General features: G+C 41.2%; 3 protein-coding genes across 6 annotated transcripts; 2 read left to right on the forward strand and 1 right to left on the reverse strand.

Annotated features, from left to right (window-relative positions):
* Positions 1 to 42,828: 42,828 nt before the first annotated feature.
* On the forward strand, positions 42,829 to 63,520 carry CPO (carboxypeptidase O; the record flags this gene model as incomplete). Its single annotated transcript, XM_081241760.1, is given in 12 exon segments — positions 42,829 to 42,896; positions 46,588 to 46,597; positions 49,951 to 50,001; positions 50,005 to 50,052; positions 52,786 to 52,881; positions 53,930 to 54,040; positions 55,175 to 55,265; positions 56,477 to 56,679; positions 62,328 to 62,412; positions 63,256 to 63,275; positions 63,279 to 63,332; positions 63,335 to 63,520. Coding segments are annotated over 12 exon segments (1,023 nt in total).
* An 81,847-nt stretch (positions 63,521 to 145,367) lies between these two features.
* KLF7 (KLF transcription factor 7) lies at positions 145,368 to 483,635 on the reverse strand. Of its 4 annotated transcripts, none has more exons than XM_081242674.1 (5): positions 483,357 to 483,635; positions 363,591 to 363,704; positions 215,445 to 216,075; positions 165,313 to 165,436; positions 145,368 to 151,633 (listed from the first exon to the last, which is right to left on the reverse strand). In XM_081242674.1, the coding sequence occupies exons 1-5, from the start codon at positions 483,453 to 483,455 to the stop codon at positions 151,582 to 151,584; spliced, it is 1,020 nt and encodes a 339-aa protein (XP_081098800.1). In that variant the 5' UTR covers positions 483,456 to 483,635; the 3' UTR covers positions 145,368 to 151,581. The 4 variants fall into 4 exon arrangements, with proteins under 4 accessions (XP_081098800.1, XP_081098801.1, XP_081098803.1 ...); XM_081242675.1 differs by lacking the exons at positions 363,591 to 363,704; positions 483,357 to 483,635 and adding exons at positions 256,799 to 257,038; positions 257,246 to 257,358 and having other exon boundaries at positions 215,442 to 216,075; XM_081242677.1 differs by lacking the exons at positions 363,591 to 363,704; positions 483,357 to 483,635 and adding an exon at positions 256,799 to 257,358 and having other exon boundaries at positions 215,647 to 216,075.
* On the forward strand, positions 257,742 to 258,721 carry LOC308621870 (uncharacterized protein). Its single transcript, XM_081242685.1, has 2 exons — positions 257,742 to 257,846; positions 258,184 to 258,721. Exons 1-2 carry the CDS (start codon positions 257,767 to 257,769, stop codon positions 258,617 to 258,619), a joined length of 516 nt encoding a protein of 171 aa, XP_081098811.1. The 5' UTR covers positions 257,742 to 257,766; the 3' UTR covers positions 258,620 to 258,721.
* Positions 483,636 to 571,533: the final 87,898 nt, after the last annotated feature.

The raw sequence follows: 571,533 nt of genomic DNA on the forward strand, positions 1-571,533 counted from the left end.
CCTCCTGAGACTGCCATGCATTCAGTGTTGCCTACTGTGTTGCTGGTGCAAAGTGTAAGCCCCCTTTCTCTGACACAGAATATGACTCTTCAAAATAAAGTGAGACTTCATTTCAGCCCCATCTTCCCAGCTGTATGTGTGGGCAAATGCTGTTTCTGAAGGTAGCTGAGTTGGGCTGAAATTGTGTACCGAAGTTGCAGCTTTACCCCATAAGGGCGGCTTAGAGCAGCAGGACCCACTAGGAGGAGGATCTCTTTTCTCTGGGAATGAAGAATTTGAGTCGGTGCTTTATATCCTTTATTTCCTACCAAATAATTCTAAGGCCACTGAGCTTAGGTGGGTGTTTAAGGGTCCTGGCCCTGAAGTCAGAAAAACTAAAATTTGCATCTTCTCTCTGCTTCCTGTTACTATGGAGTTTGGGGGGAAATTACTTAACCTGGTCTCAGAAATCTCATCTGTAAAAGGTGGAAACTTGATGCCCACTTCTTTAAGGTTGTTGGGAAGACTAAACAAGAAAAATCTGTCAGGGGCCTGTTGGGTGCCTGACCAACAGTAGGTACTCAATAAATAGAGGCCATTAATATGCTATGAATAAAATAAGGTGTTTAATTCCTTTCAGGTGGCATTCCCATATGCAGCATCAGAGGATGTGAAGCAGGATAACAGAAGATGAGCTGAGGGAAAGAGATTAGAATACAAATTTGTTACAGTGAACATTGCGTACCTTGCCTGTAGTCTGTGATTGTGGAACACTGGGCAGAATAAACTGTGGTATCTACAGGATGCTTTTAGAAGACAACCTGAAAAGGGCAAAAGATAATATTATATTGCATGTTTTATGGATTCTTCTCTGTGATATTTCAACTTTTTTGGGTTTGTTTTAGCATTATTACTTTTTTCAGCAGCACACTCCTATTTGGAAACATCTTATCCGTTGAGCTGATCCTTAGTTTAATCTGCCCTGTTTCTTACTTAGTTGTTTATCTCTTTAGACTACTAGATTGGATTACTTAATTAACTTAAGTCATTAAGTTTGGCTCATTCTGGTTCAGGCTGAACCCTGACCATGCTCCAGACCCTGTACTAGACTCTCGGTACCGATGTGTTTCCTGTTCTGAAGAAGCTGGCACTCAAATATAGGGAGAAAATGTGTTAACTTCATTTGCAACTTTTTCCTTTCCTCCAGCCTAAGGAGGATCAACTGCTGAATTCTCCTTTGTTAAATAAGGCCAAAGTTTAATGAAACATTATAGGTGCTATGGGAGAAGATGTCCCTGGTACAGTGAGGACCTCAAGTGAGAGAAGTCAATTCTAGGAAGGGAGGGGCAGAGAAGACTTCAAAGGAAGAAAAATGGTGACAAAGGGCTAGAGCTATGTCATATTTGTATTTCTGTTCCTAATTCTCTGCTTCCTGCCCCCAGCACCTATTATAGTGTCTTAGACATGTTGCCCACTGGACTTAATTGAACTCTTTTTGGTTCACAGAGGTGCCTCTTCTTTCCTTTTTTAAAAATTTTTATTGGATTAGAGTTGGTTTACAATGTTGTGTTAGCTTCTGCTGCCCAGCAAAGTGAATCAGTTACACATATATATGTATCCACTCCATTCTAGATTTTTTTCCCATATAGGTCACTACAGAGTATTGAGTAGAGTTCCCTGTGCTAGTAGGTCCTTATTAGTTATCTATTTTGTATATAGTAGTGTGTATATGTCAATTCCGATCTCCCGATTTATCCCTCCCTACCCTTTTCCCCCTCGTAACCATAAGGCTGTTTTTTACATCTGTGAGAGGTGTCTCTTCTTTCAGTGGGTGGTGACTTCTTTCTGAGAGGTCCAATAAGATGAGACCAGGAGCTGTGGCTTAAAGAGGACAACTTTTAAGAACTAACTTCTGAAAAATGAAATGGAAGCGAATTTAGAGTTAAAAAGCTTGCTGTGTAAACTTAAATGAGTGACATAAACTCTTTGATTTTAAGTTTATGAATCTTTAAAGTAAAAGTAGTGACACCAATGCCACAATGAGATAAAGAGTACAAGATCAGTTGGCAAAGTGTATGGTATTTGGAAGACTCACATTAAATTGTAGTTTCTTTCCATTGCTTCCAGAAGACAGTCCAGAATATTTTGACCAGTCCGCCTCTCCATCCCTCCACCTGGCTGAGTAGCAGAGGACAATCTATTTCAGATGTTGTCATTTAGAAATTCAGATATTTAAGTCTTGATTAAATGATCCCTTAGTCATAGTTCAATGTTAATACCTTTTAATGACTGGTGCTTTTATCAGCTGGGATTTGATTTGGTTTTAATTTCAGGTCCCAGTGACAGTTTTAAGGGTTGCTTTCAGCAAAATATACCACTTGATTATCTAAGGATTGGCACAACTTTTATCCAAGTGTGATAAGTAGTCAGCTTAAGTCTAGAACAGAGAGTTATCTAAAGTCACAGAAGCTTTTAAATTTATATCAACAATTAATTCTCTGTAGCCATGTCAGATCTATTGGTGGATACGCCAGATACGGGAGAAGAACAGTGAAGTGGTGACACAGCATTCTCCAGCAATGAGCTATGAGATGAGGAAAAGCACACCCTGAAGTTGAGAAGGGTAAAGACAGAAAAGCGTGTGACAAAGTGGCTAATTCAGCCTTTCTCAGAACCATCGGAGAAAACTCTTGCGTGTCTAAACTCACTTGGCTTCTTGACAATGAGTCAGCTTAATAGGCTATATACACCTTGAAATTATTTGGTCTGTGTTTAAAGTGGGAAACTGAAGTTGGACAAAGTCATTTGGAGTAGCCCGGATCTCATGCAAAGCAATTCGTTCAGAGCTATTAGCACAGCAGATTTCTCCGTCCATTGAGAGTTTGATATAGTAGGGGAATCTCTTTGTGATTCTTTCCATTTCAAGCTCCAGATAAACTGCCCTTTCTGGGTCTTTTACTTGTTTCTCTGCTTACTTTTTAAGTGTCTCTCAGGAAATTTTTTCCTCATTTTGGTGCTCACTGTTCCAAGCCTTTTGCTTCTACCCGTCTCTCCTTGCTCCCTGTTTTTTTTTTTTTTTTTTAAATACACTGTGTTTGAGAAACCACATCATATGGAGATCTCCTAAATTTACTGTTCTCCACTCTTCACTCTTTCTTGGCTGTCTACTCAAATTTCTCCCTTATATTCTTGCAGTAATACTTCACATGTTCACTCTTTTCCTCTAGATGCTTGCCAAAACATGCAGCTGCTCCCTTCTGAATATCGTGAAGATCCACTCTCTTATCTATCAAAAAGGGGGAAAAAAGCCTTTATTTCCAAACCCCAAATTCCAGTTAACCATAGAGGAAATGACTAGAGTCCCTAGACATCTGCTATTTGGTCAGCTGGTTTTTTCCCTCTTGGTTTTACTGCCCTGGCTTCTCTTGGCTGGGTCAGCCTAGGCTCAGGCAGCCACTAGCATCATTTCCATTACCTCAGCTCCACTCTGCACTCGGGTGCCTTGTCGGAGCAGCTGTAGTGAGCACAACTAAAAGTAGCACACTCTACACCCACAGCCAGAGCCTCCTTGTTGCCGGGGTCCCTGGGAGGACTGTTTTGGAGGGGGGGACCTATAGAAGAAACCATCTCTCCCTCCCTCCTTATTCTCCCTGGCCAATAAAATAGACATTTCCAGCCTGTCTGAGGTAAGAGGAAGAAGAGTGTTTCGTGTGTATTTTTTCCCCCTCTTCTGGCCCCTTCCCACAAAAGGAGGGGTGGTATGTATCTGTGCAGTGTGGTGGTGAGGGTCGGCTGCTCCATGGTCTGCTGTTGGGTGGAGTTAATGTGTGAAGGGTTGAATGCACTGGTGGCCTCATTTGCTTTGTCTCTGTTAGTAGGACATCTGCATTCAAAGGGGGTGAGGCAGGCCAGGATCTTCTACACAGCTGGAGGTGGGGAGGTGAATGTCTGCTCTGTAGGCCTGAGGTCTTGGGTGTGTGAGTAGGGGAGGGAGGACTATTTGGAAGCCTACATTGGCCTCAAGTCCAAGCTCTATTCTTTAATACAGTTTTACTAATCAGATTTTTTTTTTTTTTTTTTTTTTTGCGGTACGCGGGCCCCTCACTGTTGTGGCCTCTCCCGTTGTGGAGCACAGGCTCCGGACGTGCAGGCTCAGCGGCCATGGCTCACGGGCCCAGCCGCTCCGCAGCATGTGGGATCTTCCCGGACCGGGGCATGAACCTGTGTCCCCTGCATCGGCAGGAGGACTCTCAACCACTGCACCACCAGAGAAGCCCCCTAATCAGATTTTTTTAACCTTTGTATCAACAGATCGGTTTTAGGCTCAGAGGAGAGAGGGGGGAATGCTTATCATCTCAAAGTGTTATAAGACCGGGTTGTCTATTTCTTGTTATCTTCTCTGTGCCTTAGGTGGCATCTCTGGCAGTTAGCCATGTATCTTCTCTGGCTCCAGTTAGCACCAGGAAGCCTGTCAAGGTTTCAGTTTCCGCTGAGTGATCCCCACCTCTCCCCTTTTCCCCTGCAGCCTAGGGGTAGAAGCAGTTTCTTATTGCTATCAATCTCTGGCTGGCTTGTCTCAATGTCCTCTAGTTGACCCCTTGGCCTTTTCTATCAACCGTATAACAATTCTCTTTATTAAATAATCAGAGTGTTTTCTGCTTCCTGATTAGATCTAGTGATACATCAGTGAAGCCTGGGAAATCTAAAGTTTTAGTCAGCTATTGCCACAACAATGCTGCATAACAAGCTCCAAAACTCAAGAGCTTAACATAACAGATTTTCTTCTGACATTGATGGATGTGCAGGTTGAATGTTACTTGGCTGGGTTAGCCTGAACTCCTGGCTTCTGGCTGAGTTCAGGTTTGTCCCATGTGTCTCTCCTCTTCCTAGGACCTGTGGCTACTCAGAGCATAGGATAAGAACCATGAATCTTATTCTGGGGTCAAAGTCGAAAGGGCAGCAGCTACACTGGAGGCATGTTACTCCCATGGTAGATCACCAAAGCACAGAAGCTCAACTATGCAAGTTCACTTCCAGCCTGGTCACATTCCCTAACATCTCACTGATTAAAGCAAGTCAAATGTCAGAGAACAAAATCAGGAGCTAGAAGAGTACATTCTGCCCACCATAAAACCAGGCAGGGATGTGGCTGTATGATTTTATTACACGGGAGGAAACACTAATTAAATAAATCTACCACGTTTGGCTTAAATATTCATCATCTCTAAGAAAATTGAGCTATATCATCATTTATTGGGCCTGTACCAGGGGTGGCTAACTCATAGAATCTATTGTACTTATAGTTGATGTTTCATTTTTTTCCGTGCTTTTGGACACTGATGTTGATTTGGAATTCAGAGTTACAGTCCATTTTTCGCTAAAGACTTCCTTTTTTTTTTTTTTTTTTTTTTTTTTTTTTAGAGGACTAGAGGAGTCATCTGTTCTCAACTTTAAACTCACTCTTCTACATGCTTCTTTCTCATGCTGAGATTCGGACTCTGCAGATCACATTTGTGCTTTGCCCGCTGAGTCCCTGCTTAGCTTTGCCAGTAGGGGGTGCTAGAGTGGACTTTAGGGCTAGAGCAGGAAGTATGGACTTTCTTTTTGCTGTTTGCTTCTTGTGGGTTTCCTTTCAGCTCCCCCTCCTGTGAGAGTTACCCAGCAAAGCTTTTTTACCTCAGCGCTAGCAGTTCATTCCAGTAGCTGCAGCTGAATCTAGTTTGTAGTGCTTCCAACACTCCCAGCACTAGCTGAGTAGCAAGCACCCCAACCGCAGAAGAGCCTCTGCTCCAAGCACCTATGCTTTAATAATTCCAACCTCTTTCAATTTTAAAATTAAAAAATGTATACTTATGTGTATGTATGTATTTATTTATTTTTTTTTGGCCGCACTGTGTGGCATGTGGGATCTCAGTTTCCCCACCAGGGATCAAACCTGTGCCCCCTGCCTTGGAAGTGGGGAATCTTAACCACTGGACCACTAGGGAAGCCCCTATTTATGTTTATTTTTAAACAAGAAGGAGTGATAGCTGCTTCCTGCAGTTGTTACTTTATCTCACCTTTCTGATCTTTCTTCCGGTTAACAATTCTTTATATCTAATGTACAATTGTTAATAGTAAACTCCTTCTTTTAAAATAACTGTTGAGATTTCTATCTTCTAACTGGAACCTACCGATAAGAGGAGATACTTTTTCTTAGACTTTACTTTTACCTGATATTATTCACCTTCATTTTTAGGGAAAACACACATTGCCAGAAAGAAGAAGAAACGTAGGAGGAAGAACAGTCCATGGTTGGGGCCAGGTTGGCAGAACTCAGCTGGGTTTTTATTGCAGTTTTCTAGAAATGCAGATTAGCTTCCATTAGAAATTCTAAAGACTTGTTAGATGGCTAAGGAGATGGGAAAGTCACGTGGGCCAGAGAGCAAAGAGGTAACAGCCTCCCCTCCAAAATAATCAGATAGCTTTTAATTTCTTCTCTGAGACCTCAAAATTATAAGGTAAGTAGATTTTTTACAAAGTGGGTTTATTATGATGATCCAGTTCTAAACATGTCTCTGTGCGTACAATAGGTATATTCTAGATGGGTTGGAACATGGCCCATCTTGTCCTTTAGGGATTCTTATGGAGGCTTCATCGTGTAGGTATGATCTATTATTAACTCAGTCTTTAGCCCTTTTTCCCTCCCCAGAGGTTGGAAGGTGGGGTTGAAAGTTCCAAGCTTCTAGTCATGATTGGTCTTTCTGGTGACGAGCTGCCATCCAGGAGCTTAGTAAGAATTGCTCTATTAGAACAAAAGGTGCTCCTAGCGGCTGGGAAATTTTTAGGGATTTAGGAGTCCTGTGTAAGATGCTCCTATCACCCCCAGTATTTGGGAAATTACTAAGACTTTAGGATCTCTGTGTTAGGAACCAGGGTCAAAGACCAAACATTAGCAAGAACCCGGGGCAGAGACAAATATGTTCTTATTATTTCACACCCATTCTCACTCTAGACCTTTATAGTGTTGTTCCCTCGGCCTCAATTGATATTTTTACTCCTGACCTTAAATTCCTGCCTCCAGGCTAATTCCTACTTGTCTTCCCTCACAGCCCTCCCTAGACTAGTTTAGGTGCCCCAATTATGTCCTATTATACAGGCATATTCTTATTTTTTAAAAACACTCATCACAAAATAGTGAAGTGACTACTTTTCACATCTACCTTCACCACTAAAATATAAACTCTGAGTGAGGGACATGTGTGTTTTACTCTACTGTGTGTCTAGTACCTGGCACTTAGCAGACGTAGTAGGCATTCTGCAAATGTTTAGTGGCAGAACTAACAAAGAGCTAGGTTTATGGAGGTTGTGATGGCAGTTAATCACACATAGATTTCCCACCTGTCTGTTATTCTTTGCATTCTGTGTATCTAAACCAGTGCTCCCAGGTGATTTTGACAGCATTTGCTAAAGGACCACACTTTGAGAAGAAAGGCTAGACATTTGAACAATGTACAAAAAATGGAGCACTGCAGCTAAAGCCCTGAGTAGGGTAGAAGTGAAATGAGGCTTACATGGCCCCATTCTTCCAGACCTGCCTGCTTTTCTTTCCACCCTTTAGATTCCGGGCTCTTCATCTTCCCCTAACCAAAATCTTTCTCAGAAAGCATTCACACTCCTGGGCTAAATGATAGAAATGTTTAAATGACCATGTTACTTGTTAAATATTGCTAGCATTTTTTTTTTAACAAGGAACATATCCTCTGTTTATTTTGAATCAGAAGAACAGAACTCTAATTGTGTGATGCCAGGTTTAAGAAACTAGTAGGGAAACAGGAGACCATAGTTGGAGGTGACCACAGACTTGACTCACTTAGGAAGTTCAGCATCAAGAATGGTGCCCAGCACAAGGTCAGTACACAGACGTGTTTGTTGAATGAATGAAGTCAGAACAGTATATCCTTCAGTGAAAAGAAAGAATATAAATTGCATGTGCACAGAAAATCTGTGCCATTGTGAACCTTCTGGAATTGTCTGGAAGACTCATTTGAGAAACTTTAAAAAAGCACATCCTACTGACAGAATGCTTGCTCACTCTCCGTGAAAAATCTGAAAATAAAATGTTGTTAAAATAGATGTCACTCTGGCTGAAAATGTTCACATTGGGGTGAGCCATCAACTATTATTGATCGAATGCTTAGAATTGAAAGTAGAGAGGATTATGAATTTCTGTGCCCAATTCCTTGCATTCTCCCACCATTATGAAAGATTCTGTCTTTTCAAAATGTAGAGATTTATAGTCTCTGATTTGGGGGAACATCTCTTGAATCTGTTGGTGCTTTCAAAAATGATTGGTCTGTAGCACTAGGTAGAGGAAACTTGTATTGTGGAATGTAAGAGCTGTCACAGGCTTTGTAGAGAATGGAGAGGACAACATGCCATGTTCTTGAGCATTCGTTACTTCAGTGAGGACACTGTTATTCCTATGGTTACCCTGATGAGCCAGCAAACAATGCTGATGACTTGAGAGGCCCATACCCTGACTCCAGCACTCCATCAAGGTTAGAGATGCTCTACTTTGCTGCCTTTTTGGTGGTTTCATGCTTATTCCACTCTTTTCCTGTCTTTTGTACATGCCTCTGTGTGACACTTACTGATATCGCTGTTGCTGAGTTTGGGCATGCTTCCAAAGAGGCTCGATTTTGCTCTTACTTTTCCATCCAATAAATTCATCTGTTAAGTATTGGGAGAGGAATTCTGGAAACTCCATCACTAGTTGGCAACTATCACATTTCTTAAGAAAAGAAAAATCTTCAGTCTAGTTGGAACCATATTTCTTGTGCTGGAAATGGATTTGAGACAAAAATATATTGCACATTTGGGCATGGACCTTGATTTTTCAAAATACATCTTTCATGTGGTAGGAACTGATGATGCACATTTTTCCCCCTTGGGATCTTCCTTTTCTTAAGGCACTAAATTGCCTGCTGAGATGTATAAAGTATCCACTGCCTGGAATGGATTTGCTAATTATCAAGGGCAACACTTATGTGCATACATTGCAAAGAAAGGGGAAATTAAAATTCCATTTTATTTAGGTATTTTATGTTTACAAAAAAGAAAAATAAATTATGGTAAAGTGACTTCCTTTGTCTAACTGACAATTTAGAAATGAAAGACATTCATATATCCTGTGGAAGGAGGAAAGTCAAAGCTATCATGTTTTTCTTTGTTTTTTTGGTTTGTTTGTTTTTTTGGCTGCATCAGGTCTTATTTGCCCCGCGGCATGTGGGATCTTACTTCCCTGACCAGGGATGGAACCCGTGTCCCCTGCATTGGAAGGTGGATTCTTTACCACTGGACCACCAGGGAAGTCCCAAAGCTATCTTTTTGATGTCTTTCTTGCAGATATTCCACACCAATAGTTCTTAAGCTCTGCCACCCATGAATCCCTGAGAAAGCTCCCACAGTTAGCCTTTGCACTGTCCGTGCTTCTATCCATTGCCTTGACATTCCTCTATCCAACCACAGCCCCGTTCATCTTGTAGGTTACCACCACCAAACAGTTCTTTCAACCTGGCTAACTCTAGTTACTGTTTACCCTTGGAACATTTCCATTCTCTAACTTGGTGGTTCTTAAAGTGTGGTCTCTGCCTCAGGAGCAGAAGCATCACCTGGGAACTTGTTAGGAATGCACATTGTTGGGTGCAAGTCCAAACTTAGTGAATAATAAATTCTGGGGTGGTGCCCAGCAATCTGTGTTTTAACAGGCACTCCAGGTGATCCTGGTGCATGCCCTAACTGGAAAAATCTTGCCTCTTAATTGGAAAATGAGGACTGAAAGACTGTTCTTTGGTCCTAGTCCAAAGTAATAAACAAGTAACCACAGAACAAGTATTAAACCCATACTAATCAATTAGTGATAGTCCCATGCTTTTGAAGTTCAGCCAGCCAGCCACAGCATCACTCCAGGAACTGCTTCTGAAAGTCAGCTAATCCCTAAACTCCACAGCTGAAAGTCAGCCAATCTCTAAGCACTGCTGCTTCAGAAAGTCTGCCAATCCTCGAACTCCGTGGTTCCTAAAACCCTTTATGATATCAAGTCTTGCTTTGTACAGAGAGATTGAGACATAAGAAGAGCTCTCTTTTGCTTAATAAGCAATAAATTTAGCTTCTTTGTTTCACATATATGTGATTGAGAATTTCATCCTTCAACAAAAGGATCACTGTAGATTTTGAGAATGTCAGAACTGGTATTCAGAGAGGATTTACTAACATTGTTTAAATTTTAGTGGTGAGTTTTGAGCAACACGACATAACTTGTCCAAGACAAGTAAAAAATTGCCCAGCTAGCTCAGTTGGTAGAGCAAAATTATCTATCTATCATGTATCTATCTACAAGAAAAGAAATAAGGAATGATATATACCAAGTCATTACTATATGTACATATATCACTATTATAGAGTAAACAATGAATATTCACTTTGTAAAAAGTTGCAACATAATAATATCAGGAGAATGGGGAGAGAAGAAATGAAGGCTTGAAGGGTAGTACTGGGGCTAAATCATAATTTTCTACAACAGGAAACCAAGAAAAAAAGAGGTACATGTCAGAGTTGGAAATAGATAAGAATAAATGATGTCACAATTGACATCAATTAAATTTTAATGTGATTCAAGAAATATTTGTTGAGCATATACCTTGTATTGTTAGATGCTGCAGCTATAAAGATCAAACTCTGTCAAAAGAGACAGGCTGTAAGTAATTTCAGTACAATCTAAAGAAGAAATTAATTAATTCTTATAGTGGTGATGGTGGTGAGAAAAAGTTGCAAAGAGGGGGTCATGTGGGTTAAGCCTTTTAAAGATGAGTAGGTACTTCCTAAGCAGACTAAAAAGAGAAAAGCATTCCAGGCTGAGAGAATAACATGGGCAAAAGCAGAGGTGTGGAAGTGAGAAAGGAATTTGGGAAATATTGAGAAATTTGGGGAAATGGCCAGAAAAGAGGCTGGAAAAAGAGTTTGGGGCCAGGATAGAAAGGGCCTTGACCACCAAGGTCAGGAGTTAAGATTTATCTTGAAAGTGTCAATTTAATTTCAACCTAAGGGAATAATGTTAGTTTTGATGTCTGTCCTCAATAGGGGTGTGCTATAGACTGAATTGTATTCCCCCCCAAATTATATGTTGAAGCCCTAACCACCAATGTGATTGTATTTGTAGTAAGGAAGTAATTAAAGTTAAATGAGGTCATAAGGGTGGGATCCCAATCTGAGAGCATTGGTGTTCTCATAAGAAGGGAACAGAGAGCTTCTTCCCTCTCTCTGTCTCTCTGTTTCTGTCTCTCTCTGCTTCTCTCTGCCTCTCTCTCGCTCCATCACGTTAAGGACACTGTGAGAAGGTAGCCATCTGCAAGCCAGGAAGAAGGCTGCCAGAGCCCAACCATGCTGGCACTCTGTTCTCAGACTTATAGATTCCAGAACTATGAGAAAATAAATTCCTGTTATTTAAACCATCCAGTTTATGGTATTTTGTTATGTCAGCCTGAATAGACTAAGACAGGGCACTACTGACATTGGTTGGAATAATCCTTCGCTACACAGGACTATTCTGTTCATTGCAGGATATTTAGTATCTCTGGTCCCCAACTATGATACTAGTAGATACTAGTAGTGCTACTCTGTCACTATGACAACCAAACAATGTGCCTACACATCTCTAAGTGCCCCGTAGTGGAGAACAGCACTGTTCCCTGTAGAAAACCACAAAAAGAAGCTATTAAGAAGACTACTATAATTAAAATAGGGTTCATCATATTTCTTGATCTCTTAGCAACTGTGGCAGAGGGCTTTTACTTATCAAGAGTAAGACAATGTGGTATAATAAAGAAAGAACAACCTTGATATTCTTCCCAGGAATCTACAGGTTCAGGAGGGGGTCTTCAGTTTTGAGAAAGCAAAGGTGATCCTTTGTCTACCAAATGACTAATGCATTATATACCACAGTGAAAAAACAAACAAAACAACAACAACAAGCACTTTGCCTCCTGAGATAAATCAAATCAAAACAAAACAGAACAAAATAAGCGAACACTGTTTAGCACTAGTCGTCAAAATAAATGAAGTCTCGAGTCCTTTCTATTAAGTTGCTCACTCTTTAGGAAAAAGTTATTCTTTTTTTTTTAACATCTTTATTGGAGTATAATTGTTTTACAATGGTGTGTTAGTTTCTGCTTTATAACAAAGTGAATCACTTATACATATACATATATCCCCATATCTCTTCCCTCTTGCATCTCCCTCCCTCCCACCCTCCCTATCCCACCCCTCTAGGTGGTCACAAAGCATGGAGCTGATCTCTCTGTACTATGCAGCTGCTTCCCACTAGCTATCTATTTTACGTTTGGTAGTGTATATATGTCCATGCCACTCTCTCACTTTGTCCCAGCTTACCCTTCCCCCTCCTCATATCCTCAAGTCCATTCTCTAGTAGGTCTGCGTCTTTATTCCCGTCTTGCCCCTAGGTTCTTTGTGACCATAAGGAAAAAGTTATTCTTGATTTTGGCAATACTGAACTTGTCAGATATGTGAAACCTTGAAGATACAATCATTGTGTAAGGAAATTGCTGTTTTTCTCACTCTGAAAAGACTAAAGGTAACCTTGGTAATATTCTTTTTCAGATTCTTTCCCATTACAGGTTATTAAAAGATAACAAATATAGTTCCCTGTGCTATAAGTTGGTCCTTGTTGTTTATTTTATGTATAGTAGTGTGTATATGTTAATCCCAAACTCCTAATTTATATCTCCCACCCATCCCCTTTGGTAGTCATAAGTTTGTTTTCTATGTCTGTGAGTCTATTTCTGTTTTGTAAATAAGTTCATATGTGTCACTTTTGTTTTAGATTCCACATATAAGTGACATCATATATTTGTCTTTGTCTGACTTACTTCACTTAATATGATAATCTCTAGGTCCATCCATGTTGCTGCAAATGGCATTATTTCATTCTTTTTTATGGCTGAGTGATAGTCCATTGGTGAGATTTGTTTGTTTGTTTGTTTTAATACCTGCTGTGTCTTTTATTTGGAGATCACAGGTTTTTTTTTTTTTTTGGAAATCTTTTTAAAACTCTGCAAGTAAATATACTTTAGAACATTTCAGCCACAACTGATATTCCATCATGCTTCTTTAGTTAATTAGAAGAGATTATTTTCTGTTTTTCATTACCATAGATTTTTCTCTTTGTAGACTTGATATAAATGAAATCAAACACCATGATTCTTTTGAGTCTGGCTTTTTCTCATTCAACATGCTTTTGAGACCCATCCATATCAGTGTGTGTATCAGTAGTTTCACTTCTTTTTATTGCTGAGTAGTATTCCAATGTGTAGATATAACCATTTGTTTTTCTGTTCTGTTGATGGATATGTGGTTGTTCCCAATTTTTAATGGAATTAGGCTACTAAGAACATTTTTGTTCATGTCTTTTTGTGAATATAAGCTTTATTCTTACCTAGAAGTGGAATTGTTGAGTCATAGAGTAGGTGTACATTTAAGTTTATAGACACTCAAAAACTTTTCAAAGTTTTTATAGAATTTTATAGTCCATCAATAATATAAGAGAGTTCCAGGTGCTTCACATTCTTGCCTTTTGTTGTCGGTCTTTTAAAATGTTAGCGATTCTAAGTGATTGTGAAACGGTATCTCTTTTTGACTTTAATTTGCATTTCCATGATGACCAATGTTGTTTAACACCTTTACTTGTGCCTTTCATACATCTCTTTTTGTCTACTCATTTTTATTGGGCTATTTGTCTTTATATCATTGATTTGTAAAGAGTTATTTATATTTCTGGATACAAGTTATTTTTTCAGATATTTTAAGTAATTTTTCCCCCAGATAGTGACTTGCCTTTCATTTTCTTGATGGTATCTTTTGATAAACAGGCATTTTTAACTTTGAGGGAATCCAATTTATCAATGTTTGCCTCTTATGTAAAATGCCTTTTGTGTCCTAAGAAATCTTTGACTAGCCCAAAATTATGAAGATATTCTCTCATGAGTTCTTCTAGAAGTTTCACAGTTTTTACTTTTACACTTAGATCTATAATCCATCTCAAATTATTTCTTTTGGTATGGAGTAAAGTAAGGGTTGAGTTTGCTGTAGATTGAGTTCTCCATGAAACATTTTCACATGCAGGAGGTTTATTAGTGCCTTATCCCAGGAAAAATACCTGTAAAAGGTGAAGGAAGCAGGATTGGGCAAAGGGAGAAATTGAACTGTGATGCAAAAGGGGCCTCAGCTAATCCTATGAGGAGTTTGGGATTTAGGATGGTTCTTTAGCACTGTCCCCGATGATGTAAGAGGGCTGGCCATAGTACCTCTACATTAACCAGTTATTGGATGCCAGCTCTCACAAGGAAGAAGCTGTAACATTGGTTAGCTACAATTCCTGAAGAACAAGAGACTCAGCTGTGAGCCATCAACAGCCAACACTCCAGTGACAGAGAAAATGTGTCTGAAGGAGGAATCTGCATGGTACACCATAGCAGCCATTACAAGGTTCTTTTTGTTTTATTTTCTATACAGATACTCAATTTTCCTCTCACTATTTGTTAAAAAGACTTCTCTTTCTCCCATTGAATTGACTCAGTGCCTTGGTCAAAAATTAATCATGTGGGTCAATGCCTCTACTCTTTATTGTTTCACTGATTTATTTGTCTATCTTTGTCATGATATTACACTGTCTTGGTAACTATAGTTTGACAATAATTTCTGACATTGGGTAGTGTAAGTCTTCCAAACTGTCAAATTTGTTCATTTTCAAAATTGTTTTGGCTCTTCTTGACCATTAGTGTTTTCAGAAAAACTAGGATCAGCTTGAATTTCTTCAAAAAATTTTGCTAAATTTGTTTGAGATTGTATTGAATCTGTAGATAAATTTGGGGAGAATGGATATCTTAACAATATTGAATCCTTCAATAATAAACACCATACATTTCTCCCTCTGTGTTTTCTTTAATTTTTCTCAGGAATCTTTTGTAATTTATAATATGTAGGTCTTACATATCTTTCATTGGTTTAATTTTCAGATATTCTATTTTTAGATGCTATTATAAATTGCACTTTAAAATTAATTTAATTTTCCAATTGTTTATTGCTAGTATATAGAAGTAAAATGGATTTGCAAATTGGTCATGTACTATAATACCTTAAGTTTAATTGCTAGTTCCAGCAGTTTTTCATAAATTTCAAAATGTTTTAAGTGCACAAATATGCCTATAATTATGTAATCTGTAAATAGTGACAGTTTTACTTTTTCCTTTCCAATCTTTATGCTTTTTATTTCTTTTTCTTTTCTTATTGCACTAGACTAGACTTCAGCACGATGTTTAATAGAAGTGGTAAGAGTATACACCCTTGCCTTGTTCTGGATCATAGAGAAAGCTTGTTTTTTATTTTATGGTATGTGATATTACCTATAGGTTTCCGTATATAACTTTTATCACATTGAAAAAGTTCCCTTCTATTCCTCTTTGGTTGAGAATTTCTATTATGAGTAGACAATGAACTTTATCAAATGCTTTTCTGCATTTTTTAAGATAATTATTTTTACCCTTTAGTCTATTAGTGTTGAGCATTGATGTTTCAAATAATAAACTAACTTTACATTTCTGGAATAAAACCCGTTTTGACATGCTTTTTATGCATTGCTGGATTGAATTTGCTAATTCTTTTAGTTTATTCTTATCTATGCTTTTGTGGGATATTGGTCTGTAATTTTTTTTTTTTTTTTTTTTTTTTTTTTTTTTGCTGTACGTGGGCCTCTCACTGCTGTGGCCTCTCCCGTTGCGGAGCACAGGCTCCGGACACACAGGCTCCACGGCCATGGCTCGCGGGCCCAGCCGCTGCGCGGCATGTGGGATCTTCCGGGATAGGGGCACGAACCCGTGTCCCCTGCATCGGCAGGCGGACTCTCAACCACTGCGCCACCAGGGAAGCCCTGGTCTGTAATTTTAAGAAATATTTTTGTCAAGTATTGTTGTTGGGGTTATGCTAGCACCATAAAAATGGTAAATGTCCACTCCTAGTTTCTGAGTTTCCTTCTTAAAATTTTTGATAGAATAAACTGATAGAACCTGGAATTTCTTTGTGGGAATATTTTGATTGCAAATTCAATTTATTTACCAGATAAAGAGTGATTTGATCTTCTGTGGTTTTTGTGATGGCTTTTAGATGTTGTATTTTTTAAGGAATTTGCCCAATTCATCTAATTTGTGTTGGAAGATAGTTATCCATGGATCTGTCAAATTTCTACATGTTTTGTGAGCAGAAGCATAGACAGCTTTTGTTCCAGACTATCTTTTCAAGATATTTGTATAGCAAATAGTCTTGAATGGTAAGGGGTTGTTTCTCTGGAATAGAGGGCAGGTTTGTTTGCCACCAAGTATAATAAAGATAATGTCTTCTTCTGGGCAAAAGTCAGGCAGGTTTGCTCCTTATCAATGATTGGTGTTTCCTAACCCTAGGATTCCTCCGTTGTGACACCAACCACGTGTGCAGCATCTATCCGAATTGTTCGTGTCACCCAGTGGAACTTGGGGATCAAGGGAGAACCTACTCAAACCTGAAGCTCACATGTCTTGCTGTGTTATGAGGAATAATGTCCTTTGTCTCTGATCTAAGAGTTTCATGTCTTCTGCCAGCTACATGAAACTGGCAGGCCAACTCATTAGCTTGAAAATATAGTAAAATCTTCACAGTTCTTGACAATTCAAGATATTGCACCTTTCATTCATGTTACCAATTTTCTCTCTCTCTCTCTCCTTTTGTGTGTTTGTGTGTGTATGTGTGTCTTTTGATCAAACTTGCTGGAGTTTATCAATTTTTAAAATTTTTTAAATGACAATTTTGACTTCATTGATTTTCTCTATTTCTTGGTCTTTTTTATTTAATTAATTTCTACTCATATATATCATGTCCTTTCTTGTACTTATTTTGACTTTAATGTTTTCTTTTTATTCTAGTTCCTTAAGAGGAAACTTAGATGATCAATTTCTTTACATCATTTTAATTTTCTAATAAAAGTTTTTAAAGTAATAAATTGCATTCTAGATTGATTTATGTAACTCACAAATTTTAATATGTGGTATTTTCATTACCATTCAGTTAAAAATATTTTCTAATTTCCTTTGTGATTTCTTCTTTGACCCATGAGTTATTTAGATGTGTATATCTAACTTTCCAAATATTTGAAAATTTCCTACATGTCTTATTATGATCAATTTCTAATTTAATATTATTATGGTCAGAGGACATACTCTGTACATTTAATTTGGTGAATGCTCATGTGCATTTGAAAAGAATGTATTTTGGGTGTATTACAGTTATTATGTATCTTGTTCTAAAATATCAATTAGTTATGGGACTGAGCAGTTTTCACATTTTCTATATTACCACAGATTTTTGTTTATCAGTTTTATCAGTTACTGAGATAAAGGTATTAAATTTTCCTATTTCCACCTTCCTTTTTAAATATAGGTAGATTTTTCTATTTTCCTCTTTGATTCTCTAGTTTTTGGTCCATGTATTTTGAAACTATTTTATTAGGTGCATGCACATTTAGAGGATTATTAAGTCTTCTTGATGACTTGACACTTTTATCATTAAGTAATGTCTCTCTTGAACTCTGGTATCATCCTTAATCTTGAAATCTATTTTGTCTGATATGATTATTAGCCACACAACCCTTCTTATGCTTAATGTTTGCATTTTTATCTGATAGCAGACTTTTACTTTTCACCTATCTTTGTCTTTATATTTAAAGTAGATTTCTTGCAAACAGCATAGAGTTGTATCTTGTACTTTTAATCCAGTCGACAATTGTGTCTTTTAATGGGATTGTTCAATTTAAAATTAATGTAATTATTGATATGCTTGGATCTGAATCTACCATATTGCTATTTGTTTCTGATTGTCCCATCTACTCTTTGTTTCTCTGTTCATTCTTTGATGACTCCCATTGGCTGAATTGAATATGATTTTTTTACTTAAATTTATCCCCTCTATTGACTTTTTAGCTGTGCCTTTTTGACTGTTTGCTCTAGATATTACAGTATGCATCTTTAACTTAACATAGGCTATCTTCAAACAATATTTAAATTATATCATACACAGGGTAAAGAACCCTACGATGGTATAAAGAAGCTTATCCCCCCACCAATCCTTTTTGTTCTTATGGCTATAAATTTTACTTTTACTAATGCTCTAAGTCCCAAAATACATTGTTATTATTTTTGCTTTAGACAGTCATTAGTAATGTATGGATATATGTGTGTGTGTGTGTGTGTGTGTGTGTGTGTGTATTAATTGATAGAACAATCTCAACATGTTTACCATTTCAGCTGCTCCTCATTCCTCCCTATGGTTCCTCAGAGGTGATTTCTTTCAATTCTCCTGTCCTATTCCCAGCCTTCTGAATATTAACCCCAGGAACTTAGTGAAGGACTGAGGGAAAGAGTTGCTAAATTAGTGCAGACTTGTTCTGTGGGACCCTTGGGTTTCAAATCCACTATGTCAGTCTACACATGGCCATTAAAAGCTTGTTTAGATTTTACCTAGTTTTTCCTTACCCCTGCCTATATCAGATTTTCCCTCTTTCACCACTCTGCCAGGGATAAACACGGGCATGGCTGTCTTTTCTCCTAGGGAGGGCTGTCACTTTCTGGAACTTAATTCATTTAGATTTCTGTGTGTCCTTAGCTCTGATAGATTAAGAAGAAAACACCCACAAATATGATTTAGTAACTTCTCTGGAGTGTTCTTGTTGCTAGGATGAAAGCAACAGTTCCTCCTGACTTCTTACAGACTTCTTATAAGAAATGGAAGTCATCCACTGTCTTTTAAAATTTATTTGTGGAACTGAGTCCCTCCATGAAAGTTAGTATGAGCCCTGTGACTTTTCTGATCACTTTTGGTTAATAAAAAGGTCTTATAGTGAGCAATTCAAATGTTCATTCCAGTATAATAAGAAATACTTAAAATTTCATTTAAGTTTCTCCCATTCCTCAGTCTGGATCACTGCAGGCTGGAGAGGTGGGTGATGGGGCGGAAGGGCATCCCTGGCATTCTCCGACCTTCCTCCTTTCTTACTAATCTGCTTTCAGACCCCTTCAAAGTGGGAAGAGTGCGGAGAGAGAAGAGCGAGGTAGCAGAAATGCCTCACTGGACCAATATCACTTCTGACTGTGGTAGACTTTTTAAACTCACTCTTCTCTGATATCTTTTGTGGATTCTTGGAGACCTGTGTCCATCTCTCTCATGACCAGGGAATCTCTCACCTGACCAACCCTTCCATGAAGGTAATCCATCTCTATTCCAACTGGTTTTTTATGCTCTCCTCAGCCCTTATGAACTTTGGCTTCAGTTCTGCTGGGATTTTTTCTTCCAGGCATTCCTCTTGAGCAAAACCTAAGACATTTCACATTGTCCTTGCTTGGGATCCTCATCCAGTCTGGAGGAACCACACATCCTTTTCCCAACTCAAGGAGTACAGGCTCCCCTGCAGCCATCTCTTTGTTTACCGTCTAAGCAGCTAGATGCACATTTCTTATTCTTTAGGTTTTCTAGGTGGACTACATGGCCACATATGAAACTCTCTGGACAATCATCTTGAAGTCTCTTCCTTTGACATGAAATGAAGAGTAAGGGTTCCCAGGAGACCCCCATAGGATTCATAACCCATGACTACAGTCTCCAAAATGATTCCTAATCTCAAAATCCCAAACCCTTTATAGCCTCTCTATTGGTGAGAAGCTTAAGGTCACAAAACTGGCTTTTCAACTGCTATAGAAATTATATGCTCTTTTATTATATGCTCAGTTATATGCACTTTAGAATGTAACATCTTGATGCCTCAGTGGAAACTTGCATTAAAGAAAATCTGGTTCCACTTACAATCATAAAAAATTGAAAGTTACCCCAAATCCAGCAATGTGGGATTATTTAAATAATTTGGGGTACAGTGATGCAATGGAATATTCTACAGCCCCCTCACAAAAAAAGAATGAGGATGCTCTTTATTTGTTGATTTGAAATGATCCCTAAAATACAGTATTAAGGGAAAAAAAGCGACAGTGTGTAGACACTGGATGCCATTACTATTTTTATTTATTTATTATCTTTTTATTTTTTGACACCTTTATTGGAGTATAATTGCTTACAATGGTGTGTTAATTTCTGCTTTATAACAAAGTGAATCAGCCATACATCAGGATACATATATCCCCATATCTCCTCCCTCTTGCGTCTCCCTCCCACCCTCCCTATCCCATCCCTCTAGGTAGTCACAAAGCACCGAGCTGATCTCCCTGTGCTATGTGGCTGCTTCCCACTAGCTATTGATTTTATATTTCGTAGTGTATATATGTCCATGCCACTCTCTCACTTCCTCCCAGTTTACCCTTCCCCCTCCTTGTGTCCTCAAGTCCATTCTCTACGTCTGTGTCTTTATTCCTCTCCTGCCCCTAGGTTCTTTAGAACTATTTTTGTTGTTGCTATTTCCATATATATGTGTTAGCATACAGTGTTTATTTTTCTCTTTCAGAATTACTTCACTCTGTATGACAGACACTAGGTCCATCCTCCTCACTACAAATAACTCAATTTAATTGCTTTTTATGGCTGAGTAATATTCCATTGTATATATGTGCCACATCTTCTTTATCCATTCATCTGTTGATGGACACTTAGGCTGCTTCCATGCCTGGCTATTGTAAATAGTGCTGCAATGAACATTGTGGTACATGACACTTTTTGAATTATGGTTTTAGCAGGGTATATGCCCAGTAGTGAGATTGCTGGGTCGTAGAGTAGTTCTATTTTTAGTTTTTTAAGGACCCTCCATACTGTTCTCCACAGTGGCTGTATCAATTTACATTCCCACAAACAGTGCAAGAGGGTTCACTTTTCACCACACCCTCTCAAGCATTTATTGTTTGTAGATTTTTTGATGATGACCATTCTGATGGGTGTGAGGTGATGCCTCATTGTAGTTTTGATTTGCATTTCTCTAAAGGTTAGTGATGTTGAGCATCCTTCCATATGTTTGTTGGTGATCTGTATATCTTCTTTGGAGAAATGTCTGTTTAGGTCTTCTGCCCATTCTTGGATTGGATTCTTTTTTTGTTGTTCATATTGAGCTGCTTGAGCTGCTTGTAAATTTTGGAGATTAATCCTTTGTCAGTTGCTAGGTTTGCAAATATTTTCTCCCATTCTGAGGGTTGTCTTTCATCTTGTTTAAGGTTTCCCTTGCTGTGCAAAAGTTTTTAAGTTTCATTAGGTCTCATTTGTTTATTTTTGTTTTTATTTCCATTTCTCTAGGAGGTGGGTCAAAAAGGATCTTGCTGTGATTTGTGTCATAGAGCATTCTGCCTATGTTTTCCTCTAAGAGTTTTATAGTGTCTGGCCTTACATTAAGGTCCTTAATCCATTTTGAGTTTATTTTTGTGTATGGTGTTAGGGAGTGTTCTAATTTCATTCTTTTACATGTAGCTGTCCAGTTTACCCAGCACCACTTATTGAAGAGGCTGTCTTTTCTCCATTGTATATTCTCACCTCCTTCATCAAAAATAAGGTGACCATATGTGTGTGGGTTTATCTCTGGGCTTTCTATCTTGTTGCATTGATCTATATTTCTGTTTATGTGCCAGTACCATACTGTCTTGATTACTGTAGCTTTGTAGTATAGTCTGAAGTCAGGGAGCCTGATTCCTCCAGCTCCATTTTTCTTTCTCAAGATTTATGTGGCTATTTGGGCTCTTTTGTGGTTCCCTACAAATAGTGAAATTTTTTGTTCTGGGTCTGTGAAAAATGCCAGTGGTAGTTTGATAGGGATTGCATTGAATCTGTAGATTGCTTTGGGTAGTAGAGTCATTTTCACAATGTTGATTCTTTCAATCCAAGAACATGGTATAGTTTTCTGCATACAGGTCTTTTGTCTCCTTAAGTAGGTTTATTCCTAGTTATTTTATTCTTTTTGTTGCAGTGGTAAATGGGAGTGTTTCCTTAATTTTTCTTTCAGATTTTTCATCATTAGTGTATGGGAATGCAAGAGATTTCTGTGAATTTACTTTGTATCCTGCTACCTTACCAAATTTATTGATTAGCTCTAGTAGTTTTCTGATAAGATCTTTAGGATTCTCTATGTATAGTATCATGTCATCTGCAAATAGTGACAGCTTTACTTCTTCTTTTCCGATTTGGATTCCTTTTATTTCTTTTTCTTCTTTGATGGCTGTGGCTAAAACTTCCAAATCTATGTTGAATAATAGTGGTGGGAGTGGACAACCTTGTCTTGTTTCTGATCTTAGTAGAAATGCTTTCAGTTTTTCACCATTGAGAATGATGTTGGCTCTGGGTTTGTCATATATGGCCTTTATTATGTTGAGGAAAGTTCCCTCTATGCCTACTTTCTCGAGAGTTTTTATAATAAATGGGTGTTGAATTTTGTCAAAAGTTTTTTCTGCATCTGTTGAGATGGTCATATGGTTTTTCTCCTTCAATTTGTTAATATGGTTTATCACATTGATTGATTTATGTATATTGAAGAATCCTTGCATTCCTGGGATAAAGCCCACTTGATCATGGTGTATGATCCTTTTAATGTGCTGTTGGATTCTGTTTGCTAGTATTTGATTGAGGATTTTTCATCTGTGTTCATCAGTCATATTGGCCTGTAGTTTTCTTTCTTTGTTACATCTTTGTCTGGTTTTGGTATCAGGGTGATGGTGTCTTCATAGAATGCGTTTGGGAGTGTTCCTCCTTCTGCTGTATTTTGGAAGAGTTTGACAAAGATAGGTGTTAACTCTTCTCTAAATGTTTGATAGAATTTGACTGTGAAGCCATCTGGTCCTGGGCTTTTGTTTGCTGGAAGATTTTTAATCAGAGTTTCAATTTCAGTGCTTCTAATTGGTCTGTTTATATTTTCTATTTCTTCCTGGTTCAGACTTGGAAATTTGTGTTTTTCTAAGAACTTGTCCATTTCTTTCAGCTTGTCTAGTTTACTGGCATATAGTTGCTTGTAGTAATCTCTCATGATCCTTTGTATTTCTGCACTGTCAGTTATTACTTCTCCTTTTTCATTTCTATTTCTATTGATATGAGTCTTCTCCCTTTTTTTCTTGATGAGTCTGGCTAATGGTTTATCAATTTTGTTTATCTTCTCAAAGAACCTGCTTTTTGTTTTATTGATCTTTGTTATCGTTTCCTTCATTTCTTTTTCATTTATTTCTGGTCTGATCTTTATGATTTCTTTCCTTCTGCTAACTTTGGGGTTTTTTTGTTCTTCTTTCTCTAATTGCTTTAGGTGTAAAGTTAGGTTGTTTATTTGAGATGTTTCTTGTTTCTTGAGGTAGGATTGTATTGCTATAAACTTCCCTCTTAGAACTGCTTTTGCTGCATCCCATACGTTTTGGGTCGTCGTGTTTTCATTGTCATTTGTTTCTAGGTATTTTTTGATTTCCCCTTTGATTTCTTCAGTGATCTCTTCATTATTTAGTAGTGTATGGTTTAGCCTCCATGTGTTTGTATTTTTTACAGATCTTTTTCCTGTAATTGATATCTTGTCTTAGAGCGTTGTAGTTGGAAAAAGATGCTTGATACGATTGCAATTTTCTTAAATTTGCCAATGCTTGATTTGTGACCCAAGATATGACCGATCCTGGAGAATGTTCCATGAGCACTTAAGAAGAAAGTGTATTCTGTTGTTTTTGGATAGAATGTCCTATAAATATCAATTAAGTCCATCTTGTTTAACGTATCATTTAAAGCTTGTTTTTCCTTATTTATTTTCATTTTGGATGATCTGTCCATTGGTGAAAGTGGGGTGTTAAAATCCCTACTCTGATTGTGTTACTGTCGATTTCCCCTTTTACGGCTGTTAGCGTTTGCCTTATATATTGTGCTCCTACATTGGGTGCATAAATATTTACAGTTGTTATATCTTCTTCTTGGATCTATCCCTTGATCATTATGTAGTGTCCTTCTTATTCTCTTGTAATAGTTTTAAAGAGTATTTTGTGTGATATGAAAATTGCTACTCCAGCTTTCTTTTGATTTCCATTTACATGGAATATCATTTTCCATCCCCTCACTTTCAGTCTGTATGTGTCCCTAGGTCTGAAGTGGGTCTCTTGTAGACAGCATATATATGGGTCTTGATTTGTATCTATTCAGCCAGTCTGCGTTTTTGGTTGGAGCATTTAACCCATTTACATTTAAGGTAGTTATTGAGACGTATGTTCCTATTACCATTCTCTTAATTGTTTTGGTTTTGTTATTGTAGGTCTTTTACTTCTCTTGTGTTTCCTGCCTAGAGAGGTTCCTTTAGCATTTGTTGTAAAGCTGGTTTGGTGGTGCTGAATTCTCTTAATATTTGCTTCTCTGTAAAGGTTTTAATTTCTCCGTTGAATCTGAATGAGATCTTTGCTGGGTAGAGTAATCTTGGTTGTAGGTGCTTCCCTTTCATCACTCTAAATATGTCCTGCCACTCCCTCTGGCTTGCAGAGTTTCTGCAGAAAGATCAGCTGTTAACCATATGGGGGTTCCCTTGTATGTTAATTGTTGCTTTTCCCTTGCTGCTTTTAATATTTTTTCTTTGTGTTTAATTTTTGATAGTTTGATTAATATGTGTCTTGGCATGTTTCTCCTTGGATTTATCCTGTATGGGACTCTCTGCACTTCCTGGACCTGACTTACTATTTCCTTTCCCATAGTAGGGAAGTTTTCAACTATAATCTCTTCAAATATTTTCTCAGTCCCTTTCTTTTTCTCTTCTTCTTCTGAGACCCCTATACTTCGAATGTTGGTGCATTGAATGTTGTCCCAGAGGTCTCTGAGACTGTCCTCAATTCTTTTCATTCTTTTTTCTTTATTCTTCTCTTTGGTAGTTATTTCCACTATTTTATCTTCCAGGTCACTTATCCGTTCTTCTGCCTCAGTTATTCTGCTACTGATTCCTTCTAGAGAAGTTTTAATTTCATTTATTATGTTGTTCATCATTGTTTGTTTGCTCTTTAGTTCTTCTAGGTCCTTCTTAAACGTTTCTTGTACTTTCTCCATTCTATTTCCAAGATTTTGGATCATGTTTACTATAATTACTCTGAATTCTTTTTCAAGTAGACTGCCTATTTCCTCTTCATTTGTTTGGTCTGGTGGGTTTTTGCCTTGCTTCTTCATCTGCTGTGTGTTTCTCTGTCTTCTTATTTTGCTTAACTTACTGTGTTAGGGGTCTCCTTTTCACAGGTTGCAGGTTCATAGTTCCCGTTGCTTCTGATGTCTGCCCCCAGTGGCTAAGATTGGTTCAGTGGTTGTGTAGGCTTCCTGGTGGAGGGGACTGGTGCCTGTGTTCTGGTGGATAAGGCTGGATCTTGTCTTTCTGGTGGGCAGGACCACATCCAGTGGTGTGTTTTGGGGTGTCTGTGACCTTATTATGATTTTAAGCAGCCTCTCTGCTGATGGGTGGGTCTGTGTTCCTGTCTTGCTAGTTGTTTGCCATAGGTGTGTAGCACTGTAGCTTGCTGTTCATTGAGTGGAGCTGGGTCTTAGCGTTGAGATGGACGTCTCTGGGAGAGCTTTCGCTGTTTGATATTATGTGGAGTTGGGAGGTCTCTAGTGAGCTAATGTCCTGAACTTGTCTCTCCCACCTCAGAGGCACAGGCCTGACACCTGGTCAGAGCACCAAGACCCTGTCAGGCACATGGCTCAGAAGGGAGAAAAAAGAAAGAAAGAAAAACGCAAATAAAACGGCATTAAAATAAAAAATAAAAAAATTATTAAAAATTAAAAAGTGGGCTTCCCTGGTGGCACAGTTGTTGAGAGTCCATCTGCTGGTGCTGGGGACATGGGTTCGTGCCCCGGTCCGGGAGATCCCACATGCCACAGAGTGGCTGGGCCTGTTAACCATGGCCGCTGAGCCTGCACGTCTGGAGCCTGTTTCCACACGGGAGAGGCCGCGACAGTGAGAGGCCTGCATACAGCAAAAAAAAAAAAAAAAAAAAAAAATTAAAAAGTAATTTTAAAAAAAGAAAGCAAAAAGAGGAGAACAACGAAACCAGAAAACAAATCCACCAATCATAACAAGCACTAAAAACCATACCCCCCCCCCCAAAAAAAAAAAGACAGACAGAACCCTAGGACAAAAGGTAAAAGCAAAACTATACATAGTCACACAAAGAAGCATACACATACACACTCACAAAAAGAAAAAGTATATATATATAAAAAAGGAAGAGAGCAACCAAATAAATAAACAAATCTACCAATGATAATAAACTCTAAATAGTAAACTAAGATAAACCTAAAAGCAGAAACAAATTATTTGCAGAAAGCAAACCCCACGTGTACAGTTGCTCCCAAAGTCCACCCCCTCAACTTGGGATGATTCGTCATCTATTCAGGTGTTCCACAGATGCAGGGTACATCAAGATGATTGTGGAGATTTAATTCACTGCTCCTGAGGCTGCTGGGAGAGATTTCCCTTTCTCTTCTTTGTTTGCACAGCTCCTGGGGTTCAGCTTTGGATTTGGCCCTGCCTCTACGTGTAGGTTGCCTGATGCCATCTGTTCTTCACTCAGCCAGGATGGGGTTAAAGGAGCAGCTGATTCGGGCTCTCTGGCTCACTCAGGCCAGGGGGAGGGAGGGGTACGGATGCAGGGCGAGCCTGCGGTTGCAGAGGCCGGCATGACATTGCACCAGCCTGAGGCATACAGTGCGTTCTCCCGGGGAAGTTGTCCCTGGATCACGGGACCCTGGCAGTGGAGGGTTGCACAGGCTCCCGGGAGGGGAGGTGTGGATAGTTACCTGTGCTTGCACACAGGATTCTTGGTTTCTGCAGCAGCAGGGTTAGTGTTTCACGCCCGTCTCTGAGGTCCACGCTGATAGCCGCGGCTCGCGCCCGTTTCTGGAGCTCGTTTAGGCAGCTCTCTGAATCCCCTCTCCTCGCGCACCCCGAAACGATTGTCTCTTGCCTCTTAGGCAGTTCCAGACTTTTTCCCAGACTCCCTCCCAGCTAGCTGTGGTGCACTAGCCCCCTTCAGGCTGTGTTCATGCCTCCAACCCCAGTCCTCTCCCTGGGGTCTGACCTCCGAAGCCTGAGCCTCAGCTCCCAGTCCCCGCCCGCCCCGGCGGGTGAGCAGACAAGCCTCTCGGGCAGGTGAGTGCCGGTCGGCACCAATCCTCTGTGTGGGAATCTCTCTGCTTTGCCCTCCGCACCCCTGTTGCTGCGCTCTCCTCTGCAGCTCCGAAAGCCTCCCCCCACCACCCCCTGCCGTCTCCGCCAGTGAAGGGCCTTCCTAGTGTGTGGAAACTTTCCCTCCTTCACAGCTTCCTCCCCGAAGTGCAGGTCCCATCACTATTCTTTTGTCTCTGTTTTTTCTTTTTTCTTTTGCCCTACCCAGGTACGTGGGGAGTTTCTTGCCTTTTGGGAAGTCTGTCTTCTGCCAGCATTCAGTAGGTGTTCATAGGAGTTGTTTCACATGTAGATGTATTTCTCATGTATTTGTTGGGAGGAAGATGATCTCCACGTCTTACTCCTCCACCATCTTGAAGGTCTCCCCCCACAATTACCATTTTTAAAAAGATGGAAATAGATATGTTTTTGTTTGTGTTTAATAAAGAATCTTTAATAGGGTACCTAGGAAACTGGTTGCTTCTAAGGAAAGATATTTGGGAGCCAGGGATAGATTTTCATACTTTTTGAATTTTAAACCAAGTGAATATATAACTGTATTTAAGAAGAAGACACTATTAAATTGAAAAACAAAATGCTTGTGCAACAAGGAAGTAAAAATTATAGCTGATTCTTTCAGAGAGCTTGGCTGTGAAGGGAAGAAGAGAAAAAGGCAGGAGCTAGAACTGGATGCAAGACTGAGGAGTGATGTTTTAGTTTTCTGTAGCAGAGTCATGACTAGTCCATGATTTGTCTAAGACTATGGTGGGGATCAGGACATGCTACTTCAAAATATGACACCTTGGCATATTCAATATTTTAAGCTAAAGGAGTTTGAGAAAATAGCAGAAGCTGTTTGACCTTCTCCCCTAAACAGGTCATAAAACCCTCATGCACCCCTAGAGAGGTACCCTCTCTAGACCAGAGGAAAGGAGCATCTTTATCTGTGAAGACAAATGGGTGCTGAGAAGAATCCTAACAAACAGGGTTTGCTACGTTTCCCCCAGTTTATTACCCACGTACCTATCATACTCTCTGACCTATCACCTTTCTACATGACTGTCTACACTTCATCAAACCTAGCATAAAAATACTCAGATCTAACTATTTCTTCAGGTCTTCATTTCTTTATGAAGGTTCAAGTGTCACCAAAAACTTACATTAAGTAAGTGTGTTTACTTTTCTCCTGTTAATCTGTCCTTGCTGGTATATTTTCAGACCCAGCCAAGGACCCTAAGAGGGTGGAGGGAAACTTTTCCTCCCCTACAGCTATCATATTGAGTTGTGACATTCTTCTCCCATCCAGGCATCTGTTGACATCCACTGACTTACAGGAGGCTGAGGATCCTCCTGGGAAACTGAGTTGTAACCACAATGGGGATTCAGACATATATAGACATACCTACCAGATGGGCTTTGATTGGAGGTGGGCAAGCAGAGCCTGGAGTATTAGACAGCACTGCCCTGAGGGAGAACTCTAAGGAGCTTTGCTCTGAGTATGTTCTTCACATAAGAAATAATGTGCATGGAGTCCCCTGGAGTTGTACAAGACATCAGGTGTGTTGAGGGCATGCTTGTTTTTGGGCTTCTTAACAGGAATTAGGGCAGAGGGGTGGGAGCCATTACCTTCCCCTCTGTACACTGCAGTTGTCCAGGCACCATGAAATGTGATGGGGCTAGCATCCATATTGAGAACCTTGGTGGGCAGAGCCCTCAGCAGGACCCAACACCCCAACAAGGAGCCCTAGCTCAGATGAGGGGAGGCCAGCATTTGGGCATACTGCAGATTCAGCAGGAATCTTCATAGGCTGCTGAGCTCAAGGCAGCCGTGCCCAGAGCTCTCCAGTGGTGGCTGATAGAACCTCAACATAGCGGCTGGGGGTGGTTTGAGAGAAGCAGGTCTCTAGCAAAGTGGCAGCAAGGAACAAACACAACTTTTTTCATGAACACGTGTAAGACCCTCTCCCTCCCCTTTGGGAATCTGATATACCTAGAGGCAGGGGTGGGTGGAGGCTGGGGTAGGATACTCGTTAAGGTGCAGGAAAACATTTGTAACTAGTGGGTTTTTTACCTGGTACAATTTAGATTTAATCTGGACTCTGATGAAGCCTAAGCGTATTTAGGTTGCTTTATTTTAAAGTGTATTTATAATTTGTGTGTGTGTGTGTGTAAGAGAGATGTATATGTTTATTATTGAGTAACTAAGAGGAAGAGCTTGAACATACGAAGATGTAAGTGGGGAGGAAATAAACCAGTTTGTTCAGGTTCTGGTCCCCAATAGACTGGAGGTTAATGGTGGAGAAATAGGATATGAGAAGGGCACTGTTTCTGCTTCTCCTGAGTCAGGAGGGGAGGCTTTGAGATGGAAATGGATTTGTCCGTGTGGACTGGACTTCTGTGCAGTCAGAGGCTGTCTCATCTGCTGAGAGATGAGAAGGGCAAGAGTGGACTGGGCTTCTTGAGGAGAGCCATGAAGGCTTCACCATTCATTTAGGGGAACAGTGCTTGACTAGACAACTATAAATTGTTGAGTGGTGCCGGAGGCCCCACCAGAGTTGAAGACCACGAATTTGAAGTGGCATAACTTTCCCTGACCCCCTCTGTCCCTGCGTTATGTACCCTCCTGTAGGCTCCATGGCACACTGTAATTCCATCCTGATAATGCTTATCACATGATGGTGTGATTGTTGAGCTTCCCCACCCCATCAGCCATTATGCTCTCAGAAGGAGTAGACCTGCCTTCATTTACTGTTGTATTCTTCTGAGTCTAGTATAGATTCTTCTACTGTTTTTAGTGTATAGTGGGTGCTCAATAAATACTGGCTGAATAGGCATCAGCAAGATGGCAGTTGTGAGATTTTTCCTATAGCTCTCAGAAACCAAGGTAGAGAAGCGAAGGAGGTAGATGAAATAAATGATCCAGAGTGATTAAGAGGTTTGCAGGGTGGGTGTAGCCTGGGGTAAAGATGTTAAGGGTGCTGACAAGAGCCTTGTTGACACAATACTCCATGAGGGCTGGGTTAGATAGGATTTGAGAAGTGGTACATGCCAAGACAGGAAAGGTCTAGGGTGAGGCCATGGGAGTGGAGGGTTTATGGGAAGCATTAGGGTTGAGGCAGGGCTGGGATGTGACCTTGGCTGGCCCCAAAGTGCTCCTGGCTTTTAAGTTCTACTTCTCAGAGCATTCCTCACAATCCAGTGGGGACCTCCCAGCACCAAGGATAAGGAGGGGAGAAAAGTTTAAATAACAAATAAATTCTACTTGGAAAATAGGTTTGTGAGTGGGAGAAGAGAACAGACATGAGAACTTGGTTTTTAAAGGACAATATTGACATTAAGTTCTTACAGGTACTTTTTTTCTTTAAAGCAGTTAAAATGAGATTTGCACAATCATGTGGTTGGAACTGTCACAGCTTTTGGTCTCTATTCTGGTTTCAAAAGCAGAGGCCATACCCAAGTCATCTTTGTAGACCCTGGGAGCCCTAAGGAAATACACCCCAGATGCGAGTACATTGATCAAAAATGATCAGTGACTAACATTAGACTGATAACATTTTAGAATGAATAAAGTTGACTAAATGGGTTTTAGATAGCTGAGTCAGTGTTAAAACCTATATATATTTTCTTTTAAAAAATTTTATTGAAGTGTAGTTGATTTACCATGTTGTATTTAATTTCTGCTGTACAGCAAAGTGACTCAGTTATACATATATATATTCTTTTCATATTCTTTTCCATTATGGTTTATCACAGTATATTGAATATAGTTCCCGTGCCCTGCAGTAGGACCTTGTTGTTTACCCATCCTGTATTTAATATTGATAATCTGCATCTGCGAATCCCAAACTCCCAGTCCTTCCCTCCGCCACCCTACTTCCCCCTTGGCAACCACAAGTCTGTTCTCTATGTCTGTCTGTAAGTCTGTTTTTGTTTTATAGATATGTTCACTTGTGTCATATTTTAGATTCTACATATAAGTGATATCACGTGGTATTTGTCTTTCTCTTTCTGACTGACAGTTTAGTATGGTAATCTCTAGGTCCAACCCACAAATACTCTATGTACCACAGCCAGGTTGCCGCTGACCTGATGTTACATTGTAGGGAGACTGACTTAAGTGGGCTGTGCCATTTCAACATGAAGAGACCCTGCACAGATACTAAGTACAGAAAGAAAGTGTGGGTGATGTGAAGATGTAAAGTATAAGACAACCTGAATCCAAATTATTGACAGCACACTTATTGCTACAGAAAACTCATGAACAAAGTTCAGAAGAGAAATTGAAATTGTTTTTCTGGCCTGGGTACTTGGCTTGAAAGATTTGAGAGTAACACCCGAGTTTAACAGTAATGTTGGGAATGGAGTCTACTTATTCATCAGGGAAGGGGTTCAATCACATATGCTCTCCAAAGTAGACTGAGAGACTATACTCCTGTACCATATCATTGTACTTGATCTGCTAGTCACAGATTCTCAGAAATAAGGCTATAATACATAAATCTTCAATCCAAATGCCCAACTTTAGCATCATCATGGTAATAACTGCATGTTCCAAGTTTTTGGTACTTGATAGTACCTTTTTCCTACAATTGCAAAATGCCCGTGGAAAGTGATTGTACTTCAAATATATCAGCTTAAAAAGAAATGGAAGAAGTCAGAGGTAGATCTGGGAAACATTCAGATACTTGGAAAGCAATTTGTAAAATATTAGTGAAATTTGGTGACCGAAAATGAAATTTCAAGTTGCTGCTGAATCTCCTAAAATAAATCTAGAACACACTAAGTAATAATCAGTTTTTCCCTTTCAGGGTAAAACTACAGCTTCAGAAGAAAGAAAGTTTTGGAGGTTCCTGGAAGTGACAATGAAAGAATTAAGCTAATCTGCAACCTTAAACTATGAGAAAGAGTGTGGATCTTGGCAAAGATGGGTTTGGTTCAAATCCCTGCCCTTAGGTGGGCAAATCCCATTGCTCTTCTGACCTTCAATTTCTTCATGGGAAAACAGGGATAAAAGTAATTACCTTTTAGGGTTGGTGGGAAATTGAAATGAGGTATTATATAAGCAAGTACATAAAGAACAGTCTATTAGGACATTACAGTTCCTTCCCTAATGATTCTTCTTCTCTTTCACAGACTTGAATGAGCTTCTTAGTGCCTATTCCTTCTTTCCCAGGATGGCCAGCTTGATGATAACTCCTTTCCAAGCAACATCGGAAGTTTCATCTCTTACCAGTAAAATCTGAACAGACATCGCAAAAGTCTGGGCTACTCCAGTTAAAGCTTGGATTTGGGCTTCACCTTGGACATGGTTACTTGAAGATACCATTAGCTAAATTAATCTCACTCAACTTCCTAACGAAGTGAGGCTTTTTTGTTGGTTTTCATCTAAGCCCTGTATCTGTCCCAACATTCAGCTGACCGTAAAAACACTGAGTGCTATCAGGAAAAATTGTGAAAAGCTATGAAATGAACCACAAAAGTTATGAGACATCTGCAGTGGAAAAATGAGACACTGTCTAGAGCACTGTTGTTGTTGTCTCTGGCTTTCACTGTCATTGTTCTGCTTTATAACTCTGTATGTTGTAGAAAATGAATAATAATCCAAATGATTCTTGTCCATCAAAAAGAAATGAACAGCATTTGGTGGAAAGCAAGTGACTAATTTTGCATCTATCTGTAACTTCATTTCAACATTCCTTATTGCCCACGTATCTGTGGTTCTTTAAATTCTTCTTTAGACTGGTTGTAACATCTTATTGGGTCCCTCATAAATAAAATAAATTTTATTAAGTAAAATCTTTGACCCATGTTCACTGTATATTTTTTTAAAGGAGATTTAATTTAATTTTTTTATTAACTTCATTGGTTTTTTTTTAAAGTTTTCTACATACAACAGCTTTCTTTTATTAATTAATTAATTTATTTTTGCTGTGCTGGGTCTTCGTTTCTGTGCGAGGGCCTTCTCTAGCTGTGGCAAGTGGGGGCCACTCTTCATCGCAGTGCGCAGGCCTCTCAGTGTCGCGGCCTCTTTTGTTGTGGAGCACAAGCTCCAGACGCACAGGCTCAGTAGTTGTGGCTCACGGGCCCAGTCGCTCCGCGGCATGTGGGATCCTCCCAGGCCAGGGCTCGAACCCGCGTCCCCTGCATTGGCAGGCAGACCCTCAACCACTGCACCACCAGGGAAGCCCATCACTGTATATTAAAGTCTTGATTTTTACATTTGAAAACAATTTTTTTCCTTTTTCAGTGTCTAGTTTAGGGTGTCCCCAGCACTGGGCTGGAGGCATGGGAGATATGCCAACTGGATATACATATGACAGTTGCAAACTACACATGAAAAATGGGGCAAGTAGGTAGATTTTATAATAGGGATTTCAGATTGCCATTGGGTTTGAGAGAAAAAAAGAGATCAGGGTTGGAGTAATCAAAAAAGTTTCAGATAAAAGGTATGATTTCTGAGCTAGGACCTCAGAAAGCCCAGAGGAGATGGAGATAGAACCGGCTTTGAGAGGGGAAGACGTGACTGAGATAATATATGGTAGAAATCAGCATGGCCTGTTCAGAGAGATTTGCTCTTTGACAAGGTCTGGATTGGAAAAATAATAACCAAAGATAAATTTTATTTGGCATTCACAACATTGAAGGTAATGGGTGCCAGAGGTTCTCAAACCTGACCACCCCTTAGAATCACCCGTGGACATGTAAAAATGCTGATACCTGGGTCCCATTATCAAAAATTCAAATATAATTAGTCTGGAGAGGGAGGTGCCAGGAAAAACTCCCCAGATGATTCTGAAATGTAACCAAGTTAGGGAAGTCCTGTGCTACTCAATTTACTTGTGCTCTCTGGTTTAATATAGCCCTCAGAGTGACCCCATAAGAGAGGTATTTTCATCCTTGTTTTAGAGATGAGGAAACAAAAGGCCCAGAGAGACTAAGTGATTTGCTTTGAGACTAGCTGCTAAGAGAATGAGGGAGAACTTGATTAGGGGTGGGTGGTGTGTGGATAACTTTTATTATTTTTTTAATAAATTTATTTATTTTATTTATTTATTTTTGGCTGCTTTGGGTCTTAGTTGCTGTGCGTGGGCTTTCTCTAGTTGCGGCGAGTGGGGGCTACTCTTCGCTGTGGTGCACAGGCTTCTCATTGCAGTGTCCTCTCTTGTTGCGGAGCACGGGCTCTAGGCGCATGGGCTCAGAAGTTGTGGCACACGGGCTTAGTTGCTCTGTGGCATGTGGGATCTTCCTGGACCAGGGCTCGAACCCGTGTTCCCTGCATTGGCAGGCAGATTCTTAACCACTGCACCACCAGGGAAGTCCCCAACTGTGTAACTATGAAAATAAAATTCACTCATTCACCATATATTTACCAAATACTTACTATGTGCCCAGCTCTGTTTTAGGGACTGGGAACTAATGCGATGGTCAAAGTCCCTGATGAAAGGAGAGAGAGCTGGCTATTTGGCTCTCTTAAAGAAGAGTGCTCCAGGCCGAGAACAGCAAGGGCAGGAGGCATATGGCATTCCTCTAGGGTATTAAGGAGATGCTCATAGATGCCAATAGGACCCACAGTAAACAAATACAGAGACAGCAAAATGTCACTCACCTGGGGGTCTTGTTAAAATGGAGAGTCTGGGGCAGGGGCCTGAGATTCTGCCTTTCTGATGGTGCCTGGGTCAAACAGTGCTGATGCTGTTGGTCCTCAGCCCACATTTAGATTTTTGATTTTAGGTTTCAGATAGCATGGTCAATGAAGACCTCTGGGACTCACTTTCCTTTTCTGTAATTGGGGTCAATAATTGATCCTACTACGTAAAGTTTGTGCATTAAAGCACAGTGTCTTAAGACTTAATAATTACTCTATAAACTTTCCTTGTAACTCTCTTAATTATAAAAAAATTTTTTAAAGGTTTCTCATCAGAGCAACATGGCATCTGTCTCAGGAGCTAAGGAAATGCTAATAGAAGAAAGCAGGACATAGGAAATTTATAATAAGGGACATCCACCCTCACTGATAATATTATCTCTATGTATGGAAATAACTAGTAGGAATCTTGTGGAATTCGGTAGTCTTAGTGTACAAGTGTGAAATTGAACTTTCTGAATGTATTTGAGTTTATTAAACCTCATCAGAATTTTACTAACAGCTCTTTTTCTGTGTATAAAGTTAACCACAATTTACAAAGTAAAGTATGTCTCATTTCTATCTTTTTATAGAAATTATTTTAGAGAAATAGAGAAATTCACAGGAATAGGAACATAGGAATGACATTATAGATATTTTTATATAAGAAGTTAATTATGCTGAAAATAGTTCTTATTTTATAAACAGAAAGCTAGGATTATTTCGATTATATAGAGTTGATTTTAGCAGCTAAGATATAGTTCATTTTCAGAAGACACTGCACTTCAGAAATCCATTTCAAAAATCTGTTCTTCTAATGTATATAAAGCTGAGAAGCCCCTCTATCCCCCATCCCATGAAAATCCTCTAGTGAACTTTACCTTTAGAAATTTCATGGTAAAGATAAAATAGTTCCACATTTTTCTTTTGGAGGAATTTGGTTTTTCTCTTCTATATAGTGCGGTTATCATATTGGAATAATCCTGTGTGTAGAACTATAATCTAGTTACAGATCCTTGTCATTAGCATCAGTAATAATTACACCATACATTTTTTATGGTTTTTACAATCTTCAGAAAGCTTTCACATACATTATTTCATTTAATATATTCCACAACTCTGAGTGAGAGGACAGATGGGTATAATTGTTTATGAAAGAAAACAGGTGAGGTTTGCCCCAAATCACACGGCTGATAAATACTGGAATCAAAATTAGAATCCAAGGCTTCTGATTTCTAACCCAGTGCTGTGCATTTGGCCCACTTAATATTGCACCGAGATTCTGACAATGAACATAATAATCTGTAATGGTCTTGCTAAATATAGTAATCAGAAACGAAAAGATGTAGGGCAATAACCCTGAGGCAAAATCCAGAGAAGCGGAGGAAGACTGTTCTAATTGGGCTGCTTCCCTTTATATATATATATATACACACACACAATTTTTTCCAGCTTTATTGAGATATAGTTGACATATAAGATTGTGTAAGTTTAAGGCAAACAACATTAGCTACCACTTCCATCCTGTCACGTATTTACCGTTTGTTTTGTGTGGTGAGAGCATTTAAGATCTACTAACTTAGCAACTTTCAAGTATATAACACAGTATTATTAGCTATAATCACCATGCTGCACATAGATCCCCGGAAATTATTCATCTTCTAACTGAAATTTTGTACCCTTGGACCAAAATCTCCCCATTTTCCCCAATCCCCATCCCCTGGTGACCACCATTCTACTCTCTGTTTCTATGAGTTTGGCTTTTTTAGATTCCACCTATAAATGAGATCATACATTATTTGTCATTCTCTCTCTGACTTATTTCCCTTAGTCTAGTGCCCTCAAGTTCTATCCATGTTGTAGTCAGTGGCAGGATTTCTTTCTTTTTCATGGCTGAATAATATTCCATTATATGTTTATATACATATACATTTGTTTATATATATATACAATCTTCTTTATCAATTCATCTGTTGACACTTAGGTTGTTTCCATATCTTTTTGCTTCTCTTTAAATACCTGAGAGATGGGTGGAAGCAAAGCCCCAATGGTGATAAATCAGAAGTGTTCTTTTTTCTTTTTAAGTCAATTTGGTTAAACTCAAAAAAAAAAAGGCAAAAACAGTTTTTGAAAACCATTTGGTGGCTGATGCAGAATGAGATATTATCGAACTGTGAAAGAGATGGAAAAGTATCCAGAGGGCTAATTCCTAAGCTAATTGCCCTTAGCACACCTTGGTTCTATGCCCATCCCACCCCCAGGCAGGTTGCTGGGGCTTCTGGGGGAAACCCCAGCTCCTCGCTGGTTCCTCTTCAGTATCCTTACCCTCCCAACTACACTCCTGGCCCTTGAGAGCATGTATTTCTTTCCTGTTCTTCTTTCTTCCCCCTATGATCTAAACAGGAGACACTTTAGCACAAAAAAGAAAGAAAGAGCAAAGTTTATCATCTCCACAAAAAGACTGAGGACCTACCATACAGTATTGTGAACATAGTAGACAGGGCAAGCAAGCAATGACATAGAAAACACTTTTTTTTTTAAAGCCAGCTAGTGTGGTGTGCTATTTAGCTAGTGTATGATTTTCTGTAGTTTACTGGCTGTGTTTTGGAAGCCTGATAAGACCTGGCCATGTAGGATTGCTCCTGTTCTTCCAAACCTCAGTTTTGTTTCTGCATCTAATTATTCACAAAGTCCAGAAAGATCCTAATGACTCAAGGCCAATTGTATTTACTTATTTTCATTTGTCCTGGAGTCCATTTTGTGTGTTGGCTGGATCATCTGAGAAGCAGATGCCAAGATCGAGTTGGAATTGGAAAAGATTTATAGGAAGTAGTCCTTGTGAAAGATAAAAGGCAGAGGAAGCAGGAGAAGGCAAGAAGAACCTTCAGACCTCAGTGCAGGTCAGACACCTGTTAAAGAGAAGGGGAAGAAAGGAGAATTGGATACAATGAGCTTCAGACTGTGGTGCAGCTCCAAGAAGAGTGCTCACAGAAGAATCCTGCGTAGGTACAAGGGGAAGCTCTTGTGCCACTCCTGTGTTCAGTCATTGGTTGGGGGATGTCCAGGTAGCACTTAGTTTTAGCTTGAATACTCAGTCTGATTCTGAAGGCACCCACAGTCACAGATTGGCAGCAGTTTATTTCTTGAAAGTAGATCTCAATGTGGGCACTCGCACAACTGCTATAGCTGGGCAAAGGGAAGCAGCTTATCACAGAAAGCTAAGTGCCTAGCAATAGACATGAGAGGGTAGATCTAGCCAATGGAGTTATGCCATCCGACAAGGATGTGGATACAGATTCATGCATCCATAGACCCACCCATCCATCCACCCATCCACCCATCCACCCACCTATTGCCTTAGATGGCAGCAGCAATCTCTGAAGCTTCTGTCCGAACAAGAACCTATACTTGGTGCTGCTTCAGAAACCAAATCTAGAGTTTGCCACTTCTGCTACCACAGCCATGACCTCTGAGTGACAACTAGCCTGTATCTCCACCCAGTCTGCTTCCATCCTGCTTTTCACCATAAGTTAACTTACCATACATCTGAGACCAAGTCCTTTACTAAACCCTAATTTCTGCCAGTCTGACACACCCCTTGCTTGAGTCCTAATGGTACTTTGCTCCACTGTATAGACTATAATTTAAGTTACAGCCCTTTGACTCAGTGTTCCAGGCATAAAAGGTACATGGCAAGTGATGAAGTTCACTGCCATGTCCTTGGGTTCAGGGTCAACGGGAATAACTAAGGAGCAGCAGAGGTGGTAAGATGGCTTGGCTGTATGCCTTCCAGTTCTCAAGTCCCTGAAGCTGTTTACCTTCAAAATGACTCTGGCCTTTGGTTATAATATTTCATAGCAGCCTCTCTCCGACTAATATGGCAACCAGCCATGAGAAATCATGGGCATCATTTTTTTTTTTTTTTTGGCGGTACGCGGGCCTTTCAGTGTTGTGGCCTCTCCCATTGCAGAGCACAGGCTCCGAACGCGTAGGCTCAGCAGCCATGGCTCACGGGCCCAGCCACTCCGCGGCATGTGGGATCTTCCCGGACCGGGGCACGAACCTGCATCCCCTGCATCGACAGGCGGACTCTCAACCACTGCGCCACCAGGGAAGCCCCATGGGCATCATTTTGAGAGCACATTATTTTGGAGGATAAAGATGGTGGGATTGTCTAGGGCTTGGCCAGTAATAAAAACAGGTTGATTTTTTAAACAAATGTTCCTGCCAGTTAGAATTTAATCTTCCTCTAAATCAACAGTCTCTAAGGTCCTTTCCATTTCTTTCACTCTATTACTTATTCTATCAAAGAACATGGATCTCACGATAATAGGAACCAATTCGCCCCTTTTTCTTCCTAGAACAATGTTTACATTTTGGCAGGCCTTCTCTCACGTGGTTTAAAGAACCACATGTGTTTGCAGGCTTTCTATCAAGTAGTTTAGAGAACATAAAACTTACAGTTTTATTTTTATTGTTATGGCTTTAAAACACAATCAAATAAAAACTAGAATTCCATTAGTAGTTGAATATTATATCAATAGAGTTGAGAATAAATTTTACTGCTATAAGAACTGTAAAACAGCAATAATAAAAACCACTATTATTGTGAATAAATTGTGTTGAGATGACTAGCTAGAAAGCTATAAAACACAACGATAAGAGATAATCTAATCACCAGAAAAGATGTGATAATAATTCACCCTTGTTAGTGAGGAGATCATGGCTCCTGTTCATTGGCCCTGAGTACTCTAGGTTACTGCCTGCATTCCATAAGGTTGCAGAAAGATAATCTTTGGCAGGAGACCACATATTACAGTGAAACTGGACGTGGGGAATTGAGGAAAATCCAATTATCAGTAACTGTTAGGAAAATCCTGTGTAGTACAGCCAAATGTCCTCACAACATATTCTTAAAAATTATTTGCAGGTTTCCGCTAACAATTTGCATGTATTGTTTGACTGTGCATTTCATGCACTTCTTATTTTTATTTATTTATTTTTTCTTCAGAATAACTGCATGGGATTACATATCTGTTGAGGAGAAAAGCCTATTTAATATTGCTATTTATTTAAACTACCCATGCATCCCTGAGTCCATCAGGGTCCCATTCTAATTAGCAGAAGCATGGAAAGAAAACACTCTTATCTACTATATTTCTCTCTCCCTCTGTGGAACTCACAGCTCCATGAAAACCCTTGCTTCAGAGTTAGGACTACCCAGGTGGCTGCCCTGTCCCTGCATTTGGGCGAGGGATAAAATATCATGGGTGTTGCATTTTACCCCTCATTCTCAACACCATCAAATGTATTCAAGATCTCCAAATTGATGATATCCCCAGGGGATGAAGGAAGATCATTAACAATGAAGTTTCCATTAGGCAATGGAGGCATGCTGTTGGAATTTTCTATACTCCCTACCTTCACTCTCTTCCCTTTCCTTCTTTAACCAACTCCAGTTGACTTTTGTCCCTATCACATGCCACGTGCTGACTGAAATTGCTCTTTTGAAGGTCTCCGTGAGCCTCTATCCTGCTGGATAAGATGGCTAGTTCTCGGTCCTCATCTGACTTGACCCCTTAGCAGCATTTGGCCCAGTGGGTAACTCTCATTTTCTTAATATGCTTTTCTCACTTGACTTCTGGGACACAACAGTCTCTCAGTTTTCTACCTACCTCACTGGCTGTTCTTTCTTAACTTCCGTTGCTGGATTCTTCTCTTCTACCAAGATCTCTAAATGTTAGACTGACTGATGCCTCAGTCTTTGTTCTTCTCTTCTCAGTCTATACTTGGACCATAGAAGGGCTCCTCCGTGTGGCTTCAAACACCACCTCTTACAACCCGAAGAGTCACAAATGTATGCACTTCGCTCCATCTTCCCTTTGAAGTCCAGCCTGCAGTAGCTGCTGCCTACTTATCAATCCCTTGGATGTCTAAGAAGCATCTCAAAAATATCAGCTCTGAATCGAAGTCTTGACTTTCCATCCCCTCCTCCTTCCACCACTCCTCCTTCAATTTCCCCCATCTCATAAAAAGTCATCACTACTCAGTCCATTTCTTGGCTCCCCAATCTAGGAGTTGTTCTTGAGTTCCCTAATTCCCTCACACTTCATATTCATTCCATAAGCATATTTGTCAGGTCTGCTTCTAAAATAAATTCCCAGTGTGACCATGGCTTTCCATGTAGCCCGTGACATCTAGCCCGAGGCCCCATCATCTCTCCCCTGGAATGCTGTGGTACCCTCCCTGTTGGTCTTTCTGTCTTCATTTTTGTCCCTCTCTTGCCTACACCCTAAGCAGCAGTCAGAGGAATCTTTTAAAATATCAAAACAAAACCTGTTTAATGATTTCTTAGAATAAAATGCAAAGGCCATATTCTGGCCCATGGTTTCTACAAGATCTGGCCCTTGCCTATCTCTCTGACCTCATCTTCCATCACTCTCCCTTGCTCCCACTTCACTTAAACACTGGGTTTCTTCCAGTTCCTCAGTCACACCAAGCTCATTTCTTCTCTACACACGTGGCCCTCTTTACCTAAAACACTTTTTCTACAGACCTTTGCATGAACCACATCATTTAGAACTTAACTCAAAAACTGTCTTATGTTGGGACTTCCCTGGTGGTGCAGTGGTTAAGAATCCGCCTGCCATCGCAGGGGACATGGGTTCAAGCCCTGGTCCGGGAAGATCCCACATGCCGTGGAGCAACTAAGCCCATGCACCACAACTACTGAGCCTGTGTTCTAGAGCCTGCGAGCCACAACTACTGAGCCCGTGCGCCACCACTACTGAAGCTGGCACGCCTAGAGCCCCCATGCTCCTCAACAAAGAGAAGCCACCGCAATGAGAAGCCTGCGCACCGCAACGAAGAGTAATCCCCACTCGCCACAACTAGAGAAAGCCCACGCCCAGCAATGAAAACCCAATGCAGCCAAAATAAATAAATTAATAAATTAATGAAAAAAAAATTTTCTTACATCAGTCAGGAATGGTCTCTCTATCTCAGTATATCTTGGCCCATATCTCTCCTTAATTTGATTCCCTTTACTTGAAATTGTATTATTTGTTTGTGAACTTGTTTATTCTTCTCTCAACTCTCCTGTGAATTCCATAAAGGAGCTCATTCCTCTTGTATTGATCTTTTGTCATAGTGCCTGCCTGGTATATAGTGAGTACTCATTACATTTCTGTAGAATGAATGAATAGAAGAAAGATCATACAGGGCAAAGGATTTAGATAGATCCCCAAATGCTACGAACTTTGTTTAAATCATTTACTTCTCTGCACTAAAGTTTGCCTTGCTCAATTAGACTTTTAACAGTGATCTTAACTTGAGCCTTTATTTTACTGGTCACTGTTTGAGATTCAAGGCATATCCTGGGTTTGTCTAAAAAACAGGGGGTTGTGGAGCAGTGTCTGACAGAGTCCTTTATGTGAGAAGAATGTGTGGGGAAATCCACTTGGGAAAGTATTTAAAATATTTTCACTGCTCAGATATGGAGAGACCTGGGTTTGTTTAAGAATCTGGTGATGTGGTCCATCAGAACAAGAGAAGACATTTGACCCTAAATAAAGCCTTAGATTGAAGAGGGGAGTAAAGATCCTGAGTAATAACCATGCCCACCATGACCAGAGCAGAAGACACACACCCCCTATTATACCCAGCAACCTGTGTGGAGGAAAGAGCAGGAGTGGTCTGCTCTTGAATATAGGTGATGGGAATTCCTAGAACTGAAGATTTTACACAGGGAAGAAACTTTTTTCTGGATTTGGGGGAGCCAAGAGCTTCAGTTAATTTGGTTTTAGAGGAGAAAAAAAATCAAATAGTTTTCCACTATTAAAAAAAATTGTTTGAAGACATCATGGAGTTAATGAAGCAACTGCTCACATATTATTTCTGCTGAGACATCCACTAACTGATTTATCTTATCTTGATTGTGGAAACCTATGCCCTTATGCATTCTCAGAGACACATGACCTGCAGGAGAAGCACAGGATTTTCTAGCTCTCTTTGCAGAAGAATGAAGCCTCTGCTTGGAAACTTGTACCTCCTGAGGTTTCTGGTTCCTGGGGAGCTGGGGTATGATAGGTGATTGTGAAGCTGGAGGAGGGGCTGACTGGTATGATTTAGATTGTCTAAGTGGAAAGCTTCTTTTCAAGATCAATGCAGCTCGATTCTCCCCTCTTCCTACCCATACACACCACCACGAGATAAGAATAATAATCACTGAAGTTTTAGCATTGAACATTACTCTAATAATCTTTAAATAAATGAGTAGATATCTAAAAAAGATTTCCTAGCACAGTGTATGATAAATACCAATAAATATGTCATGCTTTGTAATTGAAAAAAAGAAAATTATAATGAAAATTCTATATCCCTCATTTACATAGTTTCTTAATTGGTAAATCACATTATTCTAATTATTGAGAAAATGTTTAAAATGTTTAAAACTACCAAACAGTTTCACTAAGACATAATTGCTGTTAATGTTTTTGAGTAGATAGCTACTTAGCTAATTATGTATATAGTACTATTACAAGAATTTTTCAGTTAAGTTGTATTATAAAAATTTTCCTATGACATTCATAATTTATTGAAAACATAATGCAATCACTAATAATATTCCTTCATTGCTACCCTATAAAGCAGACTTGACTTCTACTGTCAGTTTTACACATGATACCATGATGAGGATCCAGCTACATGACAATGTTTTTTGTTGTTATTGAAAATCTTTGATTATTTCCCTAATATAAGCTATAAGAAGTGGAAGCACTGGGTTAGAAGCTTAGAAAAATTCAAGAATCTTGCTACACGTTGCCAAATTGTCCTCTAAAAAAGTTGCGTCAGTTTACACTTCCAACAATAGTGTATGAAAGCACTTTTTAAGCATTTGCCCATTTGACAGGTGAAAAATACCTACAGTTGACTTATTTTTCATTTTGTTGATTTCTTATAAGGTTAAGTGTTTTGTCTTATTTATTTGTCTTATTTATTACTCATTTACTGGTTTATAAGTTGCTCCTGTCATTTGCTCTTTTTTGTGTTCTTTCCCTATTCATAATAATAATAATAACTTCTTTGAATATATAATGTATATTAAACATTGTGTGTGTGTGTGTGGTTTCCATATAAAGTGTATTTTCCTTTATTCATGCATAGTTTATTATTCTGCACATTTGGTATATCTCATCAGGCATGTGTGTTTATAAACAGTATTTCCTCTTTTGTTTCATGGTTAAACGAATCTTGCAACAAGCTTGCTCTCACGGAACAGAGAAATCCACTCCAATTTTTGCCCCAGACTAACTGTACGACCTCAGCCTGTCCCTTAGCTTCACAGACAGTCTGATTTCAGATATATAAAGGGAGTCCAGGATCTATGTGATGCCTAAAGCTGTTTGGACATCACCATCTCGCATTTTCCATTAGTTTACTTGGTTTCTTATAGATACTGCATTTATTTTCTCTTCTGAGATTCTTCATAGATCAATGACAAAGACTTACATAGGTTACAGGGGTTTGATTGAAAACATAATTAACTTATTTAAAAATATCACAAGCCTTAAAATTTACACATGCTTTGGCCTAGCATCCCTGCTTCTGGAAATTTACACTGAGTAAGCAAACTATGGAAAGAATTGTATGCACTAGGATATAGCTTTATGTACAAGATAAACAAGATATTAAATATTATAATATTTGGAAACAACCTAAATGCCCCATATTAAGTTATGCAAATGTCAATGCGTGACATATGACAATGGGATATTATTTATCCATTAGAATAATTATGAAAATTTTAATAGCATGGGGAAAGACATGTTTTATGCTGAAAGAAAGATGCAGAACACAAAATGGATCAAAATACTTTAAAAAATAAAAGAAAAAATATGTACCAAAATGGACATTGTTCTCTTTGATTGATAATTTTTTTTCCTTTCCCTCAACTATTCTTCATTTTACAAATATTCTACAAAGAAGATGCATAAAACTTTTGTTTAAAAAAAATGACTGCCAAGCCCAGGTTACATTATGGAAGTGATTTGGTTCAGTGGGACTCAGACAAGATGGCTTCCAGTGGACAGCTGCTCATGACTGCACTTGAGGGAAACATTTCAAATCTGCTAATTCTGCTCCTTTTTGACTATTTTCATTTTCATTATTATTTACTGATATAAAATAATGTCCACTTTTATATGGCTCTTACCAACTCAAAACATAGATTAGCTGCAAGTCTTGATACTCTTTATTTACTATGTGTGATGTAATACTAGTCCAGAAAATCTAACAAGGATGGCAAGCTTTGTAATCTCTCCCTTGATCATTTAGGGAGGTTACATACATTTACATACTCCCAATAAAAGTGTAAATCTGTAGAATCATTTAGGATCTAGCACTATGAATCAAATGCCTTGAAATTGTTCATCCTCTCTGACCTACTAGTTCCATTCCTGGAATGTAACTCAAGGAAATAATCAGAAATGAGCAAAAAGTCATTAACTCCAGAATTATTTACTATAGGATAAAACCAAAAAGGGAAATGGCTTTAATATCCAGCATAGATGACAATATTTATGTGCATGATGCTATGAAATATATACTTACTGTCAAACATTATGCAGTTATTAAAAATAATGTTTATAAAGAGTTTTTATTGGTTTGAGAAAATGTCTCTGGTAGAATATATAATTAAAAAGCAGGGAATACAACATTATATATAGGTATAATCTGCACTGTGTTTATGAAAAAAATATGCACAGATAACAGACTGAAAGGAAATATGCCAAAATATCAACAGTGGTTAACTCAGGGAGGTGGGATTGTAGAGGATTATTCCTTCCTTCTCTTTTTTATTTTTCTCTTCTCCATACTTCCTAAAATTTCCACTTATAAGCATATGTTAATTTTGTAAGAAGGAAAAAAAAACTTTGAAAATACATTACTATCATGAAATATTCATGTAACTGTTTCCTAAGTATTTAAAATACAAAATTTTCCTCAATATTCATTATGTCTTTTTGCCTCTTTTTATATTCCAGTCAAAATTTCATCAGGCAATCTTTGATGTACAGTATTTATTAATAATGTACCACCAAAGCATCATTTTCTCTGTTAAACATTTTATGAATTCCTATTAAAAAAGAATACACAAAGTACAATAATCTTTTCATTTGGTCGGTGAGATGAGACTGGTGGTAATTTGGGGGATTAGCCAGATTTTTCCTTCCTTCTCTACATGTATTATGCATCATCCAAGTAATTGCCTAGAAACAGGGAACAGCCTTTTCTAGGTTTACAGTTTAAATGTTGTTTGAACTAAGTATTTGGGGTTTTGATGTTTAAGTATTGTGTTTAATTTCATGTTAAAATGATATTCACTCAAATCCCGTACGCTTCACTTTTTTTTGCATGTTATATGGACCCAGTCATTCAGTGCTGGACTTAGGAGGCATCATACTCACACATTTTGCAGACATTAGCTGGGGGAAAGCCAAATGTTGGTGCTTGATGGTGCCCAGTTACCTTTAATTTATTCCCTTCCATATTGTGAAATTGCCTGGGAATACCAGCCCAATTGAAAGAGGAATCCACCAGCTGCCAGGACTGCTTTTTAGTGTAGTCACTTTCCTACGGCACTGAGTAGATGGTGATAAAGAAAGACTTGAACATTTGCTAAACTATGTGAAGAAAGGAACCGCGTCGCTCTGAGCAGCTACCATCCCTGGTCCCAATGCCGCGTGAAAGCATCTCCAATGATCTCATTTCCTGGCAGGACAGCCAGTGTGAGGAATGAAAAAGAAGGAAGGGCTGAAAAGACTCTTCTCATTTGCTTCATTTCCTCTCCTCTCTCCATTCTGAAAAAGCACTGAAACTATTTCCCGATGAATTTATAATGCTGATACTTATTTTGCTTTCTATGCAGTCCAAATCAGAGATAGACAATTTATAAAAATAGGCTAATAAATATTTTATGCTTATTTTCTAGAGTATGGTAAAAGTAAAATTTAGCCTCTGTAACAAAATCTTCAGAAAAAAAAAAAACCCAACACCCTGGGATAATAGTTTTTACCTTAAGGATTGTTGTTAGAATTATATGTAGGAATATATATATATAATATATATATATATATATATATCATATGATATATATATATATATATATACATATATATTATATATATATACCTTAGAACAGTTCTGGCATGCATAATTTCTTATAAAATGTTGGTTGTTATTATTACTGGCTATACTTCAGTTTGGAATTCTCCCTCTCCTGTCCCCAGTATATTTAGTGCACTGTTTAATTGGTAATCAGGCTCTAGCTTATCATACCTCACGTTTTATTATTTGATGGTGAAGTTATTTTGCTTTTCATGTGTTTCATGTGTTTATGTCTCACTTCCTTAAGTGGATTTGAAGCTCTGTAAGAAAGAAATCTATGTTCTATTACTACTACTATTATCTATTATCACTTTTGCAAAGAGTACCAAGTGCCCATTGGGTTGTTGAATGAATTAAGATAACAAAGCAAAGATGCTTTGACTGGTGCTTAGAATATAGTGCCAAATAATGGTTAACTAGTGTTATTATAATAGGTATATGTTTGCTGATTATTTGATAAGCACACGAAATGTACTCCTGAAAATTTATGTGTAAATTGAATTTTTTTGAATTTTAAACACACCAAGGGATATATGTATTTTCCTTATAAAATGATATGTTTTGTAAATAATCAGCCTCAACATATTACACCTGTATATATTTTTATATTGAAATTTCTCATTCTGAAGCACTCTAGCTTACTTTAAAAAAATCAAATAAATGATAAACATTAGAAACGAATCCCTGAAAAACATGGAAAAGCGTATTGCTCCTCAACTATTACAATTTTAATGACATTTGTTTCTTGTAATCTCCTTCTAAAATTCATTTCATTGTTTTAACTATCTAGACAATCCTATATCATGAGCTTTTCTTGGACAAGCTAAACAAAGTAAAATTCATTTAACAATAAAACATTTAAGTTTTGAAGATAAACAGCTTCTGCTAAATTCGGATTATTATTATTAATATTAGTAACAATTAAAGTCATGGAATTTTGTAGCAAAATTGATTTCTATTAGAGTGGGTGATTATGGTCCATGGTGTTAATTGAACAGATTACAAAATTAAAATGTAGTCAATCCAGTTACTGGAGTTATGTAGATGTGAATGGAACTTAAGTTTTAATTAATTCTATCAAAATATTTTGTAGTTTGGTATTGTTTGAAGATAATACCAGTTAGATGGCTAAATTATTCTCCATGTAATTTTTATTTTCAATGTTATTGCAGCAAAATAAGGCTTTTACTTAGCTTTGTTTTGAACTACTACTGTGTTTTAACATTTATTAAGGGTTAACTAGGTTCCAGAAATTTGCTTATTTTTAAACGTAGATTAACTTATTTAATCTTCATAAGAATCCTTTGGTAAGATGTTATTATTCCCATTTTACAGATTAAAAAATGAAGGTTTAGGGAAAGAGTAAATATAATACCAGAATGTTCAGAGAGAAAAATGTGGGAAAGTAGATGAAAGTCATTGAAACATTAGCTAATTAGATCTCTAACATGTTTCCTTGTCACTATCCAAAAGAATTACTGAGTTAAATGATATGCACATTAAAATTTTTGACATAAATGCACAAGTTGCCCTCCAACCAGGCTTTACCATTTATTTCCTCAGTATTGAGGAAATATTAATATTTTCCAGAATTTTTTTCAAAAAGTAAAAGAAAGAATTTACATTTTCAGGACTTCCCTGGCGGTCTAGTGGTTAAGACTTCTCCTTCCAATGCAGGGTGTCTGGGTTTGATCCCTGGGCAGGGAGCTGAGATCCCACATGCCTCAGGGCCAAAAAATGAAAAAAACATAAAACAGAAACAATATTGTAACAAAGTTCAATACTTAAGAAAAAAAAGAATTTACATTTTCTTCTGTAACAATCACCCCAAAATACTGAAGTTTCATAGATTTTTTTTTTAAACAAGATCCAGTAAGACCCATGAGAAGTATATGTGCTGGTATCAGAGATGAGTCACACCTGGCTTGTCCACTTGCTCTGTGACCTTGACCAAGACAGTTAACCTCTTTGTTCCTCAGTTCCCTTATACATGAAAAAGGAATAGCAGTACCTATCCTGCAGCTTTGTTTGAGAGTAAATGAAATAAACTACATTCCTACTGATTAAGCAATAAATAAATGATAGCTGCTGCTGTGATACGCTGCTCTTTGTATGTCTCCCGAGACTCAAGTCACCTGCATCTGATCCAGTCCCATCACAGAAGAATACACAATACCCATGTGATGAGTTGTTAGTCTCTTCCCCCATTTAAGTATTATTACTGCTATAATAATGTATTTTATCTGTAGGTATTCCATGCTCAGATGAATGTCAATTGAGACACAGAAATTTTCAAATAGAATAGTTGTCATCCCAAATTAATTATTATTATTTACCATAACTCTTGTCCTTCAGGTATTTCCACTATACAGAAATTGAGTGTGGGAGGTATCATGTCACATACCAATGACGTCTTAATATGTCTTATGTTTGTGAGTTCCTTATTTCATTCTCCCTTAAAGAACCCCAAGTTATTAACTTGGTCTTGATTGAGAAATTTCACTGTCATGTTCTGTGAAGGGTATACACAGGCTCTTCTCTAATTTTGGATCCATGGACATTAGCAAAAGATATTTTAGGGATTCATAAAGACTAAAGAAGATCCCACAAAATAAGCTGGGCCTGAAATTTCTGGCATGATTGAGTGCCACTGCGAAGTCCGGAAGTCTGATGGCCATTTGAAGGCTGTGTGATTGTACCATGTTTCAGAAGTGTTATACTGGATTATTGAAATTGATAATTCTCAATCATTTATTTGTAAAGTTCAACAGGGTGTCCTAAGCTTGGGTGGCAGAGTAGACCTTTAAAGAATATGGGAGGAGGGGCGGTCATAATTCATTAGTTTAGTCTTCTAGTTTGTGTGCTAATAAAGAGCGAAGAGTTCAGAATCTTGATGAAAGAAGCAATTATCTTAATTTAGAGGCAAGCAAAGGATCTTCTTATTGATAACCTCAGTCCTCTCTGGCTGTTTCAGATCTATCAGTGGATGAGCGAGATAAGGGAGAAGTACACGGAAGTGGTGACATAGCACTTCCTAGGAATGACCTATGAGAGCTGGCCCGTGTATCATTTGAAGGTGAGTGAGAAGGCTGAGAATTAGAGTCTCATTCAAGGATATTTATTTACTATCCAGGGACTCTAGTCAGAAGTATAGACAAGGTTAAAAGACGCAAGACAGAGAGACTTGGTTTTTCCAAAGTCTTGATTTTAAAATTCAAAACTTGGTGGGGAGGGATAAATTGGAAGATTGAGATCGATACATACATACTACTATGTATAAAATTGATAACTAATAAGGACCTACTGTATAGCACAGGGAACTCTACTCAGTACTCTGTAACGACCTATATGGGAAAAGAATCTAAAAAAGAGTCCAAATACATATTTCCATATGTATTTATATAACAGATTCACTTTGCTGTGCACCTGAAACTAACACAACATTGTAAATCAATTATACTCCAATAAAATTTTTTTAAAAATTAAATACTTGTAAATGCTTACATCTTAATCATGGGGGTGGAATCATGTTCTGGAGTAAAGAGAATTTGGAATGGTTGGGTGAGACCACAGGGGTAGGACTTAAAAATAAAGTCCCAGAAGTAAGAACTTATCCTTTAGTTTTCTTCACGCTTGGCCTCCCTCGTCCCTGCTAAGACTGAGGAACTTAGAATCGTGGAGGGTGGCTGGAAAGGACCTTAGACGTTCTGGCTGAGAGGTTTCCAGCTTGTGCTCTCTGAAGGCGTGCCTCCAGTGCTCCCACAGTGGAAGGGGGACGGGGTGGGGGGCTGCATAAGGGAGAAATCCCCAGTTCACTTTTCATATGTATTTTGAGTTTTTACAAAATTTTCTTTTTTAACACATTTTTCTCCCATAAAAATGTTTGAACATCATGGACAACCTTTATTTTTGGTTCCTTCATTTTATAAGGAAACAAAGACCCAGAGAAGTGAAGTGACTTGTACAAGGTCACAGAGCCAGACCGTAGCATAGCCAGAGGGATAACCCAATCTCCAGGCTCTCTGCCCTTTTAACATGTGATACGATGAAAAGTGTTTGAGACTGAATAACCACTTTTCCACAGGGCCAGGCCTTCTTGGCTCTCAGTTTTAGACCAGTGGCTTTTCAATCCTGGCTGCTTAATACAGATGGCTGGGCCCCATCCACAGAGATTCTGAGCTAATTGCTCCAGGATGGGGCCCAGACACCTTTTGAAAGCTCCCTAGGTGATACTACTGTGTAGGCAGGGTTGACAACAACTGCACCTAACCAGTGGTTTTCAAAGGGTGGTCCCTCGACCAGCAGCATCAACATCTCCTGGGAACTTGTTAGAAATGCACATTCTTGAGGGTCTAACTACAGATCTACTGAATCAGCAACTCTGTGGGTGGGCCCAGCAATCTGTGTTTTAACAAGCCCTCCTCCAGGTCATTCTGATGCACACTCATGTTACAGAAAAACAGTGCATTTCTAACAAGTTCCCAGGTGGTGCTGATATCACTGGTCCAGGACTACTCTTCAAGAACCACTGCCAAAGTAGTTTGGCATTAAGAACTAGCATTATTTTGTTCTCTGTAGACATGTTAATTTACAAAGCACATCCCCAAATTCAAGAATTCCTTACACCTACAAAAAAATCTCTTGGCTCTGAAGTAGAATTTACCCAGAAGCCGAGTGAGTAATTGGTTGATATGTTAAGTGTGGGCCACCTACCAGCCTGATTTTTCCATAGGCCATCAAACTCTGAACTGAGTCAGCCAAAAAGACCTCTAAACATCCTTTGCCTAGGACGTATTTTAAAGAATAGAATTGGCACATAACAAGGAGGCAATAAACATATGGTCATATACATAGACTCATAAATAAAAGGGGTAATTACAAGAGAGAATTAAGGTAAAGGGTAGATTAGGAATTATGCCAGGAGCTTTGAAAATGGGTGAGGCTAAAAGGGAAAACTTCCTTGAATATGATGAATCCAGCCCATATTTATTTCAATTCGTAAGTTTCTCATAGATATAGAGGGAGAGCCTTCATCAGCCCAGCTCCCAAGAGCTTCCAATGAATAGCATGAGTCCAGGCCATTTACAAACCAAAACAAGATGTGACTGTTACGAACATGGGCATGTTCACAGCTTCTTCTCAACCAAAGAGAATCCATAATTACCAGGTTAATTCCTACCTATCCCACCTCTGAAAGAGGAGGGAATTTTTCTTTCTTGAGTGAGTACAAGAACAACAAATGGGGAGAGGAGAAAGAAGATTGGGTCAGCTGGGACTGCAGGAGTCTCTAAGGAAAGAGGAATGTAATGAGTGTAATAAGTACTGCAGGAGATTATGCATTTGGATCCTTTCACAGTTTCAGGAAGCTTCAATGTAGACTGGGGTTCATTTTTACTAACTTTGAGTCATGCACATTACCACTTGCACACTTTGCCGCTCTGAGTGAGCCCTATGTGATAAGGTTTTATAAGGTTTATGGAGACTTAGCCTCTCAGTTTGTGGTTTATGCGTTTATTTAAAGTTAGGGAATAATTTAGGATGTGGGGAAGACCAGGCTTTGCATGGGGTACACAGAGGCGTCAGCTTGTGGTCCTAAGAACAAAAGGCAAGGTAAGCACAGGAGGGCAAGCATGGCCAACAGAAGGGTCATATTGGTGGGTGTCTCTGCCAGCATCCTTGCCTCATCCTTGAAACCACAGAGTGGAAGGAGACAGGTACCTCTAGGACAATAAAACAACCTGATAACTTTGCACGGTGGCCTCAATCATAAGCCATTGTTTGATAATGAAACACGAAATGTCTCCTCCAGATCAGCCAACCATCCAGTAACCCCAAGAAGATTATCTGGATGGACTGTGGAATTCGTGCCAGGGAATGGATTGCCCCTGATTTTTGCCAGTGGTCTGTGAAAGAATAAGTGTCTTTAACTTTCTAATAATGGTTAACCACCCCACAAAATACCTGCCATGTCTCGGCTTTGGGGAGCAGGTTTCTTTCACATCTTGACAAGGCAGCTCTCCACTGAGCTGCTCCTTCACCCCAAGGGAAATGGAATTCATAAGTAGCTTCACTGAAAACTGAGTTAGTTGTTCTGTTCTCTTTCTAGTGTACCCAAAATTATCTTTATTGGAAAGTAAACAAATCTAAATGGAGAAGAAAATACATCTTGGAAGTCAGAGATGAGTTTGAATCCTGGAGCTCTTTCTAATAGTCTTGTGCAAAATTTCTATCACTAGGACCCCTCGTCTTTTACCTGCAAAAGGTGTATGAAATGATTACTTCAACGTAGTCATGAAGAGCACACTATTGTGTGGATTAAGAAATTAACACATGGAAACTACCTGGCACCGTGAATTCTTTCATATTACCTATATCCCTCCTTTGAGGGAATAAGAAAACTTTAAAATTAATATAAGATACTTTTTGTGTCAGTCTTTTCAGAAATCCAAACATAATTCAACCCACAAATTATAGTTCTCAAAGTGTGGTTCCTAGACCCATAGCATCAGCATAACTGGGAACTTGGAAGAAATGCAAATTCTGGGTTTCCACATCACCACCTCATACCTACTGAATTGGGGCTGGGGGTGGAGATGGAGGGTGGGCAGGCTGTAATTTAAAAAGTCCTCCAGCAAGAAAAACCACCGCAATGAGAAGCCCATGCACCACAAGGAAGAGTAGCCCCCGCTGGATGCAACTAGAGAAAACCCCAGTGCAGAAAGGAAGACCCAATGCAGCCAAAAATTAAAAAAAAAAAAGTCCTCCAGGTGATTCTGATGCATGGTGAAGTTTCAGAAAGACCACCAAAACGAACGGGACAATTGAGGCAGGATTGGATGGCAAAGGTTGGATGTTCAGTCACCACTTATGATTAAGTTGAAATTGTTAGAAAATTAAGAGAGAAAAGACCTCTCCCCAGGATCATTCCAAATGTTTCTCTATTAAATATCCAGCTTCTACAGAACTATAAAGACAACTCAAGGATAAGAAGTCTCCTTAAAAACCTGGACTTCTATGTGCTTCCGGTTCTTAACATAGATGGTTACATCTATACTTGGACAACTGTGAGTACATAGAGTTTGGTCCTGGGATGGGTTCATGAACTAGATCTTGTCTCGGGTTCATTTTTCTGACCTCAGTCACTGCAGCTATAAAAATGTTTTGTAGTCGTGTAAGGGAAGAAATCTCTTTGGGGATAAAAATCAACATTTTTAAGTCAACAACCTAAGTCAAGTTTAGGACTGAGGAGGCTGTTTGCAGTCCAGAGCATGTTGTTTGTTTGGTTGTTTTTGACATATTCCCAGTTTTTCAGCCAGACTCAATGTTTCTCCAATACTACCTCCTTAAAATTTGTGGATTGCCTGCCACATGATTAGGATTATGCTGGTATAAAATTCCTATACTACCCTGTATCCTTATATCAGTTCTAGAAGCATGCAGGGCACAAATGATCTATAAATACTAACCCAACCTTCATTTTTCATGGTGTTCATGCATACGGAGGGGTTGAGGAGGGGAAACATCTCATAAAGATTTTTATTTAGTGACAACTTCCTCTTTAAAAATGTTTCCAAATCGTACCACTCCATAATTAAGAGCCTCTGTTTCCAGAGACTATGAATTCCTCCTCCTCCCCCCTGGCTCCCCCAGCCCTTCGTGGGACCCCTTTCTCTGTAACAGCGTTTCTGGCCCGGTATGTGAATCAAGCCCTTCCCTCCCAGCTTGTCTGGCGAAACAGGTCTTTATCCCTATCTCTACTCTTCATTCTTCTGCTTCCAGAAATGTGCAGAGACCATCTCTGATGCACCTGGAACAGCCTTTTCCCATCTGCCAAGCTATTTCCCTTTCGTCCTTTATCTCTTGGACCTAAAATAATGACTCTCTGAAGCTTTTCCTGATTAAGCAGATCCTGTCCACCAGGCACTGTTAATCTGCTCGTTAAGGAAAGGCCAAACTACCCGTCCAATTTGATGGTTTACATGTATATACACTTTGGGTTGTACAGATGTTCCTGTTGTTGGGGGTTGCTAGCCCATCTGGAGAACTAAAAATTATACGCAGAAGCTTCATAATGTTGAGGCAATTTTTCCAGACAATCCTAAGGAACCATTTTTCATGTTTGAGAACCACCCATCATCATTAACACTGTGATTTATGAGACCTTAGAATGGCAACTTCCCTATGTTCGTCTGTTACAGGATTGGCTTTGGAGGAAATCCCGTTCATCCCATAATAATGGCATGTGTTTTGGGACAGATCTCAATAGAAATTTCGATGCATCCTGGTGTAGTTAAGTACATGCTTCGTAGATGAATTGATGAATAATGACACACACAAAAAAATGGAGCAGAGAAGCCAGAAGAGAGGTGAATTACTAGAATTACTACTATATATATATATATATATATATATATATATATATATATATATATATATATACCTTTTGAAATAAACCTAATTTTGTACAGCTTTCTAGACTTCCTGGTCAGTGTTACTCCCTCTAAAGAGGTGATATTATCTATACAGTAAGAACAGCAACACTGAAATGCAGGACTCTTTTCAAGTGAGACTGGCTAAACAAGGGCAAAGAAGACCTAGACCAGTGTGAATATTTTTGAAATCCATCACTTTGTTTTAAAATATACAAGTTGTTATAAAGAAAAATCAGAGAAGTATCCTTGCAAATTATTTTACAGCAGGAGAGCAGAAGTAAACAAGGCAAACATTTTCTTCTCCTTAAGGCAGTGTCATGTTTCTGAATCTCAACAAGTCCAAAGCATTGGAAGCAAATAGAGGTAGGGATGGTTAACAGCAGTCTGGTTAAAAACCAGATGGGAAAGGTTAACATTCAGACTTGGCGGCTCTGTGGTCTTGAAAAAATTGCTTCATCTCTAGGCTTTAGTTTCTCTTATTTTTAAAACGTGGCTCAGAGTAATAACATCTTATCAGTAGGTTGTTGTGGAGATTCAATGAGATGCCACACAGGAGGGGCTTAGCACAGTGCCCTGCATGTAAAAGGTGCTCTGTTGATGGTCCTTATTATTACTGGTGTGAAGGACAGACTACAAAATAGCTTTTTTTTTTTTTTTTTGTCCTGAAAAAATAGCTCTAATGACACTCAAGCCAGTAAGACAGAAAGAGATATACTTAGGGCAACAAGACTATAACAGAGTCTGACCCTGGAACCCAAGAACAGGTTCACAAGCATCTGTTTCAGGGACCACCAAAGGTTTAAATGAAAGATTACTGAAAATGCCACTCCATTTTGCGTCTTCCTTCCCGGGCCACATGAGCAGGGGTCTGTTTCTAAATCTGCACGTCAGTCCTCCTGCCTTTCTGAGTTCCTCCTTGAATGACTTATTTTAGCAGGACAAAATTAGACAAGCAAAGGCAAGCCTTAATTCCACCCACAGATGCCCTGAGCAAGGCTGACTCCTTGACCCTGGTCAGTGTTAAACGGAGATCGTGATGCCTTCCTTGGGGTTTCCTGTATATTTCAGGTATCGGTGCATCTCACAACTGCCAAGATTTAACATTCTGTGAGACAGGACCCATGTCTGAACCAGAGACTAAAGTTGTTTCCAGCTTTATCGAGAGCAAGAAGGAGAACATTGCCTGCTTCCTGACCATGCACTCTTATGGGCAGCTCATCCTCGTGCCTTATGGCTACACCAAAGATAAATCAAGTAACCATGAAAAACTCGTAAGACCATTGTGCCAGAGCCTTGAGAAGCCTCAGCACCACCCTGCCTTCCTTTCCTGATTTCCATTTCTAGGGTTTTGGCTCCAGCCCCGCTTTTGTTCCCTTTGCTTTTCCTTATTTCCTTTCTCCAGCTTTTCACACCTTGCCAGACGCCTGCTGGGAAGGCCTCAGGTTAAATGCTGCTTTACCTGCATTAATTAACTACCTATTTCAAAAAGTGTCAAGTTGGGAGACATCTTAGGTATTCGTGTGTAATATAAATGAGATGGTTATGTTAATAATCTGCAGGAATGCGCTTTCATTTCTGTAAATTCTCTTGAAGCTCTGTTCAGCAATTATAGCTTTTGAACCGTGCTTTAAAGAACTTCCCAGCTGTTAGTGGAATATGGCATATCTAAAATAACACGGCTAAATAATATCTGCTCTCTTCTCTGCTAAACACAATGCTTTATTTTCTTCTAAACTGTGCCTCTAGTATTTGCCTAGGAATATTTGTAAGGGGAAGTGCCAGTGAAATTCAAGCCGGGGTAGGGAAAGTCTGCTTTGTCTTATCCAAGGTCCTTCTCTGAAGCTGTGTTTACCCAAGTCCTGGTGGGCAGAATTGTTGAAAAGGACTGGGCTCTTTGCCTTTTTGTGAACCTGAGAACAATAGACCTAAGTTAAAGAAAGGGTCAATTTAGAATTGTTGTAGTTTTTTGTTATCTTTTCTTAAAAGTTATTTTTTCAGTTTTCAATTGTGATAAAATATACATAATATAAAATGTACTGTGTTAACCATTTTTAAGTGGACAGTACAGTAGTGTTAAGTATATTCACATTATTGTGCAAAAAATATCCAAAACTTTCATTTGCATCATTGAAATGTCTCTACCCATTAAACAAAAAATCCACATCCCCCTTGTCCCTGGCAACCATCATTCTACCTTCTGTCTCTATGAGTCTGACTATTCTAGTTACCTCATGTAAGTGGAATCATGCAGTATCTATCTTTTTGTGACAGGCTTATTTCACTTAGCATAAAGTCTTCAAGCTTCACACCTGTTGTACCATGTGTCAGAATTTCCTTTTTTTTATTAAGGCTGAATAATATTCCATTGTTATGTATATACCACATTTTCTTTATCCATTCATCCATCAATGGTCATTTGAATTGTTTCCACCTTTTGCCTATTGCAAATAATACAGCTATGAACATAGGTGTACAAATATCAGCTTGAGATCCCACTTTCAATTCTTTGGGGTATATACTCAGCAGTAGAATTGCTGAATCATATGGTAATTCTATTTTCAACTTTTTGAGGAACCATCGTACTATTTTCTATAGCAAGTACACCATTTTCTGTTCTTTCCAATAGTGAACAAGAGTTCCAGTTTCTCCACATTCTCACCAACACTTGTTACTTTCTGCACATCTTTAAAAAAATGTTTTTAAAACAAGCTCCTCATTATCAATAAATGCTGGGCAGGATAGGGGCTAATCTTGCTCTGTTCTTAAGACCACAGAAGGCTGGTGGCCCATTGGCTCTGTCATTCCTCTTGTCCCTCTCCCACTGGAACATCACCCATAAAACACAGGTCTGGGCACTAAAAGAAAAACCACTATAGATCTTTGCTGAAGGCAGCCCTCCCCACCAGCAGTCAAAAATATCTGTCAGTACCCCCAATATCTTTCCTGCAATTGTTTTCAGACATTTGTACTATGTGATCATTTTGCAAGAGGTGGAGATAACATTTACCTATAACTTTAAAAATTACAAAGAGATTTTATGGCCATTACTTCATCTGATCCTCATGACAGTATGATAAGCTCATTTTGGATATGTAGAAATTAAGACCTTGAGTTAATTATATTTCTAAAGTCCCCGTAGACAGTAAATGTTGGAGTCTGGGCTTGGAACTCGTGTCTTTGGACTCCAGAGGCCACATTCATCTGACCACAGAACACTGCCTCTCTCCACTCAGGAAGGGTTTGCAACTTCTGGAAGCTGTCATCGACTTAGATGCCCAGTCCACTGTGTCCTATATTCTCCTCATTTCTGTGCCCAGAAGTTCTATGTCTTCAGTAAATAAATGTACAGAAACAGAAATTTTAGTCAAGAAGCCCAGAAATCTCCTTACTTCCCAATTCCTGTGATATTTGCCATAAGTGTTTACTTTCTGCTTAAAGGATTCTGTGACAAATACAATGAGCCACCTAAGTCAGGCCATTATAGATATTTGATGGGACAGGCCTTCTACCAGCAGAAAAACGAGGCCCATATACTCCAGTATTTTTCTAGAGAATTTCATTTCCTTTTTAGGTTCAGGAAAACAGTTACTACATCTCCGTTTTTGCAAGGTTTGTATTCAAATGTCACAGGGTCTTGGGCTGCTGATTGGCTGTCTCATTAGAGCCCTCTGGCCACAGAGGGGGCACTGACATTGCTGCTACCAGAAGGTGGAATTTTAAGGTGGGAATTACTGGCCATCCTCAATACTCTATGTAGAGACTGGAAAATTGAATTGAGAAAGATTGCTTCAATTCTGTATCTCTTACAGCCTTAGGTGTTGAAGAGTTAGCATAACATTCATCACCAAGACTTTTCCATAAAAAGACTGAAAATGTTGCCACCATGTATCAAACTCATAAAAGCTAGCTAGCAGTGTTTTTAGGTTCTTAGTGATAAGCTTTGATAGAGTACACAAAGATAGAATCACACCAACTGTTCAAGGAGTTTTCCATTTCTGGTATATTTACAACCACCAGAGACTAGTAATTAATCTCTATGTATTTACAAAACCAAAAATTTGTAGAAATCTTCATAAATATTATACTGTATGATAGACAACTTGGCAATCACTAAGTAGGGGAAACAGAACTATATATACCCTCATTCTAAACTGCTCTGGAAATTAGAATAGCTATGAGAAATCTAATGTTTCAAATGCTGATATTCTTTCCTTTGGAACCCTTTCCATATCAACCCCTGTATCCCATTCCAAGTTCCATCCTCCCACACACATGCCAGGGCCTTAATCAATCTTTTTGAGTGCTTGCCTGTGAATATATGTCTTCAGGAAATTCTCTGGGCCCAGTGAAGAAGTTATTAAGCAGGCATGAGGTCTTTAGCAATGTAAATTATACACTACTAGCAAAGGGTTTTTATTATTTTGACTAGAAAGAACCTTTAGGATGAGAAGAAGGAGAGCAGAGCAATTGGCTCTCTATGACCTTGCAGTATAGTGTCAAAAGGAGAGGGAAGAAGAATCAGGAGCTTGACCCTTTGAGATTGAAGGCAGAGTCTAGGGGAATCCTCATTTCATGTTCTCAGAAAGGACCAAACCCAAAAGCTAAAGATCACAACTGTATGCTTATCATATATGTTATAATTCTTACTCCTATCTACTTGCCCATGGTAATTGCTGGTGGGATCATTAAAAAAAAAATCAAAAGTTCTTTTGTCAATAAAGAAGAGGAAACTGGGAGACTCTTTCCCTCCCCACAGCCAAGATTTGAGGAAAAGGAGCAATATAGGATAAAATAAGTGAAGGTTGGCAGTGGGAAGAAGAATCATGATCTGGGGTGAGCTGCAGGAAAGAAAAATGAATAGAAAATGTAGCCTGAAGCTGCTCCATGTAACCCAAATTACAGTTAAGACCAGTTAGCATGGAGTTTCATTCAAAGAAACACAGAAACACATGGAAATTAAAAATAATCAAAAGCAATTCATATCTCTACCAGAGACTCTCAAAGAACTTCAAAAACCATGTAGTTGCCGCTTCTTAGCAACTCTTTCTCTAGGCTTCATGCTGTTAATTTCACTCACACACAGCAGCTACCCTGAATCCTTTCTCTCCACTCTTCATTCTTATTTCCTTACTGGAATTTCTCTCTCTAGAAATCCCCTTTCTGACTCTCCTTTCCTTCTTATAATTTCCCCTTCTTTCTACAAACAGCTCTTGTATCTCTTCCCAGTGTAAATTATTAAAACCAGCTTTATTCCTTGTACTTCTTTAGCCCTTCCTGTCCATCATCTCAGTTCTGGACAACATAAGCCCAGCAACTAGGGAAGATACAGAATCTCTTTTCAGGAAGACAAGGAGAAGGTAAAACTCTTAGTATGAGTGGAGAGGAGGCAAAAAGCTTGCAAATATGTTTAATGTTGAATGTTAGCACACACACAAAAAGTGCAAAGTCCTACTGCTGCACAGGACCCCATAACCACTTATTACCTCTCCTAGTCTTCCTTTTGAATTTCCTATCCCCACTCTACCCAGACACCACCTTGTCACACCTTAGGATTCAGTCAGACAATACAGGACCAGGAAAAGAGAGACAGAATCTAAAACTAGACTTGTCACTGGTCAGGGGAAGAAGTCAAGGGAGCTGATGCACCTGTAAGTGTAGTCAGGCTGCCCTCAAGGGTAAAGCAATTGTGGATCCAGGCAGGGAGTGGCCAAGGGGATTTTGGTGGTGTTTGTATAGACCCAAGGGGGAAGTAATGGGATACACCACCGCGTGGGTAGAATATAGCATTAGGGAATCTAGGGTAGGGAATACTTAGACTATCAAAAGGGTATGCAAAGAGATTTATCAGACAGTCAATAAATATAGCCAATATACTTGGACCTCAGTTAGTGACTCTGATCTCAGGAAAGGGTCTGAAGAGAGCAAGGCTGAGACCTTAGAAATCATCTAGTTCTGAGGGATTTCCAATTCAGTAAGGTGACATGGGTGTAGATAGAGGAAAGTGTGTCATTTTCTGCTCTGAAAATCTATGAGCCTATGAGAGATAAGTGTCAAATACCTTTAAGGAAAAACAAGAGGGAAGTAATAAGAGAAGCATGAGCAAAGGGCTATGGGAGAAAAAAAGTGGGGAGAGAGAATCCACTTAGGGTGCTCAAGAAATGCCTATGGAGAACTCAGCGTTTGAGAAGGTTCTTTGAGGTTGCATAGAATTTCAACAGAGAAGAGGTAAGGCATCCCAAGTAGAGGAAATATCCTGAGAAAAGGCAGAGAGGCTGAGGAACATGGGGTATGCCTGAGCAACTGTGGGAGAACTTGAGTTTGACTGTAATCTAGGGTGGGATCTAGAGAATATGGTGTTGGAAATGTGGGTTAGATCCCTATTGTAGAGGATCTCAAATAGTAGACTGAGAAGTTTATACAAATGCAGTGCGTAACTGAGAGTTACTGAAGGTTTTCAGCAGGATCATTATCATTGTCCTGCTCTACAAAGGTTCGCCTGGAAGTCAGGGAGATCAATTGGGATTAAGGATTGGCAAGAGGAAGGAAAACTTAGTAGAAGATGACAGCAGTCCATTTCAGAGTTCATAAGACTGGAATAGGGTGATGGCATTAGAAATGCAACTTGGTAACTGTTTGAGAGAAGAGTCACAGATGACTGTAGGAATTTACATGTTGGGGGCACATGATAGGCCGGAACTATGAAAATCAAAACAGCCTTATTAGTGGGGGAGATGATAAAAATGGATATGAGTATGTTGAGTCTGAAGTATCAGAAGACTACCCAGGTATAGATGTTCAATGGGAAGTTAGAAAGACGGTCTGGAACTCTGAGGATGGATTTGGACAAAACAGCAAATGCTCTGAATTGTTGGATTTATTTTTAACACCAGATATCTGTCTCTGCATTTCCCACCTACAGATCCAAGTTGGACAGAAGGCAGCAAATGCATTGAAAGCAAAGCATGGAACCAATTATAGAGTTGGATCTAGTGCAGATATTTTATGTAAGTGTCTTTTTTTCACCTCTTCAATAGTATCTAAAGCACAAAAGAATTCAGTGGACTTTGGAGACTGGAGTGGACAGGATAGAAGAGTTCCTCGGATCAACAGGAAGTTGTACAAATCAAAATGACCAGGGATAAAAGGGAGTCTGTACAAATCCAGAATTGTGCTCTCTAGGGATAAGGTGTGAGCTAAAAGCAAAAATTAATACACTGGCTCAGACCAGTACTCCCTCTGGCTTCAGTTAAAAAGAACTGGCAGGGAGAAGGCACAGGAGTTAACAGGAAAGACATTTTCCAGTGACCCTTGGTCGGTTGATTCAGTTCCCAGAGGACCATCAGGCAAAACAGGTGGGGCCTGGAGTTTAAAAAAAAAAAAAGGATTTAGTTGAAAGGAGAGTGCATTGCTTTCCCCATCCCCAAGCACCCCCTCCTCCACCCACTGAAAGACAACTGAGATAATATTTTCCTAATATCATCATTTTAGCGATATTGGTCATTTTGTTTCTGTTCCTTTACATGTCAGTTGAATCTTATCTTCCAATATCAGATTGTCTTGTCTTTGATTCAGCTGAGAAACTTTAACCAAACCTCTGCTTTGTGCCAGACATGATGCCAGGCATTGTGGGGATAGATGTGCCAGGCATAATGCCAGGTATAGTGGGGATGGCGAGTGGAGACAGAAGCAGAAAATGTCAAGGAGAGAGAGAAGGCAGCTATTCATAGATCCTAATATGAAAGAGTTGATTTATTTTGCTGGGTTGAACTTTAGTCCCTTAAATGGCTGTAGAAATCTGTCGTTTCACAGAATAACTTCTAACTCTTCCTCCATGTTTTCATTTGTAGATGCCACTTCAGGGTCTTCATGAGACTGGGCTGGGGACATTGGGATCCCCTTCTCATATGCATTTGAGCTGAGGGACATATGGGTACATATGGGTTTGTCCTGCCGGAAACTCAGATTCAGGCCACCTGCAAGAAAACCATGGAGGCTGTGCTTTCAGTCCTGGATAATGTGTATGAGAAATACTGGTATTCAAACAGTGCTGGAAAGGTGACATCTACTGATGTGGTGCTGAGCTTGCTGATGTCCTTCATGTTTCTTCTGTAGGTGCATCCTACCTAGGCCTGCTCAGCCCCAGTGAAGTGATTATGGCTGCATGAAAGGTGTTTAAGGCTATGGAGGAACCAAATAATTTAACTAGAAATACTTTCTATTTCAAAAAAGATGAATCATCTTTGCATTTTAATGTTTTTTTCTGCTGGTAATTAATTGTTATTACTTTAGTAGACTTTAATATTAGTTAGTTATTGGTACAATAATGCCACAAACCAAACCACTCTACAATTCAGTGACTCTCAAATCTATAGGTCAGCAAGGAAGTTCTGCTGATCTTGGCTGTGCTCACTTACATATCTGTGATATCTGTGGTTTGTTTCAGGGCAGCTGCCCCAGGGTCTAGAAAGTTTTTTCCCATCTAAACTCTTTGAAAATTTTGCTCATGCCTGTGACCCAAGTTCACACTTAATTTTGTGTAATCGCGTTAGTAGCGGCATTCAGAAGATGAAGTTATATAATCTCTCTATATAGCTGTTGCTGGTTTTATTTATTTATTTAATGTTTTACTTATTTATTTAAAAAAATTTTTTTTGAGAATCTACAAGGTACATTTTGCTAGGCTCTGGGGTTACAATGGTGAATAAGGTAGACATGGTCCTTGTTCCCCTGGAATTTCTGTTCCAGTGAGTGAGATTGATTGGAATGGACACTGTTGCATACCAGACAAATCTCATCTCTGGGGAGCCATAATAATCAAGAACACAAATATATAAACTAAACCTTGCATCTTGTGACGGGGCTATGAGAGAAATAAAGAGTAAGTAGAGAGGTAAGTAAGGGCCAGATTGTATGTTTCTGGGTACACAGGTGTTTAATTGTGCCATATTGTCTATTACACTTTACATGCTCTTCAGGTAGCATCTATGACTGTCATTTCCTATGTATCTCTATGTGACACCTTGAAATGATGCTAAGCACTTGTCAGGCTTTGAATAAATGTTGTCACTGTGACCAGCTGACAGGGTATCCTTGGGTGTTCTGTCACCCGTTTCCGAATTTCCTTGTTGGTCACAGTCACAATACACTTCTTGGTTGTAACCCTTTTATTGCTTTTCTTTGTCCTCTTTATTTCTTCATGTTTTGCCAGTGTGTGTCTGATAAGGGTCAGAAAGGAAAATGTCAGGGGCAGTGGGGCTTAATAAATCAGAGAACAGCTATTTACATAAAAATGCCAGCTCCACAATTGTGGCATTGTTAGGAGAAAATGGTTGGGTTTCATCAATGGTCAGCCTGGGAGGGAAGAAAACTAGTATGGCCACCAATGTCACATTCAAGGAGAAAGCGGAGGAGCTGTGGCTTGAGACTCAGGTTATCAGCTTTCATCCAGCCTGTGTTTTAGTTTCTAAGGCTGTCTGTTAACAGTTTGGATGTCTGAGTACTATAGGAGCTCTGATCTACAAAGCTTAATTCATGTCGAAAGATTGAGTCCATGGCCAAAGAAAGCTGGAAGGGAATGGATGGAAACGCGAGCTATTAGCTTGCCTGAACCTCCCACAGGGATCCTTCCAAAAGTTAAAGACACAATTGTAGCCTTCTCAGGGTGGGGCTTCACATGGCTCTGAGGGTGTGGGAGACTGAGGGCCATGACATGTTTTTTACTTCTTCAGATAGTGTTTTACTCTTTGTGAAAGGATACTAAAAGCAAGGCTAGAATAGTGATGAATGACCACACTGATCTTTCTCAAGGATGTTTTCAACTTTCTGGTCTTAAATGGTAATAGTTTGGGAAAACTGCACAACTGATGCAACTAATGCAATCTTTAAAGTATCCTATACTGAGGATTTGTTGGGTCTGGGATTTGATTTTACCCTACTTTAAAGCTAGGAAGTTAGCTTGTTGCTGTTTCATGGGTGTTAGAAGACATGAAACCCCTGAGTCAGAGACAGGAAGTTATCACCCGCAGACAGGAAGCAGCATGAACATCAGCATATTTACATTGGCTCCCTTGCTCCCAAGTTAGAATATATTGCATTTTCGGTTACTATTTCTTTCTTTCCACCAAATTTGGTTGATGCTTTTTTCCCATAACTATTCCTACAAAGGATGGAGACCTCCTTGACCTATAGGTGAATTTAGAGTTTAAAATGAGGCAAAATGATGAATTCAGATGGTATCCAAGTTTCTAGCTCTAACCTTTTTCTACATCAGTGTCAAAATGAGTTATATTTTTGTTTCCATTATGTATGACCAAGTTCTGTTTCCCTTCCTTTTCTTATGCACTTTAGCAATCTCCAGATATGTTACTGAAAATATATTCTTCATATCACCTGGTATTATTCTTATCTTCTGCATAGAATTTGAATCTGGTATAAAGTTCTTATGGCACTAAGAGAGGGTCACTGCCCAAGAATATAAAATTACAATATTAAATACAAAGGGGTTTTAAAAAATTAAATTAATAATTATTAACTTGATACTATATGCAGTGATTAGAATCCTTTATGTGTATTACTTTATGTAATACTCATAAGAATCCTGAGTTAGGTACTTTTATTTATTTGATGAAGAAGCCGAGATGAAGGGAAGGTAAGAGCACATCTATGGTTACACTGTTCTTAATCATTATTGATTGATCAAATAATTTCTTGGGATAGGAATTTTCTGTTTCCAAGACATTGGAAGTATTATCTAGTGGCCACTGCTGGTGCTTCATCCAGACTCTTTCCGGCCCCTTCTCCTGCATCTCTTTCTGTCCTTAATGTGTTATTGGCTTCCAACAGCTCACACCAGTGTGACTCTTTTTCCGATGACTGCCCTTGGGCTATTGCACGTGATTTACCTGCAGCCACAGACACGTTTGGGTGTTCTACCCACCACCAGAAACTCCCAGCCCCTGCCTGGATGGAAACTGATGGATCCAAGAGCATGAAACCTAGTCCCTTGCAGCGGGTTGGGGAAAACTCCAAAGTGTCACTCATGTTCCAGAGATCATGTGGGATAAGGTTGATGTTACCCTGCAAAGAACTTTCTCTGAGGTTACAGCCATGCTTGGCTTCCGCCTTTCCTTGTCCTGTGTCACTTTCTCTTGGTAGCACCTCCTGAATAAGCCACTTGTGCATGAAATCCTCGTTTCTGGGTCTACCTCTAGGGAACCCAACATAAGACAACCCCCTTGGGGGTTATTACCAAAACATAATACATTCTTAATTTCCTAAAATGACATTTAATAAAAGTATATATATATAATATACATATATAATATATATGTATAACTGAATCACTGTGCTGTACATCTGAAACTAACATGATATTGTAAATCAACTATAATTTTAAAAATCATAGTTAAAAATTTTAAGTATTGCTATTAATATTCAGAAAATGCCTGGGGATTACAACATCATATGGACAGAAATATTTCTATTTTGAAGATGTTGCCATTATGGAACAGGAGGAATCTTGTTCTTGAAAAGACTTTCACTTCAGGAAAACATATGCATTTCCAGTCTGGTCTCTATTGAAGGCCCAGTAAAAAAAGATTAGCCTTTACGGACTTGTAAATTTTGAAGTATCTGGTATTATGATAAGACTTTATGAGAAAATAATAGCCACTTATAACAGTTTCCCACTCTGATGTAATCAAGACTGCACCATCTTTTCTTAGCTACCCTGAAAAAGGGATTTTATTTCTTTCTAAGGAGTCATTCATCTAAAATAATACTAATAAAAAATAAAGCTCTAAAAAGCTTAAATGGTGAGTGTATTAACTCCTTTCTTACCTCCATGTTCCTTTCCCCTGGAGCTCTTATTATGTTTTTTCTTCTAAAAAAATACATTTGTGCAAGTCAGCTCTAAAAATGGTGCAAATAGAAAAGTGAAAGTCTCTCTCTTTACATGAATGGTGCAAAAGCAACCACAGAAACATAGAGGAGGCAAAGAGGAATATGCATTCATGGGGTTGAATCCCCCCGGCTCCCCCCAAAAAATCCGGTTGACTAGGTGGAGGATCCTGAGAAGGTGAGGTGGAAAGTCAAGTTGGAATCAGTTGGCTGAAGATCCTGAGCACTGGACAAGAGTTTAGACATTATTCCTAATGACTGCAGGGAGTACCCATGTTTTTGCACAGGGAGGGTAAATAAACACCTGTTGTGTAAATATTAGTCTGGAATGATGGATTAGAATGGGACATTTAAAGGGGAGACTTCTGAGTCAAACAGTTCAGAAAATATTATATTGTGCATATATAATTGAATAAGACTTCAGTTGAGTTGGTGGCCATAAAAATGGAAACAAAGGGACAGACATCAGAGGTGTTGTTCAGAAAGATTCAGTGTAGGGTCTCTTTGATTATGGAGATGTGGAAAAAGGAGGGTGGGAATTATTGTGAGTGGCTGAACAGAAAAATTGTGGTATTAGGAGATCATGAGAATTTGTCTTAAGTCATCTTTATCTCATCCCTACCAAGAAAGGTATAATAGACCAATGCCGAATATGGACTTACAGATCAATGGAGCCCAAAGGGAAGCAGTATGGAAAAAGGACAAGCCATTTTATTTCAGACAAGAAGTAGGAAATGAAAATTTTTTGCACTGAAGTGTCAGTTGAAACTTAAGGTTTGTTCTCCAACTTCAAACCAGGTCTCCAAGAAAAAGCAACCATCATTTCAGTTTCATGTTTGAAAATTTAATTCGATATGGAAACTGGTAAAGCTTTAAAAAAGTTTAAAAACATAATATCCACCAGCTCCTTCCTGCACATACACTAATTTACCCTATGACATTTAATTTAGAATTAGGTTTGCAAGTATATCACTTTAAAGGTTGACTATTTTCTGTAATGCAGTTGCTTAGAAGATTTGTTTTGCAGCAGAATTCTTATTTCAAATAAAAAATTTCCTTAAAGCATGATATAAAAATCAGATAAAAACAGAATTGCTCTGCCTGATCTGGGGAGAAGGACGGGTAGTGAGTGGATCTGGAGGTGTTTCTCTGCCCTACCAGCCGCCAGTTTCCCTGCAGCCCTGAAGCACTTTCTGTTTTCTCTCTAGGCCCTTTCTACTCAAAGTGTGGTTCATGGATCAGTAGCAGCTTGGTAAAAATTCCAATTCTCAGGCATCAGAGCTTGCATTTAACAAGATCCCTAGGTAATCTGATGCTCTTGAAAATTTAGGAAGCACTGCTTTCAAGTATATAAATCGCCTGGGAAGCGGATTCAAACACAGATTCTCAGGCATAGCAACAGGTCTGTGGTGGAGCATGAAATTTTGCATGTTTAACAAGCTCCCAGGTGAGGCTGATACTATTGGTACTTGGACTATGACACATTGAGTAGCAAGAGGCTAAGGCAGCGGTTCTCCGATGTTGACGTGTGAGAATCATCTGGAGGTCTTGTTAAACAAGGCTTGCTGGGCTTCAGCTCAGTTTCTGATTCAGCAAGTGGGGCCTGAAAATTTGCATTTCTAACAAGTTCCCAGGTGATGTTGATGCTGCTGTTCCAGGAAACACACTTTGGGGACCCCTAAACTAGAGCACCTGTCTCATCACTGGGGTAAAGATGCCACTGGGTAATCATGGGGGTACCTTGACTTATTTTCTTAAGTAAAAAGCGGTAAAGGGTAAAAAGATGGAAGTCTCTTCCCTCAAGGATCTCAGAGTCTAGTCCCAAATACAGAAAAGTAAGCAAACACCTCGCATACGTCACGTTCACGTAGAAGAGCCATGACCTCAGGCTCCGCGTCGGTATCTGAGGGGACCTGGGAAGGTTTCATCTGCTTGTCTTAAAGCTGGAGCAGAACGTGAAAAGGGTCTGATTGCTTAAATTATCTGTGCTCTATGCAAGACACATTCTTTAATTTGAGATCTTGAGAATAGCCGTGAATTTCCCATTCAGTTATGCGTTTGTAATGAACAATACCCTCAGTCTTTTATAAGGCAGGGTGGGATGGGGTCAGGGAGTATGGTTAGGAGTCAGGGTTTTGGAGGAGGGCAGTGGGAGCAGGGACGAGCCTGCACAAACCCTCTCTGAGTCTGGGAGAAGAGTCAAGCAACACCTGGTTGTCTCTGGATCTTTGCCTCTTAAAATAAAAAGCCAAGCCTCTGATGTTGGCTGCTACCCCGGTCACAGGAGGGAATCCCCAGGGTCCTGCTCTTGAAGGAATGAAGTTCTTAAGCCCTAGGGCTGAGGGGTGTGCCTTCTTCCAAGGAACCACAGGTGTCTTAGGCAGATTTTTTTCGGATACAAGGGACTGGAACCCAAAACACTCTGGCTTTAAACCAAAAAAAAAAAAAAAAAAAAAGGAATTTATTGGTTTGCCTAATAGAAATGGATAGAGGGAGTTCAGGAAGAAAATGTTCTGGAAATTCCAAGATGTTACCAGAGTTAGTACTTTTCCATATTTTAATTTTGCATCAGCTTTTTATCTATTGCTTTGACTGAAGCAGGTTCTTTCCACATAGGGGCAAGTGACCCCAGCAGCTCCATGCCTACATCCTAGCCTCTCTGCAACCCTGAAGGAAAAGTGCTTCTCTTTTCCAATAGTTCCAATAAAATTCCCAAATAGGGACTGAATGGGCCTCCTTGAGTCAAGAAGTTGTAATACACTGAAAGCCTGGGGCACATGCCCTCTCATAGACCAGGTCCCCCAAACCACATAGATTGAGACGGGAAATAAAACCAGGCTGCTTGTACTGGAAGCAGAGTGAATGGACACTGGTCAGTCAAAAAGCAACAGCTATCACTAAACCAGGAAGAGAGCAGGGCCTCAGCCAAGTCTCAGAATGCATCCTAGCAGATTCAGAGTATCATAGTCTCAAGAAGCAAGTCAACAATTTATTTCTTGAACTGTGTGCTAGGCATTCATCCAAAATTAGGTTCAGGGTCTCCGAAAGCAAAGCCAAAGTCATTCTACTCCCAGTGTCTATTTCATGGTGGCAACAGTGTCTCTGGGCCCTTACACAAATTCTTCAGGTGACAATTTTCTGGAACCATTCCCAGGTTTCATGTATGAGACAGACACTATGGGATGGTGTTAATGCCCAAAATTCTGAAGCCTTGTTGTCCAGGTTCAAAGCTCAGCTCAATCACTTCATGGCTGTATATCTGGGGCAAGTTACTGAATGTGTTTCTGTTTCAACTGCCTTATTGATAAAATGGGAATAAGAGGGGGACCTACCCTGTACAGTTGTTAGGAACATTAAATAAATTAGCGACTGGTAAAGCACTTTGAACAATGTTGGTTTTCCAGGACAAAGTCATTTGCCCACCCTAGACAACTTCCTCCAGCCACGGAGTAAGTGCTCAGTGAATGTTAGGAGTTAAGACAATTATTCTTACTATCCCAGCCCCAGCTCTCCTGGGAAATTCCAAAACACAATAAAGGAGCTCTGGTTACCACATAGTAATGATAAAAGTTAAAGCGCTTGTGAGTATATTGAGCAGCTAACATATGCTTAGGGTATGTCGGATGTGATTGTCAATGACCTAACACTCCCAATACTCTCTCTTTTAGCTCTTGGTTTCTTAGCATCCTGCCATTCTGGGATCAGTAAGATGTCTCCCAGGGGCATTACTGAAGAGACGTTTGCCCCTTAAGAAAGACACTTGGGGGCTTCCCTGGTGGCTCAGTGGTTGGGAGTCCGCCTGCCGATGCAGGGGACACGGGTTCGTGCCCCGGTCCAGGAAGATCCCACATGCCACGGAGTGGCTGGGCCCGTGAGCCATGGCCGCTGAGGCTGCGTGTCTGGAGCCTGTGCTCCGCAACGGGAGAGGCCACAACAGTGAGAGGCCCGCGTGCCGCAAAAAAAAAAAAAAAAGAAAAGAAAAAAAAGAAAGACACTTGGCCTGGAAGGTTGAGGTGGAAAAGGGAGGGGGGCAGAGTACAGATGAGTGACTCTTTCTAAATGCACCCTAGGCTTTCCCCACTTCTTGGATGCCTGCTGGGCCTCTGCACTGACTCGGAAATCCAAGCTGCACTAATATCACCAGAAGAAAGAGTTGGTCTCTTTTCTCTTGTAAAAACCTTCTAGTGTACCTCTCCCTCCTATTGCCTTTTTCTTGGGCTGATCTGAGTCACTTCTGGTCCTCTGTGGGCCCTCTGGGTTCTCTTCCCCTTTCCCTCTATAAGATGGGTTTCTGTATCATGGAGATGAGGCACACATATGTCCAGTGAGGAGCAAAGAGCAGGTGTGTCAGTAGTTTGTTTGTTTGTTTGTTTGTTTGTTTTTTTGCGGTACGCGGGCCTCTCACTGTTGTGGCCTCTCCCGTTGCGGAGCACAGGCTCCGGACGCACAGGCCCAGTGGCCATGGCTCACGGGCCAGCCGCTCCGCGGCATGTGGGATCTTCCCAGACCGGGGTACGAACCGGTGTTCCCTGCATCAGCAGGTGGATTCTTAACCACTGCGCCACCAGGGAAGCCCTGTTTGTTTTTTTAACAGCTTTATTGGAGTACAATTGCTTTACAATGGTGTGTTACTTTCTGCTTTATAACAAAGTGAATCAGTTATACATATACGTATGTTCCCATATCTCTTCCCTCTTGCGTCTCCCTCCCTCCCACCCTCCCTATCCCACCCCTCTAGTTGGTCACAAAGCACCAAGATGATCTCCCTGTGCTATGCGGCTGCTTCCCACTAGCTATCTACCTTACGTTTGGTAGTGTATATATGTCCATGCCACTCTCTCACTTTGTCACAGCTTACCCTTCCCCCTCCCCATATCCTCAAGTCCATTCTCTAGTAGGTCTGTGTCTTTATTCCTGTCTTGCCTTTAGGTTCTTCATGACCATTTTTTTTTCTTAGATTCCATATATATGTGTTAGCATACGGTATTTGTTTTTCTCTTTCTGACTTACTTCACTCTGTATGACAGACTCTAGGTCCTTCCACCTCACTACAAATAACTCAATTTTGTTTCATTTTATGGCTGAGTAATATTCCATTGTATATATGTGCCACATCTTCTTTATCCATTCATCTGTTGATGGACACTTAGGCTGCTTCCATGTCCTGGCTATAGTAAATAGAGATGCAATGAACATTTTAGTACATGATTCTTTTTGAATTATGGCTTTCTCAGGGTATATGCCCAGTAATGGGATTGCTGGGTCATATGGTAGTTCTATTTTTAGTTTTTTAGGAACCTCCATACTGTTCTCCATGGTGGCTGTATCAATTTACATTCCCACCAACAGTGCAACAGGGTTCCCTTTTCTCCACACCCTCTCCAGCATTTATTGTTTCTAGATTTTTTGGTGATGGCCATTCTGACCGGTGTGAGATGATACCTCTTTGTAGTTTCGATTTGCATTTCTCTAATGATTAATGATTTTCAGCATTCTTTCATGTGTTTGTTGGTGATCTGTATATCTTCTTTGGAGAAATGTCTATTTAGGTCTTCTGCCCATTTTTGGATTGGGTTGTTTGTTTCTTTGATATTGAGCTGCATGAGCTGCTTGTAAATTTTGGAGATTAATCCTTTGTCAGTTGCTTAATTTGCAAATATTTTCTCCCATTCTGAGAGTTGTCTTTTTGTCTTGTTTATGGTTTTCTTTGCTGTGCAAAAGCTTTTAAGTTTCATTAGGTGCCATTTGTTTATTTTTGTTTTTATTTCCATTTCTCTAGGAGATAGGTCAAAAAGGATCTTGCAGTGATTTATGTCATAGTGTTCTGCCTATGTTTTCCTCTAAGAGTTTGATGGTGTCTGGCCTTACATTTAGGTATTCAATCAATTTTAAGTTTATTTTTGTGTATGGTGTTAGGGAGTGTTCTAATTTCATTCTTTTACATGTAGCTGTCCAGTTTTCCCAGCACCACTTATTGAAGAGGCTATCTTTTCTCCACTGTGTATTCTTGCCTCCTTCATCAAAGATAAGGTGACCATATGTGCGTGGGTTTATCTCTGGGTTTTCTATCCTGTTCCATTGATCTCTATTTCTGTTTCTGTGCCACTACCATACTGTCTTGATTACTATAGCTTTGTAGTATAGTCTGAAGTCAGGGAGCCTGATTCCTCCAGCTCCATTTTTCTTTCTCAAGATTGCTTTGCTATTCGGGGTCTTTTGTGTTTCCATACAAATTGTGAAACTTTTTGTTCTAGTTCTGTGAAAAATGCCAGTGGTAGTTTGATAGGGATTGCATTGAATCTGTAGATTGCTTTGGGTAGTAGAGTCATTTTCACAAAGTTGATTCTTCCAATCCAAGAGCATGGTATATCTCTCCATCTATTTGTATCATCTTTAATTTCTTTCATCAGTGTCTTATAATTTTCTGCATACAGGCCTTTTGCCTCCTTAGGTAGCTTTATTCCTAGATATTTTATTCTTTTTGTTGCAGTGGTAAATGGGAGTGTTTTCTTGATTTCACTTTCAGATTTTTCATCATTAGTGTATAGGAATGCCAGAGACTTCTGTGCATTAATTTTGTATACTGCTACCTAACCAAATTCATTGATTAGCTCTAGTAGTTTTCTGGTAGCATCTTTAGGATTCTCTATGTATAGTATCATGTCATCTGCAAACAGTGACAGCTTTACTTCTTCTTTTCCGATTTGGATTCCTTTTATTTCTTTCTCTTCTCTGATTGCTGTGGCTAAAACTTGCAAAATTATGTTGAATAATAGTGGTGAGAGTGGGCAAGCTTGTCTTGTTCCTGATCTTAGTGGAAATGCTTTCAGTTTTTCACCATTGAGGATGATATTGGCTGTGGGTTTGTCATATTTCACCTTTATTACGTTGAGGAAAGTTCCCTCTATGCCTACTTTCTGGAGAGTTTTTATAATAAATGGGTGTTGAATTTTGTCAAAAGCTTTTTCTGCATCTATTGAGATGATTGTATGGTCTTTCTCCTTCAATTTGTTAATATGGTGTATCACATTGACTCATTTGCCTATACTAAATAATCCTTGCATCCTGGGATAAACCCCACTTGATCATGGTGTATGATCCTTTTAATGTGCTGTTGGTTTCTGTTTCCTAGTATTTTATTGAGGATTTTTGCATCTCTATTCATCAGTGATATTGGCCTATAGTTTTCTTTCTTTGTGACATCTTTGTCTGGTTTTGGTATCAGAGTGATGGTGGCCTCATAGAATGAGTTTGGGAGTGTTCCTCCCTCTGCTATATTTTGGAAGAGTTTGAGAAGGATAGGTGTTAGCTCTTCTCTAAATGTTTGACAGAATTCACCTGTGAAGCCATCTGGTCCTGGGCTTTTGTTTGGTGGAAGACTTTCAATCAGAGTCTCAATTTCAGTGCTTGTGATTGGTCTGTTCATATTTTATCTTTCTTCCTGGTTCAGTCTCAGAAGGTTGTGCATTTCTAAGAATTTGTCCATTTCTTCCAGGTTGTCCATTTTATTGGCATAGAGTTGCTTGTAGTAATCTCTCATGATCCTTTGTATTTCTACAGTGTCACTTGTTACTTCTCCTTTTTCATTTCTAATTCTATTGGTTTGAGTCTTCTCCCTTTTTTTCTTGATCAGTCTGGCTAATGGTTTATCAATTTTGTTTATTTTCTCAAAGAACCTGCTTTTAGTTTTATTGATATTTGCTATCATTTCCTTCATTTCTTTTTCATTTATTTCTGATCTGATCTTTATGATTTCTTTCTTTCTGCTAACTTTGGGAGTTTTTTTGTTCTTCTTTCTCTAATTGCTTTAGATGTAAGGTTAGTTTGTTTATTTGAAATGTTTCTTGTTTCTTTAGGTAGGATTGTATTGCTATAAACTTCCCTCTTAGAACTGCTTTTGCTGCATCCCATAGGTTTTGGGTCATCGTGTTTTCATTGTCATTTGTTTCTAGGTATTTTTTGATTTCCTCTTTGATTTCTTCAGTGACCTCTTGGTTATTAATAGTGTAGTGTTTAGCCTCCATGTGTTTGTATTTTTCACAGGTTTTTTCCTTTAATTGTTATCTAGTCTCATAGCATTGTGGTCGGAAAAGATACTTGATATGATTTCAATTTTCTTAAATTTATCAAGGCTTGATTTGTGACCCAAGATATGATCTATCCTGGAGAATGTTTAATGAGCACTTGAGAAGAATGTATATTCTGTTGTTTATGGATGTAATGTCTTATAAATATCAATTAAGTCCATGTTGTTTAATGTATCATTTAAAGCTTGTGTTTCCTTATTTATTCTCATTTTGGATGATCTGTCCATTTGTGAAAGTGGGGTGTTAAAGTCCCCTACTCTGATTGTATTAGTGTCGATTTCCCCTTTTATGGCTGTTAGCATTTGCTTTATGTACTGAGGTGCTCCTATGTTGGGTGCATAAATATTTACAATTGTTATGTCTTCCTGGATCGATCCCTTGATCATTATGTAGTGTCCTTCTTTGTTTCTTGTAATAGTCTTTATTTTAAAGTCTATTTTGTCTGATAGAAGAATTGCTACTCCAGCTTTCTTTTGATTTCCATTTGCATGGAGTATCTTTTTCCATCCCCTCACTTTCACTCTGTATGTGTCCCTAGGTCTGAAGTGGGTCTCTTGTAGACTGCATATATATGGGTCTTGTTTTTGTATCCATTCTATGTCTTTTGGTTGGAGCATTTAAGCCATTTACATTTAAAATAATTATCGATATATATATTCCTATTACCATTTTGTTAATTGTTTTGGGTTCGTTATTGTAGGTCTTTTCCTTCTCCTGTGTTTCCTGCCTAGAGAAGTTCCTTTAGTATTTATTGTTAAGCTGGTTTGCTGGTGGTGAATTCTCTTAGCTTTTGCTTGTCTGTAAAGGTTTTAATTTCTCCATCAAATCTGAATGAGATCCTTGCTGGGTAGAGTAATCTTTGTTGTAGGTTTTTCTCCTTTATCACATTAAATATGTCCTGCCACTCCCTTCTGGCTTGCAGAGTTTCTGCTGAAAGATCAGCTGTTAACATTATAGGAATTCCCTTGTGTGTTATTTTTCCTGTGCTGCTTTTAATATTTTTTCTTTGTATTTAATTTTTGTTAGTTTGATTAACATGTGTCTTGGCATGTTTCTCCTTTGATTTATCCTGTACAAAACTCTCTGTGCTTCCTGGACTTGATTAACTATTTCCTTTCCCATATTAGGGAAGTTTTCAACTATAATCTCTTTAAATATTTTCTCAGTCCCTTTCTTTTTCTCTTCTTCTTCTGGGACCCCAAATGTTGATGCATTGAATGTTGCCCCAGAGGTCTCTGAGTCTGTGCTCAATTCTTTTCATTCTTTTTTCTTTATTCTGCTCTGCAGTAGTTATTTCCACTATTTTATCTTCCGGGTCACTTATCTGTTCTTCTGTCTCAGTTATTCTGTTATTGATCCCTTCTAGAGAATTTTTAATTTCATTTATTGTGTTGTTCATCACTGTTTGTTTGTTCTTTAGTTCTTCTAGGTCCTTCTTAAACGATTCTTGTATTTTCTCTATTCTATTTCCAAGATTTTGGATCATTTTTACAATCAGTATTCTAAATTCTTTTTTGGGTAGACTGCCTATTTCCTCTTCATTTGTTAGGTCTGATGGGTTTTTGCCTTTCTCCTCCATCTGCTGTGTGTTTTTCTGTCTTTTCATTTGCTTAACTTACTGTGTTAGGGGTCTCCTTTTCACAGGCTGCAGGTTCATAGCTCCCATTGTTTTTGGTGTCTGTCCCCAGTGGCTAAGGTTGTTTCAGTGGGCTGTGTAGGCTTCCTGGTGGAGGGGACTAGTGCCTGTGTTCTGGTGGATGAGGCTGGATCTTGTCTTTCTGGTGGGCAGGTCCATGTCTGGTGGTGTGTTTTGGAGTGTCTGTGGCCTTATTATGATTTTAGGAAGCCTCTCTGCTAATGGATGGGGTTGTGTTCCTGTCTTGCTAGTTGTTTGGCATGAGGCATCCTGCACTGTAGCTTGCTGGTCATTGAGTGGAGCTGGGTCTTGGCGTTGAGATGGAGATCTCTGGCAGATTTTCGCCATTTGATATTACGTGGAGCTGGGAGGTTTCTTGTGGACTAGTGTCCTGAACTTGGCTCTCCCACCTCAGAGGCACAGCCCTGATGCCTGGCTGGAGCACCAGGAGCCTTTCATCCACACAGCTCAGAATAAAAGGGAGAAAAAGAAGAAAGAAAGAAGATAAAATAAAATAAAGTTATTAAAATAAAAATAATTATTAAGAAAAAAAAAATTTTAAGTAATTTAAGAAAAAAGGACAGACAGAACCCTAGGACAAATGGTAAAAGCGAAGCTGTACAGACAAAATCCCACACAGAAGCATACACATACACACTCACAAAAAGAGAAAAAGGGAAATAAATATATATATATCGTTGCTCCCAAAGTCCACGTCCTCAATTTGGGATGATTCGTTGTCTATTCATGTGTTCCACAGATGCAGGGTACATCAAGTTGATTGTGGAGATTTAATCTGCTGCTCCTGAGGCTGCTGGGAGAGGTTTCCCTTTCTCTTCTTTGTTTGCACAGCTCCCGGGGTTCAGCTTTGGATTTGGTCCCGCTTCTGCTTGTAGGTTGCCTGAAGGCATCTGTTCTCCACTCAGACAGGACGGGGTTAAAGGAGCCGCTGATTCGGGGGCTCTGGCTCACTCAGGCCGGGGGAGGGAGGGGTACGGATGCAGGGCGAGCCTGCGGTGGCAGAGGCCGGCCTGACATTGCACCAGCCTGAGGCGTGCTGTGCGTTCTCCCGGGGAAGTTGTCTCTGGATCCCGGGACCCTGGCAGTAGCGGGCTGCACAGGCTCCCAGGAGGGCAGGTGTGGATAGTGACCTGTGCTTGCACACAGGCTTCTTGGTGCAGGCAGCAGCGGCCTTAGCGTCTCATGTCCGTCTCTGGTGTCCGCGCTGATAGCCGGGGCTCGCGCCCATCTCTGGAGCTCCTTTAAGTGGCGCTGTTAATCTCTTTCTTGCCTTTTGGGAGGTCTGAGGTCTTCTGCCAGAGTTCAGTAGGTGTTCTGGAGGAGCTGTTCCACGTGTAGATGTATTTCTGATGTATTTGTGAAGATGAAGGTGATCTCCACGTCTTACTATTCCCCCATCTTGAAGCTCTATATCAATTTTTTAAATATTATTTCAGGTTAGGAGAATAAGGAAATGGATAGTATAGGATCAGTGTCTGAGGTTATCCACATAGATTGCTTCCCACAAAGGGAGGAAGAGGAGAATGTCCTAAACACAGTGGGAAGGTGCTGGATGGCTGGGGAGTAGGTCACTTCTCTTCACAATGACCTCTTCTCCAGGCTTCACTGGCTTCACGCTAGAGGGTGGGATTTTGATGCCTGGTCTTGACAAGGTTGCTCTCCCTTGTCAGATTATTTGTAGTTGCCACCAGCAATCTAGCTCTGAGTTGAGGTTCAAATTTAGAGAAACAAGTTCATCTGCCCCTGGTAGGCAAAGATTTCTCATGTGTTCAGTTATCTACTCTTTATCCATTGCCTTTATTTTATTCCAATCCTGTTGGTTCTCAAAGGTCATTCTAAGGCATTGACCCTTCAATTTGTCTTCATCTTGTTCCCTGATGCTGGTGTTGCTCTCTTGCTGCTCCTTGTGAGTTTAGATCCTGATGTTTCTGGCCCTGGCACCCTTTCCAAAGAGCACAGTGTTCCCGACCTGTCCAAAGTGAGAGTTTACTACACTACAAAGGGATACATCTCCCAAATTACTACTGAAAAGTGGCTATGAATCTCAAAACATTTGACACATGCCAGTACGGACACTCAGGATACAAAATGGGACATTTTGTTTGTTTGTTCTGAAACGATGATGTAAAATATCTGCAAGTATTCAGTAAATAGTGAATATTGGTAATTTAACGTGATAGTTACAACCTCTCTCTCTGTCCCATTTCTTATCCTTCCATCATTTCTTATTAGCTTTCCTCTCCTATTCTCACTTGTTTGTCTACCTTAATCCCACCAGTCTATGGAGGAACAAGCTGAGTTTTTAAGAAAGCAATAGTGGCCTTTTGTTAAGTCCCCATGATGTAGCACACAGTAGTTAAGAAATTAGATTTTGGGTTTTTTCTCTTTTATTTATTTATTTATTTTTAACTTTTTATTTTATTTCGGAGTATAGTTGATTAACAATGCTGTGTTAGTTTCAGAACTTAGGTTTTAAAGCCAGGCTACCTTGGTTCAAATTCCAACCCTGCCCCTTAGCTAGTTTGGGTTCCAGTTCTTTACCTTCTTCTACATCTACTTTGCCATGGTTTCACCTTAGGCAGGGGGTAGTTCCCATTGCTAGACTTTAGACTCACCCACATGACTTGCTTTGGCTAATTTTTATGTAGGTAGAGGTGTCCCTGCGTTAGTTCTGAGCCTAAGACTTCAGTGGCCTCATATGTTTCCACTGCTGTTTTTATCTCTACCATCACTATGAGAAGAACATGCCCCAGCCAGCCCACTGGTCCAGAAAGGATGAAAAACACAAGAAACAGAACCACCCCAGCTGAATGCAGCTTAGTGCAGCTAACCTCCTGTAAACTCAGAGATGCATGGCCTAACCAGGTGCTTAACTGCTGTCTGACATGGAGAATTTGTAGTTGTTTGTTACACAGCATTATTGCAATAATAGCTAACTGAATCTTCTCTCATGGTCTGAGTTTTCTCTCAAATAATTTGAGAAGAAGGGATCATAATTGTACTTTTTATAGGGTTGCTGGGGAGAGTAAATGAGAGAATGCATATGAGGTGCTAAATAAACTGTCTGATACACAAGAACAAAGCAGTACTTATCTGTATTATCATTGCTATGTGCCAGGAGTTTATGTTCATTATCCTCATCTATGTGTGCTTCAGTTTTCCCATCTGCTAAGTAGAGAGAGATCAGGTTTAAATTGGTGAAATTCCAAAAAACTTGAAAGGGCTATGTAAGTATGAGACTCTGCCATTGCCATCAATTTCAGGGACAGAAACAACGGTGAGTTCCCAGTGACCTGCTGAAGTAGCCCAGGCCCAAGAGAAGCTGGAGGGTGAAACTTCTTTGGAAGCTCAATCCAGAAACTACCCATGTGACCACACAGCTTCTGCCAACAGATCAGAAAGAGAAGAGAAAAGGCTTCCTTCCAGAAACCGATGATTAAGATAAAAACAAGGAGTCAAGGACACAAGCCTTGGTTTAGAAGCCTGGATCCCTGGAATAAATCCTGTATGTCCATATTTTACTGCTATTTCAACAGAGTTCTTACAGTTCATTTCACCTTTGTGCTGTGAAATTTGCCCTTTGTTTCCTACACGACAGTCCCCTGGTAGGTCACAGGTCTACAGCCATGACTTTGTCAGAGGAGGTGGTGTTGTACCTTCTTGCCACGTGGAAGGCTGTGTTCCCAAATCACTTTCATTAGGGTTTCTCTCCAGGCATGGGGACCCAGGACATGTCTAAACAGGTGCCATGGCAGAACCCTTGATTCAGCTTTGTTTTCCTGGAGCCAGGCTGAAGCAAGTCATTTTCAGATGTGTGCCTCTGCAAGCCCAGGATTTTCAAAGGATGAACATTTAAAGCCATTTTCAATATGAGGCCAGAGAATGGAAGAGAAGGGATACCCCTTGCCATTCCTTGTAGGTGCCAACCCAGGGTCAGCTCATTTGCAAACATTCCTGTGGCCCCCATTTCTCCCCCAAATAATCAGGAAGCCCAAAACTTAAACCTGGGCTTGCAAAGAAGTCTGGCTACAAAGGGCAATTTTAAATTGAGTGCTGTTAAGATCACTCTGGCTTTGTCCAGGTGGTGATGATGTTTATTAAATCATATACAGCATGTGTATGCATTTTTCTGGGGTAAGGACACCAATATTTTCACATTTTTCAAAGGGTCTTCCAAAAGATAAGAACTACTGATTCCGAGGGACACTAGTTGAATTTAAAGAATTCTGTTAATTATCTGAAATCAATTAATTCAGTTAATGAGCATATTTTCATATTTGTCTTTATGCAGATAATCATTTCCTTGTTATTTCAAAGCAAAGCTGTTTGTGGAGAGATCTGTTACCCCATTCCTGTTCGTGATGATGAGGCTGATATCTTTCCAAATGTATTTTGATCTTCTAGCTCAAACCTGACGAGCCAGCTCTAATCAATAAAGCTGTGTTTTAGAAGATCCTGTAAGACACAGTCCTGTGTGCTGGCTTTCATATGCTGTGAGTTTAAGTGGAAACTCATAGCATCTTTTCTGTGTCCTCCGTGCTTTCTGAAAGTATCTCATTAGTTATCCCAACATGCCTGTAAGGTGGAACCTCAATAAGCAATTGCCACGGAACTTGGGGCTGTCTCCTCTCCGAAGCTCTGCCTGAGCAGGTAACTTCTGTCCCAAGTCCTCAGCGCCGTCCTTAACGGTGTAAATAAGGCTAGCGCTTCTTCTGAAGATCCCAAGGGCAGGATTGTACTGGTGCCAGGCACTCATTTACAGGAAGCAGCGTCTGTTACCAGCCTCAGGAGCAGAAGGTGGGAGTAATGATCACAGTCTCGGCACCAGTGGCCTCCCCAGCCTAGTTACTTGTTTTTAATTAAGATGACAATACAACACCTTTTCGTGTCCTTCAGGGAATTGGGGCGTTCCAGTTGGAAGGGGCAGGAGAGGATAGCTCTGTGCACCCAGATCTTGGGTTCTAAAGATAGAAGCCCACGACTAAGGCTTTGTTTTCCTACTGGTGGCATTGAAGGAGCCTTGAGAGCAGGCCCTGAGTGTAGAGGGTTTTCCAGGAGATGGCAGTGCTCTCTAAGGCTGGATCCTGGCTGTGCCTGTCTTCCGCATCAACCGAAGAATATTGTAATTGAGACATAACATGATAATTCATTCTGGACCACACAGCTGCTCGAGTGTCACCTCAAAATGCTTCTTACCAGCCTCAAAGTCACTGTAAACAGGGTAGAGAGATGGAAGGGAGATGGAGGGTGGGGAGAAATGGGAGGGGGCCCTTGGAGACTCCAGAGAGTGACACTTGGCATTGCTGTCAGTGGAGTTTCAATACCTCCAGGCCAGGAGCTACCCTGATACATATTTACAATTCTTCCTGGGTTCACCTCTGAGGACCAATAAAAGGAAACTGAAGGACATGTACTGTCTGCATTTTAATTTCCAGGTTTACAAGAAATGTTTCGTTATTCTAATTCTGGGGGGTGGAAATAAAACATCTTCCCTTTGGAAATGAAAGATCTCCTTGTTCAGGGTGAAAAGCATAGCAAATCAGTCTCTCCCGGAGAGGTAGGGCTGTTCCCGAGGCTGGCCCAGATTCCAGACAGTTAGGGGAATGGCAATGCGGGGGTGATGGCGGGCAGGGGAACGAATGGAGAATACTGGCCATTGACAGAATTGCCCCGCGTGACGCACACATAAGAAATGCACTCACACCCGACTGCATTACTGATAAGGCAGATCCTGTAACTCCCAGGACCTGGCAGTGACATCTCAGGACAGACCTAGGGACAGAGGAATGAGAGAGCAGGCAAAGAGCTTTCCTCTGCAAGAGGCTGTTGGCTGAGGTGCTGGTTTATGTAGGCACGTTTATAGGAATGAATGGGCCCGATAAGATCGGGGCCAGAAGGACCGCAGTGACTCTTCAGTAATGTCACATAATTTACTAGCTGTGTTCATAGCTTAAGGGGTGAATCTCTATTTCCAGGGCTCTTATTTGTATTTTTGTTTATCGCTCCTGGGACTTTGCCAGAGACCCACATGTGAAGGATAGAGCAGTGAAGTCAGTCAGGTGGACTGCTTGGGTAATCCGTGTGAAGGAAGTCGACACTTAAAGAAAAAGAGGCCAGTCTTTAAATGGCTTTGACCTCCAGAGTCTGTGTGTGGCTTCCTTTTAATTTTTGTACAAAACTAGTTGCTTTCTGTTTTCCTTAACCTTCTTCCACTGGAGCTCTGTTCTATATTTTCGGCAAATCCTCTGCTCCATGAAACTCCACCCTCTTACCTAATTCTAAGGGTCATCCTCACTTAGAGCCTGTAAAGAGTAGACAATAAATACACAGTAGTGCTTCTACTTTTTGCTGCTAGCGCTTGAAATGCGTCTGCCTTCGCCACAGCCAAGTGATACTTTAAAAGTTAGGGAACAAAACAAACAAACAAACAAAAATGCACAGATAAAATTTCGTTTTGAGTGCTGAGGCGATGTTCTTCCAAGAGGCCAGTCTTTCCTGGGGGAAATCAGGCTGGTTTCTGGGTAAGGAGGAAGAAGTGCTCATTTTGCAGAGAGTGAGAAAAAATTCAGAGTGCACAACCAGGCTGTTTAGCGTGGGTGGTGGCTGTTCAAGGAGCATTATCAGTAATCAAGTGAGGGAGGTAGGGAGAAGGAGGCTGGGAGGACTACAGAACAGGCCAACATGCAGGGTGGAGACGCAGCAGAGGGATGGAGTGAAGTGGAGACTCCCTGGCCAGCATGAGACAGAGTGCTCAGACTATGGCCAGAGAATTCTTTACGGGAGAAAGGCAGTGGAGGCCATGCAGGCAATGAAAATGATTGGGAAAACCCGTAAATGTTTATAGTGGGAGGCAGCAAAGTCCTATAAACAAAATCAGTGAACATTGAGCAGATCACAGAGGCAATGCATGTTAACTCCCTGCAATCTATGTAATAACAGGTGTCCTAGACAGAACACACAAATAGAGTCCTAAGACGTGGACCAGCCCTGATGAGACATCAATTACCAACCCTGGTGAAAAGAAATGCATGGTCCATGCTAAACTCGTTCTTGTTACATTTATCTGGGCTGGCTACTTCTGTCTAATTCTCATAATGATTATGAACTCTCAGACTTAAATGATTTTCCAAAAAAGACTTTGTGTTTGAGTCTCAATCAAAGGTATCAAACATTTGTCTGATGCTCAAATATCTGAATCCATGTAGTTCCTATTGACCATCTGGCAGGAATGTTCTATCATTAGCCATATTTAAACTCGTAAATATCAGCCAGGAAGACTGAGGAGATGGTGCCAGGATTATACAAATCATTCACCAAAAATGGTGTCTCTATTTCACAGAAATGGTGCAAACCTCATTCAAATTCAGCAAGTGCGTGAGACAATGTTCTTGGTCCTCCATCACATAGAGAAGTTTAGAGTGAGGTACACAATCAACCCTGAGATGACACAGTTCCAGACGTGCAAGTCTGCAGCTTTTGAATATTTAGATGTTAGAAAGGGTTAAATTTCAGAGGCCAGCACAGGAAGACTGATGGGAAAGCTATTGAGAAATGTTTTACACGAGCTATTACTGACCTAGGTTTCTTTGTGGTTCCTGTTGGTGGTAACATTTGCATAGAGTCAGCTGCCAGATCTGAAATAAGCATTTTCTTCTGTTGTTATTTTTTAAGCTTGAACACACAGGACTAGGAACAACATTGAAAATTATCTGGTCCAAACTCTAATATTTTAGCAGTGGAACTCTGTAAAAAAATAAACAAACTAAAACAAATCTCAGTGAAACTTTATCCACCTAGGGTTATTTTGTTGTAGGCAACAGAAGCTAATGAGCTAAATAAAGCATAAGGGAATGTACTGGAAATGTATTAGTGCTTTCATGTGATTGAAGGGAGGATGGAAGAATGAGGCTGAGAATATACAAAATAGCAGGAACAGAAGTGGTGCTGGATAGACTCTCACCATTACTTTTGCCTTTGTAGTTACTGGTCTAAGGGTCAAAATCCAGGAGAGAGTCTGATTAAGCTTGGCTAACATGCTTGGCTGTACCAAGTGGTGAGAGCTTCTGGTAGAAGGAGCCAGTAGCCTCTGTGGCTGATGGGCAGGACATTCTGAGGCTGCATACAGCATGGAGGAAGTAATTTTCCACATGGAAATTGGAGTGCTGAGGAGGAATGGATGCTAAGAAGCAAAATCCATCAAACACCCCCCTCACACACACACACACTCACGCACCAAATAAAACAGAGGAAACTAGTTAAAGAGAGAAAGGGAGGGGTACCCAAAACCCCATCCTTAACCTCTTATGGAGGCATCAGAGGCAGAGGCATTCCATCCATGGCACACGGTGAAAACAACCAACTTGTTTCATCTTCTGGCAATCTCAGATGATTAGACTTAATTTATTATCCCCCAAATTTGGGGGGAATAAATTCTACACTATCTTTTCACAGTTTCCTTGACGAATTCTTCATTATCATAGTTACTTCATGTCAACTTAATATCAACCGTTAATATTTACTTTTATCAAAATCCTGTTGTGGAACTCATTAGTGTAATCCCAAATCTGTATGGCTTTCCACCTCTGGTCTTGATATATGATTACATTTCATCACTTTCTTTGAAGTAGAGTATGACCATGTATTGGCCAAAGAAATGTGAGTGGAAGGAACCTGTGTCATTTCTAGGCAGAAGTTCCAAGAGCCAGTGCACAATTTGCCACGCTTTCTACCCACTGCCACTGTGATCACACCAGCACGGGACAGGTCAAGTCTCCACTGGCCCCAGTCCTTGATTGGTCCAGGGCTTACGTGATACAAGTGAGCCAATTAAAGTTCCTTCTCTTGAAGAAAAACATTGGGACAGTGGAGTCCTGTCCAAACTTAGGTGCAAAAGAGAACTATTCAGAGCTCTGGCATGACTGTGATATCCCCCCATGTGGCCTGGGGAGTAGAGAAGGAGACAATGAAGCAGATGAAGAGGTGAGAGAGAGGAGAAGAGAGGCAGCTGAGGCCGATAATGCAAACGGCCTCTACTGAGTCTGGCCTGCAGCCCTGAGCGCCTCTGTGCCACCTCCATTCTCTGTAAGGCATCCTCCCTTTTACATTTGACACACTTTGGGGTGGGGGCTGTTACTTGGAAACAGAGAAGTCCTAAATTATTCCAAGCACCTTCTAATTCTTGTAACCCATTAGCTCATCAAACTCACCTGGAACCACAGCCCCTGACTTCCATTTGTTTGTTCATCTGTGTTTTGTGTTTTTCCCCCTCTACACCAAGTGGCCTCTTTTAAGTCAGGTTCTCTAGAGCCAGAGCCTGAGACAGAGATCTGGGTGGTGTGATCTGAGGGACTGCTCTTTAGGAAGATGTCGTAAGGGGAGTGAGGGGATCAGAGGAAGGGAAAAGAGCTGAGGACAGAGGTGGTATCAGCTAACACCTAGCCTTGGCCAGAGGCCCAGGGGGTTCAGGAGATAAACTGCTCCATGGATTTGTCTCACCTTGCAGAAAGGGGGCAAGACTTTTTTTTTTTTTTTTTTTTGCGGTGCGCGGGCCTCTCACTGTTGCAACCTCTCCCGTTGCAGAGCACAGGCTCCGGACGCGCAGGCTCAGCGGCCATGGCTCACGGGCCCAGCCACTCCGCGGCATGTGGGATCTTCCCGGACCGGGGCACGAATCTGTGTCCCCTGCATCGGCACGCAGACTCTCAACCACTGCGCCACCAGGGAAGCCCGGGGGCAAGACTTTTGTATCCCATTAGTCACCGATTGGCTGGGGGTCAGGGAGGGAGCAGGGGTTAATTTCCTGAGCAAGGCAGCTCCCATCAGCCAACAGCAATTCCCTGACGAACAGGATGACTACTAGCTGTTAGCAGCCACTTCCCATAGCAGCTGGGGAAGGACCCGTGAGCCTGGTGACAAGTATATGGGTAGGGCACCGATTGTGCCTATGACAGCCTTCTAAATATTCTAATTATTAAACTCATCTTTCTTGTTCTCGCATGCGCTTTCAAGGATAGTTCCCATCAGACCTCACAGGACACAAAATACCCCACCTGATGAATACCAGATGTCCTTTTCTACCTTTTGTTGTTATATTCATTCTTTCGTTTTTCTGTGAAATATACTGAAATTGGCATCGAGTAGTAACAGGTGAAAGGGGACCATTTAGTGCAGGGGGTGGGCAGTGGTACTTGTCATGGCTCTGAATATTGTAGGAGGTACCTGGGATTTTGTTCCTGTATCCATTTCCTCCTCTGTCACGATGATAGCATCCCAGATTTTCATTGGGTAAAAGTCCCACTCCCAGTGGAAGTGACCCAAGGATGAGCTCTGATAAGCTTAAGCCAGTCTGCAAAACCCAACCACCATTCCTTCCCGGGCACAAGGATTACCTTAGAGATGAGCACATGACCCAGTTGGACCAATAAAATGCAAAGAGCCTTTACCTTGAGGTTTCCGAGGAAAATGCTTCCCTGCTCTTATTAAAGATTAGGAAAGATGCTTTCTCTTCTTCTGTCATGGGGAAAGGTAGTAATGTTCAAGCCGTGAAACCATTTCTGGTACCTGAGCCTGGGATCAGCCTGAAGAAAACATCTGACACTAAAGGTGAACAAAAGACTTTCAGATCAATGGAGTCCCTGAGTATATGGTGAATCTCTGTGTCAAACTACACTGGAAGCTATATGCCCCCAAATCGTCAGTCTGTGAACCAACAAATGCCTTCATTTACCCGAGCCAGTTTCAAATGAGTTTTTGTTTTCTGAAACATAAACTATCCTAAGTGGTAGACTCCAGGGAGTGGCTGCGGGAATGGATTCTCACCAGGGAATGTCTCCACTCACTGTTTTCTGGCAAACTTTCATGTGTAAACCCTCCCCTCAAGTCCCATCATTTTCAGATTTAAAAGCAGGAATAGATGACTCAGCATCCCTGAAAACCTCTCACCCAGCCTCCTAACCTGGAAGCCGAGTGCTTAGCCATCCACTGTAGGCATCCAATTTTAAGATTTGGTTTCTAGTATACTAAACCACTGACATAATATTAGCTTCATTTGGAAGACCTCCAATTGCTAGCAGAGTTTTGCAGAAACATCTTCTGAAATGAGAAGAAAATGACCTCCCCCTTGTGGGGTGGGGGTGGGGTCTCTTCTAAAGTTTATTAATAAAACATGTGATTGAAACTGTGCATTAATGTCCCACTGAAACTAGTTGGGAAATAGTAAAAGTGCTCAAGATAGCTTAGGGTTTGTATGTGTCCTTTCACACTGTGGTCCACAGTGTCCTGGAACTGGTTCCAAGTGTGGGCTCATTGTAACAGTCCACTCTGGGCCACTCAGGGGACACCAGGAGTCCTGATTTGGTCCATTTCTCTTCATCTCTCTTCCTCTCCAGAATCCTTCTAGAGCTCTCTAATAAGAGGGCTATTGTTTTTTGCCTCATTCCTGGAGGCTGTAGTACCCCTGGATAGTTTTTAAAAATAATAATTCCAGTTATTATCATGGTTAGATATCTCTTTGTTTCTTTTCTTCATCTATGGTGCCTAATGCTATCTTTGACCAGATGGAGAATGCAATTAAAATAAATATAATGTAATATAAAAATAAAACAGAACATATTGCTTTTGCAGGGCAATCTGGGACCAAGATTTTCTGCAGTGGAAATTACTGGCTAAATAAACCTATCTCCTCATTGACACAAAGCTGAGAAGAGAGATCGGTTATGACAAAAAAAATAAAAAATAAAAGAGAAAGAAATGTGATTATTTTCTAAATCGAGGTAACAGAAGCTTTGCCCAAATGGAAAATTATTGAAGTAGAAGGTTTATTTTTTCTTTTTCTTTTTACATGAACACCATAGCATCACAGTCCAGGTGCTATAGGGGATAAAAAGATGAATACGGACAGTCATATCCCTAAAGAAACTTGCAGTTTCGTTGGAGAGAATACACATACATGGAAGGGAAAATAGAACTACATGACAAGTGAACTTGAACAAAGAGATTGTTGTAGCTATATTCTGGCAGAGGCCCTGCTCTCTTGGAGGGAGCATGAGAAACTCATCCTTCCCAGATATCTTCGGTACAGTGTAGCTGGATAATAACATTGACCACTTAATCATCATACACATTACCTCAGTTAAGAGATTTTTAGTACAAGTAACAAACAGACTCAGGTGTGTGAAAGTTAGACTTTGTTGGAAAGATCCCTGTGTATGTCATAGAACTCAACCCTTAGGCTCCAGGAAAAAAGGAAATAGGGACTGGACAATCTATTAGAACCAAGAGGGCTATTGCCAACCTTTCTGTGATTGTGAGGTCATTTGCCTCTACTTTCCAAGTGCCTATTTTAATTTTTTCTCTCTTTACACCAGCCCATTTTGCAGGTGGTGGAACATCACATGCCCAGCCCTAGAACCACATCACCTCCCAGCATCAAGGCTTCCAACTAATTGATTACTACCCTAGATCTAAAATCCTACGGGAGAATCTCATTAGCTCAGATTGGGTCCACTGTCCCCCTCTGCACCAATCAGCTATGACCAGTGAAAGAAGTGTCAGTCAGTATACATACAGCTACAAAAGCCTATCCATTTGCGTGGGTGGATAATTCTTAGAAAAATGGTGAAATGGAAGCTAGGCAGACACACCAAAAGGTCTTCTACTACAAAATCTGGATAAAATGTTATATTAATTTTGTTAGTTTACTAAATACTTTTATTTAGGATCATTTCTGTGGTTACAAGCTCATAAAAGATAACCTTATCCTTAACTAGAGTTTATGATTTACCACTGACATGTAGAACTAACCTCGCGGAATTCTGTTTCCCATTTCCAAAATCTGAGAGCATGACTGACATAGTATGTGTCAAAGTCTATAGCCTCAGAAGAGGGCCTATATATATAGTCTTTATTCTTTTCAACTATTCTTTCTTTAAAACCCATACACACACTAAATCAGAATAACAAAGTTAGGAGAGGCAAAGTTTTATATGAAGGATTTAAATAGGGAGGTTTGGAAAAGATTAAAAAGCCGTATCCTGCCTTATTGCATGCCAATAAGAATATCTGAAAAGTCATCAAAAGAGGGGAACAAATCTGTGCTATGGAAAAGTCTGATCAGAGGCCATACTGCTGTCATGATTTGGTATTTCTGTTGATACCTTGATTATCCCTAACTAGTTATAGAACTTTTGTTCTGGTTACTTTTGAATATTTTGAGTGTTGACAGAGTATATTGGAGAGAACACGCTCTAACATTTCTTGAACATTTACTACATGACAACCACTTTATGTAATGTAAGGATAACCATGGGATTCTTACATTAGTCCCATAAGGCAGCTGTTATTGTTATTTTGCAGATGAGAAAATGAAAGCTTAGAGAAGCTGAGTGGCTGCTCATAGTCATGCAGCTAGTGAGTCGATATTTGTCCATGGGTAGAATATATCCCAGCTCTGTCCACTACTCAAAGTTTGCTTCCCCAGACTGATGTCTCCTTTAAGGTTCAATGTGTTTCATTTGATGGTGGCCCATCTAACAGAAGGAACGACTGGAAATGCAGAGGTTCTAGGTCCTGCCTTTGAACTTAGTAGATAAGCAAACTTCAGAAAATCTGTTGACTTCTGCCAGCCCATATTCTTCATTTATGACAACAGGACACTGCACTACACATAAAAGAGGTCAAGCAGCAAGTACCATGTCAAAGTACAAAACAATTGCGGTGTTCTATGTCAGTGTGTCCTCCTCAGGACCCTCACAATCGTAATTTCTCTGCTTCTTGGCACTAATCATCAGAAAAGGAACCAATAAAATAAAACAATATCCTCTGTTTCCTATTACTTCAAATCTCTTGGGAGAAAGCTTGGAAATGTATATGAAAGTTTGAGTAGTAGTAGAAGGGGAAGAGTTAGCTCTATTTTTAATAACTTGGTATTTTGGCTCTTGATTGAATCGTCATTTTTCTTCCACTGCCAGCTCCTTCTTCGTGGATGCATTGCTTTCCCTCTGCTCCTGCAGTCAGAAGGTGGACTAGAGTCACCTTCTGAGAAGACCCTTAAGTCCTGCCCAGCAGAGGCACTGTGTGTGCTAGGGAGCCATGAGGTCTGGGTACTGGGTTCTATTCTGCCATCACTGACTTAGTAGCTGGGGAATCAGACCCCATCTCTGGACTTCAGTTGCCCCATCTGTAAAATGAGAGGACTGGAGGAAAATATCTCCCTGGGCCCTTCTAGCTTTCATGTTTTATGACCCTGAGTAAGAAGAAAGACTACTCCTCAAGGTTTACCGGTCCCCTCAGCCAAGTCTTTGCAGGTTTTTTGGCTCTGAGACTAAAGGGGTTTTCTTTATGCCTCTGTCCTGCCTGCTTTCTGAGTCTAAGAGCTGTGAGGTCAATACACAAGGATGAGCTGCATAGTCAGTGTAGAGCACAGCAGGTGAAATTCACTTCCTGTGGGATTTGCACATTTCATTGTGACACTTTGTGGTTCATTCTGCAGGTTTTGCTGACTTCTATGCAAAAGAGGCATGCACTTGAAGGGGTTCCTCTTCATAGTGAATACTTGAATATAAAAGTATGAAAGGTATGAAAGACCCCTCTGGATTGTGCAAAAAAGGAGCTTGCTAGAGTGACGATGGGTGGGGAATCTGCACTGTAAAAGTGACTTCGACACACTTGCTGGTGACCGTCACACTCAGGAAGTCAAAAGACAAAACCTGGTTAGCACTTGGTTCACATATTTCATTTTCAATTCAGAGATTTCAAATTCCAATGTCACCACTTACTTGCCATTTGATCTCAGGCGAGGTATTTAACCTCTCTGTGCCTCACTTTCTCATCTGTAAAATGAAGAGAACATTCCTTCTTACCTCACCGGATTGTGGTTGAAGATAAAATTTCATCTTTCATAGGAAATGCTTAGCAGAGTTCCTAGTACATAGTAAGTAGCCAAAACATGTTGGTTAATATTATTATCCCTCAAAACACATATACACACGAACAATGAATTCAAGAAAAAACAATGTTTTAATTATGAAACACAAAGACAACTTCCCTATTGCATAAGGAAAACAATTATGGTTTTTCATTTCTTTGAGTTTCAAGCAAAACCATGGGTATAAAATTCAGAGCAGGGCCAAATTGAATTTCCAGGAAAGTAATATCTGAGAAGCTTTTAAGCAAGAGAGAGGTTTGCTGGCTGAAAGGCATAAACACATCTTAATCTTGGAATCAGAATGGAAGCAGACAGCATGGCTGGCCCCTGATCACTTATTGATGAACTTCTACCTGCATGAAGACCAAGGTACACTGGCCAAATTTAACTTCATTCCATATTTCTGCTCCCTGTCTCTTTATTTCTTTTCTCTATTGAGATATTTACATCCCCAGAAGGAGCTTGGGAAAACTGGGTATATTCATGGAGTAAAGCTATCATGGGGAATGTGGCAGTGATGGGGCGGATCACATTGGATATCACGGGCATGCTACTTATGTATAAGATTATCTGCCCACATGCCAGGATCATATATATAAATAACTACAGGGATCAGGCAGACAACATAACTGAGTAAAATGGACTAGCTTGAGACTGTGGCAGACCAGAAAACACATATCGTGTCTAAAGAAGGCAACCACTACTCTGTTCCAGGCTATTGTTACCATGCTCATTTAGTGCCACCAGATCTTTCCATCTTAAAACAGAAGTAGAAATTGTGGATTTTTATATCAGTCTTCTCAAGTTTTTAATTAATGGCAACTCATGAAAATATTTAAAACACCACTGGAGTACAGACCTTAGCCACACTGGAACACCCAGTGGTAATCAGAGCTCAGAATTTGCAGATGATTGGTGTACGTGTATGTGTCTAAGGGTATGAGGGGTCAGAGCAGTGAGAAAGACTTCAGTTTCTACAGCATTGTTTTCACCAAACACATTTGTGGTTAGTCATAAAATCTTTACTTAAGGATACAAACAGCTTTCAAACTTCTGCTCCCAACTATAAGGCAGTAACTGATACCAGATTTGCCCTGCCACCATAAACAAGTGTAAAGATGGTCAAAGTATATGAAGTATCTGCTTTTAAGCATTAACATGCAGTAACGGATTGTGATACCTGAGAGAAGGGAAATACATGAGGTGAACATTTATGGTTTTCCTCTGGGGGCATTTTCCTGCTACAAGGTAGGAAATTGGAGCCCAACTGGAGGGGCACTTTTGCTAGGTTGCAAAAGCAGAGATCAGAATTCTAGACTGTGGAAGTCCTTGGAAATTTTTATGATACTAGGAAGGAGGGAGCTCCAAAAGTGTGTGTTCCAAAAGTCTGTGTGGGATTCACCATATGTCCTTGGCTGAAGGCTGGGCTGGGACTTTGCAGGACAAGACTCAAGAAATTCTTGTAGAGACCAGCTGCTACAGGGCTGAGAGCTGACTGGAGAAACAGGAAGTTGTGTAGTGCTAAGAAACATTAAAGCTCTGGAGCATGCAGAGTGGGGAGACCTCAGCGAGTACCTTGGGCATTCAGTTGAGAACCCCAAAAGACCACATTTCTGGAGTAAGAATCATATCTAAGAGTAAGGCTATCCACAAGTTTAAGGTCAAAACCAAAAAAGACTTGTCCTTATAAAGGAATTAAACAAAGCCTAACAGAACCTAAAAGATCTTCTAGTTATTTAACAGCTTCACTAAACAAAACTCAACGTTCTTTAAAAGAAGATGACATAATTTAGGTCCCAAAAACAAATCATCCACAGGGTTCATCATACAGTACAAAATTAAGAAATATGGGAAGAGGCAGGAAAATGTGACCCATAATAAGGAGCAAAAGCAATAAAAAGAAACAAACCCCTAGATAGCCTAGACAAGACAAATGAGCTCATGAAAGCAGCTACTATAAATGTGTTCAGAGGCTTAATGGAAAATATGGGAAATCTCAACAGAGAAATGGAAACCATAAAAAGAATGAATAAAATTCTAGAACTGAAAAATACAAATCCTATAATGAAAAATTCACTGGATAGGCTAAACCATTGGAATATTGGAAACTACAGAGTGAGTGAATATGAAGATAGATGAAGAAAAATTATCCAATCTGAAAAACAGAGGGGAAAAATTAACAAAGATTTATTGATTTGTAGGACAATGTCACACAGGCTAATATATGTATAATTGGAGATACAAAGGGAAGGAGAGAGAATGGGGGAAAATATGAATAAATATATAAATAATTAATGCCAAAATATTCCTCAATTTGTGTAAAAATGTCAATTTATAAATCCAAGAATCTTGACAAACCCAAGAAAAATAATTTTTAAAATAGATCATATGGGCACATCATAGCAAACTACTGAAAACAAAGGTAAAGGGAAAATTTTTAAATCAGCCAACAAGGAGGTGTCTTACATTCATGAGAATAATGATGTGAAAATGTATGATTTCTCTCCAGAAACAACTGAGGTAAAAAGACAATGAAATGACATCGTTAATGTGGTGGAAACAGCAACAGCAACAATTTTCTACCAGAAGTCTATATGCAATAAAAATAACCTTTAAAAATGAGAGTGAAATATAGACACATTCAGATAAATGAAAGTTGAGAGAACTCCAGTGTGTGGGCACTACAAGATATACTAAAGGAAGTTTCTCAATCTGAATAAAAAAATACCAGTTAAAAATATGGATCTACAAGAAGGAATGAAGAGAATCTAAAATGGTAAGTAAGGGATAAATATAAAAGATATATTTTCCCTCTCTTAATTTTGCTGAAAAACAGTTTAGTCTTTACATAATAATAAAATCATATTTTCTTTTTATTACTGAGGTACATATAAAACACATTACAACAACAGCACAAAGGATAGTGACCAAATAGAACATTTTTTGAAACTTTCATACATAATATGTTAAGTGTTACAATATTAATTCTAAGTAAATTAAAGATGTATGTTTTAATCCCTAGAAAAGTAGTCTTCACAGTTTGGTTTGCAGACTAACCATATCAGCATCACTTAGGAATTTGCTAAAAATGCGAATTATTGGTCTCTACCCAGAATTACTGAATCAGAAACTCTGGGGTAAGAGGCCTATCAATTTTTGTTTTAACAAAATCTCTAGGTGGTTTGAGAATTACTGCCTTAGAGCAACAAAACGCAAACCAAAAATTATAAGGATGTGTTTCTAAGGCAACAGAGATCAATAGAAAAGAATATAGAAGTAAATATTCCTTAACTCATTTTATGATGCCACTCTATCCCTGATAATGAAAACCTGATGAAGACATTACAAATAAAGAAAATTACAGACCAATATCTCTCATGAGCATGGATGCAAAAAGTCCTTAATAAAATATTAGCAAATTGATTTCAGTGAAATATAAAAAGAGTGACACATCATGACCAAGTGAGGTTTATTTCAGGAACATGAGGCTGGTTTAAAATTAAAAAAATCATTCAATATAATTCACCATGTCAACAGGTAAAAAAAAAGAGTAATGACATGATCATCTTATTAGAGGCAGGAAAATATTTGACATAATTCAACACTCATTTATGGTAAAGAACTTCCAGTAAACTGAAAACAGGGAATTCTCTTAGCCTGATCTACATCTGCATCCACAAAAAGCCTAAAGCTAACACCATGTTCAATGGTGAATCACTGGATCTCTTCTCTCTAACACTGAGAGAATGCAAATTTCATCGCATCTATGAAAACTGTCTTAAAGAAAAAGAAAGAAAGAAAGAGCATAAAGATTGGGAAGAAAAATCAAAACTCAGTTTATTCATCTATTTACATTTATTATTTATGTAGAATATTCTAAAATATTTCTATATGCCAGTAACAAACAATTGGAAAATGAAATTTTAAAAACAATATTTTAAATAGCATAAAGAACACCAAATAGCTAGGAATAAATCTGATGAAAGATGTGCAAGACCTATACCTATGAGAAAATAAATAAAAGCTAAGGAAATAGAGAAATATACCATGCTCATGGACTGGAAAAATCACTACTGCTAAACATGTTAATTCTCCCTCAAACAGATCTAAAGTTTTCTACACACTCTCAGTCAAAATCTCAATTGATTTTTCTTTGTGAAAATTTACAGGATAATTACTTTAAATATATAGGAAAAGCCAAAGGACTTAGAATAGCCGAAACAATTTTGAGAAAGTTGGAGTACCTGCACTATCAGTTTTTGTTTTTTTTTTTAGTTTCTGCTTTATAACAAAGTGAATCAGTCATACATATACATCTGTTCCCCCATCCCTTCCCTCTTGCATCTCCCTCCCTCCCACCCTCCCTATCCCACCCCTCCAGGCAGTCACAAAGCACCGAGCTGATCTCCCTGTGCTCTGCGGCTGCTTCCCACTATCTATCTACCTTACGTTTGGTACTGTATATATGTCCATGCCTCTCTTTCGCTTTGTCACAACTTACCCTTCCCCCTCCCCATATCCTCAAGTCCATTCTCAAGTAGGTCTGTGTCTTTATTCCTGTTTTACCCCTAGGTTCTTCATGACATTTTTTTTTCTTAAATTCCATATATATGTCTTAGCATACGGTATTTGTCTTTCTCTTTCTGAGTTACTTCACTCTGTATGACAGACTCTAGGTCTATCCACCTCATTACAAATAGCTGTTTCGTTTCGTTTTGTGGCTGAGTAATATTCCATTGTATATATGTGCCACATCTTCTTTATCCATTCATCCGATGATGGACACTTAGGTTGTTTCCATCTCCAGGCTTTTGTGAATAGAGCTGCAATGAACATTTTGGTACATGTTTCTTTTTGAATTATGGTTTTCTCAGGGTATATGCCCAGTAGTGGGATTGCTGGGTCATATGGTAGTTCTATTTTTAGTTTTTTAAGGAACCTCCATACTGTTCTCCATAGTGGCTGTACCAACTCACATTCCCACCAGCAGTGCAAGAGTGTTCCCTTTTCTCCACACCCTCTCCAACATTTATTGTTTCTAGATTTCTTGATGATGGCCATTCTGACTGGTGTGAGATGATATCTCATTGTAGTTTTGATTTGCATTTCTCTAATGATTAATGATGTTGAGCATTCTTTCATGTGTTTGTTGGCAGTCTGTATATCTTCTTTGGAGAAATGCCTATTTAAGTCTTCTGCCCATTTTTGGATTGGGTTGTTTGTTTTTTTGCTATTGAGCTGCATGAGCTGCTTATAAATTTTGGAGATTAATCCTTTGTCAGTTGCTTCACTTGCAAATATTTTCTCCCATTCTGAGGGTTGTCTGTTGGTCTTCTTTATGGTTTCCTTTGCTGTGCAAAAGCTTTGAAGTTTCATTAGGTCTCATTTGTTTATTTTTGTTTTTATTTCCATTTCTCTAGGAGGTGGGTCAAAAAGGATCTTGCAGTGATTTATGTCATAGAGGGTTCTGCCTATGTTTTCCTCTAAGAGTTTGATAATTTCTGGCCTTACATTTCGGTCTTTAATCCATTTTGAGCTTATTTTTGTGTATGGTGTTAGGCAATGATCTAATCTCATACTTTTACATGTCCCTGTCCAATTTTCCCAGCACCACTTATTGAAGAGGCTGTCCTTTCTCCACTGTACATTCCTGCCTCCTTTATCAAAGATAAGGTGACCATATGTGCGTGGGTTTATCTCTGGGCTTTCTATCCTGTTCCATTGATCTATCTTTCTGTTTTTGTGCCAGTACCACACTGTCTTGATTACTGTAGCTTTGTAGTATAGTCTGAAGTCAGGGAGCCTGATTCCTCCAGCTCCGTTTTTCGTTCTCAAGATTGCTTTGGCTATTCGGGGTCTTTTGTTTTTCCAAACAAATTTTGAAATTTTTTTTTCTAGTTCTGTGAAAAATGCCAGTGGTAGCACTATCAGTTTTAAAACTTACTTTAAAGGTATATTAACGTACACTGTGAAAGTGGTATCAGGATAGTAGAACATAACAGAATCCAGAAATAGACACACAGAAAGTCAGCTGATTTTCAACAAAGGCACCAAGGCAATTCAATGGGGAAAGGAAATCTTTTCAACAAATGGGGCTGGATATCCATGTGTGAAAAAAAATAACCTCTCACCATACACAAAATCGATTTTAAATGGCTTCCAGACCTAAACATAACACTGAAAGTTTCAAATTGCTAGGGGAAAAAAAGAGTATCATTGAATCCTGGGGTTGGCAAAGATTTCTTAGACAAGACACAAAAAGCACTAACTATAAAAGAAAAGAATTGATCACGTAGACTTTATCAGATTTCAAATTTTTTCTCCTCAAAAACTGCAGTAAGTGAACAGGTAAGCCTGAGAAAAAATATTCACCTTTGTTTTATCTGACAAAGGTCTCATCCATATTTATGAAGAACTCCTACAAAGCTGTAATTATAAACAACTAAATTTAAACACAGGTGAAAAACACAAATAGATATTCCACAAAAGCAGGTATATGGATGGCCAATAAGCCTATGAGAAAATCCTCAGCCTCATTAATCATCAAAGAAAGCCATGAAGGAAATTTCTAGTATGATGGAAATGTTCTATATCTTGATTGAAGTGTTGTTTACATAGGTATATATTTTGACAAAACTGATTGAACTTTACACTTAAGATTTATATCTCACCGTGTATATCTTACTTCAATTTAAAGGAGTCTAAACAGCTTGTATTTTTTCTAGTTGATTTGTTGCTATTCTAGTATTTGTACATGAGAGTAGATCTCTTTTTGGTTTTTTATTTTATTCATTCATTCATTCAGCATTCTCTATGTACCAGACTTTGGGTTTTAAGGGAACCAATCTGTCATCAGTTTGAGTATAATCGAGGACTTACTGGAACGTAGAATGCAGTGTGGCCAATTCACTTAGGAGATTCTAGCTTTAAGACAGAGGAGAAAGACTGGGGCATGAACAAAGGTGTTGACACTGGAGATAAAGAAAAGGAAAAAGGAAACTGATTTGAGAGAAATTTGGGAAGTATACTCAATAAGACTGGTTAGATGTGGGGCGCAGAACTGGGAAGTACAGCAGAGGGAGAAATATGGATGTACTTTTAGATTCCTGTCTTAAGTGACTAAAGATGAATGATGATGTCCAGTAATCAAGAGAGGAACTATTGGGGGGCTTCCCTGGTGGCGCAGTGGTTGAGAGTCCGCCTGCCAATGCAGGGAACACGGGTTCGTGCCCCGGTCTGGGAAGATCCCACATGCCTCGGAGCGGCTGGGCCCGTGAGCCATGGCCGCCGAGCCTGCGTGTCCAGAGCCTGTGCTCCGCAGCAGGAGAGGCCACAACAGTGAGAGGCCCGCGTACCGCAAAAAAAAAAAAAAGAGTTAGGTTAGGGCAGGAAAGGGGTATGGATAATGGGCAGATACAAGACCTTGGGGTTAGTTTTGCACAGACTGAGTTGAGGTACCTAAGGAATTGAATTACCCAATGGGAGAGACCAAATAGGCAATTGGGTATAACATCAGAACACGGAATCCTAATTACTTCATTCTTTGCTGTAGAAACTTGGCTTGGTTCCTGCATATTCTTTTTCAGTCTCATCTGTAAAATGAACTTCATCCTTCCGATTTCTTTCACCAAAATATTCCAAAGTTAATGGCAAAAATTTGACTTGATGTATATTTTCAAAACAACAAAAAAAATCATCCCCAAATTTTAGATCAGGCTCTGAGTTACCATGGTGCGAGTGAAAAGCATATGTTTGGACTCAGGCTGACCTTGATGCTAATCCGTGTTCTGCTATTAAGAAGCCAGATGAGGACTTCCCTGGAGGTCCAGTGGATAAGACTCTGCTTCCAAGGCAGGGGGCCCGGGATCCAACCCTGGTCGGGGAACAAGGATCCCACATGCCATGCAGCCAAAAAAAGAAAAGAAGAAGAAGTTTATGTATACCAGCCTCAGTTTCTTATCCAGCAAAAGGGGGCTAGAAATCCTATTTTGCAGCTGTGTTGTGATAATTATGATACTGTGTGGGAAAATACCTCTCACAGAACCTGGCACCCAGTAAATTCTTAATCCAGATCCACATACCAGTAACGTTTCTTTCAGATGATGTTTCACCAACCAAACAGCCCTAGGTGAAAGTGTGAAGTATGACAAACCCCAGACCCTGTTTCCCTCCCCATCTCTCTCCAAGGCCCAGACCTTCTCTCCTCTTTTCATCATGGAAATCAGCTCTCAGGAGAGGATGTGACATCAGTCATTTGCCTCTCATTGTTAATGAGCTTACATCATCCCCTCCCTCACCAGGAAGACTTCGCATTCCAAGCCTTTTATGTAACAATAGGAAGAACTGGCTTTGTTTCTGGTTAAAGGCTCAGTGTTCTGGGAAGGAAGTAGGCTGTGCAAGCAGGGGCCCCTTGGTGAGACTCCTGAAATCTTACCCGTGAAAGTAAGTATTTCTCTCTTCCCTGCCTCCGAATTAGCAGCTTAAAGCAAAGGAGACCCCTATTTCACCATATCTAGTGTCCAGACGTCCCCACTCACCCTCTGCAGCTGGACTCTCCACCCGCCACATGGTCTGATCACCTCCCTGGCTGTGTAGTTTTATTTTGGATTTCAATTATTATATTATTAGCAGTTAATTCTCCATAAGAGGCAAATAGGGGAAACAGGAGTATTTGTCTATTATTTATTATTCTTTAAGCTAAATGTCTGCAGTTTAATTAAATTGAAAAGTATTCCCTCTGGGATGTACCAGGTCGCTGGTGGTCCAATAAAGTAATAAAATTACGGTGAAAGGGAAAGCATTATCGCGTGGTGCTTTATTCTCATCAGCAATGGCATCCAAATACAAATTTAGTCAATTATTGGGTGATTCAGAACAGGTTTTCTGGGAATTTAATTAGCAAAATGGTCTGTATGGACACTGTGGTCACTGTGGGGCAAATGAGCTGGAGTTGTCCAAGGGCCAGTGGTCTCACATCCTGACTAAACACATTTACCCAGAAAGTGACTACTGAACAAAGAATTCGGCTCTGGTTTTATCAAAAAAGTGTCCACCACAGCAGCAACCTCTGTTAAGGATGTGTGTCTGTATACATATTTAAATCACCTCATTTTCTTTGTTTCTCCAAACCCCCTCCATTAATTCATTAATTTGATTAAGACTTTGTAAGCATCTTCAATTCCTCCAAACAATAGGACAGATGTTATCAGATCTGAGCAACAATGAAATCAATAAAGACTTCGGAGGGGAGCAAGAAGAAAGGTAACAGGGTAATAGCAGTTCTTCACTGAAAGCTATCTAACCCATTTTTAATTTAATTTGGAGTGCCATTATTTCAGGATTCCAAACACTAAGGCCATTTTAATCATGCAGATCCCATGTCTTACTGAGCTGTGGCAGAGAATTACTCTTTTTTTGGTGACCCTGAGTTAGCAAGGATATGCTGGGCAAACAGCCAAGGTGCTATAAGCGCAATAATAATAATAATCTATATTTGAAGTTTGCATGTCTATTAGCCATTGGCTCTTCTGATAGGGGGAGAGTCACCGCTTCAGACCCTATCGCTGTTTGCCTTACCACTTTCTTTAGTGAATGAGAAATATCAAGTAAGCTTTCTTTCTTACACGGAGGGGAAGAGGCATAAAACACAGACTATAGAGAAGCGCTGTGAAATAAATAAACATCTAAAGGAGACGTGGGTATTGGGGTGGGGAGAAACTTGAGGAAAAAATGAAAAGAAACCGACCTTGCAAAGAGGGCAAAAACCTCCCTTTCCTGGAGAGTTGTCTTAGGGTGTGTGATGAACCAGTGATTTATTTTGACCCCATTCAATCTTCACCAAGAGAAAAATAACTTGGTGATCTACTTCCTGTAAAAGATAAAATAGATATTAAATCCCAAGTCACTTTAGCCTGCCTAGTAGGTTTGGAGTCTCTTTTCTGATAGGTATCATTTATTGAATTTATGTTGTATGCAGGGAGTTCACAAGTTCTTTGAATACACTAGCCTTATTTAATTTTCACTGCAAAACCTGCACTATTTTCTTCATTTTATAAATGAGGAAACTGAAGCTTTAAGAGGAAACAGAACATTTGCCCACAGCTAGCAAGAGGCAGAGCTGGAAGTTTTATCTGGAATTCCAAGCCTCCCATGTTTTATTCTGCATCACCAGTCTTTTTTCAACAACTTGTAAAGAGACATTATTATTGCTGTCTGTTTTAATAAAGAGTTCAAACATAGCATTCTAAAATATGGGGGGTTTTGTTGTTGTTGTTGTTAAATAGATATCTAGGCTCTCAGATAAGTACTGAGATGTCTGATCATTTATTCTCTCCTTTCCAGTATGCTCCAAATATTTAAGTTGGATTTTAAAGGCATGACTAGTCAAAACGGGTCTTAGAAAATCGGCATGTGATCAGTTTGGAAGATAGCCTCTCCCTTAAAGTCCTAGAAATTAGCTGCCAGGGTAATGTAAAACTTAATATGAATATAGAACTTAATATGAACTTAATATGTCCCATGCTGGACCAGTTTGTGCTAGAGGGTTCTATGAATATTTTGAAACCAATTTGTTTCTCAAAGTCCCAGTGTACCTTCTCTGTGCCTCCCTAGAAAGTGCGATTCGTGAGTTTAGTTACTATCTCATTTCGCAAAGCAGTCAAAGATGAATAAAATAATTCTAGCAAAATATTAATTATTAAAAAGATATAAACAATTAAAACATCAAAACTACTTCAAAAACTTATTCCCTTCAATTCACCTTCTAGGGAATGAAGACACAAGACAGTCAATAATTCAAATTCCCCAGTAAAATGGGAAAGTATTATTGACCCTGAAGAGCACAGAGGTTAATTTATTTGCAAAAATCACCTCCTGTCACATGTTCTGGGTGGAAAAGAAATTATGTGAAACCTCATGAGAAAATAATCACCTCCCTCCCTCCACACTCGTCCCCCCATTTCTGTTCTTTTTTGGGTGTGTGTTGGTAGGGGAGTTAGTTCCCAGGAAGTGACGCAGGGAAGATGTCTGAGTATGCTTGAGTGTACCAAAGCTTGTATGTTCTTAGTTGTCCATGAGAGAAGCCATAGAGATCAGAAGTATTGGCGATATGGATGATAGCCAAGCACATTTTGCAGGCCAGGCAGAATTTTTGCAGGCCTCTTTATTTATTTATGTTTTAATGATTTGCAAGCCTGGGTAAATTGAATTACTCACTGTTGATTATAAAGTGGGTTAGTAGGCAAGCCCAGAAGGTCAACGTGTTTACCACTACAACTACTATCCTTTCTCTCCACCCAAAATTATTCTTTGAGGAAATCATTCCCGTCTTTAATCCAATCTATAACGACTATGGCATATTCTCAAATCATTCCCAATAATTCAAATAAGGGAACACTAAATTTAAGGCATGACTTTGAATTTTAAATTCATTAATAGACTGAAGAAGCTTTCCGATTTAAAAGATTCTTCTTTTAAACTGCATTTTGGAATGATATACAGTGGACAATTTTTCTTTATTTGATTATTCAGAATCCATCCCCTTGTCTTTTGGTAAGAGAAACCCAATTCCTTTTAGGGAAAGTATATTTCCTCCAAAATGTATATCGTGGGTGGGACTGTAAATGAAGCCTCTCTGCCCTCCTCTAGAAGAGTGATAGAAAAAAAAAAAAAAAGCCGTATCGATCAGAGCCTCTCTTCTAAGTTTCTTGTGGGTGGCACTCACCCATCTTGGCTGCAGGGCCTGGGGAGATGGTCAAGTAAATCTTGAAGCAGAATTCTAAAGCAATTCGGTTCCTTTTTTTTTTACACTTAATCAGTCCAGTTCCTGAGTTTTGCCTTCCATTCTGTGAGCCTCCCTCAGTGGAACTCCCCTCTGCCCCCTTGTAAATTCCCATTTTGTGTAAGTTGGCCAGAATCCATTCCCTTTGTTGTAACCACATACTCTAATACAAGGTCTCAAGATGCTAAAATCAACTGGAAGTTATGATGTCAAGACCAAGGTCTAACTGGGCCAGGGATGTGGATGACTTGTTTTAAATAGTTATGGCTTTGATCTCATTTCTCCCTTATATTGTTTTAAAAACATTTAGGCGAGAAAAAAACATTACAATGGAAACTTTTCATTAGTTACCGAATCTCTTGAAGAAGGAGTCAAGGCAAACATTTTCTAGTATATGCCTTTTTGTATTCTGTAACTTGGATGGTATGCTCTGTATCCAAGCCAATTCTGTTATAAAAAGTAAACAAAATATATCACTTAACAAAAAAAGACTAGGTTAGATTTCCATCTGACATTTTTCATCAGTGTCCCTTCAAAAGGCAACATTGGGGATTTATGAATGAAATTAATTTTGAACTCTCTATCAAACCATGCCAATTCCTTAGCTTTGCAGATTCCAAAATCTGTTTCCAAACTAGGTATTTCATTAGCTTTAATGTATCTTCTAACCTGATTCAGACTTTAGGATGCATTTTGTCATTTGGGTTCATTCATAATTTACTCTTTAGGAAATTATTGTATGAATAACAGCTGGAGAAAATCATCCTCCCTGCTCTGTTCTAAGAATTGAGGTAATAACACAAGTTAGTGCAGGTTTCCCTGGGCACTGAGATAAGCTACTTGGGTAATGTAGTGGCTGAGACCACAAGGAGGGGATAGTAGGAAAGAAAACAAATATTTACTGAACACAGATTCTTTGCCAAATATTATGTTAGAAAGTTATTATCCCCATTTTTTAAGTGAAGAAAACTGAGGCTTAGAAATGCTAAATATTTTTGTTTAATATACATTTATTGAAGATTTACCATGTGCCAGGAGTTGTGCTGGGCCCTGGAGATAAAAAGATGACTAAAGATGTAGGAATAAACGGCAGGTACATGAATTAACCCAGGTGCATCTCTTCCTGAAGCCTACACCATAGCTAATATGCCTCCCATGGAACATTGCCTAGGTCAGGATCACTTTTCCTGACATGAAAATGAGACCAAGAACCAGAATAGAACCTGTTTTTTCAGTGTTTTAGCATCAGGACAATGTTCTTGGGAATTTTCATAATTAGAACCATTTCTCAGTGTAGTAAAGGAATTTTATAATTCTCAATTTTATGATTTTAATATTCTCAAGATTCCTATAAAATTGAAAACAGATATTCACTCTCAGTTAACAAATCGTACATCACTTTCATTTAAAACATAGAAAGAAAAAAACCCCAAAGATCAATAAGATTACTTAATGAAGATCCTAGAATGAAAAAAGAAGAAATGATCATCTGGGTTTAACGGTCCAGACAAGACAGTGAGTTAGCACAGATTATTGTCTTCTCCCAACCACGGCAATGCAACTCAACCTTGGAGATGCCACATGAGAGTTTAAGTAGCTAAAGGAGTACAAAGCCTTCATTATTTATCACTAACTGCAAGTAGCCCTTGGGAGGACAAAAGTGTTAAGAAGAACAGCCTTGGAAGTTAGGTCAGAGGCCAAAGAGAGCTTTCTCTCCTCCACATTGTCTTGTCAGATCCCTGCTCACACGCTGCTGCCTCAAGGCAGGCCAGTGTTAGTCCAAGGTGGTATAAACTCAGGGCAGTAATGCAGCCTAGTAAACTACTGGGGGTGTGGAGCCAAAAACAGTTAGAGTTCAAAATATCAAGAACTCAATGAGTAGCTTGAACAGCAGAGTGAATAAACATAGCTGAAGAAAGAACTAGTGAGCTAGAAAATTATATATAAAGACTATCCTAAAAGTCATTAGAAAGGGTTAAAAGTTGGAGAGAATGAAGTAGAAGTTAAGTAATATGGAAGATAGAACTAGAAGTAATAGGCTCCATCAATTATGAATTGCAGATGGAGATAAATCAGCTTCCATATGGAGAAAAGAAAATATTCGAAAAGTAATGGTGAAGAATTTCCTAAAATTAAAGGAAAAATATGTGCTTTGCACTATTTGTCCTGTACTACTGTAGTATGTGATCTACTAAAAAGAGTTGACCAAGAAAGAAAAAGACATGGGATCCAGGAAATAAGAGTTTCATATCAGGAGAGAAGCAAAAGAGATTCTTGAGTTAATGAGGAGAGGAGATTCCAGGATGACTGTCACGTGGCAGAGCTAGGGAGCAACCAGTTAATATTAGAGAAGGAGATCAGAGGAGGGCTCTGGGAGAAATGACTCCAAGAAAATGAAATTTTAGAATATCTGATATGTTTGAATGTATTGAGAAGAGACTTAATCATGGCAGAAATTTTAGGGGTGAATTGGTATTCGGTACCTACAAAACTAAGCAAGTAAAACGCAAATCAATTATTAATGCTAAGGAAAAGAAAAATTTGTACAAGAAAGAAAATATGAGAACAGATTACAATGCTTAGTTTTGAATAATCTCCATTTTACATAAATTGTGTCCAAAAATGGAAAAAGGGAAACCTGACGGTATTAGTTTGATGGTGCTGCCATAACAAAGTACCACAAACTGGGTGGCTTAAATGACAGAAACTTACTATCTCGCAGTTCTGGGGGCTGGGAGTCCAAAAGCAAGGTGCTGGCATGGTCGGTTCCTTCTGAAGGCTGTGAGGGAGGAATCTCTTCCAAGCATCTCTCCATGGCTTATAGATGGCTGTCTTCCTGGTCATGTGGCATTTTCCATGTATACAGTAGCCAAATCACCCCTTTTTAGAAGGACACCAGGCATATTGGATTAAGCCCACCCTACTGACCTTACTTTAACTTAATTACTTCTGTAAAGATCCTAACTCCAAATAAGTTCACATTCAGAGGTTCTGAGGGTTAGAACTTCAAAATGTGAATTTTGGTGAGACACAATTCAGCCCATAACACTGACCAACACATTTCATGAAATTAGTATATCCTTGATATCAAAAATGAATAAGAATTTAATTGAATAAACACTGATTTGTTACAGTACAATAAAGATATTTATAGGTCAACTTCATGTATTAACAGAGATGTTATAATCTTAAATAACTGAATCCAATAGCATACCAAAAATTTTATAATTAAGTCAGGTTTATCCTTGGAATAGAAGAATGAGTGATCAGACAGTCTATAAATACAGTTCACCACTTTAATGGAAAAAAAATAGAAAATCACCTGATCATTTCAGATACAAAACAATGTTTGATAAAGTTCAGTACTTACATTTATAATTTGAGAAAACTTTTAAAAAATAAGAAAAATAACTTAATGTGATAAATAAAACAATTAGGTTAAAAGAGCAAAATGTAATGTAACATCTTTGTGACTTAGGGCAGAGAATGACTTTTTTTAAATTGACCTATAGTTGATTTACAATATTGTGTTAATTGCTGCTGTACAGAAAAATAATTCAGTTATACATATATATATACATTTTTTAATATTCTTTTCCATTGTGGTTTATCATAGGATATTGAATATAGTTCTCTGTACTATGCAGTAGGACCTTGCTGTTTATCCATTCTATATATAAACACTTACATCTGCTAATCCCAAACTCTCACTCTATCCCTCCACCAACCCCCTCCCCCTTGGCAACCACCAATCTGTTCTCTATGTCCGTAATTCTGTTTCTGTTTCATAAATAGGTTCATTTGTATCATATTTTAGATTCTACATATAAGTGATATCATGTAGTATTTGCCTTTCTCTTTCTGACTTACTTCACTTAGTGTGATAATCTCTAGTTGCAACCATGTTGCTGCAAATAGCATTATTTCATTCTTATTTATGGCTGAGTAGTATTACATTGTATATATGTACCACATCTTCTTTATCTATTCATCTGTCAATGGACATTTAGGTTGCTTCCACGTCTTGACTATTGTGAATAGTGCTGCTATGAACATAGGGGTGTGTGTATCTTTTTGAATTATAGTTTTGTCCACTTATATGCCCAGGAGTGGATTGCTGGATGATATGGCAATTCTATTTTTAGTTTTCTGAGGAACTTCCATACTGTTTTCCACAGTGGCTGCACCAACTTAACATTCCCACAAACAGTGTAGGAGGGGAGAATGACTTCTTAAAAAAACTTCAAAAGCATAAATCACAAGTCAGAACAAAACATCTAAACTAAATTTTAACATCAAAATTAAGAATTTTAGTTCAATTGAGAGCACTACACACAAAGTTCCTACACCTACCAAAATGGGAAAAGATATTTGTGGCATCTAAACCAATTATGGATAAATTTGTGAACATACAAATAACTCCTAAAAATCAATAAGGTAATAACTCTTATAGATAAAACGGGCAAGGCAATTTATAGAAGAGCAAACCCAGGAAGTTAATAAGCATTCATCAAGGTGCTCAAAACCATTGGTAATCAGTGAAATGCAAATTAAAACAATTAGATTGGCAAAAAGAGAAAGTTGGATAATGCCAAGTATCAGTGAGGATATGGGGACAGAGGGACCTTCATACACTGCTAGAGCAATGGTAGGCTGGTGGCAATTTATCAGTACTTAGCCTTACTAAGTAGGCATTTGCCTTATGAGCCAGTAATTCCACTTGGGCATGTATCCCAAGGAAATGATTCTTTGGGTCTATAAGGGGACAGGAAAGGGATTTGGAGTGCCCTGGGTATTTATCACTGTGAATGAGAATAGGAAAAATGTGATTGGTACACATCATGAAGTATTATATAACTATTAGAATTAAAGGACTAGATGTTCACACACTCGGTGAAAAAAGTTGGAAACAGAAGATGTATAATACGGTATTATTTACAAAAATTTAAAAATTATATACACTCAAAAATACATAAAGATACACATAAAACACATTAATCTGGCTGGAGGGAAATGGTAGTGGTATGAGGATAAATTGGGATACATAAATAGAGGAAGGAAGGAAGGGAGGGAGGGAGGGAGGAGGGGAGAAAGGAAGGGAGAGAGGGAGGGAGGATGGAGGGAGGAAGGAAGACATATTAGTTAGCTATTAGTTAGCTATTTTTGCAATAATAATGCATAACAAATATTAGAATTCCAGTGGTTTACAACAAACATTTATTTCTCATGCGTGTGCAGGTCAGCTGGGGGTTGGCTGATCTAGACTGGGAACTTGGTTAAAAGCTACAGGTTGGGGCTTCCCTGGTGGCGCAGTGGTTGAGAGTCCGCCTGCCGATGCAGGGGACACGGGTTCGTGCCCCCGTCCGGTAAGATCCCACATGCCGCGGAGCAGCTGGGCCCGTGAGCCATGACCGCTGAGCTTGCATGTCCGGAGCCTGTGCTCCGCAACGGAAGAGGCCACAACAGTGAGAGGCCCACGTATCACAAAAAAAGAAGAAGAAGAAAAAAAAAAAAGCTATAGGTTTGAGTCCAGATCTGTTCCATATGTTTCTTCTCATCCTCCCTAGACTAGTGGCTATCCAAGTTATGTTCTTCTTGTGATGAAGAGCAGGAGCTCAAGTGTGTGAATTTAACCAGGTTAATGCAATGGGACCAATATCCTATTAGCTGAAGAAAGTCATATGGCCAAGCCCAAGTCAAGTATCAGGAAAAATGCCCCACCCACCAGGAGGCTATGGCAATGATGTAGACATATAATACCAGTGTAGGAAATTTTAATTTTTGGAATCAATAATTCCATTTACTGTGATAGGTAGATAGGTGTTATGTGTGTACGTATGTCTATACATAGATACATACGTACACATATTCTTAAAAAAACAAAGAAATGAAGAGGAGTTTTGCATGGACAAGTAATGATAATAATCCATAAACTGAGGATTATGGTTGATCAACAGTGTACACCTAAGTTCCAAAAAACCAAACCAAAGCAAAACCAAAACAAACAACGCAAAACGGAACAATAAGTGAGTAGAAAGTTCACACTGAACATCAACGGTGGCACTGCAAAATATTCTAATTAGTCATCTCCATATTCATTATAGAGAACAATAGTACAAAGAGAATGTATTATCATCCTTATTTGGAACATGTAAATGTGCTGTTTATTTACAAAAATAAGTGGACTCCACACTGCTAAATAAGCTATGATGTGGCTTTGTTCTAAGCAATGCAGCAACACGGGGGAGAGTGTCTAAAGCTTTGGACCCCCAATATAAAGTGAGATGAGACCTGTTCTGATACCACTCTATTCTGGGCTGCTTAAGGTACCAAAGCCAGCTCTTTGCTACTACATATACGTTTAGCATATCAGAATGAAAAGCAAACAAAGATTTTACACAGAGGCTGCTCATGAAAATCTGTTAATGGAAAAGAATTTGGTAGATATGACCACATCTAAATTAAAGACTTCCAGTACTGACAAATCAGCAAAATATTGTGAAAAAGATATTTACAAAAGAGACGTGGAATTGGTATCTAGAATATATAAGAAACTTCACAAACAAATAAGAAAAAGAGAGCAAATTGAAAAGAAAAAATTGGCAATGGACGTGTACAGGCAATTGACAGATGGGGAAATGGAAACAGCTACTACAGTATATGAAAGATATACATCCTCATTAGTAATGAGACATGCAAAATTTTAAAAATGAGATATTATTTTCTACCTACCAAATTGGCAAAAATTAGAAAGTGCTGGCAAGGATGTGGGGAAATTTCACCCTCACTGGTGGTGAAGTGATAAATTGGTGCAAACATTCTGTATAGCAATCTGAAAGTACTTAATGAAGTAAAGTATGTATATACCCTTACAACTCAGAAGCTCCACTCTTGGGAATAAACACTAGAGAATCTCTTGCTCAGAAATCTATAAGGAAACATGATGATAGAGTATTGTTGTAGCATTATTTGTAGTACCAAAAAGTTGAAAGCAATCAAGTACCCTCTAGAGAATCTAAGTACCTGTTAGATATCCACTAGGGAAATGAATAAGTAAAATGGGCTCTATGCAAGAGTCAGAAATGGTATATGCATTGGTATCGAAATAATCTGTAGGACTCAGAAGCAATGAACTGGAGTTATACAGAGAAAAATGTGTAGCTGTCAAAACACTCTGTCAGATGAAAAGTCAGAAGGAGAATGAGATGTATAGCACATTACCATTTATACAACTTTAAAATGCATACAAAAATGACACAATAAAATCTTTCAAATAAACACTAATAAATTAAATAAACACATGGAAGGTGAATTAGAAGAATCTATATAAAAACTCTTTTAAAAAGGTGTTGATGGGAGTGCTGGGGGTATTAGAGATGGAGACCAAGGCAAAAACAAAATAAGATGAAATAAAATAATAAAATAAAATGGGGGTCTTGCAAGAATGATAGTGTTTCATGAATTATCTCAATTCTGTCTACCTCAGATAACAAATAAACAGCCATTTGGGTCCCTCTAACAATTCTCTCTAATTCTTGGAAAAGTGCTATGATCAGAAAGTATATTTTCAAGTTCTTAAAGAAGTCCAGCAGCAGAAAGCAAACTAGAATGGTGGAAAATAATGCCATTTATAGATTCTCTTGGCTAATTATTCATTTATATGCAGCAGTGGAACCGTGCTCGTCTAGAGAGATATTCCATTCGTTTTGAAACAAGTTTACAGGAGATGAGTGATTAAACAACGGCATTTGTGTAAGTGAAATCATTTTCGCTTTGTTCCCACGCAGTGACCATCATATGAGGACTAAACACCCAATCAAATAACTCTACGTATCTGACCAAATAGCTGATTGCCAGGAAATGTGCAGGCTAAAAACGTTCCGACACAAGTTAGTCAGCTCCAAATCTTTCTCGGTCTTCTTTTAAACCAACAGAGACACCGAGAATGGCATGAACCCTAAGCAAGTAGAAAGTTCTGACAGAACATAAAGGTGGCATCTCAGATAAGTTTAATTAGACTCTTCCTACTCATCATAGGGAACAATTAGTGTAATGGGATTGCACTGCCCTCTTTATTTGGAACCTGTAACTGTGCTGTTTATTAATAAAGGTAAATGGGACCCATGCTGCAAAATAGTGCTATGGTGCGGATCTCTTCCAAGCAGATCTTCAACATGGGCAAGAAAGAGTCTCTCCAGCTCTGGATCTCTAATATAAAGTAAGATGAGACCCTTTTTCATCTGGCTGCAGTCTATTCTGGGCTGTTTAATGTACCAGTGCCAGCTCTTTGCTACTAGAAGTATCTTTAGCATATTGGAAGGAAAACCAAAGGCAAGGATTTTACATAGGAACTAATCAGATAATTACATGGGTATCCAAAGGCTAGACAGTAAGGGATAGTAAAAACAATATAATTAAATAACTTGACTGAGGGAGAGGAGTGTCTGCCTCAGAGCCTGGTTGCTGAATACATTTTATCAAAGAAAGAAATCGAAAGAAGACTTTGATGCAGAAACACATTCACTCTCAGAAGATGGATGGTAGTTAATAATCCCAAACCTCCACCTTGACCCAGTGTTTTGTTTTCGGCGAGAACTCAAATTGTGATTCTAACTGAAAACAGAATGGCAAGGAAGATGGGGGAGGAGTGAACATTTTCACCACATTCCAGGCCAATTCTTCCAATTCCCAAGGCTTGGGAATGACAGCCACAAGAAATTTAGGATCCTTAAGGATGGCATTCTATAAATACCGATTATTTTCAGTTAATGCTCTTGCTGCCAATATAGCATTTCCATTCGCCACAGTCTTCCAGGCCATTTCTGAAGCTGCCCCAAATGATGCCTCCAAAGAGCTGGCCATCATTACTTCCAGGTCGCAGATGGTGAGGCTGAGAGGTTAAGTGAGTCGCCTCAGGACACACACTTCATTGTGAGGCATCAGGGGCCAATGTGGGATTATCTCTGTGAGTTTCTGACTCTTTGTACCACAAATAAATCTTTCCATGGTAAAACACATCATATGGCATCTGCTGTTTTGTACAGTATGAGAAACTCACCTGAGCAGTGCAGACCTCTTGGGATGTCACATCTACCGGTAGGGGTACCCAGCAGGTGTTCATCTATGGCTCCCCTCGATAACACAGGTGTACATCATATTTATTCCGCGGCAAGAACAGGAGGCTCATTTGAAGAACAAGTGTTGAGTGGGCCCCAGACTTTCCGGGTCACTAACAAGACTGAGACACGTCATAAGCAAACACATTGGTTCTTAAAAGGTGTCACTTAAGGAGAGGAATAAACTGCTTGCTATCCTGAGAAGGCAGCATGATGTGGATAGGAAGAGTGCAACCTTGGAATTAGACTTGATTTGATTCTTGTTCTCTAACACTTACTAGCTGAGTGAACTTCAGCCTCACTTTCCTTGTCTGCAAAAGAGAGGGGGGGTACTAGTGGGGTTATTGTATGTGCCCCCCAAATTCCTAACCTCCAGAACTTCCAAATGTGACTTTCCTTGGAAATCGGGTCTTTGTAGATGAAGTCAAGCTAACATGAGATCATTAAGATGGTCTCTAATGCAACATGACTGATGTCCTTATAAAAAGAGGAAAGTTGGACACAGAGAGACATGTGCAGTGGGAAGACATGTGAAGGGACACAGAAGGAACACCATGTGAAGATGGGGGATTGGAGTAATGAATCTGCAAGCCAAGGAATGTCAAGGATTGCTGAGAACCACCAGAAGCTAGGAAGAGGCAAGGAAGGTTATTTCCCCTCCAGGTGTCTGAGGGAGCATGGCCCTCCCATAATCTTGATTTCAGACTTCCAGCCTCCAGAACTGTGAGACAATGAATTTCACTTGTTCTAAGTGACCCAGTTGGTGGTACAGCAGCCATGGGAAAATAATTCATTGTAAATATTAAAAGCAATTACTTATGTAAAGTACATAGTAGGACCTCAATAAATTCAAGTTCCCTTCTTCAAAGAAAAGGATTTATACATTGGAATGCAGACAAATACTGCTCCCTTTCTCTCTGGAATTCCACTATGGTCTAACCACATGCCAGATGGATATTTGAGTCTGCTGAGAGCTGCCTTAAATTCTATAGATCAGTGCCAGAAATTATCTGGTTTCCTGGGAGGATTTCTGAGTTAGAAAGGACTGAGAACAGCCAAAATTCCTAGGTCTGAACTGAAACAGGAAACTCCTGACTGGGACAGAAACTGCCATTTATTGGGAAGAGCTAGGAAGCTTTTCTCCAAGGGGCACTGGGACATAGTATCAAGCCAAGCCTAACTCCTGCACCCTGGGTTCCACCCACCCGATAGCTTAAGGCCTTCAATACTCACCTGCAGGGTGAGCCCTGGTCAAGCTTCTCAAACTCTATAACACTTAAAGGAGCATCTGCTTTGAGTGGGGTTGGATGCAGGGGTTGACTATGAACACTGGAGCCAGACTACCTGGGTTGATCCCAACTCTGCTACTTGCTGTGCATCCTTGGGCAAGTTACTCTCCAAGCCTCAGTTTCTTCCTCTGAAAAATGGGCATAATGATAATAGTACCCAACCCACAGGCTTATTGTGGGCATTAATTAACACAGCCAAAGCATTTGGATTGGTCCCCACCTGCTCTCCAATACTGGCAGCTGATTCCTAATTCAAGCCTGAAGCCCCTATCTTGCTAGCTTGCCTAGTATTTAGTTTCTTTAAAACCAAGACCCGTACCAGACTCTCTCTACAATCTCAAGCCATTGTCATGGAAGGGAAGCCAGTGTCTGTGGCCCTGCTATCTCCCCAAAGACATCCATGATGCTGCCCATCTGCCAGGTTGTGCAAATGCTTTGAACTCTCTACCGCTGGGCTCCACCTTCTCATGGTGTCACATGACGATCCTTTGTGTTAACACTTCCAGTGATGGCAAACGTCTGGGCTATCACCTGGCACCCGACAGCCAGAATGGACTTGCTCCATGTCTCAGTAGCTGGAGTGTCCTTCAAAAATCTGCCCAGACACCCACAGGCAGGCTGGGTGCCTCCTGTTTTCTCTCACTTCCTGCAGTAAATGGAGTCATGTCTAAATGAGAGACTAGATGTTTCCACACCCTGCCAAAATGGAATCTGCTCATTTTGACCACAGAGCTGCTAAACATTAAAAATATGTAGTGACTACACGGGCACTTGACAATGTCTATTTAATGATGACAAACCTATCACACGCAAGACATCACATTTGATTGAACCAAATCATGAGATTAAGCAGAATTGGAAAGTCAACATTTGTCAGGCTTTATAAAAGCTTCTCTCATTTTGCAACAGTTATTCGAACTCTTCAATAAGTGGTATTTAGAAAAAACATCAACAACAACAAAATACCAAAGTCAAAAGTTAAATCCTTTTCTATTCTTCATGTCCTCAGGATGACTCTACCTATAAGGTATTAGTTAAGTTCTACAAACTGAAGAGCTGAAAGGGTAACTGATATGAGGAACAGGTAGGGAGCTAGCGAGGCTTGTTTAACATTTGTCAAGTACTAATTATGTTTCAAACTCTGTGCTAATTGCTTCACACAAATAATATAATTGCATCCTCATAATACACTTGTAAATGGGGTACAAATGCTATGTTTGCTTTGTTTTTTAACAGATAAGTAAACTGAGGCACAAAAGATGTGAAATAACTTGAACAAGATTCAAAATCTACTTTAGCTGAAATCTGAACCTAGGTCCACGTTCAGACCCTGTACGATGAAGTTAAAGAAATTAAACTCTTCTATACTCTTCCTTTTCCACTTGGTTTTGGTTCCTACAGCATGGCAGTGTCCAACTAAGCATGCTCCTTCTAAATGTATTCAGTAGCATTTGCTTGAGAGAGTCCCAGCCACAAACACTACCCTCATTGTCCCAGCATAATGCAAAGTCACTGTGGCCCTGGGCAGCAGAGGCAGGGAGTTCCTTTTCAGCTTCATTCACGAACCCTGGGGGAGGCTGGGCTGGGGAAAACACTAGAACCCAGTTCTCCCAGCCAGCAGTCAGCCTGGCTGGTGGACAGAGGTGGAAAGTGATTGGGATCTGTCTCAGGTGATGGTTCACCTCTGGATGAGGGAGTCCCTGTAAGCTGATCTTTGGAGATTTCAAGTCCGTTGATGAAAATGGGAATGGAGGAGGGACCTTGGTAAAAATGTTTAGGAATGTAGGCAGGAAATTGGTGGCAAAACTCTCCCCACCCCAATCAAAGGAAATGGCTTTAGGAAGTTGAGTCTCTACCCCTGTTCCTGTTTCCCCTTCATAAATCTACCCCTAAATAATCTTCAGGGAATTGGAGCGGTTGCTTTCTCCCTGGCAATGATGGGAATTCCAACTATAGGCCAATTAGAATACACCCAGAGCTGCCAGTAAAATGTTTCACTGACTTCACTTTATTGGTTTCATAAAACAAGTGAAAGAAATCGGAGAGAGTCCAGAGCCTCACCAAGATGCAAGTCTCTTTATGAAGCAGCTTGAAGCCTGCCCCCGTGGGCCCCCCATCTCGCGTCCCTTCCTCCACCGTGCTGCTTTTAGCCGCTGCCACCTGCGCAGGATCCTGTGGTGTCAGGATACCCGCTCACACACACGAGCTGTAGTCCTTACTTCCTTGAATATTTGATCTGCGTCCTTGAAGGATTTACTTCCTTCCTCTGAGCCTCAGTTTCCTCCTTTGTCAGTTTCAGGTGATACTCCTTTTATAAGTATCTCAGGCATGGGTGTAGTTTTAGATCTTGGAGAGTGGTCCCTAAGAAATGCAAAGGATTGTCTTCATCCTCTCTCCCCTCCCCACATTACACTTCTGTGTTGGTTTTCTCTCAGTGTTTCCAGTCTCAGCATAAATTATCCTTGCTCCTATTGACTCCTTACTGCCAGTGCTGGCTGTGTGTGTGTGTGTTTGTGAATGCACGTGCCCAGCATGTCTGTATCCTTGTCATTCTTTCTTTGTTCTTTCCTGAGGCTTCAGTGAGAGTAGAGAATGGAATGGAATGTCCTTGACCAGCTCCCTCCCCCTCAGCGGGAGGAGCAGGGCCACCTACTACCTCCCCTCTCCAGCCACCCCCATCCTCACGAGGGCAGCCGATGAAATGAAAGCCGAGGAAGAGTGATTCGATTATTTGCCTGACATTTGCCAGGGCCAGAACGTATGGAGGTCCACAGGCTTTCCTCCAATGCCCCTTTGGGGCCTTTCTGAACTTGTCCCCAAAGAAGCGCTCCTGTTCAAATCAGCCTCCGAGGGCTGGGTGTTGTTCAAAGCCGAGCGGACCCGCCTTCCAGCACTCCTCCCCACCATCCCCCTTTAAGCCGCATCGTGTTCACTACAGACAACAATTACTGACAGTAATTAGCCGCCCAGAACAACAAGGACGTTATCTTTGCCCAGCTTTACTCCAAAGGCACATGAGCAAGCCTGACTGGGCTCAAGCACAACTGAGGTACATTTGAAAATTCCCTTTTAGAATCCTGGAAAATATGACCCTTGCCACTTCCTTATAACCTGTAGAGCCAATTTTCCTCTTTATTAGGTTGGATTTTCAGGGTAGAGTACAAAGGGGTGGAGAGAAAACTTGTGTTTAAGAAAGCTGTCACTTTGTCCATAATTTTTGACAAGTCTATCGCTTGACTAGAATTATTTTACCATACACCCTCTCTTTTATGCATTTCTTGGGTTATAATGCTTCAGGTGGCCTTGAAGTTGTCCATATCGAGGCAAAAGCAACAATCAAGTGTGCAGCTAGAGAGGGGAAAGGGTGAGAAGTTAAGACTATTTAAACTGCTGGAGAGGTTGGGAAACCAACTTACCAAAATAGCAGTATCAAAAAAAAATCTGAAAAACAAATTCACCACCAAACAGTTTCTACTGCTCCATTTATTTCAACTAGTGTGGTATTAATAGAACACCTAACAGCAGGGAGTTGGAAAATAAATGTATTCTCACTCACAAGGGAATGACTAAATGACTCACAAATGCAAAAATAAATAAACGGCTCCCTATGAAAATCTGAAACTATATTACCCTGACTGAAACAACTAAGCATTTTAACTGTAACCTCACATGGTAAATTCAATCAGTTTTATTTGAGGCCATAGATAGATCAAGCGATCAATCTCCATTATCCTGGACTTTTTTTTTTTTTTTTCATCTTCACTCTGCTATTTTTCTTTCTGTAAGACATTTCAGTTCATCTCCTTGAGCCTTCTTCTTCAGTTTAATGGCTGATTCTCAGACCAAAATAAAAAAATAAATAATTCCCCCTTACACTAGAGGGAACAGGAACAATAGTACAATTAAAAAATTTTTTTTTGAGAAGGGCAAGTCTTAATTCTATGTACTAAAGGGCAGAAGGGAGGATGCAGTGTGAGAAAAAGGTAACAGGTAGATAAATAGTGCGCGTTATACCTTGTTTCAAATGTTATTTTAAATGTTAACAGGTGCTTCCTCCAGACACTATAAAAAGATCAACTTTCTGTCTCCTTTGTAAGTTGTGAACAGGTAGGCCCTGAGGACTTGAATGAGGTCATGCCAATTAACTCACCAATCAGAGTGATAATGACATCCTTAGCAACCATCCCATCACTATGGTACCAGCCTGCTGCTCCAAAAGCCCTTTTCATTGGTGCTAGTTTGAGGTTAGGTAGCGGAAGCTGTGACCCTGAAGGCCACAGACTGAGAATTTACATTAATGCGTCCCTCCATCTCACCCAGGGTCACGTCTCTCCTCTTTCAAAAGAGGAGAAGTGAGAAGAAAACCTGTTCTCTGGTTCTAAAAGTTAAGAATTAGGGCTTTTCCCAGACACATTATAAATCACTGGTTGGCTCTTTGGAATCATCTCTTACTAAGAGAAGCTAATGAACTTTAGCTTTCAACCTTAGGCCAGCCCGATTACACTGAACATACGTATTCCTTGCATAAAAACTACTTGTTACTGGACTGCTTTTATCAATAAAGACTTTATCAGTTCCTTCACAGGATAAGAATTGATACCCCAAATAAAATCCATTAGCAATATCTAAGCATTTCTTCCCCACAGTGCTTTAAAATTTTTTAGTTCTCTGGAGATAAACTGAATACAAATAAATAAGAGAAGGAGAGAGATCAAGAATGTATAGTTAAAAAATGTCTTGGGTGGGCAAATGTATCTCAACAACCTTCCCAGCCAGAAATATTGTAGTTTGAGCCAACATTCATTATTCTGAACCTCTCCTATATGCCCCTTGTTATATTAGGCATTTGGGGAAATCTAAAAAGATCTAAGACACTTTAGTGTGTCCTTATTTCAAAGGACTTAAAAATCTATGTGGGAAGAGAGAGAGGCATCTGAACCATGACAACAAAATTCTGTTTGAGAAAAGAAGGCTTTAAGATGTAAGATTTTCATGGCCATAAGCCTTCTTAAAAGACCTCTGACAGTATAAATAATAAAATAAAAGAAAGGAAGGAAGGAAGAAGGTGGGGACAAAGGAAAGAAAGAAGGAAGGATTGAAAAGCCTGAGAAGCAACCAGAGACTAGAGAACAACTAAACACACCAGGAGGGTAAAGAGAAGGCTGTTGTATATACCCCAGGGCCTTTGCATTCATTGGTCGTCTAGTGGAATGCTCCTTACTCAGGTCTCCACGTGACTCATTCATTTTCATTTTCCTATGAAAATAGCTAACTTTGTGCTTTTTCATTGTTTCTATTCCCCTACTGGAACCAGAGATCCTGTCCATCCTAAAATAATGCTACCACAAGGTAGGTTCTCAACAAACTGAATGAATGAATGAATGAATAGAAAGAGTTAGTTTCAGGGTATGGAAACTGCACATTGGGGGAGACAGTGTCTGGTAAGAGCAACGGACAGCAAAACTGAAGTAAGGGCTGTGTTCTCAGACAGATTCTCCAAACATCGATGGCAGTGTTGGGTAGGCCTATGACTGCAGAGATGATTTGCAGAGCTGACGTTCCCTGTAATGTCAGCAGTTACCATATATTTCTCATTGGAGGATATCAATTCTCCATTTTCCTAATTGATTCCAGTAACATAGATACCCTGAGTGCTGTATACAGCTCACTGATTTCTGGGCAAACATTATTGAAGTGTCAATACTGGCTCTTCTTCCTAGAGCATCATTTTCCAAAAGACTGAAATTCGTCTGGGGACACTTCTCTTATATTTAATGCATGGGGAGTGCCAATACAAACTAACTCTTCATTTTATTATTCTTTACTCTTGCTTTGGTCACAGGGATGGCTTGACTTACCAGCCACCATGACTGTCCTTAGGCGGCTCCAGAACGGCTCCACTGATACTGCTACCACCGTTGATGCTATTGCCACCTCTTCTGATGATCCCTGCAGTTCAGAAAGAGAGAAAGTAGAGTGGCTTGGGCCACAGATGGTCAACGTTCTTGATCCTACTCTCTGGACTACATTAGATATAACAGCTGACTTTCCTGTCTGACCTCTTGGTCCTCAGTCTTCTGAGTTAACCTGAACTAACCTTTGGCTCAAACTTCGGACTTAAAACACAACAAGGGGGCTTCCCTGGTGGCGCAGTGGTTAAGAATCCACCTGCCAATGCAGGGCACACGGGTTTGAGCCCTGGTCCGGGAAGATCCCACATGCCGCAGAGCAACTAAGCCTGTGTGCCACAAGTACTGAGCCTGCACTCTAGAGCCCGCGAGCCACAACTACTGAGCCCACGTGCTGCAACTACTGAAGCCCGTGTGCCTAGAGCCCGTGCTCTGCAACAAGAGAAGCCACCGCAATGAGAAGCCCGCGCACCGCAACGAAGAGTAGCCCCCGCTCGCCACAACCAGAGAAAGCTCACGTGCAGCAACAAAGACCCAATGCAGCCAAAATAAATAAATAAATAAATTTATTAAAAAAAAGAACACAACAAGGAATCATTCTGCTGTCATGTTGGTAAGGCATTATTGTAAGGCTAAACACATACAATCTACTTTGAAATATTCTCTTCCATCGTGGCAAACACGTGAGCGGTTGCTTTTTTGGTTAGTTTGTTTTGGCTTAGAAAGGAAAGACCTGGCCTTGGCAGAATCAGTGACCTTGAGGCTCGGTCCCCATAAGTCCTATGGAGATGATTTTATAACTATATTTATTTCCAGATGCAAATAAAGCCATATTCCAGTGCTTTCTGTCTTCTGGGAAATCCCTGTAGCGTGCATCTCCTGAAGTGTGTGCCCTGCTACCTTATTAAATTAGTGGGTGCTGCTCTAGCCCTGAGCAGTCCCATTTTTCAGGGTTACTTTCTTCCCACTCCCACTGGGTGAGAATCCCAGAGTTGGAATCACACCAGATCAAATTATTATCATGTTCATGTAGTTAAGAACATGTTTTGACCAGGGCTTTTTTTTTTTTTTTCTGTTGTGGCCTCTCCCGTTGCGGAGCACAGGCTCTGGACACGCAGGCTCAGTGGCCATGGCTCACGGGCCCAGCCGCTCCGCAGCATGTGGGATCTTCCCGGACCGGGGCACAAACCCGTGTCCCCTGCATCGGCAGGCGGACTCTCAACCACTGAGCCACCAGGGAAGCCCTGACCAGGGCTTTTGATCCTAATGTCCCTGGACCTTTGTGTGCTTTAATTCCTAGACACCAAAGTTGAACATATTAGTAACTGCTTCATTCCTTCCAGCCATGTTCATGGTAATTGAGGTGCTTCTGAAAATGATGAGTATCTGTGATGATCCTGAGTTATGATCTGGTATGAGGTGCCGGGCAGTAATATTTCTGATTAGTCATCACCAGGCCACCTAGACTTTCCGTGAGTTTACTTATAATTGTGTTTTGAATAATGCTATTCCCAGTTAGGCAGATGATCATTGTAAGTTCTGGTAATGAAATGGCTAGGGAGGCCATTCTGTGCTGGGAAGACAGCCAGAGCCCAGCACTTTATAAGAAACAAGTGTTATGGTCTAGGACAGAGAGATGAAGCCAAAGCACTCAGTGAACATTTCCAGCATGTGTCAGATTGAGTCTTTTTTTGTTTGTTTGTTTGTTTGTTTTTTGCTGTACACGGGCCTCTCACCACTGTGGCCTCCCCCGCTGCGGAGCACAGGCTCCGGACGTGCAGACTCAGCGGCCACGGCCCACGGGCCCAGCCACTCCGCGGCACGTGGGATCTTCCCGGACCGGGGCACGAACCCGCGCCCCCTGCATCGGCAGGCGGACTCCCAACCACTGCGCCACCAGGGAAGCCCCAGATTGAGTCTTTATCTAGTGCCCTCTCTCATACTTTAAGACTGATACATTTTCAAAGGGACATCCCTCAGCTTGAAAGCAACTCTGCAGAAAGCAAAGATACTGACAATTTTTCTTTCCCCTTTGCACTCTTTAATGAGCCAAAGAATCACTGTTGGCCTCTACGATGGCAAAGTCATTTTCTCGCCGTGGTCAATAGTGGTTTGATCAATAACTTACACAACCAGCCTCAATAAATAATAATGGAGCTTTTCTGGCGAAAGTTATTGAAATCATTGTGGATAAGGGCTCTCTAGATAAGAAAAAAAAAAGAAAGAAAGAAAGAAAGAAAAGGAATAAAAGGAGCTTCCCCAAAGGTGTGGGATTGTCAGCTTTCCTCCTTTTCTGTGTTCCTAATATCTTACATCTCAGGTAACGTTCATCACAAAATCATCACCTGACTTTAAACTTTTGGATCTTTAGGGATTCCAGCTAAAAGCTAAAACCCAGAATCCAGATGGTTTCTCCTCAGTATATCAAGCAGTTTTTCCTTCAACCTCATAGGTATGAAGAGTTTTCTCCTCCATGCTTGGAATATATCTCTGTTGAATCTATAGCTGTTGATGTGTCTGCAAACTACATTTCCCAGCCTGCCTCATCAATAGGCTTCTGTCCAGGTTCAGTCAATGCACAGGAGGACAGAAGGAAAGGAGGACCTGTGTGGGTCTGTCTCTCTGCTTCAGATGACAGTTTACAGTAGTGGTTGAACTCCTTTGTGGTTTAAGCTGCTGTCCCGACCACCCCTCACTTTGAGGTCCCAGCTCCCACCAGGTAGCCCCTGGCTTCTGGCCTTTGTCACATCACCTTTTTCCTGTGTTTCTTCCATCCTAAGGGTGGCATCAGCTTCCTGCTGTTGTTCATCTCTGGGTTGCTTCCCGATCTTCTGTTTTGTCTTCTCCTCTCTTCCACCACCTGCATAATCAGTTCTTGTCTTAAATTCCCTTCATTTAAAATAGTTAGAATGGTTACCGTTTTCTTGAGTGGACCCTGAAATCACAGTCCAGTCTGTTCTTTTCTGAGACTCTTCACTGGATACAGATACAGATTACACCTTAATCATATTTCAGGTCACCTCGCCAATAATTAAAATTAATAACACATTCACAACAGTAATAATAGCATTTCTCGCCACTCAGCCCTAGTTTGTGGTGTCCTTACATGCAGCCAGTACTATGCTAAGCACGTCACTCACGTTAACTCATCTTATTCTCTCAAAACCTTCTGAGCTAAGTGTTATTATTATTATCCTCCCCATTTTCTAGATGTAGAGGCTGAGGCTGAGAGAGTTTAAGTAACTAGATCAAGGTCATGCAGATAACAAGTATCAAAACAGTGATCTGAAAGTATGTTCATTTCGAGCCCCTAGTTTTTAACCCCTCTGAACATTTCGATGACAGTCAACGCCACATAGTGAAGGCATAGCACTCCAGAGTGTAATCATTAAGAGTTCCATGCAGCGTGTCTTTGAATAACACTGCCCATTCCCGGCCTTAACCCTTTGGGGTTATTCCTTCTGCTTAGAGGCATTAAAGTGGATCTTTTGTATGTGTCAAGGACACAGGGAAGAGAACAAACACCCAAAGCTGAAGATGACTATTAATCTCCCTCAGGGTGCTTGTGAGGGATGAAAAAATCACCTTCTACTCCAGGAGGGCAGCTGGGGTGCCTGCTGGCCTCGTGGCTGCCAAGTGAGTGTGTTTCCTGAGCTCCCTGCAGGTCCTGGCTACCCGGAGAGCCGCCCGCCTCTGGAGCCAGTGCATAGACTCTGATCTTTCCCTACCTCAGGGCTGAGAGATAAGCTGCAGAGAAAAATTAATAAGAGTGAAGGAAGAAACAGTCATAAGAGGAGGAGGGGAGGCTTCTGAAAACAAAGGGGGATTGTCTAGACACAGGCTGCATCCTCTCTGCTGGCTCTTTTCCCTTTTTCTCTTTCCATTTTTTCCTAAGCTTTGTTTTCAGACTGATTTGCCTAAGCATTCTTTTCTTAGTCTTTCCCCTTCCATGTCTAAATATGGCGGGGGTTGGGAATAAGAACCAAATTAGCCAACCATTTTACCTTTGGGACTGAGTGATAAAAATAACAGGCCGGCTCGCTGAATCATTTCAGTAGCATTGGAGGCATGTGGAGGAGCGCAGGGGGACCTGGGAGGGGAGGGGTTAAGGTTCTCACCCTGTATTAGAACTTGATTTATGGCATGGATCAAGTTCATGTTCCTCTCAGGGTCTGGTTTTGAGCAAAAGCAATGACAGCCTGCCAAGTATGAAGTCCAGAACGGTCATGCAGCATATGAACATGCTGCCTTGGCCTCCGGGAAGTAGGCATTGGTGAGAAGCTGCAAGCTCCTGCTTCCTTTGAAGTGTACAAAATGTTTTTGGTCCTTCAGCCCAAGGGTGTGGCCAGAAATAAGAACGGTCAAGTTTCTATTGTTGGGGGGCAGCTTACCCAGTCTGTGGTAGATGAAGATCCTTTGATTTTGTTTCTCCCACTAGCTACTTGCCTTCAACACCTCTTCCAGAAAGGCGGGCAATGGGAATGACTTGAGAAATACTAGCAGATTGCCCAACTATTGTTTGCTGGCTTCTAAGCAACACCAGTGTTGCTTGTTTAGCTGTCCTTGTTTTTTTGAGTGCACAAAAAGTTGTTTTTGAATACCAAGAAATCAGTAGATATAGGTGACCCTTCCCATAAATTCCTGTTTAAATTTCTGCATTTAACAGACACCATATTTTCATTTTGACTGTATGAAGGGGAAAAAAGGGGTAAAAAGATAATCTTGCTGACCTTCTTGCACAAACTGGTGAATGGTACGTGTGTGTTAGTGCCTGAGCAGCCCCACAGGCACATCTTTTCACACTCAAAGCCAACAAATGCCACGATGATTTAACACTGCAATCGTAAGAGCTACGGAGAATGCAGTTTTTGTGAAAGCAGGGCATCTACATATAAATATAAGGATGGTATAAAATGAAAAACAAAAACAAAATGCAAAACAAAACAAAAACAAATGAAAAAGAAAAACAAAATCCAAAGATAAATCCTAAGAAGATAGATGCCTCCTATTTTAATTATTATTAAAAAGAAAAATAGCAGATGGAGAAAGCTGAAGAAACATACATGTGGATTGAAAGACAAAGGAAAGTGGAATAAATGATGTCTTGGCATTGAGATGCTCAACTCAGCAGCGATTATCACCGGCACATTCTTCCCTGACAGGGGGAGAAGTGGATTGATGTAAAAGGGCTTTTTCATTTTTACTTCCTGGAGTTCATGAATAACTGGCTTCCCAGGTGACAATTACTCTGCCTTCTCCAAACACTTCCCTACCCGCTTCGACCTCTCACAGAACAAGCACTTAATAAAAATCCTATTGGGTCCTCTGGTGCTCTTCTTTCTCTGAATTGCAAGTTTGGCCTTGATGCATCTAGAGTTTGGAGGATGGAAATAGGAAGAGAGAGGCTACCTTTAAGAGAAAAATCTCCTTTTCAGAACTGGGCGACCCTCCAACATCACCTGAAATGAAAACATATTCCCCAGCTCTGTGAGCCTGTCAACAAGACCTAGACATCAGGCCTCTTGTTACCTGGACCAGTTTAGACCTGCTGGAGTGCCTGATGGGCTGCATCAAAATGTGCCTGAGGTAAGAAGGATGTACTGGTCTCTGGGAAATGGCTGGTGCCTGGCTTCAGGGTCCCGGCAGAGGCACTCTCTATAGGATACCTTCACCTAAGATCTCTCCCCAAGGGTTTCAGAAATTCCATGAAGATTGGTTTGTAGCACTGGGGGTAACAATGGGCCATATTTGCACTTCAGAACATTCTAAGGAGACAGGATTTCTCTTTAGACTAAACATTTCTTATTCTCCCAAGAACTATTTTTCCTCTTTTAAGATCCCAATAGCATAGGGAAAGCTGTCATATCAGTGACAAACACCGGAGTGTGAATCAATTTGTTCAAATTACATTTCTATAAGCACATGTTTATGAAATAATATACCAAGGTCACTTTTTGAAGATGCTGGCAATTGACTGGGGGAAGGCTGGGGATGACTGTAAAGGTTACAGAAAATATAGGACCGTGCATCTGTGCAAAATGAAGTGGATAACTGTGAAATTTTACAACAATTCAGGGAAGGGGTAATCATGGAAAGCTTCAAGGAGGAGGTAAGACTTGAGTTGGAAGGGGAGATAAAACAGAAGTGGAAAAATATAGTAATTATCCAACTTTTTGCAATGTTACACCATTTGGAGACATTTCTGAGGGAATGATATCATCTGAGCTAATAGTTTTGAAAAATTAATCTGAAATGTTCTCTTCTGGTTCATGCTACCAGGATCTCTCCCCTGGGTTCTCGCCAGCTGTCCTGCCCTCAGTCCTGCCCTCCCCCAATCTCTTCCACAAAGAGAAGCAGAGGGATCTAAAGCTCTAATTGGATCCTAATGTAGCTCCACAAGTTAAAACAATGAACGGTTTTAGGAGAAGATCCAAACCCACACATGCAGATCCAAACTCACACCTCCATCCCCAACTCTCCCCTTTCCCAACACTGACCTTCAATCATGCTCTCCCTCCTCCCCATTTAGAACAATAACTTCTCCCACCCCCACCATTCCCCTACCACCAGAAGACTGATTAACTCCTATGTATCCTTCAGACCATCTCGTCCAGATCATTTCTTCTAGAAATCTAATGACCCCTCTAGACTAGGTCCTTTCCTACTACATTTCAGCACTTTTCTGGACCCTGTGTATATGCTGCTGACAAATTAGTCATGGTCCCTGCTCTTGGTGGAGCTCCCATTTTGGTGGGACAAAACACAAAACCAGCAAATAAAGACATAAATATGCACGATCATTTCCGATGGCATTAAGGACTGTGATGAAAATAAAACAGGATGGTGGGCTAGGGACCAATGAGGGCAATGAGGGGTTCAGTGAGTAGGGAAGAGTTGTGCCCGGCTTGAGCAGAGTGCTCAGGGGAGTGGGGCCCCTTCCACCTATTTCTTTTTCTTTTTTTTTTTTTTTTGCGATATGCGGGCCTCTCACTGTTGTGGCCTCTCCCGTTGCGGAGCACAGGCTCCGGACACGCAGGCTCAGCGGCCATGGCTCATGGGCCCAGCTGCTCCGCGGCATGTGGGATCTTCCCAGACCGGGGCACAAACCCGTGTCCCCTGCATCGGCAGGCGGACTCTCAACCACTGCACCACCAGGGAAGCCCCTCTTTTTTTTTTTTTTAAATTAATTAATTAATTGTTTATTTTTGGCTGTGTTGGGTCTTTGTTGCTGCACGTGGGCTTTCTCTAGTTGAGGTGAGCAGGCGCTACTCTTTGTTGTGGTGCACGGGCTTCTCATTGTGGTGGCTTCTCTTGTTGCAGAGCATGGGCTCTAGGTGTGCGGGCTCAGTAGTTGTGGCTTGTGGGCTGTAGAGCGCAGGCTCAGTAGTTGTGGCGCCCGGGCTTAGTTGCTCCACGGCATGTGGGATCTTCCTGGACCCGGGCTCGAACCTGTGTCCCTTGCATTGCCAGGTGGATTCTTAACCACTGTGCCACCAGGGAAGCCCCCCTCCCACATATTTCTTTTGTACCCTACACTTCCCCATCACAGGTAATAACAATCCAATGTGGTAAGAGCCATTTATTCATCAATATTCCCCACGAGGTTATAAATGCAGGGACAAGGTCTATCAATTTTCTCATTTCCCCCTAGCCACTTAACATCATGCCCGGACTATAGTCCTTAATAAATATTTGTTGAATAAATGAGAGATTAGAAGGGGAAAGATTTTAATTAGAAGGCCATTACAGTCCCCCAGTTAGAGCTTATGAGGGCCTAGCTAAGATGGTGGTACTGGATATGATGAGTGGCACTGTGGAGGAAATATCAACAGGACCTGTGACTAACAGGAAAAAGGAAGGAGATCAGAAGAAGTAGGGGTTACCTCCTTTGAGGTTTTGAATACAGGTTACAGGGAGAATACTCACTTAAACCCATCTCCCTCTGGACACACAGATAGACAACATTACCCAGCCTCCTTTGCAACTAGGTCATGTGGCCAAGTTCTAGCCAATGGAATGTGAGCAGAATGACGTGAGCCACTTTTGGACCTGGTCTGTACAAACCTCCCACACAAGAGTCTCAATGCCCTTTCTTCTCTTGGCATCTGGATGTCAGCACCTGAGACCCCTCCTTGGAAGGCATGCATGCATTGAAGATGGCAGGACCACTGTCTATCTGGCCCCTGAACGGCAGTTAGAGCAGAGCCCACCCTTACTCCACCTCTGTCCTGCCGGGGGCGGGGTGGGGTGGGGGTCATGGCTGATGTTTCTACCTTGAGCTGTTGCTAGATTAAGAAATGTTTCTAGATCAAGAAATGAACAGAAATAGGGAAGGTAGGGGAAAAAGTGGTTTAGGTTTGGGTATGGAGAACACTGATAAGTTTGGTATTAGAGAGTAGAGTGTGAAGTTTCAGAGATGTATTCAGTTGAAGGTGTCTCAAAATAAGTTGGAAAAGCTAACCCAGAGCTTAGGACCAGACTGGGGATGTGATTTGTTTACAATGAAGTTGTGAGAGTAGATAAAATTGATAAGAGAGGGGATAGAGAGAGACCAAATGGGCAGAATCTTTTGAAATCACTACAGTTTTAGAGATCAGGAGGAAGAATAGAGTCCAAAAGGCACAGAGGAGTCATCTGTGAGAACCAAAATGGCAGGTGATGTGGAACCAGGAACCGAGTGTCCCCAATCCTGTGAAGAGGCCCAGGAGGAGGGGCCTTGGGTCAGGGAATCTGACAGAGCTAAGGCATGTGGCACTTTGGAGCCCAGTAGGAGTAGAAACCAGATTTCACACTGGTGACATGACAAGGATGTGGAATCAGTAACTGCAGAACCCTTTTCTTCCCCCACAAAAAAATGCTAAGGTGAAAAGTTGAAAGCTACGTGAGTGGGTTGAGAGCTTCATAGAAGAAAGAGAAGTCAATTCTCACCTGGAGTCTTGAGGGTATGTGGATGTGGTGAGGAGGACCCTACTGAGGCTGTAAGACAGAGAAGGAATGAGGAATGTGAACATGTCTGGAGGAGAATTTGGGAGGGGTTGGTATGAGGGACACAGGTTGGGGCTGAGGGACTCTTCCTATGAGACTTCAGTGAAGGGGAACATAACTCTGACTCCAAGAGAGGTAGAGGATGTGAGAAGGGGGGAAGGGTGCCACTCTAGGAGCAGGTGGCATAGATCTAACCCCACAAGGACCACAGTCGCCCTTGAGGCTGCATACTTGGGAACTATCCCATCTCCCTCTTATTCTCATCTCATTTGGATGTTCATGTTCACTTATGTAGTCTTGCCCCACCAGCTCCATGTATTGCTTGGTCACCAACTCATAAGGTTGTGTCCAATGTCAAGGTCTCGGGGCCTGAATGGTGTTTGAATATCCTAAAAAGGGATGAGAATCACGTGAAAGCCAATACACCGGCTGAAAGAGAAGAAAAGAACGGTATTTCACCCTTGTAATACGATTAATATGGAGCCTGTTCTGGAAAACAGACTGCTTCTCTTGAATAGTAAACTCTCAGGGACACGGATTCATGGCATAGAAAGGAAAATCTATTTTCTGCACCGAGCATAGTGCCTGAAACTTTGTAAGAGTTCAGCAGATGTTAGCTGTTCTTAATATTATCATTAACAGCTTTCCCCCATGGGGATAAAGTCTTCAGCCTAGAAACATCGTGACTAATATTAGACCACGGGGTCATTGATCATTACAGCTGAAGTCCAGGACTTTCTATGGGGGGCAGGCATGGGGGGAGAGAAGGCAGGATGACCATGGGCCTGGGCTTCCCACTAATGAAGAGGCTCAAATTGATATTTCAATCATTTCATCAAATGAGGTGGTATCTTCAGGCTCAGAGTCACCCTGACAGGACTAAAAGAAGCCATTCATCAAACAACCTTAAACTTGTGTTCTATTTTCAGATCAGACTCCCTATGGTTCCCCAAGAATGAATATTTTTCATAAATGTTTAATTATCTTGTGAGGTTAAATTGCATCACAATCCTATTTAAGTGTTATTAGGTTAAATATAAACACAAGTTGTGAGATTCAAGATGTGCTAACCTTTTAAAATGATTTTGAAGCCCCATTTTGACTTTCCTTCATTTTTTAAAATTACATAAATGCCCCAAAATGTCAGAAATGATTCTGAGAGTACCTGGCTAGAGATTACCTAGTTTAGTAATTTTTTAACAAGAGGAGCACATCTGAGTCTCTGGTGGAATTTCTGGGAAAACAATGCCCCACCCACCCCAAGAGTCTGATTCAGGAGGTCTGGGTGTGTCCAAACCTGCATCTATTCTGAAAGAGTTTCCGGGATACTGACCCCCAGTTTTGATTAAGATCCACCGATGGGGTCCAGTGGGCTCTGCTGTGTCTCTGTCCAGGTCTCCTCCCACCGGCTCACTACCCGACTGTCAGTTACAGCCACGTGCCCTGACCTGGAGGGCCTGGGGCAGGTGTGTTTGCGCTTTTCCAATATTAGCAAGCAAGTGGTTTGTTTCCTGTCACCCTTATTAAATCAGAGCCCGGAAGCAGGACACGAGGTGGGGCCTCCTAAAAGCCATGTGTATCTGATTTCAGAAACAATAAAAGAAAAGGGCCATCTCTCTCCATCTCTCCTTCTCTGTCTTGAAATTTGGTTTGGGAGGCATATGTGCCCAAACTTGAGTTGCTGATGAACTGGGAAGCTTGCTTTACAAACAGACTTTAGTTCCTATGCCACTGGGCAAAGAACTGTGAGAGGTGAATTTCCACTTTCTTAGCACTTCAACCCTCCCCCCTGCACCCCCCACCCTGGAACTCTGTGTGTTGCCCTCAGGGCACTCCTCCAGAAGAGGGGCTGAAGTCAAAAGGTCTGGTTTCTCCCCTCCAGGACACACAGGGAGCTGGGACAGCTGGCCTCTGGTGCTCCAGGAAAAGACAGAGCATTTGTTGCTGTGCCTTAGACTCCTGAGGGACGGTACAGGACGCAGATGCTGCCTAGAAAAGATCGACCATGTGTCATCCTTGTGCGTTCAGAGGGTCACGGCACATTAGCATTGGTCCTGGTGCCTCTCAAAGGGACAGGGCATTCTGTCACCAGATTTCATTCAAATTCTGGGCTTAATGTCTGCATATCTGACACTAAGACATGTCCTGTCTCATGAAATCAATGATCTTGTCTTCTGTTGTTCTATAACTTTATATGAGTGAATCTCATAGGCTCCTCGGGCAGGAACTGTAAGCTGTTCATCTTTGTCTCCCCACAGCATAGTGCACAGTTTGGGTTCACTGATTTCACATCAAATGAACAAAAGAGTTCAGGAAAGTAGTCCCAATTTAATTCCTAATTACTGGTGCTAATAATATTAAGTCACATCCAAAGGTGTGACCCTTAGGCCTTGTCTCTGGCAGAAAGATGAAGAGCAGTATAGTAGATCACTGAACACAGCCCTGCTGCTAAGGGTGGGTCTTTGCCAATAAGTAGATCTGGGCTTTGTTCATTACAGAGGAATCATCTATGGACATCACCATTTCAAGTTCCTGAAGTTTCTTGAATACTGGAAACACCAAGAAGAAAGATAAGCATGATAATAGATAACAATTGAGGTGTTAGACTTCGGATCTTTCTTACTTGAGATCCAGGCCAGATATATCCGTTGCTGAGGAGCTGAGGAAGTAAGCACTCTGAAACACAACTGGTAAGAGTGTGAATCAGTATCACCCGATGCAGACAAGATTAACAGTCTTATTTAATCCATCAGTTCCACTTCTAGGAATTCAACCTGAGGAAGCAATAGGACAAGTATGCAAAGACAGACATTAAGGAAAGTCATGAAAATTTGAAAATACTGGAAGCAACACAAATGTCTACTAATGGGGGATTTGTCAGGTAATTTATGATATCGTCATACAATGCAATATTATGCTGCTCTCACAAAGATTAAGTAAAAATTTTAATACTGTATTTCATTATTTATAAGATGCCTCTTTAATATCTCAATATCTTTGAAATTAGGATGTGTCTCAGAGTCTACAGAACCTGCCAATTATATCTGTAGCGTTTTTTTCCTTCTTACAGGTACATAATCTTACAATCACAAGCATCTTTCACTGAATGAAGTATGGCATATTGACATGGAAGGAAGGCCACCATACATGAAGTTTAAAAAGACTCCTACAGAACACTACCTACATAAGAGCTCATTTATGTTCATATGTATGTTGACTTCTGGAAACATGCAACAAATTCTTGATAGTGATGGTCTGGGTAGGGCTATAAGACCTTTAACTTTCTCTGTATTGGGGGGATAATTTACAGCATTCATGTACCATTAGAAAAATAAAGATATTTTCAAATAAATCGGTTGCTTTGCCTTTTTCTTTCCACCCACTATGAGAAGAACTTCTGGATGGATTGCCCATGAAGGAGTCAGGTGAGCAAAATATCTTTCTCTTCTCCAACGGCTGTCAGCAACATAGTCATGGCCACAGGGCCATGGTTCTTGGTTCTCAGTGCTGCAATCTCGACAACATTTTCTGAAGGGACCTTGCATGGCTGAGCTCCTACATGACCTGTAATATGTGTAGTCTAACAGGATTGATGCCATATTTTCTTGTAATGAAGGCAGGGAGGTGTTGTCCGAGGACCTGCTTGGTGAGAGGAGGAAGGAGAAGGAAACAAGGTAGTTGTTTGAAGAAAGAAGCCACCTATTCTGATAATGGAAAAAGAAAGGATGGAGAAGAAAAAAACAAGGCATTTAGAAGCTAAGTTTGCCATTTATCTTCTTCTGATCCAACAACTATCTCTGTTTGGTAAAGATGTAGCCAGCAGGGTATTATTACCTCCACCAGGACTGTAGGATTGAACAGTAAATGCTTAAAAGGAGAATTCAGAACATGAGAGCGATCACTTAAAATTATTAAGGCTTCTTTTTTGTATTTTATTGTATTATATTATTTAAACAATCATAGTTAGATGATAACCAGAGTCATTGAAATTTATTTAATGTGTGATTTTTAAATTCCGAAGCATTGTGCTAAGTATAATGTTATTACCAATTAAATTAGCATTCTTACCACTTTGCTCTCAATAACTTTTCAGCTGCTATTATCTGGAGTTTTAGTAGCATCTCATCAGTGAAGGCTCATTGTGGCTGGCCCGTCTGTTCCGTTAATAATTTTTTAATTAAATGAGATGACAGCTGTCCCTCCTTGTCCTCACTACCTTGTCACTCTCTTTCTTTCCAAAGTAATTTTTTTTTTCCTGGTCTTTCTTATTTTTTTCCCCACAGGCAGGCTTAGCTCCTGGTGTCGTTCACAAATGGATCTGGAATTTCTTCTCTGATCCTCACTCCGCCTACCCCAATCTGTTCCCTCTCTGTCTTCTTGATTTCAGTTCCATATTCATTTCTCCCCTTCAAATGCTTTTCTCACTTCTTGCCATCTTTCATCGCTCGTCCTTTCAGTTGTCTTGGGTTTCTTTTCTGTGGAGCTCTCATTTTTCCCCCCAAACAATTCAATCATGTTACCTTCCTTTTCTGTCTGTTTCTCTCTGTATTTCACCTTATGTTCTGTCTCCACCTAATAGGAAGACAGTTCTTATACAAAGAGACAAAATTAGTGCCAGCTTCATCATGGAAACCCCTTATGACCTGGCAACTGTCAGCATCATATAAACAATCCCCACGGCAGCCATCCGTTTAGTTATTCAATTCCAAACATTTTTCCCTGGCAATTTTTCTTAATGAGAAATGGAGAATGTTAACTTTGGAACAAGTATTCTACTTGATACCAAAATATAGCTCCCAGGAGAATGTATTCCTTGAGTATAATAGTTCATCTTCTAAGATTGCCTTTGACTTGAGACTGTGTGGTCATTGTTTCAAAGTCTTTCCTCCTGTTGATAAATAAAGCAGCTATGAACTTTTTTAAAAAAATCTAGGATTATCTTTGACTCAAGAATAAGAAAAGTGACTCTGGATTCAGCTTTTATTTTATCCAAATTGGCTTACCTATTTCTAAATTATGTATGTAGAAGCATTGAGAGAACTAGAAAGGACCTTAGTGGGTCCTCATTTTATAGATGAGGACCCTGAGAAAATAGAGCTTTTGGACTTGTACTGTGCAATACAGTAGCCACTAACCACATGTGGCTATTTAAATTTAAATTTAAAAACTAAAAAATTAAATGTAGTGTTCCTTTGTCACACTGGTCATGTTTCAAGTGCTCAGTAACCACAATGGCTAATGACTACCATGTTTGGAGAGCAGAGATACACATTTCCATTTTAGCAGAGAGGTCTATTGGATAGCACTGGTTTTGACTATACAAGGCAGAGGTTCAAGAATCTGGGATCCTGTCTTCCTGTAAGCTGAAGACCCCAGTGTCCTATAATAAAATTTCTTTTGTAATATTGTCTTACAGTATAGGAACCTGCAAGGTCACACACAAAGGGAAACTGAATTAAATGTAATTTCATATAGTTGATCACTCATGAAAAGATGCTTTTCAGATTACAAAGCACTTTCATATCCGTCACCATATTTGATGCTCATAACAGCCCTGTATAATAGAAAGAACAGGTGTTTACATCTTTATTCCTCAGAGGAAAAAAAAGCAGCTCAGAGAATTAGGATTTGTCCAAAGCCACAATTCTTTTAAACTAAGACATCAATCCAAGTCTCCTTCTCCAAATTCCTTGATCTTTCCTTCATGTTGAAAAGCACCAGGAGGATGAGTAATAATGTTTTAAAATGTGCATTAAGGACATTCTTGAAGCCAGGTGCTGTGTCAAGTGTTTATGTGTGCTATGTCATGTAACTCCCAACTTGAGATTTAGTTTTAAATGTTCAGCTACCTACTTCACCTCTCCCCTTGAAAGTCTGGTCAGTTCTCACACTTACAGTGTCTAATTTAGCCTTGCAATAGCCTAGATCAGGGAAGGCAACTTAGATGAAGGTAGTTTTAGTGGAAGTGGAGAGAAATTATGATTCTGGGGATATGTTTTAGAGGGCCAGTTCACTGGATTTGGTGACAGGGAGGGAAAGGGAAATTGAGGAGCCAGAAAGGACTCAGGTTTTTTTTTTGTTTGTTTTGTTTTTTTGTGGTACACAGGCCCCTCACTGCTGTGGCCTCTCCCGTTGCAGAGCACAGGCTCCAGACGCACAGGCCTAGCGGCCATGGCTCACCGGCCTATCTGCTCCGCGGCATGTGGGATCTTCCCGGACCGGGGCACGAACCCACGTCCCCTACATCGGCAGGCGGACTCCCAACCACTGCGCCACCAGGGAAGCTCTGCCTTGGGCATTTTTGATTCCCAATGTCGAACACAATCTTAGCTTATTGTACTCATTAGATAAGTTGGTAAATTCAATAAGCCTTACCCCAATTCTTGTGCCATACAGTTTTCATAATACTGAATAAAACCACCTGATCCTATAAAGGACCAAATGTAACAATGAAGTTGTGTTTTTAACCTTTAAACATGGACTAGTTACTTTAATAAAAATATAGTAAAACTCATCTTCTGAGCAAACTTTTGGAATACTATTAATATAATAGCTCCAGTATAAACATAAACAATTATTAAGTGAACCAAATATTCAGGCATCTCTTCACAGTAAGGCCAAATTTGCTTCATGAAGGTGCTGGTCAGCACATGGTAGATGGGAAAGCGCATTACTAGAAGAGAGATGTTTTCACCTCAGCGTTGTTGTTTAGCACTTTTGTGACCTTGGGCCAGCCACTTGGCCTCCTCATCCAAAAGACAAAGAAGAGGTAGGGGGGCTTCCCTGGTGGCGCAGTGGTTGAGAGTCCGCCTGCCGATGCAGGGGACGCGGGTTCATGCCCCGGTCCGGGAGGATCCCACATGCCGCGGAGCGGCTGGGCCCGTGAGCCATGGCCGCTGAGCCTGCGCATCCGGAGCCTGTGCTCCACAACGAGAGAGGCCACAACAGTGAGAGGCCCATGTACCGCAAAAAAAAAAAAAAAAGAAGAAGAGGTAGGGATTTGGGCTTACGTAAGTCTATCCTCCTGACCGCACAGGTTTATTATGAATGTTAAATGAGGTAATAAAGCTATTGACAAGCTATTAAAACAATCATCAAAAGGAGTATACTTTCTCTATTATCCCACTGTATCACTAGTGAACACTTGGATAAATCATGTTCTCTTTATTTTGTACCTGTGGAGAGCTGTTATTAAAAATATACATAGGGACTTCCCTGGCGGACCAGTGGTTAGGGCTCTGTGCTTCCAATGCAAGGGGTGCGAGTTCAATCCCTGGTCAGGGAACTAGGATCCCACATGCCGTGAAGTGTGGCCAAATAAATAAACAAACAAACAAAATATATATAAACATACATAGAGTCAAATCAAGTCCATCAGTTCCATTAGCCCATAACAGCTTTACTCTTCTAAGTACTGCAGCCTGTTATTGGTTGGTGAAAACCACTCTAAAGTTCCTCTTAGAGAGAGGGGAGGGGTGGAGGGGAGAATGTCTAGGAATATTCTTTTGTGACCCTGTCTGGTCCCTTTCCCTCCTCAAGATTGCCCTCTCCTTTCTTCACCTCTCACTGAGTGCTACTTCCCAAGACAGAGACCTTTTACAATAATAATAGTACGTTAGACTTGCCTGGCATTTTATTTGGAAGGAAATCCAAGTCATTTCACAAGCAAGTATTGTCTCCTTTTAAAAGGGCTGAGGAAACCGGCCCAGTGAGCCAGTGCTCCGGAAAGCCACAGCGCTTGTGAGGGACAGGGGCGAGGGGAAAACGCTGACTCTCCCATGCATATCATCTAGGAGCCCTTAACAAAGACACTGTTCTTTTCTGTGCAAAAATAACCGATGTGGAAACACCTCAGAGCCCTTGCCCGCCGATGAGAAGGAAAAGGACGGAAATGAGTGGGCGCTTAATCACGGCTCCCCTCTGGGCCCAGCTTCCTGACCCTTCTTCCTCCCGGTACTCTCCAAGAATGGCAGGAAATCAGACCTCTAATATGGAAAAAATAACACTTAGCCAAGAAAATGGCAAACATTTCCACCGGGCTTGTGTTTTCTGAGAACACATTGATTTGCTCTGGGGGGATGAAGAGCAGGATTGAACCTGTGGAACACCAGCCCCCCTGGCCTGTCTGGTGAGTCACCAGTGAAGGAGAATCTGGGCTGGGCAAGGACCGGGGGGCACGCACTTGGGGTGGCTGCAGGAGAGGAGGGAAGAGGGAGGCTGTAGCTACTGGGCTGTCTCTCCTTCCCTGAGCCCAAAGCTGAGGTCCCCAGTCCAAGACTTGGGGTGAGTGTGAGCACCTGGTCCGCTTTCTCAAGGACTAGGATGAGATTCAGATCTAAGAAACTCTGCCCTGAAAGGTGCCAGCTTTCTATTAGCACCAACAGTGACAGCCAACACCTAGTGGGCAGGTAACACATGCCAGGCCCGACTCTCATTGCCACGGGTCCACTCGTGTCATTCTTGAAATGATCTTCCAGTGGCTCAGAGAGAATGGGACGGTCAACATGGGGCGTAATTCATAATTAGTGTCTGCTTGTGTTTCATGATGCTTTTACATTTATCTTTGAATATAAAGTCTTCCGATGTTTTTGCAACTTATTATGAACCTGAAGAGGAAGTCCTGTTAGAAAGACCAGACACACACACACACACACACACACACACACACACACACACAGACCTGACACAGAAGGAGATGGAACAGCAGGCCAATCTCTCTATCCGGTCATGGCCATGTTTTTCCGTAGCAGCTAAGTGTTGGGGTTTCGAAGTGTCTCCCCGAGAGAGAGAAGGCTCCCATTCCAGTTAGACAAAGAGAAAGAAGCCATAGATCATCAGTGTATGAAGAGTTCTACAGGAGAAAACAGCATTATACATAAAAGAAGGTTTATCTCAGAAATACTACAATGTAGATGTTAAAGATTTTCCTTAATGTGCTAAATTGTGCCTTTTGTGAGTGTATGGATCATATCTGCATATTGCCATTTGCATAACCAGAGCCTAGCCCAGAGATTAGCTAGCATTAAAACATTAATTAATTAAGCAAATTAAAACATTAATTTTTGCTTGATGAATTAAAGAATGAACGGAAAGATGAATAGTTCTTGGAAACCATTCAAATTCTTTTGCTGTTCTATGATTTCTGTATCAAATATTTCTTGAAGTTATATTATCACAGAATTGAAGAAGAGGAAAGGACTTAAGATTCATCTAATTTATTCTTTTTAATTTTCAAGAAAGGAAAAGAGAGGCCCAGAAAAGTTAACTGATTTGCCTCAGGTCACACAGCCCTCAGGAGGCATAGTTAGAACTAGGAAAATATTTCCTGACTCCCTCCTCCACTGTCCTTCCGCCTGAACCCCTTTCATGCTGCTTCAGAGACGGATGGATAAGGAAATTCCGCTTTGTCCTCACTGCAATGGAATTATGTGTTTTTTTCTCTCATTGCCGCAGCTCTTTTCTTGATTCTCATGGATCTGCCTTAAAATGTTTTCTGATTTTTTTTTCCTCCTCCTAAATCTTTTGAAAGGAGATGTAGCAGAAGTGTGGATGGGGAATTGGTTCTGGCAAAGTAAGTGGGTCAGTGCAAGTGTTGGAGTATATTAAAAATTATGAACATAGAAATAGAACTATTGGCAAGGCCATGTTGGATATTCCAAGATAGTTGACCCCAATATGAAGAGGTTGGCTCTTGGACATTGCACCAGGGCTGCCATCTTTTCCTCCTTCCCCCTCTCAGCTCTGGAAAAATGAACTTTACTTGCCTTACCCCTGCTCCCCACTTCCCCGCACCCCCAAGCAACAGCTGATTCAGCCAGTGATAAGCCCTAGACCAGAGCCTGGCCAATGAAATTCTTTCTCATGGGAAATTAGAATTGGGACCCAGAGACTATGTCAGTTCCTGTGGGGAGCCAGGAGATGGGTTCTGCAGAGGCTGGAACTAAGGGAGTTACTCGGGGGTGGCTCTGGTGAAAGGTACGTTGGACAGTATACAACGGATGAGGAAGCAGAGAAGCTTGTTTGTGGAAGGATGAGCAAACAGGCAAAGGAAAACAGAAATGAAACATGAGGGAGGCAAGGACTCTCAGATTCTCTCAGGGACTATTTTTCCCACATGGGTTTTCATGAAATCCTCCTGCAACTTTTTAATTAATCCTTTCATCATGATGCAATTGTAGTAAGTTTTTGTGCTTTTCAAAGAGAGGGTGGCTTTTGAGTTAGAGAAACCGACTGAGCAGAGGATGGTTTGCTTTTAAAGGGGCAGGTGAACTGGAGCTGGAAATGGAATATGACCTGGAGAATGAGGGGAAACGGAAGAGAGGAGAGCCTGCAGAAAGAGGAAGGGGATGGAGAAGACAAGGCACTGGGAGTGCCAGCGCTTGTGAGGCTGGTGAAGCTGAGGGGAGTTGGGTGAAGGTGGCTGCCTTCCAGATACCCCATTGACTCGGTGCCCAGCCAGCCTCATTTTCAACCCCAAGAGCCAATCAGCTGCTCATCACTGCTGCACAGGGAGAGCATCAAAGGGATTTAATAATGGTTGGCAAATGTCAAATTACATTGAATCTAAACCAAATTCGAGACATTTAGGGTTGCATAGTCATTAACAATCAATTAGTGCATTCCACTTTCAGTCAAGCATTTTTCACACCCTTCCCTTTGCATGACAAGGAAACACAAGCGTTGCTTCTTTTCCCCTCTGCGGCTGAGCAAGGCATCATTTCTTGAGTTTAGTCAGTGGAGGAACAAACTAGCCCCTGTTCTCATTGTTTTCATTTCCTCATTTGTTCCCCAACAGCACTTTCAGGAGCGGAAGGAAACATTAAGTGCCATTTGTACATCCCGTTCTGCAAGCATGGGCTAAGGAAAGAGACATCGGTCATTTTTCTCTCTTTCTTGGGAATCCTGAAGTAATAAAAAGGTAAAGAGGATGTCAAGAATCATCTAAAATCTTTTCTCTAGTTGGAAGCCAGGGACTCTGGGCTGCTGTCCGTGGAGGAGGGATGCATACCAATTACACACCGAGGGCATTAGGTGAACTCATTTCACCTCTAATGGTCCATGTTCTGATGCAGCAGGATTTCATTCCAGCAACAGAGCCGTAAACATTTACCACAAAACAAATCGTCGCTCTATTGATTGCTGAGTATCTGCTTCTTCCTTCCCTTTCCAAATTAGCTCAGATTTATGGCAATTCTCTTCCTGTTCCCTGAGCTACCTGCCTCATCCCTGGGGTGCTGTGGGTCAGAGGAAGGAGATAAGCAGGAATCTGTATCTGTACATTTTCAGGAAGAGCTTTCACAATCATTTTTTAAATTCCTTCTTTGCTCCTATTTTTCCCTGCTAGGTCTTCCACAGGCCTATTTTTAGAATAGCTTCCTCAGAATATATAAAAGCCCATATTCTCCAACTGTGACATGAATTCTTTCCTCTCCTTCAGTTGATAAAATATGGATGTAAAACTGAGCTTAGCTCAAGGGGTTTTGCTGACAGACAGCAGACTCACATGGGCTCCTCCAAGCTCTCAGTTCCAGGGGACTTGTGCTTGAAGGATGAAGTTCACTGGCATAAAGGCGGCAAAGGTTTAAGAAACAAATAGGACTTGACCCAGAGAGGGTGTCATTGGTGTCTCAGAAGCCAAGGTCAGGGCCCAGTCTGGGGTCTCTTTTTTTTTTTTTTTTTTTTTTGCGGTACGCGGGCCTCTCACTGCTGTGGCCTCTCCCGTTGCGGAGCACAGGCTCTGGACGCGCAGGCTCAGCGGCCATGGTTCACGGGCCCAGCCGCTCTGCGGCATGTGGGATCTTCCCAGACCGGGGCACGAACCCGTGTCCCCTGCATCGGCAGGCGGACTCTCAACCACTGCGCCACCAGGGAAGCCCCCAGTCTGGGGTCTTAAGCCCAAAGTGGGTAAGTTGTTAGGTCCTAGTAACAGGCTGGCATTCCTATGCCCTGGTTAGGACCTCTGCCAGGGACCATCTTAGCACAGGGCATAAGCTGCCAAGGCCAACTGAGAGGATTGAGTCAAAAGCAACAAAATCAAAACGCACTGTCCGCAAAGAGTTACCACCAGAGGTCTTATCTAAGAAAAGACCCAGAGAAGGTCCATATCAACACATTTTCAGGAGAAGGTTCCTGGGACTTAACCTGATCAGTTACCTCCTTGGAAGTCACTCAGATGGGGCTGTTCTTTGCTTCGGTCCCTTTATGAAGTCATTTGCCTACACTGTGGCGCCGCAGTGATGGGCAAAGAACTGCCTGCCTGACTCCCTCCCCCTCCCCCTTCCTGAGGCCTGAAGGTAGCCACCTACTTTCCTATCCATAGTCTCCATGTCTCTCATCTTCCTTGCACTTAAAGTCTTTTCTTGTGAAAGGTTGGAATACATTCATTCACATTAAGGTACACATCATGGATAACGTATAGAGTTACCTCTTCCTGGCTAGTTGAAGTTTTAAAATAGGGAAGTGTTTAGGCAAAAAAAAAAAAAAAATTTACCAGTAGAATATCAGGTGCCTGGAAGCTGGTTGGAAGAATATTTTGGGGGCTGAGTTGTGTGTATGTGTGCATGTACAGGTGGTGGGCTGCGGATCCCAGGAAACATGCTGTGAAGGTGAACACATCTTTTGATGCCATGTTTCATAGCATGCATTTGTTTCTAGGCATTGATGGTTGAGTGGGGGGACACAAGGAAAGGGTGATTTCCTTGATGCAGTCAACACCCAGTGTTCAGAGCTCCATTCCCAGAATAATGGCATGACCTGGCCATGAGCCCATCCACTGAGAGTGCCTTGCCCTGAGGGAAGATGGGTGTTCCAAGGATGGGAAAGCAAGGCAGAGAACGCATGCTCACTCCACTCACGGCTGCATTATCTTCTTCCTCCTAAGAGACCTCTGGGTCCTTAAGTAACTTCCCAGTCATCAAATCAGTCTTTATTAAATTTTCACATGCACTTAGTTTTAGATTCAATTTGAAATGTGCTCCAAGGAGCATCATATGGACTAAATAATTAGCTAAAGAGAAATGGTACAGAAAAGATTTTACAGAATGGCACAGAATGATGCCTCTCCAATACCACCAAGAGTAATTGTCTTTCAATGTAACACTATTATGTGTGTTTTTATTTGGAATTATACATTTATTTTCATTTATATTTAAAGAGGAAAGAGTCAAATCAGTGGTTTCAGGAAATTTTTGCTTTGGACAAAGCTAAAACAGGTATTTAAGATTTTAAAAAGTGGATCGATTTAAAGAAAAATACTAAGGAAGTATTAGAGCAAAGACATCACAAGAATCTTGAGGGCCATACTCAAGTGACTAAAGTTTAAGAAACAACATCAAGACTGGTTGAGAATTACTGCATATCAACAACCCTGGGTTGACTCCTGTTCTGCAAAGGATGTGCTGTATGACATTGGGCAAGTTGCCACCTCTCTGAGCCCTAGTATACTCAAGTACAATGGTGCATTGAAGGAGATCTCCAAGATCCCTTCCAATTCTAGCAAGTGATGCTTTATCTCTATTATAGGTTACCATCTGTGACTAAAGGTAAGGAAATTGGGAAATAAAGTCAGTGTTGTCAATGGTGATGTTACTGATAGACACACATAAGCATCAAGTTGGCTCCTGGGTCACCGAGGAGCAGTGAGGGGTAGAGGAAAGTCCAGAGTCAGGGGACCTACGAGCCAGCGCTGTCACTTACTGTGTCCCCTGGGCCTTCACAAAGTCACATGCCCTCTTTCAGTCCCAGTTTCTCTATTTGTGAAGGCAAAGGGTCACGGTTGTGAACGATACCTATTCTATTACTATGCAGTCTTGCTGGGCGGCTCAAATGCAGTGTACACGAAGGAAAAATTCTAATCAAACAAATCTTGTTCTTCCCCAACCTTGTAGCTCTCTTGTCATTTCAGTATTTTTAAATGTAGTGGGGTGGTATGTATAATTATGTTAATTTTAAGATCAGGCAGAATTTTAAGAAAACAATAGGTTGAACTGACGTTCAAGCCAGTCAGCACTGATAGTTTTGAACAGCTGGGATAAAATGTTTAATGTTGAAGAAGGAATCACAAATTGGTTTCTCATGGGTAACCCAAAAAAACATCATCTTTCACCAGTCACCTCAAAATCTCATTTCAGTTAAAAGTTTTAACCATCTCCCCTTCTAAACCTATAATCCTAAGTGGAAGACGATCTAGCTATAATAAATTATTTATCAATTCCACCGAGCTCTGCTTTTTACAAGGTTCCTTTCCATTAAGCACAGAATTTCCAGTCGGATACATAACCTCAGATTAGAGCTGTCACAAAGCCTATGCACTTTACTCCCCTAGGTTTACCCAGGTTACACTTTCTGACTACTGCCTGTTGAACTAGAATTATATTTTGCGCTTACTAAGTGGCCAAGCTTGCTTCTCTGATCTGTGAGTTGACAAGGAGATAAATATTGCTAGAAGGCAACACAAAGAACTTGCAACTCGCAAACAGGGAGGACACAGCAGAGGAAGTAGAGTCAGTCACTCGGGGTAAAGACTGGAGTCATTTAGTTTGGGGGTCAGACAACCTGACAGTCTGGAATCATCCCTGAATTATGTTACATGGCAAAAACGGATGCTAGAAAAATTGTGAAGTGGGTAATGTATTTTTAGACATATTTTAAACAAAAGTTATGTCTCTAAATGTGGAAGCTTCAGTCATCTAGAATATTCACTTATGTAAACCATCTCCTTTCCTTATGGCAAAAAGATTAGACTTACCAGCTTCCCCTCTTATCATCTCAGCAGGGTATAGGTTGTCCCCCACCTAAAATGTTCAATTTGATATGCTTTGACATGTCAGGCTTATTCTTATGGAAAAATAAGCCGTGCTCTAAGTAACACTGCAAAACTATCTTATCCTTCCTCGCGCAAAGAAATTTCTAAGCCAATGACTTTGGTTATGAGATGGTTAAATTACTCCGCTAGGCAAGGACCTACTAAATGACCAGGGACCAGGAGGTGGGGCTGTGGACTCCAGGGCTAGTGCTCTTCCCACTGGAGCCTGTAGCTTCTTGTCAGCTGGCTTTGGGTTGCCCCTTTGCCCAGCTCACGTGCTTACTTGAAAGATGTGGCCGCAGATCTTTACAACTTTCAAAACCATTTTCCTGGCCCCTGACGCATCTACTGTTCTCTTTCCCTCAAGTTTTATTAGGGTGAGGCCACAAGCACTCAGCCTCCCTTCCCAGCCCCCTGCAACACTCCTCACACCCGTTTTCCTGTTCAGAGATATGCATGTGCCCAGGAAGCAAGTTTGGTCACCACAGTCATGATCTTTAATGTGAAAATTGATCGAAAAGTTTCTTGTCACATTCGTCTGGGGAGGGATAGAAGTGATTCACCACTGTAACTATTTCCCTAAGTCCAAAGCGTGAAAAGAAAGCTTGAGCAGCACTGTGTCCAGTGTAGGTGACAAATGTGTTCGTTTGTTCCTCCCAGTTAACGATACCACTTTTCTCGGAGATTCACCCTGCAAGGGGTGCTGGGATTGTAACAGCAGTCAGGTTCTCTACCTTTCTGCTTACTTGGATGTTCTTTCCTGGAAGTCGTGTGGGGAAGAGAAGATTTTAGTAAGTGTTCTTTTCAGTTCTGAGAATTTTCCCTAGGCCTTCCATCTCCCTCGTCAGTGTTTGCAGCTGCTTATATCTGCATCTACCTTCTCGCACTTACGCCTAGCCACCCACATGGCTCTGCCTCTGGTTAGCCTTCTCTTCCCCACTTTGTCACCAAACTCCTATACATTGATGCCTCAACCCCTCACCTCGATTATTCCTTCTCACATTTGCCTTCTTCTCTCCTGCACCAACTGCTTCAAGTTACCCTTTCCAAAGCTGCTCCATTTACTGCTATCCCAGAACAAACCTTCCCCTTCTCTCACCAAATAAACGGCTTTCAATAAGCTGCTCCTAACCCCCTAAACAAATAACATCCCACAATCCACCTCGTTCGAAAATATTGCTTTTCATAACCTCCAACCATTTGCTCTCTACCTCCCCTTAAAGAAATAAACTGTCTTTAGTGTTCCTTCTTATCTGGGCTCTGAGCTACCTTACTGAAACTATAAAATACACACACACACACACACACACACATATACACACACACACACACACATATACCCCCAACAGCCTCCCAAATGAAGAAAAATACCTACTACGATCTTTTTCCTTCCCTTTTTCTGAGAAAGAAAACTCTCATGAGGTATATAAGGACCCGTTTGGATCTCTCTGAGGATTTTTTTTTTTCTCCCTGGTGAGATAAGCTAAGGAGAAATACAGTAAGGCATTCCAAGGCCAAACACATTCTACTGTTTATTACACATATTACATTCTTAAATAAAAATGCGTCACATAACATTTTTTGCATAGATATCTTACAATATACCAATTTAAAAAAGAATTATGAAACAGACCAGTAACAAAAATAAATTTTTTCTTCATTAATAATTTTGTAACATTAACATACCACCATCATATAATACAAATAATAGTTTTAAATCTTAAGACTTTTGTACAGCAAAAAAACTTGACAAAGTAATATATTTATATATATATATAAAAAGCTTAAAAAAAATAAAATGTCAAAAAAAGGCATAACCGAGGGCTATAAGACTGGGTACTTCTGTGATATATTATAAATACCAGAGAAGGCCTGAGAGAGAGCATGTGACCGAGGGAGGTGTGGGAGGGGTAGGGCTGGGAGTAGGTCTCTCCTAACACACTTGTTAGACACGTCTGGCAAAAAGAAAACGTACAGTGCAAAAATAAAGTCCTTCAAGCAACTGTTAAGAGCATGATAGAGAGTTGAAAGAAAAGTGGCAGTGGCTGGGAGGTTGCGTGGTAGGAGGAGGGAGAGGGTGACGGAACAGAAGGAGTTTGGGGGGCCTTTATGGAAAGGACGGGGGAGGCTTCAAAAACATGAAACATTTATTTTTGCCTCTGTGTTAGCAAGGAGATCTTGGCCGTAACAGGTGTATTTTTCCTCCCTGGAATGAAGCAGAAGTGAAAGATCAAGAAATTCAACTCAACCTGGGTTTAGATAGAAAATGCATGCGGAGAAAAACAAAAACAAAAAAGGTTGAGGACCAGCCAGTGAGCCCCAAAGCCTTTCGGGACCTAGATGTGCAGAAATCATTCTGCCTCGGGTCCCAAAGGCCTAGGATTACAATGTCCCCTCTCCCCACCCTCAGCCCCTCCCCTCTACGTGGAACTCCCAGTGTGTTTTCAATATACTGGCAATTATAAGCATCCATCCCCCCGAAAATATATTAGGCACTGGTGGCTACTCCTCGTAAACGTCAGTAGCCTAAGTGTTTTCCTTCTGCGAAGGTACATCAGGTACACGTGCACACGTGTCTAGCTGCGTGCACACATACCACCCTCATTATTCTGACGTGGGGTGCATTTTATGGCAGTAGACAGAAGCTGGAGTCAAAGCAGTTTACGATTCCAAAGCTCACAGTTGAAAAAAATTGTATAAACAGTCCCCAACAAAGAACACATCAACCTTCCCTCGTGACTGCTGAGAGGGAGCCCTGTTTGAAAAGAGTATCTCGTTTGGGATATTTGTGAAGTGACGGCCTAGGATTTCTCTCTCCGTTTTGGATACCTGTTTCCCGAGGACTTACACGTAAATGCAAAACACCTGAAGAATACAGTACTCTATTGGAAGGGTGCACGGAAGAAAGTTAATTGCAGCTTTATTTTTCCCCTTTTCCAGGATCTATTAGGAATCAACAGAGGAGATTTAAGCGAGTGTTAAAAGCAAGAGAAAACCCTGAAGCCTCAGGCAGTTCGTCATGGGATCTCACATTTACAAGCAGTTTTTGCTTCCTTTGACACATTTTCGTTGTTCCGTCTCAAGTCTTCCCAAAGATCCTCACTGAGGAAAGTAGACCATCAAAGAGGCATCGATGTATACACTCAGGCCAGCCCCTTTTCAAACTGAAATATCACCATGTTTACCGAAATGTAATCCAGACCCGGAATGCAAATTCTCTCCTCCTCCCTCCACCCCACACTTGGCAGTGGCCACTTCCGGAAGATGCCAGAGGACGCTTCCGCAAGTAGATTTCAACCAGGTTCTACTTAACGAATTTTCACTTTGGCAAAGATCTGGGTGCAAAACTGCGGCCAGAAATGCTGGCCCTCGTAAGATTTTTTTAAAAAAGAAACAATGAACCTGATTTTTGTAGTGAAATATGTTGCATCTCTGACTTTCCCAACCTTCTTCCTTCTCCTAAAACCAACTCATGCAGAAGAAAAGCCAAAAGCACTTTGCACTGTATTTTATATTTTATGAAGTGACCTCCATAGAGGAGACCATTTTGAACCAATAAAACTAATCACTAAGATTTGCTGTTCTTGCCATTTGAGTTCATTTCTTTTGACTTTGCCATAGAATTCAGGAGTTGGGGCTATACGCAGAATGTTCTGAATGCACTGGCTGAGCCGCCCTGAAAGTCCCAGTTATTTCCCCTTTGATGCAAATAGACATGGCTAATCTGGAAGCTTATCTCAAACTGAAATCCTTAAAAAAAAAAAAAATCTTCTCTGGCTTCTAGATTCAAAGAAGAGTTTTTAGAACATAGGAATCAGTTCTGCTAATCATGCGTGAGGTTGGCTGTCTTTTTTTACCCTGTTATCATCAGGCAATCAAAGATGTAAAAAGGGCACAAGAGGTGCAGGAGGGGAGGACAGGGGATACTTGAAGGGCTTTGCAAGGGAGAGCACAGAGAGGAGAGGGAAATGGTCAGCATGAAGTTCATTCTGGGGGTCTCTGATATTTTTATAAAATGCAGCTCTGTCATGGAATCCAAACATCTCTTTTTCTGGACATAAATACTCATCACCACCAGGCATTAAGCTGGGCAATGAACCATCAGTGGGGCAGGAGGCCAGTAGCCAGGAGCAGCATTATAATTTCAGGTTTCCACACCTTTGACTTACAGCCGTGTGGTAGGAGAAAGAAGCACAAATTGAAATAAAGAAAACTGTCAATGGCTTCGAAACACTCTTTTCCTATACGTCAAACTCTGAACCCTGGATAAACCGAGCTTGAGAGGACAACCACAAGAAACACCATGCCAGGTTTTTCCTTTCAAATTTGAGATCCCCTGGAATGTTGGGAGGTAACAATTGAAATGAGAAAGCGGTTTACTGTATTTCAAAGGTCAGTTAAAGCACTGTTCTAAATAACCTGTCCTCTTGGAAGCAAACTAGCTTCAGGTTATTTCTTGGAAAGCCTGTTCATGCCAGCAGGCTATTTCCAACCATCTCTGCCATTTCAGAGATGATGGACACTTGATCACAAATCCATTTCCAAAATGATTGGGGCTACTGCCCCCCACCCCACCCACCACGGACAGGACTGGTGATCATTCAGAGGTGTCAATCGGGCTAGAGAACAGTTTCAAAGCCATACACTTAGCGCCCACCAAATTCTCAGGCCAATTCTCACAGTCAACAAATACCTGAAGCAAGCAAGCCAGCCCCACCATCGAGGTTCAGTGCACCTTGCTCAGAGAAAGGTCAGGAGCAGATTACAAAGGACCTCACCGATTCCAAAGAGAGAGAAACTGCCGAACATTTCAGACGCTGATGAAGACCAAATGCCCTTTGTTCTGCCACGTTCAAATGAGATCTTCTCAAGACCACAGATGACAACGGGGAGCGAGCAAGCAATGATTACTCTTTTGCATTTTTTTTAAACTTTCTTTTTAATAGAGCCTTGCATTGGTCAGTTCAAAAATTAATTAAGTATTATAAACCCTTAATAATAATAGCATTTCGAGAGGCAAGAGCAACTCCAGCTGGGGAGAGAACGTTTGTAAATCGTGGCAGCCATGGCTAACGCCATCACTGGTGTGTGCGTGCAGTCATGCTGGAGGCTGCTCTAGAAAGGGAAATCAACGAACCAACAAAACCTGGGGTGTCTAAAGTTTCATCTAGTGCACTGACTGGAGGCGCTACAGTCTAATACAGCTGAGGGTCAAGGTCCCTCACACATCCTTCATCGAGAAAGGATGCACCACACATTCAAATATAATCCCATGGTCCGCCCTGATGGACTGGCTACAAATGCACTCGAATGCAGTCAAGAACTATGAGATTGTCAGCAAGCAGTGCTCCAGAAATGGTTTCTAAGTCATGTCTAGTTTTAAATCTTTGGAATAAAACTGATTTTTTTAAAATACCCTCCTACTAACATATACATAATTGCCTCTGGCAAATGGGCAGATTTTGTGTGTATGTGTGTTTAGGGTGGTTTTTCCTTTTTTTGCTGTTTTTTTGTTTGTTTCATTTTTCTTTTTTTTTTCTTTTTTTTCTTTTTTTTTTTGGTCTAAATTGAAAAAAGGAAAAAGGGAAAGAAAACTTTAAGGGCGAGACCTCAGAATGCCCCAAGTGTCCAATTGGCAGCTACAGCATTTGTGATAAGGAGGCTCCTTTGCCCTCAGACGAGTAGTTTCAACATGTCAGTGAAATCAAAGTTTGAAGAAAGCTGAGAAACCAAATGCCAAGGATCTTGAAGGCTGCTGTCATGAATGTATCTGTGTTTCTTACATTATTATTTCCTTTCAAAGACTTCACTTTTGCATCCCAAATAGGTACGGGGTGGCATTTTAACAGTCAATGAGTCAAACAGTCAAGGAGGGCAGGAGGGGAGCCAGCTGGATGAAGGAGCAGCAACCATGGGTGGACCAAGTGCCATTTTTGTTTTTTTAGTCATGTCTTGAAGGGATGGTCCCAGAATATACAAAATATACAATCTGCCCTAAAACCACCCCGCTTGCTTGCATAGGCCATTTAATGGTCCTAAAGGCAGTCTTTGGAGTTGAGGCCAGTGCCAGCTAGCTAAGAATGCGGGTAGATGGAGGCCGATATTGGATTGTGTGTGTGGGATGGAAAGTGAGGCATGTAACCCCCTCGGCGTCAGCTTGCAGAGTAAGAGTGAGGCCTCGGTTGATCCCGGGTGCTCTAGGTCACAAGTCATGGTGGGCCTAGCCAAAAAAAAAAAAAAAAAAAAAAAATCAGAAATATGTCTCTCTTTTTAGACAGAGCAGGAGAGAAATAGCTCAACCCTTTCTTTAAATGTCCACCCTTCATTCCCACAATGGCGTTTTGAACGGTGTGTTTTAACAAGTGGGGTGATAGGACTCAGTGGGTATGAGAGAGGAAGAAAGGGTGATGTTTTTTGAAGTCACCAGACTTGGGAGGCATCCTCTGTTCTCCCCACTCCTGGAAAGAGTGATATTTTTGGCTTTTTGTCAGGTCGTAACCCAGAGTTAGGTTAAATATGCAGCTGCCCTTTGAGACTAGCAACATGTATGCTGAAACTGGTTACAGGGTAGCCATGACATACAGCACAGGGTTGATCACTGTAAGCTGAGGTCAGGATGCCTCAAGGGGGATGAGAAAAGTGTGATGTCCCATCTGATTGGCTGCTTCGAGAGCTGGACATCCAGGTGCCGAGAGAGAGAGTCCTGGAGAGGTTTAGTCCATGGAGAAAAGATAAAACATTTAAGCTTCCAAATAAGCTTTTCAAGTTTTCGTTAGCAAAAAACAGAGATTAAAAAGAAAAAATCTAGCACTGGCAATAAGGTGAGGCTCAAGGGATATACTGTGATTTATCATCAAGGACTTTGTTCTCTTGGCCACTTTGCAGTCATGCTAGAAGTTTCCAGAATCCCTAGTGCATATGGTGTGCAAGAGAGTCAAAAAGTAAGAAAAGAAAACTCCTCCCTGGAGAGTGAAGTCTAGAGAAATGCAGGCCAGAAAGGTGTAAGGAGTTATTCCAGAGTCTGCCGCCGCTAAGGCCGTTGGTATCAACTGGATAGATCTCAATAGTACTAAGAAGAACCAAAACTGATCAACAGTTCTGTGAGGAAGTCGGACGCACAGAATAGTAGGACTTTTCACACACAAAGGACAAATAAACCAAGAGTTAATTTTGGCTACCAAACTGCAATTTGGTTTTCTAGGTCATTTTCCCCCAACTATTTAAAAAGAAACATTAGTGCTACACATATGCAACTTTAAGACGTTGTATTCTCCTATCAAGTTGCACTGAGAAGCGAGTTAAATAAGCCCCTCTTACTGCCGTCCACCTGCAGAGACGTCATATCCGTTTTCTTTGATTTCCATTGGCAACAGCGGGAAATAATTCCAATAGTGCTGAAGTAAGCAGCCAGACTGCCTTGCTGAGTTCACCTGGTTTCCTTCTTCTTCGTCTTCTACCATCTGGCTAGGGCAAGGCATAAAGAATAGACGTATATATTTTAAATATAGCTGAGTGCATGACAGTGTGTGTGTGCGCGTGTGTGTGTCTATGTGTGAGCGCGTGTGTGGGTGTCTGTGTGTGTCTGTGCATGTGTGTACACAGAGGTTTAATAAGTGAGAACTTTCTTCTGCGAGGCAATGGGTCCCCGCCTGAAGTCCAGCCCCCTGCCTCGTGGCATTTCCTTCAGACAACGGCCGGTGCCATGGCAACTGTGGCCTTTAGGTTTTTTAGATATGTCTCTTCATATGGAGGGCAAGATGGTCAGACCTGGAAAAACACCTAGGAGACATAAAAATAACAAGGATATTAGAGAGATCTGGGTAAAGAACTCAACTTCCATCACCCCTTAGAAAACGATTAGCCCTACCTTGAAGAGAGGCCGTGCGTATGTGTGGAGAAATAAGGTGTGTAGGGAAGGTGAGCTCAGGAGTCGGACTGCTTGGGTTCAAATCCCAGCTCTTCCAATAGCTGTGTGACTCTGAGCACCTTAACCTCTCTGTGCTTTAATTCCTCCTCAATAAAACGGGGATAATTACAGCACTTACTTCATAGATTGGTTGTGAGGATTAAATGAGATGATCTATGTAAAGTGCTTAGAAAAGTCTCTGGCACATGGTAAGATCTCAATGAATATTAACTCTTACTATCGAAATTGTCATTATTAAAGAAGAAACAGGTGTAAAAGTGTGTTGGAAATGACGTGTCATGCCCGTATAGGGTAAATAAAGAATGATTAGCCTGTACCATTGAAGGATGAAACTCTAACATTTCAACACCCAGATTTCAATCCTAAGCTTTACAATGGAAGCCCAGAAATGTTGCCTGTGATACCTGCAGGTCTATATAGACACTCTATATTCAAGTCGAGAAAAAGCTCATGTTTATTAAGGTTGGTATCATGTGCAGGCATGTGCTAGCAATTTCCCCAATCTCACCCCAATAATATCCTCAGCAGCCTTCCATGGTAAATCTTTGCACCCCTTTTGTGTGCATGTGCTAAATAAGGACACTGAGGCTTGGGTCACACAGCCAGTGAGTGGCAGTCATGGGGTGAGAACCCAGGCAGATCTGTAAGCCCACTCTTTTGAACTGTTTCTTGGTACCCAACGTCCACCGCTGAGTGCCTTTGTCAGCCTCAGAGCTGATGCAGTGGTTGTTTTCACTCCTTCCCCCTTCTTCTGACACCACCAACTTGATCTTGCCCGGGACAGAAACTCTTCTGTGTTCTCAATTGTATGGGCCTGACCCTCCTCCTAAGGCTGAAGTTTCATGGCCACAGTGACCTGCTTAGTGACAGTCATGTGACCCACAAAGGTCAATGAGAGCCAGCTCTGGGACATTTGCTGAAACTACTGGAAGAGAGAAGCTCTCTTTCCACTGGGGCTAAGATACTAATACTGAAGCCTGGAGCTGTTGGTGTCCATATGGCCATGTGGGAAAGAGCCTGCTTGAGAACGAAGTCAACAGAGAAAAATGGGGCCAGGGGGTAGAAAGGAAGAGAGAGTTTCTAGTCCTGATGAAAAACATCTGAGAACCTGGACCCAGCCAAGCCAAAAGACAAATCCAATTCTATTCTTCTTAGTTATTAGAGCTAATAAATACCCTTGGAAGCTAGCACCAGTCTGAATCAGGGTTCTGTACTTGTAACTAATAGAGTGGCCATTTCCATATCCCCAAAGCCTACATACAGTCTCAGGTTCTGGCTGGAATCCCAGTGAAGTCAGCACCTCAGACAGCAGTCATTCTTAGCTCTGGGTGAACAGCCTCCCTCAGATCCTCTTCTAGAAACTGGCCACCCTCCTACCTGGGAGAATGTTCCCAGGATCCCCTGAGGCCTGAGATACCCTCACAGTCCAAAAGTCTTGTTGGGATGTTAGCAAGCTGTCCTGCTCAGGTTAGCAAGGTTTCCTGTTCAGTGCAGAATTTCCCTGTATTTGTTCATTCCTAAAACAAACAACAAGCAAACAAAAACCGGCCCTATCCCCTGATCCCAACATTTCTCCACACACCTTTTGTGCTCATTTCATAAACAGGTACACGTGCAGGATAGAACCTCAAGGAAATGAAGCAAAACAGAACAAAGGTGAAATGAAAAAAAAAAAGGGAAAAGTACAGTAGAAAATGATCTAATCCAATAACGTGTTGAATAATAGTAATTCTAACTATAACCACTTATTTCAGGCTCTGATTTGGTATGAGCAAGATACTTGGATAATCCCTTAGAGTTCCATTGAAAGGGGATTTGATTTACTATAAAACAGTGATAAATTTTCCTTAAAAGCAAGTACTTGATGTCACTGGTACAAGAAAAAGCAATACAGCCTGCAGGGAATTTAGTATTTGACTTGCACCACTCTGTCCTGTCCTGAAGGCACACTTAGTACTGCCCACTGCCTCTTCTCTTTCTCTCCCTCCCTCCCTTCCTCCCTTCTTTCTTTTCTCCGTCCTTCATCTCAACAGCTTTGAGGAGGAAAATCTAAGCCAGGAAGTTCTTTTTGTAGGTATTTGCTTTTTAAAGTTAACATCCTCACGAGAACTCTATATAAAGACGGTACCATTCTTATCCCCACTACCAGATGAGATACTCATCAAAAAGAGGCAAAGCCAAAATCTGAACCCAAGTAGCCTGACTCCAGAGCCCATGCTCTTAGCCATATCTGCTTTTTAGGCTGAAAAGAAGGTCAAGCTGAGCTGTTGATTTAAAGAGTTTGTCGTAGGCAGAATAACGGATGGCCCTCCCCAGATATCTACACTTCATCCCCAGGACTTGTGAATATGTTAGGTTCAAAGACAACGGGGAGTTAAGGTTGTGGATGGAATTAATTTGCTGATCAACTGATCTTAAGATAGGGAGATTACTCTGATTTATCTGGGTAGGCCCAATGTCACCACAAGGGTCTTCAAAAGTGGAAGAGGGAATTAAAAGAGAAAACCAGAGAGGGGGCAGCATGAGAAGGACTCAACAGCTTTGATGATGAAGGAATGGGGTCAGGAGCCAAGGAATGTGGGCAAAGCTGAAAGCTGGAAAAGACAAGGAAATGGATTCTCCCCTTGAGCCTCCAGAAAGCAACAGAGCACAGCCCCCATCTTGATTTTGTCCCCAGTGAGACCTGTGTTGGACTTCTAACCTACAGAGCTGTAAGATAATAATTTATAAAGATAAATAAGGGTGATATAAATTTGTGGCAATTGGTAATGGCAGCAGCTAGAAAACTAATCCAGAAGTTAATCTGGTCAGGCCTGAGCAGTAAGGACCTCTAAGAAAGCAACAGAGCAGGTACTAAGAATCCTGCCTGTCCAAAAGAGGCACATGGGGATTTGAGACAGTAAGAAGCAAAGTATAAGTCATGGCAGTACAAAACCTCTTTCCTTTCCTTTCCATATCCTGAGAACATACAGGACAACAGTATTCTTTATATAGGACTTCATTTGAAATTACCACTCCATAATGTATGTGTTCCATACTTTTATTCTGCTTTTACCACTTGCCTAGCCTGTGCTGGGTACCTAGCAATATATGTACAAGCAACTATCTTTACCCTTCAAGTTTTTTCAGAAAAAAGTAAACCAAATCTTTGACATGGTATGAAATGTAACCGCACCCCTCCTGAATCAAACTAGCATCATTATTTGTTAAAATTCTGGGAAGTACATGATGTTTAGAATTAGACTAGGTGGTTTCTGAACTGGAGATGAAGAAGACTGCAGGGCAAGGAATGTGGGCAGCCTCTAGGAGCTAAGAGTGGTTCTGGCTGATAGCAAACAAGGAAATGGGACTTCAGGCCTACCATAGCAAGAAGCCTTATGATACTCTGAGGAGAGGACCTAGCCAGGCCATGCTGGATTTCTGACCTACAGAAATATGGGACAATAAACCACAGGCAGTATGGCCTTTGCATTCAGAGGTCTTCGTTGAAGTTCTCACTGAGTTCCTCCTTTCTTCTCCCAAGCCTGGCAAGCATTCTTATGATTACTTCTTTGAACTCTTTATCAGCACCATCATTCTTGAGAGATCAAGACAGTGTTACTGAAAACCATAAATCTGAAGAGGGGTGGCTAACATTTTTATAAAACAGTTGAAGAAGATGAGGAATTGATATACAGAGAAGTTCAATAATTTGCCCTAGGATACAACTGTTACAGGACTGCACTCCGGACTTCGTGAATAAGTCAAATTGTGGTTAACTGATCATCATCAAGTCGTTATGACAGTCCAGGAGTAAGATCTTTCTGTCCAAAAAGGACTTCCAGTACTATATGAATAGAAGTAGTTAAGAGGAGGCAACCTTGTCTTGTTCCTGATCTTAGAGGAAAAGACTGCAGATTTTCACTGCTGTATGGCTGACAGGGTCTTGGTGCTCTGAGGTGGGAGAGCCGAGTTTAGGACACTGGTCCACCAGAGACCTCCTGGGTCCACATAATATAAAATGGCAAAAGCTCTCCCAGAGATCTCCATCTCAATGCTAAGACCCAGCTCCACTCAACGACCAGCAAGCTACAGTGCTGGACAACCTATGCCAAACAACTAGCAAGATAGGAACACAACCCAACCCATCAGCAGAGAGGCTGCCTAAAATCATAATAAGGTCACAGACACCCCAAAACACACCCCCGGACATGGTCCTGCCCACCAGAAAGAGAAGATCTAGCCTCATCCACTAGAACACAAGCACCAGTCCCCTCCACCAGGAAGCCTACACAACCCACTGAACCAACCTTAGCCACTGGGGGGAGACACCAAAAACAATGGGAACTATGAACCTGCAGCCTGTGAAAAGCAGACCCCAAAAAAACAGTAAGTTAAGCAAAATCATAAGAGAGAGAAACACACAGCAGATGAAGGAGCAAGGCAAAAACCCATCAGACCAAACAAATGAGGAGGAAATAGGCAGTCTACCTGAAAAAGAATTCAGAGTAATGATAGTAAAGATGATCCAAAATCTTAGAAATAGAATGCAGAAAAATACAAGAAATGTTTAAGAAGGACCTAGAAGAACTAAAGAGCAAACAAACAATGATGAACAATACAATAAATGAAATTAAAAATTCTCTAGAAGGAATCAATAGCAGAATAACTGAGGCAGAAGAACTGATAAGTGACCTGGAAGATAAAACAGTGGAAATAATTACCATAGAGCAGAATAAAGAAAAGAGAATGAAAAGAATTGAGGACAGTCTCAGACACCTCTGGGACAACATTAAATGCACCAACATTCGAATTATAGGGGTCCCAGAAGAAGAAGAGAAAAAGAAAGGGACTGAGAAAATATTTGAAGAGATTAGAGTTGAAAACTGCCCTACTATGGGAAAGGAAATAGTCAATCAAGTCCAGGAAGTGCAGAGGGTCCTATACAGGATAAATCCAAGGAGAAACATGCCAAAGCACATATTAATCAAACTATCAAAAATTAAATGCAAAGAAAAAATATTAAAAGCAGCAATGGAAAAACAACAAATAACACACAAGGGAATCCCCATAGGTTAACAGCTGCTCTTTCAGCAGAAACTCTGCAAGCCAGAAGGGAGTGGCAGGACACACTTCAAGTGATAAAAGGGAAAAACCGACAACCAAGATTACTCTTCCCAGCAAGGATCTCACTCAGATTTGACAGAGAAATCAAAAGCTTTTCAGACAAGCAAAAGCTAAGAGAATTCAGCACCACCAAACCAGCTTTACAGCAAATGCTAAAGGAACTTCTCTAGGCAGGAAAAACAAGAGAAGGAAAAGATCTACAATAACAAACCCAAAACAATTAAGAAAATGGTAATAGGAACATACATATCAATAATTACTTTAAATGTAAATGGATTAAATGCTCCAACCAAAAGACATAGACTGGCTGAATGGATACACAAACAAGACCCATATATATGGGTCTCTCTACAAGAGACCCACTTCAGACCTAGGGACACATACAGACTGAAAGTGAGGGGATGGGAAAAGATATTCAAATGGAAATCAAAAGAAAGCTGGAGTAGCAATTCTCATATCAGACAAAATAGACTTTAAAATAAAGACTATTAAAAGAGACAAAGAAAGACACTACATAATGCTCAAGGGATCAATCCAAGAAGAAGATATAACAATCGTAAATATTTATGCACCCAACATAGGAGCACCTCAATACATAAGGCAAATGCTAACAGCCGTAAAAGGGGAAATCGACTGTAACACAATCAGAGTAGGGGACTTGAACACCCCACTTTCACCAATGGACAGATCATCCGAAATGAAAATGAATAAGGAAACACAAATTTTAAATGATACATTAAACAAGGTGGACTTAATGGATATTTATAGGACATTCCAACCGAAAACAACAGGATACACTTTCTTCTCAAGTGCTCATGGAACATTCTCCAAGACAGAGCCTACCTTGGGTCAAAAATCAAGCCTTGGTAAATTTATGAAAATTGAAATCGTATCAAGTATCGTTTCCGACTACACTGTCATGAGACTAGATATCAATTACAGGAAACAATCTGTAAAAAAATAGAAACACATGGAGGCTAAACAATACACTACTAAATAACCAAGAGATCACTTTAGAAATCAAAGAGGAAATCAAAAAATACCTAGAAACAAATGACAATGAAAACACGACGACCCAAAACCTATGGGATGCAGCAAAAGCAGTTCTAAGAGGGAAGTTTAGAGCAATACAATCCTACCTCAAGAAACAAGAAACATCTCAAATAAACAACCTAAACTTAAACCTAAAACAGTTAGAGAAAGAAGAACAAAAAAGATCCGAAAGTTAGCAGAAGGAAAGAAATCATAAATATCAGATGAGAAATAAATGAAAAACAAACAAAGAAAATAATAGCAAAGATCAATAAAACTAAAAACTGCTTCTTTGAGAAGATAAACAAAATTGATAAACCATTAGCCAGACTCATCAAGTAAAAAAGGGAGAAGACTCAATTCAATAGAATTAGAAATGAAAAAGGAGAAGTAACAATGTACACTGCAGAAATACAAAGGATCATGAGAGATTACTACAAGCAACTCTATGCCAATAAAATGGACAACCTGGAAGAAATGGACAAATTCTTAGAAAAGCACAACCTTCCGAGACTGAACCAGGAAGAAGTAGAAAATATAAACAGACCAATCACAAGCACTGAAATTGAGACTCTGATTGAAAGTCTTCCAACAAACAAAAGCCCAGGACCAGATGGTTTCACAGGTGAAGTCTATCAAACATTTAGAGAAGAGCTAACACCTCTCCTTCTCAAACTCTTCCAAAATGTAGCAGAGGGAGGAACACTCCCAAATGCATTCTACGAGGACACCATCACCCTGATACCAAAACCAGACAAAGATGTCACAAAGAAAGAAAACTACAGGCCAATATCTCTGATGAATATGGACACAAAAATCCTCAACAAAATAGTAGCAAACAGCATCCAACAGCACATTAAGAGAATCATACACCACGATCAAGTGGGATTTATCCCAGCAATGCAAGGATTCTTTAATATATGCAAACCAATCAATGTGATAAACTATATTAACAAATTGAAGGAGAAAAACCATATGATCATCTCAATAGATGCAGAGAAAGCTTTCGAAAAAATTCAACACCCATTTATGATAAAAACCCTCCAGTAGGCATAGAAGGAGCTTACCTCAACACAATAAAGGCCTTCTATGACAAACCCATAGCCAACATTGTTCTCAATGGTGAAAACGGAAACCATTTCCTCTAAGATCAGGAAAAAGACAAGGTTGTCCACTCTCACCACTATTATTCAACATAGTTTTGGAATTTTTAGCCACAGCCATCAGAGAATAAAAACAAATAAAAGGAATCCAAATCAGAAAATAAGTAAAGCTGTCACTGTTTGCAGATGACATGATACTATACATAGAGAATCCTAAAGATGCTACCAGAAAACTACTAGAGCTAATCAAGGAATTTGGTAAAGTAGCAGGATACAAAATTAATGCACAGAAATCTCTGGCATTCTTATACACTAATGATGAAAAATCTGAAAGAGAAATTAAAAAAACACTCCCATTTACCATTACAACAAAAAGATTAAAATATCTAGGAATAAACCTACCTAAGGAGACAAAAGACCTGTATGCAGAAAACTATAAGACACTGATGAAAGAAATTAAAGATGATACAAACAGATGGAGAGATATACTATGTTCTTGGATTGGAAGAATCAACATTGTGAAAATGACTCTACTACCCAAAGCAATCTACAGATTCAATGCAATCCCTATCAAACTACCAATGGCATTTTTCACAGAACTAGAGTAAAAAACTTCACAATTTGTATGGAAACACAAAAGACCCCAAATAGCCAAAGTTATCTTGAGAAAGGAAAATGGAGCTGGTGGAATCAGGCTCCTGGATTTCAGACTATACTACAAAGCTACAGTAATCAAGACAGTATGGTAGTGGCACAGAAACAGAAATAGAGATCAATGGAACAGGATAGAAAGCCCAGAGATAAACCCAAACACATATGGTCACCTTATTTTTGATAAAGGAGGCAAGAATATACAATGGAGAAAAGACAGCCTCTTCTATAAGTAGTGCTGGGAAAACTGGACAGCTACATGTAAAACAATGAAATTAGAACATTCCCTAACACTATATACAAAAATAAACTCAAAATGGATTAAAGACCTAAATGTAAGGCCAGACACTATCAAACTCTTAGAGGAAAACATAGGCAGAACACTCTATGACATAAATCACAGCACGATCCTTTTTGACCCACCTCCTAGAGAAATGGAAATAAAAACAAAAATAAACAAATGGGACCTAAGGAAACTTAAAAGCTTTTGCACAGCAAAGGAAACTATAAACAAGAGAAAAAGAGAACCCTCAGAATGGGAGAAAATATTTGCAAATGAAGCAACTAACAAAGGATTAATCTCCAAAATATACAAGCAGCTCATGCAGTCAATATCAAAAAAACAAATAACCCAATCCAAAAAGAGGCAGAAGACCTAAATAGACATTTCTCCAAAGAAGACATACAGATTGCCAACAAACACATGAAAGGATGCTCAACATCACTAATCATTAGAGAAATGCAAATCAAAACTACAATGAGGTATCACCTCACACTGGTCAGAATGGCTACCATCAAAAAATCTAGAAACAATAAATGCTGGAGAGGGTGTGGAGAAAAGGGAACCCTCTTGCACTGTTGGTGGGAATGTAAGTTGATACAGCCACTATGGAGGACAGTATGGAGGCTCATTAAAAAGCTAAAAATAGAACTACCATATGACCAGCAATCCCACTACTGGGCATAAACCCTGGGAATACCATAATTCAAAAAGAGTCAAAAAACAAAACAAAACAAAACAAAACCCAAAGGGCTTCCCTGGTGGCGCAGTGGTTGAGAGTCCACCTGCTGATGCAGGGGACACGGGTTCGTGCCCTGGTCTGGGAGGATCCCACATGCCGCGGAGCGGTTGGGCCCGTGAGCCATGGCCGCTGAGCCTGCGCGTCCGGAGCCTGTGCTCCACAATGGGAGAGGCCACAACAGTGAGAGGCCTGCGTATGCAAAAAAACAAAACAAAACAAAACAAAAAGAGTCATGTACCACAATGTTCATTGCAGCTCTATTTACAATAGCCAGGACACGGAAGCAACCTAAGTGTCCATTGACAGATGAATGGATAAAGAAGATGTGGTACATATATACAATGGAATATTACTCAGCCATAAAAGAAACAAAATTGAGTTATTTGTAGTGAGGTGGATGGACCTAGAGTCTGTCATACAGAGTGAAGTAAGTCAGAAAGAGAAAAACAAATACCATATGTTAACACATATATATGGAATCTAAAAAACCAAAAATGGTTCTGAAGAACCTAGGCGCAGGACAGCAATAAAGACGCAGACGTAGAGAATGGACTTGAGGACATGGGGAGTGGGAAGGGTAAGCTGGGACTATGTGAGAGAGTGGCATGGACATATATACACTACCAAACGTAAAACAGATATCTCGTGGGAAGCAGCCGCATAGCACAGGGAGATCAGCTTGGTGCTTTGTGACCACCTAGAGGGGTGGATACGGAGGGTGGGAGGGAGACGCAAAGCGAGGAGATATGGGCATATATGTATATGTATAGCTGATTCACTTTGTTATGAAGCAGAAACTAACAAACCATTGTAAAGCAATTATACTCCAATAAAGACGTTAAAAAAAAAATTAGACTAGGTGCCTCACCACTGAGGTTTTATTTAAATCCCGTACACCAGCAAGATACTTAGCCGTGATTAATTTATATTTATTAATTTATACTTACTGAGTTCCCCATAGGAATAGTAAAGTAAAAAGTAATAAACTTAGCATCTAGAAATGCAGAATCAAATAATTGTAAGGGTAATATACCCCCAGAGGGTATTTGTGACTCTACAGCAGTCAGATGTCCTTGAATAAGAAGGTCCTTAATGATTGAAATTTGTTCATTACAGAGAACTAGTCAAACCCCTACTGTAGTTTCTGCTGCTTATGAAAAAGGCCCACTAAAGTCACATGGGCATTAAGCTGATAGCAATCCTCTAGGGCACTGAAGGGCCAGATAGGGGTTGGTATTTGTCACCACCTCTTACTGAGCTGACTTAGAGATCAAAGATCAAAATGCCTCCTCTAAACGTCCCAGGATCTTGGAGGTACTACCCCGGGAGCAGTCTCCCTGGATTATATCTGCATATGACCCCTTGTGGAAACAGCCCTGATGACCACCATCAGCAGCCTCATGCTCTGTGGGCTGAGAAAGAAGATTCAGCGCTGAAGCAGCTCATCACTGAGTGGGCTGCACCGTTGAGTTTGACAGTAAGAAAATGGCAGAGTCACCTCACTGCTTTCTCCTCTAACCCAGACCTGAAGCCAGAGGTCACAAAACCCAGTGTCTTCAGGGGCCAGGCAGATAAAGTAAATGGGTGCAATGGGTGAAGTGCAAGAAACACACAGCACTGTTAAACTACGGGATTCCACTTCTGATAAGGCATGGATTAAGAGGACATAACGAGAAGTGTGATGATGGCCGGTGATTGATGCTCTGCCTTCTCACTGGGGAGACTGTGGTGGGGGAGGAGGGACAGTGAGAAATGAGTGACCACAGGGCCATCACTGAAAGGTAGTGATGACTCTTCAGCGCCAGAAAATCACGACCACGTGGGAATGTGAGCCCACTGTTACCAGATCTTCCGAGTTTTTCAGACAAAGCCAGGAACAGAGATTTTTGTGGCACTTAGCAATTTTAAATGTTAGCAAAACAAACAAAAACTCATGTATGTTTAATCTACCCTTCAGGCAAAATACAAATATAAGTTAGACTTGGTACCTGCTTTAAGGACAAGAAACCCTAATCCTAGTTCAGCCTCTAGGTGGTCTGATTGCTAAATTACACGAGGCAAGAGATAGGTTTCTTGGGCTCATACACCCTTTGGGCCCAATAGGCTTCACTGTCCTGCTAAGGGCTACAGATGCCCTCTGTTTCTGAAGGTAAAGTCTTCTAAGGAATGCCAAGTCCCCGGTCGCCCCAGGCTTTCCTTCCATCGGCTTTGGGACCACTCCAACTCCCCACGTCACCTCCCAGACCTGCTCTATTCTTAGCATAATTCCCGCAACTGAAGTACAAGGTGCTGCCTGTCAGGAGACACGAATGAGACTCCTCCCCCTGATTTCTGACACTGTTGAAATGCACTGACTCTTGGCCCATGTCACAGGACTCTGAGCTACTCACCAGCTCCCCCAAATACCACGTCACAGAATTTGTACCACCTGTTCCTCAAATTTCTAACTCCAGAAACCAGAGTATATCTCAACGAGGAAAATAAAGCAAAAGACTAACCAAATTACCCATCCCTGACATCTCCTTCACTGAAATATCCAGTCGGTGTGAAATATTTCTCCATATAAATCACACAAATGGTCAGGTTTAATCCTAATGTGTCAAGTGCTGGACAGTTGCATACTGCTTAGTAACTCGGTGGACCTAAAGAGAGGAATACTAACTCTGGCAATTTCCCTGGATTATGGCCATCTGTAACGCACCACCTCCAAGTAATAGCCTCACCGCCCTTCAGGGCAAGGCGACTCGTGCGTACCTACTATACCACCACACTTTGACAACTCACAAAGGATCCTCTTCATCCCCACTGATATAAGGCTCTTCCTCAAAGGACTGTGGTCCAAGGGTCACCATCTATATAACTTCTTTATTAGTAGCCAGGGTTAGAGAGGAATGAACTTGAGGCGGGAGTCGAGAGATGATATCAAATAAAGAGAAACATCACTGAAATATAATCTGTAGAAGAACAGCTGCTGATTCACATAAATTTAGGGGGACTTTGAGGTAATGGGATAGAAATGAAAAAACAGGTTGTGTTTTTAGGTAGCAGAACAGAGCTCCAAGGGAATGAGAGACAATAGCTTCATGGAATGTACTTCCTCAGCCCTGGGGTGGGAGGTTATCTTTGGGCTCCAGGAGGCATGGGGGGCTTTATTTAGTTCTTCAAGAATGAAGATAAGAGGAAAATAGCCTCTTCAGGAAAAAGGAAAAAAAAATGGAGGAAAATCCTGAATGCTCCTTTATAAGCATCTTAAAGGAGCTCCAAGCCAACTGGCCACGCATGAGATTTGGCCACTCTTGCCCTGCTCTCCAAACAAACAGGCACTACTCCAGAGGAAGGTCTGGTGAGGGAGGTGCCGGCAGTGATGAGGGGGGCAGGATGTGAAAACCACTGCATTTCCTCCGACGGAGAGCCAGGCCTCTGCAGACATCCTGCACACCCCTCCTGCCAGCCTGTGAACTGCTGGCTGAGCCGGGGAACCCTGAGGCTTTCAGGGCTTTTATCGTATTAGAAGCATTTTTCTCATCATAACCGAGACCTTTAGTAGTGCATTAAAAAGATGGTTAAGGGCTTCCCTGGTGGCGCAGTGGTTGAGAGTCCGCCTGCCGATGCAGGGGACACGGGTTCGTGCCCCGGTCTGGGAAGATCCCACATGCCGCGGAGCGGCTGGGCCCGTGAGCCATGGCTGCTGAGCCTGCGCGTCCGGAGCCTGTGCTCTGCAAGGGGAGAGGCCACAACAGTGAGAGGCCCGCCTACCGCAAAAAAAAAAAAAAAAAAAAAAAAAAAAAAAAGATGGTTAATTTTCTTAAGCTTCCTTTTAAACACAGAAATAGGATTAGAAGGCTAACACGCTCAGATGCAAGCCCATTATTTGATTATGTCTAAACCTAATCCTGCCTTCACCTTGGCCTGCAGAGTCTCCATTTTGGGGTTTATTGGTTGATAATGCCAGGGCTGTCAGATACTATTACTTGTGTAGAATCTGCTGCTACGTGCTCTTTCTTCCATATCAAATGCTGAAGGTTTGAAATTGAATGATAGGATAAGTTCTCAAAGCCTCACCAACTTTCAGACCTCTGTACCTATTTTCAAAGAAGAAAGGATGGTTCAGGCCCCCCAAAGAATGGGAACTCTCTTCAGCAAGTTCATTTCTAACAGTGCTTCGAAGGAAAGCCTTATAACGAACCTTCCCTCCATTAAGCAGGCTTTCTATTCTTTCACGTTATTAAGGATGAGGAAAAATAGTGTTGATGTTAATAAAAAGATCAGAAGCTACAGGTGACCATTCTCTATCCTATCACTTTTCCTATTATACTAAACGTCACATCATCCCCTTGAGGGTAGGAGCTATGTCTCATTGACACCCAGTGACTATCACAGTTCTGGTACTCATTAAATACTTATGTAACTGATCCAAGAATTCATATCATCTCTTGGTTACATGCAAGGAGGCACCCTTATCTAATTGGTTTTCTCCATGGAGAAGTAAAAGGCATTCCCAGGCCTGAGTCTCTGCAAGAGAGGCTTGTGATAAACCCAAGAGCACACGACCAGCCCCCCACCCCGACCCATTCAGCATCTCCCTTCCCCATCCCAGCAGCTTCTAAGTTTCTTTACCTGTCGCAGTGGTTGCATTTAAAGGGCTTTGCACCTGTGTGTTTCCTGTAGTGCCTTGTGAGCTCATCGCTTCGTGCAAAACGCCACTCACACCCTTCCCATGAGCACTTATAAGGCTTCTCACCTGCAAGAAGAGATGGAATGACCATGGTCAGCGACAGGAACAAAACGGGCACACACCTGATCAGGGTCTGCTACCTATTCTACAGTCTTGGAAAAGGGCTGTGAAATCATTCTTGAAAGACTGCATTTCCTAACACAGTATGTCACATTTTTTTTTTTTTTAGTCTCCTGGTGTTTTTCTTGTTGTTATTTTATTCTATTTTATTTTTTAACCTTCAAAAGTGGTTTCATAAGATCTTCAAATCTGGAGCTGTCATTTCAGTTCCCAGAGTCAGAGCATTTGCTTCAACTGGTGAGGGATCCATTTTTATTTATTTTCTATTCCCTGGAGCACTTTGACCCCCTCCCCCCGACTCCAAGCAGAAAGGAAATGTGCTATTTTCATCTGAACCACAAATGCTTCTAATTCTATTTTTCTCCAGAACCTACAGTAATTTACCATTTCAGCCTTTTTAGTCTTCTCCCCTCGCTTCCCTCCTACCACAAACTGTAGCCAGGCAGCTGACTGACAAGGCAAAGAGCTCAGGTCTCCCAGAACCCCAGTTCCTTCCAGTAAATGTGAGTGGATGGACAGTCATGAGAAAAGGCTACGGTTTGAGAGTAAAACAAAAATCACTTAACGATTCCCGGCATTTATGTAAAATACAGTTGCAAAAGTCCTATTTAAGAAGCTCATCACTTAATGACTCCAGAGCGTTCATATTTGAGCGTGATACACATTATTACAAAATATTTTTAAAGTCAATTTGTAGAGCAAGGTTTCAGCCACAGTGAAGCTGCTTAGAAGCATGAAATTCGAGCTCTGTGCTCAAGTGACCTTTTCGCACAGTAAATACAGATGGAGGAATATGGAAGAGAAAGTACATGATTTTCCTAAGACCTTTTTTTTTAACCCATCAACGTCTGTCATCAAACATGACAAATACTTACCCTTCCAACTGTATGGTGGGCTGGTTCTAATAAGAAGAAGAATGATCTTTGAAATCATGAGAGTTACTGAGCCCTGTAACTGAGAGGCTGGTTAGCATAGCAGTCAACAGCTCTGAAGCCAACCTTCCTAGGCTCAACTTTTGGTTCCGCCCTTAACTGTCTATCCTTGGGCAAGTTAATCAACATCTCTGTGCCTCTGTTTTCTTAGAGATATGTACCTTAAAGGGTTTGGAGAGCATAAATTAATATACATATGTACTATATATAAATTAGAACAACGCCTGGCATAGGTAAGTATTATAAACCGCTAAACCTGAAATTTCCAGATACACAAGTGCCAAAGTAGTACGGCTGCCCCATTATTTCTCCATTTTTAATAGCTCAACGTTCACTAGGCAGCACTTAAGGAGACATTGCCCAGGTACTATACTTGACCCACTTTCTTCTTTCCACCTTTTCCCTTCCCTTTGAACCTAACTACAAAGCATTCACAATTCTTTATTTGTATCACCTAGAATTGAACCAAACATGATTGAAAATTTCATTTCATTAAATTGGTGCCCTAGTGGGCTGCTGCTCTGTAAAACCCATGGAGAAGAGGAATGAGAAACACAGGCATTTCTTTTCAATCGAACCAAGAGGACATGAAGGAGGGCCAGAAGCGCAGGAGGAAACCCATTCAGTTTTGGAAACCAGAAAAAAAACAAAAAAAAGAATCACTGAGCAGTGTTAAAAGTTCACCTTCTGGATCCTTAAAGCCACAATTTTGGAAGAGTACGCTTGCTGCAGAGAAGGTGAAGAGTGGAGGGGTCAAGTTAGCTTTGGAGTTAGCATACCTGGGATCGTATTCATTCGTTGCAGACACCAGGCCTCAGTGTCCTTATCTGTCAAATGGGGGTGAGACGCCTGTGTTTATCGTGAGGCTTACATAAGTTTTTGTGTATAAGGCATTTCCAGAGCCTGGCACAAGGTAAATGCTCAATTAATCTGAACCCCCTTTCCTCCCCGTTCGCCTATATTCTCAGAGGCTGCTGTGGAGACAGGTCTAACTGGCCATCAGTACAAACTTCCAGGGTTCAGGCTCCAGACAGCTGGGTCTGGAGTCACTCTGGGCAAACTAAATATTGGAAAACAGAGAGTCTTTTTAAGTTTTAAGTATTTTCTCAGTATACTGATGGAGAATGGACCAGAAAAACTGTGCTCTTTAGATCTGCTCTGAATAAGTGGGATGCTGAAGGGGAAATAAGAGACCCAAGTAGGAGAGAGAAGTGCCCTCTCAGAGAGGTCTGTTGGCATCATTTACTTAATGTTATTGATCACCCACGGGGCTCTGTTACTTCAAGGAAATCCGTCACAAACAACAACAAGAAACGGAGAATGAGGCACCAAAGACTTCAGAAATTCAAAATACCTTCCACCCTCAAAGGCCTTCAAATGAAAGTAAAATTGGAGGGTCCTGGAACCTTGGGTACCAAGCATACCCCAAATGCAACAAGGCATCTGGAAATCCCATGACATTCTACAGCAACAAGCAGAGACATCCAGTCCCCAAAATCAATCCCACAATCGAACAGACCCGTCCATCACAGGCAACCATACTCTGAAGGACACAGGAAGGACAGAGAGAAAATGAGGGAGACTAAAGTAGATGTCTTTGGGTATTTTTTTTAAAAATTTCAAAGTGTTTGCTTTTCCCCTTGCTGAATTTTTTATACCAGTTTTGTTCTTTTTTATTCTGACAAATAATATCAAGGATTTAGTTATTTCCCAGAAAATAATGTAGATGCTCTGTTAATTCCTGGCACAAACCAACCATCCTCTTCCCAGTAGCTATTTCAGTGTCCTTCAGTGGCTGCATCCCTTTTGCCACTGCACAGACAGAAATTACCAACAGCTTGACTTAGCTCTGAATCGTGTCACCTCACATTGTTTCCTGCTTGCAGCAGGTGCTCTACAGAATAACACTAAGGACAAGACCCTCTGTGCCCTGCTAGTTTAGCCAAGTTATGCTACAGTGATTCATCAGGTTATTTTTCTAGCTCCTGATTAATTGACCTACAAGTTGCCATTTCCGCAAATACTCACTAATAAGAAATTTAAAATAACCAAGAAAGAATTCAGCCAAAGGAAGGAGTAGTGCCTGAAACAGGGAGAGTTCAGAAATCAGAGGGACAGGAAAAATACAAAGAATTGGGGATACAATTTCCTATCTAAAGCTCACAAATAGTGTGGTTAGGCTGGCCTAGTTTCTGGGTTCTGTACCCACTTCCACAAACTAATATCTACTCTCAAGTCAGTGAAATTCTTCTGTCAGTACTTTGCATGGCCAAGATTACATGCCCCAGACACCAACACCTGACTGCTGGATCTTGGGGGCAGAACAACCTACACCCACAATGCATTAGTTTTTATCCTAACACCGTACCTGAGGATTTCTGCTCATTTTATAAAAGACTTGGGTTTCCTTCTTGAGAAAAGAACGTCTTTCTTTATAAAAGAAAACAAAGTCTTTTAGAAAAAAAACAGGGGGCGAAGGGGGTGTGGGAGAAAGGAAGGAAGGAAGGAAGGAAGGAAGGAAGGGAGGAAGGAAGGGAGGGAGGGAGGAAGGAAGGGAGGGAGGGAGGAAGGGAGGGAGGGAAAGAAAGAGAGTGGGAGATAGAGAAGAAGGGAAAGAGGGAGGGAGGGAGAAAGAAAGAAAAGAAAAAGGCAGTTCAGTAATAACTGAACAGATTCATGCAAAATCAGCTCATCTGCCTCACCCTCCCTTCTCTCCTTGCTCCACTCCAGGTCCTATTCCTGGGTATAAAACAGAAAATGTCATACCCCTGCCCCACGCTACCCTTGTGGCACCTAGAATGCCCAGCATTTGGCTCACTGCATCTCAAGAGTGAACAAAAATGTTCAAGAGAGGTCTCTGTGAGACAGGCAAATGGGAGACAGGCTTCAAACATCAGGACTCAAGTCCCGAAGGAGTGCGTGAATGAAGGCAAGCACGTGACAAAGAGGATGTACAGGAGAGCATGGCAGTGCCTGCACGGTTCACAGGGCCCGCGGTAGAAGCCACTCTTCAGAGCCCTCTGAATTTTAGGGGGAACATCGAGAACTACTTTTCCTTTCTGGAAATTATTAACCCCAGGAAACTCATTTCCCTGGGGGAGTATGTGCCACGTCAGATGTGATAGAAGGTCTAATCAGGTGTAAATAGATTTATAGCCATATGAGGGCTCTTAAGGAGAGTTAAGGATGCTTGAGAAACAGGAATGACATTTAGCAAGGCTGAATCATGGCACAAATTCATGCTTCCCCACAAAATGGCCTCTGAAATGGAATGTGGTCTAAAGCAGTGTGGCTTTTTTTTTTTTTTTTAGTTTCTTACAGAGTAACTCTTCCTACATCACAATCATCACATTTGATTGATCAAAATATATTGTCACCATTACCTTTTGAACATGTACCTCCAATACATGAAGATTTATTCATGAATTATATAAATGTACTAATGTCCTAATATATTAGGATATTATAAAACATACACTCAATATAGAAATTTAAAAGAATTAGGGTCAATTGAATATAAATAGAAGTTATAAATTTTTCTTCCTGCACTCAAAAAGACTGTGTTGCACAACCCTATTTCGAGACCATTGCCCTACAGGGTAGATGAAAACAGCTTGGCTCCAAGCTCACTGGTCTCTGTGCTTCTATCCTTGGCCCCTACGGTCTATTCTCACTGCAGCAGTCAGAACAACCCTTTGAAAATGTAAATCAGAGCATGTGTGTCCCTTACAGGGGACTTCAATCTTTGTATTTCCAGATAATTGTTTTCTTTAACATCCCCCAGATTTTATTTTATGCATTTGAAAACATTATTCTGCAGAGGGTTCCACAGGCTTCACCAGACTGCCAAAGAAGTTCATGACCCAAAAATGGTTAAGAAGATATTAAAGTGTAAATGCTCCAATGGTTTCCTATTGCTTTTAGAATAAAAGTCAAAAGCCTATAAGGTCCTGTAGTATAGAGTCTACATGATCTGCCACCGCCAACCTGATTCCCCACGCCCTATCCGGCTGCTCCCACCTCAGAGCCTTTGCACTTGCTACCTGGAACACTCTCGTTGCCTCACTTCATTTAGGTCAATGTTCAAATGTCTCCACCTCAGAGAGACCTACCCTCCCCATCCTCTGCTGAACAGCAGATTCTGTCACCTTCTATATACTACTTAGTCACTCTGAAATTAGACTGGATATTGTTTGTGTGTACTACTGTCTGCTTCCCCTAGGAGAGTATAAGCTTCATGCAGGCATCTCTTTTGTTCACTGTGACACCAACAGCACTAAAGCAGGGCCTGGCTCAATCCTGTAAAAGACACTGCATGAATAAAGCATCCTGATTTGCAACAAAGACCCACGTACAGCAGAGGGCCAGGACAGCCTGAGTGATTTCAGCCCCTCTCTATGTACTGAACTGGCATAAGAGTAGAAAATGTTTGCTTGCTTGTTTAAACCTGGCCACGCCTCTGTGACAGGGACTACAATGTGAAACTCTACAATGGATTAACTATTCCTTCACCATCAAAGATTACTTCCCACTTCTTCCCTATCTGCCCGAGCCTAAAAAAGGAGTATCCTGAAAATCTTCCTGTAATCTTCATCTCAACCCTAGGATTAGTGTCCTGAGCAACATCCCCTCTGGGAAACCAAGTGCGTCATTTTACGGAACTCATTGGTAGAGGTTCTCACTGAAGATGGGTTTGGGAGAGCATAAGTGATATGTCAAACGTATTGCACTATACATTCACCTTTAAGATATAGATTGTAGCATGAAATATGAATAGGTGTCAGAATCTTGCATTAAAAGTCTCTTGAAAATAAACATTGCTAATGCAAATTTTCTGCATTCATTTCCTGATCTGCAAAACTTCAAGTTCCTAATCCATTTCCTAAGGAGACTAGGATGTTGATGTACCTAGGTTTCTGTTAAAACTAATTCTATCTATTTCTTTTTATTTATTTAAAAAATGTAGCTACTAGATTTCTGTTATCTGGGCATGTTAGGGTCCTGGTCTCCTTAGGACTTGGATTAGGAATTTGAAATTCTGCAGATCAGGAAATGGAAAAGCAAAATGGAAAGGAGAAAGGGTACTCTGTAATGGGTTTATATTGTCACCTAGCACATCTAGAGGAAAGCAGCAAAGACCCAGCAATTGCTTTCACATCACACTCAGCAACACTAGAGAACTTAAACCACCTGGGGAATACAGACACTGAGACAGAAAATGTCACAAAGCTTTCTGAACACTGGAAAAAGAGGCTCATCCACCAGAGGGCAGACAGCAGACGCAAGACAAACTACAATCCTGCAGCCTGTGGAACAAAAACCACATTCACAGAAAGAGAGACAAGATGAAAAGGCAGAGGGCTAGGTACCAGATGAAGGAACAAGATAAAACCCCAGAAAAACAACTAAATGAAATGGAGATAGGCAACCTTCCAGAAAAAGAATTCAGAACAATGATAGTGAAGATGCTCCGGGACCTCAGAAAAAGAATGGAGGCAAAGATTGAGAAGATGCAAGAAATGTTTTTAAAAGATCTAGAAGAATTAAAGAACAAACAAACAGAGATGAACAATACAATAACTGAAATGAAAACTACATTAGAAGGAATCAATAGCAGAATAACTGAGGCAGGAGAATGGGCAAGTGACCTGAAAGACAAAATGGTAGAATTCACTGCTGCGGAACAGAATAAAGAAAAAGAATGAAAATAAATGAAGACAGCCTAAGAGACCTCTGGGACAACATTAAACGCAAAAACATTCACATTATAGGGGTCCCAGAAGGAGAAGAGAGAAAGGACCCGAGAAAATATTTGAAGAGATTATAGTCAAAAACTTCCCTAACATGGGAAAGGAAATAACCACCCAAGTCCAGGAAGTGCAGAGAGTCCCATACAGGATAAACCCAAGGAGAAACATGCTGAGACAAATAGTAATCAAACTGGTAAAAATTAAAGACAAAGAAAAATTATTGCAAGCAGCAAGGGAAAAATGACAAATAATATACAAGGGAACTCCCATAAGGTTAACAGCTGATTTCTCAGCAGAAACTCTACAAGCCAGAAGGGAGTGGCATGACACACTTAAAGTGATGAAAGGGAAGAACCTACAACCAAGATTACTCTACCCAGCAAGGATCTCATTCAGATTTGATGTAGAAATCAAAAGCTTTACAGACAAGCAAAAGCTAAGAGAATTCAGCACCACCAAACCATCTCTACAACAAATGCTAAAGGAACTTCCCTAAGTGGGCAACACAGCAGAAGAAAAGGACCTACAAAATAAACCTAAAACAATTAAGAAAATGGTAATAGGAACATACATATCGATAATTACCTTAAACGTGAATGGATTAAATGTTCCAACCAAAAGACACAGGCTTGCTTAATGGATACAAAAACAAGACCCATGTATATGCTGTCTACAAGAGACCCACTTCAGACCTAGGGACACATACAGACTGAAAGTGAGGGGATGGAAAAAGATATTCCACGCAAATGGAAATCAAAAGAAAGCTGGAGTAGCAATACTCGTATCAGATAAAATAGACTTTAAACTAAAGAATGTTACAAGAGACAAGGAAGGACACTATGTAGTGATCAAGGGATCAATCCAAGAAGAAGATATAACAATTATAAATATATTTACACCCAACATAGGAGCACCTCAATACATAAGGCAACTGCTAACAGCTCTAAAAGAGGAAATCAACAGTAACACAATAATAGTGGGGGACTTTAACACCTCACTTACACCAATGGACAGATCATCCAAACAGAAAATTAATAAGGAAACAGAAGCTTTAAATGACACAATAGACCAGATAGAGTTAATTGATATTTATGGGACATTCCATCCAAAAACAGCAGATTACACTTTCTTCTCAAGTGCACATGTAACATTCTCCAGGACAGATCACATCCTCAGTCACAAATCAAGCCTCAGTAAATTTAAGAAAATTGAAATCATATCAAGCATCTTTTCTGACCACAATGCTATGAGATTAGAAATCAATTACAGGGAAGAAAACGTAAAAAACACAAAACACATGGAGGCTAAACAATACGTTACTTAATAACCAGGAGATCACTGAAGAAATCAAAGAGGAAATCAAAAAATACCTAGAGGCAAATGACAATGGAAACATGACAATCCAAAACCTATGGGATACAGCAAAAGAAGTTCTAAGAAGGAAGTTTATAGCTATACAAGCCTACCTCAAGAAACAAGAAAAATCTCAAATAAACAATCTAACCTTACGCCTAAAGGAACTAGAGAAAGAAGAACAAACAAAACCCAAAGTTAGCAGAAGGAAAGAAATCATAAAGATCTGAGCAGAAATAAATGAAATAGAAACAAAGAAAATAATAGCAAAGATCAATAAAACTAAAAGCTGGTCCTTTGAGAAGATAAACAAAATTGATAAACCATTAACCAGACTCATCAAGAAAAAGAGGGAGAGGACTCAAATCAATAAAATTAGATATGAAAAAGGAGAAGTTACAACAGACACTGAAGAAATACAAAGCATCCTAAGAGACTACTACAAGCAACTCTATGCCAATAAAATAGACAACCTGAAAGAAATGGACAAATCTTAGAAAGGTATAACCTTCCAAGACTGAACCAGGAAGAAACAGAAAATATGAACAGACCTATCACAAGTAATGAAATTGAAACTGTGATTAAAAATCTTCCAACAAACAAAAGTCCAGGACCACATGGTTTCACAGGTGGATTCTATCAAACATATAGAGAAGAGCTAACACCCATCCTTCTCAAACTCTTCCAAAAAATTGCAGAGGAAGTAAAACTCCTAAACTCATTCTATGAGGCCACCATCACCCTGATACCAAAACCAGACAAAGATACCACAAAAAAAGAAAATTACAGACCAATATCACTGATGAAGAGATGCAAAAATCCTCAACAAATAATAGCAAACAGAATCCAACAACACATTAAAAGGATCATACACCATGATCAAGTGGGATTTATCCCAGAGATGCAAGGATTCTTCAATATATGCAAATCAATCAATGTGATACACCATATTAACAATTGAAGAATAAAAACCATATGATTATCTCAATAGATGCAGAAAAAGCTTTTGACAAAATTCAACACCATTTATGAAAAAAACTCTTCAGAAAGTGGGCATAGAGGGAACCTACCTCAACATAATAAAGGCCAGATACGACAAACCCACAGCCAACGTCATTCTCAATGGTGAAAAACTGAAAGCATTTTCTCTAAGATCAGGAACAAGACAAGGATGTCCAATCTCACCACTATTATTCAACATAGTTTTGGAAGTCCTAGCCACGGCAATCAGAGAAGAAAAAGAAATAAAAGGAATACAAATTGGAAAAGAAGTAAAACTGTCATTATTTGCAGATGACATGATACTATACACAGAGAGTCCTAAAGATACCACCAGAAAGTACATGGTTTCTTCTTTTGGTAGGACTGTATTTAACTTTAACCATTGAAAATTTAGCATATGGATTTAGGCATGCAATAAGTATAGAATACACCAGATATGGAAGACTTATTAATAAAAAGAATACATAAAATATAGCTCAATAATTTTTTCATATTGATTTATGTTGAAAAAATATTTTGGATATATTGGTTTAGATAAAATATATTATTAAAATTACTATTTCTATTTACTTTTTTAATAATATGGTTACTAGAAAATTTTAAATCACATATATGTGGCTTGCATATATTTCTATTTTAGACAGCACTAGTTTAAAATATAGCTCCTATGTAGAATTCCCACCATTAATTCAAGTGTAAGGGCTCATCCTTTCTAAACTCTTACCAATGCCCAGCCCAAAAAGCTATGTTACCACCCTGCTACCCAGATTCACAAACCCTAACACACATCATCCAAAATAACTCATCTCTGTCTGCAGGTAAGGAGGCAAAGTCAAATACTGACACTTCTGGTCTAACTCACTGATAGTGAAAATACCATCAGCCTCTTCAGTGTGACAACCTGGATTCAGCTAACATTAACTGTTGGTTCTAATATGCACCGAGCAATGACAGTGCTAGAGATTAAAGCAAAAGTAAATGGTCTCAGCACTAAAGGAGTTCTCAGGTGGGGAAGTCCCATGCGTGAACACAAACAACACAAGCCCAATGCATCTGATCAATGTGTGTGCGTGGATGTGTGGAGGAGGCCATCCCTAGACTCTGTAGGACCCTCAGGGTAGGCTTCCCTCAATGCCTTGATGAAACTTGAATCATTGGTCTGGTGGAGAGAAAAAGGACTGGTCATCCAAAAACAGATTCATTTAGTTCTGGCTTTGCCACACACTAGCAATATAGCCTTGCAGAGTCAGTTAACTTCTTCTTCTGGATTTACTGTTCTCAACCGCGTAGAAAAGAAATTTTAAAACATCTTTCCGCTTCTCTTGCAGTTATGAAGATTCAATGGAGTCTAGTACATAAAAGTGGTCAATTAGGAAGTCCCAAATGAATAAAGGGTGTATTGACAATGATGGTGATATCAAAATGGAGTTTGCAGGTGTGCAGGAGGCCAGAGAAGACTATGGGAACAGAGACCTCTGTCACCTCTGTATGCAGGGCAAGGGCACAAGGGCTTCTCCATGAAACTTAAACTGGAGCCCAGGCATCACACTGAATCACTTCTCAGACCCACCTAGCTTTGTGAAACATGGCCTGAAAATACACAGGATTAAACAAGTCTTTGGGGACATATTCCATTTTTAGTGACTGTTAACTTTTTCTAAAACGTTCCTTTGGAGGTGAACTGTTAGATTCTTGGTGAATTTGTTTGAAACGCTGAAGGAAGACTGGATTGGTCATGAAAACAGGCAACCATCACAGATGCTGGAACAAGTATACCTCTCAGCAATTACAGAGTTTTTGCAAACGTGCAACCTGTGAGTCCAATACATTTGTTTTTAGATACCACAGCATGTGTCCCATAAGGCTAGGGGTATCATAATATTCTCAAAGTCAAACTGATTTTTTATTTTATCAAAATGTATACAGCATTCTAATATTTTCAGTAAGTTACAATTAATTCCCTTCCCCCAGCAAAGCAAAAACAAAATCCCAGAACTCTTAAGAGAGTAATTCTCAAGACTGTAAACTCACTTAAAAATTCAACACTCATACCTGAAGTTATATGTTCTCAAGCTGTAAAATAGGTAAGTATGACCATTCGGGGAACTAAGTGTTTTTCTGGCACCATGGTTAATTTTTTCTTATTTTGCTTTGATTCTTACTGGCTTCTTTTTGTTGCTGTTGTCCAATATTAATTTTAAAAATTATTTTTATCAGCTTTTTAAAGATAAATTCAAGGAAAGTTTAATATCAGTTTGGAAATTTAAGTACATTTTGGTGATTACCAAAGTTACAATAAAAGTTAAAAGCTAGGGCTTCCCTGGTGGCGCAGTGGTTGAGAGTCCGCCTGCCGATGCAGGGACGCAGATTCGTGCCCCAGTCCGGGAGGATCCCACATGCCGCGGAGCGCCTGTGCCCGTGAGCCATGGCCGTTGAGCCTGCACGTCCGGAGCCTGTGCTCCACAACGGGAGAGGCCACAACAGTGAGAGGCCCGCGCACCGCAAAAAAAAAAAAAAAAGTTAAAAGCTAGATAGAAATTAAATTTGAAGAAAAAGTTTGTTAAAACATTTGTCTCTTTTCCTGTCACAATAACTACACCATGTGAATTTAATTGAAACTAATTTGTAGGGCATTTCCTCCATTTAGCAATAAAGATATTACTCTGGAAGCCAGGCCTCCACAATTCAATGTGATGTATTTAGGTAAGAATTTGATTAAGAACTATGAATTTCAAACTCATGGCCAAAATCTTTGATTTTTGTATTCAAATGTAAATATAGCATGACTGCAAAGGATACATGCAGGAACAGTGTATTACTATTACAACCATGACCAAACTATTAATTTTTGAATCATTTTAAAAAATTTAATTTGAAAAATGAAGAGGAAAGAAATGTAACTTTAGCCCCAATCAACATGTTCCCAGCTTAGTTGATATGAAAAGTATCACCAAGCCACTGTGAAAGTAATAATATCTCTAATGCAGGAGTGTGCTGTGCCCTTCAGAAGCAAACCAACATAGAACAGGAACCCTTCCCCCCAAAGGTCCAATGAATTTCAGAGGCTGGCAACTCAGGTGTACAACTTCAAGTGAGTATTGGCAGGAATTTATTCTTCTAGCATGAAGGGAGGTAGTAAGAAAAAGAATAATGGGGGGCTTCCCTGGTGGCGCAGTGGTTGACAGTCCGCCTGCCAATGCAGGGGACACGGGTTCGTGCCCCGGTCTGGGAAGATCCCACATGCCGCGGAGCGGCTGGGCCCGTGAGCCATGGCCGCTGGGCCTGCGCGTCCGGAGCCTGTGCTCCGCAACGGGAGAGGCCACAACAGTGAGAGGCCCACATACCACGCTAAAAAAAAAAAAAAAAAAAAAAAAAAGAATAATGGGTAGCACAGAGCTTTGAATGAGAGTAGGCCTGATACCTACTGGTGAGGATCTGGGAGAACCCGAGAGCAGCGGGAGAGGATTGTGTATCTGGGATTTATGAAAAAAAGAGGGTCATGGAGGTCCAGTACCAGTGTGTCGGGAGGGTAGGCTAAAACAAATCTCACCGGATCCAGGACACATGGTAGTCATCAACTGGCACATATCACATTAGTAGATGATGCCGAATTTATTGTCTTAGATACACTGAATTTTCCTTTTTTGCTAACTAAAAATTGGATAATATAAGCTTGAAACACATATATTAGGGTACAGAGTTAATTTTCTGCTACATATGTGATATATATGGAAAGAGATGGACCGGTGGTATAGAAAACCATAAAACTGGATAATCCAAAAACCATGTTAGATCTGATTTTGGAAATTATTAAAGGACTAGTGTCAGCATCCTGAATTTGTTCTGATTCAGCTAACACAATCATTAATTGTTATTCCCTGATTATACAAATGCAGATGGTGGAGAAGTGGTCTAAGCAAATCAATACTGGATAAGGTAATTCGTCTTAAATTAAAAAAACAAAAAGGTAACTTTATCAATCCTCAAAAAGCCCAAATTGTATCATGTACATACAGATGATGGAGATATGGGCCCTCACCTGGACCAGCTACCATTCAAGCTGAATAGATATGGATCCAATTCCCTAGAGATTTCGAGTCAAGATTTAAAACATCAACTTGTCTATATAACTTAACTCTCCCAAGATTAACCCCCTTTTTTCCCAGAGACCGAATTTCCCCATTAGCTAAACCATCCCACATATGTACCTACCCAAGGACGAAGTTTAAGAAAAAGAAACTCAAAAGGAAAATATTAGTCTCTTATTTTGACAAATGATAACTTATGCAAGATGCTCTTCAAATACCACTGCCTATGTACTTTGGAAAAGATGTCCACAAAACCATCTCACTTTTTCCACAAAACCATCTTACTTTTTTTCCTACCCTTATCTATCCACTACTCCTTCCACAAACCCCTCAATCTCCAACATTCCCAAGCAGGCCTCCCCAGCCCTTCCTGCTTACGGGGATGTCCTCAACTCAAGATGTGTCTGTCTTCTACATGTCACCCCAGCCCAAAGTATTTCTCCTTCTCAGAAAACTATAGTTTTGTCCGAGTTTTCACTCTTTGGCCACCTGTTTGCAATTTCCTATAGATATTTATCTTTTTATGCCTTGATCTTTTGCCCTGCCTGAGTACCCAATGTGTCTAGGAACAGAGCTAGATGCTTTCTCGCTTGCCTCTTTGTCATCACCCACCATCGAGTACCAGCTCAGGCATTCTCAGTGCATATAGTGCACTCAGAATGACACTTACTAATGAACAGGTCAGTGATCAATCAGAAATCAACAGTAACATCCTGCCTTCCAGATTCACAAACCCTAACATGCAATTGTTTCCGACGCACCTCATCTCTGTCCACAAGTGAGCAGGTAAAGTCAGATACCAAGACTTCTGGTCTAACTCACTGATGGTGAAAATACCATCAGCTTCTCCAGTGTGACAACCTGGATTCAACCAACATTACTTGTTGTTTCTTATATGCACCGAGCAATGACAGTGCCGGAGATTAAAGCAAAAAAGTAAAGGGTCTCTGTTTTAGAGGGGTTTCCAGGTGGGGAAGCCCCACGTGTGCACACAAACAACAAAAGCCCGATGTGTCTGATCAGTGCGTGTGCGTGGATGTGTGGAGAAGGCCATCCCTAGACTCTGTAGGACCCTCAGGGTAGGCATCCCAGAAGAGAGAAGCCTCATGGAAACTTGAAGGATGCCAGGGACAAGGGCAGTGGGCATTTCAGGGAGAAGGAACAGCAGGTACAAAGGCCCACAGATGAGGAACAGTGGGGTGTCACAGCTGAGGTGAAGGGTGCGTATATGAAGAGGAATTTCAAGAATGGACTGGAAAGAACTAAGAACCACACCCTTAGGGGCCTTGATGACAAGCCACCCCCTCTCAGGAGACTGATTTCCTTGAAGCGAGAGTTCCTGTCTTTACATAGCCGTACCCTCAGAGCCTAGCCTAATGTGTGGCACCAGTAGCTCACAAAGCATATCCTCTGGGAAGCGATTCTAGACCAACTCTGGTAGAACCGGGTGCCCTTCTTCTCTGATCCTGTAACTTCTTATCTTACTGACTGAGTGATTTGTTTACATGCTGTCACCTCACAAAACCAACTGGTCCCTGCAAGGGGAGAGGCCAGGTTTAGTTACCTTAGTATTTCCAAGACTTATTTAGAACAGTGGAGACACTTCAAAGACCGTCAATTAACTTGATCGAACAAACATGCAGCCATGACTAGTCCTTAGTTCAAACCTTCCTTCAAGCACTGTAGCTTGGATCCTCCTACAACCTCTTTCTGCTGCTTTGTAATAGGAATTAGGAAGAAAACACAATGATTGAAGCCACCCATGGAGTCTACATTCACACACACACACACACACACACACACACACACACACAACCACCTCCCCCCCAAATCTGCAAACAATTCAGCACAAACATGTTGACACCCACATATGTAAAAACATCCCCACACAATCTGTCAGACTATATCCCTCTAACCTCAAACAGCCTTAATTTTGTCTGTGCTAAACCCACAGCTACAAAATACTTTTCATTCTTCTACTAAATTTTCAACTTGGGGTGAAAATGTCAGTGCAATGTGATTTGATACTTTGGAAAGAAAAAAGTGCAATAATATTAAGATGTGGTTAATTTGACCCTATAGGCTTACTTTCTCAAAGTTATTCATTTTCCAGTCACTTCATATTATGCCAATAATGCAATATTCTCATAAATTGCAAAATGTAAATTAAATTTCCATTCAGAACTTCTGGCATACCACAGGAAGCTAGTTTTCCTTCAGTTATTTTGACTGTGCAATGTGCCACAAACTAAAATGCACCACGATTTTTTTTCTTACCATATTATACTTTTAGAATTTCTGAACTGAAGTGCTTCATGTTTAAATGTCTTTAAAAGAGGCTATTCTTAAGACTCAGAGCAGAGCAGCCACAGCGAGTTGTCCTTCTATACTCATTCTCCCTTTTTCTATCATAAGAGAATCCCCGGATTTTAGCCATGCTCATTGCCACCTAGAATGAGAATTCTACTTCCTAGCTCCTTTGCAGTTGCATATCGACATATAACTAACTTCTGGTTGATGAGATGTGAGTGGAAGTGACAAGTGCAATTCCAAGCTGTACTTTTAAAAGTTGGGACATCCTCTCCCCTTCCCACTTTCAAAACAGTTGCATGAAAACTAGGTTGCTATAAAGCAGGCCTGGGAGTAGCCATCTTGACTTGCATGGACATGGGCGATCCCTTAAGGACAGAAACCCTTGGGATGCGGGAGGGATCAACAGGACAGGAGTCTGGGCTTTTGAAAACTTCTCAGAGCACACCTGCCTCACAGCCTGGACTTTTATGTAAAAGAGAAAAAAAATCTTCCATCTTCTTTAAGCCTCTGTTAGCCTGGGTCTCTGCCACAAATAGCTTCATTTATGTTCTTATTAATTCAAAGGGTAAACAGAAAGCAATGAATGAAAATGATACATGCCCAAATGGAAAACTTGCAGTAAAAGCATTATTTCACATCTCAATCTCACTTTTTGTTTTATTCAGAAAGGTTGCCAGCACTTCTGGAAATGGAGTATCATGTTTGCAAGTACAGTTCAGTGGAAAATACATATGCGCGCGCACACACACACACACAAACACACAACTCACAATCAGGAGACCTGGGTTCTAGCCTTTACTCTTACTACTTACTATTTGGTCTTAGAAAGTTACATACTCTTTGAGTCTCACTTTCCTCCTCTGCAAAATGGGGCTAACCACTCTCTCTCTTTTTCTTTAATTAACATCTTTATTGAAGTATAACTGCTTTAAAATGTTGTGTTAGTTTCTGCTGTGTAACAAAGTTAATCAGTTATATGTATACATATATCCCCATATCCCCTCCCTCTCACCCTCCCTATCCCACCCCTCTAGGTGGTCACAAAGCACAGAGCTGATCTCCCTGTGTTATGCAGCTGCTTCCCACTAGCTATCTATCTTACATTTGGTAGTGTATATATGTCCATACCACTCTTTCACTTCGGCCCAGCTTACCCTTCCCCCTCGCCCTGTCCTCAAGTCGATTCTCTACCTCTGCGTCTTTATTCCTCTCCTGCCCCTGGGGTTCTTCAGAACCTTTTCTTTTTCTTTTTTTTTAGATTCCATATATATGTGTTAGCATAAGGTATTTGTTTTTCTCTTTCTGACTTACTTCACTCTGTATGACACACTCTAGGTCCATCCACCTCACTACAAATAACTCAATTTTGTTTCTTTTTAGGACCAACTAACATTCTATTGTATATATGTGCCACATCTTCTTTATCCATTCATCTATCAATGGACACTTAGGTTGCTTCCATGTCCTGGCTATTGTAAATAGTGCTGCAATGAACATTGTGGTACATGTCTCTTTTTGAATTATGGTTTTCTCAGGGTATATGCCCAGTAGTGGGATTGCTGGGTCATATGGTAGTCCTGTTTTTAGTTTTTTAAGGAACCTCCATACTGTTCTCCATAGTGGCTGTATCAATTTACATTCCCACCAACAGTGCAAGAGGGTTCCCTTTTCTCCACATCCTCTCCAGCATTTATTATTTGTAGATTTTTTGATGATGGCCATTCTGGCCAGTGTAAGGTGATGATACTTCATTGTGGTTTTGATTTGCATTTCTCTAATGATTAGTGATGCTGAGCATCCTTTCATGTGTTTGTTGGCAATCTGTATATCTTCTTTGGAGAAATGTCTATTTAGGTCTTCTGTGCATTTCTGGATTGGGTTGTTTATATTGAGCTGCATGAGCTGATTGTGTATTTTGGAGATTAATCCTTTGTCAGTTGCTTCATTTGCAAATATTCTCTCCCATTCTGAGGGTTGCCTTTTTGTCTTGTTTATGGTTTCCTTTGCTGTGCAAAAGCTTTTAAGTTTCATTAGGTCCCATTTGTTTATTTTTGTTTTTATTTCCATATCTCTAGGATGTGGGTCAAAAAGGATCTTGCTGTGATGTATGTCATAGAGTGTTCTGCCTATGTTTTCTCCTAAGAGTTTTATAGTGTCTGGCCTTACATTTAGATCTTTAATCCATTTGGAGTTTACTTTTGTGTACGGTGTTAGGAAGTGCTCTAATTTCATTCTTTTACATGTAGCTGTCCAGTTTTCCCAGCACCACTTATTGAAGAGGCTGTCTGTTCTCCGTTGTATATTCTTGACTCCTCTGTCAAAGATAAGGTGGATTTATCTCTGGGCTTTCTAGCCTGTTCCATTGATCTCTATTTCTGTTTCTGTGCCACTACCATATTGTCTTGATTACTGTAGCTTTGTAGTATAGTCTGAAGTTTGGGAGCCTCATTCCCCCAGCTCCGTTTGCCTTTCTCAAGATTGCTTTGGTTATTTTGGGTCTTTTGTGTTTCCATACACATTGTAAAATTTTTTGTTCTAGTTCTGTGAAAAATACCATTGGTAGCTTGATAGGGGTTGCACTGAATCTGTAGATTGCTTTGGGTAGTAGAGTCATTTTCACAATGTTGATTTTTCCAATCCAAGAACATGGTATATCTCTCCATCTGGTTGTATCGTCTTTAATTTCTTTCATCAGTGTCTTATAGTTTTCTGCATACAAGTCTTTTGTCTCCTTAGGAAGGTTTATTCCTAGATATTTTATTCTTTTTGTTGCAGTGGTAAACAGGATTGTTAATTTCTCTTTCAGATTTCTCGTCATTAGTGTATAGGAATGCCAGACATTTCTGTGCATTTAATTTGAATCCTGCTGCTTTACCAAATTCATTGATTAGCTCTAGTAGTTTTCTGGTAGCATCTTGAGGATTCTCTATGTATAGGATCATGTCATCTGCAAACAGTGACAGTTTTACTTCTTCTTTTCGATTTGGACTTTATTTCTTTTTCTTTTATTTCCTTTTCTTCTCTGATTGCTATGGCTAAAACTATGTTGAATAATAGTGGTGAGTGTGGGCAACCTTGTCTTGTTCCTGATCTCAGAGGAAATGGTTTCAGTTTTTCACCATTGAGAATGATGTTGGCTGTGGGTTTGTCATACATGGCCTTTATTATGTTGAGGTGGGTTCCCTCTATGCTCACTTTCTGGAGAGTTTTTATCATAAATGGGTGTTGAATTTTGTTGAAAGCTTTTTCTGCATCTATTGAGAACATACAGTTTTTATCCTTCAGTTTCTTAATATGGTGTATCACATTGAGTGATTTGCATATATTGAAGAATCCTTGCATTCCTGGGATAAACCCCACTTGATCACGGTGTATGATCCTTTTGATGTGCTGTTGGATTCTGTTTGCTAGTATTCTGTTGAGGATTTTTGCATCTATGTTCAACAGTGATATTGGTCTGTAATTTTTGTGTGTGACATCTTTGGTTTTGGTGTCAGGGTGATGGTGGCCTTCTAGAATGAGTTTGGGAGTGTTCCTCCCTCTGCTACATTTTGGAAGAGTTTGGGAAGGATGGGTGTTAGCTCTTCTCTAAATGTTTGACAGAATTCACCTGTGAAGCTATCTGGTCCTGGGTTTTTGTTTATTGGAATACTTTAAATCACAGTTTCAATTTCAGTGCTTGTCTGAAATTTCAATCTGTTCATATTTCGTATTTCTTCCTGGTTCAGTCTTGGAAGGTTGTACCTTTCTAAGAATTTGTCCATTTCTTCCAGGTTGTCCATTTTATTGGCCTAGAGTTGCTTGTAGTAGCCTCTCAGGATCCTTTGTGTTCTGCAGTGTTAGTTGTTACTTCTTTTTCATTTCTAAACCTGTTGATTTGAGTCTTCTCCCTTTTTTTCTTGATGAGTTTGGCTAATGATTTATCAATTTTGTTTATCTTCTCAGAGAACGAGCTTTTAGTTTTATTGATCATAGCTATTGTTTCCTTCATTTCTTTTTCATTTATTTCTGACGTGATCCTTATGATTTCTTTTTTTCTGCTAACTCTGGTGTTTTTTTTGGTTCTTATTTCTCTAATTGCTTTAGGTGTAAGGTTAGGTTGTTTATTTGAGATGTTTCTTGTTTTTGAGGTAGGATTGTATTGCTATAAACTTCCCTCTTAGGGCTGCCCTGGTGGCGCAGTGGTTGAGAGTCTGCCTGCCGATGCAGGGGACATGGGTTCGAGGCCTGGTCTGGGAGGATCCCACATGCCGTGGAGCAACTAGGCCCGTGAGCCACAACTACTGAGCCTGCGCGTCTGAAGCCTGTGCTCCGCAACAAGAGGCCACGATAGTGAGAGGCCCGCACACTGTGATGAAGAGTGGCCCGCGCTCGCCGCAACTGGAGAAAGTCCTCCCACTGAAACGAAGACCCAACACAGCCAAAAATAAATAAAGAAATAAATAAATTAAACTTCCCTCTTAGAACTGCTTTTGCTGCATCCCAAAGGTTTTGGGTCGTTGTGTTTTCATTGTCATTTGTTTCTAGGTATTTTTTGATTTCCTCTTTGATTTCTTCAGTGATCTCTTGGTTGTTTAGTAGTGTATTGTTTAGCCTCCATGTCTTTTTATTTTTTTACAAATTTTTTCCTGTAATTGTTATCTAGTCTCATGGCATTGTGGTCAGAAAAGATACTTGATATGATTTCAATTTTCTTAAATTTACCAAGGCTTGATTTGTGACCCAAGGTATGCTCTATCTTGGAGAATGTTCCATGAGCACTTGAGAAGAAAGTGTATTCTGTTGTTTTTACTTGGAATGTCCTATAAATATCAATTAAGCCCATCTTGTTTAAAGTGTGATTTAAAGCTTGTGTTTCCTTATTTATTTTCATTTTGGATGATCTGTCCATTGGTGAAAGTGGGGTGTTAAAGTCCCCTACTCTGATTGTGTAACTATCGATTTCCCCTATTATGGCTGTTAGCATTTGCCTTATGTATTGAGGTGCTCCAATGTTGGGTGCATAAATATTTACAATTGTTATATCTTCTTCTTGGATCGATCCCTTTATCATTATGTAGTGTCCTTCTTTGTCTCTTCTAATAGTCTTTATTTTAAAGTCTATTTTGTCTGATATAAGAATTGCTACTCCAGCTTTCTTTTGATTTCCATTTGCATGGAATTCCTTTTTCCATCCCCTTACTTTCAGTCTGTATGTGTCCCTAGGTCTGAAGTTGATCACTTGTAGACAGCAAATATATGGGTCTGTTTTTGCATCCATTCAGCCAGTCTGTGTCATTTGGTTGCAGCATTTACTCCATTTACATTTAAGGTAATTATCAATATCTATGTTCCTATTACCATTGTCTTAACTGTTTTGGGTTTGTTATTGTAGGTCTTTTTCTTCTCTTGTGTTCCCTGCCTAGAGATGTTCCTTTATCATTTGTTGTAAAGCTGATTTCATGTTGCTGAATTCTCTTAACTTTTGCTTGTCTGTAAAGGTTTTAATTTCTCCATCGAATCTGAATGAAATCCTTCCCAGGTAGTGTAATCTCAGTTGTAGGTTTTTCCCGTTCACCACTTTAAATATATTCTACCACTGCCTTCTGGCTTGCAGAGTTTCTGCTGAGAGATCAGCTGTTAACCTTATGGTGTTTCCCTCGCATGTTATTTGTTGCTTTTCCCTTTCTGCTTTTAGTATTTTTTTCTTTGAATTTAATTTTTGATAGTTTGATTAATATGTGTCTTGGAGTGTTTCTCCTTGGATTTATCCTGTGTGGGACCCTCTGCACTTCCTGGACTTGATTGACTATTTCCTTTCCCATGTTAGGGAAGTTTTCAACTATAATCTCTTCAAATATTTTCTCAGACCCTTTCTCTTCCTCTTCTTCTTCTGGGACCCCTATAATTCAAATGTTGGTGTGTTTAATGTTGTCCCAGAGGTCTCTGAGACTGTCCTCAATTCTTTTCATTCTTTTTTCTTTATTCTGCTTTGCGGCAATTATTTCCACTAGTTTATCTTCCAGGTCACTCATCTGTTCTTCTGCTTCAGTTATTCTGCTATTGATTTCTCCTAGAGTATTTTAAATTTCATTTATTGTGTTGTTCATCATTGTTTGCCCTTTAGCTCTTCTAGGTCCTTGTTAAATGTTTCTTGTATTTTCTCCATTCTGTTTCCGAGATTTTGGATCATGATTACTGTCATTACTCTGAATTCTTTTTCAGGTAGACTGCCTATTTCCTCTTCATTTGTTTGGCCTGGTGGATTTTTACCTTGCTCCTTCATATGCTGCACATTTCTCTGTTTTCTCATTCTGTTTAATGTACTGTGTTTGGGGTCTCCTTTTTGCAGGCTGCAGGTTCACAGTGCCTGTTCTTTTTGGTGTGTGTCCCCAGTGGGTGAGGTTGGTTCAGTGGCTTGTGTAGGCTTCCTGGTAGTGGGGACTGGTGCCTGTGTTATGGTGGGTGGGGCTGTATCTTGTCCTTCTGGTGCGCAGGGCCACGTCCGGAAGTGTGTTCTGAGGTGTCTGTGACCTTATTATGATTTTGGGCAGCCTCTCTGCTGATGGGTGGGGTTGTGTTCCCGTCTTGCTAGTTGTTTGGCATGGGGTGTCCAGCACTGGAGCTTGCTGGCCGTTGGGTGGAGCTGGGTCTTAGTGTTGAGACAAAGATCTCTGGGAGAGCTCTCACTGATTGATATTATGTGGGGCCAGGAGGTTTCTGGTGGTCCATGTCCTGGACTCGGGCCTCTCTCCTCAGAGGCTCAGGCCTGACACCCGGCTGGAGCACCAAGACCCTGACATCCACACAGCTCAGAAGAAAGGGAAGAGAGAAAAAACAAAAAAAAGAAAGAAAAAAGCGAACAGACAGAACCCTAGGACGAATGGTAAAAGCAAACCTATACAGATAAAATCACAAAAAGAAGCATACGCATACATACTTACAAAAAGAGAAAAAGGAAAAAAAAGAACATATATATATATATATATATATATATATATATATATATATAAGGAAGAGAGCAACCAAACCAATAAACAAATCCACCAATGATAATAAGCACTAAATACCATACTAAGGTAAACATAAAACCAGAAACAAATGGGGCTAATCTCTTCTTTGATGTTGGCCTCACAGGACTATTATGAAGTATGAAGAGAGATGATGGCTGGGCAAGTGCTTTGTATTACGTAAGCAAACTTATTATTAAAATATTCCCAACAAACATCCTTCTTTATGCAAGATGGCTCATATCAACACCCAGTGGCCGGATGTACCTTCTTGGTGAACAAAAGGTCTGCAATCACCTGTTTCTAGCTAACGTGGTTAGAGATCAGTGTACGGTGTTAGGAGCAGACCACCTCCTGGTGCTAGTCTTTCAATGAATGATAAGAGATGTCACCCTAAGCCCCAACTTCTCAACTTGCACTGTGTCACTGATTAGAAACACAAAGGGTTTGGACCAAACAGCACAACTTTTTTAATAGAAAAATAGCTCGTAGTCCATGTACCACTAAATACAGTATACATCTCACCATGCCACACATCTCATCCACTAAAATATGTTTGGCTTTTTCTGTTGGATACACGGATGGCAGAATCAAATCCTGATAAGATGTCTCTATTTTCCTTCCTCACACAGATATACATATAGCAGAAACCAAGTGAGAGAGAAAAATACAAAACATTATACACAAACAGACAATAAATGTATCTTCCCTGAGAAAACATCTTGCATGATCATCCTGAGTCAAGACTTGTGGCTCAATTCCATCAATCCTCAATTGATGATGATATTTCATAAATCCTGGGGAAACAGGGTACTGGCTAATATTTATCCAGCACTCATTATGGGCTGGCACTGCAGCACTCTAAGGGCTTCAAGGCTATTCTCTCCTTTAATCCTCTCAACAGCCCTATGAGATACATGCTATCATCCTCCCCCATTTTATAGATGAGAAACTGAGGGTCAGAGAAATTAAGCCACTCCCCAAGTTCACCAGCTTACGAGTGGTACAGTCAAGATTTAAACCCAGGAAGGCTCACCTTCAGAGTCCACGTGATTAACCCTTATCTCACTCTGCCTCTTATTTAAATGCCAACAATAAAAATAAATGTTCATATTCCTTTTGGAAATATTTTCTGATAAAATAAATCTTTCAACTGGAAAGAATGCCAGAACTCTTTAGAGGCACCCATACAGTAGCTGTTGTAACTTTTAAAAAATGAATAAATGAAGGAATATTATCCACTGAGACTAGAAGCCAGGGATGTGAACTACCCCTCACTCACCCCTGTCAGGTCCCACAGTCTCATCTTTAGCTCATATAATGGTACTACTCACTACAGGGCCTCTGTGTGGGGTAGGCAGGCAAAGGTGATACCACATATCAACTTTACCAGTTGTTTTCCATTTAATTCCCTTCACTTTCTCAAAAAAGCATCAGTTTAGCCTGACACAGCCCTAGATAAACCAAAATGGAACCCCCCAAGGCCAACAGAAAAGCAACGGCTTCATTCTTAACCCATACCTCCAACTGCCTGAAAGCTCTGCAGGTCCAAAGGTAGACTGAAGATGGCTCTGTGTTGGGTTATTTCCTCAAACTCCTACCTCTCTGCCACATCCTCTCCCACACCTAGCCCAGAAGCCCAAAGCGGAGGATCTGGTGTGTCCTGCAGGGAGTGGAGAAACACAATGGGACTGGAGAAATCAGTAAGGGGGCAGACTGCTGGGTCCAATCTGGAAGCCACTAGTCCCATGTGCCTCCCGAGCATTTGAAATGTGAGCAATCTAAATATAGATGTGCTCTAAGTGTAAAATACATGCTGGATATCAAAGACTTACTATGGAAAAAAATGTAAAGTAGTTCGTTAATATTGATTACATGTTGAAATTAAAGTCTAGTATTAAAATTAATTAATTAGTATAACTAATTACTTTTAAAATAAAGCTGCCAGGATATGTATATATAAACACACATGTGGCTTGTATTACATATTTCTATTGGACAGTCATCTTACACACCACATGTAAGGATTTGGACATTATCCTAAGAACAGTGGCAGCTACTGTGAGCTCTTAAGCAGAGGCATTACCACAATCAGATTTGCATCTTTAAAATATCACCCTGGCTACAAAACGGAGAATGGGCTGCAGAGGGAAATAGCTGATGTGGCAGACCCTCTAGGAGGCTCTACAACAGTCTGGGAGAGAGAAGACTGTGGCTGGAACATGGATGGCATTGCTCCTAGCAGCAGAGAAGGAGAGAAGTGAACAAATACAAAACATAGTTAGAAAGTAATGCCCAAAAGTTATAGAAGATGATTGAATAAGGGGGAAACAATAGGTTGTGTACAGGGATGACTCCCAAGGTTCTGCTATGAATAGAGTGGGTGGGCCATTCAGTATCCACTCTCTAGTAATTACACATCCAAGTAAAAATAGCCCATCAAGTTATCCTGGGGTCGCAGTATTCTGCCTGCATTAAGTTCTTCTGCAAGAGGCATGAATCATGGATGCTCTGAGTACTCTGGAACTAGCATATGCTATTCCAAAGTGCTTTCCTTCTGAAGAGCTCCCAGAACAAGTAACTCAGGATTCTGCCAAGACAAGAATCACTTCGGAAAGCTGTCGGAAACGATGATGTTTATTGCTGCTACGATCAGGAAATGGGCTGAAAGTACAGCCAATGGGATGGGCTGTGGTGGAAGCTGGGTGGGGTCTTTGCTCCTATGCCCCTTCCTGGCTTCTCTCCTAGAAATTTCCAGCAGAATACTACAGGAGGACCGACTTTGGAGTCAGATCTTGACTTAAAGTCAGCTTAGCTCCTTATTAGCTGGGTATCCCTGGGCTCTTCTAGGCCTCTATTTTTCCTCCCTGTGATGGGAAAATCACCACCCACCTTGGGAGGATTCAGGGCAGGGACACAGGTACAGCACCAGCAAGCAGCCTGATTAGCACAGCAGTGCCTCAAACCGGGGCTGAGGCCTCCCCTCCTTCAACCCACTCAACATCCGTCTTCCAGAAAGGGACAGGCGGCAGGTGTGCGTGAACCTCCTAATCTTCACCTGTCTCAGCTCTCACAGGTGAAAGCATGACACCATCTCAAGGGAAGCTGGGCTGGGTGTTTTTGGCATTAACCTCACGGAGAACCCAGCACCGAGCCGAGGCTGCCAGGACAGGGGACGGACATTCCTTGCAGGGCAAGCATTATCATGAATAATTAAGGCAAAGCTCTGCTTATCAAAATAAATGAACAAAGGATGCCTCCGACACGGCAGCCACTTTTTTTTTGGTTGTTTTAGGAGACCATTTTTTCTCAGTTACCCGGCTCCTTCCAATTTGATCATCTTCAGAGGCCTCCCTGTCAATTTGGGTAAATTAGCAAGCTTCTCCTCCATATGAAGCTGCGGCCATAAATCACAAATATGAGTGTGTGTGAAATTATATAGCATGGGGCCCAGTGTAATAATAAACACATTTATATTTTATAACTGCTGTTTTCTCCACACTCAAGCCAGCTCACTGCCCGGACCCCAGCGGCCGGCAGCCACCCACACCCGCCCCGTGGGCAGCGTGCTGGCTTCACGTGCCAGCCTCAGACCTGCGATCTGCCAGCTCCTTTCTGCGCCGTGGCGGGCAAGGAATCATACCTGCTCACGGCCCTGTGTGCGGCAGAGCGGAGACACAAATGAGCAGCGTCAAAATGGGTCCTTGACCCCGAGACCTCAAAACTTCAGCGGTTTCACTGTCTGAATCAGCCAAGTGAAAAGACCCATGTTTGCACAATATGATTGTGTTTACACAAAGATTTAACGCCTCAATAGAGCAAAAGCTGTTCAGTTAATTTTAATTATTGCTTTATTCTTCTCACAACAGATTTTTTTAAAAAATGTTTAATAGTGAACTCATTGTAATTGATCCCATAAACTTTGTGCCTCTGGTCCTTCTAACTCATGCGATGACACTAGTGGGAAAGATGCATGAAAGGTTTTCCTTAGTTGAAAGGATTATTTCCAGTCCCTGCCGTTGCTTATTTAACACTCTTTGTGGAAAAGATGGACACCAAGGAAAACCACAGGAAAAACTTCAAGATCTGACTGTGGGAGGGGAGAAAAGACACACGTGGGTTAGAAAGCGTTCTAATGCTTAGCAGCAAATTCTAAGCAAGCAAGAAGCTCATATCAAATGAGGATGAGGGCCCTGCCAGTTCTAACGATTTGTTATGATTATTTCTTTGGCAGGTAGAATAAATAAAAGGGGGAAGTAAATTTGAAAATATGAAGATGCACAGGAACCCAAGATCAGACAAAATTAAATCTACAGGCAAACAATCCTCAAAAAGTAGAGCCCTCAGGGGTCATGTGTGCTGTTCCTCCCACCTTCCAGAAATTTGGCTTTTGGTGTTAACATTTTTTCTTTCTTCAGCTCTCTGGAAGACAATGCAAGTGCTTGTCACTCGGAGATTCCTATAGATCCTTTTGGCAGAATGCTAGAAAGCAGCTATTCTTCACCACGTGCTTTTGTGAATACAGAGGGGAGATGGCTGCACACAGCAGCAGAATCTTCACCTGAGTTTGGGATCTCTGCCCACTAGGGGATTTATAATTACTGTATTGGTCAAGTGTTTTTCTCCTTAAGACATTTAACATGTCCATAAATATCCTCCAAAAAGTGGGGCAAAAGAGGGATAAACAGGATTACTTTTTAACTCTGTAATTAGCATACAAATAAAAATAAGAGCACAAATTATTTGTTCAAACTCCCCAAGCAAAGCTCTGGTATACCTAAGACAGCAACGAGTAACCTACACACCAAGATCCATCCATCCACAGCTTCTCCCACCTCTTCTCTAAGGCACTCCATTTGGATTTTCCAAGTTAGTAAGGAAAGAGGACTAAGGTACATTCTTGTAAGGGGTCAGGAGAAGTTTTCATTTATGATTTCTCTCCATACATTTTCTAAAATATGCAAATGCGCGAGTACTGAGCTATCACTTCAAGAACCAATGCCTTAGTAGTAAAATAGGGAGCTAGTGGGAAGCAGCCGCAGAGCACAGGGAGATCAGCTCGGTGCTTTGTGACCGCCTGGAGGGGTGGGATAGGGAGGGTGGGAGGGAGGGAGACGCAAGAGGGAAGAGATATGGGAACATATGTATATGTATAACTGATTCACTTTGTTATAAAGCAGAAACTAACACACCACTGTAAAGCAATTATACTCCAATAAAGATGTAAAAAAATAAAATTAAAAAAAAGAATCAATGCCTTGCACTTGTTGGCATCTTCAAAGCTTTCTTTCTTAAAATAGAAAAAAAAAACAACCAAGATTAAAGATTCTTAAGTTCAATCTAAATAGAATATAGGAATAGATAAGACAAACTTTCAGTTCTCTTAGCTATTCTAAACTTGTCATACTGGATATATAACAACTCACCTGTTACTTAGCATATGTGTGAGATAAGAAGGATGGCAAAAGTTAAGCCATTTATTTTGCTGAACCATAAACACAACTAAACTCATTTATATTCTGTTTGAATTTAGTCCCATCCCCGCAAAACAACTGATTTCCAAAGGACAAACAGAATGGGGTATGCTCTAGAGTTCATCACAGAAAAATCATTCTCAGAGCCTTAGTCTCCTCATCTATAAAATGGGAATAATGAGAACATTTACCCCACAGGTAAGTGAGGGTTAAATAAAATGAGGTACATAAAAGCACTTGGTGAGCTAGGACAACCTATACAAGTGATATCTTATTGCTTACTTCCTTGGATAAAGCAATAATGTGTTTAGCAGCCATCCAGGCTTGGTCCCCAACTGCCTTCTCATTTCCAAAGTAGGAATGCCTCAGCCTACCCTTTCTTTAGTACATCTGCTCTGGGGAGCTGACTCAATAACCATTGCCTCTTCAGGTCATCAAGATAAATATTACTAATTCCCTACTGTACCTAAAACTAAGGTCCGATAACAACTGTGATCCAAAACATGGCACTTCCCATGACCCCAGGAGGCCAGCCCACTAATCGCAATCTCTCCAAGTGGCAGGGGATAAGCTAATCTGTGTGAAAGACACAGATGTCACGTCCTCCCTATAGCCACATTCACATGTATGAGAGGAATAATGTCAGCAGTATTATCTCCAAACAGCAAGGACAATGCCACACAATTATAATAGCATATTGTCCATTGTATCTGGGGATGACATGTCTGACAATGTTATTTTCTATGCATGTGAATGCAGCTGAAAGGGCCAATGCATAATTCACATCTCCTGACAAAATGCAAGCATGAAGTATGTGTCCATTAGATAATGCCACTTAAAACCCTTTTATGTGAGGTAGCACCTTTCTCCCTGGGAACTCAAAATGCTTCACGGTACTTTCCTCACGATGCTGGTGTGGACCAGACAGTGAATGATAGCAAATGCACTGAGGTAGCACATACCAGTATAATACAGTTTTCCCAATAAAAGGTCCATTTTCTGACTGAAAATATTTATTCTCAGCCTTATTTCTGCCCTAACAGTCAACTTTCTCTTTGATAATAAGGAAACAATTGTTACAATTTGGCGAGTCTGCTGTGCATGAGAGGACGGGTAGAAAATGATCGTTAGTGCCTGGTCAGCTGGACCCATTTCCTGGCTAAAAGCCTCTCTGCCACCTACCAGCCTGGCAGCCCATGTGATTTAAATCCCTGCCTCAGCAAAATCTCAAATTATTACAGGTCAGGAGCCTTCAGCAAGAGGGGAGGGGATGTCGCTTGTGAAGAGCTACAATCATGAATGTTAATTCTAGAAAGCTAAGCATCGGGTAGAGGTGGAGAGATTTCCCTATATCATGGGGCGGGGGGACAGCACATCTTCTAAGACCCAAAAGAAATAATACATTATACAGTAGTTATATTCTGTCAATTTTTAAAAGAGCACAAAAGGGAAGGCAAGACCTGGCTGTAGTCTTAAAAGGATGAGGAAATATTTTGCAAGTGGTGCCGAGGAACCCAAAGAGAAGGAGCAAAGGACAGCTAAGGTTGCGTTAGGCCAGGGTTTCTCAATCTCGGTCCTCTGGACGCTTGGGCCCCATGAGTCTCCTTTGTGGAGGCCATCCCGGGCACTGTAGTGCGTTTACCAGCATTCCTGCCCTCCACGTACCAGATGCCAGTAGCAATCGCCCTCCAAGATGTGACAACCCAAAGAGTCTCCAGACATTGCCAAATGCCCCAAGGGGGAAAATGGGCCCAAGTTGAGAATCAGAGCATTAGGCAACTAATGATCTCACATTTGGGGAGTGCAGCTGGGCTAAAAGGTTTACTCTCACACATAACGGGCGGCCTCTTCAGCCACTGAGAGGGGGTCCCGATACCCACCTCCACCCCGAACAGTCATGCGACTTTCATGTTCCTGCAGGAACCTCGTTAGCGCCTCAAGTTCTTGGAGGGTCAGGGAAGGCCCGCCGAGTGGATCAGCTCCCGTGGTGAGTAGGCAGCCATGGGAGGTTGTGCACACAGGGTGGCCAGCTGAAGGGCGGAGGAGGGCTGAATCCAGCTCTGCTGCTCAAGCACAGGCCACATCTGCCCACGGAAGGCGCACCTTTTTCTGATTCACACAAAAGCATGATATGGGTTAGCAGCAGCCCTACTGGGCAGCTATCAGCCATCAGACTCCTCTTTTCCAGGTTCATCAACTGATGTACCTCATACAAGAGGTAGCAACACTGCGTGCAGATGAGAATTAGCAAAGCAGGTTTTTTTGTGACTGAGGAGAATCGAAAGTTTGAAGCAGCTACATGGAACATCTCTTTTCCTCAACCCCCAAAGCATGCTTGCACTCTCACTATCGCTTTCAATATGGAGCCACGCGAAGAATAAAGATCTGCCTGCCTGAAGAGCAGGAAGAGAGGAAGCTAGGAGGTGGGTCCCAGTGTTTGTTTATGGCTAGGGCTAATCATGACTGCTTCAGTCTTCCAAGACCTCTGTCTTGGTTTCTCAGGTCTTACCAGAGCCAGAATGCAGACACATCCAATCCACAGGTGAAGAGGAACAGACAAAAATAGCCAAAACTTCCTTGGACTTTTCCTCCATATCCTGCTTCAGTTGACTGAAGATGACCCATAATATTTCGGAGTGATTAACAATGGTCCTTTTAATAGAGACAGCAGAAATAATGCTATACCTGCTCTGTAGTTATCCTCTGATAATAAGGTTTTCTTTTGCAGTTTGATCGTTACTAACAGCTAGCTGGTTTCCTTATGATCTATGGAACACTGCACTATTCTCTCCATCATCCTAGCCTAGTTTGAGGCCTTCTACCTATTTTAAGGATACTTTAAACAGAAATGATTCCATAGAGCCTGATCTGATCTACTAGCGGCAGGGCTGTTGCTCAGAATAGAGCTTCTCCTTCTTCACTTTCAATAGAGGAGGGTAGATCTCATTAGTATGGGAAGCCAGTACTAGCCATTAGCATTGAGTAAGAGTTGCCTCTGCTAACTATTTCTGTGCACAGTCACACAACATGCTCTGAGTTTTCTCAATAAAACAGCTCCTTCCCAGGGGGATGAATTTGCCTCTTCAAGGGGCCTCAATTTACATATACTTTCTCAACCATTTAAAGTGAAACCTCCTTGAAGCATCATTTCACTTCTGAAGAATCTTCCTCCCCATACTTCCAGGGAGAATTTCAATAATGGTCAAATGGAAACCTCTACTTAGATAGGAAATAAAAATGATATGGAAAGTAATTACACTTTTTTAAAAAAATCACAGAACTGATTTTAGGTTTACTTTGCACCACATTTGTTTGCTATAAGGAAAGAAAAATAAGGTGTGCAAACATGCTTATTTCTATGTAAGTGCAATCTATCACCAAAGAGTACTTAGGACATGTGCTGTGCACATCAGAGGAATGAAATCCACAATGGAAAGGCATGGGTCTAGAAGCTTCCCTTTACTCTTTCTTAATGAATAAAACAGTTGGGAAAATCCTATAGTTGCTTTTAGTCCATTTGATTTCTTACTTTATACTCTGTATGATATCAAGAAGAATGGCTACAAAGGAATTTGGTCCAGTTAAGAGATAAAGTGGTACTCTCCTTAAGATGTTAAAGATGCTGCTTTGTTATTAAGTTAGAAATGTTCATGTTTGCACAAATTCTATTAGTGCCCATATCAACTATAGATGTGTAATAATCTGCCCATTCTTTCTTAAGAAGATCAAATCGATCATTGAAGTAATAAGTCTTCAAATGTCTTGTTTCTTTTAAACTATATTCAAAAGGTAAGCAGAGAGAAGAAAGATTTCAAGATTCTAATGTGTTTTCATAGCTAAAGGATTTAGTTGAGAAAGCAGGCTGAAGGGACGCAGGTGCCAGACATTGTGTAGAATTTGCACTTATGCTCCATTAATTGCCAGCATATCTTCCTTTCCCTTTTTCCTCCCCTCCCCCCATTAAATCCCTTTGGAAAACAGCAGAGCAGCAGGCCCAGACTGGTACCCAGCAGCAACACCAGGAGCAGAAGTAGCCAATTAGCCTCCAGAATACAAAGAGGGGGAAAAAAATTGATGCAGTTACCTAGCAACCAGAAAGAGCAGAAACAGCTGTGTAGCAGGCCCAGGCTGGTACCCAGGCAGAAACAGGATAGCCAATTAGCACACTGTATTTAATGCTGATGTGGTTTCCTAGTAACAGGCTGTACAAGTCTGTCTGTTGCATTTTCTCCCTCCCTTCCTCACATTTTCCTCAATCATGCACAGTATTACTATTTGCCCTAATTACTGTTTCTCCACTGCTTCAAGCAGCCATTATTTTGTCCCCAGAGAAATTGGAAGAACTCAGAAAAAAATCTTCTGTAATGACAGTATTTAGTTTCAAATTCAGATTAGCTGTAAGCCTTGAGACACTAAACAACAACAACAAAAAACGAAAAAAACAAAAAGCCAGCAAATCGCCTTCTGCCTAAGTTTATAAGTAGCCTATGGTACCTTTTCTTCATGCTAATATTCACATGTAAGTGAAGCAAGAAACATTTAATAATGCATACCATCATTCTGCCATACACTACATTTTCGAATAGGTTGAATCCTCTGCGTACTTGAATTTATTCATATTGATTTTCTGACACTCTCTCCTGAACATAAAATGTCTTATTACCTATATGAGAGAAGGGAGATGTATCTTTTGTTGCTCTTTTTAAAATACTGATACTATGTTCAGTAGGCTCATGACCAATTGAGAAATCGGTATGAGGAATCATTATTTCCTTTCTACAATAGAAGTTGAGTGCAGGTGAAGAGTGTGTGAATACCGCAGTAAGGGGATTCAAACGCCATGTTATAAGTTCATAATCACAGTAATGAATTCCAGTGAGGTGATATTAAACCTCATGAACATACAAAATGAAGACAGAAAACATTTAAACATGACTATCATGCAGCTATTCTAAAATATTTCCAACTGCACACTGCCCATCTTATATAGTAGAATATGTACTGGCGTCAACCTTTTTCCTGGGTTCTAGTCATCAGGGCACAGATTATATAATTTCACATTTTTAGGGCATCCTTTAAACTCCTAGAACCTGTCTCATTTTAACAGTACCTTCAATATTGGAACAATCTACATCCTTCTTATAAAATTCCCCTGCTATGAAAACTCCAAGGGCTCCAGAAGAAGACATTAGACACCATAACACACTTCATTGGGCAATACTCTTCCATGAAGGAAAAGGACTTTCTCCATTGAGGATGGCTTCTGGCTTCCTGCCCACAACAAAAGGATTGATGGCTTTTGTCAACTTTAGCTCACCTAGTGGAATGGTTGAAACTATTGTATCGCAACAGATTTGGGATTTAAAAAATTTTTACATTGTTTGCTTGGAAACAGTATGCATAATACTGTTTTACTTTACTGAGTTCCATAAATTAAATGTCAATTACAGTAATGGAAAGAGGATACATTCTAAAGACAAAAACAACAAAAGAAGTCTAAAGTATATGCTTGCTGACACCAGATGAGTGGCTTATCATATAAAATGAGTTTTAAATTGCAAGTGCATTTTTATTTTGCAAATAAAATAAAAGGAGTCTAAGCTGACTGCAGGTAACTTTTTTTTTTTTTTTTTTTTTTTTTTTGCGGTGCGTGGGCCTCTCACTGTTGTGGCATCTCCCGTTGCGGAGCACAGGCTCCGGACGCGCAGGCTCAGTGGCCATGGCTCACGGGCCCAGCCGCTCTGCGGCATGTGGGATCTTCCCGGACCGGGGCACAAACCCATGTCCCCTGCATCGGCAGGCGGACTCTCAACCACCACGCCACCAGGGAAGCCAAACTGCAGATAACTTTTGAAGGGAAGAAAGGAAAAGATGCAAAGTCCAAAAAAGGAAGAAAGTCTGCCAAGTAGGCCTGGTTTAAGACAAAGCTGGACCTAGGATCCATAAGGAATTAGTAATGGGGCTCCCTGGTCTTCCATCCCTCAAAATTTATTGGCTTCCATCCTGGGTCAGTCCCCAACTCACCTACCTCAATAAGCACAGATAATAAAGGAGGAGGCAAGGTGAACATAAATATGGGACAGATCACAGAAAGTATATTCTCTCTGCAGACACCCTTAAATAATTTAAGTAGGTTGACTTCCATTATATAAGCTAGTCAGGTCCTAACACTGGCAACCAAATATGGAGACGCTGCAGGAATGGGGGGGTGACTCTGTCACTGGTTGGCCAAATAGCCGGCACATTAAAAAGTCACTAACTTTTGTTTATTTTGAATGGTCTTCCTTCTATTAACATTTAGCTTAATAACTGTCCTGTCAAAATATTACTTTAAAAAATGGCTGAAAAGAGGTTACTCTTAGAAAATGTAGAAAATCCATCAGCAGGGGAAGGGGAAAGAGTGGGAGGTGGAGAATGCTGCTCCAGCTTCCAACACGCCCCCATCTTGACTCCCTACTTGCTTGCAGATTCCTAAAATTCCATTAAGTCTCCTATAACTGAAGATTCAAAACATAATAAAAGATTTCAGTGTTTTATACTGGTTGATAGATATGTAATCCACCAATCAATAGTGTACCAGATCCTTTCTGATGTAAGGGAGGGTAAAGGAAGGCTAAAAAGGCAGGAAGTGGCTCAATATAGGAAAGCATCAAGTATAAGATTCTTTGGTGGGGCATGAAGAAGGAAGGAACTGAGATTTTTAGAAAACAAATTTGCCGCCATCCAGTTCGCCTCCATTAGACTGGGGACAAATTGAAACTGCCTGGTTTAAAGGGCCACGCTCTCTCCATTTGGTAGCTGATAGCCTGGCTTTGAGTCCCATTACACATATATCCATAGTAGGCTGGATTCCCAAAGAGTTCCATTTGCTTACCAGAATTAACTTCTTTCTATGAAAAGTTTGTTTCCTCATGATCCATATTCAAGGTTTCAACTACAATTTCTACAAAATTCAAACAATATTTTTCAAAGAAAGGCACATAATTTTACAAATACTTTTTCATCTGTCCTTGTATTTCAACTAATTTTTTCAAAAGGATTATTCCAAAGCTTAAAAAAAAAAAAGGTTTTGGTTTTGGTTTTATTACACATGACTTTCTTGAACTCCCCTTTGCTTCCTGATTCAAACAGAATCACTCCATTACTATATCAACTTCAGGAGACATACAAACACTATTGCGGGGGGCTTCCCTGGTGGCGCAGTGGTTGAGAGTCCGCCTGCCGATGCAAGGGACGCGGGTTCGTGCCCCGGTCCGGGGGGATCCCGCGTGCCGCAGAGCGGCTGGGCCCGTGGGCCATGGCTGCTGAGCCTGCACGTCCGGAGCCTGTGCTCCGCAACGGGAGATGCCACAACAATGAGAGGCCCGCGTACCGCAAAAAAAAACAACAAAAAATATTGCCTACCACCAATTAATTCTTACAATATTATCTTTGCCTGCACTCTTTACAAAGCTCTGTTTAACTTTCCTCCAACCTCCCAATATAATATATACAGGATAACCATAATGATCATGGTTATTAATATTCTTACTGTATTAGAAACAGCATCTATACATTAATTATTTATTAAAGGGAACAGTTTTTTTCAGGTTCACACTTGGCCTTCCCAATGCCATTCCTTCATTTGCACAGACTTCTCATGAACCTCTTTTCCTCTTTAGCAAACAAAGCTGGCCTAACCTTTAAATCTTAGAATTTATAAAATTCAATAACTCCCATTGTCTTTTCTGAAATGAGATTCCTCTTTTCTCTTCCTTCTTCCTACCTGCCATCCCCAATCCATGCTCTATTCTCTTCTGAAATCAGGTTCTAAATATAATGGCTTTATGAAACCATATTTCAGGCTTTTGTATCAAAAAATGAGGTTCTCAGAGATGGGGGAAAGAACAGTACCTAATATAGTGGGTGTTCAATAAATATTGTTTATGGTGAAATACTTTTTAATTTCATGGTTTTTTCTTTCTCCTCAATTCTTATTTTAACATATTTATTTACTTTGTGACTACCAATTATCCATTAAAAGGACACCTGGAATAGGCATCCCCAAAAGCCTACAGTTATTACCATATTATAATAATAAAATAAATGTGTTTGCTGTGTATATGCTGAGTTTAAGCCATTCTACTCAATATATGTTTACCTAAATTTATCTTCATAAATGTTAAGAGCTAGCATATTGCTAAATTATCATGTGGTGAAGCTCTAAGATTTTCCTGAGTCATAAAATTCTCCCATCAATTGTTTCTCACCACCTCATTCACGACCCTTCTTTCAAACTCTTTCTCTTAAGCCCCTGAATATGCTAAATCCAAACTATCAAACCCTCCCATTAAACTCTCTCCACCTTGTGAACTGAACAGTTAACCCTTATGCTAGTTTCCATCCCATAATAGGGGTTTAATGAGTTTCTGCCTCAACACATGGATAAACTTCATTAGCAGCCATGTGTCTCAGCATATTAAAGGCCCTTTAATGTCTCAAAATTGCCCTATTTCAGTTGCTATTGTATAAATTCAAAGAATTCTTATCTATGGCGCTGAGGAGGTTGAAAGTGGTCGATGGGCCCCCTACAGTTCCAGACTGAGGTATTTAATTTTATCCTGCTGGTACGCCTGACCTCGAATTAGGGTTTCTATTTTATATACATTAGTGTATTATCACATTGGCATCATTTTAAAAGATGAACAGCATCAATAAAAAACACCCTTTCCAGAAAGAGAAGAGCTACTTTGTATCTCTGAATCATCCATGCTGCTTCTGACAATGGACAGGAGCCCTAATCTCATTTAATGCTCTGTCTTCCTTTAGAACTCCTTATCTGACTGGTTCTTCCCTTCTTAACTGCTGGTCATTTCTGTGGCACGGCACCTGACATCTATGGGCACTTAATACCTGTTTGTAGAATGACTGAATGAACAAAGTAAATAAGAATACTACTAAATTCTACTAAATAGAATGCAAGCCTAAGGGACATGGTACAAATTTTAATTCTGCCAGTGGCAGGTCGTATATACTGGACTAAGGCATTTTTATAGTTTTGGTCCTCAGTTTCCACTATATGTGATAATGCTTGTTTTTATTATTTCATATGGATAGAGTATTAACATTTGTCATTTTAATGAGTGAATTGGGAATGTTATAAGAAAGTCTCTCTTTAATTTTAAAGTAAAAAAAAAATGGTTTAATAGTAATGACCATAATAATAGTAACTATTGCAGTAACAATAATGGGCCTGGAAACGGAAGATCATTCCTTTGTAATTTCCTTGCTCTGGCTCTTAGTCACTTGATGAGGCAGTATGTTTAAGGATCCTGCCAGTTCTTACCTATTTAGAAGACACTTAAAGTAGTTTTCATTGTCAATTTGTATTTAAACTAGAAGTTTCTCATTTCCTCTGAATGCGTTATGAAGAAAAATATCTGTATGACTTCTTTTCCCCTCATGAGTTAGCACAGAAGTTAAGAGCTCGGACTGCAGCAATACTGTCTGATTTGAATCTTGGCCCAGCCATCTAGGACCTCTGTGACACTGGACGAGTTACTTGACCTCTCCTGGTCTCATTTTTCTCCTCTGTGAAATAAGAATAGCACCTGTGTCATTAGATTAATATGGCTTAAAGGGTTATATTTGTAAAAGATTTCTGTTAAAAAAATAAAAGACAACAGGCCCAAAATAGAGTCATTTGTGCTAAGCCCCACATCATCAAACCAAGACTTAATACCTAACTTAACTATAGTTTTTGCCTCCCCCAAGAATGAAATCTTAAACAAGTCAATCTGGAATTACCTGGTCAGCACTAGTGAGGTAATCTGCCTGAGAGACCCCTGCCATCCCCCCTAAAGGAAGATGATCTTGCCACAAACGGCTGTTTGCTGGTATAACTTCCTTGTCCTGCCACCTTCTGCCTATAAAAGTCTTACATTTTGTACAGCTCTTCAGAGCTCCTTGCTATTTGCCAGATGGGATGCTGCCCAATTCTTGAATCATTGAATAAAGCCAATAAGATCGTTAAAATTTATTCAGTTGAATTTTGTTTTTTAACAGATTTGGAGACAGTGGTGGGATCCAAAGGAAACTTCTGATGGCTTCAGAGATAATGAGAAACACAGGCACTGGTACCTGTAAACCCTTTGAGTTCTTTGTCTGTCTCATCATTTTCAAGGGCTGTGGGTAAGTTCCTCTCAGCTCTGAGTTCTGCTCTCTTTGCACTGAGCTCCTGATCCAATTGGCTTTCCAGTACAAGGTTAATGAGCCAGTCTAGTATGACAGGAGGCTCTAACAGAGTGCCAATCCTTAGCCCTTGGTTAGACCACAGTCCCAGTCCAGGGCTTAGTGGGTCAGCGTGAGCTGGCAGACGGTCCCACGTGGAACCCAAGTCCCTAGCCCTTGGTTAGTCCACAGTCCCCATTTATTAGGGACTGTTAGTTTAGTCTGTAGTTCCTCATTGGGAACAGCTGGTGGTGTCCACCTAGCACCTTCTCTTGGCCAGTATGCAGTAACGTCTCTTTGGTTACTGCTGGTATGTTAGTGTGCATAGGAGGTAAAGACTATTGTTAATGGGAATCTCAGAAGACAAAAGCCACAAAATTGATGGGTATGGTCAAGCACTTAAAAGCTGTTAGAGCACTTGTCACCTAATTCAAAAGACTCCTGTGTTAGGATAAACTGGTCACAAAACAGGTTAGACTGACACCAGGTCACCTGCCGATCCCAAGAAAATTTCCACACAACAAGGTATGCTGTAAAACACCACACAATCCCCAACCCAGTGCCACATCCCTCTTGGGTATTAATTTTGGCTCCGAGAGACCCAAGGCTTAGCTAAAAAAATTGGGATCCTTATGTTTCAAAGAACTGAGTACACTACCTCTGGCACACCTGCTTATTTTATGTCTAAGAACTATGGTCCCGGAAGCTATAAATATCTTAACAACAATGGCAAAACCTTACTAAAGACAACCTAGAATTACAACGGCCATTATAGGGAATGTTCCAATTAGACATGATCATTTAAGAAAGCGTGCCTTAAAACAAGGGCTCCCAAATCAAACAAACAGAATGGGATACCTACTGTAATTGGCATGCAGAGGCTCCAAAAGGCTCCAAAGTTCCAAACTACCTTCACTGAAAGATGTGTTATAAAAGGCTAATGAAAAGACTCAGGAGGTACCTAAAACCAAAGACCACAGGAGGGACAGAGTTCCTACTGCTCCCCTCTACCCCCCTTTGCTGGAACATTCCTTCTACTGTCTTCTGTCTGAATTGTCTTTCCATTCTGAAGAGACTACAGGACTGAACAAGTCTGCCAAGTTAGTGGCCATACAGACACCCCCATATCTACCCTCAAAGGAAGGTCCCCATATGCACCCCTCCCAGAGTTGACAGGACTCCGAGAGATTTTCTGGTAAACTGCTACATTATTCCCTTAAACAGCCAAGGAAAAATAAAATTAAAATTAATGGAAAAACCTTGTCAAATTCTGGTAGATACTACAACCTGCAGATGGGATCCTGGGAAACTGGCAGAAGCCAGCGAAGAGTGAGAGTTCTTACCAGAGGGGGCTCTCCTGAATTTCTGTCTGTTATGCCCAGTTGGGAGAGGAAAATAAAATTTCACATTGCTCCTTCCTTTCTAAATCCAGATCCATTGGTTATTGATCCTTTCTCTCCCAAGGACAGCTGTTACCTTCTTGTTTGTCTTGTTTTACGTCCTGAGAACTTGGCTTGTCAATTTGAGGGCCTCAAGATACGACTGGGCAGAAATGTAGGTTACATCCCATTTGCAGCTAGATATGGCTGGACAGAAATGTGGGTTAAACTCCATTTGCAGCTTGGGTATACAGCCAGCCCTCAGGGGAATTGTCTAAGTCTTTTTTTTCTTTCTTTCTTTCTTTCTTTCTCCTTTTGGCTATCTTTGAGAGTGGCTCTGGATCTTGGGAGGGTAATAACTTTTGCACCCTCTTTGGGGACATCTCTTGAGTCCATAGGATTGTTCAATACTGCCTGTATTTTTTATTTCATTTTATTTATTTATATTTATTGCGTGTGTCAGCTGAAAACTGACAAGATATTTGACAGCATTTTTAAGTAGCTCTGTGATCAGAAGTTGGCCAAACTGGAAGCTGATATTCAGAGCCTGATAGAAAAAAATTTTTAAACCTTCTCCCCTAAGACAAATGAAACTATGTATCCAGGAGGAAAAAAATAAAATAACAAAAAATATTCTGATGCCTTTGTGGAAGGATTTACTAAAACATTCCAAAGACAAACAGCTCTAAATCCAGAACATAAATTTTCATTTCCATCTTAGTTGGAAATTCTCTCCCCAATATAAAAAAGCAAATTGAAGATAATGTGGTTGAATAAGCAAATCAACCCCTTGATAATCATTTAGGCTACAACCCACTTCTTTGAGAAATTAAAAGCAACTGCCCCTATCTTACAAATTTTTGAAAAACCAGAAATGCAGCTCTAGAAACAATTCGAAGTCCAATCCCCAAACCTCCCCTACTCATCTCAAAAGACTTGTAGGTATTGTAAAACTTCTGGCCTTATAAAACAAGAGTCCTTCTTGGAAGAACTCGCATTCTTTTCCTGTGCCTTTGAGATGTAAACGTTCTACCAGGTCTTCTCCAGGAAATCGTATCTAGGCCATATCTCTTTGAAATGCAAACTCCAGGGAGGTAATTCTTACCAAAGGGAAAAAAGGGGGTAGGGAGTTATTTGGAACTTAGACAAATGAAAAATCTTAAGTGTCTTCTTCACAAATATTAGTGAAAAGCTTTAGCCATCTGAGCCTTAACTTATTCCATCTGCCAAACACACAATTTTGATCCAACTTATTTTATATAACTAGTGAGTTTTGTATTATTGTACCTAATTCATGGCTAAAATTTGAGAATGGAAGCTCTAAGGTGTCTGAGTCAGTCTGTATGTTTATGTGTGTCTATATACACAGTTGACACTTGAACCACAAAGATTTGAACTGCTTGGATCCACTTGTTTGCAGGTTTTTTCCAAGAGTAAGTATTTCAGTACTATATGATCTGCAGTTGGTTGAATCCGCAGATATAGAGGAACCATGTATACAGAGGGCGGACGATGAGTTACACACAGATTTTCCACTACGCAGAGGGTTGGCACCCCTGAACCCCACATTGTTCAAGGGTCAACTGTATATGTGCTGTAGATGTGTGGTATTTTCTACCTCTGGATGGTATTGCTAAAATTAATTTGTAAAGGGCTCCGTTTAATTGGTTTAAAAACAAATGCTATATAAATTAAACAGTCTCAGAAATATGAAAACTAACTCAAATGTTTTTCAAGTTCACATGACCTAGGATAATCTTCAGTAAATAAAAGCTAGTTTAAGTTTGTTGGCTTAATTAAAATAGATATGTCTTTAGAGTTATCAACATTGAAAATAATGCAGACATACAATTTTATTCTACCTGGGTTTACTAGTGAAATAAGTTCATGTTATCTCCGTTACAAAATTTTTCAGCAAGAAAAATAACTTGGTATGATAAAATTTTCATGAGTAATCTAAACATAACTGTTAAGAACAAGTGATTTAAATAGATGTAAGTGGGTAAGCGTTTCCACTTTCCAGCAATAACTATGGTTATGGTATATCTACTTAAATAGTTTCCCCAAATCTTCTTGGTAACTTGAAACCTTAGAGTTTTGCTAAGTTAAATTAAATGATGAATAGTCACTGACTATCTAGATCATTTCCATATAAATACTGGAACATTAGTCCTGAACATAGGTTTATCTTTTAGCTTCTTATTACTGAGAAACTTGGGTTTATTAGTAGACATGGTTTTTTTTTTTTTTTTTTGCTACACTGGAAAATTTATTATGAGAAAGAATATACTTCTAGAAATTATGAAACGTATTTATAAATTTGCCAATCCACAGAATGCCCATATAAGAGACAGTTCACAATTTCTTACATCTTAGTTTTCACTATGAATTAAGGATGCATTCCTTATTTTCAATATTATCAATATATGTAATTAAAACTACTTAGAAAAAATAAGGGTGAAGGAAAACAACTGTGTATGAAAAGTAGGTAAGGAAAGTAAAATGACTGATTGTTCTAAAATGAGAAAGAGAAAAAAAATAGGACAAAATTGTAGAAACTTCGTGGAAAAGGAACCTTGGGAAACAAATTTTATGTGTAGTCAGGCTGGCTAAGATTAGAATGAATTTATTTAAGTTTAAAAAAATGAGTTTTAATATCAAAAGTACACTGGTACAAAATTAGAATTTGGTTTTCTCTGTTAAAATTACAAGGTTTTATTGGACTTTTAGTCTGCTTTTGATAATGGATTGTGAAATTTTCTTTATTTTTTAAGTAATCTGCCTGGACAGTGAAGATTTTGTGTCTTACCACAGCAACTTATTGTGCTTCACACTGTCTTTATCAGGTCTTTGAATGCTTGAGAAAACCCAATCTTCTCAATATTAAAAGAGCTAAGTTTTACTTACAACTATGTAACCTTCTGTATTTGCCTTTAACAGTATCTACTGTCACTATTAAATGGATATTTTTGACACACTTCCCCCAAATCAAATTCTAAGTGAAGTTTTTTGACTTCAAACTTTCTTTGGGATTTTCCAGAGGGCCCCTGGAACATCTCAAGAGATTTGTTCTGTCTCCTCATAAAAAGGAAGATGTTAAACTAAATAGGCTTATTTGATATGTTAAATTAAATGAGAAACTTTGTCAAATAGGTAACAATAAGTCTTCTCTATTTTGTATTTGTATATGTAATAAGTGTTCCAGAAATCGTATGAAATTCCTGGAATTCTTAAATGTTCTGCTAAAATGTTATCAGTCGTAATTCCAGTTACTATCTTAAAATATATATCACAGAAATAAATACACTTCCTTAGCAAATGAGTTCTCATCAGATCTTAACAGTGGGCATTTTAAAGTCTTTTATAATTTACAGGCAGTTATTGTTTTACTCTGATATTTTTGCAAAAGTGAGACTCATGGAAAGGACCTTACCAAGTGCTCCTGACCACTGACACTGCTGAAAAACTAGAAGGCACTGAACCTTGGGTACATATCTTACAGCTGAAGAAGGCTCCACCTGACATCTGCTCCTGGGCACACTCTGGAGACCTGCAAATCAAACTGACTAGGAAGAGAAGTAGCTGACATCAGTATAGACTGCTTCCACCCAAGATGCTGAATCAAGACTTCATACTTTAACTAAACATTAAAAATCCTTTCCTCTTCTCTTCCTTTCCTTTACTGTGGCATTGGCCTGGAACGACAACACCATCATATCTCCCAGGCCATTACTAAGGGGGATAACCTTTTAGACTGCTGGCTTTGCCATTAAAAACTCCAACCTGTCCATAATGCTAGAGACCCCCTGGTCCTTCCTGCGACCAATTTTTCTTCTATTCCTAATGTCCTGTAAACTACAATTGAACCCCCCTTAGAAGTCACTTAGAGGGTCTAACTTTTATGGCCAGGACATTCAGTGCCTTGTTTTTATTTTTCTCTGATTATAGCTGTACTTGCCCAACTAGACACAATACCTAGACAAACCACAGTACATTTGCACCCTGACGTTCTTATGATTATCTAAATCAGATCTTACCCCAATCATGAAAAGATCTTACCAGCTGCACCCATTTTTGCAAGGAATTTAGAACTCTTTATTTTGGGCTAGGAGATTTACTTTCCAAATACACTGAAAAACTAACTGACCCCTGGCTTGAATGGGCAAGTGCAACGATCCCTGGAAATGAATCCGTTAACAGTGCCACCTTCATGGGAATGATTTGTGCCCTGACATGATTAATCTTTGTCTGTGGTGATTATCATTCTCCTCGGGCTTATGCATGCCTAGATGGCTGGTACATAACGAGGCAATGCCTCTTAGGTTACCTAACTGTGCCCCTAACCGTCCACAATCAAACTGAGGCAGCTCATTGGTCAATTCCCCTGATTTACATTGTCAAGTTAGAAGGGACCTATCAGAAGGCTTCAGGACTTAGGATTCACTTCCTTTGGCAGGCACTTACTTCCCTGGTTAGGAGTGAGTACAAATGAGACTATGATCAGGAACCTTCCTTAACTCTTGAAAGTACTGCAGAATCCACTGCTAAAGCAATAGCTGCCCAAGAAAATTCCTTAGACTCTGACCAAGGTTGTTCTTGATAATGGGATAGCCCTTGATTATCTTTTAGCTGAACAATAAGGTGTCTGTGCTGCGTCCAATACCACCTGCTGCACTTGGATTATCACTTCCGGGGAAGCTGAAACTCAGCTACATAAAATCACTGAATAAACCACTTGGCTTTAAAAAGTGACTCCTTCAATGAGGTCTTTCTTGATGTATTTGATTTTGATTGGTTTGGGTCTTGGGGAGCATGGCTCTGAAGTGCACTCCAGACACTGGGAATTGTCTTGCTTACAATAATCATAGTAGTCTTCCTGGTACACTTTAAATGCACGTTTAAGTGCATGTTCATGGTCACTAATCACCAAGCAAGTAATACCCTAAGACTGAAATGTCAGAAAAGGGATGAAGAGAATCACCAACTTAAAAAGTGTAAACCTTAAGTCATGACCTGTGAATAGCACACAGAGAATCAGCAAAAACTGTGAGATCTTCAGAGCAGTAGCTGGGAGTGGCATTAATGCGTTAAATTTTGATCACATCTCTCAGGCTGAGTCTGATCAGAAGGGGAGAATTGTTAAAAAAAAAAAAAAAAAAAAAAAAAGAGACAACTGGCCCAAAATGGAGTCACTTGTGCTAAGCCCCACTTCACCAAACTGAAACTTACAATTTTAATATAGGTTCACCTGCCCCAAGAATGGAATCTTAAACCAGTCAATCTGGAATTACCTGATGAGCACTAGTGAGGTAATTTGCCTGATAGACCTCTGTCATCCCCTAAAGGAAGGTGACCTTGCCACAAACAATCAGCTCTTTGCTGGTACAACTTCCTTGTCCAGCCCCCTTCTGTCTATAAAAGTCTTTTGTTTTGTATAGTGCTTCAGAGTTCCTTTCTATTTGTTAGATGAGATGTTGCCCAATTCATAAATCACTGAATAAAGCCAGTAAGATCTTTAAAATTTACTCAATTGAATTTTGTTTCTTATTACTCTGAACAATACCTGGCATATAGGAAGTGTTTATAAGTATTTGTTGAAAAGTAAAATAAATTATATTTCAAACTTTAAAGAACTTTCATTATATGTATAAAATAAGCACTTTTGTTTGCCTCTTAAATACTACACTCATCTTTTTGTTTGTAATGTTTTTACTCACCTTTCCATTTAAAAACAATTTCCCTAAATCCTAATTAAACTTAGAGATTGTGCCACATCTTGATTCATTATGACCACCCCAAAGCAGATATAGAATGCTAAGTAAATTGCACGTTCATTTTATCTTTTCACTTAGAAAGCATACTTTTATATTTTTCAGTGCAAAATCTAGAATGTCCTATCACCACCCATGGATTAGGCTAAAGCAACCCCAGTCTATAGAGAGCTCTCCAAGTAGCACAAGAGAGGACGTGGCCTCTTTTCTCCCTCTTCTGTGACCAACAACCAAAGACTTCATTGCTGGCCTTTGTCCGGACTTTACCAGCCTGACTCATCTTAATAGTGTAAATGTGGACATGCTTTTATATGAATTTCCATATTAGAAAAGTCTGCTCACTTAACACAAAGCACCATTTCAATACAGACTTTCTTCCTTTCCTACTCAGCAGTGATCGAGAAGAAATGTGGAATATTATTCTTTCTCATTTTGAATAGAAACTACTAACATTTTAACAAATTGATTTTTGCTGAAAATAAGCATAATAAAGTGGGTTTTTTTAATTGAAAGTGAGGGATTCCCCTGCGTCAAAATATAAGAATTATTTAGTTTTCTCCAAGAAGATGAATAAAACTATGAACATAATGGTTGACTTATTGAGAAAGAAAAATATATTATACAAAGACCAGAAAACAGAGTGGGAGAGAAAGGTCTGTAATGGCTTGGCTGCTAAAGGACATTTTTACGCTCATGCCAGCACTAAGTGCTCTTCCCAATGAATAAACCATATGTCCATTTTTATATGCTTCCTTTCACTATGATTCTGCTACTTCACAATATTCCTTTTGTCCCAGTCCCTGCCTCATCTTCTGCCACCCCCAGCCTGGCTCCCCCATCCCTCACTTCACCTCCTTGGGCAAGCAGTATTTGTGCCCTAGCTACCAACTTGAACATCTGCTACCTGAAAAAAAGAAAAGCCACCTCACTGCCTAACATCCTTCAGGGCAAAAAGTTTGAAGGATTCAGCATCCTCAAAAAACAGACACAGAAGGGAAAAAAAAAAAAGAAGAAGAAGAAGCATATCTTTTCCAGCTCAGTAAATCCTATCTGTATAAAGATTAAATGAATAACACTTTTAAAAATTCTTCAATGCATGGAAATCCATGTTACCAACAACGTATTGTCTTTCTTTATGCATAGACAGAGACCCACACATTTTATTTCACATTTGCAAGTGTGTCTCTTTTTCAACATATTACCATATAGAAGAGATAGATCATATATATAACTCTAGAGAACAAAATGCGAGGTCCTCTCCCACTCTCTCTCTCTCTCTCTCTCTCTCTCTCCTCTCTATTTTTATGTCCCAAAACGCTTCCCCAGCTGAAGGATAAGAAAATATTTTCACTGAATTAAAGTGAGCCCTGTGTTAAAACAGCTTGCCTGAATCCAACCAGAGCCCTTCGGCCATGGCTCACGGGCCCAGCCGCTCCGCGGCATGTGGGATCTCCCCGGACCGGGGCACGAACCCACGTCCCCTGCATCGGCAGGCGGACTCTCAACCACTGCGCCACCAGGGAAGCCCCAGATCCCATTTCATTTCAACACTTGGTCAGCGGCTCTTCCTACTCCATTCACTTCTAGCAGCAGACTCGTCTCCAAACTGAATTCCCATCACCGTATACCTTTGCCCTCAAGCTTTTTACTAGTCTACTTCCTTGATATGTTTGCACTTAATTTGATTCCATCCTTCATGCTTTTTTCATTATTCTTAGTTCATCCACACCACATAAATTATCACTTTTGTTTTTTTCAGTTCCCCATGTGCCCCCTTCACACCAATTCCAAATAAATACTTCTGATTCTCATCCATTTCATCCAAATTAATTCAGATTCCCTCTCCTCATCCCTCATCTCCACTTCTACCTCCCCTCCTATCCTTTCTCTTTCTCATAGCACCTACTCTTCCCTCCATGCTTGTCTCTGCAGAAGGTTTTACGGGCAACATGCTTCTGGAGGGTGCAAGGCCATTGCTTCCTGTGCTGTTTTAGGAAAGTCATGCTCTACATTATTGCCAACTTCAATGGGCCAATGCCTGCATGTCCAATTTCACCCTCCATGAGTAATGTTCTTGTATCATCACCCCTACACTGAAATTATGGAAGTGAGGAAAGAAAAGCTTCTTGTTTTTTGGTGGCATTTAACCTTAAGTGGTTTATTTCTAGTTTACATAAAGCTGTTTTTGCACAAAATCACTGCTAATCAATATCATCGGCAATAGTCACAACTACAACCAACCCTATTACTATCCTTAATGAGCTCTTACCATCTGCCAAGTATTTTACATATGTTTACTCATTTAATCTTCAAAACAATCTTGGAGGTAAATTATCCCTATTTTACAGATGAGGAAACTGAGGCTCAGGGAAGATACATCATGTATCCAGGTCATAAATCTAGGAAGTTGTAGAGCCAGAATTCAAACCCAAGTCTCCCTGACTGCAAAGCCCTGCTCTTAACCACTCTGCAGTACTGCCTTTCTAGTAATGCATGTTGCCTTCTTGGGTAAACTCCCCACGGGGAGGATTCCTTCCACTTTAATCCGCTATACGGCAAGGGGTTGCAGGTGCTGGGAAACATAATGAGCTCCACCTTGATAATCACTCTGAACAGAAAACGCCCAAAAAACAAAGCACAAAATATGCATCACTCCTCAGAGTTATCCTTCTAACACATCCGTTGGAAAGAGGGGATAGGGAAAAGAAGAAAATGCTCTGGATTCACCCCCCAAAAAGACTCTCTGCTTCCCCAGAGCCGTCCAGTCTCCATACTAGGCAGGACATAGCCTGTCTCACGTCAGTCATGAAAAAATGTGCTCATAAGCATGAATTCCACACCCCCAACAAAGCTCAACCTTCTAGCCTCATCCTGCCTTCTCTGGTTTCCTGCGGGGAACAGGAGATGAGTCAGGGTTGAAGCCTGGGAGCACTGCAATGTCTTCTCGTTACTTTACTCATTGACTTGAGAAAGAAAGACATATAAATAAAATGATCTCCAGGACAATATCAGAGAGAGGAAAAAAAAAAAAGCTGAAAATAGTAGGAAGCTTTCGCCTTGATGTATGTGGACTGGAGGACTTGAACCCAATCTCCAATGGGAACCCTGAGTGGCACCTGAACCTGAGCCACAGGTTCAAAGTTACCTTAGGGGACCTTCCCCTGAACCAAGCAAGGGCAGAAGGGAAAGTCAGTTCGGAGTTAGAGGAGAGCATGCCTAAGTCCTGTGGCGTGAAGAAGCAACGTCCACGCTCATCCTCCCGTGGGAGTACCTTCCAGGTTCACGGTGGTGATGGCTTCTAGTCACACATTATGCACTCCTACCTCAGGGAAGCTCCTCTGTCCTGCACAAAGACATTTCACAGACCCCCTCCCCCCAGGAAAATTAAAGCTGAGAGGGGCCTTAAGATCCAGATTGTTTGGCAGATGTGGAAAATGAGGCCGCCAGTGAGGTAAAGCGATGTGCTCAAGGTCACAAAGCTAGTTAGTTATAGCATTGGAATAGAACCCAGGTTTTCCTGATTTTCCAGTCAATGAACTTTGCACTGTATACTTCCCTGGTGACACAGTCCACAAACCACCACAGGGTACCTGGAAGACAAGCAGTAAGCCCGAAAAGAACTCTCACCAACACATCTCCTAGCCTAGATCCAATCACCTATTTCTCCCTGACAACACTCTGATTCTGCTGTTTATACTTTCGGAGCTTTTCCCTGTCCAGCTGGTACTGTGCACGCAGTATGCAAAAACCATACCAGCAATACACTGTCAGGGACTCATTAAAAACGCCCCAATGACAGTAATTGCTCCGACGATGCTAACCCCAAGAAGAGACACCAGCTCTAAGCTTCCAACTCAAACCAGAGAACAAAGACCAGGATTCAAGGAATATGCTAATCTCACTCTTTTCTCTGCGGTTTCCCCCTCTTCCAAATTATCCCATTGCTCCCAAGATCAACATGATTCCTGGGAGTCACCACAGAAGTCTTGAGGAAAATATACAGTCCCCGACGGTCCCCAGTGCCCTTACCACACACATAGCAATGTAATCACTTTAGCAACTTCTCAGTAACAAGCTCATTAAAAAGCAATTCTGCCATCTCTCCATAAAGCATGCGCCAGAGAACAATGCAAAAAAGGAGATGCCAATTAATTATAGAATGATCACCTCTAATGAACTCTGAAACCCTCCTGCTGTTGGTGACTTTGATGAAAAATCAGGGATGCTGGAAAAAAGAGTGAATAGGGACACCTTGGCTACCTTGTTCAATTGTGAATTTCAAATGTACCTCCTCGGATTCCAGTGTTGATCCAAACTGCAAAATTACACTGATAAAACAATGAAAAGTGCCAGGAAAGTGACAAGGGCCCATATCACGTACGGTTGTGAGTCACACCACCAGAGCCCCTGTTCAGGCATCCTCAGTAGTGTCTGATTCTACACCTTGGTTGTAGAATTATTGCCTCTGAAAGTGTCTCCGAGCCAGTGAGTGACAAACCCATGTCCTGTGCTCAGGACACCTGGAGATCCTAAGGTAACGAGCGAGTCACCTGCTTCCCCACCCAGGCCCACCTGCCTCTCTACACCTCCTAGTTGGCACGGATGCCACTTCTCGGAACAGAGAGAAGCCCTTCCCACCATGAGGCTAAAGGAGGAAAAAGAAGAAACCACGTGCGGCCAACTTGTACCACTACCTGTGTGAGTCCTCTGGTGGGCCTTTAAGTGGGAGCTTTTTGTATAAACTTTCCGGCACCCGTTAAACTGACAGCGGTGAACCCTCTTCTTGTTTTCGGGGCATGCCTCAGCCCCTACCCCTCCTTGTTCACTGTCGCTCTGTCCACTCTTAACTGTCCCAGCTGCCGCCACGGCTGCCGCTGCTGTTGCCACCCCTCCCACCTTTACTGAGCTGAGTGCAGCCTTCTTGGCCACCAGTTTCAACGTCACTGTGCCATCCACGGCTGAGAGAGTCTGTGAGGTTTTGACCAGATGGCGGCTGAGCTCAGGGGACGAGGGGGGCGTTAATGAGGTCACTGCGTTGAGCTGGGCCTGGTTGACGGCTGTGTAGCTGTCTAGAGAAGAGCTGGTTGGCTGGAGGCTGAGGCAGGTCTCAGAGAGCAACTTGTCCCGAGAGAGCAAAATGTCCACTGCCGAGCTCTTCTCACAGATGGTCGCTTCCACAGGGAGCAGCAGGGGGTCTAAGCGCCGGAAACTTTCCTCAATGCACGGGGGAGGAGAAGCACGGAGGAAACAGTCCAAGTCCTCACCAAAGGTCTCCGAGATCCTCCTAGGCTCCGTCTGCAGGTAGCGTTCCAATTCAAGGCATGTCTGCAGAGGGGAAGGAGGGAGGGAGAGAAACAGCCATCAGAAGCAAAGAACACCACGAGACCACATGTTGACAGGCTGAGGAAGAAGATACAGGAAGGAACAGAGAATGTTTCATGGCTCGTATCTGAAATTGTCTTGTTGAAAGGTCTGACCTTGTTATTTTCTCCCTGGACACTTCTGAAGGGTTCACAAGGGTCACATGATATGAGTTCAACTACTATAGTGAATGGGGAACTAGAAGCCCAGAAGGGCTATCTCACACCATCAAGTTCCCTGAGAACATTTAATGTTAAAATAGTCTCATGCTCCACAATCCAATTCAGCAGGTGGGATGCTCTAAGCCTCCCTAGGAGTTCCCGCTCAAGCAAGAAGCAAATAGAATCAGACAAGGTTTTCATATTGAGATAAGACTCCCCACAGTCCAACTTAATTTTTCAAATAGACTTTAGTAAGTCACGAAAATAGGCCAATTTTCCAACTTGCCCTGAAGAATGAACCATGCCCACCCAAACTAAGTCATGAGCTGAACCAACAGCAAGCCCTGCCTTGGGAATGGATTCCCTAACCAGCAGGAATGGACACTGTTCTAAAGAACGCCTTGTATAAAACCTTTGATGCACATGACAAAACCCCCATTGTTTACAGCAAGTTATTCAAAATACAATTGCTACATACTGTGTGGCAAGGAGCCCGAGTCCCATTACAATAGTTTGACATCTCTGACTCCACGATAAAAATAAGTTTAGTCATAGCTATTTGAATTGTTAACGATAAGACACAATCTATTTCAATATAAAGTTTTCACCCGGTAAAGAAGTGAGGAAAAAGAAACCAAAGAAACAGAAACCTTCAGAGTTTCAACAAATCTTCATCCATGGTGCATGTAAGTCTTTGTAAGATAGGGGAAGCGCTTTTATGGCCAAAGCGGATTTCAAGTTTATAATCTAAAAGCTCTCCTCACTTAATCCTACTCTCCCAGAATCTGGTAGAAAACCATGGTGCTAACTTATATTATCAGTTCAATTTGCTCTAACTTCTGGGGCTTCAACAAAGAAACACTGATGGCAAATTTAAAATGTGACTAGCTCCTAATTTACTGCCTCTGTAGAGCTTCTATGTTTTCAACCAATGTTCTGATTCTAGGTTTTTATTCCGTTAAGAATCTATTTTAATGATATACCTAGTTGTGTTGTATCTGTCAAGGATTTTATTTTGGTGACATTTCAAAAGACTGGTTTTTAATCAGCCTTCTGGTAAAACTCTGCATTACTGAGTAAGAAAAGCAGATTTTTAACAATGAATCACCTTTGGGTCTCACTATTGATTTTTAATAGGATAAACTAATGAATGGTTCCAATCTTCATTCAACCCTCATGTCACAAGTGTTCACTCAACTACTGTGTTCACAGCAAGGTGCAAGGCTTTCTGTATGTTAGAAGGAGAAGACAGTGATAGACCCATGTGAGGTAGGTGCAGAATAAACAATTACAAGCTAAACATTGCATGAATTTATAAGCAAAGTGGTACCAAATAACATAACAATAAAGTATGTTGATAAGTTCTTAGGGGATGAGTGGACAATGAATTCTGTACTCTATATTATGGAGGTATTAATCAAGTAAAGCTTATTGGAAAAGTAAGTTTGATCCTATTTTGCTTATTGATTAAATAATAGCTCTTGCTGAGTAGCTCCCCACCACTTTATATCCGAAACAAGTACTACCACCTTCTCAGGTCTAGGAATTTGTCTTATCCTTATTTGCCCCTTTTCTGAATTCTATGCTTCAGAGATTTTCCCTTTCATTTTTCCATCTCATTGCTAAAAATTATCATTTACTTCTTTCCAATATTGAAACCCTCAGTGTTAGCCCCAGTCAATTCACTTCTGAATTATAAGATATTACCCCTGAAACCTCCCCTTTCCTTTTTAAACCATCATCTGCCAAGTACAGTGTCTGGTACCCATCAAGTACATAATGTCTATCAAACAAAGATAAAATCAACTTTGTACTATTATTTTGATCATTCTATTCTACTCCACTCTACAAAAGCCACCTGCTGACCCTAACCTGGACTAGGCTGAGGCTAGCAATCCTAGAAATGACCACTAATACATGTCTTCTAGAACATAATTGTAATGCTCCTTTAGCTTTGCCCAGAGCAGAACAAGACCATAGAGACACAGATATGTTTCAGATAGAAATCAGCTGAATCATGGGTTATAAGAGGTCCTTGAGGCAGTTCCCGGCCTCACACACAAGGATGATTTCACACCCACAGTCACCAGTGTCTGTGGATAGAGCTTTTGGATGTCATGTCATCTTACATATTTTTAGCTCAAAGAATCAAAAGTCACTAAGAAATTGTTGTGATTATTAGGAAGCTCAGATCTCTTCATACTCAGAGTTCTAAGGAACTGAGAGATTCTAAATGCATTTACACACTCTTCAGGGAGGATAAAAAATAACCTACCCAGGATGCCCTAGTTTGAATCCCAGAACACATGGATCACACTAATTATCTAAGGATGGAGATACTTCCCATCACTAAAATGTGGGAAAATCTGGACCACTTAAGAGAGGCTATCACTTGCAATCCTAATACAAGGCATTCTTATTCCATCTGAGAGTTAGAGAAGCATGAGTACCCATCATAATGTGCTGAGTAGCCCTCTGAAATCATTATAGAATATTTTTGTCCTGAGAAATCCACTTCTTGTAATATTTGCTGGCGATGAAGCTTAGATAGAAAAGAAGACTTTGTCAACCAGAAACTCATCAGGAGTGTTGGAGATTAAAACGTTAATGATGAGGAGGATTTCAATGTTAGATTATTTCCAAGCAAAAGAGACAGTTTAGGGCTTCCCTGGTGGCGCAGTGGTTGAGAGTCCACCTGCCGATGCAGGGGACACGGGTTCGTGCCCCAGTCTGGGAGGATCCCACACGCCGCAAAGTGGATGGGCCTGTGAGCCATGGCCGCTGAGCCTGCGCGTCTGGAGCCTGTGCTCTGCAGCGGGAGAGGCCACGGCAGTGAGAGGCCCACGTACCACAAAAAAAAAAAAAAAAAAAAAAAAAAGAGAGAGTTTATCGCCAATGTTTTTGAAAAATAATTATAAGAACTCCCTTAAGAAACGCCTATGATGTTTAATTGGAATTTAAGGTATCAGTATTTACTCAGAGATTTTAATACATATATACACAGAGGTATGTATAGAAATAAATGTGTATATGCATGTATGCGTATATATACATGTATTTCCTAGCTCTGTCAATGAGCTAGCAAAGATACCCAAGTGGCAGTGAGCACACCTGGCATGAAGATCTTGGTTTCTAAATATCACTGTCCAATAAAGGGGACCAGAGTGCCTTGGAGGAATAGTTGATTCAAAGGCTGAGGCAAAGAAAATAAAGATGAGATTAGAATATACTGTCGTACCAGAAGGTAAGGAAGTGCTCATAAAGTGATGGAGGCATGTCAAAAAGACTCATGAGCCAACTTGAAGGCGTTCTCAAAGTCCAAATCTAGGCAATGTGAGCAACAAAAACGAATAATGATAACAGATTCTAACCCATGGAATACAATTAATATCCATGAATCCATAGTGATATAAATAAGTGGTTGAATAAATAAATAAATGGAGGAGATAGATCAGCTCCTACTTATAGTAAAGTTACAATTAATAAACATAGAAGTATTGAAAATAGAAGTATTGAAATAGAAAATTGCCATTAGTCAAACAACAAAGTAGTAATGAGTACAGGCAAGAATCACCAATGGATGTTAAAATTAATAGATGAAGGTATAATGAGAAACAAGATATTTGCCTAGTCTCAAAGCACCCCCCCCCAACAAGACATTAATTAATTACAAAGACAAAAATAATAATTTTACAGTAGAGAAACCTGGCATGCACCACCTTCACCATATGATGAAATTTTACAGCATATTGATATCATGCTCCCCGGACATGATAGGCTGAAAAGGGCACAACATTATTCTGTGCCATTCTTGCCAAAAGTACCTAACTTCAATCTAATCATGAGAAAACATGAGACCAATACAAATTGAGGGCCATCCTACAAAATAACTGGCTGGTATTCTTTAGAAGTATGAAGGTCATGAGGAACAAAGGAGAAGCTGTCACAGATTGCAGGAAACTAAGGAGATAAGACAACTAAATGCAATGGATCCCTGCCTGGATCCTGGATGAGAAAAAGGACACCGGTGGGAAAAATAATGTAATTCAAATAAAGTGTATAAATTAGTTAATGGTATTTTATCAAGGTTAATCTCTTGTTCTGATACTTGTATTATGATTATGTAACATTAAGGGAAGCTGCAAAGAGTGTATACAGGAACTCTATGTACAATTTTTGCGACTTACTATAAGTCTAAATACTTTCAAAAGAGAGAGAGAGAGAGAAAAGAAATGCCCATCGGCACACTAGGAGTGTCTCCAGATTACAAATTTCGATACAGAGTTCAAATGTTTGTTTGTCCACCAGAACCAGAGAGTTACTCTGTCCCAATGACACTAGCCAGCAAACTCCAAATTGGAGTCAGCAGATGTCAATTTAATGACATAAATCATGGCTGTCTGGTACCTCACCTTGGAGAAATGAGGCTTTCCTCAGCCTGACCTAACAATACAAATTAGGGCCTGAGCCACTGGATCAGCCTCCACCTTCTCAAAAATCCACTACCGTCAGCAATGGGGAGGAAACGCACCCAAGTGCAAAGTGACTTTCTTATTATTTATGAGTCACAGATGAGTTTTGTGAAGGCTGTCCGATATCTCAATTTCGAAATGCATGGCTTCTTCTAGTTTCCTAACAAATATCACCTGAATTTGGTTTTGAAATGATCACCCTGAAATATTTTAAAATACTCTCCATTCTCTTCACAGCCTTCTTGTTGAAACATGCTTATTAAAATGATAATCCGAGGCCTAGTTTTAAAAAAAGAAAAAAATTCAAACCTGTTAACTGCCATACCTGCTACATCTATGATAGGATCCATAGGCAGAATTTGACAGAAAACAGGATAATCCAAGTCTTGCAGGACTAATTAAGTTCACCAAAATCTCCCTGCTGTTGGCAAGAGGTAGTTACTTTCACAGGATCAAGAAATATGTAAGAAACTTGGTCATATGTGGGCATGATGATGCCAAGGTTACCAAATGGCTCTTGTTCAACCCGTCCTTATCTCATCATAATTTACATGAAACTTGCCAGTCAAGATTGCAAATATCTCCAGGCGCTTTTGCCATTTCCCCTAAAACCCTCCCCCTAAAGGGTTTCCCTCACCTATTTTTCCTCTCCTTAACTTCCCCTCATGCCCATATGCTTGACACAATCTTTTATTTTCTCTCCCACTAATCATTCTTTCATCCAAAGTTCAGCATAAAGTCTATCTCTTTCAGGAAGCCTGGTTTAGGAAACACAGAGTTAAGAAAATATGCTGACTGTCAAGTGTTGAAAGACAACCCTCCTCAATCCTGGACAATTAAACGGTGTCTCCAAAATGAATCTAAGGGTCCATAAATTGGTAGCATGTCTGGTTTATTAAGATTATGATCTCCTTAAAAGCAATGACCATATTGTTTAAATCACATAGGTCTCAAACAATAAAAATAATCTTTCAGAGCTAAATTCTACCTTTGCTATCTCAGATGGGAGATAGGTCTAAGTATTTGAAGTGGTGTAGCATTGTAAGAACTTTCTGAAACATAAGCTTACCTCACAACCCCCATCCATCACCACCACTGAAACTATACCCATGTTTGGTTGGGGCAGACTCTAGTCCAGGCTCCTCAATGTCATCCCTTTAAAGCCAAATGTTTTTAAAACATAAAAAGTTCTAGTTTTTTTTTTCTGTCTTTTAATGAGAACATAAGACAAAGCTATTGGTCCGATATTCTTGCCACCACTCAATAACTGTGTCATTAGGAGTAGTTATTTGTAGTCTTTGGATCCACATATACTTGAGTTAGTGAGTCAAAGAAGAAATAGAAGAAATAAAAGAAATGGCATTTTGCTAATGATTTCTTTCTGGAATAATACAGTCATTGAAACAAAGTGCCACCTACACTACTACCTATGTTCATAACCAATTATCAGTCATTTGTGTTCCCTTTAGCCAGAGGTCCTTCATTCCAAGTATTCCACCTATTTCATTCACTTCAAAGATCCAAGAGTTAAAAGAACAAGGAGATCAAACAAACTGGGGAAAGAACATAGAGGCAAAAATATGGGGAGATACCAGCAATCTCCTTCATGGGAACTTGCAAAGTCATGCTTCTTCTGAGATCAGACCTTGACCTACTGATGTTGATGATAATGATACTGCCGATGCTTCCAGCAAGGAAGGGGTGAATTTTGGTTCCCAGAAATAATGCTCACCCAGAACTGCACACGCAGGTGAACTGCACTTGGCTGCCCATGGGAGCTCCCTCCTGACATTTATTATGTGTGGTTTTGTCACGTGCTATTAACCATGGTGCCACAGTCCCCAAAGAGTCTGAAGTATAGAAACAGGGAGACGAACCTCTTACCTTTCTCCTGGGAGTGTCCCAAAGCTTAATTACTTTTCTGTACTCTGAAATTCACACACAACCCAGAATGGAAGTTCAAAGTGACCCAAAACAAGCTACTGACAGTAGGGTAATTTGTGCTTCTTTTGTAAAGCAATCTTCTAAGATACTCATTCTTTCTAACATATTATTAACTAAGTTCACACTTCACACTTTTTGGCAAAATCTTTATTCGTCTAACTCCAAGCCAACTTGAAAACTCTATAGGATTGCAAAGATTGGTATTTATGGGAACTTTGTGATTTCTTTTTTTCCCCCTTCAAAGGATGGTATGATGTAATGGTTCTGACACATTTCTAGCCTTTTTAAATTAGGTCAGAGTTGAAAGATGGGAAAGGAAGTTGAAAACATGGCCAGAGTTCTGGTACCATTTTTATGAGGGATTGGGGGAGGGAAAGGAAGCATCATAATTGATAAACTCAGTAAGCCTATGGGAGAACCTCACATAACAGGCACCTCAACTTTTTGCCCATCTTCCTGGGTTTTGACATTTCAAAGCAGTTCTGAGGAGGAGAATGTAACCGCGAACCTAACTCGTGGCAGAGAGGAGGTATGAACCAGTGACAAGAATCAAACTTGTAAGAACTAGAGATAGATTTTAAACAAACATTCACTTTTTCTTGACTTTCACTGCCAGAAAATATTTGGGTGGAAGGTTAGGAGAGAATAAATTCTGTCTAGAAATTGTGGGTGAGCAAGTATATGACATAAGTGAAAATCTCTTACTGTGTTTTTTAGCTATTAGGTTAAAAAGAAAAGAACCCACATCAATAGCACACCCCAGAGGTACAACAGTATTACCCACCACTGTCAGAACTGCTGAACTCCGCAAAACCACCACAGCACTGTAACCAGTGTAAGATGCCATTCCTTCCCACTGTCTCTCACATCAACTGGTTGCTGGAGCTGAAACCAAATTAAGTATTTCCCTCTAGTAATCTGTAAATTCTGAGAGACAGTGCTATGAAAATTAACTGAATTCTAAACAAACATGAAAGTTGGGAAATCTCTACCAAAACCCCTTCAGTGTTTCTCCTCCCCCAACTATTTTCAACATACAAAGAAAATATTTGTTGTATATTTTTCCTTTGGGGAGGCTGGGGAGAAAGGAGGCAAAATTAAAGGCCTGGGGAGAGCGCGTCGTCTTTGAAATAGACGGCCTCAAATACCTCTTTCATTTCCCAAGGATTCCTTAGTTGCAGCGCATTAAAAACAAACAAACCAACAAACACCAAACAACTCAAATCCGAATTAAGAGTTAAGGCGAATTGCGCAGAGTTGAGGCCCAGGTCTTGTGCTCCTTGTCCCCCAGGCCTCCAACAACCTGGAAGAGCTCCTTCCTCCTTCACAGTGTCTGTGACCCTTAAAATTCAGTGTCCACTAGGGATAAGGTGGCCCATGCACGAGAGGCCGCCCTATCTTGGTTCAGGGTTGTTTTTCCATACGTTACTTTTCAGAACACACCAATGAGAAGTCTATCCCTCTGGCCTGTGCCTACAATTACTGCACCTGCCCTCCATCAGCCCTTAAGGAGGGTCACTCACTCTCACTTGGCCACTGAACTATAACTAAATTCGACTTCTGAGTGGTGGAGAGACACCACGGCTCATCACAGCTAGATCACAGAACATGTTGGGGTCCACCATCAACGTACTTCCCAGCCAAGTCTCCATTTAGCTTGACACACACTGGAGGAAATCCCATTTGTTACTTTAGAGCTTGAAAATAAGTTTCATTAGATGTCTCTCCTTCAGTTATTATACTTTCATAGACAAAATAAAATTCATGCCTTAATAGTCAATGAAAAATCATCCTACACTAGAGCAAAGACCCAGATCTGGGCTGAGGGTGTGGTTTAAAAAAGAAAAAACAAATGCACAAGAGACACCCCCAAAGGAAAAGCCCATCACTGTGCAGGAGAAGGCCAACCAGTCCTTGCTTGAGAAGAAGGGCACCCTGCTCCAGCAACTCATGAGAGCCCAAGGACTCGGGAGAAGGCCTCCCCCCTGCGGAGCGATGCTTCGCAAGAACAATGATCCTGACAGTTGCTCAGCTTCACCATTAATTCTCCATAAAGAGCAGTCTTTGCGATGAGCGCTTGTGTCAGGAGGGGCCTGATGGTTCAGAAACCTGTAATTATTCTTGGCTCGCCACCCCCCCACTGCCTCTGCACCTGTGTCAGTTCAAGGCACCAGCTGGCCATGTCTTGCCTCCTGCCTCTTAAAGGGGTGGATTGGGGCTGGGAGGGGGCGGGTGGGCAGGGGAGCCTTCATTGAAAACCCACACTCACGTTACTTGCCTCTTCTTCCAAAATGCAAAAACAAAACAAAAATTTTAAATTCACCAATCTCATCCCTTCCCCCAATGGGTCTTGCCAAAGGAAACAAATAAACATTAATTGGCTAGAGAGCCTTCATTCAAACCAAAATTACTGAAAAACACAGTAACGGGGAAAGGTCTGACAAGGGGTTATTAATCCTGTTTTACAACCCGCTCTTACTCACCCCCCTACCCGCTCCTGTGAACTTTGCACACACATGCACACACCCTCCCCAAACTCCCCGGGCCCCTCTGCACTGAGTGGCCAAGCTCGGAACATGCCGAACCCATGACATCATCTCCCCTTCCTCTCCCAAATCACTTGCACAGGCTGACTCAGGCTACTGGGATTTTTTTTTTTTTTTTTTTTTTTTTAAAGCAAGCTCATTTCATTGACTCCCTTCTGGACCATTGTTATATCCTTCTCAGTTGGGTAAATTAAATATATCCTTCCTCTACCGCCCATAAAAAATACATATACATACATGATTGTTTTTCACCCCGAAGCACAGCTGCCCAGGTGTACAATGTACACACACACACACACACACACACACACACACACAAAAACCCACTCAAAGCCTGAATTTCCCAAGAACAACAGGTTCAAGTCCCATCGGGGCCCTCAGTGGCAGATGCAATTTAGTGGCTGGTGATCACAGAGGATATTTTCAAAACCAAGAGAGTTTAAGAACTTCCACTGTGGAATGTTGAAGACAACGTAGGGGCACTAAGAGGAATGTTTGTTTTGCTCCTCAGACTTCGAAAAGTGACAGCCAAAGACATAATGAAACCAAGCCCTAAGCCGCTTTTCCTGACATAGATGGTTGTACATTTACTTAATTCAGGGTCCTTGGAATCAACTTCCCCAAATATTTAAGGTGCCTGTGTGGGTGTGCCACTGTGCAGCTCACCCCAGTTAAGGAAACAGGCCCTGTGTACCCTGAAAGGCAGAAGCAAGGGGGTTAAGAGTTGGCCCTGGAGACAGACTGCCTGGGTCCAAAATCGGGTTGCACTACTTACTAGCTCGCATCACTGCTGGGCAAGTTACTTGACCCCTCTGCCTCAGTTTCCTCATCTGTAAAGTGAGATAACAGAAGAACCTACAACGCAGAAGTGTGTGAGAGTTCAATCACTCTCAAGTGTCAAGCGCTTATAACAGGGCCTGAAACACACACTATGGATGCTATAGCCAATATATAATGTGTTCCTTTCATTACACATCTAAGAAGAAAATAAATATATCAAGGGCACGGAAAGGGAGGATAAAAACACCAAATAATTATCAAGGTAAAGCAAAGCTGTTGAGTGGAAAAGGTTAAGTGAGCAGGGGACTCCGGCTGCATGATCTACCTCACTGGGCTGTTTTCTCACCTACCAGGTGAATGGATGGGGGTTCTCAGGAACCTACCAGTCTGGAGTTCCAGGAGGCCATGAAATAGTGGTGGAAGGGTAAAGAAACATGGGAATGGCTCATTCAGAACAGGTTCGAAGGAACAGACCAATGGTTTTGCTGCCCAACTGGCTGGTGAAAGGAAGGAGGCTGCAAAACCCAGAAGAAGGTGGTCTTTGGCCTCTTCACAGGGACCTCATGGCCTCGCTCATGAAGCTTAAGACACTCACTAACCCAAGTTTACAGATACTATGCAACGAATTCTCTGGTTCACCAAGGATAAGAGCCTCGCCAGCATCTAAATATAATCTTCACTAGAATATGGGCTCCTCAAAGACGCCCGGACTTGTTTTTGACTCATGGCCTGATTCAAGCATTTGTCTTGTCGAATGAATGAGTGAGTGAATGAAGCAACTCTCAAACAAACAATTCAGTCAAAATGTCAACGCATTTGATCACAATTCTGGTCAGGCAGGGGTCGAAGAGTATGATACAAGCCCAAAATCCTTCCTCCTCCACCAAAAGAACACCAGAAACAATATGTATGCATATATAACCAACAACAGTCTTCGTAGGCTTCAGCAGTATTTTAATATTTAATTACAGGTGATATTAACTTGTCTCTTCAATGTTTTTCATTAAAGAAAAAAAGGTTTAAATGTTTACTGTCTGGGATACACCCAGCATTCCCAAATGAGAGGCACATTTAGATTCCTACAAGGCCATAGAGCAGCCCTGTGTAGGAAGTAAAAGCCATTTCCTCATCTCAGAGAGTGTTCCTCTTCCTCCTGCCACTTCATCTTTTGTCCTCTGGCCTCCAGAAACCACCAGGAAGAGAAGCCATGAACACAAGTGGACAAGGTGCTGTTCAACTCTCGTTTGTATTGGTAAAAAGAACCTGGCCTGGGAATCAGATTCAACACCTCCCTTTCCAACGCTGCCTCTTCCCTTCCCACTGAACTACTAACCCTGAGCAGGGAGTTCATTTCCTTCTCGCAAAGTGAGTGAACCACCCTCTCAAAGACCCCTTCCAGCTCAAATGCTTGCTGATAGGACTTCAGTGGCCTGCCATCACACTTACGTCCTCGCCATGGCAAATCAGATCCTGCGTGAACCAGTCTTGTTTTCTTCACCTCTTACCCCCCGCTTCCATTCACACAAACACACCAAGCTCAGAGCCACAGTGCCTGCTATTCCTGCACCCCGGAATCCAGACTCCCCAGGTCACGGCATACCTGCTTTCTTTTAATCTGTTATGTTTTGGTTTAATTGCCACCTATTCAGAGAGTCCTTTGAGCTGCCTAGATACACTAACCCGAACACCCTATTCATTCTCCCTCAGACTACCTTGTTTTGTTTGTTTTTTAGTTGCTTACCAAGCCCTGGAAAGATCTAAGTTATTTGTTTTCATGTTTATTGTCCATCTTTCCCTACCACTGGGGATGTGCCAGCGGAGTAGGGACCTGGGCTTATGTGCCACTGAGTCTCCACACCAAGCACAGGGCCTGGAAAAGGCACCGAAAGACACTATTTCAATGGGTAAGTGAATCAGTGAAGCCATTAGTCAATCCTGAATTCCAGGGAGGACTTTAGCTGGTCTCACCAGCCAGAAAAGCTATCCTAAAATGTCTACCTTATAAGGTCAGAGGGCTCCATCAACGTTTCCCCTCCGTGCACATTTTAGCACCGAGAAAGCACCCACTGACTCATACTCATCAGACTCAGTAAGATGGAAACTCTGCTCAAGACAAAGAGATCAGTCTTGGGTCCTCACATCTGCCCATTTCAAACAGATGCAAAGAGGGCATTTCTTCTCAGGAGTCTGTATTGCATCATGTGCTCCAAGTGTCGCTCAGATGAACAAACCCACCCTCTCCTGGCCTCTATAACCAGGTTCTTGTTAACTGGTGCCCTGAGGGAACAGATTTAAGATAGAGGCTCAACCATCTTACATCATTGATTTCCATTTCTGTTACCCAAAAGGACCTCCCTGAGAAAGGCAACTCTGGCCACTGGTCTCTGAAGCACTTGAGGGTCACATCCATTTGGTTCCCAACATGGGCATCCCCACATTCACTGATATTTCGATGAAACAGTGCATTCAAATCTCGCAGGCAGGGAGGACTCATGTTTTTTGTCACCCTAAATAGCTGCACACTTCACTTACATAGGTGAGGTCCTTAGAAATTCCTGTTTTGGCCCATTCTGGCGACTTTCCCATAAATTCCTAAACACAAAGCATTTCGTTCCTCTCCATTCCCTTTAAGAATTTTACATGAAAAGATATCTCTACTGAGAGGTGCTATTTATTTCAGTATCATTATTTCACAGATACAGAGCCCTCAAACACTGAACCTGGAAGTAAGCCAAAATCCAATTAGGAGGGTATGGCGTTTAAACTAGGTAAGAGCTAAGGGTGAAAATACTGAATATAAGCCGTACAGGGTCCCTGTGTGGGTATGAACACATGTATGCGTGTGTGTGCACATGCCACTGACAATGAAATGTAGATTCTTTTTCATGTCTTTCGGATGCCTTTCTCTAAACCTGTTACTGTTCCCAGAGTCACAGAGTCATTCCCTTTCTTGTTTATTATGATAGGCAACAGGAAGCTTTCACATGATGGCTGGAAAAAGATGAGGGAGAAAGAAAGAGAAGGGTTTTCCATCACATAAAGAAAAGAAAAATTGTGCTTGGCCCATTTCTGAACCACATTTTGATGTTGCAGATTTCAAATTAACAATTCAACCCAACTGGACAGGGAGGAATCAAGTGCTGAGGCCCTGAAGTTTGGTTTCCAGTAGCTCTGGCATCTCATTTAACCTTAGGTGGCTCGCCTGGTACCGCAAGACATGCACTTTCAGGCGCACCAGACTCTCATTGAAGAAGAGACACTAATTTGAATCATCACTGCCATCCCCTCTCCCCTTTGTTCCCGTTTGAACCAATTTCCATACAGTTTCAAAGAAATCATCAGCCCATGCAAAGGGAAATCCCAGTGGAACAAGAACTACATTAGCAGCATAAGGGGGAAAATCTAATTTCCAATCCAGTTGCTTTGTTGTTTCAACCTCCAAGGAAGGTTGCTACATATGCACAACATAAAATTAAGTTTTAAAACACCACTGTGATTTAAAATTAATAGAAACTCTCATGGGGAAAAGGTGGTTCTTAGTACAAATCTCCTTACACAATTGAAGGTCAACTCCACCAGAGCTTGTGGGTGGTCTGGGTCTTTGAGGTCTCAATCGTCTCAATCATCTCAGCCAACAAAATATTTTACAACGGCATATATTCATTGAAACCAAGGCACATGCTACTTAATAGTTTATGGTGAATGAATTCTCAGTGTAAGGTAGTATCCACATTAAAAATTCTTAAACTACCTTGTTGACAGACCTCACTGAGATGTATTTTAATGGTCCAAATTACTGATTCCATTTTGGCATGACAGGATATGCCAATGAGACTTCCTAGTGCCCTACTTACTGGAATAAAACTCATGGCAAGACACCAGTGTGACTACATCATTAATTAACCTGAACCACATACCGGAACATTGATGCTAATAAAACTCCCCTATAAAGAAAACATGTTTTCTCTACTGAGAATCCTGGAATGTGGGCCCCAGCAGAGCCACAGCCTTAATTTAGGAGATATTTTGATGTTGTGTCTATATCTGCAATTGCCATAAAATTTGCTTATATTTGGTTTGATCTTCAACAGAGTTCTTTTTTCCCAAATTTTATTTTATTTTTAATATAGCAGTTCTTATTAGTTATCTATTTTATACATATTAGTGTATATAAATTGAGTTCTTGGAAAAATAAAATTAAAATGCCTTCCACACTATCAGGATTTGCAAACAACTATATGAATGAAAGGATCACTTTTGCTAAGGCAGGGATGCTTTGTCTGTGCTGTTCTTAAAAGCATACTCTGAGCTCTGAACCCACGATTCACTGAATCAGAGATCTATAGAAACCTTCCATTTGCTTTAGAAAACAGGCTGACAGAATCAGGAACAAATCATAACTATAGCAGCCAGGTGAAGCTGGGGCTTTTCCAATCCAATCCATATGAAATGACATATACCTTTTTTTTACAGAGAATTCTTTCGTGAAAAGCTTCTGAAAATGGTTGTCAATATTTTCATGTAACCTCAAAGTCCCCCTGTGAGACCAATTAGACAACAAGAATTAAAATCCCCATCCTACTGATGGGGAACCCAAGCTAGTAAAGAAAACTGGGTTTTCCATACTTCTATTAGCCACACTATAGACCAGAAACAGAACCAAAAGTTTCTTGCCTTTTTCCCTTAGGTTTTTTTCTGGTCCAACTCTGAACCCTCTACCACGATCTCAAAACATTCTAAAAAATTCAACAAACCATCTGCAGTAACCTTGAAGGAACAGGATTCCTGACAAAGGTTCAGGATCTTCCCAAATTGTAAACACAATACCCGATCCCAAATTTCATTTCACAAACTTTTCAACTACATATGTAATTTCTATGTAATTTCTCCTGGTGAGAACAAGAAGAGGTCTTAGTTTTGACAACAGCCTTTATTAGGAAATTTCTGAGTTTTCTCTGACTGTTCCAAATCTTGGTTGGATTGTTAAAAGTAAATAGTATTTTAGTCATTCCAATCTGTCAACATCAAGTGTCATCACTGAGATAGAAAGAAATGGAACCAGTATCATTTTTTAAGATCTGAACTGAGAAAATTTATAATTACGGTTTACTAAGAACCTAATTTTACTTGTTTATTGGATTAATACCAAATGTATGAAAACTGTAAGTGACACACTTTTTTAAAGGGGGTATTTGAATTTGCCATTCAACATTTGAAAAAAAAATTTCCTAGTTTTTTTTTGTGTGTGTGTGTGGTACGCAGGCCTCTCACTGCTGTGGCCTCTCCCGTTGTGGAGCACAGGCTCCGGACGCACAGGCCCAGCGGCCATGGCTCACGGGCCCAGCCGCTCTGCGGCATGTGGGATCTTCCCAGACCGGGGCACGAACCCGCGTCTCCTGCATCGGCAGGTGGACTCTGAACCACTATGCCACCAGGGAAGCCCTCCTAATTTTAATAAACATAAAAATGCATATTTCACTAAACCAGATTCAACATTCCCCCCAACCCAGTGCCCTTCAGAATACTGGATCTTAGCCCATTTTCAACATCAGTATTATCAATCACTCATTTCTTTTGTTCAAGATTCGAATAGAAAATGCAGCTTGAAAAAGAACATGGAAGGAATAGAAGCAGCAAGAAGAGGAGGAAAAATAGCAGTAATGGAAAACAGATGAATAGCAAGCATTTCACTTCTGTGTAAAAATCCTGGATGCCAGTAGCTCTTATCAGGTGACGTACCTCTAACCAAGGGGAGCCATCAAACTTTGGGCAGCAAATCAACACAAGGGCAAAACTGACACTTAGCCCTGCTCCCTACATGGAACCTAAACCTTAATTTTAAAGTGGTTTTATCTATAAGCATTTGGTAGTAAACTAAGAAGAAAGAATTATTATTGTGATTCAGAAATGTGTGGTTGTGGAAGACCATCTTTATTAAAAATCAAGTAATTTTGCCTCTTATTGTGAGGGGGTACCTAATCAATCTTGGATATCAAAATCTTTCAACTTTGGGACTTTTTATAGGTATGTAAAATCAAAGGCAATGTGGTGTCATGGAGAGAACACAGACCAAAGTCAGGAGGACTTTTACCAGCTCCTCTTATGTAATTAGCTTTGTGGCCTTCCTGAAGTCACTTCCTCTTTGATCCTTGGTTTCTCGCGACCGAATCTTGCTTGCCTAAAGGAAGCAAGGCATGATGAAGAAGGAATTTACTATTCTGATTCCTCTGCTTATAGGAGTCTTCAGGTATCTCGATTTCAGATTCTGGACTGCAATTTCTGCCCACCCTCCCAGGTGAGGTCCCATGAAACAAGGCCAGATAGTTGTCCTTGAGATGCTGGGGTAGGCAGGTGTTGTTTCTAAGCATCCCCTCCTCTAGTAGTTATCAATGCACTTCCTGATAAATCTAGGTCAGGATTCACAAACTCAAAACACCTACAGGGGCCAGGAGGCTAGTACACATTAGTGAAAAGAATATGACAGCAGAGACTGGTGGGAACTGTGGTAAACACCTCCACCAAGTTGTCCTAAGAAATTGCTTAGAGGAGAGACCCAGCTGGAGGAAATCACAAATTCCTTCGTCTCCTGCTCAGCTACTCTTGCCCAGCACCACGCAGCTGGAATCCCTGCTCTCAAGAAGAATCTTGACACAAGAAAGGGAAATCTGCAGAGGTGTCACCACAAAAAGTCAAGCAGGAGATGGTAAGTGCTAACAAATCTACAAGAGCCTGGAGGTCTAGCACCAAGATTTAAACCTCCCGTGGGCTAAGCACAGTGCTTGGTATAATCAACAGCTGCTCAATAAATTCTTCCTAAATGAATTTTTTTTAAAATCTTGATTAGGAGCCACTACTACTTATCATTCTGTGCTCTTCTCAAGGGTGACTGGATCAGACTGGTAGCTTTGTCTTAGCAGGATAATGGCCAGGGAGGAAGAACTCTGCTACGATATGTAGGTTATACCCATTTGAACTCTGTTGGCCTTTCAGGGGCAAGTACTATATTTGTACTTCTTTTAAATTAATTTAACAATTATTTACTGAGCCTCCACTTTACATCAGACACTTTGCTAGAGTTTCAGGGAATCCTAGGGCTCAATATCTACCTATAAGATGCCCATGGTATAGTAGGGACAGTGGGATAGAAACACATACAATTAAAGAGAACAGGGCATATGTGTGACCAATAGCTAGGACAAACAATGTGTTATGGCAACACAGCAAAGGAACCAACTCACTCTCCTAGAGAGGTCAGTGAAGGCCACATGAAGAAGTCACATTTGAGCTAGACCTTGAAAAATAAGTGTGCTTTTGTGAAATGTAGAAAGGGAACAATAACATTCTAGAAAGAGCACACAACATGAGCAATGATGTAGAAACAGGAAAGCCCCACTGTGTGCTTGGAAAAGGGTGAGCAGTCTAGGGGGTCTGATACATGGGCTATCTGTAAAGGGGCAGCAAAAAATGCATCCCCAGGGCCTAGAAAATGCGAACAGTTTTTGGCTGACAAGGACGTTGCTGGTTTGTTCTAGGCTCAGCTTTACCAGTATACTTACTAAACAGCAATGGCTATTTCTCTAGATCCTCAGTGATAATTCAGGGAAAGATAAAGAGCTCAAAAGATATTAGTGAGGCCCAATGGTCATATTAATGCTACCAAGTAATACTCCTGAACCCAAATGTTTTACAAAGTCATCTAAGGCATTTTCCATTTCAGATTCATACTAATTTAAGACATACATATAACAAACCTTAAAATGAGAACAAAAGAAGATAAATATTACCAAAAAGAAATCTTAGCTTAAAAAAGTGCTACTGGGGCTTCCCTGGTGGCGCAGTGGTTGAGAGTCTGCCTGCCAATGCAGGGGACACGAGTTTGTGCCCCGGTCCGGGAGGATCCCACATGCCGCGGAGCAGCTGGGCCCGTGAGCCATGGCCGCTGAGCCTCCATGTCCAGAGCCTGTGCTCTGCAATGGGAGAGGCCACAACAGTGAGAGGCCTGCGTACCGGAAAAAAAAAAAAAAAAGTGCTACTGGATCGCTCACAGAATTAAATTCAGCCCTGAGTTTCCTGGTAGCCAAGGCAAAAAGATCAATACTGAGTTAAGAAATTCTCAAGTAAAAGAAACATCAGTTCCTCAGATATCAGTTGACCTGTGTATGCCACCTTTAAAGCAAGAAGAGGAGGAAGACAAGAAAATGTGGAATAAAAGAGAAAGAACAAGAGGAAAAAAGAAGATGATTATCTCCCTTTTTAAAAAAAGTGGCATTTCCTCATTAAAACCATCAACTGTTTTGTTGGTGAGGGGACCAAAGGTTCAGTGCCTGGATGTGTTTTTTTCCTTTGTAGCCCCTTTCTGTTGATGTTTTTCTGGCTTTCTAAGCAAAGAGGAAACCTCGCCCATTCCTGTAGACATGCATTTATGACCACATTCTCCTGGCCAATAACCCTAAGTGGCTCCTTTTGGCACCTCGCAAGGGTGGAACGTCAATTGGATCTGGTCATCAAGCTGCTGCTACCACTCAGGTTGAACGCTGGCAAGTTCAGAGAGGGCTCCAGGGCAAAGCTAACTCATTAAGGACAAAATGTGCAGGCACATTTGACCTTTGGAAATCCAGCCCTGGTTGGAAGCTTCCAGATTCAAAACAAAAGCTCCAGGGCTGGAAAGAGAGTTGGAGGAAGCGCACTGTTGAGTGCTGGCCCCATCCCCCATACATTCCCCTGTGACTGAGAGCCTCATAAAATCAATAGAGCAGCATTATTAACTCTGCAATATCATAACAGAAGGCTTTGCTCTCTGCCTTGGTGGAGAGCAAAGACGGCAGAAAGGCAGGCTGGCTCCAAGGGAAAGGATGCCTCATTAAAGGCTTAACTCTCAGGAGGCAAATGCGTTTAAGCTCTACAGATGAAGCCAGTATTGATATAGCACCTCCCCCACCCCCATAAAAATCTTGCCCTTGGTCAAGGAGCTGTCATAGTAGAAGGAAGCACAGGTAGACCAAGCTAGGTCTGAATGACAAAGAGTTATTGTTTAGTGTAGACTTCCAGAAAGTCATGCCAGGAGGCTAACCCAAGGCAAAAGTTTCAAAAACATCATACAAATGTTGAGTCACAAGTTTTACAGCATCCCCTTGTTGCTAACTTTTCAACTTGTTTTCCTGGGTCACCTACAAGTACCAAAATGAACATTTTCCAATGTTTTCACCAGAAGAAAATACAGAGCTTCTGTTATACCTGTATGGAAATGAAACCACCAGCCCTACGCTGTGTCCCTTCTGATTTGCTTAGGACTCCCAACCAGCTGGGAGTCACTGCTTCCCTCTCATAGGTCACATGACCCAATTCAACTGCCTCTATCACCAAGTCAGTGTCACACACTGATACCCGATGAACAAGGTTCATTTCATGCCTCCCTTCACCTGAAGATGTACCTTGGTCTCTCCAGTACCCTGCCACCATCCCTCGGTAATGCCGGTAACTGTCACTGCAAGGCTGAAAACTGGCAGATGTTAAAGGTAAGTAAAGTTAAGTTTTCAGATACATCTTTATCCCCCAATCCTTCTCCCAATCATGCAGATCAAGCAAAAGTCTTACTGCTGTTAAAGTCACTGTTGCCTTCAGTGTCTCTAATTCCGGTATTTGATTCTAGATAGAAGGTTAAGCATCCCCTGTTGCAAATCATACTTACATCAATTCAGTCCATTTGCTGTTAAAGAAGCATCACTCTTCCCAGAAAGGTTTTTTTCCCTTTAGCTATGTACCAAGCCAGAATCAGACAAATACGACCCGATATGTTTATCGATATTATTCACAACACTCAACAGGACGCAATGGCAACTCACCAATCCTGAGGCAGAACTTAAGGAACAGAATGTTCATCGTATCTGTATATTTTTAAAACTGCCACCACTGATGACCATAAATTACCTACTGCTTTTTCATATACAGATTTTATAAGGAAGTGCTGTACAGTAACATATCATTAAAGCCTTAACTGACATGCTTAGTCAAAATCTCTTGCCTGCCATGATTTGCTGTGTGACATGAAAAGACCCATTAGCTTTTCCTTTTCTTTACTTCCCTCGTTTTTTTTTCCTATGAAAGAAATAAAATAAATCTATTAGAAAAAAGAGTTGAGGTTAAAAAAAACCCTTTAAACAAAAATATACTTACTCAAACAGTAACAATACATATAGGATACAGAGCATGACAACCTCTTTGTTTAGCAAGGTTAAAACTCCAGCTACATACATAGAAGAGAATTTATATACCCAGGAGGACACTAGTAATAAATGAAATACAGGTGCCTAAAGGTTGTAAGTATCCTCAACCCAAAATGTCTGTTCCATTTTAGATTTCCTTTTTGCGTGGTAACTATACACTTCCAGGAAAAAGGTTTGAGAAGAATATTTTGGGAAGTATATAAAAAAGCTATGAGATGAATAGGAAAATTCCTTAACTATTTCAGATGTGACTGGGAAAGTCACTGAAGAAATGTTCTCCCCTGACACCCTATTCTTTTCCTTATATGCCAATTACAATGCATACATCCATATGTATCTATTTATCTTCTGGGTCCACCTCTAAACTCTAAGCTCCATGCCAGCAGGGACAATGTTGGTTTGGGTCACTACTACATTCTCAGTGCCTAGCGCAATGCTTGGCACATCAAAAGCCCTCAAGGAAGGAAGAGAAGGAGAAAGAGAGGAATTAAATGAATAAATTAAAGAAAAAGAACGAGAAGAGTGACATCACTAAGATGGCAATATAGGTGGTTCCAGACTTCACAAGAAGAACAACTAACAACTATTCATGGACAAGACATCACTGAGAAAATACTAAAGAAAGAGAACCAAACAAAAACCACAGAGGAGAAATGAAGCACAACTACAAAACTGAGCATTCTCTACTTCCTTCTCAAGAATCCCAATGGTTTATTGCAGACGAGTGTGACTATGCCGACTCCTTCACCCCTCATTGGTGGATGACAAACTCTGATCAGCAAGGGCCAGCTGACTTCGGGGACTAGGAGTGAGTTCTGTTCTGATGTGAAGTGGCCAAGAAGAGGTAAGTGGACAGGTGGACAGGTAAGGGACAAAGCAGTCTCCACAACCAGAGTGTTTTGGAGACACAGGATTCTTCTGTTCTCATCTTTCCACCTCCACCACTCTTCTGTTAAGGCTACCTGCCTATAGTCTTCAAATTCTTTCCATTTTTACTTGCAGGGTGAGGCCGGGGGAATTCAGGACACACTAGAACCGAACACGCTCTGGGTCGTCCCCCTTCCCTCACTGCTCCTCCTTCCTTTCTGGCCAGTGGGCCCAAGACAATGGACCCTTGAGCCCGGCCCCTGAGTCAGACCCATGTAAAACTGTCACCCTGAGCCCCTCCCCTTGCTGTGCTGGGCTTCTCCCTGCCCTCCTCTGGAACTCCACAGAGGCACAGGGCTCCCTCTTCCAGAAGTAAATATCTCCCAGGACATCCTGGAAGTAAAGCTTCCAAACTTTTTACTTCCTTCCCTCACTCCTGCCCAAGAAAGAAAGTGATCAGTGATATTGGGAGAAAAAACATTAAGAAAAGAAAAAATACTGGAGCCCATGCTCCTCTCTTTTGTTGCCCTGACCTCTTCCTGGAAGGTTCTGCCACCTGCCGTGGGGGAAGCACTGAGGGGCCAGGTAGGCAGGCAAGGCTGGCAACCTGCTGTTCTGTGGAACACACACTTCCCGTGGATGGGTCTGCCCACAAGCCACCAGCAGGAGGGCTACAGTAAATACTGGGAAGCCAGAGTGACATGGCACCGCCCAGCGGGGTCTAAACCCAGCTTTATCAATTTTTAGACCTGATATTTAACCTCTCTCTCTCTGGTTCCCGTATCTGTTTTCTCAAATAGGTTAGGGAGGGGAGAGGTGGGGTTAATTTATTGGCCTCACTAAAATAACAGCAATCATGGTATAATTATAGACAACTGTCAACAGTCCAAATTGTTGATAATTATTGATCTTCTCAAGAGGCTTGGTATTTTTTAAATGAACATAAGACTAAAATATATATATATATATATATATATATATGTATAACACAAGGAAAATGTTAAGTGGCCCATCATTCCATCACCAGGATTGTCTTAAAAAAATTAAAAGTAATGACCATACGTGAAGGTCAAAAACATTTAAACAGAACAGAAAAGGTGTAAAAAGTAAAATCTCCCTTTTCTATCTCCCAGCACCCTCTCCTCCTTCTCCTCAAACTGTCAATGAGTACTTATGTATATCCTTTATTTGAAATGTTATGCATATCAGCAAATAGACAGTTTTATTTCTTCTTTTTTCTCATTTACACAGAAGGTAACTGGCTTTTCATTTTGACAGCTGGGAGGTCCCAGGTACAAAGAGGCTGGGGAGGGGATGGCCTGGATTCCTTCTCCATTCCCCCTCTGCCCCCTGTCCACAGCTCCCTTTGCCCCATAAGGACGTCACCCTGCTTTCCAAGGTGCTCCCTCCTACCACACCCGCCCGACTCCCTCAGAGCAAGTGCCTCAAAATGAAGTCATCTGATAGCTATAGAATAAGATATCACCACTGGGTGAAACACGGACTCTGTATTGTTTTTGCAACTTACTATGAGTCTATAATTATTTCAAAATAAAAAGTGTTTTTAAAATGAAATAAGTTAGCACTTGACGGGGAAAGCCACAGTGGAGGAACCTGAAAGCGAGAGGACAAGGAGTAACAGATGGCGACAAAGCTCTCTGATAATATAATGTGCCAACGCCAGCCTCAGCCTCTGCTGCTTCCATGGTGTTCACTGGCCAGGACTATAGCATCAGCCGGGTCTTGAAACATCTTAGGATGGGTTTGATTTTCTTTAAAGAACAAAACAACGTTTTCCAATAAAGCTGTTTGTTGCAAACTTGAAAATGTTACCACTAGGTCTGAAGCAATTTATGTTTTTTTTTCTTAATAGTTGAGTGCGTTTCTATCCTCTTTTAAAAAAAAATCAAAACTAAACTTTAAAAGTATATAAATATTTAATTTTGCAGGGAAAGGTATGGCTCTCCAGATGGGGAGTCCATCCAATTCATGATCTCAAGCATTTTATGGCCACACTTCCCTGCAAATCACATTGATGGCAAAAATCCAGCTGCATACCTAAGTGTTTTGTCACATTCCTGACCCCAGAATCAAATTTCTCATGTGGGAGGTTGAGCCAAAGGTATGTCCTGACAAACCCCTACAGAAGTAGATTCCTGTCCCTCTCCATCTCCACTTCCCCTTGAAAGCCTGCAGCCAGGGCAAACAGGCAGCTGTGAGCTTCAGGGACCCCCTCCAACTCTACCTAGGGTGAGGGGAGGGCCGTGGCTGCCATCTGACCCAGGCAGGCAGAACAAGAGAGGCCCGTGCCAAGCCACCACATGGGCTGCTCCCCAGGGCCATCGAAGTTGCAAGCCTTCTTCGCTTTGAAGGAACGTAGATAGACAGAGCTACTCAACCCCCCAAAACAGGGATGGGCTAAAACCCTGGTGGCCTCATAGACAGTGATCCAGATGCACCCTCATTTCCACCAGTGCTCCAGATGAGGCAGTATAAGAGTGGGCCTTTGGACCTGACACTCCGGGCCCCCAAATTCTTGTCAATAGGGCACCTGTCTTAAGCAGCATGGAGATCTGAGCATCCTGAGTTGAAAAGTTGATGGAGCTTGACCAACATAGTGTGGTCTTCATGTCAGAGAGATCAACCTCCCTTTTTATCTACAGTTACCTCCTACCAGGGTTGTCTTGGGCAGGATAAAAGTCCATGTCCCAGAGAGCACACATGCTGCACTGTCACTCCAATCCTTGTGTAGCATAAGCTGGGTTTCCCTGTAAGTCAGCTGAAAGGTCCTGGTAAGTCTAGGACTTCCTATCCAGGGAAGTCCCCATCTTCTTATCATCTAACAACATGAGACAGACATTGTTAATGAGTCATTTTAGCCACCCAGACTTCCACTTTCAGAAGCAAACTGTCCCCAGGGTTCTCCTTTCTACCCAAAATCCAAACTTCCTTCATCCTTGGGTACCAACACACATACACACACAAATGCACACAATTGTTTCATGAGTGTGGTAAAATATTTTAACTTTTAAAAATTTATCTTAAAAAATCAATTAAGCTAAATGTATTATCTTTTTTTTTTTTTTTTTTTTTTTTGCGGTACGCGGGCCTCTCACTGTTGTGGCCTCTCCCGTTGCGGAGCACAGGCTCCGGACGTGCAGGCTCAGCAGCCATGGCTCACCGGCCTAACCGCTCCGCAGCATGTGGGATCCTCCCAGACTGCGGCACGAACCCGTGTCCCCTGCATCGGCAGGCGGACTCTCAACCACTGCGCCACCAGGGAAGCCCTAAATGTATTATCTTAATCTAGAAGTTCTGACGTACTCTAAATTATATACTAAGTTTACTTTTTCAAAATTTATTTAAAAGCTAACACACACAGGCAAAGAAATTAGAAATTATGTCCCCACTTCTAGAAAACCAGTAGGAAGATTTTTCAAAGTGCCATAATTAAGGCAAAAGTAATAGCCCCATTTGAACAAGTAAGAAGCTACTATATCCCTGCTGAGAACGCTAAATAGAAATCATAAGGAAGAAGCAAGTCAACAAGGAGTGCTAGTTTAAGGTTGGAGACTAAAGCCTCCCCTACCACAGAATAGAAAACAGTAACATTATATAGCATATGACAGTTTACAAAGCACTTTCACAGCCATATATCATTTGATTATAAGAATCCTATTATTATAAACCCCATACTGCAGATGGGAAAATGCAGCTTAGCAATTTGCCCTGGTTTATACTTACAAAGTCAGGCCTAATTCCAGTTTTCTGACTCCAAGTCCCTTGATTTTCTACCACACCAGCATTCCTCAAACTTCATTTCATTCCACCTTCATACATTTTTACCAAATCAGCATTCCATCTGTGTAATCATTTCCCTATTATTTACATTTTTAATTGCCTCACTAAGGCATTATGTATTAAGGCTGAATATATTTTAAAATACTCTTCCTGTAAATGTTCATCAATAAAAGATAATCATAAAATTAAAAACAATAAAGCCAAAATGATATTATTAACTTTTAGCTGGATGTTTGCCTGTCAAAATCTCTGGGTCTGGGATCTGTTGTCAGAAGGAAGGAAGGAAGGAAGGAAGGAAGGAAGGGAGGGAGGGAGGAAGAAAGAAAGAGAGAAAGAAAGAAAGAAAGAGGAAGAAAGAAAGGTAGGTAGGTAGGAAGGAAGGAAGGAAGGGAGGGAGGGAGGGAGGAGGGAAGGAAGGGAGGGAGGGAGGAAAGAAAAAGAGGCAAGAAGGAAGGAAGAAAGGGAGGGAGGGAGGACAGGACAGAGAAGAAGGCGGAGGAGAAGAAAAGATTATCAAGCCTTAAAGACATACTACCACAAAGCTGAGTCTTTCTCCTTGAGTTGGTCAGAAGGATTGAAAGAAAACTAAAAAGGGAATAAGAAGGCCTCCCAAGGTGATTCTGTTGTTATTTAACGCTGTACTCACGAAGCCCATGGAGTGCAGCCCACCCTTTGAGAAGCATTGCCTTGAGCCATGCCACACCATGCATTGTGTTAACAAGAGAATGCATTTGAAATACCGAAAGGGATAAATTGTGAGTTTGGGATTAACATATACAAACTACTATATGTAAAATAGATAACCAACAAGGACCTACTGTATAGCACAGGAAACTATACTCAGTATCTTATAATAGCCTATAATGGAAAAGAATCTGACAAAGTGTGTGTGTGTGTATGTATAACAATCACTCTGCTGTACACCTTAAAGTAACACAACATTGTAAATCAACTATACTTCAATAAAAATTTGAAAAATAAATAAATAAAATATTGAAAGGGGGCTCACAGTTCTTGATGGTCCAATATTCGCTTGGACTTAAATAATGTTCTCTAAAGCTCAGGCAGGTTACCCGCAAATTGAGGAGAAGAAAACAGATTGCAGTGAGATGTCTAATGGTCCTCAAATTCTAATATCTGTAAAATCCTAGTCTCTATGAATAGGGAGCATAAAAAAAGAGATCATGAATGCAAAAACAGGAGGAAAATGTAGGCAGGCACATCCTGGATAGGAAGACAAATGGTTTGCATTCTGCTTCTCTTTCACAGAAAAACTGTGCAAGGACATTTGAAGTCCACATAATGTCTTTCTTTCCTTTTTCTTTTCTTTTCCTTATTTTTTTTATTTTTTTTTTTTTATTTTTGGTGTGTGGTATGCGGGCCTCTCACTGTTGTGGCCTCTCCCGTTGCGGAGCACAGGCTCCGGATGCGCAGGCCCAGCGGCCATGGCTCACGGGCCCAGCCGCTCCGCGGCATATGGGATCCTCCCAGACCGGGGCACGAACCCGTATCCCCTGCATCGGCAGGCGGACTCTCAACCACTGCGCCACCAGGGAGGCCCTCCTTATTTTCTATCTTTCTTTTCTTTCTTTCTTCCTTTCTAGAGACATTTTTTCAGAAATATTTTAATAGCTGCCAATTCACCCAATAAGATAAACAGCTATTAGTTAAAAAAATTAATTAATATATGTGTTAACAAGATAATGAACCTGGACCTTTACTTAACACTCAGAGTTTTTAAAAAAGAAAAAAAAAAAGGAAAGAAAGAAAACGTAATAGGAGATTGGAGAAAAGGAGAAACACCCTGCATCAAGTAATTTAATGGAATGACAGGGGGTTTTTTAACAGGAAAAGAATGACCCTGAAAATCACCAGCTGGTCAATCTGAATGATATCCTTAGTAATATCAGGGAGCCAATACAAAAGAATAAAATTTTTTAAACACCCCTAATGTAGATCAGCATCCTGAAAGCATTAGAAAATGAAGGCCAAGTGCCTTGCTGGCAGTATTTGAGTGCCAAGCGTAGGAAAAAATGCAAATTACTTGATTCTCAGGAAAGTACTTTATTATAATGCCCTGGAGTTCTTCACACAAAAAGCATCGCTTCCTCAGTGAAACAAGTCATATAAAATCTACTTCCACACAAAATAAGCAGTTAAAGCAGTTAATGGGGTTCTGTACGCCAGGCCTCTATGTCAAGACTCAGAAACCTCAGAAATGGTTACATGTTTTTCTACCACAAAAAGGAGTTTTTCCCACCACTGACCAGTTGGGTCTCAGGAGTGACAAAAGAAACAGTGACAATGGCAGTCATTTGTTAATGAGGGCTGTTAGACCAAAAGAACTTTTTGTTTGGTATTGTCCCATTTCCACCAAGAAGAGGCTGCAAGCTCAGGAAACTTAGAGTCAGTTTCCAAATTGGAAAATGTTGCAAATACCAATAAGTAATAAACATGCTCTGCAGACACTGCTCAGCCCAGGCGGGGAGAGGGGTAAACCAGATGGTCTTTTCCAACCCAGATTTCGATGATCGACAACAGAACCTGGATGACTAGGAGAAATTGAGAAGCAATTTGGAATCTGCTCTATAAAACAGAATCCCAAACAAAGACATTCAACAAGGCAGAGAAATCTAAAAAGAAATGAAAATGGATTCCAGGTAAGAGTAGTAATCAAGCCAGCTTGAGACTGATAAAGAAATAAAGGTTGTCCCCAAATCACAGCATTTTGGAGGGGAAGGTGACTTAGAGAGCTGCCATTCTGGGGGTCACAAACCCAAATGCATGCTCACCTGGCCAGAGATCAGAAACAAAGCGAGGTAGAAATAGTGGAGACAAGGTTAATTGAAGAATGCATGATCTGTCTAAAAGCATTCCGATTAAAAAGAAATTGAAATATGTATGCTGGCCAAATAAAACAGCTCTTGAAGCCAGTTTAGCCCAGGAGCTTCCTGTTTGTATCTCTGATCGCTGACTATTCCTAACTCTACGCTACTGTATACACATGAGGAAACTGAGGACCAGAGAAGACACATCATTTGATGATAAGCACAGAATAGTGTTTGTAGGTAGCAGAGCCAAAATGATAAGATTATATTACACACTGAGATGAAGTTAAATAGAAAAAATGAAATGACATTAAGGCAAAAATCCCGCATGCCCTTGGATCAGGTGTACTAAGTTCACATGGGTTATTCTTTCAGAGGCCAAATTATATTATCATCTAGCTAAACACAAAGCTTCTGAGAACTGGGGGAAGATGTATGCAAGGAGAGGTTGTAACAAAAAAATAAATTAAAAAATCCTAAGTAGTCAGAGTCAGATATTCAATTTTTCAAATACAATTGTTAAATCCATAATTAACTTTGTCCCAGTGGTCCTGAGTAAGATGGCAAATGGAGCTCCTGACTTCCATTTTCCAGACAGGAAAAACGAGGTACATAGAACTCTCACGGCTTTTTTTTTTTTTTTTTTCATGGATTCTTTAAAGTTACATGTTCAAGGTTCCTTCTAGACACTCCTCAAAAAGTAAGGTAAGGAAAATCCTTTCCATACTCGGTACTGGGGAATAGTACATTTTAAAGAATTGGATAAGTTTAAGACTCTTTTTTTTAAAAGTGAAATTCCAAGGGAAAAAAATCTCATTGAGATATATTAAGTGGTGTGAAATCTTCCTAGGAAATCCATGAAGTGCAGAGAAGGATGAGAACATCCTCCCTTGGGGCAGCTGGAAACAGATGAGACAAAGAACTGGAAACCTTCTTTCTGGGAGCCCTCCCTCCTGCCAGCCAATGGGACTTTCCTTCCCTGGATTCTATGTGTCTAAGAAAACACAAATACACACTCCTCAGAAGGAGGAAATGCAGTCTGCACACAGGGCTGGCATCTCTGACATAAATCTCCCCATAGGTGCGGGGCTAAACCTTCAACATGAGGAAATAATATTCGAGTTTTATAGCAGCATAGGCATGATTCTTCCCCCTCCCCCATAAAACTCCCAACATGGAACAACCACATCAAATTATTGCTTTTCAGAGGGCAATTCAAAAACACCCACTTTATCACAGAAAGAATATTCCTTGTGTATGTGATTGCTTCCATTATGTCTTATGTGAAGCGGGGAAATGAAATAAAAATCCTATCGGAGATATTTATAGATCTCATAAAACCTGATTCACTCTCATAAGCTGCTGTAAGCTCAGTCATCAGGTAAGGCAGAAAAGGCAGGTGTAGTAACCAGCACTATATTATAGTATATGTGCCTAATTCTGGCTCATAAAGAAAAATAACCGCATGCTGGAAAAACTTAAGGGAAGTAAGTCAGAAGTAAGACTGGAAAGAAAGGGAACGAGCTGGACATTTGTGTCAGCAAGTCAAGCAAATTCCAAGGATATCAAAGGAGGCTGAGTTTTGGGGGGGCAATGGATATTGCTAGTATTTCCCCACTTCTAAGCACCAGTGACTTCATGAGAGCCCTCTTGTGGGATGGATAAAGGAACACCATGTCCAATGCCCAGCATTCTCCCTGGCCTGGCCTCACCTTCTCTTAGACACTCCAGAATCACTGGGATCTTAGAGAGACCAGTGATACTATTTAGAAAAAGAGCATTGTGTCACTCTGCACTGTTTTTAATGGGAGGAAGGATGGTTGAAAACGGGGAAGGAAAGAGCATTTGTTGAGTGGATGCCATGTACCAGACACGGGGCCAGAGAGCCAACATGCCTGCCCTTACCTAGGCATTATCAACTCCATTCCACTCATGGCAGAATTAGACTCAGAGACATTAGGTGACTTTCTCAAGGTTCCAGCTCTCCCTGATTTCAAGGCCTTGTGTAATTTGACTACTACAAACACTATGACATTAAGGAGCCCTAGCACAACCCAGTTCTTTTTCAGATGAGAAAACCAAGGCCCAGAAAGAAGACAGACCAGAAGGCTGTTCAAACCCATACAGTTCCACTGAGTCCCAGGCCATGACCTTTGGCTCTTGCCCTGGCGTCTCCTGCCTAACTAGGAGTCAGTATAAATGTAAAAATTTGGAGTCCTGAGCATACTGCCTGGGTTTGCATTCTGGCTCAACCACTTCCAAGTTGTGTGACTTTAGGCAAAGTCATTTAATAACTCGAACCTCAATGTCTCCATCTGTAAAGTGGGGATAAGAAGAATATGTATCTCACAGGGTTGGTGTGAGGATTAAATGAAATGATGCACATAAAGTGCTCAGACGAGATCATCTCTAGGAAGTATCTGACAGATATTAGATATTATTATGATGCTTATTATGATAATAGGCAGAATAGCCAAGTGGAAAAAAGGAAGAGGGAAGTGTGTTCCACCACTGGTTTTGCAACTCATTTGCTTTGCGGCCACATTAAGACAACTTGGTTAATCTTCCTCTGCCCCAATTTTCTCACCTCTGAACGGGAAATTCTGTAATACCTGTCTGTTCCTTAGTTACAAAAAGTATGTGCCAATGACAAGAGATCCTGAGCAAAACACCCTGAGCCCTTAAGAAAAAAAGCTCAATACAGCTGTTTGTTAGACTCTCACAAGCCAACATGAACGTCTCCGTCACAGAGGAAATCATATCTTGGTCCATATCAAAGAAAGCAAGAACCTTGATATAGGCAGGCAAATGCACAGGGGAGGGCCGAGCCATCTTGGAACGCAGAAAGCAAAGCCAGAGACGCAGTCTGTCATTGAGCAGCATCTCGGGAGCTCACTGGAGAATCAGTCCTGCACAGAGGCCTCCTCACAGAAGACATCCTTCACCCCTTAGGCAGGAACTGTGCTCTATTAACAGGCTCTACAGTGGCCATATGAACAAACAGAGAGCTCAAAAGGTAGGGCTGGGGCAATCTATTTCCACTCCTTTGTGTGATGAGCGAATTTGCCGCCTCTCCAAAAATAAGAGCCAGCACTGTGACCACGCCATTGAATTCCTGCTACCTCGGCTCTGCAAGGTGAGTGTGAAAGCGGGGTCAGGAGCAGGCGGACACTTCCTTGCAGAGCAATTGCTCCACAGCTAATTGCCATTTTCACGGCCGGGTTGAGCTTTCCAAAAGACTTCCTTCAACCCTAAGCTCTGAGCTCCTCTCATGATGTTCTCTCTTGCCAACCATACCCCCATCAAAGACAGTTTATAGATGAAAGGATGTAGCTACAGTACATACATTTTTGCAAACATCACAGTTTGAAATAGAGGCATTTCTAAGGCTTCTTTGTGAACATCGCCACATGCCCACAGTCATTACCACAAGAGCTAAAGCCTTCTGTGGACGAGGAGGCAGCCTCCTTGCCTGAATGTCCTCAGCGGCAATTCTTCCACAGTTTATTTTTGCTCCTCTTACTAGAAACATGGGTCCTTTGAAATTTTTTATAAACAGAGTCTACTTGCAAACAGTGAGGTCAGGAAGAAATATGTAGAGCTGCTACCTAATGCCTATCTGGCATCATCCAACAAATGTTCGTGCATGCAACCATCCCTTTAAAACCACAGAGCAGGCTGAGGTAAGTGGAAAATCATGGTCGAGAGCTTGCTGAGAATGAATTATCTGAAGCACGGCATGGTTGGAGTTTAATGCCCACCACCACAAAGGTACCAGAAATGGAATTTGACCAGGTTAAGCAAACCTCTAGGGGGTCATAGGAAATGTGAGCTAAATGAGAAACACTTTAGGGTAAGGGAAAGTAAAACAAGAAAGATGAAACAACACTTGGACAGTTGCTATTAACCGAGGAGCTGGATGAAGTACATCCACTGTCCTGCTTTATTGTAAGCCTCTATTACACTTAGATTCCAAGTTATACAAGAAATGAAATATTTCCATATAAGTAGGAGCTACCTGCAACTCTGATATCTCTGATATTAACCCTCTATAGATTAATGGCTCAAAGCCTTGGCTGCATATTGGAATCACCCAGAAGCTTTATAAAAACACGGAGGGAGTTCCCTGGTGGCGCAGTGGTTAAGAATCCACCTGCCAATGAAGAGGACATGGGTTCCAGGAAGATCCCACATGCCGTGGAGCAACTAAGCCTGGGCGCCACAATTACTGAGCCTGCGATCTAGAGCCCACGAGCCACAACTACTCAGCCCACGTGCCACAACTACTGAAGCCTGCACGCCTAGAGCCCATGCTCCACAACAAGAGAAGTCACCGCAATGAGAAGCCCACACACTGCAATGAAGAGTAGCCCCTGCTCACTGCAACTAGAGAAAGCCCATGTGCAGCAACGAAGACCCAATACAGTCATAAATAAATAAATAAATAAATAAAATTTATAAAAAACCAAAAACAAAACTACACTGATACCTGGGTTCCACCCAAAGGAATACTGATTTAATTGGTCTGGGGTGCAGCCACAGTTGTGAACCATTACTACAGACATAGTCAAATCTTAAGTCACATCATTAAGCCCTAAATATCTATTGAGTCTCTACCACATGCAAGGCTTTCTGAGAACCTGAGGGTTATGTATTAAAAGTTTATTATCAAAATTATAACCAAGGCATGGACTCTGCTCTAAATCATACAACCTAACTGGAAAAATAAGGCAATGGGGCAAAAAAAAGAAAAGAAAAACTATACTACAGGAAAAAAACAAAAAGCATCATGAGAAAGTAAAAAGTTCTACACAAGAGTATAGAAACAGCAGCAATTACTGTTGGCCAAGGGAAAGGGAGGGAGTTTCCTGGAAGATGTGGCAACCATCTGAAAGTTAAAGGATGGGTAGAATTTGGACAAAGAGACTCAAAGAGGAAGAAGAAGGAAAAGGCTGAAGGAAATGACATAAATGAAGAGAGAAGCAGTAAAAGTACAGTCATTCAATTTGGATGGCGGTTACTGCACATGGTAACAAAGGGGGAAACTTGTGACTACTACCTAGACCCAGTCTTGGAACATCGTGACTCTTAGACATTTGGCCTCATCATATGTAAAAGAGGGCCCCATTGACAGTTTGAAACATGGTGATGGAGGCAGCAAGTCAGTCCAGCTGAGGTGATGGGGCTGCCCTGGGGCAATGGCAGAGCAAGAAGAAAGTGGTAGACCATGGTGACGTACTGTAAGAACCAAATCAATGGGATTTTTCAACCAATCAGAGTGAAGGGAAAGAGAGGAGCCAAAGATGGCTGGACCTTCAAACCTGGATCACAGAAGAAAGGTCAACTCAATAAAAGAAACAGGGAAGCCAGGAAAAGGAGGAAAGAAGTTGATGAGTTCAAGCTTTGGGACATATTCAGCTGAGGTCTTCATGGGACAACCCCAAAAGCCTTAAGTGTCAGCCCCAGGTTTCCAGTTCAAAAATGTGGGCCTGAAACTCAGGAAAATATTGGAGTTGGAGCTGTAGATGACAGCTTTGGAGAAATAAAGAAGTCTCCATTTGGGAAGAAATCTTCAGTTTCTAAGATCTTAGAGGTGAAACCAATCTGTGAGCCAAGTTCCAAGAGAGAATTTTCACCATCATAACTATACTAGAGATTGGGTGGAGAAGGGCCAAAAGTCACTGAGCAGAGTGAAGAGCATCCTGCGTTGCCTTTCCTCACTAGGGACACTGTGAAAATTGAGCCTTGGCTTCACCCTCCCACCCCATAAGGACTTTTTAAAAACCACACAGAAGTTGACTCTCTTCCCAACTGCTTATCACAATGTGCAATGTTTTTTGTTTAAATTTGTAGAACATTACAACCTCGCTGCCCATCCAACCCTCTCAAGAAATTTTAAAACACTTCAAAAGACATTTTTCTGAATTGGCACATGATAACTGCTACAGTTTCACGCAGTCCCTTTGTTGGCAAGTCGTCAGAGACAAAGCATTTCAAAACTTCGCATTTGATGCTTTCCACATAAAACCCCAGTTCTATCATCCATCCAACTCCCTCCCGCGTACATCTCAATGCACCCTCCTTACTCTCACTCCGTTTGTTATCATTTAAGTGACAGCATTTTTTTTCCTAAGGCTGGAGTTGTAATTGGGGGCTTTTGTTTTGTTTTTTCAGTACAGTGTACATTTTCCAGGTTACCACACATTATTAAAAATGGAAAAGAGATTAAATTACACACATAAGCTTTCTCCAAGATATTCAATATCTTGGTTTAGGGCCCAGACAATTCCAAAATTCCATGTACTAGTATTGTTCAAAGTAAAATGGGGGTTTTCTTGCTTCCCTTTAAGGGGAGAGGGGGAAAGAGAGAGGAGAAAAGATGAGAAGAGACTCAAAGTATATTCAGAACAGTGTGATGAAAAGCAAGCAAACCGATTTGGGCATCTGAAAGAGTACTGGGCCTGGGACCACCGTCCATGTTAACGACAGCTAGGTAACCTTGGAAGGTTCCATGCCTCATCTGGCTTCAACAATCATTTGGTCCTAGCCTAGTGTTTTAGAGTTAAAGAAACCAAGACCCTTTCAGGATTTGAAATTCTAAGATTCTCCGGGTCTAGCTTTGGTACAAGGTCTGGGGCCTGACTTTCCATATGACCTCAGGAAATGTCAATAAACCCATATTCAGAAATAGATATTGCATATGGCTCTACATTAATTATTTTAATTACCTATAATCATTTCCAAACGACACAGGCATGGATGCTGTTTCCTGGCCATTATGGACATGCGTATTCATTCACACTGTCGACTCATCTGCCCTAAAAGGGCCACCAGCCCCATTACACCATTAGCTAAAGAAGCCTAAGAAAACTTAGTACATTTCAAGTACGTTTTATAAGCAAGGTTGTAACGAGGTGGGTAAGTACAGAGAGGCATGGGTCAGTGTTCAAATATTGGACTTAAAATCTCTTTTTTTCTTGGTAATTGTGTTCTAATACTGTATTATTTAATTCTGAGCACGCTCACTCTCCCCTACTGAAGTCAAGCTCGTAGAGGGCAGAACTATATCCAATTCAAATTCGCATCACCCAAACAGTGTTTTGCACATAACTAGAGCAAAGGAATGAAGGACTGACTGTGAAATATTTTCCATATTTTAATATAAACAGAGAAAAGCCCACAAGGTGTGACTGAGTGCCTCTACCAGCTCAGAGGCATGACCAATCTTAGGTAAAAGCCTGTTCCAGTACTGCTCGGTCAGGAATGGTATCACGATGAAATCGGAAGTCACTCCCACCTCAGGCAGGCTGATTCTGGACTGATCACAAAGCTGCTGCTGACCCCCCACTGTCCATCTCTATGTCACGCATGTGGTGGATGGGGCAGCTGGAAGCTGCTCTAACGGAGAGTGCAACGGACACAATACACTTAGCAGGACCAGGTTCTCAGGGTCACAGCAAAATACCAAGTGAGGAAAACAAAAAGCATTCAAGGCAGGAGAAATGATTCTCCAAATTAGCAGCAGAAAATGAAGGCCAAGGAACAAGAAGGGAGAGGAACAAGATCATGACCAATCTTAGGTAAAAGCCTGTTCCAGTAATGCAATATTTGATTTGGGGAACACTTAAATTAAACCAAGTAAGGATAGCTTCTCATGTGGATGCTCTAAAATGAGCACACAATGTAACTGGGAGGAGGAGTGTTTCTTAACTTGTGGATGTTGCATGTAACATTAATGATTAGATGCTGTATCTTGCTCCACCGGCTTTAACACCATTAGTACTTATAGAGCTTCCTAATCACTGTACTAGGTAAGATTTGGCAATTTGGGTTAAAATATTTCCACCTGTTTATGCTAAGCAAGCACTCAGCTAATTTGGGGAAACAAAGGGGTTTATTTGTAGAGAGATAAATCTCCACCCCTCACCCTTCTGGCACCGCTCAGGTTACGTTGGGGAGCTGTCCTAAACTTTCAGCAAATCCCAATTCCAAACATACATGCTAACTGATAGATTGAGGGAACCGGAATCACAGAGGCGTTCTCTGCATTCACCAATCGTGGAGTCCAGCGAAGGTGATTTAAAACCCCTTGCACGCTACTGACAAACTGCAGAGATAGCGGGTGTCTGCCACCCGATCTGGCCAGCTATCCCATCAACATGAGCCAGTTCGGACTGGCCAGAGGAAACTGTCTTCTCTCCCAAATAAGCACACAGTGATTAAAGAAGACTGCATTGCCATCTTGTACTCAAAAAGTTAAAATACAGGAATTCTCTGAAGGGAGAAGAATCTGAAGATTTATAAGAGAATGGCTACTGAAAGCTCCATTAGGACCTTCTCTAAACTATGCCCGTTTAAGTGGAGAGGCAAATAGCCCCCACTGGCATTTATATTTAGAATGGGCCGGGAGAGAGGAAGAGCACATTTTGAACGCTGAAGGTCTCTGACATACCCATACATAAATCATTTCAGGGTGAGGTGTCACATCTTCTGCTCTGCCCTTTAAATGGATTGGACCCCAACATCACATCCTCCTCAGGGTTGGCAGTGGGGGTGGGAGTTTCATGGAGAACAAAGAAGTCACCACTTCCTTTATCCCCCCAACTAAAGACAGATGTAGTAAAAACATCTGCATTTTAACATTCACTCACTTTAAAATACCGAACTGCAAACAGGTAGACTGAGTGATAATGTTTGAGAGTCCCTAAACCTACACAAAGATGTATCTATTAAAAAGAACATGGAAATTAAAATTAAAAAGACCATTTTAATGGAAAGGCCAACTGTGTGATAGATGGCATCCACATGTGCTTTCATTTGTAAAGCTACATTTATTGAGTGACTGCATCCTTATTTAGAAAATCTGGAGGACAGGGGCAGTTCTGATTTTTTCTTCATCTATCAAGTCACTGTTTCAAATTTAAAAAAAAAAACAGAGTTATGGTAACTAAAGAGCACACAAATCACATACAAAAAAGAAAAAAAAAAAAGCCAGCTATTTTATCCTTTCAGTGTGGTTAGCAAGGCTCCTTTGTGTCTACAAATTTCCCTGGGTGGTGCTGTTGCCAAGAAATTCTAATTCGTGACAAGGTTTTCTGCAAATTGGGGACAGAGGCAAACCTGCGGATGCAGGGACCCTACAGTTTGCTTTGTCTTTCTGGCTGACACAGCACCAGGCTGCTCGGGCCTGTAGAAGGCAGTGCAAAGGCAAGATCCCAACATGGGAGAAGCGATGTAGCTCACAGATCAAATCCCATCCCTTGCACCATGAGGCTGTTCTTGGCAGGCGACCATTTTTGTAAGTTGTCCCCTAGAGATGCTTCATACCAAAGGCCCTTGTAAAAAGTGTTTCAGGGTGCCTGAAACCAAGATGAAATTGCAGTGTTATGGGGACGCTGTAGTTCTTACAGTAGCCAAGTATGCCATTAGTTTAAAACAATGGGGGAATGGGGGAGGAGGGAGGACTGTTCTATGATTTATTTATTTGTTTCCAGTAGCAGTGGAAAATTTTCTCTGAGCAAAAAGGAGGCCTGAAACTGACCCCATCTGCCAATTATGAATCAGCATTAACAACAAGCATAATTCCATAAGAGTTTTCAAGTAAACATACCATGCTCCTCAATGGCATGAAGCAAAGCTAAGTGCAAATAAGACTTAGAACATCATTACTTGACCTGCACTCATGAAATAGCAGTCTAGGTATAAAGAATATATCCAAATTCTAAAAGTCTTTGTAGCTTCCCAAAGAAAAATAACCATCAGTATTGTACCAAATCCTTTTTTATTTTCCAAGTCAGCAGTGGGTCCAGAAAAATCATGATTTCTAATGGCAACAAAACTCATGAATGGGTCCCCCTTTATCCATCATCAAGTGGTACCCTATACGCTACTCTTAGTTTCTGTCCTACCTTTGACTTTTTCCTACTTTTGCTCAGATAGCTCTTGGAAATTTTCCTGCAAGTTTCCAAAGAGCTTAAGGCTGGTAGCCTTAAGAGTTGTGCGTCAGCTGAATTCCATAAAATAATAGACCACATAAGCACAGTGTAATTTACAGTTATATGACAGGCAGGGATGATGTTACTTGGGCCAAATGCTTAAGTATGCAGTCAGAGCCCAGGAATGGAGAGCTGTTAATGTAGGATGTCCATCTGGATTTAAAAATTACACCAACAATGGTTTTCATAGTTGGAGCTGTATGAGGCTAAGACATTATTGCCCCAAAACCCAATGTCAGAATGATGACCCCTGTGACAGGAGGGCCATGACAAGCTCACTGACTATTAAGCAGAACAATTATCCCAGACTTGAGTTTAACATAAAATCTCTAAAGAGTCTATCCTTAATTTTTCAAATGCACAGATGGTCTTGAGTTTATCATCCAAGCCACTCTTTCTTACGAACCAAATCAGACTATTGGAATCTCTGGACTTCGCTCATCTCCTCAAGGTACACTGTTCACTTTCAGGAGTGCATCTAATAACTGCTCCTCGTTTGACCTCTAAAATCTGATTACCCCAGAGGAAACTTCAGGAAACTTCCTCCTGCCTGGGGTTCTTTGTGGCAACCTTCTTGAGCTGATCTGAGCAAAGGAGCCTTAAAATTTCACCATGTGATGGTTGATTTAGAACCAACAGTTGCATGTAATCACACTCCCCTCCTTTATACTCAGAAGACGCAAGAGGGAGGGGGCAGGCAGAGGGAGGAAGGAAGAGACAGAGGTTGGAGGTTATGTCATCAGCATGAACCGGGAAGCACAGTCACCTTTACAGAAAGCATCTGTGACTACAGAGTCCACGGAAGAAAGCTCCTTGGAATGATATCTCATTTAGGACCGTGTCCTCACAAGTTATGTTTCAGTATGGATTATGAGCATGCCTCTGAAAGAGCCTGGCAAAGGGTTTTAAGCTGAGGGCAGTTGGCAGTAGGAGAGGATTAAGGCAAGAAATAGGGGGGTGAAAATTTCTTTGCCCACAGATACAGACTAAGCTAGAGATGCCCTGAAGGAGGTGAGATGAAGGATGAGGTGGGTGGGAAGCGGAGAAGGCTTCTAAGGAAACAAAAGATCCAATACATCCTCTAATTATCAAACAAATGATGTTTCTTTACAGATCTAGACTTTCTCAAGGATGCTCTAACCAGATCTAGAAAAGCAGGTTTCCTCTGGAGAGGCCTTCCCTCAAAGCAGGCTTTACTACTGTGAAATCTTGAACCAAACCAAGTTGGGTGATTCATCAGGAGGGAACGTTGTAACAAATAAAGCCAACTTTCTTCCCTCCAACCCTGCTTAACAGTTAGTCACAAACAAGGGCTGCCTTGGGCAGGCTGACTAAATCAACAGATTCTCTTCCCTAACCTGTCTAGACAGTTGTTAATAGGCAACCGATTCAACACCAGTGGGCTGACGGTGTGAAATGAAGACTATTTCAGAAAATGAAATTCTGGCAACCTTTTGGTTTAATTAGCATGTGAAATAAAAGGAGGAGAAAGCTCTAGTGAGACCCTTCATGAGACAGTCTCATCAAGGATGGGGGAAAGGATGCACTGGAGAAATGCCTTCTGCTAGAAACATGTGAGCTGTGCGTGCGTTTAGAGAAAGACAAAGTCAAACACATCTGCCAGCATCCTTGGGCAGGAATGTATGTGTGGAAGCACAGACACCAGAGGCCAGTACCTGGAGAAACTCCAGCCTCGAAATCAGGGGAGAACAGCAACTAGCAACAGTGGTACACAGGATAGGCTCTTTATACCAAAAGCCAAACCTCACTCGCTAAAGCAGCAACTGTTACATCCCAGGCTCAAACTGGCAAATCCCGCTTTGGATCCTGGCAGAGGAAATTCAGCCGTTCATTAGCCTTAACAAGCTGCTGTCACGGAGCAGAGAAGTTACATGAGCAGCCACACACCAAGCCTCTTGCCGCCCGCCCCAAGGGCACGCACGTTTCTCCCAGACGGATTGTGCACGTTCACACTTCCAATGTGCAAATCCGAACTGCCTTCTTGCACGTTCCATGATGCACACTGTAGAATTCTGAAAGAATGTTCGTGTCCCTCCATCCCCACCCACCATCTTTCCTGCAGAATGTCCCCTCAGCAGCTCCTAATCCTCACTGAGAAAACCACTGTTTCCGCAGCAGATCTCGCACTTCCCACTAACCAGCACTTTCTTTATTCCACTTCACAAAGCCCAGTGAACTTGTCACCAGCCCCGCTTCCCCCTCACTGGGACACCTAGCCAACTTGGCATCGGTGCCCTTCAGCATCTTAGGAGTTTCTTGACTAGTCCTCTAAAACAAAGTCAGAGGCATGGAAGCACACACCACCCTTTGTCGGAGGTTGTGCTAAGTGGAGAGGCACACCAAACGAAAGAGAACCAAGGACACCCACAGAGGGTGTTCTCCTTCCGAAGACACCGCACTGGGGAAACCTACAATGCACGGTCAGCATGAGATAGACACATCTTCCCATCCTCTTCCGAGATATCTTTGAGTATCCTTTATCACTGGGCTCCTCTTCCTTCTGCCCAGCTTCTAATCTCAAAATCAAGTTCCTATTCTTTACCGATACTCGCTAATTACTAGGAAAACACTCCGCTTTGCTCCTACCCCCTCCCCCCATCTGACTGTCGTTAGCACCAGTTGAAAGAGATGAACCTGATTTAAGGTACCAAGGAGGTAGAGCTCGTGCATGTAGGGACGCGGTACCTGTCTGTGATGGCTCGTAAAGCCCCAAACCACCTTCCCACCCGGCTCCTCCGAACCCCAGAAGTTAGGCAGGTCTCTGCTGGGGGGCAGTGAGCCGCACAACGTGTGCGCAAGGATGTGTGTTGGTGACTGAAACGCAGGCAGCTCCGACCGGCCGCTCAGCTCAGCACACTAAGGGGTTAGGGGGTGGGTGGAGAGGTAAGCAGATGACTGTTTCCGAAAACATTTTAAACAACAGACAGCCAAAGGGGGGGGGGGAATTAAACAAACGAACAAACAAAATTCAACCCCAAGCCCACACCAACGCAGCCCCTGCGTCTCCGCCGCCACCACACGATTTACACAAGTAATTTAAATCATTCACCTGCTGCCAGGTCTCCTCCAGGGATGGCAAAGCTGAGAAGTAGCCGGTGTCGTGGACAAGTTGTAGCTCCTGGAATATACTATAACTAGCCAACACGTCCATGCTGCTGCTGCCGGGCAAAACGGGAGGAGAAACCCTCCCCCGAACACAGTTGGGTCTGTTTGTTTGTCAGTCTGTCTGGCTCACCCCCCAAGGAGGCAGACATCCAGTGGCCCTTTTGTTTTGTTTTGTTTCAGTCAACTAAAAAGGAGAAAAAAAAAAATCAATGCAGAAGAGAGGGAGAGAGGAGGTGAGAGAGGAGAGACTGAGTGGGGTGGATGGAGAGAGGCATCCAGCGTGTACAGTGCAGACGGCTGCCAGGAAAAGGGGACTTCACGGGAGTAACAATTCCCTTCCAGGGCTCTAATCACTCCAGCTCGTGGATCAGGAAGGGGGATGCAAACTCACTGACACGAAGCTGCCATCTATTTCTGCAGCGCTGTTCGCTCCTAATGCAATCTTTGCTCTTTATTTTGGGAGGTGGCATTTTTTTTTTCTCGCGATCGCTTCTCTCCCCCCCTTTCCTTCCCTCCCCACCCCCACCCCCATCCTTGCTAGTTTGTAGTCTCTCCCCCCCGCCCTCCTCCTTTTCTCCTCCTCCTGCTCTTCCCCCTCCCCAAACTCCCTCCCTCCGCCCGGCTCTCCGCGCAGCCGTGGGATCTCGGAGGAGGGCGTCCATTAGGCCGCGTGTGACCATGTATGGTAAACAGGGGGCTCATGAAGTCACTGAGGACCAATGGGCAGCGCGGAGCAGGGCCTGGGGCGGGGCTTGGCCCTGGCGGCGGGCGCGGATTGGCACGCTGCGAATCTCCCTGCTGCCTTACAAGGCGGTGCAAGGCGAGCTATTTTTAGAGGGCTATATAAGGGGGCCGAAGAAGCCGTGCGGCGCCCGGGGAGCGCGAGCGCGAGGGATTGGGAGGGTCGCGGCGATGCTTGCACCGGCTCCCGGGACGCCGAGGCGACTGGGATCGGGCCGCACGCCGGCCTCCGACCTTCGCTTGGGTGCCAGGTGGGGCCCCAGGCGGCCGGAGCCTGCGCCCCTCAGAGGGGAGAGGGTCGCGTATCGCCGTTCTGGCGCGGACGCGGCCGGTCAGGAGGTGAAAGTCCAGAATGCGGGGTTAGGATGCCTCCCGGAGGAAGAGCGAGGCGAGAGGACGAGGAAGCCGGCGTGGGGAGGAGGGCAGGCCACTTCCCACTCCGCCTCCCTTCTAGGCCCCAGGGCAGGGAACCGTGAGGGCGGGGCAGCGCAAAGGAGTTCCTCACTTCCTCAAAAATAAACCGGGGGGTTGGGGGGAGGGGGGAAGAAAGAAAAAGTCACCAAAAGCCCCTTCACGAATTCCCCACAGGCTGCCAGGGTGCAAAGAAGAAGCGCCAGAGGAGGAAGCGCCACACAATGGAGCAGAACAAAGGGGAATGCGCGAAAACAACGGCGGGGGCCTGCCTCGCGCGCCGCGCGCAGGCCCCGCCCCCAGCCCCGCCGGCGCCCCGGTGCGTGCCGCCGCGCCCCGCCCCACCCCGCCCGCCCAGCCTTCTGAGCCGGCGCCGGGCACCGGGCGGGGGTCAGACTCGCAGTTAGAGTTGATTGGAACTGGACGTTTTGCTGGGGAGTGTGTTAAAGACAATAGAGGGAATCCTTGTAGACGTGGGGTACAGGCAGGAGCCGGCAACTTGCTTGGGGGCTTAAACGTGAGACTTCCCATGCGGCTTGTAGAGAGGGTGTCCGTCTGCCTAGCTGCCGTGGTGAGAGGAGGACCTGGATTGCGTTATGGCGCTAACATATAGAGATGTATAGATAGAGACCCTATTATCTCTTAGCTGAACTACGCACGTTGTGAGGGTTGACCGGTTGTTTGCTTGACCTTAAATGGTTAGTGTGGTTAAAGCTTCCCCAAAATGCAGTGTGAGCTGAACTTCCACTTTTGGAACGATTGCAGAATTTGGTACTTATTCTGAAATGAGAAACTTAAATTCAACTCATAAGGGAAGAAACACATCCACCTTAATCGCCCTTCTCAGCTGTCTCTCCTTCTGACTATGTGGGACTCCATATCACAATATTTCGAAAGTTCTACTTTATAGAACAAACACAGCTTGAAATTCAGTATTTGCCAGGGGAAATTAAACGGGAATTATTGAGTTGAGGAAAGTCTAGTTTATTTGCTTTTTGATGTCTGGAATTCTGTTGGTCAGATCTCCAGCATCCAGTGTATGTGTATAATTGGTGAATGTACTGTAAGTGTGTGTGCATGGAATGTACAAGGATTTGGTACATTTAGTATTATGTATTATACACATTCGTGGTGCTAGGGGATAAATGGTATGAAAAGGGTAAAAGTCCTACACGAATAAAGTGATATTACGATAGCACACATATAAGTGCCAGTATGAGAAGTCTGCGTGGGCCTTTCCCAGAAGTAGAAAACCATTTAGAGCCATCACGTACCAATTAATGCATTAACTTGATCCTGATGGCCATCGATACTGCCACTTACGACTGTGTGACTTTGAGCAAATTACTGGCTCAGACCCTCTGGCTACCCTTCTCGGACACAGGATAAGTGGTATCTGCCTTGCCTGATTGTTATGAACAGTCAAAATGTTATAAAATAATGTTTGTTAACTCACCTAGCATAGTGTATCTGGTGCTAATAAGTGAATACTAAATGTTAGCCATCATTATCTCCTGACTTTGGCTGAGTAAATTAAATAATATCTGAACCAATCAGACTTGTAGGGGGATATACCAGTCTTAGAGAAGACGAATGTAGAAACCTCTTGCCAGTTTGGAATAAGGTCTTCCCCTGCAACCCAACATGCTATCCTGATTGTGTGTGGGGATGGGGAAGAGACCACTGACAAGTACTGGGGCAGAAGACATGTTCAGGAGTAATAGGGGAGGGAAAGGATCTTTGGCTCAGCGGCCATGGCTCACGGGCCCAGCCGCTCCGCGGCATGTGAGATCTTCCCGGACCGGGGCACGAACCCATGTCCCCAGCATCGGCAGGTGGACTCTCAACCACTGTGCCACCAGGGAAGCCCGGATCTTGTTTTTTTTTGTTTTTTTTGTTTTTTGAATTTTATTTTATTTATTCTGTTATACAGCAGGTTCTTATTAGTTATCTATTTTATACATATCAGTGTATATATGTCAATCCCAGTCTCCCAATTCATCTCACCACCACCCAGGGGAGGGAAAGGTTCTTAAATGTAGGAAACGCAAGAGGCAAAAAGCAAGGCAAGACCAAAAAACATAATTTGTTTGAGACACAACTGAACTTGTTTTTTTGTTTTCTTTGTGTTACACTATTACCATTTTCAACAAAATATGACATACCTGTTAACTTTGAAGATTTTAAGCCCAATGTGCCAAGCTGTATGGGCACATGAACATTTTATACGCTGTGTCTTACTTCATCCTCATGACAGCCCCAACGCAGGTATTTTTATTATCCCCAACTTTATGGATAAAGATACCCAGGCTTGGAAATACTAAGTGGGTCAAGGTCACACAACCAGGAAGCAGCCAAACAAGGGTTCAAATCCAGGACCACCTGACTTCCGAGACTGTGCTCTGCATGGGGCTCTGCAAGGTGAAAGACTTGAGTTTCTTGGTTTTAAGTCAAGACTTGTTTATAAAAATTGCTTGGGTGTGGAGAGGGAGGCTTCCATTGAGGTTTTTCACATGTAAATATCAGCCATCCAACTTATAGAAGAACTCAACCAAAATTTTACAATGTAAATCCTAAAAACCTCATTATGAGTTTTTTCAAAGCTTTATAGATTAGAATTCATTCTAAGAGATTTATGTAACAAGGCGCTCCTAAAGGCGTATTTTCAGTATTAGTCATATTTAGCTACTTTTAATAGCCTAGAGACCCTGGGTTCACATTGCAAAGCACATGGAAAGAATCCGAATGTACAAAATAATCAACAAATTAAGATCACAAGGGAAATTTGGCAGCCAAACAAACCAAAAATAAAGAGCACTGCTACAACTACTGCATACTGAATACTTTCTCTGTACCTGGCATTCTACCCATGTTCACATCTAATCTTCACCACAGTCTTGTGAGGGAGCTATTACTGCACCATTTTCACAGATGAAGATACCGAAGTTCAGAGTGGGCACATAATTTGCCCATTGTCATATGTCTCTTTAAGTGGCAAAAGCAGATTCAAATATAGGTCTGGCTCCAGGTTGAATCCAAAGTCTATGTCCTCTACATGTGTTGCCTTAGAAGATACTGATGATACTTTTAAAAGTATCACCCTTTGGAAGTGATCCTATAGGAAACACCTAAGAGTAAATAACAAGTTACCCCCCAAGAACTGAGAAATGAGGATATTTTATAAACAAAATAGTAAAAATTCAATATGCAAATAGAAACAATCAAGACATCAGACTGCTACTACTAGAAAAGTTCTGTGTCGTTAGTACAGGAAGTCCTTAATATCCTATTGTGATTAGCACTGGGAAAGCCTCAAAGTAAATCTACTTAAAACGGGGACCAAATTTCAGAGCAGTTAGTGAAGAAAGGTTTGCTGGGGACTTGTCTTGAAAATAAAACTCAACTTTTTTTTTTTTTTTTTTTTTTGCGGTACGCGGGCGTCTCACTGTTGGTGGCCTTTCCCGTTACGGAGCACAGGCTCCGGATGCACAGGCTCAGCGGCCATGGCTCACAGGCCTAGCTGCTCCACGGCATGTGGGATCCTCCAGGACCGGGGCACAAACCCGTGTCCCCTGCATCGGCAGGTGGACTCTCAACCACTGTGCCACCAGGGAAGCCCCTATATTTTTAAATAAGGTACTACATAGTCTATCAGGAAACAGTCACTGTTACATTTGTTACATTTTAAGAGAGACTGTAACCTTGAATATTGTAACATTTCACAAAGTGATGTAATAACAGACTTTTCTGGGAAGGTTAGCAAAAAGGAAGCTGGAGAATAGAATTTTTTAAATTTGAGTTTCTTTTATAATGACCTGGGGTAGAGGATGTCCTGATGCTAAATGACCTTTAAAGATCACTTAGACAGAATAGAAAGAGATCTACTTTAGTAGCTTGAAAGTAAGTTATTTGGCAACCTTGAATTTCCCCTTTCTGACTTGTCTTTACCATGGCAACCTTCTGATCTATAATTCGGTCTTCTGAGTGGACTGACTTATACAAGATTGCCGTTTGTAAACATGTTGTATTGATTTTATTTATTTACCTACTTGTTTATTATTTCTTCTACTTCCAGAGGAGAAGTATGAATAAAGACATTAAAACACAGGAAATGTAATATAGAAAACTACTAGCCTTAAAGAAAAGACAGAAGTACCAAAGAATAAGGGAAGAAGAAATATAGACGGTATCCATTATCATTCCAGCTGTGTCTCCCATTAAGCACTGATCAAGGTATGTTGCTATTTATAAACTACTTCCTTGTAAACTTGCCTAGCATGAACCAGTTTGGAGAATCTTCTTTCTGTGAATGTAGTCATTTGGTTTTTAAACTGGCAAAACTGAGCTTCATATTTTTCAGTTCTGGTGGACCCACTGAGATGAGCCCAGGTGGTCTCATTTAAAGCCACATCATTTCATTTACTCAACAATTATTGAGTACCTATTTTGTCAAGCACTAGGCTGGGGAATGGGACTACAAGGATGAGTGAGATATGATTCTTGTCCTTCTGGAACTAACATGTTAAGTGAAGAGAGACTTAAATAAAAAGTAACATGAGGGCTTCCCTGGTGGCGCAGTGTTTGAGGGTCTGCCTGCCGATGCAGGGGACACGGGTTCATGCCCCGGTCCAGGAAGATCCCACATGCTGCAGAGCGGCTAGGCCCATGAGCCATGGCGCTGAGCCTGCATGTCCGGAGCCTGTGTTCCACAACGGGAGAGGCCACAGCAGTGAGAGGCCAGCGTACCACAAAAAATAAATAAATAAATAACATGAGTAATATGGCAGACTAGATTATTGGGTCAGACTCCCTCTATGTAAAAACCACCAAAATGCTAGGATATAAGTCTTGATGAGCTGACAATATAATAAGGAATTATTGAGCTAAAATCTAAGTGAAAGTGAGATTCAACATCACTTCTGGTAGTGAGCACTCTTAAACTCAATATTCTCAGCACCAGCTGTATATTAGAAAGAGCTTAAAAATTATCATGTGTGCTTCCAGCAAAGGTCAACTAGCTGGTATTGGATAAACCCTGCTCTCCCCTATGCCAAAGAACAACTGGAAAATCTGGAAAAAATATAAAAATTATATTATGAAGTAGCAATGCAGCAATAACTCATCAAGCCTAGATCCTGGAAAGAAAGGAGACCCAAAGAGACAAACTAAAAAATCAGCATGGTTTTATCCCACTGGAAGTAATTACCTAAGAGAAAGCTGAGAGGCTATGAAGCTGAGCAGAAAACACAACTGAAAAGGAAGATGAGCAAAGGATTCAGTAAATTCAAAAGGCTGGAAGTATAAATATTAGAGTTTAGAGTTGACCAGGAGGTTGAGGGAGGGAAGGTATGGAGGGCAGAAATAGGCTATACCTTACCAGGACTGAAGTCCGGCTTTGACATATCACAATACTTGATTGGAGTAAAGTAGTCTGCCCCTAGTCAAGCTCCCTTCAGAAAAGAGTAAATCCTCTCTGCAAAAAGATAATTTAGAACCTTGAACTAATCTACAAAATTTTTTATACTCAATGTCCAGCACTCAATTAAAAAGAAAGAGACATAAAAAGGTAAAACTTCCCCAAAACCAGGATTTAAAAAATCTGATAGTAGAAATTGACCCATAAGAAATCCAGACATTGTCATTATCAGACATACACTTTAATTTTTTAAAAATTTTATTGGAGTGTAGTTGATTTACAATGTTGTGTTAGTTTCAGGTGTACAGCAAAGTGATTCAGTTATACATATACATATATCATTCTTTTTCAGATTCTTTACCCATATAGGTTATTACAGAATTTTGAGTAGGGTTCCCTGTTCTATACAGTAGGTCCTTATTGATTATCTATTTTATATACAGTAGTGTGTGTATGTTAATCCCAAGCTCCTAATTTATCCCTCCCACCCCTCATTTCCCCTTTGGTAACCGTAAGTTTGTTTTCAAAATCTGTAAGTCTGTTTCTGTTTTGTAACTAACTTCATTTGTATCACTTTTTATATTAGATTCCACATATGAGTGATATCATAGGATATTTGTCTTTCTCTGTCTGACTTCACTTAGTATGATAATTTCTGGGTCCATTCATGGTCCTGCAAATGCCACTTTTTCATTCTTTCTTATGGCTGAGTAATATTCCATTATATATATGTACCACATCTTCTTTATCCATTCCTCTGTTGATGGACATTTAGGTTACTGCCATGTCTTGGCTCTCATAAATAGTGCTGTAGTGAACATTGGGGTGCATGTATCATTTCAAATTACAGTTTTCTCCAGATATATGCCCAGGAGTGGGCGTGCTGGATCATATGATAGTTCTATTTTAAGTTTTTTAAGGAACTTCCATACTGTTCTCCATAGTGGTTATACCAATTTACATTGCCATGAATAGTGTAGGAGGGTTCCCTTTTCTCCACACCCTCTCCAGCATTGATTGTTTGCAGACTTTTTGATGATGGCCATTCTGACCACTGTGAGTTGATACCTCATCGAAGTTTTGATTTGCATTTCTCTGAGAATTAGTGATGTTGAGCATCTTTTCATGTGCCTCTTGGCCATCTGTATGTCTTCTTTGGAGAAATGTCTGTTTAGATTTTCTGCCCTTTTTTTTTTTTTTTTTTTTTTGTGGTATGCGGGCCTCTCACTGTTGTGGCCTCTCGTGTTGCGGAGCACAGGCTCCGGACACACAGGCCCAGCTGCCATGGCTCACGGGCCCAGCCGCTCTGCGGCATGTGGGATCTTCCCAGACCAGGGCACAAACCCGCGTCCCCTGCATCGGCAGGCAGACTCTCAACCACTGCGCCACCAGGGAAGCCCTTCTGCCCATTTTTTGATTGGGTTGTTTGGGTTTTTTTTGTTTTTGTTTTTGTTTTTTGACATAGAGCTGCATGAGCTGTTTGTATATTTTGGAGATTAATCTCTCTCAGTCACTTCGTTTGCAAATATTTTCTCCCATTCTATGGGTTGTCTTTTTATTTTGTTCATGGTTTCCTTTGACACTTTAAAATAACTGTCATTAATATAATCACAAAATTAAATGACAAGATATATATATAAATAGATATAGATAGATAGATAGATAGATAGATAGATATCTCCTGTTGGTTCTGTTTCTGTACAAAACCCTAATCCATAGTTTAACAACAGATTATACACGGATAAAGAGAGAATTGGAAGTTGGTTAGAAGAAAATATTCAGGCAAAAGCCTGGGGATGCAAAAGATGGTGAAAAGGAAAAAGAGCACAAATGGCAAGGGGACAACATGAAACATTCTCTCATATATATAACTGGATTCTGTAAAAGAGAAAAGAGAGAACAGGAGAGAAGGGGATAATGACTGAGAATTTTCCAAAATTAAACAAAAGACATCAAAAGCCACGGACTACAAAGAGATATAGACCCCAAGATGAATAAATACAGCAAAACTATTTCTAAGCAATTCATAGAAAAACTGACAACCAAAGAAAAAATCTGAAAAGCATTTAAGTAAGCGGTATTTTACTTTCAAGAGTACAAAAATAAGATTGAACTCTTTATTCTCAACAGAAACATTGGAAATAGAAGGCAATGGAATGCCATATTCAAAGTACTGAAAGAAAATAACTGTCAATTTAGATTTCTATACCTAGTGAAAATGTCCTTCAAAAATTGCTGTGGGGGCTTCCCTGGTGGCGCAGTGGTTGGGAGTCCGCCTGCCGATGCAGGGGACGCGGGTTCGTGCCCCGATCCCGGAGGATCCCGCATGCCGCGGAGCGGCTGGGCCCGCGAGCCGTGGCTGCGGAGCCTGTGTGTCCGGAGCCTGTGCTCCGCAACGGGAGAGGCCATAGCAGTGAGAGGCCCGCGTACAGCAGGAAAAAAAAAAAAAAAAAAAAATTGCTGTGGGCAGACCCACCCTAAAATATTACTAAGGAGAGTTCTGAAGGCAGAAGGATAATGGTACCAGATGAAGATATGGAGATGGGGAGGTGGGGAAGAGTGAATATAAATATTGATTCTATAAAACAATAATCATAAGGTCTATGAGGTTTTAACTTATGTGGAATTAAAATAGCACAAAAGTAGGGAAGTAATTAGAGTTAAAATATTCTCAAACCCCTTGCATGGTCCCAGGACATGTAAAAAGTTCAGATGTGTACCCAACTTTAACAAATCAAAGAGAAATGTTATAATTTCTAAGGTAACCACTAAAAGAATAAGAATATTAAATAACAAGCTAATAAAAGGGGAGGAATAAAATTATTAATCTAGGAAAGGAGAGAAAAAAGAGAATAATTAGTACAAATATGAGACTATTATTGAAATTAGACTTTAAGTTAATAAGCTAGACATAAAAAGAATAGTTTATGAGTCCACCAAAAAGAGAGAACACTTCTAAAGCTATTAATGTAGCCTCAAAATGATATAGTCTCAAAATGATAAAGTAAAATGGAAGAATTAAAGGAAAAGTAGAAAAATTTATAATCATACTGATAGAGTTTAATTTTGCTTGGTAACTGATAGGACAAACAGACAAAAATCAGCAAAGGTATAAAGAATTTGATCAACAAGATGTCTAATCGTCAAACAGAGAATATGGCATTGATGCCTATAGAAAACATATTATTTTCAAGTGCGTATGGAACATTTACCAAAATAGACCATACGTTGTGCCATACACAAGTCTCAGGAAACTCCAAAGAGCAAAACTATACAGAATAGATTATCTTACCATAGTGGGAATTAAGCCAGAAATCAATAGCAAAAGATAACTGTAGGGCTTCCCTGGTGGCGCACTGGTTGAGAGTCCACCTGCCGATGCAGGGGACGTGGGTTCATGCCCGGGTCCGGGAAGATCCCACATGCTGCGGAGTGGCTAGGCCCGTGAGCCATGGCCACTGGGCCTGCGCGTCCGGAGCCTGTGCTCCGCAATGGGAGAGGCCACAACAGTGAGAGGCCCGCATACTACAAAAAAAAAAAAAAAGATAACTGTAAAGTCCCCATGTGTTTGGAAATTAGGAAATATGCTACTAAATAGCCTGTACATTAAAGACAATATCACAATAAAAATCTTTAAATGTGTTTTGTACTACTTAAAGATGATATTTAGAAATACATGTAACAAAACAAGTATAGCAAAATGGTAATGGTAGAATCTAGATGAATATATGGTTATTCACTGGAAAATTTTGTTATATTCACCTCAAGTTTCCTTTCTGTCAAAAAATCTAAATCTAAAAGGTTCTTGATTTTATAATCTAACTCATTTGCTATTCCTCTCAATTCCATGTCACCTACAAATTGGATAGGCCTAATAATAACAGCTATCATATATGAAGCTTCCCATGTGCTAGGCACTGTTCTGGGTGCTTTACATGTATTATTTCATGCTCATAATAATACCCTGAATTAGGTACTAATTCTATACCCATTATATACATAAAAAACCTGAGGCACAGAGAGGTTAAGTAACCAACCCTGGACCACATAGTTCCTAAGTGATAGGCCAAATCTGAATCCTAAGTCTGCATGCTTAGTCACTACCCTGTGCTTTGCTCCCTCAAATCTCTGAGGGCAATTTATACAGACAAGACGAGGATGCTGAACCCTTTAAAGACTACCCTCCACACTGAGCCACTTAGGGGACCTATAAAGTCAGTGGACTGGTTATCACACATACTTTTCATCTTGTCCATGAGGATACCATGAATGATTTCATTGGCTGCTTTGCACAGATGTACTATGTCCACAGTCCCTCTACCTCTGGCTAGGTCATCACTTAAACAAGGACACTGGGCTATTTGGCCTGACTCCATCTTGGGGCATAGATGCTGGTTCCAGCGTGTTGTGGCTTCTCCTTTTGGGTCCATACAAATTATTGGTTTTAATAATTAATTCTAGAATTTTGCTAAGAAATGGTGTCAAGATTCAACGTACAATCTGACCCAGGAGGGGATTTTGGTAAACCCCCAAATAGATTGTTATAAGGATACACATGATACTAAGGAAAAGAGGATTCTTGGCTATGGGTCTATCTCCTGGGTACACTAGCATTGCTTTTTGAAATTTAACTAATTTTAAAATAACATTAAAATCGCTTTTAAATAACAGCTCACTCTGTTCTAATGCCTTCTAGACAAGTCTATACCGTTTGTTTATAATTTTCCTTGATTATATGTCTCTCCTTCCAACTTACTACACATTCTTTTAGAATCTGAGCTTATTGAAGCTACCCTAAGACAGTCAAGGCAGTATCTTTAGGTTCCTTACAATTTTTTCCTTAGTAGAGTCATTCATCAATATGTTGTCAGAATTTCAGTTCTGAAAAATTCCTATCCTTTTTGGGTTCAGCTTCCTTTTCAGTGATGTAGATCTTGCTATTCAAAGTGTGATCCTTGGACCACTAGCACTGACAACACCTGAGACTTGCAGAAGGGCAAGCCATACCCCAGACCTACTGAATTGCAATCAGCATTTTAACAGAATCCCCAGGTGATTTGTGTGCATGTAAAGTTTGAGAAGCACTGTTATAGGCCAAGGACTCATCACCTCTCTTTTTCTGAACTTGTTAAAAATGGCTTCCTGAAGCCTAGAGCCAGTACCATCTGGCTACACCCACCTGCCTGACTCCTATTTACTCTGAGATAATGGGGTTGTTTCCTGTGGTGTCACTGCCACTTCATCAATTAGTGCCTTCTTTTTGGTAAGAATTAGATTTAGAGGAACCACCATTCCCCTTTCACTTCCTCTAACTTCTAAGAGAAGTCTGTTTTGTTTCAACTTTCATTTCCAAGACATAGAAGCTGAACTACCTCCTCCTTAATTACCCTTTTATATCTGAACAGACTATTTACAACATACTATATGTAAGTTCAAAGGTACTTTCATATCTGCTATTTTACTTGGTCCTCACAACAGTTCTATCTAGCATTAAAATGCTCAGAGTATAGGTTATTATTCCCATCTGTCAGATAAAAAAGCTGAAGCTTAGTTGCTAAAGCAACTTGAAACCATATAGCAAGTAGTGGCAACGTCAGTGCTAGCGTGCAGACCCCTTGTATTCTTGCCACTGCTCAGTCAGCTCGCCGAAGCATTAATTCAAATCTCTGAGCTGTGTTGGAGGGAGAGCTACCCATCTTAGCACCACCAAGCAAATTCTCTCTCCCCTATGGAAAACGCTCTGGCTTATCTACCCAATACCCAACTTGCTTTTTAAATTTGCTGCCAGAATCCTAATGCTTTGGGTGGACTATGTTCAGCTACATATATATTTGCCCAGCCTCCCTTGTAGTTAGGGGTGGCTAGGGGCACACTTCTGGCCAATAAGATGTAAATAGAAGTCTCGTGGAATGTATTAGTTTGCTGGGGCTGCCATAACAAAACACCACAAACTGGGTGGCTTAAACAACAGAAATATATTATCTCACTGTTTTGGAGGCTACAAGTCTGAAATCAAGGTGTTGGCAAGGTTGGTTCTTTCCAAGGGCTATGAAGGAAGTATCAGTTCCAGGTATCTCTCCTTGGTTTGGCATTGGCTGCCTTCCTGTTCACATGGTGTTCTCCCTGTATGCGTATCTTTGTGTTCAAATTTCCTCTTTTCATAAAGACATCAGTCACATTGGGCTAGAGCCCACCCTAATGACCCATTTTAACTTGGTTACCTCTGTAAAGACCCTATCTCTAAATAAGGTCACATTCTGAGGTACTTGGGGTTAGTAATTCAACATACCTTGTTTAAGGGGACACAATTCAACCCTAACATGGGGAGAGTATGGGCTTCTGGAGAAGACTTTGCTTTCCCCATAAAAGGGGACAGCCACAGTGTGCCATCTTTCCACTGTCCTTCCTTCTTTCTGCCTTATATACTGTCTCAGTGGCTGGAGCTGCCCAGCCTTATTGGGATTAAGAGCGAAAAACCAAGAGAACTAAGGAATTGAACCAACATTAGGAACTGCTTGACTCTTCACCTTGTTACATGAGACAAATTAACCCCTATGCTAAAAGTAGCAGGTTTTCTGTTATTTATAGGTAAACACATCCTATTATATCACGTTTTCAAAGAACTGGCTTCATGTGACTTCATCAAATAATACCAGTTAATCCAGAGTAAAACTGCTAGTTATTATCAAGCTATGTTTATGAATGATTAGATTGAAAACAGGGTTGACTGAATTGAATAATGAAAGTACCATAACTCTGCAGACATTCTGGAAAACAATGTCTAAGAAAAATATGTATGTTGCAGGCTGTCCGCCAACTGCCATCCAACTCCCTTTTGTTGCTTGTTCTTGAAGGTGACTGGGTCTTCCAGCCCCAAGTGGTGTTCTTGACAAGCCAATAAAAAAGATCCTGCTTGCTATTCTTAGCGCTTATACTCAGGCTCTAGGGTGAGAAATGAGGTCACGACTTGTAACCCTCAACAGTGGAAATTTTAGCAAGTCCCTCCATGTACTGCTTTGACGACTGAACATGAGATCATCTCTGCAGTTAAAATTTATAGTCTTAACCGCACCTCTGTTCCCTTTCACACGCCACATCCTGTAATGATCTCTTTTGGAATTCCTGGGGAAGTTAAAGAAGTCTGACAGCAGTGACTGTTCTTTCTCCAGATACTGAAAGTGTGAAAGAAAGCGCTGGGGAGAGGGCAAGGTGCAGTTACCAACAAGCCAGGCGGGATGTCTCCGAACGACAAGGACTAGAATAAGGCAGGAGGGGAACCTTGGGGGAAAAGTTTAAGGAGGCGCTTACACTCAGCACCAGGCAGTGCAAGGTCAGCACCTCTTAATTTTTGCCCTGACTTTTCTCCTGCCTCACCCTCGTCCCAGCCCTGCCTCCAAGCAAGAATGATCTCTAATGGACTATTACCCGCTTAAACTCATTTCAGTTGCTACATGTCTGCTTTTTGCTTCTAAACTGTATGTTTTATTAATTTCAGTTGAATAGTTATATTTTTCACCATAATCCTGATAAGAACACAATTACAGAAAAAGATATTTTCTTTTCTTCCTACTCAGGCATTTAATTTTTTTTTGCGGTATGCGGGCCTCTCACTGTTGTGGCCTCTCCCGTTGCGGAGCACAGGCTCCAGACGCGCAGGCTCAACGGCCATGGCTCACGGGCCCAACCGCTCTGCGGCATGTGGGATCTTCCCGGACCGGGGCACGAACCCATGTCCCCTGCATCAGCAGGCGGACTCTCAACCACTGCGCCACCAGGGAAGTCCAGGCATTTAATTTTTTACAATGATAACTCCAAATAAGTGAGTACCTATGTGCCCAAGTTGTGTAGGTGTAATACACACTAAGAGATTCTACAGTCTAGGCATCCATATCCCACCCGGTAGATGATTCCCAGAGACAGTAAATGACTTGCCCCGAGCCCCACAGAAGAGAGGGCCACTCCAACAGGAGTGCCACAGCTGCACCTGCTACCTGCACTCTCTTCAGGCCTCAAAATCCATGCTTTCCAAGCTTTTCTTGTTTTAATCCCCTTAATCACCACAAATTCTACCTCTTCATCTCCTGGTCAGATTTTTCTTCCTTGACTAAAAGATTTTACTATTGCTTTGCTTTTGTGGTTTCTTACGCTTTTCCAGCTTAAAAAAAAAAATTCATTGAGTTTCAGAGTAGATCAGTATGTCAGGTTTTCTCAAAACATTCTTTAAAGCCATTTTCTTACTTAAATGTCTAGAGGGCAGAGCTAAATGGGGCCACCAGGTAAGAAAGCAGGACGGCTCCACACACTTAGAGAGGATGAGGAGGGAGAAATGGAAAGGAAAAATCTTATTAGGTTTTGTAGGTCAGGGAAATCCTTTCTAGCCTGGATTTTTAAACCTTCTGAATTTTAATTGAAAGTATTTCTCCAGGGTATTTACTTTAACATGACTGTGCACTCTCAAAAAAAATTCCCTATCCATATTAGAAAAATATTACAAATCTCAGGAAGACAAGATTGCATTAGAAGGAAGAATCTGATGATGTGCCCTTTCTGCTTCAGACAGTAACCATGAAATTGCTGGCAACTACAAAAGTTGCCAGACTTCTTTTGAGCGTCTCTGCTGGGAAAAACCTAATGCTTGTGGGTATGATGCATGACTATCTGGTCGCACCTAGGGATGACCATTAATTCTTAAAAGAAGTGAGCAATACTCCTTTCGAGAGATTTATGATCATCCACACCAGAAAGTGCTCCCAAACTAGGCAGTAAAAGATTAGTTTTAACCTCTCATAATAACCTGGGGGCTATTGTTAGAAAGGTATGAAAATTAATAAATAAAACTTGAAGTCACCCCAATTTCCAGCTTTGGCCTTGAATGCAAAATATTGCTTATTCTTTTTTTTAACTTTTTATTTTATATTGGCGTATAGTGGATTAACAATGTTGTGATAGTTTCAGGTGTACTGCAAAGTGATTTAGTTATACATATACATGTATCAATTCTTTTTCAAATTCTTTGTACAGTCCCCCGCAACACACACAAATGCACACTCCAAAAGATAGAAATTCTCAATTGTTTCCTTATAACAAATGCAAAATCCAGTGACAGCTAAGTGTTACTACTCATCTTTTCTTAATTTGTGTGTATGTACATTTTTGCTCAAACTAGAAATTACTCTCTTCTTCCTACATATAGGAGTATTACTACAACTGTGATTATTAGTAATAATGGAGATTTTAATAATACACTTGTTTAAATAGTACTTTTTGTCTTTCAGGCTCAATATATTTTTATAGCATATCTTCTCATCACTATCTTCCCATAAAGGAGGTGACTTATGATTTCTGATTTATAGATGTAAAAGTCAGGGCACTAAAAAACCAGGTGACAAAATGTGAGGTCAAACAGTCATGAAAAATTGATCCTCCAATTCATTTCCTATATTCAAATTATTTAGCTCTCTTTAAAGACATAAAATGGAGTACAGTAATATGTAAGAAAGAATTTTCAATTGAAAGAGTCCTTCAGCATTAGAACACGTTTCCAAATTAGGGATCTTCCTTTCCAAATTCCTTTAACCATAGCATGGAAGACTGGGTATTTTGGATGGTGTCAAAGCTGACCCACCTGAGCCAGGGCATTTACTGGATAATCTTGTAAGGACTCTGAGTAGAGTTCTTGTGATGCTATGACTAAGTGATCATGCCTTGCCGGCTTCATCCACCTCATCATATTTTCCCAGCACTCGCTTATGAAGAATCACTTTGGCCCCTCCTTGGAAACATACTTTCCCACACTACTTCAGAGTTTTTGCTGCAACTCCGCTGCAGTATCCCCGCTTGACACTGTGCTCCCCACTGTGGGATTAGAAGGAAGTTTCCCTTCCCTGGGACTCAAAGCTAGAAGTAGTCTCAGCACTAATGAAGGATGCACAATACGTCTATTGCTCGCCATCCGTTCTGATCCCTGCGCTCAGGTGGAGGTGTCCCTTCTCTCCAGGTTGCTGCCTGATTCATTGGAGCCAACTCTCCACCTTCAACTTTGCTTCTATTCTGCAAGTCTCAGGGATCTTTGCAGTCACAGGAGGCTCAGAGATAACAGTATATGGGCAAGACCATGACCTCCACTGTCAGCATTTAGAATACAGGATGATTCAACCCAGCCATGAAACGAGAAGGTAGATGGGGTGGAGATGGGAGGGCAAGCATCCACTGTCTGCAACCCGTGGGACTGTTAACTTCCCACCTCAGCAGGGGCAGGGTAACAGCAGCACGAATCAATCTAACACACAGGCTCTCTGGGTTTTAACTCTAGCTTAGGTGCTTTTTTGCTGTGGTTTTCACATTTAGACCTAACAACATTTTTTCTTGATAATGACTATGCACATCAGGTATATGCTCCCTGCTTTTACATATAATGGTTCTAGTGGCCAGCTATTGATTTTTGGTCCTCTAGCATCCTGAGTTGTCTGCATAGGTAATCCTACTCTGATTTTCCTCTGCGAACTACCTCTTTTCCAGTCATAGCCCATGAGCTTCAGGATGGACTTCATTCATTCTCAGCTCCAGAGCTGAAGCATGTGAATTAAGCATGGCCCATCAGAATTTCATATTTCCCTGGATTATGTGAACTGAATCTCAGGACTTCCCTAGAAGCTACCTGAAGAGACTTGCTCTAGCTTTATCAATCTGAGTGTTGAGTGTTGTCATACTAGGAGCCAAAGGCCACTGAGCCATATCACATAGAGGCTAACAATGAAATGGATCCTTATGGCAGCTTTGTTGAGGACTGAATCATACTGACCTGAAGCTGTACCTATTCCTACACTTTTAGTAATAAAATTCCTTTTCAGCTTAAGCCAGTTTGATCTGGGTCTTCTGTCACAATATTTTGCATATTTGCATAAAGACTGATTGAGCTAATACACAATATTGTTGTAAGCAGCAAATGATATAACGTGTATAAGGGAAATTTCAAGGGTAGGAACAGAACTATGAAAGCATGAAAGATTATTGTTGATCTACCATAAAGGTAAGCCCCTCTTGCTATTTTCCCTCTTCAATCATGATATTTAAAATCTGATTCCGTGAAGAAATTGTGCGAAGTGATGTATGAAGACCTAGCTCATTAAAGGTTACTTGGCTGTATTTTTCTTTCATTCCTTTTGGAACTGAGCATAGTAAAACACGAACCGATGAACAAGCCTCTCATCCTAAACTCCTGTCACTCTCTAACTCCTCACCTCCTATCACCAAGTCTGTAATATACTTCCTTAATTTCTATTTAGTCTGTTCATTTTCTGCCACATCTATTGCCACTATTTTAAACAGGGCCCTCATTATTTCTTTTTTTTTCAATTTTGATTTTATTTTTGTGTATGGTATTAGGGAGTGTTAATTTATTTATTTTATTTATTTTAGTTTTGGCTGGATTGGGTCTTTGCTGCTGCGCAGGGATTTTCTGTAGTTGCAGCGAGTGGGGATTATTCTTTGTTGTGGTGCATGGGTTTTGCATTGTGGTGGCTTCTCTTGTTGTGGATCATGGGCTCTAGGTTCACGGGCTTCAACAGTTGTGGCACGAGGGATCAGTAGTTGTGGCACACAGGCTCAGTTGCCCCGCAGCACATGGGATCTTCCCGAACCAGGGCTCGAACCCGTGTCCCTGCATTGGCAGGTGGATTAACCACTGCGCCACCAGGGAAGCCCCCTCATTATTTCTTATGTGAGTTATTGAAATTAGAATGTGGTGTACATGTCTGAAGAAGGGGACACAGGAGGAGTTTTAGGCTTTGTTGGAATCTTGGTTATATACTTGCTGCATGACCCCAAACTTAGTGTTCCAAAACAACAATAAACATTATTTCACATAGTTTCTGTGACACAAGGTTTGAGAGTGGCTTTGCTAGTTGGTTCTGATTCAGGTTCTCTCATGGGATTACAGTCCAAATGTTGGTTGGGGCTGCAGTCATCTGAAGGCTTGACTGGGACTGGAGAATCTGCTTCCAGCTTGGCTCCCTCACATGCCTGGCAAGTTGCTGCTGGTTGTTGGCAGGAGGCATCTTCCATACCACACAGTCCTCTCCATGGGGAGGTTGAGTTGGTACCGACCAGGGTTCTTGGCCTTCCCCAATCAATAGTAATTAACTAGAGTCCAGACAAGAAATTCAGGCAAGGTTTTACTGGGACCCCTGCTGCAGCAGGGGGTAGTGAGAACAAATAAGAGTTTGCCTTGCTTGCTCACTTGGGGTGGGGTTGGGGGACAAGCTTGTTCCTTATATGGAGTGAGGGTAGGGGTGTGTCCAGGGGTCGGGCCGGAGGGGTGGCTTAGGTGTTTTGCCCACCCCTCTGGTGGTGTTGAGTGCACGGAGCACGCTCAGTACCCTGCTTTTGCTCCCAACACCATGTTTTTGCTCCTGGCTCTTCAGAAGTGGTAGTAGGGGTTTTTTGGTCTTTTTGTATCTTTTGTCCAGAATTTGCCCCAACTGGGCATGCACACAGTTATTTTTAGTCCCATATAGTTTCTTTGTATTTTGTTGCTGGAGGAAAGGTTTGTCCAGGTACAAGTATTGCAGCACCGCAGCAAAGGGTCCCAGGTCCCAGCCTGTCTCAGAGTGTCCTCATGACATAGTAGCAAGCTCCCTCTAGAGCAAATAATCAAGAGAGAGCAAGAAAGAAGCCCCAATGTCTTTTATGACTAAGCCTCAGAAGGCACTCTTCATCATTTCCACAATGTTCTTTTGGTTACACAGGTCAGCCCTCACCAGTGTGGAAAGGGGTACAAGGGCATAAAAATCAAGAGGTGGGAATCATGAGGGGTCATCTTGTGGCTTGGCTACCACTGAAAACTTCAGTCTGGGATGTTCAGTTTTGAATATAAAGTACTTATCAAGCACTATCAAGGTGGGGATGGGCAGTAGAAAGCTGGACTTCTGGGTCATGTATCAGAAGAGAGATGTGCACAATGAGTCATCAGCAAAAAGATGATAGCAGAAGACATGGGAGTGAATAAGCTCACCCAGAGAAAGTTAGAAGGACTGGACCACTGATATCTGAGGATGGACAGGGAAGGAAGAGGCTGCACAGAAGACTGAGAAAAATCAACCAGAAAGGTGGAAGAAAAGCCAAGATAGACTGATACCATCAAAACCAAGGGAGTTTCAAGGAAGGATAATTGCTAACTTCCCACTGAATTCTAGAATTCTGTGATCCCAGTTGACAGTTGTAATGGTATCAGGTTTTGCTAAGAAACGGATACAATTGAAATAGAATCGTAAAAATCCAAAGGTTTTTGGAAGTTGATACCTAACAGATTTGTTAAATTTCTAATTGCCTTTGCAAGCACGAAATAAAGAATTTTTGTTTCGTCTTTGGTGGAGGTGACAGATTTTGTTTGTTTTGCTTTACAGGTTAGTATTTTCTTTCTCTATACATTCTGTCCATATATTTTCTCAAATTCTTTCCTGGTTATTAAAAGAGTACTCATCATTCTCTGAAATGCCAGACTCAGTTATCAACCTCTCCTATTCTCCTCCTATCTCTTGAGGCAGCAATCACTCCATTACGTTCTCTGTGATTTTGAGGGTTCCAGAATCTCTAGACCACCTCTCTGGTCTGTGACATCATGGGATATCAGAGTTTGTAAGAATTCTGTCAGGCTCACGGTTTGGGGTTGGTAGGTTGCTGCTCTGGTCATCTACAGTTGTGAGAAAAAAAACTTTAGGAAACATACTTCAAATAGAAATATGAACTAGTCATGAATACACTAGATACTTTTGTTTTGTTTGTTTGTTTTGCCTTTGGAAGTCTTCAGGTTGGATGTGTGTGGCTTAGAGATTTGTTCTGTTTTGTTTAGGGCTATTTTAGTCAACCTATGATCTATTTATCCTGCACCTGATCAAATATATTTGCTCTGACCCATTTCATAGATAGCCGTTTGCTGTTTACTTTCCAGGGAGAAAAGTGCTTGGTCAGTCAAGGAAAACATTGCAAATGTTAGCAAGAGACTCTGTGTGACAGCTTAGCAAACCAATTGTGTTTTGACCCTCTTCTCTGTATTCTAAAGAGTTCAAGTTCAGGAGGAAAATAAACCAAATTTATGTTAAAGTAGAAATCACATTCTTTCCATGGAAATGAAACCTACAAATAAATTAAAACTGGCACTCCTAAATACCTCATAATAGCACCTGACAGCACTATCCCCAATTTTCTTTTCTCTCCATCTCTCATTACAGAAAAGACACAGGAAACATTTCATTCATTTCTGGAGTAGGGCCACTTCTGGCATGGTGAGCAACAAACTTGATTTAACAGCACACAATAAAGCATTTCACAATAGTGTATAAAGATAGTCCAGGCTAAAAATGCTACTGTTCAGTATGAATTTACCTGTCACTTATCTGCAATGCTGTTGAGCTGACCTTGGCCACTATTTATGAGTTGAATTGTGTCCCCTCAAAATTTATATGTTGAAGTGCTAACTCCCAGCATCTCAGAATTACTATGTTTGGAGATAGGGTCTTTAAAGAGGTAAAGTGAGAGTTGAAATGAAATCACTAGGATGGACCCTATTCCAATATGGCTTGTATGTCCTTACATTGTATATGTTCTTATAATATGTCCTTCAAAGAAGAGGAGATTAGGATATAGACACACACAGAGGGAAGACCATGTGAAGACACAGGGAGAAGGGAGTCATCTGCAAGACAAGGAGAGAGACATCAGAGGAAAACAACATTATTGACACCTTGATCTCAGACCTCCAGGCTCCAGAACTATGAGAAAATGATTTCTGTTGTTTAAGCCACCCAGTGTGTTGTGCATTGTATGGGGCCCAAGCAAACTGATACAGCCATGGTGTCAGGCATAAATAGTTCTACAGCTTGGATTTACTGGGGGATTGCATCTCTGAATCCCAGAAACACAGGATATGTTAGGCATGGTGGTTCTCTCCGCTTTTGCCCCAGTCAACCAATCAGCTCTACTCTGGACTCTCACATCAATTCACTCTTGAATTTAGTTATTTTTAAAAATTCATCTATTACCTGTTACAATCTAAGCTAGCCCCACCAATAAGTGCCTAGGGAGCTACGCTTCTCTCAGTATGTGCGTGCGCACACACACACATACACGCAAACACACTCTCTGTGTTAATAACCAATAAATATTCTAGTAAGTGTTCTAATGGCCAACAAGAGGCAAATTCTTAGCAAGCCGAGGTACTTTTGTAAATGAGCTACATGGGAGAAATTCAGAGTCCATTTATGTTATTCCCCTTAAATCATATATTAAGACACAGGGATTTAATACGAATCTGTCGGGTACAGTGAAAAGCCTCTCCTAGACATTTTTTTTGGCTTCTTAATCGAACTCAGAATATATATTTGGGATAATGCCCACAAACATGAATTAAACACAGGAAATGGAGACCATTAACATATGAACTAAAATAAGTGCCATAAAACAATTTTTTAATCTGAATTAAATTACCACAGTTAATGCAGAATGTTTATGGAATTTTTGCTCTTTAGGGCAACAGTGTTCTCCTTGGCTCTCGCAACTTCTCTGGAAGGGAGGGGGCAGAAAGAAAAGGGAGAAGAGCTTCAGTTTACAAATCAGGAGACAGAGGAGAGAAAGACTGGCACTTCTCCCACCTTTTAATGCAGGGGTCTTGACTGGGCACACCTACCTCAAAGAAAATTTTAAGCCTGCACCCTCGAAGTATATCTTTTTATTCATTTCTTTGTAAGTGATATATACTTGTTTCACTGCAGTAATATATTATGTACATTGTAAAGCATGCACTAAAAATAGAGATTTTGTAAGAATGACTTCAACATTTGTCTTCTTGTCACAGATTTTCCTGTGTCCTCTCTGCCTTGGAAACCACTGAATTATTGAGTGGGGCAGATCGGGCAGAGACCCACGGGGGGCAGATCCTCGGGCTCCCTTCAGCACAACTGTTTGATCACCCTGCCTCTCGCCAGTTTTCGGAAGCAAATAACGTTGTTTGTGCAAAGGAGCACGTGCCAGGCACTGCTTATTCTCAGGGTCACCATATCATCTCTCTAGAAACTCCCTGAGGGTCAGACATTAAACACAAACACATGGGCTTTCTTTCCTTTTGGCTCGGTGGTAGCTTTCCCCATGGTACCAGTGGTCCAAATACACAAGTTTAACTGGAATTACACTCTAAGGTATAGTCATGGGTGGCACCGAAATATCACAGTAGAAGAAAATAATCAAGTGATGGGAACGAGTTCGGCATTAAATGTTTTGGTCTCTGTACCTCCTTATAAGTGAATGTAGATGTGTGGGATAAGCTAGGGCAGAGGTCTCCTCCCCACAACAAATATTTGGGAGTAAGCATTCATTTTTAAGTTCAGTAATTCCCTTTGTTTCACTTCAGTTTCTTTTCCTTTGTATTAAATTTGAATTAAATTAAAATCGATTCTTCCTGTTTAAAATAGTAAGTATAATATGACCCAGTGTTATAAAAACATTTCTATTTATCTATTCTCAGAGTAGCTTTACCTGAGCAATCAATGATTCTGATTTCTGGGTTGTGAGATTTAGTGTGGTTTTTCTTTGCTTGTTTCCTTTTTTTTGTTTTTACTTTCTGCCTTTACTCTTCTGTATTACTTACAATATCTTTGTAATAGAAAAACATTATATATATTGTATAAAAACTATAAAGGAATTTTCCTTTAAAAGAAATGTCAGATATTCACGTCTAAGTCAATGAATAAATAAATCTGAAAAATCAGTTGCATCTAAAATTGAAAGGAGACTTTGCAGATCAGAACAAAGCAGAGGACATTGTTCTTTTGGGGTTAACTGCACAGGCTATCCCTGTGGAAATGAAAGCATGGTCAGCTTCGAGGCCCTCCCCCAACCAGGGGAGACAGGGTCCACACTTCTGCATTCTCCTGCACTGTCTACACCACAAACAACAGTACCCTCATCTGCAGGATAACTGGCTAGACTTACAAGATACACCCTTAGCCCTAAAATCTCTTTTTTTCTTTATATTTAGCTGAATGATTCATGAAAGCCCTAAATCCTAGAAACCTGGAATTTTAAAGCTGGATGATAGTTCACAAATCATCTAAGAATTGTAATCCCTATACTTTCTAGTTGAGGAAGTCACAGTGCAAAGAGATGCAGCATCTTGCTCAAGGCCCCCAGGATGTGGATGGACCCTAGATGGTAACCTTGTCCTTCTGACTTCAAGTTCAACAATAGCCACTCTGCTAACCCCAGACTTGGCACATTTCTGGTTCTCTTTTCATTTGTCCTTACTATTTCTATTTATGGCTTTATTATTGTTGCAATATTGTTGTAAGTTGTCCCAAACCATTTGTGGTAAGAGGTGGAGGACTAAATATTTACACTGTAAAGGACAGGACAGCTCTCCTAACCCCCAGTGCAAGTGTTCTCGCCAAAGAGGCTAGCGTGTCAGAAGCCTGGGGTTCACTGTTACTTCATGGTCACTGACAGTATCTGCTGTGTCCCTGGGGTCGTGAAGACTTGCAGTAGTGAGCAACATGCTGTGCACACTTACAGGCTGCCTTCCCAGCTGGAAATTCCTTGAAAGTGATTTCTTTTACTGTTTTACTGGCAAGTCATGTATCTATTCAAGAACTTATTTAATAATCATGAATAAAATTACCAAAGGTGAGAGTAGAAATTCTTGTTAGAACAGACTCACAGACAGAGAGAATAGACTTGTGGTTACCAAGGGTGTGTGTGTGTGTGTGTGTGTGTGTGTGTGTGTGTGTGTAGGGAGCAGGTTGGAGGAGGGATAGATTGGGAGTTTAGGATTAATAGATGTAAACTATTATATATAGAATGGATAAACAACAAGGTGCTACTGTATAGCCCAGGGAACTATATTCAATATCTGTGATAAGCCATAATGGAAAAGATTATGAAATATATATATACATATATATAAGACTGAACTGAATCATTTTGCTGTACAGTAGAAATTAACACAACATTGTAAATCAACTATCCTATAGAATCAACAACTAAACTCTATAAAAATATTTATCTATATAACACTTCAGTGGTGGAAGGACAGAAAAAAACTGCATTGACTATTTCTGACCCTGAAAACACAACTAATTAGCAATAACACCAAAAGGACCAGTAAGTTGAGCTTCCAGGTCTGGTAGGGTATTAAATTAATAATGACTTGCAAAAATTCAGTTATAATCCACTTAATTATCTCATGCTAGATGACTGCTCAAATTGGTGTCAATAATCTTTTAACCAAAGAAAATCAGAAGGAGAAAAGAACCTGCTACATTAATATTTTAATATATTTATATTTTTATGCTCTCTTTATTTCCTCTCTTCGTTTGAAAAGCTACAACCAAGGTTATGGATTGTATATCTTCTATAGACCATTGACATCCTGATAGGGAATAGTGGCCATCTTTGAACAAACTGCCTTTAACTTACTGGTCTTAAATCAAGGCTGTCAATCATTGTTGGAACAGAACAAGGTGAATTTAATGCAGTGAACACACATCCATTAAATTCAAGTCAAGGAATAGGAACTGTTTTAAATAAGGCTTAAACATAATACAAACCCTTCCATGGTCAAACACAGAAATGGGGCTCTTGATTATTCACTCTATTTGGTGGTGGAGAGGGGGCACGGTTTACATACCATAAAACCGCCAAAGAATCACATACAAAGAAATAAGAATCACATATAAAGAAATGCCAAACTCCAAGGCAAAACTTTTTAAACATAAGAATTATATTGAGAAGTAGCCCAGTGCCAGTTTTTATCTTCTAGATTAACATAGAGAAGTGTTCATCGTCTTGTCTGAAAAATAAAAACTTATTATGTAAATGTGTATTGATTTCATCTCAATAACAAGATTAACAGTAAAAATAATCTTTAGACAGTTGTCGCACAGAAATTAAAGGCTTTATGCTCTGTGTGTGTTTATAATAATAATAACAGAACCTTAAGGTGTAGCAATGAAGAATTAGCTTATTTTAAAGCAATTGTGTGGGAGGCAACTAATAAAATTACATTTCCATTATATACACTTGTCTTTCCACAAGAATAACAGCAATCAAGTCAAATTAAATTTAAAAGAATACACTAAAATACTCACTGCTCAAAGGTGATCAACAGATCTTTCTTAAGCGTCTAACTGTGATAATTAGGAGGATAATGTTTGATTTGCCCATGAAACTCATTATTTCTTTTTCTATTTCTGGGATTCATTTATCTCACTTACCTGTGACCTGTTTAGTATGGATCTGGGTCACTTTTAAATTAAAGAGCATACATCTTAGTGTAACGAAAAATCTACGAAAGGACTGTGGATATAAATAAAATGCGGGCATTCCCTAAATTACAAATATCCAACTTATGAACACACATGCATATGAGCAGAGACCTGGAGAATAAAAGGTATAACCAGTCTTGCCAATCCCAATGCCTACAGCATCATGCAGGTAAAATAAAAGACATGAATAGAACCACTCTTTAAATGGAGGCAGCCTCTATCCAGGCTGCCAAATTATTGCCACATAGGAATAAGGGGCAGCAAATCCACTTTCTTACATAAAATCTCTAAATGTTTGAATACTGGACATACCAATTCAAAACTTTTAAAAATATTTTGTAGGCCACAGAAAAGACTTCTATAAGCCATTATGAACCTTCTTCAATGTAAAACTCATGATGGTCAAGAGGAATAATTCTCCAGCCCACGTTTATTCAAAATGTGAAAATCTTGTCTGTTTTGCTTTAAAACATGTTTTCAGAATGTAAAAGAGTGGTAAATAAGGGAACTGTGTTAATAGAACATAAATGACACACTGGTTTTTCACAGTTTTCTGCCAGCACATCAATGTTTTGTGTCACACAGTAATGGCAGCTGGATGCAAAGTATATCAGCCTAGCTCAATGCAACAAGTCACAGAGGCATACAGTATTGGTCCGTCCACCCTGCTCTGTCTTAGAAGTGATTATTGACTTCTAAGACAGAGCAAAAAAAAAATTATTTACACAGTTTTCCCCAGTCTTTTTGTATTTTGGCCTTGTACCATTATCTACAGACTCAATACTTCCTTGAACATCCCTTTCATCAAGCCACCTTCATTTTTAAAGTCTTATATTTGCTGTAGTGTATATTTATTAAGAAAACAGTATGACTGATTTATAAAATACTAAAATTTGATTGAAATTACTGTTTTATTAATACTTTGTTTACAATGTTACCTCAGTGTTAGTCGGTCTGCCTCAATATTATTTTTCCCAAAAGTGCTGCTATTTTGGGTATGGAATTTTACAGAACACAAGTTCTCTTTTAGGAGTACATATATCACATTATAGCAAAAATATTACCCATTGTTGACATATGGATATGGGATTTCAAGTTAGATCTGTTCACTAATTAATGCCATTAAACTAGGCTTTCAAAATATGTGATTCACTTTTGGCTAAGCCCTTTGTTCTTAGTCAGTTTACACTGCTATAATATAAATACCATGGACTGGGTGGCTTAAAACAACAAACATTTATGTCTCATAGTTCTGGAGGCTTGGAAGTTCAAGATCAAACTACCAGCAGATCTGGTATCTGGTGAGAGCCTGCTTCCTGGTTTGTAAACAGCTGCATTCTTGCTGTATCCTCACATGGCCGAGGACAAAGAGACTAACAGGCATCTGGTCTCTTCTTCCCTTTATAAGGGCACTAATCCCATCATGGGAACTCCACCCATGACCTCATCCAAACCTAATCACTTCCCAAAGGCCCCATCTTCAAATACCATCACATTGGGAATTAGAGCTTCATGAATTTTGAGGGGACATAAACATTCAGCCCATAGCACCTTTCCCTATATGATTTCATTTAATTTTCTCAACTACCTTACCCACTCAGCAGCTACAAACTGATTAGAAATGGTACCAGGCAGCCTGCTTGACTCTGGGGACACGGTGGTCAATAAGACAGATCTGGCCTGTAGTGTCACAGAGCTAAGCTCCCTTATCAGGTAGATGGAATAATCCCTGTTATAAATGCTTACCTGGCCGACTAAAGGGTTGTCTATGTCAAGGGAGCACTCTAGTCCCCAGAGGCCAAAAGCGTGAAGGGAGCCTCCCGTCACTGTGTTCCCTGTCACTGCCCTTGGGAAGGGGCTGGGGGTTGTCCCACACCACATATCTTCCACCCCCACCACCACCATTAAAAGACACCATCAGCTCCAGGGACTCTTTGTTGCTGACTGACTCTCGCCTCACACCTCTCAGCTGTGTGACCCTTGCCCTCTGACCTCAGAACTGGTTGTTGGGATATGGTGTTTCTGGGGCTTGAGCATAGGCTTTCTCTGTACCTTTTTAGCTTAAATTGCTCCCCTGCTCATGGTTCTCAGCTTTTGGTCTTGCCTGAGGTAAGTATCCTCTATTCCTTCTCAGCCCTGCAGAATGTCTGCATTTGGCCAACGCCAGCTCCCTGCCAAGGAGGGGGTGGTGTGGGCGAGGGTTGGACATTGGGCTCCATTGTTGCCATGTCTGGAGCTCCTACACAAGCATTCCTCAGTCCTCCATGATCCCTCCTTGTCAGGCTCTGGAGCCACTGTCCCAGGGAAACAAGGTGTCTAAGTGCATAGCTAGTTCTTTCAACCACATTAAATTTGTAATCTAAAAAACCCTATGCTTTGAAAGGTGTGGCTTGGAAGAGAGATGTGATAGGGCTTTCGAGCAGTGGGATATCTCATGGAAAACCACAGAAGAGGAAGAAACGAACTTTACTTAGGAGATAGCAGAGTAGAGAGGAAGGAGAAATGTTGATGATTAAAGAGAGGGGTAGAGATAGGGGTTTACTTGCAGTGAGGGGGCATTTGTTAGGGACCTTGATATTAAAATGAAGAATGTGGACCTTTATTGTAAGCAATAGGAAATTCTTGATCAGAGGAGTAACATGATGGTTTCTGCACTTGAGGACAGTTGCATTCCAGCAGGTTTTAGAATGGGTTGGACCAAAGAGAGGCGAAAATTAGAATAAACATCTAAGAGGTTGTTGCTATCTATCTATCTATCTATCATCTATTTATCTATCTGGCAAAGAGGATCCAAACAGCCATGGGAGTTTGAGAATTAAAGGGAGGTACAAGGCTTCCCTGGTGGTGCAGTGGTTGAGAGTCCGCCTGCCGATGCAGGGGACACGGGTTCATGCCCTGGTCCAGGAAGATCCTACATGCCGCGGAGTGGCTGGGCCCGTGAGCCATGGCCGCTGAGCCTGCGCGTCCGCAGCCTGTGCTCTGCAACGGGAGGGGCCACAACAGTGAGAGGCCCGCGTACCGCAAAAAAAAAAAAAAAAAAAAAGGAGGTACAAACTCAAGGGACATTTTAAGAGTTTTTAGGAAGGAATTAGGAGGAGCTTTGTCCACCCAGATAATCGCTTTTCAAAATGGAGATCTCAATAAAGTGAACTTTCCTGCTTTTCTGCCATTTTTTAAGACCTTCAGAGAGAGGAGTCATGGGAACAAAAGAATTTCCATAATGAATGAGACTCTCTGGTCCTTGCACTCAGTGTCCCATTGACCACAATAACCTGGGATGCCCTGAGAGTACCTGCTTCTCCTCTAGGAGTCCAGATGTGGGGTCAGAGGACCACTAAGTGTCTATATGTACATACAAGATCTCCAGCCATTGATGTGCTGAATACAGAATATATCAGAATGCACTTCAGGAAGGAATGTTCAAGAAAGTACTCCCATACCAGTTATAAAACTCCACTGCAAATAACATGAGCATCTTAGCACCAGCTCTCCCTATGCTGTGCAATATCCACTCAGGAAGGAAATAGAGACTTGATGCTATGTTTTTCTACTTTGAGCATGTAGGAGAGTTGGCCTTCTCTAAAATCACTACCAACTCATGTCCTTCATTTTCAACATCTCATTTAAAATTCAATTAATTGAGGAAACTTTCTAAGGTTACTCCTAAACTTGGTGTTTTTCCTGGCCCAGAAGCCCAAAGTATATAACCCACATCGAGGAACCCATTCACACACTTTAGAAATTTTAGTATCAATAAGTTAGGCTATGAACAAAATCACTTTACCATAAAGGACTCCTATAAATAGCTGTTTTTTTCAGCACTTTGCAAGATTTAGTACCCACTCATCTTTTCAAGAATATAGCTATTGCACTGTTTGTGACGCAACTATGTCTTATTTAGGCACTTCCTGTTACTAGTTTTGTAATTATGTTCTTTGATCATTTTATGAATGCCTTCTTTCTGATTATATTATAAATTCCATGGGGACACAAACCTACTGTATTAATTGTTTAGTATCATTCGTAGTTCCCACTGTTATTTATTGGTACACAGTGGGCATTCAATAAATGCCTTTCCCATCAGATCAAGTTGTTAAGCCAGAAGAGAAGTCAATGGTTTATAGTTAGGTCTAAATCTTTTGTGACTGGAGAAGAAAGGAAATGGGCAGGTATCTCAGCTTTAATATGGCATGGGAAATTTGTTTTTTTCTCTGTAGCAATTCGAGTAGATGATATTGGATTAACCATGTAGCAGGGATCATGGAAGTGCAATACAAAACCCAGATGACAGTATGAAATGTATTTTGTGTGTATTCACAAAATTCCACAGAATCAATCACCATCCCTTTGACCGAGTTAATATGAACTCCAGTGGCAGTAACCCACGGACCTCTAATAGAATTCACCGATGGGAAATAGTAACAGTTCCCATGGAGGCATTACTTTCGCTGCCGACTGTGATCTATGGATGACAGCCTCCCAGAAAACACATTGACACAATAGGCTGTAATGGCTCAGATGGGGCCTTTATGCGATATCGGGCCAGTGATCCGCAGACAATGTCTCGCCAGGAGGTTTCTCAATTGCCTTCTCCAAAGCTTTCCCTCATGCTTTCAGGGCCTGTCCATGTTCTTTCCGGAGCTCAGGGATGTCTGCCTGTGCTCTAAGGCTACCGAAGCTTGCCTCAAGGCATCTCCATTACACTAATGAGCCGCTGAAAAGCCAATGAGAATATGAAGAATAGCTACAGATGGAAGATTTTCTCCAATTTGCAATGATGTAGGTGTAGATGTGCTTGCTTATAAAGTGTAATTAAGCTCCAACAGTCAGATTTGGGCTTTATATCTTTTCAAGCCCTGTTAACCAGTTTGAAAACTGCTTTGTTCACACCTAAAGAGACCTTGTTACCCATAGGCCAGTTGGTCAGTCAGTCAACAAATGTTTGGTAAATATGCGTGTTCATAATTGTGCAAGGCATTGTTGTAGATGTAGGAGAATAATTGACTTCTGCCCTCAAGGAGCTTCTGATTGAGTTAGAAGAGGTGAAACTGACCCATGTGAACCCATGTGTAATTATGGCCAAATTACTAGGTTGGTGTATTCTTTGATCTGGACTGTTTTGACAATTATGCACTCAAAGCTGCCTAATAAACACCTGTACTTCACTCGTCAATGCTTTAATACAGTGACACAATGGGCACATGACCTGGCACTGAGCAGTAACTCAGATAGGTAGTACATGGCAAAGGAAAGGGTGGATTCACCAGCGGGTGTTAAAAAGACCTGAATCGTACATTCTTAGAGTAAATCAAGGGCATGTGGGAAGTAGATTGGGGAGAAGGGAAGAGGGGGAATTACTAACATTTACAAACACCAATTATGCCCCAGACACTTAACAGGTTGCCTCATTTTCCTTAACAAGTGCCCCATGAGGTAGAGATTAACATCATTTTACACATGAAGAAATAGCAGCACAGAGAGATTACCTGTCTTGCCCCATGTCACACAACGAGAAAATGAGCAAACCAGGACTCAAGTCGAGATCTGTCTGCTCCAAAGCCCACACCCTTTCCACACCCTCAAAATCCCTTTCACACCTTCTATCATCTTGACCAAAGCAACTGTATAACTGCTGTCTCTCCCACCTTACTATGTGAATAGTATTCTTCAAAATAATTCTGGGCCCCCGATTCTGTGCTGTGTGGAAAAAGGGAGGGATGGAGCACAAGAAAACCAAGGTGAAGAACAGATTTCAGAGACTACCTTCGGCCAGTTCACAAAGTTAAGGCCAGGGCTGGTGTTCCACCAGGATGCCTAGTCTGGCATACTAGCCATCATCCGTTCTAGCTGGTCAGTGCAGAAGTTATTGAGGATATGACATATTTTTAAAATATCATCCTCCATAACTCCTTAATGGGTTTCTGAATTTGGAGGCACTGAATATTGGTTTTTGAGAGGAATAATGTCAAATTTGAATGCAGCTCTAAGGTTAAAGGAAGGCAATATGAATAACACTTATTGCTGGGAGAAATCTTATACTGAGAAAAAAATCATTATTTCAGTCATACACTTTATATATATATATATATATATATATATATATATGTACATTTTGTGTGTGTGTGTGTGGTACGCGGGCCTCTCACTGTTGTGGCCTCTCCCGTTGTGGAGCACAGGCTCTGGACGCACAGGCCCAGCGGCCATGTCTCACGGGCCCAGCCGCTCCGCAGCATGTGGGATCTTCCCAGACCGGGGCACGAACCCGTGTCCCCTGCATCGGCAGGCGGACTCTCAACCACTGTGCCACCAGGGAAGCCCCACTTTATATATTTTTAAATACCCTTAAGATTATTGGAAAACAATCATAAATATTTGGATATAAAATTTTAAATACATATTATAATTGGTCTAAACTTATGACATAGAGGACTCAGATTTTTATTTGTTGTATAGATTCTTAAAAAACATAATAACTATTCTTCTAGCTACCCCAATCCATTTCCAATATCTAACTTCTCAGAGATAAGCACTTTTAACAGTTTAACGTATATCTAGGTGTTTTCTATCCATAGAGGAACAGAAAATATGTTTGAAATATGTGTTTGCTTTACAAAAATTTAGTCATAATTACTACCCTGCAGCTTGTTTTTTGTACATAATGTACCAAGGACATCATTCCTTGTCAATATATAGAGATCCATTTTGCTCTTTTCAGTAAGTACATGGTCTGCCTGTGTGTGGATGTATCATAACTTCTCAAGCCTTACTGACATATAATTAGAGTGTTTTCAATGTTTTGATAAGCAATGCTACCAAAAATATCTTTGTGCATTTTTCCCACTTACATGAATATTTTAATAAGAAAAATACACTCTTTTAAATACCCTGATCTCCTTTTAGCAAATTAATGTCAGATATTCATCGGTGCCTATTTTATAGAAATTCATACATATATTTAGTATGACTGTGTGTAATTCACTGATATATTATTATGCCAATATGATAAATTCATATTAGGATAATATATGAGATGTGTTCTTGATCAGATACATCACCAAATATAACACTGCACTTATAATTAACAACAATTTTCTTTCAGTTACAGTCAGTGGGTACCCAAAGCAGTGAAAATCAGGCACTATCCTAACAGGTTTCAGAAACACTGTCAGAACTCAGAATAGTAACTCAACGAGGACTGGAATAATCATAGAAGGCTTCTTGGAAGAGCTGGACCCTCAACTGCCTTGAAACATAAGGAGGATTTGGAGAACCTAAGAAGGGGCAGGTGAGAATATGAACCTGAGAAGTCAGGACCACGGACAGAGCAAAGATGGGCCAATGGAAGTGTACAGTTTGAGAGGAGCTGTGAGAAGAGGCGAGAGGCAAAGTGAGGCTTTATGAGGATTTTGAAAAACAGATCAGAAGGTCTGGATTTGATGTAGAAAGAAGAAATAAGGACCAATGGTCAGTTTGGGAGAGTATTTAACAAAGCTGGCAGCCATAGGAAGTAGGGCTTGAAGAGGAAAGAAAGTGACATATTGAAACACTAGGGTAGTAACCCCACAAATAAAAAGGGTTAGTTAAGTGAGACCTTCCACAGGAAAACTCAACATGATCCACAATAGTGGGTACTGCTTAATTAGAACTTAGTCTGTGCCAGGCCCTGTGTTAAGTGCTCATCATCTCATCTAATACTCCTCATGATGACCCTTTGAGTCTATATGATAACTAACCTCACAGATAAGATATGCTAAGACTCAGAGAGGTTAAATGACTTGCCCAAGGTCACAGAGATGACAAATTACAGAGTTGGGATCCCAATCCATCTCCATATCCAAAACCAGGAACCAGAGCTGAAATGCAGATTTATATCACAAACATTATGGAGATTCCATTCCATATTAGCTCATAGCTTCAATAAAGGAGATGGTCCTTTATTTTCTACAGTGTTTCCCTCCTTCCAAGAAAAACTATGAAAAGACAGTTTCCTAAAAAAAAAATGACTGAGTTCAAATCATTTCTGGGATAGTTCCACTCAAGCTTATGAAGTGCTTAAGAAGCAAAATAACCTAAATTTTAATACCAGCTTTGTCAACTCACTGAGTTACCTCACCTAACTTCTTGGAATCTCACTCTCCTCATTCACAATGAGGAATAGCAGATGATATAACAGGTCCCTGCTAGCTCCTAAATACTCCAGTGTTCCCATTCTTTGTGTTTTTGTTGCCAAATGAAGCTGGATAGAGGACTGAGCTAACAAAATCTAAATCTTACTTGGCCCCCAGAACTGGATATAATCTCCTATAATTCTCTTATGAATTCCTTAACTTAATCATTTATAAAATAAATATATCTTGAGTACCTACTATATGCCAGACAATTCTCTAGATGCTGTAGTTATAACAAAGAACAAAACATTGATTTTACCTTTTCGGTAGAATAAGGATAGCTAACTTTTATAGGTTGTACGCTTTGTTCTTATATGTGATTTAAGTATTAACTCATTTAATCTTTACACCAACCTCATAAGATATTTCTTTATAAGAATGAGGCACAATGAGAGTTAGTAACTTGCCCAAGATTACACAGCTACATAGCAGAATCAGGCTTTAAACCCAGGCAGTTGGGCTCCAAAACCCCAACTCAACCTCAACATTTTGCTCAATAATCATCACACCCTGTTCCCCAGGAAGTATCCTATTACCTGTAGGTAAAGCCACTACTTGGCCAATGCTGAAATAAAACCTCCAAGAAAAGTCATAAGATTCTATGGCCTGAGCTTTGTAAATCCAAGACTATGTTTGAATTCCAGTTTTCACACATGCTGGTCAAATTGGCAATTTTAATTTCTCTGAACTTCAGTTTCCCCATCTATGACATGGGGATAAAATAGCATCTACCCCATAGGGCTGTCACAAGGTAAAGGACAATGTTGAGTACCACAAAAGGAGTCAGAATAAGTCCCAAATTACTTTAAGAAGAAAGCTAGCACTTTGGATGTTGGAAAGTATTTATAGATACAGAACCCATCTTGACTTCAGTCATCCGATCACCTACTTTGAAGAAACCTCTAGAGTCTAAGATGTGCTAATTCAGAACTGTAGGCATTTAAACATTGAAGTGCATTTTCATGGAAGAGCAAATTCTTAGGGGCTACCCATGCATCCTATAAACACTATAATCACCAGGAACAAGGGTGGAAATATTCAAAGCCATGGAACATTCTAGAACTATCCACACTGAAGGGAGCTTAAGTTTCCTCTCTGATGGGGGCTTGCTGAATATTAAAGATGCCTTGTGTTTTGGGTACCATCGATTGTGTAATGATCTTCCAACAGCTCAGGATCATTGTGTTAGCACCAGAACAGCCCCATAAGGGAGATTAGCCGGACTATTTTGCACTTTAATTGATTCCTTGAAACATTTCCTAGATGAGGCCATTATTGCATTTTCCTAATGGCTAATCCAAATGTAGAGCTTCTAATGGTTGGGATGTGACACACAATATGTTTGTGGCAGTGTAAAGTAAAAACAAAGAGGAATCACAATACTTAGTCCCATTTCTCCAAATGCTAAACCACTTTCTCTTCCCAGTAACTGCCTATATAAATAAATAAATAGGCACCCTCATGGAAATACAATTTCAGAGTATGACAAAAATTCAGCTAAACCTACCTGTAATAGATGAGATATACTCAAAACTCCTCTTACTAGAATAATACAATACAAGGCAGAATCTAAATCACAAACATGACTGCTATTTGCCTAACCCTTATAACAGTCTTCAGTAATACAAGATCCAGAACAAACAGATCAGGGTACAAATCCTTATTTTCCAACTTACTAGCTGTGGAAATCACTTTTCCAAGACTCAGTTTTCTTACCTGTCAAATAGGGAATAAAAATACTACTTACAGGGCTTCCCTGGCGGCTCAGTGGTTGAGAGTCCGCCTGCCGATGCAGGGGACACGGGTTCGTGCCCGGTTCGGGAGGATCCCACGTGCCGCGGAGCGGCTGGGCCCATGAGCCATGGCTGATGGGCCTGCGCGTCCGGAGCCTGTGCTCCGCAATGGGAGAGGCCGCAGCAGTGAGAGGCCCGCATACCGCAAAAAAAAAAAAAAAAAAAAAAAAGTACTACTTAACTGCCTTGGCCAATGATGAGTATCAAATGATATAATGCATGTAAACTGCTTAGCATGGGGCCTGGCAGATAAAAACTCGGATTTGTTCCTATTACTATTTTATATACATTTAATGTATTCTATGCAATACATCATACCATATACAAATAATGTATTTTATTCATTGTTTTTTTGACACATTTTTTATTATTATTATTTTAAAATTTTATTTATTTTTGGCTGCATTGGGTCTTCTTTGCTGCACATGAGCTTTCTCTAGTTGTGGTGAGCGGGGGCTACTCTTGCAGTGCAAGGGCCTGCGGTGGCTTCTCTTGTTGTGGAGCATGGGCTCTAGGCTCACAGGCTTCAGTAGTTGCAGTGTGTGGGCTCAGTAGTTGTGGCGCCCAGACTTAGTTGCTCCACAGCATGTGGGATCTTCTCAGACCAGGGCTCGAACCTGTGTCCCCTGCATTGGTAGGCGGATTCTTAACCACTGCGCTGCCAGGGAAGTCCCTGTATGTTGTTTCTGATCTTTAAACAACCCTTCAATAAAGGTGGTGTTAACCCCTTGTATAGATATGGCAATGCCGGTTAAGACCAGTCATGTGACTTGCACCAAATTAAATAGCTTCTAAGTGTCAGAATCAGGTCTTTCTGACCCCAGAGCTCAGGTGTTTCACATGAGGCATTCTGCCTCTCAGATTTACCTTGGTCCCCATGCAAACCACCATCCTGACTAAAATGTTGAAGTAGTTCCCATCCTAAGTCAGTTTCCACTGCCAGCCCAGTACTCAGCTCGAAGGATGATGCTCCAGCAAGGCTCACCTACCAGACAAAGACACACCAACATGAACATGTTTCAAAATGTCTTTCACCATAGAAACTGGCCACTTTGACAGGCATATTTTAGCAGGAAACAAAGTAGCTTGCTTTCCAAAGTGCTTGCTCTTGCATCTCATAACCAAAGGAGAAAAGCAGCATCTTTTTTTTTTTTATTGGCCCAGAACCTTTCAGTTACGTGAGTTTGGCACAAAATGACAGCTGTTAACCCAGCAGGCCATCTCTTGGCATTCCAGTGACGGCTACATTAGTGCCACCACAGGCCCAGGCCTGTCATAAGCCTTTCGTGAACCAAAGTGACACTAATTTTCCTCTTATAAAGACCACAAGATGGTATCCAGGCTGTGCCTTTCAATTTATATTGTTCTGCCATGCAGCAGCATGATCATGAATTTTAAATGCCTACTGTGATTTGGTCCTATAACTCTACCATGGGCCCGATGCCATTACAGAGAGAATGGGGCAAAGTAAGTATAATATTATTTTTACGGTGAAATCTACTTAAAATAAATCCTGAGAATTGAGAATAAATTTTGTTGAAGATCCTCATTAACTACGAATTCCCCCTTCTCCCCCCTGCCCTCACCTCACCCTCTCACACATTATATAAGCCTTATTTTATAGGACTCAGCATAGGACTAAAACAAGCGTCTTACTGCCTTCCACAGATGCTAGTAATAAAGGGTAGAGATAGTGGAGATAAGATAGAGGAGAAGGATAGAAGAAGAAAGAACTGGAGGCCAGTGTTGATTGCTGCTTCATTAATAATTCATAATCTGTCTCTCCAAACCCAGGCTTCCCCTTAACCCTTTTTCTCAACTGGTGTTACCAATATTCTCCTAAACATCCAGGCTTGAAGCAATGAAACCAAATCTTTGCCTTGTCCTCACTTTGCCACTCACACCTAGCCACTAGGTCTGTGGATACTTCCTTTACAATATCTCTCACCTCCAACCATTGTTTCCATTCCCACTGCCATCACTGTAATAGAGGTAATTACAACCTAACAACCGAATCATTGCAACTGTCAGTTTATTGTAAAGTGGATAAGAATTCAACTCTGGATGCAAACAAATCTGTGTTCAAATTCTGGACCAGCCACTTGCTAGCTGGGTGATCCTGGACAAGTTATTTAGTATTTTCAAGCCTCATCCAAAGAACAGAGATAACAGTGAGTGACTACTTCTAGAGTTGTTAAAATAATCAAGATAATACATCCAATGTGCTTACGTTATCTTTTAATTATTTTGCATAATCAATTTCCTCCCTCTGTACTTCACTCTACATGCTTATTTTAAGTTTCTCTTACTAAAATAAAGCAGCAACAGGTCATCTTCTGTTCCAAAACCTAAACTCTACTCCCAGCACATAAGACAAATACCAAATATCTTGGCCTCTCATTCAAGGCCTTTTTCTATCAGAAGTTATCTCCCCATCCTACCTCCATTTCATTATTATTCACAGGTCATACCATTCTTTTCCCTTTCATCTCCATCCCATCTCCATCATCCAAATGTACACAAACTTAGAGTCTACTTTCAATCCAGCATCCTTCATAAATGTCTTCTTGATACTTCAACCCAAACTAGTCTCCTTTCTCCACCAAACCCTGTAGTTGACAGCTATTTCCCATGTCATTTATGTTGCAAGGTACATATTGCCAAGCTTGAACTCCTGCTTTCATGTATTTACACCTTATTTTTGTAATTAAATGAGGATGTTTTTCAGTTGCAACCCAAGAGACCACCTTACAAGTGAAATTGTCTTAGAACAAAGCCTTTTGATTCTATAGTAACTGATTTATTTGGATGCATTCCAAAATGTAGACATCTCACATGACACCTCATCTGATAAATTTCAGAAGAAAATGCCTTTAAACAATGTGAACTTGGACCCAGAAAGGACTAAGAAGATATCAGTGTCCTCTATGTTGGCTTGGTAGTAGCCAAGGTGAAGCCAATGGTGACTATCTCAGGCTGAGGTCCTTCTTCAAGGCAGATGCCTAAGGTGGGTCCCTGGAAACAGGGAAAGGGCTCTTTGGGCTATGGCCATATGTCAATGGACAGAGATAGAATCCTTATCTTATGGGGCAGAGACCAAGGAGCCATAGCCCACCTCACATGTTGAGGGAGCAAATAGGGGAACCCCATCCTAGGTGACATCCGTAGTATTCCTGTTTCTGATAATGGAATTCATACCACAAAGCATGTTGTTTGAATGGAGCCTTTTTGCATACAATGAATCATAATGAATAAGAAATAAATAAGGTACCAGTGTGAATGAATTCTATTTCATAAGAGGATGAATTGTCTTCACCCTCCATATCCTTCTTCCATCCTTACTAAGCAAGCCATCTGTTTTTCCCAGCCAAATTCAACAACAGAGTCTTTGTCCCAATCCATTTGACAAGTTATAAAGCCAAGTTCTGCATTCCCAGAAGTCACTGACAGTTGGACCCAGAGCACCAGAAAGTGAGCCAAATCAAAACCAGGAATGGACAGAGCAGAACCAGGAACAAGGAGAAAGTGGTGGTACGTTCTTCTCAGAAACTGTGTTACCATGGCAGCAAAGGAACCATACAGGGAGGTCAATGGGAGATAAGACTGCCAAAAGTTAAGAACCAAATAGTATAACCAGAAGAAAGAAGCAAGCTAACGGAAGGCAAAAGTGTTTGGACTATGATAATCTTCATCATCATCATCACAGTCCCCTCTCTGGACCCCTTAGCCCTAGATGTGGTTTGGAATTCAGAATTTTTGGACTTAGATCCATTGATTATATTAATGTAAATGCATCCATATTTCTGCAGCAAATCACACTAAGTGGGATTAACCAGAGCCAGTCAATAGCCTCATGTCAGTTCAGGTCAGGCTTTGCCATCAAAGGAGTTTTGACTCCAACTTACAAACAAACAAAACAACTTTTGTTTTTTAGAATCCAGGGGGTTCAGAATTACAAATGAGACCATGGACCAAGAGAGCACTTGTGAAGTGTGAAGTGATGAAGGGTATGAGGACTTCCACATACTTGGTGGATTGAATCTTGGATGATGGGCATGATCTCCACTGCAAAAGGAGGAAGCTGAGGCCCCAGGATATTAACAACATACTCACAGTCATCTGAAAACTCGCTTACAATTTGAAAACACAGCTGTAGATAGGTAGCAGATTTAGAGATTGAAATCCCATTTTTCTGACTAGGTACGTAGTCACAGTCAAAGCCATTCATGTGCAGTGAACCCAGATTTCTAAGAAAATTTTGATTTGATGTAGATCTATTTAACTATATTCTGGGGTCTGTATTCATCTCATACTGCCACTTTATTGGCATTACAATTGCTTTCAAATGTCTCTCGCTATTTTGGAATGCTTCCTTGATGACTTTGGGTTGTATTGGAGTAAAGAGGGTCACTTATTCTGACGCTGATCTTCCACATCGGTGACTCCATTTTCTGCTAAAGACAATTTGTAGGGAATATAGCTAAGGTTATTTTGAAACTCATTTGGTTCCACAATATCACCAGCAATTATCTGATAGCATGAGGTCTGAAAGAGAGGATTTTGTTCCAAAAACTAATTTTTTAAATGGTACAAAAAGGAAAGGATATCACGTTGTCCTCCCTACAGTCTGCAGATCATATTTGTGCATAACTATTACGGACATGCAACAGACAGTTACGTGTCCACCCGAGCATGCAAGGACAGCTTCACTGATAAAACATCTCTGTCCCTGCACATTGGCACCTTGCTCCTTCATCTGATACTCACTCCCTCCTGCAGCCTCTCCTTTAGGTAGAGAGCAGCTTCAAATTAGATGCTCTGTTAGGTCAGTGGCCTTGGCGCCCACTCCCAGCACCACCCTAAAGATACCTCTCCTTTAGTCACACTTGTGTCATGATCAGCTCAACTGAAACCACGTTGGGAGGGACAGTAGAGCATACCAAGGGGGAGGGGGCAGAAACCACCCACCTTCCCTACCTTCTCCCCTCTCCCTACCTTCTTGAGCTCCTGGGTCTTCTCAACAACCTTACTCTGTAACCAGGCAACATTCAGAGCAATTGAAAAAGCCATGATACCCGAGGGATTTATCATCCAGAAGCTTCTCCAAGTTTCATGGTACCCAAACTCTCTCTCTCAGGTGGACAGATCCTTTTGGAAAATAAATACCTATTATTTGAGACTTGTCTTCTCCAAGTATTGATTTTCCAGAATATGAACCTAGTCACTTGCCGCATCTATTTCCCTTCAGACTTAAGTGTTCTGAGAAGTAAGTTGACTTCTTACGCTTGAACCTACAAAAATGCAGTTTGGAGAGAGTAGAGTGTAGCAAGGCTAGGAGAAGGAGAAGCAGTCCTCCTGCTAATGTGTGTGAAGATCTTCGTTTGACTACTGTTAACATTAATGAGGGTGATCTGCCAAAATCCCTGTGCACTGAAATGAAAATACATGCTTCGGTATAGAGATTTCCTGTTACACTGTTTATAATTCACTGTATGAGGTGATCAACGTGTACTATAATAATGGCACTTATACATCACACTTGGAAAATGCTTTTTATTGACTTAATGTGAATATTATTGCCATCGTTTATTACAGACATGTTATCTTGTAGTAATTGAAATACAATATGGTGTCATTAATCATCCTGAATACAAAATGTTAACTTTAAACTGGTCACACTGTATTAAGTGCTCCTTTACCCATAAAGCAATTTGATTTGCAAGTCTGTAAAAAGCTGAATGTTAAGGATTTAGTGGGACTGGCACATGGAACACATTCTCTGTTAGACTTCTCAACAGTCTGCTTTAACTGAAATAAGTTTTATTGTTTTGTTCGGGTAGGTTTCCCCTTTGATGAATACTTTATTGGATAAAATGATCGTTTGAAGTTATTTTCACACAACATAAGAACAGGACTGTTTCCCCATCTCTTTGAATTGACCCTGAGAACTAGTTACCTACCTTCTCCATATTTGCAAGATTTAACAGACTGGGACCTTAAATAAAGTAAGTGATACTGTCAGATGAAAATAATTCATGGAGATTAGAGGGATGATTGCAGATCTCTGCCCACACATCATTCTGGTGTGCACTGTTCCAAAAGCCTCATTTCTTATCAAATAGTGACTGAGATTCTATAGGTTAAATGATTTTGGGGTCTCATGTTTCTTTTCATACGACTGAGTGTATCTAATTACAAAAATCACTTACATCCTGCAAACCACAGGTACAGGTTTAAAAAAGTCTTTTTTTCTTTTGGCTGAGTAATACACAAAGGGAGAATTATTTGGTTTTGGATATAACATTTACCTTATAATGAAGAAACATTTCAGTCTACCTTTAACTCATCTTTTACACCAGAAAATATTTCTTAGGCATGTGACAATTTATCTACATTATTAAATAGTTCAATGTTTAAGAAGCTGCTTTCTTTATTTCAGTCATTTATAAAAATAACTCACTGGGTGGTATTTTTATATTTTAAAAATTTGTACCATAATTCCATTTTGGTTGAAAGTCTTTTTGTGGATTACAGAAGTAATGCATGCTCATTATAGATAATCTACAAAATACAAAGAAAAAATTAAATCACCCATAGTGCCTCAATGCAATATTTTCAAAGACCCAAGTAACCATCTGAATGGTGCAAAGATATTTAAAATACTCTCTGAAGACTGTTGCCTTTCCTTTTTATTGGAATACGGCCATAAGCAGTTTAGGACCCTCTGTGTCATAGGCAGTTTAGGACCCTCTGTGTCATAGGTTACGGAGTGATTCTATGTCATTTTAAATTCAACTTTTGTCAGTAGTACTTCTCCTCATAGAGACATTTATTTCTGACTACTTTGCAAAGAGGTTAAAATGAAAATGTATGAAGAGTCCCAGAAGATAGCCTGCTTTGAAAAGCTGTTTACTTGCCTTGGGCATGATTTGGGAGGGTAAAGGTCAAGGATGAGTCACAGGAAAGCCCCATTCAGACGTGCTCAATACTCTTTCATCTCTCTCTGTTTTTGTTGACACCAGCTGTGTCTATCTTAGTCCTCCTCTGAGTTTACATTTTTTTTCTTAATAATCTATAAGCAAACCATAGAAAAGGGGCATGTGCTATAGAAAGTAATGGTGGTGGAGCAGGTGATGGGAAGAAAAGGAAAAGGAAAAGGAAGCGTAATGGGCCGTAAATTCCTTTTTATAAAATGTCAGAGAAAACAACAGCATATTTGACAAGACTTGATTTGACCCAGAGAATCAGTAGAAGCTGTGATTCTTAAAATTACCCAATACCTGAAACAAAGGAATGTTAACATGCTAATTTCTTAAAGAATCTCAAAGTGCTTCCTACAGATTTTCTTTTTTGTATCATAGGTGACAAATATGTTTCACGATTTGAAGGCTTTGGTAATCATCAACTTTAAATACAATTAGCCTAGAAGATTATATGCAATGCTGGTATTTTGCATGTATGTTTCCAGTAAACAGGACTATCTAAGTAAGATGTTTTACCTTAATCCCCCCTTTCCTACAACATAAAAGTAAGGGTGACATGGCATTTAATGGATTTCTAAACTCTTCAGTGTGGGAAGTGTGGGAAGTAGGTGGTAGAAGGAAAATTGGTTCCTCTTAGTCAAAAGAAATATGTGAATGCATGGAAAAGATAAGAGAGGAGAGTTTAAAAGAGGAAGAAAGGAAAACAAGAACAGAGACAACAAAAGTCCTGAAACTACACTGTCATAGCCAACTATGTGATGAATCCAATTAAGAAGACATTAATTGCTTGGCTCTAGATTGATACATTTATTGATGGACAATGACCAGTTGTGGCCCCACCTGTGGAAAGCAGCTGTTGGAACCCTGAGTTGAGGTTTATAGAAAAAGCGGTGTTGATGCTGTGATCTACAAGGAAAAACAGAGGGCAACAAAAGCATCAAAGACAGAGATACCCTAGGTGACATCTAAGGAATTTTCAGCATATTATTATTTCATTTTTCTTTCAAAGAAAAAAAAATCTTTAATATGAACCACCAAGGTGGGGTGTGACAGGGAAAGGAAAGAAGAGTCGTCTCTCTGGAGAGATGGGGCTTAGCCTGGAAGTGATGGGTAAGGCTGAGATGCTGAGTGCCCTGCAGTAACCCATGGCAACAGCCATTCCCAGAACAGCTGTCAAGCAGTGACTTAAATGGATGACCCAAGTGCTCGGTTTGTTTTTAGTTGGTTGCTTGTTTTTTAACCCTGATATATGGCTTTGAACACTGAGAGACTCTCTTTTTTGGAAGAAATAAGCTGGTAAATATTTTAGGTTGAGAATGTATGTTTTCTTAAATACCCAAGGGAAACAATTTTACTTCCAGGAGCACCAAGGAACTGGTTAATATATTACCCTTAAAAGGCCAAATCCCAAAAACGCCTTGTGCAAATACTATCGTTCTAATTAATGCTTTCTGTGGTTTTAAGAAAATAGTGCTGCAAGAGCCGTATCTCCCCTCTTATCCTAGCCTAGCAGAGGCATGCTACCTGGACCTGAGCTCTCACTCCTCCACCAGTTATTAGTTCTCTAATTCAAGGCAGCATGGACTCTTTCCACACCTCAGTTTGTACATCTACAAAATCAGGATAATCACAGCAATGCTATGAGAATTAAGTGAGTTAAGGCAGGTACAGCATTCACACAGTGCATGGCTCATGATTAATGTCCAGTAAAAGTGAGCTAGCTATTGTTATCATATTTTATCAAGTGCAAAATGCCATCACTGTATGACACACCATTAGTTTATGTGCCACTATGAAAAACAATTGATGCCAATAAATTGCAACACAATGCTTTCTTAGCTTTTTATTTTATCCTTTTGCAAAAGTTCTTTTAAAATTATTAGATATGTATTTTATCACATATCACTCTTGTGCATACATTAAAAGGGAAATGTACATTAAATAAATACCTTTGTATTCCTGAAGTTTTTTAGCACTGAAGCTGATTCTACTGAATTTCTTTTTGAATTATCAAAGCTCTGTACCAAGACCACCAGGCAAAATTGCTGATCACACAAAACTGCGTTTATTAAACTGCTGAACAAGAGAAAGCACCACCTTCATTGAGTCTCTGCAGCATTTTCAAAAGAGGAGTCAGGGTAGTTGTAGGATTTAGGGAAATCTGCGCGTGTTCATAGGGTGGTTTGGAGCAGAAGACTGTAAGCGAGGGCTGGGCAGGGATAGGTCAGAATTTGTAATGAGATGAGTTGCCAGAAGTCAGCGGTCTTATCTTGGAATGAATGGGTCTGAACAAGCTGATGTTAAAACACTTTAGTTTGCTGTGCATATCATGGCTTGTATAGTTTATCTGCTTTGCTAATCATACTACAGTCATGCATGCTGTGGTTTCTGTTTTATTTTTGACCCTTTGTCATCAATGTCCACATTTTTCCACCCAACATCATGCTCTGTCCCCTTAAGACTGTCGGTGATGCAGTGCTTCTTATTGCCTCCAGGATTTCCTTTGCAGTAGCTGGCACCTGTTGTGAAAGTTTCGATGCCCATGTATAGTATTGACAGCCACATCGTAGAAATGACTGCCCTGCTGACGGTGATGTTGATATGCCTCCTGATTTCAGAATTGACAAAATATGAAAAAATGTGTGTCTTAGAATCAATGAAATACAGTAATAATTTGATAACAATAAAATCGAATTCTCATCTTGGAGAGGAGAACCAACTATACATTTATGTTCCCATTAGAGAACTAGCCACTTATGAGAGATAAGTGAAAAGATCTATCATAAAATTACAGGACAAGAATGCTTATCCCTGTAGATAAGCCCTTATACCCCCTCAATGAGGCTAAAAGGGAGTTTTTATTGTTTGTTTTGTTCTGATCCTTATCATTTTAGCATTAATTTTGTTTCCTCAATTTAACAGTTCACAAATTTTTCAAATCTTTTTCTAGTGAGAAACTATCTGATCACAGAAGAAATAATCTAAATCATGTAGAGAGGAAAGTCTGAAGTGTCTTGCCTATAGAATCGTTGTGCCGTAGAATGAAACTAGAAGAGATATAGATACCCAAAGGTATGTTTTTGTTTGTTTGATTGTTTGTTTTTGGCCATGGGATCTTAGTTCCTGGACCGGGGATCAAACCCAGGCCCCCTGCAGTGGAAGCATGGAGTCCTAATCACTGGACCGCCACAGAATTCCCTCAAAGGTACGTTTTTAATTGGATTTTAAAAAACTGGGTGCACGTGAACTCTGTTCCACTGTAACTTTCCCAATGGCAAAAACTAAAAATGAGCACAATGACAGCTCCCAAGAAGATAAGTCCAGGAGCAAACAATCCATCAGGACCCTGACCTTTGGCCTCACTGTGATTTCCAAGAAACAGTGAGTATGTGTCTGTGTGTCCTGTTCGTTTGCTGGATGGGGGTGTGGAGGGAGAGAACTGAAAATCCATTTATAATGTCCATATTATGTTTTCCTCTGAAAGATTACCCAAAGTGTCCGGCTTACAGATAACAGCCACATCACCTTATGACTGGAAGGGGTCAAGAAAGAAATCTTATATATTGCCAAGGGTCCCATGAAGCTGTTTGGAGATCCCATATAGTGAATGGGGCTCCATGCCCTTCCAGATCTGATAGGAATTCAAATTAAAATAATACTGAGTCAGAAAATAAGTGTAAAGAAACTCAAAAATATTCTGATTTCTCCATGACTATCTTGATACATTTTTTGAGATATGAAAAGTCTGTTGTTTTTTTTTTCTTTCTCAACAGAAGAAATATGAGCTACCCCTGCACTGCTAATATCCTGCGCATATGCATTGTCTGCCTGCTGGGTAATCCACATGGGTAGAATTGCTTCTTGGTTTGCTTCTGGATTAGGAAATGCTCTCAGCTTTAGGCTGTGCAGAATGGAGACATTCAAATAAAAGTGTGAACATCTTTTTGTGTTCAGTTGTAAGCAAAATTCCTCCCCTACCCCTTTCCTAACCCAGTGTCAAATGGGTTGTTTCTCCAAACACGATTCAGATTTTCTTCACTGCAGATTACTCACCCTGTAGGGTTTCTTTATCTGAAATTATCCTGGGGAATCTTTGTGTTTGAAGCACAAAATGATATGAAAAGTCAAGTTAAGAAAAAAAAAAAGGCAAACCTAAAAGCCGAAGGCAGATGTTGGAAGCAGGAAAATCATTCCTTGAACTCCCCAGGAGTTGATCAAAGAGACAGCCATAAATTGCAACAAAGGCAGAGATCTACTCTGCTCTGAAAGCCAGCCAGAAACACTGGAAATGTTTCATTATTTATTTCATTAATTCTGTGATAGCAATCTCTACTGACAAGATTTGCAAATCTAATCATTTATTAATGAAACGTGTCTGGTGGATTGTGCCCAAGACCTTCCTTAGGTCCCAGCCTCTGAGTGGCTGAAGCCCTTCGCTAGCTGCCAGCTTGCTCTGTTGCCACAATATGGCATTGGGATTTCCAAGGTCCTCACCAGGGACTTCCTCTCTGAGCTCACAGGCATACTCAAAGGTGGCTGCCTGCACAGCCCTGCTCTGAGGACCAGCACGATGGCCATTATCCAGTATGAGTATAGGAAACCTGGTTTCATCTATTCATAGAAAACCTTCTCCGAGAGACAACACAGTGTGTGTGGTTTTAAGTCATGGTGCAGACAGGAATGAATCTTCCAAGCTGTATTTGCATTGTTGCTACTCACTCTGATGCAGAGAAGGCTTAACCTGACTCTTGACTAAGACATTGATTTTTCCTGGAAATTTCACCGTGGTTTCAGATATTTCCAAAATCTCAGCCTGTTTCCTTGGCAACTGTCTAAGCTTTATTCCCTATGAACCAATGCGGCATGATTCATCAGTAAACAGTGAAGCAGCATCCACCCAACTTACAGGCTTCCTAAAGATTGCCTGGAAAGTGATCCTTGCCCTGAACTATTTCACAGGCACTGTTGTTGATATTTCACAGAGCGCAGCTAAAAAAATAATAAAAGTCCCATAACCTTATGCACGGGGAACAACAGCATTGATGGAGATAATGAAATGCAGAAATGAAAACCCCTCAGCAAAGCCCCTTTAGATGTGCCTAAGCTATGTTCATTAATCTGTGATAATTAGACTTATTTGCAGAGGTTAACAGCAGTGGCACATGGTAATTAAGCACTCTCTCTCTACCAGAGGGATCGAAAATGCTTCTTGTGTGACGTGTGTCCAGTCATCAAGATATTTTATTGCTTGCTTTAGGACTCAGGTTTCCTATAGGAGAAAGAAATTGTATTCTAAACAGCCATGACCAGATATTACTTCCTATAATGTGCAGCAACATCGAATTCTAGCTCTGGAGTAAGAGTGACCTAGGGTTAGAACCATTGTCTCCGTTACTGACTGGCTGTATCAACTTGGACAGGTTGGTAAATCCTTTTGCCTCAGTATCCCCATCCTAAAACGGGGATGAAAGTACCTTCTTCAGAGTGTTTTTGTGATAATTTAGTAATGACAATGATGATAACTGTGAACATTCACTGAACGTTTACAATAGCATGCACTGTTTTAAACCCCTTACATAGATCCATTAAATCCCATTTTACAGATGAGAAGATTAGAGCACAAGAGATTTAGTAGCTTGCCTAAGACCAAGCTTTGGGAGCAAATAATTGAATTCACTTTGAGGCATCTAAGTCCCTTGTGAGCAAACTTCCTCAAAATGAGCATGGACTCACCATTTTGAAAAACACATTCTCCCTCTTTCCTCTAGAATAAGAATAATATTTATGTATCGAAACAGCTTTATCTTTGGCAACAGTCATCATGTGGCCTTAGGCTAGGTGTAGTGGCATAATCCTATCTATGAAGGAATCCATTAATAAAGAATTACTGGAATGCAGAAAGGAGATGTTCCAACTCTCCCCAGTTTTAGCAATTGCACTAAATAAGGGAATATATGCAAAGGTCTTAGTGTGGTGCTTTGTGCATACTAAGTACTCAGTAAACAGTAGCTACTATTATGATAGAAGTGAATGTGCAGAAGAGCCGCACAAAGGGTGAACCATATTTTTCACCTCACATATGCACATGAATGTGGACTTACTCAAGATTGCAGTTATCCCTAAGTTCATACATGGTGGGATTTTGATCCATTTCAGTCAAACAGTAGCTAGATTGCTTGTAGCATTTAAAAGGATGAAGGAATAAAACTGGACCCCTATCTTACACTATATATGAAAATCAACTCAAAATGGATTAAAGATTTGAATTTAAGACCTGAAACCATAAAACTCCTAGAAGAAAACAAGTGACAAGCTCCTTGATATTGGTCTTGGCAATGATCTTTTTGGGTTTGAAGCCAAATGCAAAGGCAACAAAAGCAAACAAAACAAGTGGGACTACATCAACTAAAAAGCTTCTGCACGGCAAAGGAAACCATCAGCAAAATGGAAAAGCAACTTATGGAATGGGAGAAGATATTTGCAAACCACATACCGAATAGATAAAATGTGAGTATCCAAAATATACGAGGCCCTCATGCAACACAATAGCAAAAACCTCACAAACAACCCAATTAAAAAATAAGCAAAGGACCTAAATAGAAATTTCTCCAAAGAAGATGTATAAATGGCCAACAGGCACATGGAAAGACGTTCAACATCACTAATCATCAGTGAAATGCAAATCAAAACCAAAACGAGATATCACCTCACCCCTGTCAGGAAGTACCTCATCAAAAAGATAACAGATAACAAATGCTGGTGAGGATATGGAGAAAAGGGAACTCTTGTATACTGTTGGTGGGAATGTAAATTTTTAGAAGCACTATGGAAAACAGTATGGAGGCTCCTCGAGAAGCTAAAAGTAGAACTACTAGGACATCCGTGGTGGTCCAGTGGTTAAGACTCTGCACTACCACTGCAGGGGGCACCAGTTTGATCCCTGGTTAGTGAAGTTCTGCTTGCCCCGCAGTGCAGCCAAAAAAAATATAGAACTACTGTAAAAGCCACCAATGCCACTTCTGGGTATATATCCAAACAAAACAAAATCACTCTCTCAAAGAGATATCTGTATTCCCATGTTAACTGCAGCATTATTCACAATAGCAACGGTGTGGAAACAACACGTGTCAGTCAGTGTATGAATGGATAAAGAAAATGTGAGATATACACATACATATATCACCCACACACAATGGAATATTATTCAGCCTTAAAAAAGGAAATCCTCTCATTTGTGACAACATGGGTTAAACTGGAGGGCATTATGCTAAGTGAAATAAGCCAGATGGAGAAAAACACATAGTGCATATCACTTATATGTGGAATCTAAAAAGCAAAGTTGAACTCACAGAAACAGAGAGTAGAATGTTGGTTGCCAGGGAGGATTAGGGAGAGGCTGATAAAAGTGTATAAACTTTCAGTTACAAGATGAATAAGGTCTGAAGATTTTAAGTATACCATGGTGACTGTAGTTGATAATACTGTATTGTATATTTGAAATTTGCTAAGAGAGTGGAATTTAAAGATTCTCACCAAAAAGAAAAAAAAAGGTAAATATGTGAGATAATGGATGTGTTAATTAACTTGATGGTGGGAATCCTTTCACAATGTACACAAATATCAAATCATCATGATGTTGTGTACTTTAACTATATTACAATTTTATTTATCAATTATTCATCAATTAATCTGGAGAAAAATAAGGGAGGGGAGAGGGAGGGGAAGAGAGAGAGAGAGAGAGAGAGAGAGAGAGCTAAAAAAAGTAACCAAACTTCCAGCCCTCAAATCCTGGAAAGCAGAGTTTAAAAGCTCTCTGGTCCTGCGAAGGAGAGAGGGGTTTTGCCTGTATTTTAAGATGTTATCAGACCAAGTCTGAAAGTAATAATGGGATTATAGCTGCTTTGCCTCAAGACAGGGCTCTTCTTTAATAGTTCACCTTTGTCACCATTGCTCTTTATTCATGTGGTGGTTGAAGCCGTGCTCCTTTCTCACACAGTCTAGAATAAGGATCTCAGCAGAGAAATGAAAGCCCGAAGACTGAGCTTGGCTGATTTTCCACACACAGCTGGTACATTCATGAGCAGTTCCTGATTCCTCTTTCTACACAAGGGTGCAAATGGGCAGCATGGCACTTGTTTTTGCAAACCCTCTTTTTTCCTTTTTTTTTTTTTTGGCTTTTGAAAGACAAGCGTTGACACTTCCCACAAAGAAAGAAAATCCCTTGCAGCACTAAGGAAAGAACTAAAGGAGCTCTAAGGAATGATCTGGGAAGTCCTACCAGTCCTCATTCACGTGGGAAACCAGCCTTACACCTTCCTGCAGCTGATAAGAACAGAGGGCGGCCTCCAATTTACTCTTGGTTTGCCCGTGCCTCACCTTTGTCATCTGACCTGAATTTCCCCTGCAAAAGCAACCTTATTCAGCTTGTGGCATGCTGACACTGTTAATAGAAAACAGGCCGCACCGACACCAACACGGCCCTGATTGCTTCAGCTCCTTTTTTTTTTTTTTTTTTTTTTTGAGGGAGGGGCAATTTTCTAAACTGGCAACAAACAGCATCTTTTGATGGGGTTTTCCATTTGTGTGCTGAAAGGAGACACGAGATTTAACTAAGTAATTGTTCAAGAGTAGGCCTTCCCACACCACTGTTCTGTGACACTGACTCAATGTGGTGGAGCTTTCTAAAACACATTTGTAAAGCTCTTCAGCTTTTGCCAAATTTCCAGCACACGCAGGATTCTTTCTTTTCATTCACTGGACCAGACAGAATGTGAATTCTGGCCTTTACCTGCTCTCCAAACTGTCTTCTCCTTTGAGGGCCGCTTTACTTAAAATTCCTTTTCCTCCCCGGTTTAGGACAGTGGATTTCATGATGCAAAATAAGAGATACCCTGAGTCTCCCTGATAAGGTTCTACATGCGATCATTCAAGTAATTGTGTGTCTTGGGTTTGAATTAAGAGAATCTAAACTGAAAGGACAAAGATTGAAAGAGATAGAAAAAGATTCCTCTTGTTAAAGTAAATTAATTAGTTGGATTTATATGAGGAGACAGAAGGGAAGAAGCCAAGCTGTGTCCCATATTAATAACTCACTTGGGAGAAGCCAGATTGGATTGAAAGCAAAAGATGGGGGGGAGGGGGGACACTGAGCCTCCTTATACAAGCAGCAGCCTCGGTTTTCCTCTCTTTGCACTCTATAACCTTTACACACACAAACACACAATCTCATTCTTGACCTGAAAATGATGTCATCTTTCTTTTTGACTCACCAACCAGACTACATTAATCCCCTGCAGCGTGAGGGCCAGCAGGAGGCTGCTTAAGGGACTTCAGGCCTGTGAATAAATGATGACCCAGTGGTTAGGGGCGGCAGCCTAGATACATTCAGGATGCATTAAAGCAATTAGCTGGAAGAGGAGTGAGCACAATTTCCAGTCCCCAAGAAGGACCAGGCCGTGTCTGGACCAGGTGAGGAGCTTTCCAGCCGAGGGCTGGAAAGAGCCACTTAGCAAAATGGCTACGCATGAAAGGAGTGTGGGGTTTTCTCCCTTGGCCTTGTTTGATACTAGAGCCATTTAGGGGGGGGTTTCAGGATCACGGGAGCTATGAAACGAATTACTTTTGCAAATTGGTAGAGACAATTGTAGTGACAAATTGGTAGAACCAGCCTTGTCACAGATGATTCCAAATCACGGTTTGCAAACTGGCGTGCCAGTGGTTGAATCTGTTGCATGGATGCTTTTTGCTTGGCCAGACCATTCATTTTAGGCCAATACTAAAAAGTCAAGAGATTTCACCAAAAAACCCAGCAAGTCTAGAACTGATGCGCCAGTGTTCCTGTTTGACACTAATTTGCTGAAGCTGAGTACCAGCTTTCCTCTTATACCAGCCATTTGCTCTCCAGTTCACCACAGCCCTCACCGCTCCCTATGACCTTACTCTCAATCCACTTCATTCATTTACTTGATTCATTTACGTCTACCTGGGCCCTGTAGGAAGCTGAGCTGTCACCTCTACTTGAAATGGCTTCGAGTTAGATTCAACTAGAAATAAAAGGTTAAATTCTAGAGCTCCTAAGCACAGTTTGCACATGGACATCCCTCAGTCCCTGCTCCTGGAAGGGTTACCTCTAGCCTTGCACGGGAGCCTAAACCATTCATAAGGCTGCCATGCTCCCAGATGCAGAGCTGCAGCTTTGGAATACACACACTCAGCTATTTCAGCCTGGTCAGGAATGGTGGCCATGAAGTGGCAATTAGAACAAAAGGGCATCTGAATACAATTTTAAATTTAGTGACAGTCACAGGTTTGGGCAGTTTCCATGCCCACCAGAATCTGAACAGTCAAAAATGTCACAAGCTAAATAAAATGCCAGCCAAGAACAGCCTCAGAGATCCACTCATATCACAGTGCAGCGAGATGTAAGAAATAGCTCCTAACAGGTAAGGATTCCCTAGCCAAGGTCCACAGTGCTGATTTCTCTGAACAGGCACTAGCCTCTTTCCATGATGTTCCCTGCTTACTTAAGTCGATACAGCTTTGTCTAGATTTTTGCTTGTTCAGATGAGCTTCCATTTGGAAATATCATTTAAAGACAAAAGAAAGAGCTCCAATGACTTAAGGAAACCGAATCATGCATCTTCTCTGAAATTTCTGCCTCCTTCCCACTGTCCTCCACACCTTCGGATGCTTTTCTCACTTCTTGCTTTTAATCTCTTTTCTTCTCCCTCACTCACTTCGCCCCAGTGGGAATGAAGTGCTAAGTGGCTGCTCCCTCCCTCCTCTCAGCTGGGCCACGTTTTGGTGCTTCTAAAAGGCATCTTGCAGACTGCTGTTGACACAAGAGTCTATGTCAGCAATCCCTTTGCTTAAAACTAGAGGACAAGCATGTTTTAAAAAGATGGCTGAAAAATGCATGTGACTGTAATGCCCCAGAAGAGCCTGTAACAGACTGCAGTAAAAAGTACCTGGTACAGGGTCAGAAAATGAATAATTCAAACTCTCCTCACATGCTGAATTAACCTTATTTCATGCTTCCCCACCCCCATCCCCTGACTTTTGCTTCCTTCCAGGCTGGAGTTGGCTGGAGTCATTCAGGTGTGCAATTTAATCCCTCTAGGAAACTTCTTCTGCTCTATTTGGATCACAGGACGTGAGAGCGCCCTGCAAGAAGGGGTGTCACGTGGAAGCTTGCAGAGAGAGACGGGGCCCTTGGGGCGTCCGCCACACCCGTGGAAAATGACCACCAAATGTCCTTCCACAAATACTGATAACCAGAGGCTAAAGCAACTTAGGGTTTAGAAAATGTCCCTCTTTCTAATTTCACAACACTCATTTTTCTTCAAAGATTGTTTTTTCCCCGCAACTTCCTCACTCACATTACCAGCAACAGGAGCAACGACCTCCTTCACTCCACCCAAAACAATTAAAATCCTCTTTTCTCACTCAGCTCTGGAAAGCAGGCAGAAGCAGGCACTCCTACCTGCTTTAATGTCACCTCTCCCATCCCCCAGTCCATTACAGAGTGTGGCTTTATCTTCCCATCGTTTTCCAGCCACAAAGCCATACAGGGCAGCACGGTCTATGAAAGCTCAATTTTCACCTAAATTGTACTTGCAGGCCCTTTTCCCTGATAAGCTTGGCAGGAAGAGTGGAAGCTGGTTAAGAGACACATGTTCACACGTGCAGGGCTGAGAGGAAGATGTGAGCACGCCTGTGCATATAGTGTGCTTTCTTGGTTATGGTTTGAAATAAATACTGTGTGTCTGAAATGTAATGCTATTGAGAGAAGATGGCATACTCCAAGGCAAAAGGAGATCTGGGTTTTACCTTAAGAAACTTGTTCTTGTCATTAGGGCAAATTCCATAAGAATTCTTTCAACATTGTCCAGTAGAACTTTCTGCGATGATGGAAATGTTCTTTATCTGTGCTGTGCAGTATGACAGCCACCAGCCACGCGGGGCCGTTGAATACTTGAATTGTGACTGAGGAACTGCATTTGTTTTTTTTAATGTGTGAATATGGTTTTTTTTTTCCCAAATATCATCCCAATTATCTTTTTTTTTTGAGTGGATAGTATTTCATTTTTTTAATAAGCTTTTTAAAAATTAAGGTATAACATGCATACAGAAAAGTGTGTGGATCCTAAGTGTACAGCTCCATGAGTTTTCAAAGTAAACACACCCATACAACTAGTAATCAGGTCAAGCAACAGAATATTAACGCCATGAGGAACTGCATTTTTAAATTTTATTTTAATTAAATAGCCACTTGTGGCTAGTGGCTACTGTATTGGACAGTGCAGGACTAGATGTCAAGACATATCCTATTCTCTGTTCCATTTGTTGTTGTTGTTGTTTAGCCAGCCTTAAGTATATCTAACTCCAAACACTTCCTTCAGAAATTCTTTCAGTATTATCAGAAATGAGGAAGGCAGGAAGCAAACTCTGGATCAGGCTTCCTCCAGGCCCAGACCTGGGAAAGGTGCTTTCATATATGAACCTCATTTATGTTTGGTTCAAACTTTAAAACTCTGTTCTGAATGATAACTATCCCCATTTCACAGCTGAGGAATCTAAAGGTGATGAATTTCGGTAAATGGCTTACAATCACAAGACGAATAGCTTGCAGAACTGGAAGTTGAGTCTTTGGATCCAGTCCAGTACTGGTTCCATTACAAATAAGTGGTGTTGTTCTCAATGCTATTCCCATTTCACAGAGAGGGGGGAAAAGTCATTAATTACAGCAGAAAGTCCAAGTAATTACTCTATGAGTGGTAGGCATGGAGATTTGTGGTCTTTAGCTACAAGTTTCATTCAGATCCAAGTACACCTTGAAAGTATTCAATGAAGGAGCGTACAATGAACTTGCACTTCTTGGTGCCAAGGGTGTGGTCTGAAATGACCAGTTTAAAGTCGCTCTTATCGCTACTGAAAGATTTTTGAGACCTGCAAGGAAGAGGAGGTGTGTATTAGGCAAAACCAGATCGAGAAATTTGGAATATGTCCAAAATAAAAGGTCCTAAGAGTCAGGGAGAAAGCAGCCTCCATCCAAAAGAAATCAGTGCCTTGACTGGGGGAGAAAGTAGGAGAATTACCAAGGTTTGGGCAAGTCCTGTTGAAAGAGGTGTTTTTTCTCTTCCCGGGCTACAGCTGGAATCCCTGGCTACAGTACTAACCAGGAGGGTGGTGAGCAAAAAGCTCTTCTCTGCTGGTAGCCATTCGCCCAAGATGTTTCCTAGAAGGTGATGTTGGTTGTGATTAGAGCCTCGTCTCTGAGAGGGGGAGTTGTCTCAATTCCCAGTCCTGCAAATGCAGCTGGTGGCTGGGAAGCTGCCGCCTGGCATTCTCTCCAGAGAGAGTCTCAGCTGCTCTTACGTCTAGAATCATCACTTGGTTTTGTTTCCCAGGGTAGGGGTTGAGTATGTCAGGGGAAGGGGATGGCGGCGATTTGCCTTGGAAGAAGCCAGTGACCCCTGTGCAAGCGACTTCTCACAGTGTGTGCCTCACCCAGCGGGGCAGTGGGCTTCAGTTACTCTCCGGTCCCTCGCTGGCTGTTCACTTTCTACACCAATAGGCTCTGAGGTGACAAGTTCAATTCCCAGTTCTGTCAAACCTGCATTTTCTTCCCTGACCTACTTTTCCCACTCTGCAGTGTTGGAACAATGCCTTGCTCTGTTCCCTGTTTAGACCCATCTTTTGCCTGAGCTGGTGCAGAAGCCCGGGCCTTTGCCAGGCTTTTTGCCTTGAATCCCTGACAAGTGTTGATGGGAAAAGAAAAAAAAGAGAGAAGGAAAAAAAAAATCCTCACTACAAAACAGAATTCGGCTCTCCCACAGACACCCCAATTCCAGCGAGAGTAAATGCTCCTGTTGGTAAGGAAAGAAAGCAAAAGGTCAGGCTTCTCCATTCACCCCTCTCCCCTTCACCCCAAGCTCCCAGGCGCAGTGAGAAGCAACTGAGGCAATGCCAAGAACACTCCTGACCCCGTGAGTATCAAAGAGGCGGCTGCTGCATTTGCTGGCTCTGACTGAGGCTCCATCCAAGACGGCTCTCAGCAGCACTTGCACAGCACGCCCTCTGTGAGCCGTTCCTGCAAGGAGCCCAGGGCAGCCTCTCACAAAGCCCTCCAGCACTGTCTATGGGGCAAGCACCACGCAAAGTTTTCTCAGGCTTCTGGCCACAAGGGGCTATAAAGAGTGCGGTGTGACCCAGCAGCCAGGGAGGCAGCACAAGTGAAGATTCTTTGTGATACGTAAAGGAAATGTGAAGATCTGCAAATAAACGCAGGATAACCTGACACAGGAAGAGGTGAGAGGTAGAGAGTAACAATAAAATCACAGCCATCCTTAGGGACTGAATGCCGTATGCAGGATTGTTACTAAGTGTCTGTTTGTCCCAAGATCCTATAAGACAGGTACTATTATCACCCCCACTTTACAGATGGTGAGGTAGAGGGTGGTACATGGCTAGTCAGCGGTCAGGCTAGGATATGCACCCACAGAGTCTGCACCTGTTCCATCCAGCCTGGACTCTACACCTCTGCCCAGCTAACACCATCCTCCCATCTAGCTCCTACCCGCCCCCCTCATCTTACACTCAGGACAACTTGGTCTGCGGTGTCCTCTCTAGCACCCCAGCAGCCCTCCAGTCCCTCCTCACCCTCCGAGTCTAGGCTGCACACCTAGTCAGTCCTGTTCAGGGAAGTGTGCACAGAAATCTCCTGGTGGATTCTGGAGGAAGGATTTCCTCTCAGAGAAAAAGAGAGCGCTCCAAAAGGAAAATGCTTTTGGTTGCATCCCCTTTCCTGCTGGGTCTGCTGCTACGTGAGGACACAGAGCTTAGAGTTGTGGCATCTTTCTTGCAGCCATGAGGGAGTTCACCTCTAATATACTGAGGATAAAAACGAGGGAAGAAAAGTGCCAGGAACTTGACAATACTATTGAACTACTGTACCAACCCTGCAATATATCAGCTTTCTGATATATTGTTTGATTTTTTAAAAAAAACTTTAAAGTTTATATTATTAATCTACCACTAGTTAGGTATTCTGTTACTTGCAGCCCAAAGCACCTAACTAATAGAGGTACCTAGAAGTAGCCCTCTAGAAAGGGTGTGAATGACTTTCTGTTCTCAGTGTTGGTCACTGTGTGCCCCACCCGGACTCACACATCTGTTCCCCTCCCCAGGACACTCCAGGAAAGCTAACCTGGCCATCATCCTGCCTCATTTCCTGGCTTTGGCCCTCACTACTCCTTCTGCAGGGAAAACCTCTCCCCAGATCTTCACAGGGCTGCGTTTTTCTCTTCACCCAACTCTCTGTCCTATACACTGTGTGTTTCCTTCATGAAACATCTCATGCTATATAATTGTTTGTTTAAAATCTCTCTGCACTTGTCAGTTTGCCTGTCTTACCTAGAACATCTCCTGGCTCATAGCAAGTGTTCAGACACTGGTGTGCAATCCCCAGCTAATTCTGCTGTGTTTGCTAAGGTGTCGCAGTGGGTCCTTCTCCGCTTTGCCCTCCTCCTCCTGTCCCTCCGTCCTCCTCTTCTTATCCTCCTTCTCTTCTTCCTTTTCCTGTTTCATTTTTTATCTGCTTCTCTTCCTTCTTCTCTTCCTTCCCCTCAGTCAAATCTGACTGATGCCATTTATGCCTCCTTTGATGGGACAGATGAACCCTCTTCCAAGTTAATCTTCTCAAATTTGTAGAATCACTGCCCATGTTCAACAGCTGAAATCTCAATTTGATCATTTCCAGTGAGGCTCAGTTTTTACGCTATCATGGCAAGTTGGGGTGCTTTGATGGAATGACAATGTGAGGATGTTTTTAAGTTTCTTGTGTTCATTTCACTATATTATTAGGGTGGTTTTTAGCCTTTTAGACATTTTAATCTATGCTTAATTATGCTCATTCCCAGAGGCTCCTTAAAAGAAAATGACACAATTTTTTAAATCAAATAAATAATACACATGAGGCCTGCTAAGACTTGATAGAAGCCTGTACAATCAGCTGAAGAGAATGACTGTGATCAGAGGGCCTGAGAAACAGGGGTTGTTAGAGAGTCATCACCTTCCTCTCTGGCATTTCTAGCCGCTCAAGAAAAGTCTTCGAAGCCTGGGAAGACAGAGTTTTTGCCAACCCTGTACCCTAACCTGTCCTCAGCTGGGATGGAATCTGCTAAATCTGATTCTTCCTGGTGATTGGTTTTCTCTGCAAAAGGATAAGTGTGGTTCATTCCTTCCCTCTAAGCTGGCAACATGGAGTCCATGTGGTTGCTTTGAGAAAAGGTGAAAGAACCCCTGTCACAGTGAGTCCCAGAGGCTATAACAAAATACCAAAACCTGGGTGGCGTAAACAACAAACATTTATTTCTCACAGTTTTGGGAGAGTCCAAAGACTCTTCCAAGGAGGCTGGGGAGTCCAAGATAAAGGTGCTGGTAGATTTGGTGTCTGTTGTGAGCCCTCTTCCTGGTTTTCAGATGGCCATCTTCTCATTATGTCCTCACATGGCCTTTCTTTGATGTGTACACATGGGGAGAAAGAGAGATCTCATTTCAGATCCTCGTTTTATAAGGGCATTAATCCCATCCTGAGGGCCCTACTCTCATGACATGATCTAACCCTAATTACTTCCCAGAGGCCTCACCTCCAAAAACCATCACGTTGGGTATTAGGGCTTCTACGTATGAATTTGGGAGGAGCATAAACATGCAGTCCATAGCAGGCTCTCCTGCCACTTTGTAATAATGACAAGAATCAGTATAAGGTTAGGACATTGGACATCCTTTTCTAGAGCAATCTGGAACCTTTCAGCTTGTGATGGGCATCTGCTGATTTAGCCTGTCCAGAGCTTAGTCACCCTTCTTCTGCTACACTTTGCATTCTTCCCTTGTCGTGAACAGTTTAGAAGGACTATCAGTTAAGTCTCCTCACCCTTATCTAGCCACGAGGTTGACACGAGGCCCAAGCTGGGTCAAGCAGATTCTCTTGGGAATTTTAATCTTGAACAGAACAAGGACATACATTGAAGACAACTCAGAACACTGGTACTTCCCTAGAGAGACTGTCCATTACTTCGTGCTACCTAAATTCTCTGGTTCTAGTATATTCTTACTTGGTCTTCAGCTTTGGCTTTTACTAAGTGACTACTACATATCCTTCAATTAATTGCTTTTTTCCCTTGTGAGTTGCCAGGTTAATATGTGTAGCTTACAATAAAGGGACCCTAAATTATAGACTTTTTAAACAATGAAGCCCAGAGCTCTACACCTGCTGCAACCACTGAGGCCTCCGAATGTGTTTTTGTTATATGTCCTCTTCTAACTCTGGTAATCAGTGTGAAAAAGGCCCAAATAATTTGAAAACAAAAACCCTGGGTCACTATCTCTCTGGTCTGCCATGTCATTGTCAAGTTGAGAACAAAAGCAGCAATTCCAGAGGCTAAGGATAAAAGAGTCTTAAAAAAAAACTTATCTGTCTTAAAAGCCATGAGTGAAATCAAGTAAGCTGTGTTCAACGCACCTGACTCACATGATTACCGTGGGTCAGCCATCAATATGTAGATAGAAAGAAAATAATTGGCATAAGCTCCTTGAAATTTCTGCCTACAGCCTCCCCAAGGAGGCCTTGGGGAGATTCAGATAGCATTTGAACAGCCAGGGCCTCATAATGAGAACTGACATTCTAGTGTGTAGTACAAAAGACACTTCCCTCCTGGAACACTGAAAAGTACTTTAATCAGCCAAAAAGTTGCTACTGTAAAAAAAAAAAGGGAGGAGGGGATAAAATAAACCCCTCATTTATTGGTTCCATTGCTATGCCTGCCTCCTTCTTACTGTCCAAGCCCCCGTGGCATCATCTTTGCCTACCTCATTAATGCCACTTGCTCATTGCTATGCCAGAAAACCCAGCTGATTACCAGGAAACCCTGAGTTGAAGGTTGCCTGGGTTTCAAGTTGCTTATGCACACAATTCACTGTGTTAGGAGTTCGCTCCTTTCCTCAAGTCACTCAGTGAGTCTGGAAAGTGGGAAATCAGCTTTGCATTGTCTCTGGCTCCTCACTGACCGGCTAAGCCCCAGGGTGCCTGTGGAATATTTGATTAGTTGTAAACTCAAAACAACCATCACAAAGAAAGATAAAAGGTTAAAACCACAAGGAAGGCACCCCAGAGTGAAGAGCCTGAAAGATTGGAAAAGGTAAGCTGAAAAAATACTCAGACTCCCACAGCAGAAGCTAAAGATAAAATGAGGCATGTTTCATGCCCAAGGCAGAAAATTAAAAATTGAGCAGGTTCAATTCTGAGACGTGTATTGTGAGGTGAGGTCTCCTTCCTACCCCACCCCCAGCCCCTGTCATCCTCTCTGGAGTCCAGTCTTACCAGCTGGCATGCTGTCTTTTCTTTATTCCCTCACTTCTAGCTGAGAAAAATGCCCTATTACTAGTAAGTGGGGTCACCAGTGTCGTCAACAGGCAATATTTTCTGTTTTCTTTTTTAACATCTTTCTTGGAGTATAATTGCTTTACAATGGTGTGTTAGTTTCTGCTTTACAACAAAGTGAATCAGCTATACATATACATATATCCCCATATCTCCCCGCTCTTGCGTCTCCCTCCCACCCTCCCTATCCCATCCCTCTAGGTGGTCACAAAGCACCAAGCTGATCTCCCTGTGCTATGCGGCTGCTTCCCACTAGTTATCTATTTTACATTTCGTAGTGTATATATGTCCATGCCACTCTCTCACTTCGTCCCAGCTTACACTTCCCCTCCCCGTGTCCTCAAGTCCATTGTCTAGGTCTGCATCTTTATTCCTGTCCTTCCCCTGGGGTTCTTCACCCTTTTTTTTTTTTTTTTTGGATTCCATATATATGTGTTAGCATACTGTATTTGCTTTTCCTCCTTCTGACTTACTTCACTCTGTATGACAGACTCTCAGTCCATCCACCTCACTACAAATAACTCAATTTCGTTTCTTTTTATGGCTAAGTAATATTCCATTGTATATATGTGCCACATCTTCTTTATCCATTCACCTGGTGATGGACACTTAGGTTGCTTCCATGTCCTGGCTATTGTAAATAGAGCTGCAATGAACATTGTGGTACATGAGTCTTTTTGAATTATTGTCTTCTCAGGGTATATGCCCAGTAGTGGGATTGCTGGGTCATACGGTAGTTCTCTTTTTAGTTTTTTAAGGAACCTCCATACTGTTCTCCATAGTGGCTGTATCAATTTACATTCCCACCAACAGTGCAAGAGAGTTCCCTTTTCTCCACACCGTCTCCAGAATTTATTGTTTGTAGAGTTTTTGATGGTGGCCATTCTGACTGGTGTGAGATGATAACTCATTGTAGTTTTGATTTGCATTTCTCTAATGATTAGTGATGTTGAGCATTCTTTCATATGTTTGTTAGCAATCTGTGTATCTTCTTTGGAGAAATGTCTATTTAGGTCTTCTGCCCATTTTCTGATTGGGTCGTTTGTTTTTTTGATATTGAGCTACATGAGCTGCTTGTAAATTTTAGAGATTAATCCTTTTTCAGTTGCTTCATTTGCAAATATTTTCTCCCATTCTGAGGGTTGTCTTTTTGTATTGTTTACTGTTTCCTTTGCTGTGCAAAAGCTTTGAAGTTTCATTAAGTCCCATTTGTTTATTTTTGTTTTTATTTCCATTTCTCTAGGAGGTGGGTCAAAAAGGACCTTGCTGTGATGTATATGTCACAGAGAATTCTCATGTATGTCATAGAGCATTCTGTTTTCCTCTAAGAATTTTTAGTGTCTGGCCTTACATTTAGGTCTTTAATCCATTTTGAGTTTATCTTTGTGTATGGTGTTAAGGAGTGTTTTAATTTCATTCTTTTACATGTAGCTGTCCAGTTTTCCCAGCACCACTTATTGAAGAGGCTGTCTTTTCTCCATTGTATATTCTTGCCTCCTTTATCAAAAATAAGGTGACCATATGTGCGTGGGTTTATCTCTGGGCTTTCTATGCTGTTCCATTGATCTATATTTCTGTTTTTGTGCAGTACCATACTGTCTTGATTACTGTAGCTTTGTAGTATAGTCTGAAGTCAGGGAACCTGATTCCTCCAGCTCCGTTTTTCTTTCTCAAGATTGCTTTGGCTATTTGGGGTCTTTTGTGTCTCCATACAAATTGTTAAATTTTTTGTTCTAGTTCTGTGAAAAATGCTATTGGTAGTTTGATAGGGATTGCATTGAATCTGTAGATTGCTTTGGGTAGCAGAGTCATTTTCACAATGTTCATTCTTCCAATCCAAGAACATGGTATATCTCTCCATCTGTTGGTATCATCTTTAATTTCTTTCATCAGTGTCTTATAGTTTTCTGCATACAGGTCTTTTGTCTCTTTAGGTAGGTTTATTCCTAGGTATTTTTTTGCTGTTGTTGCAGTGGTAAATGAGAGTGTTCCCTTAATTTCTCTTTCAGATTTTTCATCATTAGTGTATAAGAATGTCAGAGATTTCTGTACATTAATTTTGTATCCTGCTACTTTACCAAATTCATTGATTAGCTCTAGTAGTTTTGGGGTAGCATCTTTAGGATTCTCTATATATAGTATCATGTCATCTGCAAACAGTGACAGCTTTATTTCTTTTCCAATTTGTATTCCTTTTATTCCTTTTTCTTCTCTGATTGCTGTGGCTAAAACTTCCAAAACTATGTTGAATAATAGTGGTGAGAGTGGACAACCTTGTCTTGTTCCAGATCTTAGAGGAAATGGTTTCAGTTGTTCACCATTCAGAACGATGTTGGCTGTGGGTTTGTCATATATGGCCTTTATTATGTTGAGGTAAATTCCCTCTACGTCTACTGGAGGGTTTTTATCATAAATGGGTATTGAATTTTGTCAAAAGCTTTCTCTGCATCTATTGAGATGATCATATGGTTTTTCTCCTTCAATTTGTTAATATAGTTTATCACATTGATTGGTTTGCGTATATTGAAGAATCCTTGCATTCCTGGGATAAATCCCACTTGATCATGGTGTATGATTCTCTTAATGTGCTGTTGGATGCTATTTGCTAGTATTTTGTTGAGGATTTTTGCATCTATGTTCATCAGTGATATTGGCCTGTAGCTTTCTTTCTTTGTGACATCTCTGTCTGGTTTTGGTATCAGGGTGATGGTGGCCTCGTAGAATGAGTTTTGGAGTGTTCCTCCCTCTGCTATATTTTGGAAGAGTTTGAGAAGGATAGGTTTTGTTAGCTCTTCTCTAAACGTTTGAGAGACTTCACCTGTGAAGCCATCTGGTCCTGGGCTTTTGTTTGTTGGTAGATTTTTAATCACAGTCTCAATTTCAGTGCTTATGATTCGTATGTTTATATTTTTTATTTCTTCCTGGTTCAGTCTCAGAAGGTTGTGCTTTTCTAAGAATTTCTCCATTTCTTCCAGGTTGTCCATTTTATTGGCATAGAGTTGCTTGTAGTAATCTCTCATGATCCTTTGTATTTCTGCAGTGTACATTGTTACTTCTCCTTTTTCATTTTTAATTCTACTGAATTGAGTCTTCTCCCTTTTTTTTCTTGATGAGTCTGGCTAATGGTTTATCAAATTTTTTTATCTTCTCAAAGAACCAGCTTTTAGTTTTATTGATCTTTGCTACTGTTTCCTTCATTTCTTTTTATTTATTTCTGATCTGATCTTTATGATTTCTTTCCTCTGCTAATTTTAAGGGGTTTTTGTTCTTCTTTCTCTAATTGCTTTTGGTGTAAGGTTAGTTTGTTTATTTGAGATGTTTCTTGTTCCTTGAGGTAGGATTGTATTGCTATAAACTTCCCCCTTAGAACTGCTTTTGCTGCATCCCATAGGTTTTGAGTTTTCGTGTTTTCATTGTCATTTGTTTCTAGGTATTTTTTTATTTCCTCTTTGATTTCTTCAGTGATCTCTTGTCTATTTAGTAGTGTATCTTTTAGCCTCCATGTGTTTGTATTTTTTACAGACTTTTTCCTGTATTTGATATCTAGTCTCAGGGCATTGTGGTCGGAAAAGATACTTGATATGATTTCAATTTTCTTAAATTTACCAAGGCTTGATTTGTGAACCAAGATACGATCTATCCTGGAAGATGTTCCATGAGCACTTGAGAAGAAAGTGTATTCTGTTGTTTTTGCATGGAATGTCTTATAAATTTCAACTAAGTCCATCTTGTTTAATGTATCATTTAAAGCTTGTGTTTCCTTATTTATTTCCATTTTTTTTTTTTTTTTTTTTTTTTTGCGGTACGCGGGCTTCTCACTGTTGTGGCCTCTCCCGTTGCGGAGCACAGGCTCAGCGGCCATGGCTCACAGGCCCAGCTGCTCCGCAGCATGTGGGATCCTCCCAGAACGGGGCACGAACCCGTGTCCCCTGCATCGGCAGGCGGACTCTCAACCACTGCGCCACCAGGGAAGCCCCTATTTATTTCCATTTTGAATGATCTGTCCGTTGGTGAAAGTGGGATGTTAAAATCCCCTACTATTATTGTGTTACTGTGGACTTCCCCTTTTACGGCCGTTAGTATTTGCCTTATGTATTGAGGTGCTCCTATGTTGGGTGCATAAATATTTACAATTGTTATATTTACTTCTTGGAACAGTCCCTTGATCATTATGTAGTGTCCTTCTTTGTCTCTTGCAATAGTCTTTATTTTAAAGTCTATTTTGCCTGATATGAGAATTGCTACTCCAGCTTTCTTTTGATTTCCATTTGCATGGAATATCATTTTCCATCCCCTCACTTTCAGTCTGTATGTGTCCCTAGGTCTGAAGTGGGTCTCTTGTAGACAGCATATGTACGGATCTTGTTTTTGTATCCATTCAGCCAGTCTATGTCTTTTGGTTGGAGCATTTAATCCATTTACATTTAAGGTAATTATTGATATGTATGTTCCTATTGCCATTTTTTTTAATTGTTTGGGGTTTGTTATTTTAGGTCTTTTTCTTCTCTTGTGTTTCCTGCCTAGAGAAGTTCCTTTAGCATTTGTTGTAAAGCTAGTTTGGTGGTTCTGAGTTCTCTTAGCTTTTGCTGTCTGTAAAGGTTTTAATTTCTCTGTCTAATCTGAATGAGATCCTTGCTGGGTAGAGTAATCTTGATTGTAGGTTTTTCTCTTTCATCACTTTAAATATGTCCTGCCACTCCCTTCTGGCTTGCAGAGTTTCTCTGAAAGATCAGCTGTTAACTTTATGGTATTCCCTTGTATGTTATTTGTTGTTTTTCGTTGCTGCTTTTAATATTTTTTCTTTGCATTTAATTTTTGATAGTTTGATTAATATGTGTTTTGGCATGTTTCTCCTTGGATTTATCCTGTATAGGACCCTCTGCACTTCCTGGACTTGATTGACTATTTCCTTTCCCATATTTATTGATTCCTTCTAGAGAATTTTAAATTTCATTTTTTGTGTTGTTCATCATTGCTTGTTTGCTCTTTAGTACTTCTAGGTCCTTGTTAAACGTTTCTTGTATTTTCTCCATTCTATTTCCAAGATTTTGGATTATCTTTACTATCATTACTGTGAATTCTTTTTCAGGTAGACTGCCTATTTCATCTTCATTTGTTTGTTCTCCTGGGTTTTTACCTTGCTCCTTCATCTGCTCTGTGTTTCTCTGTCTTTTCACTTTGCTTAACTTACTGTGTTTGCGCTCTCCTTTTTGCAGACTGCAGGTTCATAGTTCTCATAGTTTTTGGTGTCCGCCCCCAGTGGATAAGGTTGGTTAAGTGGGTTGTGTAGGCTTCCTGGTGGAGGGGACTGGTTCCTGTGTTCTGGTGGTTGAGGCTGGATCTTGTCTTTCTGGTGGGGAGGACCACGTCCAGTGGTGTGTTTTGGGGTGTCTGTGACCTTATTATGATTTTAGGCAGCCTCTCTGCTAATGGGTGGGGTTGTGTTACTGTCTTGCTAGTTGTTTGGCATAGGGTGTCCAGCACTATAGCTTGCTGGTCAGAGTGGAGCTGGGTCTTAGCGTTGAGATGGAGATCTCTGGGAGAGCTTTCACTGTTTGATATTATGTGGAGCCGAGAGGTCTCTGGTGGACCAATGTCCTGAACTCGGCTCTCCCACCTCAGAGGCAGAGGCCTGACACCAAGCCAGAGCAACAAGATCCTGTTAGCCACACAGCTCAGAAGAAAAGAGAGAAAAATATGAAATAAATAAAATAACATTATTGAAATAAAAAATTTTTTAATTATTAAAAATTAAAAAATAAATAGTAAAAAAAAAACGGACAGACAGAACTCTAGGACAAATGGTAAAAGCAAAGCTGTACAGACAAAATCACGCAAAGAAGCGTACACATACACATTCACAAAAAGAGAAAAGGGAAAAATATATACATATCTATATATTAAAAAAAAAAGGGAAGAGAGCAACCAAATCAATAAACATATCTACCAATGATAAGAAACTCTAAATACTAAACTAAGATACATATAAACCAGAAATAAATTATTTGCATTAATCAAACCCCAAGTCTACAGTTGCTCCCAAAGTCTACTGCCTCAATTTTGGGATGATTCGTTGTCTCTTCTGGTATTCCAGAGATGCTGGGTACATCACATTGACTGTGGAGATTTAATCTGCTGCTCCGGAGGCTGCTGGGAGAATTCTCCCTTTTTATTCTTTGTTCGCACAGCTCCTGGCGTTCAGCTTTGGATTTGGTCTTGCCTGTGTGTGTAGGTCGCCGGAGGGCGTCTGTTCCTCGCTCAGACAGGACGGGGTTAAAGGAGCAGCTCTTTCGGGGCTCTGGCTCACTCAGGCCAGGGGGAGGGAGGGGTATGGAGTGCGGGGCGAGCCTGCGGCGGCAGAGGCCAGCATGACGTTCCACCAGCCTGAGTTGCGCCGTGCGTTCTCCCGGGTAAGTTGTCCCTGGATCCCGGGGCCCTGGCAGTGGCGGGCTGCACAGGCTCCCTGGGAGGGACGGAGATTGACCTGTGCTCGCACACAGGCTTCTTGGTGGCGGCAGCAGCAGCCTTAGCGTCTTATGCCCATCTCTGGGGTCCGCGCTTTTAGCCACGGCTTGCGCCCGTCTCTGGAGCTCCTTTAAGCAGCGCACTTAATCCCCTCTCCTCGCGCACCAGGAAACAAAGAGGCAAGAAAAAGTCTCTTGCCTCTTCGGCAGCTCCAGACCTTTTCCCGGACTCCCTCCCAGCCAGCCGTGGTGCACTAGCCCCCTTCAGGCTGTGTTCACGCCGCCAACCCCAGTCCTCTCCCTGGGATCCGACCGAAGCGCAAGCTTCAGCTCCCAGCCCCTCCCACCCCGGCGGGTGAGCAGACAAGCTTCTCGGGCTGGTGAGTGCTGGTCAGCACTGATCCTCTGTGCAGGAATCTCTCCGCTTTGCCCTCCGCACCCCTGTGGCTGCACTCTCCTCCGCTACTCCGAAGCTTCCCCCCTCCGCCACCCACAATCTCCGCCCGTGAAGGGGCTCCTAGTGTGTGGAAACCTTTCCTCCTTCATGGCTCTCTCCCACCGGTGCAGGTCCCGTCCCTATTCTTTTGTCTCTGTTTATTCTTTTTTCTTTTGCCCTACCCAGGTACGTGGGGAGTTTCTTGCCTTTTGGGAGGTCTGAGGTCTTCTGCCAGCGTTCAGTAGGTGTTCTGTAGGAGTTGTTCCACCTGTAAATGTATTTTTGATGTATTTGTGGGGAGGAAGATGATCTCCGCGTCTTACTCCTTCGCCATCTTGAAGGTCTCTCCCAGATTTCCAGACAATATTTTCAAGGCAATAATCATAGAAAATCTTAGTGAGGTATCAGATCCTGAGGGCTTTGTGTGTGCACCTGTGGCTATATATGCAGACCCCTCTGCATAAGTGGCCAAATGCATCCTTTAACACATCTTCTGAATCTAAAGGCTGGAATATGACCAAGGTCATGTCACATTCCTGAGGGCACTCTACATCACTTTACTGGTCGATGTGGAGTATAAAGACCTGGCCCCCTTGCTTTGATTTGAGACATCTCTGGAAAATCTATTCCAGCTCCAGAGTGCCCTATAAAAAATGGTAGAAAAATACTGTAATTGCATTGCAGTTCCACATTTCCCTCTGCTCAATCCTGTTTTATCCACTCCCTCAACAATGTTATCCTGAGAGCACTCCCCCAATCAACTTATTGCATTAAATTTTTTTTAGAAAGGTAATAGACTGAAGGGGTCTTGAAATCCAACCTCCTACCCAGTCACTTTAGAAATCCCCTCAGTGATCTCCTTAAGAGAGAATCAAGTGGCCTTTTGTTGAAACTTCTCAATGTTTGGGGTTCCACATTCACACAGGAGTTAAGAGGAGGTGGTGCCACATCAGGGAGGCCAATCTCTGACACCAGGGTAGCCATGGAACTCTCTAAGGTGATGAACCGTGGGTCAGAAAAACAGTAAATCTTCTTGGAAGGGACAACAGGATGGTATGGAAATGTATTAAAATGTGATAGTCCAGTAAATATTAGTGTCCAAGAGCTAGCAGAAAAAAAACACCGAATGGTATGGCATCATTTTCCTGGCAGAGTCAAGCTAATAAAGGAATATAGTGGGCCATCCTGCCAAGAGTGGAACAGAAACAACACAGAGAATTTATGATAAAAGGCCAAGGAAATGGGCAAGTGAAAAGGAGTTAAGAATACAAGGACACTACAGAGAGAACTGTTAAACAAGCATCATGTTCCTGGTTTATCTCCTTTGCACACCAAGCTCCCAGAGGCTTCCAACAGAGCTCAGTACGGAGAAGATTGACATAGAGAAAAAGCTTGGACTGTCACATATCTAGCATGATGGGGAAAAGTAGAAGGAGAGCCTCTGAAACATGCAGTCAGCCGACTTCTAGTAGTCAATCAGGATGGTAATTTTTGCAGTTATTGTTGGCAGACATGGTCATCAAACTTCATGATGATTGTCTAAATTACTCTGGGCAAAGCCAAGATGAAGGGTAAGGGAGCTGGTGATGAGTTGGTGTAGGTCTTCTTCTGGTGGGAGAACCTCCATACAGGAATTTCAGGTGACATCAGAGAATGTATGGATTATTCAAGTAAACTCCAGAAAGGGGACAGGCAATTTGTGTAAGTGTGTCACATGTCCGGGACAAGACAATAGGGAGTGATGAGAACCATGGACCTCTCTTAGGCTTTACCTAGCAGGAGCATTTTCAAGCACTTTGCTGTCTAAAATATTGTGTTTACGGCTGAATTTGACTCCCAGGCTGTGAATTTGCAACCCCCATTGTGGAAGATGAAGACCTTCCCAGATTATCTCAAGCAATCCCCTGCTGCTGCCATTGGTCCCTCTCACAACTGAATTGGTGGTCTCACAATTGGTTTATGCTGTATTCCATGTCAGAGAACAACCTCCCACGTACCCCTTCTGTGTCGTTGCTGCCACCTTTCCTATCACCATTTCTAGCTAGTTAAAATAAGTCAATGCACCTGCCAAGATGGAGGGGAAGAAACTGACCAAGTGGAAAAAGAAGACTGTTGAATAACATTAAGCAGAAAAAGTGAAGGGCACAGTGAAGACCTCCAAGACTGTTCAGATAGATGTAATATCCCAGCTCTTTACATAGAATCAGACCTCAGCATCTAAAATCACTTTCTCCTTCTTGAAGAAAAGGAAGGCATGAACATCTGTTGAATGCCTGGACCGTGCACAAGCAAATTCCAGCTACCTTTCCTAGAAGGAACCAGAAGAAAGTAGGGTGGGGATGGGACCATAATTTTTCCTGTGGGCCATGCAGACTCTGATTCTCAGGCCACGTAATCTCAGCTGCCCAGCTGATTTTTGTTATTTTACAAGTCATCATGCTCTTGAAAGCAGGAATGCAGGAACCGAAGGAAGAATCCATACATTCAATGTTTGTAACTAATAATAATACAGAAGAAAATGAAGAAAACATAAGGTGAAACTGAAAACCTGTATGAGAAATTTACTTCTAGTCAAAGATCCTAAGCAAGGCCTTGTTTGACTGATGCCGTACACTGCTCAGTTCTCTGAGGCTGTGATCAAAGGGCCATCCAGGCACCAAGTGGAGACGGAAGTGGGAGGAGAGGCAAAATCAAAGCCAATGGAGCCATTTCCAATGGGACCACCTGTACCTCACACTGGAAGAGAATGGAGGATTATTTTTAAAGCAGAAAGATCTTCCAGAATGTTTCCCATTCACTTTACAGACAAAGTCACTGAGGCCTGCAGTGGTTACATGATGAGACCAGGTTTACAGGCCGATTATCTGCTGAGGACAGTGAGCTATATCGCAGCTTCTATTTCAAACTTCATCTCCAATTCATTACATAATTTTGCCTCATTTCTGAGATTATTTATGCCTCAGCCTCTCCCTCTTTTTAAAAGACCCCTTCAACTCCTAAAACTCTACATTGATTTATTTCACAAAGATGTACTGAGCACCTAATGTGTACCCAGCCCTATTCTAGGTGCTGGAGATAAAGTGGAGAAGGGTCAGTGGAGAACAAGGCAGATAAACCAGGAATTTATATTCCAAAAGGAAGATGTTTGGTAACATTAGTTGGCCAAGAATATCAAATTTATTAATATCCTTTCATTGAAGTTAATTTTTCCATGGAACTTAAATTATCTTATTTCTTTACATAGGAGTTCTTATATAAAAATAATTAAGGCTTTCTTAGAAACCAAATCCAGACTTATGAGTTCTAATATGTATCAGTATTATTGTCATCACAGTATTAAAAATAATAATGCTAAAACAGGTCACTGTCACTGCTTGCACCCACCCCATGACCCCTGGACACCAGCCTACAGTGGAATCTAGCAATGCCTGGAACCCATCACTGAGGGGAAGGAGATTAGAGACAGACTGATTAAAAATGGAAAAGAAAATAAAAGGAGACAAAAAATAGAGAGAAACAGCCAGGAGGGAGTAAAATAGTACTAATAAAAAGAGAAAGAGAGAGAAGATGGAGCCAGAGAATGAAATAGAGAGAACACGGGTGTGTCTGGGTAATGGGACTAGGTTGAGGTCACAGAGGCACCTAGAGCACTAAGTTGAAGGATGTCACTCTCAGAGTCTTGCAAGTGCCTAGACCTCTTGCTTTCCCTCCCCAATCCCAGCACTGGTTCCCAGAGCCCTTTAGTAACCATATCAGTGCCACTGGTACCTAACGCTGGCCTGTACACATGCAATACCATCTTTAGTTGACCCCTCCTGGAGGTAGAGGCAGAAAAGAACTGCTGGGACTCAAGTTCTTTCTACCTCTTGTCCCACCTCCTTCCTGAAGCTGCTCTCTTGTTCCAGGACTCGACCTAACTCTCTCTCTTCTCTGTTCAGGTCTGTTGAGCTGTTGAGCACTTGCTAATTGTGTCGTGTAACTTCTGCATCTCCAACTGGCGTGTGAGCAATTTGAGGACAGGCACCATGTTTAATAGTCCACAAGGCCAAGGAAAGTGATGGACACACAGTAGGTTCCAATTAAGTGACTAAATGAATAATCGATTGGTTGGTTAGTTATGATGTTGCTGCTCAGCTGTAGAGCTAGAAAGAGAGATAACGACCTTCAGCTCATAATTCATAGGCTGCCCAAATCACACCTCATCCCCTAAAGTACAAAGAGTTGCCACTATCACGTTTCCCCTAAGCAACCACATTGTCACACACAACAGGTGTTGTGAGAAGAGAGCTGAGGGTGATATTAAGGAGAGGTCAGAGGCCCCAGTGGGCGGCAACAGAAAAAGACGAGTGGGATATAAAGCAACTCTCTTTGTGGAAAGGAGAATGAAACTTGAGAAAACTAAAAAACTATTACCTTTACTTCAATAAAAGAATGCCCAGGGGCTCCCCTGGTGGCGCAGTGGTTGAGAATCTGCCTGCCAATGCAGGGGACACGGGTTCGAGCCCTGCTCCGGGAAGATCCCACATGCCGCGGAGCAACTAGGCCCGTGAGCCACAACTACTGAGCCTGCGCGTCTGGAGCCTGTGCTCCGCAACAAGAGAGGCCGCGACAGTGAGAGGCCTGCGCACCGCGGTGAAGAGTGGCCCCCACACGCCGCAACTAGAGAAAGCCCTCGCACAGAGATGAAGACCCAACACAGCAAAAATAAATTAGTAATTAATTAATTTTAAAAAAACCGCCCAGATTGCCATATATCTCCACTTATTGAGGGGAGTGGGAATCTACTGTGCATGTAGCTGAAATTCAAAAGAAGTCAATTTCCATAGAAAATTCCCAATTTCTAATCCAGTTAGAATATTGTTGAGATGTTATTCCCAACACTACAAAGGAGTTCTAGTCGTTGGGTATCTTTATGTTTATAAGTAATCCTCTAAGCCCAAGGAGGCGGTTTAACCACTGCATAACGCTTACCTGGGGTGTGAGATGCCTGCCCTGGGTCCTGTAAGCCAGCCTGGCCCACTGGCAGAACAAACACAATCTGGCCTGTGCAGGTGAATTATAAACAATTACAGGTGTTTAGGACAATCGCCCTCAAACATCATTTGCTTGATCTCAGCACGCTTGGATCTTGATCCTACCTAGGCACCACTTCCAGAACACTGGATCTACACCCCTTTTTAGGGCAACCTCTTTAGCCTCCTGTTTTGACAAGGTCTCACTGATCCCGGATCCTCAGCTTGCTCCCCACCCCGGCTTTCCAGGTGTTGCATTGTCTCCCCTGGGCAACACAGCCCCTGTCCCATGGGACATGCCATGGGGCTGGTATCCTGAATGAGCCAACCCTAGTGGCCCTGTGAGTTCAGGGACTCAGACACTGGGAGCCATGTACAAGCCACCTAACAGAAATGGCATCATTTATCAAAGTCGCATTTGGGCCGTAATGAGGTCTGACTTAGGCTGGCTGATAAAGCTAGGCAAAACTCCTCCCTCTGCTGTTATCTACTTCAACTCATTTACTTGGGGCTTGTGGGGACCCTGAGAGAATGCACAATTCCTGGGCACCACTGGGGTTCAAACATATGAACACATCTAATGGAAAGGGAAGGGAGAAAGGGGGGCAACCTGAGTCAATTTGCATGGAGGGAAGGCAGGCCACCTGAGAAAGTCCTCACCATGAGGGAAAGAGCCTGGAGTGTGAACCGGACCCAGCATCAGGCCCTGAAATCCAAGGGAAGTCATGGTTCTGGCTGAAGCTGGTGGCAGATATCTGAATGCTCCCATCTCAGCTCTGAAATGTATTTCATTGAAAGGGGGAGGGCATGGAGGAAAACTATGCAAACTTTTATGGAGTTGGTGGTGAGGTGAGTATCAAAGGGAATGGCACTTTTTATTCTTACTCACCAGCTAGTAAGGCGTGGGAATCTGTCAGTTACAACAGCACCAAATATCCTAGTTTCCTTTTAAGGCTGTCAGGAGATATCTGATCTGCCAGAACCAGTCCTGCTACCCTTTCTCTGACCTAGCGATCAGAGGCCAGTAATGTGGTGCCATCAAGCATCGGAGCCTCCATGGTTACAGAGAAGTAGGCTCTCCCTGTGCAGAGGAATAGGAAGCAGTTCATAACCACCATGTCCACTCAGGCCCTTCACCCCATCATGAAAGCCATGTCTGCTATCCAAAGCCACCCCTTGCTCTAGCAAAGATGACAGGAAGCCTTTACTCTATTTGTATATCCAGTGTGAGCCTTGGCATCTGCATTCAAATGTTGTCTTTATTGTACTCTGCCCTCCTCCAGCCAGAGAGGTTGACAAGCACAGCCTACCATGGGGATCTTTTCATGTTTCTAATCATCCCAGACATGCCTCTGGTTTTCCTCCCTGGCCCTCCAAGCTTACGATCTGTTTCCTTCTGTGGTGAAGTTGGGCAAATCCCGTGGCCTGGTGTGGAGAGCTGTGAGTCACGAGTCTCTGCTGCTTCGCCCACAAGTCCCAAACAACCCAGTGGGATACAACTCTGACCCCCACAGTGTTCTTCATCCACAACTGGTGCCTTCAGGAATATGTCTCTGGGAAGCAAGAGAAGTTTCAAATACAGTGGAACAGTCATTGATGTTTTTTTCTTTCTGTGTCAGACCGCAAGAGAGTCCCAAAGGCTGGTTGACTCCCCAGTTAAGTAGGCACAGAGAGAGACCTGAGTCCAACTGCTGAGCCATTTTAATCTGTTTTAGATCTGGTTTGCTCAGGATATGGAAAGGAACAAGGCTCCCAGTGGAGCTATCACGTAGCCAAGGTCTAGAAGTATTTTTTTAATACATGAAATTTGGAAAGAATTTGAGTATTTTATGCTGGAGAGATAGATGGTTGAGTGAAATGATTGGGGAAAAGAAACATTCAGTTCAAGTGATAGCAAAGGACATTTAAGTGATCTAAATATTTGTCAAGCTGACTCACTACGTCCACTCTCACCTGCTTGAAATCAATATGTTCAAGTCAAACACAGGCGTCCGCATCTGAGTGTGGAGAAAGAACTTAAACCTGAACTGGCAGCTGGGAAGGGAGAGAAGAATCGGACAGAGAGGCAGGACAGGGATGTTTTTTCCACTCAGTGAGACACCTAAAACAAGTTGTTAATCCCCCTAGAGTTAGCTTTTAAATTCTGTGATCCAATGGCAAGCTTCGGTTCATCTAGACATCATGAAAAACGGTTAAATACTGATGACAGTGTATGCATTTTGGGGAAAAATGTAAGAACGTGTCTGTTAGAACATATGCTTTCTCTTTTTGCTTAACCTTGAATTTCTCAGGATGCAGACGTACTACTCTGCACAGAAGGCATGGACAAGGCCGAGCATGCTGTTTTCCTCACTTTTTAAGGCGTTCCCTTAAGATACCTGTGTCAAGCCCTTTTCATTCTGAGTCATTTGAGTTCTATTCCAAAAACAAAAAAGAGCCCTTTGATTTAACATTGTTTTTCACCAGATGCCTGCAAGTTGGGAGCTGTCTGGCACTAAAAGTACCCCTGATGCTTGTCACCTTCTGAGGTGGGTTCGCAGAGGCATTACCACCTCATTAGGCCCTGCCGAGTGCAACATGGAAGTAGGTGCTGTCCCAGTGAGAGTGAAGGGTTGGAGATCCACTGGCAACGGATGAGTCTGCACAGCTGTGTGGACAGCAGTGTACCCAGGGGCCAATTTCTGCCATCCCTCAGTCACTGCCACTGTGCGACCGAGGACACGTTGGATCTTGTGACCAACGCTATGCTTGTAGACAGATGGAAAGGACTCACACAGGCTCTTTATGCTCTCCTCTGGAAAGGGGCGTATAGTCATGAGCAGTGACCACTTCTGTTGTCAGCCTTAATGTGGTAGAGGGCTTACAAAAACGCCCCCAGTTCTTGCCCTCTCCCTGTGGCCACACCTTTGCAACGTGAATTTGCATTTCCTCCTGTTGATAAGTGAAGTTAATTTCCCCCCCTTTAAATCTGGGCTGGCTCTATGACTCACTTTGACCAACAGAATGCGGGGTAAGTGATGATGTGCCAGTTCTAAGCCTCAGCGTGGAGACGCACTGAGCACTTGCACTCTCTCCTGAACTCTATGATTACATGAACAAGCTGGGACTGCTGAATGAAAGAGGTGCACAGCCCAGTCCCACGGTCACCCTTGCTGACAGACAAATAACTGCCAGACCTGTGAGAAAGTGAGGCCTTCCTAGACCAAGCAGCCCTCAGCCAACCTGCTGGCTGACCACAGCTACATGAGTGAGCCAAACCAAGATCAACCAAACTTGGCCCTAGTCAGCAGAACTGCACAGCTGACCTGTAGACTTGTGAGCAATAATAAATGCTTGTTGTTTTAAGTCACTAAGTTTTGGGGTGACTTGCTGTACAGCAATAGTCAGCTGATGTACTTATTCATCTAAGGGAGAGGACATGTGCATGACAGGGTGGTTCAACTCTACCCTTCGTGCATTCACATACTCATTTATTCTACAGATATGGGTTAAACTCCTACAGAAATCAGGTACCATTCCAAGTTCTGGGGACACAATGTCCTTGCTCTCTTAGAGTCTGCATTCCAATGGGTGAAGACCAACTACAAATAAATAAATAAATGAGCAAATAAATAAAAATATCAGCTAGTAGTAAGCAATATACAGACTATTTGAAAGGGTATATGATAAAGAGTAACTATGTGGTTACCTTAGGTTTATGGCCAGGGAAGTCTCATTGCAGAAACATTTAGATTGAGATCTGAATGTCAGTATAGAGTGAGCCATGTGAAGATGGGGGGAACAGCACTCTAAGCAGAGGGAAGAGCAAGTGCAAAAGCCCTGAGGCTGGAATACGGGGTGTCTCGAGAACAGCGAGAAGACTGTGTATCTAGAGCACAATGGGAAAGGGAAGCGGGGGTGGATGGGGGCAAAGAAAAGAGCATGTAGGGCTTTTAAGCCAGGAAAAAGAATTTGGATTTTATGCTAAATGCAGGAAGCAAGCCATCATCATTTTTTAAATCAAGAGAGAGCAACACAATTTGATTAATGTTTAAATGAATCCCTCTGGCTGATGGGCATAGAGTGGTTATTAAGGAGCAGGAGTGGAAGAAGGGAATCAGTTAAGAAGTTCCTGCAATAATTTAGCCTGAGACAGAGTTATAGTAATGGAGATTAAGAGAAGTATGTTTTAAGGGAAGAAGTGACAGGACTTGGGATGAATTGGATGTGGGAGATAAAGGAGAGAGAGGAATCAAGGGTAACGTCTAGATCTTTGTTCGGTAATTAAATGAGCTGAAATGCAAGAGGCTAGGGGAGGGCAGGCTTGAGGGTCAGGCAACTCGAGTCTGAGACGTCTACTAGGACAGGAGAGAGACCAAGCATGTGAGGGCCACGTGGGCCTGGAGTCCTGGGGAGGGGTCAGCACTGGAGAAGTAGGTTGAGGGTCACTAGCATGAAGATGATATAAGCCTTGGGTTGTATGAGTTCACCTGAGGACAGTGATTAGAAGAGACAGGAGCCCAGGACAGAGACCTGGGACAGGCCAACATTCATGGGTTGAGCAATTGAGAAGAAGCCAACAAAGGAAGATGAGAAGGAACAACCAGTAAAGGCAGGGGCAAATGAGGAGGTACATATAGTATCACCAAAACCAAGAGGGTAGGATGGGCAAGAAGAGATTGTGGTCAATAGTGTTGAATGCTCCTGACTGATACAGAGAGCAGAAACCTTCTGCAATCTTGAATGTGGCAAACATTCAAATACCTTTTTCCCCTTTCAGGACAATAACACATCCCAGAACATAAAATGGATTGTAAAATTATTTTCTGGGCTCTCTGTCTCTGCAGGCTTCTGCTACTGGATAACTGAGATAATTTAAAACCAATTACCCCCATTTTTCCTAATCCCTGTTCTCCTACATTCAGTTATTTCCCAAACTCCACCACTCTCCATAGGCCTGGAAATATAATGGTCCAGCAGGTTAGTTCATATAGATTCTCTGGAAACTCTAAGCTTCATGCGAACAAAGTTGGCATCTGTCTTGTTCACACTGTATCCCAGCCTAGTACTGTACCCATCCACAAATAAATTCAAACGTTGAGTACATGAAGGAATGTCAAATCCCACTTGGTCTCCTACCATCACTGCTGTTGCACTTGGCTGTCCCTATGATATCCCCCTGTGGACAGATATAAGGCTTTTTTTCAACATTCCCCAAAAAGGTTTCTAAAGTCTGGGATCCTATCTTGCTTTTCAGTCTTTATAGGGTAGGATGTTGCAGCTGAGGCCAGGTCCCCAGTACCATTGCTGACTTCTCTGATGTGGACTTCTCATTGGCTGGTGGGACTTTCCTGGTGGCCTGCCCATCCCCATAGCTGGGACAAGTCATACACTTAACTCTCAATATGTTTAAGGGTCTCATCTCCCCAGGACCTTGCCTTTAAGATTTTTTAAGTGTTTTTTTGCTGTGTAATTTTTCAGCTGCTTTGTAGTCAGTTCACACACATGCAAGGTCTGTATGGCTGGATGCTAAGATGAGTCTGTGTCAGCTTGACCCAAAATGTGTCTAAAAGTCACGGTTAAAATACCTGGCACTGATATCTGGGAACATCCACATGACTTCTTGACCCCTGAAAGTGGTTTACTTTTTGCCTCCGACTCTGACCTGGATGCTTATGTGTGCATTAGTATCAAAGTTTACACTTCCAGTAGTTCGTTTGGACCCTCTCTCAAAGGAGGGCATTCAGTAAACATTCCAACCGAACCTAGAACAACTTACCTGCTAATTCCAGTGCAATTCTGGTTTCTGGGACAGTCAGGTGTTAGGAGTCAGAGCACTGAAAAGTTAACCTCATGGGACCTGAGCAAAAGGTCATCCTTTTCACCTTTAAAATAATTTCACCTTTAATCGTGAGGGGTTTTTTCAACGTTTAAAGGCTTTAGTAATTATTTTGGGCTTAACTCTATAACTATTCTACTACCACCTTCTACTGTAAGGAGCTCATATTTGTTTGGCCCGTGAAAGGAAATTACGAGAGAAGCAAAATCAGATTTTAGCTGAAGTCAAGACACATATTAAATCTGATGCTTCACAGCTGAATACAAGCCCCTCCACTTCCAACAGGCTTCTCCTGTTGGGCAGACACTTAATAAATGCTTTTGATCAAGGTCCTCTGTCTTAAAAGGAAATTAGATTGTTCTGACACTATCTCCCCATCACTAAACTGTCGGTTATTATCCAGCAGCCTGTGATCCTCTGGGTGTTTGCAAATTGATTGTTTAATGGTTTGCATTCCTCTATGTCCACATTTCCAGGGTCAGCAGCCACATCCACGATTCCCGGTGTAGGTGATGTGTTTGGCCTTTGCTGGTCTTTGGGCATTTCACTGAATACACACACACACACACAAAGTTTTGTTTCAGAACAATTTCCCAAGCTCTTCATTTATTCCCTTCTTTGTAGTTATTGAGTACTGAACATGTATGGACTAGCATTGGGCTAATTAATGGCTAGGGATACACTGGGATGCAAGACGGTGTAGATTCGTGTCCTCATGGAGCTTAAAATCGAGTGATTGTCATTTCATATCATAGTTAAGACTGTGGATAAAATAAACAGGTACTACAATGGAGAATAAATGGGAAGGCCACTGAATAGGAAAAATTTAAGCTGAGATTTCAATAAAAGGGGAAGGGGTAGCCTTAAAAAGTAGGTGGAAGGAAGTGATGAACGCAAAGGTCCCAGGGTGAGAGTTTCACTTGGTCCAGGACCTAATGGAGGGCACAGGGGAGTGAACTTTGGGAAGAGGGTGACAGGAGGGAGAGGGGCTGTGACAGCATGAGGAGCCTTACAGGTAGGGCGAACATACACCCCAGTTTGCCAGGAACAGTCCTGGTTTAGACCTTTGCCCTTGTGTAATTATTGATAAGGCCTCCTTTGCCTCTCCAAAGTGTCCTGGTTTGCACAATAAATTCTATGTTCACCCTACCTAAAGGCGTGTCAAAGAGTTGGGGTTTTTTAATATGTAAGATAGGAAATCATTGAAGGGTATTAAGCAGAAGTATAATATGACTGGATTTATGTTTCCAGATTGTTCTACCTTTAGTCTGAAGGGGGCCAGGTGTGGAAGTGAACTATACTAAGGTTATTATAGGGGCCCAGGAAAAGCAGATGGTCAACAGAGCATCGCATTTAGAAAATATTTTATGTTAAGCAATATTCTATCATCTTCTCTCTTTTCAAGCCCCTGCTGTTGCTTCCAGTAGATTAGACACTGTAGTGCTCTGTGGAGACTCCCCACCCCTTTAGAACTGAGCCACTCAGTCCCCCAGCTGCCAAAAGTGGTACCTGTAGGTGGTTCACAGCTGAATGCCTCCCCAGGGATTGCTGAAGGGAGCTGCCTTGCTCAAAGATGCACCCCTTCCCTGGGGCAGAACACGTCTCTCTAATTGGTCAATATAGGGGTACAAAGGCCCCACCCCCTTGCCTCAATTTAGGATATCTCTGAAGGGCCATCCCAGCTCTAGGCCTCTGTTGCAGCTGCATCACAATTCAATTTCTTCTCCACCCCATCCTGCTTCCTTCACACCTCCACAGGGATTGTTCCCCAGACCACTCCCCCCCAAAATCACCTGTGTACAAATACGCACTACAGAGTCTATTGCCTGGGTAACCTGACATACAATTCCAATGTTAGCACAGCTTTCCATTAAAATGCGTCTTTGGCATTATCTATCCTGGCATCTCCACATCTAATCAAGAGATAGAGCTTCCCCTCTGCTTTTCTGTTGGGTATATTAAGGATCTTTTCCCATTGTCTTTTATGTCCTTTGTAAATTGAATCACCTTGCTTGTTTTGACCCGGATAATTTTATCCATAAATGGTTGTATTGGTTCATGACACTGGTTCCCTGTAAGCTGGCACCCTTCCCGCTTTTCACTGCATTCCAAGTGGTTATTTCAGATCTTGTAAAATAATAGCTCGTCTTTAAACACCTTGATTTTTGATTACCTACATTTAGTTTCTTATTTTGGTACGTGAATTATTTCCTTAGAGAATGGAAAGATGTCATAAATTCCCCCTTTATTTCTTTTATTCATGAGATTATTCCTAGCACTTCTATATAGTAATTTGAAATTTATTGAAATAAGTTACAATGGGACCCCATTCTTTATAGCTTGTTATCACCAAGAATGCAATATATCATGGATTAAATCATGCTCTCCCAACACATAACTACAATAGCAAAAGATGGGTGCTGGGTCATTAAGATATAACAGGAGAGAGAGCTGGTAATCTTTGTAAAGTAACACAACAAGTCTTCACTCCCTTACAGGCGTAAGAGGGATAAATGTGCATGGAGGTGATAGGATGGGGACCCAGAAGCAGGAGGAGAATATTCACACACTTGTAGCACTGGGGCTGACCTATGCATCCTGGGGAAGCCTGCTGACTGATTTCCAGCCACCTAGCCACATGAAGTCTCCCTGTCCTCAGCTCTGCTCATAGTAAAGGGCACATGGGAGAGGGAAAGAGCGTCTACATAGACTTGCATACTTTAATTCTCTCATTCAGTCATTCAACAAATATTTTTGAACACCTACTATGCTGCTATGCCTGGGTAGGACTGTACTAGGCAAAGAGCATCTTGGAAAACCATTTGTGTCCCCTCCACCACCACCAATCATGACTTACATTATTCCTCTTGGTATTGAATCTCAAAACAGGATAATAAAAATATTCCATTGTTTTTTTCCCCTTTTACAAACTTTCCTTTCATTAAAATTTAAAACTTCTATTTTAAGTCATCTGCTCTGAGCATACCTTCTATTGTGGAAATCTTTACTCCTTCTATTAATTTTTCCGGCTATAGAAAGATTAGGTCAAAAAGAGTATCTTCCTTAGTTGACCCAGAACTAAACATTGTTCTTAATACTTTTCAATAGCTTGCTTGCACCCTTATTTCTAAAATATTGGCTATATTACGTACATGTCATCTCCAGTTTGTGTCATAGTAGAAAGTATGTGGAAACCAGTTAGAACTTCAGCTCTGTAATTTATGAGCTGTTGGATTGGTCTCCTTATTTAGTCTCTCAGAGCCTCAGTCTCCCCACCTGTCAAATGGGGACAATACCTAACTTAAAGGATTTTATGAGGATCAAAATGAATACTGGTGGTAAAGGCTTGAACCTCGCCTGGCACATTCTAACTGCGGGTTCCTCTCACTTTTCATGCTCAGAAAGTCTTTGTTCATTCACTTGACAAATACACACTGATGCTTAAATTGTGCAAGGCACTGCTTCAGGCCCTAAGGATACAAACTGAATAAGCAGGACAGTGTACCTGGTGGTATGCAGCTTCTATTCTATGCAGACAGACAGTGAATAGATAAAAAGAGAGCAGGCAGTGGTAAGTGCTAGGATTAAAATCAATCAGAAAGATATAATAGGATATAACTGGATATGGATGGGATTGATAGAAAATAATTATAATATATAATAATATATAAACAATAATAATTTATTTTGAGTAGTCAGAGGGCCTCTCTGGGGAAGTAAAATCTGAGCTGAGACCTAAATGACAAGAAGGAGTTAAGTCAACTGAACATCTGAAAGAAGAGCTTTCTAGAAAGAAGGAATACCTAGGAGAGCCCTAAAGCAGGAATGGAGTTAGAGGGCTTTATACAAGGAGCGGGAGAGTGGTGGGCAGATGCCCATCCACTGTAGGCCATTTGGTCAGAGTAAAGAGATTTTTTTTTTTTTCAGCGCCACGTGGAGCTGTGGAGAATTTAAAGCAAAGGGGGAGGAAGATCTGACTTAGCTGACTCTGAACACCATCAGGAAGGATAGTTGTGATGGAAAAAGAGTAGAGGGAGAGAGATCATTTAGAAGGCTATTATAGTAATCCAGGTGAGAGATGCTGATGGCCTGGACTGCCATGGGGGCCACAGGGTTGGTGAGAAGTAAAGAGATGCTGGAGAGATCTTAGAGGAAGAGTCAACTTGGCAAGATAGGTGAAGGAGGTACAAACTACTAGGTATAAAATAAATAAATGACAAGGATGTAATGTACAACACAGGGAATACAGCCAATATTTTATAACAACTTTATATGAAGTATAATCTATATAACTCACTAAAAAAAAAAAAACACTTGGTTGTACACCTGAAACTAATATTGTAAGTCAACTATACTTCAATAAAAGAAAGAAGAGTCAACAGGACTTGCAGCTGGATTGAAAAAGGTGGGAAGTGAGGAAAAGCAAGTGATTCCAGGGAGGACTAAAAGGATTTGACGTGAACCACAGAGGTGTCATTTCCTGAGAAAAACAAAGGAAGGAGCATACTTCTGGGAGAAAATCAGGATTTCAGTTCTAGAGAGTAAAAGTTCGAGATGCCCATTAAACATCCAAGTGAATGTGACAAGAAGACAACATATAATTAAATATATGAGCATGGATTTCAGGGGAGGGATCAGGGCTGAAGATATAGAGCTAAATTTGAGAGACATCAGCCTAATAATGGTTCTTAAAACCACAGAACTGGATGAGATTCCCAGAAGAGAGGGTGTAGAGGGGGAAGAAAAGGGGTGAAAGTGCAAACAAGCAGAGGATTTTAAGGAGGAAAGGCCAGTATAGAAAAACAAGAGAGTACAAAATTACAAAAGCCAAGAGAGTATTACGCAATGAGGGTATGATTCACAATTTTTATAGCCACTGGGCTCGCTTTACAAATACTCCATTAACAGCAAACTGACATTAAGCCCAGTCACCAACCTGTCAACCCCAAGAGCCATTTCAGTGTTCACTTCTCAAATATCTCAGTGTTATGGGTTCAATTGTGTCAACACAATAAGTTATGTTGCAGCCTTAACCCCCAGCATTTCAGAATGTGACCTAACTTGGATATAGGATCTTTACTGAGATAACAGAGGGAAAATGAGGCCGTTAAGGTGGATCCTAATATGACCAGTGTCCTTACAAAAAGAGAGCACAGAGACACACACACACACACACACGCACAGGGAGAATGCCATGTGAAAATGAAGACAGAGACTGGGGTGACGGAGCAGAATCCAAGGAACACCGAAGATGGTCAGCAAAGCACCAGAAGCTAGGAGAGAGGCAGGGACAGATTCTCCTTCACAGCCTTCAGAAGGAACCAACATCTTGACTTCAGACTTTTAGTCTCCAGGACTCTGGGACAATACATTTCTGTTAAGCCTCCCAGTTTGTGGTACTTTTGTTAGATGGCCCTAGCAAACTAATACTGTCATTATGCCAGAAGGGCAACCATAGGTCTGCAATACTCTCGTAGCTGAGGTCTCCTTTCCCCATATGCAAAGAACAAAATAGACTTTGGGACAGTGTTAGCCGCTGTGGGACACATCCATGGCCTTTGTTCTCAATGCTTGAAAATGAAAGTTTGCTGCCAGCACTTGTAAAAACTCTTGGAACAAAATCACCCACGGTGAGCGCTGTCAGATAGTGGGTTGATGGTACAGGAATCCCACTTTTGCCAAGAAGTAAAGGAGAGAAGGCTGCAATATTCAGGGAATAAATGAAATAATATGATGGAATGAAACAAAAAACAAGCATGTTTATTCAATATAAAGTAGTAAGGAGAGCTTTCCATAAAGGAAAGCATGGCCCATGTGGCATTCAGACCCAGAGGTAACCCTAAGGAAGGCAAGGTGCAGGCTGCTCTCCTCCCCATGTGCCCAAATTAGAGATGGCTTGTTTTGACAATGTACACTCTTTGAAAAGCTCCTCTTTCACTCTGCCTATTTCTGTTCCCACAAGGCACACACTTGGTTTCTATTTTTATCCTAAATTTATAAAGTTCAAAAGAAAACGTGACTCGTTTTTACATTTAAAATTTGGAAAGCACCCTTAAGGTGTTACAGTTAAGCTGTTTTTGATCACAAGGAGCAGATATTCACAAATGTGTTCAACTCAGATGGAGTCTGGGGGGACGGTGACTGCTGTCAGGACCCACGTGAGGCAGTACAACAGACCTTCAGTAGAAACCAAGAACTTTGATAGTAAAAATGGATCACACTTAACATAGTGTTCCAGGCACCCTGATAAGTACTTTACATGTGTTAACTAGTGTTTCTCACAATGTCCCTATCAGGTAGATACTGCACTTATACCCACTTTACAGATGAAGAAACTAAGGTACAAAGAGATTAAGTACCTTGCCCAAAGTTACAAAGCTAGTAAGTGATGAGCCAGGATTTGAACCAAGATGAGCTGGCTCCTTTGAGGACTAGTCTATGCTATCCCATGGGAACCTGAGTGGAACTGAAGTAGATTAGGGATTCTCCCTCTCGTCAGTCTTCTCTCCACCTTTCTTGTATTCTCCTTCTCCCGGTCCTGCTCTTCCTCACCCTTCTCTTTCCACTCTTCTCCCTCCACCTCTCTCCGTTTCAGCATTTCTGTTCCCCCTCCGTGTGTCTCCTCCATTCTCTTTTGGCCCCTGACTATCGTACTTTTTCTGTATGCTCTGTGTCTCCTTTCTCTACCCAATAGATTCTACTTACTCCTAGTTTCTGCTTCCTTACACCTTCAGCCTGGACATGGCCCGTTGTGGCTATACCAACCTCCCATGGCTCACTCTATCAACTGAGATTTCTTGAGTTCAGAATCTCAGGGGACAAAATCCAATTGGGTCACTCCATTAGGCGCCCCCCAATCTCATCGGCTGAGACTGTGTGTTGAATCATAAGGAACTAAACATGGCGGCCACGTAGGGCCAGGCCCAGGGCAGCCACTGAGAATGATGCCTGGTAAGAAGACTGTCACCTTTGTTTTTGTCAGAAGAAACGTCTACTGATGAATTCTGTCACCGATAAGCCTGCCAGTCCAACCTCTACCCCGCCCTGGCCCGTGCCTGAGCATTGATGCCCCTGGTGTAATAATGCTCATGCACGCTGTGTGTCTCTGTGTGATGGCGATAGCTGATTGCCAGGGAATAAATGAGAATCTTGTCTGGCTCCTCCAAAAGAAGACAAATGGGCTGGAGTTGCAAGGCATATGTGATCAAAGGGGAACCCAGGCATCTGGAGGCAAGAGACAGTGAACCATATCATTTCATGCGGAAACTCAGCAGAGACCAGCCTCTTCAATAAACCAGAGTTCTCCGTCTGTGTTGGGGGTAAAAGCTGGAAACTAGAAAAGAGAAGCTGCCTGGGTAAAGAGACAAAAGGAACTCAGCCTAAGCCAGGGGTAAGCCCCTATTTGAACTAGGAAGAGAATCCTGATTTCTCTGGGAGAAAAGAGAAGAGATGCAGAGCTACAAGGAGGCTGGGCTCACGGAACCAGACTAAGACATCTTATAGTCATTAGAGCACGTGGAATCTCTCTATCAGGCTTGTGCAGTCACTGAACAATGAAATAGGCTCTGCAATATTTATCTGCACTTGCTCACCTGAATATATAAAGGAGTTTAAAAAGCAAGTCTGCTAGCAATTTTTTTTCTGACTCTATTCCAGAAAAGTACTTTAAATGATACGTTACTATGTTTCCACATATCTTTTAACAGATTTTGAGCAGCTTTGTTATAGTGCTGGACAGGTGTTAGTATCCTAGTGTTCCCAGCCTTTCAAGATCACTCAGCCTTCCTTCTAGAAATTTTGCTCTCTTCTTTGATACAGCAGATTGACTGAAAACAGGTTTTCCATATACTTAGAGAACAATAATATTTTTTGCATTAAAAATAGAATCACGGGCTTCCCTGGTGGTGCAGTGGTTGAGAGTCCGCCTGCCGATGCAGGGGACGCGGGTTCTTGCCCCAGTCTGGGAAGATTCCACGTGCCGCAGAGCGGCTGGGCCCGTGAGCCATGGCCGCTGAGCCTGCGCGTCCGGAGCCTGTGCTCCACAACGGGAGAGGCCACAACAGTGAGAGGCCCGCGTACCGTAAAAAAAAAAAAAAAAAAAAAAATAGAATCACAACAGACACATAGACCGATATTTAAACAAAGGATACACCAAATCTCATATGCTGACACTAATTCATTTTTCAATATTTTCAGAAATACCTAACAAACAATCCTACCACTAAATCGGAATTTGTGGAACGAGCATAATACGTTGATGACTAACCTTGTCAACTTATTTTTTAAATAACCCTCATCGTGTATGTCATGTTAGTAAAGGGTTCCCCTCTCCCATGCGTGAAGTTCCAGAATGAAAGTGGGTTGTTACCATGGCAACAGAATACAAGGCAGAGAACTTCAGAGAAGGGGGAGGTCTCTATACCCAAGGCCACAGCTACAAGAAAACCCTGGGCCCCAGAGTGGTGGCAGCAAAGAGAAGCAACCTGCTATGACTTCACACAGCCAGATGGCCCGCTGTTGACACAGAGTTCCCCCAACTGCTAATTATTTGCATAACTCTGGATCTTTCATTCAGGAAAATAAAGACTTTACTTAAGTATGCATTGATATACTTATCAAACAGTTTTTCTCTTTCAACAGCCTAGTATTAGAAACTTTCTCCAAACACCTAGCACAGTGCCTTACATATAGGAGCTACTTAAGAAGTGTGTGCTTAGTTATGTTCTGGATCCCTTCTTGAAGCAGGTATTGCTTAAGACACAGATATGAAAAAGACAAGTTCCTTCTTCTCAGAGAGCTCACTGTTCAGTGCGTAGACAAGCATATATCAAGATCCATATAACATTACATGTCAGCTTAATGCTATAGCCTTGCCCAGATTATCAGAGGGGAAGAATCCAGAAGACAGGCACACCCTAGAGGAGAAAGAGGGGAAGGGGGGAAAGGGGGACAGGGTGTGTACCACATGATCTGAGTTCTGAAGGGTGAATAAGGAGTTATGGGTGCTCCTTGTCTGTTTGTCTGTTTTTGTCTGCTTGCTTTGAGACAGTCCTGGCAGAGAGGGCAGCACAGGTAAAAGTTTAAAGGTAGATAGCAGCACTGTCCACGGCAGCAAAGGATATGCAGTTTGCTTTTGCTGAACAAGAATCTGTAAGGCAGGGAATGATGGGAGCTGAAGCTGGAGATACAGGCGGCTACGGTGTGAACAGAGCACGGAAGTCCCTCCCCGGGACGACCTGGACTGTATCTACTGGGCAGTGGAAGCTCCAAGAAGCCAAAGCCTTCTTTCCGGAAGTACTCTCAGCAGCAGTATAGAGAATTGCTTAACAGATAACACTAGAGTCAAGAGGACCACTTCCAAGGCTGCTACAGACATCCAGGCAAGAAACAATAAGATCCTGAATCAAAATGGGGTGTTAGGGATGGAAAGGGTGAGGACAGGTTCTACAAACATTTAGTAACCAACATCACATAGCTCCTCAGCATGATTCGCCTCCCCAAATCCCTGAGACTCAAATCTTCATTCTCCTCTCTATACCAGTTTTAACACTAAGAAAAACCTGGGCAAGGAAGGATAAGATTGTCAGCAACTGAAGCTCCTTCAATAGTACATAGCTTATACAATCGCTGAACCACTTAAAATGATCGTAGTCGCTTTAAAACCTATTGGCTGAGTTGATACACAGGCAAAATTATTTCTTTCTTGGATTTATTCCAGAACACTGTTTCCCATCATTATTGGTCATGGGGTTCAGAGAAAGAAAGGAGATTTTTAGAAAGATTCTGAACAATATATCATTGCCAACTCAGAGTGGCAGGCAAAACAAAAGTGATAATGCTTCGTAGTGAGATAGGATCGTTCCTCTGAGGCTCTCCTGGTTTCACAGTGAATATTAATTTTTAGAGCATTCCTATAAAGTATACTACAAGTGGCAAAAGGGGTTGGCTTCATTTCAGTGGGTGGGAAAAAAAAAAGACACTAGTGCCTGGAGAGATGAACTGACTTATCAGAGGTAAGGCTGGCTGGAGACAAGCCTGAGGGCAGACTTTGGGCTTCTTGGTTTCTCCTCCTGCTTTAATCATCTAGACCCATCCTTAATTAGGTTATAGAATTTAACACAGTCTGTCCAGATCTCATCTGAAAAGAGGAAGCGAAGACCTGGGTAATTTTCCAGATAATTTCTTTAAAAGAAAAAAGCAAACCCTCTTTCCTCCAAATTATTTATAATTGATGCAATACAGGAAGTCTCGCTGCTTTTTAATGAGTTCCCAAACGCAAATTCTGCCATTTAATTTTTTTGAAAACTGCATTTGCCTAAAATATCTCAGTAATTCTAGTGGAAAGGGAGGTTTTGCCTCAGTTATGAAAATGACCTCGATTTACTTCTTGGTGTAGCTATGGGAGAGGTGGGCCCTGCATGTATGTGGGCCATAGGGTCCAAGCCCTTCCGCTGTGGCCAGGGGTACATGGATCCCCTTTGGTGCTGAAATGGGGATGGAGGGAAAACCCCACCCTCCCATCCAACACTATGATCCTTTCTGCTTTCCATGAGAAAAATGTGGGTGTTCCTCATTTACTCAGACTGCAATAGACACCATCTGCTTTGTTTCATTTGTATGCAGGTGAAAATATAGGACTTAGACTAAGAATTGGAAGAAATGATTTAGTTCTTACTAAAGGGTCAGGCTTGGACTCAATTTATTTTTTAATGTATTTATCTGATGGGTAAATTAAGCTAGCAGTGATAAAGCATGGAAATGACTGCATTCCCTGCTTTTTTTTTTTTTTTTTTGCCAAAGCACATGTCCCATTTCTTTGTCTGACTCTAGACCCTGCTATCTGCCATGCTGCTTTTGTCTTTCCCTCATTCAGCCTCTCTTCCCTTACTCCTGTCTTCTAGTATCTCTCGGGAAGAGTCACGCACCCCTGGATGCTTTAGTTCAGTGAAAACCTTTAATTACTGTGTGGTTCATGGGCAACAGTTCAGGTGAAAAGAAGGAGCCCTATCCTGCAAGCCATTCTGGGGGCAGGCCACGAATCTACAGCGGGATCCCAACAGTTTGCCTTTTTACTGGGGCTCGTAGACAAAAGCTTCAGACCTTGAGGATGAACAGTGGGCTGTCCTGCTGCTTCCAGCAGTCAGAGAGCCAAGAACAAAAGATGCTCACCAGGCCACCTCGGTACCCAGCTGGAGCCGCTGGGTGTCTGACACACGCTTCTCCCCTGAGCATACACTCACCACCCCCCTGCCCAGCTCCCTGCACGCACACCCAGCATGGAGTTCTCTCTTCTGCGTTACACATCGTCCAAAAGGAGGGCCCCTCTCTGAGACTGTATCACTTCATTTTACACCCTAAACAATTAGACATGATTTCCCAAAATGTAAGAGCAGTCAGCAGACTCTATCCAAATAATCGGCTCTGAGAGGAGAGAAAAGGAGGGACCGGGCAGAGGAGTAGGGGGAGAAGGCAGAGGCTCCAGAGTCTTTGTTTCTCTCCCATCTGGCTGGCAGCCAGAGGCAAAGATCGAAGAGACCTATCCTTTGTCCACTGATCTCACAGTCATCCCGAGTTCCCACTCCGCAAAACCAAAGTGGAACGCAGTCACACCTTCATGCCCATAGCTCACAAGGTTACTGAGAAATCTAAGTCTTCCTGTGCCTGGTGGAAGCAGCATTTCTATGCAGCATTTCTGTTTTCAAGGTCACAATAAAATTAGGAATTCCACTTTCTCACTGTTAGCCTGTCATTGTTAGCACTCTCCTAGTCCTCCAAGGGACCAAAAGCATGTGCTCTGTGGCTTTAAGGGAAGAGAGAATCCTTCTCAGGCTCCCTCTATCAAGTCTGGTTAGGTTTTAGCATGTAATGTTCCAGGCCATAAATAATTCAAAAGGCATGAAGAAGATTTTCTTCATTCTACATCTATCCCTGCACACAACACCCTCCCCCTTTCCTTTCTGGCTTATAACAAATGCTAATTTAATCAACTGGCAGTAAATTGTACTGGTTGCTGACTCATGCCAGACACATCCCCTATGGACTTCACGGAGGTTTGCCATCTCATTTGGAAATGAACAATAAAGAGGTGCAGTCCTGAGCTGCCCACCTTTCTTCTTTTGTCCTCCTTTGTTTCCTCCTATCCCTCCCCCCTCCCCCAAAGAGGATTCTTCACAATGTATCCGTGATGTACACGCAGGGAATTCACATCTCAGCCACGCTGCCTGCAAGGGTCTGCGCTCCCTGCAAGTTGCACAGCCACCTGACCCTGATGACGGGGATGGGGATGTCCCCAGTGCTCCTGAAGGCTGTTCTCTAGATAAAGCATGTGGCAGGGGAAGGGAAGGGTGGGGGGACTGAGAAGAAGGGTGGGAAGGGGAGTGAAGCAGAGCCAGCCCTCGTTATCCAAGCTGTGAAAGCATGTGTGTCAGAGAGGCTCCTTGATAAAACCATGCGCGGGGATGGAAGCTGATTAAAGAGATGGAGAAACAGCTCCCATCAGTGGGCCCTTTTTACCTCTCCAAGCCAGCAGAGTGAGGAATCCTTCCCCTGCAGACAGCTGTAATGGAGGGTGGAGGGGAGGAATTTCCCTGGAGACAAGCCAGGAGCAGCAGGTAGAGGGGCTGGGGCTGGAGAGGATGGCACAGAAAGAGATGCTTCTAAAAAAAAAGACCAAGAGATGGGAAAATATTTATGGGAAGCCTAGGGTCTATTTCCTTTTCCTTTTGCTCTTTGATTTTAGCTATAAATATTTATAAAAGCTTATAAGGAAGCATTCTCCGTCTCTACCCCAGAGGGATTCCTTTAAAACCCTCCCCATCATGATTATCCAAGTATGTGCTGGGCACCAATATATAAGGAGGAAATGGAAGCTCACTTACCCTCTCGTCTTCAGATGCCTTGTAAAGCCCTTACAGTGTTCCAAGCACCAGCATGCACTATTTTGTTTGCTTTCTCCTCCTGACCACCCTGGAAAGTACACAGCTGGTAGCATTAGGTCCCTTCTACAGACAGGCAAGTCTCCATGCAAGGGCTGATAGGTGGAACAGCCCTAGCTGACACTATTTCCACTAGACAGCCTGCTACCTGGGGGTTTGCACACAGTAGGTCTTACTGCTTAGATGTTAGGCTTATCGTTTATTAAGCAAATGGGATAACAGCACAGCATCAGAACTTCTGGAAGGGTCTGCTCCCCTGGTCATCAAACCCCACCCCCAGTGTTGACCATTTGTGCTTTTGGTCTTGAACTGCAGAAGAGCTGTTTTTTGTTTAATTGTACCCATCCACCTCATTGGATCATAAAGTCCTCCTGGCCAGGTGTGTGGAGTTTTTGTGTCCCTCACAAGGTGAAGAAGCAGGCCTGAGTCACAGAGAGCAAATGCAAATTTTCTGGTTGGTGGCGAGCACACCTGAAGGCTTTTCAAGTGCGGAACCCTGCCAGGGCCACCCTGATGTTCAAGTCGCCCCACTGAGGTTGATTTCTCCTGTGGTCCTTCCTCCAGTTTGGCAGCTCCACTCCTTTGGGCTCTGTTTTGGATGTACGTGCATGTGTGTGCACGTACACACATATATGTCTTAGGCTGACTGCATTGTTTCATGCCCCTCTTTGAGGGATTTATTTTCTCAAAGGCTTCCTGCTGCCAAATAGGACATACACAATGGCAAAAGCACTTTTGCCTTAGAGTGAACAATCAACTTCCTGTAGGAAACTCAGAAAGGGGAGCAAACAGGGGGCCCTCTTCTCCCCCAGCACCGTCTGTCCCCGCACAATATTCCGCCCTTCTCTCTTCTAATTCACGGCTCTACGACTTGGGGGTCACTGGGGAGCCAGGAAAGGATCAGCCTGCACTGGGGGAGGCTTCTGCGCCCAGCACACGGCATCCTGAAGCACACACTTCACTGGCTAAGAACGGAAGGCGTGGTTCACTTTGTCCTTATTTGACCAGAAAGCTCAGCATGGAATCCTCCTCAGTGTCTCCCTGTGACTCCCTGGGGGGGTCGTAAATAAGCGCAAGGCCTGGTATGGCTTCTTGGCTAAACGTTTGCACAGTAACTCAAATAAGGCAGCAGACATGAGTCAGAAGGGAGAAATAAGCTCAAGAAGGGGGGCGTGGGGAGCTTCAGCTTCTCAAGCCGACAAGATGGTACTTTACCCATTTACCCAGAGACGCTCGCCAAGTCTTCAGGGACAGACTGCAAGTCCTCCCCCCCACCCCCCCCGACATTGCACCACCTGCTAGAGCCATTTGCAAAGCAGCTGGTAAGAGCAGCTAAGTGAGCGAGCCGCACGTCCATACTGCATGCGCGAGGCCAGCCAGGCCCTTGCGCGTTGCTGAGAGGGGCAATAAAAAGACATTAAATATTTTATCTATTTTGAACACCCACAATTCAAGCCAGGGCTATATACAAAGTGAGGACATAAAGTTCGGGGATAACACTGGTTCTGCGAGATTAGGTTCAGTGAAAATATGAAAAGATAATAGTTATTTAATTCCAGTGGTCCTGGTTATGTGTGCAGTGACCGGTGGATCCCCAGATTCATCCTTGCCTCCCAGAGACAGGGCCCAGGTTATTAAACCTCCTTGGTATGCTTCATTTTCTCTACTGGGGATGATGAAAGGGAGGGCTTCTTCCAGCTGCTACGTGCCACCCTCTAAGGGTCTGAAATAAAAGTGTATACTGAATGCATGAACGGATTCTTTCTTTTATTCATTCATGATAAAACTCAGGGCTGCCCCGAAGCTGTGCTTTTCCATTTTAAGTCTGTTTCTCTCTCTCTCTGCTCTTTCTTGACAGCTGTATCAGCCTGCTTGGGTGGCCATAACGAAGTACAGAGGACTGGGAAGCCTAAACTACAGAAACTTATTTTCTCACAGTTCTGGAGGCCGAAAGTCCTAGATGAAGGTGTTCACGTGGTCTTTCCTCGGTGCGTGTCTGTGTCCTAATCTCCTCTTTCTATACGGACACCAGTCACAGTGGATTAGGGCTCACCCATATAACCCTTATTTACTCTTATCATTGTACATTATTTACTCTTTTAAAGGCCCTATTTCCAAACGCTGTAACATGCCGAGGTCCTGAGGGTTAGAGCTTCAACATATGAATTTGGGGAGGACACCATTCAGCCCATAAAAACAATTATGATTTTTTTGTGTCGCAGGACCAAATATGTGAGTCTCTGTGTGCGTACACGTTTCGATAAACACATGTCCTGCCGTTGACACAGGAAGACTCAGGCTCTGCCCCTGCTGTGTCCACTTCCCCGCAGGCACCACCACTCCTCCCAACCCACCCACCCACCAAGGTGAAGACAAAATAATTCCACAGCCTCTCTGTAATAACAGAAAAGAAGGGGTTCTTTACGTATTAATCTTTTTGTTTTGTTTTGTTTTGTTTTGTTTTGTGGTACGCGGGCCTCTCACTGTTGTGTCCTCTCCCGTTGCGGAGCACAGGCTCTGGACGCGCAGGCTCAGCGGCCATGGCTCACAGGTCCAGCCGCTCCGCGGCATGTGGGATCTTCCAGGACCTGGGCACGAACCCGTGTCCCCTGCATTGGCAGGCGGACTCCCAACCACTGCGCCACCAGGGAAGCCCTACATATTAATCTTTTAGTCAATTGTTCCACTGCAGAAGGAGGAAGGACAGCAAGAATAATTATGGTGGGATGCGGGGGGAAGGGGGCCTATCAACGCTTTGCCTTTTAGCTCTCCACTCCTGCCAAGGGACTCCCTCATTTTGGTCCCTTTGAGTGAAGGCAGCTTCTGCCTGGCTGCCTCTTTATCAACAATGAAAACAAGCAATCTATTTTGGTCAGAGAATGAGTTTCCATTTGTTTTGAACATAAACTGGGATTCAGCATTTGACCAACCTAAGTTACAGGAAAACTCCAAGTGGCAGGTTTATACCTGACTCTCTCCATTTTGTGTTTTTCCTCCACCAGGGTACCTCCAATTCCCATCAAGTGGCCGTGTCACATTACCCGAGCCAAAAGCCACTGAAGGAGCCTCTTTTCCTACTGTCCAAGGCTGAAGTCTGTACCATTTGAAATCTATCCCTGCAAGGGAAGCCCCAAACATGCACCCAGCCCATTTCAAGACAAGGATGCTGAGACCTTTCAAACAGTGAATTTTGGCCTCATAACTATGGAATAGTTAAATGGATGAGAGTCAACAAGGGACAATCCTGTGAAATTTTGTAATGCTTTAGAAACTCCCATTTAAAGTTGTTTTGGCCTTAAACCCATGTTTTGTGTGTGTGTTTTGTTTTTTGAAATCCTCCTCTGAGCCTGCAAGCTGGAGACATGACAAATTTGTTATTTCAACCCATACACCCATTTGAGTTCTAGGAATGCACACTGGTTAGGTTTTAAAATCATCTTGTAGTAAATTAAGTCAGAGCTAGATATTGATGCTGATATGTACTCAAACAGACAAGGAAAATTAATTGTAAGAAAGGGGTAGGAAAATGTCTCCCATTTATCTTCTTCCTATCTCATAATTTGAACCTATATTTCTAGAGATTTAAAAATATGATAGGAAGAAAGTCTTAAGTGACCAAGATTCCAAGCCCAAGAGTCTAACCCCAGTGAATTAATACTATTTGTTTATCCACTGTGTACAGGGCACAGAGCTGTATACTGAGTGATAGTTAGATATGTACACCACTGTCTTCCACGATCATGCAATCAGAGTAAGAAGACAACAACATATAAAACCAAAATTAACAATGGAAAGCAGGAAAAGATGGTCAGTTCCAACCGAGTGTGATAGATACTCAGTGCTATTGGGGTTTGGAAGCAGGAATGATCACCCCACGAAGGGGTCTCAGAGGAGGTGATATTTGAACCCAGGTTAGCAGCCTGGACCTGCTCCTGCTTTTAGTGAGTATGGGCTCACTGAAGGCTTTCGAGCAGGAGAATGAAATATGACAAAATTGGTATTGGAGGAGAGTACCCTGGCACAGGGCATATGATGCGCTGGAACGGGTAAGAAGCAAGGCTGGACGACCAGCTTGCAAACTGTAGCGGTGACCCAGACACCAGGAGACTCACACCTGAGCTGAGGGTTGGCAGTGGGGAGAAGAGGAAGAGATTGATGTCTGTGAAGAAGAAGAAGTAGAGCCTCGAGTCCTACTGACTGTGAGAGACAGGGTACAGGGTGCTGACCACTGACCAGCTCACCAAGGAAGAGAACCGTCCAGAGGGAAGGTGTAGGTCCTGGCCGGGCAGCTCTCCCGGCCTCCCTCCCTTTCCCATCCGCTAGAAGCAGCAAAACCATCCAGCAGCTCACCAGGCTCTCCAGTGGGAGTCGTAGGTCATCCCAAGAATGTAGCCTTGCCCTCTGAGCAGACAGGAAGAATGTTCAGGGCACGGGGACTAATTACGTAAGGTCTGTAGTCAAACAAAAAGTCCCAGAGCTCCCTCTGGCTTCAACCCCAAACCCAGTCCTCCATCCTGATTGTCCAGAAATGAACATAGTCTGGCTATGACCTTAGACCATTCAGACTTCAGATCACATACCTCTGTCCTTTTTTTGATTTTGTAGTGATTTTTTGTTGGCTCTGTAAGCATCTAGTGTCTTCTTTCCCTGTCTCCAACAGCCCTTATTTCTATGTGAGTCTCACACATGATCCCGGGGGTCACAGGGTCTGGATTCAGCTCATCAGGGCCCTCCATCCACCTGTCCTTGTCGGAATACTTAAGCTCCTGGTTCGAATGTCCCCTGAAGTCAGACACCTCTAAACTAAAAGTTCCTTTATATGAAATAACTTGATTGTTTGAGCTCTGTGTTCTGCTCCGTGCTCCTAAAACGTCGCTGACACAGGCTCCTTGTTGAATGGTGTCATTGCAGAAAGGGCTCTGGGAAGGAAGGGCTCCATCCCTCTTGAATGAACGGGCCACGTGACCTTTTTCAATGCCCTTCACCTCTCTGGGTTTCAGTTTCTTCATCAGCAGCATGAGGGGTTGTACAAGCCACTCTAGCAATTCTTCTGGCTTTGACATTCAGGTTCTACAGCCCCCAGTGTGTTGCTGAAGCCCTAGCAAGCTCGGCTATTCACCTCCTGACCTGTCCTCCCAGACCGTCTTGCCACTGCCTCTGTCTGACCCCACATTGTGGCCTCTGAGCGCCAGGCAGACTGCCTCTTCCAGAGGGGCTAAGGGGTCAAAGGTGGTTCCAGGGTTTTGCAAACATGTAGATATAAATCGACGGTAGCATGAACCGAAATCGAGAGTCTGTGTTTTCTTTTTCTGTGGGGACAGGGAGGATACTGGGAAGAGTGCGGGGGACACGGGGTGGGAGTCGAAAGCCAGGCCGCTTTTCGGCATATGGAACTGGGGTGAGTGGGAGACTGCCAAAAAGGAGCATTCAACTAAATATAGGAGAGTCCGCAAGAGAGGCGAGGTTCCTAAACTTGAGCATAAAAATAGCCAGGTGATTCTGAGCTGGCTGAGGGTTAAAACAGGGCCAGAGCTGGAAAGAGAGACCCTACCAGGAGATATTCCAGTGGAGGTGGTGACATAGAGGGGAGAGCTGAACCTGGGACCAAATAACTGGGGAGAGTGGAGAGAAAAGAGATGAGTCTGCAGGACTTAAACCTGACAGGCAACCATAATTTTTGAGGAAAAGAAAGAGGAAAAGGAAAAGTCAGTAGAAGGTAAAGGAGGAAGCAGAAAAGGGAACAAAGTCCCCCTGAGTTGCTGCTACATGCTGGGTTCTTCACATATTCCGATGTGTGGAAAACCTTGAGAGTGAGTATTATAGAAGCAAGGAGGAAAAGCACAGTCTAGGAGAGGCATCCTGGGCTTATGTAATGGAGCAGTGGGGAGGGGGCAAAAGAGGGGTTGCCAAGCCTAGTCCTGGTCACGTCAGCAGCACCCAGACCTCAGCACACCACGAGAATGACAGGTCCCAATCTCTTGCATTAGAGATGGTAGCAGACACTTTGCATCACACCCCCTCGCCTAAATTCATGCCTACCTCAAGCTCTCTCCATCAGCCAGCTCCCTCTGCTTTTCAGCCTTAGGGCCTTTTCTGAAGCTGTAGGAGCTTCGCACAAGGAAATCTCAGACAGAAGAGTTAATGCTCCCTTCCCCCAACCTGCAACTACTGAGAGACAAGAGTCCGTGGATCAGTGCCCCAGCCCCTTTCTGTATACAGACAGTGGGTACCTCAATGATGCACTATGGTGATACCCTGCTTCAGTCTCCCCACGACCTCCCTCCCGTTTTCTGGGATTGGATCCCAAATAATTATCTACACTCAGTCTTTGACTGAGACTCTGCTTTCAGGAGAACCCAGACCAAGATGGATGAGTCAGCCTTGTGGTGGCAGACTAAGAAATGCGGGCAGAAACACGAGTGCATGTTTCCTTTAAAGCCCCCAAACACTGAACAAATAGAACAGGTTTCTGCTCATCTCTATAATGATGGAAGGCTGAGCTGCGTCCCGTGGGGCACGCAGAGATGCTACTTTGGGTATGATCCATGGGCCCTCATTCATAAATCCTCTCCTGAGAGGGTGAACAGGCAGTGCTAGTGCTCAGGACTCTTTGTTGAAAGCACAAACAGGCATGGGTCCCGTCCACATCGTAGAGAATGGCACTTCCCCCTCAGAGGGTTACCTTCCCCAAGACAGGGGCCACAGTCCGGAAGCCTGCAGCAGTAGGAAGCCCAAGAAAGTGTTTTGTTTCACTGTCTGACTCATCACCACAATGTTTTAAAAACCAAGGTAACTTAGCAGATGTGAAGCTTAATTGCAGTAGAAGGAGCTCAGCCCTAAGTTTACACTAAGCACCTTCAGTCCTCTGCGTGCCACTGGCTGGTCCCACAGGCATTTGAGTCAGCAACGCCAATGCTAGCATATTTGGGAGAAGGGGCTTTTGTCTCAGTGCACCCCTGCGTGGGGTCCTGCAGCTGTGTCCTGTCCACTGCCTAGCTCCTGAGTCTCTATCTCTGTTCCACCTTGGACTTCTCTGATGCTCTTGCTGTCATTCACCTCCCCCTGCAAAAACCTGCAAAAACCATCTGTCTTTAATAGTGACGCTTCCACCCTTGGGGTAAGGGTGGTCCTGGGAAGGTTAGGTAGCACTCCCCATTCTCCCATCCCAGCTTGGACTCTAACCCACTGCATAATTCCCGGCCACATTAGCTGCAGCAAGTCACTGACCCTACCGAAGCACTGAGAAGATCACAGGGCATTTCAAAAGCCAGAATAGAAAAATGAAAGTTGAGGCCTGATGTCTCTATTCCCTGAGCATGTCAGCACTTGCTGGTCCTCTCTCCTTGCCCAAGGCCCATCATGCTGCTCAGGCTCTATTCCTCCTCAGTGCCTTTCCTGCCCTGCCATCTCTCTCTCTCCCCTCACAGTGCTAGTTTCCAGACTCCAATGTTGGGCTGCTACCGAGATGTCCTTCTCTTTCCTTGTGAAAACCAACCAACCATCTTTTGGTAGAGGACACTCTTACCCTGGGTTGCATGTTTTATTTCTTTTAAGTTTTTCAGTTAAGAAATTGCCTTAATACTTTAATAAATTAAATTGCCTTAATAAAGCAATTTTAACTCTTCATTGAGCCAACGTACTCTTTTTTTTTTTAATGTTGAGCCTTCTTTTAATTTATTTATTTATTTATTTTTGGCTGTGTTGGGTCTTCGTTTCTGTGCGAGGGCTTTCTCTAGATGTGGCAAGCGGGGGCCACTCTTCATCGCGGTGCACGGGCCTCTCACTGTCCTGGCCTCTCTTGCTGCGGAGCACAGGCTCCAGATGCGCAGGCTCAGTAGTTGTGGCTCATGGGCCCAGCTGATCCGTGGCATGTGGGATCTTCCCAGACCAGGGCTCGAACCCGTGTCCCCTGCATTAGCAGGCAGATTGTCAACTACTGTGCCACCAGGGAAGCCCAACGTACTCCTTTTAAAGGAGACTCAGACTTTACATAGCCACTGGACTATCTGAAGATTTTTCTTAAAGAAAATAGAGTGAGATGGTATTACTTCAGCATGAATCGACACTCAGACATTCACCCCAACGTGAATTTGATGCATTGTCACTATCCCATTTAACCCTCACAATGCCACACACATCCTATACCATTTATAAAGGTTGTCAAGGTTTAACGTTAAAAGGAAATAAAGTAAAACCTATGGCCCAAAAAGAGCGCTTGGCATTCTCCACCCAGTGCTCATTCAAAGCTAGGGGTTGGATAGCTGCCTTAGAGGCAGAATGGTCTGAAGAGCAGACATCTACACACAGATTTCCCTTCTGTTTTCTCCTTTAATCAATTGCAATAATTTTCAAATTTCAGGGTGGATAGAAATTAGAACACAAGGTTGTATGTTCTATGGGTGATATAAGGGCTTTTCAAGGATAATGCTAAGTTTATATGATGTTCACGTTAGGTGTTGATTATAGAACCTAAAAATATCACTCCTAAGATGTGACTCTTCTGTTTGGAAAGCTTCCTTCAACAAGAATTCTGCCTTCAGGGACTTCCCTGGTGGCACAGTGGTTAAGAATCCACCTGCCAATGCAGGGGACACGGGTTCAAGCCCTGGTCTGGGAAGATCCCACATGCCGTGGAGCAGCTAAGCCCGTGCACCACAACTACTGAGCCTGCACTCTAGAGCCCACAAGCCACAACTATTGAGCCCACGTGCCATAACTCCTGAAGCCTGTGTGCCTAGAGCCCGTGCTCCGCAACAAGAGAAGCCACCGCAGTGAGAAGCCCGCGCACCAAAATGAAGAGTAGCCCCCGCTCGCCACAACTAGTGAAAAAGCGCACATGCAGCAATGAAGACCCAACGCAGAAAGAAAGAGAGAAAGAAGGAAAGAAAGGAGGAATTCTGCCTTCCAACTAGAATTTCTAAATGGCTGCAAATTTTTAAATGGTGGGGTTTTGTTGTTGTTGTTGTTTGGTTTTTTTTGCTTTGTTTGTTTTTGGTTTTTTTCCTTTTTGGTCTCTCTGCCCTTGGAAAGAGAACTCACCCTTTGGGTTTGGAGTGTCCTGTTGAAAGCCACCCCTGACCCTCATATCACCACTTAGCAGTTTCTGTCTCTGGTGTAGATAGAGAGATGGGGAGCGGGGGACTGGCTTTCTTCCTAACCAGCCGAATGACTTGAGGCTGCAAAACCCAACAGCATCCATTTCATCTTGACATTTGAAAGCAGAGATCTCCTTGAGCCCATCACATATGTCCTGAATTTCCCAACTTTATTTCAAGACTTATTTCATCTGTCGCTGTTTATACCTCTGCTCAGGTTCCTGGTAAATGGTCTGTTTCTGTCAATGACTTTTTCATCTATGTCAGGGAAAGGCCCATTAGACAAATCCAATGGGACAAGTTCAGAGAGTTTGTCAGTTCCCGTCACTTTCAGGTCTGGCTGTGCAGTGGAGCACAGACGCAAAACAGACTTGTCAAGATGGGCAGCTTCTTCTGGAAGAAGTTTATCTCAATGGAGAGAAACATGTGATGGCTGAAAATCATCGAAATACCAGCATCTCCTCCTGGGAACAGCACAGGGGGCCGAAAAGAGCTGACTGTGAATAAAGTAAGTATCAATCCACTGTGCACAGGAGGGGTGGGGGGACAATGATACATATCCCAAACATGAGCGGGTGCTTGGCAAGAGGAAGCTATCATTTCTAACATAAGTAATTATTTTCAACTTAATAATCAATAATTATTGATAAGAGAAGTGAAAGTATTTTATGTCTTATTTCTCTGAGGAGGTAGAAGAGAACTTCCACATGTTCCCATTGCCAAGTTGACTAAGCCCCTGTACCCTCAACCTCATATATTCGACCTCCCCTCTTTCTGCAGTGAGCAAAAGGTCCCGGTAGCACTCTAAGCACAAATCTTCTTGTCCATTGGAGTCTCTTGCCTTATCGCCTTGTCAAGCACTCACTCCCAGAGTTGTCCTTTGCCTTCTGCATTATCAGTTCCTCTCTGTTGGTCATTCCTTTCAGCTTAAACATGCTATCATAACTCCCATTAAAAAATCCAAAGTCTTTTAACCCCATATCCCCTCTGAATTGCCACCTAATTTTTTTCTGCTTGCTTTTTAGCGAAGTTCCTTTCTCTACTTCCTCTTCCTCCCCTCATTCTCTTAAACAACCTCAGGGAACAATTGTTTTTATCAAGGTCACCAATGATCTCCACATAACCAAATTCAAGGACTCCATTTCACAACATTTGCCCTAATTGGTTGCTCCATGTAAAATGTGATAGAATACATTTTCCTGCTTATCCATTCATCATCTGCCTCCCCGCGCCACACACACACTGTAATATAAGCAATTCTCATGGGAAAATAGCAACTTCGCTCCGTTTACCATGTATCCCCAGCTCCTAGAACACTGCCCCTGGCACATGTTAGGTCTTCAATAAATACTTGCTGAATAAATGCATGAATGAACAAATCAATTGATTTGGCTCTGCTGGTTATCTGGTTATTGGTAAGTAAGGGTAATTTCTTTGAGACATAACAGTAATTTCTTTAGCCTAATATTTTGCAATGGTCTGGGAAAGTGATGTTCTCTCTCAGAAATGGAGTGGTGAGGCAAGAAAAGTGAAGCTGTTATGTACTGAGTGTCTACTACGTGGCAAGCACTGGACTAGCCACTTTCATGTACATCTTCTCCTTTACCCCTCACAATCTTATAAGACAGATGCTATTATTATCTTCATTTTGCAAATGAAAAGAGGTAAAACAGCTTGTCCAAGTTTACCCAAACATGAGTTCAGCAGTGATGAACTCATGCAGTTTTCTAGTTCCTTTGGTTCTTAGATATTAAATGCTGTGAATTCACAGAAAACCAAAGCAACTGAGCTGATAAAGATATAAGTCAAAGCTTCCAAAGTAAAATATATATTCTTTTGGGAATATTTGTGGTGTTGTTTTTATTGTCAAAGAACATCAGAGTTTCACCTAAGTAAATAAAACAACAGAGCTCAAAGGGATTTTATTGCTTGTTTTCTTTCCCCAGCACACTCACCGGAGGCTTATAACCATTATCCATAGGATACCTGTAGTTGTAGAGCAGCCATCTAGTTAGGGGTGCCAGATAAAATACAGGATGTCCAGTTAAATTGAATTGCAGATGAAACACAAATAATGTTTTAGCCTAAGTATGTCCCAAACATTGCATGGGACATACTTATTCTCAAAAAATATTTATTGTTTATCTGAAATTCAAAGACAGCTGTGCTTCTACATTTTTATTTGCTAAATCTGTCAACCCTATATGGGGCAAATGTGTCCTTCCATGCTTCTCCCTCCACTCTGCCAGACAGTTTTATCAAGGCAACAGAAAAAGGAAAGAAGCAAGGGCCACTCTGAAAAGACTTTGGAGCAATTAGAGCCAATGGCTGCTGTCTTGCTTTTTATGAGGGAAGGCCTGGGACTGCTAGGAGATAAGTTTTGTAATAGGTTAGGTTTACCTTCAGACCCCTTTGAGCATCACCCTCTGGCTTCTCAGGCCTTCTCTCTGCTGCTCAGAAACTGAACAACTGTGGACAAATCCCTTATGTTCTCTAGCCTCAGTTTACCCATCCACAAAATGACGGTAGTCTTAGGTATTAGAGAGAAAAGAAAATAGGTGATGTGATGGGACTAACTTCTGTAGATATGATAGTTGGGCAAGGTCTCAGTGAAGTTTTTAACAGAAACTCGAATGATTAGAAGAAAGCAGCCATGTTCTCCAAAGAAGACACAACACAGATGGCCAAAAGAAATGAAAAGATGCTCAACATCACTAATTATCAGAGAAATGCAAATCAAAACTACAATGAGGTATCACCTCACACCAGTCGGAATGGCCATCAACAAAAAGTCTGTAAACAATAAATGCTGGAGAGGGTGTGGAGAAAAAGGAACTCTCTTGCACAGTTGGTGGGAATGTAAACTGATACAGCCACTATGGGGAACAGTAAGGAGGTTCCTTAAAAAACTAAAAATAGAACTACCTTATGGCCCAGCAATCCCACTACTGGGCATATACCCTGAGAAAACCATAATTCAAAAAGAGTCATGTACCACAATGTTCATTGCAGCTCTATTTACAATAGCCAGGACATGGAAACAACCTAAGTGTCCAACTACAGATGAATGGATAAAGAAGATATGGCACATATATACAATGGAATATTACTCAGCCATAAAAAAGAATGAAATAATGCCATTTGCAACAACATGGATGGATCTAGAGATTGTCACACTAAGTGAAGTAAGTCAGACAGAGAAAGACAAATATCATATGATATCACTCATATGTGGAATCTAATATTAAAAATGATACAAATGAAGTTATTTACAAAACAGAAACAGACTTACAGACATCGAAAACAAACTTGTAGTTATGAAAGGGGAAACATAGTGGGGAGGGATAAATCAGGAGCTTGGGATGAACATACACACACTATTATAAACAAGAATGATAACTAATGGAGACATACTGTATAGCACAGGGAACTCTACTCAGTATTCCGTGATAACCTACATGAGAAAAGAATCCAAAAAAGAATGAATATATGTATATGTATAACTGAATCACTTTGCTGTACACCTGAAACTAACACAACATTGTATATCAACTATACTCCAATAAAATTAAAATATTAAAAAAGATAAAGAAAGGAAAATTTCACTGATAAATCTTCTAACATTATGGCTTTATTCACAAAAATAAAAGATACTAGTACCAAGGTGGGGGGGAAGAAGAAAGCAGCCATGAGAAGACAGTGTGTGTGTGTGTGTGTGTGTGTGTGTGTGTGTGTTTATATCTGTGCAACTACAGATAAGATAGAGGAGATGAGGGCTAGATGGGACAACGAGTACAAAGTGTTTAATGGGGACAGAGGATTCCATACTGACCTGTTTTTTTAACAAAAATAAAAGGAACCAGATTCAGAGTAAAGTAAAAACTTGACAATGGGAGCAAAGCAAGACTAATCTATAAATCACATTCCCTGAAGTTGATTTAAGTGGTGAACTGAAACGCATGCTAAGTGAGGAAGAAAATATAAAAACTGGGCATAAACACAGCTTGAAGTTATGATCAAATAAAAGTTACAACAAATTTAACCCCATTGATATTTGACATTGTGTATCTGAAGAAGGTCCATGCTACAGACTGAATTGTGTCCCCCACTTCAAGTTCCTATGTTGAAGTCCTAACTCACAATGCAATGATATATTTAGAAAAAGAACCTTTAGGGTGGTAATTAAGGTGAAATGAGGTCATAAGAGTGGGGTCCTAATCCAACAGGACTGGTAGCCTTATAGGAAGAGGAAGGGAGAAAGATCTTTCTTCCCAACTGCATGCGCTGAGGAAAGGCCATGTGAGGACACATCAAGAAGATGGCCATCTGCAAGCCAGGGAGAGAGGCCTCACCAGAACCCAACCAGGCTGGCACCCTGATCCCAGAGTTCTAGCCTCCAGAACTGTGAGAAAATGCATTTCTGTGTTCAGGCCACCCAGCCAATGATATTATTGTTATGGCAATCTAAGCAGACTAAGACAGAGAGTGAGAAATTAAAATATGTTTAGAGGAACACTCACACACACATTTTAAGAGCCTTATTGTGTGAAAAGGCTACAGTTATTTAATATCAAGTAGAATATGGAGCAAGAAAGAGAAATGAAGTCAGTGAGATAGACAAAAACAACCTAGCAATTAATGGAATAAATAACCAGGAACGAAGCCTCTTTTCCAGTGTTGGGACCAGCCTTGGGTTTACCAGGTTCCCAAATGAAATGATGGTGGTCCTGGGAGATCAGCCATCTATCTCATGTGGAGCGTACAACTGAGTGAGAAAAGGCAAATGTGCAGCATGGGGAGAGTACCCAGTGCCAGTTAGAAACATCTGAACTCTAACTTTGAAAAATTCCAAGACCTTTAGTATATTAATTCATCCATTCTCGTTAATTCTTTCTCTTAGGTTTTAAAGAGAAAGAACAAGGCACAACCCCTTGTCCAAGGTTCATTCATTCAAGACTTCATGTCGGGGAATGGGAGTATTCAAGATTTAATGATGTGGAGATTCCTGCTCACAAAAATGCTCAGTTCTGTAGGAGAGATGTTCAGAAAATCTGAGCAATGCAAAGCTGGTTTTGCAAAAATGTTGGATAAACAACTGTCGTAAGACTGGGTGGATGGATGGATGGATGGATGAATGGATGGGTGAATGGGTGAGAGAGTGATTGTTACAGACGTTCACAGAAGGGCTGGAGTCCTGATGCCAGCCTCTGGCTGGCTGTGTTCAATCTATTTGAGCACAGGCATTGATCATTCTCTGACAAACTGATAACATCCTGTATATGACTCCTCTACTATGAGCATCTAAGAAACATGAACATCTTATTTGCTTTTGTTTTCCTCAAAACCTAGCCTTGTTACCATGAACTGGGACCCTGACAATTCCATTGATTCTTGAGCTGTCTTGTTCTCCCTGTCACTACTGGGGGTCTGTTTAATGAACTCATTCATTTATTCATTCAATAAATAGTCATTAAGTGCTTACTACATGCTGTGTATTGCTCTAAGTTCTGTGGCTACATTAGAAAGCAAATGTGCTTATGTTCTGCTCAGAAAAAAACAAAATAAACCAAAAAATAAAACATATAGTACATCAGAGAGTGATAAGTGCTATGGAGAAAAGTAAAGCAGGGAAGAGGGAGAGAGCAAGCCAGAGGGGCGGGGGTGGGGTGGGGGTGGGTAAGATGTTTAAAAATGTGCTCAGGGAAGACTCACCAGGAAGGTGACCTGTGAGCAAAGACCTGGAGGAGTTGGAGTGGCCCACACAGCTCTCTGGGGTAAATGTGCTCCAGCCAGAGGGAATAACGAAGCTCGGATGTCAGAGCGTGCCTGGAATGAAAGGGAAAACAGTAGATGGACCATTGCATCCGGACAAAGGAAGGGGAAGACAGAGGATATAATGTCAGAAAGAAGAGGGGGAGAGTCCCATGGAGGGCCCTGTCAGCTCTGGTAAGGATTTTGGCTTTTTAAAAAACTTTTTAATTAAAATGGTACAAACAAACTTATTTACAAAACAGAAATAGTCACAGATGTAGAAAACAAATTTATGGTTACCAAGGGGGAAAGTGGAGGAGGCGAGGGATAAATTGGGAGATTGGAACTGACATATACATACGACTATATATAAAACAGAGAACTAATAAGTATCTACTGTATAGCACAGGGAACTCTATTCAATACTCTGTAATGACCTATATGGGAATAGAATCTAAAAAAGACTGGATATATGTATATGTGTAACTGATTCACTTTGCTGTACAGCAGAAACTAACACAGCATTGTACATCAACTATACTCCAATAAAAACTAATTTAAAAATGTTTTTATTATTGAGGTATAATTGACATGTGACACTGTATTAGTTTCAGGTGCATAACATAATGATTCAATATTTGTATACACTGTGAAATGATCGCCACAATAAGTCTAGTTACCATCCATCACCACATTAAGTTACAATTTTTTTTCTTGTGATGAGTACTTTTAAGAGGTACTCTCTTAGCAACTTTTGAATATATAATATAATATTAACCGTAGTCACCATGCTATGTTTTACACCCCCATGACTTATTTATTTTATTTTATTTTTTATTTATTTATTTTTTTTTTGTGGTACGCGGGCCTCTCACTGTTGTGGCCTCTCCCGTTGCGGAGCACAGGCTCCGGACGCGCAGGCTCAGCGGCCATGGCTCACGGGCCCAGCCACTCTGTGGCATGTGGGATCTTCCTGGACCGGGGCACGAACCCGTGTCCCCTGCATCGGCAGGCGGACTCTCAACCACTGCGCCACCAGGGAAGCCCACTTATTTATTTTATAACTGGAAGTTTGTACCTCTTGATCCTCTTCATTCATTTCACCCACTCCCCCAACACACCCCTCCCCTTTGGCAACCACCAACCTGTTCTCTATATCAATGAGTTTTGTTTTGTTTCATTTATTTTTTAGATTTCACATAGAAGTGAAATCATACAGTATTTGTCTTTCTCTGTATGACTTATTGCACTTAGTATATTACCCTCAAGTTCCATCCATGTCATTGCAAATGGCAAGGTTTCATTCTTTTTTATGGTTATATTCCACTGTATGTATATCTATACCTATCTATCTATCTATCTATATTACATCGTCCTTATCCATTCATCTGTTGATGGACATTTAGGTTGCTTCCATATATTGGTTATTGTAAATAATGCTGCAATGAACATAGGGGTGCATATAACTTTTCAAAGTCGTGTTTTTATTTTCTTTGGATAAATACCCAGAAGTGGAATTGCTGGATCATATGGTAGTCCTATTTTTACTTTTTTGAGAAGCCCTTCATAGAGTTTTCCATAGTGGCTGCACCAATTTACTTTCCTATCAACAGTGCCCTGCGTTTCCTTTTTTCCACATCTTTGCCAGTACTTGTTATTTCTTGTCTTTTTGATAATGTTCATTATAACAGGTGTGAGGTGATATCTCATTGTGGTTTTGATTTGCATTTCCCTGATGATTAGTAAGAGAAGGTGGTGACTCTGACCAGGTGTTAGTGGCAGAGGTGGCGAGAATATTAGATTTTAAATATCTTTGGGGAGTAGTCGATAGGACTTGCTGGTGGTTTGGATGTGGGGTTTTAATGTGGAGACTTCCATTATGTTCCCAAGCACCCCTGGTATAAATAGTGGCTTGCTACATGGCATCTTCTGCTGAGGGCCCTCCCTTAACTGACTGGTTGGCCCAGTTTGAACTGGGATTCTTCCAGTCCCACAAGTCCCTTTCCCACCCCCACAATCATAACTGCGATTAGGATTGATGGTCTCCCCATCCCTACAGCCTCCACTGACCTGTCACCCTTTTTTTTTTTTTTTTCGGTACGCGGGCCTCTCACCGTTGCGGCCTCTCCCCACAGGCTCCGGACACGCAGGCTCAGCGGCCATGGCTCACGGGGCCCAGCCGCTCCGCGGCATGTGGGATCTTCCCAGACCGGGGCACGAACCCGCGTCCCCTGAATCGGCAGGCGGACTCTCAACCACTGTGCCACCAGGGAAGCCCAACCTGTCACCCTTTTTGCCAAGCCCAGCCCAGGGTCCATCCTATAACTCTCCATTTCCTACCTCTCCTTGCCTGCATTTAGGTTCCCATAAGAATGGAAAATGTGGCTCTGAAGGAAGAAAAGGCTCTATCTAGATGAAAATGGGTCCAAGTGGGGAGAGCAATTCCAAGCCAGGATAACTGTTAAGGGAAAGCATTGGACCATGTACTGTAGCCCTGAGATGATCAGAACAGCAAGACCAGACATTGAAAATCAGCACCTTTCTAGTTTTCTACCCACCATCTGTTTCCAGATTTCAAGGCATTTGGGGTCAAAATGAGATGTATGCAGTTGCCATCTGACAGCAAGAATAGATAAAATATCTAAAGAGAGTGGCTTTTGCAAACTGTTAATCTTACTTATGATTGTTTAAGCAACAAAGAAAAGAAGAAGCGACAAAAGAGAGAAAGGAAGAAAGAACAAAACAAAAAAAGAAAGATTGGTTCTTTCCCGTTAGCTATTTTATAGAAACCAGCAATGGGTTATAACCCCATGCTACACTATTTACCTAACTTTCAAAACGAATCCAAGCCATCAACCCCCTGTATACTATCTTATGATTTAAATCAGGACATTTTTTATGGCAGCAATTAAGAACTCCTCTCAGAGAATGAGGCTGAGCCTGCTAAGTCTAACCAAATCATTTTTTTTAGTATTAAAACATACACTGCATAAATACTTTGGAACACAATTGAGCAATATATCCTGACTGCTCTTCAAATTCCTGATCAGGGTTTCCAGACATTCAGAAATGCCGGGGGTGAGGATGGGGGGTTGGGGGGGGTGGGGGGCTATGTGCACGTGTTGTCGTTTTAAAGGATCCAATGCTATATAATTCTCTCGTGTGGAAATTTTCCACTGACTTCAGATTTGCTAGTATGAACATCCAGATCCTCAAAGATTGTGCTAGGGCAATTTGGAGGCATACTTCCAACCTCCTGGTGGAATAAATTATAATATGCAATGAAGTAGTTATTTTCTAGGGCTTGTTGTGTTTTTGTTCCTTCCACAAACAAAATGCAAACCATCACAAATTAAATAGATTCCTCAAGGTCTGAAGGCGGCTTCTCAGGCTGTTTTTTGTACACTCAGTGGCATGCCGCAACAGATGTTAAAGGGCCAGCCCCAAAAGGAGACTGTTTTAGAGATAAGATGTGAAATGGAAGCGGGGGACTTGAAGGCTTTCCCCTCAAGAGATTTTGATAATGAAGTGACATGGTGGGTGAGCATTAATCTCAGCCCCTTCCTAACCTCTTCGTGTGTCTCCCTCTGAGGTCTTTCAGTTCCTAGAGTAGCAGGTTCAACAGAATGCTAGATCCATAGAAGCTACCCACTTTTCCCCCCACCTTAATTATTGAAAGAATCTTTTCAAACAGCCATTATGATGATGAACTCTTCCACCAGATGCTACGTTTCACCTATGTCCCTGAGGAGTACCTCTTACCTGTTTTTCCTACAGAGGCGAAGGGGCTAGATTCACTGTCAAGTAGAGGAGGTGGCACTGCTCCTGATATGTTGAATTTGTGGAACTGAGACTCGGAACTCAGAACTCTGAAACTGCATCTGGACAGCACCTCTACACATGGCTGCCTCAGACCCTCACAGAGGCGGGCACGGGGCCCATGAAATTCATAATGTCTCCACGTGCCTGCCGGCTCTAGCCTTCATTTATGAACAAATATATCACCCCTGATGACCAGCCTCCCTTTCATACTGTATACTGCACATAATTTGGAGGTCAAAGGACTGGGGTGGCCCAGGGACACCTGAAATAACACTAGGCAAGTCCCTCCCTCATTCACATTTGCCACCATCTGTCCAGCTCTGGTCCTGACCCTCTCTTTACACTGCTTATCAGAAACACAGGATGGCGGTTGGGTTTGGGGGTGTCCATCCACTCACACGCCATTTGTAGGATCTGCCCCTGTCTAAGGCCACTGCCTCAGGGCCTGTTCTAATGTCTATGCTTGTGCCTAATGAGAATATGCATAACAGATAGCTTGTTCAAAACCTAAAATCTAGTTAGTGTGGCAACAGGAATTAATAGGCTCCATATTCTTTTACCTACCTCTGGCTAGGAATGATAACTGAAGCCAGAAGTTACAAGCTTCAGTGAGCAGATTAATGAGAAAACTTGAAAGCTTGGGAGGCAGTCAACACAGGTAGTTTGAGTAGACAAATCTTTCAGTTAGAAATTACATCTTGATAAATGGTTAAGAAAATTATTATTGAATATTTACATACCAGTTACCATAATGTAAGCTGCATCAATCCATTGTTTGTACTTATCTTAAAGTTTCTGCCTAAGCCTATTTCTTACTGCAAAGAGATTTCCTGTGATATTAAAAAGTTTGTTTTAAGAGTTCTAAGAACTGTTATGGCTTTGAAACTATAAATGTTCACTATGGGAAACTACATATGTTGTGGTTTGTAGTAGAAAACAGTGTGTGTTTACTTTTCTAATCTATGTTGGTCATTGGAGGTTGATACAAACCACCAATCTTGTTCACTGTTCTCGATCTAATGTACTCAACCACTGTAAAAGGGCTGTGCTACATCTCTTAAAATTAAAACATAGCTAAAGGCATTTCTGCTCATAAAGGTTTATCTTACAATTATAATTAATGTGTTGATAACAGTATATCTTTTAAACACAATGAGAACAAGATACGGCACGTTAGTAACAAGATTCTAGGGATTCTACTGTTTTCATTTCAGAAAAACTCTGTCTTCTACATTTAGTTTTTAAATAAACAAGTAGGTAAGTTGAAAAATGAAAAGACAGTCACTCCAACGGTAATTTTCATGACAGCCTGATTAAGATGAGAATATGGGCGGGTGGGACTGTGCACAAAAATACCTAACACAGAGGGTAGCCTATGCGAGGGGATTGATAAATGCAGACTGAACCTGATGTGCAACAATCAAAGTTCCTATATACTAAAGTTAGTCTAATCCTAGAGATAGAGGTTACCAACCACATCCTCTGGAATGTTATCTAACCCCACCCCAGTCCTAAAATTTCCTTTTTATCCTCAAGAGGAAGCCAGGGACAGGAGGTCTACCATGTGAGGTGTCCCAAGAAGCAGAGAGGTGCGCTGTTTCTTCTCCAACTCACATCACCTCTCTTTGTTCCTACAGGAGCCTTTCCCAGGTCCCATCGCCATGAGCCTGGTTTACGATGCTTGTGCTGCCCTTGTGAGTACCTTCCTCTTCTTGAGTCAGAGATTATCAGTCCACAGGCCTTCCCTACCTCCCGAAATTTCCATACCTGTCTTGTAGAGCCACAGATGTGCTGCCCAGCTTCTCCTTCAAGGGAGGATTTGATGGGATAGCTGGCAGCAGTCGTGTGCCAGCTGTCAGCTGTTTTGGGGTCTGCCTCAGCTGCAGAGACCCTCCTCCCTGAGGTCACGCTCTTTCCCAACAGCCCACAACCCTTGCCTGAGACAGCTGCCCACTTGAGCACGAGTCCAATGGGCACTATTCACTCCAACACTCCTGGTGAAATTGGCCCAGGCCTTTTGGGCCTGCATCACAGTTGGGCTTCTTCCTCTGCCCAATCTGCTCCCGGTTCCTCCCCTCTACAGGTGTTGAACCCAGTGAGCATATTGCTCTGGAAACTCCAGCTCAGTATCTGTTTCTGGAGAGTCCAACCTGAGATGGTTGTTACGTATTTCAATCTCGTCACGAGATTACTGCCAAATGATCAACCTGACAAATTCAGGTGAAGGGAGAGGAAAGTCTAGAAGCTCATTAGCCTACATCAGTGGTCCTAAATATTTTAGCCTTTAGAAATAGAACACTTTCTTCAAATTATGAAACCTTAAAGCAGAATCAAGTGGGGTGTCTCCGTTGAAACTTCTGTGGCAGGCCACAGAGTCCTAGAGAGATGAAAATCAATGGACCGAATAAATCAGTGGTTCCCAACCCACATCAGGCATCAGAATCCATTGGGGACATTTAAAAAATATAAATATCTGGCCCTTACCCCTGAGATTCAGTTTCAATGCTGTAAAAGTCCTTGGGGTGAATCTAATAGACAGCTTGGGCTGAGAACTCATGAACTCTAAGGCATTTTTACCCTCTGCAGGTCTGTCATCCAGAACACAAGATGGCTCTTTCTCCAGTATAAACATTTAATACAAGGCATCTACCGTCCAAGGCTAAAGAGCCAATCTAGCCTTTACATTAATAGAGGGATTTATTTTTAATTACTTACTAATATCACTGACTATATTCTCCTCCAAAAATCAAAAGAAATGACAGATGAGCTAATGTCCCTTCTGACCTCCCTCTACCCCAGCATAAAAGGGCTTCTCCTAATACTCCTGGATCCCATTTTTCCTCTGCTGCCATACGTCCTAGAACTCCTAGGAGCCACAGGCCCCAAAGCTCCCCAAGAGAAGGCGCTGTCTAACTGCGGGGAGATCCCTCGCTGACCTTACCTGCCTTCCCAGGGGCCAAATCCACAGGAAGCTTCAGTAGGACTCCTGGCTTTGTTGTTATCCAAAACCCCATTTAAAGAGTCAAATTGCATTTGTTCTCATTTACCCTCCTGAAGCTGGAGACAGATGCACAGAGAATCCTTCTCAGTTGGCTGTCCTGACTTTCACCTTTTTTATAGTTAATTTTCATTTTCTATAGTTCTCAAATATATATATGTTGGTCCTATGTTTATTCTCCCAAACTACCTAAAAATTGGTACGATTGAATTTCCTCTAGTTGTTTGTAAAAGAGCACCCATTTTTTTTTAGAATTTGGTTGCTTCTCTTTATAGATGCCTTTTTGAATACTTGATCTTCAATGGGTTTTTTTGTTTTTTGTTTTTTTTGGTTAAAGTTGATAGCAAGTGTTAAAGTAGTTTGTACAATGCCTGAGATTATTCATGATCAACTGGTACTCCAGGATCCTTCAATTTTTGGTCAACTTATAATTTCCACTCCATTTAGTGCTAGGAAAATGGGAGTTTCCTGATCACCCCTTTTGCTAAGAGTCCCTCTCTTAGGAAACCTGGATATACCCAATGATCTCATCTCCAATTTGATCACAACACTGATGCGAGCAGAACTGTGAGAATAGAGCCCAGTAAAATCATTTTGATTCTAAAGAATCAAAATATGCTGAACATCTAATACCCTCCCTAGATATATATATGCACTTATGTATATGTTCATAAAGAATATAAGGTATTATTTTGTGGGGACTATATAAAAGTGCTAAATATATATATACACACACACATAGATTTCAGTAATTTGTACTCAACAATATGTAAATATCTGATTCATTTTAAAAATAAATATTTATTGAAAATAATATACACTAAGAGAAAGGCACAAGTCGTTAGTGTATAGCTCAAAGAATTTTCGCAAGGTGAACATTCCCCCAGTAACTAGCACCAAAATCAAGAAATAGAATATTACTATCACCAAAGAATCCTGCCTATGTCCTCTCCCTGTTTCTAGGCCCCAGTCGCTAACCTAAATGTATCATCTTATATTAGTTTTGCCTGTTTGTGTACTTTATGTCAATGGAATTACAGAGAGTGTGTTCTTTTGTGCCTACTTTCTTTCAATAATATCCTTGTAAGAGCCATCCATATTTTGTATGGTAGCAAGAGTTTGTTCATTTTCATTGATTGAATATAACAGATATCATTTACTCATTCTACCACTGACGGACATTTGTTTGTGGGAGGAAGTGCTATTATGAATACATTTGCCACCCACTCTCTTATACATATGTATGTATGTATATGTATTTTGGCATGTGTATGTAAGCATTTCTGTTGAGTATGTGTCTAGGAATGAAATTGTTAAATGATAAAATATATATATATTCAGCTTGGTAGATACTGCCAAACACATTTTGAAAATGATTGCACCAATGTATATTCAGAAGTATATGAGAGTTTCAGTTGTTCCACATCCTCATCAACATTTGGTATTTTTTTGTCAGTCTTGTTATTTTCATTCTAACCATCCTGGCAGATAAGTAGTGGTATCTCATTATGGTTTTAATATAACTTTTCCCTGAATATTAATAAGGGTGAGCACTTTTTAATAAGTTTATTGGACATTTGGATATCCACTTTTATGAAGATTTCATTCAAGTCTTTTGCCTATTTTAAAGCTTCAGTTAATTAAGACAATGTGTATTGGCATAAGGATAAACAAATAGATCAATAGAAAAGAACAGAAATTCCACACATATACAATCACTTGATTTGAAATAAAGCTGGAAGTGATAAAAAGTGGGGAAAAAATGTTTCTACAGTAAATCATGTTGGGTCAAAAGGATATTCATATGGAAAAACATACATTTTAACCCCTACCTCACATCATAATCAAAAATAAATTCTAGATAGACTGTAGATTTCACTTTGAAAAGTAAAACAATAAATTTTTTTAAGAAAACAAAGAATAATATCTTAATGACCATGCCGAGTGAAAAGATTTCATATACAGGATATAAAAAGCTCTAAGTATAAAGTGATAAATTAAAGTACTTTAAATTTCTGTTTATCAAAAGGCACCATTAAGAGAGTGAAAAGGCAAGCCACAAAAGATACTTACAAGAAATGTACTGGGTCAGCTAAAAAGTTTGTTTGGGTTTTTCCATAACATCTTGCAGAAAACCCAAACAAACGAATTTTTTGCCAACCCAGTATTTAACAAAAGACTCATATCCAGAACAGATCCTGTTAACTGTTGCGTATTATTCCATAGTATGTATGTCATAGTTTATATTTATCCTCTAGTTATGATCATTTACTCTGTTACTAATAGTTCACTATTTTAAAACAGTGTGGTAATTAATGCACTGGTACATCTTTGAGTGTTTCCCTAATGAATTACCCAGAAGTGGATTGCAGAGTCATGAGATAAAGCAGGGTTTCAAGCCACAAAGGCCAATGGAAAGATATTTTTTCCCAGATGGGTTTTCTCCCATCTTGCAAATCTCACTCTGAAACTAACTGTTTGCACTCTCTTGGCCGGGGCCCTGCCCAATTTTTTCTCCTGGAGGAGAAGACAAGAATTCTGATGAGGGGGGATAAAAGGACATAAGAAACTGTTTAGACAAGAGAGCTTCCCAATATTCTCTCAAAGATCTTCTTGGCTTCTCAGCATTCTGAAAGAAATTATATTTATGATGTAGGTATTGACTTGAGCAGTATGTCTTGTATGTCAATGATTGGTAAGTATCCTGAGGTCTTTTTTTTTAAATTTTATTTATTTATTTATTTATTTATGGCTGTGTTGGCTCTTCGTTTCTATGCGAGGGCTTTCTCTAGTTGCGGCAAGTGGGGGCCACTCCTCATCGCGGTGCGCGGGCCTCTCACTATCACGGCCTCTTGTTGCAGAGCACAGCCTCCAGATGCGCAGGCTCAGTAATTGTGGTTCACGGGACTAGTTGCTCCGCGGCATGTGGGATCTTCCCAGACCAGGGCTCGAACCCGTGTCCCCTGCATTGGCAGGCAGATTCTCAACCACTGCGCCACCAGGGAAGCCCCTGAGGTCTTTTGAAATAAAGAACTTATCAAATACAAACTTCAATTAAATGATAAGTTTTTTTGGTTCCTAAGGAGGGATTGGACATCTCTGTATTTTCAGCATTATTTACTGAAAGTATTTTTCAAATACATATTAATCTACTTTCCTGCTTTGGTAAGTACAATATCCTGACTATAGTTGATTATTTCTTTACAGGTATAAAACCTTAAGATACTCATGGTCATAATTTGAACATTAATCTCATCATACATGGCATTGATATAGAGAGTGTCCCTGGCACATTTTGCCCTAGAGTAGACTATAAACTTCTTAAAGGCAAGGACTACATTCAAATTCTGATTCTGTCAGGTATAAGGTTTGTGTTCTTGAGTGGGAGTATCTGATTCCCGGTGTTCCCATCTGCAAGCCAGAAGAGACTGCCTAACACACAGGTAGGTTGTTGGAAGAAAATAAGTTCCTAGTATATAGTGGCATGGCACATAGTAGGACTCAGTGAATGTTCCTTTCATTTTTCTGAAATAATTTTTTCCCAAATTAAATTTAAATGAGTGTAGATGAGAATGAATATTTTTTATACTAACGCATAAAGGATAAGAAATAAGCCTAATATAATTTTTTGCCTTGTGAATTCTATCTCATTTGAAAGTGAGGTGGCACAGAGAATTCCAGCATACTAAGATTTCTAATTATTTGGTTCCCATTAGTAATCAGGCAAACCTTCAGGCAGGCAACTTGGCAAAATATGTCACATTTCCTTTGCCCCAGCAATCTCACTCTACTAGGTTAACCTAAGGAAGTAATTGAGCATGAACAAAGAATGAATGAACAAGGATATTCACTGTAAGATTGTCTATAATATTAAAACATCAAAAACAACCTAAATCCTCATCAATAAGGGATTGGTAAAACACATTTTAGATCATCCATACAGCAAAATATTATGAAATCTTTAGAAATAACAATATAGCTTCATATTTATAGATGTATAGGATACCCACAAAATCTTGTCGAGTGAAAAAAGCAAATTATAAAATAGTGTATATTAAACACTTTATTCCATTTTTGTCAAAAAGTGTGTATCTGTATGTACGTATGCATAGAAAAAAAGTCTTGAAAAATACACACCAACATGCTTATATGTTAATCTACATGTGGTAGGATTATGAATGATTTTCGCTTTCTTCTCAATAACTTTGTGTTTTACTGTATTCTTTTACAATAAGTATGCATCATTTCTATAATCAAAAAATAGTAAGGCTACTTATATTTTGAAAAATTTTAAAACTTAGTTGCAAAAAAATGCCAACTGATAATTCTGTATTAAAAAAATTATAAAAACCCATCTCTCTATGGATCTTATCTCATTCATCCTCAAACAGAAGGGAGAAGTTTCATTATTGCTGTATGTAGCAGGGTTTCTCAACTTTGGCACTACTGACATTTTGGGCTGGATAATTCTTTGTCGTGGGGCATTATCTGGTGCTTTGTAAGATGTTTAGCAGCATCACTGACCTCTATTCACTAAATGCTAGTAACATACATCACTCCATCCCCACCAAGTTACCCAAAAATGTCTCCAGATATTGCTAGATGTCACCTAGGGGCTAAACTGCCCTGGTTGAAAATCAATGCTCTAAGGAAACTGGAGACCTGGTTTAAACCCCATGTTTGTTACTTAATGTTTGTTACTTACTAGTTGGGTGATTCAACTTCTCTGGGCTTCCATTTCCTCAAGACTATGTCATCTTTAAGATATCTTTGATCCTGAAACCTATAGTTTTATGGGTTTGCAGAAAATCAATGGATCCAAAGGGAAAGTGGTTGGTCCAGAGTTACGCAAAAAGCCAAAAGTACAGGCAGAAATGTAGCTAGGTCTCCCGACTACAGTCATGCACTTATCCATTCATTTGTGTGACAAATATTTACTGAGTGCCTACTATATCCCAGGCACTGTTATAGGCACTGGGAAACAGTAATAAACAAGAAAATGAGATCCTTGCTTTCATGGAGCTTACCTTCTATTGAGAGAAGCAAACAGTAGGGTAATAAAAAGGAGCATTTTAGATAAGTGACATTAAATAGGTAACATGGTAATGGATGGCCACTGGAATGGTGTTAAGGAAAGCAAGCAACATTAGATAAGATGGCCTGGGAAGACCCCCAGAGGAGTTGATACTTGAACTAAGATCTGAAAGATAATAAGGACAGAGCCAAGCAAAATTCAGTGGGAAGAATGTCCTAGTCTGAGGGAATCAAAGTGCAAAAGCAGTGAGATGGAGAAGAGGCTGGAACTGTGTTAATGATATTTAATAGCAATTCGTACATGACAGAGATTACAAAGATAACAATGTCAACTTATATTATTAGTAACAAGGGGAAAAGGTAAGTGGAAAAGTAATCTCTAATTTTTCTATAGTATCAATAGAATGATTATAGTAGAAATTAAATCCAGAAAAAGCCTTCACATCATGCCCTTCCTCAATAATGCAATTGAAAAATTGTGTCTGGGGAAATTCTGGAAACAAATGTTCCCCAAATTTCACCAATGCCTTCCTATCACCATTTAGTACTAAGAGGGGGGTGCCAAAAAGTGTCTATTGAATCGCTAAAGCAATAAATTGAGGGGATAATCTTTTTGGTGGTTGGTATGCTCAGGGGGAACGGGTCCAGCAGATTAAATGATAACTAGATTTAGTTGACAATTTGCTTTGAGTAAAATGTCGGGCTCGTAAATAATTTAAAAATAGCCTGTCATTCAATTGAAGCGTGTCCTTTAAGAAATTTTAATCAATGCAAAACACATTTCTCAAACACAAGCCTCTAACCCCTGTGAAACCAGCTATCGGTCTAAACAAAAAGCTGTAACACACGGTCAGGAGAGTATGTGCAATGGTTATGAAGGAGAGTGAATTGAGCTACAACCCCAGAATCCAATATATGACAATATCCTGCAACTGAGGAATTAGTTATTTCGACAATATGTAATGTGGAAACACACCACTTGTTCAGCTCTTTTTGCTCAAGGGCACAGAGAAGCTGAAGTTTCAATCCATTCATCAGAAACAATCAACATGCACATACATTCTGCATTTTGGCTGCAAATGGGTTGTCTATTTGTTGTATTTGCCAAAAGCTCAGCATTACAGAGAAAGAAAGAGGGAAGGAAAGGTGGAGGGAGAGGGAAAACATAATAACTCTGAAATTAGGGTATATGGTCACCTTGAGAAGACAAACTCAAGGACAAAGAGGTATAGCACAGGATTTGGGGGTGGGGGAATCTCTCCTGACTCTCACACTGTCAGTAAGCTAAGCTCAACTCCTTTCTACCTGGTCATCCATGTTGAAATGGGGAAAAATAGAGATTATTCCAAATGCGAGGGGAGCAGATAGCCACCTTTTCCAGGCCAGCTGCTTTCCCTGGGGACAGCAGGAAGCAAAGGCAGTGGCTGCTCCTCCTTTGTGTTCCTCCCCAGCACTGCCCAAACCCGCACTGCGGGGTCACACGGCCTGGTGACCTTCTCTGACTCAGCTGTTCTTTTCCCGTAGAACTTTTTATCAAAGGAAACCAATCATTGTTCAACCCACAGTGCCAAGGAGATGCAGCAGCAAAACCCCAAGGACAATAAAAAGTTCTATTTCTTTAGATTGAAACTCCTGGAGAAGATTTTTTTTTTTTTTTCCCCTGCTTAGATCTGGAGGTCTTTGCTTTCTTCTTCTTTTTCTTTTTTTCCAAATATTGAAATAGATTATGAAGACATCATCCCAGCATGGTAGCTCCAGTTTAGGAAAGAAACCAGCACAAGGACACCTCTAAGTGTTTCACTGAAGTTGGCTTGATGTTTGTTTTTAATGAATTGATTATCATTGATTATCAAAACATATATGTATTGATTTTATCCCTTAAATCGTAGATACTAAATAATCTGCAAAGCTGTTAATTCTGGATAGATTTAAAGATAATAGATAATAATGCATTATTCATAAATGTTGTACAGCAGGATATCCATTATACAACTGTTAATCTCCAGCAATATCATTTTCATATTCATCTGTTATGATTTTATTTAAACCAGATTGTCAAAAATTTTTGAAGTGTTGATTTTTAAAATCTGCCCTTATAAAAACATCAGTTCCTCCTCTCAGTCTAATGCAGCCATGGAGACTGCATGAGGTTACAGCTTCCTTCCCTCCATGCCTGGCCCAATTTACACATAGCCACACTCACAAAGGCATGTGTACATGCTGCTTAGCTGTGCCATTGACGTTGAATGGTTGCCAGCCTGTCTTTGTCCCAAGGTCAACCAGAATTAAGCCCCACTTTTTGTCTTCATGTAGAACGTTTTCTTCATTGGTAAGCTTATTTAAATTCCTTTGCAGATATTGAACCAAATCTGCTCAGGCTGTAGCCTCCTGGGGCCTTTCACTCAGGGCTAAGTATAAATAAATACTCATATAGGACAGCCTTTGATGAAACATTAAAGATGTCTCTGGTTATATGGTTTCTAGATTCTCTATTTTCTCTATGAAAAATCCATGGTGGTAGAGAGAACCTTAGCCACAGGAAGGGAATAGATTTCTAAATTGCTGTCTATGGACCCCCTGGGACTTAATGGCACAGGGCAAGTTAAATAAAATTAGCCACTAAATCATCTCCCCTTAAAATACCAGCTGTCAACTCCCTCCAACATTTATGAATTTGGGGGCATGTTACTGTCATATTGTGTCTCACCCAGGACAAGTAGCATTGCTCCTTTCACTTCGGAAAGCGTCCCTAGTTCCCCACACAGAAGAGGCTAAAGCAAAGGGTGTGCCTTTTTTCTTTCACCCCCCTTTCCCTGTCATATGTACAAGAAAGAACCCAGTCCAGGCCAACCAATATTTATTGCTCTAATGATTGGAATTGTTGCTTGTTTTTAAAATACGCTCCCCGTCATCCCTTCAAAGACTGGGACTGCTGGTTCCTACAGAAGATTATGCACATGCCTTTTGGGAACTACCATCTCCTCAAAAAAGTGAATATGCTGCTGGAGATGGAGGATGGATCTGGATGAGCAGAAGTAAGACAAAGGTGGGAATCTTGCAGATCTGTGGGGGGTACTGTATCTCTCTCCCATAGCTCACCAATGGGATCAGACCTCTGCAGCTTCCGGGGAGAGTCTGGTGGCACTTGGCGAGGACACTGAAATTTCAAGGTAGAGCTCTCCATCCAGGTGAAAACGGGAGACCTGCAATAACCGCTAAAAAGCTAACCTTAGCCAGACACTGCACTAATTGCTTTATAAGTATTATCTCACTGAATGCTCAGAACAACTGTCAGCATGGATAATATTACAGCTGCATTTTAAAAACGAGCAAACTGAATAGTTAAGCAGTTGGCCACACTCCTGTCCTGGGAAGAAGCGCCCTATAGCCTCGTAAGCAGTATGAGGCACCCTCCCTCCACTCGACATGAGGGCGACCAGCAAACCACAGTCACCTCCTGGCCTCAATCATTCCTCCCCAAGCTGAAAGCATGTGCTTCCAGCTGCAGAGATCCTTCCAGGCTTGTGTGAGTCCTTGAATCATTGCTAGGCAGGTTCTCTAGGGAGAATCCGCTGGAGTCACATGGGAATCACAAGGCTCACAAGGGAATCTTAGGAGAAAACACCGTGATGAATCTTACAAAGTCCTTCTCCTTACACCTTCACACACCTTTTTGAAACCAGAGGGAAGAACCTGAATGAGATCAAACACAGACTAGCTATTTTACTCTTAATTTCTACCTAACTACATCTTTGGGCTGGAGCCCAGGTGAAATTCCTATTACACTTTATAGGAACAAACCATGAAGCTTTTCTCTTATGTTCTTGTTGCTTCTAAAAAATAAAAAGAAATCTTACAAAGCAGAGTCCATAACAGGCACTTAAAGATCATATGTTGGCTCATTAAAATCGTAAATTTTTTGTTATCGTTTACTTAAAAATACATGAAGCTTTTCCACTGTGCCTGGGTAAGAACTCTGTATAATCCATAGAACACCACGATCTTTACCATTCCAAAAACATGCAAAATATCAGAATACAAAGAGGCTAAATCCGCACTCCACAAACCAATTAAAGGACCTGAAGGGAGTGAGCCAGAAGAGCTGGTACAATTCAGGCTGGAAAAAAAATCTACTTTTTTACTCAAGTATAATAAAAACTATAATGCTTCACTCTTTTTACTCTTATAAAGAGCTTTCCAATGATATTATTTTGCTTGAGCTTCACAAGGCAACAAAGGGAGTTGTGGTCATCCACATTTCCAGATTTAGGCCGGCTAAGTGACGGCCCAAGGTCAGAGTCAGAAGTGGAGGGAACTCAGGCTGTATATGGCCAATTATTTGACTAATCCAAGAACATGGAAGTCATTGGGATTTTTCTGCTTGAATTTTTATCACAAGAGCTGGTCACTGACACAAATGAAAATACCCACTCATAAGTGGCCTTTGCCCTCGACTCCATCTGGGCCCAGATGGAAGTTATGTGCACATATGTCTGCACTCCTCCGGCCACATCTCCAGTTACCCCATAGGAGGTGAAGATAGACAGGGGAGGACAGGCTGGTGAGAGAGCCTCAAGAAGGGCTCCTTGAAGAAAAGTGAGGAAGAGCACTGGTGAAGCAGGGAGACTTCCCTCCACCTTCCCCTCCTGGAGTGGAGGGGTCTGTCTCTCCTCTAACGGTGCTTCTTTCCTCACTAAATTACCATGCTAGGCACGTGAAGACACCACAGAAGTGTTTTCCATAAATTCGAGTTTAAAGGGGATAATACTTTCTGTTAAATCATTAAATCACTCTTTACAAGACATCTTTACAATTTCAAGCCATTTTCCCAACTAGAGCTGCATAGTAAATTAATTATTGTGTTAGTAATTCATTGGTGACTCTTGTAAATATGTTTTACTCAAAACAAATACACACAACTATTCTCCAAATATTTGTTCACATATTTGAATCCATTAAAAAGTGCTTGTAATTTTAGGGGGAAAGTATTCTTGGTAATTTTGTTGCTTGCCTCATTTTATACTGGGAAGAGCCATGTTCGTCTTCCAGTTGGCATGTAGGATAATTTATCACAGCTACTTATTGGTACTGGCTAACATAACTGAGGATTTTTCACAAGTCAAGCAGGGTTGAGGAAGGGTAGTCATGAATCTAGTAAAAACCACCTTAATAATTTGGTTCATACATATACTAAAAAGAAAGATGAACCACTTTTTCATCCCTAATGGCTGAAAATATGAAAAGTAAAAATCTCATGTTAGATAAACTTACAACAAAAGCTACACACTTTATACCTAGTCATGCTCTTTCCAAAAAACATTTCACTTCACGTTTGTAAACAAATGCTTAGTTTTATAAGATGAATAACGTGTAATAAAGAGAATATACTTCAGCAAGATGACCCAACTAGGGCCTCCCTGGTGGTGCAGTGGTTGAGAATCCTCCTGCTAATGCAGGGGACACGGGTTCGAGCCCTGGTCTGGGAGGATCCCACATACCGCGGAGCAACTGGGCCTGTGAGCCACAACTACTGAGCCTGCGCGTCCGGAGCCTGTGCTCCGCAACAAGAGAGGCCGCGACAGTGAGAGGCCCGCACACGGTGATGAAGAGTGGACCCCGCTTGCCACAACTAGAGAAAGCCCTCGCACAGAAACGAAGACCCAATGCAGCATAAATAAATTAATAAAACTCCTATCCCAACATCAAAAAAAAAAAAAAAAGAAGAAGACCCAACTAAGATGGGCAAGTAGTATAATCTGGGTAAAAATGTTCTCTGTATCAGTCATGTAAAAGTTTGCTGTGCTCAAATTCTATATAAATAACTTGAATTGGTTTTATATGCAATTTAAGCTTTTTCTAAATACACATACTTAATGCATAGCTGAAAATCACAAAGCCTCAAAATATCCATGTAGAAGGAACAGACTTTTGTAAGAAGTATATTTACATGTCTTACATCTGCAGAAACCACTTTCTCCAAACACAAACTTTGCATAACTGATTTGATAAGTTCAAGTATACTCATGAAACGATGGGTGTACCTGAAATCTGAGTATTTGACATCAGGCCCGAGCCCCAGAACCTATGCCCTCTGGCTGCTATATCTCTGCAGAGAATGAGGTCACACATAGGCACAGACATTTATGTGACACCCTAGGTACACTCTCTGTGCACAGGCAGAGGCACATCAAAAGACTGCTAAAATCCAATGTTAAAATCACCCAAATGGGGGCTTCCCTGGTGGTGCAGTGGTTGAGAGTCCACCTGCCGATGCAGGGGACACGGGTTCGTGCCCTGGTCTGGGAAGATCCCACATGCCGCGGAGCGGCTGGGCCCGTGAGCCATGGCCGCTGGGCCTGCGCGTCCGCAGCCTGTGGTCCGCAACGGGAGAGGCCACAACAGTGAGAGGCCCGCGTACTGCAAAAACAAACAAACAAACAAACAAACAAAAACATCCAAATGTCCATGAACAGAGAAACAGACAAATTGTGCTATATACATACCATGGAATACTAAGCAGAAATTGCAGTGCGTGAGCTATTACTATTGTTTCAACATGAATGTATGTCACACCCATAATGCTGGGCAAAAGCAGCCAGACATGCAAAGAACCGTGTGTTGTTTCATTTCTGTATGGTTTTTTAAAAAGCAAAAATAATCTGTGGTGTTGGAGGTCAAGGATAGTGGCAACCCTTGGCAGAGGAGGGCAGTGAGAGGAAGGGGCAATGAGGAGGCTTCTGGAGTCCGGATAAGCTTCTATTTTTTCATCTGTAGGCTGCTCACACAGTCAGAAAAGCTTACTTAAAAAGTAGAAATAAGAAGACAGCTCAGAAGGTGCCCCTCCACACACAGCTGACCCGAGTGCTACACAGGCTTATGCTCTCCATGCTTTCGGCAGCGGAGCAGAAAACTTTGCATTTTTCAGAGACTTAAGGGAATAAGAACTCTCAATCACAAGAAAAGCCCTCATCTCCTCTTACTGTTGTGGTAAACAAGACATTTTCGCCCTAAAAGAAGAGGAAAGCCCATGGCCCTTCTGAGCCAAACATCCCCGAGTGTGTGTTTATTCAGCTTTGCCGTAACCCAGTCACCTGGAGCCAGGAATTCCTCAGAGGGTATGTCTGTGGTTCTAGTTAGATGAACCACTTGCCAAATGTGTGGACACCCTCACTCCCTAGAAGAGATTGTGTTGGCTTTTGAGAAAACAACCTGGTTGGGAAAGAGTGCCTTCTGCAGACTGCCTCTGAGCATTATTCAGATTTGAGAGGATGTTGTAAAAGCAATATTACAGTTCTGCTGCCAGAATTAAGAAACGGAGCCTTTTCATTTGGTCTGAACTTTCCTCAAGAAATATACCAAAGCTAATGCATCCTGGCATGATTCCATTTGGGGAATATGGAGCTCTGCCTTTCTCACCCACGCTACTGCTCTTTTCAGAGTCCGGAACCTCCTCTGTAAGCAAGATAGGGAAGCTCACAAATGGGGAAACAAAGCCCAGTGCTGAAACTGGGTGGGGGGGGGGGGTGCGGGCAAGCATCAATATAAACATGGACACCCAGAAGAGGCAATCGACAAAACCCTGTCAATCAGCACGAACAGGTGGGAGAACCGAACATCATTCCCGACTCTGGCTCTGCTGTCTCTTTAAATCCTGCGTAAATTATCCTACCTTCCTGGGAAATGGGTATGGATTGCTTTCTCCAGGCGGAGGCAAGAAAGGCTGATGTCTATGAGGGAAGACAGGATTTTCCTGCCTCTCTGGGTATGTATCCATGCTGCCCCCGTGAGAAACATCTTTATCAAGCCTGACATCAGTCACCGTGATCATAGCCCTCTGGTTTCTGGCAAGAACACACTAGATATGTAACCTTTGGTTCTTCTAGCCCTATCACTTCCTTACATTGTCATCTTCAGCTAATCATTTAACCTCTCTGGGCTGCAAATACTTTACCAGCTGAAATTGCCCTTATCTTTCTTCAAATACGCAAAGGAGCAGGATAAAGCATGCATATATATTGCTTGGAACATTCACAAATTTAAGTGACTCTCTGAATGGGAAGGCCAACCTTGCTTGCTGTGCCCTCCGTTCCCATCTCCATGTATAATCCCTGCCCAGCTCTACCAAGAGGCTTGATGGTGTTCTGCCTTCCACAAGATGGGGGGTGGACATACACTTCTCTGAGCTAAGGAGAAGTTGGATCACTTTCAATATCCTTTTGTTTTGAATTACTGGCCTCTACCTGCTACCTGAGCTCCTGACAGAGTTTTTGACATTCTGGTATTTTACCATTCCTTGACTTAAAGAGACTTTAAAAATTTCCAATTAGATAAGTCTAGTTTTTGAGGAAGTGATCATTGTTAAATCATGATAAAGAGAAAATTTAATATGTATTTTATCATGTTTTGCAGGGGGAAAATTGTTGTAGCTGCTGACAATTTAGAAAGAGGAACATACTTTACCACTAAAATGTTAGAGTTCTAAAAGGTCAATGAGAAATAAGTGAAAGTGCTGCTGAGATTATAATTTGAGCAAAAGGGAAAGTACAATTCAATTTCACCCCCCAAAGGGTGACTTTACATGCACGTTTTTTAGGGAACACAAACTGTAGATCACACTCTTCCAGCAATTTCCAGCAGCCCCAACGCAGTATGGAGAAAACGAATGCTTCTCTTAGGCAAGCATGTAATCACATGTTTCCAGGTGAGAGGCACGAAAATTGATTAAAGGTTTGGGAAATTGGCTCTATGCAGGAAGACTAATGGAACTGGCTTCATATATCCTTGAGAAGAAGAAAAGGCTGGTAGAAGGGGGCTCTCAACCCTGTACATGAAGGAATGTGCACAACCAGTGCTTCTAAGAAATAACTGATGGCAAAAGCAAGGCTGTCCAAGAACAGCCAGATATATTTTACTTACATTTGAACAGGCGTTTCAGTCTTTGAGCTAGAGAGCTACTCAGAACCATCTCTAACAATATCAGAAGAGGCAACGGGTCCACCCTGAAACTGAACAAAGTTATACCTAGCCTCGTTTCTGGGTGGCTTTGGTCAGCAGCAGAGAGAAGAGCAGGACTGTGAGGACCTCTCATAGTTGAAGTTTTAGGACCTTGAGTGACATTAAGCTCAATAAGATAGCAGTGATCTGCTCAGAAAATAATAGTGACCCTCAACACAGCCTCCTCAATCACCATCCAATGCTGTCATGGGTCTACATCATTTTCTCAAACCACAGGACTGCCCTGAACCTATCACCTCCATAAAGTCAGTTGTTTAGTATGATTTTCTTATCTCTGTAAATGATGTCACCTTTTCTTCAGTCATCCAGACGTGACACCACAGAGTCGTTTGAGACTCATCTCTCTCTCTCTCTCCCTCCCTCCTCACTGCCGGTCTGCCAACAATGCCTATAGAGTCTTCCTTCTGTCTTTCCCATCTCACAACCATCCCTTCTTTTTCACTCCCGGGGCCAACATCCTAGTTCAGGTGACCATTAGGACACATCAGTGAGAAAATTTTTGACTGTTCAATTCCTGTCTCCTAAATTCCAAACGCTTCCTCAGTGTTTCTCAAAGCGTGGCCCAAAGATTGCCTCCAAAATTACCAAGGGATCTTATTAAAAATGCAAAATCCTAGCCCCCAGACTTGTATCTCAGAATATCTGGGCTTCGTTCTCAAGGGTCAGAATTTTTTTTTAACATCTTTATTGTAGTATAATTGCTTTACAGTGTTGTGTTAGTTTCTACTGTATAACAAAGTGAATCAGCTATACGTATACATATATCCCCATATCCCCTCCCTCTTGCGTCTCCCTCCCACCTTCCCTATCCCACCCCTCTAGGTGGTCACAAAGAACAGAGCTGATCTCCCTGTGCTATGTGGCTGCTTCCCACTAGCTATCTATTTTACATTTGGTAGTGTATCTATGTCAGGGGGATGGAATTTTTGACAAGCTTTCCCCACACGCTACTGGTGTACCCTAAAGCTTTAGAAATCTTCCTCTACCCATTCAATCCACCTGCAGTTTTTTCATTCATCTATCCAACAACACATGCCACAAACAGTTCTTTTCATTGAGTCATGCCATACATTAAAAAGTTTTAAGTGTGTTCATCAACGTAAGGTAGATAGCTAGTGGGAAGCAGCCGCATAGCACAGGGAGATCAGCTCGGTGCTTTGGGACCGCCTGGGGGGTGGGATAGGGAGGGTGGGAGGGAGGGAGAGGCAAGAGGGAAGGGATATGGGAACAGATGTATATGTATAACTGATTCACTTTGTTATAAAGCAGAAACTAACACACCATTGTAAAGCAATTATACCCCAATAAAGTTGTAAAAAAAAATAGTACAAAGTATAAATAAAATGTGATATACTCATATAATGGATTAGTATACAGCAATAAAAAGAACCAACTACTGCTACACATAACAGGGATAAATCTCACAGGAAACAATGAGAAAAAGGAACTAGTCATAAAAGAATACATGCAGCATGATTCCATTTATGTGAAATTTAAGAGCAGAATACTCTATGGTGATAGACATGATAATAGCGGCTGCTTCTGGGGGAGGGTATTGCTTGGATAGATGCACAAAGGGCACCTTCCGGAAAGCTGGAATTGTCCTATAGTGTAATCCAGGAGGTATTTATATGGTTGTATATGTGTGCATATGTGTGTTAAGTAAAAACTTGTTGGGGCTTCCCTGGTGGCGCAGTGGTTGAGAATCTGCCTGCCAATGCAGGGGACACAGGTTCAAGCCCTGGTCTGGGAAGATCCCACATCCCGTGGAGCAACAAAGCCCATGAGCCACAACTACTGAGCCTGCGTGTCTGGGGCCTGTGCTCCACAACGGGAGAGGCCGTGACAGTGAGAGGCCCACGCACCGCAATGAAGAGTGGCCTCCTCTCTCCACAACTGGAGAAAGCCCTCGCACAGAAACAAAGACCCAACACAGCCAAAAATAAATAAATAAATTTATTAAAAAAAAGACTTGTTGAGGTTTGTGCACTTCTATATATGTAAGTTATTCCTCAATTAATATAATAAAAAGAAATAAATACAGTTACGGGCTTCTGAGAAAAAGAAAGAGGAAGGAAGGAAGGAAGGAATGGAGGGAGGAAGCGAGGGAGGGAGGGAGGGAGGGGGGAGGGAGGAAGAAAGGAAAGAAAGAAAAAAGAAAATCTTTAATGATTCATTATTGTCCAAACTTCTTAATGTTTTGTAAGACCTTTCACAATATATCCATAACCTAATTTTTCAAATTAAATTTCCACCACTTTCCTTACATAAAACTCTTCTCCATTCAGACTGACCTACTTGTGTTTGATTTTACTGAATAAAACTCACAGTATCTTACCTTCCTCATCTCCTCTTTCAGCCTCTTTTGCAATCACACCTCCCCCACCTAGAATGTTGTTCTTTCTCCATCCAAATCTTAACCATACATGAAAATCTAATTCTGTTTCCTCATGACCCCTTTTCCTGATCACTTGTGGGTTGAACTGTGTCGCTCTAAAAGATATACTGAAGTCCTAACACGTGGTACCTGTGAATCACCTTCTTTGGAAATAGGGTCTTTGCAGATGTAATTAGTTAAGATGAGGTGACCCTGGATTAGAGTGGAAACTAAATCCAGTAGCTAGTGTCCTTATAAGGAGGCCATGTAAAGATACAGAGCCACACAGGGAGAAAAATACCATGTGAAAATGGACACAGAGATTGGAGTGTTGTACCCAACAGAAGCTAAGAAAGAGGCAAGCAATGATTCTCCCCAAGAGCCTTTAGAGGGAAACCTGCACCACCTTGACTTTAGACTATAAAATGGTGAGAGAACAAATTTGTGTTGTTTTAAATCACCAGTTTATGATAATTTGTTATGGTAGCCCTAGAAAACTAATACACTACTCCTACCCGTGATCACCCTCTTTTATTCCTTGAGTCCTATAGCTCCTAAATTCTAAACAAATCATTTGGCCCTTTGGTAGCCAGCGTCCCACATAGCCCACAGGGATGTCCACCTCATGGTATTGATGCCCTTGTGTAGCTCCCTCCCTTTTTTTTTTTTTTTTTTTTTTTTTTTTTTTTTTTTTTTTCTTTTTTTTTGCGGTATGCGGGCCTCTCACTCTTGTGGCCTCTCCCGTTGCGGAGCACAGGCTCCGGATGCGCAGGCCCAGCGGCCATGGCTCACGGGCCCAGCCGCTCCGCGGCATATGGGATCCTCCCAGACCGGGGCACGAACCCGTATCCCCTGCATCGGCAGGCGGACTCTCAACCACTGCGCCACCAGGGAGGCCCTCCCTCCCTTTTTGATAGGACTGATGTATATTTTCAAGAGTATATTATGAAAATGATGTGTGGTTTCTGAGGCCAGGTTATAAAAGACATTGCTGCATCTGCCCTGCTCTCTTGGACCATTCACTCTGGGAGAAGCAAGATGCCATGTCATTAGTACACTCAGGAAACCCTATGGAGACATACACATGGTAACAACCCTCACAATCTCACCATTTATGAGTGAGCCAACTTGGAAACATATCCTCCAACCCCAGTCAAACCTTCAGATGCCTGTAGCCTGGCTGAGACCTTGACTTCAACGTTATAAAAGTCTTTGAACCAAAACCACCTAGATAATCCACTCCTGGGTTCCAAACCCACAGAAACTATATGAGATAAGAAATACCTACTATTTTGTTTTTTTGTTTGTTTGTTTGTTTGTGGTACGCAAGCCTCTCACTGTTGTGGCCTCTCCCGCTGCGGAGCACAGGCTCCGGATGCGCAGGCTCAGCGGCCATGGCTCACGGGCCCAGCCGCTCCGCGGCATGTGGGATCTTCCCAGACCGGGGCACGAACCCGTGTCCCCTGCATCGGCAGGCGGACTCTCAACCGCTGCGCAACCAGGGAAGCCCACCTACTGTTTTAGGTCACTAGGTGATGGGGTAATTTTATCAGCAACACTAGATAAATAATACAACTCCTATTATCATAAACTAGCTCAATCTCTTACCTCTTTTGGGGAAGCCCTTTACTCCTCCTAGATTGCAAACTCCTTGAGATCAGGCATCATTTCTTGTATTTCTTTGCATCCTCAACCATGCCCAATAATTATACACATAGATATAGATACATACATAAATAAACATTATATATACATATAGAGATATATAGATATAGGTAACTGTAGATATCTCACATCATATATATGTAAATATGTGTGTATATGTATATATGTATATTTCATACACCCCCACACACACACGTGCTCAATAAACGTGTGTATGGTTAATAAATAAAAGAGCACAGTGTATCCCATTAGATAAGCTTTCAAAATATTGCATTGATTGAACAAACACTCATTTAAAGATCAAGTTTATGGAAACTTCTGTCACAAGCAAATCACTTGACAAAAGCTGAATTTGAAGCCATTTTGAAGTCATTCTTTTTTCTCTCTCACCCAGTTCCCTGCCTCTCTGTTGTTGCTTGTTGGCTTCTGAAATGTAGGTCACCTCCAGTAGCATGACCTAATTAGGAGATGTAATTTAACAGGAAAAAAAATAAAATAAAAGAAACCCTCTGAGATAGCAGAATTGAAACAAAGAAAAGTGGTTCTTTCGTTTTATGTTTTTGGCAATAGCTTCCCTACTAAAGTTATCCCCTTTCCACCCCCAAGCAACACAATTTGTAAAGCACAAAGAAGAAAGGTAGAAATGAGTTGGGGAGCAGCTGGAAATGATGAATTTATAATGACCACAGAAGGAGTAAGAGTAAGCTTTACTTCACTGATGTGGCTCTGTGGGGCTGCTTCCTGGCAGTGCCATGAGTGAGACTTTGGAGGAAGAAGTATTGATGATGCTGATACGAAACACCACGAACTCTCAAGATGGAGAGACATTAATGGCTCATCTTATCCAATCCCTCGGGAAATGCCATGACACCTGTTGTGTTGGTAACACAATAAAACTTCGTATACAAAGCATCGAAACAATAGTGGGTTTTTTTCTTCATACATTTGGCACTCTTATTTTAGAAAAGAGAAAAATGGTAAGTAAGCTAAGCAGATTTTAAGGGCTCATTACCAAATTAACTTCCAGGGGATGTCATTGGGCCAGGTTGGATTCAATCCATCTCCCTCACCTCTTCTTCTCAGAGGCATGATGCTGGGTTCCTGTAAAATGCTTAAGTGCTTTCTGAATCTCCCCAGAAACACTTAGCTACACTGATCATAATTGAATGCATTATTAATTCCTTCTTTGAAAACTGATATTCCAAGTTTGTCATTAGATGATTCCATTTATCTATCTACCCAAACTCAAAAGCCCACTATGTGTATAACCTACCTGATGGCTGACATTTATTAAGGAAAAAACAATTATTCCCATTTTACAGAAGTACAGGAAGGCTAAGTAACTTACCTAGAGTCAGACAGTGAATAAAAGGTAATGCCAAGAAGCAAACCCAGGCAGTCTGACTGTAGAAGCTGTGCTCTTAATTCCCTACATTACTTTAAATTAACTATAAAACTATATTGTTCATCTACTTGGGATCAATGGGCATTTATTGCACAGGCAGCTATCTAGTTCTCTCTGCAAGTACCTTCCCAATTGCAGGAAAGTACCCCAGCCATTTTTAGCCTTCTGGGGTAAGAACAAATTGCAAACACCTGACCTCAGCATTTGGCCATAAAAAAGAATGAGGTATTGGGGCTTCTCTGGTGGCGCAGTGGTTGAGAGTCCACCTGCCGATGCAGGGGACACGGGTTCGTGCCCCGGTCCGGGAAGATCCCACATGCCGCGGAGCGGCTGGGCCCGTGAGCCATGGCCGCTGAGCCTGCGCGTCCGGAGCCTGTGCTCCACAACGGGAGAGGCCACAACAGTGAGAGGCCCGCGTACCGCAAAAAAAAAAAAAAAAAAAGAATGAGGTATTGATACATCCTACAGCATGGATGAACCTTAAAAACATTATGCTAAATGAAAAAAGCCAATCACAGAAAACCATATACTATATAATTCCATTTATATGAAATGTCCAGAATAGGCAAATCTATAATGATAGAAAGTAGATTAGTGGTTGCTTAGGGCTAGGGAGAATGGGGACATTGTGCAGGGGCTGGCGGTTGGGAGCAGTGATAGCTAAAGGATATGGAATTTCTTTTTGAGGTGATGAAAATATTCTAAAATTGACTGTAGTGATGTTTGTACATACCTGTGAATATACTGAAAAATGTACTTTATTGGGTAAATTCTATGGTATGTAAACTATATCTCAATAAAGCTGTTATAAAAAAAACTGAGTAACAGTCTACAAAATATCCAACCAGTACTCCTCAAAACTGTCAAGGTCACCAAATACAAGAAAAGTCCGAGAAACTGACACAAGCAGGAGAGGCTAAAGAGACATATGTGGTATCCTGGATGGGATTCTGGAACAGGAATGACACAATATGGGAAAAACTTTCTACAGAAAGTATGCAGTGTAATTAATAGTAATGTAATGTGCCAATGCTGGTTCTTTATTTGGAATCAGTATAATCATGTAAGATGTTAGCAACAGGTAAAACTGGATGAGGGGTATATAGGAACTCTCTGTACTATCTTTGCAATTTTTCTGTAAATCTAAAAATATTTTAAAATAAAATATTTATTCACATTTTAAAAAAGAATTACTACCCTAGATCAGTGTCTCCCAACTTCTCAATTCTAGGAATTAGCTTAAGATGACTGAATTTACTATGACCCTTCTTTGTGGAGAGGCCAACGAAAAATAATGCTTTTTGGGGGAGAATCCTGTTGGGAAGGACAGGGGGAAGAGGCACCACGCTATTGGACATCCTTAAAAAGGGGAGAAGTAGAAAACAATGTGGCAAAGTTTGGTAGCTAATTCTGGTGGCCAAACAAATACTTACCCACAAATACTAGAAGGTTAGAGGAGAATGACTTGAGAAGAGGGAGGGGAAGAGTTTCAAGGTGAAGGGGACCAGGTAGGGATGTTGGATAGGATCTTCCCTAGACAATCTCTGTGCAGGAAAGAAAGGCCCCTTAACATTCCTCTGCAGGTCTCCAATTGTCATTTTTCTCTCCACCAGACAATTCTTCACAAGCGTCCACTCCTCACAAAGCAGGAGAGGAGAGGCAGACAACCACAGATATCTTTTCTCCTGATATTTCTCGTTGGGTTAGTGTCCCTGCCGGTCATACGTACTTTGGGAAACATTTTAGGACACAGTCTTATAAGAATATCTTACAAACATAGACTCCATTGCCAAAACAAGCAAATGTTCAGAATGTAGGACTCTGATAAAAATAACAAGACAAAAATCTGATGAGACTATAGAAAGGAAATCACTTGAAAGACATTTATTGGACATATGCTCTAAATTGTGTCCTCAGTCAGGAGTTGGGGATGAGAGACAAAGGCACTTGCTACCGACCACTGAGAAGCTCCCTGTCAAGGTGAATGTGTATGTGACATGTGTATGTGAGGTAAGGCAGGCAAGAAAGGATGCAAGAGGGAGGAGATAGGGGGATATATGTATACGTATAGCTGATTCACTATGTTATAAAGTCAGAAACTAACACACCATTGTAAAGCAATTATACTCCAATAAAGATGTTAAAAAATAAAAATAAATAAATAAATAAATATTTTAGGCTTTAGGGAAAAAAAGCAAGAAAGATATAGGGGGGAAAGGCCACAGTACAAGGCCAAAAGGCTAAAAATATAGATCTCAGCCAACCTTTCATCTCTCTTGCAGAAACTCAGCTCACAAAAACAAACCCCCTACCCACGGGAGTACAGAATGTAGAGGAAACATGGGAAGCAATAAATGCTAGCTAACACTCATTGAGCGTTTACTGTTCACCTGTCAGAGCCATGCCAGGAACTTGACGGGCATCAGGTCACCTAATCTCACAGCTCCTTCAGGGAGCTACTTTTTTAATCCCCATTTTCCAAACTGTGAAATTATGACGTAAAGAGGTTAAGTGACTTGCCCGAGGGCACACAGATAGGAAATACTGGAACCCAGGAAGTTTTCTCCATATCCATGTGCTTAAACTCTCCAGGACTGCCTGGGCTAAAATAAACAGATGATTTCCTTGTTTTAAAGTTGCACAGGAATGAAAGAAAAAGAAAGAAGATCTAAGTCCTCCATCCTGAAATCCATCCTTAAAACCAGGGTCAGCCTCAGCTGATGAAGGAAGACAGAAGCAGGAGGAAAAAAGAAGTGGTAAATGCACAAGGGTTAGCCACACTCCAGGGAGACACGGCTCTTCTACAAGAGGAAGGAGGAAGCAGCCCTCACTTCGAGTTAGCACTTCCCAGGCCAAATATTGATCCGGTGAGACAGTGACACAGCAGAATGAGTTAAGAAACGTGTACTCAGAGTCATTATTGCCTCAGAATAACATATGCACCCAGCTAGTGGGCATTTGAAGGGCAGGTAGGGGCGGGGAGTGCATAGAAACAGTTTCCCAGGGATAGTAAAAGAGGGGAGAGATGCCTGTTGAACAATCGCAAGGAATCAGAGCAGTCTTTGTTAGAGCTGGAGATCAAGACTCCTTTGGGCATAAGTCCCTTAGCTGCATCATTGCGTGGACCTTCCGGTTAGGGACATACATGAATGTTTAGAGGTTTTGAACATATTATACACAATAGGCAGAAACAGACCCATTTATAGGAATGCGTGGAATTGTCTTGGCCGTATTTCTGGTGCCAGAAGGTATTACAGTCAAAGTAGGAGTTAGTGTAGCACCTGAGACACATTCCAAGAACTGTCTTTCAGTTTGGTGTCACCCAGACATTTGGGGATAAGGGGGCCCTTTTCTATCCATATACTCAACTTCCAGACCCCAAATCTCTCCATCTTATCCCATTGTCCCCATTCTAAGATCAAAATTGGCTCTCTTATTTGTCACTTTTGCCGTTGTTAATGTGGCTTCATATAACTTAATCTGAATATATGAATTTTAAGAAATTATATATGAGGTGTGAATATCTTGGCATGGAGGGAATCCACTTGAAGAATCCTTTTATAAAGTCACATTTGCTTACATTTGCCAATAAGAACTTCATGATAGATTTTCTTTCTTAAAGGCCTCCCTTGCATATCCATTATATACTCTGAATCAGAAAAATATGACTTCGAAGAAGCACATATGTTGTGTCATTTGTGAGCCACACCATTATGGAGGTGGGATATGGGGAGAAGTGCGCTTGGAAGCTGTTCAGGGAAGACATTATCTGGGGATCTAGTTACTGCTGTGGATTATAATTAATACCGACAGTCCTCAGCTTATACCAGTTGCTAATGCTGAGTTCAGTTTTCAGTGGGAAAAGCATAGAACATTAGTGCTGGAGAGAAAACTAGAAAACATTTTAGCTGCCTCTCTCACTTTACAGATGAAGAATCCAAAATCCAAGACGTTCAGTAGCTTACTGAAGATCATATGAAACCGCAAGTTTGGTAAACATCCCAAACGTTATAAACATTATAACATCACAAACATTATTAAATTTGGGCTTAGCCTATAAGGCCCAATCTACTGAGGACATGAAGTGGTTACAATAATTTCCTTTCTTCTCAGCTACAGTCATGAAGGACATTAAATACTGTTACCCAGAAAAAGATAGGGTGGCAGTGGCTGGTACAGGTTTCATGGGGGCTGAAGTTTATAAAACTTAGAAGCCCCACTGAAAGAAAAATAGTGCTAAGCTACGAGTTCAAAACTAGGCATCAGAAAACCTATTTACTTAGAATGAAGAAACACACAAAACACAAAATTAGTGGATAAGTATCACATACATCACAAATAGAAAAAAAATATTTTTATTAACTAACTTCCTGACATGGCTCTGTAATAATTTTTCCTCTATATTTTTGGCTGCTTGCTCTTGGATGACTTCTTCACATGACAATGATTTTGTCATATCTTATCCTCTAGAGGAAACAGAAAGATAATTCAGTCTTTCTTCTAGCATGGTTGGTCAAAATTTGCCTTTTATTATTGATACTTTAGAAAAGCTTCTTCAGTTCCAGAAGTCATTACTGGTATTGTCATGGAAACTGTTAGGATGGTTGTGAAATCTGGGGAAATCTTCATCGTTTCTTTCAGACATATGAGATTTAAGATTTGGAAGAACTTTCCACAGGCTAGCTCCTGGCTCTGCACATCTGAAATATTTTTACTCTCTGTATACACATGTACTCCCAGTCTTAGGCGCCTTATTAGGATACTCTCAGAAACACCCTTAACCCAGGCTAGAGGGAATCCATGCTTTACAGGCTACACTCTGCTCCTCCACTCTTTCTGTCCCTCTACACGTGGCAAGGCGTCTATGGGGACAAAGAAACATGTATATGTATACTCAAAGCCCATGCCTCCCACTTCCTGATCTTGCTCCACGTATATGGCATCCTGGAATTTCTTGTTCAGACAGGGCCGACCTAGGCCTCTTCCTCTGTCCGTCCTCCCAAGGGCAGACTGTACCCCGGTGTAAATATTCCCAGGCCAACCTCAGCGCCATGGACAGAGCTCATGCAAATGAGGGACTCTAAACCTTAAACTTCACCAGCTTTGTGGCAAATGTACCTCTACATGGCGCCCAGAGTCTCTGTGATGGCACCTTTTCATCTTGGCCCCAAGCCAATGTGGAAGCTACTCTACCCACCAAAAGTACAGTCTATAAAAACCTCACCTCAGCATGGCAAACATGCAGGGGAAGCAGATAGAAAAAGTTCAAAGAGATAGAAATGTACATGGCTCTGAACACTGAAATCTTCCTGGATAACAATGTGAAAGCGGACAGCTTGCCTGTCTACCCTTCCGAACTGCCATGGCTCCATCTTGGCATCCCTCAGAGGGCAGCCCCATTGCCCTGTGGTGTCTCCATTGTTCCCATTTGGCAGAAGTTGGGCAACTTTTCCTTAAACCTATAACCCTTTCCCAGTCTCTTCCTCCTCCTTAAGCCCGTAAGATAACACATCAGGTACAAATCTCCCCTCGACCCCTCAGCAGCTCAGGACACTGGCAAGATGAGCCCTCTGGCCACAGTTAATGGATGGCACACCTCCTCTCCCTTCATGGATAATGCACTGAAGTAAGAGAGGGGAAGGAATATGGGATAGTAGTGGTCAAGGAGGATTGTCCACCCTAGTCTGAAGTAAAAAGACTTTTTAAGACAAAGCTGATCCTTTGCAGGGGTGGGAGGGCAGGAAAGGCTCACCTGCAATGAGTATTGGTTGCCCAAGCAGCCACCCTCTTGCTTTCCTTCCCTTCTAATCCTTTGGCCCCTGTGACCATGCTTCCCTCCTACCACCACCCCATCTAATCCTCCTTATGACATGACCTGGGCAATCCTAGGCAAACCACAAAGGGGTCTAAGGCTTTTTCCAGCTTACACCCCTTGGTGCCTCACACACGTCTCCACCTGGTGACTTCAGGACCTCTAGCTCTTTCTCCTGATGCTCTGAGGCCCAGCTTTTGGGCACTGTTATTCACATTCAGGTGTATGAGATTAATAGCATCCCCTGTCTTAAGATGTGTCTTTAAACGGACGATGAAGTCTTAAGCAAAACATTCAAAGTCAACGAGCTTTAATAAAACGTCTAATATCTATTCAGAAAAACTCCTGGGCATCTTAAAATAGAGTATTGCATTTAATTATCAGGACCCCCTGTAATGGAAAGAAATAAAGAAACCACGAGCTTTGGGGGTAATTTAGCCAGGTGAGGGGGGATTTGGGAGGGGGCTGGGTGTCTTGTTGCAAAGGTCAGAAGAGTAGGGGACAAGCTGTCACTGGCTTGGATCCTGGCTGGCTGGTTCCTCTCTTCACACACACGCACACACACACAGCACAAATGCCTTTGGGGGTTCGCGGGGGAGGGGGTTACTGACAACTAGCCTAAGCCCAAGCCTCTCATTTCACATTCCCTGCACCGTGAGGGGCCGCCAAGTGTGCGCAGGGGATTGGGAGGGGCATCTGGAAGGAGAAGGACAAATTTATAAAGAAAGATTTACGAGGCCATGAAGATGTTTCTCCCAGACTCTGGAGTGCAGGAGTGTGACTTATTTATTTTATTCTCATTTGTAACCAAAACCTTCCCCTGACTCCCATTGGCCCTAGCTGAGAGGGGAGAGAGGGCCGGCCCGTCAGGCGTTGATCACCGGGCCAACGGGAGACAGTGTGGCGTGATGCTGACGCAGCCCACTGACAAGCCAGAGAGAGGCCCAGGGGAGCAGCTCTGAGCCGAGCAGCCAGAGCCAGGCAGGTAGGGAGCTGACAGCTGGGGAATTGCTAAGACGCGCCGGGCTGATGGGGGCAGGCTGGTGAAACAGTGGACTCAGAGAAGGTGTGATTCTGCGATGCACAAACACTGTTGTTTACCAGCTTTCCTTGGCATCTCCTCTACTTCCTTGGCTCCATCAAGCTCACCATGTTTTCGATTTCCTCTCCCCTTTCCCCCAAACCTACATGATCACCCCATCAGTCCCCTCATCTCTATTCTGAAATGTTTGTCTCCCTCACTCCTTTTGGGAGAAGAAAGAGAGCAGATGAATACACATTAATAACATTAAAATATCACTTAGTGGTCAGCTGAATAGGAACAGTCTCTGCTGGCCTCAAGGCAAACTATTGAATTGAGAGCTGCACAGCCAGAAGAGAGAATAGGCTGGGGATTAAGGGGTGTCCACACAGGGGACTTGTGGTGCAAAGGCCCAAGGTTCGTGAGTTACTGAAGGCTTGAGGACCGCCTGATCCACAATTCCTGGAGGGAAGCATCCCAGGGAAAGGGGGAGCTGTGTCCCCAGGCTGGAGTTCTCTCTTAAGAAAATGGAAGTTGGGAGGCAAAGGGAGAGCCAAACTTCAAACCTGTGGATAAGTCCTGAATCCTCTTCAGGACAGTGACCCCTACATTTTCATTCCCATACCCATTTATTGAGGATCACAGAATCCCTTGCAAAGGCATCCCGTGTAGGAAAACCCATCATCCTTTCACACAAAAATAACAAACAAAAACAAAACAAAACTTTACTACTCAGGCTGCATTTACCCATCTTGCCTGTGACTTTTCTGGATGATGTTCAAAACAATGTGAAACCCATGCTGACACCTCTCTTGTCACTGAACATAACCCCCCAGTTCTCTTACACCAGACAAGGCAATATCATAATTTTCACTTATTAAATGAATAGGACAGGCACTGCTGATCTGATGCCTGGATTACTCAGACTGATTTGAACCACAGCTGATTCTCAGCAGCCCAAGGTCACAAGCTCCCTGCTCCCAAGGGCCTGTAGGTCTCTGCCCCTCCACCTCACTATTGAATAAAAGGTTATGTCATTCCCAATCTAGAGATGGAACGATAAAGTCCTGTTTGGCTGGAAGTGACTCCATGAGTCTGTCTTTTCATCTATTGTAGGGGAAGGGGTGCCACTGGAGTCATGTTGCTGCACTATCGAAGGGTCTCATATCTGAGCTACCATTATGAAGCTGGCTTCACTCTATCAGAAATTGGGAGCCTCGGAGCTTAGCTTCTAGTCCCAACTCTGACACCTGCTTCACGTAGAAGTCCTTAGGTCCAGGAGTCAGAAGGCCTGAGAATTACCACTTAGCAATCATTTTAATCATATCACTTAAAACCTTCCTGTGGTTTCCTACTGTCCTTATAATAAATCATAACCCTTATTCAGACCTCTGTATGATCTGGCTATTGCTCATCTCTCTGACCTCATCCCACACCTCTCTCCCTCTCACCCTTTACTTCCGAGACACACCAACCTCTTTTCTGTTTCTGAAGTCACCCAGGCTTGTTTATACTTTGTTGTCTTTGCACCTGTTGTCCCCTCTGCCTATATTGTCCTATAAGTACCTGGAGCCTACTAATCATTTGGTAGTCAACAAATACTGGATTACTCGATGGGCAAATTAAGCAGAAGTATATGACAACAATAAAACAATAGCACCCCAAAAAAGGTTTTTTGGGGAAATAATTTGAAATTTGATATGTTTTTTTTTAAATCTAAGTAGTCAACCTGGGAAAGACAAGACTCTTGCATCTGTTCATTAATTCATTCATTCAGCAGATACTGATGGTACTTACGTGCCATCTGTCTCCTCTAACTTACAATTTAAGTTCTGTGAAGGCAGAAATCTTGTCTGTTTCACACTCCATCGGCACACAGAAGGTGCTTGAGAAATGTCTGTTCAATAAATGCGTGAATTAATGAACAAATAAATGAATGTAATCTCAGACTAATCACTTAAACTTTCCGAGCCTCGGTTTTCTCATCTTTAAAGTATGACTAACACTAACATTCTTGTCTACTTCAAAGTGTTGGAAGGAGTTGGAAACAAATATGTGTATGAGACCCAGTTTCCTAAAATACAGAGCCTGAGGCAGGGGTTAAGTACTGGTGCTTTATTGGGAAGGTACAATCCCAGGGCATCCAGAGTGAAGGCAAAAGGAAACGTGACAAGAAGAATGGGAAGGAATGTAAAGATGATGAGTTACCACATTGACCAGTGCTTCATGTGAAGCCACAAAGGGTCACAACCAGTCATTTGACAGGCGTATTCACAGGACCATGCAAGATATTTATGGAGAAACTATACCTCGAAGCAACCCATCAAGGAAAGATGAAACACTGACGAATATTTGCCCACTGAAGAATTTACTGCCCAATACTTCCAGATTGCCCCATCCTTCCACCCTTTGAAATCACCCAGGAAGCCTACTCCTATGTCCTTTAGTGTGATATTTTATCCAAGTCTGAAAGTGTCTGGAAGAGCCAGAGTCCCCAAGCCTGTGGCAAGTTGCCCACAGTGGTGAAATCCTACAGCCCCACAGTTTCAGGAGGGGCAAGTGTTTAGAACACGGAGCTGAGAGTCCAGGCCATGGGGTGAGTGAGGATGAGAGAATCCAATGAGGATGAGAAGATACACGTAAGGTATTTCTGATATAGGATCTGAAAGCGATTTGAACACTATAAAGTCCCAAACAATGACAGATGCTGTTGTTTTCTCGGTCTTTTAAAAAAAAATTCAAGTGTGTTTTCACCTCATAGTCTCTGCACTTGTATAAGTTTGATAAGCTTTCAACCAAACTGTGCAAATGAAAAGAAGTCTCTCCTGTTTGCCCCGTTACTGTTGAAACACCCCGCTCTGAAATAAGCCACTTCATCTCCTCATAAAAATCCTTCTGTCGAAAATAGAAACATAACTGTGTTCTGTTAAAGTGGGCTTTTTTTCTTATTATGTTTAGTTTCTATTATTGTAAGAAAACACAGCAAGTATAAGCAATCCATATGGGAGATACTTTTCATGTAAACCTCTTGCCTCTTGATTCTCTCTCCATCACTCCTTTCTTACAACATCAGCTTCCTTGAGCCCATTCTTATGCTAGTATGTTGCCTACACTGTGATCAGTTTTAACAGACCTCCAAAATGCCTGTTAGCACAGAGTCCATGTAATGGTCAGAACGGAAAGATTTCCTAACCTGAAATGCCTGCATTAGCAGTTACATAAGTTGTTGACATGTGGCCCCTCACCAGGTTTTATCTACGAATCCAAGACCCTTACTATTTAGGGTCAGCCGAATTGAGGTCAGCCTGAATTGAGGAGCCCTGTGTGTTTTGGATTTTGATTTTGTTCCAGAGCCCAGTAAAATGAAATTCCTTGCACATAGTAGGATGCATGCACATGCGCACGCACACACATATCTTATTCATTAAATAAGTGACTTTATACATTTGTTGTGACAATTAAATGATGCACAGAATGTGAGTCGCTTAGCCCAGTGCCCAGTAAACAAGAGATAAAGTTTCGCTTTGATAGTAATTTGAGTGTGCTATTAGCTCCCCACCTTGTGCATCTAAATCAGAGGAAGGACATGCTTTTCTATCATGCCGTCTGCCTTCATTGGTTCAACCAGACCCAGGTTTACACATGTTTAGTCCAGTGTAAAGCCTGTCTTTAAAAATTTGTGTAGCCAAAGGGAATCTCATACTGGTCATGGCATTTATGTTGCTTTGTGATACACTGTGTTTTTAAATGTGGTGCTGTCAATTGATTTAAGTATTTTATTGGACAATTTTACTGTTCTGGTGCCCCAAAGCTTTTTAAAGCAGGAACCAGTTTTTTAAATCAAATAGATAAAGTCGTTGCACTTGAAATAACAGCAGTACAAGTAATAGGGCCAGAAATTCCACTTGGGCTGTTTAATTATTTCCCTGGAAATTTTCCTAAAATTTAGGGGAAGAGCAACACCAACCTCCTAAGCCCTTTACCTGGTGTCACCCAGGCACCCAAGTCCACTTCCCTGAAGTTATTGCCAGGATCCAGGCCACAGGGGAATTTACTCATCCTCCTGGGGAGAGGTAGCCTGACTTCAGCTATTTCTCAAGTCCCTTTGACATCCAGTTGTATCTCCCCCATCACTGATGGAATAATGGATAATGAGTCATCATTTTAGACTATCCCTGCAAACTGTTGCTTGTATCTGTTTTGTAAGCTGAAAATCACCTTAATTTTAGCACAAAGGAGCTCTCTACTGTCCAAAATATAAACTGTTTTCTTATAGAAACACTGAAGTTAAAGAACTTTAAAAGTTAGCATCGGGCTTCCCTGGTGGCGCAGTGGTTGAGAGTCCGCCTGCCGATGCAGGGGACACGGGTTCGTGCCCCGGTCTGGGAAGATCCCACATGCCGCAGAGCGGCTAGGCCCGTGAGCCATGGCTACTGAGCCTGCGCATCCGGAGCCTGTGCTCTGCAAGGGGAGAGGCCACAACAGTGAGAGGCCCGCCTACCGCAAAAAAAAAAAAAAAAAAAAAAAAAAAAAAAAAAAAAAAAAAAAGTTAGCATCATTAGTAGTAGAATATTCTAACCTTACATGCCTCCTGCTGTGATGCAGTATGGATCACTTTTGAAGACATAGATGTTTAACCTGAATTGAACTAAACCTTTGACCTAACTTCCAATTTACAAGAAGTATAGGAGATAGAGGGAAAAAAGTTAAATAACACCACAATAGAACAATAAGAAAAATTCAAAATGTGGGAAGCTGTGCAAGATAACTGGCCTAGTCTCTCAAAAAGTGATGTCATGGAAAAAAAAAAAAATAGAGGTGGAATCAGTTCCAGATTAAAAGAGACCAGAAACACCAAATGCAACGCATGACTTTGAATGAAGCCTCATTTGAAAAAACACATACATAAAAGATATTTCAGGGACTATTGGGGAAATTTGAATTTAACTATTAGATGATATTAGAGAATTACTGCTAATGGTCCTAAATGTGATTATACCGAAGGGTGTTCTTCTTTTTAGGAGATGAATACTGAAGTATTCAAATATAAAGTATTACATCCAAATGATTAGTAAAATATTAACAATTGTGGAATCTAGGTGGTTGGTATATGGGTAAATAATTGGACTATTCTTTCAATAATTTTATATGTTTGAAAATTATCATGACAAAAGAATTTTTGAAATATTGGTTTTCTTGTGTGAACTTCTGAAGTTATTAACAATTTGGGCACTTGAGAATTCACATTTCTACTTCAGGAATTGGGGATTTGTGGGGGGAGGCCACTTAAAATCTGGCCACTACGCCCTGTTCAGTGCACTGTGTAATTTCTCAGTACTCTTGGTCACCATTTCAAAGGAAATATGTAATAATTATTCTTTATGTGTAATCTTTGCTAAGAGTTTAAAGAGCAAACAGATCAGGTACACAATAGTTCATGTATAGATGTATCTGCTTCATTATTTATTAGTCAGAGCCTATACAATTCTCCCTTACCTCCCCTGATCAAATATCATGTTTCATACCCTTCGGTAATGCAGATTTCAAAGTCCTAGACTTGTTAAAACCAGGGTCATTTTTCTGCATTTCTCATAAGAAGATTAGTTTCTAAATCCAAGATGAAAGAATTTCTCAGCACAGTAATTGATAAAGAAAATACACCTTGGAACAAAATAGTTGGTTTAATCACTGGGGTAAGGAAAGGGACATTCATTTGATTGATGAAATAGAAAGGAGCCAGGCTTTGTTTAAATTGGCAAAGGCAGCATTATTTGGGGTTTCTGTGTCTTCCATGAGTCATAATATTCAAAGTTACTGCAATCACAAGTATATGAGGTCCACAGTGGTGCTATCAGTCTTACTGTGCCTGCCCTTGGGTGTTATAACAAAACAGGGCACAAGTGCGCATGAAATTATTTCAGTCAGGGGCCAAAGTGGAACTAAAAACCAGGTTCTGAACAACTGAATCATTGAATATATGTTGAATTGTTCCTGTTTGGAGGATTTATTTCCCTGGAAAACACTTCAGTCTGCCACTTCCTATAAAGCACTCTTCTACTAGTAAAGTGAATCCCCACATTACAAGCCCTCACCATTGAATCTCATCTAGGCCCCTCTTCTGAGACACCTCATCAAGAGAGTATTTTATTCATTTCTTTAAAACCTAAAAAGAAAACTATGGATATTCATTCCATCCATGTTTTCATTCTTCCATTTATTCTTTGGATTTATTAAATCCCCACTGGATGGCAAGCACTTCTAGTACTTAGAAGAGAGCAGACAGCATAATCAAGATTCATCCAGGGGCTTCCCTGGTGGCGCAGTGGTTAAGAGTCCGCCTGCCGATGCAGGGGACACGGGTTCATGCCCTGGTCTGGGAAGATCCCACATGCCGCGGAGCGGCTGGGCCTGTGAGCCCAGCAGTGAGAGGCCCGCGTACCGCAAAAAAAAAAAAAAAAGATTCATCAAGATTCTTGCCGCCTGGAAGTTACACTCTAGTGGGAGAGTGGCAGCAGGTTAATAATGAAGAAAGAACAGTGAAGACCGCGAGTGAGGGGAACCTACCTTAGATATCGTGGGCCAGAAAGTCCTCCTGAGAAGGTGAACTTGGCATTAAGATGGTTGATCACAGTTACCCATGTGGAGATCTGAGCAAGGGCATTCCAGGCAGAGGAACCAGCGAACGCAATGGTCCTAGGGCAGGAGCAAGCCTGGTGGACTTGAAGGACAGAAAGAAAGCCCGAGTTACTGAAGTGTGGTGAATGACAGAGAGTGAAATGAAATGTAGGTTTGGGTTAAGAGATTGGACTTTATTCTAATTTCATTGAGCACCCATTGGAGGGCTTGAAGCAGGAGAGTGGCATGATCTGATTTACACTTGAAAAAGACCTCTCAGGCTAATGCTTTTGATCAGGGACTATCTCCTCACATTTAGCCCAAATTCCTCCTGCTGCAATTAATGTGCATTTTCTCTCCTCACAGTGAAGAGATGCTACTTGATGCTGATATTAGTTCAGATGCCTGAGGAAGCATCAGATGGCTATATCAGGACCCCCAGAAGGCTGGAATGAATGTAGTAAGAAGACCAGGATGATGATCATCAACCTGAACTACAATCAGAAGCCGCTGATAAAAAATAAAACCTGTTTCCTTCCCCACTGATGGTGGGGCCAGTTCTTTCCTTAGCCCTCCTATAGTTGTCACATTCTCATTGATTCTCAAATCCCACCTCTCCACCAAGCAATCCGTGGCAGCAGCGGCATCAACATGGTGGAAGACTGTCCCTCGTATTCATGGTAGGGAACATAATTGTTGGTGTAAAAGAATATTAAAGTTGGGTGGATGGGACTTCCAGTGGACTCTCCTTAGCATAACAACAATTTAACTGGAGAAAATTACAAAAATTAAAAGAAAATCACTTAAAAGTCCTGAGGGGGGATAAGGAAGATGGCGGAAGAGTAAGACGCGGAGATCACCTTCCTCCCCACAGATACACCAGAAATACATCTACATGTGGAACAACTCCTACAGAACACCTACTGAACGCTGACAGAAGACCTCAGACCTCCCAAAAGGCAAGAAACTCCCCACGTACCTGGGTAGAGCAAAAGAAAAAACAGAGACAAAAGGATAGGGACGGGACCTGCACCAGTGGGAGGGAGCCGTGAAGGAGGAAAAGTTTCCACACACTAGGAAGCCCCTTCGCGGGCGGAGACTGCGGGTGGAGGAGGGGGAAGCTTCGAAGCCACGGAGGAGAGCACAGCAACAGGGGTGTGGAGGGCAAAGCGGAGAGATTCCCGCACAGAGGATCGGTGCCGACCGGCATTCACCTGCCCGAGAGGCTTGTCTGCTCACCCACCGGGGCGGGCGGGGGCTGGGAGCTGAAGCTCGGGCTTCGGTCGGAGCGCAGGGAGAGGACTGGGGTTGGCGGCGTGAACACAGCCTGAAGGGGTTAGTGCGCCACGGCTAGCCAGGAGGGAGTCCGGGAAAAAGTCTGGAGCTGCCGAAGAGGCAAGAGACTTTCTCTTCCCTCTTTGTTTCCTGGTGCGCGAGGAGAGGGGATTAAGAGCGCTGCTTAAAGGAGTTCCAGAGACGGGCATGAGACGCTAAGGCTGCTGCTGCCACCGCCAAGAGGCCTGTGTGCGAGCGCAGGTCACTGTCCAAGTCCCCCTTCCGGGGAGCCTGTGCAGCCCGCCACTGCCAGGGTCCTGGATCCAGGGACAACTTCCCCGGAAGAACGCACGGCGCGCCTCGGGCTGGTGCAACGTCACGCCGGCCTCTGCCGCTGCAGGCTCGCCCCGCATCCGTACCCCTCCCTCCCCGCGGCCTGAGTGAGCCGGAACCCCCGAGGCAGCTGCTCCTTTAACCCCGTCCTGTCTGAGCGGAGAACAGACGCCCTCAGGCAACCTACACGCAGAGGCGGGGCCAAATCCAAAGCTGAGACCCGGGAGCTGTGAGAACAAAGAAGAGAAAGGGAAATCTCTCCCGGCAGCCTCAGAAGCAGCGGATTAAAGCTCCACAATCAACTTGATGTACCCTGCATCTGCGGAATACCTGAATAGACAACGAATCATCCCAAATTCAGGAGGTGGACTTTGAGAGCGAGATTTACTATTTTTTCCCCTTTTCCTCTTTTTGTGAGTGTGTATGTGTATGTTTCTGTGTGAAATTTTGTCTGTATAGCTTTGCTGTCACCATTTGTCCTAGGGTTCTATCTGTCCATTTTCTGGGGTTTTTTTGGTTTTGTTTTTTATTTTCTTTAAAAAAATTTTTTTTCTTAATAATTATTTTTTATTTTAACAACTTTATTTTATTTTATCTTACTTTATTTTATCCTCTTTCCTCTTTCTTTCTCTTCTTCCTTCCTTCCTACTTTTTCTCCCTTTTATTCTGAGCCACATGGATGAAAGGCTCTTGGTGCTGCAGCCAGGACTCAGTGCTGTGCCTCTGAGGTGGGAGAGCCAACTTCAGGACACTGGTCCACAAGAGACCTCCCAGCTCCACATAATATCAAACGGCGAAAAACTCCCAGAGATCTCCATCTCAACACCAGCGCCCAGCTTCACTCAACGACCAGCAAGCTACAGTGCTGGACACCCTATGCCAAACAACTAGCAAGACAGGAACACAATGCCACCCATTAGCAGAGAGGCTGCCTAAAATCATAAAAAGTCCACAGACACCCCAAAATACACCACCAGACGTGGACCTGTCCACCAGAAAGACAAGATCCAGCCTCATCCACCAGAACACAGGCACTAGTCCCCTCCACCAGGAAGCCTACACAACCCACTGAACCAACCTTAGCCACTGGGGACAGACACCCAAAACAACGGGAACTACGAACCTGCGGCCTGCAAAAAGGAGACCCCAAACACAGTAACATAAGCAAAATGAGAAGACAGAAAAACACACAGCAGGAGAAGGAGCAAGATAAAAACCCACCAGACCTAACAAATGAAGAGGAAATAGGCAGTCTACCTGAAAAAGAATTCAGAATAATGATAGTAAAGATGATCCAAGATTCTATTTCCAAGATCCAAAATCTTGGAAATAGAATAGACAAAATGCAAGAAACAGTTAACAAGGACCTAGAAGAACTAAAGATGAATCAAGCATCGATTAAAAACACAGTAAATGAAATGAAAAATACTCTAGATGGGATCAATAGCAGAATAACTGAGGCAGAAGAACGGATAAGTGAGGTGGAAGATAAAATAGTGGAAATAACTGCTGCAGAGCAAAATAAAGAAAAAAGAATGAAAAGAACAGAGGACAGTCTCAGAGACCTCTGGGACAACATTAAACCACCAACATTCGAATTATAGGGGTTCCAGAAGAAGAAGAGAAAAAGAAAGGGACTGAGAAAATATTTGAAGAGATTATAGTTGAAAACTTCCCTAATATAGGAAAGGAAATAGTTAATCAAGTCCAGGAGGCACAGAGAGTCCCATACAGAATAAATCCAAGGAGAAATACGCCAAGACACATATTAATCAAACTGTCAAAAATTAAACACAAAGAAATCATATTAAAAGCAGCAAGGCAAAAACAACAAATAACACACAAGGGAATCCCCATCAGGTTAACAGCTGATCTCTCAGCAGAAACTCTACAAGCCAGAAGGGAGTGGCAGGACATAATTAAAGTGATGAAGGAGAGAAACCTGCAACCAAGATTACTCTACCAAGGAAGGATCTCATTCAGATTTGATGGAGAAGTTAAAACCTTTACAAACAAGCAAAAGCTGAGAGAGTTCAGCACCACCAAACCAGCTTTACAACAAATGCTAAAGGAACTTCTCTAGGCAAGAAACACAACAGAAGGAAAATACCTACAATAATGAACCCAAAACAATTAAGGAAATGGGAATAGGAACATACATATCAATAATTACCTTAAATGTAAATGGACTAAATGCTCCCACCAAAAGACACAGATTGGTTGAATGGATACAAAAACAAGACCCATATATATGCTGTCTACAAGAGACCCACTTCAGACCTAGAGACACATACAGATTGAAAGTAAGGGGATGGAAAAAGATATTCCATGCAAATGGAAATCAAAAGAAAGCTGGAGTAGCAATTCTTATATCAGACAAAATAGACTTTAAAATAAAGACTATTAGAAGAGACAAAGAAGGACACTACATAACGATAAAGGGATCGATCCAAGAAGAAGATATAAGAATTGTAAATATGTATGCACCCAACATAGGAGCACCTCAATACATAAGGCAAATACTAACAGCCATAAAAGGGGAAATCGACAGTAACACAATCATAGTAGGGGACTTTAACACCCCACTTTCACCAATGGACAGATCATCCAAAATGAAAATAAATAAGGAACCACAAGCTTTAAATGATACATTAAACAAGATGGACTTAATTGATATTTATAGGACATTCCATCCAAAAACAACAGAATACACATTTTTCTCAAGTGCTCATGGAACATTCTCCAGGATAGATCATATCTTGGGTCACAAATCAAGCCTTGGTAAATTTAAGAAAATTGAAATTGTATCAAGTATCTTTTCCAACCACAACGCTATGAGATTAGATATCAATTACAGGAAAAGATCTGTAAAAAATACAAACACATGGAGGCTAAACAATACACTACTCAATAACGAAGTGATCACTGAAGAAATCAAAGTGGAAATAAAAAAATACCTAGAAACAAATGACAATGGAGACACAACAACCCAAAACCTATGGGACGCAGCAAAAGCAGGTCTAAGGGGGAAGCTTATAACAATACGATCCCACCTTAAGAAACAGGAAACATCTCGAGCAAACAACCTAACCCTGCACCTAAAGCAATTAGAGAAAGAAGAACAAAAAACCCCCAAAGTTAGCAGAAGGAAAGAAATCATAAAGATCAGATCACAAATGAAAAAGAAATGAAGGAAACGATAGCAAAGATCAATAAAACTAAAAGCTGGTTCTTTGAGAAGATAAATAAAATTGACAAACCATTAGCCAGACTCATCAAGAAAAAAAGGGAGAAGACTCAAATCAATAGAATTAGAAATGAAAAAGGAGAAGTAACAACGGACACTGCAGAAATACAAAAGATCATGAGAGATTACTAAAAGCAACTCTATGCCAATAAAATGGACAACCTGGAAGAAATGGACAAATTCTTAGAAATGCACAACCTGCCAAGACTGAATCAGGAAGAAATAGAAAATATGAATAGACCAATCACAAGCACTGAAATTGAAACTGTGATTTAAAATCTTCCAACAAACAAAAGCCCAGGACCAGATGTCTTCACAGGTGAATTCTATCAAACATTTAGAGAAGAGCTAACACCTATCCTTCTCAAACTCTTCCAAAATATAGCAGAGGGAGGAGCACTCCCAAACTCATTCTACGAGGCCACCATCACCTTGACACCAAAACCAGGCAAGGATGTCACAAAGAAAGAAAACTACAGGCCAATATCACTGATGAACATAGATGCAAAAATCCTCAACAAAATACTAGCAAACAGAATCCAACAGCACATTAAAAGGATCATACACCATGATCAAGTGGGGTTTATTCCAGGAATGCAAGGATTCTTCAATATAAGCAAATCAATCAATGTGATACACCATATTAACAAATTGAAGAAGAAAAACCATATGATCATCTCAATAGATGCAGAGAAAGCTTTCGACAAAATTCAACACCCATTTATGATAAAAACCCTCCAGAAAGTAGGCATAGAGGGAAATTTCCTCAACATAATAAAGGCCATATATGACAAACCCACAGCCAACATTGTCCTCAATGGTGAAAAACTGAAACCATTTCCACTAAGATAAGGAACAAGACAAGGCTGCCCACTCTCACCACTCTTATTCAACTTAGTTTTGGAAGTTTTAGCCACAGCAATCAGAGAAGAAAAGGAAATAAAAGCAATCCAAATTGGAAAAGAAGAAGTAAAGTTGTCACTGTTTGCAGATGACATGACACTATACATAGAGAATCCTAAAGATGCTACCAGAAAACTACTAGAGCTAATCAATGAATTTGGTAAAGTAGCAGGCTACAAAAATTAATGCACAGAAATCTCTGGCAGTCCTGTACACTAATGATGAAAAATCAGAAAGTGAAATCAAGAAAACACTCCCATTTACCACTGCAACAAAAAGAATAAAATATCTAGGAATAAACCTACCTAAGGAGACAAAAGACCTGTATGCAGAAAATTATAAGACACTGATGAAAGAAATTAAAGATGATACAAATAGATGGAGAGATATACCATGCTCCTGGATTGGAAGAATCAATATTGTGAAAATGACTCTACTACCCAAAGCAATCTACAGATTCAATGCAATCCCTATCAAACTACCACTGGCATTTTTCACAGAACTAGAACAAGAAATTTCACAATTTGTTTGGAAAAACAAAAGACCCCGAATAGCCAAAGCAATCGTGAGAACAAAAAACGGAGCTGGAGGAATCAGGCTCCCTGACTTCAGACTATACTACAAAGCTACAGTAATGAAGACAGTGTGGTACTGGCACAAAAACAGAAAGATAGATCAATGGAACAGGATAGAAAGCCCAGAGATAAACCCATGCACATATGGTCAACTTATCTTTGATAAAGGAGGCAGGAATGTACAGTGGAGAAAGGACAGCCTCTTCAATAAGTGGTGCTGGGAAAACTGGACAGGGACATATGAAAGTATGAGATTAGATCACTCCCTAACACCATACACAAAAATAAGCTCAAAATGGATTAAAGACCAAAATGTAAGGCCAGACACTATCAAACTCTTAGAGGAAAACATAGGCAGAACACTCTATGACATAAATCACAGCAAGATCCTTTTGGACCCACCTCCCAGAGAAATGGAAATAAAAACAAAGATAAACAAATGGGACCTAATGAAACTTCAAAGATTTTGCACAGCAAAGGAAACCATAAACAAGACCAAAAGACAACCCTCAGAATGGGAGAAAATATTTGCAAATGAAGCAGTTGACAAAGGATTAATGTCCAAAATTTACAAGCAGCTCATGCAGTTCAATAACAAAAAAACAAACAACCCAGTCCAAAAATGGGCAGAAGACCTAAATAGATATTTCTCCAAAGAAGATATACAGACTGCCAACAAACACATGAAAGAATGCTCAACATCATTAATCATTAGAGAAATGCAAATCAAAACTACAATGATATATCATCTCACACCAGTCAGAATGGCCATCAACAAAAATCTAGAAATAAATGCTGGAGAGGGTGTGGAGAAAAGGGAACACTCTTGCACTGCTGGTGGGAATGTGAATTGGTACAGCCACTGTGGAGAACAGTATGGAGGTTCCTTAAAAAACTAAAAATAGAACTACCATATGACCCAGCAATCCCACTACTGCGCATATACCCTGAAAAAACCACAATTCAAAAAGAGTCATGTAGCAAAATGTTCATTGCAGCTCTATTTACAATAGCCAGGAGATGGAAGCAACCTAAGTGTCCATCATCGGATGAATGGATAAAGAAGATGTGGCACATATATACAATGGAATATTACTCAGTCATAAAAAGAAACGAAGTTGAGCTATTTGTAATGAGGTGGATGGACCAGGAGTCTGTCATACAGAGTGAAGTAAGTCAGAAAGAGAAGGCAAATACCATATGCTAACACATATATATGGAATTTAAGAAGGAAAAGAAAATGTCATGAAGAACCTAGGGGTAAGACAGGAATAAAGACACAGACCTACTAGAGAATGAACTTGAGGATATGCGGAAGGGGAAGGGGAAGCTGTGACAAAGCGAGAGAGTGGCATGGACCTATATACACTACGAAACCTAAAATAGCTAGCTAGTGGGAAGCAGCCGCATAGCACAGGGAGATCAGCTCGGTGCTTTGTTACCACCTAGAGGGGTGGGATAGGGAGGGAGGGAGGGAGGGAGACGCAAGAGGGAAAAGAGATGGGAACATATGTATATGTATAACTGATTCACTTTGTTATAAAGCAGAAACTATCACACCATTGTAAAGCAATTATACTCCAATAAAGAGGTAAAAATAAATTTTTTAAAAAGTCCCTGGAAATTATCTTAAGGGCATAGAGCAAAAGGAGAAATATTCATTCAAGATAATCTACTAAATTTCATAAGAACAACAAGCATCCAAGGCATGTCAGCCATGACCTGCTCCTTTAAATCCCATACCCTGGGCATATGCAGCTAGGAAGATAGGGGCCTCCCCTTCCTGAAGTGCACAATCTGGGCTATGATTTCACCCCAAGAGTGGCATGTTACCAGTAATATTTCTCATTCCCCCACCCCACCCCAACCTAGCGTTACAGAAGCTCTGTTCCTAGAAGGAATGATCTAGGGGATGCGGCTCCCTTCCCAAGTCCTGCACCAGTTGTAGCCCACTAAAAGTTCAGGGGCCCTGATCACCCTTGCCCAGTTCCATCATAGAGGTTCCCTTTGGGGTAGGGCAAGCTGAGAAGGCCAGGGGCTGGCACTGGCCTCCCAAGCAGTGCTCTCTTATAGAATTGGAGTATAGCTCTTGTGCAGTGGCATGGGGGTTCTACCCAGGGGATGAGGCAGACCCAAAGGATGAAGAGTTCTGAAGCTCTACCTGAGGGGGTCTGACTGTTTGGAACAGAGAGTAAAGAACTCCATGTGTAAGGATGTTTTTGAAAACACTGGAGATCTTGGTAGACAGTAATTAAGAGGAGAATGATAGCTCCAGGAGACAAGCAAAACAGCAGTGCAGCCAGAAGTTTAATAGAGAGAACTGGGAAAAGAGCAGCCAGGAAAAGCCCTCCCGGGATCAGTCATCCCAGGATGGAAGCCTTGCTGGCACAAGGGGCTTAAACACTACCATTGACCAAACCATGAACAATAGGTATTCTGATCCAGAGTGACTCCTAGGTTTAAAACTAAAATTACACTCACCCCTGACAAACTGGCAGATTATGGGCATGCCCAAGGCTGAGCCCTCTTGGGAACAATCAGAGAAAGAACCTCCAAGCTACAAGCCCTTGGCTGAACATGGGGCAATAAACACAAATTCCCTGAACTGTAATAGCAACCTCGAGGCCATACACACAAAATGGTACAGATGAACGTATTTGCAGGGCAGGAATAGAAATGCAGATGTAGAGAACAGACGTGTGGACACAGTGGGGAAGGGGAGGGTAGGAGGAATTGGGAGATTAGGTTTGACATAAATACACTACCATGTATAAAATAGATAGCTAGTGGGAACCTGCTGGATAGCACAGGGAGCTCAGCTCGGTGCTCTGTGATGACCTAGATGGGTGGGCTTGGGGTGGAGGGAGGTCCAAGAGGGAGGGGATATATGTATACATATAGCTGATTCACTGCAGTGTACAGCAGAAAATAACACACCATTGTAAAGCAATTATACTGCAATAAAAAAATAGAGAGAGAGCGCGCAAAAATCTAACTGGCTAAGGGGGCTAAGTACAACCTTTGACCAATAAGTAGCTTATGCCAATACAGACCCAGGGATGATCTTTAGGTAGCCAGGCTAAAAGACAAAATCAAGGGGGAAAAATGTAAGCATTGGTAACTGGGCTGCACACTAGGGGGGAAATAGATGTCACAGGATTAGTTCAGCCAAGTCACTAAATAAATAAACAACTGACAAAGCCAACAACAACCACCACCACTCCTGGGGAGTAAGGGAGGGTATCAGTATCTAGAGTTGTTATACTACCAAACTGTCCAGTTTCAAAAAAATTGTGAGACATGCAAAACAGTAGTAACGGGCACACCTAGCATCCAGATTTTGGTTTCTAATACCATTCTCTTTATTAGAGAAACAGGATTTTCTTAGAGAAATGACTGATTCTAGGACAGGTGCAAGAAATATACAAGATGAACCCAGAGCATCTTGCAATGACAGAAAATAAGGAAATGCTAAAAAATAAATTAGTTAAAACCCTATGTTAATAGAGATATGCCAAAGGGATATAGGAGCCAACTGAAAGACCTCCCAACGGCCAAGGTTGGAACAATTTGAGCAAAATAAATAAATAAAATAACATTGGATTATAGCCCACAGTATAAAATAAATATCCATGTGTCCACACTGACATAGAAAATGATTGAATAAATAAATAAATGGGGAGAAGAGAAAAATCTCCTGGCAGGAGAATTTCAAATAATTTATGTAGATATTCCATCCTTAATGAGGGAACCATAACTCTGCACTCCTTAAGTGTAGACTGCTCACAGTAACTTCCTTCCAAAGAGTCAGTATGGACAATAGGGGTGGGTGAGAGTAATAGAGGTGGTGGAGAAACCTGAGAAACATCTCAGCCAACTGGTCAAGGTCAATTATCAACAATGATAAGTCATGCTGATAGTATGTATCCTTGGTATGATGTAATGAATATGGCACTTGACCTCTATGGTTCTCCTCTCCATACCCTATAATGCCAGTTTAATCATGAGAAACACACTAGACAAATTCCAGTAGAGGAGCATCCTACAATATACTTGACCAGTGTTCTTCAAAGCTATCAAGATCATCAAAAATAAGGAAAATCTGAGAGCTGTCACTGCCAAGAGGAACCTAAGGAGATACAAAAACCAAATATAATGTTGTATCATGGATGGGATCATAGAAGGAAAAAAAATTAAGTGAAAACTAAGGAAATCTGAGATATGTACCCAAAAGAATCAAAAGCAGAGACTCAAACAGATATTTGTGTACCCATGTTTATAGCAGCATTACTCCCAATAGCTAAAATGTAGAAACAATCCAACTGGTCATCAATAGATGAATAAATACACTGTGGTATGTACATACAATGGAATATTATTCAGTCTTATAAAGGAAGGAAATTTTGGCATCGATGAACTTTGAAGACATGATGCCAAGTGAAATAAGCCAGACACAAAAGGACAAATATTGTATGATTCCCCTTACATGAGGTAGCTAGTTAGTCAAATTCATAGCAATAGAAAACAGAATGGTGGTTGTCAGAGGCTGAGCAGAGTGGAGGCTGGGGAGTTAGTGTTTAGTAAGTACAGAGATTCAGTGTGGGAAGATGAAAAGATGGATGATGGTGATGGGTGCACAATAATGTGAAAGTACGAAATGCCACTGAACTGTACATTTTTAAATGGCTAAAATGGTAACTTTTAAGGTATATATATATATTATCTCAATTTTTAAAAACTAAGACAATCTGAATGAACTATGGAATTTAATTAGTATATCAATACTGATTCTTTAATTGTGGCAAATGTACCATACTAATGTAAGAAGTTAATAATAGGGAAAATTAGGGGTGGCATATGTAGGAACTCTTCTATCTTCTAAATTTTTCTATAAATCTGTAAGTATTCTAAAAACTAAAGTCCATTTTTAAAAAAAAGAAAGTAGTAAAGGAGACATAGAAGAAAAACAAGAAAAAAGACATGAGACACAGAGAACCAAAAAATCAGAATGTCAGATTAAGTCCAACTATATCAATGATAACGTTAAATGTGAATGAACTAAACAATCTAATCAAAAGGAAGAGATTATCAGATTGGATTTAAAGAACAAAAACAAGATCCAACTTTCTGCTACTTATAGGAGACATAATTTATATTGAAAGATACAAATAAATTGAAAGTAAAAGGATGGAAAAAGATATATTATGCAAACAGAAACCATAAGAGAGCTAGAATGGCTATACTAGTATCAAGCAAAATAAATAATGTGGTCACCCAGCTTGCTGCACCAGTTTTTGTGGTCGCTTGCAAGATGGACTCCCTCACCCAAAATTTGGTTCCAATGTCAAGACTAATGACACCACACCAAAGGGGTACGAAAAGGTTCATTACTTATATAATGAGGCTATCTGAGGGCAGCAAGGCAGGCTTCCAAAGCTTGTCTGAAAATGTGTTGAGAGAGCAGGAAAAGGAGACTGGCTTGGGATTTTTTCATTGTTGTAGCTAGGCAATGAGGCCAGGTTGAGGGTTCCCATACACTGCCACAATAGAAATACATTCACTTATGTTAAGGGAACTCCAGGTTACAAGACCACAAGCAGTATCTCCAAAGAATCCAGGGAAGTGTCCAGAAGAGAAAGAGAAAACATTGAACATTTACTAAGTCCTGCCTTGAACTTCAACACTTGAGGAGTCAGAAAGCAAGTTTAGAACTATGGGGAAGTAAGAGTAGAAAGGAAGCAGAAAGATGATCACACTCCCTTCTCTGACTGCCGGCTGTCAGTCAAAAATACAACAGGATAATGAGATGGAGAAGGACTGTGAGGGGTTCTGACTCTTGGAGATTAAGGTGCTGGCACCTAAGTGGCAAGAAGGAGACAGTCAAGAGAGAATCTGGGGCTTCCCTGGTGGCGCAGTGGTTGAGAGTCCGCCTGCTGATGCAGGGGACATGGGTTCGTGCCCCGGTCCAGGAAGATCCCACATACCGCGGAGCGGCTGGGCCCATGAGCTATGGCCACTGAGCCTGCACGTCCGGAGCCTGTGCTCTGCAGCGGGAGAGGCCATAGCAGTGAGAGGCCCGTGTACCATAAAAAATAATAATAATAAAGAGAGAGAATCTGCAGACAGACTATCCCAGGCAAAAGGAACACACCTAGTTCCTTGCTGAGCCCATAGCTAGTGCTCCATCAGTATAAATCTTAATGCTGCATCTCATAGGAAGACTTACAAAAATCATTGTTAGCTAAACAAATTCTCCCCCAGTAGCCTGGAGTTTTAGAAAAATGTAACTTAAAGTCATCAAACACTTCACCTATGTATGTATATACCATTCATATGCCAAGATTCAGCCCACTGGTATATCAGGTAAAAAATCTCTGCTGGTCCCCACACATGTGATTATAATTTCTCTTCCATCTTGTATGTCATTGGTATTGTATAACTTCAACATGTGATTTGATAAGGGAATTTTGCTAATGTTCTGTTCCTCTTTCTTTCTAGGAATAATGTTTTAATTAACGTTGTTCTTCAAGCTTCTTAGCAAAAGTATGACCCGTAACATTTTTCCTGCAAGAAAGGAAATGTGAACTATGTCATTCTCTTCTTTGCCTTTAGAAACAAAATCACTTGATTTGTATCAGGAATTATTTTGCAGCAGTTCTGGAAAAACTCAATTGGTTTACCAGAGAGGACAGGGGGGTTAAGGGGATGCAAACAGAAGTAATAATATCAGTTGTTATTATTATAATAATGAATATTTATTGAGCACTTGCTTTATGCCAGGCATCATGCTAAATGTCTACATGACTTACTTAATCAGACAACAACACGGCAGGGTAGACATTATTATTTAAATTTTCCAAATGAGGAAACTGAGGCTTAGAAAGTATAACTGTCTATTGTCACATGGCTCTAGAAACTGAACTCAAGCAGTCTAACTCCATATTTGCACAGCGAAAACCTGACCATCCCATGACTATACCATGCTGCTTCGATGGGAGTGGGGTGGAATTAAGTAGAAAGTTGAAGAAATCGAAGGAAAACCAGGCAACATAAGCAAGGAAAGAAGAGTTTTAAGAAGAGGGATTTTAAGAATTGTCAATAGTGTTTCAAGACCCTGAGAGTGGGGTCCTTGTTCAGTTTTGCACCCCAGGCGCTTTCTGAGAGCTTCATGCTAGTCCTAGCTCTGGGAGGCAAGAGCAGTGGTAGGAGATGGAAACAGACAGGAATAGGGGGAGAACCCTGTGGGGCCTTGCGGCTTCTACTGAGAATTTCGTTACCCAGAGCGAGATGGCAGTCATCGGAGAGTGAGGAGGAGAGAAACAGCGTAGCCTAGTTTAAGCATTTAAACTCTTTGGCTGCAGGATGATAACAGGGTGTAGAAGGGTGAGGGCAGGAGCTAGGAGACCAGTTAAGAAACCATTGCAATAATGCAGGCAAAAAGTGATCCTAACTTGGACCAGGTGGCAATGGGATGGTGAGAAGTGTTGAATTCTAGATAGATTTTGAAAGTAGAGCTGTTGGATCAGATGTGGGATGTGAGAGAGAGAGTCAAAGATCACGTGGAAGATTTTACCCTAAGCAGCTACCACAGAAAGCCGAATAAGCAGAGGCCTAACAAAAGGTCTACTGGATTTGGAGTTTAGGAGATGCTAAATGATCTTGGTGAGAGCATTTCAAGGGGAGCGGTGGGGATGGAAGTAAGGCTGAGCCTAGCTAAGTAATAAGTGAAACATGAGGAAGTAGAAGGAATAAGTATAAGCTACTCTTATGACTGTATATGGAAAGGAGACTTACGATAGCTAGGACACCCTGGGTTAAGGGAAAGTCGTATATATATTTTTTAAGATGGGGAAAAATTGAGCATATTTATGTGCTGAGAACAAGAAACCAATAGAAAAAGAGTGATTGAAAGCACCTAGTAGAGGGAAGAGTGATTAATTGAGCTCCCTGAAAAGATGGGGGGTGGAAGTGACTGCAACCCAGAACTCATGTAGAGGGGCTAGGTCTGAACAAAGGGGGACTTGGGAGGGAAGGAGGGGTGTGGATGTCACTGTTTCTACATGAGAGAAGAAAGAAGTTGAGGGAGTTCTTGCTGGGTCGGATGTACGTTTTCTGTGAATTAGGAGGTAATGTCATGAGCTGGGTTGTTCAGAATGAGAACAGTGAAAATTTTAAATATTTTCTTGGGGAAAGGAGGCATAGGATTATGGCTGCAGTGAGGACCCAGCAAAAGCTAGAGATTGTAAATATGTAGCAGAGCCAACTCACGTGGTTGTATGAAACAGACTTACATAACAGTAAACAGTTTCTGCAATAAAAGTTCCATCCACAGACACAGTGGACAGCATCCAGTTTCTTGAAAATTAATAAAACATGATCTACAAGCCCAAAGCCACAGTTTCAACTATTTAAGAAAGAATTGTGCCCAAACTTTCCTACTCAAGTTATGCATAGTCTACACCAAAGCCTAGTGCTAAAATAGGTTTAGGTCAACATCAGATTTATTTCATTAAAGAATCCCACACCCCCTGCCTCTTTCACACAGTTTTTAAGAATATATCCACTTCAGTTTTCAGTCTTGCTTGTCCATTTCAACATCCAATTTCTCTGATAGTAACAGATATCACATAATTATGAAACTTTTAACTTTCATCTTTTTTTGTTTTTTCAAATGGAGAGAATACTATTTAGTCTTTACCTAAAACATAAATCTTAAAATTAAACTATTTCATTCTAGAAACTTTTCCAGCATACTTTTAAGATTTCATCAAGTCTTTCTACTTAAGAAAGAGAGATAATTAAGTGTAGGTGAAAACTGCCTTATCATTGCAGTAGTTGTATCATTATTTTTTTTTCCATTGGGCAATGTGCTTAGCAACTTGCACATTAAGCCTTCTATTAAAGTTATATTAATATCATAAATATGCAAAAACGAAACCACTCTGAAAGTTCAAAATAATAGCAATAACCTTTCCCTCATATAAAACCTTTTATCTGAAGACGTCCATACACTTCCCCAAAAAGCCTGAGTACCTGCCCAACCACTTTTGCAAGAAGCCAATCAAAACACCAGCCTCACTTTTTTCGCTGACTCAAAATGCTAGTAAGGATCACAAAGGAAACGCCCAATAAAATCATGATTTTAATTCTTAATGTTTCCTATGGCAGCATTTATAATCTTTAAGAGGACCAGACCTCTAGTCTGTATGAAATCCCAAGTGGCTGCCTCCTTCTTGGCTTTATTCTTTAGCCATAGCTGATAGAGTGTGATGGGGCTGGGTAGCTGAGAAAAACTCTCACATGTGACTGGAGAAATACTCACATCTCTCACACAGAGACACACATGCACCATGATGCAATCATGGCTAGAAATGAATCAGGGCCCTTGACGCAAGAGCCCAAGACTAATGCTCTCTGAGGAGTCCATGGGCCACCTGGTGAACTGGCTACATCAGGGCCATTACTGAACAAAGCACAGTGAGCAACGAGCAAAAAAGGGAAAAGGAGGGGCTGAGGCCTTGGGTTCCAGGATTTGTAACATGTGTTCTTGAGATTATTCGCTGGTAATTATAGGGCACCAAAAAGGGAAACTGAGCTTTGGCCTGATTCACACATGCACACTCACTGTGAGATCAAGGGTGACTTCCTTTACTGCCCTGGGCCTCAGTTTCCTCATCTTTAAAAATGAGGAAATTAGGGCTTCCCTGGTGGCGCAGTGGTTGAGAGTCCGCCTGCCGATGCAGGGGACACAGGTTCGTGCCCCGGTCCGCGAAGATCCCACATGCCACGGAGCGGCTGGGCCCATGAGCCATGGCCGCTGAGCCTGCGCGTCCGGAGCCTGTGCTCCGCAACGGGAGAGGCCCGCGTACCGCAAAAAAAAAAAAAAAATGAGGAAATTATACAACTACATCAGGAAGACTCCTTCTCCTTCCAGCACCCTATGAAATACTCAGTGTCATTATTTCCTGTTCCCTCAAGAGAAACAGAGTGTCATTGAAAAGACTGGGGGGAATTGTTCTTCAGAGAAGTATTTCAGATTCTTCAAGGAAGTATGAGAAGTTCTCTGGCACGTCTCAGCCCTACTTCTTCCATCTGAAACGACAGACAGTGGAGAGGAAAAGCATCTCTCTCTTCATCCTAAAGTCCTATAAATGTCCGTGAAAGGCATTTTACCAACACGTGTACACTTCTGTGGGCAGAATCAACAGGAGCATTTCTGACCACCGCCAGTCTCCTGGAAATGCCAAGTGTGGAGTACCTCTTACCACAATGGCTAATTCTGCCCAGTCACCACCTTCTGAGACATTATTCCTTAAAGGGCCATTTTCCTAGAATCGCATCCCAGGGAGCCATTTATTAAAGAAGTAACAAAAATCCATAAATATGTCAGCCTCGTTTTTCACCTGAAGGAGAAGTGAAAAAGAAAGATAACTTTCCCCAGCCTAGGTCAAGCCAAATTTAGGACTTTAAAATAACAGTAAGAACATTTGGGGGAGGGGAGCCAAGGAAGGACCCTTCAGAGACAGCAACAGATGCTCATACCCGGGCAGTGGCTACAGTACAGACGAGGTCCCCAGGTCTCTATTTTGCTTCTGAGAAAGTGGGAGTAGGAGAGGGGTTGTCCTAGATTTTTCATTTGAATTGATGTCCCTGGAAACCATGTTTCTTCAGCTATGGAGGGTGTCTGAGGTCTTAATTACTCTCTCCAGATGGGATAACAAAGGTCCTGGATAAGCTGTTCACCCTAAAGAACTGAGGAAGAAATGAAATTAGTAAATCATATTAGTGTAACAATCACTATAATTCTTGTCACCAATTCCAATGTGTGGAGGTTTTTCCCACACCAATCAGCAATTCTCTGACACCAGCTGGTCATCCTACCATTCAACTCAATTCTGACCCTATGTACTGGGAGATAGTGTCACATCTCACAGGTTAACAGCTCAGTCCTACAAGTCTTCCCCCCATCCCTCAACTTCAGACACCAATCAGAAGTCCAAGTTGTCACCTGTGCTTCTGACTGACATGCTCTAGATTGGAGGTTCCAACAACCTCCTCCTTGGGTCTGATGAATTTGTTAGAGTGGCTCACAGAGCTCAGAGGAACATTTTACTTACTTAGATTATCAGTTTATTATAAAAGGATATAACGCAGGAACAGCCAGATGGAAGAGATGCAGAGGGCAAGATATGGGGAAAGGGTACGGAGCCTCCATGCCTTCTCCCAGCCACCACCCTCCCTGAATCTCCATGGGTTCACCAACCCAGAAGCTCTCTGATCCCCGACTACCCCTTGTTACACAGACATGATTGATTAAATCTTTAGCCACTGGTGATTGAACTCAATCTCTAGTCCCTCTCGCCCCGTGGAGGTGGGGAGTAGGGGGTGGGGGGACTGAAAGTTCTAACCCTCTGATCACACAGTTGATTCCACTGGCAACCAGCCCCCATCCTTAGGTGTGGTTCAAAAGTCACCTCACTAATATAACAAAAGGCACCTTTATCATTCTCATTGATTAGAAAATTCTAAGGGTTTTAGGAGCTCTGTGCAAGAAACTGGGATGAAGAACAAATATATATTTCTTATTATAAATCACAGTATCTCACACACACACACACACACACACACACACACACATGCTTGTCTTCTCTTTCTCTTTCTCTCTCTCTCTCTCTCCTTTCCCATCCCATCTTAGTCTCTCAGGGTATCTCTCTGGCACATTGACTAAGAACCAGACTCTGGTTTCCAATAGATATGGGCCTAAGTTTCAGCCTTGCCATGACTTTTTCAAAAAATCTTGAATGACTAATTAAACTTCTCCAGTACTGCTTCCTTATCTGTGAAATAGTAAAAACTATTAGGTTGTAGCAATTGAGAAAATACATGTGAAGTACCTACCACCATACTGGACACTTATGTCACATTTTATGTATGGTAAGCATTATTATCTCACAGATCACATCGTTATGGATGTTTCAGATTTTCAATGTTCTGGTTATAGTGAGACTGATTTCAGGCCGCGCTGTGGGCCAGCTGGGATTAAACCTTCCACCACAGGGCATTTGCTGGACCATAAGCAGATCAATCCTTTGTCCCTTCATTAGTATGAAACCAAGAAATGGGTGGATCTACAACAATGCCCTGTGTATCCAGAGCTTTTTCAGTTTTTCTCATGCAGCCTCTTCAACAAAGGTCCTTGCGTTATTGTTTACATATGTGGCACACACACAGACGTGCGTGTGCACACACACACACACACACACAAACACACAGCGACTTTTATGCTGTTGAGAGAAGCCAAATAAACATTTTTTCCCTTTGTTTCTTGACAATTTAACAAGCCTGAGGAAAAAGATGTGGCACTAAGGAGGGACAAAACAATGGAGAGACACGACCAGGAGCGGAGGAGGGGAGAAAGTATTGGGAAGAGGATGTGCAGAAAGATTTTTTTTTGGGCCACAGAGTTCCTGCTAAAAGTAGTTAGGACCCGGGGTGTGTGACCTCCTGGTAATTTCCCCGGGGAGTCACCCCTCAGAGAACTTCTACCGAATCAGAATCAAGAGGAAGCTGAGCTAGGTAAATTCCCAAACTGAGGGGGCTGGCTGGGTGATGACCTAAAGACAGACTGGGACAAGTTTCTAGGCGGCTTTCCCCTTCCTGCTCTAACAGCTCAGCCAAGAAGAGGGGGATGCCGTGGTCAGGGATTCTTGCTGGTATTTTCCGTTGTCGCTCAGCTTCCTGGGTTTGACATGAAGGAATCTGAGGCTTTCTGTGACCACTCTTATTGTCTGGGATCCTTTCCTCAAGAGGCATTCATGAATTTGTCAGGACTGCCAGGAAAGAGTGTGAGTCACGACTTCTAAGCAGACAATATTCGGCTTTAGAAATTCCCAGAGATATGACTTGTTTATAGGAAAGGAAACAGCTATTCTGAGCTGCCAGGGGAAGAGGAAAGCGCTGATCATTTTTTCAAACGCTGTGTTGAAAGGTCACACAAGCGGCCAGAGTGCCAGCAAGAACCTGGTATAGACACTGATGTTAGTAGTTCATTTGTCTACGTTTTGGAGGATATTTTTAGGCTTGGCATTTAAAATGCAAGGCTCATGGCACTGAAATTCTACTCTCAGTCTTAAGCCCAGAGGCCTGAGCTGGCCAAGTATGAGCTAGCGTGGGGGTTAGGGGGATGTAACTGAGGGACCTGTTGGCTTGGCTGAGGAAGCGGAGCCTGCACCTTTGGCTGGAAAGAGAGGCACACACACAAAGGCACCATCTTGGACAACCTTTGAACTTCACATTTCATGAGCAGGCCACTGATTTTCATTCCCATTGTAAGGAAAGTAAAATTTCCTCTACCCTCCTGCGATCTCCAGCTGGGACTGACAAAAGATAGATTAACAGGAGAAAGTATACACATTTTATTTACATGTAAATGGGGATCCTCACAAGAAAAATGAAGACCCAAAGAAGGGACTAGACCTATGTGCATCTATACTAGGTTGAACAAAGAGTAGCAGTCGTGGAAAAGTAGCTAAAACATAAGGGGTGAACAAAAGGAGGATGAACTACTCTAACAAGGTCCGTTGTACAAATTTTTCTCAGCTTCAACTCCCCATCTCTGGTGATAAGAATGTTTCTTTCTCCTGGTACCTCAGAGTGCCCTTATTGCCTCTGCTGTTTTTCAAGTACCTTTAACGCAAAGTACTTAACATGCCAAAGCATCATGTATTGAGATGGCATGTCCTCAACTTCTCCACTGTATTCCATGGTGCCCCCTCTAATGTGTTCTCTTCATAGTGTTAACAACTGTGATGTCAGCAGTCATTATCTTTAAAAACTGTCCAACTTTAGAGAATGTGCCCAAGGAGAGAAACTCAGGGGGATTCTCTCCCATAACACGTGCTTCTGCATTGGCCCACTTTCTTGTGTATTGAGTTTGGTCCTGATATGTTCAAACTCATAAAGGCACCATTTGCACATTTGTCCTTGTTAGCAGAGCCAGTCACCTGATCACAGAGATTGATTTCCAAGGAAAAAAAGAATCCACTGAGTATTCACTGATTCAACAATAATTAACCTATGTGATCATTTCATAGATACCACATTTGATAAAATCAACACATTCCCCTAATTATGAAGTAAACATTCAAATAGAATTAGGATGCCCCTTAAATGTGATAAAGGTGCTCTTGGCTTAAAATAAATAAAGAGTATATTTAATTTGTAAACATTGGAAATATTCAAAATCAGAAACAAACACAAAGATGTCCTTTAATATTATTATCGGGCTTCCCTGGTGGCGCAGTGGTTGAGAGTCCGCCTGCCGATGCAGGGGACACGGGTTCGTGCCCCAATCCCGGAAGATCCCACATGCCGCGGAGCGGCTGGGCCCGCGAGCCATGGCCGCGGAGCCTGTGTGTCCGGAGCCTGTGCTCCGCAACGGGAGAGGCCACAGCAGTGAGAGGCCCGCGTACAGCTAAAAAAAAAAAAAAAAAAAAAAAAAAAAATATTATTATCACTTTAGATTCTCTGGCTAAGGCAATAAGTCATGAAACAAAAAGAATCAATTTTGTGAACTAAGATACTAAAGTACTTGAAAATCACATAAGCATATATCTGGAAAAACCAAATGAATTAGCTAAAAGCTTTCTTAATTAATAAAGAGTTATAAAGTGGCTTGGAATACGATAACTACCTAAAAAGCAATAGTACTCCTATATACTGACAATAACTAAATAGACCATATAATGGAAAAGGAAAGCTATTCTAAGAGCAACAAATATAAAAGACCTACCAACTCAATGAGAAGTGTATTAAAACTTTTAAAACATTGATTGAGAGATACAATTTTAATAATTAATAGGAAGAATTACATTTTTATTAGGTGGAAAAATTCAACATAAAGATGTCAAGGCTTCTCAAACTTATTAAAATAATTCTATCCAAAAATACAACAGGACTTTTCTGGGAAGTCATTAGAATTAGTGTGGACTAATTGCCAAGCTTGGTGCTTATCTTATAACAAGGGCCCAAAACTCTAAAGAGGAAAAGTTAGCAAAATATATTCTTAGGGATCGATCTTGTCAGGTATCAGAACATAGGTGTAAAACATCACTAATTAAAACTGTGAGTTTGATATAAATGTAAAAATATAAACCAAAGGAAAGTGATCAAACACCCTGGAACAGATCCTGTTACACTTAATGTCACATTTATAGATGGCTCTGTAGTTTACAAAGCTTTCTACTTGCATTATCTTTTATGCTTCAAAACCATGCAGTGAAACAATTATTATGCCTATTTTCTTTATGAAGCAACTGATACTCAGAAATTAGGAGACTTGCCCAACATAATAAAATGAAGATGAATGTGGACTTGAGCCCAGATTTTCTGACCTCCCAAAGCACACCTCCTTTTACTATGCTGTTCTCACAAAATAATGGAGAATGGACTTTTTTTTTAGTGATACTGAAATTTAGAGAAAAAAAATATTTAGATTTGCCCCTTACACCATATGCCCCTGCTAAAGATAAACAAATAACAACCTGTAGTTGTTTGAAGATTTCAATACTAGAAATCAAATTATAGAAACCTTGGCAAAAAAAATAGAGACATGAGCCTGAACCAGCATCTGAGGTGTCTCCTCACTGAGCCCACAGAAGCAGGGAGCTGCAATGTTTCTATTCTCTCCTGTTTTCTAGGACTGTCAACCCCTACCTACTCCAGATGAATTTCCTATTATTACAAAGATGTAGAAGTCCCCAAAGTAAAGTTGAAACTCTCCAGGAAATAACAGTTCAAAGGCAGTGTAGTCAATCGTAGTCAATCCGTTTCCAGGGAGGAAGAGGATGATCACAGAGTGACCAATGAGGAGCACTTATTTAAGAGTAAGAACCAACATAAAAAACAAAAAGGAATAGGCAACTAATATACGGTGGGTGCCTATTACGTGTGGCAACTACTCAACTCTGATATTGTAACAAAAGAGTAGCCATAGACAATAAGCATGTAAGAGCCTTAAATGAATGAGCGTGACTGTGTTCCGATAAAACTTTATTTCCGTAAATAGGTAGCAAGCAGACTGTACTTTGACAACTCCTGTGTCAGACCATTTAAAATTAGTTAGGGGACCTCCCTGGTGGTGCAGTGTCTGGGAGTCCGCCTGACAGCACGGGGGACACAGGTTCGAGCCCTGGTCTGGGAGGATCCCACATGCCGCGGAGCAACTGGGCCCGTGAGCCATGGCCGCTGAGCCTGAGTGCCACAACTACTGAAGCCTGTGTGCCTACGGCCCGTGCTCTGCAACAAGAGAAGCCACAACAATGAGAAGCCCGCGCACTGCAACGAAGAGTAGCCCCCACTCGCCGCAACTAGAGAAAGCCCGCGTGCAGCAACGAAGACCCAATGCAGCCTAGATAGATAAATAAATTTATTTTAAAAATAAAAATAAATAAAATTAGTTAGCCCATTAAATTATCATAAATACCATTTAGATAAGAAATAAGAAGCCAAAAGAATTTACTGAATTTGACCACTTGACAGAAGACAGACACTGGGTATTCTCTTTAGTGAGTGGGCAGAGCTATAAGCGGAACTCGGTCTTGTGACTTGAAACCTGGAAAGTGTGTAGTCTTCTCGTTGGACAGCCTCCTTTGACTTGGGGGTGTTCACTGGATTTTGTAGATGGGCAATATCAGGAGGTGGAAGAGAAGCCCATACAGGTTGAGTTTAATTAAAGAAACATTTGTTGCACTGAACCAGGATGGGGTTTTGTGGATGATACACATTGTGATCACTTCAGGAGACAGGAAGCCATGGACTTTCTCATTCACCTCACACACCCTCTCTCCCATCCCAGACATTAAATCTGCTCCTCTGAATACAAAGATTTCTATGGAGTTGTGAAGAGAGGTGTGTGATTGTCATGTGTGTGAGAGGTGCAGGCAGATTGGCAGTTGTTTACGGAAACCAGGAAATCCCGAAAACTGAAGTGATCTAGGACAATTCATTTTACTCCTCTGAATCCAAGTTTCTCTTTCTAGAATGGAAATGTCTTTCCTCAACCTTTTTTTTTCAGGATGTCAGAATAATAAAACAGAAAAAAACTCTATGTAAAGTTCATTGGTACCTCAGGGAAATGTGCTATGAAATGACACAGTCTTATTGTCACCTGATATCTCATGACTTCAGCTGGCTCCACTTCTTTGCATTTCCCTTTCGGCAGGGAACTTTGCCATCTTTACATTAACATATCTCTGTTGAGGGACCAGCACTATTAAGCTGGTGCTTTTGACAACTACATCGACAAGAGACCAGGATATATGACATGTAAAGGTGAAAGGACAGTGACTAAGGGGGGCAAATGAGCTTTTAAACAAGCCTGACACCATCCAGCTAGTTTTCATATTGCCTCCTGTGAGAAATCTTGACATATTGGTACATTGCTATGAGTTATTTCTTCATATAACTGGCTATAGTGGCCTAACATTATTTGATCTTGTAAAGTGTTATCTGGGACTACAAACTTATTTTATTTTAAGCTCAATGACATTTCATCAGGAGTTAACACAGCATGAGTAGCTAAAACTCACTTTGGTATAGTACATGAGGCCCCCAGGATTTCGCTGCTTTATTTTTGTTTGAACAGATAGCTCTCTGACTTTCTCTACTTTTGACAGTTTCTGCTTTTATACAGCTTTATGTGTTTTCAGCCATAATTTTTAGTCCATTATTATATGTTATTTATCTCACCACAAGATTTATTTATTATCTGTAATAGTGAAAACTAACTCACTTCTTTTGCCCATGTTAGCTACATCTAAAAAGGGAAGACATTTATTTCCTGATCATGCTTAGAGGGGTAGAAAGAAAAGGAGACAGAGACAGTTATTAAGGATTCTCTGGGATGCTTCCATGCTGACAAACCTCTTGTTCTGGGCTAGGAGAACAGGGCTTAAACACAGGCAGGGTTCACATTGAGCCCTCAGAGAATTCTTCCAATTTGAGACTAAGACCCTCATAGGTACCTGGATTGTTATAATGCTTTCTGGAAACTCAGAAACTATCGGTCCTAATCTCTATTCAGCTACCAACTATCTGGTCTTTTCTATTTAAAGTTAAGAAATGGTTTATTTTCTAGTTGTAGCTTAATTTTGTTTTGTTTTAAGCTCTCTTACTTGATTTCTGTCCAATCAATAAGGTTGGCCATACATTTAATCTGCTTCTGTCATCTAGACAGCTGAAAAACCAGCTGATTTTTCAACCTACTATGCATAAATTCAGCCTGTATGAAAACTCAGCCTACTTTTTTACCAGCTCTGTGACAGCTTTCTCATCTGTAATATGAGAAAACAGCCACCTAGGTCAGAGAGTCACTGGAAGAATTATATAGCAAACAAGACCACTGTATTTGGTGATTGACAATATATTTTTTCTTAATGAAACAATAACAGCATATGCTTCCAAGAAGATAAACAGTAGATTTCTTCGGTGCTCTGTCCATCGCAGCACTTTGATCATGCTTAACAAGAATTCGTGGGCTTCCCTGGTGGCGCAGTGGTTGAGAGTCCGCCTGCCAACGCAGGGGACATGGGTTCGTGCCCCGGTCCGGGAAGATCCCACATGCCACGGAGCGGCTGGGCCCGTGAGCCATGGCCGCTGAGCCTGCGTGTCCGGAGCCTGTGCTCCACAACGGGAGAGCCCACAATAGTGAGAGGCCCGCGTACCGCAAAAAAAAAAAAAAAAAAAAAGAATTCGTCAATCAGGATAATCATATTAATTGAGAAGGATGTGTTGAATTTTGCATCTGTACTGATTATAATTTAGCCCTCCCTTTAGGAGAACTTTTTATGGATGTATAACATACATACAGAAAAGAAGGAGTTCACAAAATGAACACAGGTGTATAACCAACACTTGGATGAAGAAACAGAATATTTCCAGCATCCCAGAAATGCCCCTGTGTACCCCATCCCATGCACTGGAAAACTCTAAAGAAAACCACTAGCCTGACGTCTAACACTGTAGGTTAGTTGTCTGATTTATAATTTTTTAGACATGGAATTTTATATATGGAATTATTAGTACAAGCCTTTCTGCAGTTTACTTAAGCTTACCACATAAAGAAAGTCTGAGCCCTAAAGTAGTTTGTCTTTAGGCTGACCTGAGGAAAGACAGCTGGAGGAGGAGGGTGAGAAGTACAGGAAACATATAATTTGTCATCCAAACTGGGACACCTTTGAGAGTGAAAGGAGGTGCTATACATCATGATGCTGGGACAAAAGGCATAGTGACTATCCCCAGCAAACCAGGACATGTAGTCTCCCTGGTGAGAAGGGATGGTAGAAGGCAGCAGGGACATACTGGCAGGCAAAATCTATCTTAAAGATCAGAAAATAGAATCCACTCACAGTGCCTGAGATGTATGCGAGATTGGAGGTTAGAGAACAGTGTCCCATAGAGCATGGTCACTGGTAAAACTCAGGTCAATAAATATTTACTGTGTCCCAGGTAGGTGCAAGGCACCACAACGGCACAAAGCCAGCTCAGGCACTGCCCACAGTAAGCTCACAGTCTAATAATGGCAATAAGACAAGTTCACAAATAGGTAAACTGCCAGTGGAAATATACAAAGCACTGAGTTCCAAGGACATATACAAAGTGATACACGGATTCCAAGGAATGAGAGATCATGCCCATTGGTAGACAAGAAAAAGCATCATGGGAGAGGTGGCAGTTAAGATGAATTTAAGAGTCTAATCCAGTGGTTCTCAACCTTGACTGCACGGTAGAATCACGTGGGGAGCTTTTCAAACTCCTGATACCCAGGCAGTACCCCAGAACAATCAAATCAGAATCTCTGGGAATGGGACCCAGGCATAAGTATTTTAAAAGCTCTCCTTGGGGGGCTTCCCTGGTGGTGCAGTGGTGGAGAGTCTGCCTGCCGATGCGGGGGACACGGGTTCGTGCCCCGGAACGGGAAGATCCCACATGCCGCGGAGCGGCTGGTCCCGTGAGCCATGGCCGCTGAGCCTGCGCGTCCGGAGCCTGTGCTCCGCAATGGGAGGGGCCACGACAGTGAGAGACCCGCATACCGCAACAAACAAACAAACAAACAAAAAACCTCTCCTTGGTCATTCTAGTGAAGAGTCAAGTTTGAGAATCACTATTGTAGAAAGACGAATAGGCATTAGCTGGCAGGAAAGGAATATACTAACTAACATCTGTTCCCTCCATTTTTGGTAGGCACACAGAGAAGAATCATCCATTGGGAATTAAATATGGAGGAAAAGCAGCAGGGCAAAAATAATTTAACCCCCTCCAGGAAAAAAATTAATTAATTATGAAACCATTTACTAAGGCCAATAACAGGGCTGGATGGGGAAATAATGCACTGAACATCAAGGGAACTCAGAGTGGTAATAAATCCATCATAAATCTTACAAGCCATCTGATAACTTCTGTTCCTCACATTAGCATCCCATTAAGCCGCTATTAGGCAGAGCAAGGAAACTGAATGAAACCAGCTTCCTGGGTTAGCATTAGCAGCTGGGAGAGAGTTAACAAGCTACAGTCTTTCACCGGCACCTTTAAGGACCTGAGCTCCATTTGTAAAGGATGCCTAGAGGCCCCAACCTTGACCTATCACGCTCATGCTGCGGGAGTTTGGGGGTGGGGGGGCTAGAATTAGTCATAGCGGGGACACAATTTACCGATCAATACCAGCCAATTAGAAAGCTCCCTGCTGTGGAGAGTTCCCTTGGAATGCCAGATGACCTCTGCCCTTGACTTTTCATGGGGGCAGATGTTTCTTTATCACAGCTACTGATAAGGGTGGTATTAGGGGGTGTGTTGCTCATTTCGCATCATGCCAACCCCGCCAGGGCAACCTGAGGCTGAACTTTCTTAGGACTTATGTATGAGCCACCTGCCCGTGGAGACTAAAGGAAGACAGGGATGAAAATTTTATCAGTAATTAACTCACAGCCAACGTGTCACCTTTTTCTGTGAACTCACCTGTGACCTTCAAGAAGCCATTGAGAACAACAGAAAGTAGGAAACTCAATCTTTTTGGTGAATTCACTCTGGTGTCGCTCTCCTGTTCTACCGCTTCTGTTATCTGCCAGGAGAGAGGAGATTCTGAGGCCTGGAGCACAGCCAGAGGTAGCCAGATTTATATCACATCAGTTTTGCCAATCATAGAACCACCTTGTGGAAAAAATCCTGTTAGCTACCATTGTGTTCTATGATCTGGCCCAGGGACCCAAGAGCTTAAGCATGGGCCCCAGGACCTCCCATCCTCCCTGTATCTATCTGATAGCTGTTTGTCATTATTGTTTATGGAGTCGGGCCAATATTTTTCTATCTATTTTCTGAGATCTTTGTCACAGAGGTAATATGCCCCAGGACAAAAAAGTTTAGAAGAAAAATAGATAATTTTGGAAAGTGTTCTGAAGTTTATCATTTATTTTTCTGTCATTTACTTTTAATTTTTATTTAAGGAGGACAATCTATTATTTACAGCTTTTCCTGAAGACTCTAGGGCTTCAGGCATTTGACCCCAATCTCCCTAATTTGTTTCATCCCCTCTTGAAGGACTGCAAACATGATTTCTTCAGATGCCCACTTAAGGAAAACTTCTCAACTCTTCTCCTCCTAAGTAATTCTCTGCCCCCTGTCCCTAGAGAATCATGGTTTTAAAATGAAAAATAAAACAAAGTTTTGAGCTGACTTTAGTAAGTACAAGGCCTGGGGCAAATCATACTGTGAGTCCCTCCCCTACCCTTACCCCAAGCAATAAATCTTTTATTTAAGTCAAACTTGATATAAACGACTATCAAAAATAAACTTGAAGAGGACTTCCCTGGTGGCGCAGTGGCTGAGAATCTGCCTGCCAATGCAGGGGACACGGGTTCGAGCCCTGGTCTGGGAAGATCCCACATGCCGCAGAGCAACTAGGCCCGTGAGCCACAACTACCGAGCCTGCGCGTCTGGAGCCTGTGCTCCACAACAAGAGAGGCCGTGACAGTGAGAGGCCCGCGCACTGCGATGAAGAGTGGCCCCCGCTCGCTGCAACTAGAGAAAGCCCACACACAGAAATGAAGACCCAACACAGCCAAAAATAAATAAATACATAAAATTTTAAAAAAAAAAAAAAAAAAAAAAAAAAAAAAAAATAAACTTGAAGGGAAAAAACAATCTTTTGGAAGGTCAACCTAGGAGTTGTGAGTGGCTATGTTAGGGACTGCATCATAGATTTTGCCTTGGAAATGTAAAAGGAGAAGGAAAGTTTTGTGAGCTGAAGATACATATATACATATTAGGCCCAAGAATATTGAAATCTTTAAATGCACCACCTGGCAGGAGCCACCCTCTTTCTGTCTTAGCCCTTCTCAACCACTAAATCCCTAAGTGACTAACTCTCTAAGCCCTTCCCCGAATATGCAACAGTTGCCCCATGTCACCTGACCTGAAGGATGACTCTGCATACGTTCTTCACTTCTATAAAAGGGGACATTGTCACCTTCCTATCTCATCTAAAAGCTTTGCAACCCTCTGCTGTGTTGTACTCTTGCCAAAAATGTTTGGCCTGATTCTTATCATGAGAGAAAAACTCAGACAAGTCCAAATCGAGGGACATAGATGCTTGTGTGTGTGCAGGCACAAAACTGGCAAAATGTTCAGACAATCACTGGGCCTGGTAAATATTATCAGGCTTATTACTTTTTCAATTTTTCTGTAGGTTCAACATTTTTTCAAAAACCCAAGGTGTACCGTGTACTGACACAGTGTTCAATCTGCTGCATGTAGCACTCCATGAATTAACTATGATAGTAAAAAAAAATTTTTTTACACTAATATTTGGCACAGGAAGTGAAACAGATTGTTAAACCAATTTTTAACAAAATTGGAGGATCTTTATGAAAAACTAAATTCCCTTTATCAGGAAACAATCCCTCAAAGGAAAATAATACCATGTCCAAGGGACCAACTTCCTCATGAAGAGAATTTAGAAAGTTCTTCCTTCCATGATGACAAATCCTGTTTAAATTACCTCATCGAAAGATGAAGAGTTCTTTTTTTTTTTTTTTTTTTTGGCTGTGTTGGGTCTTCGTTTCTGTGCGAGGGCTTTCTCTAGTTGCGGCAAGTGGGGGCCACTCTTCATGGCGGTGCGTGGGCCTCTCACTATCGCGGCCTCTCTTGTTGCGGAGCACAGGCTCCAGACGCGCAGGCTCAGTAGTTGTGGCTCACAGGCCTAGTTGCTCCGCGGCATGTGGGATCTTCCCAGACCAGGACTCGAACCCGTGTCCCCGCCATTGGCAGGCAGATTCTCAACCACTGCGCCACCAGGGAAGCCCCAAGAGTTCTTAATTAACTAACTCAAAGCACTCAGATAACAAAACGGCAAAATTTCAGGAGAAAGCCACTGCACTAGATATGGGAGGACCTCAGAAGTGATTTTATTAACTACATTAACTGGCAAATAGGTTTTCTGCAATGTGAAGGACACCAAAAATGGAGAATCAATTTATTTTTGTCTAAGAAATGTTAGACTAAATGAAATTTCTTGATTTAAGATTGCCAGTTATGTATATTTACTTGTATAGATTACATACACACAAAAATATATATGTGGCATGATACATGGCATGCTTCTAAGTGCAATTTATTAGACTTATTTACCACATTGTTTACCAGTTTTGTGCCCAAAGAAAGACATTAGTCAACTTATAATTTTTTTTTTAAGAATCAATTTTATTTATTTATTTATTTTTGGTTGCATTGGGTCTCCATTGCTGCACACGGGCTTTCTCTAGTTGCGGCAAGTGGGAGCTACTCTTCCTTGCAATGCGTGGGCTTCTCATTGCGGTGGCTTCTCTCGTTGCAGAGCACAGGCTCTAGGCGCACAGGCTTCAGTAGTTGTGACACACAGGCTCAGCAGTTGTGGCTCATGGGCTCTAGAGTGCAGGCTCAGTAGTTGAGGCACGTGGGCTTAGTTGCTCCACGGCATGTGGGATCTTCCCAGACCAGGGATTGAACCCGTGTTCCCTGCATTGGCAGGCGGATTCTTAACCACTGTGCCACCAGGGAAGTCCTATAATTTTTTTAAAGAGGTATATTTGATCAACAAAAATAGTAGACAAGCTTGATAAATTTTCATATTCTAATTCAAATTTATCTAGGCAGTTACATATATTTACTTACATTTTTATGTTATATATTCTATATTTTGTTATGTATTTATAGTTATTTTAGTTATTTTTATTATTACACAAAATTGCCTAATACCCATATCTTAAGAGAGCATTAAAAAGTATAAGAAAGAAAAGATAAACACAGGGTAGGACCATCACAAACTGTGTATCTATAAAAAGAAAATAAGCAGGACATTGTGTATTTCCGACGTGATTAACAAGGCTAATAATCTGCATTCAGAAGCATTAGTTCATGTAGCACACACTACTTACAGCTCCCGGACTGAGGATCAGAATAATAATCATGAGTAGCTTTTCCTGAATGCTTACCAAGTGCCAGGCACTACATTAAGCATTTTGCATATATTATGTGTCTTGTTTAACCCTCATTTTGTAGAGGAAGCTCCTCAGACCCAGAGAAGTTGAGTGATCTGCCCAAGGTCATGCGTTTCATAAGTAGTCAAGCTGAGGTTCAAATCCAAGTGTCTAACTTCAGACCCCACACTTATCACCATTCCAGGCACTGCCTCAAAGTCTGTCTTACAAGTGGCAACAAGTGCCTCAAGATGAGAAAGTGGGGCTTCCCTGGTGGCACAGTGGTTGAGAATCCGCCTGCCAATGCAGGGGACGTGGGTTCGAGCCCTGGACCAGGAAGATCCCACATGCCACGGAGCAACTAAGCCCGTGCGCCACAACTACTGAGACTGTGCTCTAGAGCCTGCGAGCCACAACTACTGAAGCCCGCGTGCCTATAGACCGTGCTCTGCAACAAGAGAAGCCATGGCAATGAGAAGCCCGCGCAGCACAACAAAGAGTAGGCCCTGCTGGCCGCAACTAGAGAACACAACTAGAGAAAGCCCACGCACAGCAACAAAGACCCAACGCAGCCAAAAATAAATAAATAAATTAAAAAAAAAAAAAAAAAAAGATGAGAAAGTGGATGAGGACGCTCATGCACAAGGCACATCACAAAATGACAAAAACAGTATAGGTGTTCTGTTCTCCATTTGTTTTCCCGGCTGAAATCTCAACTATAAGAAACCGCACGGTACTATCTGCAGGTGGACTGAATTGTTGGGGAGTTAGTCATGTGACCGGGGCCAGCCACCCACCACTGCTTTGCAGGATTCTAACACTCTGGCTCTGGCTGAGCTAGCATCCTTCTCATGGTCACCAGCAAAGCCAATGTACAATTCCTGGGAATTAAAAATAGAAGCTGGGTAATAAAATAAAGTCTAATATGTTTTTGCCTTTGTGCTTGGACTAGTTTCACTTGCTCATTTGTGGCCGCCTGCAGAGGCCTCACACCAGCCCTTCAGACCAGTTCCTAGTGTGAAATGGCTGCACCCACACCTCAGCTCAGGGCGTGTGCAGAACCGCTGGGAACGGCACTGCAATTCAAGATGGCGGCAGCGGGCTGTGAGCAGACACAATGCCCCTGGCACTGTGATCCAAAGCCCTGAGCAACACACCTGTGCCAGACACAAGAAAGCTCCACCCCCTCCCCTTAGTGTAAGATTCCTGTAAAGCAACCCTGCCCCTGGCCTAGTGGGGAGAGCCTGTGCAATAGAGCACAAGCTCTCATCTGGCTATTCTCTGATCCAAGAATAAAACTTTCCTTTACTTCTGAGGGACATTCAGTCTGGTTCTGTTGACTCCAAGGACACAGGGCAGGAGGGCCCTTGTTGGGGACCAACTCCGGAGGGTCGATGACAGTTCCCTATCCTACGTACCGTACCGCTGTGAGCTTGACCATGAGCAACACCTTCGCCAAAGCATGGAAAGACCCTGCTGATGGGGAAAAGTATCAACTTGGGGCCTAACCAGGAAAGAACCTTCGTCTTCCACAAACCAGAAGCGCGGCTAAAGATGTTCGTCTTACCAGACTTGAGGGATAATGAAGAATGAAGAAAGCACCAGGTACTGCACTTGGGCACGTAGGAAACATGCAGCAAATGGCTATGGTTGTTACACAGTTTTTATCCTCGTGCTCTCTGTAACAGTGTTTAGTCATGCATCTTAAAAAATCTGTGTCAGAGTGCTGGGGAGAGGGGAAGGTTACCACTAACACAGTCTGAGAGTGGCAGACAGATGGAGCCCTGGGGACCCACATTTTGCTGGGAGAAATCCCAATTCTTTCAGCCCTTAGAGTAGTGGCACATAGCAGAAAGGTGAAATCATTCACTGGACAAATGGATTAGAACACGCGACTTGTATTAGTGGGATCTATGCCATCAGAGCATACATACACTGTATCAGGCTGAATGAAAGCCATTATTTCAAAATTTTAATTTTAACTTGTAATTCAGGTACCATGTTTCCTCAAGCTACATATTCCCCCTACAGTTATAACATCATCAGTTTGACATTGTAAGTCTAAAAAAAGCTATTTTTTAAGAAAAACATTTTTAAGCTGATATATCATTTCCAACACATCCTATATATAAATTATATTTAAAGCTGCTGTGTTTTGGGGGTTATTGAGATTATTTTAATCTGTTAAAAAAGAAAAGCTAACATAATACTTTTGGATACTTCAGACTTATTTCCCTTTGCTTTGATGATCTTCTTTTCTCCCCTTAGTTTTATCTCTGTTCAAAAGCAAAATTTTAAATCCTGTTGGTAGAAACTGAAACAATTTCTGGGTTTTGTACAGCACCTGGCTCATTCCTTAGAATATTCTCTGTTCTATATTTTAATGTACAGTTTTAAAGGTAATAATATAATAAACTTTGGCCTTTAAAATCTCCAAAGAAATCAATTAGCAAGAGAAAGGACTAGGTCATGAGCAGAGTGGGAAAAAAAATCTAACAAGGATAGGAAGTCATAGCAAAGTCCTAAAATGGAGCCTATGTGTGTTGTTGTTCTTGTTCTTGTTCTTTTGTGTAAAGATGTGTGTTTTAAGCAAGCAAATTTTGAGTAAAAAAGTAAGAAATGAGAAAAGTGGTAAGCTGCTTTTGAAGTCCTTTCATAGACAAAGATTTGTAAAGTAAAGAAAAGGAGAAAAGATTTGTAAAAATCAGTGCAGTTCCCTGTGGCTCCTGTTTACACCATCAAGCTCTGACTATTCCAGGCACCATGTGTCAGTATTGTCACTTAGGTTCTTTGTTCTCAGCCAGGAGGAGATGGTGATGCTTTCTCTATTTCTCTTCCTTTCCCTTCATTTTTTCTCCTCCTTCCCTTCCTTTTCTTCTCTCTTCCTCCCTCTGCTTTTATATTCAGTTTCCAATAGAGTGATTTGCCTACAAACATGGTTCCTTTTCCTGGTACAGATAACATTTTGTTTGATCAAGGTAAAATCGGTGAATTAAAACTCCTTCTGAAACCAAAATTTCTTCCATGCTGTATCACACTGAAATCTACAGTAGAGCCCTCGAAGCTGCTTTCATGCTGCAACAAGCATAGGAGCGAAGTCAAAGCCGACACAAAGATGAATTCAGCTGCCACATATATCTGAGGCTAAGGGGAAATTACTTCTGAGGGAAGTAACATGTTGGCTTAAATTCATTATGAAATATAAATGACATATCAAATCCTTTGCGGAAGCAGAAATTGATGAAGGGAAGGGCAGAGATAGAAAAGGGTGAGGAGCCCTTTAAGAAGGGAGTGCTCAGCAGAGGGGAGAAAAATGTGCAGAAAAAGGAGGCTAGAGCGCTGAAGGTAAGCTGGGTCTGCACGTCTACTTCACCTTGAACTTACTCGACCCTTCACAGATGCGTGACAGTGTCCAGTTATAGTCACTCAAAATCAGACGGGAAAATAAACACCTAGTTCAGAAAAATGGGAAGCATCTACAAAATGCCAGGCAGTCATAGCCTAACTGGGTCTTGGGTTTGGGCCAGCCAACAACTCCCAACCCCAGCTCAGCTCCTGAAACCCCTGTGGGTTCTCACCTCACTTGGTAGAGTTGGGCAGAACCAGAATTTCTAAGTTCATCACAGGACAGTTGTTTGGGTGCTCCCCCGACTCTCGTTCCCTGAGCAAATGGGCGTTCTCGTACTGGTTTTGCTATCTTACAGAACTTCAACAATCTCCGAAGTTTAATAGTCCTAATTTTGCCTATTCCTGTCTAACTCCAAAAGTCCATGGCAAGAAGCATTGGCTGAGCACTAATTCAGCGTTTCACTTTCTAGGGTGGAGAGTTGGTTTGTGAAACTAGAATATCTCACTGAGGCCTAGTTGCTTCTTCCTCCCCAAAGTAGTAACTTTTAGGAAGTAAAGAAAATTTTGCCTCCAAAGCTATGTTATGCCATTATTCCCAAATTTGGGGATCACCACAGGTCTCCTGACATAATTTTCTCCCTGGATGACAATAATAACATTATGTATTTATATATAATCATCATATTGCTCCATTTATTGAATGTTTATTATGAATCAGGCACTTTCCATATATCAGCTCATTTATAGTCAAAATAGTCCTTTAGTAGGACCTAACCATATATACATCCTATACATATATAGTAGGACCTATCCCGTTTTACAAATGATAAAATTGAGATTCAGTGAGCTTGAACTACTAGTTAGTGGCAACGGTAGCACCTTAACCCAGGCAGCCTAACTTCCGAAGCCTGTCAGCTTAACCACTATACTACAGCGCCTCTGTATATGCCTCTAGCCACTCGATAATGCCTCTACATGAATCCTTTACCATAGACCAAAAGCTCCCCACACTCGACTTGTGTCCAGATTCACTTGACTTCATCTCCTCAGTGCCAAGACCTGGCCTATAGGAAGATGGTCAACATATATGGAAGTAATGCATAGAAGGGCTTCCCTGGTGAGCACACAGAAGACGCTCCTCCACCTCCCCATTATGGATCTGGGGTCATAGCTGTCTACAATGCCATTGGAAAGATGCACTAAACAAGGCTCTATAACGTGATTTGGAATAGATAAAAGTTCCTTTCTTCATGCCTGGACCTTGTACTGACTTGTGGAGCCTTTGGTAACATTTACCTGGAGCTAACAGGCCTGTTCCAATAGCTTTTAGGCCATTAAATGGAGGGCTTATCTCACCTTAACCAGAAAGTCAGTCTCTCTCTCTCTCTCTCTCTCTCTCTCTCTCTCTCTCTCTCTCTTTCTCACACACACACACACACTCCATATCTGCTTCCTTCTTGATTACAGTTAGACTACAGTAGGAATAGTGTGGTTCCCAAACAGGATAGCTGACCCAACACCTTTTCCCCAAACCTGCATTCTTACTTCTTAAAGAGAACCAAGCTTGGAGAGGAATTGGGAGTTACCCCTCTTTGCCTCTCCATATCCCTACCCTTGCAAGCTGCTCCGGTTCCAAACATGAACATTGCTCAATCTGGCCATTTCTGAAGCCCAGGTGAATTTTACCCACAAAGGAAGTTATAATGTTACCCCACCTACATCAGCAAGGCAAATTTGATTGCTATTCAGTTGGCTACTCCTGGCAATGATACTTTTAAAAGTGACTAGAACCCCTTTAGGAAATTTCAAGTGTATTTCGAATATAACAACAGAATACATTTTCTAAAATTATGTATAACAAAGCCATTTCTCCACCAGCTATTTCAGTGGACCAGAGTCTGCTTATTTCAGAAACCCCAGGATGCCTTAAGAATATTTGCCTCTGGAGGGCTTCCCTGGTGGCGCAGTGGTTGAGAGTCCGCCTGCCGATGCAGGGGACGCGGGTTCGTGCCCCGGTCTGGGAAGATCCCACATGCCGCGGAGCGGCTAGGCCCGTGAGCCATGGCCGCTGAGCCTGCGCGTCCGGAGCCTGTGCTCCGCAACGGGAGAGGCTACAACAGTGAGAGGCCCGCGTACCGCAAAAAAAAAAAAAAAAAAAAAAAAAAGAATATTTGCCTCATTATCCCCATCATTTTCTCCTCCAGGGAACTGTCCCTAGTAAACTTTGCTATGTCTCTTCTCCTGGCTAGTTTTAATATGAGCCATGGGGAAGATTTCAGAAAAGCATGAGTTCTTTTCTGCCTGAGCTGCAAAAGTGTCTTGCTGAAGATGCATCTGTTAGTAATGATTGAGACAATCTGTGCAGCTGAAGACAACTTGTTGAGAGATGACTCTAAGAAGATCCTCTTCCAAGGAACATTTAACCTCTTAGTACCTTTTCATGACAGCAGGCTCTTTAATTTAGTGGCTGCAGAAGACGATGATGCCTTCTAGCTAGCACGGCCATCATAAAGTAACACTTGCACCTTGAAACCAAGAGGACCTTGAGAACTTCAGGGCCCCCAAAACTATAAATATTACCTGAAAGGATATTTCAGGTTCACATACCATTTCAAATTCTCATCCTCTCTCATGGGGCCCAGGATGATTGACTCTGATAAAGATCTTCTTTGAGAGGACTAGAATCCCTTGGCATTCTTTACATGGCCTAGAAGACCTCAAATCTAAAGTTAAATTCTTAGGATGATAAGATCAGAAAACCCCTAAATTCATTCTTTAACCCACTACTCCTCTTATCATCTTTTTGCCTCAGTCTGAGAATAAAATCACCATAGTTTCTAGCTAAAGATTTAGAGTAGCCTAGATATGAATACCAGACCCAATGGCCTCAAGACAAAACTGGAATCATCTTTGGGTGTCCTATTTCCTTTGTAGCTTTATTTGCCAGCATGTTAGCTGATACGTAAGGCCACCCTGCTCAAGCCAGGGATTACAGACCCTGAGGGGTATATGGCCACATGCCAGGAGAACAAGAAGCTGCAGGATAAACATGGTACATTTTCCTGGAGTGCCAATTATAGGGGAAATGCCTTTTTTTTTTTTCTTAAGAACATTACAAACTAGAGTAGTGTGCAAACTTGGAGTAAAATGCAAAATTCATGGACTTTTAAAATAAAATAAATCTTAAAACTGCAAATAAATTTTGAGCTTGAGGCAGAGCTTCCAAATCCTTCCCCAGATCTCAGAGGTGTAAATGTTTATTTTTATTCTCCATTAGGGGCACTTTGATGGGTATTTGAGAAAAACTCTCCCAGAACCACTGACATTTTTAAAAGATATTCTTAATGAAAAAAAAAGAAAAGCTGTTACACACACAAAAAAAGAGAATGAATTAAGGAAAAAAAAAGTATTTACAGTACATATTGTATATACTTATGGCATTAGTCCTCACTTTATGAAGGTGGAATCTGAGATCCAGAAAGGCTGAGTAATTTGTCCAACACCACGTTAAGTGGCAAAGCCAAGTCAGGCAATGAATAGAAATAGTGAGTCAAGGAGATTGTTTTCTGAAGCTCCCATATTATTGTCCACAGTCAGCCATTCACTCCACCTATGTGAAAGAGCCCTCTGGATTTCCTGCAGTTTGTGTGTAGCTGCAGCACTGCCATCCTCCTCTAGGAAGGATCTTACCCATGTTCCTAACAGCACAGAAGCACCCTGCCAGACTCAGGAAGGGAGAGTGAGCTTAGGTTTATGCTCTCAGGAAATATTTCTCACTTTTTTCCAATTTTATTAAGGTATAATTGACATATAACATTGTATTAATCACATTAGTGTACAATATGATAATTTGATATATGTATATGTTGCAAAATGATTATCCCAGTAAGTTTAATTAACATCCATCACCTCACACAGTAACAGTTTTTTTTCTCATGATGAGAGTTTTTAAGATCTACTCTATTAGCAACTTCCAAATATATGATACAGTATTGTTAACTCTAATCACCATGCTGTACATTACATCACCAGAACTTGTTTATCTTATAAGTGGAGGTTTGTACCTTTTGACCACCTTCCCCCATTTCCCCCACTTCCTATCCTCCACCTCGGGCAACCACCAATGTATTCTCTGTTTCTATGAATTCAGTTTTTTTCTACATGTAAGTTAGATCATACAGTATTTGTCTTTCTCTGTGTGACATTTCACTTAGCATAATGCCCTCAAGGTCCATCCATGTTATCACAAATGGCAGAATTTCCTTCTTTCCTGAAGTTTATGTATATATATATATATATCACCTATCTTTATTCATTCACCCATTGATGGACACAGGTTGTTTCCATGTCCTGTCTATTATAAATACTGCTGCAATGAACATGGGGGTTCTCAGAAGATATTTCTATTGACCTCTGTTTATCCCTTCAGCCAGGCTGGGGATAGTTTTGATGAGACAGACTTGTGACTCTTGGCAGTGAAAAGGAGGTCTTTAAAGGGACCACATGGAAATTAGAAAATGAGCAATCCAAGGATGCCTGACTATTTTGATTCTCAGTCTCTGCTTCTCTCTGTGCCTCTCTCTGAGTCTCTGAATTTTAAATATACCACTCTGTTTCTTCCTCAGTTTCTAGTTTTCTCTGCCTCTGATGTTTTTTTCTTTCTATAGATTCTCTATGTCTTCCTCTTCTATCCATTTTCTCTCTATTTGATTTGAAAAATTCTATCATCTGCTTAAAGACCTAAATTTAAGACTGGATATTATAAAACTCCCAGAGGAAAACATAGGCAGAAACTCTTTGACATAAATCAAAGCCATATTTTTTTGGCTCCATCTCCTAAAGTAAAGGAAATAAAAGCAAAAATAAACAAATGGGACCTAATTAAACTCAAAAGGTTTTGAACAGCAAAGGAAACCATCAATAAAATGAAAAGACAACCTACTGAATGGGAAAAAATATTTGCAAATGATATGACCAATAAGGAGTTAATATCCAAAATATATAAACAGCTCATACAACTCAATATCGAAAAAACAACCCGATTTTAAAAATGAGCAGACCTGAATAGACATTTTTCCAAAGAAGACATACAGGCCGACAGGCACATGAAAAGATGTTCAACATTGCTAATCATCAGGGAAGTGCAAATCAAAACCACAATGAGAAATCTCCTCACACCTGTCAGAATGGCCATCATCAAAAAGTCTACAAATAACAAATGTTGGGGAGGATGAAAAGAAAAGGGAACCCTCGTGCACTGTTAGTGGTAACGTAGACTGGTGCAGCCACTGTGGAAAACAACATGGAGGTTTCTCAAAAAACTAGAAATAGAACTACCACATGACCCAGCAATTCCACCCCTGGGCATATATCCAAAAAAAACAAAAACACTAATTTGAAAAGATACATGCACCCCAATGTTCATAGCAGCATTATTTACAGTTGTCAAGACATGGAAACAACCTAAGTGTCTATCAACAGATGAATGGATAAAGAAGATGTGTTCATCCATAAAAAAGAATGAAATATTGCCATTTGCAGCAACATGGATGGATTTGGAGGGCATTATGCTAAGTGAAATGAGTCAGACAGAGAAAGACAAATACTGTATGATATCACTTACATGTGGAATCTAAAAAATACAACAAACTAGTGAATATAACAAAAAAGAAGCAGACTCACAGATATAGAGAGTTAACTATGGTTACCAGTGGAGGGGGGAAGGGCAATATTGGGGTGGGGGATTAGGAGGTACAAACTGTTGGGTGTAAGGCAGGCTTAAGGATGTATGCACAACATGGAGAAGATGCCAATATTTTGTAATAACTGTAAATGGAAAGTAACATTTAAAAATTGTATAAAAATTAAAGAATTTTTAAAAAGAAAAATTGTGTCATTTGCTAACAGCCTGAGGATATAAGCATCACAATATGTAATTAAAATATGTAAAGCAAGTGGCAGCCCTAGTACATTGCTTGGAGTTTCGTTGCATATTTATTAATGTATTTATTAATTATAATTTAATTTGAAATATTTCAGCCTAGACTGAGACGTTCTGCATATGCTAGTTAGTTTAGGCTCTCACTCCAGGGGCAGTCAGCTGCCTTAATGGAAAATCTATACTCCTGGGGTGCCCAGTTAGCATCACATTTGAAAGGACTGCTCTAGAAGCAGCTACGACAAATGCTTCTCTCTTCTGTATCTCAGTCAGTACCCAAGGTTTTCCTAATTAGCAGAGCGAATTTTAGAATTATTTAAAATGGTGATTTATTAAGTAAATTAATGGCTTTTTAGTTCGTGTATCACAGAAGTTTCCACATATTTGTAGCACTACTCCTTAAATACCTCAATTTACAGAGGTGAAACCTGAGGTTCAAAGTGTTAAAAATGTGCTTTATTGGTAAAATTAAATGTATTCAAGATGTATAGATTTGCTAAAATATTTAAAAGGCTCTCCACATCCTTGTTTGGCTATCAGAATCTAGCCGGATCTGTAGCCTGTCTCTTTGAAATGATGCCCGGTCTTGATCTCTGAATGGTCCCAGGTCCAGCCATTAGCCAGAAGGATTTCTGTTGCCTAAACTGTAGGGGAACAGAATCCTGCCTCTGGAATAACACCATATCTGCCTCAGTGGACCTTTCATGCAAGTGGGGATGAACACAGCCAAAAGGACAGAGCCCTGGGATGGCATCATGTTTGCAGAGCAGGTCGTATGAGCTACTTTATGCCTGCCTGCTTATGTGACTATTTAATGTTCATATATGAGGCAGAATTTGTCTTGAGATCAGCCTTTACCTTATTGAAAGGTTGTGAGGAAATAACTAACTGACCCACCTCAAGCTTCTTCAAGCCTCCTGCCATATACCAAAAAGGACTTGAGAGTTGTGCATTAAGAATAGGCTTGGGGGGCTCCCCTGGTGGCTGCAGTGGTTGAGAGTCCGCCTGCCGATGCAGGGGACACGGGTTCATGCCCCGGTCTGGGAAGATCCCACATGCCGCGGAGCGGCTGGGCCCGTGAGCCATGGCCGCTGAGCCTGCGCGTCCGGAGCCTGTGCTCCGCAACGGGAGAGGCCACAACAGTGAGAGGCCCGCGTACCACAAAAAAAAAAAAAAAAAAAGAATAGGCTTGGGCTAGTTAATAACAACGATGTAAGAAAACAAGCAAAGGCAGCTTTGCTTCGTATTTCTGCTGCCTCCAAAGGACTGTGAGAAGGAAAGTCTGAGCAGAGCTGGTGTAATGACAGAATCCTGCACTGAGAGGCTGTGAGAGATCTAGGTTCCCCATCACTACCACCTGTATGACTTTGAGGCAAGTCATTAACCCTCTGAGTCTCAATTGTTGCATCTGTAAAACAGGAATAATCGCTTACTTACACCCAGTGTGTCTTGAGTCTTAGAAGTTATTATACAAAGGAGTGGCAGCCTTGCTTTGGGGGAAGGGTCACCTTCCACAACTTCAAAATGCTCCAACTCCTTTTTATTTAATTTATTGGAGATTATAGTTTTTGTGGGTAGCATCTATACTGAGACAAAGGCCACGCAATTCAAATATTTAAAGTGTATAACTCAGTGGTTTTTGGTGTATTCACAGAGTTATGTAATCATCACCACAATCAATCTTAGCACATTTTGCCACCCCAAAAAGAAGCCCCATACCCCTTAGCTATCACCCCACAATGCTCCCGTCCATTCTCCTCCAGCGTTAGGCAAACTTCTGTCTCTACTTTCTGCCTCTCTTGATGATGTCATATAAATGAAACCATACAATAGATGGACTTCTGTGTCTGGCTTCTCTCATTTAGCATAATGTTTTCAAAGCTCATCCATGCTGTAGCATGTATCGGTACTTCGTTTCTTTTAATGGTCAGATAACATTCCATTGTATAGATAGAACACATTTTATTCATTCATTCATCAGTTGATAGACATGTGGTTTATTTCTACCTTTTAGTTATTACAGTTAATGCTACTATGAACATTTCATGTACAAATTTTTGTGTGGGCATATGTTTTCATTTGTCTTGAGTGTATACTGAGTTGACCCAAAAGTTCATTCGGGTTTTTCCATTACATGTTATGGAAAACCCCGAATGAACTTTTGGGCCAACCAAATACCTAGAAGTGGAATTGCTGGGCTCTACTCCATATGGTATCTCTATGTTTAATCTTTTTGAGGCACCACTAGACTCTTTTCTAAAATGACTGTAACATTTTACATTCCCACCAGCCTTGTATAAGGATTCCAATTTCTTCACATCTGACAACACTTGTTATTGTCTGCCTTTTTTAACATAGCAGATGTGAAGTGGTATCTCATGGTGGTTTTGATTTGCATTTCCCTGATAGCTAATGATGTTTAGCATCTTTTCTTAAGCTTGTTGGTCTTCTGATTATTTTCTTTGGAACGATGTTTACTCAAATCATTTGCCCATTTTTAAATCTGGCTATTATTGAACTATAATTCTTTAAATAGTCTGAATATATATTCTAAGTATTCTTATCAGATTTATGATTTGGAAATATTTTCACCCATTCTGCAGGTTGTCATTTCACTTTCTTGATAGTGTAGTTTGAAGAAAAAAAGTTTTTAATGTTAGAGAATTCCAATTTATCTATTTTCTTCATTTTGTTGCTTGTACTTTTGGTGTCATATCTAAGAATCCATTGCCAAATCCAAAGTCACAAAGATTTACTCCTATGTTTTCCTCTAAGAGCCTTATAGTTTTAGCTTTACATTTAGGCCTTTGATCCATTTTGAGTTAATTTTTGTACAGGTGTAAGGTAGAGATCCAACTTCATTATTTTGCATGTGGCTGTCCATTTGTACCAGTGCCATTTGTTGAAAAGTCTATTCTTTATCTGTTGAATGATGTTGGCATTTTTTTTTCAAAACCCAGTTGACCACAGATATGTAGGTTTACTTCTGGGCTCTCATTTCTGTTCCATTGATCAATATGTCTGTCCTTATCCCGGTACCATACTATCTTGATTAATGTTGCCTTGTATTATTAAGTTTTGACATTGAGAATGTGAGTCCTCCAACTTTGTTCTTTTTTTCCAAGATTATTTTGATTATTCTAGGTTCCTTACATTTCCATATGAATTTTCAACTACTTCCTAAAATTTCAAAATGAAAAGCTCCTCTAGTGTTTGTGGGCTGTCATATCTATAAGTGGGTTTTTGTTTTTGCCTTCTGGGGATTTAAAAGCAAAGAAATCAAAGTTTTTATAGTTTTGTGGCTTCAGTATAGTAGGAATTTCCCCCAAAAAATTCACCCAGGGCTTCCCTGGTGGCACAGTGGTTGAGAGTCCACCTGCTGATGCAGGGGACACGGGTTCGGGCCCCGGTCCGGGAAGATCCCACATGCCGTGAAGCGGGTGGGCCCGTGAGCCGTGGCCGCTGAGCCTGCGCGTCCAGAGCCTGTGCTCCGCAACGGGAGAGGCCACGACAGTGAGAGGCCCGCGTACCGCAAAAAAAAAAAAAAAAAAAAAAAAAAAAATTCATCCAACTGAACATTCTTTAAATTTTGTCTTGAAGTATCTATCCTCTTCTTTCCCTAATGAGAGATTCTTCCAAACTGTTCAGCTTGAGAAGCTTTGCCTGCTAAGAATGATCTCAGACACTTGGCCACATCTTCCTTAATTCCAAGCTTCTGGAGGTTGTCACTGGTTAGTCAGAGAAGCAGAGGCAACAACAATTAGCCCTGTATCAATTTGCAATCTGAAGAAAAAAATATTCAAGAAATGTTCTCTAAAATCACTCTCTTATTTTAAATTCTTGATCTGAGCATCACCTAATAAAAACCTGTACGCCCTTACCCCCTCCTTCATCCCCACTGAGTAATGCAATGGTCTCAAGAATTCACGTAAAAACCCCTCTCAAATGAGCACATTGAGCGGTAAGGAAAATGGTGATGAAAGCACTGGAGACCTGCAGAGAGAGGAGCGGAAAGGATAAAGAGCATGATAAGGGCAGAAACCAATAGGAACAGAGACGGGAAGAGAATGAAGAGGGAAAGGGAAAGGGGAGCTCAGAAAGGGAGAGAGAAGCATATGGCAGGTATCAATTATTTACCATTCATGTACAATAAAAAAAATGCACTTTAACTACAGGAAGAGCACCAAATCCACTCAATAACCATTTAAAAGCATATGGAAATAAAACACAGCCATTTAAAGGGCTGTAATAAATGTGCAATGCTCTTTATAATGCCCCTGAAAGAATACAAGTGTTAAGCCTTGGTAAATTACACTTAAAAGTAAGTGTAACATAAAAACGAAATTAGGCATACAAATAACCTCCCACTTAGGCATTTTTTAAAAGTCTCCTTCAAACATTCATTAGAAAAGCCTCTAAGGATAATAACTTTTCTTCTCTCATATTTTCTTCTCTTAACAATAGAGCCAAGCAAATGACAAGAGCAAATAAACATAGATTCAGGATGCATAGAAGGTCTGTGTTATATCCTCAGCCTTGGAAAAAGAAAAATGGGGAAGACAATAAAAAGCAGGCACTGTCAAAATTGTTCCCTTCACTTATTAGAGAACTGAATGAAACCCTTTAAACACGGGTCACAGAAATATGTAGATGGCATCATAGGTTCTGTTTCCCAATTACACATTTTAATAGCTTCAATGTTCTCTTCAAAATGCAATAAGCCAGTCAAAAAGTACTATTAACCTCACGTGCCCGTTCTTCATTAACATCTGCTGTATAATGTTGTCATGTTTCCAGTAAACCAGGTCCCACATGTTCCAGCCTTAAAAGGGAGAGAATCAAAAAAAGAGTTTGGCTCCAAGGGGCTGTAGCCATTAGATACCAGATTAAAGCAGGCACAGGGTGGGGTGAGGCTCTGGCGGAATTTGCTGTGTTCCAGCCTGCAGATTCCACATAAAAGTTCTCATCACAAACAAGAGTTCCCTCAGCAGCAATGAGTAGCACATGTCTTGTTCACCCTATTCCGTCAGCCCCCAAATCTTTTTGCATTTATAGTACTACATAATTTCATGAATGTTGCAGCTTGGGTGTCCCAGGAAGAAGACTCGGAGACAGAGATTCGTGTGCAGGACATTTTTAGGGGGTGCTCTTGGGATCCAACGCCTATGGCAGGGAAGGGAAGAGAAGGAAGCAAAATTGGGCAGAGGGAGAAGTCGGGCTGCAGTGCAGTTTCGATGGACACCTCAGCCTAACTCCCGGGGATTTCTGAAGATGGACCCACCTCTCAATGCTGTTCCATTTGGGTGAGGGGGCCAAAGCTCCGGACCCCTTCATCAGTCAGTCTTTGGATGCAGCTGCCCCAGGAAGGGGGTGTGGCCTTGTACAAGGCCTCTCTCCTCACTGGAGAGAACCTGGAAGGGGCTGGCTGCCTGCAGCACCCCAGCAGCTGAGGGCATCGGACCATAAGACCGAGCAGCACATCCTCAGGTCCACCACAGCGAGCAAACAGAAAAGGCCTTTTCGGGTTCATCTGTTCATTCAGAAAACACTTGTTGCATCTTTTCAGTGGGCACAGCTCCGATCTACGCTGACTGATGAACGTTTCCAGTGTGTCTTCTGGCACAGAACACAAAGAGCTTTATACTCATTGTGTCTCCCGAATTCTCTGTGAGGCAATACTGTGTCAAGGACTCACCTGCCCATTTTACACATAGGAAAACTGATGATGGAGAAAAGCAATCAGCTAGAGTTTTTTACAGGGAAGCCCTCCAGTATTTAAAAGAAAAAAAGGCATCCTGAGGAGATGATAGCGAACCTTGCCTAAGAATGTAGGCAATCTATTGATGCGGGGTTACAGATGGACAGGAAAAGGAGAGATAGAGCTAATGAGAAATTTGCCAAGCTCTGGCTTCTCTCCTCCTCCTTGTCTTTCTATTTTGGCAGATGCCAGAGGGCAAGATTTAGTCCATAAATTATACTCTGACCCCATCTTCTAAATTTCATTAAAAAAAACATTTTTTTCTCTTTTATCTGAAAATTCCTCTTTCAACTCTTATAAAGACACTCCTGGGTCGGTCTTATTACCCAATAAGTAACCTGCTACTGTTCACACTGACTGTAATCAAGGCTGCACCACTGTCCTAACAATACACCAAAGTGTGCCACAGGCTGCCAGCGCTCACCCTTTTGTGTCATTTTACTTAATTAATAAGTGGAACAAAGATTGCAGAAAAGGAAGAAATTTGATTACGCAGCATTGTAATGGCACTGTAGTCTCCTGTAAAGACTGAGTGGGGTCTGCCCCCTTAAAATCTCCATTTGCTCCACCACTGCACCGTGGAAATGTCAGCTCGACTCCCCCCGCCAGCCCACCCTGAGGTGACCTTTATTTAGCTGCATCTCTCAGTAATACTAACCCATTAGTCATGCCTGGGTCAGTGATGTGTCAATAACAGAATAATTATTGAAGAAAGCCTTAAGAGGAAGGACAGCGGCCTCAATTCAGAGTTAGCTCGACCCAAACCGGCACCGCGGCTTGTTGAATAAATGAATGGATGTCGAATAAATGGTCCCTTTACATGTGGAGACCTAAAGACTGTTGATTCCATTAATCCAGGAGGTTATTTGTAGCTGCTAAATACCTTTTTAGACCAATAAGTGGCATGGCTTTTACTCCTGCTGACTACAACCCACCCTTTCTAGTAGAACAAATTTACTGTACTTAATGGTTCTGGCATTTTAAAAGGAAGACAGTCAGGGCTGTTCAGGCTGCCTGCACCTTTTGTAGGGGCACTGGGTGCAAAGAATAACCTCTCTCTACTCACAGGAGAGACAGTCTTGAGATCCTGAAATTAGAGATGCTTCCAAACTCCATGCTAGACCTCTGATAGAAACCAAACAGCGAGGTGTGGATAAAACGAATGAGGGACAACGAGAGAGGTAGTGTGGCTTAACAGTTAAAGGAGGAATGCAAGAGACAGACACACACACAGGGAGAATACCATGAGGAGATTGGAGTTACCCTGCCAAAAGCTAAGGAACTACCAGAAGCTGGGAGAAAGGCCTGGAACAGATCCTTCCTTGGCTCCTTCAGAGGAAGTATGGCCTTGCCGACATCTTGATCTTGGGCTTTTAGCCTCCAGACCTGTGAGACAATACATTTCTGTTATTTAAGCCACTTAGTTTGTGGTACTTTGTTACAGCAGCTCTAACAAACTGATACACTGGGGTAATAACTTGCAGCCAGCAGGCCTTGTATGGGGTCCTGTCCTCATCATTTACTTGTTGTGTCATCTTGGGCAAGTTACCTAAACTCCTTACCCATCTACTTCCTACAAAGGCAAGACAATAATACATGGTTTACCTACCTCTCGAATCTATTGTGGGAGTAGAAACCTTACATATGCAAAAGCACTTTGCAAATTCTAACAGAACATTATGTATGTTGTATGTGACATAAAAGTGTCTAGTATGACATTCTGTATGGTAGTACTTCCCATCCCTAAGATATGTACAAATTAGGGGCTCCAGGAGTCTATAAGGAGAGCTCCAAAAGTGTTCAGAAAATAAGCAAACAAAAAACTCCCTCTCCCTAGCCATCTAGATAGGCAAGATAGATTTGAATAGGGGATGGGGAGCTGTTGAGGTGAAAAGGAGAGGCCAGATCTAGAGTTACCTCTTGCTAATGTTATACTACAAATGAAAATGACAGCAAAGCAAGGGAATTAACATACTAAACAGGCACCAGCCAAGACCAGCTACCCAAGACCCATCCCTCCCACAGGAGCACAGAGGCCCAGGGAAGGAGAGAGAGCTGGAGTTAAGGAATATAATGTACAACACTCAACCGCAGCTTCTGTACCGTAACAGTCTTCATTAGAAGCCATATATAATATTCTCATGTTGTTGTTTTTTTTAATAAGCAGGTGTTTCTTCTATATTCAATTGCCACCAGAATAAATCCTGTGGTCCTTCAGTTCCAGCTATTACATGAAGCTGCATTTTTTTTAAAAGTCCAAGAAACAAAATGACTGTGCAAGGCAATTCATTGACAGTATGTGCCCTTGATATGATACAAGGAAACTGGCACTTTACCTCTTTGGTCTTCCTCCCTATAACCTGGTCTAATCATAAGAAAAACAGGAGACAAATAGAGGCACATCCTGCAGAATACCTGCCTAGTACCCCTCAAAACTGGCAAGGTTGCCAAAAACAAGGAAAGCCTGAGAAACTGCCACAGCCAAAAGGAGCCTAAGGAGACAGGACAGTTAAATGAATGTAGTATCCTGGATGGGATCCTGCAACGGAAAAAGGACATTAGGTAAAAACTAAGGAAATATGAATAAACTACGGGCTTTAGTTAATAATGATGTATCAATATTGGTTCATTAATTGTAATGAACGTACTATACTAATAATGTAAGACGTTAATAACAGGGGAAACTGGGTACAGGTATATGGGAACTCTCCATACCCTTGTCTCAGTTTTTCTGTACATCTGAAACCATTCTAAAAAATGAAGTTCATTAAAAATTTTAAAAGGCAACCAAAATTTTGCTTTCGTCTTTTGAAGAGTATTAGAGAAAATTATATTTTTGTCTTACAAAAACACTTTTTAGAAATCCCTTTCCTCTTCTCTCCAGATATCATACAACCTAAAATTTCTCCAGAGCCTCTTGCTTTCACAAATTCCTACACACATATGCATGTGAGCGCATGTGCACAGGAGCACGCAAACCATGGCTTTTTGGTCTCTCATCCACCCTTGCTAATACAGTGCTATCTCCACTGTCACCATCCCCCACCCACAGGCCCTTCTTGAATGTGTCACCACCAAGACTTCTGCTCCAGCCAGCCAGTTACAGCCCTTCTGGAAACCTGGATGGCACAGTAGTCCCATATACCTGTTCTTTCCTTGCTGCTCGTGGGGAAAAAAATACATAAGGCATTCCCTGCAATGTGTAGTTCTTCTCCAGGTCTATCAGATTTTTTTATAAGCAATTCTAGTGAAGAATGTGTAACACATAAAATTATCTACCTCAATATATGATATTTTAAAAGTCAAAAAGTAAACGTATCACTAATATCATTCTCTTACTACCTAGACACACGAACTAGTGTTGAGTTAAAAAAAAAAAACAATTGGCAGTCCCAGAAGACTAATTACAAAACTGCTGCTATTTAATAAAGCTCAGAAATAAGCAATGCTAGAGACTATATTGTTTAGACATACCTGAATAGGTGATAAAGCTAATTTTTTAAGAAGCAAAGGAGTAATAAACACAAAATTCAGGATAGCGGTTATATCCTGTGAAGGAGGGTAATGTTCTAGGTCTTACCTTGAATAGATATTATATTTTATAACTTGCATGTATATAATCTTTGGTATGTGTAAAATAAAAAGAGGTGTTTTTAAAGGATAATTAGAGCCCTACTGGTGTACCATATAGGTCAGATTCCTCCAGGCAAGGAAACCAACCTTGGGTTACTTAAACAGAAAAAGAACTTAATAAGATACTGTGTGGCTCACAGAATAACCAGAAGGACCAGAAGGCCAGGCTGGGGGTCAGGCAAGAACTCAGGCAGCAGAGTTAGCCCTGGGAAGACACCGCTAAACACAGACACCAAAGCTTACATCTCCAAGCCACTAGCACAGGACCCTGATAAGAGCACTAGAAACTTACCACACTGCCTCTCAAAACTGGATAGGGGGACAGCTGCTGCCAGCGGGTGGCTGTGATTCTTGCTTCATCTCACCTTCTAGCTCTAGTTTCCAACTCTGGGTGGGTAAATCTGATTGATGGAGCCCAGGTCATGTGCCTGCGCCCTATCTGCAAGGGAGGCTAGGAACTGCTTGGCTTTTTTACTGTAGGAAGCAGGCTCAGTCTCCCCCAAGACTCACAAGATAGTGAATCTCCCACACAGAGACAGTGACTTCAGATGCTGGGTGTCAAAAGAGTTGACAAATGTCCACTTTTTAAACTTTTCAATATCAACATACATCTTTCTCCCCATGCCATCTGCTTTTTAAAATATTGCTGCTTAACATAATAAAACTATCTCTCATATATTCAAGGAAGTATCACCTAATGCCCACAGTATGAAGAGCATCCAAAGATCCAGGGTCTCATCAGGTCCTGCACGCAGCTCCAAGTGCAAGATCTCTGAGTGTTCATTCTTACACTAGTTCCATCAGGACCTTCTCCTGGCATTCTGTAGCCTCTAAACCAAAGTGTTAAGCTAACTCCCACCAATTCACCCTATAAACCTACTGGAGAAAACAGAAAAGAAGGAAGAGGGAAGGAGGAAGAAAACTAAAGTATAAAAATACATGTTTATCCCAATCAAAAAACTGTAGCTGGTCATGAATCAATAGGTGGTATTTATGGATTCCCTACCCATTCTAAGGTTCCTCTGCCTTCACACAGAACCTCAATTAGGGGGTTTTGAGCTCACTGAGTGACCCAGGGTTTTCCTCCTGAGGGATTGGAGTCGTTGGTGGTCCTGTTTGTACAGGATGATTAAGTCTTCAGTTAACTTTTGACACTGGGTGTCCACCCTCCTCTCTCTCCCACTGTAGTAGTCATCCCATTTCTTTTCTAGTGTCAGGATCAGTCAACCCAGCAACACCATAGTCCCCCTTTGGCCTTTTCACCCAATGGTGTGAGGTTGTAATTAGAATCTCCAGAGTACTGCTGTTTTCATGAGTACATTAGGTTTCTGGGGCTGCTGTAACAGCTTATGACAAACTTGGTGGCTTAAAACAACAGAAATTTATTCTCACACAGTTTCAGAGACTGTGGAGACCTTTTCTAGAGATGCCTAAAATCAAGATGTCAGTAAGGTCAGGCTCTCTCCAAAGGTTCTTTGACTTTTCCAGCTTCTGGTGGTTCCAGGTATTGCTTGGCTTATGGCAGCATAACTCCAGTCTCTGCCCTTGTCTTCACATGGCCTTCTCCCCTGTGGGCTCTGTGTCTCAAATCTCCTTTTCTCTTATAAGGACACCAGTCATTGGATTTAGGGCCTGTCCGCTAAATTCAGGATGACTTCATCTTGAGATTCTTAACTTAAATACATCTGCAAAGACCCTATTTCCAAATAAGGTCACATTCACAGTTACTAGAAGTCAGGACTTGGACTTATCTTTTGGGAGGACACAACTCAACTCATTACAATGAGCATCCACATAGGACACACCAATTATCTAACTCTGGGCTCATTCTGAGATTTCTAACCGCATTTCTATTCCCCAAGCCTCTAAGTCAACAAACAGTCTCTTGTTCTTCTTGCCAAGTCCCTACCCAACCTGCAAACCATTATGCCTGCCCATGAATTAGGGTAAATCCTTATCTCAGGCTCCCTCCATTCAGACAAAGTGGGAAATGAGATGTAATGAACTGAAGGGAAGGTCTACAGACCAGATCTTTGCCCCGAAATGGAGAAGGGCCATGAAAAGGAGCTGTACCGACCTTACTGCAGCTCCACCTAGACAGGACTACTGATATCCCACAGGTGACGCTATTCAAGATGCCCTAGCCCAGTCGGTGATTGTTAAAGATTAATATTTGTAAACTGTCCAGATTTGGGACAATTACATGCTGAAGTGATTATTTTATTGGAGACATAGGACTAGTATACAACCTACTTTATGGAGTGAGACTTCCTCTGAATATATAAATGTTTACACTACTCTGAAAAGAAGCCCACCCTCTGGCCTTGAATGGTTGAGGGAGGAAAGGGTTTCTGGAAAGGTGGCTTTCAGCTTCCAAATACAACCCATTTTCTATTACTTTGTGTTGCATCTCAAAATATCCCCCAGACAAGGTAAATGCAGCCCACCCCCAAAATACATGTTAGGCCATATTCATGTTAGTCCCATAATTATGCACTGAGAAAATATTTAACTGCACTTTTCAGGTCAGCATTTTTCTTCCTATCCTCACAGATTATTTGAATTTTAGAAAAATGAGACCAAGAATAGAACTGAGACTTTCGTTCCATTACTTCTGAATTAGGAAGACATTACTATCCTCCTCCTTTGTATTTCTTTTCTCTTTACTAAGAAATTTGTCACTCATGCTGTTTCTCTGACAATCAATTCATTGATCTTCACTATTCCACTCCAGGAATATTTGAAATGCAAATAAGGTCACAGGTCTCTTTTACATTAAAAAGGGGTCATTCAGAAACAGTAAAACAGTGCAGTTCTATAAATCCCCTATCTTTCAAATATGTGTACATATCACCCTTCCTTTTTCTTTATTTTTCCTCCTTGTCAAAGCAGAAAAATAAACTGTTAGCAAAAGCATACCCTAGTTAATCTTCCAAAGCACAGGAAGTCACTATACCGGAGGAATCTTTATTCATTTGACTGAAACCCTTCAGTTTCTTAGACACTAAACATCAGCAGACTTAGCAAAGCTCTTTGTATCTATCATCTGCTCATGCATCATTCATGTAAAAGGTGACCTGGGTCCCATTAGTTGACTAGCTGATCTGAATCTTTTGGGTTACTCAGATAAGTCATTTCTAGTGGTCCTCCTTTTAAAATTAATGGAATAGAACAGAATACATGCTACTTAAAAGAATACCCTGCTGGGAATTTGTCACTAAAGTAAGGCTAATTCTTTTCTGTATTTCCCCTTTCTCTCCCACCCTCATTTTAGCTTTCATTCCAAAGGACTATATTTCTGAATTTATTTCAGATCCAGGAGTACAGAAGATCAATGTCAAGGCCCCAGTTGGGACTCAACACACATGAATTTGAATCAGTACCCACCCCCTGGTACAAAGCCTCCTTCTCTCAAAGTGCTGTCTTTCTGCCCAAGGCCTTTGGTTAAGCCCCAGGAGAACAATGACCCAATCACTCCTTGGGAGTCCTGTTGATCAGAGCCTCATAGATAGTAAAGGTTTTCCCTATAACACCCTACAGATGGGAGTAATTGCTCATTTCTTTATTTGCCATGCATTTATAACTAGCCCCAAATGTGGTCCTGGCTTGAAAAAAAAAAAATGTCTTGGGAGATTTAAATAAATGGTCACTGTTCTGTTTTAAAGTCCTTCAGTGGTACCCCACTGCAGCCAGAGTTCAAATTCTGAAGCTTAACACACAGAGTCTCTAGTCTCTGCTTACTTTTCTATTATCATCTCCCACCTCTCTCTCATGTACATTTCATTTCTACTATCCTGAGCTGCTTGGTGTCTCCCATGCTTCTGCATTTGTGATGTCTGGGATGCCCTCAGCCCCACCAGCATCTAGTAACTCTCACTCATCCTCCAATATCAGTTCAAGCTTATCCCCCAGGAATCCTTTGACACCCCAACTCTGATATAGATATCTCTGCTCTTTGCTCTCAGTTGCCTTTTGCCTACCTCTATAGTAGTACTTATGACACTGTCATTCAGTAAATGCTAATTCATTTACCTGTCTGCCATACTAGTTCACAGCTTCTTCTTTCACTAGTCAAGAAAAGCATAACTTTTTGCCAACCAAGTCTGTATTAAAGAAATGGCTGTTGGGACTGCCTAGTATCTAAAATGAGAATGGCCAAGAATTGATGTTGTATTTATTAATACCCTCAATAACAGAATTTTTTTTTTTTTTTTGCGGTACGCGGCCCTCTCACTGTTGTGGCCTCTCCCGTTGCGGAGCACAGCCTCCGGATGCACAGGCTCAGCGGCCATGGCTCACGGGCCTAGCCACTCCACGGCATGTGGGATCTTCCCGGACCGGGGCACGAACCCATGTCCCCTGCATCGGCAGGCGGACTCTCAACCACTGCACCACCAGAGAAGCCCCAATAACAGAATTTTTAAATTAACTAGGTGATTTATCATATGGTGCAGGCCTAAGAATAATTCACACTATTCAATTAAATTATTTATATGTAAAAGTTAGTGTATTTTTAAATTTTTAAATTAATTTTCCTGCATACATTCTTTAAATTACAATTGAAGCTCTGAAAAGCTGCTTTTAGCTGCTGTCTTATAATATAACCACCTCAACTAGTGGCAAAAACATCACTCTAGTGAGAAATTATTTCAGTGCCCTGTGTTTCATGCTGTAATATCTTCCTTATGTCTCCAGACACAATCGTTTTTGATTTGTTTCAGTCCCCTCTATAATCATAATATTTTCTACCTCTTCACAAATTGCAAATTCCTGGGCAATTTCTTTGTTAGTCAAAACTCAGTAGCTAGTGTCAGAAAATACAGGTCAAACCACCTTTAACAGGACAAAGTGGAAAAGAGGTGGGGGTGATTTTCCTGGAACATGTAACTAAGCAACTTAGGGTACACAATTACATCCAGGGGTCGAAAAGCTAACATCAAGAATCAGCCTCTTTTCCTCTTTGTTGATATCTCTATAACAAGGAGAAGAGATGGTCTTATCCACAGCTTTAACCTTACATTGCCCTTTCAGCTGGCAACTTTTATAATAAACCACCAGCTTCTGGAAAATTTGAGCAAAAGTCACAAGAGGAATGTTACTGGTCCAGCTTGAGTCGCCTGCCCATCCCTAAACCAATCACTGTGGCCAATGAGATGCATTATTCTGATTGGCTAGGCTGGGTCAAGTGCCAACACCTGGAGTGAAAGTAGGTCAGCCCCATTCAAAGTACAAGGATGAGATTCCCTATAAGACAGAGGAATTCTATTACAAGCAAAAGGGAGAAAAGTAAAGCATGCTGGGCAGTCCAAAACTAGAGACAGATCCTATGTCTGCCCTCCTCCCAGTATTTTGAAAAACAAAAAGGAAAACATTCCTTAGTAACCTCCAAACATTTCTCCTGAGAGCTAGTCATCACAAGGGTGGAGTATATCAGTCAAGATTCTACCAAAGACACAGAACCAATGAGATATACAGAGATTTTATATATACACACACACACACGTGTGTGTGTGTGTGTGTGAATATACACACAAAGATCTGTGTGTGTGTCTGTGTGTATACATGTCTAATGTCTGGCGAAGGCCCACTGCTTGGCATGTAGGTGGCCATCTTCTTGCTGGGTCCTCACATGGCAGAGAGCAAAGAAAGCTCTTGTGTATCTCACATTATAAGGCTACTAATCCCATTCATGAAGCCTCCACACTTATGACCTAATTACCTGGCAAAATCCCCACCTGCTAAAATCATCACACTGGGGGTTAGGATTTCAACATGTGAATTTCGGAGGACACAAACATTCAGTCCATAACAGGATCACATCTCTTTTATCTCCCCTCACTCAGTTCTTCTCTCCCTGACACACCCAAGAACCTATTACCATGCACATGGTAAATACTTAATAAATACGTGTAGAACAGATAAATGAACAAATTGCACTTTTAGTGTCTCACTTGCTCCACTGAACATGAATGATTACTACTTTTCTCTTCGTACAGCTTCTACCAGATCTAGTAAAATAATACAGAAAAACTACTTTGAACAATGCAAAGCATCTAGCAATCTATAAAATAATTTTTCTGTTTATAATAATGAAGTTGTTACAGCAATTCATATGTTCAATTTTATGGTCAGAATTCACAACTGCAATAAAGTTTGTAATTTTAATTAACTTACAAACTTTTTGTATGGCCCTGTGCTAGGTGCTTCTGGATGTTTTTATCAGGAGACTAGCATGATGAGAAGGGAACACTAATTCAGGCATGGTAACATGCAGGATAAATTGTAGAGTGAAATGCTTTAACGCCAAGAGACTTTAGGATTATTGTAATAGTCCAAGGCTGAAGGAGGGTGGTGACAGTGAAACTGGAAAGGGAGAATGGATTTAAAATACATGGCAAGGGAAGAGTAGAGGAGATATGGGTTAATCAGTTGCTATGGGGAGAAAATTACAACATTTGAGGCTGGTGAATGAGAAAATGATGATACCTTAACAAGGCTAGAGAAGGAGCTGGGATGGAAGGTTTTTTGATGAGTTAGGTTTACACTCATTAAGTTTGAAGTTCCAGAAACATCTAAGTGGACAATGTCCATTAAGCAGCTGATAATGTAGGAATGACACTCAGAAGTTGACTAGAAATTCAGACTTGGACATTGCAGCATGATGGGCATCAGCAAAATCCAATTTCCTTCAAAGCCTGGCCTATAGGTCTGTGTGATTAGGTGGGTCATCTCTAGAGCATCCCCCAAAGAGAAGATTTCTACAGCCTAGGTTCTTCCGAGTGACTTTCCACTTCCATAATCTGGAATACATAAAATTCAGGGAGAGAGTAGATACTGTTTTCAAAGCAACCATGCCTCTTCAAATACCACTGTTTTTCATCCCCTGTTCACTAGAGGTACACCTTCCTCAGCAAGCCTACATCAGCACACTTACACCATTCATACACAATCTCCTCCATCTGTACTCTAGCTTGAGGGGAGTCATTAAGTTGGGTCAGTAAATATTTATTGAGCATATAATATGGTTCACGAACTGTGTTCACATTGAGGAAATAAAGATGATTAAGGCCTACTCTCTGCCCTAAAGGAGCTAGGAGTCTATTAGGAAGACATAAGAACAGGTAGGTAAGGACAGTGGCGGGGTAAAGGATGAAGAGATTTACTCTATTTATAGGGGTTAGGAAAGGCTTATTAAAAACAAAAAGGTGCCTAGAAGGACACCTAGGAGATCAGCAAGTGGAGAAGGTGAGAAGAAGGAGGGCTTTCCAGGCAAGATTCTGTGGCGGCACAGGGGCCATGAACCACATGGTCCACTAAAGGAGCTGGAAGAGATTCAGTTGGAAGGTGACTGGTACACAGGATGTGAGGTAGCAAATGGCTGGAGGTGAGGCTTAAGAATAAGGACCAGAAAGTGGTAGATCTTGCTTGGTACGATTTTTAAATTACAGGGCATCAGCCATTTTTGTTGAGGCCCATCACATCACCCAACAGGGTATAAACTTGGAGCACTAAAGACTATTTCCACTCATTAAAGATTTTTGTGAACCTTCTGGCTACAAGCCACCACCCCAGACTCAGCCCTTGGAATGGGGGGGAGGGGTCACCATGATTTTTTTATTCATCTAACCTGCTTTTCCTCCCAATCAAGATCTCATTAGTCCTCATTCTATCTATCCTAAATCCTTTAGATTCCTGTCATATATTAGGATTGTTTAATTGAAAGTAATAGAAACCTATTCAGACTAATTTAAACCAAAAAGTTGAGTTTGTGGCCAGTCGGAGCAGTCAAGGCGTTCATTTCAGCTGGGCAAATCCTCTACAGAGTTTCCACAAAAGGTCAGAAATCCTAACATAACAGTCACCTAAGCAACTAATTCAAAGAAGATTCCCCAGCCTTTCTACACACAGGGCCTTGACTGGTCTTCTCCTGGTTCTGGGGAATATCCTAATTTTCCTGAGCTGGACCTCCCATAACCATATCAATCACCATACCCAGCATTCTTTCTCTGGTTTTTAACTTGTTTTTCTCCACCTAACTCTGATCTTTAAACTAGGTCTTTTAGCCCCCGCCGTACCCCCACTCACCTTCTCCAGAACAGAAGTCTCACCTTCCTGCTATGGATTCACCTAACCCAAATGATGTGTATCTTTCATCCCAGGTAATAGGTTAGGACGTCATAGAAAGTCTCATTTAAATCTTTTGCATTTGTTTTTCCATCAGCTCCACCACTCTCAAAGAGTCTGACAAATCTCGAGTTAACAAAGATTTGTTTACAATAGACTACAGACACTTCTCACCTTGCATGATACCATGCTAACTCGGTTGTGTTCATATTGGAACCACGTCCTCTCTTCTGCTCAATTCTGTGGTAGCAATCTCTATTATCACTGAGCCGTGTAAAACAATGACACGGTTCCGATATGCACACATTTCAGTTAACATGGTATTGTGTAAAGTGAGGACTGCCTGTATTCTAATTACATTAGTGGACTAGTGAACAAAAAATTATCCCATATAGCCATGTATCCAACACCCCAAGACTTTCCCTATTCTGTTCAGCTCCCTCCTCAGTCTTACAGCCTTTCCAGCATCAGAAATCAGAGAGGTTGGTGGGCGACAGGGCTGGGAAGTTTCTCAGGCTACCTTTCTTGCTCATTTATCCTGTCATTTTTTATTGTTACTCTTTTATTGTTATCAAGTTTATGGGAGAAAAAGACAGCATCATATTAAGGCATAATTAGGATAATAAACGGGAGCTGTGGTTTGTTTTTGGACTGATTCCAGCTGGGTAACACACATAATCACCTCTAGCTGACTGCTTGATGATTATGACTTTGACAAAGTGGCATTATTTGCTGCTAATGGATGAGATGATGATTTATTACTAATTACTCTTTTTTTCTACAATTTTTATATTATGTTAAATGAAGCATTGCAGTTGAGGTAATAAATATTCACTAGAAAAAAATGTCTAGCAGCAGAGTTCATGAAACCAGACCCTGAGGCGAGAAGCCATTTTAATTGCTCAGGCCCAGTGGTTAGAGGAAACCTCGGACTAGACAGCACATCATTGACCCTTTCTCCCACCTCTCCTGTGAACTTCTCTTTCCTCCCTTCAGGAGTCCTCACCCCACTCCATGTTCTTCAAATCACACCATCCTCCTACCCTTAGTTTCACTCTTCCTCGCTCCTGATAAGACGTTAGTGAAAACTCAAGTGAAAGAGCTTAAGTTGTGACATAACACCTCCCCTGGGTCATTTTGGACTTCAAGAGTCTTCTAGAAAGGAGAAGAAAACAAAAAGCTTTCTAAATGCAAAGAACTAATGGTAGGATTCGGATCTGGAAACGAGAGTGTACAAAGAAAGAGTCAGAGGGACAGGAGTAAATATAATTAAATGTAAATGAGGGCGCTAGTTCTTATAAACAGTGGTGAGACCTCTGGGGCAAGATGGGGGTTACATTAACCAGCTTAAAATTCCCCTTTGGGAAGAGGGACAGATACAGACCAAGGTGGTCCTAACTGAAGCGAGGGACTTGATGAGCTGATGTTGCAATGCAGAAGAATGGTATAGATACAGACGGTGATCATTAATCAAAGTCTTGAGTACAGGGGTAGGAGACAAAATCAGAGATGAAGCAAAGCTGAGCAAGAGAATAGATTGAAAGCCCCTTGAGGACAGGCACCACCTCTTTATACTCCTTTATAATCCCCACAATGCCCAGTACAGTGTCCAGAGCACAGAGAACACTCTGAAAATGTGTGGTGACTGATTCCTGGTGGGCTGACTAAAGCAGTGAGGAGCAACGTTCTCTGCATGTAGATTAACTAATTTATTTAAAGTGTGTAGACTGCATCTGTAAAAGACACTATATTTTTATTATTGGGAAATGCAATATCACCAACTTAAGCATTATTCTTTTATTCCCTTTCACTAGAGGTTTTCACTGCAAGATAAAATTCCATATATTTTTCTAATTAGCACACACAGTAGTATCTGATTCCAATGTTGTACCTGTGATCAAATTTTATCGTTGAGTAAGTTGCTTTTGAAGTAGGTTATGCTATTTTTCCTTGACTGAACTTGTAGACCTCTTATTGCAAAATGGGCTTTCTTATAGCATTTTTTAATATTATATGCATTTGTTTGAATTCTATCTTCAGGTTCTAAACATATGAATTACCTTATTAAGTAATATAATTAAATTAATAATGTTTTAAATTTTATCAAATGTTTATGTGTCATCACTGGGCTGTCAGCAGAAGGGACCACCTACCCCCACCCCAATCCTTAAGATCCACTAGACAAGCCTATATTCCATCAGTAGATGCAACAGTGGACTCTCACCAATGCTACATGGTCAATAGAGCTGAAGATGTAATGTGCCCTGAAGGATGAGTAGGCGTTCACCAGGTAGGGAAGAGAGGGTAGGATATCCCAGACAGAGAAAACTGCTTTTCAAGGCAGAAAGTCTTACAGAAGACCAAGTGTTTGGGCAATGATGAAAAGGTGACTATACCAAGAATGTTGAGTGTATGAGGGTAGAAAGGAAGAAACACTGGCTAGTAAGGCTGTTTAGAGGTAAACCAGACTAAGTATTTATATGGACAAATTTTAACCTATGGGCAACTGGAGGCTTGGAAGATGTATTAGTCAGGGCTCTCCAGAGAAATAGAACCAATATGATATATAAAGAGATTTATTATGAGGAACTGACTCACAGAATTACAGAAGCTGAGAAGTCCCACAGTGTGCCATCTGTAAGCTGGAGTCCCAGCAAAGTCAGCACTATAATTCCAGTCCAAGTCCAAAGGCCTGAGAACTGGAGCTGACTGGGTGCAAGTCCCAATTTCAGGGCAAGAGAAGACCAATGTCTCAGCTCAACAGTCAGGTAGAGACGGGGAATTTTTTCTCTGCATCCAACTTTTTGTTCTAGTCAAGCCCTCAGTGGATTGGACGATGCTCACCCACATTGGGGAGGGCACCCTGCATTTCGGTCTACCAATTCAAATACCAATCTCTTCCAGAAACACCCTCACAGACACACCTAGAATAATGTTTAACCAAATATCTGGGTAACCCACAGTTATGCTCACACATAAATTAACCATCACAGAAACTTAAGAAGGAAAGTAGTATGATTATATCTGAACTTTAGAAAAATGATGTTGACACAGTGTATAAGATAGATTTGAAAGAGAAAAGAGAAGAAAAGACCAGTTGGGAATTATCTTAGTGGAAACGTCGGAAATGAAGTGTCCAGGAGGAGTGGATGGCTTCCATGGATAATTCAGGAGTAGAATCAACATCAGTTATAACTTATTAAATATGTGATCGAGAGAAAAAGAGGTGACTCCAACATTTCTAATGTAACCCTGAGTGTGTATGAAAAGTTTTGTGTGAAATTGTTCCATATTTTTTTGAACAATTGCCCCATCAGGCTTTGTCTTCTGAAGAACTTTGAGTTAAGTTGAGTAAAGAAATACTTATATACCACAAAGGAAAAAAAAACTAACAATCTCTGTGCACCTACTAAGTGCTGGCTTTAGACTAACCAGTCATATTTAGTCTTTACAAAATCCTGATGAGACAGATATTATTTTTCTCTATTTATAGATTGAGGCACAGAAAAAAATTAATACCTACACAAGGTCACACAGTTGGTAAGTTGCAGACCCAAAGTATTCAAACTCAGGGTTTTAGGCTTTGAAATAAATATTTTTCCACCCCCTTATGTTGCCTCTCAGTAGAGTAAAATACATCTTCATAAAAGTTTACAATTGTGTGAGTAATTTCATCAAGGGAATTCAAAAGGGCTTTGAATTTCCACTCTGGAAATAGTAGGGAAAAGGAATTAAGTAGTCATTCTAAAATTCTGAGTACATATAAAACTCGAAAGTCTCAGGTTCCATTAGCAGCTTTGAAACTGGCAGGTGGAGCAGCCATTAGAATTGTTTTTTTGTTGACTCATTTGTATTCCCCAGTGGTATTATTAGTAGCAATAAGAATCACTCACAAGCAAAGTGTACCACTTGTAATGCATATTCACATTTAGCCAGAAAAGGACTACTTTAAAAATTCCCAAAGACATAAGTACAGTTTTAAAAATTTTGCAAAAATGATTTCTAACAGGCTCTAGATTTGTTGTTGGATTAACATATCCAACCAGATTTTTCCAAGATAGTACAATGAGGATTTAATGCAACAGAGATAGGTGATTGTATCGGTTGAATGATTGATTAGCTGAACTGAATCCTAGTGATTGAGAATGTGGAGTGATGCCAGCCTTCCCATATCAACTCTTCTTTATGGATTTTGAACCCTCAGAGCTAAAAGATTCTATCCATTCATTCAATAAATATGTATTGAGTGACTTGTATGTGCCAGTCAAGTTTGGTGTGCTGGAAATACATACAGCAGTGAGCAAGAGAGTCAGGCACGGAGTTTACATTACACACAGTAAGGGTGAGGAGTGGGTCAGAAGGAGTGAGAGCAGTGAGAAAAATGAGCAATAACTAAATAAGCATAGATAATTCCAGATAGTTGATTCATGCTGTGAAGACAACTAAACCTGGTGACGTGGTAGAGGACTATATTGGTAGTCAGGCAGGGACTCCTGAGGGGATGGTATCCATATTTGAATGGAAACTGGAGAGTTCAAGAGAACTACCCAGGAAAGGGTCTGGGTATAAACCTTTCCAGGCAGAAAGAAGAGAACACAAGAGTCCTAAGGCAAGGATGAGCTTAAGAGGAGAAGGCCAGTGTGGCTGGAACACAGCCAGGGGAAAGTATGTGGGAGGAGGCTAGAGAAGTGGATGGGGCAATTCGTGGGGGGCTTTCAAGACTGTGTGTAGCAAGATGGCTCGCTGCCCCCCAAAGATTCATGCGCCTTTTCCAAAGTGAAGAGTGGTGCCTGGGAAGTGGTTGCCTGCTGGAGACTATGTTTCCCAGCACCCATAGCTTCTAATAGGGGTCATATGACCAGTGGAATGTGAGCAGGGAGATGCGGTATTATTACTGCCACCGCAGCTAAGAAGTGGGTGTGCCTTCTCCACCCACTCTCCCTCATTGCCCAGCTGGATGCAGGAGATTCTGGGGCAGCTAGCAAATGACAGAACCACAAGATGAAAAACCCGAGTCCCTAAATCATCAGTGGAGGAAAACTGCTCAAAACCAGGATCACCTGCACGGAAGAGTTACATGAGCCAGGGGTAAAATTTCATTTGTTAAGCCACTGATATTCTGAGTTGTATTCACTACAGCTCGTATCACCTTCACTAATATACCATGATAAGGAACTTGGATTTTATTCCAACTGCAAACAAATGCCACTGGAAGATTTCAAGGAGAGGATGGAAGTGACTTGGTTTATGTATTTAAAGACCACTGTGGCTGCTTAATCTGGGCAAGAATGAATAGAATTTGTGGTAACAACATGGGTAGAGGGGAGTGGACAAATTTGTGACCCTCTTTGGAGCAGAGCCAAGGATTTTCTAGCTGATTGGATGTCAAGTTGAGGGAAAGAAGGGTCATGGGAGTCTCCCGTTTGCGACTTGGTGTCATCCTCTTTCAGGAAAGTCTGAGGAGCACTTTCGCTGACATGCTGAGCTTTTTTTTTGGTCTGTGTTATTATACCCATTGTCCAGCTGAGAAAACTAAATATATTTAGTAGTATTTAGAAGTTTACAAAATAAATAAACAAAGAACTTCTTTATTTATAGTATATATTCTAAAGGAAACAGTAACTTGTTTTACAACCAGCGAAGGGAAAATGCTAGTACTAGGTTAAGTGTTTAAAGTCACTGATCATTAAACTTTCCATTATTGAAAGTATAGCAAAACAGTAATAAAATTAAAGACTATATGAATTATATGGTGAATGATGAAATTCTGTCTAACAACACTATTGCTAATGCAAATGCTGAATCAGATTTTTTTTTTAAAGCAGTTATTTTTTAAGCTGGTCTTTTTCAATTTACACCAACACAAATATATATTATCCAAATGCTGTAAACTGCTAGAGGTCTGAAGGACTTTAAAAATTACTCAGTAAAATGTTCTCAATTTAAAACTAGTACAACTTAGTCCCATAAAAATGCCTTGTCCAAGGTCATGAAGCTAGGCAGTTTACCTGATTTGAAACCCATTGCTGCAAATCCAATTCTCAGCATTAAGACATCTAGAAACCATGTCAGAAACTAGACTCTCTAAAGCCAAGAATCACAGACAATATGTTTTACTCTATAGTAGGTTTCTCAACCAAATAATATTTCAATGAAAATAACTGTTCATCTAAAAGAGGAGTCAAAGAATACCGAAATCAAATGTCATTCAACAAATTTACACTCTAATTTTTACCTATCTAATTCATGTTTCTTTAATCATATGCACTGAATTGGTAATAAGAGTGTGATACTAAACTTAGAAAGCAAACATCTAAGCTTTCAAAGTGCCTTGCTTCATCTATAAGAACCCTATGGAAGAATCTGGAATAAACACTAAAAGAATGTGCACTCATACTTTACTTTTCATTAGAGAAACATAAAACCTTTAGTGCCACAAACTGTTTTTGTATCATGACATGGTGTTAATTGGAGTTTCATCTGATGAACCAGACAGAGCTGAGAATAAGGAACTACACTCCCCATAATCCAAAGACCCTCCCTATAGGACTGGCTTAGAAGTGGCCAAAACCTGCCCTGGAAACTTTAGCCTATCACCCACAGCCTGGCAGCAAAAAAAGATTCTTTAGAGAAATTCATGGGAGTAGATTTCCCAGTCCCTTTTCCATGGAGAAGGAAATGGGGGTACTCTGCCTCCCCTCCCCCCATGCAAAACACCCAGCCAACTAGAAAGGGCTTCAGCACAACCACTTGCATACAGAAATACCAGCACCTTAGTCCATGACTGATGATCATGCAGAATGGGGCTAGAAAGTTTTTGAGAGAATCTGGACTGTCCTCCAAGACAGCAGCTATCCCTGGAGAATAAACAAAATGAGAAGACACCAGAGTGAGCGCGTTGCACTTCTACCAGCCCCAGCAGGACAGAGGCACTCTGGAGCACGTGAATGCCATGCAGGGGAGCCAGGCGGGCCCCGTCTCGAAAGGGCTCTGCTAGCAGGGCACTGGGATCCCAACAAAGTCTCAGTAGGGTATACAGCCAGAGCAAAGAAACTGAGAGGGCATCACAAGACGTCAGCCAGAGAACACATTCCCTGGGCAGGACCAAGATCCCATGAAACACACTCCTGAGAGAATCCCAGCGTTGGGTTATGTGCCACAGAGAGAACACTGGCACCATTTATACCAGTACCAGCCAAGTTAGAAACTGTCACCATCTAGCTCTCCACCTTACTTGCCAGCCCAACGCTGAGGAGTGTGGAAGCGGCAGTCTTCTGAGTGGAGACTTGGAGTGAAAGAGCCAAGTGGAGAACAAGAGGGAAGTCGGGACATGCCTCACAGCCCAGCTACTGCACTGAGGGCTCCTGTCTTCTCTGAGCACTGGGTGGGCAGTGGAGGGGGACAGGAGGTCACAGGAGGGGAAGGAGCCTCAATCACATGAGAGGTTGAAGGTGCTATTTAATACTGGAGAGTGAACCCACTTAGTAACACTTTGAAATAGACTGAAAAGCTATGACATCTGTTCACATTGTCACCAAGGAGGCAGAGAAGAGAAGACTGACCAAGTATAATTAAGGGCAGTCAGCCTTCTTGGGAAGTCTAATGTATTGCTGATGGAGGCTTGGGAAACACCCAAACGCAATAAGGTGACTAGGGTGTAACCTCTAGTTCTATATGTATGCTTCTGAAGATAGGGGGCCATGTTAGTCTAGGTTATATGAGAAGCAAATGCCAGACAGGATTTGACATGCAAGAGATTTATTGGGATAAACACCTGTGAGAGAAATAGTGGAGAGGGAGAGGAGGCTGGGAGAGCTGTCTGACCCCTGAGAAGGAGAAAGGGAAGGAAGGAGGAAAGATAGGAATATGACTGCAGGGACTGTTTGGTGGAATTTCCTGTTTCTGTCATATAACTGTGTTCTTTAGGGTATTTATTAGCCCAGAGAATGTGGATTACAATTACACAGTGAGTGGGATAATTATATATTTATGATATATTTCTTATAGATATAAAAGGAAATCATTAGGTTCTTGGAAGAGACAGAAAGCATCTATGGTCCATGTTGTGAGGTGGAAGATGGAGAGATTTTGAAAGTTATGCCTCAGTTATCCTGTGGGTGTGATTAGGCAAAACGTACAATCCCATCTTTGAAGTCCCAAGAAAATCAGCATGTCAATCAAATGTCTACAAATCATATATGACTGACAGGAGCTTGCCACACAATTTAAGGACATTGTGTTTTCATTCATTTTACATAGTGGAATAGGTTTCAAAATTTTTTTATTTGAAAATACTTTCAAATTTGCCAAAACATTACAAAATAAAAATAGTACAAAATAAAAAAGTGCAAAAAATGACCACATACCCTTTATCTAGATTCACCTACACTTGATATTTTACTCCATTTGATTTATCATTTACTCTGTCATTGTTATTGATTTATTTCTTTCTGGATTATTTGGGATAACATATATATTTTAAAAAATATAATCTACTGTTTGTATTCCTATTTTGTGAGGTCATCCAATAATGTCCTTTATTGTACTTTTTCCCTCCAGTACAGGATTAAGTTTATGGTCAGGTGTTGTATTTAGTCATGCTTCTTTAGCCTCCTTTAAACTGGAACATGAAATACTCTTATGATAAAGAAAATCTAGTTTATTGAAGAATATAAACTTCCAAGGTGAGGACTTGGTCAATCCTGTATGTTGTTTATACACATGGCCTAGAATAGTGCCTGGCACGTGGTAGCACTCAGTAAATATCTGATGAATGAATGAATGACATTTGTGGATGTCCACATTTTCCTAAGAGGAACTGACATAAACGAGTTACATTGTCTTTGTATCTTAAAAGCATTTGTATTATGTTTTTAAAAGTTTTATCTTTACGAATAGTTCGTGTTGTTTTGTAAAACTAGATTTGTGTGTGTGTAGAGCTTAACTGTTCCTCAAGACATCTCTGTTACTCCTTGCTCACACCATTACCTTAAATCCCTTCTCATCCCTGTACCAACTTTTAAACATTTTAGTGTTGTTGGAAAGTGAAGTGGAAACCCAAGCTGTCCCAGAATGAGGATTGGCATCCAGTGTCCTCTGGGCCACGCAAAACATTTGTTCCCTGCATCAAGGGCTGTAATGAATCTGAATGTTCAGATATGACTAGTAGCCATCATAAAAAAAATACATGCTGGCTCCTGTGTCTACATGTTGACTGACAGAATGTCCACGTGGTAGGAGGTTCACTGACATGATTACAACCATAACTCTGTGAATGGAATGCCCAGGAAAGCTGTTCATCAGTCACAGAAATGTCTACCTTGTTCCAGAGGGTCCGTTACACCATCCCACATTGTCTGAATTGCAGCCCATTTGCTGGAACCGGAGGATGGCCCAGCCTTGTGCTGGCTATGCCAAGGACCGCCTTCAAGGACTGGCCTTTGGTGAAGATTCATCTCCTAACTTCCGCAGCCTACTGCTCCACTCTTACTGTAAAACTAGGGTTGACGGGTCTTCCCTGGGGGGGCAGTGGTTGAGAATCCGCCTGCCAATGCAGGGGACACGGGTTTGAGCCCTAGTCCGGGAAGATCCCACATGCCGCGGAGCAACTAAGCCCGCGTGCCCCAACTACTGAGCCTGCGCTCTAGAGCCCGCATGCCATAACTACTGAAGCCCACGCACCACAACTACTGAGCCTGCGCTCTAGAGCCCATGAGCCACAACTACTGAGCCCACGTGCCACTACTACTGAAGCCCGTGAGCCACAACTACTGAGCCTGAGCTCTAGAGCCCGCAAGCCACAACTACTGAGCCCATGTGCCACAACTACTGGGCCTGCACTCTAGAGCCCGTGAGCCACAACTACTGAAGCCCATGCACCACAAGTACTAAAGCCTGCACGCCTAGAGCCTGTGCTCCACAAGAGAAGCCATCGCAATGAGAAACCTGCACACCACAACCAAGAGTAGCCCCTGCTTGCCACAACTAGAGAAAGCCCGCGTGCAGCAATGAAGACCCAACACAGCCAAAAATAAATTAATTAATTTAAAAAAATAATAATTAAGGGCAGGGCTTCCCTGGTGGCGCAGTGGTTGAGAATCTGCCTGCCAATGCAGGGGACACGAGCTCGAGCCCTGGTCTGGGAAGATCCCACATGCCGCGGAGCAGCTAAGTCCGTGAGCCACGATTACTGAGCCTGCGCGTCTGGAGCCTGTGCTCCGCAACAAGAGAGGCTTCGATAGTGAGAGGCCCGCGCACCGCGATGAAGGGTGGCCCCCACTTGCCGCAACTAGAGAAAGCCCTTGCACAGAAACGAAGACCCAACACAGCCATAAATAAATAAAAAATAAAAATAAATAAAAATAATTAAGGGCAGTCGAGGAAGAAAAATAAATGTTGTTTCTTGGTTAAACGCTATTGAGTTAAGCACATTTAATAAACCAGTTAGAATGATAACAACAAAAAAACGCAAACAAGGTGGTAAGATAAACATAAAAAATATATCCAGTCATAGACCACACACCTAAGATTCCTTTCCAGTCAAATCCGGTTTCAAAATGTTTGCAACCAGGTGAAATTAGCTTATAAGAGGACTGTGAATGGCTTTCAAACAATTTAAATATTAATTACAAAAAATAAATTTAAGGGATGCCTTTAAGGGAAAGAAAACCAATGCAAATGAAACTAAGACCAGGAAACAGATGTTACTGGGGAAGCGTATTTATTAGCCATCTTCATCGTGCTAAGTGGTATTTAGAGGCATAAGAAGAATTAGAAGATATGGTTCCTATTCCTGGAACCAGCTGGATGAAATAAATCCATGCTTAAAAGAAAGAAAAAAAAAACACTAGAGAAGAGAATAATAGAGCAAAGTAAGTATAATCAAGTACTGTAGTAAGAATAAGAGGATATACTCCTGTACAGAAATGCACACACATGAAGGTAGAAGCATGGTGAAGAGGATTTGTAGAAACAGACCATCCAGGAAGACAGAGGATGGTGAAAATGCTTTCCTGATGCAGATTACAAAACTCAGATAGAGATGATCCACGGGAGTCAATGGATATTTCCATTATACAGGCATCTGTTGGCAGTCTCATTATGGGAAAAAAATGAGCACCTAAGAAATTGTTAAGTAGACTTGCTGAGAATTTTACTGCTGGGAAGAATACCATGAGGAAATGTTTAACAGAATATTTTTTCTGGTCAGAAAAGAAGTCAGTTGGCAATCTAAACCTGTCACGATGCTTCTTGACAGTGGAAGGAAAGTGGCGATGGTATGATAGTATTTTGGACTTCTAAATACTAAAGGAAATGGATGGAGATAGCCTGGACTTTAAGAAAATAAGTGTACCTAAAGCTATATTAGTGAAATAATGAAGACTGAAATGCAACTCAATTGGAGAAACTATGGAGAATTTACTTAACAAAAGGATTTCTTTGAATTCAAGTTTGACCAGGACAAAGAGCCCTTTTCTGCTTAAAACTCCAACAAGCTCTTTGCTCTCCACATTGATGCATGGCCTTGGATTCAGTTCTACCTATAAGACAATTACTTGGTCTGGGTTTCTCTTCAAACCACTTTTGAGATTCCAAAAAGACATTTTAAGGTACATGGGTGTGTTTAGTGGTATAGATGATGCTCCTCTGGGGAGAAAATTTTGTGCCTTATTCCCAGACAGTCCCCCATTGCATAATAACCCTGCTACCTACTTGTTGCAACTTGGGTTTGCTGTCCACAGGCTACATTCTGAGAAATTCTTCCATTCTTCGAGTATCACAAAGCATTTGAAAGAGAAGAAGAGAACCCACTGGGGAAGGCTGTTCATGTTAGATTTTTGTCAGCTAGTGCACATTCAGTTATGCTGACCCAGATATTCCAAGTTCAACTGTTTTCCACATCTACTAGAAAATCCTGATATCAGCAAGCATGTGGCCTGGCAAGCTGGGAGTATTAACCTGCGGTCCCATCAGGATTCTTCATCGCTTTAACATGGTTCAGCTGTAGTTAGCGAGGCTGTATTATTCTCTCACTTTGGATGTGATTTCTGTTGGTGCTTCCACTTATAACACATGGTAGTGATACCTGTACATGGGGTAGGGCCATCTCTGTCTTGACGTTTTTATCTGGCAGTTTTCAGTTAGAAAAGATGATACTCTTTTACATACAAAAGGACAGCGCTGAGATCTAAAGCACAGCTCTAGGTCCAATTATTTTCTGAAGAAAATAACACTGTAGTCCAGCAAAACAAGGCAGTCTGTCCGTTTACCACAAGATGTAAACTGTGGACTATAATGGACCACTGAACAGTTCAAACGAAAATTATAACTTCGGATTAAGTAGTATGGCCTGACCTGCTGAATCACCAATGTGGAAACCCACCCCTAAAGAATGTGGAGCCCAAGATGACATGGGTGGCCACTGTTTGTGGAAACAACATGACTTTTTTTTTTGTCTTTTCATTTAACTCTTTAGTAACTAACCTCATCCTCCAAATTCTGCAGCAAAAACCCAACAACAATGATCAAGGGGATGTGATCAGAGTCAGGAAATAACAGATAAGTTATGAGGAGCAATAGGCAGTATTCATGTATTCATTCCACAACTGTTTATGGGCAATACCGTGTCTGGCACTGGAAAGAGCCGTGAATTACAGCTATGAAACCGCTGCCCCTGACGTCTCCAGGGCTAAAATAAAGTGCACTGTCCCAACTTCAGAAAGATGTCTGTATTACCTATGTAAACTCCAGCATTAACCTTGAGTGACCTGAGATATTATGAAAACTAGTAAATGAATCACTTAGGATGTTTTTGTTGGTAAGTAATAGAAAACCCATCTCAAACTGACATTAACAGTAAAGTTAATTTATTGGCTCACATAATGGAAAAGCCCAGAAACTGTATAGACTTTGGGGATAATTTGATTAGGGTTCTGGCTCCAATTTTTGCTATTCTTTTGGCTCTTCCTTCCTCCAAGTATGAGCTTTATTTTGAAGCTAACTTCCCTCTTGGTGACTGTGATAGTTAATTTTAGGTGTCAACTAAACTGGCCATGGGGTGCCCAGATTAAACACTATTCCTGGGTGTGTGGTGAGGATGCTCTAGATGAGATCAGCATTTGACTTGGTAGACTCAGTAGGTTGTTCTCACCAGTGTGGGTGGGCATCATCCTATCTGTTGACGGCCTGAATAGAACAAAAGGTGGAAGGAGAAATTTACCTCTTTTTTTCCTGCCTCACTGCATAAGCTGGAACATTTCATCTCGTCTCCTGTCCTCAGACTGGGATTTACACTCTCAGGTCTTCAGACTCAGACTGAATTACACCACTGGCTTTCCTGAATCTCCAACTTGCAGATGGCAGACTGTGGGACTTCTTAGCCTCTAAAATCTCATAAGCCAATTCCTTGTAACAAACATCTCTAGATAGATAGATGATAGATAGATAGATAGATAGATAAAGATAAATATAGATACATGTAGATAGATATATAAATAGAGATTTCTGTATGTGTGTGTGTGTGTGGTGCATGTGGAAATTTTATATATATATACAAAATATGTATAATATATGGATATATAATCTCCACACATGGAGTTGTGTTCAGTTGACCCTTGAACAATGCAGGGTCAGGGGCACCAACCCCCAAACAGTCAAAAATTCATGTGTAACTTTACAGTTGGCCCTCCATATCTATGGTTGTGAATCCATGGATTCAACCAACCATGGATCGTGTAGTAGTGTAGTACTGATATTTATTGACAAAAAATCCACAAACTACTAGGTATAAAATAAATAAGATACAAGGATGTAATGTACAGCACAGGAAGCATAGCCAATATTTTAGTAATGGAGTATAATCTATACTTTAAATGGAGTATAATCTATAAAATATCAAATCACTATGTTGTCCACCTGAGACTAATATATTGCAAATCAACTATACTTCAATAAAAAGAAAAAAGGAAGAAAATCCACATGTAAGTGGGCCTGTGCAGTTCAAACCTGTGTTGCTCAAGAGTCAACTGTGTATATCTCCTATTAGTCATGTTTCTTTGAAGAACCCTCACTAAAACAGTGACAACATGGAAGATATAGTTGAGGTTCACACTCAGAAAAAGAGTGGGAGCTTCCTGAGCAATGCCCTAAAGTCATCAGCCCTCCCCTGCATCAGTCACAGTAGATAAAAGGCTGATTGATTTATACCAATCAGAGTCCATGACTGAACCTGGCAGCAGAGGTAATCCCAGCCAACTGCACAGCTGCTCTTCCAATGGTGGAACAAATGCTAAAAGAGGACCTCTGCATTGAACCTGAGTGTTCATCTCCAATATCCAGTACTAGGAACATAAATTTACCAAATGCTTCCTCTTTAGGCAGAGAACTGGCAAATTGCAGAAGAACACATACAATCATCTTTGTTCACAAAAATCGCAGATTACGCAGGAGAGTTGAGGTGAATTTACTAATTCTCAATAACATTTCCCTGGATGGTCTGTGAAAGGTGCAAGTTACAATGTCTGCTTCTGAGAACTTCAAAGGGTTTACCAAGCTCACAGCCCCTTTCCATGAGCTCCCGTCCCTCATTCACTGCTCTCAATATTTGAACAAAGTGACTTTGAAAAGTTGGCCACAGATGACTGGTCCAAGCACAAGTACCTGATCCAAAGGCAGCAATCTATTGACCGGCCTATAAGAAGGTCTTACATAAGAGTTCTGTGCTGGGAGGGGAAATTGGATGAAGGTAGTCAAAAGGTACAAACTTTCAGTTTTAATATAAAGAAGTACTAGGGGGCCTCCCTGGTGGCGCAGTGGTTGAGAGTCCGCCTGCCGATGCAGGGGATACGGGTTCGTGCCCCGGTCCGGGAGGATCCCATATGCCGCGGAGCGGCTGGGCCCGTGAGCCATGGCCGCTGAGCCTGCGCATCCGGAGCCTGTGCTCCGCAAGGGGAGAGGCCACAACAGTGAGAGGCCCACGTACCGCAAAATAAAAAAAAAAAAAAAAAAAAAAAGAAGTACTAGGGATGGAATATACAACATGATTAATATAATTAACACTGCTGTGTGTTATATATGAAAGTTGTTAGGAGTGTAAATCCTGAGAGTTCTCACCACAAGGAAAAAAACTATTTTTATTTCTTTAATTTTGTATCTATATGAGATGATGGATATTCACTAAACCTATCGTGATCATCATTTCATGATGTATGTAGGTCAAATCATTGTGCTGTGCACCTTAAACTTATACAGTACTGTATGTCAATTGTATCTCAATAAAACTAGAAGAAAAAAAAGAGGTCAGCACTGCCGGCGTCCTCTATAGTGGATGATGATTAACTGACCCAGTCAGATTCTCTAGGGGAGTTTGGATGTAAGACATACATGTCAAGAAAGAGGGACTTCCCTGGTGGCGCAGTGGTTAAGAATCCGCCTGCCAATTCAGGGGACATAGGTTTGAGCCCTGGACCGGGAAAATCCCACATGCCGTGGAACAACTAATCCCTTGAGCCACAACTACTGAGCCTGCTCTCTAGAGCCCGCAAGCCACAACTACTGAGCCCACGTGCCACAACTACTGAAGCCCGTGTGCCTAGAGCCCGTACTCTGCAAAAAAAGAAGCCATCGCAATGAGAAGCCCATGCACTGCAACGAAGAGTAGCCCCTGCTCGCTGCAACTAGAGAAAGCCCGCGTGCAGCAATGAAGATCCCAAAATAAATTAATTAAATAAATTTAAAAAAAAAAGAAGTATGAAGAAATCTGACCTTCCTTGCACCTAACAATTTAGCCTGCCACACTTTCATGGATGCTGGCAGAAGACACAAGCCACCCGAGTCAGAGACAAAGGACTTATTACTCACAGCACAGCAAGCAGCATAAGCTTCATATTTGCTTTGGTCCCCCTTGTCCCTCACCCCTTTAGGTCCCAAAGGGGTGACACAGAGAAGCCATGTGATGCAGTAGGTTTGCATCACAACTGAGGAACCTCAAACTTAGGAAACCTAAATCTTTTATGATGGGTTACTAGCAAACCTTCCTACCTTTGCCCCCATTATTAGACTGAATGGCAAATAAAGTTGCCCTCTGTTCCAGAGGGAGACACTGTCACTATCTTCCAAGTCTGCTCGCTGTACAAACATCCATGAAAAGATAGTCTAGGACAAAAGTCGTCAATGCCTCTGCTTGCAAGATGTGCAGAAATGCGAGACCCACAAAGAACTGTCTCCCAACAACAACCTACAATAGAAAGTTGTAGAAACCAAGAGACACACAAAGAATGGGCAACAAGTACTAACACAAGGCAGCAGAAGTAGAGAGAAAGAAAATAGGAATAAAAACTATTTCATAGCAGCAGAAGAAATAAAGGACACAGCATCTCCATGCCAGTGGAAGCCTGGTGGTATTTATAAACAGGAACTAGAGTTGTTAGGGAACCATTGACTAAAACTGCCCACCCTGGCCAGGCCTGCATGAGTTATCTCACAACAGGAGGTCCTGATAAGGAACACAGAACTGACAAGCTACGGACAGCCAGAAGAATTCGCGAGGGGCCAAGAGGAAGGAGGACACCCCAGCCCATAACATGTCCTGTCAACCTCCCAGAAACTCTTGCACTGGAATCCATCTTGACTGAGAAACGCACTCACTGCCAGGAAGGGCCTTGAATCGGACCAAATATGGGCACAGGCAAGATGACTGACCAGAGACAACCCAGAAGGGTAACCCCACCACCGTAAGCCCTGAGACTGTGAGTCACGTGGCAGGGCCGTTCTCCTGGCTTCTCTTACCCTGCTATTCTCTGCTCTCCCTTCCTTTCCAATAAAGTGTTTTGCTTTGCCTGTATATGTGTGTCTCCTTGGACCATTCATTGCTGAGTGTTAGACAAGAGCCCACACTCGGGCCCTAGAAGGGGTCCCCCTTCCAGTAACAGAATCATATTCTCTCACTGAAATTGAATCTTGCAGCATTTGTATGGAAATTATCAGTGAATGTGGACAACAAGCAACGTTTACAATAATTTTGAGAGTGGAAATTTCTCACATTGTCCACTAAGGTAACTCCTCCTCAGAGTTAAGTAAATCAAGCTAGAATCTCTGGCTGGGTCTGGCTTGGGGGAGTTTAGGAGATTGTATCAAGTAGACATGAGCTAAATGCTGGAGGTGAGTGACCTCAGAAAGCTAAGCATTGGAAAACCATCTCTACTACAGTAGCCATTTATGTCAAAGAAATTGATTTTGAACTGTTTTTAGCTTCCTGCATTTTATCTCTTATTTTGCATCTTAATCCAACCTCCTTCTCTAGACAAGAGGTGTTTACTGTTATTGGTCAGGGGCTATAATGGGCAGACGATTCTAGATATATCCTTGTTAAAGTCAACACAACAATTATCTCAAAGGGGAATACATATTTATTTCAGACACTAAGTTGGCCTCTGTTTCCTATTTGTCTAGTTCTGGTTACTGCATTGTACTTTATCTCCAAAACTACAAATATCTCACATTTTTTGCATTATGTGTACACTCCAAGCAGGCGTCTTAAGTTGTTACTACCTCTTATTTATATTGCAGTAAGTATTTTATTCACTCCTACAAAAACAGTAAAAAAAAAAAAAAAAAACCTTCCTGTTCATTGATAATTAGATGTTTTGCTTCATTTGGATTTCCTCCAACAATCTTCTGTTCAGATTCAGCTCTTATAATTAATTACCCTCTTGCTGAACAACTGAAAACTGAAGTCTGACCAAAGTACATCTCATCCCACACAGATGTCCTCGTTACTCCACAAAAGGTTAATTAATCATAAGAGGTGCTTTAGAGCAGGAGGCGCTGGAAGAAATTCAGAGCTAGTATCTGGCAACATAGAAAAACCACCATCATGCCCGTTGCTATTGAGCTCACACTGAGAGAATCGTTTCAATGGAACAAAAATTCAACTGCACAAAATAGCTGGTGGATATAATATCATGCCTCAAATAATGGAGCATGCCACTTCCCAGTCACTGATGATTTAGAATCCCAGACTGCCTGTGAGGGAAGGTCAGCCCTGTTTATCCTCATGTAACAGAGGTGCCTGAAACTCCCGGATCACAACAATGGCGGAAGCCGTCTTCATTGTTCTCCTCTTTTTGGCTGGGTGCCATTTCCTCCTACGAAAGAACCCTCCTCACCAGCAGACTACACATAGCCTTCCAAATACACCTTCCACTTTCCCAGCTTGTGGTTTTAGTCATGCTAATCCTCCCAGTCCAGGAATAGACTTGCCTTCATCCACTGTCTAGCCAAAGCCTATAATTCAGTTAAGAGCCAGTTCAAATACCTCCTCCTCATAAACCTGCCCCTAGAACATTCCAACCCACAGGAAGTACTTCCTCTTTTGACCTAGGAGCAGCTGTGGTACAGTAGAAGGAACACAGTCCTGAACAACAGAAAATATATGCAATATTGGCTCTGTTAAATGTGTAACTTTGAGCAAGTTGTTTAACTCCTATGAGACAGCTATTTGATCAATAAAATGGGGAGAATAACAACTACTCTGTGGTCTTTATCATGGAGATTAAATAGAATAAGATGTATGAAAATGTCTGTCATTTTGTTGCTGCTCAGCACTTAGTTTTTTGCTTACTTGATAATTGACCATTCTTGTGCTTTCATTTTCTTTAAACTTTCTTTGCTTTTCTTCCTTTTAACAAGAGATGAGAAGGAAGGTCACATTAGTGGTCCCTAAGACAGTAATCATCATCAAAGTAGTCACCCTAATGAGAACAGGAAGACGGTTCCATTTTTCCAAATTCATAAATTATGTGTTTTAAAGATCTAAGGACTTCCCTGGCAGTCCAGTGGTTACAACTCCATGCTTCCACTCCAAGGGGCATGATTCCTGGTCCAGGAACTAAGATCCCGCATGTCACGTGGCACAGCCAAAAATAAAATTACATTAAATTAAATTTTTTAAAAAAGATCTGTGAGAAGACATTTCCAGACCCTGGGGAGGAAACTGCCAGTGTTGCAGAGAAGGAAAAGAGGTCAGGACTCTGAGACCAAGAATCTGAACCCCTCATGTCCAAGCACTGGGGGATCCATTTGTGGTAATGGGAGTGGCTGTGAATTGAACAGGGAGAGAGTCTGCTATAGGAGATAATCCTGATTGTGGCTCCCTCACCCAGGCGAGGTGTCTGTCTGCTACCAGCAGACTCTCGGGGCCAGTGAGAGAGACTGCATATGGTTTTCCAGGGGCCCTGGGAGTCAGGAAAGAGGGCTCTATATTCTAGAGATGGAAGGGAAGTGATGCTCTGGTGACAGCTATAACTTGTCTCATCATGTCTCATAAACTGTCAGCAGGCTTTTCTCCCCAACTCGATTTTATGCTCCTAGAGGCCAAAAACGAGCTTTACATTTTGTATATTTTCCTCAGGCCCTGGTTTAGTGTGCACACAGACGTTTCGGTTTGTTTCCTTGGCCCTCACTAGATGAGCCACTTTTCCCTTTTCCCTCTTCCATGCATTGTTTATTTAGTCACGATTTAAACCATAAGAAAGTGGATTCTAAATCAATGTTGAGGATTCTAGATGGTTAATGTTTTCTCCTTGCTGAATGATTCACTCCATTTCTCTCAGAAGCTCTCATTGAAACAGAGAATTAATGAGTTTGAGGGAAGGAGAGAGTGAGAAGGGAGCAAGAAAGAGGCTGGTATACATGGCTACGTATTGGGAGCAACATGTGCAACTTGTCCTTCAAGAGTCAGATTCTGGGAGAAAAAGATGGCAATTCTCATTCATGGTGGGCAGCAAGGTGGTAATGCTGCTTCTGCAAAGTCAGATCTTCCCAGCCTCCTTGTCCACCGTGCTTCCTCAGCTCTCATCTGGAAGTCAGTCTTGAACTGACAGTATGGGGAAGATTTCCTTCCTGTCTAAGAGGTCAATCTGTAAAACATATTGACAGAAATAAACAACAATTTGCACTCAAAGTACCTGTGTTCAAGGGTTCACATCTCTTTTCAAGCATCACTGTGCTTCAAAGATATTTAGTACTTATCATTATCTTTAAAGATGCCCAAACTGAGTCAGCAAAGTCAAATATGAAGTTTAGCCAAATAGAATTGGAACCCAATTCCATCCTTTGTATATACGTGCCTATTATTATTACTATCATTCAACAGCATTTCTGATGCTAACACAATCCACTGTACAGAATTCAGCCAGCACCTGAAATGCAGCCAGGGAGACAATGTTTAATAAAAAATAATTCTGAGACCACAGCACTTCCAGTTTTTGAAAGCCTTAAAATAAATCCCTAATTTATTCCTAATGGAAACAAATCATAGGATCCAAGGTACAAAATTATTTCCACAGCTGCTTCAATAAATATCAGAAAAGGCCTTGCCAACTCCTGACTATTCGGGCTACTGTTGTACAAAAGAGGAGCTTTTTAAAAGAATAACCTTTATCTAGCCTCATAAAACGCTAATAAGTAAGCATTACCAGGTTCCAAAAAGAACATGTTCAATTTCAAGTCTTCTCAAAACCTTCTGGTTATATTTACTCACTTTTTCAATTAGCAGGTACTTGAAGCCCTGAAAATTTTTCTCGCTGCTCTAATTTAGAGTCAGTGACATAGATACAGATGAAGATGGAGATCTAAAGAAATATGGAGATAGATAGATCTTGTCTATTCCGCTAACCAGACTGTTAAGCTGCTCATGAATCCTAACTGCAGCTAGATCTTCCTGTATCTCCCACGTAGGTAACTACTACAGTTTGTTCATGGACAGGGCTTTATAAATGAGTGTTGATTGGTGGCTCAATGTAAATATACAAGCTAATTCTGAATAGACGGAAAAGTAATGGTGAGCTCAAGAAATCATCCCACATCCTTACCTTTCCAGTTGTAAAAAACAGTGGTTTAAACTAAAGAGACTGTAAAAAGATCAGTGGTTTCCAGGGACTGGGAGACAAGGGAGGAATTATGAATAGGTGGAACATAAAAGATTTTTAGGGCAGTGAAAATACTCTGTATGATACTATAATGATGGATATATGTCATTATCCATTTGTCCAAAACCATAGAACATACACCACCAAGAGTGAACCCTAATGTAAACTCTGGACTTGGGATGATAATGATTGTGTCAGTGTAGATTCATCAGTTATAACAAATGTACCACTCCGATGTAGGATGTTGATAACAGGGGAGGCTGTGAATGGCGGGGGCAGGGGGTAGATGAGAAATCTCTGTACCATCCTCTCAATTTTGCTATGAACCTAAAGCTGCTCTAAAAAAATAAAAATCTTAAAAAATAATGTTCCTTCTTAATCCTGTGTAAAGACATGCATGCTGGTGCCATGCACAACTCCAGAAGGAAGGGAGGCCTGCTGCACTCAGGATGTTCCCTGGAGCTACCAGCAGTAATGAGGCTTTCAAAAGCAGGGAGACAGGCAGGCAAGGGAGCGAGAGAGAAGACAACTGCTGTGACAAGTGGAGAAGCAACTCCATGGTCCACAGTTATGTAGGTTGTAGATTTTTTCCCCCCCAGTGATTTAAAGTGATATAATTGGAGCTATATTTGGCATCAGAGAAATCTGGATTCAAGTTCTAACTCTATTACCAGATGAGTGTACTTGAGCATATTATTAAATTGCTCTAATCCCCATCTTCATCATCTGTAACATTGGTGAAATAGGAGCTTTGTTGTGTGAATTAAACATGCTAATTCACTCAAAGTGCATTAACAGGAATTGAACATTCAAGTATTGTTAGTTTCTTTGCCTTTCTGACTTCCTTCTCTACCAAGGCATGGTTTTTCCATAAAAGCAGGGCTGGAGAGATCACTAAATGACACCACTTCTCTCTGTCACAGTATTTCTCAACTTTTAAAAAATCCACATGCCCCTTGATCATACAAAATTTCACTTTCCCACATCCATTGTTGAGATTTACAACTTTGACCCCTAAAATGGGCTGGGAAATTAAAAAGGCAAATAATACACGAATAGTCCACATATCTCTCTGTCCAAACCACACAGAGTGCTGTGGAAGAGCCCACATGTCTGCATGTGGGTGAGTGTGGGTGTGTCTCAGGGTGAAATTTTCATTTGCTACTCTCCGGTTACTTAGCACCGCCAGAAGAATTCAATTATTCCCAGAAGTCAGACACAAGTCAAGTCAGCTGTTTTGCTTAAAGAAACAAGACACAACTTAAAGCCCCAAATGGAAAACCGGGGAAAGAAGAAATTGTCTGGGTGATTATATAGTCACTGAAGTTCTTGCCAGCAACCCAAGACAGGCTCTCACCACCTGGTTGTTTTTCAAGAAATACAAATGACACATCACCTTGTTCTGTGATTCATCAGTAGGCCAGCTTGCTCGGTGCTTGCACTGGACTATGTGGATCCAGCATTGGTCAGGGCAGGGAGGAAGTGAAACAGACATCTTGTAGATTTCCTTCACTCCTTACTCTGTCTTCATCCTGGCAGGAATCCGCCAGCCTTGTTCAATCGCATTACCCAATTTGTACTATTTGTGAGACAAAGGGCGCCGTGGGGCTTGAGGTGCCTGTTGCAGTCACAGGGTTAAGCAATGCCAGGAGAACGTTTCCACGATTATCTCTTAGTCTGGGACAGAAGGAAGAGCGCCAGCAAGGTTTGTGTAGCATACCTCCAAAGAAGTCTCACTGGGAGCTGTGGGGAGACCTTGGGGAAAACAAGTTTTGAAAAAAAAAGATGTGTGGGCTTCCCTGGTGGCGCAGTGGTTGAGAGTCCGCCTGCCGATGCAGGGGACACGGGTTCATGCTCCGGTCCGGGAAGATCGTACATGCCACGGAGCGGCTGGGCCCGTGAGCCATGGCCTCTGAGCCTGCACGTCCGGAGCCTGTGCTCCGCAACGGGAGAGGCCACAACAGTGAGAGGCCTGCGTATCGGAAAAAAAAAAAAAAGTGTATTCAAAATGATTTTAATAAATGCCAAAAAATCAAGATCTCTACAGCCTATCTGAAACTAGATATCCCAGGTTATCTTTTTCATATTCTGCAAGTTCATCTTCTTCTTTTTTTTTTTTTTTTTGCAGTACGTGGGCCTCTCACTGCCGTGGCCTCTCCCATTGCGGAGCACAGGCTCCGGACGCGCAGGCTCAGCGGCCATGGCTCACGAGCTTAGCCACTCCACGGCATGTGGGATCCTCCCGGACCGGGGCACGAACCCGTGTCCCCTGCATCAGCAGGCAGACTCCCAACCACTGCGCCACCAGGGAAGCCCATTTTTTTTTTTTTAAATTTTATTTATTTATTTATTTTTGGCTGCATTGGGCCTGTTGCTGCACACGGGCTTTCTCTAGTTCTGGCTCGCGGGCTCTAGAGCGCAGGCTCAGTAGCTGTGGTGCATGGGCTTAGTTGCTCCGTGGCATGTGGGATCTTCCCGGACCAGGGCTCGAACCTGTGTCCCCTGAACTGACAGGCAGATTCTTAACCACTGTGCCACCAGGGAAGCCCCATCTTCTTGATATAAGCTACGTTCTTCTAAATTGGTTTGATCCAACGCTATCACACATACACACATACACAGCCATATCCAAAAAGACTAAAAAAACCTTTTCTAGGGCTTCCCTGGTGGCGCAGTGGTTGAGAGTCCGCCTGCCGATGCAGGGGACGCGGGTTCGTGCCCCGATCCGGGAAGAGCCCACATGCCGCGGAGCGGCTGGGCCCGTGAGCCATGGCCGCTGAGCCTGCGCGTCTGTGCTCCGCAACGGGAGAGGCCACAACAGCGAGAGGCCCGCATACCGCAAAAAAAGAAAAAATAAACAACACCTTTTCTAGTCATTAAATCTGGGCTGGAGTAGTGATCAGACATCTCAGGGTAACCCTCTAGGGTTTGTGGCTTTTTTCTTTCTGAAACATACCATTTTAACATACATAGGTCATTCTCTGGCAAAGAAAGCAGAGCTCAGCAACTGCTTTATCAGAAGAACTCACAGGCATTAATTTCCAGCAAAGCTAACCTGTCGCCGTGCTGGGCAACACAATACACCTAGATACCCACACAGGCATGTGCGTGGGCGCATGCACACATACACACCCTGAAATTCTGCTCTATCAGCCTCTAGTCCTTCCTGCCTGGATCTGGGAGGGACAGACTAAACATGTTCACCCACATTGACATTTTCTGTACTCAGAACAACCAGTTAGAAACACGGTCTCACTTTTCATTCTGTTCTTTGAGCCATCTTCCAAAGAGAAAATCCACTTGTACAGGGAAAGTGTGGAACAATGCCTAGAAATAGACACTGGGGCGAAATGAACATTTTGCCTTTGACCTGAATTAAAAGCAGCAACAAGCAAAATTGGAAAATAGAATCGCTCCCTCTCTTAGCCATGTCTGGCTGTCTTCTCTCCATGTTTAGTGCTAAGGATACAAGATGAGTCAGACAGACCCAGTCTCTGCTCTCATCGAATTTACAGAGCAGTGGCAGAAACAGGCAAGTCAAGAGGCAATTTCTGGACAGGGTGAGAAGTGCAAAAAGAGGCGTCAGTTGAGGATGCCCTTGGAGTGCAGAGGGGAACATCTAACCCTGGAAGGTGATTAGAAGTTAGATCAAAGAGGGGAGGACAGTGGAGACCACCGTCAGGAAGGAGAGCCCTTCTGGTTTCTTGTGGCTAGGGTGTCTGAAAAATTCTATGTGGTGAGTCATAAGGCTGCAGGGTTAAGTGTGGATCAGATAATGAAAGGCCTTATAAACCAGAATAAAGGTCTGGGGAGTCTGAGTACTTTAAGCAGGGGAGTGACATGATCAGATTTGCTGTTTTAGGAAGAGCACTTTGCAGTAGAGAGAATGAATTGGAGAGCCGTACAGTTAGAGGTGGGGGGAGCAGTTAGAAGGCAGTTGAAGTAGTCCAGACGAGAGCTGATGGCAGCCTGGCTGACGGACTTGACAGTGAAGATGGAGAGAAGTGGACAGATTCAAGGAGTCAAGTTCCTACCTTCCCTCAAACAGGTGAACGGGAATGATGCCCTGCAAGGGGGAGGGGGACATGACATTGTGTCTAATGTCCTTCAAACACAAATCATCGCTTCACATTTTCTCTTAGAAAATCACCATCTGTCATTCATCTTCTTTACTTAAATTCTTAGTAATTGAAAGAAAAATGAAATCTTTCCTTTATTTTGAACCCAGAAAGGTCAGACAGTTCTCCTCGCCAATACAAACAGTTCATTTTGTAATCATCCAGCATGTATTTTTTACGGGACCTGCACAGCCACTGTTTCACTCCTGGCACTTGTTCATCAGTCCACTTTCTCAAAGTGAATGAGTGAGCAAATGGCAATCAATGTTCCCAATAAAAGTTTTAGGAGATAATTACAGTGACGGGAAATGTAGTCATTACAGTAGTCATGCTGAGTTTGTTGTGATGCTACTAATCACACCAAGTTTTCTGATTTCATGTAAATTGCAGGTACCTTTACTCCTGTAGGAATCTCTATTAATACATAATATTGTTATGCTAATAGCTGCTTAAAGTATAATTTAAAAATTTTAAGTGATCTAAGCCAGATATTTTAAAACACTATAATAACCTAACAAATATGAACCAAAAAATAAACCTTATCACATTTAAGGAAATTACTTTTAAAGAGAGACACCTGCAGTTTACCCATTAAAAATAAGAGTTATACTCCATGGGACTGAGTGATTAAATGAATGCACCTTTTTTCAATTACCCCACAAAACAGAAAGTCCAAATGTTCCACTATCTGAGCTCCTGTTTATTGCCAATGGATGAATATTTATACATGCACACTACAATTATGGAGTATACAAAGGTGTGCCACCATTTATTCGTTCACTCAAGAAATATTTACTAGGCACTTACCCTATGCCCAACACTATTCTAGGCACAAAGGACCCAAGAAAAAGAACAGAACATGCTGACAGGCCAGAAGGGGTAACATATTCAAATAAATATGATATTGACATATATGCCAAATAGGGACAAGTGCAAGACACTAGAATGCTATAGAGGAAGATGCCCTTAATCACGGAGGGCTTCCCAGAGGAGGTGATTTTTAAGTTGGCTCTTAGCAAAAAACTCAAGAGCTTGGCAGACAAATCCAAACAGTGAGGCGATAATCCAGGAAAAAAAGAAAAGGCTGTTCAAAGGTACAGAGGTCCAAAAGGGAACAGTGTGATCTGGGAGCTGCAAGGATAGAGCACAAGGTCCATTAGAGAAGGATCAGGAAAAGACTTCCGAGGGCTTGGTATGCCAGAGTAAAGCCATTAGAGTAGAGAGGAAGCACAGATAGATTGTCTTTGACTTGCCCTGTAGAAAAAGAACATCTATGCAGCTAGGACACCATTTTTGTATTTAGTTTATTGCAGTGAATGGTATAGTAACCATGTTTCCAAATCATGGTATGGAATAGACTATTGGAAAACAAGACTGTCCTTAGAAATTCAAATATATCCCCCTTCCCTCCTACCTCCCTTCCCTTGCTAACTCAGACTCAGCCTTCAGTATTTGGCTCTAGCATCACTTCCTTAAGAAATCCTCCTTGATCACTCTGATTGGTCAATGACTCCACATCTGTGCTGAGCTGTGTTGAGAGTAGGCTGTGGCCTATACAGGATCATGTGCAGGTTGCTGAAAAGCACCCTGCCGCTTCCTCCACTCTTTATACACTCACATTTACACACACACACACACACACACACACCACTCACACACACACACGAAGTGCTGAAAAGTCTCAACACTTGCTAAGGGCTTGGTCAGTGTTACCGGGGAGAGCCAGTTAATTATGTAGCTTAAGTTTAACAGGAAATAGTTTATCCAATTAACTCTAGCTTCATAGTCCTAACGTCATATCAGGACACCAGGAAACTCCATTTGACTGGGAGTGTGGATGCGGGGTACTGGGGAGGCGGGGAGCAGCAGGGTAGCAGGAGAGACACTGGGGGGAGGAGCCTTAGTGGAGGGGCAGTGGGAGGAAGCAAAGGGAGCCTCAAGAATGGGGACACCGCAGGGACTTCCCTTGTGGCGCAGCAGTTAAGAATCCACCTGCCAATGCAGGGGACACGGGTTGGAGCCCCGGTCCAGGAAGATCCCACATGCCGTGGAGCAACTAAGCCCGTGTGCCACAACTACTGAGCCCATGTGCCACAACTACTGAAGCCCGCGCATCTAGAACCCCTGCTCCACAGCGAGAAGCCACCGCAATGAGAAGCCCGCACACCGCAACGAAGAGTAGCCCCCGCTCACCACAACTAGAGAAAGCCCGTGCACAGCAACGGAGACCCAACACAGCCAAAAATAAATAAAATAAAATAAATAAATTTATTTTTTTAAAAAAGAATGGGGACACTGCAGAAGAAGGGGGTAAGAGCTACTGAGAACTATCTGATGGCACAGAGCATCAAGTTCTTCATGTAGAAAATTCCAGAGATAGCCAGTTGCCTGACAAAATAAAAGCCACAAAGAACTTCCTGTCTGAATCAGGTCTTTTCGGCTTCATCAGGAAGTAGTATCCTGTTTTTCATATCATCACATTTCTGCCATCGCATCGCCCTTCGACTCCTTTAAAGCAGTCCTACCTCCACTGAAGTTTGCAGCCTTCCCTTTGCAAATACCGAAAGCCCCACTCAATCAGGGCAGCACTACCATCCATATTTAGGGATTTTAAGCTTTCCACATAAATCACTCCCTCCAGCTCTTTCATCATGTGTGACAACTTGCAGTGACTGCATCTCGTTCTCTGATTTCCCTGAAAGGTCTTGCAAGCTAAGCAGGGTTAATCTGAGTCAGTAACTTAGATGCAAGACGCAAGAACCACACAGGAAATGCACAAAATGAGTCAACAGACAGCACATGTCTCTCTGACATCCGCCTCTCACCGTCTGGAAGAGGGGGTCCCTGAGTCTAGAAGCCTGCTGTTTTCTGAATCAGGGGGCCAGCCTTTGAGCATCACAGCACAATCTCCTCGCCTGTAGAAACTGGAAGTTGGACCAGGATCCCCAAATCCCTTTTCACTATGCTATGCTCTACGCTTACGCTCCCATCTTCCTTCAAGAGGCGGATTGTCCTAACCAGAGTAATATCAGAACCAATGAGGTTTGTACGGCAGGAGGACTTTGAACAAAACTAGGAAGAATTCTGGACTTTATCAAGATTCCCAGGCCGTAGCTGCGGGAATGAGGCTAGCTGCCGGCCCTTTATTATTCTGAACCAAACATTATTATAGCCCCATGCTTCCTTACCTATTAAACAGAGCCTCTTGGTGATAACATATGCTTCCTTTGCCTCTGAATGTGATGTTGAGATCCTTGTGTATTTGCTTGATCTACTGATACAGGACAACAGAGAGGTCTCCAAGTGCCAGTTCTTGTAATAATATGTAACATTTACTTGAGTGCTTGATCGTAACAGGCACTCTTCTAAGCACTTTGCTCATAATAACTCCCAACAACCCTACAGGGAGATGAGAAATTGAGCCACAGAGAGGCTAGGGAACTTGCCAAAGGTCACACAGAGAAAAACAGGCAACTCTGGGACTGAACACAGCTAGTATGATCCCAGAGCCCGTGGGGATGATTCTCCTTCCCTTTCTACCTAGATCCTTTGGTACTACCAAGTTTTCTTCCTCTAAAGGAAAATTGGGAGTATAAGAGCTTACAAGCAAATTATTTTAAAATATATTAAAAAAATAAGGACCATGGAAGATGATACCCTCAAAGTAGAAGCAAGAGCCACTGGCTTTTCCTGAAGATGTGGGAAGGAACATAGGGCAGTGAGGATGATTCAGTGGGGAGTGGAGACAAGTATTTCCTAGTGGATCTCACAGCCCACTTCAAGGTGAGGAGAAGACAGTTGGTTCAAACCAAAGAACTTTGGGTAGGAAGTGATGTCGTTGACTAGAGAGTAGTTGAAGTGATGATCAGGAATGTTAGGGGAGGGGGAGGAAGTGAAGAAAGTTGGCACTGAAACAAAGGGGAGAGATCAAGGTCATGGGTGTCCCTCAACATGAATTATCTCACTTAATCCTCACAACCATTTTAGGCTTCTCCGTCATCTCCATTTTTAAAATGAAGATGTTTAGTCAAAGGAAAATGAAGTGAACTGCCCAAGGTCACACAGAGGTAAGTGGCAGTGCCTGAGAAATAGGCACTTGTCGGGCAGCCTGATCCAGAGGCTGAGCTCCCAGTCACTAGGCCGCTGCCTTCATGCCACCCTGGGAGGAGCAGTGGAGAGGAGAGAGATTCCAGATGCAAGAAACACCAGGAAAAACTGGGGAAGCAGGGCTTGGAGGCAGCACAAGGGCAGGGGTTGGTGGGTACACAAGTAGGTGAATCTTAAAAAGAAAGATTGGAGTTTGTCTTCCTCTGAGATAAGAGGGAAAGAATAGAAATGGCGTGAGCGCGCAAGAGCATTCTAGCAAGGCAGGGGAGGCTAGCTGGTGTCCCATAGGTCTCATTTTCTCAGTGAATTAGAGCAAAGGTGTCTGCCAAGGTCTCTAATCGTAGAGGGGCTGGGTTGGAGCTACAGTTTAAGACCTTGGCATGTCTGAAGCAGCTGCTGAGCTGGGCTCCCCTGCGAGTGAATGGAAGCAAGACTCAGCAGCTCTGGGGCCCTTTCTGAGCTTATGTTGACTTTATAGTGAAACCATTTGCCCTGATTTTGTGATTTTCTCCAGCAATGGCTGGAAGTACAGGAATAGGATTAAAGAAAATGACTGAGGTCCTCCTTAGTATTGGGGACTACTTGCAAACCCACGGATGCCCCAGGGTGTTGAAATTATGCAGTTTCTTCCAAAGAGGAAAAGTTTGAGGGCCGATAAGCCATATGGGGAAAGGCCAAGGCACACTGTACCTAAAGCGTAGCCTGTGGTTCACAGCAGAGACGCTGGTATCAAGCGTAGGTTCAGCTCCCATCAGTACCTCTTTGCTAGCTGGTGACCTTGGATAAGTTACTGACCCTCTCTATGTCTCCATTTTTTTATTTGTAAAAGGGGGTATTAGTTGAGCATACTTCATAAAGTTGTTGTGAGGATTAAATGAAACATATGAAGCACTTAGCACAGTGTCTAAGACATAATAAGTGGTCAATAAATGTTAACTTTTATTAAGGCTCAAACAAGGACTTCACTGATACTGTTAGTTACTAGTGTCCTCACTGATCAGCATTCACTACTAGAAGCATGGCATCTCATGCATATACACGTGTGCCCTAAGTCATGTGAGAGACTAGAATCTCCCAGTCATCAGTGGTGGCTTTAAAATGTCCAGCTGTGCTGACTACGTTTTGTTTTCAGATATAAGCAACGTGGTGGGGTAATGGACTATGAGTTCGCTCCTAGGGAAGGTAGCCAACTGTTTCCTATTTAATGCCAATAAGACCTTGACCTTTCCTGCTTTCTATGTCAGCCTTCCTCTCACAAAGCAAATTCAGACCACAAGTCTAGCCAGAAAGTCGATATTAAATTAAACATAGAATTTTAAAACGTAGCCCAGGTCTTCCTCAACAATTACAATCCTTTTTAAGCATTAGATTTTCTGTATGGGTCCCAAAGAGTTGCAGAATAGAACTAGTATTGTTAATCCTTCTTCCAAATCTCTGTAGTCTATTCAGCATCATTTCTTTTTATATTCTCTTAGGTGTAAGTAGTACTTGTTGCCTGGGATAGTGTGCTTTTTCTGCATAAACAAAAAGATTTTCTTGAAAATGTGATTAGAATACAAATGCCTTATGCACTTAAATGTGTTAAATAGCTACATTCTAAACTTCCTAAGAACTTCCTTTTCATGAATGAGATTTATTTTTCTCTTTTTTTGGAAAATAGAACTAATAAAATACAGAAGCCTAATGACTAAGAGTATCAGTGATATTCCTTTCTCTAAATTCTTATGTTGATTTGTGGTATCTTCCAGGCCATGCCTCTAATTATTGCACGTTACTGCCTTCTTCCTCATTTGGGCAGGAATACACTTTGCTTCTCCCACAGTACCTAGCAAGCTCTTAAAAGTAGAGAAGTGACCCAATAAAAACATTTTGATTGACTGAAAATACTTTTTGTTTAATTAATTCATGTAGATCAGGGATCCAGGCAAGTAATTGAATACTGAAGCAGGCTAGGTATGAGACAATATGGAGTAGTGGGGACTGAGGTTATATAAAAAATGCATGTCCCATCTAAGGGGACAGCTGGAACTCAGCTCCACCTCACCCTTGCCATGTAGCAATGTAAGCCCTGTGTTGCTAGATGTTCCCATTTTTAGGCAGAAGATAGATACTTAATGTGAAATCTCCCAACTTTTACATGAGGGCAACCAATTTAAAAAATAAAAATGCAGGCCCAATATAACACATCTGTGGAACAGGTTCAGCCCAGGCCCAACAATCTGCAATATCTTAGTTAAAGGAAATTCCTGAGAAATTATGATAACTCAGACTCTCCTTATCTATCCTTTACACCAGACCCACCTGCAAGCAGCTTTGTGACCCCAGCCTGCAGTCCTATCCTCTGTCTCTGCCTATTGCCAGTCACAGTTGGACTGGCTCTCGTAGCAAGACTCATCCTGAGTCAGTACGGAATGACACAAGCCACATTCACACAGCCCACTGAGCCTTTTGACGGTGTTGTACAAAACCGAAATGATGGTAATTGGTAGAGAAGATGTCCAGGTTAAATGTCGCGACAAACCTTTTTAAAGACCTGAATGATTTCATGACTTTAACACAGCATCAGCAAAGCCACCTGAAGAAATGACATGGCTAATCAAGAGTCATGCATCAGATGTCAGCGGCTTGTCTGCATCGGTGAAGCAGGAAGGGTTGAAAGGAATATCCCATCCCCCCCCAACAACATCAGCCCCAAATTAGCTGTGATATATAGCAAAGATTTCTACTTTCCTGTGAAGCACAAAAACAAGTTCTTGCTAACGGAAGAAGATTTTACCCAATAAAACATTGCATTCTTGACAGAATTTATAAATTTTCCTTTGGCATAAAACCCTGATTTCATTCACCACTTGGAGCCTTGGTAAGGCTCAGTACTTTTCTAAAATAAAGCACTACTGAAATTCCTGAAGGTGGATCCTACATCACATCAACCTTTCTTTTCCCAGCACCTGGCACAATACCAGTCACGGAATCGAGACTCCACAAATGTTTATTTAATGAATTAATTAATGATGGAATGGTTGAACTCGATCCATGCCTTAAATGGTCTTGCTTTATAGTAATGCTGGGGGAAGGGGATTAGAAAAGAAAGAGGGCAAAGATCAGCATCTTTAAATGCAGCATGCAGTGCTCTGTTTTTAAACTACTTTAGAGAATTGTGTGGGAATTTATCTAATCCACTCTGTCAGGAAGAAATCTGAAGACACACTCCCCGCCTCCCTGGTAAATCTTAGAATGTGCTGATTTGAGGTGGCTCCAGAAGTGAAGCTGAAACAATTAATTGCGGTATTAAATAAACACTTTGTGTTCCCTTGAAAATCTTTAACAAGAGCCTCCGTGTCAGAGAGGGAAAGATGCTGAGGCATCAGAATCATGAGAGAGACATTAAATTTCTTTCTGCCTGCAGACCTGTGGATTCCAGTGTCTGCTCCCCTACCCTGCAAAGTTCACAGTTCTTTAACGTGACATTGAGCTTGACAGAGAAATTGCAGGTACTTAAGTGTGTATCTGCATTGCAACAGATGTCAGCATCATGTTTAGAAGGAAATTGAATTATAGATGGAAGGAGCCTGGGAGTTGAGAGCATCTGTTATAGGAATCTGGATTTGAAAGAATACATTTGAAAAATAAGTCTCTTCAACTTCCGAATGAACTAAAATTTTTCATGATTCCCACTGCCATTTTCCCTCCTCTCTCTCTCTGCTTTATAGAAAGAGTGAGAAAAGATTGAAATTTTTCCACACTGTCAAGGTGGAGAATATTATTAGAAAACATTTCAGAGAATACTGGGTGCTTTTTTTCTTTATCAGTAGTGGAATGCCACTTAGAAACGTTAGAATATCCTAAAGATTTTCTTCAAATAATCCTAATATCCTTGCCCTGATGAAAAGCATCAGGTTGTCTGGGAATTTTTAGAAGTGATCTATCATGCTTGCTCAGCATAAAACACCTAGAACCTGCATGTGACCTTTTTTGTTGCCATTGTGCATTTTGTTTTGGTTAACATGAGAAGCGGCCATTCAATCCAAGTAGTTACTATCATTTTATTCAACAAAGTCTCTCTGTGAGCAAAGAATTCTCAGAGGATAGTTTATGGCTCTAAGTAAAACCATTCCTGATAAATATACTCCTTAAACTGCATACAGGACGCAGCTCACTCCTTCCCAATTGTGTTCCGACAATGGCTTACCTCACACCTGACAAAACCTGTTACAGTTTTGTGGGCTGCAGGCTGTGGCAGAAATGACACAGCACACGCTCATTTTCATCCAGGTCTAAACGGCAGCTTCCAGGCTCTCACACCCCTCAGTTATTCCCAGTCTCATTGCCACTTGTGAAAGACGCGTGATTTATAGATTCTAATCAGCGGGACAGTGATAATCTGTGACCTCTTCATATCACCCTGGAGACCAGCTCACACTTCGACCAGCATGATAACTATGCCCAAGTGCCCTTAAGCCCTGGTAGGACTTCAATCTGGCCTGCCCAGTTCCTACCACCACCATGAGCCCCAGTTACCCCCTCAATGTCTTCTAAAAACTTGTTGAGATCCACGGTCCTTCCATGTTGCCCTCAGTATCGTTCCCACACCATCTGGTGCTGATTCAAGCTTTTCACCAATCAAAAGTGGGTGAAGAGAGATGAGAGGAAAGTGGAAGGTTTTACCCCAAAACAGAAAGCAATTAAGCAAGGATAGATCTGTACCAAAAAGGCAGGATAGTTGCAGCACCAGAGGTGACTGCTTAAATATGGCTGTGCAAAGAGCTTTGTAAATGACCTAATGGAGATCATTGGAACTTAGAGCTGGGATCACTTATGCATAAAAAGGAAAGGTATACCTCCTTTTACTGGACTTTTGAAGAGCCTTCACCAGTACTCCCTGCCTCCGAGCAGTGACTCTCTGCTCACTGGGGAGGAGAGTCTCCTGTGTGAATGAGGGTTCCTGTGGGTGTGTTGTATGCCGCTTTCCCACCACCTTCACTCTAATCATGATGAATGTGATAGCTTGGGCACATCTGGCTAAAGACAGGAGAGTGAGGCAGCCACATCTGGAGTCTGGCGTTATTGCATCTCTCATTTAATAGCTGAAGTTCTGAAGCTGACAAAGGACTTGAGCATAGAAAAATGAAAGGATGATCACTAAACTTTGTTGGCTTCCAAGCACTTGCTCTTGCCTTGGGGAAATTTATACCCTATTCCACTGAAGGCACTGCTCAAGTGACAGTCATAACTCAATAACAGTGCTCACAAGATTTTCCAAAGATTGACATTCTTACTGACATTTCTTTAACCTGTGGTTTGGGTCAAACCTATACTGCAGAAATTCCCCTTTATGCCAAGGGCGTGGGGTCATCAGTTCACTAAAGAAAAAATACCCATTCCCACTTTCAAACTTCACAATCCATTTTTATTTTCTTTGTCTTCATTAATCTTATTGATCCTCTCACTTCCTTGCACTGTTCTGAAATAATCATTTATTTTATTTAGTTAGTTAGATTTTATTTTTGTTTTTGTTTTTAGGACAGCTTCAAAACGTCTGTGCTAAAATCTTTCTTAGAGCTGCTGCCAGTTAAAATAACTTTCTCTTCACCTCCTCTTTTTTGAATAACATTATCTCATAGGCATATCTTGATCTTCACATATAAATCCCTCATTTTAGGCCTTTATTCTAAAATTTACTTCTAAGTTTAACTTCATAATCTTTGCACAGAGTTTGATGGACCAAAGAAATTCACTATAAAACTCAGGGCTTCTGTTTATTTATCTTTGAAATAGAATTCTTTATATGGATCTAATATGACTTTATTAAAATGCCAAACTGAAAATATAAAGTAAAATACTATGTAATTGCTACTTGTACTATAATCTTCAATAAATGAATTTAGCTCACACTTCTATAGATAATACCAAGGGTAGTTATTCAACACAGAAGTGACTGAATAATAGAAGACATTAGAGGCTTTTGAAAATTCTATTCCACTTGGAAACATCTAATGAGCTCATACTATGTGCAAAGTGTGAGGCAAGGTGCCAAAGGGGTTAAGAAGGAACTTTAAGACAATCCTTGCCCTCTTAGTTTTTCCTCATCTAGGGGAAAATGTAGACCCCATAGATACAATATCATTCAGTAGAACCAAGGCCAGAGAGAACTGGAAGAAGGTTCAGTGTGAGCCCAGCCCTGAATAATCAGATTCTAAAGCAGAATATGTGTCTGCCTGTGTTTGCTCTACATCCTGCCCCAAGAACTGGTAGCTTCCTCTCCAGGTCTGCAGCTAGGACGGGTGACCTTGTGGCTGGGGAGCATCCATTCCAATTTACTGTATTATTGCCATCTGAAGAAAGGCAGGTGACAGTACTCCTGCTGGTGACCTCCACGAAATACAAATGGAGTAGGTGAGCCTGGAAAGGGTTTATGAGTCCTGGTGTCAAAGGTGAAAAGTCAGAGCGCAATGAAGCCATTGGCCAAACTCTGGGAGTGGGCGAGCAGGAGGGGCGGCGCGCGGTCTGCGTTTTCCTCTCAGCACACCCTCCCCGGTCCTGCAGCCCAGGCAGCAGGGGTCAGGAACGGTGGGAAAGTGAACGCCTTGCTGGTGACCAAGAAACTCACCGAGAGGCCTCTGATCCCCTTCCATCACTCTTCAGACACGCCAACCCCTCCCGCAGCATTTCCAACAATCCACTTCCGACTACCTTTTTATGACTTTACAACACAGTTTTTCCTCGAATTTTATGGCATTTCATTAAAGCCACCAGAAGGTGATACTGCCCCTTTTCTAGGAGTGAAATAAATTCAAGTTTTATCGCTTCTGGAAATGCCGTAGCAGCTGTCAGGACATTTGATAGATTCTCTCAATTACAGGACTTGTGGAGCATTTTATACTTACATCTGCACGAGGCCCAATAGAGTAGATGTTCGTCTTGCCTCCTTCTCCTTTATCTCATGCATCTTTTTGCTCTTAATGACCAATTTGTTATTTTTCCACTTTTATTTCTCCTTACCTCTTTTTTTCTGCGTTTTGTTTCTCTTTTTGCTGTTTGGTTTAGAGAATGATGCATTTCTCATACAAACTTACATTATTTGTGAAAGAAAAGGAGAGGGGGGAAACCTAACTAGGGTCTATAAAGAAGAAAGAAGTCAGTTAAAATTTAAAAGTGAATCAATTTTCCATGGGGGGAATTTACTGTTGATATAAGGTGCACTTTGCAAATGCAGTATTTATTAATGTGACATGACATATGTTGAGTTTTGTCCTAATGGGATAGAGGCTTTAGACTGTGTGACTTTTTACACTAATAAGGCTGTTCATTGGTGTTTTTCTTCATTATCAACACAGAGAATGTCAGCTTTCAGTGACAACTTCGTGGATTATTCAAAACTGCAGAACCTTGGTCCCAATGGATGCTAAATAAATTTAAAAGGCTAATGTGTAACAAAGACCATGCCAGTAGAATGTACAGACAGACTGTGGGTATGGCACATAAAACTTATTGCATTGACTCTGAATGTATCGTCTTGCAGACAGAGCAGAGACTTCAGAAAGTAAGTGGGTGATCAAAATGTCTTTTTTCATAGAAATGCTTTCACTTAAATAATATTTTAAGACATTGGAGTACTTTTGCAAACATTACCAAGTATAACCTCCTCAGCAATCCTGGAGGGTAGGTAAGATAAGTGTTATTATCCCCATATAAAAGATGAGGAAACTGAGGTTCACAAAGCGCCAGGGCTTTGCCCAAGGTCAAAAGCAGAATCTTAACTCCAATCCAGCTCTTATAAATTCCAATGTTTTTCCTCTATTGTTGATCCCCTACAGTACCTGACACTGCCAACAAGAAACAGTTAATTCCTCCGTTTCTGTATAGAACACCCTAGTAATTCCTCACAAGCATATGTGACTTTAAAGTTTTAAAAATGTGCTCATACCGGCCTCTCTGAATTTCTCCTCAGTCACTCTTTATAGCATTACCTTGTTTAATTTTTTATTGCCTAAATCACAGTCTAAAACTGTATTTCTTATTTATTTGCTCACCCATTTGTATGTTTTGGTTATCAAATGCTCTGTAACAAACCACCCCCAAAACGTAGTGGTTTAAAAAAACAACAATTCATTGTTTCTCACAAGTCTTGTGATTGACTGGGCACTGTTGGGTAGTTTTTCTGCCTGCCACGGTGTAGCTGAGGTCGCTTATGTGGTTTCGTTGAGCTGGGAGCTTGGCTGGGGCTGAAACATCCAAGATGGACTCTCATCCTCCAGGCACTTCCTGCATGTGGCCTTTCAATATTCAGTCATTGAGTCCAAGCTTCTTATAGCATAGCATCTGGCTTCCAGAAAGGAACATTCAAAGAGCTAAAGCCCCAATATGCAAGCACTTTTCAAAGCTTCTGCTTGCATCCTGCTAACATCTTACTGGCTAAAGTAGTTCACATGGCCAAATCCAAATCAATGTGAGAAAGAACTACCCAAGGATATGAGTGTCATGTGGTGCAAATCATATGGAGCCAACAATGTAACAGTGTACTCCAGTGTTTAGAGAGGAAACTACTAGAATGTCAACTCCATGGGCACAGAAACATTGTCATGCATACTTCTATAACCCTAGCATTAGAACAGTTCCTGGCAAACAATAGAAGCTCAATAAATATAAATATTTATTAAATAAATATTTTTAAATAAATTAATAAATGGATGAGACACATCCTATGAACTGACAGATTTTATTAACTTCATCTCCTTTTATTAAAGTCTAACTCTTTATGTCCCCCTCTAGTTATTACCCATCTTAAAGAGTAACTACTATCCTGACTTCTAACACTACGAACTAGTCTTGCCTGTTTCTGAAATGTTATATAAATGGAATCATACAGTATATTTACTCTTTTTGTGTCTGGCTTCTTTTGTCACCATTATGTTTGTGAGATTAATCTGTAAAGCTGTAGTTATTCATTTTCATTATTGTATAGTATTCCACAGTATGAATATATCATCATGTATTTATCCATCCTACTGTTCATGGACATTTGAGTTGTTTCCAAGTTGGAGCTATTAGAGCTGTTTTATTCTGGACATTTATATTCATGATTTTGAGTAAAAGTGTGCATTTCTCTTGGGTATATCATGTCTAAGTGGAATGGCTGAATCATAGGATAAGCATCTACTGAGCTTTGGAAGATACTTCGAAACAGTTTATCCAAGCGGTTGTAATGTACATTTCACCAGCAACATATGGGTGTTTAAGTGGTTCCACATTCTCACCAACACTTAAAATTATCCATCTTTTTCATTTTAATTTTCTGGGGCTGGGTAGAGGTATCACATTGTGCTTTTAATTTGCTTATCCCTGACAACTGATAAAGACAGTTTGTTTGCTACGGCTGTTGTAACAAATTACCATACATACGGTGGCTTAAGCCAAAATAAATTTATTCACTTATAATTCTGGAGGCTAGAAGTCTGAGATCAAGGTGTCAGCAGTGCTGTACTCTCTCTGAAGGCTCTAGGGAAAAATCCATTCCTTGATTCTTCCAGATCCTGGTGGCTTCTGGCGGCGCTCCTTGTACTAAGGCTACATTGCTCCAGCCTCTGCCTCTGTCTGTGTGCCTTTTCTGTGTATGTCTCTGTCAAAACTCCTGCTGTCTCTCTCATAAGGGCACATGTAATTGCATATAGGGCTTACCCAGATATCTTTTGCCATAAAAGGTGATATTCACAGCTTCTGGGGCTTAGGAAGTGAATATATCTCTGGAGGGCCATTTTTCAGCTTACAGGTAGGCACCCTTTAATTTGTATGTTCTCTTTTGTGAAGTTCCCGCTCAAGTCTTTTCTGCTGGGAGATTTCCCTTTTTCTTATTGATTTATTAGTTCTTCTTTATTATCCTGAATACAAATTCTTTGTCAGATGTTTTGCAAATCCTTCTCTCATTCTGTGGCTTGCCTTTCCACTCTTCTAATAGTTTCTAATTCTAAATTTGGTGGAATCCAATTTATCTTTCTTCTTAATAGATTAATAAATAGGTTCAGAGAAGCCCTATAACTTTTCCAGGAAGTGTATCTAATAAGAGGGAAGCGTTTCTGCTCAAAAGTGTGTCCACATTACCAAAGTTTGTAAATGGATCAATGGGGGTTTTCATAGCTATAAAATAGCAAGGTACTTCTAAATGCTTCCTTGGACATTCAGAATTTTCACTTTTTTTTAACATCTTTATTGGAGTATAATTGATTTACATTATTGTGTTAGTTGCTGCTGTATAACAAAGTGAATCAGCTATACATATACATATATCCCCATATCCCCTCCCTCTTGTGTATCCCTCCCTCCCACACTCCCTATCCCACCCCTCTAGGTGATCACAAAGCACCAAGCTGATCTCCCTGTGCTATGCAGCTGCTTCCCACTATTTATTTTACATTTGGTAGTGTATATATGTCCGTGCCACTCTCTCACTTCATCTCAGCTTTCCCTTCCCCCTCCCCGTATTCTCAAGTCCATTCTCTACATCTGTGTCTTTATTCCTCTCCTACCCCTAGGTTTTTCAGAACCATTTTTTTTTCCTTTTTTAGATTCCATGTATATGTGTTAGCATACGGTATTGGTTTTTCTCTTTCTGACTTACTTCAGTCTGTATGACAGACTCTAGGTCCATCCACCTCACTACAAATAACTCAATTTCATTTATTTTTATGGCTGAGTAATATTCCATTGTATATATGTGCCACATCTTCTTTACCCATTCAACTGTTGATGGACACTTAGGTTGCTTCCATGTCCTGGCTATTGTAAAAAGTGCTGCAATGAACATTGTGGTACATGACACTTTTTGAATTATGGTTTTCTCAGGGTATATGCCCAGTAGTTGGATTGCTGGGCCATAAGGTAGTTCTGTTTTTAGTTTTAGTTTTTTAAGGAACTTCCACACTATTCTCGGTAATGGGTGCATCAATTTACATTCCCATGAACAGTGCAAGAGAGGTCCCTTTTCTCCACACGCTCTCCAACATTTACTGTTTGTAGACTTTTTGATGATGGCCATTCTGACTGGTGTGAGGTGATACCTCATTGTAGTTTTGATCTGCATTTCTCTAATGATTAGTGATGTTGAGCATCCTTTCACGTGTTTGTTGGCAATATGTATTTCTTCTTTAGAGAAATGTCTATTTCGGTCTTCTGCCCATTTTTGGATTGGGTGGTTTGCTTTTCTGATATTGAGCTGCATGACCTGCTTGTATATTTTGGAGATTAATCCTTTGTCAGTTGCTTCATTTGCAAATATTTTCTCCCATTCTGAGGGTTGTCTTTTTATCTTGGTTATGGTTTTCTATGCTGTGCAAGAGCTGTTAAATATCATTAGGTGCCATTTGTTTATTTTTGTTTTTATTTCCATTTCTCTAGGAAGTGGGTCAAAAGGATCTTGCTGTAATGTATGTCATAGAGTGTTCTGCCTATGTTTTTCTCTAAGAGTTTTTAAAGTCTGGACTTACATTTAGGTCCTTAATCCACTTTGAGTTTATTTTTGTGTATGGTGTTAGGGAGTGTTCTAATTTCATTCTTCTACATGTAGCTGTCCAGTTTTCCCAGAACCACTAACTGAAGAGGCTGTCTTTTCTCCACTGTATAGTCTTGCCTCCTTTATCAAAGATAAGGTGACCATATGTGCGTGGGTTTATCTCTGGGCTTTCTATCCTGTTCCATTCATCTATATTTCTGTTTTTGTGCCAGTACCATACTGTCTTGATTACTGTAGTTTTGTAGTATAGTCTGAAGTCAAGGAGACTGACTCCTCCAGCTCTGTTTTTCTATCTCAAGATTGCTTCGCTATTTGGGGGCTTTTGTGTTTCCATACAAATTGTGAAATTTTTTGTCCTAGGTCTGTGAAAAACGCCATTGGTAGTTTGATAGGGATTGCATTAAATCTGTAGACTGCTTTGAGTAGCACAGTCATTTTCACAATGTTGATTCTTCCAATCCAAGAACATGGTATATCTCTCCATCTGTTTGTACCATCTTTAATAACTTTCATAGGTGACTTACAGTTTTCTTCATACAGGTCTTTTGCCTCTTTAGGTAGGTTTATTCCTAGGTATTTTATTCTTTTTGTTGCAGTGGTAAATGGGAGTGTTTCCTTAATCTCTCTTTCAGATTTTTCATCATTAGTGTATAGGAATGCAAGAGATTTCTGTGCATTAATTTTGTATCCTGCTACTTTACCAAATTCATTGATTAGCTCTAGTAGTTTTCTGGTAGCATCTTTAGGATTCTCTATGTACAGGACCATGTCTTCGGCAAACAGTGACAGTTTTACTCCTTCTTTTCCAATTTGGATTCCTTTTATTTCTTTTTCTTCTCTGATGGCTGTGGCTAAAACTTCCAAAACTATGTTGAATAATAGTGGTGAGAGTGGACAACCTTGTCTTGTTCCTGATCTTAGAGGAAATGATTTCAGTTTTTTACCACTGAGAATGATGTTGGCTGTGGGTTTGTCATACATGGCCTTTATTATGTTGAGGTAAGTTCCCTCTATGCCTACTTTCTGGAGGGTTTTTTATCATAAATGGGTGTTGAATTTTGTAGAAAGATCTTTCTGCATCTATTGAGATGATCATATGGTTTTTATCCTTCAGTTTGTTAACACGGTTTATCACATAGATTGGTTTGCGTATATTGAAGAATCCCTGCATTCCTGGGATAAACCCCACTTGATCAGGGTGTATGATCCTTTTAATGTGCTGTTTGATTCTGTTTGCTAATATTTTGTTGAGGATATTTGCATCGATGTTCATCAGTGATATTGGCCTGAAGTTTTCTTTTCTTGTGAAATCTTTGTCTGGTTTTAGTATCAGGGTGATGGTGGCCTCGTAGAATGAGTTTGGGAGTGTTCCTCCCTCTGCTATAATTTGGAAGAGTTTGAGAAGGATAGGTGTTAGCTCTTCTCTAAAGGTTTGATAGAATTCTCCTGTGAAGCCACCTGGTCCTGGGCTTTTGTTTGTTGGAAGATTTTTAATCACAGTTTCAATTTCAGGGCTTGTGCTTAGAAAAGCACAAAAGGTTGTGCTTTTCTAAGAATTTGTCCATTTCTTCCAGGTTGTCCATTTTATTAGCATATAGTTGCTTGTAATAATCTCTCATGATCCTTTGTACTTCTGCAGTGTCAGTTGTTACTTCTCCTTTTTTATTTCTAATTCTGTTGATTTGAGTCTTCTCCCTTTTTTTCTTGATGACTCTGGCTAATGGTTCATCAATTTTGTTTATTTTCTCAAAGAACCAGCTTTTAGTTTTATTGATCTTTGCTATTGTTTCCTTCACTTCTTTTTCATTGATTTCTGATCTGATCTTTATGTTTTCTTTCCTTCTGCTAACTTTGGGGGTTTTTTGTTCTTCTTTCTCTAATTACTTTAGGTGTAAGGTTAGGTTGCTTATTTGAGATGTTTCTTCTTTCTTGTGGTAGGAGTGTATTGCTATAAATTTCCCTCTTAGAACTGTGTTTGCTGCATCCAATAGGTTTTGGGTCATTGTGTTTTCATTGTCATTTGTTCTAGGGATTTTTTTATTTCCTCTTTGATTTCTTCAATGATCTCTTGGTTATATATTAGTGTATTGTTTAGCCTCCCTATGTTTGTATTTTTTACAGTTTTTTTCTTGTAATTGATATCTAGTCTTATAGTGTTGTGGTTGGAAAACATGCTTGATACAATTGCAATTTTCTTAAATTTACCAAGGCTTGATTTGTGACCCACAATATGATCTATTCTGGAGAATGTTCCATGAACACTTGAGAAGGAAGTGTACTGTGTTGTTTTTCGATGCAATGGCTATAAATATCAATTAAGTCCATCTTATTTAATGTCATTTAAATTTTGTGTTTCCTTATTTATTTTCATTTTGGATGATCTGTCCATTGGTGACAGAGGGTGTTAAAGTTCCCTACTATTATTGTGTTATTGTCGATTTCCCCTTTTATGGCTGTTAGCATTTGCCTTATGTATTAAGGTGTTCCTATGTTCAGTGCATAAATATTTACAATTGTTATATCTTCTTGGATTGATCACTTGATCATTATGTAGTGTCCTTCTTTGTCTCTTGTAATAGTGTTTATTTTAAAGTCTATTTTGTCTGATATGAGAATTGCTACTCCAGTTTTCTTTTGATTTCCATTTGCATGGAATATCTTTTTCCAACCCCTCACTTTCAGTCTGTATGTGTCCCTGGGTCTGAAGTGGGTCTCTTGTAGACAGCATATATATGGGTCTTGTTTTTGTATCCATTCAGCCAGTCAATGTCTTTTGGTTGGGGCATATAATCCATTTACATTTAAGGTAATTATCGATATGTATGTTCCTATTCCCATTTTCTTAATTGTTTTGGGTTTGTTACTGTAGGTCTTTTCCTTCTCTTGTGTTTCCTGCCTAGAGAAATTTCTTTAGCATTTGTTGTAAAGCTGGTTTGGTGGTGCTGAATTCTCTTAGCTTTTGCTTGTCTGTAAAGATTTTAATTTCTCCGTCGAATCTGAATGAGATCCTTGCCGGGTAGGGTAATCTTGGTTGCAGGTTTTTCCCTTTCATCACTTTAAATATGTTCTGCCACACCCTTCTGGCTTTCAGAGTTTCTGCTGAAGGATCAGTTGTTAACCTTATGGGGATTCCCTTGTATGTTATTTGTTGCTTTTCCCTTGCTGTTTTTAATACTTTTTCTTTGTATTTAATTTTTGATAGTTTGATTAATATGTGTCTTGGCATGTTTCTCCTTGGATTTATCCTGTACTGGACTCTCTGTGCTTCCTGGACTTGATTGACTATTTCCTTTCCCATATTAGGGAAGATCTCAACTATAATCTCTTCAAATATTTTCTCAGTCCCTTTCTCTTTTCTCTTCTTCTTCTGGGACCCCTATAATTTGAATGTTGGTGCATTTAATGTTGTCCCAGAGGTCTCTGCGACTGTCCTCAATTCTTTTCATTCTTTTTTCTTTATTCTGGTCTGCAGTAGTTATAGATAAGACTATTTTATCTTCCAGGTCATTTATCCATTCTTCTGCCTCAGTTATTCTGCTATTGATTCCTTCTAGAGAATTTTTAATTTCATTTATTGTGCTGTTCATCATTGTTTGTTTGCTCTTTAGTTCTTCTAGGTCCTTGTTAAATGTTTCTTGTATTTTCTCCACTCTATTTCCAAGATTTTGGATCACCTTTACTATCATTACCCTGAATTCTTTTTCAGGTAGACTGCCCATTTCCTCTTCATTTCTTTGGTCTGGTGGGTTTTTATATTGCTCCTTCATCTGCTGTGTATTTCTCTGTCTTCTCATTTTGCTTAACTTACTGTATTTGGGGTCTCCTTTTTGCAGGCTGCAGGTTTGTAGTTTCCGTTGTTTTTTGTGTCTGCCAAAACAACGGTGGCTAAGGTTCATTCAGTGGGTTGTGTAGACTTCCTGGTGGAGGGGACTGGTGCCTGTGTCTGGTGGATGAGGTTGGATCTTGTCTTTCTGGTGGGCCAGACTGCATTCAGTCATGTGTTTTTGGGGTGTCTGTGAACTTAGTATGATTTTAGGCATCCTCTCTGCTAATGGGAGGTGTTGTGTTCCTGTCTTGCTAGTTTTTTGTCATGGGGTGTCCAGCACTGTAGCTTCTGGTCATTGAGTGGAGCTGGGTCTTAGTGTTGAGATGGAGATTTCTGGGAGAGCTCTCGCTGATTGATATTACATGGGGCCAGGAGTTCTCTTGTGGTCTGATGTCCTGAGCTCGGCTCTCCCACTCAGACGCTCAGGCCTGACACCCGGCCGGAGCATCAAGACCCTGTCAGCCACACAGCCAGATTCGTCTGGACTATCCAAGGTGGCAGATGGTCCAGAAGCTTCTTCTGCTACCAGGCTATGGATCCTCATAGAGTTCAGGAGAAGGAGAGAAGTTTGCCCTGGGTCCCTTTTTTGGTCACCAAAAGTGTCAACTGAAAAAAACTGCTGGTCTGGAGAGTCTCCTGGTGAGGCTGGGGGGGGCTGTGGCTCACAATGGGGACACAGACACTAGCCTATCAGCAGCCACACTCAGAAGCTCCTTCTACCCTCTCACATTTTTAAATAGCAAATTTTTGAATTAAAATTTAAAATTCTCTTTGGCTTCTTTGCAGAAATTGACAAGCTGATCCTAAAATTCGTATGGAAATTCAAGAAACCCAGAGTAGCCAAAACAATCTTGATAAAGAAAAATAAGTAGAACCCACACTTCCTTGTTTCAAAACTTACTACAAACCTACAGTAAATAAGACAGCATGGTGTTGGTGAAAGGATAGATCTATGGACTGTAGATCAATGGAATGAATCTTAGAGTCAGAAATAAACCCACATATCTTGGTCAATTGATTTTCAGTAAAGGTGCCAAGACCATTAATGGTGAAAAATAGTCTTTTTTAAAGATGGTCCTAGGACAAATAGTTAAGCATACAAAAGAATAAAGTGAGACCTCTACCTCACACCATATGCAAAAATTAACTCAAAGTGGATCAAAAGTCTAAATGTAAGATCTAAAACTATTAAACTCTTAGAAGAACACACAAGCATAAATCTTCATGATCTTGGATTAGGTGATGGTTTCTTACATACAAACAATAAAAGCAAAAGCAACAAAAGAAAAAAAATAAATTGGACTCTATCAAAAATTTTTTAATTTGTGCTGCAAAGGAATGTGAAAGGACAGCTAACAGAATGGGAGAAGATAGTTGCAAACTATATACCTGCTAAGAGACTTTATCTAGAATATAAAAAGAACACATACAATTCAATAATCAAAAGACAATTAAAATAGGCAAAAGATTTGAATAGACATTTCTCCAAAGAAGATATACAAGTGGCCAATAAACATATGCAAAGGTACTCAAACCATCAGGGAAGTACAAATCAAAACTACAATGAGATACTACTTCACACCCGCTGAGATGGTTAGAACCAAAAAGACAGATAATAACAAGTGTTGGCAAGTATGTGGAGGAATTAGAACCCTCATACACTGCTGATAGGAATATATAATGATGCAGCTATTATATCTTTTTCTCAGCAATACCACTTTGAAGAAGAGTCTAGCAGTTAATCAAAAGGTTAAACACAAAGGTACCGTATAACCCAGCAATTTCACTCGTAGGTATATACTCAAGAGAACTGAAAACAAATATATGTCCACACAAAATCTGCACATAAATGTTCATACCAGCATTATTCATAATAGCCAAAAAATGGAAACAACCCAAATGTCCATCAGCTGTTTAATGGATAAATAAAATATGATATATTCATATGATGGAATATTACTTCTCCATAAAAAGGAATGAAGTAACAACACATGCTACAACATAGATGAACCTTGAAAGCATTATGCTAAGCGTAAGAAAATGGTCACAAAATTTATGACTGCATGTATATGAAATATCCAGAATAGGCAAATCCATAGAGACAAAAAGTAGATCAGTGTTTGTCTAAGGATAGGGAGATTGTGGGGCAAATGGGAAATGACCACTACTGAGTACAGGGTTTCGTATGGGGCAATGAAATGTTCTAAAAGTGATGATTGCACAATTCTATAAATACACTTAAAAACACTGAATTGCTGCATTTTAAATATGGGAAGATGGACCAATACATTCTTTCTTATTGTTCTATAATAAACCATCTTTAAGGCAAATTCTATTCATCTGAAAACTTATAACAAATTTGGCAGGACATTATCTGACACAAAAGATTCATGGTGTAAATGAATAGTGTAAATGTAAAATTTTATGAAGAACGTTTAAGAAAATTCACTGTACTTTTTTAAAATGCAACTTTTGTCTACCTTTATAGTGTTACTTACCAGGTTGCATTGTAACTGCCTATCTATATGTATCTTTTCCTAGACAAAAGTCCTGTCTGTAAAGAACTCAGAGTTTCCTTATTTTCACATTTCCAGTGCCTGCTGCAATGCCTGGCAAATAGTATACATTCACTCAATAAATATTTACCAAAGGCTCACTGTTTCAAAGTACCACACTCTGAATACTTCTGACTCCATTTGCCTAAAAGCAACTGGTATGCACACAAAAATTATTCCTTTTGATTTGCTCTGTAAAAACAACTTTATTAGGAAAATTTTTGCTAACTTTCTTCTAGTTATATGTTTCTGTAAGTTATTAAACTTCACATCCACACTTCTTTACAAAATGCGTTATAATTTTTTTCACTAATTCAGTCTTTTCTAAAAATTAATCTGAACGAGTGCAGCTTCACTGTGCTAAACCATTATTTCTGTTTTCAATTTTAATTTGAAATATGCATATTCTTAGATCCAGACTTCTCATCCCTCATATATTTACCCCTGGATTGGTCATCATGATCCATGAAAGTTTATGAGTTGGAAGTAAATGTAAACAAACTATAGGTTATATTTGCTTTAGAACCAATGTTAGCACTTACTTGGGGTGGGGAGCACATAGATGTTTGTTAGAATATCTTTTGTATTTCCTGCACAAACATTAGGGAGCTACCTTGAAGGGTGTTGAGTGAGAAGTTGTTCTGAGCCGGACAGGAAGATCTGGCAGTAGGCAGGAAAGCCAAGCACGAATAGGTCACACATGCAGAAAGGAAGTCGGTGAAAGATGTGGGTGAGAGATCTAGTGCTTCGAAGGCCAGCATTGGGCCCATCTTTTAACTGCATGTCATAGTGAGTTGGTAGTGTTTTTCATTTGTGGATCTGTGTTTTGTTTTGTTTTGTTTTTTGTTCTATGGTCAGTTGGTTTTTATATCTACTAAATACCCAGAAATCACCCTTCAATTCAGCTTTAAATACATTCTCTTTAAAAAGGACAGACATGGGGGCTTCCCTGGTGGCACAGTGGTTGAGAGTCCGCCTGCCGATGCAGGGGACACGGTTCGTGCCCCGGTCCGGGAAGATCCCACATGCCGCGGAGCGGCTGGGCCCGTGAGCTATGGCCACTGAGCCTGCGCGTCCGGAGCCTGTGCTCTGCAATGGGAGAGGCCACAGCAGTGAGAGACCCGTGTACCACAAAAAAAAAAAAAAAAAAAAAAAAAAAAAAAGGACAGACATGTTCATAAGTGATGAGCTTTCTACATCAAGCTAGAATCCATTCTTCTACAGCCTTATTTCTGGTTTTGTTTTCTTAAACTTCTCTGAAACAGTTCCTAAATTGTTTAGGGTGTTGCAAGAAAAAAAAATAAAGATAGATGGTCAGATAGAAATTGTTATAATACCCAGGGCAATAACAAGCAAAGAGAGAGAGAGAAAATCCTTCCTGATGGTAATTAGTTTTATTCCACACATGAGATTGTATTACTCCTGTCTTGGCAGGCAAAGGTTAGCATTCTTCATAAGTTTTATCCCACCCACAGACCAATCTAATTATAGTAAATAATTTTCTCAATTCACAATTCTGCTTTTCTCCAACCTGCCCATTATTTTCTATAGATTTGCAATAAGCTACTACAAAATTGCATGTTTCACTACCAATTCAACATCTCTCCAAAAGTGATGCATCCCTAAGTCAATTCCTTCCTCACCCAGTGTCAAGAGCACTGTATTCCTCAATCTTTCACATCATAAAATCTCTATTCAATAAACAGAAGTTAACTTTTGATCAGGGAAGGGGGGCGTTGTAATAGCTTTACAACACTGGCAATATTACAGAAACAGAGAAGCAGTATTTTATTTGTCAGTGTGGGATGGTAGAAAAATCACTGGATTGAGAGTCAGAAGATCTAGAGACCTGTTCGCTGTGCAACCTTGGGCAAGTCCCTTCATCTTTCTGAGCTTTAGGTTCATCATCTATAAAAATATACCCCATCTTCTAAGATTATTTGGGGGCTCAAAAAAAGAAGTAAAAATATTTGAAAATTGTAAGGAGGTGCATAAACATGGAATATTATTATTGTTATTATTTAAAATAACATACAATGCTTTAAAGGCCTAGCTTCCACTCCATTGGCAGGTAACTCTACAGCCCTAAAGAAAACACCCAAATTGAACCTACAATATATGACCCCATTATTTACTATTTGTTCCCAAATAAATCCTCCTGCTCTCTCCTTGCATGGGTTTGTTTTTTGTTTTGGTTTTGGTTTGGGGGTGGGGGATTTGTTTTGTTTTGTTGTCTTTCTATCTGAGTTATTGATTTTGTAGCTTTCTTCAGTAAGAAGTGAAAATTTTCATAGGCAGAAATTCATCTCCATACATGCTATCATTCTATCATTTCACTGCACTAAGGGAGACAGCCTACAGAACCTTAAACCTTTTTTTAAAGACCCCAGTGATATATGAACATTCATTTCCAAGCACTCCCACTAGAGTCATTCTAATCTGGGGAGCTCTAGGGACTGTTTGAACGTGGTCTATATGAAGTCGTTTCTCAGGCACTTCTTCTCAGTCATGTAGCCAACAGGCTGAATCAACCACATGCAGTAATGAAAACATCCTGTATTTATAGGAGTATTTCTCCAAGGAACATCCTTCAGTAGGAATGCCTGAAAGAGTTCTAAGAATTGAAGGACATATTTCAGACATGTCTAACCTGTCTCTGAACCCCTATAAAAATGGTCAGGATACCAAATTGTGCCTTTTCCCACCTTGTGCTGTAAAATGAAATGGGAGAGTTGTTTGGCTTTATGGCTCTCGATGTCACTGTGTCTTTTTGTTATTACATGGGTGTAAAAAAATAAATAAAAATAAGCTATATTAAGCATTATGCCATGTCACTACCTCACGAAGCAGCTACATAACTTCAACTGTGAATTTTGATTTATCTTAAGGAATTTTTTAAAATATCAGTCTGCACAAAATAGTCTACAGGCATGTATTTTTTAGATTTTTCCCCCCAAACAAAGCTCTTGGCATCCAGAAATACTGGAAGGAGAAAAAAAAAAGATATGAAGGATTTGCAGCAAACCAAAGTTTACATTTTCTCTTCTTTAAAGTAAAGGGGAGTTGGACTACATTTGCTTTAAGATCCTTCCACTGCTAAAATTCTTGAAACTCATAAACAAAAAGCAAACTGAGTAGTTAATTATTTCATAATAGAAGATTAAATAGATATTTTTCAAAAGCTTTCCCATGGGTAGCCTCTATGTAAAGTGACCTAAAAGAATGGTTCCCAGGATTTCTGGAACAAGTGGTTGTTGATCATTTCCATGGTCATGGGCTGGGAAGGGGGTTGTGGAATTCCTCCAGAAGAAGGTACTCACATACCAGTGGCCCTGAAATGGACATACATTTCAAGAAGGTAGACAAGATATAAAACCCTACTTAGGGGCTTCCCTGGTGGCACAGTGGTTGGGAGTCTGCCTGCCGATGCAGGGGACATGGGTTCGTGCCCCGGTCCGGGACGATCCAACATGCCGCGGAGCGGTTGGGCCTGTGAGCCATGGCCGCTGAGCCTGCACGGCCGGAGCCTGTGCTCCGCAACGGGAGAGGCCACAGCACTGAGAGGCCCGCGTACCGCAAAAAAAAAAAAAAAAAGAGAGAGAGAGAACGATATCGGGAAAAAAAGTCTGCTTTGATACCCATCAAAATGGACCCAGTAGACCCAAAAAGCAAACTCAATGGAAGACAGTTTTTTTTCCTCTTAACATCTTTATTGGAGTATAATTGCTCTACAATGGTGTGTTAACTTCTGCTGTATAACAAAGTGAATCAGCCATATGTATACACATATCCCCATATCCCCTCCCTCTTGTGTTTCCCTCCCACCTTCCCTATCCCACCCCTCTAGGTGTTCACAAAGCACCAAGCTGATCTCCCTGTGCCATGCAGCTGCTTCCCACCAACCATCTATTCTACATTTGGTAGTGTATATATGTCCATGCCACTCTCTCACCTCGTCCCAGCCCACCCCTCCCCCTCCCCATGTCTTCAAGTCCACTCTCCACATCTGCATCTTTATTCCTGTCCTGCTGCTAGGTTCTTCAGAACTGTTTTTTTTTTTTTTTAGACTCCATATATATGTGTTAGCATACGGTATTTTTCTCTTTCTGACTTACTTCACTCAGTATGACAGTCTCTAGGTCCATCCACCTCACAACAAATAACTCAATTTCATTTATTTTTATGGCTGAGTAATATTCCATTGTATATATGTGCCACATCTTCTTTACCCATTCATCTGTCGATGGACACTTTGGTTGCTCCCATGTCCTGGCTATTGTAAATACTTCTGCAATGAATAGTGTGGTACATGACTCTTTTTGAATTATGGTTTTCTCAGGGTATATGCCCAGTAGTAGGATTGCTGGGTCGTACGGTAGGTCTATTTTTAGTTTTTTAAGGAACCTCCATACTGTTCTCCATAGTGGCTGTAACAATTTACATTCCCACCAACAATGCAAAAGTGTTCCCTTTTCTCGACACCCTCTCCAGCATTCATTGTTTGTAGACTTTTTGATGATCGCCATTCTGACTGGTGTGAGGTGATACCTCATTGTAGTTTTGATTTGCATTTCTCTAATGATTAGTGATGTTGAGCATCCTTTCACATGTTTGTTGGCAATCTGTAAATCTTCTTTAGAGAAATGTCTATTTCGGTCTTCTGCCCATTTTTGGATTTGCTGGTTTGTTTTTTTGGATATTGAGCTGCATGAGCTGCTTGTATATTTTGGAGATTAATCCTTTGTCAGTTGCTTCATTTGCAAATATTTTCTCCCATTCTGAGGGTTGTCTTTTTATCTTGGTTATGGTTTCCTTTGCTGTGCAAGAGCTTTTCAGTTTCATTAGGTCCCATTTATTTATTTTGTTTTTATTTCCCTTTCTCTAGAAGTGAGTCAAAAAGAATCTTGCTGTGATGTATGTCATAGAGTGTTCTGCCTATGTTTTCCTCTAAGAGTATTTAGTGTCTAGCCTTACATTTAGGTCTTTAATCCACTTCGAGTTTATTTTTGTGTATGGTGTTAGGGAGTGTTCTAATTTCATTCTTCTACATGTAGCTGTCCAGTTCTCCTAGAACCACTTATTGAAGAGGCTGCCTTTTCTCCATTGTATATTCTTGCCTCCTTTATCAAAGATAAGGTGACCAAATGTGCATGGATTTATCTCTGGGCTTTCTATCCTGTTCCATTGATCTATATTTCTGTTTTTGTGCCAGTACCATACTGTCTTGATTACTGTAGTTTTGTAGTATAGTCTGAAGTCAGGGAGACTGATTCCTCCAGCTTCGTTTTTCTTCCTCAGGATTGCTTTGGCTATTTGGGGGCTTTTGTGTTTCCATACAAATTGTGAAATTTTTTGTCCTAGGTCTATGAAAAATGCCATTGGTAGTTTGATAGGGATTGCACTGAATCTGTAGACTGCTTTGAGTAGCACAGTCATTTTCACAATGTTGATTCTTCCAATCCAAGAACATGGTATATCTCTCCATCTGTTTGTACCATCTTTAATAACTTTCATTGGTGACTTAATGATTTTCTGCATACAGGTCTTTTGCCTCTTTAGGTAGGTTTATTCCTAGGTATTTTATTCTTTTTGTTGCAATGGTAAATGGGAGTGTTTCCTTAATTTCTCTTTCAGATTTTTCATCATTAGTGTATAGGAATGCAAGAGATTTCTGTGCATTAATTTTGTATCCTGCTACTTTACCAAATTCACTGATTAGCTCTAGTAGTTTTCTGGTAGCATCTTTAGGATTTTCTATATATAGTATCATGTCATCGGCAAACGGTGACAGTTTTACTTCTTCTTTTCCAATTTGGATTCCTTTTATTTCTTTTTCTTCTCTGATGGCTGTGGCTAAAACTTCCAAAACTATGTTGAATAATAGTGGTGAGAGTGGACAACCTTGTCTTGTTCGTGATCTGAGAGGAAATGATTTCAGTTTTTCACCATTGAGAATGATGTTGGCTGTGGGTTTGTCATATATGGCTTTTATTATGTTGAGGTAAGTTCCCTCTATGCCTACTTTCTGGAGGGTTTTTATCATAAATGGGTGTTGAATTTTGTAGAAAGATTTTTCTGCATCTATTGAGATGATCATATGGTTTTTATCCTTCAGTTTGTTAACACGGTTTATCACATTGATTGGTTTGCCTATATTGAAGAATCCCTGCATTCCTGGGATAAACCCCACTTGATCAGGGTGTATGATCCTTTTAATGTGCTGTTGGATTCTGTTTGCTAGTATTTTGTTGAGGATATTTGCATCGATGTTCATCAGTGATACTGGCCTGAAGTTTTCTTTTCTTGTGAAATCTTTGTCTGGTTTTAGTATCAGGGTGATGGTGGCCTCGTAGAATGAGTTTGGGAGTGTTCCTCCCTCTGCTATAATTTGGAAGAGTTTGAGAAGGATAGGTGTTAGCTCTTCTCTAAAGGTTTGATAGAATTCTCCTGTGAAGCCACCTGGTCCTGGGCTTTTGTTTGTTGGAAGATTTTTTATCACAGTTTCAATTTCAGGGCTTGTGCTTAGAAAAGCACAAAAGGTTGTGCTTTTCTAAGAATTTGTCCATTTCTTCCAGGTTGTCCATTTTATTAGCATATAGTTGCTTGTAGTAATCTCTCATGATCCTTTGTACTTCTGCAGTGTCAGTTGTTACTTCTCCTTTTTTATTTCTAATTCTGTTGATTTGAGTCTTCTCCCTTTTTTTCTTGATGACTCTGGCTAATGGTTCATCAATTTTGTTTATTTTCTCAAAGAACCAGCTCTTAGTTTTATTGATCTTTGCTATTGTTTCCTTCACTTCTTTTTCATTGATTTCTTATCTGATCTTTATGATTTCTTTCCTTCTGCTAACTTTGGGGGTTTTTTGTTCTTCTTTCTCTAATTACTTTAGGTGTAAGGTTAGGTTGCTTATTTGAGATGTTTCTTCTTTCTTGTGGTAGGATTGTATTGCTATAAACTTCCCTCTTAGAACTGTGTTTGCTGCGTCCAATAGGTTTGGGGTTGTCGTGTTTTCTTTGTCATTTTTTTCTGGGTATTTTTTTATTTCCTCTTTGATTTCTTCAGTGATCTCCTGGTTATTTAGTAGTGTATTGTTTAGCCTCCATGTGTTTGTATTTTTTAGTTTTTTCTTGTAATTGATATCTAGTCTTATAGTGTTGTGGTTGGAAAAGATACTTGATACAATTTCAATTTTCTTAAATTTACCAAGGCTCGATTTGAGACCCAAGATATAATCTGTCTTGGAGAATGTTCCATGAGCACTTGAGAAGAAAGTGTATTCTGTTGTTTTGGATGGAATGTCCTATAAATATCAATTAAGTCCATCGTGTTTAATGTGTCATTTAAAGTTTCTGTTACCTTATTTATTTTCATTTTGGATGATCTGTCCATTGGTGACAGAGGGTGTTAAAGTCCCCTCTATTATTGTGTTATTGTCGATTTCCCCTTTTATGGCTGTTAGCATTTGCCTTATGTATTGAGGTGCTCCTATGTTGGGTGCATAAATATTTACAATTGTTATATCTTCTTCTTGGATTGATCGCTTGTTCTTTATGTAGTGTCCTTCTCTGTCTCTTATAATAGTCTTTATTTTAAAGTCTATTTTGTCTGACATGAGAATTGTTACTCCAGCTTTCTTCTGATTTCCATTTGCATGGAATATCTTTTTTCAACCCCTCACTTTCAGTCTGTATGTGTCCCTGGGTCTGAAGCGGGTCTCTTGTAGACAGCATATATATGGGTCTTGTTTTTGTATGCATTCAGCCAGTCTATGTCTTTTGGTTGAAGCATTTAATCCATTTACATTTAAGGTAGTTATTGATATGTATGTTCCTATTACCATTTTCTTAATTGTTTTGGGTTTGTTATTGTAGGTCTTTTCCTTCTCTTGTGTTTCCTGCCTAGAGAAATTCCTTTAGCATTTGTTGTAAAGCTGGTTTGGTGGTGCTGAATTCTCTTAGCTTTTGCTTGTCTGTAAAGATTTTAATTTCTCTGTTGAATCTGAATGAGATCCTTGCCTGGTAGGGTAATCTTGGTTGCAGGGTTTTCCCTTTCATCACTTTAAATATGTTCTGCCACACCCTTCTGGCTTGTAGAGTTTCTGCTGAAGGATTAGCTGTTAACCTTATGGGCATTCCCTTTTATGTTATTTGTTGCTTTTCCCTTGCTGCTTTTAATATTTTTTCTTTATATTTAATTTTTGATAGTTTGATTAATATGTGTCTTGGCATGTTTCTCCTTGGATTTATCCTGTATGGAGCTCTCTGTGCTTCCTGGACTTGATTGACTATTTCCTTTCCCATATTAGGGGAGTTTTCAACTCTAATCTCTTCAAATATTTTCTCAGTCCCTTTCTCTTTTCTCTTTTTCTTCTGGGACCCCTATAATTCGAATGTTGGTGTGTTTAATGTTGTCCCAGAGGTCTCTGAGACTGTCCTCAATTCTTTTCATTCTTTTTTTTTTTATTCTGCTCTGCGGTAGTTATTTCCACTATTTTATATTCTAGGTCACTTATCCGTTCTTCTGCGTTAGTTATTCTGCTATTGATTTCTTCTAGAGAATTTTTAATTTATTGTGTTGTTCATCATTGTTTGTTTGTTCTTTACTTCTTCTAGGACCTTGTTAAACATTTCTTGTAGTTTCTCCATTCTATTTCCAAGATTTTAGATCATTTTTACTATCAATACTCTGAATTCTTTTTCAGGTAGACTGATCATTTCCTCTTCATTTCTTTGGTCTGGTGGGTTTTTATCTTGCTCTTTCATCTGCTGTGTATTTCTCTGTCTTCTCGTTTTCCTTAAGTTACTGTGTTTGGGGTCTGCTTTTCGCAGGCTGCATGTTCGTAGTTCCCATTGTCTTTGGTGTCTGCCTGTGGGTAAGGTTGGTTCAGTGGGTTGTGCAGGCTTCCTGGTGAAGGGGACTGGTGCCTGTGTCTGGTGGATGAGGTTGGATTTTGTCTTTCTGGTGGGCCGGACCACATCTGGTGTTGTGTTTTGGGGTGTCTGTGAACTTAGAATGATTTTAGGCAGCCTCTCTGCTAATGGGAGGTTTTGTGTTCCTGTCTTGCTAGTTTTTTGGCATGGGATGTCCAGCACTGGAGCTTGTTGGTCATTGAGTGGAGCTGTGTCTTAGCATTGAGATGGAGATCTCCGGGAGAGCTCCCGCCGATTGATACTACGTAGGGCCTGGAGGTCTCTGGTGGACCAATGTCCTGAATTCAGCTCTCCCATCTCAGAGGCTCAGGCCTGAGAGCCGGCCAGAGCACCAAGACCCTGTGAGCCACATGGCTGGAGAAGATGGGCTATGAGTTGGGTGTCTGCCACTGCCCTATTGTAGCTCTGTCTCAGTTGTCTCAAAAGGTCACCCAGGTATATTGGATTATTCCACCATTCCTTAGAACTTGCACATGCCAGTCTGGGATTTGTAGATGTCCTCCTGATACTCTTCATTGAAATACCTATATTCATGGTGGTGAGAGATATGCTAATCGTGTTTGATCTCTTCAGTTCAGAGACTGGGACAGTCTGAGCCTTCATGTGGCCACGTCAGGAGCAGCTGGCCAATGATCCCAAAGTGATAACCTGTCAGATTCCAACAAGTCTTTCTGCAGCCCCCAAGCAGTAGTCCCAAGCAGCCACTCCGCTCAGCTGCAGCACTCTGACTGGGGTACTCGCTGAGACCCTCAAATGAGGATTTCTGCCAGCCCTAGAGCCTGACTTGCCCACCCAGGCAAGGAGCTGAGGTGAGCATCTCCCAGCCCCATCTCACCAGAGGAGAAGTTTTGCACCTCTCTTTAGACTTTGTGTGTATGTACGATGAGCATCTTGGACTGAGCTCTTTTAAGTAATATACTGTTCCTCAAGCCCTTCTAGATGTTGCAAGGTTACAAGATCCTTATTACAAACTATAAAGTCCAGAAGAGGAAACTGAAGCCCAGAGAAGTAAAGTAACTTGCACAAGGACACATAGCTAGCAAGTAGCAGAGCCAGGATTCCAGCCCAGGGCTGCCTGACTCCAAAGGCTGTGTCTCAGTCACCACACAACGCACTTCTCACTAATGGAAACCCTCCTGCTATGCTTCCTCTGCCCCACTGATGTACATGGACTGTATAAAAATTCAAATTTCATCATTCTTTTTAAAACAGTTATTTGTGTTGATGGTGTGTTTATTCACATATTTCTAGGTGCACCATAATATTTGAAATAACTTTTTCCACTATTCATTTCACATTTATTCAACACATAGCTCCTGAGTCCCTAAGCCAAGCTAGGTATTGTGGCGGGTGCTTTAGGAAGTCACAGTCCACTGGAACAGATCACATTAAAATGAAAATAAGTGCTTGGTTTCCCATTGTACAGTAAGGCATAACCAAGAGATTAGAGCTTGCTTATTGAGCTGCAATCCAAAACCACATTATTGGGCTATAATTTCCTATTTGATTGACAAGAAAGGACTGAGCAACTGGCCCAAGGTCAAGCAGCTAGTCAGCAGTAGTTCATTTCGCTTACTTTATTGTCTCTGACATGCCAGGTTTTCATGATTCACCCTCCCTTAATAGCCTTATGTAATGTTCAAAACATATTTTATGTTTTACAGACATTTTTTAAATTTAAGGCCAAAGAAGCAAAATTGTCAAAAGCTAACACTGAGCTGGATCACATTTTTACTGCCAGCTTTAAGGACGGCAGAGAGCCTACAAGGTTTGGCTTTCCCCCAAGCATGTTTCCAGGCTATGGGAGCACTTAATTCTGTCCTAAATGCATGCTGTGTCCTCTTCTCCTCAGTAGCCCTCTATCTGGGCTAAAACTTAATTGGTTTGGGTTGGGTAATTCATAGTGCCTCATTAGGGCATCAAAACACATACTAGGCTCTCTAGTAATTTTCTCCCATGAAAGAACATTGATTGCCTCCTTCATTGGGAAAGGAATTAGCTAAAGGACTCTTGGGTTTGTGCAAAGAGATTAAGTCCACAATGGATAATTTCAAAGTATATTGTACAATCAGATTTCTTTGAGCCCATCTGCCAATCAGTTTTCTCTTCTCTTGCTAAAACTTCCTGCACACCTACCCAACAGCAAGTTGAGTGTTAGTTACCTTGCAGAAATTATATAAACTATAAGTATTTTAGTTTTCCCTTGCCAGTCTCCCAGTTTTCTTTTGTCTGAGATGAACTTTGTTAATGCACTGATAGGAAAACCACCAAAAAGTGGCTTTTCTGCTGAACTTGATTATTAATTACTCTGCTTCCCACTCGCAATAACAGGCTGGGTCAGTGCCTATCCATATCCACTCACCTCTACACATCAAAGGATGCCAACTGCAAATATCTGCAATTCTCTACTTAGGTTTTCTGGTTTCAAGAGATGGGTCTCCTATAGGACAAGCCTGAAGTGCTTGAGGGTTGATGCCCCTGGAATCAACAAATGACAGAGAGTATTTGGTGGATACATATCCCAGGTTCCTCAACTCTCAGTTGGGATAGTTCTGAGGTATATTCTACACTGTCTTCCAGGGTTCCTAGGCAGAACAAGCTCCAGTTACCCAAAGTGATGACTAGCCTGGTAATGCACCCTTTATTGTCCTTGTTCCTTCCTGTCCCACTTACTCACTCCACTGCCAGTGTTTCCTAGGCTCATCTCTCAAAAATATCATCTCTACTTGACTCCTTGTCTCAGGGTCTGCTTCTGAGGATCATAAGGGAAAATACTTGGGATTGTCCTGACAATATTTGACTTCCACCATCTGACATTTAAATCTTGAAGCCATTGAGATGCTATCCTGCTGTGGTGCAGTGGAGCTTTCTCAGTTGACTCAGTGCTCATCCTACAATCCAGACATACCTGGATCTGGGGTTGGATCTGGGGACTAATGGAGTAAACTCACCAGGAGCCTTTTTTCATTAAGGTTAAAGGAACTTCCTGGGAAATAACTTACCCTAAAAGAAGAAAGAGTTGTGCCTTACCAAGTTGGCCCAAAGACTTTAGATCAGTATTGGTGGGAGGAGGGGATGTGGGTTGAGACAGTATTGAGTACTATGTTAATATACCTTCTACATTTTCATAGGCAGGATATCCTTACTCCATACCCATGATCTTCTGAAGGCCCTCTAGTGGAGAATGGTGAGGGCGAGGAGAGGGAAGGCAATGAAAAAGAGGGAGAAAAATAAACTAGAACATATGAAATGGCTGCTTTCCTTACAGTTGCTAAAGGAGGTCAAAACAGAAACTTGATCCTCTTTTTGTTATTGTATCCTAGTTTTATCCTCAGATCAGTGTGTCATGGGGAAATATTAGTAAAACTTCGATCAGCTTCTCATAAATATAACTTTCTTGATAGTAGCCTGGCTTGGTACAGCAAAGACATCTAATTCCTAAAAACCTACCAACTCTTCTCTCAACATAACATTCTGGGACTTTCCTACCGGAAAACAAAATAAAGCCATTCCCTCCTCTCCAGTCATACAAAATATGCATTGGGCATATTGCCACTGATAGTCTCAAGAGGGCTGACCTGCTGGCTTGCTCTCTTATCCCTTGCTTTCCTATAAAATTGATAGGACCCCTAGTATCAGCATGAACAAAATTTTGAATAGGACCTACTCATGGCTTATGGATTCTGAATCCTCCAGGAGCATCCCACAATGCCCCTGTCTGTTGGTTTTGCCCTTGAGTATCTAATTTAACTGACAAATCTGAAGAATCACATGGAAGCAGCCACCTCCCCAGCAACTTCACAGATGGGAACCCCACAGTGTGTAAGTTATTCCAGCAAGTTTGACATTAGCTTATGTTGAACATTTTCCTGACAGGTCTGCTCATTTCTTAATAGCATAAAACAACTCACTGTTATTAGGCATGAGTCTCCCTTGACTTGATAAATACCATGGCCCTATTTCTGGCTGTTTTTATGGACGTCCTAAGGGCATCTGAATATGGCATTTTACATTTGGCAGACGCTGATCAACAACAATTTTTTCTAATGAGTCTTGGAAGCCTCAGCCTTAAATGCACAAATACTCCAACAAGTGAAGGATATCCAGCTCTACGGACAAGTGCACTTTTGAGGGTGAATGGAGGTAGGGAGGACATTCATACGGCCTGAGCACATGTGGGCATGTTTTGCAAAATCAACTTAGCTGCAAATTTAACCTGAAATCAAATCATGTCTTGACATTATGCCTGGCAGGCATTATATAGTTGTTAGTTTCAATCAAAAGAACAATTACTTCAAGTTATGATACAGACCACTTTTTAAATTCCTCAGGCCAGCAAAGTCTTCCTAGGATACAGCTAGCTGCAAAAAAATCAGTAGATGAAAGAAGTGCAATACTTTATACTTTCAGCTTTTATTAACATTTTGTCAGTCAATTGGCAATAGGCACAGAGACCTGGCACTACACCAACACCATGTGCATGGTGCCGAGAGGGTGCAAATGAATGCGGAAGACGTGACCCGTGGGCTCAGAAAATGTGGTCTACATAGAGAGTCAGACCTTACTGAATAAGCATACCCCAAACTGAAGAGAGAACACAGAAGTCTATGTAAAGACGAGATAATGAATGCAAAGCACTTAGTTCCATGCCAGGGAGACCCACAGTAAACACTAAAGGTGGAGTAGCTATTATGGTTATTTTATTAGAAAGCTTAAATTCATAATTACATAAATACTGAGAGGAAACAAACTCAGGTTGGAGGGGGGGGAGTTCTGAGTCAGATTATAAAGGTTTGGAGATTCAGGTTGGAGCAGAGAAAACACAGGGCCCCTTCCCATCAGAAAGAGCTGATTAAGCCATAACACAGTTGCAGAAGCGAGCCAATTTTATGCAAGGGCAGCAGGTCTGGCTAATCTCAAACAAAGATTCCATCAAGGAGAAGTTAAAATAAGAGGTTATTGAGACGGGAAGGTGGGCAATCACCTTAATGGCTAGGCAGAGGAGTTTGGATTTAATAGAGTGAGAAAATAAGGATCTTTAGGCAGGCCAGCCACATAATTTTCAGAGCCCAAAGTGAAACAAAAATGTGGGTCCCCTTGTTCAAAAATTATTAAAAATTTCAAGACTGACAGGAGAGCATTAAACCAAGTGTGGAGCTCTTTTGAGCCTGAGCGCTGTGTAAATACACAGGTCAAATGCCCATGAAACCAGCCTTCTCTTTCAGAGTGTGATGGTGAATATATTTCCCAAAGACTATGATTCTAGCATCTACTCATGCGATGCATTGAAAAGGAAAATATTTGGGGTAGAGAGATTCATAAGGTGACTCTTTACTGTTATTTATCAAAAAACATTGCAGAAAAAAACCTGAGAGAAGTTGACAATAGAAAAGACATAAGGCATAAAGGAGAATGAGGGTTTGAAATCCCTTCAAGTTAAGCAGGAGTATTTAAAAAAAGGGAAAATACAGAAATACTGAAAGAGTGCTTTTAAATGACCAACTTGTTTCATTAACTGATGACATTAATCCCTCTGTAAAATGCGCTGACTGATGTCCCAGGACACTGTCTGCTAGCACTAGATGGAAACCCCAGAAGGGCAAAGGTTTTTGTCAGCTTTGTTCATTTCTGTATCCTCAGGTGCCCAGCATATAGTAGTGTCTGGCAAACAGTTCCTGGCATGTAGTAGTCACTAAATAAAGATTAAATGAATGAATGAATGAGCCTGTGTTGGTATACTCCTCTCTAAGAGACTCTGTGATTCTACTCTAAATTGAATTCCTTTATCCTTATCTAAAGTCAGTTACTTTCCCAAACCTGTTAATGCCACTTGTATTTGTTATTGTAATCATGTAATCTATTCAACTATGGAAACCAGTGAAGTGTGTCTGTGAGGAGAGTTTTCATAAAAACTTGACTGAATCATTGGAAAGGCTCAATAAAGGAAAGTTATTGGGGGAAATGTTATTAGATGTGGAAAACATCACAAAAGAATAGGGGAAAATAAATAAAATTCTAGAATTCTTGACTCGGATTGCTTTGCTCTAAGTTCTCACTCCACTTTAAACAGCCTAAAATTGGAAACTGTAGCCTATTATGGATGTGTTCAATGCAAGAAAGACTTTGCAGCCTTCACACAGCAGACTCAGGCTCAAAGAAAAGACCTTAGCCCTTCATCAAAAGATAGATGAAAGACTGTAAGGTTACTTATTGCTACCATTTACTGAGTACCTACTATGTGTCAGGCATAATAATATCTTCTCTACTCACATTATCACTGATTTAGGTGGCAACACTGCCAGGTAGTATCCTTAGCCCCATTTCATAGACAAAGAATCTGATGCTCATTTTCTCAGTTAGGTTGTTACTTGCCTCAAGGCTACACAGAAAGTTCCAGAGCTGGATATAAACCGAGAATCTTCTGGCTCCAAACCCCAGGATCTTTCTACCATGTAACACTTAAATAATTTGCTCAAAGTAACTGAGATCTTCCTACTGTAAACCTAATTTACTTTCCATTACATCAAGTTAACTGAATATTGTAATGAACTGACCAACCACTGAGCTCTGATTGCATCAGATAAGAATAAATCAAAATAAAATTGAATAGATGAATACATAAGCAAACTAACTTAAAGGAAATAAACTAAAATGTCAGCATATTAGGCCAATGGCCTAATTAAAGATTAAAATTTTATGTAATATAATTATAGTTATAGATAGTAGTTTATATTTATACTTTATTTTATTTATTATTTTACACTTACATTTAACATATATTTTAATTTCTACTGACCCCATTATTTGTGTTTTCTATCCTGGGAAATCCCTTCCTGATACCAAGTTACCTGGGAGGCAAATGTAATTAGAATGCTGATTGGTGAGCACAGACTGAAAATTACTTTGGAATGATGTTCTATGCAAACTCTAGAAAAACCCAATGAAGTATCCCTACTCCATAGCCAAATACACTGCTTTGATGATCAGACAATGGTATTCCTAAATTCAGTACCCTACCACCATCAAAAGTTCCTTTGCGGTGAAGAAAGTGATGAGGAAGAAAATTGATAAGCTATATATAACAGGCAGAATGCCCCCCCCCCAAAGATGTCCCTGGAACCTGTGAATCTGTTTCCCTAAGACAAATATGACAAAAGGGACTTTGCAGATGTAATTAAGGTTATGGATATAGATTATCAGGTGGGCCCAATCTATGTATGAACCCTTAGAGGCAGTGAATTGCATTTTCTGTCATATACCTATTTATATGCTCTACATCTCAACATTAAACATTTATTTCTTGTTTTTTGTTGTTTTTTTTTTTTGTGGTACACAGGCCTCTCACCATTGTGGTCTCTCCCGCTGCGGAGCACAGGCTCCGGACGCGCGAGCTTAGCGGCCATGGCTCACGGGCCCAGCCGCTCCGTGGCATGTGGGATCTTCCCGGACCGGGGCGCGAACCCGTGTCCCCTGCATCGGCAGGCGGACTCTCAACCACTGCACCACCAGGGAAGCCCTATTTCTTGTATAATTAGGAAAAAAGTGTTGTCAAGGGCTTCCTTGGTGGTGCAGTGGTTGAGGATCTGCCTGCCGATGCAGGGGACAAAGATTCGTGCCTGGTCCGCGGAGCGGCTCGGCCCGTGAGCCATGGCCGCTGAGCCTGTGCGTCCGGAGCCTGTGCTCTGCAACAGGAGAGGCCACAAGAGTGAGAGGCCCGCATACAGCAAAAAAAAAAAAAAAAAAAAAAAAAAAAAGTGTTGTCAATTTAGATGAAAAGAAAAAAAGGGAAATAGAAAAATAACTCCCAAAATTATAGGATCTGAGAATGGAGCAGGCTGACTAGAGGTAGGCAGAGGAGGGGATGGCAGACAATTTATTTGTCAGGACTATTTAGGTGCAAGTATTAAAAACTAGCTTGGGTCATGTGCCCATCCTTGGGTCAATTATAGTTTCCAGAAGGGTAGTGCACGAACTCTGGGTGGAAGAGCCACCGAATCCATGTGGAGTGTGGGACAAGCAGATACCCAAAGAAGGGGAGAGCCATTAACAGAAGCAGGAGTAAAGAAATGCTTACTAGTAGAAACAGGCTCCCTTCCCATGTCTCTAACCCTAACAGAAAAAGAGGCGTGGCCAAGGGGACATAAAGAATGGTCAGAGAGGAGTAAAGATCATGATGAGCTCGGTTTTAAACACATTCAAATCTTGGTGTCAATGTTGCCTCCAGAGTAGACACTCTAAAGGCAACTTGAAATGGGATAATAGGTAATAAGATTTGCAAATCATCTGCAGTGACATGGTAACTGAAACAGTTCTACCAGAACTCTTTGTATGTCAAGGGACAAAAATCCACCTCAAATTACTTAAGAACGAAGCAACTGAAAAAGTCCAGAGTAAAATCCAGAGGCTCAGCTGGATCTACATGCTCAAAAAATCAGCTATCTGTCTTGCCCCATCTTCTCAGTTCTGCTTTGTCTGTGTTGACTTCATTCCCAGGTATGCTCTTCCCACAGATGGCGAGAGAACCCCCAACAATCTGAGCATTCATCTTACCAGTTTAGTGACACCAGTGGAGAGAGAGCCTTTGCAACTCTTCCCAGAAAAGTCCTCGTGCTCTTTGGACTGCTTTTTGGCCACATCTTGAACCAATCCCCATGGCAAGAGAGAAAAAAATATATGGATGGGTCAGCCCTGGATCATATGCCCAACACTGGAACCAGGAGGAAAGGCCGGCAAAAGTGTGTCAATGGAAAATGAGAGATAAGCATAAAAAGTGGGCCCAGAGAAAAGTCTTTCCCTCTTTCCTCTTTCTTTTGACTTCACCATGGTTCCCACCCAGGATGTCGATTGAGGTGGTCTGTATCTTCTGCTGGGCACTCTATGACTGCTTACTTACGTACCCAGATTAGATTTGTACATTTACCTCCTTGTCATTATAACATAGGGAGTGGCTCAGTGTCCTGGACCCTGGTTTGACACCTGTACAATCCTCCCTTGATGAAAATCCTGATGCAGTTGGTTTTCCTCCAAATGTATGCAAAACACGTTATGCTCCTTTGATCACAGTTATGCAAAGAACCAGATGTTTACTTTTCATTATCTTACAGGTAACAGTTGGTGTTTGAATGACCTACCTCGTGCTTCACTGTCCTTTTCCTTTGAATTCTGTTTTGGTGTGTGTGTTCACATGCACAACTGTATGATTTTTCTCAGATGATTTTTCTTAGATGGAACTTAAACATACTAACATAGTGTTTTGGTTTTCTACCGCTAAAGCAACAAATTACCACAAATTTAAAGGCTTAAAACAACCCTCAGGGCTTTCCTGGTGGCGCAGTGGTTGAGAGTCTGCCTGCCAATGCAGAGGACACGGGTTTGTGCCCCAGTCCGGGAAGATCCCACATGCCGCGGAGCGGCTGGGCCCGTGAGCCATGGCCGCTGGGCCTGCGCGTCCGGAGCCTGTGCTCCGCAATGGGAGAGGCCACAACAGTGAGAGGCCCGCGTACCGCAAAAAAAAAAAAAAAAAAAAAAAAACCATCAAAACAAAACATTATCTCCCAACTTCATGGATCAGAAGTTTGGGCAGAGCATGACTCAACCGGTTCTTCTGCTCTAGGTTTCACAGATCAGATCAAGGTGTGGGCCGAGCTGCTTTCCTGTCTGGAGGCTCTAGGGAAGAATCTGCCCACAGGCTTATTCAAGTTGTTGTTAGAATTTTGCTCCCTGGGGTTGCAGGGATGAGGCCCTGTTTGCTTAACGGCTCTCAGCCAAGGGCTGTCCTTCACTCCTGAAGGCCTCTCTTCAGGCCTCATAGGTGGTTCCTACACTCAGTACAAGCGGCAGCACTTCAAACCCTCCTCACACTCGGAATCTCTCTGATTCCCTCTCCTGTCTCCGATTCTACCACGTGTCTTCGACTCCAACCAGAGAATCTTCTCTGCTTTGAAGGGCTTGTGGAATTACACTGGGCCCACTTGGATAATCCATGTCCATAATCTTAGCTGCAGATGCAAAATCCTTTTTGTTATACAGGAAAGTATATTCACAGGCTCCAGGGATCAGGGCTTGGACATCTTTTGGGGACCATTCTGCTATAGCTTATCAATTTTGTTCCTCACCACTTCCTCCACTCCAAAGGAACTCATACTTTTGATAGTAAAAGAGTACCAAATATTGAGATTCCATGATCTGTTCATCAAATCATCTATTCAGTTGTGGAGTATGGATATTTCATCGGGCTTTTCTAGAGTTTACATAAAACTTCCTCCCAAAGCAATTTTCACTCTATGCTCACCAGTCAGCATTCTGATTAAATTCACCTCCAGGTAAGTTGATATCAGGAAGGGACATTTCAGGATAGAGAATGCAAATAATTCAGTAGAAATTAAAATATAACTATAAATTAATATATAAATGTAAAATTATAAATATATATTGATAAATATAAATTAAAATGATGACATTCTGCTGTCAACTGAAATTGATCATGTGAGTCAATAACCAAAAGAATGATCATGTCTAGGAGTACTTAAAACACTCAGCGTCCTCACTCTAATATGGTGACTCAAATGAGCTGATCCCCTGAGAGATTGTGTCACTAGGGCCATACATCAGCCTCATCATGGTCTCCCTCCCCACAAATCACCATTGAACAGAGATATTGGAAAATAATTTTTATACAGATGTTAATAGACATAACATAATCATAGGACCTTCTCCAAGAGTGTCTATCAAGACAGAAGAGTCAGTAGACCAGGATCTTGTGAGAAGACACTGGTTATTAGTAGGTAGGGATAAAGAAAGGGGTAATGGATATCCCAACCTGGGAGGAATGAGCCATTCTGTAAGAGGTACTTCTTAGCCTGCCTCTCCTAGCGTCTTGACTGTAATTGTTAATGAGATCCATTTGGCATCCCAAGCAATTCCTGGGGATGTTATTTATCAATGGATATTATAAATATAACTAATGAATCCCACGCTGTGGAATGGGAACAAAAACCCATGTGCATATCTGTATGCATATATATGCATACACGTATTATACTTGTGTGTATATATTTAAATAGGATTCTGTGTGGGCTTGGTGTTCATTTCCAATCCCTTAGGGCTCTGCTGCATCCTATGCTCATGCCATCTGTGTGGCCAGTGGATCTCCATCAGAGTCCTAAATCCTGCCCCTTTTGTATTTGTGCCATCTTGGTTGTCAAGCTGCCATACTTTTATATTATCATTTGAAACCAAACACTACTTTTCCTAATTTGTCATGGCTAAACTTCTGGGGAATGGCTAAACTTTTTGTCATGGGGAATGTGTGCTCCCCATCCTTTGCTTCATCATGTCACATCAGAATTCTTGGAAAAAAGTACTACTTTTTTTACGATATTACTTTCTTCTGTAATTTTTTTACTATTTTTGTACTTTTTTGTTTACAGTTATTTATTGCTGTATTACTTTTTTCACTCTGCTAGAATTTCTGCACTAACTGTAGACTCTTAAATCACCTGTTTAGGAAGAGAACCTGGAGGTCAAAGAGGAAAGAAGAGCCACTCGCCAAACTCCACTTGCAGCTGGACACCATGAATATATCATAGAACAGGCTGACTGCCTACGACTTTCATAAAAGCTTGATTTTCATTAGATTTCCCCTCCAACTTTTTCATAATCTAGGCTTCCTGCCCTGTGTTAATTATAGTTCTGACCCAAAACCAACAAACTAAGAGGCTGCATGTTGTGATGGAAAGTGTGCTGGACCAGACGCCAAAAACTGTGAGGTTTGGGGCCAACTCTGGAGCAAAGCAGCTGTGTGACCTTGAACAAGTCACTGCATCTCTCAGAACCGTTGTTCCCTCACTTCTTTAATGAACAGTTAATAAACTTATGCCTATGATTTCCTCCCAGTCTATGTTGTTATTCTTTGACCCTGATTCCCTTTCTTCTTACAATTAATATACTCTATATAACAAGATAATCTACGATTCTTATAAACCAGGCTAAGTTTTTATTACTACTTGCTACTAAACATAAATTACTACTCGTGAACTATATAACACTAAAAATGAACACTACATGCAATTTCAAACACAATTCTGTTAAATTTATTTCAGGTATGATTCAGCAAATGAGGTATTTAACATACCACTGTGAGAGTAAACCTTGGTTTTAAACCCCAGCAAATAAAAACTGGATCTGAAAAACTGGAGCTAAGATTGGCTGGGGTCCATCATCTTTATGAGAGTAGAGGGACTTAGAATATACCATTTGCCTAAGAACTAGGCAGATAATCTGGAGCAAGAGGGCAGGGGGTGGTAAATTGGTGGGAAAATTAAAGATACATTTTCCCCAGCTGTTTGATTTTTCATGCTGTTGAGTTTTGAGGTTATAGTATGTAACTCGAATATGAAACATCCCTGGGAGGAAGGGAACTCATTTAAAATTATGTTAGTTGTAGAATTATAACTAGGTGTAAAGCAAAGAAAGTAGTTATCTATTATTCATTCCTTCTGAATAGACATTTCCTGTCTGTGAATACAAAGCATGACTAGAATTCACTTGCTGAAACTTGGAGATGCTATGAGAGAACATTTTCATTTGATCTGCCCTTGTGTATGATAATGGAGCTTCTTTAAAATACTGAGACGCTGGTCTGTTCTCCATATATTGCACCCCAGAAAATTGCTCCTTCCCCTGGCCCCATGGGGGTGGGGAGGGGGTGAAATTAACCTCAGAGAGTTTTAGTGTCTTGCCCAAGGTCATCCCAAGGCTCTGTCTCCTTAGGTAATTCTAGCCACAAAAATCAGTTAAGCTAGTTATCTATGTATCTATATGTGACTGCCTACATTACATGAAGGATTTCTCTTACTGATATCTGATGCCACCCAATCAGCACGCCAGATTGACCAAAAATTTACCTACCTCCTTGTTCATTCCAAGTGTGTCTAGGTATTGAGTGAGCCTGTGAAGGTGACTTCTCGTTAGCGTGGTGATAGAAAAGAAATGTCTTGCTAGAGACATTGTGTGGAACATAGATGTGTGGACACAGATGAGCCTCATGCTCAATTGCTAAATCAAGTGCACTGTCTCCTGACCCAGGCCTTGATCTGAACCAAAGCATAAAACCACAAGCTGCAAGAACCTCCATAAACAGAGATAAGACTTCCTTTGGTTATCTTCTTTTGTTTTTTTTTCTCCAATTAAATTATGCACAAAATCAACTTTAATATTCAGTCAGTTTTGACCTAGATTCTAATCTACTTATTTTCTAAAAATTTTAAAATCAGAACATAATCTCATTGAATTGATGTGTCATCCAGTTCAAGCCCTCCAAAAATTGATGGCTAGATGGATGGATAGGTGGGTGGATAGACTGGAAGCTAGAAGGATGGATGGATGGATGAATGGATGGATGATGGATGGATAATAGATGGATAGATGAAATGGATTAATCCCTTTTCCTGGACTATAGTTACTGGTTCCAACCTCTAAGAGTACAGAATGTACCTCTTCATGTAGATACCCCCTTGTTCAAATCCTGTACTGATTAAAAAGTGAATGTAAATTTTCTCTGATGAGCTTTTTTATTATGTTCATAAGAAGGAGAAGTCTGATATACAGCAGTAAAACAAAAATAAACAAACCTATAATTTGGCGTAGAAGCTCTGGGGAAAATAACAAGGTTTTCCAATCTGCCAGATCATAATTAACAGTGGAAAGAACTAAAGGGAAGTTCAGGAAGGAGCGCTTAAACCGTTTTGTAAATTTAAAAACAAGTAATGATCTCCATTGCTGTTCTCCAGGTTTATTCAAATTTGGACAATTAGGACAATTAAACATAAAACAGAGACAGTTCTAAAGAGGGAGCTGCAACAAAGCAGAATAATTGCTGGTACAGGCTATCAAATTTACATTAAAAAAGATTAAAAAGCTGATTTCCATTTAAAAAACAAGATCAGGCAACATCTAAAATAGATGACACAACCCACTGAGAAAAGCTCTTTTCATCAATAAAGGAGAAGCAAAGGTGATTATACATAAGAAAACTAATCTTCTATATTGCTTTAATCACCTGAAACCACTTTAACTGTTTGTTTGGGAACTGTTATGTGAAGAAAAAAAGAATATTTCATGTAAAAGTGTCTAATTTCCAGGTTTCAATAAAACATAGACAGCATCAAGATCATGCCCACACATTCTCTGTTCATCACCTGCCCTCTTCTTCTCTAGATCCTGTCTTCTCTTGGTTACCAAATTTTTCACCAATTGCAATCCACCCATTCTAGAACTTGAAAATTTGCCATGTAATTGGCTTAACAGATGCTTCCAGAATAGCAGTTCTGTTTATTGTTACAGCATCTCATGAACAAAGTAGATTGTAAAGCCTTTTCCTTCCTGGACTCAGTGCCTACATAGCATTTTGAGCTCTTTTCAAAGCAGAGAAAGAGCATAATTACCTGAATTTTAATATGTGCCATCACCAGATCTTTTGTTAATCACTATAGTGTGTGCGTTTGCAAGAATAGTTATTTATTCATTAGTTCAGTACTTTCATGATTTGAGCTTGAGGAATCAGAAACACTTAAACAGATCTCAAAGTCAGGGGATCAACTGCCATATTATATTGTTATTCTTAAAGCTTCTCGTTAAATCCCCCTAAAAGTTAAGAATTACAACTATCCCAGTCATGAATTTGGGTTGGTTAAGAAAAATGGAAAGAAGTTAAAAATTGGGAGACATTCCCATTTCAGTCCATTTATATAGAAGCAATGAAATGCTGAAGATATCAAGAGCTTTCAGTATATCAAATGACGGGGTTCAGGACGTGCTACCCCAAAATATGGCACCTTGGCATATGGGGTAGTTTAAGCTGAAGGAATTTGAGAACAGCAAGTGCAGGAAGGATTTTCTGACCTTCCCCCAAAGCAGGTAATAAGATGGTCATGTGAGAGATGCCCTCTCAAATACCCTGAGGAAAGGAGCATCCTTACCTCCAAAGATGGAGGGATGCTGACAGTAACCTGAACCTCACCAAGTTCCCCCCATTTACCACCCTTAACTCATACCCCTCTGTCCTATCACATTTTACAACTCTCCACTCTTCATCAAACCTGGGGTAAAAACACTCAGGATTAATGGTTTCTTCAGGTCTTCATTCACTTATGAATGTTCCCATGTCACATAAAACTTACATGAAATAAGTGTCTATGCTTTTCTCTTGTTCATCTGTCTTTTGTTATAGAGGTCCCAGCCAAAATCCAGAAAGGTAGAAGGGAAAGATATTTTTCCTCCCCTGCACAACAAAGCACAGACGAAACAACATGAATAAAAACAAAATCCAACCTTAGGGCAAGAAAGCAAGAGATGGATTTGACTTTAAACTGTTTCACAAGTCCTCTCAAAACTTGTACATACACTTCTCTAGCCCCTGTGTCTTCAAACTTTTCCTGAGAAAAGTGACTGTTGTATGTTATTTACGTGGAAAAGTTCCAAATGCATGTATTGGTGAATGTTAATTTATGATATCCTATATCTGATTTATGTAGAAGCAACACTTATAAAAAGCAACACAAAAGGTAGAGGACAAAATACGTTTAAAGACAGGCCATCAACCCTTAAACATACATAGAATGAGACAACACCGTAATAAGAACTCAAATAATGATAGAATTCCAAAACTTTAAACCTCTCCTGATATTTGTGGTTATACTAATATATCTCTTTCCATGCGAATAATCCTAAAACACTTGCCAGGGATGAGAGCTGCCTGGGATTGAATCCAAGAGAGAGAGTAAGCTGAAACTAGATTATACCATCAGTTTTGCCACTAATGTTCTCTAGGACTTGGGGTCAGTGGCTTAACCTCAGAACATCTTAGTTTACCCATCGGCAAAAGAACCTCAATGGCTTTCCTGCCAAACTCTACAAGAAAATGAAAAGATAAACTAGAAACTGCAAATCACTCTGAATCCCTCAGATAAAGGTCCTATAAATATTTATTACTGCTATTATTCTTACAGTAAAACATGATTCAGCCCTAGATACAACTGTTTCAACAACACATGCCATGCAACCAGGGAGAAAAGACAAAAGCTTGCTTTCACTAAGTAGTCATATGAACCGGAATCCAGTCAGCATTCACCTGTGTAATATTTTCAAATGTCCACAATATGTTTATATATTAAATATATAAAAGACACAGCCTGTACTTTAAGAGGTATGCAAGGTAAAAGGGAATACAGGGCAAAACATAAAGAATAGTAAGACATAAAAACAAACAACAAGTGCTGTTAAAAAAAAAAGAACAAACAATGTAGATGAATCTCACATGTATTTAACAAGTGAAAGTGAACAGATCTATACTGGATGGTTCCATTTATATGAAGTTCAAGACTGGGCACAACTAATGTATTATTAGAAGTCAAAGAGTGGTTGCCTCTTACTGCTGGTGGATGATAACAGATTGAGAAGGCACACAGGGTGCAGGAAATGTTCTAGATCTCGATCCAGGTGGTAGTTTCCTGGGGAAAAACATACGTAAAATTTCATCATACTACACACTTAGGATGTGTGCCCTTTATGTACATTATATCTCAATTTTTTTAATGTTTAAATAAAGCAAAGCTGTAGGTGCCTTAAGTTTGGGCATAGTTCTGTGGAATTATAATGATGGATGTCAGGGGGATGCAGGAATGGCTGGAGTAGCAGAGAAGGGTAGGGTCCCTCAGACAAGGTTTTAGGAGTGTGGTTTCCACGTGATGAGGGACTTGATTTGGCAAAGAGGAAGGGAGAGAGCACCTCCCACAAAGGAATAGCAAGAAGTGCCCAGATGGTCCAAGACTATGTTTCCAAGTCATCAAAAACACCATGGACCTATGACTACAATGGAAGGCTCAAGAATGAAAGCTCTGGCAAAATGCTCTCAGCCGAACAAATAGAGAACAGTTCTATGACTCAAGAATTTTGGTGACATAAGCTATCCCAAGACAATAAATCCAAGATTTAGGGTGAGAATATTTAAGATCATCTCAGAACTGGAGAAAGTTGGAACTCAAACAACTGTTTGTGTCTACAGACGTGTCAGATGCAGTCATCAAAATGGCATCTATTTATTGCGAGAGCATTCTGAGAAGCAGCCATGGGCAAATCAACTGCATACACATAAGAGGATGAGCACCTTTCTCTATCCACCTCTCACATTTACCATGTCTTCAAATAATAAGATTGGGAGAAGGGCTGAGCTCCCTGAAGCAGAGCCTGAGACCGGAATTCAGGGATATGTGATTTACCAAGGATGTCCTTGGAAAAAAAGAGCTGTCAGGAGGTGAGGGAAGCAGGCTGGGGAAGAGGAGCGATGAAGAGTGGAGGAGGGGAGGCCCCTGCAGAGGTGTACCCCTTTAAGCAAGGAGTTTTGACTTTTGTACCCATCCTGTCAATCCTTTACTACAGGCTGGGTGGAGAAGACATTAACCTCCCACAAAGAGGTTCCTGATAGCCATGGGCAATTCTTTGGAAAAAGGGATGCTGTGCCAACCTGGTAGAGGTATCTAGGCTGGACATTGTCCACTACAGTAGCTACTTGAGCACTATGTCCATCATCTTTTTTTTTTTTAATTTACTTATTTTATTTATTTATTTCTGGCTACATTGGGTCTTCACTGTTGCACGCAGGCTTTCTCTAGTTGCGGCAAGCAGGGGCTACTCTTCGTTGGGGTGAGCGGGCTTCTCATTGTGGTGGCTTCTCTTGCTGTGGAGCACGGGCTCTAGAGTGCAGGCTCAGTAGTTGTGGCATGTGGGCTTAGTTGCTCCGTGGCATGTGGGATCTTCCTGGACCAGAGCTCAAACCCGTGTCCCCTGCATTGGCAGGCGGATTCTCAACCACTGCTCCACCAGGGAGGCCCAGTCCATCATCTTTAAATTAGCAGTTCATGTCGGCAATCAGAGCAGCCCATCACTTTCACACCGTCCTCATGATTTGCACAGCCATTGTCTAAAAAAAACCATCGGGTTTTCCTACAGAAGAAATCGCATCTCAATACCAAAGACGTAGATTAGTTTCAGTGATACTTCAGATCTCTTGTGTTAGGAGCCGTCATAAAACAAGGTGATTATAATTAATGCTAGGCAGTGGCAATAGGCTCCAGTTTGCCTTCAGAAAAGAATTTCCTTCAGATCTCAGGAAATTTGGGAGTAAGAGAGAAACAATAAAATTCGGGAGGGGGACAGAAAGTGTCTTCTCTCAAGCCATAAATCATAGAAATTGAATTAGATCATCTCAAATTGAGGGACAAAAAGCCAGTTATAGATCCATTTCACGACACTGGCTGACATGGATTCCATTTGTGACTCGCTGAGCAGCATTACTTATTCTGAGTGCTCCTCTGACAACGCTAGCACTTAACATGAAGACGTGTAATAATACAGGGGGACAGAGGAAAAAGCAAAGTCTGACGGTTTGCCTAGAAAGCAAACTCTGAGTGTCAAGCATCTCTAACGCCCTCTCTCAGGGTCTCTGTTAGATTCTGCTTTTTGCATAGCTCAAAATTTATAAAAACCTATTCTCTTTCCAGATACTATTAACACAATCAAACCATTTTAATCTCAGCCTTAGGGCAATAGATCACTAGAAGGCTAACCATGTGGTAACCAGATGAGTCAGGGATCCAGCCCTAGGTGGGGGTCAGGGGGAGTGGAACTGCAGAGAGGGGCTAGGACCTGAGAGCTATGGCCTCCAGGTGAGGACCGCACCCCCTTGGAAAGCAAGCAGAATGAATAAATACCCCAAACTACTCAGTTCTCCTACCTTCTGATCACCTCGCCACCCTTGTCTGAATCCATCCAGAAGCCAGGGAATCAGGGTCTCCCCCATGCAGTCCACACCGGCACAGAGCAGGCTGGGGAAGGGTGGCGAGTGGACCTGGGCAGCAAACAGGTAATATCCAGCACGGTATCCCACTATCCTAAACATGCAACTGATACCTTTTATAAACAGTTTAGCAGTCACAGTTCAAATAAAAGGAGTTAGCGCCTAGGGCTTCCCTGGTGGCGCAGTGGTTGAGAGTACGCCTGCCCATGCAGGGGACACGGGTTCGTGCCCCGGTCCGGGAGGATCCCACATGCCGCAGAGCGGCTGGGCCCGTGAGCCATGGCCACTGAGCCTGCGCGTCCGGAGCCTGTGCTCCGCAATGGGAGAGGCCACAGCAGTGAGAGGCCCGCGTACCGCAAAAAAACAAAAAGCAAACAAACAGAAAAAGGAGTTAACTCCTTCAACTTATTCCTTGTGGGAAGCGCTTCCTGTATCATTGATAATAACAACTGCTAGTTATTTTAGTTTATTTCATCCTCATAATAACTCCGTGTGGTGGGTAAAATTGCTTTGTTTTATAAATTATCAACTTGAGGCTTAGAGGGACTAAGGAACTGGCTTCACATTACACAGCAATGAAGGGAAGGAGCAGTGATGAGACCCAAGAACGCTCTGATGTCATAGCCCACAGACGCTCCTTGGTCCTTCTTCCCTATGACAAAGATGCTGCCATTGTTCAGAACACTCTAGAAGCCCTCCTCTGCATTGCTTTTAAAGTGCTCATAGAAGCCTTCCCCCCTCCCCCAAATCAGTCACATTACTTTATAGTCACACACTTTTAAGAACAGCCAAAGAAGATGGTGATGATTCATCCTCATCACGTTCACCAGATGTAAGGCCAGATGATACTTAAGTATTTCTAAAAGTCAAATTAGATTCACCCTCTAAGGACTGAGAATATTAAAAGTAAGCTCTGAATGACAACTCCCAAAGATAAGCCTCAAAAGCAACATCTGTAATGCCGGACATCTCAATTGAGAAAGTGGTGCCTTTAAAACTGACAGCAGCTGTCCCACGAAATAATCCCAGGTCTCCTAGAGAGGCCCACTGCTTATCTACAGGAGCTGGAAAATTGGAAACAACCTAAATCTTTAAAAGCAAACGTGTTTGTGTACTACCTGCCTCGAACCCACCCAACCCTTCATCAGATGGAAACCAACATAGAGACAGGAGCCGGCTGCCTTGCCCACCTGCTCTACACAGCTCTGTGCACGGAGCCTGGCACATGATAGACCCTCAGATATCTGTTGAATGAATGAATGAATGAATGAATGGAATTCCTCTTCCCTCCTAGAGCATAACCTTTGTGTAAATATCCCATACCCTTTTGTGTCATTCTGCATGAGGAAGAACTGACAATAACGATGAATACAAAGTGTTTTGTTCCCTCACTTCTGACGCCGGCCAAATCACCTGCAGAATTACCTACGGGAAGGTGAGAAAATAAATGCAGCAACCCCCTACTCCTGCATCCTCTACACCACACTCCCACACCAGCTTCCCTCTCTCCCTCACACACTCAAGTGTCAAAACAATCACCAGTTCTGTTTGGCAGACATCAAGCATCCTTTTCTTACAGGCCATCCAAAAAATAATGAGTATTATTACATCTCCTCCACGGCCATGTAATCGTCTAATACTAAAAGTGCTAAGAGAGATAGCGTTTTGGTGGTTCACATCTACAATTTAGACCATCAACCATGAATGCCTCAGGCTGATCGCATGCTGGGAGAAGCAATAATAATACGTCTGGCCAGATTTCCCTGCCAACTGGAAGGCCCAGGTTGGGGAGCAGATGTGCTGTGGAGGTGATACATTTGGTTTTCAGTGGGGAGGGCCTGTGGGTCTCATCTGTCTTCGGCACCCCTACTGGTCAGCTCAGAGCTCAGCACTAATGCCAGCTGCTTAAGGCCCTGCTCTTGTGTGACTCCTCCAGCCACATGGAAAGAAACGTGCCCTAAGAAGGAGACAGCCCTGCAGCGTTCTGTGCCCCAGTGGCATCGACAGGCTTTGTTCACAGGCTCCTCTTTTTGATGTAGCGTCAACCCCACCTTTCCCCACAGCCAGTTTGGTGGCATTCTCTTAGGTGATTGCAGTGTTGCCTTGTTACGCTAGGGAAGTCTAGCTCCTGCTTATACAACCAGCCTGTGTCTGCTGGAAGCCACAAATGACCAGTTGCAGAATCAATAGGCCTCTGTCGCTGCCACACGAGGGAGACCCCGAGCTTATCAGCAGCATCATGATAAGTACCTATTTGCCTGACATCTCCTCAATCAATAACTTTGTTATTGTTTGCATTATCTGACTATAAGTTTGGTCAATATACCCAGCTAATGGGTAATATGAGCCAGGATTGCATTTCCATTTTTTTTTTCAAGTTTAACTCTCTCTGCGCCAGCTGGAAAGAGTCAGCACATGAGCCTCGCCAGCTCTACGTCTGCCTTTGCTGAGTTTCATTCCACCCTCCAAGACATGGGCTGTCTTGAGACAAGGAAATTAATGTTGCCCAGGTCTAAACCAAATTGAATAAACCCTGCCTCTCTTTGCTATTATTTTTATTAGGTTTTCACAAGAATGGGCAGATGGTTTTGTGTGTGTGTATGTGTGTGTGTGTGCGCGCATTTCCTTCACTTACTGCACCGGAGAGAAGAAAATCAACTAGCTACTGTATGGCTCAAGATGTACAGTGCAAATGGTATTAGCTGGTTGAAAAATGGGTATGGGTCTAAACAGCTTTTGAACCCATCTACATGATTAGCTGAAGATAGATGTGGTAACACCATAAAATAAATAAAGGAAATAGAATAAAAATAAATATTCTGGAATCGTGTCACAAATCAGCTCTGTGCACCACATCAGAAAGGCCCCAGCCATTGTGTGCTGAGAATGACTAACAGATGGCCCGGCACACGGAGGTGGCTCCAGCTGGCCCCTCACCCATCTCAGGATTTCACACGGCTCTCAGAGGAGATCAGGCCCAAGAGGTTAGACTAATCATAAAAAACGAAATAAAACTTGTAGTAACAACAGTGTGCAATGCACAGAATGCTTTGATTTTCTTGTCACATTAAAAATATTTACTGGTTTCTCCAGTCCAGATTTAGTGGCAACCCCAAGTACAGAGGGAATAAACAAATTACTCACTTACCAGAGTGAGACTGGTAGTATTCATCACCTACTTCATCATTCTGTCTTTGGGTGCTCTTTCTTTTTTTTTTTTTTTTTTGATTGGTTATAATAAGTTATTCATATATACCTGCATTGGTAATGGGGTATAAATATATAGATCACAGGAAGGTTTCTTTTTTAATAAATGAACTTTAAGAGTGTGCTACAGGATTCTGAAATGGCAAACTGTCGCGTCCTGGTTCATGGACTCATGGAAGCCCAGGGCCAGCCTTCAAACGCGTGCAGCCGGGCCCCTGAGTTTACAGCTGAGGGACGGTCCGAGTCAAGCAGCTCTTCACCTCAGCCTCAGACCCAGCTCCCTGCCCTCAGCAGGTCTCCCACACACCTTTCCACTCAGCTGTCCTCATTTTCCCGCTTCCGATCCCTCAGCTGTGCATGTCTTCGCCATTCACTGGAGAGGGCACGGGGGCAAGGCGGAGCCGCGTGGAGTGAGGCAGACACTTGACCTCTATTCCAAACCTTGAGGGTCGTTCAGGCTGTCTTTGTAATTTTCAAGGGAGAGGAAAACAGGAAGAAAACAAGAAGGTGCCAGAGAGGACGGGGTCAGATAACAATTAAGTAGGGAAGGGGAGTGGTCTTCATCTATGTACTCAGACACAGGAGACGTGAATAAACGCCTCCCCCCAAAGCTCTCCTTCCCTCCTCCTCTGACTCTGAACTTAACCTAAAGTCCTAACAAGAACTGATCAGCTGACAAATAGATCCAAAGGGGCTAACAGGGTTGATGTGGATGTATCATGGGCAATAACGAGTCATGGAAAATTATGAATGAAAAACAAGCGTAATCAATATGTGACAATAGATGTGAGGGGGGATGGTAACGATTCCAAGGCACTGACTCCTTTGTTTCACATCAGGACTGATGGAGCTTCAGACACCCTAGCCCCCAAACCGGCACCTTGGTGCACTGAGTATTTTCAGCTGACGGAGTCTGAGGAAACTAGGTGCAGGAAGGACTCTCTGGCCTCCTTCCCTTGCCTGTCTCTGCTGAAGCAGGTCACAGCCTCATGTGAGAGGTGTCCCCCCTGTACCTGGAGGGAGGAAAGGAGCATCCTTGTCTCCCAAGGTGGAAAGAATCCCACCCACAGGCCTGGCTAAGTCCCCCAATTACTACGTTCAGCTCCTACTCTTTGCCCCACCATATCCCTCCACAGCTCTCCACTCCTCATCCAACCTGGCATAAAAACACTCAGTTTGAACCATTTCTTCAGGTCCTCATTTCCTTACACAGGCTCCCATGCCACATAAAACTCATATTAAATAAATGTGTGTGGTTTTCTCCTGTCCACCTGTCTTTGCCTCAGTTTAATTTTCGGACCCAGCCAGGGACACTACAAGGGTTGAGGAAAACTTTCTTCCTCCCCACGTGACATGTATCACCAGAGCCCGTGTGCTCTAGACCGGGATGTACCACGGTGACCTACACTGATCTGCTGGACTGAATGAGTTACGTCTTCAGCCTTCTTGTCTTCTGGTTAAAACCAAATGCTGTGATTTCACGTTTATGTCCTGCTCTTTTTCTTTTAGTCATGCGATCCTGTCTTTAAATTTGGCGAGATGTGGAGAGAGGAGGCCATCGAGAGATGCTGCATGAACAGTGATCACGTAGCCCGTGAACCTCAGAGAGACTTCAGTGAGAAAGCAGGGACCCGCTGGGTGTGCGGGCCTTCCTGAGGGAGCCCTGCCGAGTTGGGGACGTACTCGATACCCCAGCCCTACTAGCGATATGCTCATTGTCCCTTCTGTGTGGACGGACTTTCCTTTGTGGCAGACTCCATGGTCTAGGATCCCAAACTCTGACCAGGTTTCCTCATTCATGAACTGGTAGGTTTTAGTTAATGATTTACACTTTCAAACACTGAGTCTCCATACAGGATTGACTCAAGGCTTCCCAAGTGCCTGCTGGTGAATAACAGGATTCTGTAGAAATAAGTTCTTTTTAAAAAGTCTGTCCTTGGCACTGTAATCTGAAACACAGCAATTCAGCCTTCTGGCCATCTTCATGTGTCTCTTGCCCACAGAATTAAGTTGGAAGATCAGAGCCGTCATCTGTCTCCACATGTGATTTCTTGCTTGTCAGCTGGACAGGGGAGTGCCTCACTCGAGTATATTGACGTTAGTCCTACTAACACATTTCCAAGTTCTCTAGCTGCCACGTTACTTGAACCGGGTCAACTCTGGGAGGGAGAGGTTTGCTTTTTCCTTCCTGTAACCTCAGGACTGATTTAATTAAGCATCTCCTCCAGCCCCGATTTATAGTCTGAAAAGTGTTCTCACAGCAGCCTTTCGATGTGCTATGGTTTTCAATGAGCTGAAATGCACTGTTAAGTGGAAACACCATTCTGAGTATCTGCTGCCACCCTGAGAGCAGTTCCAACAAGCACATTAGTCTCCGAATGTTTAAGGGCAAAGGGTTGAATAAATGAGTGGTGGTTTCCTTAGTAACTTAGCACAGTTCTAGAAGTCAGAGGAGAGGATGACTAAATTCCCCATGGGCTCCTGGGGAGGGCAAAGCTTCACCCCAGCCTCCTGCTGCGAGGAAATAACCGTTTAAACCTTATTTTATAAATCACAAATTCTTTTTTTTTTTCCAAGATTAAAACCAAAAACAAGGAAACCCTAACACATAAGAGTGGAGGGATAAAGGAGAAAGGACGTCACAGCGTAACTGTCCTCAGTCTGTCCCTAGGGACTTTTTGTTCTACCATCAGGCCCCAGATGTCCTCCCCATTTGACAGTCCTGACCCCCCAACCTGCCACCTAGGAATGAACGAAGCCAAATTTCCCTTAGGAAATGTCCTTTCCTAGTCTCTCAAAGGCTTCCACCTCAAAATGAAATCTGACAAAAGAAATAAATTAGATTAAGTTGCAGCGCTAAGGGCTTCAGATTGCTCAGATAAAAGACTCAGCAGAGCTGTTAGGACTAAGCAAAATCATCTTCTGCAACCTGGGGGGAAAATACATTTTCCTTTCCTTCAGCTGTTCTTGCTGGCCGAGGTACAGTTTTCAATATCATCAGAAGATAATGAATAGGCAGTGGGAGAATGGAAGGACCAAGGGAAGGACATCAACCCGAGTTCCTACAGAAGCCAGGCCAGTAATATGTGTGAATGAAACAGGATCAGTGAGAAATTTCGCATGATCTCTCCAGATTTTTAAATGTTAGCAATCCATTCAATTAAAAACAAAAACTCCACCGTGGTTTCTTCAGTGTTTATTGAGCATTCTCTATCTTATGCATCCATGCTGTTATTACCTTCTGTTCGCCAATGGGGAAAAGCAAGTCTCTAAGTGGCAGAACCAATACCTGCCCACAGCTTGGGCAACATTTTACCCACTAAACTGCCTGGGAGTTTTATAGATAGAGAGACAGAGTGCCCCCCCACCCCGGGGTTAACTAATGTGACCAGGATCATAAAAGAGTCAGGTGAATTTTTTAACAATAAATCATCAAACTACAGAAACTGAGAGGAGAATGTGAATGAGACATGCTGGAAAAGAAAAGAGAAAAAATGAAACATAAGATAGGTGTCATCGCTGGATGACAACAGCCTCATCCTAATGGCGGAGATAAAGATCTTTTATTGAAAAAACTGCAAATTTTTAAACGTAAATAACGCTGCTTCTATTATTAGTCCTTGTGTTTGAAACCGAAAGGTGGAAGAAGCTCATGATGTATCTGCGAGCTTCAGATTTAGTCTTCATTCTGGGATTTACGTAGGCAATGCTGCCCTCTCCTGGCCAACGTCTTAATAACATGATTCTGTGTTTAAATCGGAACATTTTTTGTTCCTATTTCCCCAAAGTACTTTGAAGTATTTTGCATCCATTTAGCATCACATATAGGCATATGATATATTATTTACACAGCACAATATCCTCTCAATTTTTTTTGAGTTTTATAATTTTATTTATTTTTTATACAGCAGGTTCTTATTTGTTATCCATTTTATACATATTAGTGTATCTATGTCAATCCCAGTCTCCCAATTCATCCCACCACCACCCCCCCACCACCACTTTCCCCCCTTGGAGTCCATACGTTTGTTCTCTACATCTGTGTCTCTATTTCTGCCCTGCAAACCGGTTCATCTGTACAATTTTTCTAGGTTCCACATACTCTCAAAGTTTTATAGATAACTTGGGATTGGGTTTGTATCATTTTTACATGTGTTTTATAGAGAACTGGAGGAAATAAATGGAAAATAAATCACGTTGCTACTGGGCTCCTGAACTTTCAGAACTCAGTTCCTCAGGGAAGAAATGTTTTTTTCATGACAGAAAACTTAGACGAGCTCCAGAGCAGAAAATATTTGAGTGTCTCTAATCTGAACACTCTCTGACAGAAATGACTATGCCAGTCCTTTCTAAGGAAAAGGGGTTATTATATTTGAAGGAAACAACAGATCAGTTCATAGATATATTTTTAGGTAAAAGCAACGGTTGGTGGTGGTGAATAGAAAATCACCTTCTGGTTTCCTGCAGGGACAGGTCATTTATACTTGGAGAAATAGCAGACCACGGAGAGATTGCCAGATAAGAGTTACCATACCAAGAGTAGACACCGCAAGGCAATTTTCTCAGACCTGAGTGACAGCTCTCAGAGCCACTAACAGAAGCCTGTTGCCTCCCAGCCTGTGCCATGAGCACCTGTCCCGTGAGAGCCACACCTACATGCAAGTCATGATGTGGATGGCGGGTAGACCATCTAGTGACCCTAAAGAGAGAAGATGCCTTTTACAGAAATAAGGTTGGGGAGCGTTGTGCAAAGAGGAAGAAATAGAGCCACCATCAAGGTCCCTCTTGAAGAATATATGCAAGTGAGAGGAGAATGTTCACGCACCAAATCCAATTGTTACTCTTGGTGGAACTCTAAATCTGAAAATATATGGAAGCCAAAGCTCAAAAATGCCAAGAGTAGACTGAGACCTGCAAGGCACACTTCATTTGCTAACATACTAGCGTGGCTTGTTTGTTTGATCAGAATATTTTACATAATAATCCAACGTTTGCTTTCTCAGTAACATCACAAGACCTGGCACCACTGGTGCTCTCTTTCCACTAGAGCTGAGGAGTGGAAGCCCCCTTGGATGGAGCATGCCCAATGTTGTTTGCCAAAGTCCCCACCGCTCCCTGACACACACCCAGCCCTTTCCCTTGATTTACGGTTCTTGTCTGTGACTTGTAGGCCTTTACGTTATTTACCTTTCTGCTGTAGCTCAGAGAATTATGATGCACACATTTATTCGTTAGCAGCCACAGAGCTCAGCAAATTTAAATAGCACTCCAACTTGAGGGAGGGGAGGGCAAAGTTTGCAAGCACTAATTCTGATTTATCTCTTTTCATTTCACCTACACTTTTCCTCCATTGTCTCCCTTCATGATTACAACTTCCCTAAGGGTTTTAGGCATTACTTGAGTTAAAAGTTACCTCTAAAGCACCTCAAGTTTTGGTAAAGAAAGTTTTAGTATAAATCTATATTTAAAATAACTAAATCAGACTAATGGAAAGCACATTGAATTAGGAAGCAGAAAACCTGGGATCTTACTTAAACATTTTCCCCTGATAAACTCTGGAGCATGAAGTAATCCACTTAAACCCTCTTTACCTTTTAATACTCCATAAATAAGAGATAATAATACTTGTTCCTTCTACCTCAATGGGATTTTGTAACAATAACCATAAATCAGAAGACAGCTGAGTCTACAGAAGAAAATCCTATAAAGACCAAGACAGCATTACCATGATGCAGCAATAGATGTAAACTAAATACTAGAGTGGTATTCAAAGACAAAACGAAGCTGTTTTGAAAAAAGAAGCTGGTGCTCTATAAACATATCTTTGGAGAATATACATCAAAATGTTAACAGCAGTTATATCTAGGTAATAGGATTTGGGATATTTCCCCCTTTGGCTTAACTCCAATTTTTTACTTTCCCTATGAGGAACATATGTAAGCTGTGTAATAAAAAAATATAACAAACAATAATGAAAAAGTCCTATGAGAGCCACACCTACATGGAAGTCATGATGTGGATGGCGGGTAGACCATCTAGTGACCCTAAAGAAAGAAAATGCCTTTTACAGAAATAAGGTTGGGGAGCGTTGTGCAAAGAGGAAGAAATAGAGCCACCATCAAGGTCCCTCTTGAAGAATATATGCAAGTGAGAGGAGAATGTTCACGCACCAAATCCAGTTTTCTCTTGGTATCTGGAACCTAAGCTACATGAGAGCCAGTACCACACACTTGGCCAGTGTTCTACGAGACTTCTCCTGCATGTTCAGTCCTCTCTCTGCTGTACCAAAAAATGTAAAGATTGGGAGAAAGAAAATAAAACTCTTTACATTTTTAATTTTAATGGACTTGAATAATCACTGATTTCAATGGCAACCATATATAAAATTTCCTTTTATAGTAAGTATATGTCTTATGTTAGAAATCTGAAAATTAGAAATCTCCTGAGAAATATTTTTTACTATATTGCTAGCTAGCAAGCAAAATGGACTAGTTAAGGTGAAGCTGTTGATTAGCTATTCTGTGCCTTCCCCTTCCTAATATTTATCTCATCAGAATCAATTAGGCAGACTGATCCAAGCACTACAGGAACTTTAACTTTCTGATTCCCTCTTTCATTACACACAAGGCATGTGTAAATTTCTGTGCCTGTGTTTCCATGTCAGAACATGGAGTTTCTAATTCTTAACATCCTCTAGTAATTTTGCACTTTGTAGAGAAACTATCACTGTATTCCCAGTTCAAATACTGCTGTAAACCCATGGTTTTTAACTGAGGGAAATACTGCTCCTCAGGGGACATCTGTCCATGTCTGGACACATTTTTAGTTGCCGCACTGGAGGAGTGATGTTACCAGTGTCTAGTGGATAGAGACCAGGGATGCTACTCCATGTCCTGTAATGCACAGAACAGTCTCCACAATGAAGAATTAGTAATAATGGGTTGAGAAGTCTTGCTTAAATGAAAAATGCCCTAAGTTCAGATATAGTAAGTATCATAAAGGTATTTCTGGAATCACAGGGATGAAGGTTAACAACCTTGTACCTAATAATCAAAATGGGGGGAGGAGGGGCACCATCTAGCAGATTTAAATTATCTGATAATTTGGTATTTTACAAAATATTTACTAGTCCTTTTCATAATAGCTATTGTTTACTGTCGAATGAGATTTCTTCTTAATATCCCATGTATTTGAACTCTGTAGAAGGTGACATCATAAAGAAAAATCAGGGAAAGTGTTGTGAAGAGCTCACTTTGTCACTGTTCACATTTCTCTCTACCCAGGAAGATGGGAGAAAGTGTGAACTCAATGCTTTGCTGGAGTAAAATGAAACCCACACCCTCAATATCAAATATGCTGACAAGACATCACTCCCTTCAAATTCAGAGAGAAAATTACTCTCAACAAGAAATGTGGAAGCTCGGGGTTGTATAAATTAAAAAAATTTTTTAACTTATTCTGAAAAACAGTATCCTTAACAAAGGAGAATCAACTCTACACAAGAATTTTAAAAACACTCAGGTTGAAGTATAACAAAAGAAAGAAGATATATTTAGACACAAATGCTATAACTGTTTTCCTTTGAAAATCCCTCTCCAGAAATTTCTCCAATTAGGCAAATAAAAGAGTTTTATACACCTTCTCAGATTTGTTTATTAGTGTGGATTATTGTTCCTTTTGTGTTTGCAAACAGTTTAAATGGGGCTTCATCAGTCAAGGAATTATTCAGGATAAAAATTAGCAAGTTATTTTTTGGGGTGAAAATTTTTACTCACTTTTAAAAATCCTATTATCACTCTACCCAGAGATAAGTTCTAAAGTAAATGGGAAAAGGGAGAGAGAAAAGACTCACAGAGACTTTGCCTTTATTGTCTTTGAGCTGAATCCTTGATATTCATTATTAATATGTTATGTTCATAATAGTTATTATAATTGAAATTCATTTGCCTGATTATTCCCTTTTTGACCCCAAGGTCACAGAGCATCCTATTTATAATTCTGGTTCATGAGGAAATTGAAGGGGAAGAACATGAAATAGCCTCATTGCTTTGTTGATTAACCAGCTGAGTTGGGCCTCCGAACCCCTGACCTCACTCTCTAGATTTGGTACAGCAGAGAGAGGGCTGAACATGCAGGAGAAGTCTGGCAGAACACTGGCCAAGTATGTGGTACTGGCTCTCATGTAGCTTAGATACCAGAGACCAAGAGAAAAAAATAGATATGAGGACTAATGAAAGCCTAATAAAATCCATTTCAAACCACTGCAGAGTAGGGTCAAGAGTCCTGGGGAGAATCCAAAAAGGGACATGTGTGACAGCTGAAATCAACATCTCTCCCGACAGGTCCCATTGCTTTACTTTGATTGACACCCAGCTCGAGAGCCCATCACACTGGTTTATGGCAATCAGTCCACAGGGCTGCTTCTCCCAGTCTCCGAAGACATCTTAGCTGCTCCCTTTGTCCCCTCTGGCCCCAAAGATGTCAAAGCAGACACAGGCAAAATATATGAGGAGGAGAGGGAGTTGAGGGGCGGGGGGAGAAGGGAAGAGGGAGGAAAGGGGAGGGAGTGATTATGGAAGCACTCATGAAAACTTGCATGGGAGAAAAACAAGCTCAGACTTCTAGACTGATCCTATTTTACTTCTAAATAAACAGTTAGAAACACTGTATAATTGTAGCTAATTCTTTTGAGTGTTTACTATGTGCCAAGTTCTTTCTAAACACTTTGCATATATTGACCCACTTAATCTCCACATCAGCCCTCTGTCGTTTGTACCTCCATCATCCCACTTTACAGATAGGGAAACTGGTTACATAGCTAGTAAATGACAGATTTGGAAAAGGAATCCAGGCGATCTGATTTGCAAGCCCATGCATGCTCTTCACTGTCTTATGTAGCCTCTCACCTTCCCAATACCTATACTGGACAGCCATTGCTACAGCCTGTATTTTATAGAGAGAAACTGAGAAACAGAAAGACTGTGCAATAATCCCACAAACCATGATGCAATGAGAATCCAAGTGTCTAATGCCCCCATTATGTTTTTTCTGCCCTTCTGGTCACATTTAACGAAGTCATTTGATGAAAACATGTTTGGAATCAAGTCCAGTTCAACAAGTACATTACCATTATAAATAAGTAGAAAACAGAACACAAATGGAGATAATATACCCTTTATGTCAGTTAGGTTGTTCTCTATTTCATGTGCATGAATGTTGGAAATTGCAACTATAAGTCCCTAGTATATTGACATGAAGTATGCTTGAAAACTTCTGATGAGTAAATCAATCTATCAATCAACTAACGTTTGTTGAATGTCTATTATTAGGTGCAGCAGGAGATGAAAGATAATAAGAGAAATAGATTAACCCTAACTTCCATTTAATGGCAAATGGGAGAAACTAAATACTTTAAAGATCAAGAATGAAAGCATTCTCCCCTTCTTCCTTATCAAGAGAACTTGATTCTATTTGGGATGGCAAAGTAGCCAGTTAAAAATCCTCCCCTCGGGCCTCCCTGGTGGCGCGGTGGTTGAGAGTCCGCCTGCCGATGCAGGGGACACGGGTTCGTGCCCCGGTCCGGGAGGATCCCACGTGCAGCGGAGCGGCTGGGCCTGTGAGCCATGGCTGCTGAGCCTGCACGTCCGGAGCCTGTGCTCCGCAACGGGAGAGGCCACAACAGTGAGAGGCCCACGAACCGCAAAAAAAAAAAAAACCAAAAAAAAAAAAAAAAAATCCTCCCCTCTTCCAGATTTCCATATGGTTAGAGGTGGCCATGGATATCAGTGCTGGTTGATTGCAAATGAGAGCAGAACTCATAGGGTGGACCGTCCATGGTACAATCTCCGCAGCTCTCATCCTGCCCCTTTATCTTGCCTGGAGCATGAACACAATGCTCGTGGTGGAGGCAAGGTGACCATGGTACGTAGGAAGGAACCCAGGTCCTCAGTGACTTCCTCAGGCACCAGCACCTACTCTGGGCTGCCCCACCCAGATTCCTCATCACATGCATCCTTGTCTAAGCCAAAGAAGCCAGGGCTTTCTTCCATGCAGCTGAACATAAGCCTGAATGATGGGAACTGCTTATTGGGTCTGTACATCCTCTCCCCTCACTGGTTTTGAGGAGCACATGTCTTCTAATTTCTGCCTATATGGCCACAGGCAGAGATATGAGAGGGAAAAAACTAAAAGAAGTACAATAAAACATTACTAATTGCATGTGATGTAACTTTTACGGGTTTGATTATTTGGGGAAATTATTTGGAAGGAAAACGGTAGATTTGTTACAACATTTTTTTCCTGCAATGTCCCCCATCGGTTTAATTTTTACACCTCTTCTTGATGAAATCACTGTTCGTGCTGTTTTCCTCTTCAAGTTTCTTTACTTTGAGGCCTTTGAACGATCTCCCACTAGACTTTTCCAGTCAATTTTAATAACTATTTCTTGCTCCAGCACTAAACTACCATGATATCTAGGATATTCAAGACGATGATAGATTTGAAACATTATACAATTTATTCTTAGAGTTGAAAACTTCAACACTCCTAAATCATAGCTGTTCCACTAAAAGGTTTTCACATAACTTCTAAATTCACTGAAATGACTGCTCAAAAATTATTGTTAAAGGAAAGGAATCAAGACGTTCTTTCAGATGCTTAAATAGTATCCTAGGCATCACTTTGTTAGCCTTAGACTCATATAGCAGAAACAAAAATATTTAAACCAAGCCCAATATTTTTTAACATTTTATGTATTTTTTAACTTCACAGAGGCTTAAAAAGTTAGGTTAAAAAAGTTTTTTTAAAAAACCTCACAAAAAGTTGATATGTCAATACGTATTCTGCTAAATCTACAGTCATTTATTCATATAGCTCAAGTAAAAACACCACCTCAATTTGTTTAATTGCCTCATTATTGAGAGAAAAGTTGGTTTGCGATTAGTAGCTATCAGGATGACTGCTTTAGTTACCTCAAATATCAATACTCTTCACCTTTTAGTGTGTGAACCTAACTTTTAACTTGGTCGTAGGAAAAAAATATTCCAAAATAAACTTACTAAATGAAGAATCCAACTCAGAAAAATTTGCCTGGCATTTATTCAAGTTCTACAAACTCATAAATAACTAGGAGATGAAGTTTGGGGCTGATGAATCACTGCATAACATGGTAAGTTTATTTTCTAGGACAGTCTCTGGGTTTCAATTGCCTCAGTCAGGTACATCTATTAAATGCAAATGACTGCACCAGCCAGGTGGCTCTGATACTTCCTTTCCTCTCCACTGCCGTTATTTGGGACTTCTCTCTCCTCCTGTCTCTCCTCTCCCCTCCACCTTCTCAACTATAACCCTTGTGATATTGCAGGATAAATCTGTAGGGCAATAGAGGAGGAAGGAAAGGAAAATGTCAGGGAGGAAGAAGGGTAAGACTTCATCACCCATTTCTTCTATCCCTGCTGTACCTTATAACTTCTTACCTTGTCTGCTGGGGGCAGGGGTGTTTGGGGAACCCTCCTATCACAGCACAAAAGATCCTTCATGATCTGGCTCTTGCCTTTTCTAATGTAATGCAATGGCCTCGATAGACTAATTCCCAGGAGGAACCCTACCCAGCTCAGTCTGAGCATCAGTCTGGTGTGCATGAGGCTCCTCCCTAAGCACTCAGGATGTTCATTCTTTCTGTGTGCTCTTTCCCCATTTAACATCTTCCTCTCTACACGGTGAGCAACTTGTGAGCAGGAAATGTCTTTCACCTGTATGTTCAGGGCCTAGCAGCCTTGCTCAGTGACTGGTTCAAAAACACCAGCAGTGCTCAAAAAAATATTTGTTGTATCATGTATGAGTGGCCCCAGAACTTTTCCAATTGCCTCATCCCAGAGTCCCTGCTTTGGCCTTCCCCCAACTTTCTCCCATCAGAAGTTACTCCTCCTTGGTAAGGAAGGAAGCTAAAATTAACTGAGCTTATCAACTATGCTCCAATATAAAATAAAAATTTTTAAATATTAACTGAGCTGCTCTCCTGAAATGGAAACAAAGCTACTTAGGTCTTTTTGCTAGCCTGAAATCCAGAGTTATCAACTATATGTACCTTTGTCTCTACAAGGAAAAAAAAAGAGGTGGCAGCGTGTCACTGGAGAGGCCCAGACTTTCATTAAATGGGTGGGACTTTTTAAAAGAAAAAAGGTGAAGATATAATTATAGATAATGACAGCCAACATTTAGTCAGCCTTTATCCTGTCTAGATACTACATCTGCTGTAACCTTTCACCCTTGAATCAGCTCCATGACGTCTTGATGTTCTCCCTGAGTTAGAATACAGAACACTTTCTCTAATCCATTAATATCCATTCAACAGAGCATTACCAGGCCTTTAAAAAAGTAAGTGTATGTATGTGGAATCTAAAAAAACCAAACTCATAGAAACAGAGAACAGGCAGGGATTGGGGAGTTGGCAAAATGGGTGAAGCGAGTCAAAGGGTACCGACTTCCAGTTATAAGATAAATAAGTCCTGGAGATGTAGTGTACAACTTGGTGACTATATGTGTGTGTGTGCGTGTGTGTGTGTGTATATATATATATATATATATGCACACGCATACTGTATTGTGTATTTGAAAGTTGTCAAGAGAGTAGGTCTTAAAAGTTCTCATCACAAAAAAATTTAACTATGTGTGGTGGTAGACGTTAACTAGACTTATTACGGTAATCATTTCTCAATATACACATATATCAAATCATTATGTTGTACACTTTAAACTTATACAAAGTTGTGTATCAATTATATCTCAATAAAACTGGAAAAATAGAGCTGCTTCCAAAAGAAAAAAAATGTCTGAGGACTAGGTAGGATCATAAAGAAATGTGTATATAATAAGTGAGAATAGTAAGATAAAAAGCATATACAGTAAGTCCCCTACATACGAACATTCAAGTTACGAACTTTCAAAGATGCAAATGTGCTTTGCACATCCAATCACGTAAGTTAGTTCACGTGTCTGGCGTACATTGTCATGTGTGTGCATCCTCTACAAGTGGTTGTGCTTTTGTGTACTTTATTGTACAGTACTGTATAGAGTACAGTAGTACAGTGCCTTTATTTCAAGTCCAGGGTGTCTGGAAGCAAGCGTAAAAGCAGTGGTGATGTAGCTGGTACTACTGTACTTTTCAAGGTACTGTACTGTAAGCTTTAAAAGGTTTTCTTTATTTTTTGTGGGTTTTTAATGTATTATTTGTGTGAAAAGTATTATAAACCTATAACAGTACAGTACTATATAGCCGATTGTGTTAGTTGGGTACCTAGGCTAACTTTGTTGGACTTACAAACAAACTGGACTCACGAACTTGCTCTCTGAACGGAACTTGTTTGTATGTAGGGCACTTACTGTACCCCTATAATCTATAGCCATACAAACATATCAAGGTAATAAGGACTGAAAGGAATGTCCAAAAATGAGAGCACTTGAGTTGGAATGATGAGTAGTGTCTTTTTATCTGTTTTATATTATTATTGTTTAAGACAAATTTAAATTGTAAATTTGAAACGTACTTTAATGAACTGGACCTATGTTTCAATGAATATCAGGACCAACTCATATTGGAGACTCAGAGAATTCTTAAAATTCTTAACTCTCCTTTTGCTCTTTACTTTTATCAGTGCCTTTTTCCCCAAGCCCCAAGCTGAATGCTAGTTCAGACACTGAGAAGAGTGGAGGAGGGGAAGAAGGAGAATTAACTCCTGTTGAGTTGGGTAAGAATGCTGGGGGAGGGGCGGGCGGAGCAGGAGTAGGGAGCGGTAGGTATCTGAGCCTCAGCTCCCACCTCTCCACCAGTTCCCACCCTATTTAATAAGACACTGATGTTGCCTCCATCTTTTTTTAAATGGTACATAAACATATCTTCAAATCCTTCTTCTCCACCAAGTCAGCACCCTAAACCCTGCCTATAAGGAAATTCTGGAGTCACTAGTAGCAGAGTGTCCACTGTCAAGGACCCAGGAGACTCTGTGGGACTGTGGCCTTTTTCTACAGTGCAACAGAGAGGAGAGAAACAGGTCAGAAACAACCAGATTGTCAGTAAAAGAGAAAGTAAAAGAGGTCTTAGTAGAAAATCAGTGAGATAACTCTAAAGCTGACCAAAGATCAAGAGTTATTCCAACTCAGAGATTTGAGCTGACAGGTTTGCCCGCCCCCCCCATCTCTTGGCCAAATTCCCAGACAATCTACCCACAGAACCACATATCCCATACTGTGCTGCCAGATATTGATCCTACCCCTGCCAAGCTTGACTGGCTCAGAATTGTGAGAATCCCCTCTCTCAAAACCTGGCTGGAAAGGGAAGTAGAAGGTGAGTCAGGCCAAGGACGCCCAGGAGAGGATCTGTTCCTGGCTAAGTCAGAACAAACTTTCCCAGGAAACACTTTCTCAACCCTGCTGATCCCTTTCTATTGGTCAGACAGGCTGTGAAGTTAATAGGTTTCTGTGGGCAGAAACTGTATCCATGGGAAAACCCATGGAAAACACCAAAGAATCAATTACAAATAAGCCTTTGGAACCAAGCTGCTCCTACGTGGACCCTGACCTCACGGTCAGTGTGACGGAAGGAGTTGGGGGTGTCGTTTGCCCATAGGCTTTTTGCAGTGAGTTTTCATTTTTTATTGTCATGGCCTTGTTTCCTTGCCATATTTGCTTTCCCACCTAAATAAACGCTTAAACAAAACATTTTAAATTCAGATTTTTTTAAATAGATAAATAAAACATTACAGGTATATTTGAAGCCTCCCCAACCAAACTCCTCCCTGATTTCATTGCCTGTCCTCATTATTCAGGGGCGACCATTGTCCTGAATTTGCGTGATGGTATATTTTCACTATGTAAGTATGTGTCCATCAGCAACATGTACTTTTGTTTGGCCCATTTTCAGACTTTACATAAATGTTACTCTGGACTTGCATGTCTTTTACTCAGTTTTTGTGCAACATCATTTTTGAGATTTATTCATATTAACATGGCTCTAGTGAATTCATTTCTAATTGCAGCATTCTATTATGTGAATATACCACATTACTACTATTGTACTCTTCTATTACCATTACTGTTCATTTTAGTATTTACCTGTAGTATTCTGTTATATAAAGATATCATCATTTGTTTCTTAATTCTCCTGAGGAGTGGAATAGCTGGGTGGTAGAGTATGAGCATCTTAAACTTCAAAGAGAAGTTTGGGAATGCCTAATACAACAGTCAAGCCGATTTATAGCTGTGCTACACAGGTTGAGAGCTTCTGATGTTTCACTTCCTCAGAAACACTTGATACTGGCAGACTCTTTAATTTTTGCCCATTTGTTGGAGGTGATATATAATCTCATTTTATGGCATTATCTTTATTCACAGATTGAAAACAAAATCTTTTTCAAAATGATCTTTTAGGTTAGTGGCTCTCAAAGTGTGGAATGGGGACCCCTGGAAGATCCCTGAAACTCCTTCAGGCAGACTTTGAGGTCACAACTATTTCATAACAGCACCAAATGTTATTTGCCTTTTTAACGCTCATTCTCTCACAGGAGTATAGTGGAGTTATCCAGAGGCTACCGGAATGTGGTGCTGCACCAGACCATAGAATCATCCAGCTGTCTTCTATTAAGCCCAACATTAAGGAGATTTACACAAAGGGAAAGCAATGCCACTCTTCTAATTATTTTTGTCTTGGAAAAATTTATTATTTCCCATTTAAAAAAATATGTTAGCAGACAATGGGTTTATTATTGTTCTTACATAATTAATAAATATTTTTAAATATTTCAGTTTTAATTTCTAATGTGGTAAGTATCACTAGACATAACAAACATATAAACAAAAGCTCCTTGAAGTCCTCAATAACGTTTACAAGCCTAAGGGGCCCTCCAGATACCAAAAAGTTTGAAACTCCCTATTTTAGGCCACACCCTTTTATTGTCACTTCCCACTTAAAGCAATGACAGCTGACTTTTAGAGGGTGCTTCCTGCGATGGGCCATCATGCTGAGTGCCTGAGGGTCACTTTCCCTGTAACCTTCAAGATACTATTGTACAGCAGATGCTGTGATTGGTCCCACTTGAGGGAGAGTAAGCTGAGACTTGGAACAGTTGAGGGTCATGCCTGAGGTCAGGAAATGGGACTGAAGTCCAGCCTTGATGCCTCCAGAGGCCTCCCCGCACTTTACCATCACAGCTACTGTCCTCCCTCCTTACCCCTCCAGCTTTCTTCTGAGTCATCCTCTGAGTCAGCCGTCTTGAAACTATCTACTCATCTTTGAATCATCCTCTCCTTTTTCCTTGAAATGATCTGAATCCCCTTCCCAAGGCAGCAGAGGGGCGAGAGGCTCTGGGGCTGGCTTCCTGGAGCTGGAGCTGCAGGAAGCATGGCCAAGCCCCAGGCTTCCAGGCAGCAGAGCCAGCAGTCAAGGCAGTTACGCAGGATGGAGACAAGGAAACAGACCCCCCAAAAGGGCTGCACTAAGAGGGAAAATATTTGCTAGATAGGTTCTGGAAGGAAAAGTTGCAGAGGCCCCAGAATAAAAAGGTAGATCTTTTTTCCTCTGGGTTTCTTTGCCTCAGGCCTACAGGTGGGGAGAAGATGTTAAAATCAGACATCTGCCTATTAACCATATCCATCTCTTTTTTTTTTTTAATATGGAATGCTTCATGAATTTACATGTCATCCTTGAGCAGGGGCCATGCTAATCTACTCTGTATGGTTCCAATTTTTAGTATATGTGCTGCCGAAGCGAGCACACATATCCATCTCTTAATCTCTTATTCCCACTCACTGATTTTCTTCACTCAGCAAATACAGTGGTGTGATAAGTGGGTTGTGACGGGATAATAATACCAGCTGACGTTTATTGGTATGAAATTATGCAGGTGCCTAGAAATGGGGCTGAAAAGAAATGACAGCCAGCTCAGGAAGAGTTTGGATTTTACCTGGAAGGTTTAATCAAGGGAGCAACATGCTCCAATTTGCTTTTACAAAGATCCTTCAGCTGCAGAGTGGAGAATGGATTGCTGGGGAGCAGGGCAGGAGGCAGAAAACAATGAAGCCTGGAATTAGCATAGGACTAGCAGGGGTGGACAAAATCAGTGATGGACAGGCAGGAAGCAAACATGTGAATGGTTTCTCACATGCCTAGAATTACTGCCGTAGCCTCCTAACTGGATTTCTCATCACCAAGATTTTTTTTCCCCCTTCCAATCAACTCTGAGATTAACCTTCCTTAGATACCATTTATCCAGTTGAGGAGTACTAGATAGCCTACTGCTTAAGTGTATTGGCAGTAGGGCCAAACGGCTTGGATTCAAATCCTGTCTCAGCCACTTTACAATGACCAGTTTCCTCATCTGAAAAATGAGGTCCTGAAAATGGTGTTTACACTCCAGGGTTGCTGTGAGTCAATGTATATAGAAGAACTTGTATCATTACTTGTGTATGGTAATACTTCAATAAAAAAAGTAATTACTATTATGGCATTTCTCTACTCAGAAACCTTCCATAGTGGAGAGGGGCAAGGTAGGGATATGGGATTAAGAGATACAAACTACTATGGATAAAATAGACAGCAACAAAAATATACTGTACAGCACAGGGAATGATAGCCATTATTTTATAACTTTTAATGAAGTATAATCTATAAAAATATTGAATCACTATGCTATGCACCTGAAACTAAAATAATATTGTAAATCAACTATAATTTAAAAAAAGAAACCTTCCATAGAAAACCTTTTATTCCCATTTGCTAGAATGGCAAGGCCTGCCTCTCCAGATCCTTCATAATCCAGGCCCACTACACCGCTCAGCCTCATCTAATGCTATTCCTCCAAATATGTTCCCCAAATATACCAGATACAGCACATCTGTGCCTTGGTCATGCAGTTTCCCTCATTTCAAATGCCTTTCTTTTTCCCATCTATCCTCCCAATCTATCTGTCCCTTAAATGCTCATCACCACTTCCAGAAAAATGATTCCAAATGCAGTGACCAGTGACCATACCCTGTGAAATCATTTTCCCCCAAGCAGGACAGCATGTCATTCCAACCAGGAGGCTATCATTCCAAATAACTCACAAAGCCACTCACACTCCTACCTGTCACTGCTATCTAAATGCTAAGCACTCACAGAAGGCCCAGAGCATAAACTTGTCTTTCCCATGCTTCGTGGAGCACTATGGATGCCCCCAGAAGCCCATAAATAAAAAATAACTTGGGTACAAGTTGAGTTTTCATCAGGACTAACAGCTATGAAGTATTTAAAGGCTCTTTTGGGCTATTAACCCAGACCAATGTTGTGTGTTCAAAAGAGACAGGACCAAAAATATATGAACTAATTGACCAAAATATATTTCAGGGGAAGCAAAGTCTTACCCAAAGCTGGACTTCATAAAGTGCAAGTGTCCTTCTGTGCTTCATGTTTTTTGTTTTCATGCCTTATTGAGGTGTGATTAGAAAGAATAAATGGCACAACATTGATAAATCTCATGTCCTTTTAACCACAAAGCTTTATAAAGATCAGCATTTGTGTTAGGCTACTTAAAATTCTCTTATACTTTCAAACATGACAGTGTAATGATAAAATCACGTTTGCCTACAGGGAGGTTTTCCACACCTATAAGTTACTAGAAATTCTCCTTAGTTGGAAAAAATGTGTTCTAGAAACTAGAAGAATTTCTTTTTCAATGAAAAATGATAACTTTGCATTTTTTAAACCAGGAAATTGTGGGCACTTATTTGCTTTGGGCTAGAAATAAAAGATTTTTTCTAAATTGGGCCCCTCATTAACTACAATCTCTCTATAGATAGCACTCAGTTCAGTAGAGTGTGTGGAGAGACAGAGGAGAACTTCTCTCCATGTTCTCAGAGACATTCAGAGAGATTAAGAGTGGGAGAGTGCATCAAAGTGGTGCCAAGTACCAGACCTCAGAAAACATTTACTTTTTATTGATTCCCTTATTCAACCAACATTTACTGAGCCCCTGATTTTTACTGGGCTGCATAGCCTTGCCCCAGCAGCAGTTTACAAAATATTTTGAGACATAAGATGCAAATGTTCAGCCCCTGCACTGACCCAGTAGGCAGCTACATCTATGGAGTGTAGGAAGCCAGCTACTGGGGGGTGAGAAGGAGGTGGTAGTGGTTGGGGGACCCTGTGTACTACATCCATGCTTCCCCTGCTCCACCATGATGGCCCAGTCTATATGGTTTTGTTTCTGACTAAGTTTCCTAGATTCTTAACTTCTCAATATTTTCTCCTTGAGAATATTCCTTCTGGAGCTGAAATATTTCCATGAATTCTAGCCTGCTTAGATGAGCCCTAACTGTCAATGCCAAGAACTGGCTCTTATTTCCTGAGCTGCTGGCCAGTGCCCAGTTGTGAGTGGACTTGTCATCTAAACTGGCCTGACCATGAAGAATCACCTTGGGCACTTGTCAAAATGATAGATTCCTAGTCCCTGACCCCAGCCTATTGGAATCAGAAACTCTGGGGGAAGGGAGGCTTTCTAGATGAGGAAACTGAGGTTCAGAGAGGTGAAATTATAGACTCAACTCCACACATGTGAGTGCAGAGCCAGGAACAAACCCAGTTATGTTCAGTCCAACCTTTTTTGGTGTTATGATTAGACATATGAGAGGGTATAGGGCCATAGTTGCTTCAGCCCCACCCCCTTGCTTCAATCACAGCCTCCTTATTCCATTTCCTGGAGTCATACACTTGCTCAGTTTCTTCAAGAATGTAATCCTGTGCCACAAACGCCAATACCCACGATAGATGGAGGGGTACAGTGAATGACTGAAGCAGCTTATGGCAGTGCAGATATAGCATCCGTGGAAGGCAGGGATCCTATAGGAAACTAAGGTCCTTTCATGGCCAAGCTACTAACTACCGGTACTACTCAGCTCCTACCAGCTGTTGGCCAGTGAGAATGTAGGCCCAGCTTCACTGAAAGAGCTAGATTTTTTAGGTAAAATCTCAAAATGTCACCCCCATGATCATATTTACACTATATAACACTACATCTTAGAGACTTGAGAGAGAAAATCTGTGGCTGGCCTTGAAGAAGCGAGGTGCTATGATATGAACTGCCTGTGGAGAGGGTCACGTGGCAGGAAGCTGCAGATAGCTTCTGGGAGCAGAGGGCGTCAGTCCTACAACCAAAAGGAACTGAATCTTGCCAACAACCATGGGAGCTTGGAAGAAGATCCCAAGTTCCAGAAAGGAATGCAGCCCAGCCAGCATTCTGATTGCAGCTTTGTAACCTTGACCAGAGGACAAAGCTAAGCCATCCTTGGGCTCCTGACCTACAGAAACTGTGAGATAATAAATGTGTGCTGTTTTAAGCTACTACAGTTGTGGTAATTTCTGATATAGCAATAGAAAACCAATACACCTTCCTAGGCCTCCCCTTCTCAGAGAGCCCTTCAAACTCCAGAGGTTCCCTCTCTCCATCTATCATCTACATTTCCATCCCTAACTGCCCTGATCTCAGCTAGCTGTCAAGGGAGAAAGTAATCCGGCAAACTGATTTACCATCTATTATTTACCTACCCCTTTGCATTTTGTAAGAGAGGGCTTGGAGAGGTATGGCTAAATCAAATGTGTGATTGATACAAAATGATGGAATTTCAGAAAATGATGCAGAAAAGTAGAAGTAATTTGGTGCCTGGAGATTGTCCCAGCGGGCCTCAAGCCATACCATAGTGCTTACCCAGAAGAACACAATCAGCCCAGCCAAAAACACTCTAAACAATGGGACCAGGAGCCAGAAACTGCTTTGCCGCTTACTAGAAAGATTAATTGGAGAAAGCTTTAGTTTTCTTCTCTGTCACATAGGGCTGGGACCTACCCTGCCTGCCTCAAAAGACTATTGTGAGGATCATGCCAGTTGGCATATGTGTGTGAGATAATAGAAAATATATTAGTCTCCCTCCCCAGTTACTGGCACAGAGCTCCTGAACCCCTTGTAATTTCCTGGGTGATAGGAGTTTGTTCTAATGAGGTGACTCTGGGTGGGCTCCTGGATGAGGGCTAGTCACTGGACAGACCAAGCCATGATTAGAAGCTTGGAATTTTCAGCCCACCCCCCATTCTCTTGAGAAGAAAGAAGGGCTGGAAATGGAGTTAATAATTGATCATGCCTACATGATGAAGCCTCCACAAAAATCCCAGTAAGTATGGAGTTCAGAGAGCTTCCAGGCTGGTGACATACCCCAACTCCACGGGGTCAGAAGTTCCTGTGCTTGGGACCCTCTCAGACCTCTATCTATGTATCTTTTCATCTGGTTGTCTATCTGTATCCTTTGTCATACCTTTTAATAAACTAGTAATTATAAGTGATTCCCTGAGTTCTGTGAGCAGCTCCAGCAAATCAATGGAACCCAAAGAAGGGGTTGTGGGAACCTCTGACTTACAGCCAAATCTGATAGAAGCTGTGGGTGAGCTGGGGACCTACTACTTGTGATTGGCATCTGAAGTGGGGGTGTGGGGTACAGTCTTGTGGGAGTGAGCTCTTAACCTGTGGGATCTGATACTGTCTCCAGTTAGCTAGTATCAGAATTGAGTTACATTGTAGAACACCCAGGTGGTATCAGAGAAATCCCTGGTGGGGAGAAAAAACCCACACATCTGGTGACCAAAAGTGTCAGAAGTGTTGTGAATGTTGATAGCCTTATGAGAGTAAAGGAAAAACATAGGGAGGGAAAGACTGGGTTTTTCTACTTAATGTGAAAGCACTCTGTAAGTAAAAAATATATTCACAAAAATAGGTTGAAGTGATGAAGCAATCACAGATAATTTAAGCCAAAAATATTCCGGCACACACATTGTGATTTCAGGCCTGCAGTTTCAGTACTGATCTTGCCCATGTCTGTTGTCAGGCTTCCATTTCCTTGCCACCTCTTGGTTTCAGCCAGAGGCTGACATTCACTTCTCCCAGCTCGCAGGCTGCTGACAAGGGCCGGGGAGGGACTGAGATGATGGTCCTCTCACATCCCAGCATATGATTAACATGGGAGGAAGAGGCCTCCAGGAAGGTCACACAGATGTCTGGGGAGTCCCCCGCCACCAGAGCAAAAATAGCCCCATCAAATTCCCCAGGCTCCAAAAACAAGATCACCCCTAGTGAGAATGAGACTGCTGAGTCCTTCAAACCCATGCAGTCAAGCCCCTGAAAGTTCTAGAACTTCTCATCCAGCAGGGCTCCACTGTGTCCAAATCCATGTTTCAAATGGCAAGAGCAAGCAACCACTTTCTTCTGATGTCCATATGGTTTAGAGTGAAACCTACACCAGGCAGAGTTTTATTAGATTTAAATGGACTAGAAAAAGAGCGAGGAGAAAAGGAAGAAGATGATTTATCCTCCTTATAGTCAAACAAACATAGAAAAACACATGAGAAGAAATAACAGCTTCCCATTTTAAAGCCAGGGGTTGAAGTCAGGGATCATATGACTGATTGGAGGAGTGAAAAAACTCTCATTCTGGAACTAAACTAAATTATTAAATTATAGAAATTAATAAAAATAATAATAATAAAATAGCCTTAACAATACCAAACATTTACTACGTTTACCCTGTGCCTGGCACTGTGCTAAATGTTTTCCAGGTATTCTTCTCACTCAAGCATCACAATGACCCTAAAGGAAAGGTACTATTCCTGTTCCAACTTAACAGATGAAGAAACCAAGGCTTGGTGAAGTTAAGTAATTTATACAAGGCCATGCAACTAGCAAATGACAGAGCTAGTTCTTGAAGCCAGCTTTATCGGCCTCCAAAGCCTGTGCTTTTAATCATTATGCCACTTTGTCCCCCGAGAATGGATACGCACAACTGTGTCCCTACTCCCCAGAAGGGCCAAGAATGCTGACCACAAATCTGCACCCCCTACAAGCTTGTGGTACTCCCTCCTCCCACACTTGCTCTTCCAAGAACCTCACCAAACATGCCTGAAGACGGGATTCTCTCCCCAAAACTCAAAATGACCCTCCCCTCTTCAGAAAAAGAGATAATACGCCCCACACAAGAGCTGTTAATCTTAACATTAACATCAACATCACTGGTACTTTTTCTTCTCTAGAAATAAAATATTAATTTTATTAATATTTTAAATTTGTAAACAATAGAGAATGTGAAGCTAATATGTTTACAGTAGCATTGAAGGAAAAAGCATGGGTTAAAAATTATCGAATGTTTGCAACCTGAAATTAATATTCAGTGCATCGGGAGAGTGTAAAGCTCAGACGGAAATCAGAGTGAAAGCAATAATTAGAGCAACGGTAGCCTCTGTGTGGCAGAGAGATAATCATTTAGATGGGCACATGGAAGCCAAGAAAGGTCGGTGCTAGCTTCAATGCTGCATTCTCAGAGCCGCTCTTCCACAAAACAGATCTAGTCTTTCGTGCTATAGAGAGTGGCATGGAAGACAGTTTGGAGGTATATGTAATTATAAAGAAGGAGGGGAGGAAAGAACATCAGAAGGGTGGAATAAGGGGAGGAGGAAGAAAGAAGAAAAAAGAAGAAAACAAAAACGTGGACTCTGAGTTAAATCCAACATGGGCAAATAAAATTAGTATAACAACAACAAAAAGCTTTTCAAGTTTCCAGATATAAAACCTCATGAAATCTAGATATTAAAAAATACAAAATAGGGAGTTCCCTGGTTGCCTAGTGGTTAGGATTCCAGGCTTTCACTGCCATGGCCAGGCTTCAATCCCTGGTTGGGGATCTGAGATCCTGCAAACCGTGCAGTGCGGACAAAACAAAACAAAACAAAAAATATTGGTTATTTTTATATATTGGAATTCTTGGTATCCGAACTGGGCCTGAGTTCAGGAAATAGCATTGTTTAAGGCCACAGGAAGGAGTGGAAGAGCATGGTAACAGAGAATATTATTTTGGATGATATTTGTCCTATATAGGTAAACTAAATCAATTTTTGGTTTTCATAATAATAGCTGTTATTCACTGAGTGCCTTGTGTACACAGCTCTGTGCTAAACACTGTTTGTAATACTCTATTTGACTTAATCTTCCCAGCAGGCCTACCAGATAACTATAATTACCCTCATTTGTACATGAGAAAACTGAAAATGAGAGAGGGTAAGCTGCTCAAAGATACACTGGAAGTAAGAGGCAGAGCTGCTCCTCAGTGCCAGCTCCATGTGACTAGACTACTCTCAAACCTGTTCCATCATAAGCATCATCAACATCACCAGAAACAACACTGATTGAGCAATTTACAGAGAGTACCATTGTTAATCCCCACCTCAACTACTGTTATTCCCATTTTACAGGAGGAGAAACTGAGGCTCGAAGAGGTTAAATAATACCCGAGGCCACCTAGCTAGTAAGGTGGTGAAATTGGGATAGGAACTCAGACAAGCTGGCTCTGTATATTAAACCAGTGTGTGCTTCAATGTTCTGTGCATTTCAGAAATATGACTAACAATTTAAAACATTCCTGTACACTCGGTGCTTTGTGACCACCTAGAGGGGTGGGATAGGGAGGGTGGGAGGGAGGGAGACGCAAGAGGGAAGAGATATGGGAACATACGTATATGTATAACTGATTCACTTTGTTATAAAGCAGAAACTAACGCACCATTGTAAAGCAATTATACTCCAATAAAGATGTAAAAAAAATAAAAATAAATTAAAAAATAAAACATTCCTGTACAAATAATACAGAACTAGTGTTACAATAAATGTTAATAAGTGCCTTGCTCTACTGCACTCTGAATGTGAGAATTAGCATCAAAATCAAGTCAAATTCAGTTACAGGTAATTTAATGCAGAGACCTGTTGGCTGTGTATTATTTTCATTTTTCTTATTTTGATGGAAATATGCTGTAATAAATTAATTGTAATAAATCACATTAATAGTTTATTGGAGTTAGAAATAAAAGAGTTGATGCTTAATCTACTATCTTTCTAAAGCAACAGTGAATTAGCAAATTAAGAAAAATATTCTAGGGCTTCCCTGGTGGTGCAGTGGTTGAGAATCTGCCTGCTAATGCAGGGGACACGGGTTCAAGCCCTGGTCTGGGAAGATCCCACATGCCGCGGAGCAGCTAGCCCCGTGAGCCACAACTACTGAGCCTGCGCGTCTGGAGCCTGTGCTCCTCAACAAGAGAGGCAGCAACAGTGAGAGGCCCACGCACCGCGATGAAGAGTGGCCCCCGCTTGCCATAACTAGAGAAAGCCCTCGCACAGAAACGAAGACCCAACATAGCCCAAAATAAAATAAATAAATAAATAAATTTTAAAAAAAAAAAAGAAAGAAAAATATTCTAAACAGAAAACACTAAAGGAGGTGCCTGGAAACCATTTTCTTCTATAGGATTTGAGGCATACTAGACCTGGTCTATTAGGTCTTGGAAACTAATTGGGACTTTAGGTATATTTGTCTGGCAATAAACAGGAAAAATGAACTTTGAAGAGTTCAGCTAATCTGTCCTTTTCCACTCTCTTCCTACACTTTAACTTTCACAGTAAATTGGTTAAGTTATAGGTATCTAACAACTGAGAGGTACTCTACAAAAACACATTTTATAAAACATGAATTAGACAGGATAAGATAGACTATGTTACATTAAAACATGAGGCAGTGACTTAACTCAAGAAAGTTTAATTTCTTGCTCACACAGGGTGCTATGTCAATTAGGCAACTCCCCAGAGCATCTGTCCTTCAACTGGGGACTCAGTAATCTAGGCTGCTTCCACTGAATGGTTTTGCTATGTCAGGACATGGCCTTCAAGATCACAGCAGCAGAGAAAGAGGGAGAGAGGGAAGCTGAAGGATCATACACAAGCTCTTAAATGCTTTGGTTGAGAAATGGTACATGTCGCTCCACTTACAGTTCAGTGGCCATTCTGCTTACAGGCTCGTGACCAAGAGGGCCTGGAAAAGTAGCAAGTACATGCATAGTTGATCGGTAATAAATGTCTCTGATATAGAGCATTATATACATGTTTTCTTAATACTTCTACTACCACTACTATTAATACTAATACTACAACTAATAATAATACCATATGTTTGTCACAGCTAAAGTTTGTGTTATTCATTTTTTCCAAGGAACAAACTTTTAGTTTTATTAATCAATTCCACTAAGGTTATTTTGCTTCATTAATTTTGTTTTTATCTTTAACCTGATATGAATATTTCTACTCTTTAGGATTTCTTTATCTTCTTGAGCTGGGTATTTTATTTTCTAACAAAAGCTTAAGGCTATAAATTTCCCTCTGGCTACTTTTTATAATTTTGGCACGTACTACTTTCTTTCTTTCTTTTTTTTTTTTTTGCGGTACGCGGGCCTCTCACTGCTATGGCCTCTCCCGTTGCGGAGCACAGGCTCTGGACGCACAGGCTCAGCAGCCATGGCTCACGGGCCCTAGAGAGTGCAGACTTCAGTAGCTGAGGCACATGGGCTCAGTAGTTGCAGTGCATGGGCTCTCAAGCACACGGGCTTCAGTAGTTGCGGCGAACGGGCTCAGGAGCCGTGGCACATGGGCTTAGTTGCTCCGCGGCATGTGGGATCTTCCTGGAACAGGGATCAAACACATGTCCCCTGCATTGGGAGGCAGATTCCTAACCACCGTGTCACCAGGGAAGTCCCAATACATACTACTTTCATTGTGGTTTCATTCTGAATATTTTGCAATTTTACTCTGAATCCCTTTTCATCCAGAAAATTAACTATTTAGGAATGTGCTTTGTTAATTTCCAAATGTATAGATTTTGAGTAGCTCTTTTATTGTTGTTATTGTTAATTTCTACTGGTATTACATTGTAATCAACTAATGGTACCACCTGTATGATATCAAATGTTTAACTTGTTGAAATTTCTTTGGCCTGTTTTTTTACTATATTTATCTCATTCTCTAAAACAAGGTAAAGAATTACCTAAGGAGTTTTTACAAAATAACCTATAGCCAAATGTTTCTCCAGACTACTGAGTCAGGATCTCCAGGGGCAGGTCCAGGCATTGTATTTTTACCTGCCCATTCATACCCACCACAGCAATGTCTCTCACTCACACCACTGGTTGAAAACCTCTACTCCAACTATCCTATAGATTTGGAGTTTGAGGAATTGGTAAATTGGGGAAAGATTGCAGGAGATGCAGATTAGGTGGTAGTAGAGATGAAGAATTCTGCTTGGTCATATTAAGTAACTGTATCTTCTTCATCTTTGTATCTCACTTATCTTTATATGCACAATGCCTGGCACAGAGAAGGCACTAATAAATGTAGATGATTAGATGAATAGGAGTTACCTATGCAACTATGAGCATCATGTAATAATAGCTAAAGATCTGTGTAACAGAAATAAAACCGTATTTCATGTCCTGAAATATCAATGGCTTGTGAGAAGGTGTGACATTTATACTACTTCTGCATCTTCTCCCTATGTACAATGTTGAGCATATAATAAACAATTCATAAATACATCTTAAATGTAATTTATGAGCATGTTTATTAGTTTCATATTGCCACTGGAGCAAATTACCACAGACTTACTGACCTAAAACAACACAAATTTATTATCTTAAGAGTTCTAGGGCTTCCCTGGTGGTGCAGTGGTTGAGAATCTGCCTGCCAATGCAGGGGACATGGGTTCGAGCCCTGGTCTGGGAAGATCCCACATGCCGCGGAGCAGCTAGCCCCGTGAGCCACAATTACTGAGCCTGCGCGTCTGGAGCCTGTGCTCCGCAACAAGAGAGGCCGCGATAATGAGAGGCCCGCGCACCGCGATGAGGAGTGGCCCCCACTTGCCGCAACTAGAGAAAGCCCTCGCACAGAAACGAAGACCCAACACAGCCATAAATAAATAAATAAAATTTTTAAAAAAAAAGCAAAAGAAATCTGAATGAAGTATGGTCTTAAAAAAAAAGAATAAATAGCCTTTAAAAAAAAAAAAAGAGTTCTAGAAGTCAGAAGTTCAAAATGGGTCTCACTGGGCTAACCAAGGTTTTGGAAGGGCTGCATTCCTTTCTGGAGGCTCTAGGAGAGAATCCATTTTCTTGCCTTTTCCAGATTCTAGAGGCTGCCACCTTCCTTAGCTTGTGACTCCCTTCCATTTTCAAAGCCATCAACGGCAGGTCTTTCTCACAATGCCATTTCTCTTTTTCTAAATTTTTTGCCTCTGCCTTGCCCATTTAAGGATTCTTGTGATTACTTTTGGCCTACCAGATAATCCAGGATAATCTCCTTAAAGTCAGCTGATTAGCAACTTTAATTCCACCTACAACCTTAATTCCCCTTGCCATGTAACATAACATATTCATAGGTTCTGTTAATTCAGACATGCACTTCTTTTGGTGCGGGGGCAGGGGGGCACTATTCTCTCTAACAAAGCATGTAAGACCCAAAAAACAGAAAAAGGAAGAATAGAGGAAGAAATGACAAGGAATAAACAAAATGGAGTGGTAACATTAAGAACAGTAATAAGATTAGAAATATATAAGAATTAGTGCATTAAACTATAAGAATCTGGAACAAAGCAAAAAAAAAAACTCTATTCAATACTATTAGTTAATTCCAAGCATGCACACACACACACACACACACACACACAGAGTAATGGCTTGGTTGGCTGATGCCGCAGCTAGGATACTACTGTTTACTAATTACACAAACTAAACAAGAAATAAATGACATGTTTGCTAGTTATTTAACTTTTGTAGAAAAAGTTCCCAAATGCCTTTTTTCCTGGTAAAGGATTCTTTTCTCGCCCCCTCCATTCCAGCTCACCTCTTACATTTCTGGAAAAGTTCTAGGAGGATGGATAAAACTCTTTTAATATTTGCCTACCCAGCTTAATCCGTCACAGTGCAGGATGGATGGTGACGGTCCAAGTGCACTCTGGAGACAGAGCACCGCCGGCCTGAAGTAGAGGCAAAGGCTGGTGCACATCGCCCCCTTGTGCAGAGAGGTGGAGAAATCATTTCCTCTGGCTGCCCAATTGGTTTGCTGGAAGAAATTTCTTGGCTAAAACTCCATGGAAAGTGGTTGCTTGGAGAGTGCAATTCCCCCAGAGGTTTTATTTTTTTAAAACATCTTTATTGGAGTATAATTGCTTTACAGTGGTGTGTTAGTTTCTGCTGTATAACAAAGTGAATCAGTTATACATATACATATATCCCCATATCTCTTCCCTCTTGCGTCTCCCTCCCTCCCACCCTCCCTATCCCACCCCTCTAGGTAGTCACAAAGCGCGGAGCTGCTCTCCCTGTGCTATGTGGCTGCTTCCCACTAGCTATCTATTTTACATTTGGTAGTGTATATATGTCCATGCCACTCTCTCACTTTGTCACAGCTTACCCTCCCCCCCCCCGTGTCCTCAAGTCCATTCTCTATGTCTGCATCTTTATTCCTGTCCTGCCTCTAGGTTCTTGATGACCATTTTTTTGTTTTGTTTTTTAGATACCATATATATGCGTTAGCATACGGTATTAATTTTTCTTTTTTTTTTTTTTTTGCAGTACACGGGCCTCCCACTGCTGCGGCCTCTCCCATTGCAGAGCACAGGCTCCGGACGCGCAGGCTCAGCGGCCATGGCCCACGGGCCCAGCCACTCCGCGGCATGTGGGATCCTCCCGGACCGGGGCATGAACCCGCGTCCCCTGCATCGGCAGGCGGACTCTCAACCACTGCGCCACCAGGGAAACCCTAATTTTTCTCTTTCTGACTTACTTCACTCTGTATGACAGACTCTAGGTCCATCCACCTCACTACAAATAACTCAATTTCGTTTCTTTTTATGGCTGAGTAATATTCCATTGTATATATGTGCCACATCTTCTTTATCCATCCATCTGTCGATGGACGCTTAGGTTGCTTCCATGTCCTGGCTATTGTAAACAGTGCTGCAATGAACATTGTGGTACATGACTCTTTTTGAATTATGGTTTTCTCAGGGTATATGCCCAGTAGTGGGATTGCTGCATCGTATGGTAGTTCTATTTTTAGTTTTTTGAGGAAACTCCATACTCTTCTCCATAGTGGCTGTGTCAGTTTACATTCCCACCAACAGTGCAAGAGGGTTCCCTTTTCTCCACATCCTCTCCCCAGAGGTTTTAGAATCAACTTTTTTCATCATTTTAAACCTTATTGGGAAATCTCTCTAAAATATATTACACATAAAGAATAATCATACTGAGTCAATACTGCGTGAAAGAATATAACAGCATAAAATAAATTATTCATTCCCTTGCCTTGTAAAGAGCAGTCTGAATGCAATTTTAACAATTCTTTTTGGCTGTGAACCTCAGTCCATTTACTGTCCCATAGAGTAGATAGAACGCAATATTCTTCTACATGTTTATGACATTTTTTAAAGGTTTTTTTTCCTTATTGTTATTTGGTGTTTTTTGCCTCCTCTGTTGCTTGTCAGTGGTCACTTTTTGATTTTGAGTTTGTCAGTGTGGCTTCCTTAGCAGCTTCCTTCCCTTTCTCGTTTGCTGTGGAAATAGTAACTAGGATACCACACTGGTTAGAATTGTAAGTAAAAGGTTAAATAGGCTCCCAGTAAAGCCCTCTCTTACAAGTGAAATGTGTTGAGATTTAAGACAAAACCAGAGTGACACTACACACAGCACTGCCCATTCCATTGGATTTTGTGACTGTTTGACATCTACTTGGCTACTTAGAGCTATTTTTACCTCTTTTCTATTTTTATTCTGAATAGGTTAGTCTGAAATAGTTGTGTTTTGGCAAGATGAAATATTGCTGTATTTTTTCAAGGTGCCAAAACCTTGAAATGGGATAAAATTTCCTCGGTCCTGGGATTGGAAAAAAGAAAAAAAAGGAAAAGCCATGCCCCTTTCAGTGCTTATGGCAACTTGATAAAAAAGCAGGGCTGCAACTTAAATGTGCATTAATAGGAGAAAATGCAAAGGGTGGCTCATCTGTATAGCAAAATACTATGAGCTATGAACTGTGTATACCACATATACATACACTGATTGGAAAATATGCTCATTAACGTACTGTTTAGTTTCTACACCAATAGGAAAATGCTTCTCTCTTTGGTCCCCCAGTCCTGAGATATATTTCGTAAGGCCGGCAGGATCTAGCACTAGCTCACTCGCAGCACTGCCCCACTCAGTAGGGCGCCCTTACATTAGCTGCCCTTCCGTCCCTGCTTCACCCCGTCCTTTCTCCTGCTCCCCGCAAGCATCGCCCAAATCCCTGCACACAGCCTTCGTCTCTCAGGCTTTTCTTCTGAGAGAAGTCAGGTTAAAAAAAAAGACATTGTCAAGGGAAAAAATGATGCATTGAGCTGCTGCACCCATTTTGCAACCATGAGGGGAAGACCAAGAGAATGCGAGAAACTGACACAGAACCATGGCACCATTGGGCTACAGAACCATTTACCTCTAGACATCTTGTTCCATGAAAAGAATGAGCCCCTATTAAGTTGCTGATAGTTCGGTTTTCTGTTATTTGCAGGCAAAGTACTTCTTGGGAGTATTTTACTTAGAGGTGAAGGCAGAGGGATGAGCTCTCTGTGTGGAGAAGCCAGGGGAGGTTGGTAATGAGAGCTCCAGCTAGTAGAGAATTCTGGTCTGAGAGAAGCAGAGACAAAGACAGAGGGAGTGTGTCCTGTGGTTTAGAGTCTTCTGCCAGTGAATTCCTCTTTTTGCCTAAAATATTTGATATAGAGTTTCTATCACTTGCAAACAAAAGTCCTGCCTAATTTAAGTGTGAGCTTACTCTTGTTTTACAAAAAAATGTGGGCATGTGTGTGTAAGTGTATGTTCATCTAAGCATGGAAAAATATGAATGCATGTACTGAATGGCTACCAGCAATTATGTCTGGGGAGAAGTGGAATAGAGGGGGGTAAGAAGGACATACGTATCATTTTTACTTTATAAACTTCTTAATGTTTAAACTTGTTATAACCAGCTTGTATCATTTTTGTACTTTTAAAAGACTAAAAACTGCACAAAGTCTGAGATAATGTGTGTATTGTCTGATGCTGTTGAGTTTGAGGTGTGTGGCAGTTGAAAACTAATACACGAATCATCACAAACCTGAGAACCACTGCTTACAAACCACCAAACAAACCTCAGTCAGACAACCACAAATCCCAAGGCCCGAATAAAAGCAGTAATAAGTGCTGAGTGAAGAACTAATGCTGGGAAGTTGTATCCAGTCGGCCTGTGACCATGGCCCCTACCCTCCCAAACATATAGTTTCCATTATTTTTCCTAAAATCCAACCCAATAAGCCCACAATCTGTTACCAACCAACAAACATAAAGGTGTGCTTGCTATGCAAATGCAGCTTCAAAGCAAGCTCATCCATTTACCCTGCCGAATGCATTTCTAGACAGAAAAATCTAGAGCAGCCACAGCTTCAAGAGTCAATGTAAATAGCCTGGAGCGCTAAGGAAGATGGGAAGTATGCTGGGCCAACCTAAGCACACAGGCTGACGGGATGGAGC

Source organism: Mesoplodon bidens, assembly GCF_964165515.1.
Source record: "Mesoplodon bidens genome assembly, chromosome: 8".
NCBI classification, from domain to species: domain Eukaryota; kingdom Metazoa; phylum Chordata; class Mammalia; order Artiodactyla; family Ziphiidae; genus Mesoplodon; species Mesoplodon bidens.

Coding starts and splice junctions, on each gene's coding strand:
- LOC308621870 (XM_081242685.1), top strand. CDS start 257,767: ATGCTTGCACCGGCTCCCGGGACGCCGAGGCGACTGGGATCGGGCCGC. Junction 257,847..258,183: donor GACCTTCGCTTGGGTGCCAG/GTGGGGCCCCAG, acceptor AATTCCCCACAG/GCTGCCAGGGTGCAAAGAAG.
- KLF7 (XM_081242674.1), bottom strand. CDS start 483,455: ATGTCTGTTTCACTTCCTCCCTGCCCTGACCAATGCTGGATCCACATA. Junction 363,705..483,356: donor CTGATGAATCACAGAACAAG/GTGATGTGTCAT, acceptor CTTTCATTCCAG/GCACGCTCTGACATCCGAGC. Junction 165,437..215,444: donor CCACCAGAGGACTCACACAG/GTAGTGGTACAA, acceptor CTCTTCTTGCAG/GTGAGAAGCCTTATAAGTGC.